Source organism: Meriones unguiculatus, chromosome 1, assembly GCF_030254825.1.
Source record: "Meriones unguiculatus strain TT.TT164.6M chromosome 1, Bangor_MerUng_6.1, whole genome shotgun sequence".
Classification (NCBI taxonomy): domain Eukaryota; kingdom Metazoa; phylum Chordata; class Mammalia; order Rodentia; family Muridae; genus Meriones; species Meriones unguiculatus.
Window position 1 is genome coordinate 185,003,235 of NC_083349.1, and position 576,716 is coordinate 185,579,950.

General features: G+C 42.8%; 1 protein-coding gene across 28 annotated transcripts; it reads right to left on the reverse strand.

The window, feature by feature from the left end:
• Positions 1 to 11,470: 11,470 nt before the first annotated feature.
• Ncam1 (neural cell adhesion molecule 1) lies at positions 11,471 to 308,966 on the reverse strand. Of its 28 annotated transcripts, none has more exons than XM_060373421.1 (22): positions 308,571 to 308,966; positions 78,293 to 78,367; positions 76,447 to 76,665; positions 75,454 to 75,597; positions 74,790 to 74,927; positions 73,622 to 73,739; positions 73,008 to 73,180; positions 64,070 to 64,212; positions 58,369 to 58,398; positions 53,966 to 54,116; positions 53,422 to 53,606; positions 52,965 to 53,061; positions 52,475 to 52,645; positions 50,849 to 50,980; positions 44,837 to 44,884; positions 43,194 to 43,235; positions 31,497 to 31,621; positions 28,663 to 28,840; positions 18,475 to 18,682; positions 17,626 to 17,742; positions 15,903 to 16,718; positions 11,471 to 14,701 (listed from the first exon to the last, which is right to left on the reverse strand). In XM_060373421.1, exons 1-22 carry the CDS (start codon positions 308,620 to 308,622, stop codon positions 14,581 to 14,583), a joined length of 3,483 nt encoding a protein of 1,160 aa, XP_060229404.1. In that variant the 5' UTR covers positions 308,623 to 308,966; the 3' UTR covers positions 11,471 to 14,580. The 28 variants fall into 28 exon arrangements, with proteins under 28 accessions (XP_060229404.1, XP_060229396.1, XP_060229407.1 ...); XM_060373413.1 differs by having other exon boundaries at positions 28,663 to 28,843; XM_060373424.1 differs by lacking the exon at positions 58,369 to 58,398 and having other exon boundaries at positions 28,663 to 28,843.
• Positions 308,967 to 576,716: the final 267,750 nt, after the last annotated feature.

Consider the following 576,716-nt stretch of genomic DNA (forward strand, 5'->3'; position numbering starts at 1 on the left):
TCTGTAGTCACATCTCAGCAGAAGCTGCCTCAGGCATGAGCCCTAATGGCCCTTTGCTGGGGATGCCTACACTGCTCTATTACTGAAACATCTGTAAGTCTATTCTGAAATAAAAGTTTGAGAGGAAAAAGAACCTTCAAGTTTCTGGTCCTAAACTTGTATCTCTCTTCCCAATTTTGACTTATTCATTCATCCTTTCACTCATTCAGCAAACATATTAGTCAGCTCTGGGGTACATCAGAGACTGGGCACGGGGTGAAGATAGTGATGAGAAAAGCTGAAAATGATGGCCCCAGGGAGACTGTGGTCTTTCATGCATACTTGGAAGAGACGGCATTAGATTGCTAGGGAATGAATTCTTCAAAAGGCACTGGCACACAATCAATAAAACAGGAAAGGGGAGAGAGATGTAGGAAATCACAAGTGAGCAAGGCAAGGCACTGTGGGTAGAGAGAAAGAAAGGGGATTCTGGACAATGTAGTTCCTAGTGAGCCAAACCATTGTCCTGTCTTCTAATCACCCAGTATAAGGAAGCTGCAGGACTGGAATCCGTCATGTTCCCACTTCAAACTGTTTCAAATTATTTCCTGTGACATCCCCAGGAGAAAGTTGGGTAAAGAGATCACTGTGACGTCAATTTGGCGTCTCTCTGCTGTATTTATAGCTTTTAGAATAGTGTTTCAGTTCAACTGTTATTGCAAATTAATATAAACTGAGTAGTTTTTAAATAAACCTTCTTTATGTGATTCTGGAGGCTAGAAGTCTACCATCAAGGCCAAAGAAGGTGACGACTGTCAGGGTTCAGGGAGCAAGCTGGGGAAACTCAATTCAGAGGTGAAAACTTTAAACTGGACAACGTGGTTCATGCCTGTAATCCTAGTACTCAGGGAGGTAGAGACAGGATGATCTCTATGAGTTTTAGGCCAGCCTGATCTACAAAGTGAGCCCAGGACAGCCAAGGCTACACAGAGAAACCCTGTCTCATTAAAAAAAAAAAAAAATTCAAGCTTTATTTTTGTGCTTCCAAGGAGGCAGTCAGTTCCAGATCTGCATTGCAGTGTTTACACACTAGTCAAGTCAGTAAGAGCCACAGTTTAGGTGTGTGTGTGTGTGTGTAAGCATAAAGTGATAGAGTAAATATTTACAATGTACATTAAATTTAAAGTAGGACATTTCTGCACCCATTACCATGTGAATAAAAAACACACACACACTTGAGATAGTAGCCAAAAATGCATACCACATTCAGAACTTATTCTCAAACCAATGAACTCATTCACACCCTTGATTCATGAGTGGCATTCTAAATTTTATCTTTCTTGTTTCAGCTTTCCTTGCTTAGGAAAGGGTGACAGTTGGTTTGGGCTGTCAGCTCGATGGGCCAAGAGGTACCCAGGGTTGATGGAGTGCACCTGTGTGTCTAGTGAGGCATTTCCAGAGACAGTTTACAGACTGGACAGTGACTGCTAGGAAAAGAAGGACAAGGAGGGCATGGGCCAGCAGGTCTCTTTCCTTCCTGAGCGAATGTGTCTCTTGCTGCTGCCTGCTGCCAGAAGACTCCAGCTTCCTTGGCCTTCAACATGAACTCAACCCTTTTCTAGGGACGTGTCCTGCTTTTAGCATTGGATCGGCCAAGTGTCTCCAAGATGATGCAGTCCAACTGCACACTGGAGGAGGAGAGAACCAGATGCACAGCTAAGGGAGCTGTATTACGTGTTTAAAGGGTGAAAACCATAGAGCAAGGAGGAGCAGGGGGAGCTGTAGCGTTATCCCTAGGGAGCCGTAGCTCCCCTAGGGCCTGGGGCCTTGAACTTAGTTTCTCCCTATGATTAAATGGTAGTACTTAGCATAAGTTTCTTTTTTTCTTGTTGCCAACAGTGACTTGTGAAGAGCCACTTGCTGGTCCATAGATAGCCATTTTCTCCTGTATCCTCACTTTGTGTTAGGAGTGAGGATGCTCACCTGGCTCTTATGAGTGATTTACCAACCAAATGACTCAGTCCAGATGTGTAGCACTGGGAACTAGGTTCCTGACATATAAGCCATAGGTAGCACACAGGGAGCAGAGCACAGCATTTTTGAATGAGTGTCTCCCCTTGACCTTGATAATTCTGTATTTCTCTGTTGCAACACCCTATTTCCACATTCTTATGTATTTTGTTAGGGGGATTTATAGGGTTCTTTTGGTTTTAGGGAAGTCTTATCATGAACACTCACTTCAGTGGAAGGAAGTACAGAACTGACTGCTTCTAAAAATCTCTCAGGCCAGGCAGATCCCCCGGGATTCAAGGCTGTCAGGCTTGCTACCTGTGGCTTTTAGCACATGGAAACTCAAGACTTCTCTTCCCATGGGTTGAGATAGTTTCTTTTCTATTAGAAGTTTCTGTAACAGTCCTAGCGGTGCAGGGCTAAGGAGCTGCCTCAGCAGTTAAGGGCATACCTTTGGGCTTTTGCAAAAGACCTGGGCTCACTTTTCAGCACCTACATCATGGCTCATGATTTTCTAAAGCCCCAGTTCCAGAGGCTCCAACATCCTTTTCTGGCCTATTTGGGCATTGCATTCTAGTGGTGCACATACATCCATGCAGACAGAGATTCACACTGTAAATTAACCTCCCTGCATAAACCTAAGAGAAGGATGAACATCCTCAAAGAAAAATAAAATGATGCTACTAAGAGAAAGAATAGAAAGGAACCAGATATGGTGGTACCAATCCAGAGTTCCAGAGATTGGGAGGAGAGCTGAAAGATGCCTAATCTGAGGACAACTGTGAATTCAAAACCATCCCACATGCATTGCAAACAAAGAAAATCAAAGTAAGAAAGAGGGAGAGTAAAGGGGAGGGAGAGAGTAAGGGAAGGTGAAAGGGAATGAGAGGGAGGGAAGGAGGAAGAGGGGAGCAGAGAGAGGGGGAGAGGGAGGCAAGAAGGGAAGAAGAGGGAAACCGACACCATCTGGGTAAATGAATTTGTCCACCACAGGCTTGTTGTGGAGACTGTGATGACGTTTTGGAGTGGTGGCTTCATAGTAAGCACTCAGCGAGAATTGCTGTATCAATGGTGCATTCTTATTCCATGCAAGTGGAATATATAGGACTATATCAGCACAGGATAGCATTACCTATTTCAGCTTAGTGAAGGAGGAGGGACGCGGGAAGAAAAGGCAGGGAGGAAAGGCTGATTGGGAACCCTGGTGTTCAGGCTTGTGGTCAGACAATGGCTTTCCCTGTGAGCCAAAATTTCAGGTTAGGCTCTTATTCTTGTGATTCTCAAAGTGGCCACTAGATGGCTGTCTTAGCCCATTCTGTATGCTTCTCAGTCAGGCCCCAAGCACTGGAAATGGTTGCGATTTCCCCTTTCCCCGGGGAGCCTTAGCCTCTTTGAGCCTCCCGCCTGGCCTGTCTGGGTCTGGCTGTATCTTGGGCTTAGGGAGCTCACTGACAGACCATTGCATACAAAGGACTTCTTCAGTGTGTCAGGGTTGTAGATTTTGGCAAATCTGCAGTTCGTAGCACTGAAAAGAGATTGGGTGTGTCTTTATTGTCTTGCCTCAGTGGGAGACAGCAGTGGACACTCGCCATGTTCTGGCTGTCTAGAACTTGCCGAACAACCTTGGCTTTATTTGGTTGTTTCTAGTTGGAAGATCAAATTTTTGACGTAAAGATGGCTTTGCTGGGAAATAAGGGCGGGGCTGGGACTGGGGCTGGGTCTGGAGGCAGGGCTGGGAGAACAGTTGGAAACATTAACATAATGGAAGCCTGCGCTTTTGGAAAGGTGGTGTTTAAGCTCGTTCTCCAGGCCTGGCTAACGTTCACTTCCACAACCACGTCACTCACCAATATCCACTTACTAAACCTCCTTGTTTAGGTTAAATCAGTCCAAATGCACTTGGGCTGCTCAAAGCTAAAATCCATTGCGTAGAACAGCTGTGAACTCTGATGTGTCCACAGCTAGCCCCGGGCCTCCCCACATCTGGAGCGATTCTGGGTAGGAGTGGTCCTTCTTTTATAGATGAGGTAAATGGAAGGAGAAGTACTTGTCCGTGGTCACACAACTGCGCCACATCGAAGCCGAGATTCCAGTAAATGTGATTCTCTGCAGCCCGTGAGCATTGTGAACTCCATCAAGGCGAGGGCACTGATTATCAGAATTACCACTCTGCCCTCATTAACCAACACAATGCCAGCATATGGACAGCTCTTGATAAGTGGCATGAATTAATGAGTATATGAAAAATGCCGCATTTTCTGGTGGTTCCTCTGGGACTGAGTGCTGAGAAAACGGCTGTTCTTAAGGCCCCTCGGCATCACGCCCCTTTCTCACTCCAGCCTCCCTGTGCATCTGGACCTTTACCAACTACCATTTAGAATTGAGTTCATTCACCAGGACTGTGGTAGGTGACCTTGAACAATGGCCACTGTCACGTTGGCACTTGTTCTCTTGAGTTCTGGGTTCCAGGCAGCAGTGGAAGCTCAGGCTGGGTGCTATCAAAGGAATAGACCCACAGACAAACATTAGACAGAGCTCCAGGAGTACTACAGAAGAGTGGCGGGAATGATTGAGGGGGCTGGAGGGGTCAAGGACTCCATAAGAAGACTAACAGAGTCAACTATCCTGGGCCCATGGGGGCTCACAGAGACTGAAGCACCAACCAAAGAACATGCATGGACTGGTCCTAGGACCCTGCACATATGTAGCAGATGTGCAGCCTGGTCCCCTAACAAGCAGAACGAGGGCCCTCTCCGACTCTGATGCCACCCTTTGGATCCCATTCCCCTAACTGGGCTGCCGTGTCTGGTCTCAGCGGGAGAGGATGCACCTCGTTCTGCAATGATGTAATGTGCCAGGGTGGGTTGGTACCCATGGGGCCCTACCCCTTCTTCTCTGAGAAGGAGAGGGGAGAACGGGAGGAGGGTGTGAATGGGGGGACTGGCAGGAGAAGAGGGGGTCAATCAGAATGTAAAGTGAACAAATAAATAAATGACTAAATAAACAACTAAGCAAATAAATAAATAAAAAAACAAAATGGAATCAGAATAAAGTCTTTGGCATATAATGGGCCAGCTTTTTTCCGGTTCTGAGCAGTGGCCACTACCACCCTCTGCTTAGAGACACAGCTGTTCTCTCTTATGGCCATGCTACAGTTTGTACTGAAGGCTCCATCTTGGGCTGGTGACATTACTGAAAGGTGACTGATCATCAATGTCTAAATTAGTTTAATAAGTTAATTAATTTGCAAAGCACAGCAGTAGGAGTTGGAAGCCAGGTAACAGGAGTGAACAGATTTGCTAATGCAGAATTGCCTTTTTGCCTGAAGAAGATACAGCTGTTTCCACCACATCCCTCACCCCTGCTGAATGATTATCTTAATTTTTTTCCAAACACACAAAAGGAATACTTGAAAATGCAATAGGCCTAAATGAATGCCCGATGAGGCAGTTTATCTTCTGTGCAACTGTAGTCTAATTGTCTAGGTAGAATATATTTGCTGAAAACACCTTGAACGCTTTGTGTGAGCCTGCCAACTCTGGATGTTATTGTAGGAACAGGAATGAAAAGGCTAGTCAGTCTATTTTCTTCCGGATTAAACACTGTGTGTGTATTTAAGACCACTGGACTGGACAGGAAAGCTGCTTAGTCACTTAGTACCCTCTCCAAATAGTAAATCAGTAGACAGGTGTTTCCAATGGCAGTTTGCTGGGACCTGGCCAGTCACTCATGAAGCCAGCAACTACCAAGGCCCAGCTTTGAGGCGGGTGCAGTGTACAGGGGCAGTGAGTCAAATCTGTGTGTAAGACAGACTCAGAACGTGTCCTGGAGGAGTTTGGAGTTCAGTAGGAAAGAGATACATCAAGGGGGAGGTGAGGTGTGTAGGGTCTTAGGATGACCCCAGAACATGTGCAAAAGGTGTTTTAGAGCCTTCATTTGACACCAGCTGCTGTGCCAGAGATAAACTTTGGTGCTACCTCAGTGGAGTGTGGGGTCTTGGGCTACTTGAAGATTTGCCTTAGTTAGTGTTTCTATTGCTGTGACGAAACATCATGAAAGAAAGAAAGAAAAAACAAAACAAAACAAAACAACAACAACAACAACAACAAAAAAACAGATACAACACCAAATTGAGGAGGAAAGGATTTATTTGGCTTACACTTCCAGATCATATTTCACCATTGGAGGAAGTCAGGAAAGAACTCAAGCAGGGCTGGAACCTGGAGGCAGGAGCTGATGCAGAGGCCATGGAGGGGTGCTGCTTACTAGCTTGCTCCCCATGCCTTGCTCAGCTTGCTTCCTTAGAGAACCCAGGACCACCAGCCCAGGGATGGCACCATCCACCGTGAGCTGGGTCCTCCCCCAATTGAGAAAATGCCCTACAGCTGAACCTCATGAAGGCATTTCCTTAACTGAAGCTCCTTCCTCTCCGATGACTCCAGCTTGTGTCAAGTCGACACAAAACCAGCCAGTACATAGATGCCTGTGGCAGGAAGCAGGTAGCTGTGGAGACAGCAGCTACATACAACTACAAAGAAGCATTTTGATATCTTAATAACCCGTTACCATGAGACTGGATGGTGCCGGCTGTATAGTTGGAACAGAACCAACATCCAGTGACAGGGTGCGTTTGCAACAGGAAGATACGTAAACTGAAAACTGAGGCTGGGTCCAGGACCTCTGTGGTTGGGCACTGCGGGTTCCAGGGGTATCTTCCACATTGTGAGAGGCAAGTGGGCATGTAAAACCCCAGACTAGGGGAGAGAGCAGGGTGCAGGTGAGGGAGGATAGGGCGTGATGGAAACAAGTGTGGAGAACTGTGATAAGAAGCACCTGACCAAAACAACTTCTTCATTTTAACTCCCAATTGAAGTCCACCATTGCAGGAAGTCAAGGCCAGAAATTGAAGCAACTGGTCCATAGTCGGGAGCAGAGAGAGAATGACCTGCATGTCTACATGTTCTGGATAGCCCATGAAAGGATGCCTACCTCATTCAACACAATTCGGAAAAAATGCCAAATTCTTATAGGCCGATATGATCAATAGGCCAAGATGAATCCTCACCGAGATTCTCTTCCAAGGTGACTCTAGGTAGTGTCAGGTGGGCAATTAAAATTAATTATCACAGACAGGTAACCTGGGTCCTATCAGCAGCATTAGAGAGGGTTGACACTGGGTGAGATGCAGGCCTGTTAATTCAGTACTCAGGAGACTGAAGCAGGGATGAGTTTAAGTTCAGCCTGAGCTGCCAATTAAGATTTTGTATTAAAAATGAAAAAAAAAATTAGGAAGACATGTGGAATTTTAGTTTGATGGAGATTAAATTTTGACAATGGTGCTGTTTGGAGCAGAAATTTAATGTAATCTTAATAAACCTCAGTTCATATTCATTTGAGAATCCTCTTTACACGATCGAGGGAAGGAGTCAGTAGAGAAGGGTTCCTCTGCCAATGGTGTCCTCTAACTGTGAGGACTGCATTCATATTCTAAACCTCAAAATCTCCTCACAGGTGTCCGCAGGTATCTTAGATTCAAAGTTTTTAGATCCAGCATCCCCGAGCCTGCCTTTTTTTTATTCCTTTTGCAGTGTAAATGGCAATTTCGTCAGCACCTTCAGTTAGAAGTTACCCTTGATGCCTTGATCAAAACCCACAGCCACCTTGTCCAGTGTGTCTGGCCTTGCTCTCCATGTAACACTAAAGCCTAACCACTGTCCACCTTTCTTCCTCTAGGACCATCTCACCCCATCTGTATTGTTACCCATGGTCCTCTCTTGCCCTTCTGCAGACTGGTACCCACCCCAGCAGTCAGCAATCATTTAAAAAACTTTAGTCAGGTCAGACTTGGGCTTACACCTTTCCTTTGGCTGTCCATCTCACTTGGAGGAAGGAAAAAAAAAACCAAACAAACAGAACATAACCAGGCTCTGTTGGCTGTGCCATCTAGTTCCTGGTCACCTCTGGCCTTCTTGTGCCTTTATTTTCCACCCCAGATCATCAATTGCTATCTGATCTCACCACAATGACCACCTTGCTTATCCTCAAAGACAGCAGCTAGGTCCCCACTGCAGGCCTCTTGCACGGGTTGTCCCCTCTGTCTGAGACGCTGTCTTTTAAATGACTGCATAGTCTATGTCCTCTCTTCTTTCAGATCAGTATTCTGCTCCTGCTGTCCTGAACAAAACAGTGGCATTTCTCAGCCCTTCAGCCTTATATTTGTTGCAATCTGTAGCACTGTTCCTTTACTTTGAAAAATAATAGGTTAAATAGTGCCATGGTAACAAGTCCTCAAATTAAGTAGATTACAACGTAGGGGTTATCCAGCTTGTACTGGCTTCTGAAAGCCAAGTGTTTAATTTCCAGGAAATTTCTGAACCAGTTGTTATATATAGCCATTTTTTAAAAAACTAAGTGAAGTAAATGTATAATTAGCTATGCATTACTTCTTAATTATATTACTACTACTAAATTATTCTTATCGAATATTACTGTAACCTACAGCCTTGCAGGTATTTATGGCTGATGTACCTGTGTGAGGGAAATACTACATAGTGACAGTATACAGTGCAAATGTTTCTAACTCAAGACTAGTGATATACATTAGCCATCTTGAGAGTGTTTGCACACTGGTAAAGTCAGTAAGAGCCACAGATTAGGTGTGTGTGTATGTGCATAAAGTGATGAAATAAATATTTACAATGCACATTAAATTTAAAGTAGGACATTTCTGCACACACACACACACACAGAGAGAGAGAGAGAGAGAGAGAGAGAGAGAGAGAGAGAGAGAGAGAGACAGTAGCTAAAAATGCATACAACATTCAGAACTTATTCTCAAACCAATGAACTCATTCACACCCTTGATTCATGAGTGGCATTCTAAATTTTATCTTTCTTGTTTCAGTTTTCCTTGCTTAGGAAAGGGTGACAGTTGGTTTGGGTTGTCAGCTCGATGGGCCAAGAGGTACCCAGGGTTGATGGAGTGCACCTGTGTGTCTAGTGAGGTGTTTCCAGAGACAGTTTACAGACTGGACAGTGACTGCTAGGAAAAGAAGGACAAGGAGGGCATGGGCCAGCAGGTCTCTTTCCTTCCTGAGCGAATGTGCCTCTTGCTGCTGCCTGCTGCCAGAAGACTCTAGCTTCCTTGGCTTTCAGCATGAACTCAACCCCTCTCCAGGGATTTTTAGCATTGGATTGGAACAGCCCAGCATCCTGCTTTCTTGATTGCTCATCTGGTGCTTTCTTCCTCCAGTGTTCGGATGGGCTTTGTTAAGACTGCCCAGTTCCTATTGTGTTAGCCAATCCAATAAACCCTGTGTGTGAGAGAGAAAGAGGGGGAGGAGAGGGAGACAGAGACAGGGAGGAAGAGAGAAAAAGAGAGAGACATTCTATTGGTTCTGTTCTTCCAGAGAATCCTTCCTAATACAAGTGATCAGATCAATCAATATTTAGATTGGAAATGCACCCATTTGTGTTTTGGAACCATAGGCTAACTATAGATGCACAAATCAACCAAAGAATTCTCTATCAACAGGGTGTCAGCAATTTCTACACAGTAGTATTTCTCTTATTTGCACATCACACCATTTACATCAGCAAAATTGACACCAAACATCTGAACATACTCTCGTACTCAGATCTGTTCTTAACTATTTGTGAGCTCATTTCCTTCCTGTGTACATGCTATGCCTGTCATGGGTCTCCTGCTTACATTCCTCACTCTGAGCCTAAGTCATGATGCTCCAACTGCCTGTGGTATTGCCGACTTCAGTGTTGGGAAAAGAATAGTATGGCAGAGGTCTATCTAGCCATGCCACACACTACTTCTGTTTATCCTTCATTAACTAAAGTAAGTTATAAAGTCATACCTATGTTGAAGTGAGCAGGGAAGTACAGGCCCCCATGTATCTGGAAGAAGGAAAAGTAGAGTGATAGTGTTTGTGAATAATCACTACATTAGGAGTCTCTCTCTCCCTTCTTCCCTGTGTGTGTTTGTGTGTGGTGTTACTCTCATACATAAAGGTAGCTCCCACCAGAGCTGATTTGCTCACTGTATCTTTTGCAGGTGCTCAATACTTTAAGTGGTTCCGAGGGAAAAACAACTTGGAAGAAGGAAGCTCTTGAAAGCATGGGTCAATGGAGGCAATCTTCATTGCATGTCTTTTCCAGTTCTGGATGAGCTGTGATTTTTTTTTTCCCACCCATCACTAACATATGAAGCTGGGACTTTTGCGCTGAAAGAAATGACACAGATGCATGTGACTTGTATTAGGATGTAAAACAGAAAAGGCCCAAGGTCACACCCACTGAAGAGGTTTGATCTCCTCAGAATAAGCAAGTGAGCCTGGCATCTTGGACACAAACTGAAGGCGATGTCACCCTCAGATTTGTACAAGGGCAAAGTAGTCCCTGAAAGAGTACCTGCTTGTATTTTCTGCCCTGGTAACTCTCTTGGTGCACTCTCATCTAGCCCTGCAGCCAGGGCATCCTTCGGGAACCAGCTCCAGAGTCTAAGGGACACTTCTAACTGTAGAGGTTGTTTGCAGACAGTCAGGTGGCAGCAGAAGCCAGAGAATCCTGAGTATGCACTCTGGCTGCTTTAAACATTCTCAGGGCTGGATTATGCCTCCAAATGCTGACAGGCAGAACAAGCGGGAGGGAGGCATCCATTATTCTGGAAAATGCCTCATGCATCCACCTCACGGTTGTGAGTCTGAAGCTCAGGTGTTGGCTGTTATTCCAACTATGCTTGATGGTGTTGCATATCAGTGATGCCAACGGCACTAATTCTTATTTACTGAGTCCCTGTTATGAGCCAAGGAAATACTATGCCAGGCATACACACATTGCCTTGTTCATCAACCAGTATAGACATCTATTCCCTGGGGACTTCCTGTCTAGCCAAAGAGAAAATTGAGCCTTGGGGAGATTAAATAATTCTAACAAGGTCATCTAGGAAGCAACAGAACCAGGATCTGAATGAGTCTTTTCGAATCTCAGGTTTGGCCCCTTTAAGAAGGAACTCCTCTACCAATCCATAAAACAGAAGTTAAGAAAAAGGAAAAAAAAAAAAAACCACTGTTGAGGCAACATGAACTCAAGATAGTTTTACACACACACACACACACACACACACACACACACACACACACACATTTTTTGTTGTTATTGTTGTTTTTGAGATATGGCCTTACATTGTAGCACAGGCTGACCTGGAAGTTATTGTGTAGTTCACAACTCACAGCGATGTAGATTCAAATTGAAATTCTTGGCAATTCTCTTGCCTCAGCCTACTGGATACCAGGGTTAGAGAGCTGAGCTATTTCATATATCTCAGACACAGTGAGGTTGCTTTCCCAAACCCTGTCCTAAAATCAACTCACCAACCGAAGAAAACCCAAAAACTAGAACACATGCGCACCTACATTTATTAACATACTTCTCTCTCACTGAGCAGAAAGAAATCTCAGTTTGACAATAGTTGCTTTTTTTTTCTTTCAATTTTTATTGAACACAAGTATTCTGACAGAATGCAAAGTCAAAATTCTCAGTTAGTACTCAGTATTTACAGCAGTGAGAATGGAAACAAAGGTGGTGTTGATGTTTCACTCAGTAAAAAGTTTTATAACAAGAGAGAAGGCCCCCGAAGTACAGAATGCTAGGCAAGGATGTTAATGGAGGTGGGATCACCACCATCCAGACGGACAGCTGAGGGTGAGACCCTGGGACGTGGGAGGTTCCATAGAAAAGTGAGAACATAGAGTCTTATTGAGTACACCTTGGCCCTTCAGGATTGGGAGACCCCACTCATGGCACCTGGGTGGCCTTCCCGCAGAACTTGGCCATGCTGGTCTTTATGTGATACATATGTATGCCACATAGACATACGACACAGCAACATTGAAACTGGTGGAGTCCATCCCTCCTTCCAAAAACTAAAAACAAAACAAAACAAAAACAAACAAAAACCCAAAGAAACCAAAATAGAAAACTGTAAGTGCTTATCTCATCACATAAAAGATAAAACAGGTGGGTAATATGCTGTCTTCCTCCTTGATTTTAGAGAGATTACTGCTATTAAAAAAAGAAGAAAATAAAAAAACTTATGCATGCTGAGACAAACATATGTATAAAGACAAAGGCAGATCAGAGTGTGGACAGTCTTAAATTCCAGCTAATGGTGGGGCCAGTGTTCTGGGGGTGAGCCACCCTGGGCCATGTTATTTTGGGGATGGCCATACCTCTGACTCTTTTTTTATCAGAATTGGGCTCAATTTGTCAACCCACAAACAGAGTGAAATACACCATTTCTAGGAGGTGCTGTGTGCCCTCATCCTAGCTGGTCAAGCCATTGACTTCACAATATGGAAAACAGATTCCACTGGACGGGCTGTGGCCAGAGGAGTCCGGCCCTCAGCCCTAGGACCTCCCTGGCGTACGTGCTGCCCACCTCTCCCACTCTGTTATGAGCCTGTCCTCTCTACCGTCTTCCCAATACCTCTTCCTGAGGACCTGTGCATGTGAACTGTGGATCTGTGCAGGCCCTGGAATGAAAGGGACCAGTCTGAGTGTTCTGGGATCCTCCATTTCCATCCCCAGGAGCTGAGAAAATGCAAAATAACCCCACATTGAGCAAATGACAAGACCATTATTTTTTTTCACAGTTTGAAATTATAATCTAGCATCGCCACTGATCACACTGCAGAAGTGTCAGAACATTGGGGGGGGTGTCCCACAAAGTGGACACGGGAGCCGTCTGGCCACCCTAACCTATTGTTGCTTTGTACTTGGGAAAGGAACTCGAGCTGTCGGATGGACGTCTGTTGGCTTTAGTGTCCTCTTCATCAGCGTCATTGTATTTCATTTCCTTTGTTGAAAGGCTTCTATTCCTTTTGGGATTTCTGTTTTTTTTTTTAATTTTTCTTTTTTGTTTCCTGAATATTTTTTTCTGAACTATCTGCTATACCTTCCACAACCAAACTATGTTGAAGTTTTATTTCAATACTATGACAAAAACACGTTTCACACTAAAATATTCACGCATCCACAGTGCACAAGCTTGCGGTTCTAAAGAAGAATGAAAAACAAAAGCGAAATTTCTATACAAAGGGCTGGCTTTTCCCTTCCCTCCCTCCCATCCCCTGAAAGTTTCTGTGTTTCCCCCCACACTTGGTTTCTGATCCAGGAAAGTTTTATTATAACTCCAGACAGTATTTGTTTTTACAAATGTTGTCTAAGTGAAGAGAAGGCCAATGTCACTTTACTTCAACAGATTTCCAAAAGGAGACACTGCTTCCCTGAAGCACACGTGCTCTTGCGCTCAAATCTAGATGCTGGGCTCTAAAGGAAATGGTATGTATATATTTTATTTGGCTTTCTACAAAAAGGGGGTGTTTGGGCTTAAAAAAAAGTGTGTTCACCAAGACCAGCCCCAACTATACAATCTTCTCTGCTTCATTCAACAAAGCCAAAGGGCCCTTCAGAGGAAGGGCGTGCAGACACCTGGGAGGCAGGTCCAGTGTCACAGACACAGGTGGCAGCTAATCTGAAAGTGGTCTAACATCCCCTATCTCCCCCTAAGAAACAGCAACAGAATCAAACAGGAAAAAAAAAAAGGCAAAATCATTCCAGAAGGAGGGGGCTTTCACCCCAGTTTGACACAGGTAAAACTGTAATGAATCAGAACTGGGGGAGTGGAGTAGAGCCACTGTAAACAATCATCTTTTGTAACCTTCACCCTGTGCTAAAAGCAACCTGGGAGGATTCTACCTGCCTCTACGGGGTACCTGTTGCTTAAAGAAAAAAAGGGGTGGGGGCAGCTATTTTACACAGACATTAAACACAACCAAAGTCAAACATGTCAACTTGTAAACACTGGAAAGGAAACTTGGAAGAGAGGAAGAAAAGGAAAGAAAAGAAACAATGGAAGAAAAACAAAAGCAAAAGAAATTGAATAAGCTGCGATTTGGCATTCTTCCTACGAACAGGAGTCTACATGGGAACTGAACGCAGCTAGCTAGAGTGCCACACTTTGCATACAGAACAAATACAAAGTGAACAGAAAGTATAACTTATTTGTGAGGTTCTACAGTCTCAACTTGACTGAAAGTATAAAAATAAACTGTGGACTGGGTTCATTCGGTTAGTCTGAGTTCTTGGAAGCATTCTTCTGAAACTGAACTGTGCCAATTGGGTAACACCAATTGCAGCCTTCCTGAACCTAGATTTTTTTTTTTTTTTCCTTTTTCTTTCTGAGCTTCCTAGATTCTTAATTTGGGGTCCTTTTGTTTGATTTTTAAATGGTTTCAGGGAACAGAGTGTCCTAGTTTGGCTGTGGGTTTAACCTTTTTGTCTCATTTTATTTTTTAACAAGTGAATGTGAAACAAAGGAGCCCTTTCTAGAAATCTACAAAAAGGCGATCCCATGTTTATCTGTTTTTGTTGTTTTTAAAGGCAAAAGACACTAGAAGAATGAGTGTGTGTGTGTGTGTGTGTGTGTGTGTGTGTGTGTGTGTGTATGAGATCGGGGATGCTCTGGTGAAGCCACTGTGTCACTTTTTATTTTGATCTTTGCTTGTTGCTTGGTACCCATCATGCTTTGCTCTCATTCTCTTTTGTTTGTGTGGCGTCGTTGGGGACCGTCTTGACTTCAGTTGGTGCTGGCTTTGCTTCTGACTCCTGGGGCTCAGACTTTGTTTCTACTGGACCCTTCCTGCAGAGAAACAGAAACAGTGTTGCTGAGACCACATCCCACAGCTCTGCAAATACTGTCCTCCTCCCCACCCCTCTTCTTATGCCACATGGGAGGGGCTTCAGTAGCAGCTTCAACATCCAACTGTGCATACACACTGGAAACAGCTGAGATCACCTGAGAGTTCTCCAAATGCTTCACGCCTGGGGCATGTCCCCAGAAACCCTGGGTACAGTGACTTTAAAAGTAACCAGGTGATTCCAAGGTGCAGCTAGGCAGAGACACACTAGTCAGTAACAATCATTTCCTCCTCCAGACTTAACTGGCCCCAGCCCATTTTAACCTGGGGCAGGAGAAGAGAAGAATGAGGCCCTCTCTCTCACCATGACAAAAAAAAAGCGCAGTGGCTCAGCTTGCTATAAGTGGGGCGCCCCAGGCCCTTCTTTGGGTACCAGTTCCAGGGATCCCTACCATAAAGCACCTCTCTTTTGCCTGTCCCCAGATCTTCACCCCATACTGTTTCAGGATGGTGACTCTATGGCGCCTTGAGTAGGCTGGGAAAGAGGCTAGAGTGGGCCTGCTTACTACAAGAGACTGGAAGGGCCAGTACCGAGGACACACTGCCACAAGTGCAGCTATCGGTTGACTCCACTCTATTTAAGACACCTGAAGGATGAGAACTTGAACTTGGAGACAGACATGAGTGTCTGAGAGGTCTGGGTAGGGGAAGAATGGGCCTCGCAGCCAGTGTGTGATAGAGTCTGTGGCTGTGCTCTCCTTGCACATCACCTCACCAGGACTACCTTATTTCTTCCTGAATAGCATGGTCCCTTTCTCAGGAGGATTTAGCCTGGTCCTAGATAGCACACACTATGGGTCCAGGATGGCAGATAACAGCACCTTGGCCTCCTAACTGCCTCCTCAAACTCTGCTCCTCAGTGGCCCTACTGCAAAGGCATCCCCAGGAAAAACGGAAGTACGGCTAAGATGATACAGGTGAAACATAATTAACATGGCCTAATTATCCAGCAGGCGGCCGATTCACTCATCCCACTGCCTGTCCACTTCTGCTCCCACCTTGTCCCACACCCCTGGCTGACAGTTGTCTCACAGAAGCCCTGCAAGAGGCTGAGGACACATCAAACAAGGAGGACATAGCACAGCACAAACACACACCACCACAGGACACAACCCAATGACAGCGGACAAAGAGAGTCCGTACTCGGTCTTTGCTGGTGCCGGCGGCACAGCGCTGTCTGCAGTGGAAGGAGCAAGCTCAGAGGCTTGTCCACTGGCCCCAGTAGCCGGAGCAGGAGAGCCCAGGGCTGCAAAAACATCCTTTGCAAGGTCAATATCTGGGGTCTTGAAGTTCCCTTCGTCCATTTTTAAGTCCTCGCCCTGGGAAGGGTTTGTGGTGCTGACGGAGGCAGCCTTGCTCTTCGGGCTAGCAGGGGCTGTGGCTGCCTCGGGTGGGTTCTTCACGGCGCCAGGCTGGGTGGGCTCTGGGTCCGGGCCTTTGGTGCTGGGGCCTTCCTGCTTGGCCTGGGGGGCTTCTGTGGCAGGGGCGGCTACTGCTGCTAAGGGGCTGGCTGCTCCAGCTGGGGTGGGGGTTGGAGCTGGGGAAGGCTTACTGGCTGGAGGAGCCTTGGGGGCCTCCCCGGCACTGGCAGGTGTGCTAGGGCTTAGAACAGCTCCTTGGTTAGCTAGGACAGTGGAGGACAAATTGCTAGCAGAAGTAGTTGAGCTTGGGGTATCACTCAGGTCAACAAGAGGAGCAACTTTTGGGGCTGAGGCTGAGGGTGAGGACGAGGCAGTGACACTAGGCCCCTTGGAAGGGGTGGCCTGACCAGTGGGCACAGAATTTGAGTCCGGCACAGCTGTGGCTGGTGGGGCAATACTGGAAGTCAGTGTAACGGTCTCACTGGTGGGGCTGTTCTGAGCAGTGGCAAAAGTTTCGGTGATAGTGTCAGAGTTAGTGGTGACGGTGGTGACAGAAGGCAGCATGTCCTCGACAGTGGCTGTAGTGTCAGCAGGCAGCCTGTGGGGAGGACAGGAAGTAGAAAGAGAATAGACAATGAAGCTGAGACATGACAGAGAAGCTAGATAGGAGCCAAGGAGAGGAACTGTGGGTGGGCATGCAACCATACACGGGCAGGAACATGGGCCCACAGAGAAACGAGGACGAAGAGGAAGTACACGCCCCAGGCGGGCAGAAAAGGACACAGGAGACAACAAAGAACGTGGCAGTCTCAAAGGGATCCGCTAATCTTCCTCCATGCTGATGCCCCTTCAGCTCTCTGTACAGGGCTCCGGTTCCCTACACATCTGTCTAGAGTTCTCTTGGGCTGCCTCAGATCTCCACTCCAGAAAAGGCAGCCGATGTCAGTCATCTACCTCTCTAGGTTTTTGGAGCCCCATAAAAATGGGGTCCAGCTGACTTACAATTCTTCCTAGGCAGGGATGGGGGAAGCCAGGATGAGGAGGACCAGGGCTCCTGTGAGACAGATTTTTTTCAAGGCTATCAGGTCCTTGATAGCCTAGTGGGCATTACAAACATGGCTGACCAGAGCCCCCCTGAGGAGCTCCCAGGTTTCTGAGTGGAAGAGGCCCGGGGAACCTCACCAGGTCCCCAAGAGTTTTGAGAAACCTAAATGAAATGGGCTAGTCCTCTCTCTCAATGAGGTGAAGCCATTCCTAGAATACGTATGGAATTTTGGAGTCCCACTTCTGCACCCACCATGACTCAGGAGAAATAAGAATGTCTTCTCTCTCAGGAGAGTGGGTTCAGACATTGTCTGGCTGGAAGGTCTTCTGACCCAGTGCTCCAAAGCTCTGGCTTCCATGTTTGGCCAGGAGCCAAGGGGGAGAAGCAGGGAAGGTTGGGGTAGGGTGATGAGGTGGATTTGGGGATCTGAGGAGGCGTTAGTGCCTTCTAGTCCACGTACTCGGGCTCTGTCAGTGGCGTGGTCTCATTGGGCTCTGTGTGCTTCCCTCCGTCATGGTTGGGGGTCCGTTCCTCCTCTGTTCGGACCTCCACAATGGGTTCTTTGGACTCATCTTTCCTGTGGAGAGAGTTCTGTTGGTTAGAGCCCCGGATGGCTTCAGGAAGTCTCTGAGAAAGAACCTGTAACATGGGGTATCAGGTCTGGCTTATGGCTGGCAGGGGGGCTGGATTCCTGTCTGCATAAGAATAGTCCCTATATACAAGGTAATCACCCCACCTCACCCCGACTTCAGTTCTCCCATCTGTGTATTAGAACAATTAACAGTGTATACCTCGACTAATCATGAGAGCTAAATGTAAGATTTTTAGCACAGTGCAGAGAAGTGCTCAAACGCAAACCCTCTAAGAAGAGAGGAATTTCGATTCATGTTTCTCCTTTTGGTACCCTAGAGGCAGGAAACCGGGTCTCGCCTTCAGTAGCTGCAAGTGAAGTGTTTGTTGACTGGTAAATGAATGAGTGAGAGATTAAATGCATCCCTCCAATGCTGGTTCCCTCCCTCAGAGCTCCTCCTCTGGTTTAATTCTGACAAGCCCTGCCTTTTGACCTCATCAGGGATTTTATAACCTAGGATGGGCCTGATACACCGCTTTTCAAACTGGTCACCCGCCTCCTTTTAAACCCATACATAGAGCGATTTGCTTCAATGATTTTACCACTCAGAGTTTTCATGTGTGAAAAAGATAGCTAAAGGAGAGGTCATCATAGCTCTCTCAGGTGGCACGGCACTAAACCCCAGCCTCAGGCTAGGGCAGAGCCTACACCCCACTGACAGGATGGGCTTGCACTCACGAGAAAGCAGCCTTGCCCTCCTCCATGTCTTTTCCCTTGGCTCCAGGACCAGCTTTGCCACACAGGTTAACAGCAATGCACATGAGCAGGCCACACTTGTTCAGGAAGTAGCAGGTAATGTCCATGATCACCAGGAGTAGAACAAAGATGACAATGAGGATGCCCACGATGGCACCAGTGCTCAGGCCTGTGGTGGGGCTGCCGTTGGCTTAAGTGGGAGAGAAATGGTTGGTGGTTAACAGGCTTGGCTGTGAACCCCTTGACCCTTTGACCAGCCATCCCTGGGGTGGGGTAGGACCCTGAGTCCCTGAACTTATGAACAGCTGTCCCTGGGGGGTGAGGTAGGGCTCTGAGCATGAAGCCAAGGCATTTGTAACCAGTGGCACCTTCCTCGGGGCCTTCTTCTGCCTGGTGTAGGGGCAGGAGGTTCTCTGCACTTTTCAGATGGGGCATGGTAGCCTCATATCACCCAGGGGACATGAAGGCTCCCACAAATTATAATAAGAGAGAGGATTGTGATCTCTGTCTTCATTCCTGCCCTCCCCAACTCTGAACCTCCTTCCTAAAGCATATGTTCAACTGGTCTTTGTGAATCCTGGAAGCAGACTGTTCCCAGACAGGGGGACACTGAGTAAGTTGAACCCTGGAGGGCTCTGCTGTATCTCTGGACCAGTGCAAAATGGTTTTCTGGGGAGTTAGGAAGTGGCTGCTGGTTTCAGGCTGTGTAGTGGCTTCAGGCACAGTAACAGACAGGGTCCCATATGGGGTTCCCAGGAATGTCTTGGGCCTTGTGGAAATGTCAGGCACAGTGGGATGTCCAAAGTATGATTCAATTTCCTCTCCCCTCTTGAAGAGTAAGTTCAAAGGACTTTAACTCTGAGGGAACTGGGGCTCAGTTTATCCATTCTCATGCAGTCCCAGGAGGCTGCATGTGACCTATGCGACCCTGGAGACACAGCAGCCTCCCCAGACCCCACGGGTAAGGCGAAGGGTCTGGGAATACTCACCATGTGGGAGCCAGGCATTCTGGGATCAGGCTTCAGGAAAACCTGTAGACTTACCCAGATCCGAACATTCTCACAGACAGTCATACCCACGCACAGGACTAATGTCCACAAAGTCACATTCTCACATCCTGACAGTACCCAGCCTCCTACTTCTGGCTGGGTTTCCAGTCTAGCTCTCCTGGTGTCCATCAGTAGTCCTCCAATGCCTTGGCCTATAGATTCTCTCTCAGAAGGATTCTGCCTGAGTTCCCTGTGTGGCCCCACTGACATCAGTTTTCTAGGAGTAGATTCGAGGTGACTCTCATCAGTGGCGGCATTGTGGGCGGCAAAAGGTTGCAGCGTTCTGCCTCTGTACATCATTGTGGGGACAGTAGTTTCAGATTAACGTATGGGCACCTCTCATTCGTTCTTCTTCAAGTGCTGCTCCATCCCACCACTAGACCCTATCTGATGTTTCCTGTGCTCCGAAGGGACTAAGTACACCCAGGTCTGTGGACTTCCTGCAAGAACTGCAGCTGACAACAGTACTTAGGAATTAGTCCCAACTGTTTCCATACCAAACTTGGCTCACTATCTTTTGCCGATGGCTAAGCCTGGTCCAGCAGTCTGCCAGTCTCATCTTATGCCATCCCTTTAGACAAGGAGGAATGGGCAACCCAGGATAAGTGGTATTTCTTCTAATAATGTTGGATATTTGTGACGGGATCTCACTGCCTGTACTTCCTGGGAGCTGAGTTTCCAGGTGTGTGCCACCACACCTGCTTCCACTCTCTGTTCCTTGCGTAGGCTGTGTTCTATACCAGGATGCCTTGTCCAGCTACTGTAGTGCTTCTCTAGGGGTCGTAGCGTTCCACTGTTCCTAATTACAAACTTCGGCTCTAGCCCAGAATGCCAGAGGAGAGTGCTCGTACCATGCCTCACGGGGCCCTAGGGCCTGAGCTAGAGGAGACCTCAGGTTCAGAAATGTTTTCATTCTTTGGCATCTTGACTTGCTTCCCATTCTTTGTTCCTCGGGACTTTGGGCTGGTCCTTTCTAATCCTTCACTTTTCTAATCCTTCATACTCCAGCAGGTGTCTCTGAGAAGGCCCAAGATGAGTAAAGGACACTAGGTACCAGGTATGTGGGCTTTGGCATCGGGAAAGCAGTCCCTGGCCTCAGCCCTCAGTTAGAGGGGCTTGTTCTTCCAGTGCCTGCTTGAGAACTTCCCTGTTTTCCTCACTCATGTGAAGGAAAAGAAGATGCCCTGATCGCCTTGATCTTTATGATCCCAAGGGATTTCCTTGCATAAGAAAGTCATCTTGACCTCAAACTTCTGACACCTGATAGGTGTCAAGTGCCCATTTCATGAGGAAAGAGCTAAGTAGCTTTTTTTTTGGGGGGGGGGTTACCTATGAATTTTCACACTTAGTGGCACACTTAAAAAGTTTCTTGAGAGCAAGTGTTATTTCTCTGTAGCCCAGGCTGGTCTGGGCCTTGCTCCGAAGCTTGGTCTAGCCTCACATTTATGAGAACCTTGCTGCCTCAGCCTCTTGAGTATTCTGATTACAGGCACGAGCTACCATTGCCTGGGTCAACAGCAATGGTTTTTATCCTGAACTCGATACATAAATACAGTCCTAGGTGGCTGCTCATCTCTTGACTCCAGAGCCCTGTCTCTAACTTATCTTTTCAAAAAGAGAAAAACAGAACATGGAAAAGCATGTCTGAGCATGAGAAGCTGGATGGTGTTTGCTCTGGGCCCAGCAGAATCAGCCGGAAGCTTCACTGGTTCTGAGCACATTTGAAGGGAGGTGTCCAAGGGTGTAGACTGTAATGCGACATAAGCAAAAAAGTGGATCCGTGGTCTCCCTCTCATTTGACAGAACGATCGAAGCCTTTCTCGGCCTATCTGGTCTCACATGTGTACTCTCCATGTAGCTCCCCCCACCCCCCAGTGACCCTTGTAAAGCAGGGTCTGACCTTCAGGAATGTGTCCCAGCCCAGGCCGGTCTGCTTGCTGCCTGAGGAACATGCCTGCCTGTCATCTCCTCAGGACTGGCTGACTGTGTAGGTATGTTGTTTAACAGGCCTCAGGTCTTGTGCTACCTTCACGGAGATCTACCTTGTTTTGTTTATCTACCAAGGCACTCTGCTCTATTCTCTTCTTGCCGCCATCTGTACCCACTTTTTCCCCTGGGTATTTATATGCATACTCTCTCTGCATGGCTTCTCTGGAGCACTCCAGCAGGTGCCTACTCTCTCCTCCATCTCCCCAGCGGCTAGGGTGACCATGACTTAAGACAAAGGCTCACAGGATATTTGTTGGGTGAGTCTTCAGCCTGGAGATGAAAACATCACTCCAAAAATTTAATTGTGTGTTACAAGAAGGATAAAGGACCTGATTTCTTTACAGCATCAGTAGATGTTACTAAGGAGGTAGGGTAGGGGGTGGGACAGACGACAGCCCCACAGGAAGGACTGGCAAACATAGGAAGTCAAACAGAGCAAGCTGTCTTGGGAGCTGTGTTTCTTGTAAGCTCCCTGTTTCTGGAAGCATCAAGGAGAGATAAGAAAAGCTCTTGGTAGAGATGTCATAATCCTGTGAACGAGGCCTTGAGTTGGAGATGGTCTACAAATCTCTTTTCAACCACAAATACCTCATTTCAAATTAGAGCTGTACAGAGCTCCACCCATGATACTGTTTCCAAGATGCCAGCCTCCACAGTGTGTATTAGGAGGGATTTTTTTTTCTATAAGACTGAAATGCTGGTAGTCCCCATCTTTAGTTATTGATCTTTGCAATTTTTACTTTTTAATTAAAAAAATGCCCTTTAACACTAAACAGCAATTCTCCATCTGTAGTAGGGTTCCTGGGTGGCTTCTTATATACTTAGCATATGGGGTTCTTCATTCTAGAACTGGAATAACTGGGGGGATGAGGGTCAAAAACTGGGTTACGTGAGGTCCGTCATTCCTAGGTCTTCCCTGTCCTCAACCCCAGTGGCTCATGCCTGATTCCAGGATACAGCACCAAAGGGGTCACCATCTACTTTGTGTCTCAGACATGGTCTGATGTAGATGCATAGAGAAAGGCAGAGAGAGAGAGAGAGAGAAAGAGAGAGAGAGAGAGAAAACAAAGACTCTTCCCTGAATGAAGGGGCTACCAGCCCACCACTTCCAGTGACTGATTCTTCTACAGCAAGTGAGTACTCCTGAAGTTGGAGGGGATGATGGTGGCCTTGACGGAGGGATGGAAACAAGAGGAAGCTTTGTACAAATTAAAGAGCACTGGACTCAGGAGACAGTCACATCCTTGTGGGTGTTCCAGGGTAGTTTAGTCCAGGAAAACTAGTGGGACAAGGTCTAGATCCTCATCTTATTGAACAGGTCATAAAAGCAAAAGCAAAACAAACAAACAAACAAAAAACACACAACAAAAAACAAAACAAAACAAAACAAATCAAACCACAGCAAAACAAAACAAAAAAACCCCTTCAGATGCCGAAGGGCACTGAAGGGGTGACTCATTGACTCATTTAGAAATTCAGCAACATATTCAATCCAGTTTGGGTTGGTTTTGTATACTGAAAACACAACTAAGTGCCTTGCACATAAAGAGGGCTTCTTGGAGCAGCTTTCCAACATCTCTCTAGGCAAAAACTGCCCCAAGCAGTGCCTGGCTGAGACTGTCTCTCTTCTGTGGTTCCTGGTTTGAGAGCTTGGCATTCAATGCAGGAACTCACATATATTTGCTTTCTTATACCTTTAGATGGATCTCATATTTTCCAGGTGCCCAGCTGCGTCTGAGTCAATGGTGCAGAAGTCCTGGCACCATTATGACTGTCAAACCTCCAAATTGGTTGAACTTGTGAGTTAGGTTCCTTATATACCCCTGTATGTCTGCCTGCTCCTTCCTGGAGCTGGCTGTGCACAAAATGCAGCATGTCAACAGAAGCTTTTGTCAGTTTCTATGTATCAGGAGATATTTGTGAGTACGTGTGCATGCTTGTATATATGCATGTAGCTCTGCAGCTGGTGGAACATGCCACCCTCATCTGGTCTTCAGAGTGACTGCCTCCCCATTTCTGCAAAGGCTCATTCCTCTCCCGTTGTCTGCTAGGGACTCCCAGGCAGCCCAGATCCTGACACCCTCAAGATCATTTAGAAAGGCAAAATGATTTTCACGAGGAAATGCCTTTGACTAGAATTCTCCTTCTCACCAAGAGTAGGGGCCAATTTAAATATCTCTCCTGGTAAGCAGTTACAAAGCATACACCATGTGGAGGGAGAAGGTTTTTGACACTTGTGTTGGACACAAAAATCAAAGAAAATCAAAACACACTGTTGAGTTTACATGAACTGTTATATCCTTTAATAATGCAAAAGTGTAAACTTCATAAAGTCTTGCTGATTATCTACACAATGACATTAGCATTCTTATTAGTAGAAAAACATGATCGGAACCTGCTGTATAAATATTCCAAAAACGAGCAGAGAACCCTTATAGCAGATACACGGTGTATGGTCTGGCCTGTACTGATACACAGTGCAGAGGTGGGGATGAGCTCACTCCCCTGGGGATACTTGGGGGGTTGCTTTCTTAAAGACTCCTGGCTGGTCCAGGAGCCACAGCCTTCACGGAGGGCCCCAGTGTCTGGCAGGGTCTAGTGCACAATAAAGCTGTCACTGGTAGGGCACACCATTACAAGTCACATGCTGGCTGGAATACACTCAAAGGTTTTCCAGCTGGGCCCCGGGTCTATTAAGAGCACAGGACTGTGCTACGGCTCTGGACATTTAGGTTGGATCTCCCAAGGTCCCTTTAGAAACATTGACACTGTCCCTTCCCTGTGAGTGGGTCGGTGATGGGGCAGAGGAAGACAGACTCTCTCAGCAAGTTCCCTTGGAGTGAATGCATGTGACATCTAACCAGGGCCATCGGAAGAGGACAATGGTGGGACCTCTTTGCCCTCCCTGTTGCTTTCCTTAACTGACATGTGACGCTTATATCACGTTCTTTTCTCTGTTATACTGCCCTCGTGCCCAAGGGCTGTCTTGCTTCACTGAGCTGGTGGGAAGAGGCCAAGGGTCCTGAGCAGAGGTTCATATCTGAGCGAGAGGCACTGTCAGTTTTAGCTGCTGAGCAGTGTGGATCCTCTGTGCTGAACACTTGGGGACCCTCATAGGTGGCAACACAGTTGGCTCTGCCTGCAGACCACAACTCAGGGTCATTTGTATTCCCAAAGGGAAAGACTAGTCTTTGAGCATTTAAAAAAAAAAAGCAGAAACAAAATAGGTAAAGAACCAAAAAGAACATAAATTAAACTTCTGTGGAGATGGTTGGAGATGAGATAGGTAGAGTGACAGGTGCCATGAGAGGGGAGGGGGGAGCTTTTTATGCATTAGAAGGTCCATCTCAAAGTTCACAGGCTGATACTATTGAGTGGGTTTCAGCCTCGGGTCTCATGCATCCGACTGTGACACACCCACCTCCTGTTCCCGGTGAACTGCCCAACAGCAGCGGGAGTTCCTGGCTTTATCATAAGAGTTTTTAAAGTGTGTTGGAGACCGTTATGGAAGGTGGAGCATTTTGGAAGTGCTGACAGGCAAGCTGGCTGACTTATTAGCACTGTGAGGGAGGAGTGTGTCCTGCAGTCCCTTTGCTTGTGCTCTTTGGAGCATGTAGGGGGAAGGTGTGTGTGTGTGTGGGGGGTGTTTGGCTGACTCACAGTGGATGCTTCAAAACTGCCAAGCGTACTGTGCTTGTTTGGTGATGATATAGGTCACGGCTGGAACACAGCCACCAAAGCCTGGAGGTTCAGTGCTCATCTGAAGGAAGCCTCCCACTGGGCCGCGCAAGACTTAGCTCTGTTGGGAGCCAGACACCAAAGCCCTTTCCTATTGGGCACATCACAGTTTGGCCTTCTTCACAGAGACAGCAGAAGGTGTTGAGACTGATACCAGCGGTAAAGCACCTTCCAGAATGTTCATCAGCTCCAGGAAAAGAGACGATTTTCACCTTTTCTCACTTCGTGGGCAACAGGGGACTTAGTTTGCCTATCAGGTCAGCAGAGTGCTTAGGTGACTCACCATGTGTGGCTCTTTCAACATGGGCACTTAAATACTTAAATGCAGGTGAAGCTAACTACCTATTGAAAGGCGGCGGCGGGCACAGTGTTAGGATAAGGGGCACACATGGCGACCTTACCAATTGGAACCAAGCTTTAGAAGGCTAGAGTTTTCCCTCTGCTGCATTTTAGGTATGAACAGCAAGAAAAACACAAGTATCAGGGAGTAGAAATGTCTCCATGAACCTTGCATAATGTTGTTTTTAAAAAATAGTATCAGAAGAAAGATTTCTCAATTCTTTTCTTTTTTTTAACTGTTGTTAAAAAGGGGACAGACTCCATAAGAAGTGACAGAGAAGTATCACTGAATGACAAAATCTCGAGGTGAATCTGTTTCCAAACACCAAGGCCTTTCTTGTTCACACAGAACATGTGCTCAGTGGCTGTGGCTGGGCACATGGTCCTGTGAGGTTCTTTCAAAGAGGGACAACTGATCCTTTTCATTGGAACTGAGATTTTAAGCAAATATAATTTGTGTGTATGTGTGTGTGTGTGTGTCTGTGTGTTGTGTTCAAGTTCCTAACAGAGCAAAAGAAGAGTCACCGCAGAGAAAAGCAAAGAGACCAAAGTGTAGGAGGTGGAACTTCCTCCCAAGGTGGCTGCAGATGTCAAGCAATGGGTCCCAGAGGAAAGGTGGTTGTTGAGACATAAATGTGGCAGTGGGGATGTCCCAGTGACGTCCAAGGTGACAAGTGTGACGACGGACACAGGGAGGGTGTGGGAAGGGGAGGAAAGAGAAGGCAGAGACAGAAACAGGAAAAAAAATAGATAAAAAAAGAAAGGAAAAATAGGTCAAATATAGAAAAAACAAGAATCCAAGGTTAATTCAACTTAGTAAGTTAGGCTGACAAAAGTTAGAGGAGTTCAGTGCTCTAACAACATCATAGGCCAGGTCAGCAGCTCAGCAATGCCAGAAGCAGCACAGCAGGTTAATTCGGGGGCTGGGGCCAGCGAGCAAATGAAATTAAAGTGAGAGAACAGGAGCCTCCGCAGTAGAACAGCAAGGTCAGAGCAGGAGAGTGTTACCTCTTGCTAGGACGAAGCCTCTTAGGAGCAGGCAACGAGTGTGTTCTTCTGTGTCTAGGTTTTTGGCTATGGGGGCTGAGATGCAGGGAAGGGCTGCACTATGGTCAGAACGGGGAGTTTGGAATGCTGAAGCAGACCTGTCTTTCTATTGCGCAAGCCCAACTGTCATGCAGGCATAAGGGTGTTGAACAGCTCACCTTCCACTGCCCTGCCCACCACAGAATTTGACCACAAATGTACATCTTGTAATGCAAAGAGGATTCGTTCTTAAATTCCAATAAAATGGCTAGGATGGTCCAACCAGAGGCATGTCTCTTTAGCACTTGGACAGCAGGCACACAATCACTGTGGAAAAGGCAAGTCCTCCTAACCCTGTCTAGTTCTAGTGAGAGCCTGGGTGATATTCTGCAAAGCCTCTGAAGTTCGAGCGCTCCTTAGCGTTTTTCTCTCTAACACTGAAAACCTAGAAGGTAAAGTTGCTAGCAGTCCCCAGCTTGGAAGCACAGCACGCCCAAGCATGCTGCTAATCAAGTCTCACTCTGGAGAAGAACCAGCTTATGGCCTGTTGCAAAGGGTTTAACATAAGCCTCATTACTCCCTGAATTCTAAGGGACTCAAAAGCATGGATCTGATCATGCATGTACGTCACACTCTCAATTTTTAAGGGAAAAGTAACCAAAGAACACAAGAAAGGAGAGACAGAGGAAAGGAAGGAAATACCTCCATTTGGACATCCTATTGTGCCACAATGAGGGCAACTTCCTGTAGCCACATGCAAGGACTTTCTTCCAGTTCATGTAGAGACACAGGACCCTAGCCTGAGCCAGAAAGGCCTTTCCAAAGTACAATCAACCAATTGACACTTCTAATCTACAGCTCAAAACTCACCTGCCAACTGGCTGGAGGTCCCATACAAAACCCACACCCCCGACTCACACACACACACTCACACTCAACCGTAGAGAACCACACACAAAGCTCTTGATCTGTTGCTACCCACTTTGGCACATATAACCCTACAGGGCAGGCTGCCTGTCCCCTTTCTGGCCTGACTTTCCCAGAAGGAACAAGGTTGACAATTGAGGTCAGCAGCTAAGCAAGCTCCCCAGACAGGGCAGGCAAGAGGGACCTGCCCCCAGGCTGTCTTCCTATCACACCTGAACATAGGTGAGCACGGGGATGGGGAGGACTCTTCAAAAGGCTGCACCTGTATGGTCTATGACCATCTCTCCTGCCTGTGGTTGGCCGTTGGCTGGCTCTGGAAAGGCGAAGTGATGGCTGAAGAATGCTGAGGCATTTGCCTAATTAAAGGGACTGTGAGAGGCATATGGGCCAGAAATCACAGCTCTCACTTTATTCCCACACTTGAGTTGGTCCTGGATCCTAGAGACAAATCTGCATGTCCTCGGAGCACTGCTGCTACCATGGTCTAGCAGACTGGCTGCCCTTTCTTTGATGGTGTATCTCAGTATCTATGTTTTCCACTTGCTACATCCCGAGAGCTTCAGTTTGTCTCTAGCACAGCAGAGGCCCTTCACAGATAAGCTTATAGCTAACTGGGCGCCATCTACTCCTTCTCTTGGGGCCACCAGAGAGAAGAGATATAGACCATGGTTGTACAGCTAAAGCAAGGGTCACATAAAAACAGCGTAAAGCCAGTTATGTTGTCCTAGTACGGAATGCAGATGGCAGGGAAAGTCTCATCAAGGATCCTTGTTCAACCAGCATCTAAGGCAAGGCAAAATTTGGGGCATTTCCCATCTGAGGGAGTCCCATAGACTGGTTAGCTTTGACCTTTCAAGGCCAAGTGAGACAGGACCTTTTCCCCAGGATGCTTGGTAAAACTCTCCTGGGGTCTGGTACATGTCAACCCATTGCACAGACGGGGATAAGGCAAAACTAAGCTTGGCATGAGCAACCAGTCATGAGGATGGCTGTAAGCAAGCAAGTTGTCAGGGTTGTTCAGGCGCATTAGGAGGCGTGGCTTGTGTGCATTAATTCCAAGCGGGGGGTAGGGGGGGGAGGCAGAAAACAGACATGGTTGTACCTGGGATAGCTGTGGGCTGGGCTGAGGTCCTGAACACAAAATGAGCTGCCTTGGATTTTCCTTGCTGATTCTCAGCTACCACATATACTTCATACTCGGCATTCCAGTCCAGGGACTTGAGCATGACGTGGTCACTGCCGGATGGGAGCCTGATTTCCGGTTTCCACTCGGAGGCGAGCTTCTGGGAACAATTGGCAGGAAGGACAGAAGATACCAGGGAGCTTCAGTGAGAATGTTGGGGAGAGCAGCTAGGAGACACAGACTCGGGGAAATTGAGAGCATGGTGTGAAATGTAAAAAAATGGGAACTGATGTGGATTTTCCATATTGGGGGAACCACCTAGTATGCTTGCCAGCACCAGCAGCAGCAAACGGCAGTGTGGCATGGCTCTGACTCGACTATCTCTCCAACTTCAGGACTGACAGGGGCTGAAACACTGGCCCTCACTTATTCTCTCTCCATACCCTGTATGCAGGGTACAGGGCATACAGGCTTCTTAGAGGAGGTAGAACAAATGTTTCTTGTATTTCAAAATGCTGGCCACATCCTGACAGGTGAATGCTGCACAGATTCCACTTTTACTGAGGGCCTTCTGCTGGCCAGGCTGTGCACTGAAGGCTACCTACCCTGTTTCTCATTACATCCCTATATACGGAACCTGCAGGGCATCACTTCAGGCTCTTACTAAATCTACTGGCAGGGACACGAGCAAAAGATCAGGTGACTTCACAAAGTCCCCCTGCACTCAAGGTTGGATCTCACCCTGTTCAAGCTCCAGACGGCATTTCCTCTTTCATAACAGGGAGCCCAGCCAGGAAGGCGTGTGCTGAGCTGGACTGCGGTTTTCTATATTCTGCAGTGTTGCCTGGCTTACCCGTGGCTGACTATGTGAGATCCAAAACTGGGATGTCCATGGGGCCCGCATGCAGAATCCCACTGTGCTTAGCAAACACTGGCCAAGATGTAGGGGGAGATGCAAAATTCTGGAGCTTCCCCGTTTCTCACCCAACCTTCCCTCTGTCAGCCATGTTTGCCAATGAGTTTGTACTGGAGGTGAGTTTCCAAAGCCATCACAGAACAGTGTGGGAGAGGCCTCCAGTCACCCTGAGACGTTTTCAGATGGTTTTCTAGTGGCAAAGCCTGTCACTTCACAGTCTCCGGCCTTTTCAAAAGCCAGATATGCTTCAGGTACAAGCTGGGCACCCAGGCAGGTTTAACAAATGTTTAGTGAATGGGGGTGGGCGTCTAAACAAGGCAATGTGTCAGGTAAGAGATGGTCCAGTGACCATGACAGATCCTGGCCTGGGGCTGGAGGAACATGGAGGTGCTCATCCCGAGGCTGTGAATGTTGTAGGAGAATGCTCAGAGGGAATTTTTGTGTCCTGTAATCGAGCCAGGAAGCCTGGGCTATGCTCTATAAAGTTAGCTTTGCAGGTGTTGCTATGGTGCTGCTTTCATTTAAAACAAAGAAGCTGAGCTGTCTCTCTTTGCTCTTCCTTCTCTGTCTTCCTTGGCAAACATCATTACAAAAGGGACAACCAGACGATAAGGCAAACACACAGGAAAGCAAACTTTATGCTATGTAATACATATTAATAATATGTGATTGCATTTAGCAAACATTAAGCTTCAAAGTGAAAGAGAATGCTTAAAGTCACTGGAATCTAAAATAGTTCAGCATTTTATTTCTCTGTCTGTTAAACACAGCTGCAGTGACAGTTCAGGCAAGCACGCATGGAGATTGCCTCCCTACGGGAGAGATTTCCACCTAGGCCCCACATCCTGGTTACCATTTGAAGGGGTTTCAAAGTGTCCAGAACATTTTGGAATCTTTGCCTATATTGTAACTAATCTGACATAAGTTATTTGATTCCCATTTTGCAAAGGACATGCTGGCAAATGTCAAAGCTGGAATTTGATGTCATCCTGGTTCATAACAGCCAGAGGTATTCTACCCTAGTCCAACTAGGCTACTCCTACTCCACCTGATCCAAGTAGGTTATTTAGAGCCACCTGGCAAGTCCCAGTATCCTTTCCTGCAGTAAGGAAACCACAGGGCCTCCCATATGGTAGCACCTCTGCACTGGCCCTTAAGGAAACTTCTCTACTATGACAGCTCATATATGATTTTTTTTTTGAGACTCAGATGGGAGAAATGAGTAAATAAAGGTCTGTCCCCAAGCTGCAAGGTGTGTTTGCCTGTAAGGCTCTGGGCTGGTCCCATTTCCATTGGAGCTATTCCCAGGGAGGCAGAGGATGAGCAAACTTCCTGGAAAAAGCCTCCTGGAGAAAGCAAGCTGCTCTCTGGTTCACGATCTCCAACTACTAAGAAATCCTAGTAATGGGTTTTTCCCAGTGCCCAGAGACTGCCCTCGCCCCAGGCAGTTGCTTGCCAAATGTCCTTCTGAAACTGGAAAAGGAGTGATTTTCAGTTTGGGGTTGGTGATGAAAGAAGGAATAGTTGCGATCTCAGGTAGGTAGTGAGTGAGCCAGAGGGGAAGCTTGGACAGGCTCATTGTCAGCAGTTACACCGGCCAGGGTGCCAAGGAGACCAGGCAAGGGATCCAGCTTAGGATCTTGAAGTAAGTCATGTGAGAGTCTAGGTCTCTCAGCTCCATACTCAGCCTCACCCCTACCGACAGTGTGAGACTGTCAGTTACCGGCTGTTGTTGCTCTTCTGCAAGAGTCTTCTGCAAGACGCACAGTAGCACCCTGTCCTAGCCTCACCTCACCCTGGATTCTTGAGTTCTTGGATCAACAAGGCAGGTATCAGGGTCTTAGGGTGTGTGTTGGGGCGGGGGTTGGGGAGTGGACAGAAGATGGAAGCTACTCACCGCTCGGTACTTGACCAGATAATGTCTGATGGGGGAGCCTCCGTCATCCTGCTTGATCAGGTTCACCTTGATGGAGTTCCCGTCCTCTCCCATCTGCCCTTCCAGCTTGGGTGCACTGGGTTCCCCTGAAATAGCCAGTACATTTACATGAAACCCAGGTCCATAGAATGGTACATGGGCCCATCAAAATGGGATGGAGTGATGCGGTGGGGCTGGGTACTTTTCTTGCTCTTTCAGAAATTCAAATGGTTAAGAAGCAGTGAGTTTAGAGCTCTGAACCCCACCTGGCTGCCTCATTCAGTCTTAGCTGAGGGTGCTTGGTGGGAATGTTCTTGAAAACACTCCCTATGAGCACAGTTCTTTTTCTTTCCATCTCTCTCTCCGGTACTCATATTTCTTCCTCCAACTCTGCAGGTTTGATTTCTAGAAACCTGACATATCTTGACAGAGTGCCTTAAATATGGGCAAATGTAAGCAGGTCTGAGTAGGAAATTTAAAAACATAGAATTGCTTTTCAGAACAGCCCTGTGCTTTTATCCCTGGGTACATCATAACTCAAGCTAGTCCCGAGGGCTTGGTCACTGATGGGAGTGAATAGTGCTGTGTTTTTGCAACTAGCTTTGCATGAATTAAATTTTATTGCTTAGGATCACTTAAAAATACGTTTCCAATTGTGGCTAAATACAACACAAATTGCCATAGGCAAGTTTCCTGTGACTGTGACTGTAACTACATTTATGGCTCAGTCGAGTGAGAGATAATCTCTGGCTTTTTAAGGTATTAAAGCAACAATCATTGCAGTCCTTTTCTTTGTGAGAGGAGAGGGGGTGAAATGGCTTTAGCATTTTACAATAAGAAAGATAAAAAGTTTCTTGTTTCTCTCTTTATTCGGAGTTTAAATGCTCACTCAGATGGTAGCATTGTGAATCTAAGTGGGAGAAGGAAGATGAACCTGTGTGTGATGAACAGACAGGGCCAGGATCATTCTGTAGTGTGTGCTGGTTTACTGTATGAGACGCTGCCCACGTACGCTGGATGAGCAGATGAGGAAGTGTAATATAGGGTTGAAATTAAAACTCCATACTTGTGAGCAACCAGGACTTTCAGATAGGACCAGACTCTCTAATCTATTTCCTGATCTTTCAGGGAGGCTGTAGGTTATTTTCTAAGCAGGTTACTGTTAAAAAAAAAAATGGGGCTGTGATGGGAGAGCCAGGGAGGGTCTCGCTACTAGAGAAAGAAGCTAATTACCTGTATGCAGCCCTAGCCATACAAGGAATGCTGCTGGGAAAGTTGGAGTTTAGCCTGGTCTCCTTGTTCAGCTGTTGGGACCCTCCCTTGGATTTGAAGGTGGAAGCAGAGAGAACAAACTACTCAGAGCCCTCCGAGGCATCCCCTGAGACATAGCATGCACATCAGCTGGAGCTGGTTAGAGACTCAGACTCCTGCTGTCTAAGGATCCCTTGGTGAGATGTTTGCTCAGGTATGCTTTGAGAACTAGAAGAAATGGGGGTGAATGTATACGGTGACAGGGAGGGCTCATAATCTTGATGGTATTTAGAAAAAGTCAGGCTTGGTATCTGTTCTATGGTTGGGAATTTAAGAAACTCAAAAAACAGAATGCAAAGATAAATATTTTAGAAAAATACTTGTCCTGATTTTTGAGCTAGAATGTAGCCACTATCCTTAGTTATTTAGAGGAAACCATTTAGATCTAGTTTGGATATGTCAAACTCTCTAGGCTTTTCAAATTCCTTTGGGCTTTTCTATCATCTTAGGCAGTAAGTCAGTTGTGTCTACACTATTATAAATGTCCAGTGGGACTCAAAGCAGAGTTTAGTTTAGAATAAGGCAAAGCTTCTGGGTAGATTCCACAGTGCTAAGTACAGCAGCACTGAAGGAGCCATGAAAGAACTCAAGCGGTTTTATTCTCTGACAGCATTAAGGAGACCAACTCATCCCAGGGTTCCTCAAACATCACAGGTTTTAGCACTGAAAGTTCAATATCCCAGGAATATCCTTAATCCTAGGCTAACTGAGATGGTTGGTGGCTAGGACTGAGTGGGAATGGCATAGATTTCTGCACTGAGAATCACAACATGAACTGTGGTGGATGTTCCCTGAGGAAGGAGGGGATTCACCAGGAAGCTGAAGACCAGAGGCTTTGCCTGAGGCCTTCTTAGAGTGAGATGGAAGGGAGTCCATCCAGCTGCTTCATTGAACCCTCCTCACTATTTCCTTCCAAAATGGAACATTCAAAGCATACCCACAGTCTCAAGACCTTAAACATGTCCTCTGAACTCTTATTCATGGAAAGTATGAAACATCATCTATATTGCTTTGCCTTGCTGTGTCTCCATACTTGCAGAAAGGGGCACAGGATCAAATGTAAGGCCCCTTGCACCTCTGCCGTCCACACATAGGTGGATTTAGGGGGATTACCAACTCTTTCCTGACTAGTCCTCCTCACAACACCATGAGGGTGGAAGACACAATAACTGACCCTTAGCTAGCTTTTTTTTTTCCAGGAGACACACCCTAAGATCACAATAAAACACACAGTTGTCAACTTCTTGCTTTACAATTTTGCAAAATTTTCTTTAAAAAAAAAATCTTGTCTTTGGAAAGAGAGTTCCAAGTCTCTTTAAAGGCATGTGGATGAACAGACAGCTCTTCCAGTAGTCCCTTAAGACCCCAGAAGCCCTATTGAAGGTAGTTTCTTATCTCTAAATTTGTTTCAGAAACTTATATGTATATAATTAGAATCTCAAAACAACCCCTAAACTCTGTAACCACAGCTCTAACATTTTCCAAACCCAGAAGAGAATTAGCTATCATTCTATCTGACAAGGTTACTCTGATACATATTTATTTTCTCTTGGAGATCAGAGCATTTTATATCATGTAGTATTTAGGTTATCATTTAGAAAGCTTTATCTATGATTAATCTATGATTAATTTATCTATGATTAATAATGCTGTATTGAGTGCTCCAGGTTATCTATCAGGCAATGATATCTCAAAGATGAATAAATTTTTTTTTAGCAAAATGAAAACAAAATATAGTTATGATCATTAAAAAAAGATAGTGTGGTCCTTAGGCAGTAGAATAACCTTTCCTGGGACAGCATGCCTGAAGGAAGACCATTTTCAGCTAAGACAGAACTTGGGACCAATTTGGTGGTCCTATAAACCTTTCTAAGTATATCAAGATTGGGGCAGAGCAATTGTTCAATCAGTTCTCTTAGGCACCTTTGAATGCTCACTGTCTGTTTTTTTTTTCTTTTCTTTTCTTTTTCTTTTTTTGTAGATTAGGAATGGGGCTAATAAAACTGTCCTCTCTGCACGAAGCCAGGCTTGAAGAGGAAGGGGACACTGCAGAGGCAATGGGACCTCATCATTAAAGAGGCACACTGCTTAATTGAACACATTAGCAGAGGAGATGATTTAGGGGGTCCCAAGGTTCTGAGGTGGAAGCTGCTGTGATTGAAATCATTACGGGCAATTTCAGTAAAAACCAATATTGTAATTATTTGTAAATGTTGGCTTGCCATTCATCAGCAATAGGCATGTTGCTTTAAGAAGACCCCTGGGGTTAATTATACCCTTTGAATTTAGCTTCATCTAGGATTCAATGTTTTTCCCCACAAATATTTTATGTTGAAGCTGAACACAGTGTTACTTTAAAAATAAACCTTGACAATAACAAATATGAAATTCTGGATAGTTCTGATATTTTCCAGCAGAACATAAGTCATGCATGCAAGGCAAAAATAGTATGAAAAAGGCCGAGTACTGTTGGATACACCATGGGCAGGCCTATGAGTGCCCTCTGAGAAACCAAAATTGAAACGTTTATTTCCGGCCATGGAGATTACAGGTTCTTTCTTTGGAATTAACTGAGGTTCTGAGTCCTTCCTTAAATCTGAGCCTGCTCATACCTTTCCTCTCCTCAGCAGGGGCCTGGAGGTGGAAAAGATTTTACAACAAAAATCATAGCAAGCCTGGGGCTTGGGGAAGATTCTGTGAACTCTGAAAGGAGAACAAGACTTGCTGTTCCACTCCGGGAAGCCCAACGCTTCCGGATGCTGCACCAGCATGCTGCACATGAAAGACCAAGGGGCCCGACTACCCGTCACGGGCTCCATCTCTGTTCTTTGTTCACGCATTTTAAATGTTTGTTTTTAACAATGCATGTATGTATGTTTGCGTAGATAAGCGCACATAAGTGTACATAGGTGCCCACAGAGGTCAGAGGGGGGTGCCAGATCCTCTGGAGCCGGAGTTACAGGTGGTTGTGAGCTGCCCAGTGTGGGTGCTGGCACTAACGTGGGTCAGAGTCAGCATTCCAGCCCTCGATCACTCTATCTTCTCTTTCATCCAGGCCTGCACTGGGGTCTGCATTCTCAGCTCTACTCAGGATGGATCTGTACTTGATATTGAAATCTTGCATTTTTACTCTCAAATAACATTGTTTTGAATTAAAACCACTACTCATTTTGTTTATCCCAGCTCCTTTGCTTAGTTATTTCTTACCAGCAAATTTAACTTTGGGCATATCTTTTTTTTTTTTTTTTTTTATTATATGCCTCTATATAAAAGTCCAGAATAAATGATTTCCCTATTCACATGGGAAGCCCATTTCATGTCTCCAGCTCAGACACATTATGGGTTCCATTCAAGGAACAGTATTGACAGGTCCTTTGGGGATTAGCAAATTGCCTTGGGGAATCGGGATTTAGAGTGATTAGGCCACTAATTCTCCTTCCTGAAATGGTAGTTCTTAGCTAGAGATGTCAAATGAATGACTCTAATGTGATGTAGGCTGTGTGTGCTCTCGGTCCTTATAACTCTCCCTGACACTTCTCTGGGGATCCCTCTCTGGATTTTCTATACTTCCAAAGCTTAGCTCACAGTTTGTTAAAGACAAAGGTGACAATTTGTCTTCAGCATTGTTCACCGTAAATGAGGTCCCTGGGGACAAGTGTGCTTTTTCTTTGGGGTTAAAGATGTGCTTGTCCTAAGGTGACCTGACCTTTGCCACCCGAATCCCTGGTTTCGGGGGATTCTGCAAAAGTGGGTGCCTGGTACCTAAGATGGGTTTTAGAGTCCCCTAATCCTGGAATTACACATGGTTGTGAGCTGCCATGTGGGTACTGGCAATGGAACCCAGGTCCTTTGCAAGAGCAGCCAGTGCTCTTAACCACTAAGCCATCTCTCCAGTCTCAATTCCTTAGGTCATAACGTGAGCTTCTTGGGGCCATGCTCACTGAGGCACCTGGTGACAAGTCCTGTCTGGCCCCAGTTCTCTTAGGTATTATAAATATGTGTTGGGGGCAGAAGGCAGGGGTTGAATGACAGCACAAAATGCAAATTCGACAGTAACAAATGAACTCTGACAGAATGAACCACAAAAATACCGATTCCCTTCTTGTGGGTGGCATGAAAGCACCAACAGATTAATTGACTAGTTATGTTTGTTTCATTGTTCTAAAAAAAGAAATGACCATGAAGGTTTGGCTTGTGGTTATGGGGCCAATCCAGACTGAGGAAATTAGGACAGAGACAACTATGACCCAGTGAACTCTGCCTCTGTGCCACAAGAGGGCGGTACACAACCTCACTAGCCCACGGGCATTGGCGTGGGTTTTAAGTGGGCTACTGGCATGCTCCTGTCCTCACACTGACGACCTTAGGGAATCCGGTTCCTACTGGAAGGTTTCAGGCTGCCAATCCACCACTGCCCCGCCTCTGAGGACCTTTCTTTGCTACCTCTCTACCCTGGGAGCCGCCAGCGTGGGAGATCCTTCGGAACAAAGGCTATTAGCGCAGAAAGGGCTGGTAGAAAGTCTGTGTCGACCTGTCAGAGGCCGAGGCTCCAAACACACAGCTGTAAAAAAAATAAATAAAATAAAGAAGGGTGTGGGAGGGGTGGTTAGTGATGTTTTCAATCTAAGAAGGAAGAGTGGGTGTTAAAGAATTTAGTTCATCAGAACCAGCATTGCCTAATACAAGTCAGGGTCAGTAGCTAAAGAAAAAAAAAATAAAGATCATTATGAACAGGTATGAAGGGAGCCATGCTCAGACATGCAACACAGTGACAGAGGGGGCACAGCAGGCTTGTCACACTCATGCTGAAGGTGGGAAATGGGAAGTCCCATTTACAGAGTCCTCGGACAATGACCCATGAAGTCATCTCTGTGGCGCTACCTCAAGCTCTGTAGACACACAGGGACACATGAGCCCGCATAGTGGCGAGTTCAGCTCACCCCAACACACTCACTCCTGCTACCCTGGGGCAGTGCTTAAGCTTACCTCTCTTTTCCATCAAAGCTATTTGATGATGGGGCATGGGATTCAGTCCCTGGCTTAACTCTCTTCTCCTTCATTCAATGTTTCGGGACAGGGACATAGTAAATAGTGCTGGGCTGGTTGGCGGAGCATCCAGAGCCTGTTAAATGCATCCCAGGCAGTATTGGGTGGGAAGAGACAGATAGAGGGTGGACTGGAGAACACCTCATTTCATTAGCTGTCCTATGTATCCATTAACAAGAGAGGTACTCCTAGCTTATTTAAATCATCTGAGCTCAGGCCCAGGTCACTTAGGTTCTTCCTAATGACCAGGAAAAGGAGGGGGGAACTGTCCTTAACAAATCTTCATTCTCCTGCCCCATTTTACTTGCTCTAACCTGTCCATCCTTCCTTACTTCTTTCTTTCCTGTTTAGTTAAAGGTTTGTCCTGCTGCTGGTCATTCACCAGAACTGCAAGTCTTCTGCTTACCCTTTTCAGGTGACAGGAAAGGGTCTGAGTGCCAACTGCAGCCCGGAATCCTGCGAGGCTCACAGTGACTATATCTTTAAATTGACAGCTAAGATCAGCACTGAGGTGTGCTTTTAGGAGGAAACCTTTGCCACCAAATTTTTGGCCTTGATTACAGGTCCTGGAGAAAGTCCTCCTGTTGTCAACAAATTTCTCTGTTGTCAACTTTGTGCTTTACTTTATCCTGAGTTACAGTATTGCACTGAAATAGCCAAACTTGTTTTAAAAGACAAACAACCTTCAAACTCAAACTTCAGACACTCTTTAGTATCCCACAGAAAAGTCCCAGGGATTATTTTTCCAGAATACTAGCCACTTAGCAGTCACCATGAGTCTGACAGAAGTCTGCCCCTGCTGGTAGCCAACTTAGGAAAATGTAAAAGTCACTATGTTTGGGGTGAGGGGTTACAAAATCTTTAAAATTTAGCCATCTTAAATTCTCGGTGTTCTTTGTCCAAAGACTGACAGATTCAATATCAACTTTTAACATGGGTCAAATTAATACTGTGGTTTGCAAGGTTCCTTTGTTTTAGGGACATTCCTATTACACACCATGTGAAATATCAAACAACCCATTGTGGGAAAATAAGGGACTCCCTCTACAAGTCCGGCGGTCTGGATGTAAATGGGACTGGATTATGATGCTGCCAAAGCTACAAAGAGCAAGTCCTCAGTAAATGGAAGGAGAAGGAAAGGAGATTACACAGGGTAACACACATGGGGATTGTGATCCAGAGAACAGACCAGGAAAAAAGACCATGCAAGAAGAGCCATTGAGATTTTGACTGTGTGGATGTCGCCCAATCAGTTCTCAGAGAAGGGAGGTCAAAAGTGAGGTGAGATGGAGAGGAGGCTCTTGCATTGGCAGGCACACCAGGTGGTTATTGGTGTTAGTCTGGCTACGTGATCACTGCAGCCTGTATGTGTCTTTAGGGTGTGATGTGAAGTAAAACTTTACAGTTAGGAGGGAACAGAGCGCCTGTGACTCCCAGGGGAGGCTCTGAATAGGTCTGATTTTAGTGAGGGAAGCCAAGCGCAGAGGCCTCCTTCCCTCTTGATGGTGAGAGAAATGCTTTAACAAGGTTGTGACAGGCACAGTATTAACTAATTATTTTGAAGCCGTTATGCGCTTCATCAGGCTATAATTTTATTTCCTTTTCTGTAAGGGTCAATCATGTGCTCCTTGATTACACGGAGACTTCCAGTCACCGTTAATTGCCAAGTGACTTTTGCTTGATTTGTGCTCCTGCCTGGGGGAGGGCCACTCTTGAAAAGTGACACCTCAGTTATCAATCCAGATTTTTCTTTTCAGAAAGTCCTCCATTTATGCAAACTCTGTGAAGCACTCTCTGGTTTTACAGGAGTGAAATCTTTGCTGGGATCTATCTTTTTGGAGCATTTCAAGGTTGCAAAACATTTCCACAGGGGTTGCAACTGATTTTCAAGCAATTGTGGTCTATGGAGCTACTACTGAACATAAAGTTAAACAACGAGGCTAATTTTCAAAGCGACTTTCTGGGAAATAATGTTTGTGATGTCTGTTAAAAAGTCAAGTTCCCACAATGTACTGCGGCTAATGTGGCTTTCCTGAGAGGGCAGTTGGTTATGACCAGATTTCTTGAGGGAACATATTAAACAGAAGGCTGTCAAGTTATCAAATTGCCATGTCAAGGTTGCAAGGACCGCTGAATTCTAGACGTGATTTGATAGCAATAGTAAATCTTTCAGAGGGCTTTGCTGAATATATCTGAGACAGGAAGAAATGTGTGCCAGGCTCTGGTTCCAGGTTTATTCCTCTAATCAGAACAAAGAGTTTTACCTTCTGTTCACCAGCGTGGACGACATCATCAGCACCATGCAAGCCACATGACAAAGTCACATGATACGCACGCACATGATTGGTTGAAAGGAAAGTGGAGGAGGTCACATGAAAAATACAAAAAAATTAAAAACTGATGTAAACAATGGGCAGGGAGAAAAAAATCAACAACAAAATCACAGACTAAATAAAAGGAGAAATCAAATTAAATTAGCAGCTTATATAGGAAACACTGGGAGGGCAGCCATTCTGCCCAGACGGAGAAGAATAACAAACTTTATAGCGCATTTAGTTAACAACACCAGTAAGCATTAGATACGGTTGCAACATTGCGTATTAATACCACACCAGCGAGCATGAACACTTTAAAAATGAGGGAGTATTTCTGTCAAGGCCCAGATGTCAATCAAGGTCAATCTCAGAGTCTGTTAAAGGAAAAGAAAATAAAAGAAAGCACGTTATATATTTGCAGATTCCAGAATTGTCCCAGCATCCTTGGGGAAGCAGTGGCAGTGAGCTGTAGGTCATCAGGGAAAAGTCCTGAAAGAATAATAGGTTGTGTTTAATTAATGAGAGTCATTTCATGTTTGTCCTGGCCAAACAGGGGAGGAAGATGACTGAAGGGCACCGGGCCAGAGAGGAACAGCTTGGAGGGTCTAATTCCACTTCCTACGGCATTCCTGGGATGTTCTTAACAGCTATGGGACTCCGCAGAGTCAAGGCACATAGAAAAGGAAAAGGCAAGCTCAGGTCAAGGACTAGGTACCCTCTCCTCTGGCAACTGAAAAAATGGCTGCATTGATACCAAACAGCAGAAACCAGCCCTGGTCCAACACACGGAGAGTGACATTAAACATACACTTAACTACTAGGGACCCAATGATGCCTTTGTGTGTGTGTATGGGGGGGGGGAGTTTCTAGCTTTGACAGTTGAGGTTAAGAGAGGAGAGCAAAGATGGGAGGTAAAGATATCTTTCTGAAAGTATTTCTGAAAGGTATGTTTAAAAATAACAACAAGAGAGAAATGTCTTAGCTGAGTGCCATACCCCTTTGCCACGGTGAGCTAACAGAATGCATGATTTTATGGTCTATTGTGACACAGGTTCTTACCAAGAGTGCCTGGCGAGAATTATATGTGACAAGCAGTTTCTGTGTGAAACTGATTTGATTTTCTGTGTGAAAACTTTCTTTACCTGTAATTATAAACATATCATTGCACACATACATACACACATATACACCACACATACACACATATACACCTACATACACACACAGATACACACATACACACCTGTCACACACATATACGCACACACCTAGAAAATACTACTTCTTTTCACCCATGTTATCTGACTGACGGAGCTTTGCACAATGCCAGCTGCTCCCCTTCCACTGCAGCTCACATTCTCTACATCTCGATGGGAGCAAATACATTCCTGCTAACTCAGGCTGTGGCCAGTCATGACGACTCTCCTTTATCTCACTATCCGCTGGGACTTATGATTTGGGTCAGTAATCAAGTGGTTCAAATAAAACCGTCTCCAACTTCCTCATCTCAGATTTCACAACTAAGCGTCTTATCTGTGGGTAGGAATGGCTGATGTGTAAAAATGAAACTCCCGTCAGGGGAGAAATACTTCATTCCTCTTTAGGAGAAGTCTAGAGCCAAGATCGTGTTTTACTGACAGACAAGACCGAGATTCAAAGAGGAGTCTCAGACAGGACAGGGTTGTGCAAACAGGTCCTATTGCCTGGGACACATACAGCAGTAGGCTGGAAAGGGACAGTGGGAGAAGAAAGGGTGTTGTTAGCTGCATTCCTTTGCCAAATGCAAAAATACCACAAACAAGAAAATCTTCAAACCCATCATCAGCATCAAATCCATGCAAATGAGGCCAGCTTATTGTCCTCATTCTACTCTGCTCCAAACCAAACCTCAGAGACACCAGGAATTGAAAGTCATTTCAGCGCACACACACACACAGGAACACAGGAGAAAGCAGACCATAGCTGTGTTCTGCCGGGGGGTCAGGGGGTGGGGGGTGGGGGTGGGGGTGGGGAATCACTCCATGCAGCACACAGAATCAGGAAACTCTTTTCTCCCCTCTTTAATTATGTCTCAGAAGCCTTAGCCACAGTGACTGCAGACCTGTCTTCTACCTTTTCTGACTGCCGCTTGGTAGAAGGCAGGACAAGCTCTCTCTGCATCCAGAAACATAGTAAAAGCTGAAAGCCCTGCTTGCTGCCAAACGCTGGAACACACATGGTCAAGCACAAACACTCCTGTTGCCTAGCCAAGGGCCGCAGGTCCTCAGCGAGCATGCCCCTTTGCATCAGGAAGGCCAGCCTGGAAGCTTTCAGAGTGGCCTCAGCCAGGTTTTCAGGCTGATGAAGAGGATGCAGTGGTTCCCTGGAGTCTGCTGTCAGGAGCGGAAGTCTAGCACTTCAGACCCAGCAGCCTAGGGAGGTGGCTTTGTTTTATGGTTTTTCTAGGACCGAGTGTTTGAGAACAGAAAGAAGGGGCTGTGGCTCCTTCTAGCGTGTGCTCTGTAATATTGTCAGGGGGCACAGCTCCTACCTTTCTCTTGAACAGCCCTTTCCTTTTTCCCTGGTTTCTTGCTCTCAGACTTTCCTCACTTTATTGTTCTTGGTGTGTGTGTGTGCATGTGCCTGTGTGGGCACGTGTGTGTGTGTGTGTGTGTGTGTGTGTGTGTGTGTGTGTGTATGTGCTCACATTTGCATGCATTTTAGAGGCAGAGGCAGTAAAACTCAGGAAAGGAGCTGCCGGTCTTTGCCTGCCCCTGAGTTTTCCTAATCCTTTTTCTGTTTTTAACACAAATGTCAACTTGGAAAGAGCTCCTCCAGCATAGACTCCTCTACAAACAACCACCCTTATTCTTTTGGAGGAGGCTTCATTTGCTTTCTTGGCCAAACAGACAGCATGCTCAGGAAACCACTTAAGGCTGGGAGACTCCATGCAGTCATGACTGTAGTCTGTGCTACTACAAGCATCCAATCAGAGGTGCTGCGGAGAGCAGCCCGGCTCTGTACTCACTAGACAGGTCTGTGGTTGGAAGGACAGGAAGAGGCCAGGTTGCTATGGAAACATGACACACAGAAAGGGTACAAAAAGGTGAAGGCCAGAAGGGAGATAAAACTCACATACCCATAAGTACAAATTGTGCATATATATGTGTGTGTGTGCACATATTATCATATATATGTGTGTATATATATATATACATACATTTACATATATATGCATCATTGTGCAACAGTCACTACTTCCTGTCTCTCTGATAGATCAATATTAATATAAATATTTTGGAGAGATTATCAAAGACATTGCTGACAGAGGACTCATGTAGCAAGAGATATCATATCCCCCAATTTTTCTTTCTAATATACCCAGTTACTAAATGCTGGACTCTATATTTTATGTATTTTCCATTTAATCTTTTTTTTTTTTTTTACAAATATCTATACCATAGAGGGGAATCCATCTTTCATCTTAGAGACCAGCAATAAGTGATTTGGTGATTCTAAGAGGCTCATCTACGGTCATGAAGTTACAGGTACAAGGATCAGAGCACAGATTTGAACCAATGGCAGTCTAGGTCCAAAGCCTGGACTCCTTCAGCCTCAGAGCACAGCTGGGAATAAGATGGTAGGAATGATTTCTTATTTGAAATGATAAAAAGAGGGCTTGAGGTTGAGTCTAAACCACAGGGGCTTCTGCGGTATTAGAATAAAGCCATCCAGGCATGGCATGCTACCGCGTGCCGCTCTGAGCCGCTGCTGGCATTACACCAGGCGCTATTCACCTAATATCTCACTTTGCCACACACACCTTCCCACATCCCCTAGAAAGCGAGGTCCAAATTTCCAAAGAGTGGAAGGCCTGGACTTTCTCCACTCCTCAGGATTCAAGGAATAACGGTATAGAGCAGTACAGGGAAATGAGGGGGAAGAACCAGGCTCACCCACCATGTATGACAAAGGCCCAGGTCATAGTCCTGCTGGATCAGTGATGCCCATCATGGGAGACCAAAGCAGAGCTTGACAAACGCTGTCATTTTCATTATCTTCTTTATGGTGTGTGTGTTCGGCAGGGGGGTGACTCATCATTTTATTTTAGAGCAGAGATAAGCAAGGATCATATGCAACGCATTAAGTAATTTGTGTAGATGCCTATGCCAGGCACATCTGTAAGCACGCACTGTTAATTTTCCCACGAACATTTATGACAGGTCTGTGCACTCATGGATACAGAGAAAGCTCACTATCTGATTTCAGAGCTTAAGTCCAACTAAAATAAAGGGTGAAAAACACAACACCTCAAAGCATTTTACATGACCCTGCAGGCAGGGCAGAATTTTTTTTTTTTCTTGGTAAATTCCTTTGGCTTTTCCAAATATCAGCTTTGGTCTCCCCTGCTGGGAATCACATCAATAGTATACAAAGCAGCCTCAGGGCAGCTGTCTGCAGGGCTTCCTATCCAGAGCAAAGCTCTTCTCTTGTCTGCCCTGAGAGCCCTGTGCCTATTCCGCTTTCCCCTTTTTTTTCTTTAAAAACCCGATGTGACTTTCCATGGCCAAAGCTGAGTTATCTCCTGGTGAAACACATAACCTTAGGCAGATGAATCTTGCCTGGTGGAGAGCTACCTACAGGGATGCGAATGAATAAAGCAATACTCACTAGCTCGTGAAGACAATGGAACAAGGGTGGAAGAGTTAGCAGGAGCCACTGGAGAAAGAAAAATGAAGATTAAAAAAAAAAAGAAGAAGAAAAGAAAATAGATCATTGGAAGCATACGGATGCCGAACTGGAAAAAAACAAAACAAAACAAAACAAAACAAAACACCACGGGAGTAGCAATCTTGGGGTGCTGGTACAAGGAGCAGATGTGAAGTTGGAAAGAGAAAAACCGCATGCAACAGGAAGCTGCCACGCCAGTGGACGGTGTACAGGGATCTCTTGTAGGTAACAAATCATGAGCCCAAGAGCCTGGCAAGTCTGCCGTGCACCAGCTGAAGAGGCCTCAAACCTTGACCAAACACAAGCAGCCACTTGGGCAGGGTCACCTGTGTCCATAAGCTCTGAGGGACAGGCGGTCAGCTACCTGGGCCTCAGCCTAATGTGTACCTTAGCAAGAAAAGAGATTGGCTTTTCATGTTACATACTAGGTACATTATAGGTGTGTATCTATGTACATGGCACATCTCTTGTGTGTGTATACGTGTTTTAGTGGTGATCATGCACACCAGATGTTGAGTGTCTTTTTCAATTGCTTTCCACCTGATTGTTTTTAAAAATATATTTTATTTTAAGTTACATGGATATGTGTATGTCTTTGTATAGAGGTGTATGTATATGAGTGGACGTGCCTGAGAAGACCAGAAAGAGACATCGGGTCCTCTAGAGCTGAAGTTACAGGTGCTTGTGAGCTGTCGGACATGGATACCGGTAGCTTCACTCTGATTCCCTGCAGGAGTAGATCATGCTCACACCCAGCAGGCCATTTCTCCAGCCCCCAGTCACCTTACTTTTTAAGGTAGGGGCCTCTCACTGCACCTAGAGCTCACTGATTCAGGGAGGCTGGCGGGCTGGGCACCGAGACAACTGTTGTCTCTGTGTCCCTGGCTTTTTTATGTGAGTGCTAGGGATTGGATCCACATCCTTACTCTTGAGCATCATGTGGTTTACTGTGTAGGCATCTTCCTGCCCTACCTGGTCCATCTAGCAAAACCTACAAGTCTCACTCTCTAACTTGAATAACTGGGCAAGACAGAATTGGCCATTTTCATACATAAGCCTCTGAAAACACGGCTGCTTTCCAAAAAAAAAAAAATCCTTCCTAGAGAACATGATGTTTACACTGCTAAGGACAGAGAAAGGGAACGTTAACGATACGGATCCTCACAAACAGTCCTAAGTACCCTTCAGCCTGGAGGATGGCTGGAGACTACATCTGCCATACCAGGATACCGAATGGGTCTTTGGTGTGTGACTGACAAATATCCAGAAGCTGTCCTTCAGCAATTCAAAAACACAGGCTCCTCTGAGAGCTATGTGAGAGAATGCGGAGGCCTCAGCCTATTGGCAGTGCTGCCTCGATGCTCAGGGCTTGGTTTTCCAGATGACACCATCAGAGTCAATGGCCCTGAAGGCATAGCAGCTTGGTCACTAAAATCTTTCATGAATAGGTGGCTCAGTTAATTAAGGTAAAAGTCTCTCTCACTCACGCTCTCCCTCTCTCAGTCTGTGTGTGTGGTGTCTTAACATGTTTGCATAGTTGTTCATATTATTTCGGAAAAGGCCTGATATCTTACTCACTTTAATCATGTGCATTGCAATACCTTTAAGGTGTTCTCTCAAGTATCACAGAGGGGAGACCACATCGCAATGGAAATCTCAAGGCACCTCTTTTAAACAAAAATGTGCAGTCTCTTCACCTTAAAATCCTCTATTTGGTTTCTTGGCATAGAAGCAAAATCAAAAGTGTGTGGTTCAGTGACAGAGAAAAAAACATTCAACAAACAGAGTATAAGTTTCCAGCAGGGAGGCAGGCCCTGCCCCAGCAGGCAGCTCATGAACTTAATAGCAGAGGGTCTTGAGTCCACACAGGCATTGAGTTTGAAAACACATGCAACAGAACATTCCCCAGGTTAGAGCTTAGTTTGTTTACACACACAGCTCTCTTTTCACCTCCACACACTGCACGCAGACAGCTAAATCATGCTTTGCCTGGCAGCTAGCTGGGAGGCCTCAGTCCTTTGTGTCCTTGTGGCTTTTGTTAGTTTTGTTAGTTTTGCCTGCTTGTCTCTGGCTGTGATAAACCTACACCCCTGACTGTGCAGGGGTTTCCTAAGGAGCCAAGAAAGCAACTCTGTTACCGAAACATCTCGATAAACTTCAACACTTAATGCCAAACACTGGCCTTAACTAACGCCTCCCAACTCAGTAGTTTGGCAGCTAACACTTCTGGCCCTGGCCCCTCTCTCACCTGGGCTAGAGGTTACACTCTGGTCCCAACTCCAGAGCCACAAATCAATCTGTGTCTATACATGGATAGTCTTATAGGATAGGGGAGTAGTGCTAGGCCTCTACAGGAGTGCCAGTAGGGCACAGGCTTAGCAGAAGCACACACAGATCAGTCGACAGATGGATCTCTGAATTCAGGCAACTTTCTTGTCTTCCAAGAATGGGAGTGAGGACCCAGAGGAGACCCTTGAGAAGACTTGCCGCTTTACAGTCTATAAAGTGGGCTTTGTCTCAGCCGTGGGAAACACTGGCCTTATCTTCCCAATGGTGTCCTTTCTCAGGACGGGTGGGAGTGTTCCTGAACCAGACCTGCACCAGTCACTTGGGAAAGCTTGTGAGTGTTAAAGGGGAAGACCACACTGAGGTTCCTTTAGGGAGTGTGCTATTCCTGTGTTCACCAAACCACCATGCTGATATTCTGCATGTGCTTCTAAGATTAAACTCCACTTCTGCTTGTCAAAAATAATCCTTTCTTCTAAACATTCCCCACGTCCTCCCTTCTTTCTTTCCTTCCTTCCTCCCTCCTTGCCTGCCTGGAGGTTTGAATCTATGGCTTTGCACAGGCCAGGCAAGTGTGCCATTGTTGAGATAGATCACCAGTCCTTTCTCCTTTCATTTTATCTTGATACAGGGTCTCATTAAGTTACCCAGGGTAGCCTGGAACTCAGTCTGTAGCCCAGGCAAGCCTTGAACTTATGATCCTTCCACCTAAGGCTCCAATGAAGCTGAGATTACACCTATACTTATTAAGGCCTGTAAAGCCTGGTGCTTATTAATTCTTTAAATCATACCTTTATTATGCGGTTGAGAAAACCGACTTTTGTGTTAATTGTTGCTGTGTCACAGCCTTCTCCAGAGGACTCTGAGAGTCTCCATTAGTCATCCACATTCACACTACTAGACAACAAAAGACCAAGTCCAGAGGCTTTCTTCTTTTAAAAATTAACAACTAAAACTAAAAGTAAAAATTTTAATTAAACATGCATTTTTTAACATGACTTGAAACACACCTTCTGCTGTATTAAAAAACAAACAAACCCAAACCCCAAACAATCCTATCTTCATAAGGCACAATCTGGTAATGAATGGAAACCACTGTGACCTTGAGGGTCCAGTCCTCCTAGTCAGCTGTCCTCACTGGGGCGAAGACAGTCAACAGAACGTCTTAAGACAAGCTTCCCTCTCTCTAACCAGCAAAGCTGGTCCTTGCTTCCAGATTGCTTCCAGTAAAGAGGGTCCTGGAGGGAGCAACTGAGCATTGCTGGAAGGATCCAGAAGGAAGAGGTTTCTCTGCAGAGCTCCCCTGGGGCACAGCTGTCAGTCTAGCCTGACTGCTCCCTGCCTGAACCCCTCACTCCCACACCTTCTGACACCTTCCCTAGCTGCTGCATTCAGACACCACCGTGGCTGGTGGGGTAACAGCCACACTCAGCTACTTAGTTTTTGCTGTTGCTGCAATATTTCAAAATACTTTTAGAAATATAAGTTTCCCTGGGTGCCTTTTAGGATCTAGCAGCTTTCTCCGAATGGTGTACAGCTTCCTGAGTATCTTTCCTTCCAGGTCTGTTGTGTGTCTCCACCCTCTGTTCTGTAGGTGCTCAGCCTAGGAAGAGAGAGCCAGACCTCGGCAAAGTGACTTTTGGGGGTGGGGTGTATCTGCAGGCTGAGGGGTGAGGGCCAGTTCCACCCTCTCTAGCAGCTGCCACCTCTCTTGTTTCCCTTGTTCTCTGCGTTCTATAGTTCCAGTTTACATAATTACGGTGTCACTCCTTTGGGAAATCTCTCCCTCTTTCCACGCTATACTGAGTAGCTACTAAGTTAAGTGGCCAGTCTTTTCCCAATATGGGAATGGCCACTGTGAACAATTCAGGGCAAATAGAGGGAGCTGACCAGTTCCGAGGGCTTAGCTCCCTTCCCATGCCCAGTGCAGGCAGCTGCCTACAGGATACAGTGTAGCTAAACCTTTCTGTACCCCAACACTAGGGATCCCCACCAGTTGCCTCTGCTCCTCCTCATCTACCACCTAACAGACGAGCCAGAAAGCATGCGTTCCCCATTCTTTGACTTCCTAAAAGCAAACAGGAAGATTATTTTTGGCTCCTTTTCCTCGATCGTATTTGGAACACTGTCCTCAGGAGGCAGATGTCACTCCTCCGGCACCAGGGCTAAAAGTGAGGGGCTGCTATTAGCTTGTTACTTGAAGACCATCTGCAGAGTTCCACCATGCGTGGTTCGGCAAGCCTTATCTTCTCCACAGAGTAATGACTACACACAAAAATTAATAAGTGAACACAATTTCAAAAGACACAGAAGTTGCATGCTCTAGGACAGTGGTGTTAGCCTCCCGGAGTAACCTATATAGGTTAACAAAGGCACAGCTAGACTAAGGTCAGTGTGGTTAGGGCTCAGACAGCATCATCTACTTCAGCCTCTAGGGGACAAAAAAAGGGGCCAGAACTAAATTATGAACTAGAACTAGATGTTAACACTATGGAAACAGGTAATGAGGTATGAAGAGGCACTTACGTGGAGGAGGGCTGTCTGCATTTCCCATGGATGGAACACAGACGAAAAGAAAAGCCAAGAGACAGACCCAAGGGAAAAAAAATAAGATGTAAAAGAAATGAACAGAATCCACAGAGCACATGGAGCTAAAACGCAAATTACCAAATTACTTTAAACAGAAAGAAACACTCTCTCCAGAAGGAGGGTGAGAACAGCTCTATCGCTGGGAAGAGGTTAGAGTGGCGGGTGGGGGAGGGTCTCTTTGTTGGCTCCCAGGCTTCTCAGGCGAAGAAGCAAAGGGTTTTCTTGTGTGGATTAAGTCAGGGTCCTGGGAGAGCTTGGAGCTCCATGATCACCCAGGAGACCAGTTCTACAGCATCTCCGTCAGCTGGAGGGACCTAGGTGCCTTAGGTGCCTTATGGGGGCAGCAATGTGGATGGTAGAGGAACACGGCCATGGGAAGGCTTGTCCAGAGCCTGGCTGCTGTGGGAAACAAAGGCTACGCTGGGCAAGCATGGTTTTAGGGATGGAGGGGATGACAGAGAGAAGCTAGAGACAGCCCTGAATGGAACCTGGGGAAAGCAGCTCTCCTGAAGAAGTCTGTGAGGCAGAGATGGTCTGAGGAGTCATCTTGGGAAGAAAGAATCAGGCAAGTCCAGGGCCCCTTTCAGATGGTGGGGACCCATATCTCCTCACAAAGAAGATGCTCTATGACTTAATATCGTGACTGCATCAAAAGTGCCAGCACAAATGACATGAGCAGGCACTGTTTCTATTGCCTCCCTTCAAGTCACTAAGTGCTTAGGAGCCTCTGTGGGCTGGCTCAGAAAGCAGCTCTCCCAACTCCTTCCATAGGCCCTGACTGTTTCCCCCTCCCACATCTAACTCGTCATCATAGTTAATCATTGGTGGCCTCTGGCTGCTAGTCTAATAAACTGGGTCACCCATTAGAACAGTATCCTCCACACAGAATGAAAGGAGCACAGATCAGCCATCCCTGAGAACCGGAGAGGTAGGTGGGCAGCTATGGACCTGGGGACCCAAAAGGCAAAAGCTGTCCTCTGAGCTATGATGGGGCCAACTCAGGGTTCCTGCCTCTCCCTGAGGAAAAGAGGGAAGAGTGTGAATGTGGAGAGAGTCAGAGCAGCTGGCTGTACTTACGGACTGGCTGTGTCTTGAACTCCGTGGCTGCACTGATCTCACCCAGCCCCTTGCCGTTGAGGGCCGCCAGCCGCACCGCATACCTTGTCTCAGGCTTCAGGCCCATGATGGTAACAATGCCTTCCATGTTGGCTATGGTGAGAAAATGGGGCAGATTAAAAAGGAGTGTCCGTGTACAGGGAAAACCACGCTGAGGAAAAGAGTGTGGTAGGTGTTCATAAAATTAAACACAACCGTTGTTTGGCAAACATGTAGAAGAATTGAAAGCAGGAGATGAACAGATACCTGTATACTCATGTGCACAACTGCAGTCTTCCCATCAGTCCAAAGTCACAAGCAGCCTTCATGACTTATTGTGTAACAGATGAATGGATCAAGGAAATGCAGTGAGAACCAACAATGGGATATTTACCCAGTCTTACAGACGAAATGTTGACATGTGCTAAAATATGATGAATCTTGAGAACATTTTGTTAAATGAGCTGATGCAAGAGGACAAATAGCATATGATTCCATTCCCATGAGGTACACGGGATAGTCAGCTAGAGAAGGACAGTGGAATGGTGGATGCCAAGGACCAGAAGGAGGTGGAGAAAGCAGGAATCAGAGTGTCAGTATGAGGTGATGGAAATGTTCTGAAGGTGGCCAGAGGTGATGGCTGTGACTCGACACTGCTGACTTGCATACTTAAGAATGACTCAGTGCATAATTCATGTGGATTTCACCAAAATAGAAGTAGAAGTGATATATATTTTTTAAAGGGGCTGGGGAGGTGTCTTGGCGGGTTAAGTATCTGCTGCACAAGTACAAAAACCTGAGTTCAAATCCCAGGAGCCCTGTTACAGCTGGGGCTGGAGCCACATTCCTGTAACTCCAGCATGGGGGCTAGAGACAGATGGATCATAGGGCACTGAGGTTCACTGGTCAGACAGCCCAGCTGAACTCATGAATTTCAGGGTTAGAAAATAAAGGTGGAGAGTGACTAGGAAAGACACTTGATGCTGACTCCGTGTGTGTGTGTGTGTGTGTGTGTGTGTGTGTGATAGAGAGAGATAGAGATAGAGATAGATAGATAGATAGATAGATAGATAGATAGATAGATACAAACAAAAAGAGACAGAGAGGGAAAGAAAGGAAAGGAGAAAGAGGGAAGGAGATAGGAAGAAGGGAGAGAGGGAGATATTTAATCTTGAAAGACATCACTGGATTAACTTGGAAGATAGAACAGGGTAGAAAGATTCGGGGTAGATCTGTCATCTTGCTGGCCCGTTATTGTCATCAGTACATGACTGTTCCTGTGTTCAGACCAAGCAGGGATGCCCAGGTGTCATCAGAGAGGAAGCAGAGAGCACAGTGTGGATGCTTACACTCTTTTCCCCACTGAGCTCAGCACCTAACCAGGTCTTCTATCTAGGAATCATCTGAGAGATCACAGGAACTAGGCTCTGAAGCAGCAAGGGACAGAAGGTCAACAACTCTATGGAAGCATGACCTTGACCTAATTCTAGCAGAAAGAGTTCCTAACTCTGGAGGAAACTGGATGGGATAGCAGATGGTGACATCCTGCACATTCCCTGCCTACACGGTCAGCAAAGTTGTGAATTCCAGGGGGTGTGGTAGACTCACCTTCTTTGGCATCATACCACTTGAAATGCCACGCTTCTTCGCCCAGTGACTTCCACTCAGCCTTGTATTTGAGGATGGGCACTCCACCTGTGGCCTCTGGCTCATCGAACTGCACCTGTGCTGTGCTGGAGTATGGGTCAACCCGGTCGATGGACGGAGAAGATGGCGTGTCTGTGAGAACACATAGAGACACCCGGGTCACAGATGTGGCCCATGACCACAACTCCCAATTTGAAGTATGTCTCTAATGTTTCTGCTCCCTCTTGGGAATCTTATCTAAGAACCTCTGATTTGGGAGACTCTTTCCTAGCATATGTCAAATTCTACTCAACCTATCCCATAGCTGGAGTCTCACACTTTAAGTGGCTTCCAGCATCTGACTTTTCAGACCCTGGCTCCAACTTTTCTCTCTTCACTGGTATCCTTGAAGTATATGAGATGGTCCAGCAAGGGCAAGGATGGTGTGGAAGTTACCATGAAGGTCACTCACCTGCTTGAACAAGGATGAATTCCAAGGACTCCTGTCCAATGCGATTCACTGCCGTACAGTTGTAGTTTCCAAAGTCATTTTCTGAGTCAGGGGTTACCTGTAAAAGGAAGGGCCCCATGGGGTTACAAACATCCCAAGAATGGCCACACTCATCTTTATTTCTGAAATACAGTTAGTAAAGAATAAAAAAGGTGATGTACATATGATCAACCCCAATGGAAAAAAAATAAAAAACAAAAAACAACGGCTCACGTAGGAGGCACATGTCCAGTCCCAGCCTAGCCGCATGGTCAAGACCAGTGAAGGTGAGGATGGGGACCTAGAAGAAAGGCTCAGTTTCTTCTCCATCCAGTGTTCCCCAGTTACTGATGTGCCAGGGAAGCAGGAGAAATGACGTACGTGTTCCCAAGATCACATAGCCCTTTCCACCCTGCTTTTCCCCCACACCCTAATTCACCTCCAGATAGCTAGCAGATGGGGTATTGTAGATCTTGATATTGCTGTAGTTGGAGCTTGGCAGCAACTGACCGTCTCGGAACCAGGAGATTGTGGCACTTGGGTAGGCAAAGACCTCACAGGTGATGTTCACCTGGTTCCCCTCCCAAGTGTACACAGCCACAGGGCCCTGGAGCTTGGGAGCATCTGCAATGAATGACAATGACCATCAGAACAGCTAGCATTTTCTTAGCATACCCACAGCCTGCCCTCTGGCATTAGAAAGCTAAGCATGACCCAAAGCAGAGATGGTGCTTGGAGCAGCACAGCTCTGGGACATTTTGGAATTCATGTATACATGTTCTTCTTGAGAAGACTCCCACCATGGGGGACTGGTGGCAAGCTTGGGGATGGTGTTTGTGTGTGGGTACTTGGGGCCACAGCTCTGAAACAGTTGAGAGCCAACAGCGTCAGGAAATGAACAAAGCTGAACTTGGTACTGAAGCTGAAGCTTGTGTCTCCTGTATCCTAACCCTCCACCCACTCCTTCCCTAGTTATTCCTTACATTGAACTTCAAGGTACATGGACTGGGAGTCCTGGCCGATGGTGTTGCTGGCCGTGCAGATATATTCGCCAGCATCTGTGTACTGGATGCTCTTCAGAGTCAGGGAGGACACACGAGCATGGCTGCGTACCACCACGTGTCCGTCCAGAGTCTGCCAGGAGGAAAGGGACAGCATCAGAGACTGAGGTGAGGCAGAGGGCTGGGGCAGCTAGAACAGTGTGGGTCTAGGAAACAAGGCCATGGCTTGTCTGTGAGCAGTCTCTATTCCTTTCTCTGTGTCAACCTCTAAATTCACTTCACCTATCTAATAATGGAGGAGAGTGTGGGAGCAGAGTGGGAACTTTAAGGCAGATCAAACAGAAAATGGAACTCAGATGGTTGGTGGCATGGTAAGGTCCCTCAAGACTAGTTTGAGGTGTGTTAATGTAAGCAAAAGCCCTGGCTGGCACAGATTCCAGAAAGATCTTGCTTTTCACCCACCCCTGTGCTTTCCTTCTAGTCTGACCATCCCTCAGTTCCATGGTGTGTGAATGTGTACTAGGAAATGCCAGTGACCCAAATGTAAGAGATGCAAGAATGTCTTTCCTGGAGATGCCTCTCTTCCCTGCATGTGTGATAGTAGATAGTTTTCATTTTTAATGGGGAAACAAGCAGAAGCTCAGGCCCTGCAGAGCCAATAGTATCAGGTCCTCCTCTTGAAGAACAGTAGAAGAAGAGCCACAGGCTCACTCAGGATCCTTTTTACCAAAGTCTGCACCCATCTCTAGTCTTTGACACTATCATTAGTTTACTGAATCTCTAGAGTTACAAGGACATTCGGGAAATGAATAAGCACATGATCCTTAGACAATGGATATTAGAATACTTGCCAGGCCTCCATCCTTGGCATTTTAGGCAAAAGGGTTGCTAGCTTTTGCAGGGCCTAGGCATGTTCTCCTGGGCCAGATTCCTCAGAAAACTGGTAAAATGAAGAGGGGCCCTATTCTATATAAGCTGGGCAGCCCCATTAGGTCCACTGCAAGATTCTCAGTAGAGATGAATAAGAGGGTATGCTACATCTGCCACATTATTGGGTTTGGTCTTTAGAGAAGTAAAGAGCATGAAACCTCAGCTTCTATCAACATGCTGAATTAGAAGCTCAGTGGGCAGAACCACAATGTCTATTTCTAGACAGTCCAGGAAATTAAAAAAATAAAAAAGGAAGGTCTCCTTATACAGAGGTCTTAGCAGGCCTATGGCACAATGGCCATTTACCATCAGCAATTGACACCATTTGGAAGAGGTCCACTTCAGTTATCTGAGTTGTATCTGGGAGTCAAATCCTGCTTCCAACAAGGGGAGGAAGGGACAAGGAAAATCATCTCTGCCTATAGCTTTGTCCGGCTTTTTCTATTAGAGACGGATACCCTGTAAAAAGGGGAGGTTTGATGATCAAGACGCTGCATCCCAGGACATGATACACATTAAAGAGAGGTGACAGGAGACTGTCATAGAGAATCCAGAGACATACAGTTTATTGGAGATGCTATATTCCAGGACTCCTTTTCTTATAAGCAGATACTGGTCCATCTTAGCGCCTATTTTTATAGGTCAAACATAATCTTCACCCATATGTCCAGCTCCTGAGACCATGAAGTAAGCCTGGCAGGGATCTTTAAAAAGCTGGCCTGGTTTGTTTATCACTCCTTTCTGTCAAAAGCACAACAGAATTGGAAGAAGAAGGGACTCGAGGTCCACACATGGTCTTGCCAACTGTGGGATGAACTGTGACCCAGGTTGGGCTTTTCCTGGATTCTCAGGAATCCGAGAGAATATTTCCATGTAGAAAGAGGCAAAGAGAGTCACACAAGTAAGAGCATTAGCACAAAGCAAGACATGAACAGCCCTTTCTCTGAAAAGTACAAAGACAAGCTCACAGAAAGGCTGCAAGATTTTTTTTTTTTTTTTTTTTTTTGGCTTGTTTCATGAATCTATCTCCTTGCCTGTATTTGCCTGTGTGGAGATTTCTGTCATTTAATGATGTCATCAGGCCAGTAGGCAATTCTCTATAGGGATTTCTTATTTTGGCTCACTGAAAGTTTGATCATGGGATTCTTCACCAGCTGTCCAGTCATCCCTTGGAGGATACACTGATAGACTACAATGTGGTTGAGTTATCTCATCCTCAAATAATTTCTTCTGGCACAGGGACACTCCCATAAGACACTCCAACTACATGTCCTGTTGACCACTCAGGCATCCTCAGAGGGAGCCGCTGAACTCAGCCATGAGTAGAACAAACATATTACAGCAAAGAGATCTTTCTCCCTCTGTTTAAAAAATTTTGTGTGACTCTAATTATTCTTATCAAAACAGTTCCCAGGTAAAAGTGCAAAGACTTTCAGAGCATCCAGGATGAACCTAGCTACAGCACAATCCTGCACTCAACTGGCCTATGGTCTTCATCCCTGAATGAGTCAAATAGGAAAAAATGGAACTTCTGAGCCTCCTGGGCAGCATTCACTTGAAAGTCAATTATGTCCAAAGTGAAACATTCAAGATAAAAGACACTTCTGGAAGATGGAGTGGGGCTCCTGCTTTCCTGGGAGTATACCTATTATTTCCACTTATAATGATAACCCATTTAATATCTCCTTAATGTTCCCTGATAAATCTTAGCACCTTCTCCAGCCACGTCCAGATCAGAATGACAGGAAGAGATGAACAAGGCAAAGCATGAGATCAGTAGCTTTGGAAGTCAGCCCCATCCTTCACCCCTTTTTACCCCTTCCCCAGTGCTGATGGGGCCATGGTTTTTGGGCAATCAAGCACTCAACCTATGACAACATTAAGTGATTTCAAAGCCCCAGGAGGGAACCATTTTAGTGGGGACATGTACTTGATGATGGTCCCCATGTCATCAAAGAAGGCAGCTACAGAGATGAACTTATGATGAACAAGATTCAACAATGGCAGACTTCTTAGGTGCAGAAATGAATGTCCATGCCAGGGGACAGGTGACAACTTTCAAATATTAAGCAGCTTTCAGTATTTGTGGCTATGATCTGATCGCAGGAGTTATGTGTTCTGAATGGTTGTCACCCCAAAAGAATGAGAGGGTACACTCACTGAATTAAAATAGAGAGTCTATTTGGACTACGGAATCCTTTTCTGTGATTATTGTTTTGGGTGTGAAAGCTTCATTTGGAGAAAGGCACAAAAGGGACTTTAATAGAAAATATTCACAGATTAGATTTTTTAAATTTATGTAGAGGCAATTGAGTGTGTGTGTGTGTGTGTGTGTGTGTGTGTGTGTATGCACATATGTATGCCTATGCAGAAGTTAGAAGTCAAATCCAAGTGTCATTCTTCAGGAGCCACCACCTTGTTTTTCAAGAAACAGTCTCTCACTGGTATCCAGGGCTCATTGGCTAGACTAACTGGCCAATGAGCCTCCTAGGTCCACCTGTCTATTTCTTCTCAGGGTTGAGATTAAAAGCATGTAACAGCATCCCTGGCTTCAACAGGAGTGCTGAGGCTCAGCACCAGGGCCTTGTGCTTGTCTGGCAAGCACTTTACTGATGGAGCTGTAACTCCCTAGTCTCAGGGCAGCTGGTTTTTATGTTACAATTGGTTGCTTATAGTTACACAAAACAGGTAAAAATGGTGGGCATGACTGTATGGAGGGTCTTCAAGTACAGCAATGGAATGGAAAGGCTAACGTTTAGCTTCATTTTTCAACCCACGTCCCATGTCACTCAAACTGAAGCAGGTAGGCAGGGAAATTCCAAAGGCTAAAATGCCACTGACTTGACAAAACATAAACCCATTTGTGCCAAATCACTCCAATCTTACACAGTTAATGCTCCATAAAAATAACAGATACATTGAACAATTTGGAGAAAACGGTGAAAGATGTCTTTGGGGTTGCTTTGGACAGGAAATGCAATGTGACAATTGACCAAGGCCAGTCATTATCAAGTAAGTGAGCAACAAGATGAGTTGAGCTGGAAAGGAAATGGCCGAGTGGGTTTTAGATCACTCACTATGTGACTTTATGGTCCAAAGCCACAGCCACCAAATGACAGTTAAATTTTTTTTTCATTTCAAAATGCCTGGCTTGGGAATTGGGCATTTTATTTCTATCAATACAATTACCTGGGTATGATTTTTACCAGCACTGGAAAGAGAGTACGGTCCCATTTTAGAAAATAATAAAGATTTGCTCCTCCACTCCCAACACAGCTTGCTTGCTCATCCTAAAAAATGACACTATTGCTAGGTGATGTCTACTGCTATGGACCTAATCTTTAATCCAACTAGAGTGCTCATTATGTTAGCAAGTCTGGTTATTAACTGTGATGGCGAGTTAAACTGCGGTGCTTTCAGAGCTAGAGACTGGCTAGTGGTCAGGTAAGCTATACCTCTTGCTTCTCTGGTCGAGTCCACGAAGCCTGGAGAGAACAAGATATAAAACACAACAAGAAGGCAGTAAAATGTCACATGTTGCTTTAGAGAACTCATACTGCATTCCGTGCACATGCAGCTTCTTTTTAATTCAGAATTTTCCTTAAGGCCCACTTTCAATGATATGATTATCCCCCAGATTTAATTTAGAAGTTAGCTGATGTTCAGCTCCCCCCACCTTATGCACCTTAAATGTTTAATTCAAAGGTGAAGGCATCCTAAACTCTGTAGGTATATATATATATATATATATATATATATATATATATATATATATATGTATATGTATATATATATGTATATGTATATGTATATATATATATATATATACCAGAATACATATTCAACTTCTCCTATGCTAAGCATCCTAAATAGTCTTCATAATATTTGAGGGCACTATCAGTTATTATCAAATCATCTAGGGTTACTTAAAGAGTAGACTTGTCCTCTGAATGTGATAGGCAGATTATCACACATATACTAAAGTTATTAAATGCTCATGCATTTTACAACTCAGCATGCATTTAATTAAAAGTGATTGTAAAAAGAGAAGTGGAGAGATACAATGAGTATGAAATATTTGAGACTATGGGTCAGGAAGCTCTGAGGTTACTAAATGCTGAATGGTGACAGTGGGGCTTTAGAGCCTAAAGTTAGAAAGTTCCCAGATGGCATTTGGATGGAAGCATGGACCCTTTTTATGTAACATGCCACTCGCGAGAGAGTAAGAAAACTCACGCACATGAGGATTTGGGGAACTTTCTCCTCAGGTCTAGATTGGTTAATTTATCTAGCACAGGGATATCTACTCTGTTTCGCTTCTATGTTTTCAAACTCTGAGTCAAAGACATCAGAGTTGGTTTTTTTCTTTGGGTGGCATTCCTGACTGACTGTCCCTTCAGATGGCAAAGGACACAGAAGATGCTAGAAACAGGGAATGTGAGTGAATTAGCAAACACTAAATGCAAGACACTTGAGAGATGGGGGATGGAATGTTGGGTTACATCAGATTATGTTGGGATGAGAGGAGATGTAAGAACAGAACAACATGCACAGACCAACATCATGGTGGGCAAACACGTCAGCTATAGTTGCCAGTTCTACAATGCTAGAGAGCTTGCTTGTCACAGGCCAGGGCTGTGCCAATCAAGACTTTTATTTATTTTTAATGTGCCAATCAAGACTTTTATTTTTATCTATGGTTCTTTATTTTCAAATTATATTCTTCGGTTTCTCTGTCCCAAACCACTAGCATTCTGTGGCTTTTAAAATAAGCTATTGCTAGGGACACACATTTCTAATAGCCTGATTCTTCTCTCTGTGTTTGGTGGATTGTAGCAAATGTCTGTCTTGGCTCCAACAATTAGGTGGTGTGGCCCATTTAAGGCATTCTGATGTTTAAATCTATATACTTGGGAAATAAATTAGGATATGATTATTATGCTCCAAATGTTGTTAGTTTTTGGTTGTTTCAATACTTATTTTCATTGTTACATATACATATACATATTTAGTAGTTTATGTGTACCTAAATTAAAGCATTGCACTTTTATATGCATATCATGAATTCTCTATATACATTTGCCCATATCTTAGCCAGATCAGGCTCTGATCACTCTATGCAAAACATTGTCTGATGTCTTAAAGTGGGCACCAGGCTTGTACCCAATCAGAAACTCTCACTAGTGAAAAAAAAGTGTGGGCTTCAAAAGAACTCAGAATTTCAAAAGGTCTCTCTTACTGGTGGACACTCTGCCAGCCTAAGACTGGAGGCTCACAAAGGTGCCTGTCACATGTCCTATCTGTCTCTTTTGATGTTAACTCATCCCCCCTTCTTTTTCCATAATGGTAAATGAGCCATATCCTTTCTATAGAGTCATCTCAAAGGCACAAACATATTCAAATGGCAAATGAAGTTTTTTGTCTGGATGGGGTTGAGTATGTAGATCATAATCCTTGGGTTTCAATATGTAAATGGTGCCTGGGGTTTAGCAACACTCAAACACCTGGCACTATTTAAGATCAATCTGTATAGGATGAGGAATGACATGCCACAGGTGAATAACCTTTTAAAGAATCACAAACACCTTCACAAACATGTGAAGACTAACCCATAATGATGTTCACTTTTCTCTTTTTCTCGGGATAGCAATGACTGCTAAGAAATAGATGATATTTTGGATATCTGGTCTACCTCACTGAGCTCAATCATCCAAACAATCACACTCATCTTAGCTATGATGAGATGTGATGGGAATAGTTGCTGACCTGAACCAACTCCACTTGCTGAAGCTTAATGTAGTGATGGGACTTAGTCCAGAGACATGGTTAAGGATACGGTGTGACTATACTTCCCTTTGAATTTATTCCTTCTTCCCCTTTCTAAGGGATATTCTATCAGAAATTCACTGCATCTCTGTTGGTGAAATCCTTGCCTTCTCCCAGCGAGAAGGGCAGCATTATGGTCAATCAATGATATGAAAGACAACGCTTCTTTAATTCATTTATACTCCATGCTGAAGGAATCTGAACCTTCAGCAAAAGCTACCAGGATTACAGAGTACTGTTGTACCATGACACCAAGTCCATCATTTTCTGAGCCACAGACTTGGAAGGAAACTGAGGACTCTGAACTTGGACCTTATCTCAGTAAATATTTTCATCAGCAACTCAGATATTTTGAAAGGGTTCACACAAGCCTGGAAGCAATAGTAGCACAAATGTTAGGTGACACTGCACTGGCAAAGCTGCTGAATTACCTGCACTTGAACTTCATGCTAGGGTCACCATTGGCTCTTCTACCTCATTACTTTTAGCATGTGGATATAACATAAGGGGAGTCATCTGAGCAGAACTACTTCAACTTTCATACTTGTTAGTAAAGTTCCCATGAACAGTCAATCATAACTGAAAGATGGTCTGAAATAGTAGTTCTCCAACCAGAGAGTGTTTCAGTAACTTACAGTTGGATATAGGTATTTGGGTAGGGGCGAGAAATGGCAGCTATCTTATAATGCATAGGACAGTCCCAGTGAAGGGAGAATCTTAAATGGCCAAAATGACTGTGTCTGAGAAACAAAGCTGCAACAAGTGAAATACATATAAAATTCTGTGTTGTTGCTTAAGCAATCAATTTCATGAGACTAGGACAGGAGAGAATTACCCCAAATGTAGTTCACAGATAGGCCTACACATTCTAGGTGACCATGATGTGACATGACCCAAGGGCTAAATGCTACTTTGACTACCAGATGGTGTCTGGATCAAGATGATAACCCCATTGAGATCTGTTCAAATTATCAGGGCAGAGTAAGATTTTTATTGAGTGCTAGTGAAGTGAAGCTATCAAGTTACAGGACAACTAGAAGGGGTGAAATGTATGGATATCCTGATTTTAGAGTTGTCTTCCATTCCTCTAATTCAACATTGCTGGTAATTTCAATACATAATTATATATAATGCAACTTTAGGTGTGAAAGAATGTGAGCAGACGTTGCCATAGTAAAAATGACTTGGACTAAAGTTCAACCTGCTCACAGACAGACCATGTTTTATCATTTCTATCCATCTACAATATCAGAGTGGTATCAAGCTACTTTGATGTCAATATTTAATTAGCAGAAGTGGCAAATTTTATCACATAGGGTTTTATTTAAGCCAACACAGTAATGTGGCAGTATCATGGACCTATCTGGAGGACTTGTTCTGACACTGATTGAATCATGGTCCATTAATGCCACTTCTAGCAAACCTGAAGCTAGTCTACAGTAAAAGAAACCGTGATGTAATCTGTGCTGGGCTTTAATGGCTATCTCAGATCAAGACAGATGATCAATATAGAAAACTGAGTTGTTAAAAAAAAATCAGTACCAACTGGGTTTGTGATGGTCTTTTCTGATGTCTTCAGTCTCAATATTTATGGAATATGAGTATATATTAGTTCCTAGCTATTTATTTTCATTTGATAAAAATGAAATCATAAGTATAAGCCAGAAGTGCCAACCTATTAAAGACAAACCCCAAGTAGGCACAAATCTTAATAATCTTTCTTGTCTAGTTTAACTGTTGAGCTATTTCTAGAAAAGACACAGAACTTAAAAACGTCGTTCATCTGAAATAGATGTTTTCGTCCTTCACTGTAGGTCAGAGATACACACTGGGTCACTTGGACGAATCTATTTGGAAATCTAATATAGAAAGACTGGCCAAGCAGTGGCCATGCGAGTTAAGCCCTGAAGTGTACATTGGGACCATGTAACACACAAAGGAAGCCAGAATCGTAGCTAGGAACTTAATTTCAGTGTTGATAAAGAAATTATCAAAGCAAACACCTCACTTCTTAATTTAGCTGGCTTTTGCAGATCAAACAGCATATGCGAGTTTCAAAAATAGTTAGCAGTTCCTCAGTTGAATTTTTGTTAAGCTGGATTCAACTCTGGGTATGAAAATTGCAAAAAGAGGAATGGAATATTTGAATAGTGCTTTCTGTTCCTTTAGATTTTGCTTTTCTGTTACTGAGGCAGTTCCTTAAATGCAGATCCCATTTTTAGCCCTGCTATTTAATACTATCCCTTTTGGCTTTATTTCAGTTTGTTTCTAGAGGTTTCCTTTAGCTAGGCTGAAGAGTGCATATCTATCATGTTTGTCATTTTGGTCAATAGGCTATCCATTATAAACATTCTTTAAGGCTATTACTCCTGAGTAGGTAACCAAGCTTTGGCTACCAAAACAAAGCCCCTTACTACAGGAGATTAAACATAATATTAGAGAGGTGCCATAAAACCATCATCATTATTATTTTGGTTATGTAGTGCTTTGGACTAAATTTAGGGGCATATGCTTTTCTCCTAATAAGATCTACACTACTCTGCAAAGTAGCCCTTTCTTCTCATTTCTCAGCTCACTCAGTAGCAAAGGGCTGCATGATGTGGCATGGTCACCCCAATATTTATATATCACCACTGATAAAGATAGCTTTCCAACTGCCTACAGATCCATGCACCTTAACGTTAAATGTTTGTAGCCATTTTAACTTCCTAGGGATTTGTTACCATGTCCTTAAACTTTGGTGAATATATTAAAGACCCAGATATAAGCACCATCATCTAGAAACTGCTAATTATTTTTGCCTTTAAAACAAAATGGAATCCAAATGTGACCAAGAATACAGGCAGACACAAAGGCAACCGAGCTTTTGTGCACAGAATCCATACAGCATGAGTATATGAGACGCAAGAAAGAGAATTAATAGACTCATTCTGATCCCTGTTGTTTCTGGGAGACACTTTGCTGGGTGTGCCTGGGCTGATGAAAATATTGTCTGGTGTCCCAGAATTTTGCTTGTCCTGGCTCCTTACAGCTCCACAAGCCTGGGTCAGAAATTCATTATTGCCTCCTTCCAAAAACATCTACCTTGACCATACCCACTGCCAACATGCCCTTCCCCACCTATACAGGGAACAGCACCCATCTCACTGTGAGAGGATGTTGATTAGGCCACAACCAGGCAGGCTGGAGAAGGGAGGTTGCAGGACCTGCTGTGGCTATGGGTGACCACATCCCATCTTCCCATCTCCCAAAGAGAACTGGGCATGGGGTAAACTTGAGGTGCTTCAAGTCTGCATTCCATAGCCCTGGAATTCTTGGGCGACATTGTACCTTTTCTTCATTGCTGATGTTTCGGGTGGAAGTTCTCCAGGTGATGGAGGGGATGGGGTCTCCTGAGGCTTCACAGGTCAGTGTGACTTGTTCCTCTAGCTCCATGGCTGTCTGATTCTCTACATAGGTGATTTTGGGTTTTGCTGAAAAGAAAAAAAAATCATTTTGATGAGTTTATCTGGTTATTTAGCTCTTGGGATTTAAGTGATAGCATGCACCCATTTTAAAAGTTTTCTTATTTACTAAATGTAAGTCTCAATTCTAGATATAGCAGGAGACAAAGATCTGCACCCCCAATGGTTCTGGCAACATTAAAATGATAGTCATAGACACATTCTCTGGAATAGTACAGACAGTAGGGTGCTTGAGGCCTGCTGCAGAAAAATACGTCCTTGGCTCAAGCCTTCACATGGAGATGGCTTTGGGGCTGGGCCATGAGGTTTCCAGCATCTCTGGGTGGAATGGAGTCATTCTAAGCCCAGAAAACTTCTTGAAGGAAAGCAAAGGTGCAAAAGGAAAGGGAGAAGGAGGTAGAAAAGGAGGTGTAAGGAGGAAAGAAAATGATAGCTAGCTAGCTAGATACACAGATACATAGGTGTTTCATGGAACGAGAAGACAACGTCCAGCAGCTGGTATTTTACCCACAAGTCACTGAGACCCCTGGCTGGAGTTTCATCAGAGTCATGGAGTGGTAACTGAACCCCAAGAAGATTAATCTAAGGGGATTCTAGAGTGGAGAAAACCTCGAGGAGAAGCCATTTTAGAAGCACCAGTCACATGCTGTAGGAAAGGGTGAGGGCAGGGAAGGGGAGGAACTGAGCTCAGTTAATTTTCAAATGTTTGGAGTAATGCAAGGAACACATGTAGTACAAGGCTGAATTAAATGCGAAAACATTAGAGAAAATTGAATTTTCCTAATTTAAAACAATTATACTCAGAAATTGCTGCACATTCCACTGAAGAGAAAAGATAAGGCTGTACGAACAACTTATTTCACTACTAGAGAGAAAGGCAAGGCAAGAGAGACACAAAGCCAGAGTGACAGGTGGCTTTGGAAATCACTACATTTATTTTATATTTAAATTCACAGTCACTGCAAGTCAGCTAAGAAAATATGGCCTGAGGACATATGAATTCAAGTCACCCATGTTGCTTCAACAAACAAAAATCTGTGACAAATGGTCTGCATTCAGATAAAATCACCTGAATGGTTCAAGTGGCTTCCCGAAGTTGCCACAAGACACTCAGCAAATTCTTTTGTCATGCTGGTACACACACATGTCAATCCAGCATGGCAAAATGATGTTGAGACAATGATTCCATCAGCTCTGGATGAAGCTTTCTGTAGGAATATTTTATGACTTACCTTGATAAAGATGCCTTGTAAGAGGTCACAACTTAAACCATATGGAATTAAGGTTTACTACTATCAAATTACAAGTTTTAGGGGGTAAGATAAAGCGTAGGCAAAATATGAGTTGACTCTCTAGGCTATTAAAGTGACCAGATGAAGAGGAATGGGAAAACAGACTTAAAAACAAAAACAAAACAGATTCTTTCAACAATGATTTGGGGGCTGGAGCTAGCCAGTGGTATGATGGCTGAATTTCTGGAAACTGTAACTCTGAGTCTGAGATTTAGACAGTCTTATGGACCCTTTCATGGCCCTCAGCACCTTGTCCCCTCAGTGAAAGCGTAACAGAGGAAGATCTGTTACCACCTATTGACACTTGGTTTATGTGTTTCTGACTCCTAGATGCCTACGAAGGCCATGTTGTCCAGGCATTTGGAAAGGGGGCTACATTCTTCTACAGTTTTATTAAACACAGTGGTGTCTGGTTTTTGTTTGTTTCTCCGGGGTCTCACTACACAGTTCTGAGTAGCCTATTAAGTTGCTTTGAGACCACTGTGGCCTCAAACTCACAGAGATCCACTTGCCTCTGCCTTGCAAAGTGCTGAGAATAAAAACATGTGCTGCCAACACACTATTTAAAAAAAGACAAATTTTGGTAACAAAGAGAGCTTTGATAGGCGTGATTTAGTCTCTCTCCCTGGAAGCAGCACGATTGTCAGCACTAGAGGAAGGCGGTGAATGCCTTGAGACATCACAGGTGTACAGGTCTGATTATGAAATGCCCCCACAAGCTCATACCTTTGAACATTTGTCCCTTGCTGGTGGTGCTGCTTGGAAAGGTTATGGCACTTTTAGGAGGGAGAACCTTGCTGAAGGAAGTACACCACTCAGCGTAGGCTTTGAGGTCTCATAGCCTGGCCCCACTTCCTGCTTCCTGTCTGCTTCTTGTGTGTAGATGAAATGTGATCTCTGCTTCCTGACTATCAGGAAGGCCTGCTGCTCCTGATGTCATGCTTTCCCACCATGATGGGCTGTGTCTCCTTTGGAACTGTAAACCAAAACAAGCCCTTTTCTTCTCTAAGTTATTTTTTTTTGGGGGGGGGATGAGGATTCTATCTAAGTAACTGAAAAAACCACAATAAAGATTTTCTAGATAATTACATGGAGACAGAAAACACTATTGGATAAATAGGAACATATATGCAGAGCATCTCGTGCTTGTAAAAGACTCCCTCCTTCTGCATGCTAGCACCAAGGGGGAATTTCTCCAAGTTTCATCTTTCCCATAGTGCCTTGCTCCAGTTTAAGCTCTGATCAGCCCCTGGAGTTTACACGCTTCTGTTATCTCTCTGCTTCCCTGAGACCTAGTGCTTCCAGTGGTTGCATATCTTCTTGTATGAGCTATTTTTCAGTGGCTGTAATAAAACCCCATGACCAAGACAATTCATAGAAGAAAGTGTTTGTTTTGAACCATAGTAGTAAGAGCAAAAAACTGAGAGCTCACATCTTTAAGCCAAGCAGAGAGAGCCAAATGGAAGCAAGGTAAGGAGATATACTCCCAAATCCTGCCCCCAGTGACTTACTTCCAACAGCAGGAACATACTTTCTAAACTTCCCCAAACAGTGCCACCAACTATGGGCCAAGTGTCCAAATGCCTGAGCCCACGGGGAACATTTTTCATTCAAATCACTACCTGTGACTAGTCCACAGTTCTTCAGTTTGCCACTCAGCAACAGCCCAGCCCCATCCTGCCAAGATTCTGCGAGTCTTATCTAAGGAGAATCCTCCTTTAGCCCTTTGGTTGTCTCTCACTGTCTTTTGCCATCATTCGCAAGAGCTGTTTAGTTACAGGAGTCAGGGAAACAAGACTTCTGCCTCCCACTGCACATGCCTCAGCTCATGGCACCATGAGATCTCAAGATCATTAGCACAGGCTTTACAGTATCTGCAGAGGCAAAAATAATTTTTCAGAAGGACCCACAAAGAACAGTGATGGAACCTCAGTGCCAAGGTAGAATCCAGCTTAAAGAAAGGAGCCCTAGGCTCTTTCCAGCCCTAGCTCTAACTAGGGCTCTGTATCCAGAGCAGGTCCCTATCACAGGGTGCCATTCAGTTATAATCACAACAGTTTCTGCTCCAGTCATGTTCTTTGTATACTGACTGCCACCCTTTCTGAAGCCATCGGAGGTCTCATCTCTTCTTTGCTACACAAGGTGTAGGCCTCTTTCCTCTTCAACATCATCAAGCTTTGCTATTGCTGAGTAAACCTTCTCAGTCCACCTCAGGGATGACCCATGGCAGCAATCTAGAAGGGAAAGGCTACATAGTGAAGAAGATTCCCTAACCATCTGTCTCCCAACCACCACAGTTCTTCAGGCTCTCTCACTTCATAATAGATGTTTCAACCAATGGAGACCAACAAAAGGAGGAGGGTAAGGAGGATTAGATGGTGGAAAGGAGAGAGAAAGGAGAGAGGCAGGAGCTCAAAAAAGCCAGATGAACTCTTTTTGTGGCATTCTGGAGGAGGCTGATCCTGAATTTGATACACCTGCTACAGGTCCATGATTTCCTTGTGATGTCCTTAAGAGCCCAGCCACCTCTGCTCTGCCTGCCCCACTGTGCAGTCTGGAGAACACTCTAGCGGTCTTGGGAAATAAATGGTGTGTGTGTGTGTGTGTGTGTGTGTGTGTGTGTGTGTGATATGCAGATACACAGGAGTATAGGAACGTAGGATATATGTGTTCACTCAGGATAAAGACTGGGAAGGCATATCCTGTCTTACATGTTTCTTCATCCTAATTTCTCTTTTCCTTACCACTTCCTCTGGGCCTTACCCATTCTGCTCACTCTCCCATGGCCCCACTTAACTCCTCGTTCACTCATTACTGTCCTTCCTGCATGAGTCAGTCATTAGCACCAAAGGGGCCTGGGAGAGGAACAAGAACTGTACTAATCTGACCCTGCTAGAGCTGAGTATATTCCGCAGAGAAGCTTCTCGAGTGCTAGATTATGACCCTACGAAGTTACACAACTGCAAAGCAGAGATCACAAAAAGTTTGGCAACAGTAAAATATTTCTGGACATGAAAAGACCATGAATTAATTCAAAATCAAATGCGTAACAAATCTGAGTTGCTTGTGGCAGTGTTTGCCCATGTCGCACTGTGTGACTTCACTGCAGCCTTGGTTCTGGAGGCTCAGCATGTATATGCCATCCACCACACAACGCCAACAAACACTGGCTGCAAAGCCTCGGCTCGGATTCAAGACTATTGTATGTTATGAATTGTAGTGTTTTTACTACACATGCAAAGTTTTCTGCTCTTACAGAAACATAATGGCTTAATTATGTAAAACAACAACTTCAAATATTTTCCTACCACCATTCCTCAGTATGTAAGTATCAAATTAGTGTGTCTTTGGATAGTATTGTGTCAGAATGTGTGATTTTAAAAATTGCTATTTGAGTTGCTGACTTGAGTTTCACAGAAAAATTATTCAATGGGTTTTGGCTTGGGATTGGAGACAGAATTTCCAACAATTTCTGAAATGGTCCTAAACAAATTTCTGCCATTTTATACTGTGTATTTATGCAAAGTGGTGTTCTCAGCCTTGATGATTACAAAACAAAAACATCAAGAACACTGAAGACAGTCTGTGTCCTGTAATAACAAATATTCAGCCAAGATTTAATTCTTTATTAAATCAACAAGCAAGCCCAACTCATTGGTATGCAGCTATGCTTTCAGTTTTTAATAAGCGGAAAATCATATGTATACCAAAACCATAATTTTGAAATAAGACTGTTTAAAAATTTCTCAGGTAAACAAAAGGAGTTGCAAGTGTAAAACATCTAGAGAACCCATGAGCAACATAGTGGTCCAGAGTCAGCACAACATCTCTCATATTCCTATCCATTCCCTAGGCCTTGGACAGTTAGCATAGATGCCAGCTGGCTGCATGGAGATGCAGCCCCTTCTGATATCCCAGGATATGGACTGAGAAGTCAATCTCATGGGCTCCTGGTAAGGAGCACCTGAGCTTCCTGTGGCATTCGCAAAATAGGAACAATAACTGGGCTACCTCAAAGGGCCGTGGTAAGGATTGAAAAGGCTGATTTGAGGCTATGTGGCATGGCATGGGAACAAATGTACCTTCTGCACTCTGGGTATCGTTGCTATATCACTTGATAGGGACAATGCTTTAAATGTTTCTCAGAGACAAGTGAGGGTAATGGGGTCCCAGGACCATCTCCTATTGCAGGGATCATGCTTCAGTCAAATGCACTCATGGCTATTCCTTCAATTATTCAACTGCTCCTGCCAACTGTCCTAGGTGCTAGAGGCATGCGTGTGAGCCAGACAGGCAGCGTCCCTGTCCACAGCAGCTCTCATGCAACACTGCATTTTCCTCTACTCTGCCTAGGGCAAGTAATGCCTGAAGCACTTGTCCCACCATTCTACATTTCAAGCAGTGCATCATTTTGATGACTAACCGATGCCAGACAGGAAAGAAAATCTTTTCCTATAAAACAGCATCATGCTGTTGCTATGGAGTCATTATAGGGGGCTGTCATTTAAAATGTCAGTGTTGGACATCTACCCATGACTGAGAATCCACTGATGGGAACAGACTCCATGAGATTTTATTTTAAACTTGGCAATGGCCAGATTCACAGCAAACACTCAAATGGGTAATTAGGATCAACACTATCTATTTTCTTTTGTTTGTTTATCTCTATCTTTCTGTTCTCAGGGTCCAATTCTACTTATCTCTCTAGCCACTGTATCTAGGTGGAAAGGTTCTCAATATTTCTTAAATGAAGGTATAAATTAACAAACACACCTGCCCTTCTCTATAATCTAGAAAAAACAATGATGTCGATTGGGGAGACTAATCTGAAGTAGAGAGAAAACAGCATCAATAATGGCTCTTTATAGGCTAGGAAGACAGCTCACTCAGTAAAGTGTTTGCTTTTCAAACATGAGGATCTTAGTCTGAACCTCAGACCCAAATTAAAAAAAAAATGGTTTAGCTGGCCATACTTGTAATTCTAGCACTTGGTGAGGTGAAAACAGACAGATCCTTGGAGCTTGCTGCTAGCTAGCAGAGGTATTTTAGCAAGCAACAGCTCAAAGAGACCCCCATCTTCCCAAACAAGGGATTGGCACCTGAGGAATCACCACCAAGTTTGACCATTGGTTTGCATCCTCATGACATACATGTGCAGCTGCACACACATATACACGCAAACATGCGTGCACACACATGCACATATGCATGTTTCTCATGAAGTTTAGTGTTTCTTCTCATGATGTGTTTGCAGACCCAGCTGTGGTCAGTGAACAGAGGATCTGGGCCATTGGCATAAAAGCACCTGATTTTCATCAGTTTGTTTACATACAGTTCTCCCTTAGAGTAAACCAGCAGGTCCCAACCCTGGCTCCTCGGGGTACATTTTAGCAGCTGAGAGGGACAGGTACCAGAGAGGTCTCTCCAGCCTCCAGCTAACCAGCATAGTTTACAATGCAGCAGTTTAACTGTGCCTTTTAGACAAATAAACAGAGATCTTTGGGAGCCACAAGGGTGCATATTTCTTCGCGATAAATCCCCCTTTGCACAAGCAAGCTAAAAATGCATTTCAATTCTGAAATACCTGGAAGTTTGCTGAATTTACAAAGAAAAAAAATGAGTAGAGTCGGGGAAGCTTTTCCTGTGACTTTTCTATGACAGTGGCACACAGGCCAGTAGAGGAGGCAGAAAAGGTAAGACAACCAGCCAGGCACGGATACTTACTAAGGGATCGTGAGGTGAGTCTGGAGCTGTATAGAAGATCAGGGACAAAGCAATGTATAAGACAGCCAATATTCCCCCAATATACTTTGAATGCTGATTGAGACAGGAGATAAGCAATCCCCCAAACAAACTTGTCAAGAGGGTTAGTTCAGGAACTTTCAGGTGCACAGAAAAGACAATGAGTCCTGAAGGCTGCAGTAGGAAGGTAGCCTGGATAGGGAGAGGCAACAGCAGACTGGTGAAGAAAGGGTTAATGGGGAAGATGTGGTAGAGCTGAAGTCTGAGTAATGACAAGAAGAAGCTCAGAATAGACCCTTCCAGGTCTTTTTATCTCCCCTTTCTTTCATAAGATTCCCTGCACTCTGCCCGAAGTTTGGCTCTGAGTCTCAGCATCTGCTTTAATACCCTACTGGGTAGAGTCTTTCAGAGGCCCTCTGTGGTAGGTTCTTGTCTTGTTCCTTGTTTTCACCTTCTTTTAATGTCTATCCTGTTTGCCTTTCCAAATGAGGATTGAGCATCTTACCCAGGGTCCTCCTTCTTGCTTAGTTTCTTTAGGTGTACAGAGTTTAGTATGCAAGGAGAACAACAGAACCAAAATATCTGAGCCAAGGGGTCTTTTCTGAGACTTATACTCCAACCAAAGACCATTCATGGAGATAACCTAGAACTCCTGCACAGAAGTAGCCTGTGGCAGCTCAGTCTCCACATGGCTCCCTAGTAAGGGGAACAGGAACTGCCTGACATGACCTCAGTGGCTGGCTCTTTGATCACCTCCCCCTGAGGAGAGGGCCGCTTTACCAGGCCACAGAAAGGAATACTATGAAAGACAGTCCTGATGAGACCTGATAGACTAGGGTCAGATGGAAGGGTAGGTGGTCCTCCCCTATCAGTGGACTGGGAAAGGGGGTTGGGAGGCGATTAGGGAGAGAGGGTGGGACTCCAGAGGGAGGGTGGGATTCAGAAGGGATGAGGGTTGGGGCTACAACTGGGATACAAAGTGAATAAATTATAATAAATAAAAAACTTATATAAAAAAGAAAAAAAATGACAGTTTGCTCAGAATGGAACAACTTAAACATTTTTTAAATAATCAGGCATGAAAACACATACCTCTAATACAAGAATTTTGGATAAAGACAGAAAAGTGGGTAGAGATAAGTTTACCTCTCCCCATCCTTGTGGCCTTTCCCTAGTATCTGAAAGAAAGTATTGAGGATGTTCTAGAATGTACATGCTACAAAGCTGTAAATCAGAAACAAACAAACAAATAAACAAAAAAGAAGCTCAGAGCAGGCCTCTCTTAGGATATGATAGTCCTGGCAGAATAGCCTCAAAAGCAATGCCTCTGAGATAGGGAATTAGCTTTGAGGCAGAGACACAAAGGAGGCTGGCATGGTTGGAGAGCCTTCTCCATGGAGCATGGGAAGGAAAACCTGGGGCTAGAGTACAAGGCAGGAGTAAATTGGGCCATGGGATTAGTCTGACATTTACTTTACTTGCAACAAGGGTCTTAAAAAGAGGACTGGCATGGAGGGCATTCTGGACACCATGAGTAGACTGAGGGGAGCCAAGGTGGGGAACAGGGACACCAGCTAGGAGGTTGTGTGTTCTTGAAGAGGGCTGACTGGCTTCTTGGACTGAGGGTGAAGTGTCAGAGCAGACAGTAAATGGTTGCCTCATGGATGCATGCCATGGCAGTGTGGGTATGCCTTTCTGATAGACAAAATGTGCTGAGTTGGAGGAATTGTGGCTGAACAGTGGCCCTGACCCACACAACACTATACCTACCAAAGACCTTGAGGTGGATTGAGGCATCCTGCTCACCAGCCTTGTTCTCAGCAATGCAGACATACTCAGCCTCGTCGTTTTTGTCCACATTTCTGATGGTCAGTTCAGAACTGTCATCACTGAAGACGTGCTTCTCATCATCTTCCTCCTCATTTTCTATGGGTTCCCCATCCCTACACAGTGTTAAAATGTGAAGGGTAATGATGCTGAGCATGGGGTAAAGAGGTTAATTTCTGGTAAGTTTCCACAGAATACAGACTGTGATGATGGGACAGGCTCAGTCTATATGAAAGGGAAAGACTTCTGAGTAGCATTTCCTGTTACATGCTTTCTATGCCTCTCCCCAATCTTTTGAGTCTGTGCAAAGGCTATCCATAGCACTCAGAAAAAAATTCATAGAACCAGCACCACAAGCCACCCCTGCCCCTGCCCCCATAAGACTGATCAAAGACTAATCAAAGACCCTGAGGAAGAGAACGTCCCAGGAAAGAACCATTCCTCACCCTGATACTTTAGGAAGCCCATATTCATGCCACAGAAAAGCCCGCAGGGCGTGAGTTCTAAAGGTCCCCTTCTTCTCTCCCTCATGACACAGGCATAAGCCAGTTTCTTACTTTGTCCAGCTCATGGTGGGCTCTGGGAAACCATCAGCATCACACACCAAGGTGACAGACTGGCCCAGGTTGGCAGTGGCGTTCACGATGCTTTGTCTGGCCTGCACAGTAGGTGGCACTGAAGGAAAGAAGGATGTCAGAGGTAGTTATACAGAACTTAAAAGAATCCGGTGGCCCCAAGAAGAGGCATTTGGGGTTCTGCAGGTCATGGTGTTACCACCTGAGGTTTAAGAGTCTTGGACAGCTACAATGTTAGTATAAAGGATCTAAACGCACATGGCATTCTAAATAATTAATGTAAACTGAACAAAATAATTGCCCACAAATGTGCATTATCGTTTTTAAAGTTCATTGCATCTTAACTCATATTCATGTGGTGTTTTATTTACAGTGGCTATTTGTTGTGATGTATTTTCTCAATCAATAGACACCACATAACTGCGAGGGTTGGTGAGACTTGATGTTAAAAGGAGGCTGTGCTTTCCATGCTGGCAAAGTTAGAAAATGCAGTGCTGTGGTCAGGTTGGTATGCTTCCGAAAGACACCAGCTCAGCAGAGTGACATTTCTCTGCAACTGTCATAAACAACTTTGTGCATGAAGTGCTTCCACTGAAGGAATGAGAGCGGGAGAGTTTGGCAAGAAAACACATATCAATAACCAAAACAATTCAAATGTGATTTACTTATTTTCTTAGCACTGACATTATAATTTCCTGTAAACATTTTGCAAATGTCAGATCGATGCTACGGGTGTGTTTATTTGACACTGCAAATTAAGATTAATAAGCCCACAGACCATGGATGCTGACTATTCTGAGACCTGAATTGATTGCAGCATTTTCTCTGCCCATCAAACCAAGGGGACTAACTTCCCAATGATGGTAACATCAAGGGCACTGGGGATGAAGGAGGATTTATTAGTAGAATGGAGAGTTTTTAGTCCTGCTAGACAACGGAGGGCACTTAATATGTACAATTGAGAGGAGACACCAAAGACTAATGAGGTAATGAGAAAATGTCCCTCTCCTGGAGGTTATGATGGTGAAGAAGAGGTTCTCCTGAGATTCAGGAATGACCCAGAACAGGTCGACACCCAAGCGAACTGGAAGAGAATCGAACCCAGGTTGTAGCAACAGAGGGAACAGGAAGAACAGCCAGATCTCCTCACCATTCACAATGACCTGAATGTCCTTGAAGTTGATCTCCCCCCGGGCCAGGATCCTGCCCTCACAGCGGTAAGTGCCCTCATCTGTTTTCTTGATGCCCCGGATCTGCAGGTAGTTGTTGGACAGGACGATGAATCGGACTGGAAGAGATGAGAGGCAAATTCGCCCAAGGTCAGTCCGAGAGCTCCACTGTCAGGCAAGCAAGTTAGCAGAGCCTCCTGCTCCTGCCGTTTATTAGTTTTGTGTTTGTTATTTTTGAGATAGAGTTTCACAATGCAGTCCATTCTGGCCTGGAACTCACTATGAAGACCATGTTTGCCTCAAACATGCAACCATTCCCCTATATCACCCTCTCCATGCTAGAGTTACAGACACATGACCCAACCTCATCTTTTCTCCTATCATCAGTGTTATGAGGTTCCGTAATGAGAAAAGACCCTGGCCCTGAAATAAAGATGAGACCCAGTCTACTAGGGATGATGTGTCTTTTGCTTTGGAGAGACAACCAGGTGCTTGAACACACTAGTTACAGATACATATCTGTTTACCACCCAGAAATTTCATGTGGGCTCTGGGTCCCTGAATCTGTTTGGATGAAATGCCTCAGGGACTGGGTAGGGGTGGGAACCTAAGGTACCTGGTGGCTCATAGGAACTCAGGTCTTACCATCTTTTTTCAGGATAACATCTCGGCCCTTGTGTTTCCAGATGATGGTTGGGGGCAGGGAGCTGACTACGTCACACACAATCACAGCATCTTCGCCTTCCTTAAACTCCTGTGGGGTTGGTGCATTCTTGAACATGAGCTTCTCTGAAAGACATCAGGAGGAATAGGATGAGGGAAAAAATACCTTCTCACTAGAACTGTGCTGCCCAGATTTCAATCCCAGGGCAGTTTTTACTCATAATTCAGCAGCATAAGAGAGGCTCCTGCTCAGCACTTGGTCTTTGATTGAGGCAAACAGCTAGCATTGAGAAGGGTCTCTGGAGGGGAATGGGACCCCTGCTGTCGAGACAACACACACAGGCACAGTGATGAGTGCCACATCTACCTTACTATGACAGTAAGGGCCATTGGTTATTTTTGGCCTCCCGCTCTGACCCCACCCAGTTTTCTTGCAGCAGAGAGAATTCTGAAGAGTGAGAGCCAGCTTCATGGCAATAAATGCTACATCAATCAACTTTCCTACCAGGATTATGGACAGTAAGAAGGTAATGAGATTGCCAAGTCAAGGCCACCTTTCAGGGGCAATGGGAGCTCGGAGCAGCATCAAGTGTTCACATATAATGCTCCATCTCGTTAGGTCAGTGTGCTATATCACCAACAAGGGTAGTGGGATAAGAAGGAAACACCTGAACTGTATGTCTGTCATTGTCACATAGACGGCATGGAGAAACTGACAAAGCCCTCTGGGAACTGTGTGGCTTGTTGATAATGGAGGACAGTGAGAATGTAGTGACAATTGGTGGAAACCAGCCTTATGAGTCCTGGGCTGTTCATGGACCATTTGAGAATATATCAGATCTCAGCAACTCAGGGACAGAAAAGGAACCACCAGGCTTTTACTGGTCCTCCTGTTGCCACCTCTCTGATTTTGCTACCCGCATATGTACCTTTCTAACAAAGGTGGGAATGGAGAGTACATATGAAGGCTCTTACGGAAGATTTTCACGTTGACAGTGGCCTCCGACTGGGTGCCATCCTCCGCAGTAACCACACACTTGTAAATGCCGGCATCATCAATATTGGCATTATAGATGGTGAGTGTCGAGGAGTCATCATCATTCCACACCACTGAGATCCGCTGCTGGTTTGGGTTCAGCTTTTCCCCATTGGGGGAGTACCAGGAGATGTCCTTATCTTTGGCATCTCCTGCCACTAAGGTGAAAGAGATTATTTTCAGAGCATAGAAAATGAGAGGATTAAGCCCTTTCAGAGTGTCAATGGCTACCTAGTAAGAGCTCCTGGGTGGCAAAGACTGGAAGGCTGGAAACGTATCTCTATCATGAAACATTTTGCCTCTCTGCTCTTTGTTTAATTATATACATCACATCTCTTAGAGTTGAAAGAACTCACCAGCTGCCTGTGCCTATAGCAGTTTCTTAGTAGTCATGTCTTTGGGAGAGAAACAATATTTGCTGTAAACACACTGTGCTCCAGACACTAAGCTAGGAACGAATGTGCATTATGCAATGGAAAATAAAGGAGTCAATTTATCTGAGCCCTGATCTCCAGGACCTAGTTGACATGGACCAACTAATGAGCATGCAAAGGAGACTTGTCACCTTCTGAGTTGAAGATAAGAGAACCTGCGTAATCTAAGCGCTAAGATTTCAGCCATCTTGACTGTAGCAACTGTGTTCAAACGGGTATGAATGACATTCTGATGCCTGTCATTTGCCCCAGTCAATCCCTTGCATGTTCCAAGGAGACAGAATATCTGCACTGTCTCCTCTCTGTGGGTGCTTGTGAGGGGCACTGCTATTGCTCAGCTGCTTAGGGGCCAGGCTGGGTCAAAGTGAATGGCTCTTCAATCTAACCATCCTTCTTCATCTTGCTACCTATATGGGGGCACCAGCCTGAACTGCCTAGCCCCATGCACATGCTTGGTATGGAGATGTAGTCTTCCTTTTGGGGACCATCAAGTTTTCAATAAATATCCCGATTTGCAAGCTGTGCTGTGGGCACTAAGGCTGTACCTTCACATCACTGAAACTTCTGCAATGATGTCAGAGCTGGGGCAAATGTACCCGTCAGCCTCAGCCCTATCATCAGATGCAAATCATGGTGGCAGTTAAAGCTCCTTTCCAACCCAAAGTGGCTTGTGAAATGCCATAGTGTTCACCTGGCTCAGTTCATGCATGTTTCTGTTACCTTCCAAATCCCAGGTCTACAATCTACAAACCCCCTGAAGCCCATTCCTCCTTTTCTTCCAGCACAGGATGGTTCCAACTTAATATCAGGGGTATATTTCTCAAGGAAGCAGTAAGGACACCAGCTAAGGCACATCCCAGAGCTGTGCACATGTGTGGCAGTGGTAGAAAAGGATGCTTTTGGTGTTTGGAGCCGCTCCTGGAAAGCCAACATAGGTGACTTCCCAGCAACTGCTACCTGTAGTCAATGCAATTGCAAAACCTTCTTGGGTTTTCAAAGCTTGAGTTATTCCAAGAAGTGGGCCTTAGCCTGACCTATGGAGGTATTCTTCCTATGCTCATGCTGTATTCCAGACCGTGCCTTTGGACAAGATACAAGGCCTGAGCTGATTCTCTCTCTGGGATGTGTGATGATTTTCCTACAAAGCCCTTTCAGGTGATCTGGTGTCAAGCAGAAATAGAGATGGCATGTGATATGAAGGAAAAGTCTCTGGGAATAGTTTGGAATGGTTTCACTGCTGATCAAGCGATGAACAGTGGCCAGAATTCTAGGTCTGTTACTCTCAGCTTCTGCTCTGAGCAACAGATTTTGGAGGCAAGCTTTGGGATGCAATGGGACCCAGGACACTTGCCTTGACACAGGAAGAATTTGGACTCTCCAACGCTGATTTCTCCTTGGCTGGGAACAATATCCACCTGAAGGGAAACTGGAAAAAAGAAGTCTAGTTCAGACACACCTTTAAAAATTTGAGATCAAATGCCAGTTTTCATTCCAAAACAGGATTTTCAAGCTCAGTTTTAAAAAGATGAGGTTATTTGGCTTCTGAGAACTTGCTACTATTAAAACGACTTTACAGTGTAGCCTGAAGGAGACACAGCCTAGACTGCTAGTATGCAGAACTGTTGTCATCTGCTGTCAGAGTGGAAGGGTCCCCCTGGGTGACTGGCTAAACAACTATGCTTTGTATTCACGGAAAGAGCTGGCTAGCCAGTCCTTTAGGTGTCAGTCTGCAGCGTAAGAGTGGGGAGCCTATCATCCCAGAAACATGCACAGGGATAGCTTAAACATTCCGTATACTGCCATGCTTGATCACTGCGAATCAGACCCTTTGTAAAGCAGGGGTGCCGATGAGAGTCCACCTTTCCCTACAATGTACAACCAGCACGCCTATCTCCAGAGCTAGAAACCACATCAGCACACCAATCAGTCCGCCGCGCTTCTGAAATCCCACAGCCTGTGCTTTGTGGAATTCTTTGCATCCCTTGGCTACTTTCCCTGAATTTTTATTTGAATACACATATGCCCAGTCTTCCCATGGCACTGATAAGAAAAAAAATACACAACATCAGATTTCATCGATGCCCGCTTCACTCTGCTTCCCGTTTATCTCCTTAGAGCAGATAACGGCTGTTCATGAAAATACAGTTTTAGGATAGCAAAACAGAACGCTTTATTCATTTGAAGTCAACTTCCTTCTGCCTCTACTCTCTTTAAGTAAATCTGAAAGGCGAAGGCTAGTACACATTGGGGTCTATGGAGGGAGCTCCTCAGAGCCATTATGAAGTAAACTCCCTCACCACCACCTCCACCCCCACCCCCCAAAAAAAGAAAGAAACAGGCTTGGTCTTAGAGACTCTGAGCTCTTCCTTTCAACAGCCATTTTCTGTTCACATTAGAAGAGGGAAAGCTCGTTGCCATGGTGATCGGCTTGCCGGCAGGCCTGGTGCAGCAGCTCTGAGTATGGGCTCCTGAGACAAGAGACCACAGTTGTGCTCAGCAGTATCAGGGATCAAAGGGCCTGCCTGGGGCTAGAAAGGGAGTGTACGGGGTGGGGGCGGGGTGTAGGTATAGTATTGGGGGTACAGTCTTCCTAATCATGCCACTGACAGACAAAGCAGGTGCTGAGAAATCCAGGAGAGGCTGTAGAGGGAGAGGGGTGAAGTGGAGCCAGCATGGAGAAAAAAATGGAAGGAGGAAAATGGAAAGGGATGGGGGTTCAGGGTCAAGGAAGGGGCTGAGCCCTCCTCCACAGATAAGAGGCTGAGCTTGGGCATACTCAAATACTGAACTGGAGGAAACAGTTCAATAACCTAGGGCCTCAATCACCTCCACTATGTTATTGCCAACTAGTCTGGGATCTTGTCTTCTCCACCTTCAACCTCTCTATGCATAGACCTTGGTACATATAGCTGTCCTAGGACATGCTGCTGGCCAGGGCTGAGTCCACAGGTCCAGATGCAACCAACTGGAGTTGCTTTCCCTATGATTCTTCTCTAGCTGGATTTGGGTGGTGCTCAACTTCACACTGGGACATCTGGAAAGGGTTTCAGATATCACCATGATCTGCCTCTACACTTTCCCAATGGGGAGGAGTGGGAAAATGATTTCCTTTACAGTCACAGGCCCTCCTGACGCTCACCTCAGCTAAGTTCACTCTCCCTTTGCAGTGCAATCTTTGTGAAGAGGAAAGATGTTTCCATTGACTGTAAGAAACCATCTGGGCATGATGAGTGACAGCCCTTAGCACTGCATTTCTTATGGGGCTAGAAAACTCAGGGTTAAGCCCCTCTGGTATTCTGAGAGCTTGGGACCTAACAGAGAAGGCTACAAGCTAGTGCTGTGAATTCAAAGGCTAACCAGAACCTCTTCAATTGCTTTTGGTAGCTCTTGCTTCATGGGCTGGATGGTACTTTGAAGTCCGGAAGCTGTTCCTCCACCATGACTCACGTGAGTGATATTCCTCTGTGGAGTCTCCAAGGGCATTCTCTAACAGCAGAGAAAGTTCTCTCTGCAAAGTTCACTGCCCATATGCTGAGCATTAGCTGTTGGCTTCAACATATGGATCCTGTTACTTCAATACCCTCACTGCTGGAGAATATTCTTATTCTGAGTGAAAAAACAGCCTTCACATATTTTTTTTTAAAGTTCCTTTCAAAAAAGAACATGACTGTCAAAGGAGAGTCCAGCTGAAGAGCTTTCATATCCAAATGCGGCCAGGATCTATCTATGGACAACTGAGAGAAAGAGAAATGTGGATTTCAAAGGAATTCCCAGCTTAACGGGATCCCTCACACACATTTATCATCATTTCTAAAAAAAAGTAATCTTCCATGGAGACTGCTGGTCCTTTGCACACAAGGAGAAGAGACTGACTTCTCTCTCAAAGCACCATTTGGGGCTGGAACAGGGGAGCCTAGACACCTAGCAAACAATACTTGCATGCTTTAGACTGTGGTGGCGGATTTTCTCCTACACATGCCAAATCTTGAAATACTAGGTCTAATAATGAGAAGTGGAAACGCCGCGCTGAACTCCGAAGTCCTTGACTCCCCTGCTTGCCCCTTCCCTCCACACCTCTCTCTCTCTTTTTAACTTTTCATTGTTTGCAAGAAAATCTCCTGAATTGTGTCTCACTTTCCTCTAGTCGTGTGTGCAAGATAATTTCCCAGCCAGGAACAATGCACGCCTTTACAGACAGTTCTGCAAGCATTGCTCTCAAATCATGCGCCCTGCTTTGCTTCAGCCTTCTCCACATAAACACTGTCATTTAACCTGCAGATGAAGAGTCACACCCCCAAACCCAGATGTTTGGACGGGGCGGGGGCTGATTGGGATAACATTGCTCAGTAATTCCCATGTTCTCGTCTCCTTATGTATCCACCAAGCCTACCTGTACCCAGCCTGCACTGTTGAGTTTACAAAAACCAGTTCATTGTTTCACCAATTTTCTAATAGTTCACAGATTAAAAAAAAAAAAGACTGAGGGTACTGCAGAAGAGAAAACTGCAATGCAGGAAATGAAATACTTCACTCAGATGATGAGCATGTCAACAAAGAGGGAATGAATGAACATCATCCAGTTCTGATGCTCCAACTCATTTACTCCCACTTTTTAACTACTTTGAACCTGTGTGTGTGTGTGTGTGTGTGTTTGTGTGTGTGTGTGTGTGTGTGTGTGTTGTGTAGGCCAGAGGTCAATCTCATGTGTCATTATTCAGGAACCATCATCCACTTCGATTTTTGAGATAGCATCTCTCACTGGCCTGGAGCTCATCCAATTAGGCCAGTCTGGCAGGCCAGCAAGCCCCAAGGATCCCCCTGTCTTCACTCCCCCAGCAGTACCTCCCTACACCAGGCTTTCTCATATAGATCCGTGCAGAGCAAGTACTATCTCCCCAAGCTCCTAGAGTCTTTTCAAAGCATCCAAATAGTTTTATTGTAACCTGTTACTTCCTATTAGTTGTTCTTTCTCTCCAAATAATGAGTTAGATATAGTCGAGCCTTTGTGCAAAATGCTGTCACCATGTTCCTGCAGATAATGATAATTGTTCTAGTTATTCCCATTTGACAGATGGGAGAGCAGAAGCTCAAGGCCTTAGTTAATGGTCAAGATTCAAACTCATGGTAAACAAAGTCCAAAGCCCCAGCTGTTTCTCTTATACTACGTGAAGTCTTGTAAGAGAATATTTTTAAAAGATTTATTTATTTATTGTATGTATATGAACATATACTTTGTTTTCATGCATACCAGAAGAGGGAATCAGATTCCATTACAGATGGTTGTGAGCCACCACGTGGTTGCTGGGAATTGAAACCAGGACCTCTGGAACAGCACTCGGTGCTTTTAAGCACTGAGCCATCTCTCCAGCCCTCTTGTGAGCGAATATTAAAGAAGTCTTGTCCTTTGATAAATAGATGGTCTACCTCTCCTTGTCTCATGTAAAGAAGCCTGAGGAAGAGTGCTTGGTTTTAAAATGTATTTGTCCTTTTTACTGTCTTTTTTTCTTTTTAGTTTATGAATGTTCTGGAAACAATGCTTTCTCGTTTAGGTGTAGGTAGATATTTTATAACTCCCAGCTTCCTAGCAAAAGCAGGCTATAAAGCCATGATTACTGAAGAAAAGCGAATGAAAATTTCAGTTTCATGAGAGCTGCTAGGGTGCTTATTGGTAGAGGCTTTATTAGGTAAAGCGACAGTGAAGAATCATTCTGATTTCCAAAAGAGTTCATAGATTTCACTTAAATCAGCTTCTCGAAGTGGTTTGATTTTTACTAGTTTTCTTTTCAGATTCTAATGTGTTTTTGAGGAGCTTCAGGTAGAAAGTGAACCCAGTGGTCTCTAAAGCCACTTGGACATACTACCATGTTGGAGGGTATGAAAAAGGTTATTGGCCACAGAAAAGATGAGGTCGCATCTGTTTGTGGGTCCAGGGAAAGTGGGCACGGCTTTGGAAGCTGTCATATCAACCTAAGATGGGCAGACTACCAAGGACTGCTCTGCTTACTGGCGATCCGTGAAATGGAGATACTGAGAGGGAGGAATTTTTTAGAACCTATTTAACAATGAAGAAGGTGTTGAGTTGTAGCTTTTATGGTTATTTGTTACTTATTGTTTTTTAGAAATCAGCCTATGTGTTGCTATATGTGATCACCTCAGTGGAGAGATGCAGTTCTGTTTTGCTGAGTATAACTGAGAGACTTTTTATGTGAGCAAGCACAGTTGCCGTGTTTTCAGCCTCAGACAGCTAGGAGTATAGGAACTGAGGCATCCCTACTGATAGTGATGGTGTACTCTCGCTGCTCAACATGAAACTCAAAGAAAGCAAAGCTAGCTGGTGTGCTAGTCATGCTGAGTGCTTCCAGCCCAGGCTCAGTCCATCTACTGGAGTGTGAATCTCAGTTTCACCTCGTATTAGCTGTGTGATCACACATAAGTTGTTTAACCCCTCAATGCCTCCTCATCAAAACACAGAAAATAAAACTACCAATGGCTTTGGAAACATTATGTGAATTGATATATAAAACCACATATTAAGCCCCAATACTTGTATATTCTGTGCAGATCATCTAGGAACCACCCTTCCCAAGGAGATTATTTCAATTTGAGGGAAGTAGTGTTTTCTGTTATGGCTGAAAAATAAAATTTCCTTCCTAAATGATCTAATCTGTGGATAGGTAGCCTATTTCTGCTTTTAGCATTAACTTATTTGTTTGGAAAATTCTGAATTCAGTCAGAGCCAAAACACAATAATGGAAACAGTGAGCAGTGCTCTGGATAGATTACTTTACCTTGACCTCAGTGTTCTCTTCTACGAAAACAGAAAGACTGAATTTATACGCTTGGAATGTCACAAGAATTAAATAGGAGCAGGTTGTAATTAAGGACTCAGGATCTGCAGTCAGGGAGATAGCCTGAGTTCCAACTCTGTCACTTAGGAACAGAGTTGGCTGGCAGGCAAATCTGAGTCCATACTTCTCTAAATCAGCATACTGACCCAATAGACCTCCAATGGGTATTGGACTGATTTGGAAAGCTACTTTGCATAGTTACCCACACCCCTCCCCCCACACGATCTAGATTCCTCCTAAAATCTCAAATAAATAAAATTCCCAATAAGGTTTGTAACAGCAGGAATGAAATGGTAGAAATTTTTTGAATACTGTCCTAGCTAACTTCTCTATTTGTCTCTCATTCTCCCTCTCCTTCTCTCTCTCTCTCTGTGTGTATGTGTGTGTTTACATATATCTATATGTTCAGATACATCCACTGAGAGCGTATACAAATGTGTGTATGTGTACTAATAGAATAAGTGCAAATGTCAGATTCATGCTATTGGAAGAGTAACTTGATATGAGTACATTTATCTAATTTCTCAGGAAAAGGGGATTAATAAATTAGTAGATGGCACAGTAGTGTCACTCATATCACTCCTACAATTATGGCTCAAGCTATTGTTGGCAATATCTGCTCAGGAAAGAATAAGGCAAACATTCAAATATCAACCACATTCAGATGCTATTTTAAAGTATATGTTACTAAGGAATTTTGATTTCCAGTTATATACAATGGCGTCAACACGAAGACTACATTCCAAGCCACTGGAAGCATCCGGAGAGCTTATAGCTGGCTCATAGCAGCACTGGACTCATCTAATAGCCATTTGTTCATCAAGAGACTCCAATATAATTTTTTTTTTTGTTTAAACTCGAATATCTAGAAGTAATGTAGTTAGGTTTCCAGGTCAATGGCAATGAGTATATGACCAAACACCTCAAAACCCTCCATGTAATGTTCCTACAGGATCATGGTCCCAGACAAGCTACAGAGTGAAGAAGTCAGCTAGTTGTGAGCATCTGGGCACAGCTAATGTGTCAAAGTAGAACCTCAGAATAGAAGAGAAGACAAAGATAGCTGTCAGGGACAGTGGACATGGCTTCATGGTTAAGCCAGTGGAATGGAGGAACTGGGATGCCTAGAGTAAAGACAGGCCACATAGGCAGGTTGCAGATATCACAGACAGATTTAAAGCAAATTCACTGGCGAGAGGCACTGGGCTTTTTATGTTTATATACCGAGCAAATTTCCAAAACCTAGCATTTTAATAAACGTTCAAACTTGACACTGTTACCTGTTAAAAGCCATGAAACAAGTGATGCTCATTGAAAGTTCCTTCAACCTCCCCAGGTCCCATGACTCATCCCCACAGAGCAATGGAGGAAGTGACAAAGTCATCATGGCCTCAGGATTCTTCCATGTTCTACATAATCATCATTTATACCAGAAGGTTGTAACAAGGAAGAAAAATGTTGAGTATTATAACAATCACAGCTTCCAAGATTAATCACATAGACTCCACCACCCAAAATACTCTGCCCTATGGAATGTTTGCAACAAAATAACAGAAGCCAACTTGTCAGAGCAAGTGGTTCTATTTTTAACATAATAAATTTCCGGAGCTGCTGTGAATGAGGCAAAACTGTCTTCTGGTTCTATTCCACAGGTCTGCATTCAACTTAGAACCCGGAGCCAAGCCCGGTAATGGATATAGCCAAGCCCGGTAATGGATATAGCCCTCTTGACCTCTGGAGTTCAATGTTTCAAATTCTTTGCCTCCTGAGTTTGCTGAGTGAAACTATCATTTTATTAGTTCTGACTTTAAAAATCAAATTGTTCCCATTCTATTGGAAGAAATATTATGGGATTGGGTCAATGGTTCAGTAGGCAAGCACGAGTCACGCAAATTTGAGGACCTTAGTTTGGATTCCTAAAACCCATATGAAACTAGATGTGGTAGCAAGCATCCTTAATTACAGTTTCCCTATGGAGATAGGAAGCGCAGACCGGAGACAACCCTGGAGTTTGAGAGGCATACAGCCTGACATGTACAGTGGCAGGTAGTAAGAAATCCAGCCTCAGAGCAGGGTAGAAGGTAAGGACTGACATGGGAGATTTTCCTCTGATCTCCATATACTGTCTATACTGTCATGGAATTCACATGATACCTCTCTTACCATATATATAACGTACATATGTAAACATATATATGTATATATCATTCATACACACATACACTATACTACATTACCCCCCACACACCTGATACACACGCATATATGAATAAAATTTTTCAATGGCTTTAAACCATGGTTGCTGGGCCCCAAAGTACCCAGCAGCTAGAAGACATAATTAACTCCAGGTCACTTCATGTCTTGGGCTTCTGAGTACAGAGCAGGAAAAAAAATGCATAGTGGTCCATTTGTTCAGAAGTAAGAATCACAGCTTCCAGCCCTTCACTCCCATCACCAAAGCCATCTTCAATGCTCAAGAGAACACTAAGCAGGAACATGAGCCACACAGACTCGAGCTACATCCACAGATTTGGCACTTGATTGGCAGAGAATCCAGCCTGCCCATCAAAAAGAGCATGCTTTCTCATCTTAAAATATCTGTAAAATGTTACTGTCTTTCGTGTTTGCGAAAGCCTCAAGCCAGAAGTGTCCTCACCGTGTCTCACCAGGGCCAGCTTCTAGTCTGGGAACGCCTTTGGCACTGGGCAGCAGCCCAGTCTCCTATAGTGCATAACAGGTGAGGGCAAGAATGTTCCAGAGCTCCTCACCCCAGCGAGTGCATGGCCGTGTGTGTGTGCCAAGAGGCTGTAAGAGGATCTATTTATAACACAGCTTCTAAGCCTGCTTGATCACGGAAGGCCAGGACTGTAGAGCAAGTTAGTAAACCAAGGAGGCAGATCTGGAAGGAACCTGATGGGCCCTCATCAACTCCTTTGTTTTACCCTCAGAAAAAGCAGGAGTGGAAATCTTATGAAGGCTTTGCGACGAGCTATTTAAACTGTCCAAATAAGCCCAACCCCAGAGGCACTTTTAATTCATTAATTGACTGATTTGTTTATTTGTTATGTGCATGGTATATGTGTATGATGCATGTGAGTGTGTGTGTGTGCATGTGCGCTGGCGTGCATGCGTGTATGCTCACACACACAGGCAAGCACGCATATGCACAAAGGAAGTCAGAGAAAGACGTCAGGTGTCCTCTCTCTCCATCTTATTACTTTAAGACAGGGTCACTCACTGAACCTGACACTTGCCTTTTTGACTTAGCTGGCCATTCAGTGACCTCCTGGGATCTGCCTGAATCTGCCACCTAAAGCTGCAATACAGGCATGCCTAACTATGCCAGGCTCTTTTCATGGGTGTAGAGGATTTGAACACAGGTCCTCTTGCTCCCACAGCAAGCACTCTTACACACTGACTCATCTACCCAGTCCTCCAGAGGTAGCTTTTTTGTTCTTCCCTTCTCCGTGTAGACTCTGACGCTGGGCCAGGCAACGCTGTACATGAAGCCACATTACAGAAATGCAGGACAAGGAGGCAAACAGGTGTTTGGCGCTCAGATGAAGTTCTCCAGGTAAACAGACTCCATAGCCAGGCTTCTTGGTAAATCACTGCATGCTAGGCATCCAGGACGCTCCTGACAATGTCATCTTAGGCTGCTCTCTGAAACCCTGCCTTAACGAAATGAGTCACTGGAGTCTTTCTTCCAGCCATAAAAAGGTACTGTTATGAGGCAGACTCCTCCCTCCCCACTTCCAACAGCTTCTGCTAACATGGCAAGAAGCTGGGATTATATCTTTCAATATTTGTCCAGCTGTTGTTTGCAGATGTTGTATTCTTTACACTGAGAAAAAGAGAAAGTTAGAGAATGCTATCATGCAACCTCATCCTGAGAATTATAGATTTCACCCAAGTCTTTCAAAAATGTCCTTATGTGTTGATGGTTTTAAGCACATCTGGACTATAGAAGATGCACAGCTTAACACTCCTCAAACAACCATTGCAAAATCTCGTTTCCATCAAGTAAAAATTCCGTGCATCCAATGATATGTACGTAATTTTTACAGGTAAGGCACTGAATTGAACATTTAAATTATTTAATCTTTTCAAGAATCCCATGAGATTGGCACTGTTTTGTCCTATTGGAATAACAAAAGAACTGAGGAAACAGATGTGAACCCAGGCTGACCTGACTCCAGGGCACTTGTTTTAGAGCTTTGGTGAAAGGCAATTTTTTTTTTCTGCTTGGAAGAGCTGGCAAACAGGTACAAGGGTAGAGAAAGACACCACAGGTTACAAGCTATCCTGATGGAACCCTTCTGACTCTGTGCAATAGCTAAAGCCACAGTTGCTGAGCCCAGAAAGCCATTCTCCTGCCACTACAGCTCTCTCCAGAACCCTATCCTCACCTCCTGTGGTCCTGGCCTCAAAGCTCCCCTGAGGTTCCTTATACTACTCTTAGAGCTCTGTGCAGCACTGATAGTGGCCATCACCAGAGACAGAACCAGAGGAGCTGGTCTTTTCCCAGGATGGGCTCTGGATAAGTCATTTTTCCCTTTTGGAATGTTGGTATGAAATTATTCTTCCCTGTGTGTGGTGGGTGCATATCTGTAATCTCAGTATGCTGAAAGAAGGTTGGAAGGTTGAGGCCAGTGTGGGATGCTCAGTGAGAACCTGTCTCAAAGCAATGACACCATTCTTGATGCTGTATGAATTGTGACTGATACATCATCAACATCACAGGTTGTGTGCAATTGCAGTAATTCATGCTGGTTCTGAACTTGGGCATCTCAAGGCTGTGCTCCTCCTGAAGAGGCCATGTGCAGCATGATCCTGGCAAAACAACTCCTGTCAGAGGCCACACTTCTTTCTACCAGGTGCAAAGTCCAATCTCAAACCACATAGCTACTCCTACCTAATCGAACGGTATTCGACCTGTTCAATAATACACATGGTCACATTGTACAAACGATGGAGTGGAGAGCACAGAAGAATAACTAAGCATTTGGATGACAATTCTCTGAATAATGTAGCTTTTATGCTGCTTTCTGAGTCAGCGAGCCAGTGAGAATGTCACCATAAGCATCACAACTCTCCATCAGGAATCAGGGTACAAGCTGCAATGCTCTGCTATCACCACCATGGCTTCTTGGAAGCTCAGAACTTAGCATGGCTGTAGATTAGGGTGGGGAGACGGTGGGTGCTGAAAAGAAGGGGCTGAAGCAGAGGGTACCAAGGGCCAAGGAAAGGACAGTGGAGGCACACATAAATGTAGACTTTTGAGGATCTGTGCCATGTCATCTGCCAGCACGATGACCCATCCATGCATGTGATTTCTCAAGGTGCTAATCTCCAATTCTTAGTGATGTCTCCTGACTGCAGTGTGATTTCAGGGAGGGAGAAGAGCCCCACATCCCATCTTATTCCAGGTTGACCACTAACCCTCCTTGGCATTTTTTTAAAACCTTATATTTTATAACTAATAACATCAGGAGCCTGTGGCCACACTCTAGGTTGCTGATAGTCTTTTTCCAACTTAGGAAGAATGCAATGTCTTGGAAGGAGTTTGCTGGGAGGACAGCAGTGGAAATGCTGCCAGGTAGAAGCAAGGGCGATGACCATACAATCCTGAAAGCTGGGAGCTCCTCGATGTGCTAGCCCTCTCCTTTCTTTCTGTCTAGAATAATTCCACCACCCTGAAGAACCATTAACAAGTCACACAAATTGAGCATGGACTGTGAAATCCTTACATCCCTCACAGATTCTGGTTCATGGTTGTGATAAGATTTTATAGAAGCCACCATTATCAAGTCCTTTTATTTTCACGTACATTCTACCCCTTCCACACCACTGACAGGAAACATATTCACTTACAAACCACCTACACCAAACTGTCCTTGACAAGCTCACTGTGGCTGTGGTACAAGCAGAAGAGCCTTTGGAACCCAGCCTGTGGAATCAAAGGCAGGAACATGAAAGGCCCCATGGCCCCATGTCATCATGCGCTTTGATGTTCAAGAACTGGAGTCTGACTGGATCCCAAGGAGCCAATTCAAAGGTCAGGAACAAATAATGAGGTTCACCCCTGAGGGACAGACATCCATGAATTCATGCCATGGCAGTCAGTCTTGTTTTAAGAAGATGTTCACATGAGCAATCTTTCTTCTTTCACCCCTCAAGGTGATAGAGTCCTTAGGAGAAACTTGCAATCAAGTATGCTTGTTCCTGGATCTTTCATGCTGATATTTACAAGAAAGGAGAAACATACCCAGTAGGTAAGTCTGCAGGTAGAGGTTTGGGAAACTTCTTCCCTTCATCTTCAGGAGAACAAACTAGTCTCTCTGCATTGGGAGTCTATAGAGACCCTGGCCTACCAATCCTTATGTCATGTTTAAATAAGAGGCATGGAGTGGGATGCAGAAAAGAACCACAGAGATGCAGACACAGTCACACAGACAAATGGACATGAACATAAACATATAGAATTCCTATATGGGTACACATACAGACATGAATATAAACACATAGTCATGAACATAAGTGCACATGTATTCACACACTGACACCTATAGGCTGGGCTTTGTAATGAGCTCAAGGTGAGCGTGGGCCACATAGTGGGAACCTATTTGAAAAAGTAGAGCTTTGAAATCTCTGCCACGCAGTGACACCAGAACACAGCTCACTATATGGTTGTGGCGCTACCTGTGAAACATACATACTATGTCACCAGCTGGATAAGATGTACACATTCAGTTATGGCAGACCATAACGTCTATGTTACTGGTTTTATGCATTAAGTAGTCTATAGCTTTTTTATTTTACTATGTGTTCTTCACACCTATTCAAAATGAAAACGAGTGTAAGAGCGTGCACCACACTTCCCAGCAAGCAGCATCATGCGGCTTATTTTTCAGCACCCTATCAAGAGACACATGGAGGCACATCAAAAGGGCACTGGTGGCCACACATCCTACTTCCCACCCTTATCTCTACTGCCTTTTGGGGAATCAGAGAGAGCCCAACTGCAGGTTCCAGCTGTGAGTTCCCCAATCTGAAGGAGCTTTGAGAAGGGACCCAACTCTGCCACATGGGCCTGACTCTACTCCAGAGCCCCTGTCATGCTGTCTGCCCCCAGTGCTGGATGAACTCTCAGAATCACACCATTAACTGTCTGCTTTTCTAAGATGTTAGTACTTTCTAATGCACTTCTTACCCTCAGTAATACATCTCAGCGTCCCCCTAGGACCCTGCATAAGAGAACTTTCAAGGACATGGCCTGAAAGAAGCCTTATTTAGAAAGTCAGAATATACAGTGGACTTTTACTCAGCTACTAAGAAAAATGAAATTATGAAATTTCTAGGCAACTGGGTGGAACTGGAAAGTATTCTATTAAGAGGAGTGACCTGGTCTCTGAAAGAAAACATTGTATGCTCTCTCCCTCACACATGTGGGTCCTGATTTTTTTTTTTTTTGGTGTGTATATGTACATAGACCAGGAGTTGTGAGAAGGGGTATAAACTATAGAACCAGGTAGGAGACTATGAAGGGGGCAGAAGGGAGACCATGGCATGTGACCGATTTGTGCTGTCTGCATTTGTGTCAGGGCACTCTTAAACACCGCACGACGCTTGTACCAAAATGAACTCTGTGCACCACACAGCTCTCCGAATGGGTCCCTACTGCAGCGAGGCCCATAACTTCTACGGGATTGGCAAACACTCCCCACACTTAAAAGCAACAGCAGCAGCAATAACTTTGGTCAGAAAGCATTTACATGTATGAATGTGAGGCCAGGTTCATGCAGTGTACCTCATTTTATAACAGGGCAAGCTGCCTTCATTTCTATAAACAAGCCTTAGCTGCCAGCACCAGCATTTGCCCTTTAATGATGCCAGTATCTTATTGAATGGTATTAAGTAGTAACAACCTGACAAACAAATCTACTAAAGACCTGAGTTTCTAGAATAAATAGCTAGAGAGAGCAAGAGAAGGCAATACAAGCAGCGGCTCTTAAAGCTCCCTTTGGGACCATGAATCTGCCTCTGGACGTCATACCACCCTCTGGATGTCACTCCACTCTCTGGAAATAGAGAATGGACTTCTCACTCCTTTTTTTCCCACTGTGGTGTCTACACCTAGCTTTATATTTCATGAAGCATTTCTCACCAAGTCCACTCAGATGGGCTGGCAGATTCTGAACATTCTAAACAAATATTGCCAACACACACTAATACTCTACACTTTGTACCGTATCAGTTTCCAAAGTCATTGGACTGTGAGTTATATGTTTGCTTCCTAGGGGGTAAGATAGGATAAGAAACATTGCCAGGTAAATTGCAATCAATCAGTCAGTTAACTAATGACAACCTCCCAAAACAATACAACTACCATGTCAGTTTTTTACCGTCTGTTCTGTACTTAGGAGAAAGCTATTAAATAAAGTGGATTCAAGTTTAGAGTTGGCTCTTGTTTGGGATCTATGAATTTTTATACAGTACAAGAAGAGTGATCAGAGATCAGACCCTGAGATCACAAGCTTGGATCTGATGGAGTCTTGAATTTGATGTACTGTCAAATGCCCAGAGTCAAGCTTCCTCTCATCTTAGGGGACTCCATTATATACTAGCTGGAGGAAATAGACAAACCTGCAAAGGCAGGAAAGAATGGAAACACAGAAGGAGGAAGGGGGTGAATGAGTGAAGGAGGGAGGGAGGGAGCTACTAAGCAGTCTAGAAGAAAAGTATCATTAGAATAAAAGAAAGAGGTGGCATTCAGATGAAATGTGACTAGTAGTATCTAAGAAACCTTAGTAAGAAGATTCTCTAGATAACTCTACCATGTCTGTAAGCCTTCTAGAAACTATCAGCAGTGTTAACATGTGCACAGCCTCCTCCAAACAATGGTACACTCTGCACTTAGGGGCTAGTGTTAATCATTCAATGAGGCCTCAACTATTGGCATTGACTAGACTAGACAGAACACAAGACTTTCCATCCCGGCATTTGAAAGGTCATGTTCATGGATTGGTCTTCAGTGAGCTCCTTTCTGTCTCCTGAAAATTTCAATTCTGTACCTTTGTCTTGAGGCCTTCATGTTTCTGCTTCTAAAGATGCTTGTGATTTTGCTATGCAGCCAGTCAGGGATCACTGGCTCAGTCAATAACCCACCTCAGATAACTGATGAGCTACAAATATCAGACTCAGTTAAAGTCTTCAAGCCCCTGACTGAGACTAGTTATTTTTGTAATCGCTCTTACATTGCGCTGTTTATTTTGCCACTTGTCACATGAAGCAATGGGACGTAGCTGCACAAACTCTGGTGTCATGTGTGTCTCAGCGACACTTTAGGAAGCACAACCACTTGTGTGTGTATTGGCTTTCCTGGGCCACAGAGTACCCAGGTATTTGGTCAAACATCATTCTGGGTGGCTTTGTGTTTCTGGGAGAGGTTAACATGTTGGTTAGGCAGAGTCAGCATATTGCCTTTCCTAATGACATTGTGATCCTTGCCTAATTAGTTGAATCCTGGGTAGAAAGCTGAGTGAGACAGGGTGCCAATCTCTCTCTTTCGTTTTTCAAAAATCAGGACATCAGGACCTCTCCTGCCTGCACCTAGACTTGGATTGGAGCTTATGCTATAGGCTCTGCTGGTTACTGGACTCTGACTCAGACTGTAATGAGACCAATATTTCTTCTGAGCTTCTTGATGGCAGACCTCAGACTTCCTAGCTTCTATCACTAGGTGAGCTCACTCATTAGAGCAATCTTTTCCTTTATAAGTCTGTATACTTACACAGCATACACACCATGAATGTGTACATATGCATATACATGCTCACATATGAGAATGCGCATGATCATGTTTGTGTGTCTACTATTGGTTCTGTTTCTTTATAGAATCACCATATTGCAGATACCAAGACCCATGAGTACATTGCATTTTCTGAAAGTAGACACATGCTGGAATAAACCTTATATAATACAATGAAGAAAAGATAACCTACAACTAGTACCATTGAGCCTAACACTGAGTTTGGCATTTTTGGTCCACCTAGCTCGGGATGATCACCTGTAACCTACAAATGGCAAATCTCAGTCAATTAGGAGACTGTTTTGCTCATCAAGTGAGACTTAGAAGCCTCTTTTGTGAGCTGCATCCAAAACTCTCAGAGGTGAATCTGCTGATCACCAAACGGTGATCAAAACATATTTTGTATGTGCTGTGCACATCCTTGCAAATTGTAAGGAAGGAAAGGAAGGTGAAAGAGTGTGTGTGGGAGGGACGCATCAGGCACTCCTTTTAACATGAGACCTCAGGGCTCTGAAATAAAAATCTTTAGCAATTATGAATTAGCTATAAGTCATAAAATAATACAAATTACTGCTGTAGTATCTTCAAAATGCCAATTTAAAACAGACACCCAGCACTAAGTGGTAGTCATTTTAGTATAGAAAGCTTTCTATTCTGTATAATAAGGAACTACCTGCCTCTTACCTTTATTCTATTCTACTGATGAATTTCCAAGCTCGACAGGTGCATTAATAGGATTCTCAATCCCCCGCTGAACCCAATGAAAGAAAAATCTGAATTGTTTCTAACAATTCCTACCAGAATTCATCTTGCCTTTAGAGATGGATAGTCCCAAGGATAAACGCTCTCTTGTATGTACAAGATTAGTATTTCTTCTTAATATCTCCATGCCGTTCCTTGTTCTCTTTGGCTGCCTTCCTGCAATGTATGCCTCATTTTAAAGAAAAGGTCATTTGGTGATTCATTAGCTCTTCTTGAAATGTGAGAATTAAAAACTACTATACAGGTGTCTATTCCACTGGAGCTATGGATCTTCTATGGATCTTTCTGATATGCAGTGTGGACTGTGGCTGATCCATAACTCCATGGAAAAAGACAGAAGAGCATAGCTATGTATAAACACCCTTTCCTGGAAGTTCTTCCTGTCTTCTGAATTTCAGACTCTAGGGAAACTCAAATACCATACAAGTGTCTATCCCTGTAGTTCACTGTACTGAGGACACGGATGCAAGGATGCATAGAAACACCTTGTACAACATGTGGGTGCTCTGTTTGTTTCCCAGGAGGCCCATGTTCATAAGCATGGAAGTGTCTGCTATGGCTTGATATTTACTATCTCCCATGTGTCTGTGTGTTAAAGGCTTAGTCATCAAGGGGCTTCATCAGGGATCACTGAGGACCTTTGGAATGTGGTCCCAGCAGGGGCATTTAGAAGGCTGAGGGTGTCTCTACGATAGGGACTGCAAGATGCTAGTCTTTTCTCTTTCTCTGCTTTCTATTTATTATGTGCACCCTCGCTTTGATTATTACTTCCCCCATGTGCTGCCCACAACAGAACAGCTCCCACCACACAGCCAGTTCACTAGTATAGCTCCCAACACACAGTCAGCTCACCAGTACAGCTCCCAACAGTCAGCTCACTAGGATAGTTCCCAACACATGAAAAATCTGGCTGGTCAGAAGCTGAAATTTCTTCATCATAAAATGAGATATGGACAGCAATACATGAGATGATTCAAAATGATAAACTGGCAGAAAAGAGGGAGCCAAAGCATCACACCAATAAGCTTCCCAGTGGGGCGAGGTGGCTGTGTAATTTCCAAGTGTCTAGGACTTGGTTCTGTTGCCGGCAGGTTCTGACAGATGCGGCCTGCCTGACAGCTGTCCCTCTTTTCACTCACATCGCGCTTCCAGAGGTGAGTATTGTTTCTTAAATTACTTAACAAAAAGAAAAAAAAACTATTAAAATGAAAGTACCTGAGCCAGATCTGCACAGTGAGACAAACAGGGTGGTCCCGTGAGAGGACCACTGTGTCTGTGCAGCAGAAGGCTTGGATCCTGGTGGCGAATGTCTTTCTGTAAAAATCAGTATGAAAGCAGAGGCAAAGGGTGGCAAGGTGGGGAAAAATAAGTCAAAAAGGAAGTTAGTGTTTTTTCTTCTAGTCTGATCTCTAAAACCATCTTAGAGTTTTGGGCAAGTTCTTCTATCTCTCCATTTCTTGGGTGAACCCACTGGGAAAGGAAGAGGTTGACTTAACTGTGAAAGCCCATTGTATTTCATTCAATAGTGAATTAAGTAATCTCTCTTGGCTCTGGCTTGTCCCAGCCCTGTAGGTAAAGGGTCCACATAGTTCCAGCTTCATGTAGTTCCACAGTCAATCTTTGCTGAATCTGGAGGCTAGCAGAGGTCCCACCCCACCTGAGCAAAGCTGGGGTTATACCTCCAGCAAGCATCCAATAATACCCAGCAGGTGCAGGCCCTTCCACAATAGGGCTCCATGCTTGGGGGCTCTATTACTGGCTGAAGTTCTGTTCTAAACCAGACAGAGCATTCAAAACACAGCTCAGCTGAGTATTCTGTTTCTGCCCTGAGCTCATGCTGCAGTAGATCCAGCCTCAGAAAATCCCATCTGGGGAGACACAGAGATGACAACATCATTTGATCCTGCTGTGTGGTAAGAAATGACCCAAATGGCACACAAAGGGTTTCCTGTGCAGTAGTGTTCTGTAAGTGATAATTATTATCATCTTAAAATAAGGCAAAGGAAAGCAAGTTAGCATCATTAGGCAGCTGCTAACAACACTGAGAGGGGCCAAGAGAGGCAGCATCAGGACCATGTGGATGGAAGGCAAATGAGGGCAATTAGCACATCTATTTCCACACCCTCAGCTTGACCAACACTAAGACTCTGAAGGTTGGGTTGTCATCCCTTGACGCACCATCGTCTGGAAGGAGGAATGAGTTTGGAGAGACAGAACAAGATCAAATGACAAAAGACCTGTTCTTTTCCTAGGGCTCTTCCTTCCGTCAGGGAACAGCCCCAAAGTGGGATGTTTCTTCATGTGCCAAGCAATCCTGATGGACTTAAGGTCAATGGACGTATAACTCTGAGGACAGTAAACTGCGTTTTATCGAGTAACATCATTATGACCAAGGCTATAGGAGAAGCGAGGAACTAGAAAGAAATTGCTGCTTCCATTTATGTCTCTCCCTCACTGGGTTTCAGCCAGAGTATGTATTCTGGACACACCTAAGACTTACTTCAAGAAATACTTTTTGAAGATGAAATGACTATATGGTCTCATTTAAAGAATGTTTAAAATCTGGAGGCTGTTCTTTTTTTTTTTTTTAAGACAGTGCCTCAATCTAGTTCTGGTGGTTATCTGTCGATATGATTATATCACCTATATAGAATCAAAGAGGTTGAGCCAACCAAGCACCATTAGAATCCCTTTGCGCTTCTCATGTCTAGATGTGAGCACAGCAGCCCTCTAAGCAATCTTATATAACCGTTCCTGTTTCTGACAAGGGCAGTGAAGACCATCTGGGTTAAAACCTCACTGTAAACTCTGTCTAAGGAAAACAGGGTCAGACCTCTGTCCTTCCACTTCCACTTAAAGCAGATTCTCAGGTCTTAGTGTTTGTAGCTGCCATGCCGGGCAGCCTCAGTCCCACCAAATAACTATTAAGACCTGAGTCAAGCTGGCTTAAGCAGAAGCAGTTTGGATCTGGGACTGCCTGTGCTTAAGAAGGCCCCATAGGTTCTTCTCACAGCAGTCATTCTCAGAACAGATCCCAAAGGCTTCCCTTTCTCCCTACTCAGCAGTGGGAATTTCCTCCATGTGGGTTCTCCCAGTCTTGGCTGTTGGAACTGATCTTTACGGTATTAACAAAGTGAAGAAACTGACAAGGATATCCCTGCAGGGGAATCAGCAATGCTATTCCTGATCAAGGATATTTTTATTCTTTGTTGACACCAAGAAGTAAAGGGAATCTGAAAGAGAATCTGCATCAGCAAGCAAGAGTTGAGCTCCAGGCTGGATGGATGCTTTGTGGACCTCATCCCTGGGTCCCAACACTGCCCCTGGACTCACCGATCTACTTTATAGATGGGGAAATCTGAGGCTTAGCAGTTTAAATGGATTGTTTAGCATTACACAGTTAGTGAGGAGCTAAATTTGTTACACATGTGCTCTGTTTCTGTGAGCCCCCTCCACCCCAACAGAAAGATGCCTCAGAGTGGTTGTTTTCTGCCGATTCTACTCTAAGCAAAAGGTCCTGATCCTGCTTAGGGGGAAGCAGAAGAAGGCAAGCTTCATGCTTGATGAGGCCGCATCTGAACCAGGTATTTCCAGGTCACGCCCACCCTTCTCAGAGATCAGATGAGTCTACAATGTGTACTCTGCTCAGGGCTAGGAGTCCAACATTAGGCTTTAGGAAGGAACATTCCAGAAAGCTCCATGTAATTTTTAAATGTAAATTCTCATGCTTGTAGGCAGGGCTGACCCTCTGCAGTAAGCAGGATGAGACTGCTGTTCCTTGAAATGAGGGTTAGGTCCTACCGTTCTATCTTCCAAGTACCCATCCATTCCCATGCTCAGCTGCCCAATGCCCATCAGAAGCAGCAAGAAGAATGCAGAACATTTAGCATAGCGTCTGCCATCCTCAGTGGGCCACATGGCATAGTGGTCGCTACAAACGTGGCGGATGTACTTCGGTTGCCTGAAAATCCAAGGTCTTGTTCTGACATGCTGACCTCTGAGAGAGACAAAATCTCCAGCCCTCTGATATCTCCTTCAAATGATCCTCAAGACTGGGCACAAACTTTCTTCAACTCTAGAACATTACTTAATTGAATCCTTTCCTATCTTACTTCCTCTAATAACCAAGATGCCTCCCAAGGATATGCTGTCACAAAAGCCACATGCCTTTATACTTGAAGAGACAAAGTCTGAAAGCAAAAGAAATCTCAGCATTTTATGCTAAAGAGGCTCAGACGTCTTCATGTCTCCAGTGATTTCTATGTGGTTTGTTGGAAACTCTTTCTAAAATCTTCTAGTGATTGTCTACGCTTTATCACAGGTCCCTGTGGGAAGGGAGAGAAGAAATTACCCGAGTGTTGACAGAATAGCCACACAATGACTGTCTGGCAATGCTCACTTATTAAGCAAAGCAGGCAGAGCAAGGGATGGCTAAATCACATACCTGCCTCTCCCTCAGCAGTGCTCTGCGGCATCCCACACAATAGGCCCCTGGAAGCCGCCAGCTCCACATCAGCATTGCCTCGCACAGTGGGTGAGCTGAGGCAAAGATAATTTTCCAGGCTGTTTGGCTATCAACAGACACCAAATTGCTTAGCTGAGCAGACATGATTTCCTTCAACCTGTTGCAAAATTCTTAAACAAACCCTGAAAATGGAAATGTCTTCTCATTTTACCTCCCAGCTAAGAAACAGTGGATTCCTTACTTAGGAATCAACACGTTGGGGAGGAGGATAGGAACATTAACATCTACCCTCATAGGAAACATGTTAAACATATGGACATTCAGGTCTATGCAGCCAGTCCTCCATAGCTACAACTGACCAATGGAACATACATCAGAAATATTTAGTGAGAAAGAAATCCCGCATTGTGTTGGACATGCAGACTTCTTGACTGTTAGCATTCCCTAAACAACACAGAATCTCATAACATTTGCATCGGATTAGGCAGCAAAAGTGATCTAGTGATGCTAAAGACAACTGGAGGATGTGTTTCAATGACATGCAGATACCACAATACTTTCTAAAAGTGACGTGAGCATCCTAGGATACTGGTATGTGTAGGAGGTCTTCTTATCAATGTACTGTGGCTGAGAGGGTTGCTATAATGTATAAATAAAAGATACAGTTTGTTCATGTTTTCCTGCCCAGTATCATTCTGGTAAATATTTATTAAGGAGCTCAAGGTGGAAGGGATACCCTGGCCTTTGCCATTTTCTATGGTGTAAATATTCTGGCCACGAAATTTCATTCTACCAACGTAATATAAAATGCAGCATTGGGAAGCCAATCAAGCATTGCTAGCCTACCATTGTCCTGATTGACATTCAGACACAGGCCCTGAGCTGCAGAAACATGAAAGAACCAGCCAGAATCTGCTTCTTATGGTGTGATTTGTGGCAGGTTGCAGAACTGTTGTAACTGAGAGGAAAGTCCCTGTATATTAAGGTCCACATCGAAGGTGATGTCACTGATGTCCTCCATGCAGTTTTGACTTCTCAAACTCTATCCTTAGCTTCCTGACTTTTCAGAAACCAGGCAAACATCTTCTGGGCAAAGGCCAGTTGGGCAGTGACATGCCCCCAAACAGGAAGGAATGGGTCTTCTTCGATTTTTCCCTGAGTTCTTTCTCTTGACCCCAGTAGGCAGGCTCACAATGGGTGCCCTGCATCTCCCAGAGTTCAGGCTGCCTACCAGAAGCGTGCACAATAGCTGAGCAGTAAGCAGAGTGCCAACCAGCCTCCCTGTTCCTGTGACATCACTGTCCCATGGCTGTGAGGCAGGGCCAGCCAGATGTATAAATTGCCATGTGCCTCCTAGCTACACTGCCTTGCTCATAAACATACGTTGAAACATCAAGTTGTTTCTGAGCCCCACACATGTGGCCTTTTACTGCAGATGAACCATACTGTCCTATTTAAGTCAACATACTGACTCACTAGACACATCATTACATGCCAGTGTTTCTGTCCCAAGCTATTTCATTCTTGATTGTGTCTTCCTCCTGCACTTGCTTTCTTTTCTTTTCTTTTTCTTTCTTTCTTTTTTTTTTAATCCTGACTCCTGCTGGCTTTCAGGTTAACTTATTGTCTCTCCTACACTGACTTTTCTCTTCTAAAATGAAGGCACACTGAGGATGGGGTGAGGAAGAAAGAAGGAAATGTGTAACACCAGACCTTATTTGCATTTGTTTCATCTGTATGGTCTATCTCGTGTTCATTTCTTGGATTTTTAAATCCCACACAGTCTCTAAGGAACTTTTTTTTTTTGAGAGCTCAACTACCCATTTATAAAGCTACTATTCTAAAATAGCACTCTTCCCACCCACTTCCCTCTAGTGAATTCCTCTTTCATTACTGCTGTAGGCATGCTTTTGAAGGGAGTGAAGGGAGAGTCCATGGGAGAATATGAAGGTATCAAGCAGGAGAGATAGAGATAAAAGAGAAAAGGCAGAAGCAGAGAGCACCATGGCCAGAGCTCCTTTCAAATGGGGTCTGCCCAGCATGGATCCACATTTCTCAGATCTTTATCATCTACTTATCATACTACACACTTTCCTCAGGAGTGTTCAGCTACAAACTCTAAGAAAAACCTCATGCTTCTTCTCCCCAGTGGCTTGAAACAATGGTTCTTGGACAAAATACATTTCCTGGTAGAATGTTATGGTACAAATGATAGAAGGATGGCTGCATCTTAGCATGTCATATGAAGAAAGAGGTTTGAAGAGTGTATGTTCCTTAAGCCACACCATGTGAGCAGGAACTTAAGCCAGGGCCCCATCAGTACTGCCTGCATCACACCCAGAGATGCGTTTAAACGTGCAATCTATGAGCTGAGTTCTTTCTCCTGAGTTCAGTGGTGTCTGTTGATAACCAGAAAAGCATCCCAGGATATACTTGAGATTATGCTGTGATTTGGACAAAGACCTCCCAGCATATTGGCAGACAATGAAGTCTGTGAAAAAGTTTGGAGAAGATGAGTTAGGACTACAAACGCCAACCTTCCAAAGCCACGTTATCTTTTCTGTAAACTCAATGCAGCATGTTACTTTCATGGCCCTCTGCATCTTAATCTTCATCAAGGACACAATCCTTATAAAAGCTTGGCAGAATAGTTTTTCTCAATAAGGTATGAGAGAAATAATATATTTTGCTGTGGTACTATGAAAACATTTAGAAAGAATTTTCTAATAGCTGCTTTTAAAAATTTGTTAAACTAACTTTGCCCTCATATCAATGACCACAGGGGGAAAAATCCCACATAAATTAGATATACAAAACAAACAAACAAACAAACCAAAACCAAAACAACTCACCAACAAAATAAAACAAAACAAAACCCCCCAAAAAACAATAGGGGAGGTATGCAGATAGATCCTATCTTAAGATATAACAGAGGGAGATGACTAATCTTTGAAAAATTCCCTAACATGTCCCTTGCGGAACATGTGGTGTTTTGTGTTTATACTTCTCAGACTAGTGGGTATTATCAGAGGTGGGATAAGGACGTGACCTCAGAGTTGACCAGATGAACAAGAATCAGGCTGTGGTCAAATCAGTCATCCACATGCAATCTTTTGCAATGACTCAGTTAGTTGTGGGTGAAACAACTTTGATGGGCTCTAGAACATGTTTTTTTGACCTAGGGTCCACTTCCTTTCCTATATCGCCATCACAAGCAAAGCCAAACCTAACTTAGAACAGGAAGAACCTCACTGTCCAGCTTTGCTTTTAATGAAAATATTCTTGTTAATGCTGTCGGCTTTCCAGGGGCCATGTTTGCTATTGATCTGTGCATGCTTCAGATCAGCCCCCTTCTCACCTTAGGTCTGTGACTTCACATAGTTGACAGAGGGACCTGAAGAAAACGACTCTGATCTTTAAATCTTCAACTCTGTGTTTTTGCTATTGGAGCTGCTGCTGCTGAGACCCAGTTCCCCTGAAGCATATTGTATTTTATCGAAAACACCAGCATCTGATGACTGTTTGACCAACCACCCACACTTGTGTCATCCTCTTTACTCATCGCTTCCTCTTCTACCCACTCATTCACTCCTTTACTGCCTCCCATAGATTTAAATAGCATTCCATTGTCATTATTCTTGTCTCTTCCTCTTTTTCTTCTCGTCTTTATTTTTCTATATATGCATATTTTTATGCAGACATTAACATGTTGAGTTTATAAATATTGCAACATGAGTATGTGTGCAGATACGTGTGGAGTACAGTGGCTGATGTTTTCGCATAGCGGCATATGATATAAAAAATAAGCAAACAAAGATGTCTCATTTTTTGATCTGAAAGTGGAGTAGAGCTCAAGACGTCATCTTTTTTGGCATTATTACCTCAGCAGCAAAAGGTTTGCACATGGGCAAGTTGTCTTGGAGGCAAAGTCTGACACAGGTGTAGAACCAAATAGATATGCACATGTGGTGTACGGAAATGCAACTCACTTCTAGTCCTAGTTAGGCCTATCATTACTCTGATGAAACGAAAGTTGCGAGGGAAGGGTTTGTTTGGCTCATACTTCCACAGCACTGTTCATTGTTGAAAGAAAGGACAAGAACTCAAATAAGGAAAAAAAAACCTGGAGGCCGGGAATGATGCAGTGGCCATGAAGGGGCGCTGCTTACTGGCTTGCTTCCCATGGCTTGCTCAGCCTACGCTCTTATAGAACTCAGGACCACCACCCAGGGATGGAACAGGTCATAATGGGTTGGGCCCTCACCCATCAATTCCTAATCAAGAAAATGCCTTAGAGCTGGCCCTTATGGAGGCATCTTCTCAGGTGAGGTTCCCTCCTTCCAGATAACTCTAGCTTGTGTCAACTTGGCATAAAACTAGCCAGCACGCCTCTGACTGAGAAATGGAGGCTGATGTGCACAATTCCTAAATATACGAGCTTTCTATAAGGTAAATAAATGGTGCATAAATCAATAATGTACATACGACCAGTAGGGCAAAAGCTGAGGTTGAGGTACATGATTTAAGCACTTTCCAAATTGTTACACAATGCCTGGCTCCCATTCCGCTCCCCAAAGCCTCAATTCAAACAGTACACACAGCAGCCATCTCTTTGGGCCAAAGGTTATAGTGAGGCTGTCATTCACAAATCAACACAGCTGGTAAACTCTATTAAGCTTCCATCAACTCCTCGTGTTGCATTAGAGACCCGAGTCAACCTTTTGACAACAACTGTAAAATGTCTCCAGATGGTTAATACAGCACATCAAAGTTAGTATTCAAAGGCCCAGTCAGTGGAAGAAATACCAGTCTCCCACCAAAGCATGACATCATCCAGCAGTTTCATTGCCAAGGCACTTCAGGAGACTTTTATTTTGTAGGAACTGCAAGAAGGAAGCATTTTGGCCCTCAAACGTGTCAGCTTCACACATACATAACCTCCTGTATTCCCTGAGGGTGGCTATGGAGTTGTTGGCAGGCTTGGAGTGAGAGAAAATACAAGCACAGTACTCAATGTGCTCCCAGCATGGTGTAGCTCACACAGAAACAGCTTCTGGCCAGGATACCCCAATGTCCCTTCCCTATAGTATCTTTTCTCTTCAAGTCCCCTCACCATTTCTCTGTCTTTATGAAATTTTAACAGCGCCCGTCTTCTCTAAGCTGCATGCAAATTATGTGTATATCTAACATATATATAAAACTAAGCACTTTATATGTAAAAAAATGTTCACACTTCAGATACACAGAAAGTACTAAAATTTATTCTAATACTGAGTGGTTGATGGAGGCAGATAGGGACCACCCTGTGTACATGAAACTCCCATTCCAGGAGCCGCAGCTGCATCTGTTGACATCATTTATTAAACAAATCACTGCTGCAGAATAAAAACAAAAAAAAAAATCTTTTTTTTTTTCACCAAAGCCTCCCAGGTTTCTTTTGCATGATGCAAAAACACCTTTCCTCTCAACTCCCTTGCACTCACAGAACTGAGCAAAACTTGGACTACTTAGAAATCCCAGGTGTTTAATGGGGGAAATGGAGCCTTATCTCCGAGAGAACTGTCAGCATGTGCTACCCATCAGTCCTTGGACAGGCGGGGCTAAGGGCTGTGTCTCTACTGGATTTCTCCAGGGAGGCCAGATCCCCGCCAGGGTCTCAGTGCCTCTGGACTGTGAGCACATCTTCGGAAGGAAGGACACATTCACATGTATATACATATAGGCTTTCCCCTTCGAGTCTCCCAGATAAAAGCTGGCCTTAATGACAATGCATTGTCTGGTTAGAACCATTATTTCATTGTGCAGGGCACACACATTCACACTACATACATAATGACAAAGGTAAGGGCTGTAGAGATTTTGTCTGTAAATGCCAGACATAAAACAATAATTTGGGAAAGTGGAAACGGGCATGGAATTACTCCAAAACAACAGAAGAGCACAGAAAGATCTCTCTCTATTAACTGTTCAACCTACCATGGCCCATAGCAACTCATTACCCAGGACAGCTAGTATAGTGACCCTATCAGGTCCAGTGACGTCTGCACCTCCCTATTCTAGAGAGAAGGCACCGAAGAACACAGATCTAAGAACACAAGCCTGCAGCTAGACAAGGATGAGCCTGGATGGAGGTGGCCTCCCTCTCCCCCACAGCTTTTGTAACATGCCCTGCTGTTTCTATGAGCTGTGTGCTCCAGGTACCATGCTAACGTTGGTCATATATTTTCCTACCCCCAAAGCTAAATGTTCACAAGCTTGAAAAATGTATCTGGACAAACGGCTGCTATTAAAACAGTGGAGGCCAAGCATGCAGCTACTTCCCCGGCTGGCTTCCCACTCCAGCACACTGTGCACGGGTAATTCGCCCCATCACACCTCCTCCTTCTTCGAGAGCTATTAGGGCTCAAGTCCAGTGAAGCAATTCAAATTAGACCCCAGGTATGTGGAGATTCTTAACGTATCTATAAATATTCAAATCAGGGCTGCATCTTGGCAGGATTTTTCTAATTAAAATTTCATTCACATGAAATCAGCCACGTTTTGACAGACGTGGGAGACAAAAAGCTTTCTGGTTTTCAGGAGCCCACCCCAACAACCAATCAAAAACATGGCTAGCGCAGTTAGAGCAGACAAGGCTTCATTCCTCCATGGCTGTCAGGTGTGGAGAAGAAAGGGAGGTTCTCAGGCCCACACCACAGCAACGTTATTACCGAAAATTCTGAAATTCCTGATGTAGATGCTGGAAGGGGCTACCTGTAGCATAGTTTTAAGATTTAAAAAATTCATTTCTGTGTACGTGTGTGTGCTTGTGCATATTTGCACACGTGAGTGTGAACACCTATGGAGGTGAGAAGAGGGAGTTTGCTCCTCTGAAGCAGGAATTAGAGGTGGTTGTGAGCTCACTGATGGGGGGCATTGGGAACGGAACTCTAATCCTCTTCAAAAGTAGCAAGTCCTCTTAACCACTGAGCCACCTCTCCAGCATTCCCCATTTCTTTCCCGCATGCAGTAGTTTTGATAAGTGCAACTTGACAACATCACGGGAAAACAACTCCACATCATCTGTAGTTCAGTTAGTCCCAGATTAAACCTTCAAAACACAGCTGCCATGCTCAAATTTGCAAATACAGATACAAATTGCCTTTTTATAACGTCAGACTTGTAAAAGGCAAACAAAATAGACAATGTAGCACTTAGAACATTTCCATCTAAGAAAAAAAAAAAAAAACACTCCAAGATCCAAGACAAAATACCTACTTTTCATGGTAAAACAGCTTTATTCATTTCCAGTTCCTTCACCAAACGCAATTTAAACTCCACATAATTTTTGCTATCAACTCCTCTCCCACAGACTGTAAGAGCTGGAATGCCAGTCTGTCTCCAACATAATTAAACAAAATGTGCTATCTTCTAAAATCTGTGAATAAACAATGAAAGGCAAAATAAAAGACCCAGACAAAAGAACACACCAATATCCATCCGCAAACTGTAATGTCCTGACATTTAGCCAAGGAACACGTACAGAGTCTCTTGTGCTATGGAAGATACTAACCCCAGAACACAGTAAGAATAAGGTTGTTGGAGCAGGGGCTCACTGGGAGTAAAGATGAGGACATTTGCTTGGAGTTCAGAGAGATGAGATTCTTGTATCACATGAAATAAGATGGCTTTGAGGCAGGGCTTGGCCTCTACCATCATTATTACCTGAAGACAGCTTGGAAGAGGTACCAACTACCCAGTATACCCAGAAGAGGATGAGACTAGAAACTTAGAGGAAACATGAACCTACACTATGCTGCATGTGCACACAGCTTGCTAGGACGACTGAGACACGCTATGATGAACCAAGTGGCTTTCTTCCTGCACAGGTTTGGAATTCAGACTGTCAGAGACCAAAAGTCTCAGCAGGAAGCACTATGCTTCCTTCCAAGGGGCCATGGAGAAATCAGATCTAGGCCTCTCCTGTCATTTCTGGTGGATCCCCAGTTTGATGGGTTGTGACATGCAGGTGTCTGTTTTTGTCTGTCTCCATATTCCCCCTTTATATAAGGACACTGGTAGTGGGCTACCTTATTCCAGTATGAATTCATCTTAACTAATTATACTACCAATGCCCTATTAGCAAATAAAGTCACATTTGTAAGTGCAAGGGATTAGGGCTTCTCCATTTGCATTTTGGGAGGGCTCTATCAACCCAACACAGGCACAACTTAGTACACTTGAGTTCAAACTCAGGCTTTTCTACTTAATAGCCACATACTTTGGGAAAAAACTGTCTTCTCTGAACATGTTTTTTTCCTCTATGTGACAGAGACATTGGCCTTTCTTAACAGGTTTGCAGTGAGTATTATGTAGCAGGAAAAAAAAAAAAAACAACATATGCGACATGTGAAAGACATACAGAGGCACTCAGAATTCATTATGTCACCCTCCTGGTCCTACTCCATCTTCCCTGGAACCCTGTACTTTCTAGAAAAAGCATGGCATCTGGAATCAAGTCACTGCATTTCAATTATACAATTGTGGTTTCTCTAAACACAAACACATTGCAACACCAGCATCAACCCAGATTACATAACTCTTGTTTACTGCATTAACAGTTCTGACAATGCAATTAGCTTTTAGTAGTGTTGGGTGGCAAGCTAAACATTTTTTTTTGTTTCCATACAAGAGAGCTCTGTCTGATTAATGACTTCTAATGTCTATTCCATGTAGCATGAAAGAAAAAAAATCATCTTTTTCAGCCTTAATTTTCTTAGTCTTTATATACATATATAAAGACTATATATGTATATAGACTATATATATGAAGACTGTATATATATATATATATTTAGACAAAGACCAGGGAGACATAAAAATAAAAAAATAAAACCTGGAGAATCATTCCAAAGACAAAACATCACAACACAAACAACAAAATCACATTCTATTCCCATCACTCTCTTCCTGTCTTTTCCCTTTCCTTCCTTTGACTAATTTCTCAAAATGATCCTCATCCTATTTTGACCTATGGATATGTTTTCAAATAGTTAGAACACTAAGATGACTTTCTTTCTTTCTATCTTTCTTTCTTCCTTTCTGCATTTATTTATTTATTTATTTATTTATTTATTTATTTATTTATTTAACTCTGGCTAGTATATCTCAATGGTCTCTTGTTTTGGAAGTTGTACTATACATTTCTTTGACAGGAAGCCAGGAAGAGTGGGTTTAAAGAATGGATAAATGTTAGCCAACTTTTCACGTGCTGCTTTCAGGTGTCATGATCCATGGTTGCTTGGGCCTCATCTGTGGTTTTGTGTGGTGTTACAGCATTATGTCAGAGAAGGCACCATGGAATAGAGTTGCTTACTTCCTGGTAGCCATGATAGGATTGGGTGGTGGAAGGAAGAGAGTGGGGAAAGAAGGAAGAGACTGAGAGGACCTGAGGACAAGATACAGTCTTCAAAGTCATGCTCTCAGTGACCTACATCCTCCACGTAGGGTCCTGCCTCATCACAGATCATTCAGCTATGAACTTTGTCCTGGTAGGCTTATCCCACTGATGAGGATGGTTGGCTCATGATCTGGTCCCCTCTCAATAGTACCAGCAGGTGGGAACCAAACCTTGAACATCAGGGACTTTTAAGGAGCTACTAGATACTTGAACTAGAAAACAGCAATCCTGATTTCAGAATGCACAGGATTTGAACAGGGAAAGAAACCGATGGAGGGAAATAATACCCTCTTATCAGCTTCACTGGGATAAGGTTGAGTTTGCGGCCTGTGGACCTGGGATAAGATCTGGTACGCTCTTTTCTAGTTGCCATAGAGCCTTGGACATGACTTTCTGATCTTAGATTTCTCTTCCATAAAAGCAAAATGCTATAATAAACCATTTCTGCAGCTTCAGGATATTATGAGTTCTCTATAAGCTAGCGCTAGGGAAATATAAACAGAATTTGCTAGAAAAAATAGCTTTTAATCAACAAAACAAGTAAAGGGACTGAGGTGCACAAAAGTGAAGACATGTGGAAATTAGAGGAAAGTTCTAGACCTGTTATTTCCTACCTCTTAGGGAAAACAACCAATCAAATCAACCAACTCATGAAACAAAGCAGTGGAAAACCTCTCTCATCAAAACAGGAGCTGACTTTTCCTAGGCAGTGAGGTCATGGCATGTAGTGCATCCATAGCTATTCACATGTGACCTTTACCCTGACCGGATCAATTCAGTGGTTGGTTGGGCAGACAGAGCAGGAATAAGCTAAGGTATGTGGACTTCTTACTCGACCAGTTGGCAACACACACACACACACACACACACACACACACACAAACAACAACAACAACAACAACAAAAGAGCAACCTAATATAGAACAGCTTTATTTCCATTCAGTTCTTGCCATAAGTTCCAGGGGCATCCACTAGGCTGGGAAAACATGACGTTACTTCCTCCCTTAGAGCTTCTCCTAACCCTTGGGAGTTTTCCCTAGTAAACCTGCATTCACTCTGCTCACTCTCTGCCATTTTTTAATTCTCCTTGAGCATGGCACAACAATCTTGGAAGCAACTGGGGCTATGAGTGGTTTTCGTAAGTGTAAAATGTCTAGCACCTTACCTCTCTAAGTCATGAAAATCCAGTTACTATAAGCAAACAAACAAAACCATTACTATCTCCTGATGAAGCAGTAGAGTATATTGATCAGGACCCACATCTTCATCCCCTCTTTGTTATCTCATAGGCCTGAGCCCACATATAAAAAGGAGACATTGTGACAAAGGAAAGCATGTATTACCTGTTCCCAGAGGTGACATCTATGTCCCAACCCATTTTGAGGCACTGCTTGGGCAGAGGGAAAAGTATAGCACCGAGTTGGGCATAGGAAGATGTTCAGGGTACACACTCCAGCTTCTCCCAAACAAACAAACAAAAAAAAACCTTTGTTCTCTGTGTTACTAATGTGAAGCCTATCTGCATTATGATTTTACACCAGGGAGAGTTCAATCCTAATTGTTCTACCAATAAAGGCAAGTTGGAACGATCTGTTAACATTATAACATGGGCAAAGGCATCTATGTGGTTGCCCACTAAACCACAAAGACAATGGTCTCCTAGTTCTGGTTGGGATATAAAGTTGATATCAGTTAGGTCATTCTTACCTTGGCCTTTCTAGGCTTGCATTTATTTCTGAAAAAAAAAATGAGAATGAATAAAAGGAGAGAGAGAGAGAGAGAGAGAGAGAGAGAGAGAGAGAGAGAGCGCACCTTTTATCTCTTCTTTAATAGGCCTGCAGGCACGTTTATATTCTAGCTCCAAGTTCATGCAATAAAGGCCTCTTTAGTATCCCTTAATAACTCCATTAGAAAGCTTATGCTTAATCACACGGTTAACTTTTTTTTTTGTTGGTTTGTGTGTGTGTGTGTGTCTGTGTGTGTGTATTTGGTCTTCCAATCCTCCCAACCAATCTGGATTCCCACCTCCCCCATCCTACACAAGCTAAACATTTCCCACTGATTAAAAAATGCTGTTAGTGCAACTTCACCATCGTCCGTGGTTAAATATAATTAACTCAGCATTTCAACAGAAGAGACTGGATCAAATTGCTCTGCAATTTTTGGTAAGAAACAAGATTTCTTCCCACTGTGTGCAGACTAAACCGGGAGCAGCAGGACAGATCTGAGACGCTAATAACACATCTCAAGTGGGAGTGGAAGAAAGCACATTAATTACTAAGTGATGGATATCAACACCACAACCAGCTACAATTACACACACTCGAGGGATACAGGGTGTAAACTCAGCTGGGAGGGCGCATGCTGTCCCCATTCTTCTCATAAGGCAGGTGTGATGGCTAATCTTCACCGTCAACTGGCCTGCATTTTGAAGCTCACAGGAGATACATTTTGGGGTGTTTCTGTGGTGGCATCATATCATGAGCTAGGGGTGGGACTGAATGAAGAGCAGAAAATGGGTGGAATATCATCATTCAACATGCACCTCTCTCTGCTTGCTGACTCTAGACTCACTATAATCATTTGCTTACTGTGCCCGCTGCCATAGCCAGAGCTGCTCCCAATGCCTTAATGGACTAGGCCCTCAAACAAGAGCCAAAGCAACCCCCTTTTCCTTAACTTGCTGTGGTCAAGTAATTTGTCACAGCCATGAGTGAAGCCATGACGACTACAGCATATTCTGTGGGAACACACTGAAGCTCAGAACTGGGCTTGTTAATATGGCTCCCAGCTGGCTAGGAGGTCACCCTCAGGGAGTGACCATCCAGCCTCCCCTTCAGAAAAATGGTTGGGAGTTAAAATCATAACCCTTTGTTTATAAGAACAATAAAAGTAAACCGAGAAAAAAAAAGACCAAGAAACTCAAACTCAGAAAGACCCAGAATGCAGGCTCAGGTAATGTACATACAGCAACCTTCCAAATGGTAGAATTCGCCAGAAAGAGTCTTCAGGTGCATTTGAATTAATTTGATTATCCAGCCTAACCTGGAAGAAGCCTTGCTTGTCTCTTTGGATTCTTAACACAATTTGGAGTCTAATTGCATTTCTTTTAAGATCTGGAAAAAGGTGTACTGTGAAATCCTGGCCTTAGAGCCCAGGCACCACTTAACTTATCTCTCCAGTTTCCCAAGAAGTTACATAGCAGGTGCTGAAAGATGTGCAACTTTTTAAGAGAGAAGAGAAAAATCAAGCTATTGGATCACAAGAGAAAGAACGAGGAAGGACCCTTCCCCATATAAAATCTATTATGCTATGTAATGAAACCAGCAAACTTGCCAGCTGCTCACACTGGTTCTACCCTAGGAAGTCTGCTTGTAAACCCCCTCATGGTTCTGGAAATTGGGTGCGAAGCCGACTTGACCTTCAGTGAGAACTGGATGAAGAGGATGCACAGAACCCAGGTTCCCACCTGGGGATGAACCATGTCTTTCCCCATAGGAAGAGATTCTGTGTACCATTGCCTGAAGGCTCCATCTGCCCAGATGTCGGCTTCTTGCTGCAAAGTTTAGTTTGGCACTGGCCCCTTTGAGAAACTGCAGAATACTGAACAAGGTTTGATGAATTATTTCTTTAATTAAAATATATATTTTTCCTATTCTGGAACAGTGAGCGGATGCCCCATGGTTAAAGTGACATGCGCACTGGCTTGGAGGTCTGTGGGGACAGTAGCCTGAAACACTGTGCGAACATTGCACTGAAGGCCTTGGGAGAGCAAACCTGGCAGATGCTCCTGTAAGGAGCTCCTAGACTGTGTGCTCTATAATGCTGTTCATTACTGTTCGGCCCCAGAGTTGCAGCACTGATGCTCTGAGGGACATATAGACACGCAAAGAACATTTAAGCCGCTTTAGCAGTAAGGCAAGTGAGGCCTGTGTTCACCATCAAAGCTCCAAGGTTTTTTGTTTGTTTGTTTGTGTTTGTTTTTGTTTTGACAGTGCGTCTATCTATGGCAGAGGGGTGACCTCACACACTACATGAGGAAAGGCAGCACTGATAGAAGGATCAAGACCACTCAGCAGTTAGCTAACGAGAGCTTCTAGTCCTAAGACTATATATTTATCCTAATTTCAGCTTCATTTAAATGTAAGTAAAATAATTGCATCAAAGTTCCAAAGAGCTAAAAATCAAAATTTCATTGACTAAATGGAGGAATGAACAAATGAGGGAATTTGATAAAAATCCATCCTTTAAAATTTAAAGTCTGATATAATCCACCTGTATTTATGTATGATGTAAAATAATTTCTTTCTTTCTTTCTTTCTTTCTCTTTCTTTCTTTCTTTCTTTCTTTCTTTCTTTCTTTCTTTCTTTCTTTCTTTCTCTTTCTTTCTTTTTTTCTTTTTGTTGGGGGCAATGTAGAACTAACATGCCATAAAGTTGCTATATTGTATGTATGGGATAAACCTCTTTTTTATTTGAACGGTGACTGCATATGCCTGAGACAATTCTAAACTTCCTTCTATGACAAATTATCTGCTCAAATCAGAGGATCTAATTAATTAATATAAATAAATAAATTTATTTTCTCACTTAACAAGTGAGGAATACAAATCAGAAAGGTTTGAACAACAGACCTAAGAACACTGCTATTGCCCAGAGCTGTGGTTTACCAGCTGCACCCTGGCTCACAGACGCAGCCCTGCAGTACTCCCAGGTGGCCTCTATATTCTGAGTGTTTTCCGTGATACCTGTAGTTCTTCACTTACAAACTTGCTGAAAGGCCTGTGAAGCTTGGCAGGTGAGGCTTGTCTGTAATCTTAGCCCTATGTGTTCCCCCCTCTTTCTGCTACTGGCTTTTTGGCTTTTTTCTATTTTCCTGATCATTATTATCACCCCCTTCCAGGAAGAGTGCAGCAGAATACGAAAATGCATGTTACTGAGATCATACCATTCTACTAGTTGGGAAACTGATGGGCAGAGCAGAAGCCAGGACTGCTGATGGTAGCCTTGTAGCGAGGCTGGGCACAGGGATGGAGTGGCCCCAGCCGGGAGCATCTGGAACCTTAGACATGAGTTTTTAAAAATTAAAGAAAACAAAACTTTGTTGCTGTTGCTGCTGAGGTTGCTGAGGAAGAGAGAGAGAGAGAGAGAGAGAGAGAGACAGAGACAGAGACAGAGACAGAGACAGAGACAGAGACAGAGAGAGAGACTGTGTGTTTAAGGGAAGCTCTGCATTCCTCCCTGTATATCTTGTCCTATTGTGTACTCATCTGGTTTTATCTGATCTGTATCCTTTGTAATACATAAGAAAACATAATGAAGTGTTTCCATGAGTTCTGTGAATCACTGTAGAAAACCGCTTGAACAGGAAGTCATGGGACCCTTGAGATGCATAATAGGCCTCTAAGGTGGGAGGAGGGGAGTGATGGAACTGAATCCCAAATCTGTGCGATCTGACTCAAACAACAGGAATACAGCACCAGAACTGATACTATTAAATTGATACTCTCAAACTATAGGACACTCTTGGAGTTTCCCCTGGGGAATAGTTTATACATGGGAAAAAACATGGGCACATGGCATCGGAAATGAAGTATTCACAACAGTGGGATAGTGTGAGCATCTTTTGCTTTTCTTTTTTTTTTTTTTAAACCATATGGTCTCTCTCAATAAGGGATGACACATTAGCTAAAACTATACAGAAGAACCGGCAGAGGCATCTGGCCTACCTACAATGACAGATCCGCACAGGGAGTGGTCCATTCCATACTGTGAAACAGCTACAGCCACTCAACCTTCCTGATACTTAGGTCACTGACATCCATGTCAGGTTCGCTTGTGGCCCATGTTCATCAGGGTGTTCAGCGACACCGTACATTCAGTTGCCATATAGGAATGGCATGCCAAATGCAATGAGAACGTCTCCCATATCTGGGTACGTCCCTTTTGAAACTCCTCTGCAAAACTTTGCTTCCCATCTGTTTTCAGCACTGTCCACTCCAGGCTGTTAAGGTGAGCTTTCTTTCTTACATCCAGACCCGGACACAATGCCTGGAATACTGTTGCAACTTAGGACATTAAGACAGCCGAACCATAACCCACAATTCCCCTCCCCCGTTTTTGTTTTGTTTGTTTGTTTGTTTGTTGCTTAAATTTGAACCTGAATTAAAATGTCTCCTCAACACCATTCTAGTTGCTCACTTCTCTTCCACCTTGAGGCACATTTTGGCAGGATACATGACACACTGTCTTTCCTACTAGGTCACAGTAAGAGGCACTTTCTTCTGTCTCTTCTGGACAGGACTGGATATATCCCTTCCTTTCCAAGTATCAAGAATTCATATGAGAGACGCCTTGATTTTGACAAGTTACTCTCCTGAATGCTCTTGACCCAGAAAAATCTGGGAACCTCAGACCCAAGTTCTGAACTTTCTGGCTGTGGACCAATTCAATAGCAAACCCACAGAGGTCAAAACAGTAACATCCTATTCTCCTGGGGGAGGAAACAGGCTCCAATCATAACCAAAGCATTAAGTCTGGCTGGCTGACCTGGCTGCAGAGCCAACGCAGATGCTAACCAAAAACACGAGTGGTTTTTATCAGACTTTTCAGCACTTTTGTGGTATTTATCTTGCAGAGAGAAGAAGATATGACACAAATGAAAACCACTATATCCCTGGCTTCAGTCCCCATGGGTCTTTTCTGCTTCTGCTAGGAGGTGTCCTTCCTTTGAGTAGAGGGGACAGGGCTTTGAGGTTTGGGGCTGAGCAGGTCCTCCCAAAGGTATACTTTTCTGAGAAAAACCTATCTCGCTTGTGTATCAAACACAAAAGGAGCTTGAAAAGACCTACATCTGACTAGGAAGTACAAGCAGTCGGGGAGAAGAGGGTCCAGGAATGGTTAGGGTTAGGAACGGAGAGGACACCGGTAATGGTCAAGGCTCCCAGGTGACTTTCCCAGGCAGCCCAGCCGAGCTCCTCTTTTCAGAACAGCCAAGCCAAATGAACTGAACAGTCTTTTCAAACCTACAGGAGAGCATGCGTTCCAGTGGCCACCAGGGTGATGTATTGAATCATTAATGAGCTTGTGTCTGGGCTGTCTGTGCCCCGCCTCCTGCCCACTGAGAAGATGCCCTGTGCCTGTACCAACAAATCAGCACACCCAAGGCAGAGCCCAGTGCCATTTGTGGTGGATGCAAACACTGTGACAGGTCTACATTCTTTTGTCTCCTTTCCCATTGCAAGACTTCTTTCTTCCTTCCTTCCTTCCTTCCTTCCTTCCTTCCTTCCTTCCTTCCTTCCTTTCTTTCTTTCTCTCTCTCTCTCTCTCTCTCTCTCTCTCTCTCTCTTTCACAAAATTCCTTAACCTATACAACACTTTGTGTTTATCTCAAAAAAATCGAACAAAACATTGCATTTCACTGTTATTTGTTCAAGGAGAGTGACATCATGGGCTGGCTTGCCATGCGACTTAGAAAAGAAAAATGCTTCTTCCATTTCTTCGCCAGTGGTGGTTATTAGGCCAGGAGCAGGCCCTGCAGCAGTCTGTAAGATGACAGCAGGCCACTGGGCTCCGCATTCTTATATGAGCAGCTCACACTTCAAACCTGGGCTGTATTTTTCCTTTGTAACACATAAATAGCAAGACAAGGGATAAGCTTTGAATGAGTGGAAGTCAAGTAGAAAACAGTGTTAATAAAATGTGTCTTGACATCTTTATCTGTCTGTTACATTATGGTAGAGCCCCAATCTCACTTCTGTGGCAATTACCTTATAATACACCATCACCAACTCAGACCTCCATGCCATGCTCTGAGAAACAGCAACTGAGTTACATATTCTCAGAAAAATAAAATCTGTAACTGCTTGTTCTCTTGCTTTACATAAGTGGTCGTTACTTCTTGGCACAACACCTTTGCTTATGAAAACATGGCAGCAGAAGTTCACCTGGAATGTGAGTGCATGGCGTGTGTGCTTCCCACAGTTGTAGGAAGCAACCCAAGTCAAGGTTTCAGAGGGGGAAACATCAGCACAAGAAATGGGAAAAACATGGCCAGCTTGCTCCCTGCAAAGGAGGCTCTGTAGAGACATAGGCCTGCTTCTCCCTCAGATCTGCTACAAACTACCGAAGGCTAAAAGGCTTTGTCAGAAGGATGGAAGGTAGGGGAGTTGAAACCAAACAGGAATCTTCTACTACATCCACAAAAGCCACAGAAGACATGGTGACCTTTACTAGTAATATCTACCGATCACACTCAGCCCAGGGATTTATGTTTGCATGCATTAATTGTTTTCTAAAGGACTTTAACCTGTCTAAAGAAGAAACTAAGGATGATGGCCCAAACATTTTTTTTTTTTTGGTAAGGCATCGAACAATACATTTGACAGAAGTCAGAGGTGATACCCTGACAAGATTCCAAACTGTGGCATCTCCTATCTTTACAATGACACCTGGAAGGGGAAGGTATAAAAAATTGGAAGCAAGAAATTAAAAAGTGAATCAGCTTTCCAAAATCAACAAAGAAACTCCCAGTAGTATGTAATTTTCATTTTCTAGAAAAGAGAAATAGTTGTTTCTTTGGAGGCTATTATAACTCCTGGTTCACAGTCCTCATTTGTAATATAAATTCTAACAGGTTTTGGAGGCCAAGATCAAGTATACGAGAAAGCTTGTGTCTCAGCTCTTTTCTCTGCAAAGTGGTCATGAGGGTAGAGCATCTCTGTTCAACTTTGCCTGATTTTACACAAGCTCATCACAGAAATTGGGGCCTGCATATCTCCATGCATAAGAAGCTTACATTTCATCCAATCTCGCAAAAACACTCTTAGAGGGGCTGTCAGGGAAGAGACAAGGCCCAGACTGGATTTATGTCTGATTTAACCTTGTAAAAATTGCCTGGCTCAGCAGAGCCTCATGTGCTGTTCTCCCTTGTGCAAACTGTAGCGGCTCCCTTCCAGAGACCACGCTATTTGAGCAGTACCCTCCGTAACCTTCTTTGTTTACAGCTGGAACAGCCCTCTGCGACTGCAAGAACAGTCATTTTGAGAGCTTATGATGAACACCTAGGGCAACCGCTGGCATGAAAAGCACCAACGTGGCCAAGTGACAAGTGGGTTTGAGGCTTTGTATTGGCCACCATGGGCAGAAAAAAGAACTGGCTCAGAGAAAGAAATGTGGTAGAATTTCTCTTCTTTGAAGATCAATGAGCACTGGTTGTGTCTGAATCTTTCTTAATTCTTGAAAATTTTAGTGATTCCAAGTTCGGTTCCACTGGGCAAGATCTGGGATTTTTGTTTTCATGTCAGGAAAATTGGACGGCATTAAAAGAGGCCTTGGACTCTCTGTCTTGCAGCTGGAGTGGTCCCATGGAAACTGGGACAGCTGGTAACCTGGAATGAGGCAGAACTAAGGAGGACATACAAACCCACTTTCTAAAGCACCATTGAGCTCCACGACTCAGCGGATACTGTCACTTTCAGTGTAGCAAGAGGATGTCCATGGGTGGGTTGCTGAGCCTGGTGCTCAACAGCTGACTTAAAGAAACAGCAGGGTGTGCTCCTCTGTGTGACCTCAGGAGCTGAGGAGAACAGCATTAACTCAAACCTGAGTGTTAGGCATGGAGTATGTATGGTTCAAGAACGATGAAGCCTAAATTTCCAGCACAGTGGGAAGGAGAAAGTTACATACAGTAAAGAGTGGCAGAGCTGATTATCGCTGGGGGCATTTCAACAATAGTTGGAAAATTAGGTTATTAAAAGCTTCAGGCAGGCACTTGCTGTCAAGCCTGCCAACCTGAGTTCAACCTCTGAAACCCACATGGTCTGAGGAGAGAACCAAGTTGTCCTCTGAAAGCCCCACATACACACTCCCACCACCAATAAGTAAGTGTATTGTCACTTGAGTTTTTGGTCTTAGGAACCCTCCTCCACTGCTGGTAGGAATCACTTTGGAACTCAATCTGGTGCTTTTGCAGAAAATTAGGAATAGTGCTTCCTCAAGATCCAGCTATACCACTCCTACGCATATATCCAAAAGATGCTCAAGTACACAACAAGGACATTTGGTCAACCATGTTTATAGCAGCATTATTCATAATAGCCGGAACCTGGAAACAACCCAGATGTTCCTCAGCTGATGAATTGATACAGAAATTGTGGTACACTTACACAATGGAATACTACCCAGCAATTAAAAATAAGGAAATCATGAAATTTGCAGGCTAATGGTGGGAACTAGAAGAGATCATCCTGAGTGAGGTATCCCAGAAGCAGAAAGACACACATGGTATATACTCACTTGTAAGTGGATATTAGACATATAATATAGGATAAACATACTAAAATCTGTACACCTAAAGAAGCTAAGCAAGGAGGATCCTGGGTAAGATGATCAATCCTCACTCAGAAAGGTAAACGGAATAGACTTCAGAAGATGGAAAAAACAGGGAACAGGGCCTACCACAGAGGGCCTGTGAAAAACTCTACCCAGCAGGGTATCAAAGCAGATGCTGAGGCTCATAGCAAAATGTTGGGGAGAGTACAGGGGATCTTATGAAAGAAGAAGGAGACAGAACTGGAGGGGACAGGAGCTCCACAAAGAGAGCAACAGAACCAAGAAATCTGGGCCCAGGGGTCTTTTCTGAGACTGATACTCCAACCAAGGACCATGCATGGAGATAACCTAGAACCCCTGCACAGATGTAGCCCATGGCAGCTCAGTCTCCAAGTGGGTACCCTAGTAAGGGGAACAGGGACTGTCTGACATGAACTCAGTAGCTGGCTCTTTGATCACCTCCCCCTGAGTTGGGAGCAACCTTTCCAGGCAACAGAGGAAGAGAATGCAGCCAGTCCTGATGAAACCTAGGGTCAGATGGAAGGGGAGGAGGACCTCCCCTATCAGTGGACTTGAAGAGGGGCATGGGAAAAGATAAGGGAGGGAGGGTGGGATTGGGAGGAAATGAGGGAGGAGGCTACAGCTGGGATACAAAGGGAATAAACTATAATTAATATAAAAATTTAAAAAGATCTGAAAAAAATAAGTAAGTGTAAGGAAAAAATAGATGTATTTAATGGAAGTAATTTCCTGTATAATAAGTCTATTTGCTATATGTAAACTCTGGAATTAAAGTTAAATTACAGGTAAATTCTTTACTGTATGCTTCTCTCCACAGAATTTTCTTTTACTGCCACAGCATCTAATGACTTTCCACTAGCTTGCTCAGGAGGACAGCAGTAAGGAGGATGGCTGAGCTGAAAAATAGAGACATGCTCGCTGCGTTTCCGCAGCTGGGTATTTCTTGATGATCAAGTATCATTTTATTTCTCATAGATGTGTGCACACCAAAGAAGTAAATTGTTCAGATACATAAACACTTAAGAAATACACCAGGTTTAAATGTATGCAACGTAGACTTTAACTTCTAATTATAAACTATGGTAATCCAGACATCAAATTTGAGAAACTGTGTGACTGCAAGTTTTAATAAACAATTTTGTTCCATTTTAACCACACACTACAGAGAACCATTGATTATGTTAGGGCCTCGTTCTGATTGCACTCCCACAGGCACCTCTATAGAATTCAGGCAGATTAAGTAAATCATTCTACTCAATAGGGGTGGGATGCTTCAAGGAGATAATCCCATTTTACAATCAAAGATACACTGGATTTTAGTTTTCCACGGAAGCTGTTGGTCTCTAGAGGCATCAGCCATTGTTAGAAACAATGAGTTGTAATTTATTGTTAAAGAAATATGCTTATGCCTAGACTTGCTGTTTTAGATAAACACAAGGCACTAATATGCTGATTGTTTCAGGTGATGTTCTTGTTTTAATAATCACCTTACTAAAGTAAGCTGCAGATGACAAGGCTCGACTTGGAATATAGGAGAGGCTCTTGTTATTTTCATCCATCAACCAATCACTTGACAACTGTGGACTTCTTGTCGACTCCCCACCTGGGCAAAATATTCTAGGCACTGGTAAAAAATAAGTGAAGCATCTCTAAGGACTCTGTAAGGTGAGTGGGTAAGCCACAACTTAACGAAAAACAACCTAGATGAAGTAGTATGCTCAAAGCTTATCTTATTACATCGGGGACTGGACTGGGGACAAGAAGAAATGAAGAAAGGTAGGCAAGCCACAGGTCCAGCTTAGCACTGTCCTGATGTAAATGCAAGAGTGAATGAGCTGCTCTTCTGCGGGCCCACGTGCAGTGGTTACTGCCTGTGTTGAGCTCTAAGCACCACTAGACACAGTCACCCCCTTTGAAATAACTGCTGACAAGCAATGTATAGAAATTCAGTCCTAAATATTTGGGAGTTCTTTTTCAAAATGAATGAAGCAAGCTTGTCATCTTTTTAAAATATTTGTTTTTATTTATTACAATTTATTCACTCTGTATCCCAGCTGTAGCCCCACCCTCATTCCCTCCCAATCCCTCCCTCCTTCCCTCTTCTCCTCCCACACCCCTTCCCCAGTCTACTGATAGTGGAGGACCTCCTCCCCTTCCATCTGACTCTAGCCTATCAGTTCATCAGGATGTCTGTCATAGTCTTCCTCTGTGGCCTGATCAGGTGCTCCCCCCTCACAGGGAGGTGATCAAAGAGCCAGCAACTGAGTTCATGTCAGAGACAGCCCCTACTCCCCTTATTAGGGAGCTCATTTGGAGACTGAGCTGCCATGGACAGCTGTGCAGGGGTTCTAGGTAATCTCCATGCATGGTCCTTGGTTAGAGTATCAGTCTCAGAAAAGACCTCCTAGGCCCAGATTTTTTGGTTCTATTGTTCTCCTTGTGATGCTCCAGACCCTTCAGCAGCCTATCACAGAGAGCCTCTGAAAGATTCTACCCAGCAGAGTATTAAAGCAGATGCTGAGACTCATAGGCAAACTTTGGGCAGAGTGCAGGGAATCTTGGGAAAGAAGGGAGCTTATCCTCTTATGGGAACGACTTAAAGATATCTGTGGTTGATGATAAAAATTCAAACTTTCAAACAAGATTACTGTTTGGGGAAGCCTGTTCCTACTAGTATGCACTTAACAGCTTTGCAACACTTAAAGGACTTTGCTGCAGAAATTGTAGTAGTAATAATGAGTGCAAATTAAAATTTTATATAATGTATATATTATTATTGTCAATACATTTGTCAATGATTTGGTGAGCCATTTTTTTTCACTAAATACCAACAGATAATGTTTAAAAATCATGTATAAGTTAATACTTTATTCAAAGTGCGTGGAAACCGATGTGCTTTAATGTAGCAAAGTACAAAAAGCTAAAATAGCTAAATGATAAGACTTCAGATTCTATATTGCAAAAAGCTTTTAAGAAAATGCCATTTTTCAAATTTTCATGTTCAAGAACACCACAATGATCTGTACAATGCATTGAAATAGTCTTCCCTCCATGCTTTAGTTGGGCTATGATTGAATTCCACAAGGAATGGGCTGAAACTCAATCTTCATTGGAGTAAAGGGTAGAAACTTCATGAATTAAGATTAGATAAGATCACCAATGTGAAGCCTCCATGACTGAATCCTGGTGGGTTTATAAAAAAAGGGAGAGAGACCAGATCTCTCTGTCTCTCTGTCTCTGTCTCTCTCTCTCACACACACACAAAATAATCTCTGTTACCATGTGATGCCCTGTATGCCCTGTTAAAATTCTTCCAGCTAGCTACGTACTCAAATAAGCCACCTTTCTTAGTAATTCTCCTCAATCTGGGATGTTGTGTATATTGTGTTATTGGCAACAGAAAACAGTCTAATGATATTCATATGAGGCTGAATTTTTCTCCTATCTTTCAACAAGAATACTCTACACAGAAGACTTCATGTAGAAGCAGATAATAGAATCAAGCCATGTTTTATAAAGGCAAATATCAAAGAAACTTACAAAAGCACTGTTGAAAAAATATTTTTTTGTTTGTGAAATTTTAATCATTTTTTTCTAAATATATATTTATCACACATCATGACATTATTCTTAATTTAAAATGTTTTCATAAAGCACCTCAGCTTTCCAGTACTATTTTCTGTTAGTTATCTAATCCATATAAAACACCCTTGGGTCCCTCAGCAAATTTTAGAAGAATAAAGGAGCTTGCCACCCTCCCCACTCCCGAACACTTAAGTATTGATTTTTAAAATATCAGACTTCCAAGCACATAAGTGACAGCGTGTGGGTAGTAAGAGCATGATATATCAAGAAACTAAGAAGAAATAAAACCAAACCTCTGCCACCACCAATAAAGGACAAAAGCACATGTTGACAATTGTCCCAAATGGAATAAATCATGATGTGGAAAACAAACAAACAAACAAACCTTGAGCCATTTTGACTTTGAGTGTGTATATCTGTTCAGCCATTGCACTTTAATCCTATTTCAAACTTTAGGTGTTTGACCAGTCAGTCTGAGCCACACCTTTCTTTAGGACTTCACTGTGCCTCAAATCTCTCTGATTTTTGTGTCATTATTTGTCTTTAAGTCACTGTGGCTTTTCTCTAGGATAGGTTTGCAACATATGCCCCAACCCACTGAATGACAAGGCCATAAGTGAGATTATATGGCACAAGAGGCATAAGTCATGAATGTCCTGTTCAAGTCCACACATGGTTGACTCCTTGCTTCCTAGGCCCACATCTCCAGTTCTAAAGGGGGTAAGAAGAGCTGTCATAGTGCCCACCCTAAGCCTTCTACATGAATGTGGCCACATCCTCCTTTGTCAACAATACCAAAGTCCACCAGCCTGCCACCTCACCACATCAACATTCCTTTACATTTCAGGAGAAGAAGAATGCAAGGCTTTCTCTTCTGATTCCAGCATCATTCAGCAATCAGCTCTTTGCTTTCCCTGTGTCTGTCCTTCTACCAAGTCATAACCATCTTAGTCTTTCCCTCCTAAAAATCTTATCTCAACCTTAAGACAGTACTTTCTCCTCTCCCTTTAATGTCTTCCATTTTTTCTTGCTTCACAGGACATCTGGTCCTGAGAGCATTTCTGTAGCCATGCCATTGTCTCTACCTGCTTTCTGTTGATATTAGCTTCCTCTCTTGTAGACAGTATCACACAGGAGCAACTTGGAATGTTTAACTCTCAGATATGCACTTCCCAAGCTTAGCTCTGTCTTCAAAGTGCCACCTGCAATGGCCTTGTGTGATTTCCAGCTCACTTGTGAAAGCCATAGGCTCCCAAAACGTCTTACACTCCATACAAAGCCCATTACTCTCTTCTGCTCATTCTTACTCCCCTATCCTCTTACCTTTCCTTAATGTCTTCCTCTCAGTGAGCATCAGGATTCTAGTCACTTTGTTCTCATTTTTCCTTTTCCTCAAAATGTGTTTCTCCCAGGGATCAAGAGGCTTTCAGAAACTTTAAAATGTCTTCCACATCTTCTTCTGCCTGTCCCCAGTGCTGCTTCCCATTCAAGGCCAACAAATCACTTATCCTAACTTCAGAAACACTTGGTACCTGATCTTCTTCACTTCTCTTTCCCTATACCCATCTTTCTGGTGTAAATACCTCTGCCAGGGATGGCTATGAAAAGAAATATAGGGAAAGTTCAGAATCTCATGAGAATGTCTCCTTCAGCAAGGCTGGACTGAAAGAAGGAAACAAGGGTGGGAAGAGAGAGGAAATGGGGAGGAAGAGCAAGAGTCCACATACCAGATGTCCAGAGGAGCATACAAGGAAGGAGGTGCTACTAACAAATGTCAAGACTTCTTAACGAGGTGACTACAGATTGTTGTGTCTGTGGATAAAGAGGTTCCATACCATTTGTGAGGGAGGAGGCCATCCTCTCATCTTCTTGACTTCTTGTGTACACAGGCTCCTACTTCTAAAAACCCCTGACAGAGATAGAATACATTCTAAAATCTCATCTAAAAACTGAGATTCTGGTTCACAACTCTTTAGTGATGACTCCCTTGTCTTCCACTTCGTCTACAATGCTCTTCAATGTACTGGCTCTTGTACGTTTCTGAGCTATCCAGTGTCACCCACACCTGCTGACTCTGCGGTCTACTGTCAAAGCCTGAAGCCCCATACCTCACTCCTCTCCTGGTAGCATTCTCACCCTCTTAGATGCTTCTTGTTGCACCACACTCAATCAGGCAGCCCCAAAGTTGAAATAATCAGTACAGACAGAAACAGTACTTGCTCTAGGGAACTTTCTACCCAAGGGGTTTCTAATGTGTGATCTCTAGACTCTAGATGGCCCTAAGCTTTGTCCAGCGGTCCTTCCTCTGGGTCAGTTTTCACTTTTACATTCCTCTGTGACCAGTTTAAACCATCACTATCATCCTCATGACCTTAGAGTTCTGCTTTTGTCTGAGCAGTTACTTCACTTTCTAAGTATCAGCTTGAGTATCTGTGAGATGTTCCCAGAGGAGATAGTATGTGAGTCTGAGGCAATCAAGTGAGAGGACCCACTTTTAATGTGGGTGGGCAACATGTAATCAGCAGAGAGTTCAGGAAAAATAAAATTGAAAGGCAAAATGCCCCCCCCCCAAGTATGAGAGTTTGGAAAGATTCCTGATGTTGCGTTGGAAATCAAAATTCTAGGCTCCTTGACTATAGGATATCAGGACTTGGACCTATGGCCCTAGTGGCTGAGGCTTTTAAGAATTAGAGTAGTTAAGTGGTAGTGGCATATATCTTTAATCTTAGCACTGGGGAGGCAGAGGCAGGCAGATCTCAGAGTATGAAGCCAGCCTAGTCTACAGGTGAAGTTCCAGGACAGCCAGAGCCACACAGGGAAATCCTGTCTGTAAACAAACAAACAAATAAGTGAATAAGTAAGTAAATAAATTAAAAAATAAAAGAATAAGAGTTATGTAGTCAGACTTTTTGGTTCTGAGGGCCCCAGACTTGGGTTGAGACATACAACTATCACTCTAGGGTGTCTGGATATCAGGAAACCTATTGTGGGGTTTATCATAGCCTTAGTCATGTGACTCAATAAACCATAAATGAATCCTTTCTCATACATCAATGTACATATTCTCTCTCTGCAGAGCCCTGACTAACATGATATCTGTACCGACTCTGCTGTCAACAGTTTCTTAAGTACCCACCATATGCTGCTCCCCGCACTCAGAATGCATTATCCCATTTAATCTTCACGCACTTTGTATGCTATCTCAGCAAAGGGCTCTTTCTTGGCATCTGCCCGTCTCCCCAGAGGTCTCTTTTCCTCTTCCTTTACTGTATTCTCTCCACCTGCTCCATTCCTCAGTGTGCTACCATGCTCAAGTCTCCCATCTAGAAATCCCCAAACCTCTCCTCAAGTACCAGTCTGCTCTAGCTAGCCCTCAAGATCATTATTTCTTGTAACAGCCAGACATTGAAATAGTACTCTTTGATCATTATCGCCAACCTCACCCTTCTCGCTTTCTCCTTGAGCCACTGCAAATCAGAGTCTGTCTAAAAACTGCCATGGGAAGTGAGAACAAGTGTCACTTCTCTTGCTGGAACTATTTGAGGACCCACTCATACATAAAGCGTGCCAGAATCCTTACATCCATTATCTCATGTTGCACTTCTTTGTATTTTCCCCATTAATGTTTGTGCTACTACACATTTAACATATGCTGAACACAAGGCTGAACCTAACTCAGCACGAATGATATCTATTTGACATTTCTAGGTTCAATCACATAGGGAGTGTACATAAGTATTTATTTAATTAATGATCAAATAAAAAATACCCCCCAAACCACTCAAGGTTTTATTCTCATCTCTATTTACTCATGGAGAAGACTGAGGTTCAGTGTGGTTATGAAACTTTCTTTAGGTTACTTGCCTAGCAAGCAGAGGTAGACCCAGACCTCAAACCCAAATTCGATTACCAAAGCCAGCTCCTTTTGTCTTTCTGTGTTCCATTCTTTTCCAGTGATGTCACTGGCACCTGTACCTAGATGACACACTCCTAAATTTATTTGCCTAGCCCAGGCCTTTCTTCTTAGCCCAGATTCATAGACAGATATCCTCTTCATATTTTCACCTGAAAGCCCCACCTTTAGCAAAGCTCGTATCATTGTATTTCCAGCTCCAGCATCTTCTCTCAGTCATACTCAAGGGGGCACCATCTCATCACCTGCTCACATAGCTCATGCTTCCTCTTCCCTATCTTTTCTATAGCAAGTTACTGATGATCTACCGATTGTTCTCTTGCCATCGCCTCTGTTTACACCTTTCCCGAGCACTGCATCAGTGGTACGCTCACAGTTCAGGCTTGTGCATCATGTTGCATTGTCAATTCAAAAGTACATGTTTCATTATCAATTCCTTTAAAGAGGGACCAAAAGTTTATATATATATATATATATATATATATACATATATACACACATATATACATATACATACACATATATACATATGTGTATTACATATATATACACATTATATATATTATACATTTACATATATAATGTGTATATATATGTGTGTGTGTGTGTGTGTGTGTGTGTTTGTGTGTGTGTTTAACACCTAGAACAATGGATGGCAGTGACTACACAAGTTTTGCTTTGGGAATTTGTATGTGTTAGTATTATAGTGTATGTGTGCGTGATGCATACATCCATGTGATCATGTACAGGTAGTTACACTCACAATGTTGTTTACTTTGGGCATCCTTCTCTATTTCTGTCCACCTTGTTTTCTGAGACAAGGTTTCTCACTGAGCCTGGAGCCTGTCTTGTTGTTTGGGCTAGCCTAGCTGACCAGCAGGATCCCAGCATCCACCTGTCACGCCCAGAGCTGAGTTACAGGCAGATGCCACTATGCCTGTCATTGCATGGGTGACATCTGAAATCAGGCCTCTGTGTTTGTGCAGGAAGCACTTTGCCTATTAAGCTATCTCCCAACCTTAATAGTTTTGTTGGCTGGATGAATAATAATATTTAAACTTCTCTATGATTTTATACTGGTGCCACTTTCATGAAGAACATGAACAATAGCAAAATCGCCCTGGCTAAGGAGGGGCCTAGTATGTACAGAGCAAAAAGCATGCAGAGGTAATGCCTGCCTGCCAAGGCAAAATGATCTAAAAGAGAACATGTTGGAAATATGCATTTTTCAGCATTCCACCAATATTTTTAGAACACATTACCCTGACTTCTTTCATATGTTGGCTTGGAGACGAGAAGTTGCCAGGCCATGTGTGACAGTTGCTGTCTACATTTGCTATAAAAAGAATGGGAGCCGGCATGCTCAAAGCAGAGGAGCACAAACGCAGAGCTGAAGAAAAGCACCATGCTGCCAGCAAGATTCTGTGGCTTTTACACTTGGCTTCTGTGTGCAAAGGCAGGGCCTGGCCACCAGGACTTCCTCATGGTGCTGGGTCAAAGGCGTCAGGCCTGAGCTCTGACCTTAAGGTTTGAAAACAAACGTTCATTCATTTAGGGCTCATTGGTCATATCACCAAACTAACACACTCCAGGCTCAGTGAAAGACAGTTTCAAAGAATATGGTTGAAAGAAGCAAAGGAGGACACCCAAGATCTACCTCTGGCTCCACCTAGCCTCACACAAGAGATGTGCTCCTCCAAATCACTGAAAGCTTTTGTTCAGGACTTTCCTCAACCATTTTTAGCTTTCTCTGGAACCCACTCCAGGTTTACAAATTAGATGAAGCAGTACCAGGGTCACTGGTTATCTGAAGGCAACGTGTAAAGGGGCTTTTCTTGTGATGACAGTCAGTGGAGTGCCTCCTGTATCTCCTCCATCCACAGAGCCTGTAGTCTTCCTGAGGTTCCTTTTGGTTTATGATTGATAACCACACCCATCTTCCATCCTCCCTGATGGCTAGAATGAGAATGGCCCCTATGGACTCATATAGTTGAATGTCTATTCCCCCTTCCCACACCATCACCTGTGGTGGAATTGTTTGGGAAGGACTAGAGAGGTGTGGCCTTGTTGGAGGGAGGTATGTCACTGGGGGTGGGCTTTGAGGTTTCAGAAGCCCATGTCATTCGCAGTTATCTTTTTCTTTCTCTACCCCCTGCTTGTGTATCACAGGTGAGTTCTCAGGTGCTGCTTCAGCACTCTGCCTGTGGGCCACCATGTTTCCCACCATAATGGTCACAGTCCATCTGAAACGAAAGCCCAATTAAATGTTTTCTTTTATCAGCTGCCTTGGCCATGGTGTCTTATGACAGCAATAAAATGCCCAAGGAACTTCCTAATCTAGCTGCTGAATACAGCAAAAGCTGAGGACCAGGGGGTGGCTCAAAAGGGGCCTCCATGAGCACTTGCTGCACCCCGAGCAAGAGAACAGACTGCTGGTTGGTGACAGGGCCCAAGCTGAGCAAACCAGTGCTAAGCATGCAGTGTCATCCGGGAGCCCCTGCTCCTCTGAAGAGCTTCCACGGATGGTGGAAATGGGAGATTGGGATGACAGAGGTGTAGTTGCTTTGCCACTTCTCTGCTTTCCTCAAGTGCATGGAGTGCAGATACTCAGAAAAAAAAAAAACAAAAAACAAAAAAACAAAAAACAAAAAACTGAGCCAATCACGTAACCCTATGCCTTGTTCTGTAGAATAACAAGCAGCCTTAATTTTTTTTTTTTTACTTTTCCAAGCAGGGGGCTGTTACCTAGCTGTGTCCAACTGACTAGTCACTTCCAGCCTCCCCAGTAGAGAGGACTTATTCACTTACTGGGATTATTTCAATCCAGCTCTATTTCTCATGCTCTCCCAAGCTTCCATATGTGCTCGCTGAGTGGGCTGCACTTTTGCAAACGGACAAGGGTCCCTCAGCTTCAGGCTGTTTGGCAGATTTTCCTCCTAGTCATTTCAGTTGCATCACAGTTGACATTTTTCAGGTTGAGGCCATTACCCTGGACCATTTAAGGTTTGAGCCTTGGACTTAGAAACCAGAGGGAGAGCAGAGTCACAACTCGGAAAGTTGTCATCTCAGGGTACCTGCATGATCAGTGATGTCCCAGGGAGTGACCTCAGCACGGTGGCCTGGCTCTGCTCCTACCACTGCACTTTCATGCTTAACATTACAAGGTCTGCGGGCTTGTCCTTTTCCTATCAGTTGCTGGCCAAATCCAGATATTAGGTGGGTTTCCAGCAACTGAAACTTGACTGTTCACTCAACTGTCTGAATGTCCTGTCTCATCATGTGTGATGCAAACAGTGAAGATGACTGTCATTCCTTTCTCCTCCACCCTGCATCTTTCCCCGTCTTCCTTACAGGACCATTATTCTATCCCGAATCCATCTAGATCCTTTCTGAATCTCTCTAGCGTCAAAAATCTCCCTAAACTACCTCAGTTTACAGGGCTTCCAGCATGTCCACAATGAAAACTGCCTGACAGTTTGGGAAAACTCCATCTTTTATGTACTATACCTGTCTGTCTTGCCTCCCCCACCGAATTATATGTTCCTAATGTTAGGGAAAGAAAGGTCACAGGCCTACTACTCTTCCAGTGCCTGCCCTGGTGTTGGCATGGGGAAGATGCTTGATAAGGACTTGAGTTGGATGGGACACAGCAACGTGGATCATAAATGACAGTCCCCACAGGGAGGCATGCACACTGACCCTGTGACTTACTTGGTTTCCCTGAAGGCAGAGCAGCGCGTGTAATCCTTTCCTTGCCACAGAGAAGTGCATTGATTTTTTTTTGAACCAATTCATTCTAGAACATGTAATCCAATCCACCCTACAAACTCACTACAAAGTACTTTTACATTGCTTGATATCTTAATTCAATTTTGTTTTTACCATGTAGGGTTCCATTCACTGAAATTGGTTTCTTGCTGAAAATAGTGATTCACTTGTCTATCTTTGAAATATTTTCTTTTCTTTTCTTTCTTTCTTTTTTCTGAGACAGGGTCTTTCTACATAGCTCTGGCTGTTCTGGAACTCACTCTGTAGACCAGGCTCACCCTCTGACTCACAGAGATCCACCTGTATCTGCTTCCCAAGTGCTGAGATGAAAAGCATGTGCTACCATGCCTGTCCTTGTCATTAAATGTCATGATCAAATTTAATTTTTTAAAAACCTAATCAGCCTTTGTCTTTTCTTTCAGGATTAAACTCACTGAATATGTTGCTGCCTTGACTCCTCCCACTTTTCATGATCCTCTTAAAATTTTGACTTTCTTGCAAATTATTATCAAACATACTAATACACACCTTCCAATTTTACCTTTTTCCTGAGAGTCAATTCCATATCTACTACAAGAATATTTCTTTCAAACAGAATGCAACAAAAGAAGTCCACATCACAATATTCCCAAACTCGATTTGCATTTTCCATAGAAACTGTATTATAAATAGCGATTCAGCTTGTTCTCTGGCTGAGGCACAAAGTTTGGCTAATCCATCTGCAGTGGAAAGCAACAGAAAGCAATATGCTAACAGTGAGTGTAATTAAATGACACACCGAAGAGTGAAAGTTCAAGAAAATTACCATCGTCCTGTCCTTAATATTTAAAACTGAGCTCTTTAGAGACATAGAGGTTGAGGCTGTGGTGGCCATCACTTTGAGGAGTCCCTTAATACTGTCATGGAGTTCTAAATCCTGCAGGCCTTAGACCTCGCTTCCCAGCTTACTACCAGCCCTTCTGTTTGCATCATCTTCCTTCCTCCACTTATCCTTTTTCTTCTATTCCCTCTGGCTCTGTCTTCAACCATATGTTTTCCTTCATCGGGATTATGATAACAGATTCCTAGATTGCTTCTCTGGGTCCAGTCTCTGCCCTGATATGCAATTTTCCTGTGGTTTACAGATTAATCCTTATAAAGCACACCTTTCATGGTATCATTGCTTTGATAAATAACATAGCATCAACCCCATCAAGGCAGAAAAATAGGGATGACATTGCCTCTCAGTGGCAGAGTACTCAGCAGCATGCATTGGGACCTATTTGATTCCCAGTAAAGCAAACAAAGATAAATAAAAAGGCACACACTCAGTACTGTGGGGATGTGAACTCTCATCATAGAGAATGGCCTCAGATCAGACAGCTTCTGCCAGGCTCTACAGAGCATCCAGCAGGGTTACTTGCTTCCATTTAAAAAAAAATCCAAGCTCTAGAAAAATGACTTACAGGATTCTTGGTCATAGGAGAGTGTGGGCAATTATGCCCTTCAGAATCCCCTGGCCTGCTGGTTTGCTAAAAACCATTAAGTGATGCTCTCATTTGTCTAAGCTTGGTCCTATCAGAGAGGAGCTGGGATGATGAGGATTTTTGCCAATAGTAGGTGGACAGGAGGTAAGATGGTCACCTGTTGGCTTCTGTTTTATCCCTCTGAGAAAAATGAAGAGCCCTATGCATAAGAGCAGAGTAGAAAATCCCTTGCCAAAACAAAGCAGCTTTTCTGAGACTGCAAGTCTTCTTGAACACAAGGGACAGAAACCCTGTCTTCTCAATGCTGTCATGAGTTACCGAGCATATATGACTGTGTCCATGGCAATGCCACATGGATCCAGGCACACAAGTGACTATGAATCCTTAAATTTAAGACAGAGAGACACACCGAGGCTTGAGATCAGCCTCCACACCCTGAAAAAACTCCAGCTAATGTTTTTCCTTGGAAGAATGCCTGCTTCCTCAACTGCAGGCTGGCATTCAAATAGGATCTTGTTTCATATTCTACCCTTCATCCTGTCTCACTGAGAGGAAACATCTAGGGAAAAAGGAATTTGTGGTTTACAACTAGATCCAAGAAATAGTTGGGAATCAAGATGATTGGAAAATCCCAATAAGAGCCTTCTCTGATAAGTGAAAGGGAAAAAGAAAGGCTCGACAAACAAACAAATAAAATAACCAAACCAGTGCGGCTAGAGCTGCCCGTTGTCATGGCAACTCGAGCATCTTAATCCAGTCCTTCGGGAGAGCAGAGATTACAATAGCAATAGAGCACCACACCCCTGTGGCCTGAATCGACCCAATGCCAGCCCTAGCCACCAACTCAGGCTTCCCCTCTCAGAGTCCTTGAAAAATGAAAGAAGGGTCAGGAATATTCTTGTTCATTTGTTTCCATTTTCTGTGTAGTACTCACAAAAATCTATTTTGGTGCCTGTCATTATTGGTTACTCTTTCATTAGAAGATTATGCATTTTCAGAGCACTTTTATACATTTTACTTTGTAAATTTTGAATAATGGATTTGACATGATGGTGTTTTGTCTGTTTTATAGAAGATAGTGCCAGAGGGACGCCACAGACAGGCCATTTAAACCTTCTGATTTTAAAGAGGGATCATAATGTAGATCAAGTGACTAACCCACTATATAAAGTTGTCAGCGACAAAGCCTTAGCTGCTGTCCCAAGGTGATCACCACGTGAACTGCTGGCCAGTGTCATTTCAGTGGAAAGTGAGCCTTTCCCATCCTCGCTGTTTTACAAACAACATCACCACACAATGCCTTGAATTTAGGGGCTAGTCAATAAAAAGATGTAGCTTCCCTATCTAGCTCTGTTCCATATTTGCAGAGGAGCAAGCAAAACCTCTGTTCTAGCTCTCAGGGCAGTTTGAAACTATGGGAGATAGCTGGAAACAAAGAGTGGTAATTGCAACATGCATTTCTGAGTCTCCCATTAGTGGAGTTGTTCCCCTACTGTGCTGAGAGATGACCTCATTAGGGAAGAGGAACATCAGTGGAAAACTCAAAACCTCTGAACCTGTGGCAGTTGAGCCTGTGCCTGGGGAAGGCATCCACAGCTGCTGTTGACAATGGGCTTCTGTGCCCCACTCCACAAAGGCCTTTGCTACTCCCAGTGAGTGGTTTTTGTTTTGTTTTATCTTCCAGCAAGATGGCTGCTGATTGCAATGAGCTCAGAATAGCAGAGAGTAATTAAAATTTCATTTAAAAAATATGTTGCACAGTTTAACATCTATCTTCACAAGAAACACTGCTGGGGTAAATAAAATGGCATCATCCTTATTTAGCAAAGCAAGAAAAAGAACTCAGGCAGAGTGGCACACACAGGGACAGGGGCAGCAGATACCAGAAGCTGGACAGCAGATGAAGAGGCACCAAGTTGTAGGCCTTTGTTTGGACACACAAGTGGACAATACAGAAAGAGAGATTTTACCCCCATCCCCACCCAGAGCATCTGTCAGCAATCTAATGGCTCAACCAGGGGACTCATTAAGTTCAAACAGTACTGAATAAGGTACCAAAATCCCATGCATTCAAACCCCTCCAGTGTCTGAGCTGGTCTTAAGTGTCTTGTGAGCAAATATGATGAGTTGACACTTTAATAAGTGTGTGCACCTGTTCACATGCACATTTTCATGTGTGCGGGTGCACACATATGTGCAGGTGAAAGTGCACTTCTGTGCACATGGAGGCCAAAGGAGAACCCTGAATGTTGTTTCTTAGGTCCTATACATCCTTGTTTTTCTGGGACAGAGTCTCTTACTGGCTTGGAATTCGCCAAGCAAGCTTTCTGCACCATTTACTACACAGTAGGAGCCTTTATTTGGTCTAATGTATGCCTACAGTCCTAGGACTTAGAGATGAAAGTGGGGGACTAGGAGTTCAGGGTCATTCTCAGCTACATAAGTCTGAGATTAGCTTGAGCTACAGGAGACCTCTATAAAACAAAAACAAAACAAAGTAAGAATCTTTCTGAACTGATTGTATAGGGCTTAAGTCAGCCATTGAGACGTGGTTGACCTGCTAATGTCGTGGCAAAGATCTTGGCTTCTCTTCATCCCCTAAGATCTTACTGGGCCCTTTCCAGATTATATCTACCTGTGGCCAGCCAATATCACAAAATCGGTCCTGTACAACTATCCCAGTATTGTTGACAACTGGAAGCAAATGTCCACCACAAAATGGACTTCTATTTCTTACAAGGAAGTCCACATGCAAAGGCTACTCTTTTGAAATTCATACATTTTACTTATAGAAAAAGACGGATCTATTGAAAGCATAGCACTCTGAAGAAGTTATCTTTTATTAAAGCAGCTGGATGTTCAGTCATGAGTTGTGTTTTGCAGGTCCAGACATCACTTTATATCAGTTTTGAAGGCTGTCTAGGTGGCAATAGAAATCCAATGATGAATATAATAAAACAGGTTCATTTAGCAATCAAATGATGTTATTATCATTACTACATTACCCATTTCACTCTAAAATTTATGTTCACTTTCAAAACCAACAACCCATTCCGTTTACTAGTTTCAAAGCAGCCTACATATTTTATGTTTAAAGTAACTTGTCACACTCCAACTTCAGAAATAAATACCAAATCAATTTACTTGCTCCCTCTTTCCCCAACACTGAAAGTAAATGTCAAGTGTTATAAAGCTCCCCAATGATGTCAATAATGTTATTAAAAATTGAGATTTAATATCTTTTCTCATATTCTTTATAGAGAGAGGCATAGAAGAAGGTAGGGCTATAAAACTAATAACCAATTTTTTTTTCATGGCAAATATTTCCATTCACGTGGGGCAGGGTAAACCAAGGCTTTTATGGAATCATTAAACCACATTATGAGTGATTTTGATGAAAATTAACTAAAAAATGTTCCTGGAGATGCCTGTGTCTGGATGAATCCAGAAACTAGTGCCAGAAGAAGTCACTTCCAAACTCACAGGCCTGTCTGTATTCAGATGTGCTTGAGCAGACTCTAGCGTGCAAGGCTGTGTTTCCAAGGATTGGGGAGAGGGCAATGGCAAAAGGAAATCTTCTTGGCTCAAAACACATCAACGTAAATGCTGCTCATATATCAGCTTACACAACAAGCACAAGCAGAAACATTTCTTTTATGGGGACCTGAAAAATATTGAAAGATAACATTTTTCCCCTTGTGTAACACTGAACCAAACAATGGCCAGATAGATCACTGAAAAGAGAAGGAAGGGAATGATGTATTGAAAATGAAACCTACATACTCCCACACACGTTTGTACACATGTTCAACTGCGCCTGCACACACACACACACACACACACACACACACACACACACAGTGGAGGAGGCATCCAAGAAGGTACAGTTTTAATGTTCACATTTCTTACTATCATTAATGTGGACATTATCTTTATTAATATGGTTAAGGATGTTTGCCAAATGCTAAGACAAACACTGGGTCAAAGATTCTGGGTTTTTTTGCCATTGTTAGAAAAATAAAGAGCTATTTGTGATTAAATGCTTGAGTATCATAACATTAGTGTCAGCCACGAATCCTCAATTTTATCGCCCTTTTATCCTTTGTAGCTTTTATATTTAAGGCAATATTGGATCCAGCCCAGGTTCATATACAAAGCAGAATCATAACACTTCCTAACAAAGGTCTGTTTTTATAGATTCTTTGTTCATGTTTGTTTACACTTGCAGATAAGCCAGCTGCTATTTATTCCTGGGCTAGTGGAATTGGAAGAGCTGATGAATGGCGTCACTGTGCGAGCCAGAAGAGCCATGCAGTCTGAACTGGGGTATTCATATTCTTTAAATTAATCTAAGAGGAGGTGTCTGTCTTTGTGAGGTCACGAGCTAGAGAGTGAATCCCTGCAAGGTCAATTCAATGTTATGAACTAATTAAGATGACTGACATAATGTAATAAGTTCTTGCTCATGCAGATTGGCTGGAGGACCCTACATGCCAAAGAAAATTGCCAACGACTCGGGGATACTGCCGTGTCCATGATCATTAGTGTGTCAGCACATGCTGTGGGCGAGGCACGTTACATCTGCGATGCCTGATCTGTCTTCACACTTGTTACTCTGTGACATAGGCGCCCCCATTTTATGAAGGAGAAATACAGACGTAACCATTTCAGATGTTGGTTAGGGGCTATAAAGGACATATCTTGCTGACCTGGAAAATACAACTGCTGAAGTGATCTTTATAATTAAAATTCAACACAACATTGCCTTGGGTAATGAGTGGGGTCAGCCCTTTCTGTCTTACGTTGCTGAATTACTGTGAATTAAAGGCTTTTAAGCAGAAACTGTAATCTGTGAATGCTTATCCCATTTTCTAAAATATTTAAGTCTTTTTTTAATTACAGAAAAAATTTTCTTATTCTACATAGTCACAGAATAGCCTATTCTGACTAATAAAACATTCTAGTTAATCAAGCACTCCAGCAAGAGCACTAATCTTCAAGAAAAGGAACAAAATTGCATGTCATTTGGATTCCATACATGTGCCCTGGCATGGGTGTCCACACAGACATCATGCATACATGTGCGCACACACACAAGAGTAGTTAGAATTATAATACTTCATATTAATTAAGTCCATGTTATTTTTTTGGTGGTCTCAGAAATGTAAAGGGAGACTGCAAGTTTCACTGTCTTCACAAAGGCACAATAGACAAAGAACAAGTGTAAAATCTAAAGGAGAGAAGCCAGCAGGACTTCATAGACGCCTAGCTGACAGGAACTTACATCTGAAGGGTGAGAAGACATTTCAGAGATCTTGTGCCCAAGTCTTTCCCTTTTGGATGGTGTACTAGAGATCATATAACTGGAAGTCTCAGTGACTCAGTGTAATCCAGCATCAGTGGTAATCACACAGCGGCCAACACATTTGTCACGAGTTTTGCTATGCTAAACCCCCTCATGAAAAGCCATGCTGACCCCACTTATCACAATCAACACATGAGCAAGAGAATGTGTGCTACCTCTTGCCTTCTAAATTTGCTGACATCCAAGCAAAGGTGGGTCTCTGTTTTTTATTTTTCTTAGAGCTTATTCTCAAATGTCTATCTGTCTATCTGTCTGTCTGTCTCTCTCTCTGGCTATTGCCTCTAATACACAGATGTCTTGGTACAAACTGGACACAGCAAGGGAAGGCTGTTTTGCCATTTCTGGGCAGCTGCTGATCTGTATCTCTAAGCAGTTTCTATTAGGATTAAGATGCATTGGGGGACATTCAATTCCAGCCTTGCAATTTAACTTGCCAGCTTTAACCAGGGAATAATTAATCAATTATTTACTTAGCTGGCACCATTTTTCCTGTCACGTAAATCATATTTAATTTCAATCTATTATAATCCATTATCAGTGCCAAGCCCACACCCTATATGTACTATTTGCTTATAGGATGGTTTCACACACAAAGCATCAGAGTACTAAGTGTCCCATGAAGATCTGCAGATGAAGAATGGCCTCTGTTAAAATGTGGTTCTTGGGAACACTTTAGAGATTTCTATATTTTACAACTTGAACTTATCCGGCGCTATTTACTATCTAGTGCAAAACCACCGGAACAATCTAGATCAATAGTCTTCTTAGTCTAAAAAAAAAATCATTGAAATAAAATGAATATATATACATTATATATATATATATATATATATATATATATATATATATATATATAACTGTGTCTTGTAATCTCGCCTTCTTTACACCAAAAACCCCAAAGCCTAAAACTGAAATATAAATGCTAACAGCATTATGCATGAGTTAGTTTGGGAAAAGTACATAATACCTTGGAAAAAAAACACAAAATGTAAAAGTCACGTCAATTTTCTTTTGAATGAACATGGCACCACAGTTATGTAGGAGAATAGTTTTATTTTAGTGATAACCTCCTTTAAAATTTTTTATTATTGAGTGGTGTTAGTACTAGTGCTGAGTGTGCATGTGCATGCAGGATGTGCGTGGAAGTCCAAAGACAGTTTGTGACGCTGGTTCTCTCTTTCCACCTTTACATGGGTTCTAGGAATTAAAGTGAGGCTTCCCCAGCAAGGCAATGTCTCACTGGCCAACATACTCATTTTTAGTAGATATGATATTGAAATATTTGGGAACTAGGTAATATAAATCTTCAACTCATAAAAATGATTCAGCAGAAAGCAAACAGCAAAATAGCAACAAGAATGTAAGTGGTTGTTGACTAGGTATTGATTATACCATTTTTCATGTTTTTAATTTGTTGAAAACTCCATGATAAAGAGACGAAAATAATTAAAATATCACTTCAGAAAAAAAAATTACTCAAAATCACATAGTTCTTCACTCCTTAACAGAAAACTATTGCTTGGGACAGATGATGAGTTAGCACCAGGACACAAAGAAAATAGCTGCTGTGTGGAATGAGCCTCTAGACAGCACAGACTAGAAGACTCACAGCGACTAGAAGACTGAAGTGAAAGGTAGGAAAGGCATGACAACAATCCATTCAGCTATTTTCTGTCTCAAGGCCCTGGTGGCTTGTATCTGGCTAGTTAAAAGGCATGCAGCTCTAGATGCTCTGGCCTCTATCCCTCAGGCAGTATGACAAGGAGCAAAGGGAGGCACCATGTGCGGAGGTTCAAATGTTTTTCAAAAGGCTGGTTAAGGGTTATGTATGCTTTAAAACACAGACTATGCATGCATGCTGCAATCCCAGTGCTTGGGATGTAGAGGAAGATTGGAAGTTTGAAGCCAGCCTGGGATACACAGTAACTCTGAGACCAGTATGGCGTACATAGCAAAATCTTGTCTCAGTGAACCAAGTGCTGATAATGTAGACCATAGGCACAGTCTTCGCCTAGTAGGCCCTAGATGGGTCTGAGTACCACAAACAAACATGTTTGTCATTTTTCTTTGTATATTCTGAGGCCACCATGGTCACTCTAGGGCTTTACGTGCAATACAAACCCAGACATATTCTTGTAATGGCATCCGATAATGCTGGACAGTCTACCTTACTTCCTGCCTTGAGCCATGCCAACTTTATCTTTGTGTAGCTCGGTTTCCTAAGTTGAAGTTTAGGAATAACCAGTGAGAACCAAATACAACAACATCTGAAGTTGCTTAGCACCCCACTTGTCATTTCAGAGGCTCAGGGAGTGGTGGGCATTATCACCACGGGGCATCTAGAATCAATGTCGTCAACAGTATGTTTTATGGAAAAGTCAGGAACAGATTGTCAACACCCTTAGGTTACTCATACTTAGTTTAAGAACTGTCTCTTAAGAACACTGATGAATGAATCAATATCAACTGAGAAAGTGTTCTGATGTTCCAAGAATTCATCTTTTTGATTGCTCATTGGCTTATTTCTTTATTTTTATTTAGAGAAATGGACTTGCTGTGTGGCCTAGGCTTGCTTGGCTTGGAACTTAATGATTCTCTTGTGTCAGTCTCTAAAGGGTTCAGACTGCAGGCTTGGGTCAGCATACCTAGTCCAAAAATTCATCACAATCTTTTCAACTCCTGTTTTTATATTTTGCATGACTATGATAAACAACTTCAGGTGAGTTACTAAAGCAGAAATGAGAGGATCTTCGGGATGTGAACATGTCTCTAAGAAGCCTTTCAAATGATCCTCCATGGTGTAGAAAACAACAGCAGAGCTATTTCTGTTCATTTTTAAACCCTAAAGAAGAAGGAATTCGATGGTCAGAGATATTTAAGCTCACAACCAGCTGGCAGCAGTAGAGTCACCTTGTCTGCAGTGGAGCGGATAGCATGCCACATGAAGCATGGGAGGTATCTGGATGTCCCCAACAGCTGAAGATATAAGGCCCTTGTCTATTCTCTCCCTCTTCGTTACCACACACAGCCCACACAGCCGTTTAGCTGAGCCCTGTTAAGTAGATTTATGGATTACATTTTCTAGTTTTAACTAAACCAATCTTTCCAAAATGAACAGCTGGCTTAAAACAAGGAAGCTTGTCACAAAGAAACGGTGGATTCAAGATACTAATAATGAAAGCGCACCAGCATGAGACGATGGTGGAGCAGTTGTTCCTGGCACAAGCATTGTGCTGGCTTGATGAGGTAAAAGTAACAATGGTAGCAAAAATGTAATCATTGGAATAATTCAGGGTATGGCTTTAGGACACTCACGGATAAGTATTTACTATGACTTGAGATGCTAGCTGAACACACATGCAATTTCTGAAACTAAAAGTGCAGATCTATGTAGCAAAATATTCAAGAGCGGTTTCCAGATGAAGCAATCAATCAAAACTGTTTAGAGAAAACAATCAAGAGCCGTTGTTCAAAATAAGTTGGAATGGGTCTCTATTTTAGTATAGTGAAATATAAGGGGATAAATGCAAAAGGAAAGTCCTACACTCATGGTCAAAACCATCCAATTTCTAAGCACAGAAGCGTAGGAGACTTGGTTTCAAACTAGCTCATACTATAGAAGCCCAGGGTTTTCAGCCCACACAGCTGTGTACCAGGTTAACAGCTTGTCTTGGCCAACAAAAGGCCAAGCTGCACCTGGTGGAGGGCTAGTGTGGACACACAGGACTTGTGTTGTGCTGGACGACAGGTAGAAGACTGCTGCTGAGAATTCCTAGAAACTCGGGCTTGCTTGAGTGCATCCAAGCAGGATGTTTAAGGACAGGCTTCCAGGCACGGCTTCCAGGCTGGATGAGAAGTCCTCTAAGGCCAGCCTGAGTCTGAGTTTCAGAAATCCACAAAGACCTAGGCTTCAGGGCTAGTGCATGTAAAGGATGTTAGCAACACAGATGCTTTCCTCAAACCTAATGAGCGACGCCTTTGTCCTGGTCACGACTGCAAACTAACACCCAGGACAGAGCCCAAATTCAGTCTGCTGTCTGAGCATTCACAATCTTGGTGGTTAACTGCTCATCATCTGACAACTACATCAAAGTCTACAAGGGTTTGATTCCAAAGTAATTTCCAACTTGAAGATTTTTTGATTGTGTGTGTGTGTGTGTGTGTGTGTGTGTGTAGGTGTATGAATGCACACAGGTGTGTGCAGGTATGAGTATGGAAGTCAGACATCAGCCTCGAGTAGTTTCTCTGGAAGCCTATCTAGTTTCTGTTTAATGTAGGATTTTATCATTGCAATCTGTAGCTCCATGATTAGGGCCTGGCTGGCTGGCCAGTGGGTTTCAGCAGAGGGGCTCCCGTTTCCTCCCCAACATGGGGATTACAAGCAGGTGCCACAGGGCCTGGCTTTATATGTGTGTTCTGGGGTCCTCATGCTTATACATTGCCGACTATGCTTGTTGGTCCCTAAACTTGTTGCAATTTTGTATCTGTATATACCACTTCCCTCAAAAACAAAATTAAGAGGCTGTCAACAAAGATCTCTGAGCCTCTGTGTGAATTTTTAACCAAGCACCCAGTATGGATCTCTTCCGTATTATCTGCCATATCTACTTTGAATTGATTCCCCAACAATTTAGGCTTTATTTTGAAATCACACCCCCCCTTGTGACAGCTCATTTGCTTGCTTGTACATACTGAGGATGTACAGAGAAAAGCTTAAGGCCAATTCTGTCAAGGCTTTGTAAATAATAGTCCACTGTGGAACTTGTACATCTGTGTGGAGTTATGTACACATGAGCACAGGAGCCTGTGGAGGCCATGCCAGAGTGTGTTATTCTCCTGGAGCTGGAGTTACAGGCCACCAGAAAGATGCTGGGAACAGAACTCAGGTGCTTTTGGGGAACAGAGTTCAGTTCTCTGAAAGAGCAGCCAGCATGTACTCTCAACCATGGAGCTGTCTCTCCAGCCCCATAGCAGTACCTGCAAAAAAAAAAAAAAAAAAAAAAAAAAAAAAAAAAAAAAAAAAAAACCTTCTTCCTACATTAAAGATCACAAATATAAGAAACAAACACAGAATGCTAAGCTTTGGGAGAGGAAAAATAACTAAGGGCTGTAAGTACATGTGTGCCTGAGGCAGAGGTACACCTTGACACACGTCAAATTGATAGGAGCACGAGGTCAGTACCTGATGTTTTCTGTAGGTTGGTGGGTCAAAAGGATGAGCTTTTCAACCATCTCAGCTTGTTATTAGAAATGAGATAATTTTGAAAGGCCTCCAAGCGGGAACAAGTAGAGGAAGGACTGCCTATGTGATGGGTTTTTAAAAATAAGTTAAATAGGTCAGTGATCATATCAAGAAGCTTGGAACAGAATAACATGTTGCAGCCAACTTAAAACCATTTCACTCATCTATTCAATAGTAAATATTAGAGATTTGATTTCCTTCCTGCCAGGAATAATCAGTCAATATTTCCCACAGAATGAGATTGGCAACTGTAGTTTTGTTAAGAAGATAGCTCCTACCTAAGTGAGCCTTCAAGATGGCCATCTGGCGACTATTGAATTCAAAGACAGCCTGGGAGTTAGAGCTGCCCTCACTATCACTCAAGACTGCAGGCTAGGGCTTAGTGGGACAGTGGCCCAGTGGTGAGGTGCCATCAAAGAGAGGTGCTTGCTATTTGCCTGTGTTTCTCCATAATCCCCAGTAGCTCTTGACCATGATAGGCTGGATGGCACTCTGTGGTGAGCGGGACACTGGAAGAACAGAGACTTCTGAAGGTTGCACTAAAATTCTATGATTAAAACATCTCTGAAAATGTGGCTTGGCTGGATGATTAAATTCTACAATTTCCAGGCCATGTAGAGAATAGATCATCCTTCAATGTTCAATTGAAGGGGCAGAAAGGCAGGTCATTTTTTTTTTAAATCTCTGTACCACCAGCAATATTAAAATAAAAAGCACATGCAGATATAATGGTGCTATTTATACAATTAAATGAAGCAAGAAGTTATTGTAAAAGACTCCAGCCAATGCATTATTTACTGAAAGGCATGCTTCTGTAGAAAAAGAAAATAGATGTTCAAAATGCAACACAGACACACACACATCAACTCTGTCAGCTCTTGCAAACAGCAACAGGGCTGCCTTTTTGCCATTTGCTATCCTATCCAGGACGTTGAGCTGTTGGAAGACACAGGCAACACTGTGCCTCCCAGGCCTAAGATGACAGAAGCCCATGAGTCTGCTCGACCACAGATGCTGGGCTGAGATAACCAAAAAGAATAGAGGATTCGGGGAACAGCAGCTGGGCTAGACAAATCTAACTTCCCACCTGCTGTTGATTTCCACATTCATCTCCCGAGCCTGATACCCCAGCCATGTAGAAAGCTGCCAGCATGTGGAGAAATTAATCAATGTGTGTGCTTGGGGTGGGGGAGCTATCCATGGTCGATTTTATATTCTTTCTGTAAACACATTTGTGTAGCACAGAGGCAGCTGAGCTGAACAACCGTGGCTTTCGGAGCTCTGTGCCGTAATCACCCATACACCTGGGACTCACGCAGCTCTTGATGCGCTTATCTTAGATGAAGGCTTTTATTTATTTTTATCTTTGTACAGTAAAGCTGGCTTTGGAAACTAATTAGACATGTCTGGGCTTTTTGTTTGTGTGTTAGCTTTCCCTTTATGCAAGGAGACATCTACTTTGTATTTCTATCTTGTCCCTTCCTTGTTGCCTTTGTTGCTTTTCTTTCTGTTTGAGCAGAGAGCAAGAATGATTTCTGTACAGGACTGGTCAGATGTGTTACTCCTCAGGGCTTGGGGACATACATATACGAGATCCAAGCGTCTCCTTCATTGCCAAACAACCTCTATCCCAAGCTACATTGCAGCTTAAGGAAGTGCTCTTAAAACTATCACATTCCCTACTGTGATTTCCTTCAAAGTTCTAATTAGTTGTGCACAGTAATGAATTCTGTAAACTGCAGTGTTTCTTTGAAATCTTTTTAAGGTATAGAGATGCTCCAATAGTGCAGGCTGCCACAATCAGTCTTTGAAAAAAGTCATTTTGAAATGCAGGCTTCATATTTTTGGAGACATTGCACATCTTAGAAACAATCATAATGTTGAATCTCAAATTAATATTTGTTGCTTAATGCCATCAAAATGTCAGATGAATGAGTAATTAGGCACGTTTGTACATAATGTTTATTTGCTTCTTTTTGGAGAGGCTAGAAGCATAATGGAGATTCAAGTCAAAAAATGTCTTTCAACAAATGTATTCTCGGAGTATCCATTTTAAAATAATACATTACTAGGTCTATAACTGTCCTCTTTTAATGGTCAGCAAACATCTGGGTTTCTAGATAACACGGGGAACATAAAATATTAATGTTATTTAAGCCATTTCTATATTTTACTCATATTCTTTGATTTGCTGGTCTTGAGGGGGAAAGAAACCATTACCACTGCTTAATCCACCTGCATCTCTTCAAAGGAAGTTCTCTCTTTGCCTCCTATTAGGCCATTTTAGGACCATAAAGCTACCTTTCAGTCCTACTTATTTTCCAGTCTTCCCGTTTATTCTTGTTGGTAGTTGAACTTCACACACCACAGAGGAGCCTGTGGTTGTCTTCTGCCTTGCCTATGTTATTCATGATTACTCTCCAGATGCCCTTTCTCTTTGTCTCCTCACTGAGGTCCATGTCCTCAAGTCCCTGCTCACACAGCCTTCAACTCTACTCAGTCTTCCTACCCCTGGATCCTCCATCTCTCTTTTGTCCATACTGATTGCATCATCCCAGGAAGGACTTAGTGTTCTCACTGGAATGGCTAGCCTTCTGCAGGGTGCCAATGGTCACTGAATGCCCTCCCTCCAATTTCCAGCCCAGTCCATGCCCTAGCACTTTCCACTCATTTGAGCCTGAATCCTGTATCCCTGAGACAAGGAGCCAAATCTTTTCAGAGCTGAGCTGTTGCAAATTCACACATTGCCCACTCAAAAGTTGTTTATATGGCCTGGACATCACCTATAAGTGTCCTGTCTTCCTGATGCAATCTCCATAGGATTAGTCCAACCTGCTTCCCCATGCTATCAGACTTCTAACTTCTCCTTGATCCCTGACCCCTTCTTAGAGAGACGGTGGGTAGGTGGGTAGGCAGCTCCTCTAAACCCCTTTACTGCCTCTCCCCATCTCTTTCTCCATCCTTCTTCACTAATGAAAAAAAAATTATCTCCCTTTCTTTCTCCCAGGAGGTCTAGTCCATGTTATGGCCTTTCTTTTTTTCTTTTTTATTTTTAATGCTACATCTTTCTACCAAGGCTCTATGTCCCTACTTACCAGGCAGCTTCTCCGATAGTTTATTATTTCATAAAACAAAAGCAAAACCTTGCTTCCTGACCCTGCGGCCATCCCTATTACTTTTCCATCTCTCTCCTTCCCTTTGCTGCCAAATTCTTTCGCTGTGTGCCCACTTACAGTTTCTACTTTTTCCATTCATTCTTTTTTACACTTTCCACAATCTGACTCCCTCCTAGTACCACAATTCTGCTGTAAACTGCACCACAGGTGCAAAGCACCTGTTTCTTGGCTGTTCACTAGAATTTCTTTCCTTTTCAATCAGTAGTCTCAAAAGAGCAGTTTATGAAAGCTCTTAAATATCAGAATGTCTAAGTAATCCTCACCTACAGACACTGGACTTCAGTGTTTGGATGCGCCTCAGTAGCAGGTACACATTTTCTGATGCTCACTAGGTGGCTGTGATATGCCCCAGGCCTTAGCCAGCTCTGGAGCCAACCAGGGTGTGCATCCAGAAAGGCCTCTACACAATGCAGAGACAGATGGACTGTGGAATCTCAGTCCCAGTGACTGCATCTACATCACAGATCCTGAATATGACCCAGAGAGCAGTGTGGAAGAGGGGGCAGAAAGACTGTAAGAGCCAGTGCAGCTGGAATTCTGCTTCGAAACAGTTTCCTAGAAATGGCTGCAGAACGGTACCACATCAATGAATATGGTAACAACGAAGAGGCTAAATGTTGTGGGGTCCCACACATAGGCAAAGAACTACAGGTAACTGAATGACTCTGGGGGAAAGGAGAACTAACCTCTCCCAGAAGAAGCCCCCTTATTGGTGTCTAGTGCAAAGCGGTCCGCCTTAAAAGCAGCATATACTCACAATCAATAAAAATGGACTCAGTCCATATGTATATCTGTAAACAAGCAAAATCAAAGAAAAAAGGCTATCAATTTGAGATAGAGGGCATGGAATAGGTTTGAGAGAGGGTAGATGGTGAAAAGGGAAGGGGAAAGTGAGTTATGGGATTCTATTTAAATTAAAACATATTCTAAAAGTTATTAAAATAATAAAACCCGCAAAGGTTTCTAGGTATAGCTCAGGTATGTGCCACTCTGGTCCTCACCCTCCTGATGGCTCCTGGCTATCCCTTGTATTCCTGTTCTACTGTCATCCTCTGTACTCTCAAAAGAATTGTCCTCAACCTCATGTTTCCACATAGCTTCCCCTTTTCCATTCTGTTAACAATCCTCACTATAAAAAAGATCCAGACCACTCTCTAGTTGAAACCTGATACTCGCTGGCCTGGTACTGCCATGGACCTGTTTCTTCTTGTACATTTTTAGTGATGTGGTTTACTCTAACTGAAACAATCAATGACTCAAATGATACACTTTCTCATCAGTCCTGTCCCATGGTACTGCTATGAATTTCTTTTCAGCTCTTTGATTGAACAATTCCACATTTGGATAAGGCTGAGGATCTGGCTTGCTTCCATGTATGTGGACCTATCTGCATTGCCCACGTGGCACGCCTGGGTTGGCTACCCAGAGGCTATTTAAGCTGTGGGCTGGCTTTCCCCAGGGTCCGAGGATTGTTCAAGGTTCCTGAATAAACTGTATTGAAAAAAAAAGCTTGCTTTAAACATATAATGTACATTTGAAATAGGAAAAAGATGAAACTTCTGCTTTAAACTTATAATGAGCATATAGATAAAATCACTGCTTTAAACTTATAAAACAAAGTATCCAGTTAGGTCAATAGTCCTACTCTAACTCTCTTTTTATGCAAGATTGTATCTATTTTTGAATGATGTAATTTGGTCTGTACATAGAGAAACTTTGTATTAGATGGTATAAAAACCTAAGACAGAATTAAACATTATTTGAGGTTAAAAAAAAAAAGTGCACTAAACTATGAAGAGAAAAGAAACTCTCGTGGTATGATGGTAGGTAGGTGAATTATTAAAGCTTTGATGGAAAACTAGGTGAGGATTCCTCAGAAAGCCCAAGAGGCAACTATCATGTGACTCAGTACCCACTGATAAGTAAGTATTCACTCTAAAGACTGAAAGCTATCCCAAAGAGATGTCTACACTCACATGGTCTCCATGGTGGTCAACATACATTATTAACCTGCGTGCCCATGAACAGAAAGGTAGGGCATGAATATGTAGTATATACACACAGTGGAATACTGTAAAACCTTGAAAAAGAAAGCAATCCTTCTGTTTGCAACATGTATAGAACTGAAGAAGAGTCTCAATGGAACAAGTACACATTCTCATTCTCACTTTGAGAGACATAAGACAACAAAAGAAACAGAAACAGCGAGTGTGGACGGTGGAATGATAGAGTCAGAGTTACAGGCTGGAGCTGAAAATGTGAAGATCATACTCAAAGGGTATAGAGGAATGCGTCTGGGGCAGGAGGAGGAATGAGCCTTTTTTGCCCTTTGCAGTATCCTGCAGAACATGGTGACAATGACAGATACTAACACATTGCAGTACATTCCAAAATCACTAATAAGATTCAAATGTTCTCACCACAATAACTGGTAAGTAGCTGAGCCGAGAGATATGTTAATTAACTTGACTTAATTTTCCCATGCTGTATTTATAGATCATAACATCACTTTGTTCCCAATAAACATGGATGGCTATCACTTATAATCTGAGATAAAAATTAAAGCAAAACTCATTAAAAACATAAACCACACCAAAATACAAATTCCGAGTAAGTATCCACTGCTCCAAATTAACATGAAAACACAGTGGTATTCATTGTGGTCTATCAATTATACCGACTTTTGCACATATACTTGAAAAAAGGGCGCCCCCCAGACCCATGTAAGATGCAAGAAACCCCACTTTTCAGACAACTCATTACAGATCTTTAAGAAATAGCTGGCCCTGAGGTTCCTGGCATACATTCTGACTGTTAGATCGATTTGCAAGTATTAAATCAACTTGTCTCCAGGGCACTGTAGGTGGACCTGGCAGGCTGCACAGTTCAACACATCCCTCGTTTCCCTCAAAGATAGCAGAGGAGTATACATAAACACAGAGGCAAGAACAGTCACTTCCGAGCATCAGTTCATGGTTCGGGGTACCAGCGGATGCCAACTCATCTGCATGAAGAGGCCTAAGGGCATGTTTGACAGGACATGGCACACACTACACAGGGGTATTTGATAAAGCCAACAGCCCAGCTTCATTTTGCCCTGGATTACATGGGCTCTAATGAGATGGATTACTTGTCCCAAGTTCCTAAGACTCATAGTCTCAGTGCCTTGATACTTTCTTATTGACAAACATGTGCCTTAAAAAATTATAATATGGTTATTGCATTCTGGATACAAAATGCTAAGCAGCCTCTGTCCTCTGCCCGTGGACGCTTTGCAGAACACAGCGGTGCTGGGCGTTGGCTATGATGACTACGACAACCCCGTCTCCAAGCTCTTCCTACCTCCTTACTCACTTCCTCAGTTCTTATCTGTGCCAGTGTTCTGACACACCCTGTATCCAGGGGGAATTCTGGGAAAGTAGTCTTCACCATCAAATCTTGAGGCTCTTAAAGGACACAATCTTTGTCAAAATACAATAGTTATGAAGCTCAGGTCATGATCTCCATTGCAATTCCATGCGTCCCAGTAGGGAACTGGTAGGAGAAAGGCAGAAACTATCTGCCATGGAGGATGCACCTGGTGCCTTTCTCTTCTTAGTGTGGATTACGGCAGCAAATCGAGCTGCTTCTAAACAACGCAGTCGCACGATGTAAATTGACAGATAATCCTCAAATCTCATCATTTACATGGCATGCCTTAGGAAAACACTTGCAACTCAATGTGACAAAGGACAGCAGTCCCAGCATGGGAGTGATGGGGACTGAGGAGAGATGATTCTGCCTGAAAATGTGTACAGGAGGGACGGAGAGGGGAGAAGAAACACTGGAATACCTGGTAGTTATTAAGTCACAAGATCAATGTTCTCAAGGAGCCAATTAATGAATCTGGTGACAAGTTACTCACCCAGGAGGAAGTAGAGACTCACTTTGAGAATATACATATACATAAGAAAATCAAAAGCTAAGGCGGGGACTCTGCATACATGTGTGCGTTTAAAATCTTTTGTTTCATATTATTTATTCACTAGGTGTGCATAAGTGGCTGTGTATGGGGACACAAATGCCACTGTGTGTGTACAGAGGTCAGAGGACAGCTTGAATTCTCTCCTTCTGCCGTCTGGGTCCAGGCATTGAACCCAGGATTGTAGACACCTTTACCTGCGGGACTATCTACTGGGCCCTGCACATCCTTCCTTATCACAGCAGTGTGTACAACAGTCAAGAGGTGAAAGCAGCCCAAATGACCATGGTGCGTGCACATGGTGAGCCCACCGCAACACACACGTAAATATGTCTGAATACACAATACACACCTACACACAGTGTTATGTAGACACACACACACACGCACACACACACACACACAAAGATCCACAGCCTGCAGGCATGATTGGCAGGTAAGAAACTGTACATTTTCTCATTTGCAGGGGTATCCATGTGATCACTGAGCACATTTAATGAAGTCTCATATAAGAGTCATTATTGCATGGACCATGCTTCCTCCAAAGTATGAAATCAGAAAAATGTCAACACCTCTCCTTTCCAATTAAGGTTTGCAAAGCTTTACCATCAAGCCTCTGTGAATTACTCTCCATACTGTGAGCTACAGACAAAAACATCCTATAAATACAAAGACTAGCCTTCTACACAGGCATGTACAAAAACTTGAACCTCATTCAGCGTTAAGCCTCAGGAGCTGTGAAATTAATCAATTGAACCCTGATACCAGTACGGAGGTCCTCAAAGTCGCTCACATTTTCTCTTAAAGTAAAAGTAAGTAAATGAAAATGTGTCAGGGTCAAGGCGATTGTTGCTCTGCGTGTTATGAAGATGGCACAGCTGCACCAGGTCACACGATTAGCAGTTCCTTACCTTTTGGTTGTGAGGTGAGATAATGGAAGAGATTTCATTGGAGCAGGCCACAGCAGCGCATCATCAGGTTGAGAATTGAAGCAACAATAACAAAAAAGAGAGAGGCAGAAAAGACCATTAGATGACATCCTTGGATAAGAGGGCAGAGAGTGGTCTTCTTAACACCACAACAACACACAGCACAGAGATGTTTTGACACAGCCACAACCCAGAAGAACAGCCCTTTCTTTCTCCATAATTAGAAACCTATTGCTTCTGGCACCAAGAACAGAGCATCTTGAGCATCTAGCGGAGAACTTCCTTCCTCAGCCCTTTCCTTAGCTGTTGCATCTGTTGCTGAAACAGGCAGGGTGCAATGCCGCCATCAACAGTGTGGGACAACAGGGCTGTTTGGACACTCATTTCTTTTTGAAATAACTGCTTCTGAATACAAGGGAAGATTTCCACTCCTTAAACCTGTGTTCAGTGCGCTGGCACGGACATGTCTGCTTCCTAGCTCTTTTTCTTTTTGGGTGCTGAGGATCAAAAGCAGGGCCCTGCATAGGCTTATACAGGCAGAGCTGAACTGTGGAGACACACCTTCATCCTTTGTTCCTCAATATTTGAGACGTGGCCTTTGGAACAGTCAGTACCCATGCTCCTGCATTAGAGGCCCACGTGTGGGGAGGCAGATGCTGCTTCTGTTTGGATGGTGGTCAGGAAACCTTCGACAGGGCAACATGCTTACTTTAGCTCTCATCCCTGTTATAATTATGCTGAGCTAATGCACAAGCAAGGAAAATAGGCCATGGAACTCAGCCCCTAAACACACAAGAGCTACCAGTCTCTCTCTCAATCCATACCCCTTCTCTTCTAGAGACCTGATCTCATCTGCACACTCCTCAGGGCTGGGTGACTAAGCTCAGGAACAGTTGTGTCAACTGCTATATTAGGAAAAAAATATAGTCTAAAAATCAGGGAGGAGAGGGAGTGGAACTCCTTTCCCCTGGGTCATTAAATCACATACATTATTCCATGCGGAGACAAACTGAACAGATGTGATTGGTTGGAATAATTTTGAATATTTTCCCATTTTTTTAAAAAGACAAATCCTCATAGCCTGTCTTAAAATGTAGGTCAGAGTCTTCTGGGAAAACTCCCTTTTCTCACCTAATTTACAGATGTTACCTCAGTGCCTCCATTGTAGCTATCTGAGGTGAGTCCTACATAGACATGCTAACAGTATGGCTGACCTTTGACCTTTAGGGGGTTCCCTGAGCCCAGAGCCAGCCCTGTAGGAGCTAAACTAAGTACTCAGCAGGACTGTGGAAGCCAGTGGGGGAGGGAGAGAAAGTGTCTTTCCCTTTCACAGGAAGGTCTCATGTGACATCCCCTCTCACTTGAGTCTAAATAAGCATAGCAGGGACACAGCCCTGTCTGGGCACAGGAAGTGTGAGCTGGTCAGAAGAAGTTCAAATTTCCCTCTGTGGTAGACAGTGAGAGCTGTCCTCTGCATCCATTTCCATCTCCTAGTGCGTGGACAGTTAGACAGCACGCTCCAGTCTGCAGAAGCCAGCCATGGCTGTGTGGCTGGGAACTGCGCAGTGGGCTGTCAGTGGAAGCGATGCAAAGCCACATGTGTGATGCATATCAAACTGCCTGGAGTGTCCTTCACTCTTTCATCTCCTGTCGGCTGACTGCCTTATGGACTCCATGGAAGAGTTCTGCCATCCTAGATCTGCAGTTTGCTATTTTGAGAAAATATCCCCAGTATGCTAAGCCCAGAGGTCTGGGGCCCACCTGTCACAGGTGACCCTCATTAGCCTGGCTTTCACATCCTCATGGGCCTCGGTTCCAGGTATTAACTTGTATCCAATGCCCCTGGACACTCCTAGCAAGCGCCTGCTGAATATGTGATGCTCTTAATAACCCATGAATCCTAGTGAATTGGAGCTTGAAGCAAGGGACCTGAAGCTGAGGGAGAGGCACAGTCCACTCTACCCAGTTGGAGGAGTAGGTGGCTTTGTATCTTTAGCTCATGAAGACCAAAAGATCTGAAATCATCCAGAGAAGAAGATCTGACAGTGACAGGCTTCCTTTTAATTACATCAACTGGACTGCAGCCTCCACCACAGTCTGACTCATAAAAGGCAACTAGACTTTACATTTAGAAGAAACATGAGCAGGGTTTTCTGGCAACAACTGGAACATCTGGATTTGGTCAGAAGCTCTGTCTGAGGGTCTTCAGAGCTACATAAGGACTGACAGCTGTTGGCAGCTGCTTAGCAGTCTTTTACTGACCATCCCTCCTGTGACTTCTATACAAAGTAAGTGACACAACAGAAGGATAGTGAAAGGATAACCTCCAAGCAGTTTTCTTCATAGTTCCCTCTGTATTGCAAGAAGGCAGGCATCACCGAGTCAGGGGTAATTATCCAGCAAAGGGGTGCCAGAGTACCAGGCTTCCCCCTTAGAGAAAATACTTAGTCACATGGCCCTTTGTAAGAGCTGTATATGAAACAGCCAAGGCCAAGGTCACACTTGGAGATGCACACATTCTTTTAGTACTCAGTGGGGAGCATCAGCCATGTGTACCACACTGAAATTGGTGCTGTCAGGGAAGTCAAGTCTTTGATTTATAGGTCCTATCTTCATGTTGCTTACAAAGTAATAGAAGTAGGGCATGCTATGAAAGGTTAAATAAAAAGACAAGACAACAGTACAGATGATGTCATAAAGACAACTGCAACTTGATCACCAGGCAGAGGTAGGCAATTATTTTTTTCCATGTTAAATTTCAAACCCATGTAGTTCACAAACACTGCCTTTTTTCTGGCAGTTCCAATCTCGGTCACCCTGTTTGACTAACTATGCCATTAATACACATCACTATGCACCATAGTGTTCAACAGACTCGCTCCATACACTGACTAAGCTTCCCTAAGGCAGAGATCTTCTGTTTTGCTCACTGTTGAAGTGCAGTGCCTTGATCAGTACCCATGAAAATGTAAAAAAATGAATGGCAGCATCAAATAAATGGAAAGCATATCAAGTTTCTCAACACAGAAATGAACATTAAACAACAACCATGCTCTTAAAATATCCAAATAGCTCTTCACAGGGCACCTCAGTTCCTTCAAATGCTCTGTCAGTAGTAGGTAGTCAAGATACTCAAAGGTACTCACATGGTGAGTATAATGCATCATTTCAAACACAGCAAGAGTCTTAAGTGTCGCACATAAGAAAATACTATTTGGAAGCTGTCCTGGACTTAGATTGTGTTCCACAATCATTATTTAAATTGATTGGTCTAATCAATAGGGTGGCCTTTAGACACCCAAATATCCAGAGAGCATTAAAACTATTAGTGTTATTTTTAAAATGGTGACAGAGGCTGGGGAAATAACTCAACTGACCAAGTGCTTGGCTTGTGAGCATGAGGGCTTGAGACTGGTCCTCAAAACCTATGTGAAAGACTGGGCCCCCATGGTGCTTACATGTAATCCCAATGCTGGGGCGGCAGAGACAGGAAGATCCCTAGGGCTCATTGGCTGGCTAGCCCAGCCTAATGGGAAAGCTCCAGGCCAATAAGAAACCCTGTGTAAGAGATAAGATGGATGGCATTCTTGAGGAATGACACCCAAGGTTATCTTCTGACCTCCATGAATGTGCACCTCTACACAAGCAAAAAACGACAAAGACAACCTGCATAAAACGTATGTACTAATACAATACAGCTTGAAGCTATAAGAGAATTGGGCTAAAGTACAACTTGCCTGTTTACTGAACTAGCTAGTGTCTGAGAACAACTTCCAGGGCAGAGTTAAATGGAAGCTGCCTGTCCTTGCCCCTTGTCATCCTGACACATTTTCTTTCTTTAGGATACAGTCTCATATAAGGAATCTTTAAACCCAAATTCCTGCCTTTCTCCTTAGCAACCTTAGCCAGGGTATTTGCTTTGCATTTTATGCCCCTCTAGAATCTATGAAAAGAGATGGATTCTAAAGTGGTCCTTAGGACAACACTGTCTTTAATCACAAGGTGAAATGAACTGCATTTGGCCTTGCTGGCTGGCTGTGTTCATCTCACAGCTGTGACTGAGAGGGCTGTTTGGAGAGTGGATGACAGATGCTCATATGCCATGGTCACTGTCACTGGTATAAAAAAATAACACAGATCTTTGTCTACAGAGTGCCCAGGAAACATACCAAAGAGAATCTCATTACAGTGAAGATAAAGCCAACGGATATGTACAAAGCCAGCTCCACTTGCATGGGGAATTGTGCAGAAACCAATCTACCACAACAATTTAATTTTCAAAAGCAAAACTCGGCCCTCAGACACCAAGCCAGTAATGGATTTTTACTGAGAGTATCTTCATTTGTGAAAAAAGGATCCTTTTTTGGGAAACAAGAGGCCTCACATCTAGCATATTTAGTGTCCATTTCATGGTGGTCCTTTTCTGAGATTTAATTTAATGAAGAGAAAAAAGGCAGCCTTAAAGCTGCATGGCCCCCAGAAAGCATGCTGCAATGTTTCTTCATTTTTCATTGGTATAATCTCACCCATCTTTTATGTTTTGTACGGTGTATGCATGTGTACTTATGTGTGTACATGCGTATGTGTGCATGCTGGTGGAGCACAGGACTGGTGTTCGGTGCCTTCCAGTGTCTTCTTCTTCTATTGCAATCCCCCTTGTTTTTAAAGCAGGTTACCTCACTGAACCCAGAGATCATTTACTGGCTAGACTGGGTGGTCAGAATGCTGCAAGAGCCCACCTATCTCCCTGTATCTGCTTCTGCCCCGATGCTAGTGTTATATGTGCACACTGCAGCATCTGGCTTCCAGATATAATTTCTAATGTGTTGTCTACACACACACACACCTTTACAGTAACTACAATTACTGCTCATACAGTATCAGTTACAAGGTACTTGCAAATGACGCATTTTCAACCACTCCCATCCTAGCCAGGTCAGTTCTCCTATCTGTATGTACCTACCTTCCATGTCTGAGTCTATGATGATCCTATAAAAATCCAATGAAATGTAAAACTTATATTTCAGTTTATAACCCTACGTTCAAACAATTAAGTATGTCAACCTCCAGAACATAGCTGTTCAAGGAGGAGATAACTTTGCAACAGTGAAGAGAGGAGGCAGTATTATAGAATATCATACAATTCGGGCTCTTTGTCATCACTTTCAGGAAATAGTTAGATTTTCTTTTTATGCAAATCTTGAGAAACTATTTGCCACCCTTGGATCAAAACCCCTGAAGCAGGGCCTTCCTATACTGGATCATGCTAGATGGTAACACTCAAGGTAGCTTCCAGTACTATTTCACAGAATTAATACATAGTAGACCTGAAACTGAAAATTAGGGCTGTGTTTTCCCAAACCTCTATAACTGCCCTCGCTTCTATAGATAGGAACTGAGCAGGAAAGGGTTTCTCAACAAATGTGCACTACTGTGAGTGTTCCTTGTTGATGGAAGGAAACCAGCTCCTAAGGGAGAAGAGGCGGGGTTGCTCCCTTTTAAACAATGAAGCAGAATTAAGTAACAGAGAAGACAATAAAAGAACCCAAGACCAACCCAGTAATACAGTGACTACACTTCAGTGGCTGGGTGGGTGTGTCACAGGGAGAATGGGCAAAATAAGGCTCAACTACTCCCAATGCATCAAAGAGGCCTTGATCACAGAGTTGCCTCAGCCAAGCTTTCTGTAGTAGACACTCATAAGAAAAGCAAAGTTCTTCTGTATCTAAGGACACAAATAGTCTAAGCTCAAGATCTGCCCAAATTCAACACATCTTTAAGCTTTAAGATAGACTGCTTGACTCTTTCTCTGATAAAGTGACTTTGTTTGCAGCTAGTTGATTTTTGTTATGAGCAGTAAGCACTTACCTTTTTATTGTTACAATTCATTTTTCTTTGGATGGAAATTGAATTACAAAGTTTTAATGCCTTGCAGCTCCTAACATTGATACATTTAAAACTTCTGTCTCTCATTGCCATTTAACTTACATTACCAATTTCCCTAAAAGCAACTAGGTTTTAAAACAATCTCCCTAAAAGACAGTTATTATCTAAAAAGATGTTGCATTGATGATATTCCCATTATAATCTTCATCCACTTCTTTCCACAGTAGCGAACAGACTACTTGGGGAAGAACGATGAGAGGGCTGAAGCAGTTCTCCATACATACAGAACACAGCACCCCTTGATAGCATATAGAGTGGACACACCCCACCATTTTGCTACAGCTTTGCCGACCGCCATTTATTGTACTGCTCATAATCAATTTCATTTTTTTTTATTGAGAGGTAAAGTCTGTACAATAGAAGTCCCTGGAGAGTTTTTAATCATAATAATTCCTAAAGCTCACCTCTGGAGATTCTGGGTTAGAAGGCTATGGCATGTATCTAACAGGCACCCAACTATATTCACTGTGGAGTAGGACTTTGGAATCACAATTCAAACAGAAAAGGAGTCATAGAATGGAGGGCAGTTCTCACAGCCAGTGAAAAGTATGACTGTCTTCGTTCAAGGCTAAAAGAAATCCATAAGGTAAGCATACTGGATGCTGTCTAGTGGACAAGAAACAGGCAAAGAAAACAGACTGGAACAAAGATTCCCTCTAGGATTTTAAACCAGGCCATGCTCCATGCACCAAAATCTGTCTCAGTGGTCTAAAGAGAACCGAGTGGTGTTTTGTTAGCTACTAAGCAATTCAGGAATTTGGGGGGAGCAAACTCGTAAACTTGTAAGTAAAATGGGTGCTTTTTAAAAAACTTTTCTATTTTGAGACAGTCTCACATATTTCAGGTTGTATTGAACCCACAATGCAGCCAAGAATGATCTTTATAAGTTTGCTACCCCAAGTCCAGTTTATGCAGGCTAGAGTTGGAATCCAGTGCTTTGTGAACACTATGTTAGTACTCTACCAACTGAGCAACCTTTCCAGCCTTTATATTTTATGCTTCAATTAAGACATTTTAGAGAAATTTACAAGGAAGTAGCCAAGGTCACTAAGTCAATGTGACTCACTCTTTTAGGATACCTTGTTCACTCTACTTCTAAACTCACCACATACAAGTGTTGGGTTCTGCTCTTTACCTTTCTGAAACATGTGATTTACAGTCTTCAAGTGATTGTGTTCATAAATGTGTACCTTGGAGTGTGCCTACAACACACGTTCTTTCTCCAGTTTGCATAGATTCTCCAATAACAGCTGGCTTTATTTGCTGGAGGAGGGCACTTCTCTGTACATAGTTTCACTGTCCTGCATACCTGCTACAGGTAATATACCTCTGTCCATTCTTACTCCTTCGGACTATATTTAGTTTTCTTTGCATCCACCACTTCCTTCAGCTACACTAGAAAGTGTGAAGAATATCTTGGCATAAATGTCAACCTTGCCAATTCTGCCTAAGTCTACCCTGTAAGGTGGATGAGTTTTTTCCATTGTCAGTTGCCTCATTTCTTCACCATGGGTAAGTTTTCTTGAGTTGCATTGGGGAGATGGTGGGAGTTCAGTAGATTCTTATTGAACAACAGCAATATCACTTTTTATGACAGAAATTTTAATCTAAAATGCATTTCAAAACTACCTAAGAATGTCAGGGAGACACGAGAAGCTCAATAAGTTGTCAATTGCATCCACTGAGAACACAATTATGAAAAAAATGAGCTGTAATGACATAATAGATCTTTCTGTGTTACTTAAAGACTAAGCAATAAAAGAGTAAGGCAATAAACATAAGAGATGTGGCCATAAACAGATCTGAATTCATTTTATGAGCATGAGGTAATGCTCACTCCATCCTCAATTCCACCTAACATGGGGCAGCACAGACATATCTTGTGTCTTGTGTTCAAATCCTGGCTTCAGTGCTTTGATGAGCTTCTGACCTTGAGAGGGTATTGTAAACCTTGAAGGACTTATATTCTCAGAGGCTGATATTGAAGGCGACACAGCACAGTACTGGGCACATTGTGGGAATTTACTATTGTTTCTTGTGGCTGTTGTTCACAAAAAAGGGTAGTTTAGAGACTCAGAAAGACCTAAGGTAAGACTTTGTGATGGAAGGACTAAAACAGTTTCCCAGATTTCACAGACAGTGGTCTCTATGTCTAATTTTCAGGGGTGATGTGGCCATTGGAAATTCCCCAGATGGCCAGCACTTCCCTCATGCTTTGTTCTCTGCCAAGAAGACTCTGAGCAAGTCTTCTTCTTGATTTGATCAGAACTTTCTAGAACGTGGAGGTATAAGCTGACACACAAGCTCTTCTTTCTGCTCAAGCCTAGAGTGCACAAAGGGCTATTTTCATCACCACCAAGCTACAGTCTCTGCTGTGATTTTTAATAAAATCACGAAGTAAGGAAAATGAAATGTAATCCAATAAAATCCTTTCCATTAATAAAGGTCACTGAGGTTTCTCTTGATCTTTTCATAATCATGTTCCCACTCTTTCAAATGTAGAGTGTGCAGTCATTTTTCTGCAAGGAAGTATGTCAGAGATGAGAGTTTCTAGAATATTCCTTGCTCTAGTTTGCTTTCTGTTGCTGTGATAAACCACAAAGACCAAAGTCAACTTAGTGGACAAAGAGTTTGTTTGCCTTATACTTCCAGGTCACAGTTAGTCTTTGAGAGAAGTCAGAGGTGAACTGGAGAGGGAAACATGAAGGAACACTGCATACTAGCTTGTTCATAGGTTCACACTTAGTTAAACTAGCTTTCTTGGACAGCCTGGGAAGGACCATCTGCCCAGGGAATGGTGCTGCTCAGAGTGGGCTGGATCTTTCTATATCAATCAATTAATATTTCCCCCAGATTATACCAACATGCCAGTATGATATGAACAGTCCCTCAGTTGAGACTCCTTTCTCCTTTCTCGCATGACTCTAGGTTGTGTCAAGTTGACAGCTAAAGCTGACTAGGTCCTTCCTACAAACAGTGTGAGAAATGCACTCCATTGTTTAATAAATATTATCATGAAAAAACTAATCTTGCATGGAATCTTTAAAGTGAAAACTTCAAGTAAGCTGTGTATAGATCTCTGTATTCAAAGGAAAAGCCATTTACTCCCCTAAACCAATCATCCAGTAAAACACTGTGGGAAAGTTACTACCAGACCGTGCCCTACTCTTCTGAGGGTTTCATTCTATTTTGCTGACATTATATTACTTAGGGTTTTTAAATTGTCTGATTAGAAGGCAGATTTAATTAGAGCACTAATAGAAATGAGAAACATTACATATGTTCCCATTTTGCCAAAACCCTTTTCAATTATGTCTGAGGTGCCACAAGTGCAATGGCTAATGCCAACTTCTCGAGCTTTTAATGACAGAAAGCCTCAAGCTATCTGCACACACTTTTATGACTCACATTAAATATACAATCATAGTACTGATGTGGAATTCAACAGAAGTGTTGATTCCTGTTCTTTTGCCAGATCTGGAATAATCCAGCTGTCTGTATGTCTTATATTGACTTTAATGCCATAGTGGAAGCCAGATGAACATGAAGAAACAATAGGAATTCCTTTTCTCTCTCTTTTTTTCTTTTTTAAATTTCAAAATATTATACCCCATCATTAATGTGCTCTTAGGTTAGCTACTATCTAAACCTTTCAAAAAATTAATTGGTATTTTCAGGAGCTTCGCTAAAAGAATAAATTGAAAAGTGAAGTAAATGGCAATTTCTCATATGCAATGAATTTTAAGAGAACGAGGAGACAAAAGAAAATGATGGTTTTTGATCTACCTCATCTCATTTCTTTCCAATTCACAATCTGAGGACAGCTGTATAAGCATGGGGACAAGAACTTCACAGTGGTGCTCCTAGTCTCTACCTAAGCTGGACTTAGAGATTCCACACCAGGAAACAGAGATCTGTACTTTGCAGTGAAATTCTGAGACACGGTGCCTCACTAGCAACTGAGAGTCAGCGCTGGAATTAATGCTTATCTGCTATAGAGTCCAAATGGCTGGAAAATGGCCCCTCCTACCAAGCTCTCAAGCCTATACATAGAATAGGCCTGTTACACCTCACTTCCTACTTCCTGCCTTCTTCCTCCTCCCCAGCATAGAGATGGAGGAATGAAGGGCAGGCAGTATCTTCTTCCTCCTGTGTGAGTAGGCTGAGCTTTTCTTCTTCTCCCACCTCCCTGGAATCATTAGCCTCCAGTTACCCATGTCAATGGAAGACTGTTTATCCAAGAGTACAATTTGAGCTGTAGGGAAGCTGGCATCTTTGCTCTTGTGTAAATGACTGACAGGTGGACAGATTTTCTTTCTCATCTGGCCCTGAGCTCAACTGAGACAGTACAGTGTCAAGACAAAGGAGGCAAGCATTTTAGGGGAGGTGAGGATGACAGAGCTTTCCTTGGTCAAGTGATTCATACATCCTCTTGTCAGGACTTCTCTCAGAGGGAAGCCTGCAGGAAAGGAGCCTGGAAAGAGGCCATGGGCTGTGCTAACAGGGGCAGGGCTGATGGTGGCTGGATGAAGGAGGGGTGGCAATTGATCTCCCACATGAAGGAACCATAAGACACAGGTTTCCTAAATGTTCCAAAAAATCTTTTTTTGGGGGGGGTTCCCCAAGAAGGTAAAAATTGGATGTGTCCCTACTGAGCACCAACCATCACCCAGAGGTATGGCAGGGAAGGGGGAGAAGCCACACCTATAGTGGGCAACCTGCAGGCATAGCTACACATGTAAATGAAACCCTGAAATTTAGAGAAATATGAAGAATGAGGCAACAGAAGATCTAAGAGGAACTCAGAGCCACAGAACACTTGCTACTTCATCTACCTCAAAGACGCAAATGAAAATGGCACAAAGAGTAGATCCCACCTCTCCTACTCAGCTCTCTTCACACCAGTTGGGGCAGGGTGTGTGGGTAAAAAGATTTGCAAAGGCTATAGGGTGAGTGCTTTAAACCAAATGAACATACGTTTATTCTTCATTAATGAAAACAACCGGGAATCTACCAAAGACGTTTGGTTTAACAAATCTTTTCTGATGGTCCGTTTTAGGCATTTATGCCACAGTGATGCCAGCCAGCCTGCTACTGGCAAACAAGGAACATTTGAGGCAAGGTGGTATGTCTATAGTGAGTGGACAAATACGTCCTGAGGTCAGGTTAGCGGATATGCCAGGTTCAGTGCCTTTCACAGGTTAAATGATTGGTTTCTAGCCCTTTGTTCTTCCTCAAAACATTGCTTTTTGCAAAAAGGGTACAGTTATTACAAAGGAAAGGAGACTGGAAGGTCAGCTGCTAGTACCCAAGAAATAATGGGTCTTCGATGATTCTAATTGTGCTCACAATGGACTGTAGGAACCAGACAAGGATTTAAGATCTGGTGTAAATTACACCAAGACAATCACTGTGTTTTCCCAAATAGGTCTCTTAATAGGTCTGCGCTGATAATGGGAAAATCTTTGAAAGCCGCTTCTCACATCCTCCTTGCTTTGGGTTCTTTCATTGGGTTCCTACTTGAATTCCTTCCCAGATGAGGATTTGTCCTTCTGAGAGACAACAGGGCATGGCAATCATGAAACTCAGAAGTCCTGCCAAGATAGTACGTGACCTCCAGGGTGAGGGTAATGCTTTGAGGTCCACAGCCAACTCTATGCCCCAGCCTCCTTCCTGAACAGGCTCATTACCATTCTTCTTCGGAGCTGTTCTTGGGGTGCAGTTCACTGTTCTGGGTGTACGGTTTCACTGGTACAGTTGGGGTTTACTTCCTCCATCGATTCCATCTAATGCCCTGCCTGGGCTCAGCTCTAGCTCCACAGGTTGCTAACATCACCCTCAGTGAACTGGAGTTAAGCATAAGAACAGCACAGTGTAGGTGTCCTGTGATGATCCTAAGGAGCCCAGGACATGGTTTTATTGTTCTGTAGCAAGCATGCCTCTAAATTTGACTGGAAAAGTTCTTTACTATTGCCAAGGGAGACTTGTTTAAGTGATGGTGGTTCATTTTAAGTGGCTGAGAACTATAGGAGATAAGGACGCTTCTATCTTGAATCTTCAAAGCATTCCCAAATGAGTTCACTCTTCTAGCCCCTGTGGATATTGTCAGCCAATGCCCAGCAGTTAATGGCCCAGCAGAATGCCTTAGAATGGACAGGATTAACACCAGGCACACCCACGACTGAAACAATGGGCCCATACAGCTCAAAATCCCTTCATGTGTCTGCTATAACATGCGTCTTTTCCCCTCACATACGTTCTACAACCTGGCACAATCCAGCCTGCCAAATTCTTTCTGGACAGCTGGGAGAATTCTACATTCACCCTTTCAGGAAACTCTAGGCCCAAATAAGCTCTACAGCCATATACTGAGTCCATAGATTTTTGTGTCTCTGTGTGTACATATATGTGCTTGTACATTCTTGTGCTTGGACTTATGCATCTGGGTGTCTAAGCACATGCGTACAGAGGTTGATATCAGATGTCTTCCTCAATTGCTCTTCACCTAATTCTTTTTTTGAGGCAGGGTGTCTCACTGAATCCAGAGCTCATGGATTTGCCTGGATTGACTGATTAACAAGCCCAGCCTCGTCCTCTGCCTCCAGGTGCTCTCAGTCATAAGATTACAGTCATGAGTCTCAGCACCTGCTTTGATACTCTGCTAGGTGGAGTCTTTCAGAGGCCCTCTGTGGTAGGCTCCTGTCCTGTTCCCTGTTTTCTCCCTCTTCTGATGTCTATCCATTTGCCTTTCTGAATGAGGATTGATCATCTTACCCAGGGTCCTCCTTCTTGCTTAGCTTCTTTAGGTGTACAGATTTTAGTATGTTTATCCTATATTACATGTCTAATATCCATTTATAAGTGAGTATATACCATGTGTGTCTTTCTGCTTCTAGGATACCTCACTCAGGATGATATTTCCTAATTCCCACCATTTGCCTGCTGAGACTCATAGCCAAACTTTGGGCAGAGTGCAGGGAATCTTATGAAAGAAGGAGGAGATAGAAATACCTGGAGGGGACAGCAGCTCCACAGGAAAGCAACAGAACCAAAAAAATCTGGGCACCAGGATCTTTTCTGAGACTGGTACTCCAACCAAGGATTATGTATGGAGATAAGCTAGAACCCCTACACAGATGTAGCCCATGGCAGCTCAGTGTCCAAGTGGGTTCCCCAGTAAGGGGAGCAGGAACTGTCTCTGACATGAACTTAGTGGCTGGCTCTTTAATCACCTTCCTCTGGGGAGGGGGGAGCAGCCTTACCAGGCCATAGAGGAAGACAATGCAGCCAGTCCTGAGGAGACCTGATAGACTAGCGTCAGATGGAACGGGTGGAGGACCTACCCTATCCTCCCCTATCAGTGGACTGGGGGAGAGGCATGGGAGGAGAAGAGGGAGAAAGGGTGGAATTGGGAGGGGATGAGGGACAGGCCTGCAGCTGGGATACAAAGTGAATAAATTGTAATAAATAAAAAATAAATAAATTTTAAAAAGATTACAGTCATGCATCACCTGCTTGCCTTTTTTTGTAAATATTAGGACCCAGAACTTAGGCCCTCATGGTTGCACAACCAGCATCCACTAAGCCATCTCCATAGCCCCTGAGTGGATGTCTTAATCCAGGAGTATCCAAGTATCTAAGCCACCTCACAACTATTTCCACACAACTATTTTGTCATCATGAGATGCGAAAAGGTAAAATAAACCAGCCCTGGCAAATGCAACCCCAGATGGGGTCAAGGGCTGTGTGCAGATCTCTGGGAGTGACATTAATAAAATTCTGTTTATCTCTAACACATTAAAATAGTGTTTTATAAGAAAATTATAGTGAGCGATACCAAGAGGAGACATGTTGAACCCACTGGCATTTAGCTAACATAATTTTTAATAGAATAGAGCTGGCCTAAGACGGAAGGAAAGCAGGAAAGAAATGCCAACCAGATGACTCCCTAGAGAATAATTTATTTTGGTTTTATGTGATATTAAATATCACCTCCTCCACCAACATTGAAATCTGTATTAGCCCCTCGACAAAGTAAATTTTGTTCATTCAAATACACTATCTGGAGCAATGCTGCCATCTATACCAACAAAATAAAGTCCGTTCTCCATGCATGGTTCTCTCCTTCCTCCCTTTTTTTCCCATATTTTAAAAATTTAATTAGTTATTACTATTATTGGGAGGTGCCATTTCCCACTTCATCGTGCAGAAGCGTAGAAGCGTCCAGATCACAGAGGCCAGTGGAGCAAGAAAGCATTTGAACTTTGGCCACGGGACTGAGCTAGACTTCTGACTGCATCTCACCTGGTCCACGGCTGTCACTAGCTACTGCTGTCCAGAATGACTCTGCTACGAAACCCGTTGACCATAGTATAGAGCAGGGCCAGAGCCACGGATAGTGGTCCTCTCCTGATCTGTACTTCACAGGGCAGAAGTGTCTTTGCCTCACAGTGGCCAAGGTCTTTAGGGAATCTTCCTTCCCGTCCTCTCTCAGTAGGATGTGTGTCCAACGTGAGCATTTTTGTCACAGGATAGCTGCTTGTAGACATCTTGATATCAAAAGATTGGCCATCCCATTCTAGATGGTATTTCTACTTCCCTTTTCATCCTTTTTCCACTTCACTTTTCACAACTCACTTCCAATTCCTTTTTACACTTCCCTTCTGACTCTCTCTTTCCTTCTCATTTCCCTTCTATTAAACATGACCATAAAGGGATATCTTAGCCTTGTCCAATGTTTTATTATTCTTTTCTAATTTGATGGTAACTTAATAAACTTTTTTCCCTGAAAACTTCTAAAGAAAACAACCTAAATTGATTTTTGTTTGCATATACCTTGTAGTAATTAAATTTTATCAATTTAAGTACTTGCTTTCCTAGATTTGCTTTAAATTAGAAAGGTTTTTATCCTCCTTCTCACCTTAATGATCCCCTTCCTCCCTTTTTCTATCTTTTAAAAATTAACTAGTTATTACTTTTATTGGGATGTAGGGTGCATGGCGTGCATGTGGAAGTCAGAGGACAACTTCACAGACTCAGTTACCTCCTGCTGCCTTCCCACAGGCTTCAGGGATCAAACTCAGGCCACCAGACTTCTATGGCCAGCATCCACTAAGCCCGAGTCATCTCTGTGGTCCCTTTAACTGTCTTTCAGTAGCTCATTCCCATTCTCTGTGCCTCAAACGATAACTCCAATAGTCAAACCTCTAGATTATTTTCTATGCAGGTATCTTTCATTTTCAAAGAACCACAACTTCCTGCTTTAGTTCTGAACTCAAACTTGAATCCCATTCACTAAAACATTTTTTTTTTTTATTAAAACACCCACAGTGTCCAGGAATCAAGCAAGGCAATGCAGATTCAATAAGATGCTCATTTTAGAAGAGGTGACAGAGAGCAAATAAGTTATCAATAGACACACACACACACACACACACACACACACACACACATACAATGAGAGACCACATGTATTATCCAAAAATGAACAGTACATTAAGGGAAGGAGCAGGAAGCCCCCAAGTGAGATCCCTTTTCCAGAACTGCCTTTAGTCCAGTGGAGATCCCTAGCCATGTCACAAGCTGGGAAAGAGTTTTAGAGAAGGAAGATAAAGCACAAATGTCTCCCAAAAGGAAGGAATCAGAAATATATATGGACTTGCAAAGTATGTTCATGTGACTGGAGACAAACAAAAAAGGAGAGAGGAAAAACAGAAAGAGATTGCAGAGAGGGAGAAAGGCCAGAGCTTGCCAGATCCCTTCTAACAAACTTGGATTTGTTCTTAGGGGCAGTAGCAAGTCAAGAGAATTGGAGTGGCCTGATTTTTTTCAGATCTTTTCTCTAATACATTATTCAGGGAGGATGTGACCCTGCGGCATCTGAATCTCAAATCCAGGCATATTTTATCAGGTTTCCAAGACCAAATTACTAATTACTTCTTCAAAACACTCCCAAATGATCATCACTTAAAAAAACCACAACAACAAATGAAAGGAAACAAGACAAAACAGGGCTTCTCGGGACAGCGTTGTCCTTCTTAACTCTGAATCGCAGAATTGTCTAGTTCCTGAAAGTTTTGATAGCTCTTTCCTACCTTCCCATGTTAGTTGTTTTTCTCCCTTAACATGGTCTGTTTAGAAACGATTAATAAGAATTTACAATAATGAACTGTTTGCATGTTTCCTGAGCATGTCCCTGGGATCACGAGACAGTTCTTGTTAAAGAACAATCAAGAATCAGATTACAGAAAGAGAAGAACACAGATGTAATAATAATTCGTGGCCATGTATCTGCCACCAGGGTACCTATCAACTTGTAAGTGATAAGTAGGGAATCGTGATGTATTTGTGGAGATCTTTTTGTAAAACCACCAGTAATGGCTTCCATTCCTGTCATTTGTGCCTAAACGCATGTGTGCATGTGTGAATGTGTGCACACATGCACACTGACACCCCCCCACACACAGGCATGCATGCATGCAAGCAGGAATGCACACTAGAGGACAGCCTCTGACATCATTCCTCAGGTACCATATCCCCAAGCCTCCTTCCTGCCCTTTGCCCTCTGCATTCAATCACAATTTTTGAAGAATTTACTATTTCAAGGGTGTCCTTCACCTCACCTGCCCATGTGCGTAGAGAAACTCCCGGTGTACTGCTCTGCCATCCCTTCCTCTGCCACTCTTTCCCTTTTGACTCTAGGGCTAGAGCTCAAAGGCAGGACAATGCTCTTGCTGCACAAGCTATCTGTCCCTAGGCAACACCCCAGTCCCTTTAGTGTTTTTTTGATACTTGGTGGTTCTGCTGGCTCCTTCCTCTCCAAGTCCAGTCGTAGCCACAGACTGGATACAGAGCCCAGTTTCCCTCAGAAAGGCCCTGGGTTGGCCCAAGTCCAGCTTCTTATTCGTACAAACACCAAGGGCTATAAATGAGATTGTGTCAGGCTACAGATCAGAGAACTGACCCAGCTAAAACTTCCCCCTAAGTCCAAGGCAGTCTTTCCCATTACAGGCTCTTAATAGGTATAATTGGTAACTGCCTGAGAATAATGTGAGCTCATTCAGGTTTTTCATCTACCCATTGGTGCTGAAATAACAGTCAAATGAAAGCAAAACTTCTCTCCAACAGGGTCATGCTGAAGAACCTATGCTTAGCATACAAGCTTAATGCCCTCTGAGTGTGTAGTATAAAATGATTTACCGCATTTTCAGATACTATGTATCTAGATGCCATGATACAAAGAAACACGCCAGAAAACATGATTTGAGTGGAGAATATGACAGACTCTTATTTACAGAGGACTATGCAAGGATAAAATATAATACAAGCACAACCTCATGGTACCCAAACTGAAAAGAACAGGCTGGTGATTCATTTTTAAGAATATATTCTCTTCCAAACATTACATTTAATCACCTTTAAGTCTAAGCAGTCAGAATGATCTTGCAAGTGGGGAGTAAGTAACTGCCTGTGATACTTATTTATAATTGTTGGGTATTGGAAACTCTGTCCCCCAACCTGATTTTAGATATCAAGTATTTTGTACTATTATCTGAATATTTTATAGGTCATTGTCTTCATATTCCATTTCTGTGAGCTGAAAGCTGAGTTTCACAGGTTTATAAGTGGTAATGGACTTTACCAGGCTTTAGGCTGTCTGGCTAATTTAAAATTTTTATACTGTACATGATTGGATCTTCTTTCAATACAGTTGGGTCAAGGTTTGAAGTAAATCAATAATTTTCATTATCCCCAAAGCCCAAAATCCCCATCTAGAAATTTCTGGAGGTTCACCAACAATGTTGCGGTCATTTTGCTAGGGCTCAAGGCAGAAATGTCAGTAAGATCTCTTACATGATAAACAGATGCTGAGCATTGAGGCCTCCTGGGATTGGAGAAGTACACATTGTGTGCACTCTCAGGACATGGTGAGCTTAAAGCCAAGGCAAACATGTAAAACTCATGACATATGTAACCCACATTGCTACTTCTCACCAGAGTGACAAAATGCATAACAAAACTTAAGAGAGGAAGGGTCTTATTCCTCTAATAGTTTCAGGGGCTACAGCTCTCCATAGTGGGAGGCAGTCTCTCAGGTTGCAGCTGCAGACAGGTGGCAGAGATAGAGCTGGTGTTGAGTTCTCTTCAGCCAGAACCCAGCCCATGGAATGATACCATACATTCAGGGTGAGTCTTCCCATTTCAGCTAACCCAGTGTAGAAACTCCCTCATAGACATGCCCAGCGGTTTGGTTCTTAGGTGGTTCTAGATCCTGTCAAGACAACAGTATTAACCCATGTTTCCCAGAACCTGGTCAGAATGGCCTACATACAAGAAAGTATGCTAAATTAAAAATAGCTTGCATATGAGAGCTACATACAAGCTGGGTTCCTCTATAACACTCTAGTTTTCTAAATTATAATGGTTTATGTTATTTTCAAATAGTGTTTGCAGATGACTAAGTAGAAAAAAAATCTATTGTTCAGAGAGCATTAGCAAAACATATTTAATCCTTCCCCAATTTTGTAGTGAATTCTTGGCACATGAACTATTAAGACTCATGTGCAGAGAGAATCATGTGGTGTGTTTACACTCTGTTCATACTTGAGGCAGAAGAGATGGGCATACCCACTTGAATACACCAAATGGAGGAAATGTAATCTTTGATATTCCTAAAAAGGTATGTTTTTGCAGAAATATTTGCACAAGAAATCACATACAACTAAAAAGGTTCCAGTTGTAAGCCTAGATTTTAACCTGCTGTTTGGCCCCTCTCCCAAACACAATAGTACCTTTCCAAACCAGACAGAAGACACAAAGCAAGAGCCTAAGGAAAAGTTTCACTGTGCGGTAGCAGCAGATGGCTAGCAGCATGACAAGGGTTACCGCCAACCCCTCGCTAGTCTTGTCTGGGGTCAGCTTCTCCTTTACCTCCCCAAATAAAACCTCTATCGATTGGTCTTGCTCTTTGATTGAGCACAGGGATGCTGGACAGGCTGACTGAGTCCACAGGGAAAAGCGGGAGCTGTATGCACTCCCAGTCAACCAGCTTAAATAATCTTAGGCCTATAGTGATTCCTCTCATTTAATGCAGATGGAAGCTTTGTCTTGACGTCAGTTGAAAACAGATGCCAATGGCCTGGCTTGCTTTAGGGTAAAGTCCCCCCTGTCTACTCAACTGTCCTTTCTGCAAACAGCTTTTCAAGGCAGGGAAGAACCCTCTGAAGATGTGGGCTCCAAGCCATGGTACTGTTGGTGGTAGAACCACCTCTCACCCTTCCCTAATAAAGGCACAAAACACTGAACAAAGGATTGTTTACCCAAACATGTAAGAGTTAAACACTTTAGAGCACTGCAAGGAATCAGAGATAGTATGGGGAAGTTCTTATCAAAATCAGTATCTTATATATAAGCAAATGGCATGATCATAAGGGGATACATATTGGTTTCATGAAACCTACTTTGTCAAGTGAACCCTCCCTCCCTCCCTTCTTTCCTTCCTTCCTTTTCTTTCTTTCTTTTTCTTTCTTTCTTTCTTTCTTTCTTTCTTTCTTTCTTTCTTTCTTTCTTTCTTTCCTTTTTCTTTTTTTCATTTCTGCAGAGAGCCTTGGTTATTTGTAAAGAGATAAGTAAGTTTAAACTTTCAAGTGGAGGGAGAGAGCCTTCATGTTCTTAGTAGAATAATTACTTTTCAAGTTAGATTCACATTAACTTCACACTTCAGAGTGATTTGAAGGTAAATTTTATGTCATGGGGCATTTCTCACAATCTAAAGAAAGGATAAAGAAACAAAGGGAGGAAGAGAGAGAGAGAGAGAGAGAGAGAGAGAGAGAGAGAGAGAAGAGAGAGATCCTACCATTAAAAGCTAGGCAAAATCTCTGAGTCAAAGATTGGCCAGATTTCTGCCATTGTTAGTTGTTTTGAACAAAGGCTGTTTCTCAGCTATTGCGTGCAAATGACCCCTTGTTCAGAGGCTCCCCAAAACGAAGGGGACAGAAGAAGAATACGTGCACAACAGGGCCCTTGTTGTTGCAGGTCCTCTGTTCTTCTGCTCTCCTTAAAGAACGATTTGGACAATCACTTTGTTAGCAGCTAATGGTAGGATACATTAGTCCTGGTTTTCTGGTCACCCTGTCCTTTACAGAATCTGACACTACTGATGTCCTTCACAAGAAGGATGATGAAGAGCTTTTTTTACCCCTTGATATCCCATTTGATGCTCAAAAAAATGTTAAGAACCGAAACTCACAGTAGCCCTACTGGGAGGTACACTCAGCTAGGAAGTAATTAGCTGACACATCAGTATCTCTGCTTACATGTTTGGAACCCATGCCAAGAAAACAGGCAAAATGTGTGGTCCAACTTTTGGCTTCCCACCAACAATATCATTGCAATAAAGCTTTATTTACACAGTTATTATTTTCAAGCAGCTTTGTGCACTTTATGATGGCCATCCATCATGAAAAAAAAACAAAAAAACAAAAAACTTTGATTTGTATTGTCTCTGCATTTCATTTGAGAGGAAAGGTTGATGAACAAATGCTAAGATAATAACAACTCAAAAACTCAGAAACCTCATGAGAGTGGCCTCTGTGGTTCCTATCCACCCACTTCTGTTCCAAGGCGACAATGAGTCTACACAGGGGCTATCTTTCAAGGTAGAAATCAGCAGTTCTCAACCTCCGTAATGCTGCGACCCTTTAATACACTTCCCCAACCATAAAATTACTTTTGTTGCTATACTTCTTGATTGTAGTTTTGCTATGGTTATGAAGCATAATGTAGATATCTGATATTTGTACTGGTCTTTGGCCTTGACGCATAGGTCGAGAACTGCCGGTATAGATCATATTTTCCAAAATTACGTATATGTAGGCTGGTGAGATTGTTCAGAGGATCAAGGAGCTTGCCACCAAGACTGATAAGCAGAGTTCAATATGAGGACCTACATGGTGGAAGGAGAGAACGGACTTGACATTTCTACAGATATTGCAGATGTGAACACTCACACCCACAATACACAAAGATTACTTTAAAAGTATATATATATATATATATATATATATATATATATATACATATGCCTGCTGTTGGCCAACTTGCTGAATGAATGAATGAATGAGTGAGTGAATGAATGAATGAATGAATGGTGACTTCCACCTGGAAGCTAGAACCCATGCCATCACCTCCCAGCACGGAACAACTTGCATGGCCACAGTACTTGTGTGAGGCACTTGGTGCACTCTGAGCATTTTGGCTCAAGTCTTCCACCAGGGGGAGCAGGGCCACCACCCAAGCGTACAGAGGACACCTGATGCAAAACCTTGGGAGATGCTAAAGGAGAAAGACCAAGTCCCTAGGCACAGGGATTAAAATCAAAACCAGACTGAAGAAGAGAAAGAAGGCATAAGATGGCTAAAGCCAAATTAGACTTGTTTTGCTCCTGCCTGTATGCGCAGTGCTTGCAAGGCAGTAGAGCCTCCCAGTCCTGGGAGCCTGGTCTTCCATGCAGCCGTCTCCTGGTTACTAATGTGAATTAGCTCTGGCACAGCACAGCTCGTCTCAAAGACAGAAAGCAGAGTGACCACAGGCAACCACTCTGAAATTCTCAGCTGTCATGCTCTGAATCCATTCTCTTTGTGTCTGTAACTCCAGAGGAAAGATCGGGGTTAGTTTTGGCCAGGCAGGAGTAGCAATGGTGACTTCACTATGAACTTTAGGCTGTGATTCTGCCAAAGAACAAATCATTCTCCAGAAAGGCAACATTCTATCATAGGAGGCCATCGATGGGAAAAAGTCAAGGTCTCCACTTTCTTCTCTAGGAAAACTCAGACCAAAGAAAGGAGAGAGGTCTAATCCTAAGGCATCAAAGTGCATGATTTAAAAGCAACTGGAGAGTCCTCTCAACACCTCTCATCATGTCAATGGGAGATTCTGCAATGGACAGCAATGTACAAGGATATCTAAAAGGACAGATATGACTGGCTCAAGTTACCTTCTGAATCACCATCTAGATCGTGACTGCATCCTCTTAAATGAAAGATAATCCACGAGACCTCACACACACCACAATTTAAAAACAACAAAACAACAACAACAACAGAAACCCAACACAGACCTGACTCATATTAAAGAAAGAGGACTTAAGTTTAATTTAGCTAATGAAGCCTTGGAGAGTCAATTATCCTCCCAAGGCTGCTGACACAAGCAGAGCAGCAGAAGATACTCTGTTTCAGCAGGAGTTCCACCCTAGCAGGCGCCACATGGAATGGGACAAACCTGGAGATCCAACTTAGAATATTCCTGGGAGTCCGCTCTTGGGCATAACCACCAAATTGGCATGAATGAGAACATTCCACAAGGCTCCCACGAGGGTATTACGGGTCTATTTTAGGTAATGATTAAAGCCAATGGAAAGTTATATATAAGTCCTACAGAGAAGCAAATCCAGATGTACAATGTTATGTTCCTATGGGATGAGACAACCAACTGTTGTCTTACTAACTAAAGCTGGAACCCAGGATAACATAGAGAAATATCATAGCTAATTGAACCCCTTCCAATAGTTGAGGCATCCTACACACAAGATATCAGCTCTCACTTTCAATCTCATTCCTCCAGGCAGAAAGCTTTTCATGAAATCAACAAGTATTAAAAATAATAAAAACAAAAGAAAACAAAAACATACAGACACACGAGCAACTCTAAATCTACCTAGTAGGCAGTATTTATATATGGATATTATACAGAGAAATGTAACCTAATTATCAAAGAAGAGATCATGAAATTTTTTAATTTAATTTTATTTATATATTTACTTATTGCTATTTATTCACTTTGTTTATCCATTGCAGTCCCTTCCCTCGTCTCCTGTCTACTTCCAGCCGTGCCTACTTTCCCTCCTCTCCCCATATGCCCTTTCCCTAGTCTCCTGATAGGGGAGAGCTTCCTCCCCTTCTATCTGACCCTAGCTTATCAGGTCTCATCAAGGCTGGCTTCATCATCTTCCGCTGTGGTCTGGCAAGGCTGCACCCCCCAGGGGGAGGTGAACAAAGAGCAGGCCACTGAGTTCATGTCAGAGACAGCCCCTGTACTAGGGAACCTGAGCAGCCGATGGGTTTCCTTTGAACTCTTCATGCATGGGCCTTGGTTGGAGGATCAGTCTCTGAAGGGCCCCCTGAGCCTAGGTATCTTGGCTTTGTTGTTCTCCTTGTGGAGTTCATGCCCCCTCCAGATCTTTCTATCTCCCTCTTCTTCCATAAGGATTCTAGCATTCTGCCCAAAGTTTGGCTATGATCCTCAGTATCTCCTTTGATACCCTGGTGGGTAGAATCTTTCAGAGGTCCTGTGTGGAAGTCTACTGTCCTGTTTCTTGTCTTCTCCTACTTCCAATATTAGTCATATAATATAGTATAAATATACTAAAATCTATAGTCCTAAAGAAGCTAAACAACAAGGAGGACCCTAGGGAAGATGCTTAATCCTTATTCAGAAAGGCAAATAGGAGATCATGAATTTAAAAGGAAGACATGAGGAAAGGGCTGAAGAGGAGAGAGGAGTGGAAAGGATGTAAATAGAGAACTCTTGTATGAAAAAAAGCCTGAACTGTAAAGTAAAAATAGACAAAAAAGCCAGAACCAAAATCAGACAAGGAAACCAACCCACACAGATGAGGCAGAGAAAGGGTTAACTTTGAGGTAGTCTAAAGGAGGCCTGCTACATTACAGCAGACCCAGAGAGAAGTGTTCTCAATGTCTGTGAAGAAATCTTCTGCCATGTGACGGTAAACAATGAGCCTTGTCAAATTTTTCTTATTTTTCATTATAGGAAATTTAAGTGTCACAATACTTCAAGCGTACGGCATGGATGGAAAACAAGATGGCACAGTGACTCCATGACAATGGTAAATCAAGTGCTCTGCCTGGCAGGAAAAATGTCATTAGCCTGAGAAGTGATCAGGCTGATGTCATTTGTGAAACAGGGTAATATATCTATTTAAATTTATGGAGGAAAACAATTGATTTTATTTCCTACCATCTACTTTTTGAGGTCAAAAGGAAAATATTTATTACGCCTTTTTAAAAGAAATAGCATTCATTACACACTCAAAAATAAGTTGCAATAGAGGAAATATTTCCACTGGCATATCATGAAACACAGTTGTTGCTAAACAGCTGGTTGTGAAAGGCTCACATCAGCTCAAATGGATCATTAAGGTGGAACACAGCTCCACATCGGCTCACTCGCAAGCTCTGGTCCTGCCTTCACAGTACGCCCAACTCAAGGTCAAGGGAAATGTATTCTTCAGCTACCTGAAAGCTAGCGGACTAACAACAGAATGTGCCCAAAGAGGGATCTAGGCGATTTACCAGTCTCTTTATGCTTCAGTCAAAACCACTGTGCTCTCGGAGAGATGCTATCTTCTCCCAGTAAACACACACCATGCTTGAAAAGATCTGCTCCAAGAAAACTTGAGCAGAAGCTAATCTAAGTAACAGTTAAGTTTATTCAAATAGCTGTGCTCATTTTTAAGCCTAGACGCAAGCAATCATTGACTAAAACAGATGTTTCAGATATATTTTGAGTGAAACAATAGGCAATAAGACAAACTAAGCTCTATTGTTAGAGGATATGTGTTATATTACATAAATATTATGCATATATCATAGCATACATGATACGTATATGTGTGGTGAATATACACAGAAAATGATGGAAGAATATTTAAGTAGAAGTTAATAATGACTAACTTTGCAATCACACTTACAATGATTTATAATAATGTTTTCTTTGTGCATGTGTGTATGAATATGGGGGTATACCAAAGTGTGTGCCCAGAGGCGTGTGTGTGTGTGTGTGTGTGTGTCGATGGAGACCAGTGAGCAACGTTGGCTTTCATTCCTCAGATGTTGTCAAACTTTACTTTTTGAGACAGGGTTTTCCATTGGCCTGTTAGGCTCAGCTATCTCCCTAAAGAGTAAATTTTTAAGAGGTGACAGCATTGGTGAGATTTGGACAAAAATTTTAGCCTTGCTATCTATTAGGTGTGACACTGGGAAGGTTTTTTTTATTATCTTCTATCTTCAATGTGCTTATTTTAAAATTAAGAATTAAAATAGAGCCCATTTCACAAAACTGTTGTAAAGCTTACATGAGACTGCACAGGTACCGTGTGTCATTTTTCTTTAGCAAAACTTTCATGCATATAGCACTCATTATTTATTGTTTATTTTATTCCGATTCCCTTCAACTTTCCTGAAGCCCTGGGAAACATCCTCAGACCATAGAACATTCTGGACCCACCAACAGGATATGCAAAAAAGAGTAACCTAAGAGAGAAGGGAACACAGGGGCAGCAGAAAAAGTGACAACGACACACAGCCAAGCCACAGCCTTGTATTCTATCCCTACCTCCCCTCAAGAAGTCTAGACTTTACTTCAGAAAAGAAAACATTTTGATTTTTTTCAGGAAAATGTCTGAGGATTTTGTTGTGATCTTGGAATGAATTCAGAGACCTGTAATTTTGTTCTTGGAGTTTGAAGAGGAATGGCTCATTATTTGAGGCAGTTTGGGAAACTGAATGGAGAAAAGTGGCCTCCATTCTAATTTTATTTTTTTTGCGTTCGTATTTTAATTTTATGCTACCTTTTTATCAATTAAATGTGTTCCCTTACAGTTCCATACATGTTTACAATGCTTTCTGAAGACGCGCAGCCCCCACTTAATGCATTTCCAGTCCTGTCGGCCCTCCTCCCTACAAATTCCTTGAACCTTTAAATATCAACCCGTGTTTTCTCACTTTGGAGCTCAATGGTGCTTCAGTGAGAAGACACACCTGTGTTTCTTGAATGAATGCACCTCTCCCGTCCTACTGAATGACAGAAACCCTTTCCCTTTTCTTCACCCCATGGTAAGGCAGGAATGTAGGGTTCCTGAGAGAAGACACTTGAGAAGTTGAGAGTCTAAACAAGAGCACAACATGTGAACTAAATACACACACACACACAGGTAGTAATTAAAGATGCTTATTTCTTCATGGGTTTTGGTTTTCAAAGACCGTGGCATGAGAATATGTTCATTAGAAAAACAAACGTAATCCACCTTTATGCTCCTAAATCTGTTCTGCATGCCAAGAAGTGGGTAAATCTGTCTCTCTTGGGAAGTTCCCAAATGTTTTGATTGAAATAGAACATCTCATTTAATTCTCATTTCCAGGATGAATTCAGAATTCATTGAGCAGATCCAGTTTTTCTTTTTTAATTATTAAATGACAACTGAACTGAAAAGATGTCTTTTTGTCCTTGGACAAATATATGCATATAGTCCACGCAGAAATATTGGCTTTGTGAACTTTGGCCAAAAGAATAATTAAAACCATATTAGTAAAGTGTGCTCATGCATGTTCTTATGCATCTCTGTGTGCCTACATAGCATGTGTACCCACATGAATGTGAGTGAATATAAAATGTGTGTGGATTATAGATCACTGAGTCCAAAGAAAGATCTCTAAAATTTGATGTCCTCTGTACAGGAAAATAACCTGTGATGGGCCCTAGACTAGAAAATATTATCTGTACATCCATCCACCAGTTAAGACTCAAAAATCCATTCTTCACAGCCTCTCACATTTCCTGCACTACACACAAAAATGTTCTTCTTCCTTCTGCATACCCATTACTGACCTACGTGTCTTTCTTTCTCCCACCGTAAGACAAAAGGCTCTTCAGAGCAGAGAAGTGGAGCATTCTTATTTATATTTCCTCTGTTCTTAGTGCCAAACACAGTACTGAGGATCAATAAAAATTTTCAAAATAAAACGAACATTCTACTCCACGTTAATGTTACCATCCATTTTTGCTTTCATAAACTACCAAGAGCTGCATGGGCCAGAAAATATGATTCAGTGATATAGCTCCAGCAACATTTTAACTTCTGACTCCTGACAAAACCTGGCTCCTCTTAAGATCTTGTTAACACACTCCAATGGGTAGAGAGGAGATAGTCCATGATGTCTATGACCAACTCCAGTAAAATCAAAACTGAGTGTTGAGGGTTCAAGGAGAAACTCATTTTGGACAGCACGGGGTACGTAGGTTGGAATGTGTAGGCTCAGGGAGAAACTATTGGTCTTCCATTTGTTTCACTCTAAAAGAGCCTTTGTCCAGATACTACAACACTATTCTCAGAGGACACAACCAGCTAATGAGTTTTGATCAACAGAGAGATGAGCAAGCAAAGAGGGAGTATGCAAATCAGATATCATGGTGCCATGGTGAGGGCACACACACTTTAAAATAATAAAATTGAGGTCTGGAAAGAAGGCTCAGAGGTTAAGAGCACTGGCTGCTCTTCCAAAGGTCTTGAGTTTATTTCCCAGCAACCATATGGTGACTCACAACCATCTATAACGAGATCTGGTGCCCTCTTCTGGCATACACATGAGGGGAGAAGAGGGGGAAGGAATTTCTCAACATTGGATAAAGCATGACACTGAAAGTTGGAGGCAAAGTTCACTTTGACTGGGCAGATCTTCTCTTTTCAAAGCATCACAGTTGAGGGTACCTAGGAACAAACTTGCAGCTTCTTTAGCATCCTGTCCAGAGATATCCCACATTCTGATTAGTTGACATGTGGGTTTGCATGACTTTTCTGGACTCATCCTCAGAGAAGGCAACTTCCCATTTATCCCTTTTTACAGTTCAGACTCCACAGGAAAACATAGCATTAATCAGGGCATTGCTATATAGAGGTCAAACTTCAAAGTCTTACATTAAAACACAGAGACATGCAGAAAGTGTCCATTTATTTCCAGCTGACTCCTATCAACACTCTGTTCTAATTAACAAGACATTTGGGTGAGCTTATCTCTTGCATGGAGCCATAGAACTTCCAAGAAGTTCAGACCAGATCTGAGGCTTAGCAATAATCATCTCTGAAAGAAAAATGGACAGCATGGGTTCACAGCACATAAGTTACAGCCTGTGGGCTTCCTCTGGGTGAGCTCCACTCTTGGGCTTCCACGTAATCAGGTTATGTACAAGTACTCCAGTGCACCCCACTCCATTAGCCATGCCATCTGACCAGGAAGGGGTATGTACTCTTCAGTAGCGCAGTCTTCTCTTTTTTGATGTACAATTTCAAAAACATTTGTGGAATATTTACTAAAAAGCTCTGAAACTTTATACGCATCATTGCATTTTATTCTCACCACTCCCTGACATTAGTACTTAATCCTGAAGACCTTCAGTTTATGCACAGAGGTTATGTTTGTATATGGCTAATGAGAGGTAGAGCAGGAGCAATAGGTAAAATACTTTGGTATTTAAAAACTAGGTGTTTAGCTGGGGCTAGAGGGATGGCTCAGTGGTTAAGAGTTCATATGCTATTGCAAAGGACCTGAGTTTGTATCTCAGCACCCACACATGCTAGGTGGTTGGTCCACAACCACCTGTAACTCCAGTTCTAGAGGATCTGTTGCCCTCTTCTGGACTCCCTGGGCATCTGCACTAGCATGTACACACACACATATACCACATACACACATCATCAAAATAAATCTTAAAAACTACTTTCTACCACTAGCCACTAAACATCACCCCCAGTACTCTTGATTTCTTTTATCCAAGATCAAAATTACAATCATTTTCTTAATCCTCATCATCACTTAATGTTGCCAAACAAAATTAAAAGTAAAAAACACGGTAAGAAATCACATTTAAGCATGCTCAATAGAATTCTCCTTCCCGTTTCACTCCTCAGAGCATCAGGGGGAGGAGACACAAGCAGGTGGCAACCGTGGCCTGCCTATATCCGTTTGCACTGTTTCCCTCTTCTGAGCCAGCAGCATTTTCCCACTTCTCTTTGGGCTTTTTCAGAAACAGATGGGCTACTGAGTGTTATCAGTTCAATCTATGCAGCTGGAGCATCTCAGGATGGCAGAAATAGCGGTCTTCAGAATAAATTCTCCTCCCGCAAACAACTGCAGCTTCTCTGGTAATAAGCCCTCGACGGGGCTGGGGAACATTCCTCCCATTCCAAGATCCATGGTGCAGTTTATTTTAAACCACAATGTCATTTAGTATTTCAGCAAAGGAAATGCTTCATATTTGTGGAGCACCTGATCCTTGTGTTGACTTGGCAAAGGCAAATACAGCAGAAGATTGTATTAGGGTTTCAGAACAATTTATCTTCAGCTTTCCCATTTAAAAGAAAGCAAAATGGGAGGAAATTCACTGCTGCTTTTCTCATTCCTTGCTGAGGTAACCAACTGCCTTCATGAGTAGAGTGCCACCTACATTAGGTTATCTGCTCAATGCCCACCACCCTGCCCCAAGGTCACATTTGTATAAGCCACAGACCTCTTTGGACATATCTGGAGTGTCATGTGATGTGATCAGAAGTTTACAGAATTATAATGTTTGTTGATAAATGTAAATAAAAAGAAAATTTATATCTCTGATCAAATATCATCTTTTAATTTAGGTATTTTGTAACTGGAAAATATGTATGTGTTCAATGGGGCTCAATAATATCTAGGAAAAACTAAAATCACATTATGTAGAGTAAAAGTTTCAATTTGCTGTCCATACAGAAGAAGCTCACTTTGTCCCATGGTCTTTCCCCTCAGTGACAAAGTCCTTATTAAGCTGACTCAGAGATAATAAATGAAACACATATGTCCATAAATACATAAAACATCCTAAAATATGTATTAAAAACTGCATAACTCTAGTCCTACAGAACTAGTTTACCATTATGACCTGAAAGCTTTCTATTTTTCATAATAGTTGTCTGTCTGGAGTTATTCTGCACATACCCCCTCAAAAAAAAAAAAAAAAAAAAACAAAACAAAAACACAAAAAAAACCAAACATCAGCCTTTAACAATTCAGTAGTTTCTAATAAATTTCTAGAGTTGTAAAGTTATTACTGTCATCTAATTTTGGAGCATTTCATCCATCCCCAGGGCCACCGACAGTCATTGATAGGCTGGTCTCTCTCCCTAGACCATGGCTACAAGTAGTACTTGTGTTCTCTATGTACATTTGTCTATTGAGGACATTTGATACACATACACTCACATATACAGGACCTTTATACATAGGTACTTTAATTCCACAAAAAGTTTTCCAGGCTTATCTGCTTTATCTGCCTCTCATTCATTTTAATGGCTAAAGAATATATACCCTTTAGTTATTCATTCACTCATTGATGGACATTTGATTTGTTTCTATTGGGTTTTGTTAGTTTGTTTTTGTCTTCTACCTTTGAACTGCTTGGAATCATGCTGCAATGACCATCATATGCAACTTTTCATGGATCCATATAAACACCTACTTTTTAAAATGAAAACAATTTATTTATTAATTTTACATACATGGGTGCTCTATCTGCAGTTCACCTGCATGCCAGAAGAGGGAATCAGATCCCAGCATGGTTTTAAGCCACCATGAGTTTGCTGGAAATTGAACTCAGGACCTCTGGAAGAACAATGCTCTTAGCCACTGAGCCATCTCTTCAGCCCAGAAAACTCCACACTAAAAACTTTAGAGTGGCTACGCCAATTGATGTGACAGCTAAAGTCAATATCAATTCATAGCCAGATGTGTGTGTATTTCCCGACTCACCACTCCTGGCAAAGGGACCTTCTGTCCAATGTGCATTTAGGCTGTTTAGTCTGTGATTTCAGCAGTGAACTATTTGCTATTTCACCATGCTAATGTATTTGAATTTCAATTGGGTGGTAGAGAAGAAATTATTTTGTTCCATGTTCTTCAAGATTTTACTCTTAATTCCTAAATAAGAGATCAATAAAAATTATAACCAAAAAAGTTTAGAGTATACAAAAATTAGAAACATAAAAACACCCACAAAAGTAGCGCCAGATTCTGTATGCTTAAAGAATTAATCTTTTTAGTGGGCCAACGTGTTTCACCTTTTAGTGTTCTTCCTGCTTCTGCAAACAAAAAAGCTCTGACATCCCTACCAACTTCCATAAAGCAAACAAACAAATAAAACAGCAACAACAACAATATGCTAAATCAAGATCTAGTCATGGCCTTTACATAACATTACAGACCATACCACCAAGAGATGTCAGTAATTGACCTGGGTTTGAGTTCAGAGATCTAGCAAAAGAAGATATCAGAGGGAAAATGGAAAAAAAAAAAAAATCAGGGTCTACAAACTTATGAGATTTTTAGTCAATCAAGCCAAACCATAGCCTGGTTTTGTTGTTGTTGTTTATAAAACCCCAGACTTATAAAGGATTGAAAAACTGGTAAAATTCATTAAATTACTAGAAGAAAATAAAAATCCAAGCAAGAAGGTTTCATGCGAGAAATATGTGCATGATTATTCAGTACAGTGCAATGGGACAGTGGGCGTGACCGTGAGAGAAGAGCCTCCCACCAGGAACGGTGGGCTACGGCTGTTTTTATCGGGTTCCTGTTATACATGTAGGACTGAAACCCACTAAACCTGACTGGCTGATGCTTGGATTTGACTCTGGGTGGAAGCAGCTTTGCAGTGTGAGGTGATACTTAATGTATATTGGTTGTCTTAACTGACAGAGTGGGGCTTTACAGAGACTGATTTGTGTCACGGCACAGGAACAGTTTAGCAGACTCTAAAATGAGAGTGCAATGAGCCATCTATTGGCAAGAAAGTTCCCAGTCTGTGCACCTGTCAGACATACCGTTCCTGCAGTACCCCTCAGACCTGCCTGTCCCACTATGTTGTATACTTGTGGCAGTGACTATATGGCCTGCAACGTAAAAACTAATTGTTATCAGCCTTTTTTAAGGAGTCTCCTATCTAACTTAGCCAAAGTGTATATTTGTTACCTCTCCAAAATGGATGTCAAGAAGCAGAGGTTTATTAACCACCCATTGTCACTGGGTAGTGGGTGGGAGGTACTGTGCTGTGGAGAGGTGATTCATATTGGATTCCTGTTGCAGAAGCATAAAGAAATATCGGGCATGCCAACCAAGTTTACTGGGCTGAGGGTTTCTGCTGACAGATGATTTGTCTCTTTTATAAATTTGTTTCAAGCAACACAGCTTATCAGTGAACACAAGGAAACATTAGTTGCCCATGAATTAGCATTTAGTACAATTATCTACAAAAGAGACAAGAAATCCATTTACAATTCAAATCTTCTGCACTCCATTTAGCCTGGAACTTTTTTCAAGTAACAAACAAATCCAGGAGCACTAGGTAGCTACTTATCATTTTGGCTTTCTTTCTTTCTCTTTCTTTCTTTCTTTCTTTCTTTCTTTCTTTCTTTCTTTTCTTTCTTTCTTTCTTTCTTTCTTTGTCTTTCTTTCTTTCTTCCCATAATATATATATAACACTATTAAGCAAGAAATGACTTTCTAAAGCTAGAATGAAAAAACAGCATACATCCCTTTTGACAGTGTAATAAACCAGGAATAACAAGAATAAACTATAGCAAGAGTAAATAGAGAGAATTAAATCTGATAAAAGAAACATACAAGTAGTGACAATAATTTTTTTTTAAAGGCAGAGCTTTACAAGTCCAAAACAAAGATATACCAACCAAACACCAAAAAAGTAAGCTAAGCTCAAGGGTTCACTTATCCTAGGAAAATCACACAAACAAACAAACAAACAAAAAACCCAAAACCCTTTTCTTCCAAGGCCAAACAGTCCAAGAAAGCCAATCAAGCTGACCTGAAGTACCCACCCATGTGCTCAGGGCAAAGCCCTCTTGACATCATATGCAGGCTCTAGGGCACAGGGTGAAGAAATCTTCCTGCGTCAACATGCTAGGATACAGGACAAAATTACAAAGTACCCAAGGAAAAGATGCATGAAGAGATGAAAACAAAAACAGGACAGGGAGGCATTTAAACTCTAAGAAACCAACAAAAATCAAGATAAAAATTGATTTTAAAGTCACAATTTTAACATTCCTGAGTGATGAGGCCACAAAGCATGTGGGGCCCGGGGGGTTATTGAAGAGAAAAAGAGATGACAACCAGCTAATGACAAAGAAAAGGTGATAATGAAAAAGGAATGAATGGCTGGCTATCATAAAGGACCAATTAAAAACCTTAGATATGACTGGTATGCTAACAGAAGCTTAAGCTCAGCACAAGCATCTTATTTGGTACTAAGATAGTGGGAAATTTTTGAACTGATGGAATAAATTGAGATACTGGCTCACCATATAATACAAAGGGGGGGGCAGATTTAAAAAAATAATAATAAAAGGAGTAGCAGGCAGTGGGACAAAAGTAAAGCGAGGGAAATGCTCACAGATGGCTAAGAAGACCGAACAGAGAACAGAGGCAACAATTAAGGAGCAGGGCTGATAATATCTCACAATTCAGGCCTAAGTCCCGAGTGCCTCCTGCGTGCCTTTATTGGATGTATTTCAATCCTGCCTTTAATAACAGTTGCTGGTGAGTGAGGGCTAAGGAGTGAAGCCAGAGTGGAATCAGGGCTAATGAATAGGAACCTGAAGCCTTGCTGGCTCTCCAACAATAGCTAAAGTGCTAGGATGTAACGTTTCATTAATTGGATGTGTTAAGCAGCCACTCCCTGCGAGCTCACTTCCTTAACTCTGTCCTGCACTTGCCAGGGAATGCAATGGCTTGCGTCACCTGCCAGGCTCAAAAGCAATGTGCAGAAATGTGTCTCTAACCAGTTTTTACAATCTAAATGTCACTCTGTTTGTTCTGGGTCTAATAATCAAGCAGGTATGTTTTAGTTCTAAGTTGGGAATAAAGGAAATGGTTATAGGATTCTAAATCTTTCCAAGTTCTAGAATAAGAATTAAAGGGCTCTTAACAAAGCTGATTTTTCTATGAAAGAGATTGCTCCAAAAGCCTTAGGTGGGCCCTCCTTCCTCACAAAACTGCTTAGAATCTGTGAGTTGCTTTTAGAGTATAGAATAATAGTCTAAATTGCTTTCATAAAGATTTTGTGTGTGTGTGTGTGCCCGTGCGGGCGTGTGTGTGTTCCTGTGTGTTTGTATGAGGATATGCGCACTTGAGAACAGGTGCCTGGGGAGGGCAGAGGCATCAGATCCCCTTGGACCTGGATTTACATAGGGTTGTTAGCCACCTGATCTGGGTGCTTGAAACTGAACTAGGGTCCTCACCAAGACCAACTATGCTCTCAACTGTCAAGCCATCACTCCAGCCTGAGGCCAGCCTAAATTTTAATCAAAAGCTGTTCACATTTAAATACTTTGTTTTTTCATATATTTTCTTAAGTACACAAATATAAAATAAATACTAAGTCACCGAGAGATTCAGGTGGCTTAGGGATTGATGCGAAGACCAGCTGCCATGCCAGTGTGGTTCAGGAGCCAGGAATCCCAGGGGCAGGTAAGCTTCTAATCTGAGAGCGGCTGGAGGAAATGTCACCTTCACAGTCCTTACACCATCCAAAGGAACTTCGGCTGAAACAATGCCGGCTCCAGGCTCCAGAATCACCTACCTCAACGAGCACATCGAGTTTCACACAGACTGAGACCAGCCTCCTTTCCTGCAGCTGGCACAAGTTAACCGTGCCCCTGTGACCACACGTGCACTGTGGGTGGGCACATTGCACCCAGGTGTGCCCTTCTGGGCACTGGAGCCGCCAGTGTTTCTTCAAGGCAAGCCTTATCACATTTACAATTCGCAGTTCATGAAAAAAGGTCCTCTTGGAAAATTAAATATGGGTGAAATAATATTCCTGAGGAACATTTCCACACAACTTAAAAAAAAATGTCATTATTATTCTTGACATTACACAAGGGTAGAGTTTATTACAATCTGAGCAAATAATGAGCTTGCAGAATTAGGAAAGAATCACCTTCCTTCATTTTTATCAGGTACTAATCTATACTTGGGGGGAAAGAAAATAAACACAGCCGCATTCTTAATCAATTGCTACAAAAAACAGACTACCATGTAAACAAGAGAATGTGTGCAAACAGGAGAAATATTCATGGCTTGAAATCCACTCATGTTATAAAAGAACATAGTCTATTTGGGAAGCACATCCTAATACACAAGCAGAGGTGGAGTTCCACAGGGAAAATGATACAAAGAGTGACTGTGGAACTCCATGAGTGAGTTTGCCACAGCCCTTTGGCGAAAGGTAACACTCTAGCATGGCAGCTAACGATTACTAATTAATAGTTAGATTTATTTGTTAGGTTTCAATCATATGTTCTTCAAAAGGGTCTTAGGAAATACATATTTGCCTAGGGAGAATAAATCCAGTCAAACAAAGTGGAGAAACTGGATAATCAGAAACAGAAAAGGAGTTGGGGTAGAGGGGGGAGAAAAACAGGACAGAGCGTGACGGTGGGACTTATAATTAAGGAGCAATACACAATGCAGCCATAATTTAGAACAGATCATAGAGGAGGGAAGTTAAGTATGGAAAGAAGCGAGGTATGAACATAACGAAGGAAAGTAATGATGCCATTAAAAACAAGGTCACACATTCAGCAGAGCTAACAACTCACAGGGGAACTGAGGCCATTACCAAAGAATTTGCTGCTTCTTTCATATTTCATTTTAAAGGTTTTTATACTTATTGGAACTTCCTGGTGCTGCCACAACAGTGGAGGCTTAGAAATGTAAGTTGAGTCGCCAAAGAATATTCTAGTAATTGGTAAGTGCCACAAAGTGAAGAAAGAGTAATTCCAAGTCATGGAGAAGCCAGCTAAAGTTTCCCTTAGGTCTTCTGAAAAGGTGTAGGTTTGCCTCTGCAGTTACACCCTAAGCTGGGCTCCATTAACTTTACCAGATGCAGGTCTCTTCCTGGGACCAGGGCACTATGGTGGACAAAGAGGGAGTGATCCTGTTTCATATATTCTCCTTTGAAAACTCGAGTCAGTAAAAAAGCTGAGTGCACAGTCCAGGGATGGCCTACAGCCACCATATGAGAAACAACACAGCCACCCTCATGATGATCTTAGAGAGTAAAATACCAGAGCAGGTCTGAAAAGAAGAAAAATCTTTCCTTGCAGGAAGCCTGGGGAAAGATGCCCTTCTCCCTTGTTGAAGACTTGAGTGTAAGTAATCATTTGCTTCTGGCTTCCTTTTCCCCTCACTCTTTATTCTTCCAATCTGTCTGTTCACTCACATTCCTCTGTCAGCCAGCTGAAGGAGAGACTATCAACAGAATTAATGTAGTTGAGCTACTGGTCCAGCAAAGCGTATGGTGGAGGTGACAGGGTAATTGTCATCCACAATCATATGGCAGCAAACTCAGGAGAAACAACTCAAACCTGAGTACTGCCGCCTCTTCCCAGAATGACAAAGGACATTCATTCTTTTCCTCAGTGCCCTCCTACTTTCTAGTGTTTTCTGGATTCCCTCATTCAGCCTTCTCCAAGGCCATCTGCATCTCATTTTGATGGTCAGTCTATGAAAATGGATGTTGCTTTGTAGTTCAGCAGTTAAAGCCATAAGTTTACAACCATGCTACTGAGGTCCACCTTACAGATTAAGTTTGAGCTTGGGAAAAGTTACATCACTGTGCCTTAGTTTCCTTTTCTGCAAATGAAAAGGAAATACCAGCCCTCAGCCTTTTAGTGTTGTTTGGGACCTAGAGGTTGTTTTGAACAACTGTTTGTAATGTGCGTAGAAGAATGTCCCTCTGGACTTACTGTCATCAAGGAGGATGCATTGCAGAAGGGATGCAGCTTCTGCGTGCACATGGTTCCTAGAAACAATGGTCCTATTCAACAGCCTTAATCATCTCCAGGAGCCTGAGCACTGTCCAGTCATTCTTTCTTGCTCCTGGTTCCCACGCCCATCTGCCTGCCTGGCATCTACTCCTGAAAATTCCTTGAGTGCTCTGAGCTCAGGAAACAAATTCAAATGGAAACACAATGTTGTAGGCTTTTGCTCTATTCCAATTCTTTATTTCAAGCCACCATTTGGGCTTCAGATCTAAAGTTTCTCCCCAAGGAGGTTTTATCTGACCAGCCTAATTAAAGGAGCCTCTCCTCCCAGGCCCCCGACAGAGCCAATCATTCCTTATCTGGGTATTCCATTTAGTGTCTCCGATGCAAGAATGCCACAGCTGAGGTTATCTCTCTCTCTCTCATTTGTTTGCTTACCTGATTATCTGGTCCTCTGACGGAATGAAATTCTGTGAGAACAGTCACTGCTTATCTCTGGACCCTAGACCACTCCCCATCCTAGCACATCCCTGGCATCTATTAAATCAAACATTATACTAGGACTTCATTTACACAGTTTTATCTTCACGGTACTCTTTTTTTAAAGAGTTGTTTTTATTTACATGTATGCGTATGTATCTGTGTGAGTGCATGCCACTTGTGTGGGTACCAATGAAGGCAAGATGAGGGCAAGCCAAGCCCACAGAGCTGGAGTTAGAAGTGATTGGGAGTCACCAACATGGTCCTGAGAACTGAACTTAGGTCCGCAGGAAGTAAGTGCTTTTAACCACTGAGCCAGGAAGAAACATAGATAAAGGTATATGGCAAGCTGCTTCAAGATCTGTCACTAGGTGGCATGAGGGCAGGGCTATGATCCTGGCCCATCAGTGTTACAGCGGGGACCCTCCCTTAGGATTTATCTAACCAATTACCAACTTCCATTCAGCCTCCTTGAGACCTAGGTTCTTCATCTGTAAAATAGGGTTAATTAGTAATGATCACCCTGTTTCAAGCATTAAAGTAAAGGGGGACCCAAAAATCATTGCTAGCGTGATTTATTGGGCTGTTTCCAGTTTCTTGAGAAGGCATTTGTTGGTTCAGCATGTTCTTCCCAGGATGCTCTGGAGCATTTCAGGACTCCTGGGAGGAGTGGGCACTTTTCTGTTTAGTTGCTTCTCTATGGGTTCTGGTGGGTTCGTGGGTTCATGAAACCACACCCAGTCACAGGACTTCATCGTCACTCATCTGCTCAGCACAGGAGGCCCATTGATTCACTGTGATGAGAGCTGGTAAGCCTCAGACACAAGGTCTATGGTAACGTGCGTGCGTGCGTGCGTGCGTGCGTGCGTGCGTGTGTGTGTGTGTGTGTGTGTGTGTACAGAGAGAGAGAAAGAGCGAGAGAGAGATTGAGATGACTCCATTTTGTGGAAAATGGGGGAATGGTGAAGTGTATGATTATGAAAAAGAGAGGAGGGCACGGTGATTGATTGGTGGTTGACTTTGCCATAAGGGAAGATCAGTGGCAACACAACCCCTAACAAACACACTGCAAATATTACTTCACAGGTCAGCTATACTGTTCCTCCCCAGTTACATTTGCATCATAAAATTATTGTCATTTGTTAAGACCAAAGGAAAATACCAAAATCCAGGCCCTCTCTATATTCAAGATTATCAGGAAATCTGAACTGAAAGACCTCCATGGTCCAATTTTCTGTCAGCAATGTAACAGTTTGAAGAAGAGAAATATGAAATAATGCATAATTCAAACCCAGATACCATCTTCCTTATTTATAAATCACTCATATAAAAATATACCAATGTCTGCAGTTGAAGCAAATACAATTTATTATTAAAGATGTCTCTTTGCTTAGAGAAGGTACCAGAAATATTCTTGTCAATGAGACCTAGAAAAGAGTTTGGCTACAGCTAAGTGTTAACTAAGAGTAAACAACAAAAATCATGCTGTGCTCCCGTATTCCAGTTTGTTGCTTGGTTTTGGTTTTCTGAGATGGGGTCTCACGCAGATAAGTATAGCCTTGTATCCCTGATCCTCCTACGTCTACCTCCCAGCCTCTGGAATTACAAGCATGGATTTTAAATTATGGTTTAAGTGGACCAGACTCCTTCACTAATCTAACTTTTACTAGCTCATCAGTCATAGGCTGGGGAAGCCCTGGTAGAATCAAGGCCCATTGAATATAGATCCCAGATTGAGGGCAGTGAACAGAGAGTCTGAACTTGCTGGGATGCACAGACTCCAGCTGTTTCTGACATGTGGAATTCACCCAAATGTGAGCCTCCGATGTGCTCTGGCCAGAGGAAGAATGAGACATTCTCACAGGAGTTCAATCTTGAAAGCCCTGGTCTCTTCCTCACAAATTAATGTTCTAGCAAATGAAAATCCTTTCTTCTGCTGGACAACAGGAAGACCAAGAGAACCATCTCACCCCAGCTCTGTGGGAAAGACCCCAAATCTGGCTATCCCAAGATACAGATGGCAACATCTCTACCATAATATCTAGCAGAGACCTCACCCTACTATGTGGCTTTGATCAAACTGGCGCCAAATGGCTGAACTTTCTTCTCTATCCAGATACCCAAATCCACTCCACATCCTTTTCCTTAAAGCTGCCCTTGTCCTGGGGAGTGCCTGGGTCCACCGTTAGCTCTGTGATGAGTGGTCACCCGGACACCCAAGTCACCCCTATTCAGACTTTTGCAGCTGCTCTAACTTCCTGCAGAGGACCACTTTTTCCCTGTGTATGAAGCAAGGAGACAAGGCTGATCTGTTTTGATTGTTTAATGTAGTCTTAAATTCCACAGACCTAGCAGCAACTGAGGCAGCTTGCAGGTGTGTTTGTGTGGGAATGTATGCCAGAGGGCATCTCCGGCAGAGAGGCATAACACACCGGCTTCCAACTGGTCTGGAGCCTGTGTGGAAGGCAGACCACCAGCAGAAGGTAATGGCTTGAAGGCCTGGGAGCACTAGAGGGATTCCTGGCTGCTGCCATCAGCCTGCACCGAGCCAAGTGCTATTGTTCCTTTGCTTGGATCCCATCTGCTTTTGTTGCTCCTAAGTGAAAGGAGGGGAAATGAGAATGGGCAGAAAGAGAATGACTTCCGTGTGCCTGCTGGTGTTCCTGGACTCTTACTGGGTCTCTCTGGAACTCAAGTGGGGCCCTAATGTCCTACCTAGAGGATAGAGATTGGGTACTTGCAGACTTTCAAAGGAAGGTTTAAGAATAAGAATTCTCTATCCAGCTGTGCTTCATGGGGCCCTAAACTTTTAAGGGGCCGAAGGATCTTCAGGATAGAGCTGCCTTGCAATTATGTGGGGGGAGGGGCAGAGGAGGTTCAGGATGTAAACCAAGTCTGAGAGAGGAAAAAAAAAGTTTCCTTTCCAGTTGTTTTAACAGCAAAGCTTCTTGTATCTCTTCGTGCTTTATTTGTTTTTGGTGAGAAAGGCTACAGACAGGCAGCTCAGGCTGCCCTGGAGCTTAACTTCTTGCTTCCAAGAGGCCCACCATCCAAGGAAAAGCATTCATCAAGTGTACCTTCATGTGGCACAGAGAAAAGCCATCTGGGAGGCAGAGGCCAGCCTGGACTACAGCCTGAGTTCCAGTACAGCCAAGGCTACACAGAGAGACCCTGTCCCAACAAACAACAACTACAAAGAAAAGAAGAGCCACATAGGGATCTCGTTTCCCTGCTTGCTGTCGAATGAAATCATGCTGCTTAACTTCATGGCCTTTAGATGGGAACTGGAGCACTTAGAAAGAAGCCTGCTATGGCAGGCTATATCACGGATATGATGAAGATGTCACCACTGGATGTCCCAAAACACAGCCAAGCAGACCAGGTAGCTTCTGCAAATTGCGTTTGTTAGGAAATCATCTTGTCTTCCACTCACTAGGACTTTGTCAGCCTCAGCTAGCAAACAGACTCCCCAAGTCTCTTAAAATTCTCGAACACACTGATCCTTCAGAACCTTAGGACCATAATTGGAGTTAGACTTTCTAAACTGAGCATCCTTAACCCGAAATCTAAAATCTGTAATGTATCCATAATGTATGCTGATACCCGAGGCCAGAAGAGGACATCAGATCCCCTGAGGCTAAGTGAAGACGCTGGTGCTGGGATCTGAACTCAGGTCCTCTGAAAGAACAGCGACTGCTCTGAATCTCTGAGCCACCTCTTCAGCTCCAGCACTTCAAACTTTTAAATCAACACAACCTATAAACGCAATTAAAGAAAAAAAAGTTTCATTTACATGTGGATTTGCCTCCTGACTTTGACGAGTTCCAAGCTTGTGGGCAAATTCAAGTGATCCTCCCCCATTCTGACTTTAGCCACATGTAGAATGAAATCATAGTACTGAAAGTAACTGTTTCCTGAAGTTGGGTTTTGAGGGAAGCACAGAAGTGCTTGCCAGTTCCTCTGCTTTTAGCTTTCCGGTTGGAGGCCATGTAGGATCCAGGCTGAGGGCTGCCTCGAGCTTACCTACATTCCTTCACTTACTTATGATATCATGGGGAGGTTCATTCTCTATGCTTTGCCGTGGTCACCCAACACCACAGAATACATGTGATGAAGGTGTATTGTGGCTGCTCAGGTTTGCTCTTTCTCCTCTTCTTCTTTGCCCTCTTTTAAAACAAGGTCTCAGGAAATGGCACTGGATAGCCTTACACTCCCTGTAACTTGAGAAGCCCTGAATTTGAAACCTTCCTGCTTCAGCTTCCCAAGTAGCTGGAATTGGAGGCTTGTACCACCCAGCCTGGTTTGTTATGAAGTTTAAGTGTATTGCATTTAGAACAGAGATTGGCATAAATTAAATGCTTAAGGTACAGTACCTGTGACTGCTCACAAACAAACTAAAAGCTGTGGTTATTAAAAAAAAATACCTCTAATGACAACAGAGTTGTTTGAAATCATTGCCCTCAAGGGTAAGTATGTACCAGAAAGCTAGAAGACAGGTGTGGAAGTGAATCTTATTGCTCCCCTAGCAACAGTTCTTAAATCAGAACTCAATGGGAGGGACTTGGGATGCAGTAGCTCTGTTGGGACAGTGCTTGCCTTGTATGCAAGGTACCTTGGGTTCCATTCCCAGCACTACATAAACTACGAACAGATGTAGTGGAACATGCCTATCATCCTGGGATGTGAGAGGGGGAGAAAGGAGAACATCCAAGGTCATCTTTAGGTACAAAGAAAGTGTAAGACAAAGTTAGGCTAGAAACCTTGTTCTTATTATTATCATTAATCTCCATTAGAACTTGGTTTGTGACCAGACATGGTAATAAATGCCCATAATCCTAGTCCTCAGAAAGCTGAGGCAAGAGAGAGATTGACTTAAGTTTGAGGCTACCAAGACTGGGCTACCAAGCAAGTTCTAGGCCAGCCAGGGCTACTGAATAAGACCCAAAAACCAAACCAAAACAAAACAAAGCAAAACAAAAAACTGCCACAAAACAAATGAACAAAAAGAACTCTATTCAGTCTGTTTCCAGGGAAGGATTCAGTGTGTACACAGTGTTCTTTGTTCCTTCTGGTCCTGTCTGCCTTTCTTTTCAGTCTCCTTATTCTTTGTCATAGTGGGAAAAAGGAGGATGCGGGTTTGAATTCTTATCCCATCATAAGGATTGCTCCCTAAGCCATGGACTTCTAAAATTGTCCAGTAGTCATGCTGACAGTACCCTAACCAAATCCAAGGCCTGTGTGAGGCTCTGTGTGCAAGGCTCCCCAGCACCAGCTCCTCCCACTCTATGGTGCATGAGTTATTTACTGCCCTCAGCACCAACCCCGGACACCGTCTCCTTGTTAAGTAATTATCTCCCTTCACCTGCGCTGCAACCCTGCCCTCTGACCCACTTTCTTTCTCTTAGCATTTTCATCTAGACCTTCCTACCCTCTCATGCATGTCTAATTTCCAGTTATTATAAGCTGTTATTCCCAAGGATATAACTACAGCGATGAACTATGTCTGGTACTGGAACCCTGAGTGGCCTAGAAAAACCCCACATCCAATCAAACATCTGCAAAACACCATCTTGAAACCGATCATTTGGGCTGAATCTATCCCTGGTAGAAAGCACAGAAACAGGGGAGCAGGGAGCCCACAGAGCTGAGCAGTAGCAGGGTAGGATAAAAATACGTTCGAATAAGCCACTTCCTTTCTTCCCAGCTGTTTGATCTGGGGCAAGGTACTTAACCTCTTTGAGAAGCAGTTAGCTTCTACCTTAAAATAGATGTATTTTTGGTGTCTGTGTGTGTGTGTGTGTGCGCGTGTGTGTGTGTGTGCGTGCGTGTGTGTGTGTGTGTGTGTGTGTGCGCGTGTGTGTGTGTGTATGTGTGTGTGTGCGTGCATGGGGAGGGGGCGTCTTTACATGGATTGGTGACAGCTGCCCACACACTGTCTTCCCATTACATAATCCAGATCCCTTTTATTCTAGCCTATGCTTTCTTTTCATTTGGATATTATCACTTTCATTCTGTACGCATACATGCATGCATCCAATGAATGTATTTGTGTGCGTGTGTGCGTGTGTGTGTGTGGGGCGGTGTAGGGCAGGGTGGATGTTTGGTATCTTCCACAATTACTCTCCACCTGCTATTTTTAGAAGATTTATTTATTATGCCTTTCTCTGTGCACATATGTGTGTGTGTATGAGCAAGCATGTGTGAAACGTGTGTACAGGTGCCCAGAGAGGCCTAGACGAAGGTGTCACATATCTTGAAGGTGGTTGTGAGCAGCCTGACTTGTCCTCTGAAAGAATAACACATGATCTTCACCACTGAGTCATCTCTTCAGCCTCTTTCCCTTTTCTTTGAGTTACGATCCCTCACTGAACTTGGAGCACATTAATTCTGAAGATTGTCTGGCCAGTAGACCTTAGGGGATCCTCCTGTCTCTGCCTCCCGACACTGAGGTTGCAGGCACATGCTGCCCCTGGGCCCCACCCCCCAACTCCATCCCTTCATGGGTGCTAGAGATCTGAAATCGGTTCTTATGCTTGCACAGCAAATTCGCCCAGTGAGGCACCGCCCCAGATCCTGTTAGCACTTCCTAATGTGTCATACAGTTTACTTAATGACTATATTTACTGCCCATTACCTGTCTTCCCCACTGATCTTGAGCTCAGACACAGTTGACCTCCTGTTGATGAAGTATCCCTGCATCTCTAGTGCAGGAACAGGACCTAGTTCACCGTAGGTACTGATGAGTGTGTGTTGAATGAATGAATGTCACTACGAGTAGAATCTACCTGTGCTACCTCGTGATCATCCAGTCCCGTGTACAATTTAATTTCTACAAAGTCTCTCCCTTCCCTGCATCTTCGTTCAAAGCAATTAAACTATCCCTTCTCTCTCTTCTTTCCCATGTACTACTGGGGACCAGTGAACTGAAACATGTGTGAACTTGACTTCCTTAAAATATTTCCCTAGCTGATGGCATCATGTGACAGGCAGCACTGTGGCCTCCTTGTACTGTGGCTGTATTTGGAGGAAGCAAAGAAAAATAACTTGACGGTCACCTCCACCATCACTCCCTCCTAGGCCCCTGGGTTTTATGTACTCTCTTCACGTTCAAGAGATTGCTCATCACTCCAAATTACTTGGCAGAAGTGAAGTCACGTGCTCCACAGAGCTAGGTCTTTTCACAAGCGGTGTTGTCAACCTTTATTACTCAGTGATGGGAGACTTCTTTCCAGAACTTGTATTGATCATGTACCTGTTAATACGGATAAGCAATAGTCTTAAATACTAACCTGTGCAAGAGAAAATTATCATGAATGTTAACCAAAACATGCAACGAACACTTTTTTTTTCCTGCCAGAAACTTTGGATATATCAACTAATGGTGCATATTATAATGTAATATTAGTAAGGTCAGGGAGGACAGTTAAAATTCTTTATTTATAGCTACCTACTGAGATTATAGGACAAAGCCAATAGAAATACCATAGTCTACAGGTACAAAGGAGCATAACTCAGTGCAGAAAAATCCCACAGAATTTGAAAATGCTCTTTTTGTCAGTCTAGTGTATACATTTCACTTTGTGTGATGTTGAACTAATATACTGAAAACAAAATTCTTGGTCTTATAATATAATAAAGTGCTACAGACAAGAATACTTTGAATTACTTTAGGGAAGAAAAATGAATTCTCAGTTCAGCGCATCCAAATAAACATTACCACCTTTCCTTTGGGGAAAATTCACTTCCTTAATGTGTGATTATCATTATTAGCCCTCTTTGTCTTCCTCTTCTTTGCAATGCCTCTCCAGCTGCTTGCTTGTAAAACAATTTGCTCCTTCTCTGTAACACAAAGCTATCTTCATTTTTTCTACCCTTTCCAACAGACCTACTCTATAGACTGCTGATTTATGCCACCCCAAAGCCACAAAACTGAAAAGTCTAGGCATATTATGATCTTGAGCCATGGGCCCTCAATTCAGTAAATTTAAACCTGATTAATAGCTTATATTCTCTAATGTTTAAAAAAAAAAGACTAAGTTTTAAGCTTTCAAGGAAAGAACTAAAAACCATTTGAATTTAAGCCAGATGTGGGGTTTAAACTGATTTGCTAATTTTACATTTTCAATAAACACTAGTCCTAATTACAGCTGTTTTAGCCCAAAGCAAAATAATAATAAAAATGTTTTCTGGCACCTCCATTAAACTTGAGCAGAACAAGTCAATAAAGATAAGCTATATCTATGAAAAATGGTATGGTTAGGAGCTGAGTTTCAAAACCCCATTCATGTGAGGGTGGGTGTCAAGGGTACATTGAAAGGCAGCTGGGGTGGGAGTGGGGCAAAGGAGAATGAAAGGAACAGAACTTAGAACGTTTCCTCCATGCACCAATGACCTACAAAGGCCTACCTTTTGTCCCTTACCAGGCACAGGCATCAGCAGATGGGGCACAGACTGTAGCTTTGCACACAAATTTTATAGTTGCCAGTGGTCACCTCTGTACCACATCAAATGGTTGAGAGAAAACAACATGGCCCTTGACTTTGGACAGATCATGCTGAACTCACCACATGGTTTCAACCTCCACTCAGAATAAAGCCTACTGCTGGATGGACGACTTTTTCCCATAACCCTGACAACACAACAGTCTTTGGAGTTTCTTCAAAGATCATAAAATGTAATTTATTCATTCTCAATCTTCCTGATGCTTGTCTTTTTTGTTTTTCAAACAGAGGCTCATTCTGGAGTTCAGGCTGAGCTGAATCTTGTGATTCCTCTTCCTCCATCTCCTGAACTCTCAGGTTATAAACATGCCCCATGCCCGGATCCTAATTCCTGTCTTTTAATCCATTGCCCACCACTGATGGGTAAATAAACATTCTCATGCGATTTCGTGATTCTTCCATGATTTGGTGTTAAGACAAGACAGTCTGAGTGTTCATATTTAAGCTTGTAGGGGCTCTTCTCCTAATGTCTATCTGCTCATTTCTGATGAAGCAACCTCACGAAATCAAACTAAGAAACAAGATTCTGCAGAGCACAGTAAGCACCATAACCATTCATTTTGTTAAAATGCTTGGGACCCATGTGAAGGTGGTTGAAGTTCAGGGTTTCTTTAAAATGTTGAACAGCTTTTCCTATGACTCTAAAATGAAGTCTGGCCTGCATAAGGCACCATGTGCTATTGTACGAGTCCAGAGGATATTCTGTTATCTTAGTGCCTATGATAATCTATGTCATCTGATCTCCTTGATGCCTGTTGCATGGTATTCTCATGATGGCCAGTTGCAGAGACTCTCCTCTCTAAAGCAGGAGGAAATCTGCTTCCTAGTCAAACAACAACACTGATCTTAATGTAAATTTACTTGACAATGACAATAAGGGAAGTATGAGTGATGAAGAAGAATTGCAAGTCACTCATGCTTCAAACTCACCCTCCAACCAACCTGTCGTGTTCAACAGCTCCCATCAGTAAGGAGTTTAACACCCCCTGACCAGCTGAATCCCTTCAGGAATGGTATTCCTAGATCACTAATGTGTACATAACTTCAAAGGGGGCAGACAAAGCAAAACTGAACAATAAACAGCTAAAGACCTACAATAAATATGAGCGACAGAAGACAGAGATTTATGGACATGGAGGTTCACTTAGAGGTGAAAATGAAGGAAAAAAAATCAGTGCAAGTCACTAGTGCGTTGCAGTTTGGACTTTGCCCCTCATTCCTTCCATCATTAGCCCTTTCATGAATGCTACGAACACGGTAAGATGAGGGAAAGAAAAAACAGGAGATCAATTCATGTCCTGTCGCAAGCTCTTGTAAAAGGTTACTGAAAGTCCTTCGGTTTCTGAAAAATGATTTTCTCTGCTTCTCGCTCAGTGCCGCCTGTGATGTTCTTAGTGGATCTGTTTGCAAACAAGTCACCTTGAGCAAGAATGACTATGTGCTCGAGGTGATTGAAATTACTGTCTATGCCTTAGAAAAAATAGATCCAAAGGTCTCAGTCAAAACATACCTAAGGGGCTGGGGAAACAGGTAAGACGGTTAAGGGCTTGCTGTGCAAGCATAAAGACCCCAGTGCAAGCCCCCAGGCCCGTGTGAAAACAAGCAGGGATATGGCAATCCCAGTACTTGGAAAGTGCAGAATCATTGGGAATCACTGGCCAGCTGCTTAGACAAAGTGGTGAGCCCAGGCCAATGAAACTCTGCCTCAAAAAATGCTAAAAAAAGAAAGGAAGAAAGAAAAAGGAAAGAATGAAGAAAACCAGAGTGGACAGCTGACCCTGCTGACTTCTTTGAGCTACCACATGCGTGTGCATACATGCATGCTCGTGTGTTTCCCACACCTGCACAAACATGTACTCAGACAAAGGAACACACAAAATATCTGTGGCCTTAAAGTAATACTCAAGTTTGTTGTGTTTTTTTATTTTTGAGACTAAAATGTCATTATAGTTCTGCTACATTTTAATTGTTCAGTCTACACTGTTACAAAGAGGATTTAAGGATAGTCAATTTGTAAGTATCCACACACACACACACACACAAAAACAAACCCTCAAGAATAGATACTGAGAATAGGTACAAGAATTCGAATACTCTGAAATTAAAACTTACTGTAAATTTGTATTGAGAGTTTGGTTTAAGTTCTGAGGGCAGCCAGTACCTAAGCTTTTTTTTTTTAATTGCCTAATAAAGATTCTAGCACAAGCTGTAAATTTGTGTAGCTTTCTTTATCTACTACTCTGTTCATACCTCTTTCTGACTTTCCAAATTAGAAATGGCCTTTTTTCACCTCCAATGAATGCAAAGCATCAGCCCAAACTCAAACTTGTGGCTCACACTTTCTGATGTGAAAGAGACAAATAAGAGGCAAGGGGGGTGCCCTGAGATGAATGAGCTTTTCACAGCCACTTTTTGAGGATGTTATAAGACCTCAGGAACAAGAACCATCCTGAGTTCTGAGCTGTGGGATCAGTTCCCATAGATACAACCATTGAAAAGTCAATGTCAGGGTGCTCTACTCTTCCCAACATGTCAACTGATCAATGAAACGTGTATTCAAGAAGACTGATAAGTCACAAACTGGTTAAATGTTACTGGAAGATTGGTGCTTTTTGGAACATTTGTCAACAAATAAGCGAGCAAGCAAGCAAGCAAACAAACTTTACTTTGGCAGTTCTGGAAGACCCAGATACCATTTTGTGGAATCTTTTTGCTTCCTGGATCAGGAGTTTTGCAGAGTCTGCTTCTTGATCACAATTGCACTCAGGACAAGATGGTTCAATGTCTTCCCTTTACTTATGCCTGAACCACTGTTGCCTTCCTGATAAGTGTTTGACTCGGACTCCCAATCACCCCATTCAACACAATGATCGTAAGAAGAGAAGGAAACAATAGAGAGAAGCTAAAGACTAAATTTACAAAATGAAAATGTCCATGTCCATTACAGCGAAGATGACTGTATTAGGCAATCACAGAATGGAACAAATATGAGTAATAACTCCAGGGCTTGATGCAGAACAAAGGAGGCAGCATGGTAAACTATGTCTCATTTGATCAAGTCTCAAAACAAACACAATCTAGTCAGGACTCCCTAGCATTGTGGCAGTAGTACAGATAGAATAATGGTTCTCACCTAACAGACAATCACAGTGCTGTCTTGTTTTTCACTTGGACAGGTGAAATAAAAGTTTGCAGACAGGCCAACATCTGTATCAGTCAAGACAAATCTTTGTCAATTTACACTTTCACTGACCTTTATGGATAGAAGTGCTATAGATTCCCTTGGCATCACATTGAGCATTGAATCACCCTGACAACTCCAAATCCTATTCAGTATTTTAAAGACTTTCGATATGGGTATAGTTTTAAAGTATGCATACAGGAATACCTATTTTGTTCATGTTACTGTGTAGAAACTGCCAAGGGACTGGGCTGCCTCCATAAGATCATCATCAATAATAATACTGTATTTGTTGAGAACTTACTCTGGGTCAGCGACTGTTGCAAATGTTTTATAAGAATGGATTCGTGAACAGTGTCCCACACAGCTATAGAAGACTAAGCTGAAGACAACAGAAGTTTTGCAGCTACTATGTGGTAACCAGCTGGCTATAGAGTCAACTGTGATATCAAGCACCACAATAACTGCACCACAGGGTATGTAACACGAGGGCACTAGGTAAGGAGCCAGGAAACGTGGCTCTCTACTGCTGTATTTCATGTTATCTGAGAACACATTCATTTTAAGATATGCCAATAGTATCGTTTATGCCACTAAGAAAGACAAAACCACACAGTGACACAGTGGCCAAAAGCAACCAATGAAAAAACAATCCTGAGTTCAGAGCTGTGAAAATGTGGGGGTGGTGTGTATCTCAGAGTGCATAAATACTGAATAATTCATTTAGTCTGGGATGCAGTTCCCACCGCTGGGAACTAGGAAGCTAGATCTGGTGATGTCAAAGGTACACGACAGCCTGAGAACTATACAGAAGACTTGCAGGAAGAGCTAGACAGGCTCAAAACTAAAGGAGTAGCTTGCTGGCAGGGCGGAACAAGTCCAGGTTGCTCCCAGAAAGAGCGCCCCCTTCAGTTCCACACACCAACCTCAACTCACCTAAAGGGCGCTCACTGTGAGGCTGGGACAGTCCGTCTGTTTGTCTTTTTTGTCTTTGAATTTCTCATCTTTTCAGGATGACCCATTTACACTTAAAAACAACCTTTTCCAATTAAGTTTATGTTTCCTGTGATGTATTTTCTAGTCTTGGGGCATGGGACCTCTTCAACATCCTTTTATTTCTGTGAACAGCCTAAGGCTTTAAGGAGAATAAGTATACCAACGCTGCTCAGACTACAAGTAGAACCTCTCAGCATTGTTTGGGACAAATTTATAATACAAACCCTCACCTTCTTAGGACATGGAGCGTGAGGAGTGTGCATTAGAACGAGATTCCTTTGGGGCCCCATAATTACAGTAGATTTGAGCAACACAGAATGAGGCAAAGCCATGCCCAACACATAGAAAAATATCTCAATCATATTAACTATTACTTACCACACACCTAATACATGCCAAAGGATTTTCATCTGCCTCATATTCAACAATAGAGAGAAGTAAAAGGCACCTTTAAACTCAGCAATCCAAATAGAAGTGCCTCCTCTTTGCATTTTGTAAACCTTCTCGCTATAAAAATAGCACTTCCACCTCCCCGCCTACAGATCGGGCTCTGGTGGGAGGCAGTTCAGTCATAAAATCTCAAGACCAGATCCAAATGTTGCAGTCTGATATTAATGTGCACATGTTAAGTTCTCTGAAATTGAGTCCTTTCATCAATAAGACAGGAATCATAGGGTCTGTTGTAAGGGTAAAACTATAGGACAACCATAAGGTCCTTAGAAGTATATAGCATGCAAGAAATAAAATAATGCACCCATGGCCAGCAGCAGATATCTGTTAAGCTAACCAAGTATGGAACATTGGCTTAAGAGTTTGCCCTATGCTTCAATTTCCTTCAGAAAAGAAAAACCGTGTTTGGAGCGATCCATCACTCTACACTCCTGGGCGATTACAGGCAGAGATACCATTATCTCTTAGAAAAAAAGCCCTCTTGCTAGTAAAGGTATCTAAGAGAACATTAATTGTGTTTGTGAAACCAAGATGCAAACACCTTCCTCTCAGGACGACAGACATGCATAATTTGATAGCATGAGAGGCACCTTGCCCATTTATTGAACACCAGTGACAGACAGGGTTTCTTTTAAGGGTTCTTAAGCAAATAAGGATGCTCATGGCTGCTGAATAAATTAAGCTATTCTTATTTGACCTTGCTGGACTGGGTGTGAGTGACCGACATGATCCAGCATTGTCTGGGCCAATTTGTAGATGTGTGAGGCATACTTACCATGTTCAGACCCTTCTTGTCTTTGTTGCTTTTATAAAAGGTTTCATTGGATTGCTTATTAAAACCACTGTATATAAAACTACTCCTCTGAAAGATTCCTCTGGCTTCCCTCCAGCTCAATTAGCAGGCCACTTCCAGTTGATGAAAAGTAACAGTCAGTATCAGATTATAGTTAGCAACTATTCACAAGAGTAATCAAATTAGATTTTGGTATCTATGGTGACACAACAAAAATTTCCACTCAGTCTTGTAGTTTAACAATAAGAGTATCACTGCTTTATATTAGATTATTGCTCAAAATGTTTTCTCAGAATTTAATCTGCATCTCAGGAGATATACAAGTCTATAGGTATATAAAAAAATTATAACCACAGCCTTTCCAATTTAAATACTAAGTAGCCTTAAGACTCCATGGGAGCCATTTATATGGCTCTTGGCCCATCTTTTCTTTTGATAACTTTTTCTCAGTTACCAGTTATGACTGGCATTATCAAGATGAAGTATCAACTGCTTTTTCAATTCAATTGAGCAAGCCTATAATAAGGACTGGACCAAGTAGGAAAACAATGATAGCTTCTGGTGTATTTATGTGCTAAGTAGGATATTAAATGCATCGATTAAAAGACATCATCAGTACATCAGATTTCAAGTCATGAGTGCAGGGTGTAAAGAGGATGGGTATATACATCTATTTCACAAACTCAAATTTGAATTAAACTTTAACTCCACGTAAGTTAGCACTGACACCTGGAGTGGGTTCAGATCACTGATGTCAAAAGAAAAGAATCCCTTTAAACATAGTTTTTAAGTCTCTTGTGTGAGTCAGAAGATCTATGCGCAGACAGCCCCAAGGAAGGCCACCACCTGGATGAAAGCCTCTTTGCTCAGCATGTGGAAGAGTTAACAGAAGGACTGTTTTCTCCCACCACACCTGTCCTTCAGGTTCAGCTGCTAGGCCTGCAAGGAAGGGTGGGAGTCCACCCTTGTTTACTTCCTGAAAACAGAGACATGGCTGAATGGAAAATGGGAGCTGCTTTAGACCCCCTTGATCTACCTTGAAGGCCCCACCTGCTTCTTGCCTCAATTCTCTTTCCCCTGTGCTGGAAGCAGTAAGGCTAGGGTGACACTGTGGCCTGACAGTTACCCAACCAGAAGACAGAGTGCTGGGGTCCCCTCTTACACAGGTCCCCAGTCTGCACTAAGAATCTCTCTCTCTTCCTCTCCATTGGCTTCTAGAAGAGAGATCACATGACCTTCAGATGTGAGAACTAGATGAGGTAAGTGGCCTATGGAAAAGTGACTTAATAAATGTAACAGTGAAATTATTATTGCAAGATAGCAAGTGTCTTTTCTTTTCCTAAGCCACTAATATGGTGCTTAACCTTCATTCAAATGCCAATCATCTTGCTCTGGATCCAAAACAAAGTGAGAAACAGCACAGTGGGAGCCGCTCTTCTATGTCCCTTAATGACTTACATTTACCCTGGCAACTAAATATAAAATGACTTGGCACTTAGGAGCCTGTCAGGTACCTAGGGAAACAAAGCCGGCATGAATCCGACTTGGACTGTGATTCTGTCTATAGGACTCAATGTTTTGGCAATTTCATCACAGCCATGTCTCCTTCCCCCTTGTCACTATGAAAACACTGTTATAAGATCTACGGCATCTGAAGTCATATCAGTTCTAGCCTCCTTTCAAATAATTAACGTAATGCTCCATGATTACCAATTACTGCACAATTGGACAGATGCTCGCTCTTACGAGAAAGCAACACTGCCTCTGAATACCACCCACAACCCACAGCAAGCTTGACTGACAGTTCTTTTTTCTTTTTCTTTCTTTTTTTTTTTCAGAGCATTTAATTTTCAAGTTTTCATGTGCCTGATTTGACAACCTGTATGCGATTTCGGTGGAATATTTCTGTATTTTTTTAACTTGCAAATGTAAATTTTCATCGAGGAAATGACATTTCTTTAGGTACATTTCAGACTTTCGGGAAAGCTACGTGTTAACTCATAAACCTGCCTATTTCAAATCGTCAAGTAAAGAGCATTTCTGTAGTGGGCACTTGACAATCACACCCTGTATTCCTGACTCGGTAGAGTATATTATCTCCTGCCAGCCTCTTGTTTCATTATCACATAAACGGATGGTATGAAAAAAAATAATGATCTTTAATTCCATACAGCTTGTACAACCTCAAATCTATTTTACCAGAACTGCAATCAGATAGCCAAGACTGTACTCTTCAGAATCTAAATCTCTCATGGTATCCTTGAGGATTTTGTACTTAAATTATAATATACTGCAATACTATTAGGACTTAATAAACCTCTAATGATGTCTTTGTGCATCTGGAAGGAAGAAGATCATTCTTTGAGAAGAAAAAGTCCAAGAAGAAAGAACTCATTTCTCAGATCTGTCGGTTTTGAAATAGGTTTGCTATTGTCCAGCGCCCATGTCATTCCAGGGAGGGGAAATGAGAAGACAAATGCTCTGGCCGTGCTCTCAGCCACAGAAACAGGTGATTTCTGGGGATGGCTTTATGAAGGTGACTGTATATTATAGCAGAACATTTCCCAATATCAACACTTTTTCATTTCTTAAAATGTGTCAATTGATTTTTATTTTGTACCATGTCAATCGATACATTCTAACACTCTGCAAGTTTCATAATTTACCATCCACTGCCTTAATGGTCATTTGACTCCAATGAAGGAAAAATAAGACCTGGGACACTTTTTTTTTTTTAAGCTGATTTGTTTATTTGACCAATTAACTCTACATCTGTCTCTGGGACATGAAAGCCAGACACACCATGTTCTATGGGGAGAAACAAGACAAGACAATGAGAGCCTGGACAGAACCTCAGAATGAAAGAAGCAATTAAGAATAGGAGTGGACCATCCTGGGCCTGATGATTCTCAACTTATTTGTTAGTTATTGTGCCTCCAACTCCAGGTCTAGTAAGCAGGAAGCAGTCTCAGCACCCACTATACAAATACAGCTGATAAATACAGAAAAAGATGGCTTCAGTACACCCATTTTAGACAAAGGGTTGGCCTATCATCTGACTTCATGTCACAGTCTGGTCAGAGTATGGGAAAACTAACTGAAATAACAGAGTTGCAACAGTAGAAACAGTTAGTACTCTGCGGCCAAATCCCTGGGGCCACTTAATGACCACTCAGAGAGTGAGTGTGAGCAATGAAGTCCATCAGACACTTACAGTATTTGGTCCAAGCAGGCCACTCCCCATCGTCCCACAGAAAGCACTCCTTGGCTGATGCTCTTTACTTCCCTCCTCAGGAAATGCTTTTATGTCTAGATCAAACACCACATTTGGGTTGAATGACTCCCTGCCAGCACTAGACATCCCCTCACCTGTGTACCCTCTAACAGTCTCTCAGAACAGGCAGCTTTGTTAATTCCTTGCTGACAGTGTTGGCTCTAACAGGCCCCTAGAAATGGAGAGCCATGTCGGCCGGTTTCACAGGCTCTGGTACCTGCAACATAGATGCATAATATCTTTCATGAATAAACGAGTTGTGTTACTTATTCATGAGTCTAGATCTTGTGTTGACACCTGCATAGTAATTAAGTATTGAAATATTTTAGGTCAAATACTTAAGAGCAGACCTACAGCCAGGCTCAACCCTATTACCATAGCAAAATAGTTTTATCCCTTCTCTTCCACTTGTGATTCAATGCCAGTGTTACAGCCTCCTTCTGTACATAGAGTATTCTATGCAAATATCCAAATAAGTGGCCCGAATGCAATGCAGCCAGAGGCAATAAAATCATTTCTTTTTCTATTCCAATTCAGCTGAACAGAATTCTCTGAAATGCTGGAAACAAATCTGCTGTGGTTCTTTCCAGAAGGGAAATGTGCGTACAACCATATCACTTCATTTTGCATTTAGAGGGAGGAAATGTTTCTGCATGGAGCAGATGTTTCAGCGGGCTAGTGTTGAGAGAAGCTATTCGGTGTTGCGGATTGAAGCTAAAGAAAACTGTCACCAAACAGTGGTTTAGAGGAGGCGGATTCTACACCTGCCTTTAGTGTCAGGGTCAGGGAAACAGTGAGACATTTTCACTTCTCCAGAGTCCTTTCCCTCTTAATGAAACTAATGGTATGGTTCCACAGCCCCACTGGGGCCAAGGCTCTGCACATAGGTAGGAGAACGAATAGGCAATTGTCACAGTTTACAGATCAGAAACTGGAAGCCAGGATGGAATGGGCAAATGGCTTCTTCATGGTTTGTTCAGGAGCCAGAAGGCCAGCTAGGCTGCACAGTGTGCTAAGGCTGCTTCCAGGAGACTGGATACAGAAACCAGCCCCACTCTCCTGAGGCCAGAAGCTCCCTCTTAAGGCCCCGTGTTCTTCTGCACATGGGCCTTCTGACCAGGGACACTGAAGTTGGTGGTGCTGTCCCAGGCCTGGACATGACAGAGCCCCAGTCTCATGGGACATAAGTAAATTCAAGGGAAGACTGAGAACCTTTGCCCAAATGGACACCCAGCCTTTTACTGTGAACCAATGGTCAAATCTGGATCTTTCAGGCGTTTTATTTCAGTACGTAAAATCCTTTTGCTGCTTTCATTTCGGCTTCCTTTCTGTTCAATAAAAAAGTCACAGGAGGTGAATGAAAAGTTACAAGTCCTGACCAGTGACAGTGAAAAGGTAAATTTTTAAATGACAATTTTGTCCTTGGCATTGTTTCATCCATTATTCCGAACAAGCTCATACAGAAGCACAAGAGTTGTTTCTTTATGGAGGTGAAAGGACTCAGAGTCCTTTTCTCAAGGGCGTCTGGAAGTGAGGCTTCATCCAGATGAAGGTGTGACTTGTTAAAGATGTGTTTCGGCTATTTTTAAATCGGGTGCACGAGTACAGGTGCCTGTGGTGTCATATCCTCCTGTGGCAGAAGTTCAGGTGGTTGTGGGTTCTGGGAGCCACACTCTGCTCTTCTGAACAAGAAGTGCCTCCTCTCCATCTAGCCGGCCATAGATGAAGTTTCGTCCGAGTACTCTGCCATATTCCCCTTTGTTCTTTTTGACTTGACCTACCTAGGACCTTGAAAGATTCCCCCCCCACTTTAGTTGGTCAAGGTGGTATAGACCTGTAAATTCCAAGCATTTGAGTGGTTAAAGGAAGGAGATCAAGAAGCCGAAGCCAGCCTGGGCTCTATAGCTAGACCTTGTCTCCACAGCCCTCCCAATTTAGTGCTCTTCATTCACTATAATTGTAGAAGCAGACAAGGGGACCTGAATACCTTTCTCTGAAGACCTGAGCTGGTGATTTGGGCACTACACATTTCACATTAAGGATCACGAAGGAACATCACTCAAGAGGAGGGTTCTAGCCATCTAGGTATTCCTGGTAGCCTCCACCTCCAACAGGTGAACACTCAGGCTTCCCTATGCTAGTGCATCACCACTAGAATGTGGGAGGGGTAACAGAGTAGGACCTGGAGTGGGAGGGTGAGAATGCAGTGTATGGCTCTGTTCAGACAGGTGCTCTGTGATACAGTAGACACTAGCCATGAGGGACCATTTTAGTTTCTATGGGATGAAGTGTAAAATTCAGTTCCTCATTCTAGCTCCATGTAACAAGTGGAGTCCACGGTTCCTTCACTGAGAAAAAGTGTTGTTGAGTAAAATTGTCCTCATCATGGGAAACAATATTTTCTTTTAGGCATAACTCAGACAACGTGAGTCATGTCAAGTGGGTCCAGAGCACACCTGAAGAAATGATCATCGCACAAGCTGGGCCACCAGGACATACAAATGCAGGTGTCAATCACATGGCCACCTGTTTGAGTACTGTCTCCTATAGTACTTCTGTGCTTGTCCTGTGTCATAGCTTTCTATGGAACCCAGATCACCCAGGTGTATGCTCTTCTCTTCAAACTTTCTTGCTGTGCTCTGTGTGTTCTCCATCAGTGAGGATATTGCACCACCAAGCTCCAAAGCAGGTGTGTACAGCCAATGGCCCATGCTCAGCATGTCTTCAAGTATAGCTAGATACAGAACACAGTGCCAAGCTGTATGTAAAAAGACCATAAATGCTGCTGTGTAAGAACCTGAAGACAATGACTGCTGTTTGAACTTCAAGAGAAGACCTCCAGAAAATGCCTTCCCACCCCAGATAGGGTTGTTTCTCACCAACAAGAGAAGCAGAAATGATTCCACTCAAGTCCAGCTTGATGAAACAATGAGTTTCATTAAAATCACTCACAGACGCCTGGCTGAAGATTTTACTTATAGTAACAGAGGCAACTAATGGGGCAGAGGATGGGCTATGTTACCGACTTTCTCCATAGTAACAGTTGACTGCCTTGGAGAGGGGCATGACTCAGGAGTGTCTCCCTTCAGCAACTGTCTATAAATCAGTGGTTGGGCTTTATAAACCCTCTTCTCTAGTCACCATTGGCTACAAGTCCGTGGAGAGAGGTGAGGCATCATGGACCCTCTATCCCCATTTTCAGCTATGGAAAGTTATTGGGCCTAATTGTGCACAGGTCTCCATCAACTAATCGATACTGTTGACAGCTCAAGACAGCAGTGTCCATATTATATTCAGAGGACAAATGTCTTACAACAGCAACGTGGTAGGCCCACCGAACAGCTGTTTGGGGGTACCCCGGTAGAATCAGGCTGCCACTGTAAATGCTAACATACCGCAGGTCTCTCTCCTTCAAAACCTCACTACCTGTGTTATCTGCCCCCCCCACCTCACAGCACAAACCAACTCCCATGAAGAAAAGACTGAGGTACAGTGCCTTCCAGGTGCATAAACATCGCATTTGCTATTTCATAAGAATACCTCCAAGATTCAAACCGAATGGGGTATTTTAGATGCCTTTCTGCGTCTTTGTGGGCATGGGGTTACACACTAATTGATCAGGTGAGAAGAGGGCAGCAGGTGTGTGCCAAACCTCCCACACACATACGTTCCCACAGCCACCCAACTTGCATGCTTTTAAATGCTCTGTGCTTGGCTTAAATGCTTTGCGGAAGGTTCTCTTGTCATTAGCTTAAATTGAAATAAGATGCTTCCATATGGCCCCAGGACATTAAAAAAGTCAGCAAAACTTTTGAAATAACACAATTAACATAAAATAACCTTATCATTAGAAATTGAGAGACATCATCCAAAATGTTGAATGCCATGTTAAAAATATTCTCGGAGTGCCAGAAGGTAGGGTGAATGGAGAGAGGTGTAAAGACAAACACGTTAAAAGAGGCATTCCTGTGAGGAATGGAAACTTTCTCAAAGCTAGTTGTCTCTCTTTCTCACTGTCTGCCTGTATGTATCTCCGCCACAAGGTCTCCCTCTTAAGCCTTCGGTGTCCTGGAACTCCCTATGTAGTCCGGGTCAGCCTGAGGAAAACTGGCATTTTTCAGATTTGCCCCCTACCTTAACAGAAGCTACAAACGGAAACTGAGTCCTGCTGTTTGCCTGCCCTCAGAGGTGTGTACTTATCTGGGCCACTCTGTCAAAGACATCCAGGTCCTCAGTACAATTCCCATCAGCGGTAGCAAATCCCTAAGTAGTACTTGGTAAAGTTGTTCAACAAAAGGCTTCAGGGAATCCCCCGCTACTCATTCAACAAACTCTCGGTGACTGTTTCCCTTAAGTGCACTGCCTCCTGGGCTTTGCTGCCACTGACAATTGCTCCACTGTTACAATCTGAAATCCCTATAGTCCCATATCTACCTGCGAGCCACACAGACCACGCCATCAGAGTGCATTCTCTTCCTGCCCTTGTATTGTCTTGGAAATAGGCAGGTCTCTGAGGCATAGTTCTCTTCTAACCTATGTTTTCACTTTACCCTATCTGTCTGCCCACAGACTAGGTCCACCCTTCTCCCTTGTGGAACTTCCTGTGGCTCAGGAGACAGGGAATAACCAATGTTCACCTGGTTTTACATCCCCAGAATACTTTTGTGAGGAAGGGACCCCCATAACCATCACTTTCCATTTATCCAAAAATCTTCCTTGTTCTCAAGTACTTGACTCCTTTCTTTTCTCCCCCACCAGAAAATGACCTCACCTGCTCCTTTATAGTAAAGATAGGTGCCTACAGGAGTGGGGTTTTATCAGCTTTCAGAGCTACACCCACATGCTGGGTTGAGTTGTGATCCTGTGATCTTTGGTCCCTCCTGTTACAAAGAACAAGTGGAGTCTTATACGGACGGCCCAGGTCTCCATTACAAATGTTCTTGCTTTCTTGCTGGGCCGCCTCCCTACCCATCTTTCCTCTCTCCTCTGCCTCCAATCTTTCCCCTCACCTGCTGATTTCCCCCAGCACACTGAGTCTTCACAAGAAATAACAACTCCCCTCTAACTGATTTCCTCCAGTCACTTGTGTATTTCTCACCTCCTCAGTGCACTTCTTGGAGGGACCTGTTTCTGCATCTTTTGTTGACATCCCAGTGCACTGTCCGCTCACTTTCATCTCCATATCTATACTCATAACGACATTGGTCCTCTTTATGTCTTTTAAGCTCCCTGATTTAAGAGAGAGTGGTTCCTGGAAGCTCCACTCTCCTTTGATTCCCATAGTGCTGTTTCAAGAGTTTCTCAAAGCGCAAACACATTGTTGAACACTGAAAACACATACTAGCTGAGCTCATTGTGGCTGCGGTCTTCTGCAGGCAGCTTCACTTCAACCCAGCTTGAGTCACTTTCCTTTCCTTGTGGCACCCCCTCTCAAAACATAGCCTGCATCCTCATCCCTAACTTAAAGTCACATCTGCATTTTCCCCACATTGCACTAATCCTCTAGGCCCCACAGGCACTTCACACTTCATAGACTCCACCCTCCCCAAACATAGGATATTTTCTTCCTGGTCACCACATCCTCTGTGCTAACCCTTATTTCAGCTGGATCCCCCAACCATGGCCAGAATCATTAATGGTCTTTCACTTTCTTTTCTACCAAAAGGGACTCACCACTGCTTTCTGCTGTCCCCTCCTCCAATGCCACTACCTTCTCAGCCCTCTTCAACACAAGAACAAGGTTGTCTGTGCATGTCAGAAACATGCACCACTTGTTTCTAACCAGAAACATATTTCAACCTGCACCAGTCTCTCCTGTGTGTGCATATATAAGCAAGGCTAGTTGTGTGCATGTGGGCATGAAGGCCAGAAGCCAAAGCTGGGTGTCTTCCCCAAGCACTCTCCACTTTTTAGTTTTTAAGACATGGCGTCTAATTAAAGTTGAGGCTCAGTAATTTGGCTGGAGAATCCGAGGGACCTGTATGTCTCCACCTCTGTAGTGAGGACACAGGCTACAAAGTTCGGCTTTGTGTGTACCGGGGCTCCAAACTCAGGACCGCTTGCTCTCACAGCAAGGGCATTACTGAGACTTCTATGGGCATGACTCTCCTGCTCTTCCTAGTCTCCCTGCTTCCACTCAGGCTCCTTCTGGGCCCCACTCCACACTGCCTCATTCCACTTACATGCTTAAAGGTAATCTGATTGTTGTCGCACAGTACAAGTTCTGCAAACCCATGGCAGAGGCTTTGTCTTGATCTGCTCCTGCCCACGTTTCCATCCACAGCCTGCACCCTTGCCCACTGCCCTCTGCCATGGGAGGATGGGGGCTCCAAAACTCCTTGGAAGTCCAAAGCCGTTTTCTGTCTTTGATGCATGATAGACTTTAATCTACACTGAGGATCTTTCTCTACTTCCTCCCTAAAGACCACTCACCTCCTCTGTCCCCTGAATATTCGAACCCAGGAGCACTTCTGTGATGAAAGGATGCATATAGCCTGGAGAACAGGGACTATGTCTTGTTCATCTCTGCCCTCCCTTTACCAGCATAGAGAAGATAATCATTAAGGATCTGTGAATCAATAAGTGAACTAATTAATGAACACAAACAGAGTGCTGTGTGCCAGGACATCTGTTTAATATAACACAAATACTAATCACATATTAATTAAGCATAATCAAGTTTAGCCAGCTATCGCTCTTCTCCACTGGTGCTCCAAATCTTCTTTCTTCTTGATGTAAGATGGCAAACTTTGCATTATGGTCACACCAATGGTGTTGACTAGACTAATTGTGATCTCTTGACCTGAACTGTCACATTTTTGAGGCCCAAGATCCCTAAAACAGTCACAAGGGCCAGGTATTAAAATGAAACCATTTTGATAGAATGTTTCCATCAAATATGTTCAGTAAGACTAAAGACATGGCATTTTTTAGACTATAGAATCAATCACGGGAATTAGCTGACTCCAGTGCTTCACACCTGTAATCCCAACACCAGGAAAGGAGGTAGCAAGACGGGGAGTTTGAATGTAGTCTGGGTGACATAGTCAGATGCCAACTTGGAGAGGACAAAAACAAACAAATCAGGAAGGAGCAAGGAAGGTAGCTTAGTTTGTAACGTGTGAACCCAGGTTAAAAAAAAAAAAGCTGTATGTGGTGGTGCATGCTGTTGAGGTAGAGACAGATTGGGCCCTGGGTTCCCTAACTACCAGCTTAACCTACTTGTTGAGCTCTAAAATTTTGACTTTGTAATACATACATACATACATGTGTGTATATGTGTTTGTGTGTGTGTATAAAGCAAAAACAAAATAGACAAATGAACACAGAGAGGTGCCACCTGAGAAATAGCATCATCCAAGACTGTCCTCTTGGCTCTACATGCGTGCAAAAATGCATTCATTGCACATGTACCCACAGACACACAAGTCCCACCCCATGAACATGCACATACACACACACACACACACACACACACACACACACACACACATACACACTCACACATGCACACAGATGAACAACCCACAGAAACCTGTCTTTGGCTTCCTCTGTAAAACAGAATGAACAACCAATATGATTATGGATCAACATTTTCAGTCTTCATGAACACTAATGCTCTCCACAATGGTGATGTTGCCATTAGCTACCATTCGCTAGGTAAGTGGTCGCCCTAGCTGTCAGACACCATGTTGAGTTGTTTCATGTAATTGCTTATTTAGCTTTCAGTATGACCCTAGGAATAAGCACACTCACCTTAAAAACAGGACACCAAGGCTTTACACAGAACTTTCTCCAGGTACCTTCAGCAGAGTAGCTGTATCTAAGATTGTTAAACACTGCTGTCCCAGTGTTTAACATGGGAATGAACCCATGCACCAGTAATTTTGGACACATGTCATACTAATGCCCTCCTTAAAAGCTACAGAATACCTTGACCTTGTAAGGACTCAAAGTCTGTGGGGAAAGAAAGCATTTGTTCAATACATTTTCCAAATATATGGGCCTCCAGAGGCATCTGTAGCATATCAGGGGCACAGGCTCTGCAGATCACAGTTTAGCTTTAGTTGACAGTCTAAAGAAGCTAATCCTGAACTCACCGGAGGCAGAAAGAAGCTAATTGCAGTATTTGTTACAGGCTATGCACTAGTGAGGCACTTATGAGTTATCAAATGCCAGGTGACATAATGACCAGACTATCTGTGCGCCAAATGGGAAGAATTTTCCACCGATGCTCTTAAACACCAATGTCTTTGACCTGAGTCCACGAATTCAGAATCTGATTCACACCGACCTCTTCCTAGAGGGGTACAGTCGGTGAAGGCTGTTAAACTGGTGCTGTGATTTCACCTTTTAAGGCATTTCCTCCTTTCTTAAAGGATGGTCACATCTTTAAAACAGACCCTGAGCTCCCAGATCAGTCTCAAAGGCAGAGGAGCAAGAAGCTTGGAGAGAAAGCACCTACATTGCAACTAATGTACTTGGATATTTTACTGTGTGGCTCTCTATCACTTAGTGGACTTCTAGTCATTGAATTCCATTTGCTAAACTCCTCATATGAGTCAACCTTACAGTAAGACAGCCTTTTCCATGGAGGATTCCCCCACTGGTGAGCAGAAAGCAGAGCTGTAACAGACCTACTAGTGTGCCACTGAGAACACCCAAGATGATACCCAGGTTCTGCCCACCTAACTTTCTCTAGAAAGAAAGAGATCATAAGGGCTTCAATTTTTCATTCTCCAAGCCTGTGTACAGTAACATCTCTCCAAAATCCTAAAAGAAAATGAAAGTTAGAGCTACATATGAAAACTTGACAAAAGGATGTGTAATTTAAAATTCAATCAATATAGTCACGGTGTGTAAAGCACAGAAATCAGCCTCCGAGATGCTTGCAGCCTCATTTTGGATTCTGGATGACTTTAAACAAAGCACTTGCCTTCCTGCCTCTCCCCTCTGTCCCACATGGATGCAACAGAGGCCAATTAATTTAGCGTGATAGCGAAGCGCAACACAATTAGTGAAGCAAAATAGAAAAGACAAGAAGCTAATTTAAGATCCATTAAAATAACCATTACAAAAAATAAATATATTGTGGTGCATAAATAATCTTAATACCTTTCTATGGTCTTTTACAAGATTAAAATTAAATTACAGAATTACTTCTTGCCTGCATATTTTTTTCTCCTGAACTATTCATCTTCTAAGTTGTGTAGGTTCAAAAGGATCTTGGTATGCATTCCTTTTATGAAAATTACTTATCTGACAGTCCTCAATTAAATAAATTCACACCTACTATACTCATTGGATAAATGAGACAGATGCATTATAGAAATGAAAGCACAAGAGTAAAGCAAATGGTGCTCTCTCATGAATCACTAAAATGCACACATGTACTTTATTTTTAATTAAAAGACTTTAATTCAAAAAACATTTTAGATGTAAAAATAGTAGTGTTTCTGTATGTCCCATCAACTCACCAAGTACCAACCTCCTGCTTTTTAGTGTGGCACATTTCTGTGTGCAATGAGCCAATATTTCCATATTGTCGTGAACTAAAGCTCTTCATTTATTCAGACTTTCTTTGTACTCATCTGGTGTCCTTTTTCTCTCCTAGGATCCCACTCAGAACACCACAGACACCATTCCATCTCATCATCATGTCTCCTGAGACTCCTCCCAGCTGTGACAGCTTCTCAGACGTCCCTGACAGCTGGGGAGATCAAGGTCAGGCCTCTCTTGAGATGTCTTGCTCTTAGAGTTTGTCTTGTGTTTTCCTCATGATTAGATTGGGGTTGCAGGGTGGGGAAGTTGCCCATGGGATGTGCTGTGAAGACTGTCAACTTGACTGGATTTAAAACCACATGGGAGACACACCTTTGGTCTCATCCGTGAGGGTGTTTTCAGGTAATAGATAACCGAGGGAAGTGCCATCCTGAATGAGGACACCGGACGCCATTTCATAGGCTAAGGGCCCAGACTGAACTTAAAGGAGAGATGGGGGAAGCCAGAGGAGCGTTGACATTTCCTTTCCGTTTGCTGATTCACAGAGTGAACCAGGTAATGTCACACTCCTGCCACCACAGCCGAGCGCTGTGTCTGCCGCCATGTCCATCCCCCCCTGTACTGCACTGTCCCTTCAAACTGTTAACTACTTAAAAATCCTTCCTCTCCTAAGTTACTTCCTGTCAGGCATTTTGTCACAAAAATTAGAAATGTAACTAATGTAAGTGCCATTATCCTCACATCCTCTCCAACTGCCCCACTTCCAACCTGGGTGACCTGCCACAGTCACCTGGCTGGGGGAATGGCTTGCAGTGCTCAGCACAGCAGAAATGCCCCTTTCTTCTCTCACCTTTCCACAGCAGAGGTGGAGTGAGCAGAGGTGGAATTAAAGTGAGGGCAGCCCAGTGGTAAGGAGGGGGATCTTGATGACCATTTCCTCGCAGTGTCTGCGTAACTTATTGGCAGGTCTGCATGCACAGTTTGTTTTTCCATAAACATTAATTTATTCAGTGAGTGTTAATTTTTGACTTTGGGTCATAATCCACGCTCTTTGTCAGTTTGGGCACTTGGTTTCTTTTAGGCCCTTTCAGGTGACTCTTTGTCCTTCTGATATATCCCAAGAGTTGTGGGGTTTTCTTCTTACTTTTTGAGCATTTCCTTAATACTACCACTTCAAAATACTCCACACTCTTTTGTATATCCTGTCCTGGCCCTAGAACCAGCCAAATCAGCCACAGCTCCAAGGACACTAGCTTTTTGTACTGAAGAGTGACATTAGAAGGCAAGACATGGGCGACCACTGTGCTTACTACTAGAATACTATGCCTTAAAGCTCTCTCATCCGACAGAATGAAGAATTATCTGTATATTCACTAAACTAGGTGTCTGTGGTTATCTATAAATGTTTCTCTCTGCAGCAACCTTTATTTATATTAAACATTACATTTATTTTGATCTCCAGAATTTTAAAGGCATTCTAAAGTTTTCTATTCCAAGTATGTCAGTTGTTAAAACTATTATGTCATTTGAATTTTAAATTTACAGTGGCTCCTAAGACTGATGATCCAATGTGCTTGTTATCTGAAGTTGGTCCAGCCATAGCTGTTGGGAGTGAAAAGGCCTGGGTCTCACATCTAAAACAGAGACAGTGATGATACAAACTGAAAAGAACTATGGAAGAATTAAATAAAGTGATGTATTTTGGTGTTCAGAATAAAACCTAAAATAATAATATTGTAATAAATTGTGGATTAAAAAAACCTTAACATGGGGAAATAGTGTCAAGAAGAAAGTACATGATATTCTCTAGATTTATATTATTGGGGTTACTCATTTGCCATTTAGCTTAAAGCTAAGTACTAACTTATTTGCTTTAGTTTACTATATGTGTGTCCCTTTAAAAGAGTAAACAGCCATGTTACTTCTGCACAAAATTACCCAGAAGCTGATTTCCTAATACATGGGATCCCCATCCACTTTGAGATGTGTGAATGGGCTAAAAACAGTGAGGAAGAAGAACAGTCACATGTGGGCTGTAATCTCTCCCCTTCTCCATACGCCATCAGGATGTCTGTCATCTGGCACCAGCCATGCTACTTAATGGAATGTAGTGAGGAGTCCCACAGAACAGAATGTCAGTTCCTCCAGCTGATTGGAGCTGTCTCAACACTTGTAAGATCTGTCCACTTACATCTTCAGTAACACAATCAGAAGTGTCTTGTGTCTTTCATAAGATGAAATATGACCACATTTGGCAAAGAAAGTGACATCATTTTCCTTCCCAAATGAGATATTAGTAACATATTAAAGATTATGTTTTCTGTGTACTGAATTTGAGTTTGGCTGAATGGTTTTTCTAGCATATTCTGGTACTCTCAGATATCACTCAGACTTCACTGAAACTGAACTTGCTTTGGATTTTTCTTTCCTATATTATACCTACTGGGGTTGTAATGGGCCAAAGCATCTTGATTTCGTAACAGAGACTCTGAGTAAAGAAGGGACGTCCTCCCAATGTAGCTAAATGGCACGTCAGGTGTGAATGGTCCCTGGGAGCCCGGTGGAATGTATGAATCTCCATCTAAGTCCCACCAATGATGCAGCTGGTAAACCCACTCAGCGTCCCGAGCACCCCCACGTTGCGAAGAAGCATCCCATCAGCACCAGACCCAGGTGTCCTCAGAACAGCAAGGGGAGCACAGGACCCAGAGCTGACCTGAGCTTCTGAGAGGAGCTGGCCGGTGCCTGCAGGTCCAGGCTAGTCCCAGGCAGGGAGCAGATCAAGGTCAAGATTAACAGCAAGCCACACCCTCTTGTACACAGGAACTGGCTATGAATCTCAGGCTGAGAACTACCCCTTGGTTGGTCTTGCCCTCACTTGTCGCATAGTCAGCACTGGTAAGTTTTCTCGCTTCTGACTTGGCCTGAAATGTCCCCACCTGGCATCCTGCTTACCTCCAAAGTGGAATTCAGAGGACTCCCTGCCCCTTCAGCACCCCTGGTTGCTGGCACTCTGGCTTTTCATGGCTACTAAGGTTCCTTCTGACCACAGGGCCTTTGTATATACTACTCCTTCTCTCTGCAATTTCCATGCTCTCATTCTTCACAGGTAAGTTCTTTCAATCTTTTATTTAGATTTATTTCCTTAGAGAGATCTTCCATGGCCTGTCATTTAAGGAGGGTCCCCCCTTCTCCTAACTCCTTTATTATTCTAGGTTCAGTACCCTGTTCACTGTTACATGAGCCTCAGAATGATTTAAATTAATTTCACTATTTGCTTGCTTATTTCACGAGGGCAGAAAACACACTGGTTTTGTCGCTGTGTGCCTAGAAGTGTGTAGATGTTATGAAAATCAGTTGGGTTGTAAGCACCTCACTCAGTAAAAGAAGCAAGACAAAGCTGGTCATAGATTGTGTGTGTCTGTGGAATAGTCAGAACCAGCAAATCCTCAGAGAGGATCAGAGCCCAGATCAGCAATTGTCAGATATTGGGTGAATAGAACAGGGAGTACCTGCTGATTGGCTACAGGGTTTCCTTGTGCAGTGATAACAATGTCCCACTGTTAGACGAGACAGGGGGGGATGGTTAAACAACACAGGCAATGCGCAGTGCCACAGGTGGCAGTTTCCTTTTGGTGGTTACTGACATGATGGAAGAATGAGTTGTGAGTAGCAGCATACGCACTGCTAGCACACTGTCTTCCATTGCTGATGTGGATCTATGTTGTCCTCCCAAAGGCCCAAGTGTTAACACATTGTCCTCAGCCTGTGGTGCTGGTGTAAGCTGCAGAACGAATGTCTAGGATGTGAGACAGAGAGAAAGGCCTTTACACAGTGGGGATGTGCTCTGAAAATAAAAGATACAGGGACCTGACTCCTTCTCTCCCTAGATACCAACTGCCTGAGGTCAACAGGCCTCTTCCACCATGTGATTCCACCATGAGTCATCAGCCCAGTCATAACACCATAGGACCATGCTCTAAAAGATCCTCTACTAAGAAGCAAGACCATTTTTTAAAAATTTTATTATTATTTATTACAATCCATTTACTTTACTAACTGTAGGTCCCCCTTGTCTCCTCCCAATTCTACCCACCCTCTCTCTTCTTTCTCCATGCCCCTCCCCTAGTCCACCTACAGGGGGAGACCTTCTCCCCTTCTATCTGGCCCTAGCCCATCAGGTCTCATCAGGGCTGGCTGCATCATTTTCCTCTGTGGCCTGGCAAGGCTATATCCCCTACCCCTAACCCCTACCACCCTAGGGAGAGGTGATCAAAGAGCCAGCCACTGAGTTCATGTCAGAGACAGCTCCTTATCTCCTTACTAGGGAACCCACCTGGAAACTGAGCAGCCTATGGGCTTCCTCTGAGCAGGGGTCTAGGTCCTCTCCATGCACAGTCCCTGGTTGGAGTATCAGTCTCTGCTCCTCCTCCTTCCCTTAAGACCAAACTTTTAACTGCACAATCTCATCTTTAAAGGAAGTTCATCCTAGCCAGGTGTGGTGCACATATGTAATCCCAGCATTTGGGAGGCTGATGCAGGAAGATCTCAAGTTTTGAGGCCAGCCTGGACTACACAGTGAGTTTCACAGGGGCACAATTAAACTCTGAATGATGATGGAAATGGAAATATGATGGAATGGAAATAAAGGGCAAAGTTACAGGAAGAGGAAGAAGAAACTGGGGAAGGGAAAGGAAAGAAAGGAATCCTGTTTTATGAGACAAATCAACCCAGAGAACATTGTGCTAAGCAAATAGTGCCAAGCATAGAAAGACAAACACTATAAATTCTGAATGATCTCACTCTTGGACACTGAGGAAAATGACAGGTTATGAGGGGCTGAGGGGAGGGGAGCAGAGAGATGATGGCCAAATTGAATGAAATTTCAGCTACCCAAGGTAAGCCCTAGAGCCAACTATACATATTTTTCATAATAGCATTTCATTATGCTCTTAAAATATGCAAAAAGACAAATCCTAATTCATTTTTAATTGACAGATAAAGTTATATGTGTTTAGTACATAAAACATGAAGTTTAGACATTTTCTAAAATGTTGAAATGGCTAAAATAAGCTAACACATGCTTAAGGAGATTCTGTTAAGTTCTCTCTGCCACCATTCTTCAATCTTCCTTATACTTCCAACACTTTGACCAATATCTGTGGACTCTCCCACAGCTCTGGGAAATGGCTAATGACAGCTAAAACTGCACATTCAGTAAAGATACTCGACCACACTGAGGCAATGAGATGCAAAAGACATAAACATGGTATCTATGCAACTGAAAAGCTGAGGTTCAGCTGTGGGACAGGGAGCCAGGGAGAGCTGAGTCTTTCTCAGATTACACCCCATACGGATAGTTTCTGTTTGATTGGGGTCTGTTTGATTTCCACAGCTATGGATGAATTAATTTCTTTCTTAACAAGTTCACAGAAAAGAGCAATCTTTATGAACCAACTTTTAAAGCTACAAACCGAACCTGAGTCATTGCCAAAGATGCATAAAACTGTAATGAAATGCACACTTAGTATCTTAAGGAACTGGATTAAGGCATTAAAGCAAAGATGGCACACTACATGTATGTATTCAAAGAAATATCTTAAAGTAGTCCATGAAGTCAAAAGAAAGTCAATTCTCAGTTGTCCCCCGGAACTCACCATTTTGTTGTTGTTGTTAAAAAGAAAATGAATCAAGCAGACAGAATTCTCTCAGAATCATAACAACCACACATAAGTCTTGTATTAAAATGTTTTTTAATTTCTTTTATAATGAAGTAACCAAGATCAATAAGACTCAGAGACAAATGTTCTCAAGCCAGGAATAATGAAATCATAAAAGTCCTCAACTTTTCTATGCCAGTGAGGTGACTGCTAGACCACCAAATGCTACTCAGTGTTTTCTAATGGTCCCTATTCATCACTTCTTCTACCTCCGGTCAGCACAAGCTTCTGGTGGCATTCTAATGAGTAATGAGTGTCCTGGGTCTCATCATTGTTGCTATAATAAAGTACCGGACAAAAGCATCTTAATGAAAAAAAAAAAAAAAGGTTTTATTTGGCTCACAGTCTGAGGGTATCATTCATCATGATGGGTAGGCGTGGCAGGAGGAGCTTGAGGCAGCCACTCACATTGCATCCTCAGATGGGAAGCAGGGTGATGGATGTTGGTGGCTAGGCTTGCTTTCTCCTTTTTATGCAGTCAAGGACCCTAGCCCATGTGATGGCACCACCAACATTTACGGAGGGATCCCACTTCAACTAACCTGGTCCAGAAACTCCCTCATAGACATGCCCAGAGGCGCATGCTTAAATATCCCAGGTGATTTAAGGTCTTTTCAAGTCAATGATCAATATTGGCCATCTTGTGTGTTCTTTGTTTTCAATAAAAAGTATTACTAATCAGCATGTGTTGTATCAAAAGCTTTATGTATATTATACTTAAAATATTTCTCCTTTTAAAGGAAAGAAACCATTTGCTCTGGCAGGTTGTACTTTTCAAAGACTGTCACAACATCCTTCCCATGCCTCTCAGGGTCTTACACAAAGTGCTCTTGTTCCCAAGAGGTTGACCATCTATCGCTTCAGGACAACCAAGTTTTTTTTCTGAGGACAATTCTTTCCCCTAGAGCTACAGGCAAGAAAATCTACATCATGATGCCTAGTTTTACATCAACTTGACAAAAACTGTAGTTATCTGAGAGGAGGAAACCTTGATTGAAAAAATGCCTCCATGAGATCAGGCTGTAGGTAAGCCTATAGAACATTTTCTTAATTAGTTACGGATGGAAGAGAGCTCAGTCTATTGTGGATGGTCTTACACCTGGGCTACTGGCCCTGGATTCTATAGGAAATCAGAGTGAACAAGCCATGAGGAGCAAGCCAGTAAGCAGCGCTCCTCCACGTCCTCTCATGGTTCTTGTCCTGACTTCCTTCAGTGATGAATAGTGACATGGAAGCGTAAGTCAAACAAATCCTTTCCTCTCAAGCTGCTTTGGTCATGCAGTTTCATCACAGCAATAATAACCCTAACTAGAATACACATCTTTTCTCACATTCCCTACACTAGAGGGCAGTAAAATGTCTAAACAATAGGGAAGCTGTTCATCTAATAAATAACATGGCCAACTGCCCACTGAGTGTCCTCACCTTGAATGTCCCTAGCAAAGTCCACAATTGCATTTGTTCACCCTCTCTGTGCTAAATCAGCTAATTTTGTAGTTTCTGTTTGATTGGGGTTGTGCCCCTGTCGTTTTACATATATTTCCACTTATCTTTCTTCTCTGCTATGACACAGGGACAGTTTAGATTTCAGTCAGCTCTTTAATGGGCTTACAATAGCTCTCAACTGGCCTGAGTCCAAACTCAGACTCTCAGGTAGCCAGGGCAGTCTGATTAACATACAAGTGTGTGTTTTCATCCCATTTCAGTTCTTCCATCATCCTCCTCGCTTGCAGAATGAAACTCACCTTCTTCAACACTGCAAACTAATCCTCCATTATCCCACTCCATCTGTCCTCAGTGTACTAATCCAGGCTCACCATCCCCCTTCCTTGCTTCAGTTCCAGCCTCCCTCCCCCATGCCTTCGCTCAGGCGGTCCCCTCTATGCTGCTCTATCTCATTGTCCTCCACTGCACTTTCCAGTTGGCTCCTGGCCAGTGTTGCTTAGCTCAAGTGTCCCTGCTGCTTGCAAGGACACTGGTGCTCTTCATCATTCCTCTCTTCCTCCATTCCATCATTCCTTGATCCACCTACAGGCAAGTTTCCCCATCTGGGAGGTTCAGGCTAGCTGTCTCACTGTCTATCCAGCACCCTTCACAACACTAACTACTAACGTTATTCAAAGAAACTACTGACTTGTTCTTTCTTTCTGCAGCACCTAGCATGAAGCCTACTATTATATAGTACAACACTAAGAATTCTTAATGATTGGGTGACTAATGATATAAACATAAATATGTTACTTTCCCGTTGGGATGTTTAATAGCAGCATTATAACTCAGTGGCTCAACAGGATGCACATTTATTATCTTACAACTTTTGTAGGTCAGCAGACTAAGCACAGAATATCAGGGTCTTCTGATTCACAGGTTTAAAGCCCCAGCCCCACTAAAGTGCTATCTGGTACCATAATTTTACCTGAGTCTCAAGTGGGAAAGAGCCTGCTCTTGAGTTCAGGAAGATGCTGACAGCATTTCTTTCCTTGTGGGTTGTTGACCCAAGAACTTCCAGTGGCTCCATGCTTGGCACTAAAGACAGTTCCCTTACCCTAGTACAACTAGAAAAGGAACAAGTCTACCAGCAAGAAAAACACCAGCCGTATGTGATGTAATTATAGAATAGTCAGGCATTGTGGAAACGTGCCTGTGACCCCATCACTGGAGAGGCTGAAGGGAGAGGGTTGACTTGAGTTCAAGGTCAGTCTAGGCTACAATATGAGGCCTTGCTACAATAACAAAACAAAACACAACAAAATAGAATGGATAACCCAATACCTTTGCTGTGTGGTTTATATTGTAGAGAAATAGGCATAGATCTGGCCAAAACTTATGGGAGCTACACAGATGCATGCATACCAGGATGTGGGAACCCCAGCGACCATCTTAGAGATTGTTCACCACATACAGATCTTATTTTAATAGTCCTCACTGGAAAGGTGCCCTAACTACCACAGCAAGGACAAAGGTGGGGAGAGCAAGAATGTTAGTTTAAGGGCATGCTTACCTTTAAACAGTATTCACTTTTTACATTTAAACAGTTGATCACTTTCCTCTCCTTGGACATAATTTCTCATTGCTATAGAATTTTGCAATTGATAAAAATGTATATAATGCATAATTTAGGTTTGGGGGGCTAAATTCTAAATTTAAAACATTGGCTATTTTCTACTTCTTCATTTCTCTCAGTATCACTAGTTTTGTAACTGTCTCCTCAGGTTGCTAGAATCTTCTTAAATCATTGATTTTTTTTCATCCATTTTACAGGGTTTTGGGGGCCTGAGAAGCATAGCTTTATTTAATGTATCTCAATAATTTATAGCCAACAATACACTAAGGAAAATCTCAACCTTATAAAAAATGAAGTTTAGGAAGTGGGAGACATTGCAACCTTCCTTAGAGAAAGCAAAATTTATGAAAATAAGGCAAGTGAAAAAGTATATTTTGTACATTTTAAAACATAAAGTATGTGCTTAATATATCAGCACTGTTTAGAGGCACTCCTCTGGGCTGTGTTATATCTCCGATAAACATGATAAATGAATGTAAGACGGGCCTTCCATGCTCCACACAAATCAACCCTGAAAATGGCCAAGGAGACAGCACTCGCTTCAAGGTATAATTTGTTTCAAGGATTTCTTTTATTCTGACTTCTTAAGCGCCCAGTTCTTTTCATAAATGTTTTCTTTGCTTTTTGACTGACTCTCTTTTTCCTCTTTGACCCTGAAATAAATGCAACAGTCAGAAAGAAGGGCCTAGATGCTATAGAAGAAAGGCAATGCATGAAAGCTAACACGGAGTCTTATTGAGTGGCAACACTGGAAATTGAACCTAGGTATTGTGGATTTGAGACAAGCAACCTACCACAGAACTACAGCTCCAGTCCCACAAGTTAGATGTTCCACCAAAACCATGAAGCTATTAGGATCTTTAAAGGCTTAAAGACTAAACCATCTTGGTTCTCTAAAATGCCAAGGATGGTCAAAGTGGAGCCTATCTGGACTCTCTTTAATTCACACAATGAGAAAGTATTTTCTAGAAAACTTAAACTGAGTAGTCTCTGAGTTATACCCATGCCTCTTCTTAGATTTTAGGTTTCCATGGAGCTCTAAGAGCATCCCAAGGATTTACATGGCAAAGTTTCCTTTCTCAGAAGAAGAACGAGGTAACAAAGACCATGGTTTGGGCCACAGGTAAGGGGTTACAACACTGAGGTAGTTCTGCAAGTTTAGCCTTCAAATTCTCCAACCCTAGCATGAAAGTGGCTGATATTAAACACAATGGAGCATCAAGAAGTTCAAGAAAAGAATACAACAAAGACTTCTAGGGGAGAGCAATCTCCATTTAATGTCTGGGTAGGTCATTCCTCTGATCTTCAGCCCCTCACCCACAAACTGCAAAGTTTTGTAGGGAGTCAGTGATTCACTAGATTGTAGCCTAAATCCAGATCCAGACATCTGTGAACACATCTGAGTGACATCAGGGTTTGGAGGGAGACTTAGGTTAGATGTCTCTGCACATAAAAGGCTGGGGTACTCACAGCAACTCGACTTACAAAGCAGTAGATGAGCAGGCTTCCCCACCGTGACTTGAGGTTGGAAGCAATAGGTACTCAGACATGAGCCAAAGGAACAGTGTGGGGATCCAAAGGATGCTCTGCAGGGAGGGACTCTGGGTTGGATGGAGGAATGCTAAAGCTTCAGCATCCTGTCTTATCTTCCTCTTGAGATCAACTGCCATTGTAACAGTATTAATAGGTAAGACCAGCACAAGGTGACTGGGTCGGGCCAGTGCTACATTTCAAATGAATCAGGGCCTCAGGAGTAAGCCCAGTTTCTTTCACACTTATACCCTGTGCCTTTCTACAGCATTGTGACATAGCAACAAGGTCCGATACAAATTCCAAGTACCATGCTTCTGGACTCATCAGACTTGGGAACTCCAAATAAGTTCTTGTCTCTATCGGTAATCAGTTTGTGACATCCCACTATAGCAACAGAAAACCCAAAACAGTTGTGGGAAATCCTACTGTGGGGATGGAGACCAGGACTAATTCTGTCATCACTATCAGTGAAATTCTTGTGGCATTTACAGGAAGAGGCTAGGGAAAGCGGGGCTTTTATTCACAGTACAGAAAATTCTGGAAAATAAGATATTTGATAAGTCGGACTTTATGGATCTTTCCTTAAAACAGGAAGCAGGTAAAATATTCCTTCAGTTATTGTAAGGCAGGAGAATCCCATCAGACCATGCTATTGCATATGCTTTTGTGAAACGATTTGGTCTTTCCCAGCTATCTTCTCATGGCTTCTTCTATTACCCAGAATTCAGTGAGTTCCCAGTTCTCTGGGTGGTGGAGATGGTCACTCACTGCAAAACTCTGTTCAGATTAAGCGCAAGATGGAAATTCAGTTCACATTTCATTAAGGAGGGTTTCAAGACATACCAAATCTGCTTCCCACAGATCAAGGATCCTTCAAACTCCATTTTAATTAGCAGAGTTTCAAAGGAAAAGTTCTTTATCTATTTATTCTTTAAAAAGGAAGTTCAGGTTTTCCTCCATTTGAAATTGCTTTATTGACTCCAGTTACAACAATTCCCTCAGGTAGGAACCACCAGCACATATAATTCAACCAAGGACTGGATTCGATTACTGTCAGGTAAACAACTTACTCCCTGCACAGACTGAGTCCCAAATGAAATCCCCACGTTATTGAATCGAACATCCTTCCAAGAAGAAAACTTGTAAGATCTCTCATCAAAACATGCACCTTGATGCCACAGAGAGCTAAGAGTTAGGAACATCGTGTCCCCAAAGTGATAAACTCAACCCTTGAGCCCACATTGTATCACCCTTCAGGACAGCAATTTGTAATAGGTATCAAAAGTCTCACAGATCCCTGTTTACACCTTTAGATGTAGTTATTCCGTCTGAAGGAATTAATTTCACTGAGAATAGAAAATTAGTATAGAAAACCCTAAAGATCTTCATTTGGGATGTTGTTTAGAGGGAGACATTTCTAAGTAAATTATATTCAACAATAAGTAGTTGACTATAACATATAATTTAACATTCTATAGTCGTCTTCAGATACTAAAGATAATGTGGCAAAAAGTACAACATAACAGAAACATCACAAAGAACTTATGAAAATTTGTGCTCTAATAAAAAATTACTTATGGGTACTGGCGAGTTGGCCGAGGCATTAAGAACTGGCTGTTCTTGCTGAGGACTCAGATTTGGTTTCTGACATCTACATGGTGGCTCACGGCCATCCACAGCTCCAGTTGCAGGGACCCAACAACCCTCTTTTGACCTCCACAGGTGCCAGGCACAGACATGGTACACATACATGTGTATAGGCAAAGAACTCATGCACATAAAGTGAATAAATCTACAATTTTTAAAATCCTTAAATGCAGGGGAATATGCCAAACACCAAAGTGCTGAAGCTATTTATTCCTAGAAATAGAACTTACTGTTAATCTTTATTTTCTTCTTTTGACTACTTTTGTAAATTGTCCACAAAAGTATGCATTACATCTAATAATAAAAAAAAGAAAGTATCGGTTGCATCCTCATTTACCTTCTATTGCTGTGATAAACGGCATGGCTGAAGGCACTTCTAGAAGAGAGGACTTTTTTCACCATCCATGCTACTGCCCATCACCAAGGGAAGCTAAGCCACCAACTCGGGGCATGATTTTGAAGTGGGAACCAGGGAAAAAAACTCTGCTAACCTTTCCTCTTCCTCCTCCTCTTCTTTCTCTTTTTCTTCCTCCTCCTCTTCTTTCTCTTTTTCTTCTTCTTGCTCCTCCTCTTCTTCTTTTCCTTCTTTTCTTTTTTTCATGCTTCATTTTTTTTAAAGCACTGTCCCTTGAGCTCTTTAGTCTTACATTTTGACCAGTGTAGTTTTCTTTGTTTTTCTTATTAATTAATTAATTACTTTATTCACTTTACATCCTGATCATAGCCCTGATGCATCAGGACTGTATCTTCTTCCCCCGTGGCCCACTGAGGCAGCCCTGGCAAGGAGGAAGTGATTGAAAGCACGCAACAGAGCCCATGTCAGAGACAACCCCCACTCCATGCTTAGACTGGACCTAGGCCCCCTACACAAATGTAGCCGATGGGCAGCTCAGGCTTCATATAAGCTACCGTAAGAAGCTCAGACCTCCCTACATAGGGCTAATGCAGTAGGCTGAGCCCTTTATGTCAATTAGAAATCAAGAAAATGCCTCCAGAAACATCCCCCAGACCAATCTCATGGAGGCAATTCTTCAGTTGAAGTTTCCTCCCCAGGTGTGCCAAGGTGACAACCAAAGTTAGTTAGCATGGTGTGGTACACTTAGATGTAAAAGACTTAAAAATAATGTTTTACAATTGCCTACTTTACATACATTAATTATGCAGCTTAAAAGGAAAAACAATTAATTCATGCTAATATTATCTTTAAACTTAATATAAAATTAAATGAATTAAAAATTTATTCAAATAACTAATAGATTATGAAAAGAAAGCAGACAGACAGTCCACAGCTTCAAAAGGTCAATGAAAAACACTTTTGAAATGCTTGGTGAATGTTTTACCCTTTTAGATTCAGTTATTCTACCTAAGGAATTGATTCAAACCCTGGACACTAATCCCCCCTCCCCCCATGCATATAACCTTAAACAGAAACACAGCACATCCCTTTCAGTAGATCACAAAGGCCCCACACCTGGTCAATAGGTTTCCCACAGTACTGTGCGTTATGCTTTGCATTGTGACATAAAACAATATGACATGGAGTAGAAATGGCAGACTGAAGAAGAACACAGAGTCACAATCCTGTCCTCTCCATAGGAGGTCCAGGCAAAGTTCACTTTGACTTTCCCCTGAGAGTCCTTCAGAGAAAGCATGTGGAAAGAAACATTCTCCTGCACCATAATGAAAGTGGACCCTTGAACATCTCAAGATGTCCTTCTTTGCCATTAACCTGCTGCTTTTGTGAAGCTCCCTTGGAGATATCTAAACTCACTTGACAATATCTGAATTTCTGGGCACAGGCTACCTGCTGCCTTGGGAAACAGAGGTTAGATCTTAGTCCATGACTGCTGGTTTTAGGCCAAGATGTTACTAATATTTAAGACTTTTTTCACTATTGCTTGTGTGGAGACTGGGCTATAATCTTAAGATTGTTTTAATATAAGTTATTTTAAGTGTAATCTTATTTTTATACTTTTAAGCATAGTTATAACTTTTGTGGTGATTTTCTTTGGCCAGAATCCCCTCAAGTAAGTAGATATTGAATTAAATAAATAATGGAATGTAATAGAAAATAAAATTCACTCTGCTTGTTTATTATTTAGAGAAAATGTTGCACAGTGAGAAAAATAGTTAATTCTAGATTTTAAACCTTACAAGAACTCATGTGTTTCAGTAAAAGAACCAGAAGCCCAAAGTCTCTCATCTCCTGAGCACATAGGTACCTTCTTCCTGGCCACATAAAAACCATATGTGTGACAATTACAGTACTTCAAGGACACATCTTCAACCAGATCACTGTTCATCTATGAACACTCATGTACTATTCATCCATCTATTATCTATTCATTCTTCCATTCATCACCCTTCCTGCTTTCTTCTTTCCTCCCTCTCTTGCACTTTCTCCCCTTCCTTTCCTTCTCCATATGCCTATTTACCAACGTGCCTTTCTATCTATCTATCTATCTATCTATCTATCTATCTATCTATCTATCTATCTATCTCTCTCTCTCTCTCTCTATCTATCTATCAATCGATCTATCTACCTTTCTTTCTTCCTTCATTCCTTTTTTCTTCCTATTTATCTATCCATTCCTTCATCATCCATCTTTCTTTTCTCTCTCCTTCCATTTTCATCTCCTCTTCCTCTCTTCCTTCCTTTCCTTTCTCCCTGTCTATCTCCTCATCTACCTTTCTTGCTGTCTATTTATCTTCTATCTATCTATCTATCTATCTATCTATCTATCTATCTATCTATCATCTATCTACCTACCTATCATCTCTCATCTGCTATGTTGCTACCATGAAAAACATTTAAGAGGCTGAATATGTACTTTCTCAGCCAGAACCTTTGATCTTGTAATTGAAAATAGCCATTTTCTGTTCATCTATTGCTGTAAAAGCAAGTTCTAGTTTCAGGCAGCAGAGCTATGCATAAACATGAAGCATAAGTTACAGGTCCTTTGTGCCTCCCAACAGTTGTGTTTTGATCCCACCAATACCAGACAGGAGGCAGGAAAGCTTAACAGCAAAGACTTTGGGGTCCTGCACTCAGCTGGCTGTGTTCAAAGCAGGCCTCCTCTGTTACCAGCAAGTTAGACTGAAGAAGACTCTTTCCTCCTTGTGTCTTCCTCTGTGACATGAGGTGGTATTAATATCAGTCCTCTGGGACTGGATTAAATGAGTCTAATAAACATGGGGCTTAACCAGAACATGGTACCTACTGAGTACCAACTAACACTCTTGCTGTGACTTCTACCAGTCACATTTCAGCCTTCAAATCAGTGCAAACGGGCACCCACTGATAAATAACTGTCAAAATATGCTCTCTCTCCCACATCACTTTCTCTAAGTGCCACTAATAGGGATGAAGAACATGCTATAATTCACCTTTAAAAAAATTCACTTGCTGCTTTGTAGCTCTAGTCATCTTACCTTGGAGATTTAAATTGATAGAAGTTCTAACATTCCCCCAGAGCTGATCCTCAAAGAATGTAACACAGTTAAAAAGCCAATTAAAAAAATCCTTTTATTCAAAGAAAAATTTCTTTGAGCTGGCCACTTCATTCAACTCAAAGAAAAAGGCCTGTTTCTATAACACGCTGGCCTAGGTTGGAAGACATGTTGAAATAAAATAAAGGAGTTTTATCTAGCTGGAACCAATAAAGAGTGAACCAAAGAAAGCAATATTATCTATCCATTGATTTGTCTGTGATGTATGTTGTCGGGAGGGATAAATACTGCATGATGCACGTTGAGCCTTGGGTCTGGCTCAGTGTCTGCTGCTCTCCTGCATCTTGTAGCTTCAGCCCATGTGGTTCCATGGGCAATGACTCAAAGATGGCTCCCATCGTGAGTCTGTTTCAGGAAGGAAGGCCCTGAGGGGACTGCCTCTCTGGGGACTGGAGGCCTGTGTATGCTGCCTTCCTGCACTACTGCCCTTTTCCCAGCAGGTGCCTCACCTTCCCAGCTGCTGACACCTGCTCCTAACCTCCTGCCCCGTCTTTAAGGGCTTCTCTCCGTCTCTGCACTGACAAGCTGGGCTCTGGAAAGCATCCATATTTTCCCACAGCTCAGGAAGGTGTGGAGCCAGAGGGAGCCTGCCCAAGGCTGGGGTTCTTCCTGGCCAGGTAAAACAAGCTTTCATCATTGCAAAACCAAGCTCACATCTTCATTTCAAGGAACCATTTAGATATTTAGAGAATACATTAAAAGCAGGAGATAGTTTAGTTCAAATATTGACCTGTGTGGGTCAGAGTGTGCATGAGTGTGTATAACTATATAAATGAGTGTGTGTGTGTGTGTGTGTGTGTGTGTGTGTGTATGAGTATATGTGTCTGTGAGTGTGAATGTGTGACTATGAGTGACTGTGGGTGAATGAATATGTCTGTGTATGAATGTGTATGAGTGTCTGTGTATGTTTATGTGTATGAGTTTGGATGCGTGTAAGAACTAGCAAAGTACAGTACAATGAAGCAGATTTTAAACTTGTTTAATGCTATTTTTTAAAATTGCTTTCTTCTTTTTCCTGAAGAGGTAAGTAAAACCTGGCAAGTCCATCATGTTGTGTGAACTGTTTTTGAAGGGGTTACAGGTCCAGAGTTGCTCCAACAGGTTGATATGGGAAGACATGGAAAAGAACAGGCAGAAAGGAAAGAATTTTCTCCTTGCCCTGAGTTCACAGATCTCAAAAGAAGCCAGCAAATCTTGTTTCCTTTAGTTAAACAGATTGTATTGGCTTTAGATAAATCTTGCCAAGGTTAAATATTGTTGGAAAGCATTGCTAAAAACGGTGATCCTGAATAAACTACTGTGAAATTTGACTGGCAACAGGGCAAATATTCAAAACATATCGGTTACATTTAAACCCTTCTGACCATGTGTAAGCTGACAGCATCATGCTGTGGGCCCTGCAGATACAGGCAGCCCTGTTAGACACAGTCCTGAAGACACAGGTATGGGGCGTGTGCTATAGACACAAGAGACATGTCCTAGACAGAAAGACATGTGGAGACAGCAATGCAGAGCTCAGAAGACTCTTCTTAAAAGAGATGGGAGTTCAAACCCACATTTACTTAGAAGCAGGCCTCAGCAGGAACAGATGGGGAGGGGACAGTATACATTAGGAAAATGAGGGGTGTCTCCTGGTTAGAAAACAATCTACAATCCTCTATGTTACTCACAAAATAAAGCTTAAACCCCCATAGAAGGCCAATTCCCTGGACTATACTCCAGATGCCCTGCCTCATCTCCAGCTGGACCCTATTTCTTACCCTGGGGTGGAGTCACCTGTAGTTTCCAGGGCTCCTGTTTTATTTCCACTGCTAGAAAATAAAGCAAAAAAGAAGGTTGGACCAGATCCCAGAGGATTTTAAGTGGTAGAATAAGGTTGAGACTATAAAAGATGTCTAGGAAGAAGAAGGCTGATTTTTATTGAGCACTCATGATATATAGGGCACAATTTATCATTAAATGACCAGGGATCAGTGAAGACTTTGAAGCAAGTAAATGGCAGCAGTAACTTTATTAAGACTTGGGTAACTGGTCAAAGGGTAAGTAGGAGAAGGAAGTTAACAGAGCTCCTTTAGGGGGCAAATGAAGTGGTGAAGTGGGACATGGGAAAGTAAAGTCAGAGATGGGACTGAAGCTGTCACAAAGTGTCAGATGTCACAGCTGAGGGAAAGAGAATGACAAGTAAAGGAGGAGAGAAGACAAGATGGCAAATGCTCACTGGGAAATATTTAACTTTAATGACATGCTATGAGGAGGCAGAGTAATGCGGGCTGTGTCTGTGAGAGCAGAGCTGAGGACAGACACAGTGTTGGCCCACATTGATACCCTGAAGCCTTAAAGACAGGTACATGAGGAACAGGGGAGATTTATAAAACCAATAACAAAACAGTGCTTCTAAGAACACCTACATCTGGGGAAAATGTAAAGCATGGAAATGTAAAGAAATAGGTAATCAGAAAGGGGAGGCAAATGGGAGCAGGGTGAGGGAAGGGGAAGGCCACATTGGGGTCAAAGCAGAGAACAGTCTACAAAACTCATATCTGGAGGGTGTTGTTCACAGAAATGATTCTCTACAGAACATAGGTGATGAGGAGGGAGAGATGAAGGTGGACATGAATGCTCTTTAAAAGCCAGTCCTGACAAAGAAAGAGGAATAAGGTGGAAGGAAGGAAACACTGTCTCTCAGGCTTAAGGAAGCCTGGTGATGTCTGCAGACCGTAGTCGAAGGCCTGTTGGCAAAGAAAAGATTGCCAGTGCACAGGAAGGGTCTCAGGGAGGATAGGCAGCAGACATGGATAAGAAGAGCAAGGTCAGTGGCTGAAATTAGAAGGAAGAGGAAAGTGGATTAAGGGAAAGGGATCACTTGGGCTAGAGGGAGTGGTGCTGAGGGATCAGTCTCAGGAGATGCTTTCTTCCTGTGACACAGGAGAGCTTCCTGGGGAGGGTGCGAAAGTCTCTATCTGTATTTACCTGACTGCAGGATCACTGCAGCAGATTTTCCGTGGGATCACTGGCCTTCAGAGGGGCAGGAGAACACGCACTGTAATTGTTGATGTTTAAAATAAGAGTAGATGTGGGTTTTTTTTCTACATACAATGAAATGCAAAAGAAAAAGCCTTATAGATGCTTATATATTCTTTATTCAAGTGTTCCTATGGATCGCCAATGAACAGGCCTACAACTGGGCCATAAGAAAGACTCAAATCTGAAGAAAGTATCCCCAGCACAGACACATTCCTGCCTTCAGAGAGCACAGCAGCACACTCTTCAGGGGTGTGACATTCGGGAAAATCTCTCCCCCAAATTCCTAATATGAGAAAGTTTTGAAAGCCTTTTTGAACATAAGTGATCATAATGCAAGTATGTGTTTGTGATAGTCTTACATAGAATTTAAGAATAAAAATCAAAGATGGTAAAATCTGACTTCCATCTATTTTCTGACTTGTATGTTAAGTACAAACTGTCATCCACAAAACAGTATAAGAGCTGCTCCTACAATCGACAGAACATACATGTCACCATAGCGACTACTGATAACTATTGTAGCTGCCAATGATTTAACTTATGGAGATTATGTTACGCTATTCCTTGAATAGTTAAATTCAAGCAGAAATCTTACACGATAATTTATGTACCACTGGGCAGAATCATAATTCAAAGTGAAAGACAAGTCTTACCTGTTTTAACAAGACAGTATGAAGAGGATTATGAGAGCAGAGCCATCCAGAATTATGGTCCCAACCAGAGAGGAGGAGAGTAGATGGGAAAAAAGAGAGGAAAATATTGAAATCAATAGTGATATAAAAACATTTTCATTTTCTAAACCAAACGACAAACAACACGCATGGCAAAGTAAGAATTACCACTGTTTCATGGCAGAGTAAGTCAACTCTAGCTGCCATTTCCTACATTTATGGTGAGTAAAGACAAAGACATCCCACATACAAACGGCCTCCCAAGCAGAGTGTACTACAGCAATGTACTTTAACGTTAGGAAAGGGCAGGCAAAGTAGCCCCCAAGCCAAATTCACCCACAACTTGTTTATGTAATAAAGTTTTATTGAAACATAGTCTCGTGTATTTTTTTAAAGCATTGTAAGTACTTTTATGCTATACTGGCAGAGGAAAAAAATATGAGCCACTAAACTCTATGTTTTTTTTTTTTTTTTTAATTTGCACCTTCATTCTCTTTTGAGACAGACGGACACTATATAGCTGAGACTGCCCTCTAACTCATGATCCTCTTGCCTTAGCCTCACAAATGTTGAGATTACAGGTATATGACACCATTACTGGCCCATTACCTAAAAGGCTTGCTGCCTCTCAAAGCAATGACCAAATCATTCATTTACCACTTTTGTTCTCAGACAGCTGCATACCATCATGGAATCAAACTGTTCCCTACAGAGGTCACTTTTAGCGTGTGACTATTATATAGTTGGAACAGGGCCAGTCTGAATTGAAAGGTATAAAATATATATGGCATCTCAAAGACTAAGTAACAACAGAAAAGTAAACTACTGATAATTTAAGAAATGAGGATTACATGTTAAATGATAATACTGTATATACTTAGTGGAAAAAATGTATTATTAGAAATGTTTTAACTCTTTTTATTTTGTTAATGTGGCTCTGGGAAAAAAATGTAAATATATTGTGAGGTTCACATTTTGTTTCTATTGGATGCTTGTGGCCTAAAGTCTAGACCCTGAATAAATAATTCTCTAAAAGCTAGAGTTTTCCCAGATCTGTTCCTAAAATAACCCCCGTCTTTATTCCTAGGACTCAAGTAGGAAAGGATAGGTAGATAACTTGTCACTCTTCGGTTTTCTTAGCAATTAGTTTGTACAGCTTTCCTTGTTAATTTGGACTTTAAGATGGTTAAATAAAAGAACGAAGATGATGTTCAATTACTGTCTTGCAAGGACAACGTAAGTTACTGGGATCAAACTGTTGAGCAATAAATTTGGTGAAAGCCAATTAAGTTTTTCCATCATCCTTCAAAACATAGTTAAGAGCAATAGAAGCTACATTGTTAGCCAGGTCTTGCAGCACACAAAGAAATAAGTGGAGGGACTGGAGAGATGGCCCAGTGAACAAGTATGAGGATCAGAGTTTGGATTCCCACATAGATGCTGGGTAGGCTCGGTAGCCAGCTTATAATTCCAGGCTCCTAAGGCAGAGGCAGAGCAAGTTGGCTAGCCAGATCTGCAAGCTCTGATTGAGACAGCCTGATTCAATGAGCAAGGTGGAAGAGTAATCAGGGATGATTCCCAACAACTCCCTCATGCAAGCACATAGACATGTACTCCAACAGATGCAAAATATGCATAGAAATATACATAACACAACGGGGGATTAAAAAAAGAAATCTTCTGCTAGGTAGTCAAATTTCAAGATTTCAAGTTAGTCCAAATTTGCCAAATGCAAAATCACTTCTGAATGAAACAGCATAGGATACCTACTTTATTATTACTGCAACCTCACGCACATTCGGCTCAGCATTTGCCTTGCTTTACACCCAAAGGTCAACAGATATAGAAGGCAGTTGCTTTAATCAGTTACTTTTCCCTTTGGTTAGGCATATTATTTCTATGTAAATCTGAGATGTATAATTAGACAGACTGACAACCTTTACATAAATGATGAGGCGTCTGCAGCTCTGGTGATGAACATTCACATCAGGTCCTGTAGTATTTGTGAAACCTGATAAGCACATCTCAAGAAATAAACATCCATTTCTCCCAAGGATACCCAGAACTAGCACATGAAGCCTGACTGTGAATAGGAGAGCCATTTCCACTACTCAGAGAAGCAGTGTCATAGCAACTGCCATAGGCAGGTAGGATAAGAGGTGGTCCCTCATCATCTTTATGATACCTTAAAATATTGGACTAATTTCAACTCCGTGGGGCCAAATATGAATATGTGCTTGTGTGTGTGTTCATGTGCATACCTACATGTACAAGTGTGTAAAAAAGCCGTAAGTGTGTAAAAGGTTGATAGAAGGTGTCTTTCTCATTCTGCCTTGAGTTTAACAATTCTGTTAGACTGGGTAGCTGTCAAGTCCAAGGGATTGTCCTACATCTTACCCTGAATCCTGGCATGTTGTGTTGCCTAGCTTAGGCTCTGGGTATCCAACTCACGTCCTTAGGCTTCTCAAACCTCAGTTGTTTAGGAGATGAGCTAAAGTCCAGGTTTTCCCCAATGCTGGTTAGAGCTTCCTTCATCATGGTCTTTCTGTTGTGTTTCCAAATATCTGGTCACCAAAGTAATGCTCATTCTAATCCAGGCCTGCCCACTCTGCCAGGCAGAAAGGGATACGGAATAAGTAAGTTACGGTTCTTCCTAGCTTAAGGTGGTTAGACTGAGTAGGCAAATAAAACGATCGTAAAATCATCATGATGCAAAAACAGACCAGGACAAATCTGGAGCGAGAGGCAAAGTGTTGTGAGCTCCCAGGGTTGAGAACATCCTTCCAGTTTCAACCAGAGAAGACGGACCCAGGGGCCTTCTTGTGGAAAGAATAGCATGAGATGGAGGGTGACAGGAGGGATTCTGTGAAGAGAGAACTGCCTTAAAAGGGCAAAGAGGCAAGAAAGTGAGAAAGCAGTGGGCTTGCTGAAAGAATGGTAAGTAGCGCATCTTGGCTGGAGCGTTGATTTAGGGATTAGGCCGAGATCATTGGAACAGCATGTTGGAACTGGGTCACTGCGAGTGTCTCCACACCAGACAAAGAGACCTGGGCTGCCGTGGGCATGCTGGGGAGAATCCATGAGGACTGCACATGGTGGGAAGAACAAGATGGAGAGTGGCATAAAGCCAAGATCCTTGGCTGGGTCTCAGGAAGCCAGAGCTGTGGGTGGTGCCCACACCCACTGTTGAGCCAGTCATCCTCTGGGACTCCGCTTTAGAATCGTTTCTTTCCTTGGGGGTGGCCTGGCTCGGGCAAGCTCTCAAGCCCCCACACGCTAAGAAGGGCTGAGTCTTGGGAGGAGAGCTGTGCTTTAGGGGAGATTTGTCCTGCATTAGTGGAGCCAGAGGATGGAAGGCTGGGGGCCACCATGGGGGCATGAGATTTGAATATGAGGGCATGTCAGAAGAACTAACGAAGAGTGACATAGAAACTTTGGAAATACTGTAAAAAGGGGAAATACAGAGGACTCGTTGATTCAGTGTGTTGGATAGAACAGGAAGGAGTCAAACATAGCTGCAAGGTCTGGAGTCTGGGTGCAGGAGATAATAACTTCACTCTTAACAGCCAACCCAGGTCCAGACTCTTAGAATAAACTCCTTCCATGTAATGGACACTAGGCTGGGCAAGGGTCCCAGAGACAACAACGATAGGGTCCCTGTGGGCAAGAGGTTTCTTTTTCAGTCCAAGTGTGAAGCTGCTATTGTTTGCTTTTGATTGTTATTTTTGTTTGGGCAATTTTAGCCTGAGCCTGGGCTAAGAAAGACCATATCCCAGACAGCCTAGTGTCAGATAAGATCAAAGCAATGAGAATTCACAGGCGAGTGCTCTTGTTTTTCTCTGTATGTCACTTTGAGCAACCCATGCAACTATTTTGCCTTTTAATTGGCTCATCTTTAAAGCAAGCTGATAGCCTTTTCCCAAGAAATTAAGATGAAGACTCAGTAAGCTAATTTTTGTGGGAATACTCTGAATTAGAAACACTTTTTGTATGTCATAGATATGTCTGTGAATTCCAAAGCCACTGCTGGCAAGTCAAAGAAATGATTCCCTCTACGTCTGGCTTTAGGGAGCCATTGAGTTATGAGAATGTGATGAGCGTTATTTGTAGGAGCATGTAGTGCAGGCTGGCCCCAAATCCTCTGTGTCCTCATCCTCATGCTCCAGTTCCCAATTGCCAGGATTCTATATCTGAGTCACCATGTCTGTCTAAAATAATAAGTTTTAATGCCATAGTCTTTTAAAAAGTCAGTGGAAGTATAGCACAGGTGGTATGAAAGGGGTAGGAGAATAATGGAGGGAGGTTTAAATAGTGAGGAGAATGAGAAAGAAGGCAGAGGAAGAGGCTGAGATGATGAAATAATGTATAATAACAATAAGAAGGTGTGAGAAAGTTGTATGGGAACCTACTATTTAGTAAGCTCATTAAAAACATAACAAAAAGAGTTTGAACAGAGGTACCCTACACGGAACTGATAATGTTCTTACCAGAACTCATAAGTTATTAAACAAAAATCCCAGTGCCAGGTATTCAGTTGGTCAGGGGGTCCCAGAGAAACTCAAAACAGGACAGTCTGTTGTTATTGCTCTTCGTTGACTATCAGACCTTTTTAGTGAGACTCTGGTGATGAAGATACTACATACTTCGGTAATAGGGCTTAAAGAAATCAAATTGATACTTAAAGTGGAAGCTTCCTCCATGCTGGCTAGCTTTCATAGTTATAGAAGGTACTACACAGGCTACTGGTGTGTGGGCAGGAAGAGATGCCAGTGGTCTTCCCCAACTGTAAACCCTGCAAGCTAAGATGGTGACCAATATGGCAAGACTTGCGGTTAGTGTGATAGTAGCATGGGTATTACAAGAGTAACCATACACTTGGTTAATTGGATTTAAATTCCACCTATAGATGGAATCTCATGTCTGATACTATAAACCTGGCCAAAAATGCGTGGTTGATGAGGTCAAAATTTTACTACTACTATTGCTACTCCTCTTACTACTATTTTGCTAAAAGGACATAGTATAAAATTGCCTTTTAAATACTTATCTATACACATAAATCAGTATGACTCTCAGTCCTAAACAGAAAAGGTTCTTTTTATAGCAGGTGGCAGTTAATGTAGAAACTTACAATTGGTCAAAACACAGAAATGTGTCATAAAATGCTCAGAGGCAATCAGTGTGTTCTGGACTGGCAGAGCCACTACATTCATGAACTCAAAGCAGCGGTCATTTTGGCTAAGTGATCAAGCCACTCAGCAGTCCTGCATGGACAGGGAGGGGAACAGCCGGTCTCATCCATAGCTGTATAGCTATTTTAGATGATGTCTCCTGGGAGAAGGAGAGATTTTCTTCAGGTGTGTGGCTCCTGAGAGGTTGCCTATGTTCCAGTGAACAGCTACATTACATACATGTGCATATGTCAGCACTAATTGGACTGAGTTAAAAAAAAATAAAGATATAAAGTTGAAAATGATATGTTCTGTGGAGAAAGAGTCCAGAGGTTTTGAAGGCAGGGAAAGATGAACATAATCAAAATACAATGTGTACGCCTATGAAATATTCAGAAGATATATAAAAACATTATAATGACGAAAGCATTACATGTGTACTGTGATAGGGTGAGCATACATTGATATATTTTTGGTGTCTTTGCTATTATAATTACGAGTCTGTCTCTCACAACAGGAAGCTAATTCCTGAAGTAGTGCTGAGGTGAACAGAGTGTCCTGCTCATTAGTTAGAGATCTTAGACCATAGGTCCGTTATAGTTCCCAGTTCTGCTCATTCCTTCTTTCTCATCAGAGGTCTCATCTCAGGGTGAGGTGAATTTTAAGATATGTCATTGATCTAAACACAAATGAACTAAGGTTTCAAGGGGAAAATCCGTCTCTTAAGTTACCAAGCCAGGAATCATTGCTTGCACAGAATTATAACTAAGTCAGCCTTAGTAGACAGACTAATAGTGTCTGAACTGGTTTCCTATAAAGCAGAGCACAGAGATATTGTGACAAGTATTTCTCTCCATGTTTAGATATCCTCATTGTGTCTTATTTTGTTTCATGGTCTTGACACATCAAAGAATGTTGAGTTAAAAACTGACACTCTCCATTGCCTTTTTGACTATGAAAATGTGGTTGAGTTCTGATTAAAGGTTATTAGAATCCAGACTATTTTCTTATAATAACAGAGTATTTCCCACACATTCTAAAATGTTTAAAGAGAATAGAAACTATTCCTCAGCCCCAAATTTCTCATCACAGATGCATCATGTTGGCTTCAATCACTTTGGTTCTGGGTTTGGCTAGTTGTGGTAACACTTTCCAGTAATGAATCCCTTATTTAATATTTATGAACCACAGGCTATTTGTGAATCCCCAAAGCTGCTGACAACCAAGGAAAGGGCTTATTAAAACAATATTTTATCATCTTCTGTCTCATCCTACACCACCCTTCCCAGATTGGAAATAGCTTCCAATCACACATTGACTAGGTCTCCCGAAAACAGTGCTGTTTAAAACAATGAAGCAAGAAAGATGAAGAAGTAACCACAAAAGCTCATGAGCAATTCATACACACCAATAAATTATCTTACTTTGGGGCTATGGCTGGATTGTTCATTCTTACAATACAATTCTAACTGTCTGAATAAAAGGAAAGGTGTCTTGATAACCCCGAGATACACCCTCAACTCATCTCTTACTATGCATCACTGAGCACTAAAGGATATAGGCCATTAGAGTTTCAGTGGGTTTTTCCCTTTGAAGAGGTTGTTTCTTTGTTGGTGGTGTCTTGTTTTGGAGGTAGTGGTAAAATTCTGGAACTCATGTATTCTAAACACACTCTTATCAGCGAGTTAAACATGTCATCCTTATAGTTTTTATAAATTAAGGTGACAAGTTCTACAGATTCCCAAAGGTAGGTGAAAGTGCACAAAAACAAAACAAAACAAAACAAAACAAAACAAAACAAAACAAAAACAAAAAACCCTGATATGTGTATTTTGTCTTAAGGTCAAATCAGCCATATGAGGTGTTTTCTAGCACCAGACACGTGTGTGTGTGTGTGTGTGTGTGTGTGTGTGTGTATGTGTAAAATACCCAAATACAATTAGATAGGCAGACAACAAAAGAAACTGCTTGACATTTGGGCTATATTAGAGGAAGTACCTCTCTAGCAGGTAGAAGGTAGGTTTGATCCCCACCACCAGGCCACACTGAACCTGAGGTTACAGCGTCCTATTCTCTCAATGGCACACAGGTGACAATAATATAAATTGAGCATGAGCCTTAAAGAAACAAGGCAAATCTTAAAGAACTCAGGATAAATTATGAGCCAGAACTTCAACAAATGCAAGTTCTAAGTCTCAGGAACTTTCTTCCTCTTGTGGATGCTGAATGATATCAAACAAAAGGTCTAAATAATGATCAGTCACAGGGATGCAGTGTGAAATTTTGCTGGTCAAGAGAGTTTGAAATGGTCTCTACACAATCCATGTGAATGATTTCTTAGAGCATTTTTTTTTCTGGGGGATCCACCAGGATGGCATGTTACAACACCACAAAACACAGTGGATGGTCAATAAAATACCCGTTAACTCATGAAAAGGTAACAAGGGAACAGAGTGCTTTATATAACAGTAGAATTCCAGAATCTCAAAAAAAATGACTACATGGAATGCTTAATAATTATATTTGATGGAGACAAGCACATCTCTCCACCCTCTTCCATTAAAGATTAGAGGGCCACATTATACAACAAGGCACAGAGTGATCTAAGCATCTACATACATGTAACAGAAAATAGGAAATTACAAATATCAAATGTATATCACTACTTTAGCATCATGACCAAATGTGTCCCTAGGTAAGTGTGTTTGGCATCTTAAGTAGTTAACAACATACAATTTCATCGTTCATTCATTCATTCATTCATTCATTCACTCATTCACTCATTTTTATTATTATTAAAGGGCCAATATAAGAAAAGGGCTTCTTAAAAATCATGCTTCATCAAAATGTTCAAGGAAGCTAGAAAAACATCTTTCTTTCAGAAGGCAGCTCCGGCAAGGCCCTAAATACACAACCTTGGGGTTTGTTTGCCTTAAACTCACAGGAGCTTTTCAATTCTCCAGAGAATGGCCTCTGTTCTTTTCTTAGAGTCCATGAAAAGGAAGTGTTCCCTTCTACTGAAGGTGAAGTAATACTAAGCCAAAACTGAGGTCACAGGTGAGGAATGCCTAAGGTTTTCCCTGCATCCTTCAGCTATTTTCCTTCTGTCTCCAATCATGAAGCTGGGCCCCTCCCGACCCCACCTCCTCTGCAGGTCTGCTGCTGAATTTTAAAATAATAACTAATCCAGTGCCTCTGTTGATAGGGAGGTAATGGTGACACCCACTACTACCATCACTAAGAGTCATGGCTACTGCTTCTTTTGCCACTACTCCAGAGTGTACAGTAGAATAGGACTCTTCAGCTTTGCCTCCCATGGTAAGTCCTACAGCAATACCCATCACTCAGGAAATAGCCTAGTTCAGATTCTCGGCTCATCCCAGGGCTGCAATTACTACTTCTAATTCTAAAGCCAGAAGCAGTGATGTGTCTGAATTCCAGGGAGATGACTGAATGGAAATGTTCACATCTGATCACCTCTCACATACAAATTACTGTGTATGCCAATCTGGCAATTACCTCAAAAGTGATAGCAAAAACCATGCAATCAAATTCCTTATTATGGTTGCCTCTAATCACAAGAGGAAAGAACCTACCGACAGAAAATTTACTGAGGAGAGAAAAATGGTTCTCTGTCACTATTTAATTTTAAATCAAAGCATTTCATTTGGAGAACTCTTTTAATTCTTTGGAAAGACTTTGCTGAAATACCCATCTAAGAATAAGAAAATCATTAGCACATTACCCCCAATGGACAAGCAAACTTTTACCCCACAAAAAAACAACACCTCAATTACCATAATGTTCTTTCACTAAATAACAATAGTTAGAACCTGCACATTTCCAACACCACTTACAGGGAAACAGAAAGGTGACGCATAGGATATAAAACAGCATCACTAGAAAGAAATGTGGGTGGGAGTGAGCTAAACCACATCTCTAAGACTTCCCATTTCTCCTCTTCCAATAGGTCGGTTGACAACGTGAGGAGGCAGTTTCCTGGGTCCGGCCATCTCAGGAACAAGTTCCATCTTGATGGCAAGGTAAAAACTGAGCTTATATTCCCAGGCCCTGGGACTCAACTCCTATCCTTCTTTAGGTGTTTTCCTGCTTGTTTGTTAACCAGTAAAGGATGTAAAAAGGGAATTTGCCATTATCCTTTATCTACACTCAGGCACACAAGTTGTAAATGTGCTGCCTGTCTTGACTTAAAGCTTGCCCACATCTTTGTTCCTTTTATTGCTCTAAATTCCAGGCCAAAGTCCAAAAGACGAAGTGACTGCTAATAGCTGAGTCAATGGTCCTGAAACCAGGTGACCTGGAAAGGCCTAGTCAGCCACATTTACTTTTGTGATCAACCCCTGTGTCAAATATGATTGGTCAATACAGTAGCCCACCCTGCTCCTGTTCCCATCCTTCAAAAATGTTCTACAATCTCCCTTTTGGGATACGGTTTAGATCCTGAACTGGCCACCTTGACTCCCTGTGCACACAGAAAATAAAGCTTGCATTTTAAGCTTCTGTCTCTGAAGTGAGTTTTATTGGCTTCCACCCTGATCTCAACAAGAAGATGCAGGGGATTATGGGAAGCAAAGAGGATGCAGGAGAAAGAAGCATGGAATCTTGGAATGATGACGGTAAAATAATGGAACTTGATGCACTTGTAGGACCACATTAAGTATCAGAGACCTAGGTGGGGCCTGGCTTAAGCTGATAGCATTCCTTGCCTAAACACACAAAAAGCATAGGAATCAGGTCTAGCATATGTTATTTTCATGGAAGTTAGAGCAGTTATTCAGTATACAATTCAAATGTTATTACAACTAAATCTTCACTATTTGTTGATTCTATATTTATGTAAGCAAACCTATCAAAATGTATTTGTCACCTCCCAAATCAATCCCACCAAAGCCCTTTAGGTCATTCGCAGAGCAGTCTAAATCCCACATTCCCAGCTGAGGTCAAATAAGGCAATACCCTGCTTTCCTGCCTCAGCTCGTAAACTGTAAACAAGCATCGCTTTCATACTCTAGTCACTGCCACATTTCTCACAGTGCTGTGCTTTTGTTAGTGATTCTTCTGTCTCAAATGCCCCCAGGGTAGTCTTGAAGCAAGAGAGCCTAGTGTTCCCCAGTGTGAGAAAAATTACTATGAAAGTGCAAATGTTGAGTGAGCATCATCTTATGGCATCAGTCGGGCTGTTGGCCATGCATTCCATGCTAATGTATCAACAGTGGCATCTTTAAAAAGAGGGAAGCCCAAAATGAGGCCATGTATGGATCAGTTTGGCAAAAATGCTGAGGCCAGACATTCACTCTGATTCAATGTGTGTGGAACCTTTATAAACAGAATTACAGAAAAACAAAGGAACTGACCATTACAGTATCCCCAAGACTCTGGGGAATCACCTAAGATAATAAAGATTAATGTGTGACATAGCTAAGGGGTGTAGGCGTCATCTATTACTTCCTCTCGGCAGCAGAATGAGAGTTTTTACAAGCTGTAGTTGTACAACTGGGCCAACGAAATCACTTTATTTGTTCTTGTATACTACCTCAAATCCCCAGCAGGACAAGTGAAATCTAATTAGCAACATCAAGTAGAAAACACATCACAAGTTCATTGCTTGCGATTCATTCAAGAAGAACTTTCTGTAACAGACAATAGAGGGGTTTTCTCACGTCTTGTCAAGATATCTGGATAACTTACATATCTAATGTACACCTCATATTAATATTTACCAAAGACCTGTGGATCCTGTTTGCTTCCAACTAGACTGAGATAATCAAATCTAGATGGAAGAGTAAAATTTGTTAAAGTTACAGTAGCTATCATCCCATATCAGCTATCAGCAAGAGAGGAGCTATCCTCTTCAACAGGGCATACTTTAAAAGTGAAATAGCAGCCACTCTTGATGAGACCTAATTGACTAAGGTCAGAAGGAAGAAAAAGAAGTCCTCCCCTATCAGTGGATTTGAGGAGGGGCATGCATGCAGAGGATGGAGGAAGGGAGGGATTGGGGTGGGAGGGGAAGGGGACCACGGGGGGGGATACAGAGTGAATAAAGTGTAATTAATAAAGAATTAAAAAAAAGTTAAATAGGCCAGCAGAAAGCTTTATGCTATCGAGTACCATTGTCCTAACCCCCATTACTCTCATTCCCTATTTCTGCCATCTTCTGTGACTTTTTTTTTTTTGGCATGACTCCAAATCTCTAAATACTCCATTTAAATGGATATTACTAAGGTTTCAAGTTTCATTCAGTAGCTCATAATTCATATTCTCATACCATCTTCATCTTCAGTGGTTTTTTCCTTGAATAAGTAAAATGTATATTATTATGTATATATAAGGGCTGTTCCACACAAAGTAGTATTTTATTTTATAGTAATTACTAGCTGGACATGGTAGCACACACTTGTAATCCCAGTACCTGAGAGGTTAAGGCAAGAAGATCCTTGCAAGTTTGGCCTACATAGTGAATCCTAGGCCAGCCAAGACTGCTGAGTGGGAATTCTATCTCATTTCTCCCAATAAATAATATTAAAGTAATATTAACTTCATTATTAATCCAGGCATGTTTGATAACCCCAGTACTCAAGAGGATGAAGCAAGAAGAGCAGCTTGAGCTACTAAGAGACTCTGTTCTAAAACCAAAACTATAAAAATTAAAAATGGGAAAATGCAAAATAAAGTGACTAAGTTGTTATTAAAATTATTTTTTTTAATTTTAAATTTAATAACCAACATATATAGAGAGATTTTCAAAGCCACAGTCTGTTTTTTTTCCCTTAGTTTACCCAGCTGTCAGAGGCCAACATTTAAATTCTTTAATCATATCTTGTATTATATAGACTAGAGAGCTCCTTCTCTCCAGAGCCCACATCCCAGGAGCTTTTCCTATTCTGATCCAGCTCCTCCCTAACCCACCAGTTGATCTCAGACTTCCATTTCCTTCTTTCTAGAGACATCCAGATATATAAATTGCCCTCACCACCTCCCCTTCTTTCTTGACATTCTCACTTGATTTGCTGAAGCTCATCTCCAGATAACTCCAGAAATGAACTAGAGTTATTGATTCTTGGGCAATCTTGTGATCATGGTCATGAAGTAGGGCGCTGCCTCCACCAACAGCCCCATCGACTCAGTGGACACCGCACAAGTTTTCTTCTGCATTTTATTTATCTTGTTACAGAAAAGACCCACTCATAACTTCTATGCTAGAGAAGCCATGTCAACTGGTTTAATTTTCAGCTCAGCTTGTGTCTGTACTTAGGCTGAGATCACATCAGCTACTAACACCAAAAAATAGCTTTGCAAGTTATATTTGGAATGTATAAGTTTTCTGAGCCATAGTGATACTCTTAGATATTTAGCTAAAAGGACTGCATTATATGTTGCTGAGAATAAAAGGTGAATGTAATGTAAATACTTGAGCAATCCTTGTGTGACACCATCCCTGTAAATACAGGGACCAGAGAGGCTAGTTGAGTGAGCTTTAGATTGAAAATGTCATTCTGATATTCCATAAAATATCAACATTGATGTGCTTAAAATGTGCATGTACACATATTTGGATTATATTAGCTAACCCTGTGATACACTATGCAGAGCAAATGAGAAATGTTGACACAATTTGACAAAGGAATCCAAGCTACTATATGGACAGACACTCCTCCCCCAGAAAACTGCCCAAGAAACATTAATCTATGGACTGGTTTTAGAATGTGTCAACTCTCCATTTGGTAATTTAGGAACAAACAGTGCATTTTCCTACCATCTGAGAAAGCCCCTGGGCTCATGTGATTCATGTCTAACCTCTATGAACATGAACAGGAGGTTTCCTATTGCATTCCATATAGATCTAAACCCCAGACACGCCTCTTAACATATTAACATTAAGACTGAGAACATCAAAAGTGGGATGATTTAAATAACTTTCAGCTGAAATAAAATTGTATTAAAAAAATTCAAGTCATTCTTAGAAATCTATCTCACTGTAGTGATATGATTTTGGTGCTTTGGGATGTCTAGTCTAATAATTTCCTCGACAGATCTGGGTGAGAAGATTCTTTGCATATGCAGATGAAAAATCACTGCAGTAAGTGCTAAATGCCCAAAGAGGTTGTTTGATATCAGCCAAGTGAGTGACACACAATGACTTATCAATGAGTCCATGCTGGAGAAAATTTGTAATATGGATTATTTTTTTAAAAAAATCTAGACCTTTAAAGAAAATTTTAAAGTTATGTGTGTGTGTGTGTGTGTGTGTGTGTGTGTATTTGTCTGTTGACTGCCTATCTGTGTAGGGGTTTGTGTGTGTGGATTCTGATGTCTATGGAAGCCAAAAGAGGGTGTCCAATACCCTAGATCTTAAGTGATGGGTAGATGTAAGCCCCTCAACCAGTGTGCTGGGAACCAAACTCTGATCCTCTGTGAGAACAGGGGGTGCTCTTAACTGCTGAGCTCTCTCTCTCTCCAGAACTGGGTCATCTGTAGGTGATTCTTCACAAACTAAGATTTACCTATCACCGAGTTGCAGCTTCTGGGCTCACAGTGGAGTTCATCACATTGGAGTGCAACTTCTCTTGCGTGGTTGTCATTGTTTTGTTGGTCTGACTACTTGCCAGCCTTCTGAACGCCTTCATCATCATTCTACTGAGTTGTCTCTAGGTCATTTGTGTCCTACACTGACATGTTTCATGTACTCTGAGATCCTTAACTTGTTTTCTCTATAGACAAACAAATTACACATTTCTATTTGTGTGCATGTGTATGAGGTAAGAGAGGAAAAAGCTGTCCCCTTTGAAATTTGATTGAAATAAATTGAATTTTGTGTTATTAAATTATTTCTTTGTGTTACTCAAGGTGAGCCTAGGTCCTTGGATAGAGATGGAAAATAAAAGCAGTCAGAGATAATGACTCACCTCTGTGCTTCTGTCAGCCTGCTTGGCACCATCTACAAGTCAGCACTGCTGATCTTCTAAAGGAGCACTGAAATGAGGCTCAGAGGCCAAGAGACCTGGGTTGTGAGTCCAGAGCTGCTGCCTACTCATGCGACAGGGAATACCGCCTACTCACCCCTAGCTTGCTTTCCTGCTGTAAACCAGATATTAAAACCATCCAAGTCAGCATGGCTCTGATGGACAGAGTGACAAGCCGACGCTGAATTGATGCTAGCCATCCTCATTATTGTGGCAACTCTAAAGATGAATGAATGCAGGCTACAAGATGGTAAGTCACTCATCCAGTCATTCATAGGGCTGGGTCCAGAGCCTGTGCTTTCTCCCACACAAAAGATCCACCCACAGAAGAACATTTTGAAGGGTGCAGCATCCTTGTGGTCACTATCTGTGACAGTTAATCTTCTCGGTCAACTTGACTGAGAAGTACCTAGGAGACATAGCTCTGAAGCTGTTTCTAAGGGTGTGTCCAGATAGGATTAGTTAAGGGGAGAATGACGTACCATGAACAGGGATGAAGGCACTCTAAGGACTAGCACCCCAGACTGAAGGCAGAGGGAGAAAGGAGAGAGATAGTAGAGTAACTGTACCCATCAATCTTTGCTTTTTGGCTGCAGACACAGTACAACTAGCCAGCTCATGCTCCCTCTACCATATTTCCACCACCAAGATAGATTGTAACCTCAAACCATAAACTTTCGTCAGGAATTCTCATCACAGCTATAATAAAATGAACTAGTACCCTAAATTTACTACTAATTGTTCCAAAGTAATATATTGGTGGTTCCCTATCTTCATCCTTGAAAGAATTACTGTCCCAAGAGTGAGTCTGTTGTCACTTGTCCCTTTCTATGAATGTTTCACCTAAGTTTCTGAAAGGTGTTCAAGAAAGTGGAGGCACTTGTCTACATGAGAGAGAGAGAATCAGCCTTATCAGAAAACACATAATCCCAGGGATGCCATGCAATCGATATACTTCCTATGCTACAGAATTATTCCCTTGGTCTTCTGTGATTTCAGGTAGGGCCTCCTCACAAATCTCTGCCCATTTCACACTTCATATTCATTGAGTAACGAGAAAGAAAATGATTACCCATGTGGTTTAATCTTCTGGCCTTCTATGCTGTGTCTGTGATGTATACTGCTTCTCTAAGAAGGCCCCAGAGTTTTTCAAATTAATTTGTAATTCCTTTGAAATATTTCCCTTAAAGCACAGAATCCTATCTTTTGAAAACCCTTACCACTCATAATTCAGAGCTCTGAGCTTCATAAGTGTTCTTAAGCACAGCAGGCTTTCCATAAATATTTGCTGACAGTTCAGTAAGCATTAGCCGATGATGGTAACCCACTTAAAAATATATGCAAACTGTGCAGAGGTACAAAGCACACAAGCCACCACAAGTAACTCACGGAACTTTCTCAGTCCTTGAGGATCACCAGCCCCGCCCCCCTTTCTCCCTACCATTCTTATCTATCTGTATGTCTCTGACTCTGTCTCTGTTAGTTTTCATTGCTGATTTTAATGGGTTTAGAATCACCTAAGAGACTTTCTGATTATTTCCAGAAAGGATTAGATGGGGTCCATGAAAGCGATGGCACCATGCTATGGGCTGGGTACCTAAGATGTGGGCAAGCAACTGCCAGATATCTCTGACATCAGGAGCTACCTGAGCATCATCTTGTTTTCAACGGTGAAAGAAATGATGGGGGAATATCTTAATTATTCTGTGAGTTGAGCAAATAATTTCATTCTATCAATTTGCATACTAAACAGTCAAACATTTTAGCTCCAATGGTGTTTTCAACTGACAACAGTATTTCCTGGAGCCTATGATGAGACAATTTGGAAGACATTGGCCATTTGGAACCTGAGAGAATTTGAATGATTTCAAAATTGGTTCAAACAGCTTTGTCCTCACTGTCTATACCTGGCAAAGAAACAAAAGGCCTGTAAGATGAAAGTATTTGCAATAATTATTTAAGGTGTTTAAAACATCTACTATCTTACAGTAGTTGACTTGTTGTTCTTTTTTGTATCCAGCTAAGGAAGAGATCCAAGACAATCTTTATAATGGAGGACATGTTTTAGGCAAAAACAAAAACAACAAAAAAAAAAAACAAAAACAAAAAAGAGTAGGTGATTCCAGATTCTTTCTGGTAGGCATTACAAGCAAAACACAAGTGGCAAATTACCCCTACCTTTAATTGTTTGTTTATTTTTTAACCATACCATAAGTCATGGTTTCATAATCCCCCATTTTACTGCTGAAAACATAAAGCATAATGAAGTAGAAAGAAAAGTACATATGTTGTTGTATTAATTTTACAAACAATTTGTCAGACTGTGTTGATGTCTAGAGAACCACCTAGCAGACTCTGCTGTTTTGATAGAGAACTTTAAAACACAACGGCTGTATCTAATCTTGTCTGCGATCCTTTTCTAGACATTGAGGCTAGTGGAGATAAACACACAAAGCTCTCTAACAACCACAGAATAAAGCAAACAGTGAGCCGGGAGTAAACAATTTAACCGGGATGTCTAAAATTATCTAAAATGTAAAATGAACACACACAGCACTAGGTATAGAAGGAAAATCACCCCTTGAATCCAAATTTCAGCTCTTACCCAGAGCTGATGATAAGGATGACAACTTGCCCTGATTTTAGATAGATGGATTCACCCCAGCTCCTTCACAAAAGGACCTAAACCTGAATTTGGACCAGCCATGCCTTTCTAGGCATGGTTGTGGAGGACATCAAGTAAAACAATTCCAGAGCACAGGGAACTTCTTGCCTTTCCCAGTATCCCACCTCTAGAGGGCCCAGGGCTGCTCTACAGGGACCTCTCACACCTGCAGAGAGGAAAAACTGAGCCAAAGTGACTAGAGCAGCCTGGGGACCCTGCAAGTTGTCACCAGCTTGTGCTTGAGGTTCCTAGGAAGCTTTTTGCGCAGTTTCCAGACCAAACTCTTCCCATACACGTGAAATATGCCGTGACACCTCAACAAGGGCGAATACTCTATTTATCAAATGCCGAAAGCCTTTCTGTTTCTGGAAAGGCTATGTTAAAAGAATTACCTGCTGTTTTCATCCAAGATCAGTAAACAAGAAAACAGAAGACTTGACTCTGAAATGATTCCCTTGACCTTGAGTGCATATCCTAATATTTATATAAGCTTTAAAGACACAAATACAGATGCAAACAGAGACAAAGCAAAACCCTGCAATTCCCAATCAGACACACCTAGTTGTAAGTCACTTCTTACATTTGTTTTGTTTTAGGGGGAAACTCTGTTCATACTCCCCTAAGTCCTTCAGTGAGAGTCTTCTTTTCAGATTTTTTTTTTCCTGGAGATGGCCACTGAAATGAATGAGAAATGCCCGAGACTTGGCCAAGTGAATTCTTGGCTATAACTTCCTGGGGAAGTGCTTTGTGGGTAGGCAGCTGAATGAGCTGCTATAAAACTCATGGAGCTGGCATTTAGTCATTTCCATTTCATTCCTGCTTGCCTGCATTAGAAATATTGGCTGCTCAGAGGGAATCACTGTTTTAATGTCCGATTTTAATCAACTCCCAAAGGACCTTCCAGCAATGTGATTCCCTCAATGTTGGGATACCACCTTTTACCAAAACCTTGAAGTTCTGATTTCAATGTGAGTGTGTAGGAACCCAGGGGCTGTGGCAGCCTCCTCCTCTTCCCCCAATCAGTCTCTTCTTTCATGGTTCTGAGAACTGGATTTGTCATGAACTTAATACATCTGAAAGTCAATATTCTGTGTCTGCTGCATTGATCACATGAGCAAGTTTCTGATACAATGACAAGTGACATCCAAGAAGTTCCTTCATGAGAAAGAAGAGAATACCCTTTCTATCACTTTCTCCTTCTATCCCACTAGAGTGTAGATATGATGTAATGACTGAGCTCTGGTAGCCATGATGGGCCACGAGGAAGAAGTCTAGCAAAGTATTGAAAAATACTTTGCAGAAAAATAGTTTTTGGGACCCTGACAGCATAATTAAATCAGTATGGTTTTGGGCCATCTATGTCAATCTAGAGATGATAGAGGAGGACACTGAACTAAGCAATTTCAGAATCCTGGAATTAATTGTATTAATTTTATCCAAACAGAAACATCCACTGTATAGAATCTATGACTATTTGGGGTTTAGGTCACTCATCTCCAAACAGAGCCCTACCTAACTCATATGGCGTTATTGGCACTCTGTCTACCAGATTCTTAAAACCATTCATGATCAGTTCTAAAGAAATGGGATCTTTGGATTCTGACATGGGTTTTGTGAAGACAGTGGCTGAAGTCCTTCATCGCACAAGCCACACAGCAAGCACAACAGTGAGGCTGGTGTGAGGCTTCACAGAAGCCTTGGAAGAATGTGCCCTCTCTGGAATGGAAGAACATACCAAGAGCTCAACACCTCTGGGGGCACTGAGAAATATGCTCTCTTCTTCATCAGCTGCATAAACCATCAATATAGTTATGCCTAAGACCTGCCTGCCATGAGTCCAAGAATGCCCTGACCATCTCAAGCCATGTGCTTACACTGGCAATATTATATGAGCGGGAAGTAACTGAGGTCAGATGCCTCCATCTAACATCCACTGAATCACCACGTACCTTTAAGCTCCACTTTAGACTTGATGGACTAACACCAGGCTCACACTTATGAGTTTCTGTTAGTTCGACTGATTATACAAATACTATTGCGAGATGCGTTTTACAGACACCGCTGAGCACATCAGTGATGGGCTACTTGTTCTAACACATTACCAGGCTCCCCATTAGCTCCCTACTGCATAGAAACAATCAGTGCTAAAACTGTAGCTTGATTTAATTTTCTACCTTTATGCTAGGGCTTTAGTACTGTCTAGTAAAAGGCATTATTGTCCTGAATCCCAGCCAAGCAAAGTCAAACTGTCTGTAGCAAGGTTTTAAAAGCCACACTATTCTTATAATACAATAACCATGCAAATGACATTTTGGGAAAGCCTGCATGAGCCAGCTTATTCACTGTTGTGACAATTAGCAGATCACCATGACATTGTTAGTTGCCTTTTTCATAAAAGAGATATTGTCGGGCTTTAATTGATATACTCTATCAATAGGAAATATCTTTTTTGAATTTTTAAGCATAGAAAGATCCACAATAGTTCCTAAAGACAAATATTTCTGAGGTTTAAGAAGGATGAAAGTATATTCGAGCTAGTCTGAAGACTACTCAATCATATCAACTACTATCTGACTTAACTCCCAAAAATCTGAAGAATGCCTTAACTCAATTCTGTTTCCTGTTACCATCAAACTTCTCAATAGTGTTTAGATACATTTATACAGTATCTTTTCTGTTCTCGGTTAAGTTCTTGGACTAGTAAACATTTCCATCAGGACATTCTAATAACCAATACTGTATGCCATGTAGGAGTACTCTACAAATTATAATCAACCATGAATGTACCATCACATTAGCTTATGGCACTTGATGGGGATGCCTCCTTCACTGGGTCAGTTCAGCCACTCAACCACACACCCAGCAGTTACATGGATCCTCACATGTGCCAACCGCTTGCATTACACAGTTCTTGCTTCTATTTCTTTACATTTCTTACTTTACTAGCTAGCAGTGGGTGACTAATAGTAACTACCAAGAAAATAGTAAAAGCAATTCATAAAAAAAAAAAATACTTGAAGCAAGATCAAATGTCCAATAAAATGATGTGTGTGAAACTACTTTAAAACTCTGGAGCACAGCTCAGAGGAAGGGCATTTATTAGCATGAGTGCAGCCCTGGGTTCAATCCCAAGCATCTCTAAAATGCTTCCAACACTAAGCCTTATTCCACAGGAGACTTTTCCTTAAAGCTCCATAATAAGAAGAGCAGTGCCAAGCTTCAAATAAGCAAGCTAAGTAGTTTCACCATATCTCTGAGGTTCCCTTCTCCTAAGAATCATCATAGCCTGTAAAAATAAGATAATGAACGTTTCAAAGGTAAGGTACAAATGAGGTAGCCTTATTTGTGAGCCTCTGAGTCCCTACAGCTAAGCAGGTGGGTGGCAATGTTCAATTGTCTTCACAGCACCTTACACATGAGCTAAATGCCGAGGTGATGCCCACCAAAAGCAGCCTGTCTGACCTTCTTCCAGTTACATCATCACTTCACTGTCTGCGGACGAGCTGAATATTCAAGGCTAGGATACAAACGTAGTGAACATATCCTTGGAGCTTACTTCACACTGCTTCTTAAAGACACTGTGGCTGGTGCTAAGAAAGGACAGAGCCTGCCAAAATCACAGAGGAATTGTACACAACAGTAAGACTGGTTAATGGCATGGCTGGCTTCAAAAGAAATATTCTGATGAGCCATTCCCAAGGACATAGAGGGTCTGTGGGAATGTACGATGTTCTTGAGTCAGAATAAGGGTGTAGAGAGTCAACCATAAAGCAAAAGGTGTCATGTTGTATTATTCCATAATCTAGAAATGTTAGGAGGGCTGACAGCAATCTGGGCCAACCAGGTGGTGAGTGACAGAGACGGTAGGGTCCAGGGTGCCCGCCTTCACAGGGATGGGCAACGCAGACAGCAGGGTGCTCACATGCTAGATTCTTGTTCAGGGGAGAAAGGAGAGGAGAAGCAGATATGGTTTGTATTTGATCTGCGAAACTATTTTACATCAAAGGTCACTTATTTATTAAAATAAAAAGTTAGGTCATTTGTACAGTTTCAATATTAATTTTTAATGGTCTGCGTGTTATGAATATTAAAAAAATGTAATGAGTTGGGCCATGGTGGCACACAACTTTAATCCCAGCAGTTGGGAGGCAGAGGCAGGTGGATCTCGGAGTTTGAGGCCAACCTGGTCTACAAAGCAAGCCCAGAACAGCCAGAACAACACAAATAAACCCTGTCTCAAAAAATCTAAAAATATGAATGAATGAATGAATAAATAAATAAATAAATAAATAAATGTAACAAGTTAGTTTCCATTCAGCTGCAAAGACTCCATGTTTACTGTAGCTTATTCTGCCCATGGCTGTACAAATGTTTCTGAGTTCCATGTGAAATGAGTTGAGACATTTTCGTTTGTTCTTCTTACATTATGCATGTAGTTATCTTTGATATATTGTATTTGTACATAATTATAGGGTATAGTATTGTAATTTGATCATCCTGGTAGGTTCCCACATGTGAGTGAGAGCATGTGGTGTTTATCTTTCTCTATGTGGCTTATTTCACTTAGTGTTTCATCCTCCACTTCCATCCATGTTCTGTAAATGACATAATTTCATCTTTCTATGGTTGAATATATGTCATGTATTACATACCACATTTTTTTTCAATTCATTTTGTTGGATTATCTATCTTGGCCATTGCTAGTACTACCAAAATAAATACAGGCATGAGGATAATGTCTTATATAATAATTTCTCCAGCTATATAACCAATATTGGGACTGCTGTATCTATTTTCAGCTTTTGCAAAGTTTTACTCTCATGCCTTTTACACAATGGTAGTGCCAACTTGTACTCCCAACACCACTGTAGGTAAATGAAATGTAAGTGTCTGTGGAAACTACAAGTTGCTACGTGTAAAAGACAGTTAACTCCACAAAGCTTAGAAAGTAGGTGATGTTATCTCTTACACACACATGGTATTGGACACTATGTGAGTGACATAGATGGCCCAATGAGAATGTGAAAGAAGAGACAATGGCCAACATACTCCAATATTTAAGTGTGGACTGAAAGGGGAAACCAGGGGTAAAACCAAGGAGAGTAATAACTATCGGGAGAAAATAACTCTAGTGACCAAGAGCAAAAGAAGAAATGAGCAAGGCTTCTGAGAACAGGCAACAGCTTCTGAGAGGATTTTTATCACCAGCACTGAAGTCCAGCAAGAGATTCAACTGATCGCTCTCAAAAGCCTGTAGACAGTCGAGTACTATCTGTGAGTTAGCTACAGAAATGGGCTCTAGCTTGGTCTCAGTAAGGACCACAGACCACCAAACAGGGTGCAATGGACTGACACAATGACACACGAGATGTCACTCTCCTTAAGCATGGGCAACTATCACATCTCATTCAGTCCATTCCACATGGCAGGATTCTTCTTATCCATACCTAGAACATAGGAAGGAACAAATCATGATCTGCCCCTACCCAAATTAGAAACACATCTGGTCAGAAAAGTACTTCAATGGCACAGTGCACAGCTATTGTACAGGAGGACGCTGATTCAACAATCAAACACATAGGAGGGAGAGAGAGAGAGGAGAGAGAGAGAAAAGAGAGAGATGGGGTCAGAGATAATCTTGTTTACTGTACAACTTCCTGGAAGCTCTTACTCCTATTTCTCATAAAGTACCACATTGAAATTTTCTAATGAAAATACAATTGTATTGTGACATGAAAAGGGAGAGTATTTTTTCTTGATTTTTTAAAATCATTTTTATCTTCCAACCATTATAGCTGTTTGTTGGAAAAGATGAAGAGAATTCAGCTGAAGCTCTACTGTATACAGTTATTCACATATAAATACCACTGTCTATATTGAACTGTTAGAAAAATCTCCAGGAAGAGGCATTGCTGGTATAACACGAGAAGACAAAACCATATGATGTGGACATAAATGTATTATATCATTATTATTGATCAAAGAGCAATAAAGAAGCTTCTTACTTGCTTTGTCTCTAACCTTTTTCTAGCTTCAGGTTACAAAGGTTTCGTTATTGTAAGATGTCCTCAGTTGCAAGCACAAACATGTACACACGCACACACCTAAGTGGCTGATTTTAATATGAGTAAATAAAGTATGATAACTACCTTTTTTTAAAGACATGGGTGAAGGATGTTTTTGTTTGTGCATCCATGCCATTGATGATGTCACTGTAGTCCTGGGAATTGACTGCTAACTAAATAAGCTGGCTGTGGCACCAGGGAAATAACTTTTTTTTTTCCTGAGAGTCACATGAATAGATACTATTTCAATTTCTTCTTGTGTAATGGTTGAGGAGAAAATGACATCTTACAAATTAAATTCTAAAAGCTTTAACATCATTGAATCTTCATATCTAGTTAAAACAAAAAAACTTTTATGATGACGTCAACATAATGAAGTTTCTATTCAAATGAGATTTGTTGTGATAACTGCTTTTCCCGATCCACCTCAGTCCATATCAGGATCCCGGGGCTCTAATTGCAGCCCTCTAGAGCTAGAGCAGCAGTGAGAGAAGCAGGTGGGGTAATTTATTCCACCTCCAAGTGAACTGGTGGAGTTGCACACATGGTTTCAAAGCAGCATCCGCCAATCCGTAGGTCACTGAGGCACGCTACAAAACTGTACTAACCCTTGATACCTCCCCAAAAATATCCATGAAGTATGGAAGGAAAAAGGCATACAGAAAAAAAAGAAAGAAAGAAAAAGAGTCCACGCCATAGTCTAACTGGCTACACCTGTGCTGCTGTTTGTGTCACAAAGAAGGCTTAATGGTACCTATCAGGAGCCAAAAATGTTAGCTCTGCTCTTAGACAGGACAGAATCCTCTAACACAAGCCCTCACTGGTGAAAACCATGCAGTAATAAGCACAGAGCTTCAGAGCTAGGGAGATGGCATGCAGACAGGAGTTTGGAGCCCTGGAACCCCGGCTGGGTGGGTGTGGTACTGTGGCCTGCCTGTAATCTCAAGGAGGAGCCAGGAAATCTCCAGAGCAAGCTCGCCAGCCTACTAGGCTGAAAGATGAGTTCCAAATTCAGACCTTACCTCAATATGTAATGTGGAAAGTATCAACTAGAGATGCATGATGCCAACCTCAGGTTTCCACACACAAGCATACATGTGCACTCAAAGCAATACAGACGTGTGAACATTACGTATGCAAGCACACGTGCACGCACGCGCGCACACACACACACACACAAACCACAGACACCTGATTTGCCTGGTACATGCCAAAATGATCTGTGGTTTAGAAATACGTGTGCTTACACACGTCCTCTGTCTTCTTTTTGGATCAGTGTCCACTCTGTTGCTTAGGACATTGGGTAGTTAATCTGCCCCTATCAGAGCACATGGTCTAGAATAGTGAATGAACACACTGTGCCCACCTTTCACCTCTCTTCTCCAGCTGAGTTGATGTGTGGTAATCTTTAGGCCCTCCAGAAAGCACAGTAAAAATTCTTAGGAAGCAGTTATTCCGCAAGCAACCAGCACACACCTCAGGCTCTGCTGTCTACCTGCAAGAGATCTCATTCACTTCCTTTTCAGCTATTTCTCCCCCAGTGCTGAAGAAGGCCGTGTGGGTTCTTCTCCTAACATGCTGGGCTGAATGACAGAGCTGCAGAGTGAACAGTCATTACCAAATCAAAGTCGCTTGGGTTAGACCGTGTACAGCCTCAGCAGAGAGACCTCGGGTCCCAGGTAGAGGGACCCACTGCTCAAACTCACAGCTGGAGTCCTACCTCAGAGAGACCTACAAAGTCAGTTAGCATCTCCAAAGCCCTTCAACTGTGTAATAGAGATAATGAGCAGAGCTGTCCTCAAAAGACTGCTGTGTGGATGCAATGGGGTGACATGTCAGAGTTCTTGGCTTGGTGCCTGACTTATAGTAAGGGCCAAAGAATTACTGCTATTGTTCACAGGAATGCCAGTTGCTAAATAGATCTATGAATGAGCTTATAAATTGCACCATTTATGGGCATTTCCTTGTTTTTTGTTTTTTTTTTTTTTTCCAGTTGCAGCTGTTATTGGATTCCAATCTATTTAAATTAAATATTTAAAGCTTGGCACACCAGCTTCACCCCAGGATGGTTTTGTTGATGAGAAGCCTACCCAGTGCGTGATAATGCCAGGTTGCTGAATCTAAGTTCACTCAGCCTACCAGTGCTGCATCAAAGCTAGGCCTTCTTGATACATTCATCTTATGACAAAGATCTTAAGATGGGGGCAGTGACCTCAACATGAGAGTTTAAGGGTAAGGCTTAGCCCCAGTTACCTGACTAGATCTGTTACCTTGGGAGTCAGCCAAGTTATCTATCCTAAAGTACCTATTACATCAGAGGGTCACAATCAAAATACTTTCATGGTATATGGTTGTAATGACACCTGCCTATCATGCGTCTATGTCCACAGCCAATGCAGATGAAGCTGAGTTAGGTGGTATAGTCTATCCCACCAAACCTTTCTAGCCTGATGCTGGAACGGACAGCTTCAAACATTCCATCCATGACTATGATAATAAGCTGAACTAGAAGTCTGTCTCTCTACACACCTGAATGAAACATCCCTGTGAGGATGGGGCACAAGAAGGGAAGCTGTAAAGATAAGAGAAAGTAGTCAGAAGGGTACCAATGAGCCTGAGGCGTGTGGAGAGCTTTCGGAGAAAGTGTGATGTGACAGGACCTGCATGGAAATCCTGTGGAGAGCAGCATGCAGAATGCCAGTTGGCTGTGGCACACACGGGCTCATGGTTGTGCAGTGGCCATCACCAGGAGCCTTTGAATGCAGATCTACCTGAATCTTGGGCCACAGACCAGTGGCTCTACAGCTAGAGTTAAGTTCCAGAGCTCCCCACTTCGCTGGCCCCAGCCCTCTGCTTCCTGCTCCCAGATTTTCTCAATCTGGTTTTCTTTGCTTTCTTACACGTGCACTTCCTTGGACATATTCCTGTCCTTCCTGCAGAAGTCTAGCAGAAATCCCCCATACTCTGAAGATTCAGCCTTTTACCCGAATAACCGATTCCTTGGTGTGTTCTTAAGGGAACATCGACATTACAAAACGGACCTCCATCTACTGCCATGACCTATTTCACAAAGTACAGTTTTATATATCATGACAACATTCTTTCTGCATCGTGTGGCACTGTTCAACAAAGGTCTTTCTTTATAGCTGCATTCATGCATCTTAAAGAAATGAAGGAACCACGTGGTTGTTTTGATTGTGTCCGGGGTGACACTGTGCTGAGGAAAATGAGCCCCGTGGGAATAACTTTACAAGCTTGTTCTCTTGCCATGAGGCCCAAGCTCTGTGCACAAACAAGTCCCCTTGGCCCTCTGCAGGACTGGGAGGAGCCAGCACCATCTGCTTGGGGAGACTGCTATTTCCATCTAATGGCTTGCCCTGAGCCAGTACACCTCTCTTTTCAAAGGGCTGCACAATTTCACACTTGGCACAACTGTGTTTTTGTGTATTTTAGGAAATGCAAAATAGATTGCACTTTACATTCTATAAGTGTCAACTAAAAAACAAAGCAAATGTTAATAATGTTCCCCAGACCTGACTGCAGAATGTATCAGTTATATGTAACAGTGTTAGTGTCTAAAGAAAAAAAAAATAGACTTGTTCAAGAACATTATTGGTGACTGTGCTTACAGTAATGTCTCTCAAGCACACACAAAAAAAAAAATCAGGAGGGGGAAAAATCTTACTTATCTCTAAGAAATGATGTTTAATCTGGGACACCGAATGAGACAATTAGGTCAGGTACTATGTATCAAAATCTTGGGCAGAATGCCAAATATTCAATGTGAAAATTGCCCTGGAATTTGACTAGAGAAAATTTAATATACTTTTACACAATTACAGATAGAATATGGAAATTTCACAAGGGATTTTTGTTTGTTTCAAAGAAATTAATTTTGATGGCATCTGTCAGTGCTTTAGACTGCTTAATGCCATACAGGGATATGCAATAGTGTTGGGACTGAAATCAGACAAGCTATACAACTAGACAGACAGAAAGTTAGAGACAGACGTCATCCATTATTTTAACATTAATCACAGTATGCTTTGTCTCCCTCTTCACAAATGCACAATAATCTCACTAAAAAGAGCACTTAAAGAGAGTAATCTGCAGACACTATGATCCCTTCCTACTAAGAACTCCAGCCTTCCTCTCCTAAAATCAGGTACATTCTCTTATTTGCCCTGGGTTTCTAACTGAAGAGTGTCTCCTTACAAACACAAACAAGCAAAACAAACTCACATATCCTGGAACTTCAGAATTTTGATTTATTTAGAAATAAGATTTCTACAGATGTAATTACTACAGTTACTGTTGCACCGGATTATGGGAATTCAATGGACAATGTCCTTAGAAAGCTATGCAATAACACAGAGAGAGAGAGAGAGAGCCACACAGGTGATAGGCAGAGACTGAAATGACATAGGTGCAGATGAAAGAATGGCTCCTCTACACAAGGCCCCACCAACACTCCAGCCTCTGACTTTGAGGCTTGTGTGTCACGAGACAATGTATCTCTCTCAAGTTAAGGCATGTAGTATGTGGTATTTGTCATAGATGCCAGATGGAACTAACACATACTCATAACACAGCTATGAAATTCAAGAAACTTAACACTAATTAAACAATATTAGAATATTATAATTTCATTAATATTCACAGTAATTTCTTCCACAGGCTTCTTTCCCAAGTCAAACTCTAACCCAGGATCACACACTGAGTTTTGCCATCATCTCTCCTTAGGTTCTTCCGTTGGTCCATCTGAATCCATTCTCCAACCTTTCCTTAACATTCTAGACATGTGGAGTTTGGCTGAGTGCGGTCTACACGGTTGGTAGACACAGAATTGCTCGAGACTTTTGCCCATGCCAGGCCTGGGACCATGGACTCTCTGTTTACCTTCATTCTCTCTCTTGCCTAACATTACCCCTAACAAGAGGTCCCTGTGCAGCCTGTGCTCATCACAGATCCTTTGCTGATCTCAAATAAGGTAATTCCCCACTATCCCGACAGTCATCAACAGGTACCATTTCAAGTATTCCTTGACATTTAATGTGACCCTGACTCCATCGTCATTTCATGAGTCTTATCTTACTAGCACCCCCATAGTTCGTGCTGTGTACCTGATATGCATGTTGTTTGAATTTAATTAGACTACAATTCCAAGAAATTTACTGTACAGTTAAATACTTGACTCTCTCACCAAATGCATTTTCCAGCTTGATTTTGGTATTATAGCGCAAGGGAAAGAAAGAGTACAAAGTATTTCTTTCCATTGCAGAAAAACTGGTAATTATCAATCAGTAATTATTTCCATAAGAAGCATTATTCTTTCAGGTATACAGCTGATGTTTGCTCATTAGCCAAAGGCACTCCAGGGAATAGAACATGACTCATAAATAATAAGCAAGGTAGTTTTATTATCAGCCCTGGATTCGAAGGCTATACAATTCTCCTATTCGTTAGAATAAAGGAAATGAAGCAGTCAGAATCAAGACTCACTAATTTATACGTACTGCCTAAAAATACTTGATTTATAGATTATTTCTGAGAAAATACATTTTAATTCTCTCAAATATAAATAGTTATTTTTAAAGCCAAATCCAAATAAATTGCTCAGTTAGATCTGCTTTAATAAATATATAAGAAGGTTCCATAATTAGCATATTACAGCCAGAGACATGAATCAAATAGAAAACTAATTTAGCTTAGAATTGAAACAGAGGATGCTCTGACATGCTACTTTGGTTCCTGTTTTAATGGTGTCTGAATATGTGCTATTGGTTTATAAGATGATTTTGCCTTCCTTTTAAAAACAGAATTAATAGTTTGATTTGGGTCCAAAATGCAGTCCAATATCCTAAATCAAAGACGAAGTCCCTATTTTCTTAACCTACTTGCTGGCCTTTGCTCACATTGGACAATGAAGATTTATTGTTTAAGTAAGAACCCCATCATGCTTGGAATCAAGTCATCTGTGCCCTTCTGCCCTGGTTGATTTTATTCCTGCCCCACTTTTCACAGACACTTAAAGTAAGCATGGCCAGTGCCTTGTAAAGTGTCACAAAGAATGAGCTCCTTCAACTCAATATTAATCCTTCACCTTCTATACCTCTGACGCTTCTCTACGATCCTGATTTCATTTTCAAATTCAAAACATGGCTACACAGTCTTTGAAAAGTCTTTCTGTTATTAACTGACTCTAGAGAAAAAGCAAACACCAGTTGCACACTTGCTGAGATACCCTTGCCTCATGTCTGATTATGCATACTCTTACACACAGCAGTGATTCAAAACCTTCTGGTTAAATGTAACCAATGAAGACTTCCTTCCCCCACAAATATCAAGGTCAAGGCAGATACAGTTTGACATATTTTAATAATTCTGAAGATGTGATCTCATGTGGGTCTGGAATATTTTTAAATGAATGAACACATTAAGAAGGTTTCCATGTTGGCCATAATGTTGAATTGTTTTCCCTTTATAAAAGTTAAGGCTAAGCCAGGTGCAGTGCACAAACCTGTAATCCCCGCATTCTGGGAGGCAGAGGCAGGTGGATCTCTCTGAGTTTGAGGCCATCCTGGTCTACAAAGTGAGTTCAGAAGAGCCAAGGCTACACAGAGAAACTGTCCCTCAAAGAACAAAGAAACAAACAAGAGTTAAGACTAAGTTTCTCGGGCTATTCTCCAGGAACAGCCAAAGGCTTCAGCTTCAGCACAGGTGATTATCAGTCACTGCAGCATCCTGAAACATCCTAGGCGGTCTATCAGGACAGCACAGTAGAGCTCATGATAATCTTCCCTCAATTACTGGGACGGTGCTCATTTGCTCTGTGGGCCCATACCAGCATCTATACTGTTCAAACAGCATTTAATGCCATTGTTGAGAAGCCCCCCAAAAGAAGAAAATAGAGAACACTCATCTCTGGAAAACACAGAGCTCTGTTACTGTTCTCTTTCTTCCTTGACTTACTGATTTAAGAGAAAGATACAGAAGAGAAAAGCAATCAACCTCTATACAAGACATTTCAACATATGCTCCCTTGATGGACAAGTGGTGTCTTCTCGGAACTGCTATCAGGAAGAATGGCCACACATAGAGAACCTTCAAGTAAAAATCATAAATTATTAGAGACAGTCCTCAGATATTAGCTGAGTTAAAACAATTCACTTGGGAGAACAGATTTACAGTAGGATTTTTTTTAGGAAGAAAAGTACATGTATAAATAAAATTAGAAGCAAAATATTCACATGGCTAAAGAGAGTCCTCTGAAGCTGTCCTGGTTAAAACCATAATTGTTTCAGTGAAGTGCTTTGATTGTGGTGAAGATCTGGATCCCTCAGAACCAAGAAATATACACTGCAATTCACTCTATATGTAATTATCCTTAAAGCTGGCATGAAAGCATTGTCATGTGAACAGTGCAGCTAGGAATAAGTTCACTGATTCTTTACTGAAATGTCATTATTCACCTTCAGAATTCAGTGTCTAAAAGTATATTTGATAGTGAGAGCATAAAATCCAAAGTAAAACCACACAGCTTCCATCACAAATGGCCATTCTAATGGTACAGAAGTTCATCGAGATGTATAGACTTCAAGTCTGGTTAATTTTGGTGTGCAACATTTTTATAATAAAGTTTATAAAATGTATTTTAAAAAGAATTTATGAGGGCCAAGTGGTGGTGTTCACATCTTTAATCCCAGCACTCAGGAAGCAGAGGCAAGTGGATCTCTGAGTTTGAGGCCAGCATGGTTTACAAAGCGAGTTCCAGGACAGCCAAGGCTACACAGAGAAACCCTGTCTGGGAAAAAAAAAGAATTCATGAGGATTGAAAGCATGTTGGCATAAAATTTTGAAGAAGAGAGACTTTCATTCACTCTCCCTTACTGCAATTCCTGAACTCTACAACTCCATGTGTGTCACCTTTACCATTATTTTATACACGAAGAAGGAAGTTGTCATTGAAATTGGCACAGTGCTTCAGCATCTCAGCTTTCTACTTCACATTTTTTCAAGGAGTTCTCGTATACACTAATTTTTCTCAGGTAACATGGGAGGGCTTAAGCACAAAAGCCAGTTTCAGAATGACAAGTGAATTCAAAATCCACACTTCACCCTTCTTCACATGTGGAATCCAACTTTCAATTATTTTTGACCCCAAACAACTCAGGTCCATGTTTTTCCACTTAATACTCAGTGTCATCAAAGAGTGTGGAATGCAACATTCCCAAAACACAGCCCATTGTCGAAGCTTCAGATCAAATGCTTGTTCTGCAGACTGTGTGGCTGGATCTTTGGCTATTCACACATGCACAGGCAATTACAACTACATCAAAACTGCAGCTCAGCTGGGAGCGACATTAAGTCACTGTCAAGTACAGGAAGCCATTCCCTTTTTAGGCCTGTTCTCAGAGAAACATAAGTGCATAGGACTCCACACATGTGGCAAGAGTGTAATTTTGTGTCAGTCCCTTATCCTATATTTTACCTGCCAGTTGGCAAAAGGAAAGCAGGTCTTAGACTGTCTAGATCCTGTGGCTTTCTCTGCATACCTTTTTCTGCAGGTCTATACCCAAATAGTCTCATGGTGCTTTAGAATAATGGATAATGACTGGAGAATACAGATGGCCCTACAGTCTTCTTTACCTTCATTTTCCACCACCTGGTGGACCCAAACCAGAGGTAGAGTTTATTGGAAAGTCGCCTCTGTGAAAAGGATGCTTTCTGCTTAAGGACTCAGGTATATGAGGCAGGGAGAAGCCTTGGGTTTTGCACTTGTAAGATGGGTAAGATGGCCTCACTCCTGGAAATTAGCAGGGTATCTCCTTTCCAAGTAACTAATTTGTTTTGGTTTACTTTGTTTTTTTTTTCTTTATTGTAACACCTTCTAGACATCACATTTTATATTCTCTGAAAGTGAGAATGTGCGCTAGTTAAATAAGATCCTATTTTGCAAGAAAAGATCTAAACTGGTGCTATTTTCTCCCTTGTCTCACAGCTGGACTCTAACAGTCAGAATTCCCCAAAGCCCCCAAGGGACAATGTTTAAAAAATTATGTTTTTCTTATCACCTTATAAAGCATTTTGGCTCCTTTTTCTTATTTCATATTTGATTACACAAACACCCATAGGTTTAGCTTTGCGGCTTTAACCAAAGGTTCTGTGTAACAACATACAACTACTCCAATTTACCTTAACACAGAAGTACCCCAAACCATAGTGTACAGATTTTATTTATTTAAAGTGAAAAGATTTTAAAGTTATATTTCGATTAGGAGAGTTATATAAAACATCAAATGAAAAGTGGGAACCTTAAAGCTATGCACATGTGGAAGAAAATATTAGATTACAGTCCCAAAGTATTATTGACAGAGACAGGTATGACATTCACTGTCCCTGAGAGTTCCCATAATGAGCTGACGGTGGCAGAGCTCCCTGGACCACAATTAATGAATCCACATTGAATCACAAGAGTTAATCTGAAGAGTATAGACCATTGCTTTAAAATATGCGTTTGATCACATGTAGATGCAAATGAGGCTCCTGTGGAAACACGCGCAAGGCATGCACAGAGGTATTCATCCCAGTGACATTTTATAAGACCAACCAGGCAAAGCAGATGGAATACTGCCAGTCTTTGGAAACCTAAAAGCTATATACACTGGCCAAGAAGGACATGGCACAGGCATCACAGAACGAACAAAATATTGTCCTAAGCTGTCTTCAAGGCTGCATATCTGCTCTCTGAAGAAAGAAATCTCACATATTGAGAGATCTGCTGAGGCTCTTAAACTGGCGATGTGGTCCAAACAGTTTTGGGGACAGAAAAAGAGTAAGACAGTAAAGATACCGCCATTCAGTGACAGTGGCTTAGGACATGTTCTCACATGCCCAAGAGGCATATTCAACTTCCATTGTCAAGCGGCAAGGGAAAAACACCCAATAGATGCAAAAAAAAACAGAAGACGAAGATGGAGGCCAGGTGGGTTGTGAAAAGAAAAGCAGAATCTATGTATGAAAGTCTGTCAAGTGAGCAGCTACTCCTCCCAACACCATGCAGGAGAAAGAAGATGCTGATCCGCTCACCCTAGGTCTGTTAAAACTTCATTCAGTATACATGCCCTACAAACTCTTAGCCCTGTGATGTACCATGAACTGGGTTAGTGGAAAACAGAACACAATGGTCCACAGAGCCAGCTACTCCAACAGACTTACACATAGCAACAGCTGAAAGGCAAAAAAAAAAAAAAAAGAAAGAAAGAAAGGAGGATGAGGAGGGAGAGAAGGCTGAATGTTTTGCCACAAATCAGATGAAGAAAAATAAAATAATCAAAATTAAAAAATCAAAAAAGGTGAGGTTTAGAGTAAGAATCATGATGCCATCATTTGGGACCATTCACTTCAGTCACAATCAAATTAAACCATTAGTGATAAAATAAAAATATGACCACCCATGGTAGCCCAGAAGCACTTTGTCTTAGGAGCCAACCCCCATGCCGCTGCACCAACATTCCAAGCTTCTCACCTAAGTGCTTATGAAGCTTCTACTAATGTGCATGGCAGGAAATGAAGGCCAAAGGAAGTACTGGACCAGGAGACAAATCTATGGTTTGGGCTCTCCTCAACCTAATCTGTCAAAATTGGTCAAGATTCAATGAACTAGTGTCTTCCATTCCGCTGAGCTGAGTAGGAAGCTCATGTCATTTTGTTGTGCCCTCTTCTCTGTGGTAATTGCCTTGAAACATTCATTTTTTTACCAAAAGGAAATGTGTGAATATCATAAAGCTGAAGCCTAAATTTGCAGAAACTTTGAAGATAAAAACACAGGACGTCCAAGAAATTCCACTTGCTCTCTCCTCTCAAAGCCCTCAGTGTCAGTCTGTACTTGCTTTTCTCAGTCACAGGGGACTCAGCTGGAAGCCTGCATGGAAAATGCAATTCCCTTATTATGTACCTCCTTTTTTCCATTAGCCCAATATCTGAAGGGCAAGGAGGAACATAAAACCAAGATGATTCAAAGGACACCTCTATAATTCCTTCCTTCTCTGAAAAGGAGTGTTTACTTGCTTGTCCTTCTCTGGAGAACGGTCTACCCTCCTCAACACAATCATTCAATAATTAGTATAGCCACTTAACAAAAATACATGTCAACAGTACTACTGTATGGCATCTTATTTTTATATTTTTTTTAATACTCTAGGAAGGAGCTCTGGAACACAGCAAATGTTCTTTCCTTCACGCATTTGCTTGACAAGGATTTACGGATTAGCTTTTACAGTAGGCATGGGTGTCTTCTTTCCCAGTATCTCTTTAGGGAGCTTCTGCTCCTCCAGGATCAGTCCATGGAGTTCAGGTGAGGCTAACTCCTCCAGGATTAAGGATGACATCATCTGACTAGCCAAGTAATTACTTCAAAAATGGGCATTTGACTCAAACCAACTTAATCAGAATCACCCCTAGGGCTTATGTTACAGCAACTTGAAGGAGACATAACCTCTTATTTCTGGGCTCAGTAGCCTGGAATTGCTGGTTGCTTTAATTGCTTCCCCATGGACAGCATCTACTAGGCAAGAAGCCGAAAAGAGGGAAACACAATGACATCAGCTGCCCATTGTGTATATCATGTCTAAAGTCCTGCACCTCGCCATGAGTTTTTGTCTGCAAGTTCCAATAAAGTCTGTATGCTGATTTTAGCCATGTTTCCATTCCTTGCAACCCAAGGGATGTCAGTCAGTGTAAGGGCCACACAACACATGAACTTCTGGCAGCCAAGTGGGCATCTGTGTCGCTTCCACCAGAAGAGAACAAATATGGACAACAGTATTCAGTAATGAGACTGCCTTCACAACTGGAGTTCAGGTTCAGCATCGATAAGGAATATTTGTAGACATATCACCTTCCATTGGCCCCATCCATCACATGAGCGTAGCTTGACTTACCTCACAGTCTTAGCTGAAGAAGTACATGAGATTTTAAATGAAAGGCACTTAGCTGATTCAACAGCAGCCATGACTATTATTAGCAAGGCAAATGCTATTGAATTCTACGCTGCCATTCCACATTATTTGAACAGAAACTTCAGGGCTTTTATATCCAGTTCCCCTGGAACTGGGGCAAGCATTCTCAGAATAGCATCTACCCTCCAGGAAATGCCATCCATCACCCAGGAGTCCCTCACAGTGTCTGTGCAAGTGCGCACTGTCATAATCAAGATACCACTCCACACCCAGGAGAGAATCTGGGATGCCCTTTCTTCTCTTCAGCCAGCTACATGTGGGACACACACACACACACACACACACACAAGGGCTTCTAGAGGATTCACTGTCTCATTCACTTCTAAACGAACACCAGATAATTTCTATTTGGGGATTAAGGCAGCCTGATTTCTAACTTCAACATGAAGAACTGGGAAGTCGCCCTTCCTATCATTTACAAGCCAAATCCTAGATCCTACACAAGAAGACACAGGTATACATACATACAGACACGCACACACATACATATACTTGTGTGTGTGTGGTGTGTATATGTGTGTGTGTGTGTGTGTAGGGTATAAGCAGGTTTTAGAAGTTATTCCTCACAACACAATCTTCCCCAGAAGCCTTGACCCATCCAGGAGCATAGCATTACCACAAAACACTCAATGATCCATCAGGGAAACAGCCATTTGTACCTTGGGTGTGTTGCACTAAATGGGTACATTCAAGCCTTACACTGCCTCAACTTGTATTCACTCCCATTTCACTGGCGTCTCCCCCAGCCTGCACCCTGTTGTCTACACTGTCTGTCCTCACCCGATCATGTTTTGGTTTGGAATGACATCGTAATAACACCACCAACACGTCTAACGATCAGCTCTGCCACTCACGGCGCTTTTTATGTGTCAGAGTCTTGTAAAGGAGGGAATATTATCCCAATTTTGCTACTTAGCTCTGCATTCTCTCTCGTCATGGCACTTATCATAACTGTACTTGTGTCATTTTTGTTATTATCTGTTTAATATCTGGCTTTCCCACTAAAGCATTAGCTCTGTGAGCACATTCTCTTCTCCACACATTATCCCAGCATCCAGAGAAGTGTCTGCCACATAACAGACACCCAAAGAATAACTTCTAATGGAGAAAAAAATCAACCATTGAGCAGAGAGTGATATTAAAAAATAAAATACATCAACAGCTAATTCATTGGTGGGAGAATATCAAGACAGCCCTCCACCCCCCACCACCACACAATGTCCAAAATCCTTGCTTTGTGCAGCAATATCTCTTATTTATTTGAAATTCTTTCAAAATTTATTTTAGAATGAAAGTATCCTAGATGACCAATCACTCAAGTGATAGAAAATGCCTTTATTTGGATCTTTCTACAGACACTGGTGTTTCAACCTTAGTGGACAATCTTTATGTCTAGTGAGCACCGCAACAAAGACCCGCACATTCAACACACTTTGAACAACTCTGACATGCCCAGCCTCTCCCACATCCCCTCAGAGACACAGCTGCTGTGACAGGCACACGCTCTCAGGGGAGACATTGCCTGAAAGTGATTACCTAGAAATGACATCATGATTTATAACACCATTTTCTAAATTCTAAAGCTGTGATTTATAATGAATCGGGTGATGGTCCTGTGGGACCTGGCTTTCTCATAATTAGGGTTATCTGAATTATCCACTTTCTTCTAATTTTTTTTTTGTCTGTTTGGAAGAAAAAAAAACTGTCTGCAAATTATGGAACAGAGGCAGACTCAAGGGCGCCATAATTTGAAAACAAGCAGCCAAGGAGTTTAAAAATAATAAAAATGGAAATGGGATATAATATCAATAGTTTCTTTTCTGCAGGATTCTCAAGAAATGTAAAATGCACGGGTATTTAAACATTCTAAAAACATGATATATGTTTTAAATTTTCACTGATTTTTTTTGTGGGGCATTTTCCCTTTCTACACAAAAGAACAATGGAATAAGATTACCAATGTGGGCCACTGGCAGAGTTACAAAATAAAGAAAGCTAAGTGCGATTTGTAGACAGACATTTTCCACTCATTGTTCTTTCAGATAGATCCCTTTAAACTATAATTACTCATGTAATGTAATTATTTTTCCATATTAAAATAAGGCCTAAAATTAATCACATTATGTTTTATTCCCATCTACTATTTTAAGTATCTTCTTCAAAGCAACCTGATGGTCTACCACAATAGTGCCTTAAAAATCAAACAATAAAACTTTATACGTATATATGTATTTGCTAAGTATGTAAGTATGTACACCACAAGTGTGCAGTGTCCATGGAGGCCAGGAGAGGACGTTAGAGTTAGTTACAGGTGGTCATTAGCCATCAGGTGAGTGTTGGAAAACAAACCAGGATCTTCGGCCATAGCAATAGTGCTTCTAATCACTGAGCCGTCTCTCCTGCCACAGCCACCCGAAGCAGGTAAGTGTGGAGTGATTCAGGTAGGACCTGAAATCAGAAGGTTTATTTTTGGCTCAGTTCATTGAGAAGAAAGCCATAATAACCGTATGCCACTAAAATATAGAGGAATTACACTGCTTAGTTTTAAAAACATGCTGCCTTATTTATTTGGCAGAATCTAAATGTGCAAAAGGCATTGAAGTAACAAAGGGACCATTTCCCGGAAAGCAAAGCCCTGGTTATGAAAGTGAAAAAGAGACTGAGCACATACAATCTAATTTTGTGTGTCTGAAAGGCACCATGGAAGCGGCAGAAGAACTGAGTCGGTATTTGTCTTGAGGTTCTGGGCAGAAAGGGACGACTTACGCGGGCAGGAAACGGAAGCTTCTTGGTGGAGAGCAGCACTTGGAATGTAGTAAGCAGGTGGACTCTAAAAAGGCAGCGAGTAGGGGAGGAACAGATGGGGCCAGGGCTGGCGTTGGCACAGAGGATGAACAAATTTAACTGGAGAATCAATGATCTAGTACCACATTTGTAGCTAGGATCTTCTTTTCTTTGTCCTAATTAGAGCACACTACAATGTATTAGTGGGACATAAAGGTTAGGTTTTTGTTGTTTTTATTTTTTCCTATGGAAAACTATAAACATCAGATGAATCGAGAGCAGGAACCCCCGTTTCTCTGGCAGCCATCCCTGGAGTGGAACTGCCTGCGGACTCTTACGTATCCCATCACACGGGCCTCTGATCTACGGGCTTGTGAAATACCTGGCAACGTCAGCTCCCTTTATGATGAAACATCACCTGGCCTGGGAAAGGAGCCAGGACGTGGGCAATGAGGGTGAAGCTGTGCTTGTGTCATCAGCAGCTGTGTGCAGAATGCTCCCCTCACGGTATGGGGGCTTGTTGCCGAGCCTTTTTCTACTCCACCCTTTAATAACTTCTGGACATTTATGACCCTAGGACAGCCCTCTGGAGCTCTGGAGTCATCACCTTGTTTCTCTAATGCAAGCTAAGGTCAGACAGGTTCCTGCCTCTGTGAGCCTAGAAAGTATTTCCACTAGGAAAAAGAAAAGATACTCTGAGTCTTCATAAGAACAAACCCCCAAATTTTCAAGTCTATCCTGCATGAAATGGAATCACCAAGTAGCTACAAGCAAAATATATTGCCTTAGACAGGAAGATAATTTTTGATGGGAGTAATTTCTTTATTACTTAATTTAATTATAGTTCTTATGAGAAACATTCCAGATAAGCAGCCCTAAATAATCATTTTATGTCTCAACTCCCCTTTGACTCATTCATTTCCTTGCCTTTTACCATACACTGGGGCCAGGGGTGAGGCTCAGATACAGTTGTATATTAAAATGTACTTTTCAGGAGACCATCTTCTTTTCCCCAATTCCGGATTCTGATGATATTCTCATTTAGATCCTTGCTGAAGAATATGGTAAGTGTCTCAGGAGCAGTTTTGCCAAATAAAATAAAATAAAATAAAATTCTTCATAGGATGTTATGTGCAGTCTCATTAGCTTTTCTTTTGAAAACATGCCCTCCAGAAACAGAGGTCAAAACACATATAAATTCATCTTGTGTTGAATTAATACACTACCAAATCCATGAATTCATTGTTCCCCAATAGGAAATTAACTTTTACTCACATTAACTTCTTTTCATGAGCAAGTGTGTGAAGCATGCTAATTTATTTGAGATGCCAACCCTCCTCTCTTCCTGCCATGGCACTGGACTATACAGCTCGCACTTGCCCTGTCCCCCAGATGTTCTCAAGAGACATCTACTCTGGGCTGGCTGGTAGGGATAGAGAGTTAGCTCAGCAGGGGATCTCCTAACCACAGGAATTGTTGCTAACATCTTGACATTTGTTACCCCATCAACCATGCTGCGTCTCCGGGGAAAAGCAGTATGTAAAGACAAAGCCGACAGGGAGGGTCTTTAAAACTAAAGACACTGATCTTCCACAGCGAAACTTTTCCAATCCCATTTACAAAATCAGACACAACTACCAGATTCCGGGTTCTCTATTTGTAAGAGAACACACATGGTTAAGTCATGAACTGGCCCCGTCATTGATGAGGTCAAAATAGCTACAAGAGGTGCAGAAGATTGGATAACCCCATGCTGGGGATATATTCTGAAAACTGATGCCAAAGAAAAATTTTACATAAAGGTGCCTATATCAATACCATTTATGATACTTTTTGAAAATTTGAACAGGCCAGAGTCACAGTGAGAGTAAGGTTTAGTGTAACACTTCATCAATGTCAAAACGACTCATGAAAAGTTTTATAAATGTGAGCCAGTGGCAAAGTTCTGTAGCTAGTTGTACTGATTTGTAAAGTGAGGAAAAAAAAATAAACAAACATAAAGGGTAGTCACAAAAGAGACCAAGCACAGAGTTTCATATACTAATGTATGCTACATAGCAAAAAAAAAAAAAATCATTATTTTGCACATACTCCTTAACATTTGTGGTTACTTATATGAATAGAAGTGAAAATCAGAAGTAAACTTAATGTTATAAATTTGAAGTGATACTGCATTTTTCTCCTAAATTATCTCATTTATAATGAGACTTAAAAAAAAAACAAACAAGCAGAAGGGAGGTAGTGAGTGAAACAGAGTGTGGTTCTTATGTTCAATGACTCCGTGTCTTAGCCCTCCCCACAGGCAGGCTCCACCACGCAGCCATCCAGTCATGACCACTGGATTGATTGATTACTTCAACAGAACCAGCCAAACAGAACCAGACATGGGTCAGTAGATTACTACCGGTGGGGCCATGTTACATTTATACTTAAGATACGGACAGAGACCTTAACAGCAACTTTCGATATATGTTTTCCTAGAGTGAGGTCTACACTTGCCAAATAAATCTGAAAATACTAATAGGCAAGGCAGAGCGATCCTCGATTGCCATTTCTGCTTTACAATTCTGTTATTACAAGATCATCCCTTCTCCATTTAAAGTAAGAAAAGAGATGACAGCCGCATGCTAATTAGTGCTCTAATCCTGGCTCAATATAGCAAATCATGAAAAAAAAGATACACACACAATTGTGGCAGTTCCCACGTTGTAATACCAACAGAACCTCAGACTTTAATAGTATTTTATTGTATCTTAAATGCTGGTGTAAACATCGGTGTGTGCCAATGAAAGATCTTTAGAGTAGTTAAAATTCAGCCTAGCTTATATGAAAATAACGTCAAGCTCTAGCAGCTTTCCAATTCTAAGTAGAAACCAGGTAATTATATGAAGTCTGTTCAGAAGAGCTGCTCAGACAGCTCCGATATGAAAAATGGCATCACGAAAACTGGCTCTTGTGTTAATCCAAAGCAAGGTGGATGGGTACCAAATCCATCGTAAAATCCTCATTATTTCTTGTATGTCCTTTTAATGCTCGGGTATTCTAGGACTGGTGATAAGGGAGACACGATTTAAAATCCCTTCTATTAATAAAGGGCTAACCGACGTTGAAAATGAAGCGATTATCTTTCCTAAATGCAACAATTCCATTTTTTTTCACCTACTGAAATTTAGTAGATTTATCCAGTGCGGACTTAATGTGTCAAGCTCTACGCTGTATAGAAAGATGAGAAAAGGTGTCGACAATCAGTGAGGAAGTCACAGAGGTCCTATGAAGTCTGGGAAGCAACTGAGCCCTTTGAGCTATGAGATGAGAGAGCACATGAGTCTATTTCTTTCCCCATCCGAATCATCAGTATACCTTTAGTAAAGAAATAAAAAGTATCATAAAACACCAGGGTGGAGAATGGGAAGGAAACCAGCAACCTAACAAGACTAAAACACATTTCTAGAAAATAATGCCTAAAACATAAAGGAGTCCCAGCAGAAATCACAGTTTGGGGACCTACAGGCCACAAAGGAGATGATCTTCACCCCAGAAACTCAGGCAGACCAATGCCAGATACTCTGGACATGATTGAGGGTTGACATCACTTAGCATTAATTAATGAGGACCAATGAGAAGTTCCAAGGAGAGTATTGAGGGCAAAATTATCCATTGTCTGGACACCAGCCTAATAGAGACTATTGATCAAAATGTAGGACGCAAGTCCTCTCACTGCAAAGAGCCATCTGGCAGTAAGGAGAGTGAGTTTTGAAAGTCTCACGCTTAAACAGAGGCACTAAATTTGGAACACCTGGCATGAAGAGACACCTTTACACACTCCCAAAGTGAAAAACGAAGGTGTCTGCACATGCCCAGAAAGCAAACTGTCATCAGGCTTTACACGAGACTCACAGGCTTGAATATAATGATAAGTGCCTTCTACTTATGATGTGGAAACCATTTTCAATCTAGATGTCACATCTAGTCAACCTTATAATTGACAGGACCGAAGAAAGACATTGGATATGCGTCAGCAATGCATGGGCTGATGATGTGTCGTTTACCTTTCACTCCCACTCCTTAGGAGATTACAGAAAGTATTTGCCCAAGTGAAATCATATGGAAAACCATGAAGCAAAAGACACTAAATCTAAAATCTGGACTCAGCCAAGAATGGTGAAGGATCCTCCCTGAAAGATAGCTGTGCAGAGGGTCAAGGATCAGCAAGAAAGTGGCACAGCGAGGGGAGAATAAAAGGTTGCCTTTCACAAGAGAGATTCTACAAATTTGCTATTTTCCTGGAAACCTGGACATGCTGGTTAAACTATAACAGAATAGAAACTATGATTGGAATCTGTGCATCCTGAATGCTAGTAAGAAACCTTATGTGGCTATCATACTGGGAAAAAAAAAAGCTATTTGTTCAAGTTTAACTTTTATAATTTAAGTTCTAAAGACATTATGCATGGAATGATTACAATAACCTAGTACAGGTGTTATCAATATTGATTATATATGTATATTTTCATATATAAACATGTATGAGACAGATGTTATACTACATCAGAAGATGATAAAAGTAAGGACTGGAGGAAGTTCAGGACAATATTAACTCTGACTTAAAAATGAGAATCAAGAGATACAGTTGACAAAGCAAACTGTCATTTGGCTGCCTTGAGTTAAGAATTTAACTGACAGAGGAATTATAGTGACAGACTTGCCATGAGACAAAGCTAGAGAAAATAGATTACACAGTGACAGACACTCCTTTGTCCCAAATGATGATTAAATGTCAATAAATGTTTAAGATCAATAAATTAAGTAATAAAAGTATAGATCGACATGACTAGGAAATGCTAGTGCATGTGCTTATCTGCCAATATAAAAAAGCTCTAGAAGAAATGAGTGAGGTTTTTCTGCTACAAGAAAAATTTTCATCATGTATATCAATACTTTTCATTTCTGAACCATGTAAGTGAGTTACCTTTTAAAATTCTTAAATACATTCAATTTTAAGACAAAAAATCAGATTTGTTTGTGTAAAGGCAAACATGCAAAGAAACAGGAAGATGTAAAATTGGGTCCTTTTTCTAGAGATGGGAGGTGGTACCCTTAGAATAAACACTTGTCCTTATAAACTCTTCCACAATATTCTTTTTTTTTTTACTCACCTTACATCGAGATAATGAACCCCCTCCCTCCTCTCCTTCCAGTCCCATCATCCCACCCTTTCCCCCTTCCCTTTCTCCTCAGAAAAGGGGAGTCCTCTCCCCTTACCAAGCCACCCTGGCATGTCAAGTCGCATAGGTATCCTCTTCCACTGAGGCCAGACAAGGCAGCCCAGGTAGAAACAAATGTTGTAAAAGCAGGCAATCAAGTCTGTCAGAGACAGACCCTTACACAATATTCTTAACAGTAAAAATAACAATGGTGATTGAAAATTAAGATACATAAAATTTCACATGGAGAAAATTACTTCTTTAAGGGAGGATACCTTGTAAAATATTACAATGGGGGCTCAGTGATTACAAGTGCATATTGTTCTTGCAGAAGGCCTGAGTGTGGTTTCCCAGCACCTATGTTGGGTAACTCAAAACTGCCTTTAGCTCCACCTCCAGGGGATCCAATGCCCCTGGCTTCTTCAGGCACCCACACTCATTTGTACACACCCTCACAGGTCCATACACAAATGCACATATGAAGACACATGCCTGTAATCCCAGCACTACATAAGCAGAGGCAAGAGGATGCTTACAAGTTGACCTAGTAAGTACTAGGTCAGCCAGGCTTACAGAACAAGACCCTGTCTAAAGAAAAAGGCACAACAAATGCATCATTTTATGTAATTAATATATTCTAACTACAAAGTTTAAAGAAAAACCTTTAAAAAGAAACAGTTTCAACACACGACTACGAGCAGATCATCATCCCCTCTTCTTCTCCAGTCATTTCATAATCACAATGCAATCTCCAAGAGAAGATGCTTCACCATATATGCTTCCCAATATACAAATACATTTAATGCCTTAAACATGAAATAAAAGTGAGAATGACTAGTTCTCTTTTAAAAACTTTATAAGAAGGATAACAAATGTATAAATGGTTACATTACTCATCATTAAGAGATGAGACTTGAATTTCTATATTAACTTTTATAGACTACACTGCCCATAATAAACTCTTTCATTGAGCATAATTACTAATTGATGACTAAATAAAATATGTCTATAATTACTATCAAAGTCTTGTTTTCATGTAAACAAAAAGTACAAAACACTAATCCTTAAAGAGTCCACCCCTGGGCCTGTCTCAGCCCAGCCCTGCTGGTGCGAACTTAGATGGGTCACCTCTCATCCTCCTGCTTTGCTTCATTTATTCATCTACAAACCGTTGTTTGGATTAAGCCAGTTACACCAAATCACGCCAATCATTTTTGTTTATTTATTTATTTTTTACTTTTCACTTAATTTACTGGTGATAAACTATGATAGCAAAACAAACAAACAAAAAAAAAAAACGGACAGACAGACAGACAATGAATGTGACCAACTCACAGACATTAACATCCCATTAGGATAAGAATATGGCCAGTTCTAATAGTCTGTCTCCTTGCGGTGTTCTAAGACCATGTGTACTAAGGCTTTCTCCATGTGCCATCACTAAGCTCTACTTGGTGAATTTCACTGGTCATTTGTCAGATTCTGGAGGTGGCAGAGTGAGGAGATAGCATGGACATCATTCCCAAACTGTTGACAATGTAGGTTGAAAGGAGACCTAGCACCAGATGGGATGGTGCTGTATGAAAAATTCCTCAGATGACTGGGTTAAGCCTAAGGTGCTAATGAGGCACAGAGAAAGGCACAATTAACTCTGCTAAAGTCATGAAAAGAAGCCATGGAAAAGAGAAGAGAACTACAAAATGCATTTTAGATTCTAAGTTTGAGTTTTGTTTCCTTATTGTGAAATTTCGTTGTTTTAAATTTAGCTCGTTAATCCTGCTTACTGCAGCCTGATCCTATTACCCATCACAATGACACCCCATCCCTGCCTGTGTCACCTACAGGACATTCCTATCTGAATCACTGACTTCAACGCTGATTAAGAACACATAAGACATCAGCCAATGACCATATAGGATGTGGGGACAGCAAACGAATTCTACAGCCATCCACACACACAGGTGCCTTTGGAAGCTCTCCACTTAAGAGGCAATAAAACCCTGCTACAGCTCAAGACTCAAAAGGGTCATTTGAGAGGGTAGAACTTTTCCCAGATCACAGAATCACAGACTACAACCTAAATTCACACCCCCAGACAGTACATGTTCCCCTGTGGACCCAGCCATACACCTATTTGTTTGGTGATCCTAGTAACAGAACTACCCATCCTGGGGGCTGGAATGCTCAGGTGTTGGGTCCCAGACCTGCTGACTGTATTCCTGGCTATAGACCAGAAACATATCTGAGGCCCCCCGGTTCTAACCCCTCTCAACAGCAGGCAAACATTAGGCTGACAACTAAAACACTGTGGGTGGAAAGGGAAAAGCCCATATGAGTCCACTGGGCAAGACTTCCTGCTTCAGTTCCAAGTGTGGACTCTGAAACACTCCTTTGAGTCTGTTCCACTCCCTCAGCCACTGATCAGTACAGTTATACCTGTGCAATCAAGCACTTTCTTAAAGACCCAAGGAAAGCCATACCCATCCATAACTGATAAACAGTTCAGTCTATAATCCCTAAAGCGGGTGCCTATCCCAGTACAGACACTATGGCCCAAAGTCCTAGAAACAGTATAGTCCACCCAGGAGCCATATGGAAACTTTGCCCACGATAGTCCCTGTACAAGAGTAGATCTCACCAAGAACACAGCCACATGACACACTACAAGCTCACTCAACTGTCATTTCAGAGGTGACCACACTCCCTTAGGATGCTGGCAAGAGAATTCCTTAGCCTGCTGAAACCAGTCTCCAACAGGAACAAATTGGCAGTCCAACTGCATACAATGCTATAAAAACAAACAAACAAAAAACAAAACAAAACAGACACAATCCAGTGTGATTCCACTGCAACTGCAGAAACCAGGCCCAGAGAATAGCCTAAAAAAAGAACTGTAAATAATCACTGTAAACCAAAGAATCTAAGCATGGTAGCACACATCTATAACCACAGCATTCAAAAACCTGAGGCAGAAGAACCAGAACTCAAGGGCAGTCTGGACTACAAATCAAGAACTCTTACAAAACACGAACAAACAAACAAGCAAATAATAAACATAGAAACCAAAACCCTATGGTACTATAAGACACTACAAACAAACAACAATTAGGAAATTAGGAATTTATAAACTGGAGAAACAAAGCATGAACAAGAATAGGTTAACAGAAAAAAATAAATAAATAAACAGGAGGTAGACAGCTCTTTCAGTAAAGGATTTGTCCCTGCAAGTACCAAGACATGAGTTCAAGCTCTACAACCCAGAAGAAAAAGACAGTCATAATGGCAGAGACAGGTGGATCTCTGGTGCTCACTGGCCAGCCAGCCTAGCTAACTCAGCAAGTCTGGGCCTGTGAAAGACTGTGTTTCTTTAAAAAAGAAGAAGGAGAGGAAGAGGAAGGAGAAAGAGGAGGAGGAGGAGGAGGAGGAAGAAGAGGAGGAAGAGGAGGAGGAGGAGGAGAAGGATTACACCTGAGGACTGACACCCAAATAGTTCTCCAACTTTCACATACACATGCATGCATCTACACAAGTGTACCTGTACACACACACACAGATTCACAGACACATTGATAGAGGAGGGAGAGAGAAAAGGAAGGAGGGAGAAAGGGAGAGAGAAAAAAGAAAGAGAGAGAGCAGATAATATGGGGTTGTAGAAGACAATGAAAGATCTGAAAAATTCAGTAGAAATACTCCATAGTAGAATTGATAGCACAGAAGAAAAAGTTAGTAAAACTGAAGACAGGCCATGAAAATTCACTGATTGAAAGAAAATGAAAAGAAAAAGAGGGAAAGAAACATAGGAAGGAAGGAAGGAAGGAAGGAAAGAAGGAAGGAAGGAAGGAAGGAAGGAAGGAAGAACTATGGAGAAACAATCAAGAATATGACTATTCAAACTGGACTCCTAGAAAAAGAGAAAGAAAGGGTCAAAATTTTATTTAAATAAATACTGTCTGAAATTTCACTTACAAATAAATATTTGTAAGAAAAGTTAAGACTATGGTTCATAAAGTGCAAACTATCTCAGGTAAAAGTTACCTGAAAGAATACTCTGAAGCACATTATAATCAAATTATCAAAATACAAAGAATCTTAAAAATAACAAGGGTTTAAATGACTCAGTGTAAACAAGGAAACTTGAAAAGTATCCATTGACTTCTCAAAAGAAACACTACCACCTAAGAGGGATGGGATTATGCATATGTAAAGTGCTAAAAGAACGAAGAATCAACTCCAGCCAAACCCTTAAAAATGAAATGATATAAGGACATTGTCCAGGCAAGTAGAAGAGAAGAGAGCTTATCACTACTAGGTCTACCTTATAAGAAATTCTAAAAGGAATTCTTTAAGTTGAAATTAAAAAAAATGTGAATTAAAAATATGCAAAAACATTTAAAAGTAAAAATAGGCAATGATAAAGAAAATACATTGTTAAACTCAGAGCACTCAATAGTGAGTGTAAGTCAATTTTATCTATAACATAAACACCAAGAGACAAGACAACTAAAAATAAGTACAGCTATAATAGTTTCTTAAAGGTTATTCAATATTAAAAGATGGAAATAGTGCCATGAATTATTGGGCAGAGGAAGTAAAAGGGAAGAAAATGTATAAGTGTATGTCATGAAATTTAAGTTGCTTTATCAGATTGAAATCACCTGTTATAAAATGTTCCATGTGGGCCATGTGGTAACTATAAAGCAAAATCTATCATAGATACATAGAAAGACTATGAGAAAGGAACACAAACATCTGATAGAAATGATGATATCACAGGAAGAAACAAAGGACACACAGAGCAACCAATAAGCCAAGTGACAAATAACACCAATAAGTTCTGCTTGTCCACAATTACCCAGAGTATAAATGGGCTACATTCTCTAATAAAAAGGTACAGAATAATCATGTGAACATCAATATAAAAAGGAGATTTTCGGATATCTAAAAGAGACTCATTTCAACTTTAGAGACAAATGTAACACTCAAAGTAGAGGGATAGAAAGAGATATTCTAGACAGAGAAAACTATGAGAAAGAAGTGGTAACTATCCTAATATTAGACAGTATAGACTTTAAGTCCAAAACTATGAAAAAAAGACAAAGACAATTATATAGTAATAAAAAGATCAATTTCTCAAGGGAATGTAAAAATTTTAAACTTGTATATATTTACTCAACTTTGGAGCCCCTAAATATATAAAATAAATATTAGAATATCTGAAAGCGATAGCAGTAACAACTAATAGCAATAGGTAAATTAAATATTCTCATAGTCAAGAACGCATAGGTCAAGGCTGGAGAGCTGGATCAGGGGTTAAAAAGATGCACTGCTCTTGCAGAGGACCAGAGTTTGGTTCCTTGAACCCACGATGGGTAACTCACAATCAACTGTAGTGCTAGCTAGGGGGGATCTGGTACTTCTGCCCTAACACAGGTACCTCCACTCATGTGTATTTGTCTGCACATAGACACAGACACATATAGATAATTAAAAACAAGATAACTGTATAAAACCTTCAGAGGTCATTCAAATAGTAAATCAATAAGAAGAGAGTAGACCTGAATTATATTAGACTAAAAATGTATGAATAATATTCCATCTTACAGCAGTAGACTATTCATCCTTCACAAGCACTCATAAAACATTCTCTAGATGGACCCGACCAGGTCACAAGACAATTCTTAATAAATGTAAGATTATTGAAATTGTGTACCTCTCTGAACACAATAGACTAGAAATCAATAACACTGGAGATTTGGGTGACTCATACATAAAAGTTCCTGTGCAACCAATGGGTCAACAAAGAAGTCAAAATTATTAAAAAGAAACCCTGAAACAAACAAAAATGGAAACACAATAAAAAGATGCAACCAAATCTGTTCTCAAGAGAGGTATCCAGCAATAAGCAAACATAAGCAAACGCCTTACATTTGCCAGAAGGAATATTCCAAATAACTCGTAACACTTTATTCAAACAAAAAAAAAAAGAGAGAGAAGGATAAGCTCAAAATTAGTAAGGGGAGGAAATAGCAAAGAGTAACACATACATGGACCTCAAAACAAATTAGAAATGATCAACACAACAGAAATAAAAGATAAAATTAGCACAACTTTTCTAGGCTAACTGGGAAAATAAATCAAAAGTGAAAAAAGAGGCATCTTGACAGATACCACAGAAACACTTAGATTCCATGAGACTACTGTCAACACTTATGTGTCAGCAAATTACATGACCGAAAAGAAATGTAAATTTCTAAAAATATGTAACTAGTCAAGAAAAAAATTATATATTAAAAAAAAAACAGAAAATCTGAATGAACCAATAGCAAGTAAGAATATTGAATCTGAAATCAAAGATTTCCCATCAAAGGAAAGCTCAAGGCCTGAAGAAAATTCTACTAAATGTTGGGAGAATTGGTACCAATCCATCTTAGCTATTTTCAGTTACTGAGACAAAAAAGCCATGATCAAGGCAACTTATAAAAAAGAAGGTGTTTAATTTGGGGCTCACTGTTTCAAAGGGTAAGAGTGCATGAACCATTACATCAGGGATCATGGCAGCCAGGCAGCCAGGCATGGTGCTAGAGCAGTAGCTGAAAGTTCACATCTTAATTCAGAAGCACTAGGCAAAAGGACCTAACTGGGAATGGTGTGGGCTTTTGAAACCTCAAAGCCCTCCCCTAGTGACACCTCTCCTTTAATAAGGTCACACCTCTTAATTCTTCTTAAACAATTCTACCAGCTGAGGACCAAGCATTCAAATATATGAATCTTTCGGGGTTGTTCTCATTTAAACAACCACACAATGTTTAAAATACTTCATACTTTCAAAAAATTGAAGAAAACACTTCCAAACTCGTTCTAATAAGTCATCACCAATCTGACAACAAAAGCAGACAAAGAATGTGGAAAGAAAGCAAAATTACAGGGCAATATCCTCAATGAATTTAGATATTTAAAGTTCCCATCAAAGTGATAGCATATCTAAGTCAGTCCCACACTGAAAGCATCTACATTTAGTGAAATTTTGTCTGGAATAAATACTTGGAAGAGAAATGAACATTAGGGTTCATAAAATGCAAAACATCCCAGGTAGGGTCAATTCAAAGAACAGTCTGAGGCATGTTCTCAAGAATGTGATACCTAAAATCCCCATTCATCAAAGTGATAGCAGAGCGAGTTCAACCCCGCACTGAAAGGATCATTGATCAGTGCTTGGGATTTCTATCTGGAAAAGTTTAAGAAAGAAAACCTTATAACACTTATAAAAGAAATTGAAGACACAATTTATTTAAGAAAATAAATGAAAGACACCCCATGTTCATAGACTGGAATATAATTTGTAAATGTCTAGCTATCCAAAGGAACCTACAGGATCAATACAATACATACTGCATTGAAATATGCTTCCAGAGAAGTAGAAAAAAGATATCTAAATTTCACATGGAGCCACAAAAGACATCAAGTAGAAAAAAACAATAACAAGCAAACAACAATAATCCAAACAAACAAACAAAAAACAAAAGACGAAGTTGGAAGCGTCTCAAAAATCTAGTACAATGCTAGAATTAAAATAGATTCAGACCAACAGAAGACAGTAAAATCCAGAAATAAACCCAAATATGCATGGGCATCACCACATGAGAGAAAGAGACAAAGAGACAGAGATAGAGAGAGACGCACAGAGAGAACTGGGTATCTGTACACCCAGTAGATTGGTTTCTTAACTTACTCTATGAGTCAGAATGTATGTTGAGAACCAACAGTCTTCCCCATAGAAGACTCTTACCCCTTTTTCCATTTGGAAAAAAAAAAAAAACAACAAAATGCTTGTTCATTTCATGCTTTCACAGGGTCACTTTCTGTATCTCTCCAGAAACTTTGTCTCCAAGTTATCTTGGTGTCCTAGAACATAATTTTATTTGTACTACATGGTCTATCACCGACCACTTATGCTTATAAACCACCAGCACTAAAATAGAAGAACCCTAGAAAGAAATTAGTATGAGCTGTAGAACACTTCTTCATTAAAGCAGAACCAGGGTGGATGGACACGAAAGAGACAGAGGGCCCATAGAGAGAGTCTGATATAAGACTGGACGTTCTATGATTTTTAACATTTTTGAAACACATAACAAAACTTCGCTTCAACTTGGTAGTCATTTTTAACAGCTACCACACAGAAGAATATCCAGAATATGAGTACTGGGACAAGGTCTGCAATTGGTTCTTCCTACTGCGCTATCCAAACAGACTCACCCTCTGAGGGAAATCTGCTTAATGACCGCAGATCTTCCTCACATAAGAACTATGAGGCTGTCCACAGATGTCTGTGGGGTGTTCATCCCACACAGTTCACTTTAACCTCAAGGTCACCTTCCACAAGCCCGGGTTATGGTTTTCTGAAAAACTAAAAAGTCCCCCCCCTTTTTTTTTCCTTCTCCCCATTTCTGTGTACACTGAAATTCATTCCTCCTGAGACCCTGGTCTGAACTGTAAATCATGTCTCTTCTTTGCTCTGCTCCATTTCCATCCAAGCCGATACCAGCAGCCTCCCCTTTGTAGGCCTCTTGTGGAGATCAGAAAAGAACCTGAGGTGGGGTCAGCTTCTCCTTCTACCATGTGGGTTTAAGGCCACGAGGATCCTCGAGCTTGGCAGAAAGGACTTCCAACTTCTGAGCCTCTCCCAACCTTGCAGTCCTTGCTTAAATCCTTCCGTTTCCACACTCAGAATTCAATTTCAATCGAATTACCTGGCACAGCCTCTACAGCAGTTCTTCAGAGCATCGGATCAGAAGCTAGTCTCAACCAGCTTCCCAAAGAAGGGCACTATCACTAGCTTTCCAAAACACACCCTCATCAAGTTATTCCCAGGCCCCAGAGCTTCCTTTGACCTCCCAATTTCCCCACCTAAAGAGCAGGGCCATCTGCAGCCCAACTCTCAAAGTCATCACTTCCTGCTGACTCGGCGATGCACATACTTTACTAGCTGGAACCTTCTACAACTCAATTCAGTAACAATCGATCCTCATTCAGAGGCATCAAAAACACCCGGAGTTCAGGAATGAAAGCTACCAGTAAGGCTCTTCCAATGAGGTAGAGTTGGCTGGGCACTGGCCTGAGAATCTATTTTCAAGAAGTTTGGTGACCATTGTAGATGGTATTAGGACTTTTCATTATATTGGATCTCATGAGAGCTATCACATATAGCATTTCAACGAGAAAATTCAACCCAATTCCCAATCAAAAGTTATAAAGCTCTTTGATGAAAGATCTTATTGCAGCCTTTGAGTAGCCTTCATCATAAAATATGTCTTAAAATATGCCATAAAAACTTACTGTTCTTTTTAACAAACATTAAACCACTCTAAAAGACGAGAGTCAGACAGTTGGAGTCAACTAATTTCATTACAGAATAATATTTCATCTCTGTCTGTACATCTAACATGCCTTGTTTTTAAAGACAGATTCTTATCTGAGATATTTGCTATGGCTGTTTTAATGAAGCAAGTTCAGTAAGATAAAGTTTCAAAAGAGCCTTCAAATTCCTTAATTCTCCGGGGTGGGGGAGGGTAGTTAAAGATCTGCATATGGATCCTCAGAGGATTCTGAGAGTGACAATAGCAAAATACACCTGTTTTTAAAAGCATTCCGGCAAAAGAAAATCTGCAAATGATCTACTTAGAGACCTCGGCTCATGGCCATGAAAGGCATGTTCCTCCTATTTTAGAGAAACAACAGTCCCATCTGGAATCCTCTTTCCAATGCCCTAGCAAAGCAACCCAGGGTTCTTCAACCCCAATAAATGCCACAATGTGCTTAACCATCTTCATATTCATCACTACAGCATTAGGTAATTAATATTTTATTCAGATATTGAATTTGTTTCATATGCCAAGAAAAACATCTTTAATCTATCTTAGCCTTCTTATAAAATGTAACCACATGTATTGTGTACACATTTAGGATGAATGAGCCTAAAAAAAAAAAAAAGAACACTTTTCTCTTGTGAATCAAAAAAAGACGGTCGGTCTCTTTTATTTTTTTATTTATTCATTTATTTTTATTTTTTGCCTTAGAGGAAGAACCGGTGTTGAACCTAAGTATGGAAGTAGCAAAGATGAGGGGAAAATATCAATAAGCAGTGTCCATGATGTAAATGTTATACCATGAAGCCATTAGCCTGTGATCAAGGTATGTCAGGAAACTTTTTAACATGACCAACACCCGAGACAATGAATTTATAAGAAAAAAAGATCTACATGGGCACAGTTTTGGACGGCACAGTCTACCACCACACAAAAATTCATTGGCCTTAGACCTCTAAGAGAAGAGAACATACCATGGCAGAAGCATGTAACAGAATGAAACTACTCACCTCCTGGCTAAGAAGTGAGGCGAAGAACAGGAAGCAGAATTCCAGCATCCCGGAAGGGTGTGCATGACCCAAAGGCCTCCCAGGAGGACCTGCCTCTTGAACCACCCAGCACAGCCAAGCTAGAGGCTACGTCTCTACCCCAGACACCTCCAGAGAGCCTGAGGATCAGCCTGGCGTGGCAGGCCTGCAATCCCAGCTACTCAGGAGGCTGAAGCAGGAAGATCACTAGTTCAAGGCCTGCTTGAACAGCAGAGTGAATTAAGGTTAGCCTGGGTCTCAAAAGAAAAGGGTAGAGAAGGCAGGGGATACATCTGGGTGGCAGTGGAATGTGTGAGGCTGGGTACATACACAAAAAATATTCAAACTTTTGTAACCGCTGATATTCCTATATATTCTGATACTCTAACAACTCCACAAAATAACCATGGAAATATACTTCAGTCCAAAAGCATTGATTTAAAAACAAAAACATGTTTTTCTTTTAGAAGACAAAGATATTTTGAAGTACTGGTTACTTTTGTGTGTGTGCCAGGAGTAATACAGCATGCTTGTAGTCCATAAATATAAATAAAATTAACTTAACTACTCCCATAAAGATGTCATGCACATAAGCTGAATGTTATTAAGAATTATGGGTAAATATTAGCAAGTACTAGGATGAAAATAAACCTTCAAAGCTATAAGAAAGTAAATGCTAACACAATTAATGACGATGAAGAATCAAGGCTCATCAAGACTGTGACATGCATCACTATTTCATTCCTTTTTATTTCCAAATAATATTCCATTGTGTAGCTATACCACATTCCTGAGTGTGCATATACATGTTCATTAATTTGCAAATTTATGAGTGTATAACTCTCTAGCTATACATAGTAATAAAATTACATCTAAGGTCCCTGTGTTCTGTCATCAAGCTACCTTCTCAATCCCACCCTACATCTTTATTAAAAGGTTCAAATTTAAATTAGTAACTATTAACTACAAAAATTATGTCTGTTAACCAAAAATGATGGGATGATACTGTCTCGGATTGAACTTCTTCTGTAGGTACCAACACACCAAACCAAACTAGCACAGACTCATTCCCACAATCCAAATGAGACTGTAGAAAAGAAGGCAGACTCCAGAACAGACTCATTTCTCCAGGAAACAGAAGATTCCAACCTCTGTGACACAGAATCACAGCAAAGTCCCTTCTACCAACCTAAAGAAACCCAATGTTAAACCATCAGTTTTCCCCCATGATTCTATTTCCTTGTTCCTATTTATAAAACCTACCATTCTCTTACTGCTCAAGAGCAACTATTTTGTAGAATGAATATTGATCCAGATTTATGAATCTAAGAAAACATTAATTAGATACACAACTACATTTGTTGTAATTTGCCTTTTGTGATATTGATAACAAAAACCATGGAGAATGACCTCAGTTAAGTATTTATTTATGATGAAACCTATCATAATCTTTTTGAATCGTACAAAGGATGCTTTTCCTGGACAATCTAAGGTTCTGTGGTCCTTCTTTTTCATATCCCTACAGAACAAACGCTGTTGCTCATAAGAGCAATCTAAATACAGTCTAAATGTCCGTGAAACACTCCACATACACCTGAATTGTACAGAATTGCCATTGGGATGGTATGACAGAAAGCAATTAAAACAAAATAGAAATGGCATCACCAAGGGATCTGTGTTCTGCTCTCAAATAAGCAAAGTGAAAAAGCAATATGAAAAAGGCCAATAAGAAGCAGCTTCATGGGTAGCCAAACACACCCAAGAAGAGAGGTTGTTAATAAAACATGTATATGACCTTTGGAGTCAGTCAACTACCCTCTGGTGTTTAACAAAATTTTTTAGAGCAATGAGCTTTGTCTCTTTGAGCTCATACAAAATATTTGTCAAAATATATGTATGCAGGTCATAGCACACTTGACCCTTTATAAAATTCAAATCTAATTGGAAATGTCAAAGTCTGTGCAAAAATGTTTTTTTTTTTAATACTAAAACTACCTACAGTATAGTAAGCATCTGAAACACTTAGTGAACCTGATGAGCTCCAGAAACCATAGTGACTAAGGAAACTTTTGCCAGCTAGAACAAGCTGGGACATCGAAGGGATTCCTGGAGGTGTGCTGAGCAGAGTGGGAGGAAGGTGCTAAGATAGCTCGCCTAGGAAACTTTACAGGATGCCTCCATCGCAACCAACACACTTCTGTTTATTCTCCATGTTTACACTTAGCCAATGAGTCCTAACACACAATGATGTGAAAATGATGCCATTGTTATTAAGAGAATTTCAAATATATCATTTAAAATCAATTTGGGGAGCAAATTACATCTGCAAGACATTGAACAGATCACATTTTCTACAGAAATACTCACACATAATTTACCTAATTTCCTACTGTGTCTCCCCTCCCTTCAACAGCAGCCACTTAAAGTTCCTATTTCTTGGTTCCCGTTCGGTTCTTCCAGAGTCTCCAGTATTGCATATATTGTCAAATTTGCATTCTCTTGGCAGATGCAGAAGGAGAAAATGCTTACAGAAGTGCAGCCATATAAAAAAGTGAACCTGCACCATGGAGGCCTGAGTCCCTTTGGTCTCCACCCCAGTGCCCTGGGTCCTGGCACAGGGGGACTGCACCACTTGAAGCACAGCCCCAGAAGACTCTTCTTCCACCAAACCCTGCACTAGTTCTCCAGCAGTCAGCCTTTCCACATGAATGGGATGAAAAGTCTTAACAACAATTGCAATCCCCCATTTTTTTCCCCAACAGGCATACTACTGGACTTCTTAATGCCCACACAATGCAAATAAAGCAAGCTTCCTTTCACAGAGTGATTAATATGCAAAGACCGCCGGCTTTCTTAGTGGGATGTGAAGAGGCACCACCAAGCTTTTCTAAACCCAGAGGTTCCTACAATTATTCCCACTGTTTATTTTTAAACAGAAGATTACACAATAATGCCAGGCGCTTCAGCTCTAATTTGCCAATATTTTGTAAACAATGGCAATTTAGAGCTTTAAACCCTTTGTCATATTTAAAACTGTGGTCAGCTATTGAGTCTAATGTATTAATTTTCTGCCCCAAATCTAGACTTGTTTGCGTTGAACAAGATTCAGTTATACTTTATTATTATTATTATTATTATTATTATTATTACATAAGTAACTGAACTTACTTTTAAATTGCACGTAATCCATCTGGTACAAACCTTTGGAAAAAAATCTGGTTGGTATAATTTACTATGAATTCCAATATGAAACTAAGAAATTGCATTTTAATAGTAACCCATCTATGTTATATACCTTTGTAAAACTTGTGACTTTTCCAAATTATGAAATTCAATATAAAACTATTTTAACAGAAAAATGAATAAAACTTGTTCAATAAAGCAATACCATAAAGAATGTTATATATTTATACAACAGATCACATACATATGTACTCATTGAAGATCACTTTTAATAACAAGTTTCATGGATGATTTCTACCAGACGTATTTTTTTTTCATCTTTAAGGGTGTGTATGTGTGGTGGGGGAGGTGTCAGGTGTCTTAGTTAGGGTTTCTATTGCTGTGAAGAACCACCATGACCCTGAGAGAGTCCATAACCCTTTCTTGTATCCCTAACTCTAAAACCAGAACCACGTGGCCAAAGCTGCCAAGTTTTGCAGCTTGCTAGGGTGCCAACATGACCCCTTGTTCACATATATCTGCCTCAGCTTTCTGTTTCCCAAGGTTTCCTTCACTGCTTAAGCTTGGCTGTCATGGCAATGGCCTGTGGATAAGGCTGGCCTTGAACTCAGAGCTTTTCCTGTCTCTGCCTCACAAGTCCTGGGATGGAAGGTGTGCACCTCCATGGCCAGCCCTGAGCTTTTCTTTAATCCCTTTTCACAAGCTGAAAGCTTAGCTAGGTAAGGTCTTGCCCTGAGGCCTTTATTGGCCTTTCTTCCTTTTATTGTCAGGTTTTTCTCCTCGAGCATGAACTTGACACCATTAAACTTCCTGATGCTTCTTTTCTCTCCAAACTGTATGCTTTGTATTTCTCTTGTTCAGCTTGCTCCTTTCCGTTGTAGAGCTCCATAAGCATGGCCACTAATAACCAAGCAACACCATCAATACCAGGCTATCTAGAAATCTCCTCTACCGAAGCTGTTAATATATGCCCACCAGTGCATGTGATGTGTGTGTGTGTGTGTGTGTGTGTGTGTGTGTGTGTGTGTATGTGTGTGTGTGTGGGCTCATAGTACATGTGTGGAGATCAAAGACCTGTGAGCTTCTGAGAGTTCTCCTGTCACCACCTTCCATCCCACCTTAGGAGAGCAGGAATTGCAGATGTGAACTACCATGTCTGGCCTTCATTTGAATGCTGGAGATTGGAATACATGTCCTCATGTTTGTTACAGTACTTTGCCCTCCCAACCATCTTCCCAGTCCCAGAGCCTTAAAAGAAGTCCAGACCTATCAGACACTATCATTAGGCCGTCCATAAGGAAATTTTCATCTGCTTCATCGTTTGACTCCATCTCTAGCACCCCATGAAGAAAAACTAATCATCCAGTTACCTGACAGTTCCAATTATCAGTTTAAACAAAAAATGATCAATAACTCAAATGGCTTACCTTAGATGTGAGGGTTTTTTAATCACCATATTTAGTATCAGAATGTAAACCTCACTTTATGCTCTTTTGTAAAAACGGTAGCTATAGTTTTCATATACAAGAGGAAATGTGATTTACCACTTCACACTGCATTTCAGTGAACCTATTCCAGAACTGTATTTGGACCAATAGTAATCACTGCCAATGTCAACCCATCATGTTGACAGCCCCAAATCCCAGCATGTGACTCCATCTACCGAAGAGATACATGCTCTCACAATGGAGTTTAGCATCAGTTCAGGGGCACCACCAAAACAGTCAAGACATTTATTTTTTTGTGAAGCTCTGTCCACTAATACAGCCTGTTATGCATGCTCACTCTTCACAGACATCAGGTGCATGGTCAGCACCACCAAACTCACCTCTAGATTCGCTCTCTTCTCTTTCTTTGTACTTTTCTACCCTAAGTTAAAACAATGCCAATAAAGAAAACAGCACTGAGTTATTTGTTTTAGTCTACAGAGCTAACAATGTCATTGTAAGTCTCTTATGCCAAGCTAGCTAATAGTGTACAAATTCAACCTGTTTATCACAAACAAAAGATCTATAGTATTTGCAGATGCATGAATAGGACTGCCAAAGTGGCTCGGCAGGTCCACCAACGCTGGCCACCTGAGTTCAATACCCAGAACCCACATGACAGAAAGAGAAAATCAACACCCTCTGGTTGTCCTCTGACCTGCACACACCTGTGCACGCATACTCATATACACACACATCACGATAAATAAATGGATACAATATTAGAACAGAAGCATAGATAAGCTGTAAAGCAGGTGACATATTTGAAACTCATACTTCCTTAACCTAGCCCCACCATTAACATATTATTATGATTAAATAAAGCAACTGTCCGAGAGGTCTGGTGGCTTTCCTCTTGACGCTGTGCAGGACAGGAAAGACCAGGAAAGACACAATTCAGAGCAATGTATTCATTTGCCTCCCAGTGGCTTTAGAAAGGATTCTAAATATACCCAGAAAAAAAATCAAATAAGTGATTATGCAGGTTTCTTATTTACATACAAACCACTTTTAAATTCCTAAGTCAATTATCATGTGAAATGATTTCCTCAAAAATTAATACCTAGAGTCTAGTTTGGCTATAAAGAAGCACAAACAATAAAAAAAAAAAATGATGGCCTTCATGCCCAGTTATCTTAATTAAGTCTGACTAGCAGTTTAAATTCTGATTTCAAAAGCCAATTTAGCTCAAAATGACCTCCAATCCTAATCTAGGGCGGCTAACCTACTTTCAATCTATTATCTTCAAAGAAAGCCACACACCATCCCCCTTTTTTTGCTTCATTTCTAACAGACGGTTAAAAAAAAAAAACACATTATGAGTAACTCAAAGCTCAATACACAAAAAGAAAAATAATCTGGGAAATGAACAAATGAGTTTTAATTATCTTTTCCTCACACTTCAGGGTTGTCACAGTTTTATTCCACAGGAATGGACACCACAGTGAATCAAAGGCCCTTTAGAATGTGTTGTAGAGCCTTCTGGGTGTATTCTCCCTCTACCCCCAACGCCCAGGCCAGCTGCAAAGCACAGACACACTGTGCCAGGAGAATGTCTTCAGTACCCTACTACCGCAAGTCTTAGCGCGCCACTGTATGCAATAGACATGAACTTGCTATTCTGGTTCACAGCAGTGCTGCCAAGCCCATGGCTTTGTATCCAAGAACTGTTGACTCTCCGGCCACCCTGGAGTCATCTGAGAACTTTAAGTTCATGAACATTCCTCAAAAGCCTATAGCTGGCCTTCACACTTTGAACTGTCAATCCCTTGAAGTTGCCTTCAGAAGCCTTTTTTGGGGGGTCTCTATTTTTGATGCACTCCCAAACATCTATCTTTTGCTTTAAGAACTCCGCAAGCCTCTTTCTGTCTCAACAAATCCACGCTAAAGTGTGTGGGATAAAAGATTGAAAAGCTGGCTTTGGCTTGCAGTGATTATGAACCTAGGCAGGCCACCAGCAGTTTCTCTTACCACTAACTTTCAACCTCCCAAATGTGCATACCCATGAAAACCACACACACACACACACACACACACACACACTTGAAAGTTACAGAAAGTATCAGCCAAGTATCTCTTCTCCCATTACCCTCCATCCTGGTAGAAGTCTGCATTTTTATTGACTGGGAAAGTTACAACAGAGGGTCTAAGATGCATTGATGAAGGCAAATGTGCTATATTTCAGAGAGGACCAACTGAAATTCTGAAAGAAAATACACCAAACACGCTTCTTCCACTCAGAGAAAGAGAGGAGTCTGGCTGTCGGAATTTCTTAAACCAGCTAGACCAATAGGAAATGTGAGTGCGAATGAGTAGAGAAAACACTCCCCAGCTAACAACCCAGAGATCTCTACACAGTCACCCTCCAGCCCAAGCACAGAGCTCCTCCTACCATTGCAGTGTCTGCCTCCCAATCACAGCAAAGGATTGCCAGCATTTGGGGAATGAAATGATGCTTGAAACATGAACACAGACACTAAAGCATAATAAACATACTCTCAGAGGACAAACAGATGATATGGAAAGCAAAGGAAAGCTTCCCAAACCCTCAGCAATGAAAATCGTTCTGCATCAAGAGGATGCTACCCAAATCAAAAAAGGTTAGTGGAGTAGAAACTTGTAGGAAACAAAAGCTCTTAGGAAGCAAAGGGAAATAGAATAAGGAAATGTATGACAGGATAGAAGAAAAATTAGATAAATAAGTAACTTCTAAAAAAACAATAAAAGAAAGAAAATCTGAAGTGAATAATATAAAAACATTTCCTAGGACTGGAGGACATAAATTTCCAGGTTAATATAGCCCACAGAGAACCTATCTCAATATGAAGATGAGACCCCAATAAAAGCCCATTATTGAGAAATTACAGAACACCTCAGGCAAAGAGAAGATCTTCCATTCTTCCAGAGAAAAAGAAAACAAGTTTGGTATTTATTTAGTACCATTGTATTGTTATTTAGTAGGTATTGAAATGTATTATATATAGTATTATTGAATTGGTATTTAGTATGTATTGGTATGTATTGTATATGGTTTTAGTCTTACTAGTATTGGTATTTAGTATGTGTTGGTGTGTACTGTATATAGTATTATTTAGTGTTTTACTATCATTGGTACTTAGAAGGAATGGCAATAGACTTTGCCAGCACAATACTGAAAGTCAGAAACACAAGGCAACAGCTTCAAAATTTACAGGAAACATAACACCTAATCTAGAAAACTACATAATAAAAATTAACTACAGGAAGCCTATAAAGTCAACAAATTAAAGAAGGCATCTTGGACATAACCCCCAGGAGACAACTAAAAGCAAACGTGTTTGAATGAATGACTCAAGAAGTGGTATAGGCTACAGTCTGAGAACTTGAAGATAATTAGTGACAGACACATAGAAAAATAACCAAAGAAAACTGAACCCATTATGGATTCCTGGAGAGACATAAAGTTATATAAGAAAGGAGACGAAAACCATGGCATCATTCAAGGCTCAAGTGTGATACTGTTCATGTTGTCATATGATATAAACACTGAAGATTGGCTTAATGAAAACTAGGTATTCTGTGAGACACAGGCAAAGGGAAGCAGGTGGAAATGAGACATGTAAGACCTAATCCCCAACAGGAAAAAGGTAACAAAATTTAAACTGGAAGATTGGTAAACTGTAAGTATGGAGGTAAGAAATGAACAAAGTGGCTGCTTCAGAGGAGTCAAAATAAGGGATGGGCGAGACGAGGGATGCAGAAAGGTTTAGGGCATGGGTCTCATGTATTTTATTCCATATTTTATAGAACTATTCAGGTTTTAAAGCAATCTTGCCATATCACTTTGGTAAAAAAAAATGAAACAAATTTCGATAAAGAGGAATGTAATAGCAACTAAACGATTCCAAGTAATGACTGGGTTGGTGTTTTTCATCTAAAATGAATTTATTATAATTCAGCAGAGAAGTCTTGGCTGACCCACTAACCAAGTCTGTTTTCTATTCCTGTGGAAAACACCATGACCACATTCAACTAGAGGAGGGAAGGATTTACTTGGCTCTCACATCCTGGTCAGAGTCCATCACAGAGTAACCAGGGTATCAAGGCAAGGAACTTAGAGACAGGAACTGAAGGAGAGGCCATGGAGGATCACAAACTATGTAGTTTGCTCTCAGGCTCAGCTTCAGTTACCTTTCTTCCACCTCCTGAGACCACCTGCCCATGGCTGGCACTGCCCAGAGTGGGCTGGGCCCTCCCACAGCAGGAAAACTCTCCACAGACTTGCTTCAAGGCCAGACTGATGCAAGCAGTTCCTCAGTTCCCTCTTCCCAGGCGACTATAATTTGCATCAAGTTGACAACAAAACTATGCAGCATGCTCATTTTCTCTTACCGCTTTTTACTTCAAACCAAACTGATAAACAGCTATATAACAAAGTGACTCTAGAAAAATGAACTATGAAATGACATATGTCCTAAATCATTGGGGATTTGAGTACATATGTTTCACAAGTCAATGTGCAGGTAAATAATTTTAATTGTGCAGTCTTTCTCCTGCCCCTCCCAATTCGCAGTTCATGAAGACATCAGTACTCAGCTCTAGGTTTGCTTTGTCTTTTCAACTTCATAGAAACTTGAACTCATGCCTACCTCCCTGAGCATCTGACACACAGCTAAACACTGAAGGCACATGTTCAAGTGACTGAACTCATGTGGCTGACTGACACCTGCGCCATGTAATGAACTATAACTGTTTCTTCCAACTACTGCTATATTATGAATACCTATTTACACTATGATTTGCCGAATGTCCATTATTTATACTAGGTTTTGTTATAGGCACACCTTTAGCATTTTGTGATATTTAGGGCTTTTCCTTTCCTATCCGAAAACTTTTCCTTTTCATTTGTAGTCTGCTTTTTCTGCTTTTTTCTAGTCCTTTCTTCTTTCAAGCTAGTACATCTTTTTTTACCAGCATATCCCTAACAGTCAACTTCACTTCAAATTCAAACCTCAGAGCCCTTACAAATGAAGTAGAAGCTAGGAAATCAATTAAGAATAGATGGGCTCTCTGAATAAAGATTGAAAGCTTTCCTGGGGTCAAGTGCATTCAATTTAATTCCTGGACTTTGGAATATCTCTTTTGGCAAATAATTCTCCATCTTCCAAAGGAGTAAGGTTGCTAGAAAAATGACTTCTGGACTAACGAGCTGTCCCTTTATGATCTTCAGCAATACCTATTATTTAAACTTCCTAAGGTTTATGGCTCTACCACCATGACAAATTGACAGATTTGATATTAATATTATTCAAATAGAAAGCAAAATATACATACACTAATATGGTTGTGTGTGTTTTGTGTGTTGTATGCATGTGTGTGCACATGTGTATGCACTGATGCATGCACATGAGGAGAGCAGAAGAGGCCAGCAGGTGTCTTGTTTCATCACTCTCCACCTTGTTACTTGAGACAGGGTCTCCTATTAAATAGGGTGAGTACCATTTTCTGTCTAGGCTGGAAGCCAGGAAGCACCAGTGATCTTCCTGCCTCTTTGTCCTACTCATCCTCAACACTGGGGCCAAAGGTACATGCGGCCATTCCCAGCTTTCACAAGAGTGGTGACGATCTGGTCTCTGGTTCTCATTGTCACACAGCAAGCACTTCACCTACTGAGTCATTTTCTCAGCCTTTGATTCTTAAAATTCTGCTTTTCTCAAAGTCAATGTCAACTAGACTTTGCTTTTGGAGGCAGTAAAATGCTAAGCAATGAACCATGGCATATCTGCCTCAACTAAAACTCATGGAGATCCTAAGCTCTTGGGAACTGAAAACTAAATGGGGAAAAATGTGGTTTTAATTATAATCAATATCTAAACCCAACACTAATTGTGTATTCTTTCACTGGAAACTTTAGCAAAAAGAAAGGAAGACAAAAAATTACCAAGCTCACTATGTAGCAGACAGTTATATGAATTACCTCATTTCCTCCTCACAATGTCCCTATTAGGTAGGCATTATTATTGCTGCCTCACATATAAATAAACCAAGTGTCAGAAGAATTAACTAATGCTCAAGGTCATAGAAAGGAGAAGAACCACAGTCTGAAGTGAAGGAAACTAAAGGCCCCTGGTATCCACCAAAAATAAAGAGCTTTCACTAGATGGTAACAGATCTTGAAGGCTGCCAGATTGTCACCTAAATATAATTTTAATAGAGTAACGTCAGCTTAACTTGTGCTTGGCAGCATCTCTTCTAAGCAGAGGAAATACTCTAAAGTGATTGTGTGTTTTTATTAAATCAGAGAGAGTAGCCAATCATAACCCTTTGCCACTCCTTTGCTGATCTGGAAAAAAAAAAGGAAAAAGAAAAAAGACATCTAATCAGTGGAAAGGCCAGCAAGTCAAGAGGATTCTGATAAAGCTAGGTATAATGGTGCACTCTGTGATCCCAGCACTGGGGTAGAAAAGGCAGGAGGCTCTTGAGTTTGAGGTCAGCTTGGACTTCATAGTGAGACACTGTACCTAAAATATAAAAAAAAAATAAAAAATAAAAGGGAAACTATAAAAACTTGTTATGTGCAGTCAAACGGATTTTTTAGAGGTATAGAAATATAGGTTGTGGAGCTGGAAAAGCAACTAGGTGTTTAAGAGCACCTGCTGCTTTTGCAGAGGCCTTGGGTTTGCTGCATCACTGCTCCCAAATGACAGATCACAAATGTCAATATCTCCAGTCCCATGGGATCCAACACCTTCCTCTGACCTCAGTGGGCACCAGACACATTTATGGTACACATACATACATGTAGTCAAACACTCATAGACATAATAAAAAATTAAAAAAATAATAATGGTTATGGCTATCAAAGGTGCCAATACAAGAATACAGAGCAACTCTATCTAGAAACTCTTCTCTCATTATCAACAACAGCAGCTATGGGAATCCCTGACTTTGACAATTTTTAAAAGTACTGATCTGTCCCTTTGCTTCTTGGAAAGGTTGTTCAACTTTTTCCTCTCTTGCTCTTTCTCCTTGGTGCAGTCAGTCAGGGGATGATGACCCGAATATGACATCTTTGCTCCCTGTAGCATCCCCGTGTCCTTTCCTGTCAACTGTCTTGAATATCATTGAATATCTCCTTAGTCTTTGATTCCTAATATCTTGAACTTCTCCACTCAACTGAAATGACTTTAAGGCCACTCTGTCCCTCTGAAAAACAAAAACAAACAAACAAACAAACAAAAAAACTCCTAATTTTCTGCTTGAGTCTCACCTTCTTCACATTCTCAGCCACCTCAGAGTTGTTGCCCTCCTTTTCACAGAGCTATTTGCTCTACAACTGCACACAAGGCACTATATTCTCACTACAGAAAACTCAAGCACTATGAAATGTGAGCTCCCTTCTTCTAGTCTTGATGTACAAATAAGTGTTGTTTTACAAAGTCAGGATTATATCTTTATACAATATTCATTCCCACTAAACCTTCACCCCCTTTCTCACTGCGGGGATTCTCTAATCTTTCAGTTTATACCACTAGGATCTGGTTCCATCCAGATTGTTCAATGTAATTTCTGAATTGTAGACAGGACAGCACTATGGATGCCAAATACTACATCAATCCCTTAGGATAAGAGAATTTTTCCACAACATATTGATTGTGAGTCATCGTGTTTTCTGTCTATTGAAACCATAAAAGTAAGACTCCTCCCACCTCTGTCTTCATCATCTCCTTAGCTGGGCTCCATAAGGACACCTCCCAAATGTGCATGTACATGTGTGCCCCACCCACCCTCCTCCACTTCCATCCCTCCTTTAAAGTTGCCCTTGACTCTTGGAAAGAGTTCTCCAACCAACCCCTGGTTCCCTAGCAATTTCCATCTTGCTGGTAATGTGTTAGATTCTACATGTTTTCCTCTGGCTGCTCTCTGGTGTTTTCAGTTGTCTTTTTACTTCCAAATATTCAAGCTTTCTGAAGTCAAGTTTCTATGGAGCTTTGTTTCTCTCTTTCTTCCATCCACTCCTCCTCCTTCTTCCCTCCTTTCTCTCCATTCCCTCCCCCTCAGGTGACCAACTGGATACTTGTTTGGTAAGCAGTCTTGTTGTCATTTCTTCTTCCCTCCCTCAAAGCCCATGAAGTCTCTACCCTGTACCTTCTAACTCTGTGTTCTCTGCTACCTGTCCTTTATTTTTCCTTCTATGACAGTAACTGTCAAAGTATTTTGACCTGAGTTACAATGTTTTCTATCACAGTCAGGTTAAACACACACACACACACACACACACACACACACACACACACACACACACCAGAACAAACATTTAACAAGAACCACCCTACAAAATACTTGTTTCTAATCTAACCCATTCCACTGTTGCATTTCATTCTTTCTTCCTCTATCTCTTTCTTACTTCCTTATTGATGTATAAAAGAAGCCAGTATTTTAGAAAATAATAAATTAAGATGTGAGGATGCCTGGACATCCTCTAAAACACACAATGTATGATTTCCACATTTTATTAACAGTACTATGATAAGTTAAAAAAAAAAACTTACCATAGTTACTGTGGTAACTTCAAAAAAAAAATGCAGTCTTGCTGGGTATTATGTCTGTAGCCTCAACACTTTAAGCCAACCTGTACTGCAAAGTAATATCCAGGCTAGCCTGGGCTACAAAATGAGGCCCTGTCCTCCAAAATAAAAAAAAAACAAAAAAACATACATATAATGATGAAAATAAAGAAACTGTCTATTTTAGGCAGCTGCCTTTTAGATATCATTGATTCTCCATCTACAACATCTCCAACATCTCACCTGTGCCCACTATCTCCCCCAAAGTTATTAAAATGATCATTTTTTCAAAATTATCTGCTTTATAAAATATACTGTAGTGTTTTCTTCAGTCTAAGCAGCCTTTATCTTAAAAATAAAATGATTTTTTTAAAATAAAACCACTCAACAATATTTCTCCTAATGAAGGGTAGAATTGTAAAGTATTTTCATTTATAATGAATTTCACACATATGTTCTTATTTCCGTCTACTCAGTTGAAGATACCAGTATTCAAAGAAGATAAATACTGTCCATAAATTCACTTAGCTAGTCAGAACAGAGTGAAATTTCAAACCATAACCTTTGACTCTACACCCAAAAGTTTCCCTTCTCCATACTTGAGTCTTCCTATTATATAAACCCAAACTTTTCCTTGCATTTGCTGGTCTTTGGGTCAATTTATCTGGACCCTCTTCCCTCGGACTCTAGGTCTTCATTATCTATTTGATCTTACAAACTTTCAAGAACTCTCTGGTCTGTCCAACCACTGTATTTGATGCTACGTAAAACCAAAATCCCTGTGCTGATTGTTCCTGTTTACCCTTGTGCTCACTCACAGCTAACCTCACACGGAGTACAGCAGCACATCCTTCCCTCCGTACCTGATCATCCTCTCACTCATGCTTGTTTGCCTGTTTGTTTTGACTCTTCTACATCTCAGGCCATACCCATCTCCTCTGTCTAGCATTTAAGACTTCAATGTGACCCACACAGCCACCTTCAGTACAATTCTTGCTCTAGTCCCATCTCTTTCCATGAGAAAACAGGTCCTCTTTGCTCTACTGGCCCATGTTCCGTAGAGACCTGGATCACCTTCTCAGCCCTCCACATCTTTTTCAGATATTAAAAGCAATCAAGGAGATTTGTGCCTATCTAATAGTTGTCCTGACTCCTTTGTTTAGGGACTTGCCACACATCATCTTTCTGTTTTTTTGTTTTGTTTTGTTTTTGTTGTTGTTGTTGTTTGTTTTTTTACTGCTTCTCACTCAGAGCCATGCACAAAACAGTCACAGATTAAGAATATTTTTTCATTAAACAAACATTTTAGATAAAAAAAAATATCTTGGCTCAAGATGAACTAGTCTCTTTAAAAGTGCCTATTGATTACTTACTGTTTATTTAAGCTCACAAAAACCCAGTAGGTGATGTGGACACCAGGAGCTCAGTATTGCAGATAGGGACACAGACTCAGGAAAGCAACAACTTGCAGAATGTCAGTGTGTTGAGCAGACGTGCAAACCCCAAAGCTCTCCACAATGTCCTTCCACCATGCCTCTTATCTTTGATTAGGCTCAGGCAGCGCAGAGCCAAGGCAGGCAAGTTTGTTACTATCTCCTCCAAGGCTGCCTGTTTTCATTTAGAAAGGGAATAAATGCATTCAACTCGTAGAAATTATGGGCCAGCCCCACCTCACAAATAACTTTCTCAGGGTACCTTTTCTTTCTTCTCCTCTCTGGTCGTACCACGTCCCTGTTCCCCAAACCCAAATGTATATATTTTGCTCAGGTGATCTGCTCTTATTGAATCACCTGTTCTTCATGAAGGCAAACTCATCTCCTAAGCAAAGCTCAAGGGAGTCCCAAGCAGAATTGATTGCTTCCTTTATTGTGGTCCAAAGAAGCCACAGAATCATATCTCTATTTGTAAGATGGAAAGCTCTGGAAACAGAGGCATGTCCCTCTTGACTTTATAAACTGAAACCAGACACAATCTCCGAGGTTGTTTGACCTCAAGATGTTAGGAATTTTTATTAGATAAAGGAATTTGCCTTGGCCGGTTGTTATTCATTGTTTGTCCAATGACACAGGCCATCAGTCATGCCTTAAAATGAGAATACCATATGTCTCTTCTATTTGGAGGTTGGTTAAAAGCTACCTTCATTTCTCCAACCATCCAATAATAAGTAGATTTCCTCCTCACAAACTCCCACAGTGCCTTGTCCCCTTCCTCAGTTTTCAGTGGGCCTGTGTTTTCTTTGTTTAACAGCTGTATTCCTCTGCACTGTTATCCTGGGAGCTGCATACAGACAGTGTCAATACATTTAGTTGACCACTGTGCTTCCAGTAAAAGCAGAGAGCAAGCACTAAATATTTACCAAATAAGTGAGGGGAGAGGAAAATGATATAATGGTTCTAAAAACCATTTACGGATGATTAAGATATAATAATTGGTATTATGTGCCATGTTATCTGCTTTTAGCTAAAACAAATTCTGCAACCGCCTTCCCAAGTCACCTTTAAGCTGGCAGGGCTATTTCCTGCCCAGCCAGGAGGATATTTAAGTCTGATTCATCTGAATAAGAATACCAATTACTCTATTTTATTTGAGTTGGTAATTTACAAAAATACCTGCAGTGAGAAATCATAGAATTCCTTAGACCTCACTTCAGATTTTGGGGAAAATAAAGGTCAAGTAGCTTCTTTATAAAAATAACCTTGATTTTTATACACGATTCATGCAATCAGTATAAGGTCCATGCTCAGTAAGCTGTAACCATTCACCTATAGTCCAAAGCAAGTAAATCCAAGCAGACCTAAGGATATGAACGGCTTCCTAGATTCTGAGAGATGGGGACCTGATAATGCCTTCTGGTAGTCATGTGTTTTCTAAATCCTTGCAAAAGCAAGGAGATTGTGAATTTTCTTGTAAAGGGTCAACATTTTATAACCTCCATGGCCCGTGGAACCTAGATCCAACCTTGTACTGGCTTTACATCTTATGATAAAATCACTTTTCCCTCTAAAGTATTCACAGTCAACATGATGATGCTGGGACACTTAGCAGCCATGAATTCAAAACTTGGAGCACAACCCATTCAATATCAGACAGTTAGGAAGAGAGATGGCTGAAGCTTCTACCCAGCTTGGGTACCTCTTTCATCTCCAAGCCTGAGTACTCCTTGCAGGCTTCCCTGACAGCAGAAATTACATCATCAAATGCCACTGAGACTCCCCACAGAGCTGATGGTTAGAACTTGGCGCTTGATAAACATATGTGATCCACTGTTTAAAAGAGTATGTAACAGGATCTCAAACAGTGTGAAATTACCAGGAATGTTGTGAAATTATGAGGTAATCAGAAACCAATGGCGAGAGGGCAACAAAAGGCTATGTATATATTATCCCTGGAATTATACAAAATAGAAAAAGGAGCTCAGATATTGCAGAGTTTTTAGCTTCGCATCAAAAAGTGAGTATGTAGTGGGATGCAGGTTAGACCGGAGGCTCTGAAGTCACATCAGCCACACCTTCTTTGCAATCAAGAAAGCATTATAAATATCAAGATGGAAAGAATGCATAACTGGTCCATTAAAATCTTTGATGACCCATATATGAGATGGGTTCTTTAACTGCAGTCTTTTTTAGGTCCCTGATTGCTTAGAAGCTAAATTATTACCACAGGGAGAAAGAAGTGTGTCAACCTAACTGAAAATCAGTTAACCCAGTGGCTGCCTGTAGATGTGGCCTAAGAGCATTTTAAGCACAATGTATTGAAACTGTCTGAAAGGCCGCCATTTGGCACCCAGACCAACATCAAAAGGCGGTGTTCCTAATGAGCATCTGCAGCTGGGAGACAGTATTTCAACAGTGTGAAACGAAAGGGTACAATGGCGCTGCCGCCAGATCATTTCCATCCCTCTACATCAGGCTCATGAGTTAATAACACAAAGGGCTAGAGGTGGCAAGACTATAACCTCCAGATTGACTTCTATCTTCCAGTGTCCTCCAGGAGCAAGCATATATACTTGTGTTATCAAAAACACTATTGCTAAAATATCTGCTAATAATAAAATCTATAGGCCCCAAAGCCTAATCATTAGGATTGAGAAGGGTCCCTGTGAAATTCTGCCCTTTCTATGAGGCTACCTTTTACAATGTTGCTGAGATTTGGTGAGTATATTTAAAAAACATTCACGGCTCTCTACTGAAGTCTACTCAGAATTCTTCCTTTGTAGCCAAAGATCTCTGAGCCTTGGTCTTTTGACTCACAGCTGAAATGAGCATTATTGATGACTCATGCTTCCAATGTTGTTTGATTCATAATGACATTATTTTAGGATTAGCAAAATGCTGTTCGTAACTTGCTGCCATTTCTTTTAAAATTCCAGACATTCCTTACTCTATAGATTTGTTAGATTGGCAAACGGAAGAACTATCCATTATGAAGTTTGCATTCAAATGTTTCTCTCGACGCCGTGGAGTGTTGTCTATGTATTCTACAGCTCCACAGAGTGCAGGAGAGTCTTTTGCGGCAGTTGCTCATCCCAAGCTACAACTGTTTCAGCAGACAGATGGGGACAGGTGCAGCCCCTGCTCTCCCTCTCCACGATTCGTTCTGGTCTCCACCATCACAGACCCGAGATTGTCAGAGAAAGTTCAAATGTCCTTCAGCAACAGGTAGTCAATCATTTCACACAAAGTTGAGAAAGACTGTAAAATATCTCTGGACGTCTGCCAGCGGCGTTGAAGCCGCTTGCAATCTGGAGAGTGGCCATAGTTCTTTAGCACTGACGATGTAAATAGGGGAAATTCATCAAATTAAGACAAACACAGCCTTCATCATTTAAAAAGAAGTACTAAATGATTGTACCAGATATCCCAAAGTCCGTATCTCAAGCAGTGTGAAGTTTACAAATGCTGTCTATAATTTAAGAAACTGGGTTCTGCCATGAAGAAAAACATCTGTTGCAGTAAAGATTAGAGTCTGACTGACAAAATGGTGCTATTTATTTTGAAAGGCAATTAAGACATTGTTCCCAGTGACAGGAAAATTTAGAGATTATTTACATTGAGTTATAGATTACCTATCAGAAGAATTCAATTAATGATAACTATACTCCAAAGGAAAGCCCTTCAAAAGCTCTGCGAAGCTGGGACTCTCTGTAACTAATTTCTTCCTTACTAGCATCAATAACCATATCTACTACAAACAACACATCAATGCCTTAACTTTTCTTGTATTGCTGGGGGTTTTGGTGTTTGGGGTGGGAGGGGTGGTATTTGGCTTGATTTTTTTTTACATGTATTTATTTTTCTCATATGTGTGGAAGTCAGAGGACAACTTGCAGGAGTCACTCCGCTCTTGTAGCATGTAGGTTCTGATGATCCATCGCAGTTCTTCAGGCATGGTGGCAAGCACCTCTACCTAATAGGCAGGCCATCTTGCCGATTAGGGCCCTACCTACTTTAATTCTTGATCAGTCTTAGGGAACCATTCACCTATTAAAAAGAGAAAATCCTTAGTTTAACCAATCAACACGAGAAGACCAGGAAAAAGCTAAGTGCTTTTTTACTAAGCAAAGTGCTGAAGCACAGCTTTCTACTAGTCTCCTGATACTGCTAAAACAAAAGGAATCCAGGGTAAGGGTACCTAGAGAGAAAGCACCAAGTTTAATCTTGGTGGAAAGAGAAAGGTGGGGACATTGTCAGTGTGGGATAAATGAAAGCCTAATAGGGCAGATAGATCTTCAGGACTTTTATAGCAGCAAGAGCAAAAATATTAAGCTGATGTGGTGGTTCATGGCTGTGCTAGCAACACTAGGGGAGCTGAAGCAAGAGGATCATATAAAGGTTCGAGGCCAACCTGGTTTAGATAGTGAGTTCCAGGCCACTGGGGCTATCTAAGGAGACCCTGTCTCCCCAAAACCATACAGAATCAACGTAACACCTACCAATTTAAATAAATGGAGGGCTGTATTTCCACAATTCTGGATCACAATCTCCATTTGACTATAGTCTTGTTACATTTTAAATTAATTCTGTGTTAATTCTAATGTGAAAAGCTTTCCATAATAAATACAGTTTTATTACGGTCCTTTAAATTTTGCCCAAATTTCACATTTCCCATTGTAAATGAAAACCAATGTAAAAATTAAAAAAAAAAAGCCCGTGTAATCACTCTCACAACAGACTTTTATGAAACATCTTCAATCGCTTAGCAAGGGATATTGGGTATTATATGTATCTATCTATCTATCTATATATATATATAGATAGATACATAGATAGATAGATAGATGTTACCTTCTGTACTAAATTTGCTCTTTGTCGTAAGTCTGGTGTTATCTTAATAGAAAACTGGTCGTGAATACTCCTTAACTCTTGGAGGCTAGACTAGCAAAAGGCTAAAACTGTCAACTAAGCACGTGTGCTTTGACCGTTTCCCACCATTCGAGCACATGATTCAGCCAGCTAACATGCAACAAATGCTTGCTTTCACAGACTGAAATTTACTATGCAGTTATGCAACCTGTCTTTTTATTCCTAAGGGGGCAGAAAACAGAGCACCTGATTCATTTGATATGCGCTAGGATATTCACTAAGAGCGTGCTCCCTGGTATCTAAATTTTCACGTTCCACCAATAACAGAGAATTTGAATTATACCATTGTCTGTGGATACCCTGCAGCATTTGCAGCTAAAGGGGGAGGGTACGCATATATATCCTTCTTTTACGTTCTTCCTAACCCTTTGGCTTGAATTCTCTGGAATTTTTTTTTTTTTTTTAATAAACTGGTAAAAACAATACTTGGAAATTCTGTTAGTAAAACCACTTATTTCTTTTGTTAAACAGTCTGGTATGTGCTTCTTTCCCCTGTCCTCATCGTCTGGTCTTAGGGGCCGAAAAAGGATGCTTTCGTTCTAGGGAATACTGGTCAGGATGTCAGTCTTGCCTGAGGACAGAGGAACACGCCTGTGTAAGATTCCCTCCCTCAGCTTCCACAGGATCCAAACACTGAGGGTTACACCCGTCTCTTGGTGGAGAAGACCACCAAGAGATCCTAAAAAAGATGCATCATGGAAGATTAGGTCTCCATTGTCAAGCTCCTAACCAGAAGGAAGATTTCAGTAAACACACCCTAAGAGGAGGTCATCCACAGCACCACAGAGAAGGGCACGCCCCTGCCAGCTCTGGGCTTGGCGGTGGCAAGAACCTATTTGGCACGCCCTGTCAAGACACGCCCTGCCACGCCCCGCCACGCCCCTCCAGCCCAGCGTCTAGTCCTTGGGCAGAGGGTCAGCGCAAGCGCGTCTGCTCTCTGGGCCACAGCTTGGGGGCTGCTGTCCTCTGCGCTCGCAGGCGAAGAGCTCCGACGCAGCTGTGCGCCGTGGACGGGGAGCGGGAATGCTCCAAGCCGGCGTGAAAGAGGCACGAGTGGGCGAGCATGAGCTGGCTGGACCAAGGGATGTCCCGGGGCCCATCTCTTCTCCATTTTATGTCCTCGGAAACTGTCGGGCAGCTAGGGACATATCAGGGCGGGGTCTTTCCCGGCGGGAGGCGAGACCGTTACGCTAGAACACCCGGAGCCCATCCTGGCAGCTCGGGCGCCACCCGCGCCGCAATAAAAGCCTCTCGCGGCTTCCCGCCCAGCCAGCCTCGTTCTGATTGGTCGCCAACCAGAGTTGGCTGGAGGCGGTGGCCCGGCTCTGCTCTCCTGCTGCCCACGGAGGGGGGCGCGCTGGGTGCTCCCGGGCCGCCCAGTGCACTCCACACCCAGGGCTCAGGGATCTAGTACAGGTACAGGCACACCGGGCAGAAGCGACAGCCATGTGCGGTCCCTTCATCCTGGCCTGCTTTCAGCTGGTGCTTGGCAGCACACGCCCCCCCCCCCCCCGCCCCAGCTGTCGGCCCATCCCACCCAGCTCTCGGCAGCCCCAGCGCCCTTTTCTTCCCCCTCTCCCAGTCCATAGGGACGCCACAGCGCAGATCCATGGGTGGGGTGGGAGACAGCAGCTGGAGGGGAGGGTGGGCGCGCTGAAGAATTTTCCAAGGAAGCTGGGATGGAAATAGCCAAAATGCAACGCGCCCCCCTCCCGGATGCTTAGATCTCTGGGCGGCGGCACAGCCCCCGCCACCCGCGACAGCATCGCTTCGGTCTTTCTCCTGAGCGCCCCATTGTTCACACTTTGCCAGGATTAGGAATAACGCCCAGAGAAAAGAGAATGGGGCGAGGTGTCCTGGGCAGCTGGCTACCTGCCATTCTTCGCTGGCACCGTGCAACCCTAGGCTCGCGGTGCGTGTAAAGGCACAAGCGCGCACACGCGCGCACACACACACACACACACACACACACACACACACCAGGCAGCCCCGATCACGCCCTCCTCGCCCTCCGCCCCTCTGCACTTCCTCCTGTCAAAACGCGGCGCTGGACCCTCCCATCCCTCGGTGCTCCCGGCCGAGGGCAGGCTTTGCAACTACCCAGCAATTTGGCAAATGAAAAACTAACGTCATTTGCACGGGGGTGCAGAAACGACCACACGGCCCTGCGGTGCTGCCCGTGGTTGCCCCATTTTGCAAACCGTTATTCGGGGCGGGGAAGAAGGGAGGGAGTGCGCGAAGGCGGCGAGCCCCACTTTATCACACCCCGGGACCTAACGATGAGGGGGAAGCTGCCCCAGCCTTATTGTTCACTCTTCCCGGAGCTTGACAAGCCCCTCTCGGTGGAAGACAAGCCCGGGGGCGACACCGCCGGAGCCGCACATCCCCGCCGCCCGCCTCCGGGGAAGGGGAAGCAGCGCTGCCCAGCCCGGCAGCATCCCAGTTCCAAACCCCTGTCCCACCTCCGCGGGCACACAAGTGGGAAGGGCGCGCGCGGCCGCCACCGAGCCGGGAGGCAGCAGCGCCCAGCGCCGTCCCGGAGGGCACGGGTTTGGCCGGCCAAGCAAGGACGGTGCGATGCGCTCCCTTCCCAGCTTAGTGAAAATGCTATGTGTTCGCCTTTACACACAAAACCACCCAAAAGAACTGTGCGTCTCTGGGAGACAGAGGAAGGACAGGGGCAAGCGAACAATTAGCAAACCCGATGTAGAATTAAATAAAAATGAAAATGTACCTGCGGTTCCCAGGAAAAACAAAGTCCAGATGAGATCCTTAGTTCGCAGCATTGTAAACTGCCGGCTGGGAGGGATGTTTTGGCCGAGGTAAATTCTGTGCCTTCCCCTTACGAGCAACTGTGGACGGCGGCGGAGCAACGGACCGAGGAGCAGACAATTGCCAGGCTGGGTATGATTATTTTTGCAGAATTGTTTCTTGCCAGCCACTGCCGAGCTGCGTTCACGCGCTGAGCGGAGAATGAGTGACAGTCCAAGCCTCAGCACACTCTCAACTCGGAGATCCCTGCGCTGGCCCGGGTTGGCTTTGATGGAACTGGGGATGCGAGCGACGGGCGGGGGGCGGAGGTGAGAACCTCACTGTGTCCTTCCACCACGCCGACCACAAATAGTTCCTAACATCCAGGAGGTAAGAGACAGGGGAGGCAGATGCGGCCGCCTGCAAAACGCGGCCTGGAGTCTTCGTGGGAGCCGGGCTCTTTCACATGTAGCCTTCCAGGCTGAGCTGAGATTTCTTCTTTCCACCCCTTTCCTTCATTCATGCCTTCGCAGCTGCTTCTGCCTCAGCGTTCCTTAATCAGAAATGTGAACGTTTTAATAATTAGCAAAAAAAAAAAAAAAAAAAAAAAAAAAAAAATTAGATTCGGTTAGATTTCCAAAGTTGCTTTCCGTTTAGTTACTAAAGTCCTCGCAATAAGAAGCATATGGTTTCCTTTCCTTTTCTTTCTTTCTTTTTTAAGTGAAAGAAACTGGTAATTTGGAGAGAGATGAGGGTTGCTGAGATTTGTTTTGTTGTTTGTTTGTGTTCTCCTGGCTAAGAAGTTTACCTTCCCACAGAGGGAGCAACTCACAGCAGCACTGCTCAGCTCTCAGAAGTGGGGGTGGGGAAGCCAGGCAGAAGAAAATGGAGAGACACGTAGAAGTAATAACCAGACACTGTTCACAAGTATTGGAATCGGTTCTCCCTATTTGTCCTTTGCTCTGGCTTTTCTGTAAGTATTACAGCATAGGGGCTTAGGAGCAAAGCAAGCCTTCTCCTTCAACAGGAACAAGCCCCTGATCTTAAGGCTATGAAAATCCAGTATGACTGAGGTATCAACACAGGCTTCCATTGATCCAACAGCCTTGTTTGTTTAAAGATAGAGATGGGGAACAGAGTGAAATCAACTCTCAGTTAACACCTGAATAGGCCTTGAGCTGTGCAGGAAACACAGGTGAGGGCACTACAAAAGTGGCTTGACTGTCGGCCTCACACAGTGAGGCCTTCCAAGGGAGGAAACTGTCAAACCACCCTTACTTTCAAGCTCTGCCATCTTCGAAGGGTAGGTCCCTCAGTGGCTGTTCTCACTGCTACAGCACCCAGGGGCCTGTGTTAGCTGGCTTCTTCTTCTCTCCTCCTCCTCCTCCTCCCCCTCCCCCTCCCCCTCCCCCTCTCCCTCCTCCTCTTCCTCCTCCTCCTCCTCCTCCTCCTCCTCCTCCTCCTCCTCCTTCTCTTCTCTTTCTTCTTCTTTTTGAGACACATCTCTCAGCATCCTGGAACTCTCATCTAGTAGCCTAGGCTTGATGGGTAGTTATCACTATGGATCTGCCCGTCCCTGCCTCCTTGTAGCTGAGATTACAAGCACACTGCCATGCCTGGACCAAACAACAAACAAACAAACAAAACCTTCTGGGATTAAGCTCAGGCACTCCAGCAAGACAAGTGATTTACAGACTGTACTATCTCTCTAGCCCTGCATACAGCTTTTATAATTAGCACATTCTACTATCATTCTGAAAGCCTGCTGATTTTTCCTAATGTCATATAGCATTTTCCTGGAGCCATGAGGAAAACTTTCTAACTAGCTCTATAATGTGATAGTTCTTCTAGTGATGTCTCCATTGTGTTTCTGGATATTTAGGTTGCTTTCAGAGTTTGATTATAGATGTCAAATTCTTTAATACTTTCATTAACATCAATTCAAGTATTTGTTTGGAAGTCACTGTACTTGGCCACGTGTTTGATGTAATGGATATATATTTACTATAATATGATCTGGAATGTTCCTCCAAGGTCTAAGAAATCAAATCTTGGCACCCAAGGTGACTCAACTAAGCCAGGTTAGACCATTCAGTCGTGGGGACAATGAGAAAGAAGTCAGATTACTTGAGGTTGTACCTTGGAAGGGAACGTCGAGAGCCCTGTCCTGTCTGCCCACACACACTCTCTTTTGTGCTTTCTGCTGACCCTGAGGTTTGCTTATTTCTGCATGATGTGTTTCCTTATACCAGGCCCAAAGGTAGCAAGGTGAAGCCACCACAGACTGAGAGCTCTGAAACCATGAGACAAAATGATCCTTTCCTCCCTATAAGCTGTTTACATCATCATTTGTCACTGAGCCAGAAATCTGATGTTATGTACATCGCATATATGTACATGTATTTTGGGTTGCTGTCTTTGGTTTCACATTGTCTTTTGTCAGTGTATAAAATGATCACATTATACATTATAGCTTTGTGTGCATGGATAGAACAGACTCTTCCCTACTGAAGTTTTCAGCACAGAGAAAAATAAAAGAGTAGGCTGGGGGTGTAGAGGAGTGAAGGTTGGAGCACCCGAAATAAATTTTTTCTAATTTTACCATCCAGAGTGAGAGACACACCCGTCCCTGCAAACCTCGCTTCTTATAGCCCATGTCAGTAGAATTAAAAGATTCCTCACCACTTTTCTCCCCAAATGTCCCTATTTTTAGACTTCAGATGTAGACAAGTGTGGAAATCCTATCTCACTTCAGCGTGAATAGATTTCTCCTTTTTTTGTCTCTCTCCTGCCTCTCCCACTGCTGTGTAACTGTTCTCTGTTGTCATGACTCATTCTAGAATTCTGTCCCAGTTACTCCAGTCTACACTCCTAGGATCTTTCCTCTAACAGGATGGATCACTGATCCTTAGTTCTTCAGGTCTCTTCTGTGTTATTGTTCCACACTCTGCCCATAAACCATTTTTCTTAAATTTGATAAAACTGTGTCTGCTTGTATCTGTGTCTCCCTCTCTAGAGAGGGAGAGTCCAGGCTGCTGCACGCACATCTGTAAGGGGCTCTCAGTAGGGTGCATAGGGTCTGTGTAGAGGAAGGAGAGGCCTAGACTACGTGCAGAAAAGGAGATTTACTTGTGTGGTCTAAGAAGACAGCCAGAGCAAGAGGCAGGCCAGGTCAGTGTTGAAATGGTATGTCAGGACTTAGTCGAAGACAGTGTAATGGGAGAGGAAACAGACTTCCAAGGTGAAAACAGCAGAATTTCAAAATTTATGTCAAGACTAGATCTGAGGTAGAAGAGGAAACACGAATCCCTTTGATTTATCCCACAGATATCTACTCAGTGTCAGGTAAGTGCTGGAACCACTCTCCACACAGAGGTTTGGAGTAGTGGACTATCATTCTTACAGAGAAGACAAATGATAAACCTTAGACATCTAATAAATAAGTGATGGCAAGTATGAAAAGGGAATAAAGAGAACTGTGGAGGGCCATGGGGAGTTCCAGAGTACAGAAGAATGGTCTTTTGGGATGGGGAACTGATGTGGAGACATCTAAAATTCTAGATCAGTGCTTCCTATATATAGTCATTTGAACAACTGCTGGTGATGTGGACAAGAGACAGGGAAGGAAGGACGATTCAGACTAGATGATGAGCAGGAGGTGCAAAGATGCCAGCTCTGGAGATTCTAGGTCTGAGGCATAGGAGACATCATCCAGTTGCTGTATACAGGACACAGAAGATAATATGTCAGAGTCTGAGGTACGCACAGAAAGAGAAAAGAAAGAATAGACTGAGAGAAAGGAAAATGAAATGTTGTAAAACCGACAGGGCAGAGAAACTAGAAGTGGTTAAAAAAAAGTCTAAAAGACCTTCTTGGATTTATCTACTCAGAAGGTTTTTAGTGGGTCTGAGAGAGCAGAGTCATGGAGAGACAGAATAAGAGACATCTCTGCCCTCAGGATAAAAGGACAAGGAAGCAGGAGGAGCCAGAGATGTGGAGCATTGGTTTCAGTGATTGCAGAGAATGTGCAGAAAAGGGAGAAGGAATGTTTGACGGAGAAGGAATCTTGAAAGGGGGTGTTCCTCAACTCTGTTACTATTATTATTATTACATTCTTCTTTTGCAGAACTAGGTATTGAACCAGGGTCTTGTGCAATGCTAGTTAAATGTTTGACACCTGAGCTGCACTCAATTCTCTTTGCTTCTCTTTTGATACAATGGCAGTGGTATCGGTTAGAAAGTAATTTAAGGCAGGGTCAATTCCTGCTCACAATCTCTGTGATTTTATGCACTAACTCAACATAATATTGTTTTTGATCAATGAGTTTGGTTTAGGTTTTAGCATAGTGTCTCCATTTAGACCTGTTTTCTCCTATTTGTATTAATAAGGAGAACTCCACATGTGAACTTAGGATTCACAGCCTTAGGATTTTTCTTTCATATGGACCTGGGTAAAAATGCATTCTGAGAAGCATAGAAGCTCAAGACCAACAGAAGAAGAAGAAAGAGGAGGAGGAGGAGGAGGAGGAGGAGGAGGAGGAGAGGGAGAGGGAGAGGGAGAGGGAGAGGGAGAGGGAGAGGGAGAGGGAGAGGGAGAGGGAGAGGGAGAGGGAGAGGGAGAGGGAGAGGGAGAGGGAGAAGGAGAAGGAGAAGGAGAAGGAGAAGGAGAAGGAGAAGGAGAAGGAGAAGGAGAAGGAGAAGAAGAAGAAGAAGAAGAAGAAGAAGAAGAAGAAGAAGAAGAAGAAGAAGAAGAAGAAGAAGAAAGGGAAAAATGTGTCCAAAGTGCTGAGGATGATCCTGGAAAGCATTAGGACCAAGGGATGAAATGGAGCCCATGAATCTAGAAAGTGAAAGTTCCTAGGGAGCCCTCAGCCTACTCCGTGCTTCTCATATTTCCGAGCTCTGTTGCAGAATGAGGTGGAAGCAACCCCCCCCCCTTCAAGGCTGAGCTGGGCTCTCATTAAGGACTTCGGGGTGCTCATCAGTAATTCCAGATGACTGGTTCTGGGAACTTCCAAAGCAGGGGAATAAGACAGGGATCGACCCAGAATGACGGTTTCTCTCTACAGTTTGCATACTGCACAACTTCAAAGCCTGCCTTTCAAATCCCACTCATCATATATTAATATAGTTGTTATGACAATTTTTTTCTGGCATCCATTGAAGTAATGTGCTGAGGAAGGAGGGCTGTTTTCTTCTGCTCTGTTTCTTATTGTGGAAATAAGAGCCTTATTACAGGGTGCTTTGGAGATCTGCTTCTGCATGGGAAGGGAAGGAAAACAGGCTGGAAAGAAGAAGGGCCACAGCAAGGTGTAGCAAGGCATTAAACTGCCCCTTAAGGGCTCCAAACTAGTTGTGCAAACCTCACATTGAACAGTCACCAGATTCAGACCATCTCTGGAATGTGATCTTCAGCTGTGAGCAATGTCCAAGAGACAGCTGAAAGAAGAGAGTATCCCCTGATGCTGTGGGGGAAGTCCAGGCTGCTTGGAATGACACCTGCTATAAGGAGTTTATCTGTAAATTAAAGTGTCAAGTTTGAGATATCAAGCTAAAATGGTTTCTATAGTGGTAAAATTTTATATGCACATAGCATTTTGTTGCCATTTTAATGCTGATAGTTCTTGGCACTAGGCACATTAATATCATAAAGGATCACCGGTGCCATCCCCAGAACTTGCTCATCTTTCACAGCTAAAACTCTGTCTGTGACACACCAATGCTATCCACCAGTCTAGCCCCTGGCAAACACACGTGCCACCCCCATGAAGTCTCTTGTAGGGATTAATGTAGGAAGAATCACACAATATGTATCCTTTCGTGCCTGTCTTGTTTCACTTAGCGTCACGTTTTCAGGGTTCATCCATGTTCTACCACATGTCAATTTCTTGCCTCTCTAGAGCTGAATAGTATTATGCATGCCATGTTTACTTCATCTATTCATCCATGACTGAAGGATTTTTTCCTTTGTTATTTTTGTCTAGTAAGAAAAATGCTATGTCGAACACAGGTGTATAGACATATTTGAGTCTTTGCTTTAAGTTCTTGGTGTATACCCAGAGGTAGGATTGGTGCTTCATAAAGTGGCTCCACATTAAAATTTGGAAATGTTTCCAGAACCTTTCCCACAAAGACTGCACACCATTTTATATTCCCAGCATTTTTGTTCTTTATTTCTTTCATTCTCTCTATTTGTTTTCCTCCTTTTTCTCTTCCTTTCTCTAAATTTTTTTCTAGCCACCCCAATGGAGAGAGATGAAGTGTTACTGTATTGTGGTGCCTTGCCTTGAAATTCACTAGTGCCTATTGATATCAAAGCTCTCTCCCTGTGTCTACTGGCCTTCTTTTTTTTTTTTTAAATCTTCTTTGAGGAAGTGGCTGTTTAAGCCTTTTGAAACTTGTTTTTCAATTAGGGTTTTTATTTAGTTATTGTTACGTTACAAAAATTCTTCCTATGATCTAGACAGCAATCTCTCATTAAATACATGATTTGAAGGAGTTTTCGAATTGTGCTGATGCTCTATCTTCTTAGACATAAAAGTTTAAATGTTTTATAAATGTAAATATATTTAATCTTATCGCCCATTGCTTTTGTGCCATACCCAAGAAATTATTGCTCAACCCATATCTGGTAGCTTTTCCTGTATGCTTTTTCATAAGAGTTTTATGATATTTAGCTCTTATAGCTAAGTCTTGGATTTATTTTGAGTTAATATTTATAGATGGTAATTAGTGAGAACCCAATGTGTGTGTGTCTGTTTAGTTTTTGTTGTTGTTGTTGTGTGTGTGTGTGTGTCTGCTTAGTTTTTCCAACACTAACATTTGTTGAAAAAGTTGTCTCTTTCCTATTGAATAGCTTTGATACCTTGTTAAAATTCTTGTGGCCATATAAGCTAGGGTTTAGTTTTTCTGCAGTTCCATTGTCCTGTACCTGCCTTTGTGTTGGTGCCACACTAGTTTGGCACTGATATTTTTTGGGAAGTAAGTTTTAAAACCATAAGATGAGAAAACTCCAAGCTCATTCTTCTTTTTCAAGATTCTTTTGACCAAGAAAGATCCTTTAGGATTCCACATGAGTTTTCAGATGGACTTTTCTATTTTTGTAAAAACTCACCATTGGGTTTCAACTAAGAATTGTGGGGTGCTTCCTTCTAACCTTTCCAGAGTTGTGGTTTGGCTTAGGGCATTTTGGATATGTGTATAGTGTTGAGCTTTTACTTATACACTATGGGAAACTGAGTCACAGAGTACTGCCACAAACTTCCAACATTCTCCTCTGTAACTCAGATATGGCCGGATGAAGCAGGATCAAATCATGAGAGTCAGGCCACGGAATGCATGGCTAGTATTGGGAAATTACAGTGAGATAGCAAAGAAAACATAGGCTTAAATGCTTCCTTGGATCTAAGCTGAGTTCACATCCCAAGCTACCTGACTTCCTGTTTTATCCAAATAAATACAAAACTCCTCTGGACTAGGTCAGATAAAAGATTAGAGAAAGGACCTGGAGATGCCATGCCAAGGTCTTAAAAATCACAAAGTATGGCTGGGTTTTCAATAAAGGCCTAACTTACTTTTTTCTCTCTGTCTTAGTTGCCTTCCTATTCCTGTGAAGAAGCCAGGACCAAAGAAATGCAGAAAAGGAAGCATGGTTCTAGTGGGTTAGAGTCCGTGACCAGCATGGAGGGTAGTATGGCAGACAGGCATAGGGCTGGAGCAGTAGCTGAGAGTCATGTCTAAACCAAAAGTATAAGGCAGAGAAAGAGATAACTGGGATTGTTGTGGGTTCTTGAAACCTCAGAGCTTCCCCCCTGTGGCACACCTCCTCTCACAAGAGAGTACCTCCTGTGGTGGTTTGAATAGACTTGGCCCATAGAGCCTCATGTGTCTGAATGCTTGGTCATAGGGAGTGGCACTATTAGGAGGTGTGGCCTTGTTGGAGCGGGTGTGGCCTTCTTTGGGGAAGTTTGTCACTGGGGGAGAGCTTTGAGATCTAAGAAGCTCAAGTCCAGCCAGCGGGTCTCAGTCTTCACTTTTGCTGCCTAACAAGAGGTAGAACTCTCAGCTCCTTCTCTGGCACCGTGTCTGCCTGCATGCTATCATGCTTTCCACCATGATTGTAAAACTGTAAACCAGCCCCAGTTAAATGTTTTTCTTTATAAAAGTTGCCATGGTCATGGTGTCTCTTCACAGCAATAAAACCCTAACCTAAGACATCTCCTAATCTTTCTACAAAGAGTTCTGCCAACCGGGTACCAATCATTCAAATCTATGAGCCTGCGTGAGCCAGTTTCTTTCAAATGGTAGCACCCTCTTACATGTTCTCCCACACATCCCGGGCAGTGAAGGGAGACTTCAGCTCCTAAAGCTTGAAGTGCCCAAACCCCAGCTTCTCACCCTGTAGGCTCTATATACTTCGGTAAATGAACTTTAGCTGTAAGTTGTCTTTTCCTTGTCCATAGAAGTGGATTGAGACAGTGGCTGTCTTTCAGACTTACTATAATGCTGATTAAGATGATAATCATAGATGGCTTAGCATAAGCAGACACCTATTCAACAACAGTGTGTTGAATAAATCACAATCAAGGCATTGTGTTAGTAGTTGAGAAAGAGAGGGAGGAAGACAGCAGGGATAGTAGGAGGGAAACAAATAAATATATGCTTATTTACTTGTTAAGGTAAACAAATTAAGATAACAAAACTAAATTTAATTAGAGCCATGGAAAAAAAAGAAATATTTCTTGATAAACAGTGACAGGAATAATTTATTTTGATCAGAGAAGGCTCCCTGGAGGAGGTGCTAAGTTGCAACTGAAAGAAAATGAAGATTCAACAGAGATGCAGGGATGTTCATACACCCCAGTCCTCAGAAAAAATCTAGGCAATTCCAGAAACTAATGGAATGCCAGAGCGGTCAGAATGAAAAGGGGTTGTGTGGAGACTAGAGCAATACACAAGAGCCACCTTGAAGGCTAAAATGAGGAGTTTGCATTTTGTTCAAAGTTCAAGGAAAATCTGTCAGAGTATTTTTAGCAGTCTGGGGACATGATCTGCCTTGGGGGAGTTTAATAACTAATAATCACTCTAGCTGCTGAGGAGAGAATAACTTGTGGGGAGGTAGGACTGAATGTGGGGAGCCCAATCAGAAGTCCCTTGCAGGAATCTAGGGAAGAGATGATGGTGCCTGAGAAGGTGATGGCAGCAGATGGAATCAACCTGATTTGTTGGTGTGTGTGTGTGTGTGTGTGTGTGTGAGAGAGAGAGAGAGAGAGAGAGAGAGAGAGAGAGAGAAATAAGGTTAAAGTTTGAATGAGTAATGTCTCCCTGTGAGAGATCCCAGATATCAGAGATATCTGATAGCAGAGATTTGATGGCCAGACAAAAGTCTGGAGTTTGGAGCAGAGGTCTACACAGGATATAAGTATCTCACAGGGAGTCACTAGAATGAAGGAAGGGCATCTAACCTGGGAGAAAGAGGAAGTGACCAAATATGGAGGGAGGGTGGGAGGGGGAGAGAAAATGGCTCAAGTTTCAACTCTGAGAATCCAGATGGTACACTGAGATTGAGATAGGGCACCAGAGAGCTGGTGGTGGCCTCTCAGGACCCAGAATCTGATGGAGGAAGCTGTGCCTTCCAGTGAAAGCTGCTCAGAAGTCAAGTGAGGGCCCACAGAGGGGTGCCCACTAGATTTGAGATACTAGGGTGACTGGGAAGTTTGAGAAGAGCGAATATGCTTTCTGGGTTCCAGTGAGCACCAGTAAAGGCATGCTGTAACAACATCACCCCTGCACACCCATTCAGGATTTCTTTGAGCTTCTGTGACAAAAGAAACACAGTAGAGTGGGTTCAGGATTGCCAGCCTGCACCATCATGAATGCAATATTTTTAAGGACTGTCTAGCCCTCTTTGAGTAATTTTCATAGCAATTATAGAATTGTTTCTAATGTTTTAGAAGAATTGGTAGATGGGTAATTTTTCTAAGAGGTAAGAGGTCTTTTCTTCCTCTTTCTGCTATCCTCGTTTCTCTAACTTGATCTTGCTCTTCCCACCCCAAGCCTGCTCTTCTGTGTGTTCTATGCTAGTATTCCTGTCCTTTCTCACACATTAGAACACAACATCTGTTTCAGAATTAAGGAAAGAAGGGGCCCTGTGGGTCTTTCCAGGATCATTGGAACCTTTGGGGGCAGGGATCTACCCAGGAAGTCTGTGCCACCCTGGGTCTGAGCATGCTCAGAGAGGGAGAGAAAAGGTAAGTTGAGTAAACAAGATGACAAATGTCCACGTGGATAGGAAAGTCAGCACTGTACTCGCTGACCGGTGTCAACACCACCACTTCCTTGCAAAAAGAGCCACACCATGTTCCATTCCCCTTTGGACAGTCACTACAGTGATTACATGTCTCTTGAGAATGTTCAAGAAATGCCATGTCTTCTCCTTCCTTCTTTACCCCTTGGATACCAAGATTCCCGCCGAGCTGGAGATCTCACAGGAGTTCCCTGGAGAAACAGAACTCATTCCAGCCGTACTTCAGGGAGAAACTCCCTATTACATCAGCCGGAGCTGAGGAGAGGGCCAGGTGCACGCCAACCCCATCCAGCATCCATCCTTGCATAAGCGGAGTGACAATCATGAGAGGGAAGATTCACCCCAGCCAGTCTCTGAGCAGGGAGGAATGTGACAAGCACCAGACCTCTCGCCCCTGCTGTCCCTCACTGCCCCCTCAGTTCCACACGATAAATGTGACTTAATTGTTGGTTGGAAGAACGGGATCCATAGACAAACCAACTAAGGAATCAAGCGCACTTTGTTCCGTGACTTGGGCCAGGGATCTCTTTGACAGCTCCGCGGAAGCCTTGTCACCTCCCCTCTCTCACTGTGGCCGCTGCTATAGCCTCATGTCTTGTCCTCCTATCCGTGTTGGCTCTACTCTCACCTCGCCTTCTCCTAAAGCTATCTTTCTGATGAGTCATCGAATAGCTGTAAGTGCCACTGGCCCGCATAAGCCCCTTAATTAGCTCTTCATCTCCCTCGGAATGATGTGCAAAGCAGTGGCTGCTCAATATGATTGGGCCCCTTTCCCTCTCCAGTCCAAACTCTTGCCTCTTCTGTGCTTTACTGCAAACCTAAGTAACTTCAGTCATCTCCTGCATGAGCTGACTCTAACACCTGTTAGTGGTCTGCTTGGTTTCCATCTCTCTGCTGACGCTCAGTTAGTATAGCTCACTTCTCTTTCTACACTCCCTATCTCATACATCTTCCTTCCTTCCTCAGGGTTGGTTGCTTCTCCCAGAATCCTCCACGTTTTCACTTACGTCTTGCACGAACATCATATACTATAGTCTTGATGTATACATCTAGCTTTGGCTTTTCCACTTTCTGGAACACTAGGGACCTACATCCAGTGGGTTTTCTACAATTATTTGAGAATGAACAAAGATTAGTCATCAATCACCCCTTGGACTACTTGCTCCGAATGAGTGTGTTTTGTTTACAACAACTTTGTTCATGTTGTTCAGGGAACAAAATATACAGTACTGGCAATTTCAGATCTAGCAAGGAAAGACAAATTTCATCATTTTTCCAGAACATTCTTGTTCTTAACATCTCACCCTAGCCTCTAAAACTAATGCCTGTCAGTTCTGGGCTTCTTTATTTATAATCAGGAACTTCTGCTACTCACCAGTTCTTCTTGTTTAGTGTTTACAAAACCCAGGTGTTCTGACACCAGACCCACCTTTACAGTCAGTTTCTCTGGCATCAGGTCCCTCATTTCAGCTATAGAGTATCAGACACAAGATCCCTCCAGAAGAGGTCTGCCTTGGCCCCAGACCTGTTGCTGGCCAGTCCCTCTTCTCCTCTGCCTGGGACCTTTCTTTGCCTCCTACACATTGTTGCTGGCCCTTTTTGCCTTTGCTAATAAGGCTCTCATGAAGCAGAGTGACAAAAAATTCATTGTGATCCCACCCCATCCTCGTATTTGCTAGATAATTGAGATTATTTTCCCCACATGATTTCTAAACAAGTGAATGGGGAAGCTATTCCTTGTATTAGAAGGTCACATGATAATCCTATGCCTTCTCACATGGCACTTGTATGTTCCAGCTAGCTAATGTCCTTCTCAAATATGAAGCTTAGAACAGAGTTTAACCATCTAAAAGACATCTTGTTGATGTCAAGGAGTCATTCTTCCTTATCTCAAGATGCCACAAATTGTCCCATACAATCCAGGCTTATGAAGACCAGCACATTGCTAAGCCAGAAATAAAATTTTAATGTAGGACCTGTGAGATGGCTCTGCTACCAAGCCTGATGACATGAGATCCATCCCTGGTACCCACATGGTGGAAAGAGAGAACAGAGTTCCTCAAGTTGTCCTCTGACCTCCACACATTCTCTTTGGCACATACTTGCACACATACAATAAACAAGTAAGTGTAGGAATTGAAAAAAAATCCATAAAAATTGCGTTACTTACTCTCCATCAAACCTGCCTCCTTATCTACCTATACCTTGGAAAATAGGATAAAAGAAATTTTATAGGAGAAAAAAGGATGTTTGTGTTGTAAGATAATTGTGAGAGGATCTTTTAAATAAATTAGTATATCATCTAAATATTTCTATGTATTTATATATCCAAATATCTTCTGTATTCCCAGGGTAAATCTAGGCACAATCAATTGATATAAAGTACCACCTCTTTCCTTACAGAAAAAGAGGGGGAGAAGGGCAGAGGAAAGAAAGAAGGTTTATATACATTTTTGAGCAAAGTTACATACAGTTATTCTTATTTACACACTTGTATTTAACTTTCACATGATCATGTGAAATTTAACAATTTGCTCAAGGATTTGCCCCAAGAAGGTCTAGTCCTGCATTAATCACCATAAGCTAGGTTCTGTTCAGATAACAGCTAACTCCCAACTTAAGAAAAACAAATTGGGGGCTATGGAAATGGTTCAGTAGGTCAAATGCTTGCTGAGCAGCAAGTGTAAGGATCTTAGTTTCAGCCCCAGACTACAAGCTGAAAAAAAAAAAGCTAGGCTTGATGGTACAGCTTGTAACTACAAGGCTGGGGAAACAGAGGCAGAGGATCCCTGGAACTCACTAGACAGACAGCCTTTCACCCTAATCAGCCTAAGATCCCAGGGATATACCCTGTTTCAAAAATCGAAATAACTGGCTTGTAAGGACCGAGACTCAAGGTTCACCTCTGGCCTCCATGTGTACACATGTACAGACGTACATACAAATGGAGAGGGTGAGGAGAGACTGAGGGGTGGGGGAGGAAGGGATAGGTCAAATTACTTCATGTAAGTTCAAAGTTCTAACTTGTGCTGATTATGACACTCAGTGTTCCTCCATGCTTCCTAAACATGAAAAGGGGTATGCTAAGGGAAATCATGTGTATGCCTCTAAACTCTCTACCTTCCACTTACACGTCCATCTCCCAGACCAAAACAAACCATACGGACATCCTCACCTTCAAGGGAACAGGGAGGTGGGAATGCTTGTGCCAGTAGGAAAACCAGGACTATTTAATGAACAACTGTGCTTGCCAAAGGTCCACAGCCTACATCCTTTCCCACTACTCTATACTCACAGCTAGAGTGGGAGATTAAGAGCCTTCAAAGGGACCAGGGGCAGAGAAACATAAATCCTGGGAGTTGGGAGTCATTACCCATGGAAGATCAAAATCAGGAATGAAGATAAGTTATCTCTAAAATATACATGAACGTCGGTGAAGAATGGATGGAGCTCTGTGACATGACTCAGGCTCACCCACAGATTTACAACACCCATACGAACACGAAATCTTGCAGAATTTTAACATCCAGGATTTGGTTTGAAGACCTATTATGTAATAGGCCATCTCTGGCTAAAATTTATATTACAGCAAGGCTTGTAAGTGTAAGGAGGAAACTCCCTTCTCAGCCTGCCATTGCTTTTGGTATCATGGGAACACTAGAGACCAGAGGTGATTTTTACATCTTTCTGAAATGATATCTTAGCAGTTAGCCAAAAAATTAGAGTGATAAATATGCAAAAGAAAGCCAAACTTGGGAGGACAGCATTGTCCCCCACACACAGGCAGGGATAAGTCACCAGCTGAGCTGCACTATCATGAAGACTCTTGAAAGAATATAGACTCACGTCAAAGTCTCACCTTTTCCTACTTACAAATATTGACTCATGGGTGATTCAAATGGGCTCATTAGCCATCGCAAGCAACATCTCATACTGTTGTCTGGTAGATCACACTTAGTCACAGACAAACTTAATTACCCGAAAGCAGATAGCAAACACTGCTGTAAAGTTCTCCTGGGTCCTCCCTCCACCTTTTTATTTATTTATTTTATTTTAGTTTTTTAAAGTTTTTTTTTTTATCAGTTACATTTTATTAACTCTGTATCCCAGCCGTGTCTGATCCCTCATTCCCTCCCAGTCCCTCCCTCCCTCCCTCATCTCCACCGTGCCCCTTTCCAAGTCCACTGATAGGGGGGACCTCCTCCCCATTCATCTGATCCTGTTTTATCAGGTATCTTCAGGACTGGCTGCAAAGCCCTCCTCTGTGGCCTAACAGGACTGCTCCTCCCTTCGGGGGTGGGGAGACCAAAGAGCCAGTCATTGAGTTCCTGTTAGAAATAGTCCCTGTTCCCCTCACTTTGGGAAACCAATTGGTTACTGAGCTACCACAGGCTACATCTGAGTGGAGGTTCTAGGTTATATCCATACATGGTCCTTGGTTGAATGTCAGTCTCAGAAAAGACCCTGTGCCCAGATATATTTGGTCCTTGTGGAGCTCCTATCCTTTCCCCATCAGATTAACTCCCCTTCTTTCTTATGATTCCCTGTACTCTGCCAAAGGTTTGGTCATGAGTCTTTGCTTTGAAAACACTGCTAGTTAGAGTCTTTCAGATGTGCTCAGTAGACTCCTGTCATACGTTCAATGCACATCCCATCTGTCTTTCTAAATGAGGATTGATCATCTTACCCCATGTCCGCTCAATTCTCCCTCCACCTTAACACACACACACACACACAGCACACGCATGCACAGACATTCTCATCCTCTCTACCTTAAGGAGAAAATTCAGCACCCTAAATGTGCTTATTAAAGTATAGATTCCAAGATTTCAAAATGATGTAACCACTTGGAAATAAGTCCTATCTCCTGGGTAAACACAGCCATGCCCTCTTCATTAATAATTTGAAGAGACTGGACTCTTCCAGGTCTGGCTTCTCCAAAATGCACAAAGTAAAGAGTCTTGTTTGGCTTTTAAAGAAAACGTCATCCCTTCAGCTGCTTACATGGGGCATGGGCTGTTTGGCTGGTAATGGAATGCATTTTTGGTGTTCCCTTCTATTTTAGTCATTCATGTATTCTGTTGCAAGGCACATATTTTAGTGTTACCTTATATTTCAGAGGCTCAAAAGATGAGCATGTCGTAAATAAACATGTGTGTTCTATATCCCAAACACAAACAAATACCAAAGATTTTCAACCTTCAAATTTTATTAACCTAAAGTAATGTGGTTTTTATTATCTAAGGGTGACTTTTGGCCTCTGTTCATGTGAATGATCAATGCAATGTGACAGATGGATACATAGATAGATAGATAGATAGATAGATAGATAGATAGATAGATAGATAATAGATAGAAGGAACTATTTTTTCTTTTTTAGTTAAGTGTTTGTTCTATTGGTAATTTATTAAAAAGCCCCGAATGTAAAATAATAAAAACTGTTTTCTTGTTCATTCTGGCTGTTTGAATTGAGGTCTCCATCCATGGCTCAGGTTTGCCTAGAACCTGCAATCCTGGGAGGTGCTGAGGTTAGAGGTGGGGCTCCACCACTGAGGCTGCTCTGCTGTTTGCTGGAGTTGAGTGTTACATACAGTGCTGAGCTGTGGATGATTAACAGTATGTGAAGGAGTGCAAACTCATTTATTTTCACATTCTTTTTAAAAATGTGGAGGATGTTTGCGCTGGTCTTTTCCATTTTCTTTTTCCTTCCAGTCACCTCTCCCACCTCAGAATGGAACAAGGACGCCACACTGCCTGGAGTATCAGGTCTCAATGCCCTTTTCTGTGCTTCCCTCTTTGTATCATACCAACATCAATTTCTCACTGTCTTCTAGCTTAGATTCTCCATTAAGGTCAAATTGTTCCCCTCCTGCTCCTCTACACATGCCCTGCTCATTCATTCAGCCACTGAAAAGGCATTTATTGAAGATCTGCTTTGTGTGCCAGGCTGGAAGGTAGGGCCTGAGGAGAAGCGGCATGAAGCTTTTGTCTCTGTGGAGCTTGGAGTCCTGGATGTGAGGATGGGAGGACAGACCATAATCAGATAATCACAGTGTTGCACAGTGTACCCAGGGGACCCCAGGAGGGAAATCACTGTGTGTGTTTGGGGCTGGGATGTGTATTGATGGAGAGGTCAAGGACAGCCTCTCAGAGGCCAGCTGAGCTGCTCATTGGGCATTTGCCAAATGAGCAAGTGGGGAGAGGGTATTTTGAGCAGAGGGAACATTCTGTACAAAGGAATGTTGTATCAGCTCATATTGCTAGTCTGAGGCTGTTAAACTCTGATTCATCCTCCTTTCAGACTAGCAGCATAGTTTCTTAAGTCTAAGAGGAAACTTAAATATGATTCAGCCAGTTTCCCTCACTTCACAGATGTGAAACCTGAGCCCTAATGTACCGAGCTGTGGATCAAGCTTTGACCCATGGCCAACACTTCCCCAAGAGTGTTCACTCATTCAACACATTGAGCACCAACCAGGGTAAAGGCAGCATGAAATATGCACAAGTTAAGTGAATCTGGATTGGTTTTTCTCCTGCAGGAAATTGGGTATTTATGGATATAGCCAGAAATTAAGACACTTCTGTGTCAGAGGATCTGAATGGAAAACCTAGCCTTGACACTCTGCCTGGTGACCTTGCAAAGGTTACCCTTGCTCACCCATCCTAAGTGTCCTGTTATATGAGCCAGCATACTAATTGGACCTTCTTCATTGGTTTGTTATAGGGATTAAGTGTGATAACGTTTGCAAGGCACAGGCACTCAATAAATCCCAGGGTTCGGTAATAAAGCTTTAATACAGTACAGGGAAGTTAAGTGATGGCAGAGTCCATAGTCAAATTAAAAAGAGTTCTATGACTAATTAATTAACATTTCAATTCCAAGGTCTTTACCTGATCAAAAATTAGCATATAATTCCTTGAGAATCTCAGTTCTTTAAACCCCATGTCAGGCCAAATTTAAATGGAGATTCTTTCTCCCCTAAGGTCTAGTAACCTCCTACATTATAATGAATCCTAATTATTCTATTAGTATCATGTAATCTTTGAAACGGGTAGATCTGACTGTATCCTAGAAATCTACTGTTCTAGAAGAAAAGAGAACTTCCTCACTGTAGAGGTTATACTCTCCAGCCATTTGTACCGCGATGTGTGTCACTAGGATCTGTAGAAAACTGTGAGGCACCACTATTGGTATTTGAAGCAATGTGAGGAAAGGATAGGTGCCATACTCCTGAGAGGAACAACAATGAACAAAGGAGCTGTGAGAAAGAGCTTTGGAACAATGAAAGGCCTTCATAAAGGGGATGGACTGTTCTCCAGGTAGCAGATGTTTCATGGCTTCAGGAGTTCCAAAAGATGTGAGACCCACTATATTCTTCACTCTGCCAAACAGACATTTGACACAGCTGGAAAGCAGACTGAGCCTGCTGCTTCTATAATACTAGTCAGCCATCTAAACGTGTATATTGGTCACATACCATATATTCAGCACTAGCCATGCAATAGTCAATAAAGCAACAACGTGTCTGTCTTAGATGTAACTGTGTTCTAGAGGACTGGCTATCAAACCTCTCCCTGAGGTAACAGTCAATACTGAAATCAAGGCAGTGGAATCAGCCTTTTCCTTATGTATAGCAATATGTGCTTGCAGTTCAGGACAGGATGAGCTTCATTCATACAGAACAAACTTCATATGTCTCCTTGTGAAAGAAAAGCAGTTCTGAGTGCAATACATGGAATAAATAAGAACTGTGAATGCCAGACTGAGATTGCCCAAAGCCACAGCTGTAATGCTCAAGTCATCACAATCCTTCAAGATAAAGTTACAGAGCATGACTTAGACGTTTGCCTGGCTTTTAGTCTATGCACTCTGCAGTTCTAGCCCCCACAACCTTTTATTCTGTGACCAGCCCTGCTTTGAGTTTGGGTTTGAACAGCTGCCCAGCCCATCAACGGCACATCAGCACATTTGGGTAATAACTCACGGGAAGGCATTTGAGAGCTTGCACATCCTTCATAGACTAGAAGCAGAGAGAAGTAAGATTCCATAGCAACAACATGTCACTCTAAATCATGACTGCCATTCCATGAACAAAACGAGGATCAAAATAGAAAATATGCAAAGAGTGGGACCATCTTAGAGGAGAGTCAACCTATTTGGGGGGAATGTCACTTTGGTTTGCTTATTTGTTTTTTTTTTTTTTTCCTAGGCAAGCTGTTGGCTTCCAAAGGTAGAATTGCTTGTTATTTGTAACTTCTTTGTTCACTTTGAAAAAAGAAGAAGGGGGGAAAAAGGCTCCTTTTCCACGTTCCTTGCATCAGACATCAGGGTTGATGGAAACTGTCAGCTTGTGTTTAAAGTAAGGGGAGCTGAACACTGCCATTGAAAACCTTCTCTGATTTGATTAAGGTTTTGCTTATTATGGGTAAATATTGCAGCAGCCAAAAAGTAGTTCGTAAACACTCAAAGGGCTGAGCTGAAGACTGACCTCATTGTGGGGTTTTCTAATCAGCAGTTTTTGTTGAAAAAATGAAAATGGACCTCCAAATGAGCTCTCATGTGCATGACCACTCAGAGTAAACTCCACTGGCTTAGGGTGGACTCACGCCACCTACCCTGGCTAAAGTAAACAGAGTCTGAGGCAGGGACAACTTTCCAACATAAACAGCAAAGGAAACCCCTTGGAAATGACTTGATAAACTGTTAAATAACAACTGCTTCTCTGAGTTGGCTCAAGGCTGTGAGTGTTCTCAGAGAGGAGCAACATTCCCTGCTGTGTACCTGGACTCTAATGCTTTAGTTTCTGAGCTTATTTAGAAAGGGTGGGGAGGGAGAGCTGAGTCATATATGCAAAAAGGAAGAAACATTCTTGTGTTCACCTTTTTAAGAACTATAAACATCAAGTCTCTGGTTTGATCTTATTTATTCATTTATTGTGTAAATGGGGAGTTTACACATGAGTGTGTACATGTCTGTTTGTCCGATAGAAGCCAGGGGTCAACCTTGGACTTACATTCTTAGGAAACATCTATCTTATTTTTTTTTGAGACAAGGTTTCTCACTGAGACCTGGAGCTCACTCATTAGGCTGGGTTAGCCCAAAAAATCTGCCTGTCCCCACCTCCCATGTGGCAAGCACAAGCGACCATGCCACACTTTTTGGAAGAGCTCTGTGACTCAAGTGAGGACCTCATGTTAGAATAGCAAGTCCTTTACCAACTGAGCCATCTCCTCAGACCCTCACATCTCTGAGTTTGAATTTCAGACAGATTCTCTCCTTTGCCTTTTTAAACAGTTACAGGTGTTTTTAAAGGTGAACCCATTTTGTTCTAGGGCCCCTGTGGGTTCTGGAGGACCTAGACACCCTCCTTAGATGTGGCCAATTGGCAGCTCAGTCTTCATGTACATCTGAGTGAGGGGAGCAGGGGCTGCTTCTATCACAAACTCAGCTGACTGCTCTTTGATCACCCCTTGCCCCCAAGTGATGCAGCCTTGCCAGGCCATGGAGGAAGAGGATCCAGGCAGTCTGATGAGACTTAACAAGCGATGGGCAGATGGCAATAGTGGACAACTCTCTCTTTCAGTGGACTAGGAGAAGGGGATAGTGGGAAGAGGGAAGGAGGGGGGACTGAGGAGATTTAAGGGAGGGGACTTCAACCGGGATATATAATGACTAAATTGTGAAGAAAAAAATTAAAAAAAGAAGAAAAAGCATACATTATTTCTGCTAATAGTTTCTTCTTAGATGGTTCCCTATGTGGCTTTATTATTGTGTATTCCTAACGTTTATGAAGGATTTCTCCAGTTTATCTGACGTGTCCCTTCAGAGTTTTCAGGGGGTCCTCAATGCCCTGCAGGATACTCTGATAGAAAATACCAGTGCACTGGGTGAGTGCCTGCTGCTGTTCTGGAAATAGCTTTATTTGACTTAACAGCCTCAGGTTCCTTGCTGGCTATATTATTTTGCCATTTTACAAGGAGATTGTGTTTCCAATAATAATAAAGAAAAGAAAAGGAAAAAAAAAAAACCCTACTCATTCAGTGTTTTTAGCTAGAGAAATAAAATCAGTATTGTTTTAAAAGTTCATTATCATCTTTATGCCATAGGGGGAAAAAGGGATGAAACAAATCTTCTTTGTATACCATGTGTGTAATATTATTTAATTTAATGTTAACAATATAAGATACATTTTACCAATATTGACCTATTTTTTACCTATATTTTACTGATTAAAGAAAAAAAAACCTACTTGACATTTAAATGATTTACTTGCTTTCCAGTTGATTTTTCCATAGTGCAATACAGTAGTCTTGAAGAATAAAAGTTTGAGGTGTCATAGATCACTCAGGGGGGTATAGGCACTTGCTAAACAAGCCTGGTGACCTGAGCTCAATCCAGGAACTCATTCAAAGGTGGAAGGAGAGAGCCTATGTCATAAAATTGTCCTCTGACCTCCACATGTGTGCTGTGGCACCTGTGCCCCTCTCCTGTGTATGCACGCGTGCACACACGCACACACACAGAGACACAAATAGCAATTTTAAAAATTAAAAATGTAGGGAAGGTACGGTAGTTCATGCTTGTGGTCTCAGAACTTAGAAGGCTGAGGCAGAAGGATTACCATGAGTTTGTCAAGGTTAGCTTGCACTCAGGGTGAGAATAAGACCCATTCTTAAATTTTAATGTTTTCAGTCAAGATGTAAAAATAGGATTTTACTTCTTCATCTGTCTAAATTAGTGAAAAACTGGATAAAATAATGAAACAAAAATTTGTAATGATTGGACATCCAGTGACTAAGGGAAGGGTTCCCTGGTAGAGCAGACTCCAAAATTCAACTAAAAATAAGTTATGAGATAGCTTTAAAAAGCCTAAAGGACACTAGGTCACTAGAGTGGGAATGGCAGAAAACAGTTGGAAAAACAGTTTAGTGTTTTAGGTCACTAGAGTGGGAATGGCAGAAAACAGTTGGAAAATATTGACTCTTTTTTTTTAATTTCATGAACAAAGAAAGAAAAAACAAACAAAAACAACAACAACAAAAACCTCAGCACAGGACAGTCAGTTGCTTAACATCAGTAAACATATAATAGGTTTAAAGCATGTAGATAATCAAAGATATATTACATAGAGATGGGAAGATAAGTGTAGGGGCTGATGTCTAATTAGAGGGAAAATTAGTGAAACAATTTCAAAATGTTGGAAAAAAACAAAATCCTCCTGAATTCTATATCCAGCTGAACGCTTTTTAAGAACAAAGAAAAAAATCATCATAGGAAATAAAATTACCACGAGTAAATCTATGCTACAAAAAAAGAAGAGAGTGAAAGAGACACAGAGTGTCCTTCCAAGAAGAAGTAGAGTAAAAGACTATTAAGAAATATCGATTCATGGAAATCACAACTGGAGCAAATGGAAAATCATTTTTTCATACTGTCAGTCTCCTCTAGAAATAATTGGCCATTTAAAGTTTTTATAAGTCTCATGATGATTATAACGTAAACTATGTAACAAAACTTGCATGAGAATATAAAGGGAATGAGAACTATACAGATGAAGGATCCTACTACACTGTGTCTTTGTTGCATGCAGTAGGCACTGATCATTTAGAGGTGTGTTTTATGAGTTTAGGAAGATGATTCAGTTGGCAAGTGCTTGCCTTGCATGCACCTGTTTTTTTTTCCCCCTCAGGACCATGTAATAAAGTCAGGTGTAATGAGACTCAGAGGCAGAGGCAGGGGTAGGGGCAGGGACAGGGACAGGGACAGGGACAGGGACACAGGAAGGGGCAGAGGCAGGAGAATCTCTGGGACTCCACACTGGCCATTCAGTGTGGCTTTATTGATGAGTTCCAGGCAGGTGAGAGATCCAATCTCAAAGAGGATAGATAGCATCCATGATTGTCCTCTAACCCCTGAAACACCAAGATGGTAGTTTCAACTCAAATATATGTTTTTAAAAAAACATAAACATAAATGGTCTAATTTTGGAAGGCAGATATTACTAGATTGAATGAAAATATCAAGAAGTACATTTTCTCCTTAGAAACACTCAAAACACAAAGGTACAAATTGCTTCCAAGTAAAAGAATGGGAAATGTTTACAGTCATCAATCACTATGCAAGATTTCAAGTCTCATTGTAAACACACCACCAAAAAAAACCTTATAGGGCTCAGATATGAGTGTATGTATGTATGTATTTATGTACGTATATAAACATATATGTATACATGTCTATCTATCTATCTATCTATCTATCTATCTATCTATCTATCTATAGATAAAGCCTAACACTGTGACATTAAAAAATGAAAACAAAACAAAACAAACCAACAAAAACAAAACAAACAAACAAACAAAAACAAAAATAGGAGTAAATTGGTCTGACCTAGAGGGAGGCAAACAATTCCTTCTTGTCTTCTTTATTTCTTTCTAAGACAAGATCTCTTGCAGTTCAGCCTGGCTCAAACTCACTGTATAACCCAAGTTAGATTCAAACTTGTGATTTCCATGACTCTATCTCTCACGTGTTAGAATTGTAGGCATATGCCTGGCTCCAGTCAAAACTTAGACACCTAAAACAGGACCTCTAAAAGAACAAACTTGCAAGTTAGGCTTTATACATCATAGAAGCATCAAAATAGTTGTAGTTCCCATGTCTAAGCCAACTTGTACTCAGACAGTATAAAGAAACTCAAGGCAACCCAGCAACAAAAATTTGAAAGAGACACTTTGTCAGAGATCTGAAAGGGCTTTGACCTAATCGATATTTATATACTTTGGGAAATGTAAATTAAAACCACCATAACGAACCATTGCACTGACTGAGGTAACACAGACCCAGAAAGACACACGTAGTATGTATTCACAAGTGGATTTTAACCATATAGTACAGGATAGACATATTACAATTCACAGACCCCAAATAAGGTAAATAACAAGGAGGACCCAAGGGAGGATGCTTAAATCTTACTCAGAAGAGGAAATGACTGAAAAGAGGGAACAAGACAGGAGGCTAGCATAGCTGACCTCTGAGAGGCGCCACTCAGCAGTGGATTGAAACAGATGCTGAGATGCACAGTCAAACATGGGAAGAAGTATAGGGAGTCTTGTGGAAAAGCAGGAGAAAGGTAGAAAGACCTGGAGGTGCCAGGAGCTCCACCAACAGGACCAACTAACCAGGGCCCAGAGGGGCTTGCAGAGACTGAAGCACCAACCAAGGACGATGCATAGACTGGACTTAGGACCCCTACATAGATGTAGCAGATGAGCAGCTTGGGCTTCATGGGTGTTCCCTAGTAAGGGGAGCAGGGGTGTCTTTGACATGGACTCTGTTGCCTGCTTTGCGATCACTGCTCCCTGGCAGGGCTGCCTAGCCAGGCCAGAGGGGAAGAGGATGCACTCAGTCCTGATGTGACTTAATGAACTGCGGGGAAGGGGCTCCCCTTATCTGAGGAACCTTACCTGAGGCAAAAAAATGAGGGAGAGAGTGTTGAGCTGGAAGGAGAGGAAGGAGGGGGCTAGGATCAGAATGTAAAGTAAATAAATAATTAAAATTAAAAATACATATACAATCAGTAAAAAAACAAACAAAAAACCCATTGCACATCCATTAGAATGCTTGTAATTACAAAGACTTGACATACCAAGTTCAGGAAATCACCTAGACCAGCTGGTACTTCCCCATATTGATGTAGGTGAAATATGACACAAGCATTTGGGCAAACATCTTCTGTTGTTTTAAATTTTTTATTTTAACATATGTGTGTATACATTTATTGACTGAAAATGCTATGAAGAACAGTGAACTATATAGAAACAAAAGCACCGCCTGCAACTTTGTATATTTTTAATATTCAGCATAATTTTACTGTTTACCTAGCCATTTTATCCCAAAATATCTAAAAATGATTGTTTTATAGCAACATGTTGATATGGTTTCAATCTTAAATGTCCCCCAAGGATGTGCACTGAAGGTGTGGTCGACCAACGTCATGTGTCATTGAGAGGTGGTGGAATTTAGAGTTGCATACAAATATTCACAGTGATTTTGTATGTAATAACCAAAGCTGGAAACAGTCAATCTTTGTCACTGAACCAAAATATCTAGAAACAATTCTAGCATTTATTAATAGGTAAGTAGAGAAACAAGTTGGGGTATGTTTGCACAATGGAACAACAACAAAGAAAGGGTAATGTATCACTCAGCATAAGTTAATGTCAGAGAAGCTATGTTGAATAAAAGAAGCCACGTGAAACGAGAACATTATTCATGATTACTTACAGATTAAGTGCCAGAACATTCAACTGATAGGGAGTGACAGAAAGTAGGTAAGTGATTGCCTGAGATGTGGGCAGGAATTGCTGTGGGACAGTAGGTTAAGGAGAATTCAGAAAATGTTCGATGTATTCACTGTCATGATTCTGCTGATGGTTTTTGTACATATGTTAAAACATATCAAGTTTTGCAGTTTAAATATGTATGGTTTATTATAGATAAGCCATACTTTGGTAAAAGTGTCTTTAAAACAGTTCAGAACACTCTAACTCCTCTGCTTACCACTTTGAATAAATTCATGTCACACTTAGAGGAAAGTGCCCATTTTCTGCTGTGACCTGTTGGGGGCCCTGCATGTTGATGGCTTCCTAGATACTTCATCACAAAATGGACTCAAGTGACCTGTGCTGCTTCTCTGGGTTCTGTGGACACACTGGACCATCTTCCACTCGGTTGCTTCCTAGTACCCAAGCACATCATCTGGTCAATGCCCTTTCTCCAGGGTAGCCTCTGTTGATGGCAGCGTTTAAGCAGACATCCCTCTGATCATGGTGGAGCCTTATTTAGCACCAATACTTGCACTTCAAAATCACTCATTATTTAGCAGTAGGCCTGTGTCTCATCTGTCTCTCCCACTAGCCATTAGCATATCTTGGCATCCTGCATTGTCCATGTCAATGATGTGTTCCTGTCCTTCTAGCCCTTGTTAAGAAAGCTACCAAACGGCACCCTGTTTCCATTCCTCTTCTGGTACTAGCTTTTCATACTGTCCAACTTCAGGAGTGACAGTACATCCAGTCTCAAACAAACAAGCAACACATCAACAACTATGCAAGTCTTTGATTTGCAAGAGCTGGGATTTGGGGCAACAAACAAAAGATGTTTTCCTCTTTAAGTTGACCACAGGACTTGAATGTGATAAAAGGCACAGACTTGAGGTTTTGAAAATCGTGTAGACCTACCTATAACCTCATCACTTTAAAGATGGAGAATAATCATTTCTTTCACCTGTAAGTTCCCTTGGGCCCCTTTAGAGTGAAGCTTTCCTTTGCCCCCTCCTTCCTCTCCTTTCAGCTCAACACTGCAACTGGAAGCAAGCACTTTTTCTTAGTTCCTTCTGTCATGGTCACCAGGTTTATCTGCTTTGGGACTTCACATTCATGGAAGCAGACTTTTATGTCTTGTCTAATTTCACTCTTACAGCTGTTAATACTTTGTTTCTAATCCCTAACCAGCTTTTCATTGTATACTCATACCCCAGTTTCTCCATCCATTCTTCTGCTGATAGAAACCTGAGGTTTAAAGGTTTTACCACTGTTAATAAAGATGAGGTGAACATCACCACACAGGACCTCGTGAGCATATATTCTCATTTCTCTGTGCTTACTGTCACAGATAAAATATTTCCCTATGGAGTTGTACCAGGCAGGGCTGTTCTTCCCAGCAGTGTTTGAAAGAGGACTCCAGGCATCCTGTATCCTTGCATCTCTGAGATAGCCATCTTCTAGGTTTTAGCTATTCTCATAAGGTTGAAGAGGCAGCTCTGTGAGATTTGGATTTCCACTTCTCTGATGACAGCTGATGTTCAGTGTTCTTCTGTATGCTTACTTGTACAACTCTTCTTAGGAAGTGTTGGCTCAAGCAGTTTACTCATTTTAAATATTGGATGGTCAGACTTCCTGTTGTGGGATCAAGAGGATTGAATTTGGTCTCCAAAAGCCCTCAGGCAGATTTATGTGTCAGGATTGTCTTCTTTCCCTCTGGGTTTTGTCTATTTGTTTTCTCCATAGTTTCTTTGTTTGTTTTGTCTTGGTTATCTTGTTTGTTTGCTTGTTTTTGAGACAGGGTCTTAGGTAGTTCAGGATGGCTGGAATTACCTGTGTAGCCAAGAATGACTTTGAACTCCTGATCCTCTTGTCTCCAGCTCAATTGTGTCTTTTGAGACAATTTTAGTGTTGACAGTGTTCAGGTTATCAATTTACACACACACAAAAACAATAACAACAACAAAAGATTTTGAGAATGAAAATGGTAAGGCCTAAAGAGTTTTATATTCCACCAGCAATACTTTTGAGTTTGGTTAATTAAATTTATTATTAAACAATTTCACATGTGTACATTACACACACTGACCACTCTCAATCTTCCCCCTCTCCTCCATTTTCCTTTCTACCATGTCTGCCTCTCACCTTTCCTACCAGTCTCTTACTTATGTTCATATCTATGCATTTTTTTTCTGTGACCCTGTAATGGACCCTTAGATCTTAGAAGGCCCCAAGATCTTAACAACTGGCCATGAGGGAAGTGCCATTCAAGCCATACAACTCAGGACATAGACAACACCACCTGCCAAAATGAAAAAAAAAAAATAGTTCTGGAAAAGTCCCTAAGTGTACTAACTTTGATTTTTGTTAGTTTGGCTAACTGCTCTTCTTAACTGAAGTATAACAAACCAGAATATGGTTTTGGTACTTGCAAGCTCACTCTGAGAAAAGCTCAGGGCTGCACAGGGATCCCAAATACCCACTGTAGTTGCTGGTCAGCTAATAAAGAATTTCTATTGGCTTAAACCAGTGTCCTGGTAGTCTTCTCTGGTAGATACCCACAATTATCCACTGAGTGAAATGATGGAACTTTTCCTCAGAGCCTGGTGAGTTCAACTGTGGGAACACAACAAAAGACAACGACTCCTTTTCTCTAAGAATCTGTCAATAGCCAATAGCTAAGCAGCAAGGGGTAGGGGCCTGTGAGCTTCTCCCATGTTCATGACTGTTTATTGACAGGGTAATACTGAGTGTTCAATATAGGTAGCTACTGTTGTTGTGACCACATGGTTGTATTGAGTCTAGAGGATGGCATCTTATAGTCTTTCCATCTGTCTTCCAGCTCTCACATGCTTATAATGTCCTCTTCTGCAAATTTGCTAAGCCTAAAAGAGGATATAATGTCTTAAATGTCTTAACTGGGGCTGAGTCCAAGCAGAAAGCTAAGTCCTAAAGTGACTTGGATATGCACTGTGTTCCACATACGGCGGGATAGCTGACTTTCACTACAGCGTATGGGGACAGCTCAATGATTATGTCATCTCTGCAGTGAAGAGGAGTCTGAAAATTGTTAGTAGAGAATCAAGGAAACAGAATAGATCCAGTCCTAACCATGAGATGAGCTACCAAGCTATGATCAGCCTTTGTGGAGTCCAGAGCAGAGAAGAGGCTCCTATGTCCCAGGGGAAGCCAGAAGGACAAAGCACAGAAAAGGCCCATAGCAGGAAGAGGGTGAGGAACATAGATGGGTAAGTCTCCGGGCGGACAGTAGTTCCAAAGATGGATGGAGAAAAAAGATAAGAATCCTCAGGGCTTAGGGGCTGGAAGTGTGGTTCAGCTGGATGAATACTTGTCTTGGGTGGGGTCTTAAGTTTGATTTCCATTGTTACACACACACACACACACACACACACACACACACACACGACTTCTCAGATCCAGTCTGGTAAGAAGAGAGTGTGGGCTGACTCATAGCCTGGGTTGGACAAATATGACTTAAAGTGGTTGTGTCTGGAGTCTAGAGGTCACTGTGACCATGGAAACCCAAAGAGCAATCCAGCTACTTGAAGACGAGAAAAAGAACCTAGGTTCAATCTAGTGGAGACCAGAGCCCAGAGAATGCACTTTTGGAATGGATGGAACTCCATTTTCCCCTGTGGCCTCCTGGGACTTTAATGATCTCACATGGAAAGGTGAAGAGAGGAGCCAACCCGGGGCTGATTCTTCATCCCAGATCCCCTGAGCTTTATTTTTAAGTAGTGTGTGTGTGTGTGTGTGTGTGTGTGTGTGTGTGTGTGTGTGTGTTGCTTGCAAGGGTGAGATGCTTCCCCCAGAGTTGGAGTTTCAGGTGGCTCTAAGCACCTGACAGGGCTGGAAACTGAATTTCAAATCTTCTCTGTGAGCAGTAGGCACTCTTCTCTGTGGAAGTATCTTGACAGTTCAGCCCAAGGGATTTATGACAGTGACATGGCAACAGGTGTGACCTAAGCTCTTTAAAGCCAGGACCATTCTGGTGTAGTGTCCTCAGTTTACATTCAGGTGACAAGGCCAGACTCAGAGTAGAAAACTAAAGCCAAGAAAATTTTGGAGGAAAGGAAGAAAGACACAGTAGGGAGCGTGAGGTTCCTGTGACCTCAAATCCCCCAGTCTTCTGCCTCCTCATGCCTTCCTTCAATGCTTAGTACACTCAAGGACAATTCGGCCCTGTGCTTGGAACACAGAGCAGTGGAAACACTCTTCCTTTCCCCTTTGTTTACCGGTTGGTAAGCAATTATTTTCTTAAAGCTGTTTTTATAAATAGGAGGCTATTTTATTTACTTAATCTCTCCCTGGATGCCACATCATCTAAAAATGATTACTTATGTACTATTCAATATCAGAAGAAGCTCTTTGCTCATTTTCTTCCAGCTGCTGCATCGTTTTCTGTGAACTTAAGGTGTGTGTGCGTGTTTCTTCTTTTTGCACTTAATGCAAAGAACAGCACTCATTTGGTTCATTTATTTGCGGCTGCTGCAGTTGCTGTTTCTTTCATATTCTGTGCCTGACATTCCCAGGTCCCAGTTTATAAGAACAGCAAATAACTGTCTGCTAAAAGCTGAAGGACAATGGAAGGAGGGAGACCAAGTGTCTTAGTCCGTAAGGGGATGAAAAGGAGGCTGGGACCTTCTGCAGCGCAGTAGGAGAGACACCTGGGTGCTACTGAGGAGATCAGGCCTCTTGTCACACGCAGGCCCTACTGCTTCCAGGCTGTGGGAGCTTAGGCTTCTAAGCTGGCCCCACCAGGTTTCTGTGGAATTGTCCCTAGGAGGTACATTAGGTGGTAGGAGCTTGAGACAGAACCTGGCAAGCATGAAGCCCGCAAATTCACTTTAGCTTTTATCTGACTTACTGAGACTGGACAAAAGCGGAGGCTTAACATTTCTTTTCTCATCGCGAGCCGTTTCTGAGCGTGCCCGAGGTGCATTTGGTAAGCATTTCCTTGTTCCAGGTGCTAGGCTTTCAAGGAATCAAAGGCCCAGACCAGCATGTCTTTAAACACACATGAGAAGAATCAGATGGGAAATCATTCCCAGGAACACTGTGTCTTTGATGGTGACTTAAATGATGCCACAGGAGTTGGAAGAGGTTAGCCTTCCCCGAGGAATGAGAGAAAGGCCCGACAGAAAATCTCTCAAGCCATACTTAGGTTTTCTTTGCTTTTTGAAATTGAGTAGAGGCGTGTTCTGTGGGGGTAGCAGGGCCTCAAAAGAGCAAATGAGCCCTTACTTTGCTCCCAGATCTAGTGAGGGGCTTTCACAGTCTGGGTGAAAGGAGACCAGAATCTAGGCCAGAGCTTATTGGTTGAGGGAAGAGCTGCCCAGTAAATCTTCAAGCAAACGTAGCTTGAGAGCAGGAATCCAAGGGAGTTGATTCTGATCTTGTTCAGAAAACATTCCCCAGTTGATCCTCCTAAAACCAAAGGTATTTAAATATAATTCAGTCGAAGCGAGGCAGCTGTCCCAGAAGTCAGAAAAGTCTATTTGTTTCTTGTCGGCTTAGTTACTCCTCTGCTAAAGAAATCATGTGGAGGGGGTGAAGACACACTGCTCAGACCCAGCCCTGGGGTTGGGGTGGGGGCTCTCAGAGGGCAGCTGCAACAACAGCGCCAAGATGACACTACAGAGCAGAGAAGGACACTTTTAACTCACTGATAAGACAAAGGTTGGAAGCTGAGAGGAGCAGGGCTGACTTCCTTCCAGGGTGGGACTTGGCAGGTAGGGAAATGACCCGGAGTGGTGCTATGTCATTTGAAAGAGGCTTTAGAAAGAGCCCTGGATATTGCATGCTTCAGGAAAGGGAAGTGACCTTTAAGACTGATGACATGAACATCCCAATCAGAGTCTCTTTGTACAATGACTACTGTTAAATGCCTATCAGGTCCCAGGCACCCACCAAGGGAGGCTGATCCCAGAGCAAGTGGATAAAGGAGTTGGGATGGGGTGGAAAATCCACCCTTGTGGTTGTTAGAGAAAACAGGAAATGATATCTTTATAGTAATAGGTCCCCAAAGGAGCTTTCTTACTCTAACTGACAAGACAGGCAAGTACCCCTTATTATGATTTTCTTTCAGCTATATTTCTTAACCTCATTAACTCTACAATCCACGATACAGATTTCTGTAGGTTCTCATTTTTTCTGTATTTTTTAACTCTTTATTAATTACACTTTATTCACTTTGTATCCCCCCTGTGGTTCCCTCCCTCCTCCCATCACAATCCCTCCCTTCCTCCCCCTTCTACATGAATGCCCCTCCCCAAGTCCACTGATAGGGGAGATCTCCTTTTCCTTCCTTCTGATCCTAGTCAATTAAGTCTCATCAGGAGTGGCTGCATGGTCTTCTTCTGTGGCCTGGTAATGATGTTCCCTCCTCAGAGAGAGGTAATTAAAGAGCAGGCCAATAGTCCATGCATAGTCCTTGGTTGGAGTATCAGTGTCAGGAAAGACCCCTGTGCTCAGATTTTTTGGTTCTGTTGCTCTCCTTGTGGAGTTCCTGTCCTCTCCAGATCTTACTGTTTCCCACTTCTTTCCTAATATTCCCTGCATTCTGCCCAAAGGTTTGGCCATGTCTCAGCATCTGCATTGATAGTCTGCAGGGCAGAGCCTTTCAGAGGTCCTCTGTGTCAGGCTCCTGACTTGTTCCCTCTTTTCTCCTTCTTCTGATGTCCATCCTCTTTGACTTTCTGGATAGGAATTGAGCATTTTAGCAAGAGTCCTCCATCTTCATTAGTTTCTTTAGGTGTTCAGATTTTAGTAGGTTTATCCTATAGTATATGTCTATATGAGTGAGTATATACTGTGTGCATCTTTCTGCTTCTGGGATAGCTCACTCAGGAAGCTGTACTATAGAGCAACAATACTAAAAACTGCACAGTACTGGCATAGAAACAGACTGGTGGATCAATGGAATTGAATAGAAGACCCTGACATAAACGACACACTTATGGACACCTGATTTTTGACAAAGATATCAAAACCATTCAATGGAAAAAAGACAGCGTCAACAAATGGTGCTGGTCTAACTGGATGTCTACATGTAGAAAAATACAAATAGATCTATACATATCACCCTGCACAAAACTAAAGTCCAAGTGAATCAAAGACCTCAATATAAAACCAGACACACTAAACCTGTTAGATGAAAAAGTGGGGAAGAGCCTTGAATTCATTGGCACAGGAGACAACTTCCTGAACAGAACACCAACAGCACAGGCTCTAAGAACAACAATCAATAAATGGGACCTCATGAAACTGAAAAGCTTCTGTAAAGCAAAGGACACTGTCGTCAGAACAAAAGGACAGCCTACAGATTGGGAAAGGATCTTCACCAACCCTATATCTGACAGAGGACTAATATCCAGTATATATAAAGAACTCAAGAAGTTAAACAGCAAAAAAAAAACAAGTAATCCAATTAAAAAATGGGGTATAGAGCTAAAAAGAGAATTCTCAATAGAGGAATATCGAATGGCAGAGAAACACTTAAAGAAATGCTCAACCTCATTAGCCATCAGGGAAATGCAAATCAAAATGACCCTAAGATTTCACCTTACACCCATCAGAATGGTTAAGATAAAAAACTCAAGAGACAACACATGCTGGAGAGGTTGTGGAGAAAGGGGAACCCTCCTCCACTGCTGGTGGGAATGTAGACTTGTACAACCACTCTGGAAATCAATCTGGTGCTTTCTCAGACAACTAGGAATAGCACTTCCTCAAGATCCACTATACCACTCCTAGGCATATACCCAAAAGAGTCTCAGGTACACAATAAGGACATTTGCTCATCCATGTTTGTAGCAGCCTTATTTGTAATCTTTTCTATATTTTATTCCAACTGACTTAAAAAGCCTTTTGTGGAAGCTGAGAAGATGATTTAGTTGACAAAGTACCCACTGCATAAGCATACAGGCCAGAGTTAAGATGACCACCAGGCATGAAAACAAGCCAGGCACTGTGGAATAGAGGCAGGCTCCTTGGAATACAATGACCAGATAGGACAGCTCATTAAGACTTTTGTGTATGTAAGTGTGTGCTTAAATCCATGTATGTGTGGGTACACCTGCACCTATGTGCATGTGTATATGGAAGCCAGAGTTTAACATAGTCATTGTGGGGAAGCTTTCTTAACTGTTCTCAACTGTTGGAGTAAATAAAAATGAGTTTGGGGCTATATATTATTTATTCTTAGCCCTATGATTATTGTGGTGGTATTATTTAACCCACTATCGCAAATAATAAGACACAGACACCTCTTAGATATCATAATTGCCTTATTTACCTTGGGCCAAGCAGATATTTCTACCTCCACTCACCATATAATAACCTCACCATCCATCTCCCAGCCCTCATCCAATGCCATCCTCTTAACCATCCTCATCTGAGCTATCTTCCATCCATAATCTTATAAATACTTGCTTTTATTCTCCATCTGGGCCTTTCCACGCCATTACTGGAGACCTTCCTCCAGGCTCACATGGTTTCTACTCCACGTTAACCCATTGGGGCATCCTCCTTCCTCCTCCCTTCATGTCCGTTTCTTCTCATGATTCTCTTATCCTCAAAAGCCCAGAAACCTTAGCCATGCCTACCCCATTCTGGCTTGCCCAGGTATAGGCCTTTAATCAACCAATCAGGTATAATGTCTTAGGCAGGTTTACAAAACAAGGATAGGTGTATCCAGGAAGTATTCAGATCTCGAGGGGCAGCAACAAGCATTAATACACAAGAAACAGACCAACCCCCAACACTCAACCTCTTTTTTTTTTTTTTTGAAACAAATTCTCTCATTGAACCTGGAGATCTGCTCTTTAATGATTCTAAGGAGTGCTGTGGAATTCCTAGTGTACATTTTAATTGTGATTTATCCACCAAACCAGACTCATCTACCTATTGTTCATCCTTCAAGTGTTTATCAAGCATCTACTACCCACTAGACACTTACACAGATTCTGAGATAAGGTGAAGAGTTGGAGAAGTAATAACTTTCTTCCCAGGGAGCTGACATGTACGTATGTATGTATGTATGTATGTATGTATGTATGTATGTATGTATTCTTGGCTGAGCTGCTGTTTCCAAGGGAGGTATTTCACTTCTAAGGCATTTCATCCCAGAGATATTCTTGCTCAGGTCTGCAAGGATGTGTTATCTAGAATGTTCACAGTGGCCATATTTGAGACAGGAGGGAGCTGGAGGGATCACTCAGGCCAACAACTTCCAGGGATTAGTATAGAATATGAAAATGCAGTGAATGGGGAGCATGCAGTATGGTTGGTCTTAAATTATAATATTGAGTAGAAACACAGGAAATAGAAGAAGGCTAAACAAGCTCTAAAAACATAAGGAATATCATGGTATCTCTAAGAAGGATACTTCCAGTGTTGCTATTGTCTGCGAGGAGACAAGAATGAAAATAAGGATTGGGAAAAGAAAAAAAAAATGGGCTTGAAGAGTCTTGTCATTGAAGTGTTATCCAATGAAGAGTGTGAGTGACTTGGACCTGTGCTCTCTCAGGATGAAAACAAAGCCAAACAAAAGGCAAGGTGGAGGTAGCCAGGATAAGCATGGTGAATGGCTGAAGGAGATGCAGGCCCTTGAAGGTCCTTAGCCGGACTAATGGATTCCCTGAAAGATGGCATTGAGATTTTGCCTTCAGCATTATGAGAGTATGTGGTAAGGGTAGGGTAAGGGTAGAGTCATAGGTAGGAGCTTGCTGATCAAGGCCTTAGTAGAAGCTTAGACTTTGTTTTAAAACTGTGATGGGGTGGGGGGTGTTGCACTGCAGGATGTCAAGTGAAGATGCAGTGGGGCTTTGTTGCACTTCTAGTAAATCTTGTTCTGTGGAAGAAGGTGTGGTCAGGAGGGAGCAGAGGAAAACCAGATACAAAACACAGATACAAAAACACAGATACAACAGTGACCCTTTGTAAGCCTAGTGACATTGGTAGCCTGGCCATGGGGGACCACATCCTAGGAGAAAAGTGCCTGATGATAGCTTACACACAGACATATCTACACACGATCACCTACCATAGAAACAACTCAATACACAAGCACAATCCCAAAAATACACACCCAGACAAGCAAACTCCAACCCAAATGCAGTCATACATCCTAACACGCACTCTCCCACATAGACACCCAAGCACAAACATGCTCACACACACAGACATACAGCCCTACACAAACACCTCACCACAAAGACTTCCTCTCACACAAACATAGCCACACCACAAAGACATTCACAGACAAACACAAATACACACACCTACCCACATAGTCACCTCCCCAGCACAAACACATATCCATCGGACATCTCTTTACAAGTACCCATGCCACACACATATGACACACAAATACAGCCATGCAGAAAGCCACTCTGACATGCTTATAATAACACCTATACAAAGATACCCTACACACAAGCCCCATGCAAACACACATCTGCATTCAAACTCATAGCCACACAAGCACATTGTACAGGTTGCTTTCATGTCAACTTGACACAAGCTAGAGACATATGGGAAGAGGAAACCTCAGTTGAAAAAATGTTCCTATTTGACTGGCCTCTGGAAAAGCCTATGGTGAATTCTCTCCATTGATGATTGATGTGAGACAGCCCAACTCACCCAGGGCAGTGCCACGCCTGGGCTGGTGGTCCAGGCTAAGCAAGCCATTGGGAGCAAGCCAATAAGCAGCACTCCTCCATGGCCTCTGCTCTAGTTCCTGCCTTAAGTTCCTGTCCTAATTTCTTGCCCTGACTTCCCTGGATTTCATCTTTTAAGCTGTAAGATAAAATGACCTCCCCATGTTGTTTTTGGTCAGTGTTTTATACAGAAACAGAAACTCTAAATAAGGCACACATCTACACTAACACACCATCACAAAAGACATCCAGACACACATACATACTACATTACACTCCAGCATCCCTGGTTCTCCATTTACTCACTGACTTGGGACAAGTTCTCTGATGATTCAGTTTCCTTATCTATAAAAGATACCTAGCAATGGAACCTAGTTTGTAATTACTTAGTATGTTTAGTTTCTAATACAAGTGCATGCTCCCTTAGAGCTTGCTGTCATCACCATCATTCCCTGGGAGCCAGCTGTTGCCCTGCTAATGTGCCCAGCAAATTCAGTGCAGGATTCTCTCCTAGCAGAGTACTTTCTGATAAGCATCAGCAAAGGATCCAGTTGCCTGCCCAGCCCCCACCCACCCTTCACTGATCAAACGCTCTGAACCAAGCTGCTGAAGCATGGAGTAATAATTTTCCTAGACTCTGAGGTATCTGCACAGCCTAATGCCACCCAAGGAAACAAGAGTTCTCCCTGTGAACAGTGCTAGAAACTCTAAGAGACTGCCAGTGCTTTCAAAAATATGGCATCCACTACTTCCATAGGGATCGAGAAAAGCCTAGTATCCTGGTAGAAACCCTGGAATGATGAAGGTTCCAGTTACACTGACATGTGACACATGCTTTGGGTGGTTGTGACCCAGCACCCTGCTTCCCACTTGCTGGATAGAATAGTTGGTGTTAGGTTTCTTTATCACTCTTGCTCATCTTCTTTCCAAACTCATGCTTCCTAGTAAAGCATTTTACTTTAAGAACACAATCCACCAGCACTTTCACAAGAGATTTAGACAGCCAGTAAACTGAACCTCAGTTCTCTCTGTTACTGCATTTTAAAAGGAGGGCTTTCAGTCTGATGCGCCTGTATTTTGTTGATTGGACAGCGAGGAAACACATGCTTCAGAAAGCTATGAACTAGAGCTAAGTGATCTCCGCTTGAACCAAGCACTTCCCCCTTCCCTAGACCCTTGGACTACCAGTGTCTCATCTTGTGCTGGGCACTTCCTCAGCCATTCACATTCTCTTCTCCTCTTTCCAGCGTTTGGCAACTCACTTCCCACAAGTTCCATTCATACCTTTCTTTCTGCCCAAGTCTTCTCCAATACCTATAATATGATAAAGTGTGCCCCAGGGAAAACTGAGACTGTGGGTAAAGTAAATACTCACCTCTGCCTTTTATGTGGCCATTCTGATGCACACACTACCTGGTTCTCCAGAAGCCTGGTGAGATCGGGTCTCAGTTGCCTACAAGTGACTAATGCCATTCACCCCGTATCAGCTTTCCCGCATTTGTCTCTCCTTATTTCTCCACTCTTGTTCCCTGGATGAAATTATCAATATATACTACCTCTTTCTGAGATGAGGAGGGCAGGATTCTGCTTACAACAGTGCCAACACCCAATATGCTGCCACCTGGCTGCCTAATTTGGTGCTGTGCAAGGGATGGTTGGCATGGTGACAGATTATGATTTTAAAAAATGGAAATTTGTTACTTGTTTCTTTCATATGTATTTAATTAAAATACAATTACATCACTTTTCCCTTTCCCTTTTCTCCCTCCAGCCCCTCCCATGCATGCCCTCTCACTCCCAAGCTGATAATCTATTTTTCTTTGATTTTTGCACATCTGTGTGCAAAAATAAAAATATAATTTACAGAGTACATTTTTGTTGCTTGCATATATTTGGTTTCAAGGCTGATCGCTCTGCACTGGACAACCTAATAAGGAGGTTTTCCCTGGAAGAGGCTAATTCTCCTTCTCCTAGCAGTCATTAGTTGCCTATAGTTCTTAATCCAGGGCTGGGACACTAATGAATTTTCCTCTTCTGTTTGTTCACTGATACTGCCATTGTTCTGGTCTTATTTATGCAGCCATTTCTAGGAGAGGCTGCTTCACAGCAGAACTTCCTTGTATTCTAGCTCACAATCTTACTGCCCCTACTTTTACAATGCTTTCTGAGCCTTAGATGCAAAAGCTGTGATACAGATGTCTCTATTAGGGCTGGGCTCACCATGATTTGTTGATCTCTGCATCATATCCACGTGCAGTTTTCTGATGATCTCTACTTGTTGTAAAGAAGGGCTTCTTTAATGAGCGGTGGTAGCTACACTTACCGGTGTGTATAAGAATATGATTTTGAATGTAGTAAAGAATTACTCTGGTCTAGCCAAGTGGTTGACAGATTTTTCACTAATGTCCATGAGCTTAGTAGCCCTAGGCAGCTGGGTAGGTTTTCTGTACCAGACATGATTTTCCCCACTGTGGAGTAAGCTTTAATTCTAGTTAGACATCTATAGGGTACCACCGACATGTGGGTGGGTACCATATATTGCCATGCTCATCAGAGTCATGCTTCATAGATGTGGTACCTAGGTAGTGTTGTTCAGTTGCTTTTTTCCCTTGGTAGCTTGCACAGTATTTTCTGCTGCCATGGAAGTTAGATCTCAGGGAAGGGATTTTCATGTCAGATCCAGTCCAAATCATGTAAGTCTTGTGTCCTAAGTGTGTGGTGTCTTCACTAATGGTCCACCTTCCCCTATAAGAGGCAGCCGATTGGTAGTCTATATTGTTTTGGCAGTCTTGGACTAGCCTGACCAACCATTTAAAAGGAAGTTTCTCATGCCTGATACTGTTTTTGTTTGTTTGTTTGCTTGCTTTTATTCTATGGTTCATGTAGGTGTGTGTGCATGTCTGTGTGTGTATGTGTATACTTTTATGTATTGTGTTCAATTTTAGGTAAATATCAAGTAATATGATTCTTTGAGTCTTTATCAAATAACCTTGGTGTTATTTGTAAATAATTAACACAATGCTGGTCTAACTGGATATCTACATGTAGGAAAATGCAAATAGATTCATACTTATCACCCTAAACAAAACAAAGTCCAAGTGGACCAAAGACCTCAATATAAAACCAGACACTAAACCGCTTAGACGAAAAAGTGGGGAAGAGCCTTGAACTCATTGGCACAGGATAAACCTCCTGAACAGAACACCAACAGCACAGGCTCTAAGAACAACAATCAATAAATGGGACTTTATGAAACTGAAAAGCTTCTGTAAAGCAAAGGACACTGTCGTCAGAACAAAAGGACAGCCTACAGATTGGGAAAGGATCTTCACCAACCCTATATCTGACAGAGGACTAATATCCAGTATATATAAAGAACTCAAGAAGTTAAACAGTAAAAATTCAAGTAATCCAATTAAAAAATGGGGTACAGAGCTAAAAAGGGAATTCTCAATAAAGGAATATCAAATAGCAGAGAAACATTTAAAGAAATGTTCAACGTCCTTAGTCATAAGGAAAATGCAAATCAAAACGACCCTAAGATTTCACCTTATATCCATCAGAATGGCTAAGATAAAAAACTCAAGTGACAACACATGCTGGAGAGGTTGTGGAGAAAAGGGAACCCTCCTCCACTGCTGGTGGGAATGTAGACTTGTACAACCACTCTGGAAATCAATCTGGTGCTTCCTCAGACAATAAGGAACAGTGCTTCCTCAAGATCCAGCTATACCACTCCTAAGCATATACCCAAAAGAGGCTCAAGTACACAATAAGGACATTATCTTAACTATGTTTGTAGCAGCTTTATTTGTAATAGCCAGAAGCTGGAAACAGCCCAGATGCCCCTCAGTGGAGGAATGGATACAGAAATTGTGGTACATCTACACAATGGAATATTACTCAGCAATAAAAAATTATGAAATTTGCAGATAAATGATGGGATCTGGAAAAGATCATCCTGAGTGAGCTATCCCAGAAGCAGAAAGATGCACACGGTATATACTCACTCATATAAACATATAATATAGGTTAAACCTACTAAAATCTGTACAACTAAAGAAACTAATCAAGAGGGAGGACTCTTGCTAAAATGCTCAATCCCTATCCAGAAAGTATTGACATCAGAAGAAGGAGAAAAGAAGGAACAAGTCAGGAGTCTGACCCAGAGGACCTCTGAAAGGCTCTGCCCTGCAGACTATCAATGCAGATGCTGAGACTTATGGCCAACCTTTGGGCAGAGTGCAGAGAATCTTATGAAAGAAGTGGGAAACAGTAAGATCTGGAGAGGACAAGAACTCCACAAGGAGAACAATAGAACCAAAAAATCTGAGTACAGGGGTCTTTCCTGACACTGATACTCCAACCAAGGACTATGCATGGAGATAACCTAAGACCCCTGCACAGATGTAGCCCATGGCAGTTCAGTGTCCAAGTGGGTTCCATAGTAATAGGAACAGGGAAAGTCTGTGACATGAACTGATTGGCCTGCTCTTTAATTACCTCCCCCTGAGGGGGAAGCAGCATTACCAGGCCACAGAAGAAGACAAAGCAGCCACTCCTGATGAGACTTAATTGACTAGGATCAGAAGGAAGGAAAAGAAGTCCTCCCCTATCAGTGGACTTGGGGAGGGGCATGCATGAAGAAGGGGGAGGAAGGGAGGGATTGGGATTGGAGGAGGGAGGGAACCACAGGGGGGATACAAAGTGAATAATGTGTAATTAATAAAGAATTTTTTAAAAAAGAAAAAGTTTATAAAGATGGAGTTAGTCTTGATGAAAAATAAAGGAGAAAAACATCAAAAAAATAATTAACACAAATCCAATTGTTTGAAACTTAACATAACTAGAATGCATCATCTGTTGACTAGTGGCTAGTGCAGAGTTAAACTTTAGGAAAGGACTCTTTGCCAAAAGAAGAAACTCATGGGCATAGGTCTACCATGTGCCATCAATTTTTGTCAGAGAGAGTGTAAGGATTACCATGAACATTACAGACGAAGGGTTTTCAGGGTAAAGGTGCACCAAGGTCCAAATAATTAGCTATCTGAATCTATACCCTGCCTCATTGCTTTTGAGCTGGATAAATTATGTGAGTCTATCAATCCTCCGTTTCCTCCATGGTGTGCAGAAAACCTGGAATTGCTGTGCAGGGTAAATGGAAAGATGTTTTTAATGGTCTTATTATGGTACCTGATACATACCAGGTGTACAAACTATCTCAGCAGCTCTGAATGAGTTGGTTTCCATGTGAACTGTTAATGCTCAGAGTTTTGGCTCTGAGTGAGAGGAGGATGCAGAGCATGGAGCTTGAAGGGGTGCTCTACCCTTCATGTTCACGCCTCTTGTTTTAATATTAATAATGGAAAGTGAAAGATTTTGCTGAGAAAAAAGGTAACTTTGGCTATTTTAACAAATGTTAAATTTCTGGCCACTTTGTAATTCATGCAATTTGTGTCTTTTCCTGTGTTCTTAAAGTATTGCATTATATTTACACATTTAGATGACTTCTGTAGGATGACAAATGTTTTCTTAAGTACTGGATATAATTTTAACTAAAGAAATTGACATTCCCATATATATTGTACCACAGTTTGTCTAGTTGTGTTTTAACAGATGCCTCCTTCTCTCTCATTATTCTAGTCTGTCAAAGTCTCCTCCCATTCCAAATGCATAGCAGTTTCTAAGGTATCCCTGGGAAATTGGCTAATAGCCATTTACTTAACAATACTAACAGAGACCCAGGCATGGCAGCCCATGCATGCAAATACAGCACGCAAGAGATGGAGGCAAGAGCATCAGGAGCTCAAGACCAGCCTCAGCTACATAGTTAATGTGAGGCCAGACTGAGCTACAGTGAAACTCCATCAATTGAAAAACAGAAGGCATGGAGGTGCGCTTCTCTATTGCTGTGGAAAAACAAAAAAGGAAACAACTGTAACAACAAACCGACAAAGGAAGCTCTGGGAGGAAAGGGTCACTTCAGTTTGCAATCACAGAGAAGTCAGGGCAGGGGATGGAGGAATGCTCTTTTTGGGTTACTCCTCGTGGCTTATTCAGCCAGATTTTTTAATCCAGGAACATCTGCCCAGAAGTGGCACTACATACAATGGGCTAATCATTGTGGCCAAATCAGTCCACAATCAAGACAATTCACCACAGAGATGACACAGGGCAATTTTTTCCAGGTGGTTCCCCAACTGAGATTACCTTTTCTCAGGCAACAGTAGTTTATGTCAAGTTGACAATCAAAACTAACTAGCATAGACTATGGGTGGGAAGGTACGGGATCCTAATTACTAAGTCGAAGGATAAACAGGAATGTTTGACTAATGAGAGCAAGTGAATAGATTTAAGCTGTAGAGCAGATAAACACTGATACAATTTCCTCATAAAGAACAAAGATCCAGGGACCACAGGTGACATTTGGACATGCTCTCCCTCCTCTCCACTGTCCTTTGCACCTGTACCTGTCACTGGGTGCTTGTATTTTCCCCTCTCACATGAAGATTTCAGGTCTTCTCTGAAAACACAAGCAAGAACAGAGGTTGGTGAATGACCCTTGGCTTTTGCCTTCTCCAATGTCTGCACTGGATGTCTGCTATTCTTTCCAGGCAATTGAACAGTCAGTTTCAGCTAGCTTGGGCATTCTCAGTACTTGGCCAGATGAGCACAGTAAGTGGGAGTGTGGGCAGATTCAAAGGTGGGTGTATTCTCATGAATGGCCCAAGGGCACCTGACTGTGTCCTTCTGAATCCAGGGAACTGGGAGTTGTTTGGAGTTCTACTATGATTGGCTTTTTAAAGACTCCTGTATCTCCTGAAATGAAGCAGAATAGCCATGCGAAGAGATGATTTGCCTTCAGACAAATAGTTGGTTGTATCATTTGTAGGTGTAAAGAAGTTTATTAACTCATAATTTTTATCAAGTAGTAATATGTGAGCAAATGTTTTATTAAGGTCACTAATTCCATTACACTGTTTTGTGTTTAATAGCTTTTAAAGATGAAATAAAATTATCATCTCTTAGTTACTCTCCAATTTGCTGCACATTTAATGAGAGATTTTCTAGAAGGCCCTATCTCCCTCACCTCCCTACTTCCTCAATGATGCCTGGTTGCCATAGCACTCTATTGTGTTCAGAACAATGTTAGTGATTCACAACTAGCTATCTGGAGTAAGAAACATTGACATTAGAGCCATCCAAGTCACCTAGGTGAGTTTAGAAAAGTTTCTTAATCTGGCTAGGCCTGAGGATATTCAGCTGCAAAATGCGATCCTACCTCACTCCACTGTTCCTGAATCTTGGATGAGATTATTAATGTATGCAAGTCAGGAAGAACAGGCTAAATAAACACACCGAATTTTCATTAATTATATATTCTACAGTATGCGTCATATAAAGTTTGAGTGGGCTAAAGCCACTTATTATCTCACAGAGGGTCAGGAATCTGGATAGAATTATGTTATCAGTCTCTAAATTATGTTATCAAGCCTGTAAATCTCTGATGAGCTATAATCAGAGTGGTGACTATACTACAGTCTTTTCTGGGGGCTTGATAGTGTGTGGGTCTACTTTGAAGTCACCTGCGTGGCAATTGGTAAGATTCTGTTCTCTGTGACGTCCTGGATTAAGGGTTCTTGCCACCTGGATGTTGGCTGAAAGTCTTCTCTAGTTTCTGGACATGAAAATCTCTCTGCAGTACAGCTCAAACATGACAGCTGACCTCCCTGGGAGTGGAGCAAGTGGAGGCAAGAGGGAGCCACCACACAGATGACGTGGTCCTTTTATAACAAACCTCAGAGAAGACATTCCATCATTCCCTTATACTATAAGAGGCAAGTCACATTGAAAGGGACCAGCCTGCTACTCAGGGGTGAACACCAACAAGCAGTGCTCTCTGCAATCTGCTCTGGAATCTGTGTCCACAACTGAGATCATTAATAATGTGGAATAAACTTGACATTGGCCAGAATCATTTACTGTGCAGCCTCTACTTGACAACCTGTCTTTGTTCTCCTCTATCATGTCAAGTTGATACGCCTGGCATGTGGCACTTTGAAACCTAAGTCTTTTGTTTGAGTTTGTACGTGGGTTTTACTTGATACAGGATCTGACTTGGACCTTGCAAAGTCGACCAAGTTGGTCTTGAAGTCTCAGCACCCCTCTTGTGTCTATCTCCTGAGTTAGGGGTTTAGAGGTGAATGCAATCACACGTGGCTACTTATCTCTTTTAGAAATTTTTCCCCTCTCTGTCACTTTCCACCAAGCTCTTTTCTACTCTCCCTTCTCACTGGGCTTAAGCATTTTCTGCTGGTCAGAGCTCCCAAGTGTCTCCTTTTGGAATCCTAATAACATGACCGTAGTTTTATGTTCTTCAAAGAAGTGTTGCAATTCCTAATTTATTATAAATCAAAGTATAAAATTATTTGCATCTTTTTTTCCCTTTCAAAACAGAACAAGAATATTTTGAGCATGTAGCCTGAGGAGGTTGTTGGTTTGAGCCTGAAAGGGAGCTGGGAGCTGGTGACACACACGATCTTCATCCCCAGGTAGCCACATCTGGACTGCACAGTTTTTAGTAAACACAACTCAAAGCCTTTGGGATTTATTCCAGCCTTAACTCCTTGATCTCTTCTCCACATAACAGTTTGGAGGTGCCTGGGAGGATGGCCTCGTTGGTAAACTTTTTCTCTTTCAAGCACAGGGTCTGCTTTCACCCTGAAAGAACCCATGCTAAACAAACAAACACAAAGTCATTTTGGTGGTATGTGCCTTTAATTCCAGTGTGGCAGAAATGGAGGCAGGCAAACCCTGGGGGCTCACTGGATGGCCAGTCTAGCCTATTTGTGAAGTTCCAGGCCAATGAAAGACCTTGTCTCAAAATGTGTGGGAAGTGCTTGAGGAAGAGCAGCCAACGTGATCCTCTAGTCTCTCCAAGCATGCCTGCGTATGTACAAACACACACATATATGTATACACCAAAGCAGGATATCTATTTAGCTATAGATATTGAGATATTGTAGGTTAGAAAGAAGTATTCTGAGATTCCACACAGCAAGGCTGATGCATAGAGAGAGAGCATTGTTTATGAATTAGGTAACATGTCTTGATTTTATTTTTCTGCCTTGCCCACAGCTTCCTTCTGTGGTGATCTCCTTTCTTTGGGAAACCTCTTGTCCTAACACTCAACTAAATGCAGTCACAATGGACCCATCTAAGGAGTCACTGGGTCCACCTTCAGGAGCAAGAATGAAATGGGACCCAAATCCCAGTGATCCCATTTCTTGCTTCTCTCTGTACTATCTGGCTGCAAATATACCAAGGGAATGGACTCTTTAAGTTCCTTTTGCAGTCAGCCCTCTGGGCTCTGACAGACAGCTGCTTCAAAAGCATGAAGAAAACATCGGATTTTTCCATGCTTCAAAATTGTTTGAAAACCAATACTGAGCCGAAAATGCTTCCCTAAGGAGCATTTACTAGCAATCCTCGCTGTCTCTGTCAATCACTTGCAGAGCGTTCTCCCTGCATCTTTCTCGCACAAGATATTTGGTTGTGACAGGTCACTAGCTTTGCTTTCACAAGTGCTCTGGTTCCTCAGGTTTGCTATGGTGAATGACACATCTGTCTCTCAGTGGCATATCTTGGCCTTCTGTATATTCAAGCCCATCCGTGAGCTATACAATACAAAACGGAAGTGCAGTCCCGTTTTCTTTCCACCCGACCCCTCTCTCTCTGGTGCCTAGCTTTCTTGGCACCAGAGCATCTACCTTGAGGATGCTAAATGATCCCAATAGACTCATCAAAATATGGTAATCCAGCACCTACAGTAAGCACAGGCCCAAAATTCATCTAGATCTGGATACCAAATTATACAGTTAGAGGTGGGTCCAAGATTTGAGTGAAAGCAAACAGAATTACCCTGATTTGATGTATGGCTGTTGGGAAAGTTAACTTTCTGTTTATTAAGTCAAGAATAAATGCTCTTCTATTAAAGGAGTCTTTCTCCCTGTCAGTGGGAAGGCCTGAGCTCTAGAAAACACCCAAATGGTAAGCAGGCCTGGGGGTCAGAAACCTCTCCCATTGCTCAAGCTTTTGATTCTCTTGGTGCCCGATGCAATTCCTAGATATGTAAGCTAATATATTTCCTTTAAATTTAATGCTATTAGAACTGAGCTTAAAAACTAGGTAGTCCAAAGTTCTGATTTAAATAGAAGTCAGAGGGGGAACATTGGTTTCAACGTGGTTACAAACCACAAGGTTTGACAAATAGAATACAGATTTTTATTTCAAATAAACCATGGGTAACATTTAGGATAATTTATATAATATATATACACATATATATTAGCACAAATTTCTTAATGTTTCATCTATTACACAGGACACACTCAAACTAAAAATTTTTCCATGTTTGACATTTCAAAGCAACGAAGCCATTACTTTGTTTGTTAAATGTCCATCTCTAGTGTTTGCATATAGCTCTGTGTCAAGGATTCTGAAGCCAGGTGCAGTCCTCAGTAGGAGTGTATGCTTTTTGATTAACACTGTCTGTTGTGAGTGTGAAGTAAAGCAAGGTAGCATGAATTCCACACATAGACCATTCCTGATTACCCCGTGTCTAAAAGTTTTGTTTCATTTTGGCTTTTTGGTAGTCCCAGGTAGCACAATTTATTTGACTAACAATATAAATATAGGTGGTGACCATTTCCTGAGTGTCTTTAGTTATGAGCCTCACATGCATTGTCTTGTTTAAACCTAATGTCTATATTTATTGGTGATGATTCCTGATGGAGATGCAGAGGAGTTAAGTCCTCATAGATTATAAAAGCCTAAGCTGGGATTCAAACTCATGCCTCTGTGACACTAACATTCCATTTTGTTCCAATTCGCCCTTCTGCAGGAGGCCAAAATTATCCTGACAGCTACCTGTTGCAGTCATCATAAAATGTTACCCTAAAAATTGCTATATACACACATATAAACCCAGTTCTCAGCCACAAATGGCAAACTGTCCTTTAACTACAGTTAGCAACAATTTAGAGACAAATTGGAGCCTTGTGCTAGACAGCGTTTGGGCAAATGGGTTTCAACAGTTGACACTAGGAGATTGCCAGTGGTAAAAAAAAAAAAAAAAAAAAAAAAAAAAAAAAAAAAAAAAAAAAAGGATTTTAGGCTGTAAATGACATAAAACCTGCCTTATGACAAGGTCCAACGGAGATCAACTTTACATGTAGCAGGAGGGCCTGATGAGCCCTTCATGGAGTTTAGAGGAGACTGTGTAGAGAAAAAAGGCAAGTGGTTGGTCTTTAGCTACCTTGTAAATTCAGAGACTTTCTGGTTTGGTTGAAAAATCCCCACCCCCACCCCTCAATTCATGTGTTTGAACACCTGGCCACCAGTTTGTAGTGCTGGAAGGTCCTGGAACCTTTAAGAGGTGAGGCATGGTTTGGGAAAGCAGCTCACTAAGAGCAGGTTTATTGGTTATAGCTTGGCCCATTCCCAGTCTCTGCTTCCTGGGTACTATGATGTGAGCAGCCACAAGCTTACGAAACAACTAGAGGCCCAGCCATCATGTCTTTCCTAACATGGAACTGGGAACTCAATAAAACCTTCTTCCATCAAATCGCTTGCCCACCCATGTGTTTCATTGCAGCAGTGAGAAAGTGACTAATGAAGGATGATTTAGCAAGAAGGTAGCCCTGTGTGGTAGACTTCCCAACTCCTGAAATGTGACTCAATACATTTCTCTTTACTATGAACTAGTGAGTCTCAGGTCTTCTTCTGTAATAGCATAGAATGACTAACACACAGGGCAAGAGGGCATGCATTAAAAGTTTTTTATGCTCAATGTTTTTAAAGTTCAGCTACAAGGCAGCAGGAAGGTGGTATATGTCTACAACAAAGGGAGGGAGCAGAAAGGCCTCCTTTTTCTTAGGAACAAATGATATGAGAACAGCTGAAGGAAAAATTGTGTGATTTGGGCAAAGGTGATGTTACTTCAGAAATAATGGGAAAGAGAGGTGTAGAAGGCTGTGGTTTCAGCTAGGTACAGTGGTGCACACCTGTAATCCCAGTACTCAGGAAGGCAGAGGCAGATGGATCTCTGTGAGTTTAAGGCCAGACTGGTCTACAAAGTGAGTCCAGGACAGCCAAAGCTACCCAGACAAACCCTGTCTCAAAAAGAAAAACAAGTGTGTGTGGGGGGGTGTGGCTTCGACCTTCAAGCTCAGCCCAGCGTAGAGCCAGGAGGCCTACTGACCACCACCAACTCTTGGCCAGATTATTTTCATTATTTTAAAAGTCTGCTTAACACTTGCAAGAGCACAATTACCTTAAGAGACTTTCTTTGTGGACCACACTGAGTAGAGCATAAATGCTAGGAGGGTGAGAGACAGTCCTTTTTATCATTCTTGGAAGGCTTCCTAGGAGAGATAGAGGTCCATGCTAACAGCTCATTTTATGGATATAAGAAAAGAGGCATCTTTCATATATATAGACCAATAACACCCAAGACACTCAATATGCAAGCATGAAGATTAATCAGAAAGAAAGGATAGAATGAAATATAAGAAACTGTGAGATTGGGGAAAGGAGGCTAAAATAAGCTTAACAGACACAGAAGAATGTAGGTCATGAATGGAGGTGATTCCTACATGGTAAATGATGTAGAAGGAGGAAAATGTGGTCTTTGATCTTAGCCAATCTTGGAAGACCTGCCCTTCTCATCTTCCTTATAGATCCAGACCACAACTGGAGTTTTCTTTCTTGTCAAGTGCAAGGAATCCCCCACCTCATGTCCCTTTCCTTTTGCCTTGCCCCAAGGGATTACTGTCATCCTCAGGGTGTTCTATTTTAAACCCACTAAGTGTGTCCAGAGAGCAGAAGGTACCATTAACAGTGCTGAGCATTACAGGCTATCTCTGGAGGACATTTATTGTATTTCTATGAGCCTTATGAATGGGATGAATATTTCATTGTGCTAGTTACCCAACGCCCTTCATCTTTATTATTAAACTCTAATTTCCTTACATGCTTTACATCCTCATATATGGCTTAAACTTGGCACTCACAGACTTATCAGCTCCACACAAAAGACATTTCTCAGAAAGAAAAAAGTAGAAACTTAAATCAGTCAATAGCCTACTGCATTCAGAGCAGAGCTGGGCTTTGCAAGCTGAAAAGGAATATCGGCATGTACAGTGGCAGGGGAGAATTAAGGAGTGGGACATTTCTCAGTGCAAGTTCGAGTCATGAACACAAAATCAGTTTCCTTAGGATTCCTCTAGGAAATATTCTCCCTATCAAAATGACCCACTGGCTTGCTGTAGCTGATAGAATTAAGTTCAAACTCATGATTGGGCATTCCAATTCCTCTAGGCACACCATTCAGTTTTGTTCACCTCATCTTTTTATACCCTTCAAAGTAAGGAGCCCAAGATGTTCAATATATGTTGAGCCTTCAGATTACTGGGGTTATGACACACATTTCTTGAACTAAGATGGTCAGCTATACCTTTCATTAAGGCCTAGTTCAAGGCTATCATTTCCTTTGAATCGTTGATGTCCATAGCAGGAAACGTACTGCTCTCCTTTAGGGATGTCCTCTCAATTAGTCCCCAGCGATGGAGTTACTGGGTACATGAATTCAGGTTCTCATGTCTATAAAGCAAGCGCTCTAACTCATTAAGCCATTTCCCAGTTCCCTTGATGTGTATCTAGTCACTTTCCTCATCATGCTGTCCTATCCTTAAGGTAAACATTCATATCAGGGTCTATCTCATGATGCCTGATGGCAGTGTTGACATATCACAGACTTTGATAAAAGGTTTGTTTGTTTGTTTTTTAATAAAGGAACAAATGAACAGTTCTGGATGTCTTGGGCACAGATTTGACTCCTCCCTTTTGGGAGCCTTGATGTTACAACACATATCTCTGAGATTTCAGTATGAAAAAAAAAATATCCCATCTTGTCTAGAGTCTTCTGACAGATGATACCACTGTTATGCCATGGGCATGTGTCCCTCAACAGTTCTCATTAACAAGCTCTACAGTAGTGCTAGATATCTCCCACAATGCACAGAGAAAGAAGATTAAGACTTTTAGGTCTGAATTATGTTTATGCCCCAAGCACAAAAGCACCTCATAAAATATTCTAAAACATTTTCCCTGGGTGTCAAATACCATAGTAGAAGGCATTCTGAGTGTTTTAGATCTGAAGTGGGCATCAGGAAGAGACAGTGTTCTAGAAAACAGAAAGAAAAGAATCATCTTATTAGATGGGCTTGAGATGTCCTCTGCAGAAATTTGTCTCTTACATCCAGTTAAGGTCACACCCATGTCACAGTTCTAGCCAACTCTTCAGCAAATGGACACTTTAGAAGAAGAGAACCATATGAACAGTTGTGACTCTCTGATGCAAATGCATTGTGTTGTTGTAACATGGATACAAAGGAAATGATCTGTAGAGTACCTCAGAGGCATCTTGGCCAAATGACAAGACCTGAAGTTATATTAAACCACATCAGTGCTTGACTCAACTCTAGGCTTTCTTTACATCCCAAAACAACCCAAGCCTCCCATCCACACAAGACATTTGTAAACAGAAGTCTAATATGGGAGATGTAAATAAAGTATATCCCCTGTTCATCTTCATGAAAAGAATGTGGTTCCTTTCTTCCAATCAAGATCACTTCCTTTTAAAGAAGCCCCATTAAAGGCATCATCAGGAACTTTCTCCCAGTGGTCTTTCCCATTATCACAGACTTATTCCCTATCAGTTTGGTCCTGGAGATGAAGTTAAATTAGTACTTAATGTGCTCTAAAGCACTCTGCTGTGGATCAGACCATGGCACCCGGTCTTGATTTAAATAGTAAATTGGATCGCCATTTGCCAGCCTAGTGATTTGTGCTTTGGCGGCCTTTGCAGATCCATAACCGAACCAGTAGCCTTCCTGACAAGTTAATCAGCCTCACTGTCTAGAGTCATCAGAGCTTTCTTACATGTTGAATTAATGTAGAGAAACAGAATGGTTGATGGTTTCATTTGTTGTACCATTAATGAAACATAAAACAGATGTGTGAGGCACCGTCTTAGTAATAGAAACTGCATTGCAAATTATTTATCTGCAGAAATCATGTCCAGCATAGAAGCCAGGAACGGAATGTAGTTTTTCTCCTGACAGTACTAGGTCAAACTATATTAAAAAACCTATTAAGCATAAAGTCTCCTGCTGCAAGTAAATATAAACTGCAGCTTTCTCTCTCCATTTAGTGTTGCTTTAAGATCTTATAAAAATCAACAGCGCTTTGGACCGACTTTTGTGTGGTTTTGACTTTCTGTCTTTTTGTTTCTGGTACTCTCCACCCAGGTAATTCAGTAAAAGCGAGGATCATGAGGGAAACATACACACTGTTCTAAATTCTCCTGATGAAGACCATATTGGCAATGAAGTGTTTGTAGGAGAAGATAAAGTCAGCCAGAGAAACTTGGCAGCTGATCCAGTACTAAGGGAACGTGTCCATCACCTCGATTTTTGTCCGTTAATATGCAAAGGAAAACATGGCATGCTAAACTCAAGAGGGAATATAAAATAGCTTTCTAAAGAAAGGTTTGGCAGTGCCACAAGGCAGAGGTTGTAAATTACAAGGCTTTTTGTAACTTGGAGCCTTAAGAAAGCTGGAAAGATCAAGCAGGCAGGTTAAGTTGTGTTCTTGGACAGTGACATTCATTATCACTAAGGAAACAGAGGAGAAAAAGCAGGACAGAGGGCCAACATGGCTCAGGGCACTCGAGATGCTGTTAAACCATAACTTTTTGGAAGCCTTCCTTCCACCGCCCTCAGTGGCCATGCAGAGCAATATTGGATAGTCTGAATGAAAAGGAATGAGGATGTTTCCAGGCTCTGTGCCCAACTCAGCTGAGCTATACTTCCATTAATGTTCAGGGAACTCACCCTGAAATTGCACCTTCCTGTGGTCTTGCCTCAAGCATGATGATTCCCAACAACTTCTACAGATATGCAGAAGCAGGTAATCCACAAGTCCTAGCCTGAGCCCCACACGATGCACTCTGTGCTTTTGTTCTAAGAGCACCCCCTTCTTTGCGCTCTCCTGGTGTTTTGTGCCTGCTGAAGGTGTTGACCTAAGGTCACTCAATCAATTGCCATTTGAATGTTTTTAAAAGATGCTCCCCTTAGCAGAGCAGGATGTAGTAAACACTGGCGACCGAAGTGTGTGTCGAAAGCACTTTTCATGGAATCTGGTACATAACAGTAATCCATGAAACAAACAGCAAAAGAATGGATGAATTAATGAGTATCCTTTGGGGAGCAGTTTTTTTCAATATACCTATTCCCTTAAAACAGTCCACAACCTATGGGTTGTGACCCTTTTGGGGGTGGAACAATCATTTTGCAGGCATTGCATATCAGATATCCTGCATACCAGATATTTACATCACAGTTAATAATGGTAGCAAAATCACAGTTAGGAAGTAGCAGCAAAATAGTTTTGTGGTTGAGGTCACCACAACATAAAAGACTGTATTAAAGGGTCCCAGAATTAGGAAGGTTGAGAACCATTGCCTTAAAACATCCATGAGAAACAAGAAATTTCTTGCAATAACTTCAGAACTAGTTTGGTGTCTGCAATCTCAAACGTTGGCCTTTTGTTTGCAGTTCAGGGAGCTAAATGCCTCTGAGATCTATGCCCATGAGCTCTACACATGAACCTTCCAGAGGTAGGCACGTTCCCCAAGGAAGTATTTATGACATTTCCCCTTCACGACAGTCATCATCTCAAGTATTTCATGCAGGTGAATAATTTGGGTTTTAAGTAGTTTGGCTTGGAGAGTGAAGTTTATTCCTGCATTTCTTTAAAAATGAATCATGGAATGTCTGTTACATGTTGGACACTGGGACCCAAAAAGACCACATCCCTTTGCTTCAGGAACTCACGGTCAGGTAATGAGCAGGTGTGAAAACATGACATACATAAGATGTAAAAGAAAATTGTTATGATATAAAATGACACCAGCTTGACTAGAGTAGAATATGACTTGCCTATTGACAGGGTAGTCTAAAAAGAGGAGGTGCATGGAAACATAGAAAGGACCACTTGCATGGAATCGAAGAAAAGGTCACTTGAATGGGGGCTTAAGCAAACATGTGGGTAATTTGTATGCTCAGCTGTTTTCTAAGCAAAGAAATCACGGAATTTGCAGACAAATGGAAGAACTAGAAAAGATCACCCTGAGTGAGGTAACCCAGACCCAGAAAGACACACAGGGTATATACTCACATGTGTTTTAGCCATATAGTACAAGATAAGCATACTATGTGGCACAGACCCAAAGAAGATAAGTAATAAGGAGGACCCAAATGAGGATGCATAAATGTCACTCAGAAGAGGAGATAGAATAGACACAGATAATGGCTGACAATAGAGAACAAGGTAGGAGACGGGTTAAAAATGTGGAGATCAGACCTGAGGAGAGCAAGAGTGTAAGGACAAAAGGCCTGTAGAGAAAAGAGAAACTGAGGGTGGGGACATCGCTGTGACAAGCTGGAAAAGAAACTCAGAGTAGGCTCCTGTGAGGATATGAGGGGAATTCAAGCAAAGACTCCTAGTAGCAAAGACCATAGAGACTGAAGAGGACACCCTCTAACCAGACTAGTCTCCAGATATAGGGAGGGGAACACCAACACACTCAGAAAAACTTCGACCCAAAACTTAACATGCCTACAGGATATGCAGGGATAGAGATAAAGCAGATAGAGCAAAGACTGAGGGAATGTCCAACCAATGCCTGGCCCAACCAAGGATCCACCTTATCAGACTGCCAACCCCTGCCACTATGAACGATACTCTGCTAAACCTGCAGACAGGATCCTGTCAGAGTTGTCCTCTGACAGACTCTACCCAGCATTTCCTCAAAATAGATGCTGAGACTGCTGGTCAAGCATTGGTTGATGTGTAGGGAGTCTTGGTGAATAGTGGGAGGAAAGAGAAAAGAACCTGGAAGTGACAGATTCTGCACAAGAAAAACAACAGGGCCAACTAACCAGGGCTCAGAGGGGCTTGCTGAGACCGAAGCATCAACCAAGGACCATGCCTGAACTGGACCTAGGCCCCCTACAAAGATATAGTAGATGGGCAGCTTAGGCTTCAAGTGCGTACTCTAGTAAGGGAAGCAGGGACTACGTTGTACAGGGACTCACTTGCTAGCTTTAGATTGCTTTTCCCTGGTGGGACTGTCTTGCCAGGCCAAAGGGGAAAAGGACATGTTCAGTCTTGATGCAACTTGAGCTGGGTGGATTAGAAAGGGAGCTCCCTTTTTCCGGGGAAAAGGAGTGGGGAAGAGAAAGAGGGTAGGATTGGTAGGGGAGAAGGGAAAGGACTACAAAAATGTAAAGTTAATAAAATAAATGAGAAAAATAGAAAAAAAAGGCAGAGGGAAGAGAAGGACAAAGAGGTAAAGTAGGGGGAAGGAATGGGAGGAAAGAAAAAAGAATAAAAGAAGGAAGGAAGGATGAATAGGAAAGGAGAAATGGAAGAAATAAGGAAGAGATGTAGAAAAAGGATAGGAGGGAAGAAAAGAAGAAAGGTATATAGGGAAGGAGAAAAGGGAAAAGGAAGGGAGAAGGCAAAAAGAAAGGAAGGAAGAACAGAGAGGGGAGGAAAAGAAGGAGGAGGAAGGCCGTGCTAACTGTTGTAAGACCAAGTATCTTTCCCGGTGTCCACCACTCACTTGTGTGGTACCTTTCCTTTCCTTTACCACTGTTTCCATTGCTAAGTAATTACACATGAAAGCCTACAACAGATGGTAAATAATTACATTTTACCAATTGTCCAAGTCCATGTTTTCATTATCAACGATAATTAATGATCCAGGCAATGACAGGAGCTGTGCCGTACAGCCTGGAATTTTCTGTACGCCAGATGAAAGACAAGGCAGCGAAGTAGAGACAAGTACGGATGCGTTGGGGCAGAACGGGGTTGGAATCCAGGGTGAAGGCAAACGCTTGGGAGTCTCTTTCAGGATTCTTCTCACTGCTCTTTGATTTGTCAGCCACAGAGAAGACCCCAGAGACTGTAACCTACCTATTCTGGTGATTCATAGAGACCCCACAGTTTTTACTAGCTGACCTAAGGAGGGAGATGTGGTGATGTGAATTTTAAAATCCAGACACTTGCAAAGACATGAGCCCCTTACGAAATGTACCACATTGCTTGAGACAACAATGCTCTGCGGGTAGCAGGTCGCAGCTGTCCTGGAGGGGGCAAAATGCAGGCTAGAGAAAAGGGAGAGGGGTGTGTTGATTTCTCTGGTTGCTGAACTTGTTGTGTGTGGCTCCCTGCAAGTCTGGATCAAAGCCACTTTGGAAAGGGAGACCTTGGGACTGATGGGCCAACAGGAGGTTTTAGGGCTGGGGCTCAGCCGGTCCCTCTTCACCAAGGGCCCCTTTCTCATTACTAAAAGTTACAGAGTTGAACAAATGGGGAAGGCAGACGCTCTTCGGAATCATTACACCACAAGAGAGGGATTTGCTGTTTATTGAACCCTGAAAAACCGTCTAAAATCACCTTTCTCACACACTGCTGGTGGCTCAATGCACCAGGTGAGCTGAAAAAAAAAATCCTCTCTGCCTGCAGAAAAAAAAAAGGCTGAAACGTTCCACAGGCCACTGGAAAATCCTTTATTCTCCAACTGTGCCTCCTACCAGGGATCATTTTTTCTAAAATGCTGCTCCACACTCTTTCTCTTTGGTTCCTTTGACCTGTAATCTCCAGGAAGGTGGTGCTTCTTTTACTGCTAGTCTAACAGCCTACCCACCAGCTGTGAATGCCAGGAGCCTCCCTAAGAGGCAGCTTTTCCTCTGATATAGCCTGATGGGGCTATATTTTCCCACCTCCAACAGCCCCTGCTCCCCAGCCTGCCCAGGAAAATTGATCTGGTTCCTTTTACAGGAGCAGTGAAGTGGATGGGAGGCCTTTAGAGTTTAATGGGGTCCCTAGAGTTTGTGGGAGGAGGAACTTGCTTTTATTTCCTGGTACTTGGAGCTCACCAGACCAGACTAGTGGGAGGCAGAGTGGGAGGCAAGGCCTCACTCCAGGTGTTAATGTTTTTCCTCTTGAAAATTCTAGAAAAGCTGAAGAATCAGAAAAAATTGGTAGCCTAGCTCAGGAAATTAAGAGCCCATTCTGCTACCAAGAATAAGCATTTTTCCTTTTCTTTTCTAAAACAATTTGACTGACATGTATTAATTGTACATATTAACAGGCTCAGTGTGATGTTTCCATGCATGCATACAGCATGCAGTGTTCAAATCCAACTTCTGTTCATCAGTCTGCACATCACTACCAAACTCTGATTCTTCTGCCCATGTTTCAGTTCCATTACAAGATCCAGTACTGCCTGATTCTTAGAGATATTAAACTTGTAGATCTTATCTACACTGGATCTTCAATGTCCATTCTGATTTCACCTAGATGAAGTTGTGCTGATACTGAAGAACTGGCTGGGGTCAGCATGGGAGAGCATCTCATTCAACCAAAGGGATGGAGACTTGAGCCCCCTGTTGGGGCAATTGATGGTTTAGATAGAAGGTGGACATTTGATTAAGATGAACTTCATGGGTGCAAGACAGGGAGCAGGGAGGAGTGAGGAGTGAGGAGTCTCTAGAATAGCTTAGGGCAGTGTCGGGGATCAGGTTGGTCTCACCTTCTCCTTGCAAGGAAATACACCTCAGAGTCATGCTCCTCCTGAAGTGTCCCTATGGCAGTAAATAACTTCCCAAGTACTCTAGTCAGAAGTGTGGTGGTTTGGGCTTTTTTTTTTTTTCCATCAGTGCCATCTTATGTTGTCATGACTTATCTACTTCATCTGCTAATCACTTCTCTGGTCTTACCCTCCATCCATCCCTACTGTCATTACTCTTTATTTTCTCTCCCTTGTACTTCTGATAATGTTTCTTGTTGTTATTCAATAGTTCTAAACTCTCTTTAATGATAGAGACCCAAACAACTTTATTCATCCTTTCTAGGGATGAGGTTGCCTGTAATCCACATGCCTCTAACAACACACCTCTTGTTGTAACAGACACTGTAGGTCCTGACTTCCACAGGTCCCAAGGGAGGGGCGAGATTCCAACAACGCACTATGGCTGTGGCCTTGTTCTGTGATTGTAGTGTTTTGATGAGTTGTGATGGCTGTGTAGTGAGACTAGAGATAGATAAGGGTTAGATGTAGCTCTCTGGAATCACTGAATTGTCACTGACTTACCAACCGGCTATGTCAGTGAGCAGACACAGTGGGCTTTGCAAACTGTAGTCTTCTGTGCAGTGTTTCACATCACAATGTCCGATGTGTCTGAGAGTACCTGACATCTGGCCTTATGAGTAAACCTCATTTGAATGGTCATACACTGTCCTTTGTGCTGTCCCATGAGCTGTGCCTCTTTACTCCATACCTTACAAGTGAATAATCAGGACAGGAGGTGTTGTTACACTGCTGGCTTCTGCCATGGACCAGATTCAGCTCCAGGACTTTCGAACATCAAAGCTTGTATTCTGTTTAACTGGCAGATGCTGTCATGAGTTTACCTGGAAGATGCTACAATCCAGGCCGGCTTATGTTCTGTCCTTGCTACCATGAGTTTAATCTGAAGATGCTACAATCCAGGCTTCTCTTTTACCTCCCTCATTGCAGCTTTAGCATATGCAGAAAACATAGCTCTAAGTCACTATTTTCCAGGCTATATTCAACATCCATTTGACTTTAAAGGCTAATGTTGAGGCTGTGGATTTGGCTTATTTGAGAAACATGAGGATCTGAGTTCAGATCATCAGTATCCATGTAACCATGTAACAAGCCACTGATAGAGGTATATATGTGAAATCCCAGTGTCAAGGATGCTGAGACAGGAAGATGAATGGTAATTTCTGGTTATCCGGTCTATCTGAATCTGTGAGGTTCAATGCAAGATCCTGTGTCATGCACACACATATAGGAGTGATTAAGGAAGACATTCATGCTGACCTTTGGCCTACACAAGAACCACATACATGCACACACACCATAATCTTCAAATATTCACAATCTTTAGTTTATGGCATTAAAAACACCAAACCTCAGGCTGGTGAGATGGCTGAGCAGGTAAAGACACTTGTCAACAAGACCAACGACCTGCATTTGATTCTTCCAAGTCCAGAGCAGAAGGGGAGAACTGACTCCTGCAATTTTTCTCCATACAGGTGCCATGGTGTTCCTGTGCACATATGTGCATGTACACGCTAACAAAATAAAGAACAAGTAACAACAACAGCAACAGCAAACCCCACCAATACACATTGTCTGGGTAGGTTTCATGTACTCTCTGAAAATGATGAAGCCAATACCCCCCTCCCTTGCCACTGGAGAGTATCCTGGGCTTGCCCAAGGCTACCCAATGTTCTGTTCCCACACAAAGGGAGTGGGCAAGTGAGCTGTACACCGGCTTTTCAAAAGGCTCCAGTACAATGTGGCAATTGTGTCCCAGACAACAATAATAAAGCCAAAATCCTCCCAGCCAACTTTCTTCACATGACTGGACAGAGAAAACAGGCAAACACCAAACTGGTGGATCCTTCTCCAGCTCTCCTTCCCAGAAAGCAGATTACAGTGGGAGAGCTTGATTCTCTGTGTCACCTACCAGACAGGGAAACATCCAATAGAGCCCAGTAAGGGACCCGGATATGTGATTTTCATTCTTGTCACTCTGAGCCCTATTTATTTCTAACCTCTGGTGTCACATCCATTTCCTAAATATATCATTAAACAGCAGAAACCGCCTCAGCAGGTAAGATTAACACTGGTCATGCGGCCGTTTTCAACTTGTATTTCTTACACTGCTTTGCCCAGGCTGAAAACTAAATTTTGTGATTTTTCTACCCCCACACTCCCAAAGATAATCCCCAGTTTAATGAGCTACAAAAAAGCAGCCTGCCAGCAAAAATGAAAAGCAAAAACAACAAACATGTATTAAAGCCCCCAATAAATAGTAATTGGCTGAAGATAAGATTCTTTCTTCTGAAAGTCAAAACACCTTCTAAAAATTATTTCAGAAATATGTCTCTAAAGGATTAAAATAGATTGAGTGCTTAAGTCTTCCTCTGTTGTGTTCAACTGCGTATTTCCTTGAGAATATTAAACCAAACAGGAATGGAAAAGCTACAGCAGCAGCTGGGGTAGGGACCTGCTGCAAATGGCAGAGATGGGTCTTTTCCTTTCTCTTATCTATACTGTTCTCACTCTTCCTTCCCATTTGGCAGTAGTAATGGATATGTTCACTTTCTTGACCTTGGAGGCGACACAACACAAGACCATGTCTGGCTCACAGAAGCCCCAATCTAGAAATGCTAGAACCAGAGGCTGGCCGGAGGGCATGGAGAATAGAAATCTAGGGTGGTATCTGGGCTTCTGGGTGTCCCTGAGCTCTGTTAAATGTGCCATATTGTCAGAGCTCATTGGATGTCCTGGTAAAGACAGGAGAGAGGGACAAACTACTCATAAGTACTACTCATGGGGCTAAGGAGATAGCCCAGTTGGTCAAGTACTTGTTTTGCAAGCACAAGGACCCAGGTTCAATCCCTGAGCTCATATTAAGAAAGCTGGGTATAGTGTAATCTGTAATTGCAACAGTGGATTCTTGAACTCCCTGGACAGCTAGTCTAGCCTGTTTGACTGGTTCCAGGTGTGTGACAGCCCCTGTCTAAAACCACAATACAACACCACATAAAACAAGACTAACAGCAGCAATACCTAAGGACTGACAACAGAGGTTGTATCCTGGCCTTCACATATATACATACCCTTCCCTCAATAGAAATGCACACACACACACACACACACACACATGCCCAGTTAAGTTACTGGGCATTTTCCAGCTTCTATGTTATACTGTATTGGAAAACTTTGAGTAGCACTTGACCACTTCCCTCTGCTCCTACACATGGTCTTTAGAAGATAAGAATGTTGGAAATTATCTTGGTGATTACCTCGTCCACTTTCTTCAGTGTGCATGAGCTTAGATTCTCTTCCACCATAAAACTCCAGCCATCTCCTAAGCCTTCTCTTTCCTTTCATTGCAAATTCATTGAAAAGCAGCTCTTGATCAATGGGACTGATCTCTTCTGGTCTGCTTTAAACATCCTTTAACATGTCATCACTAAAATCCACTTACTGAGAAGTCTTCAATGACCCTTGAGATGCCAGAATTGATGAAGGTTTTCTCAATCAGCACTGGATTTTTTTCCATATAGAAGCTGCTCATTGCTGCCCTAGGAATTTCTCCCTTTTGGGGTTCTGTGATCTCCCTTTCAGTTATCTTTGGTCTGACACATCCAACTTTTTGTTTCTTCCTAGTTCTTCATTTTATTCACTAAATCTTTAATAAGGATTCTTGCACATGGCGCTGCCCTTCATTCTCACCCTGTACATTCTATCTGACTTATCTCTTCAGATCCTATGCCTTTACCACTGAGGGTGGCTTTCATAGGACTTCCCCAGACTTAGACTCTCAGCTTCATAGCAGGCCATCGTATTGTGCAAGGGCATCCTTACATTGCTGCTCCGTAGGCACTTGAAAGAGGACTGGTTAGAACAGAAACCACTTGTCATCTTCGCTTCATTCTTTCTTCCTCTGAGAGTCCTCATATTTCTATCAATGTGCCTAAACCATAGTCTTCAGGGGTGTCTCCACATCTTCTTATCCTACACACTTCATATCAAATTAGCCACAAAGTTCTTCTAACGCTTTACATTGTGAACTTTGGATTTGATCTTTTATAATCGTCTCACTGAGATCCTGCCTCTTGCCTCTCCACCCCATGCACCACTCACATGGCAGAGTTAGTCAGTATGCACTGGTTGAGTCTGGCAACTATTTATTTACAAGCCATGGATAATTTGAAATTTCATAATTATGAATTTATAAGATCACTACTCCTGCCCCAGGTAGAAGAGATATTTTAAGGGCAAAGACTTTTCTTTTTATCTTTTGAGGTTCTGGAATCTCCATACCCACTGTTATATCAATGAAAACACAGGTTCAGATAGGTGAAGTGGATTTCTTCAAAGCCGGTTTCTGAGCTGTCACTGAGACCCGTCTCTCAATATGTGTTCCACTTTACCACAGGATGGTAAAGACCTGGAGTTCAGCTCTCCCAGAGGGTCAGGCAGTGTGCACTAGGATTGTAAACCCATAAAAACAGAAGTCGAGGAATTGGAATCAAATAATGAGACTGGAATACAGTTCTGGAACAAGGTGACAAAGTATAGAAAGTGGTAGAGGGAGGTGGCAAGTGTAGAAAAATGACATAAAGTCTGTCCCTCTCATCTGTATTATGTGCTAATTCCCATCCTGAAAGGCAAAGAGGATGGACATCAGAAGAAGAAGAAAACAGGAAACAACCTAGGAACCTGCCACAGAGGGCCTCTAAAAGGCTCTGCTCTGAAGACTATCAAAGCAGACACTGAGACTTATGGCCAACTGTTGGGCAGAGTGCATGGAATCTTATGAAAGAAGTAGGAAATAGTAAGATCTGGAGAGGACAGGAACCCCACAAGGAGAGCAACAGAACCAGAATATTTGAACACAGGGGTCTTCCCAGAGACTCATACTCTAACCCAGTACCAGGCATGGAGATAACCTAGAACCCCTACACAGATGTAGCCCATGGCAGTTTAGTGTCCAAGTGGGTTACATAGTAATGGGAAGAGGGACTGCCTCTGACATAAACTGATTGGCCTGCTCTTTGATCACTTCTCCCTTAGCGGGGGGAGCAGCCTTACCAGGCCACAGAAGACGACAGTGCAGCCACTTCTGATGTGATCTGATAGACTAAAATCAGAAGGAGAGGAGGACCTCCCTTATCAGTGGACTTGGGGAGGGGCATGCGTGAAGAAGGGGGAGGGAAGGTGGGACTGGGAGAGGAGGAGGGAGAGACTTATGGGGGGATACAAAGTGAATAAAGTGTAATTAATAAAACAAAATTAAGTTAAAAAATAATATGAAAAAAGTCGTAAATTTCAAATAGATGATATCAAACATTGCTCTGGTATTGTGTCTTCATATTATTTTTTCCTTCTCTATCCATTTTCCTTATTTCCAAGTTTATTTTTCCATGCTTTTAAAATAAAAACTGGTACTCACGGGACAGTTGGGCAACGCCAATCATTTTAGACACTGAAGGACATATATTGACACTGTCAATATCTTGCTTAAAACTTGGAAGGTCAAAAGCTCCTCCTTGGGGAGTCTCTCCCAGGTGACTGGAACCCTCCCCACTGCCCAGGATACCTCACTGTGGCTATGGTTCATATAAAGCAAATATCCTTGCATTTAATTGGTGAATTTTAGTTCTCATGCCTAAAGAACTAGAAATACTATCTCTATTTCACAAACATGTGAGCTTCTTAAAGCAGAGACTGTTGTGAGAGTGTATCTAAATGTTGTGTAATGTGATTAAGGGGTTTTTGAGCCAGAGTAAAGACAGAGGTTGGAACATGGGATGGCTTGCTTCTGACCAGTAGTGAACATGGCAGAGATCACTCCTGGGGTCCTTAGTTTTACAGTGACTTTGTCAGCTTTCCCCCAACACCCAGTGTGGTTGTCAAATTATGGTGGGTAAGTAAGTGCTCAATTGCTTGAGTCTGGGTTTCTGTTACCAAGTGGGGACCAAGTACGGGGTACTGAGCGGAGACATTCTTTGTCACCGTATAAATCCAATGGGTGCTGCCTACTCTACTCCAGCTAATCTCAAGAGAAATTATTTTGTGGTATAATGTTTGTTTCTTTGTTAGGTCCCTGTACACAATGATACGAATCAAAGTAGGACTCAAGGTGGAAGTAACAAAAGGAGGCATGGTTTTCCCTCTTTTCTGTGAGGACAGTTGAACTTCTGCCTGGATCAACGTGAACAGAAAATAAGACAGCCCTCTCTCATGGTGTGCTGGATATTGTGACTTCAGGAAGAGTCACTGAGTGCCTTCCAAGTGTTCCAAGGTTGACATTTTAAAAATCAATGTTTCTGTTAGCTTCTGCTGCATAACAAATCACTTCCAAACTCAGCTGCTAAAGCCAGCATGTGTTATGATTCATGAATCTACAGATCAGCCAGATCAAGGCTTTTTGAATGTTTTCCTCTTGTGACCTTCTTTTATGCCTGAGGAATTTTAGTTAACTCTGTGCATATAAGTATATAAAACAGGCATACAAATCAAACATTTACTGATGATAACTCATAAAATTATAATTTAAGACCATCCTTTAGTATGCTTGTGATTTTAGCATTTTATAAAAAACAAAACCACATTTGCACATTAATGAGCTGGATGTGCTTGTTTGATTTTACATAAAGAACTAAATCTTGGTTGTATATTTGATGCTTCAAAGCTTTCTAGAGTAGATCAAATTTTTGATTTTATAATTATCAATGTTGAAAATGCCATGTCATATAAACATGCGATACAAGATAGCAGAAATATGTTTAGGGCCACTTTAGAGATGGCTGGAAATTCTATCCTAATTTTTACCAAGCCCAAATTCACTGAGTGTTTTTTTTTTTTTAATGAAACTCAAATCAATAACTCAAACAGAAATCTTGGAAACCAAGCACTCAAACACAATATAGCCCAAAGAAAGATACACTAATCTAATTTGTATGTACTGAGGAATGATGGTAGAAAAAATATGAAATGTCTTTGTTTCCTCTAATTAAACCATTATGTTTCTACAAGAACAGAGAACTTCTATATACAGTAAAAAAAAAAAAAAAAGGTGCATATTCACGACGTGGTGTCTGGACCTGGGTTCTTCAGGCAGCACTCCTTGTGTGGGGAGGCATGCACCGTGCATAGGTCACTTTATGTGTTCAGAACCACAGCTGCAGTGTAATGCATCACAGGCTGCAGTGAGGCCTTGTGAGGCCTTGTGATGTATCACTGGAAAGTGTTACCAAAAACACCTCAGATCTGGTATGTGTTTGATTTTTGAGTTGGCTTTTAGTTTAGTTATCAATTAAGTTTAGTTTGTCAACATTGTCATGGCTCCTGTCTTCAGTTCCACTACTTCATGAGTGGAGCTTGGAAGTAGATGGATCTTTGGGACTCCTCAATGTTTGCTTATGTGCTAGGAGCCATCTGTGGGTCAGGAATCCAGTTCTGGAGATTTTGGCTAGTATTTGACATATTTTGGGAACCAGGAAAGCTGGTTGGGCCAAGGGCCTTTCTGAGGGCTTTGTCCCCTGATAGCACCAGCATCCCAAGACATCAGGTAGAAACATAAAAAAAGACTCCTGAAGTCATGGCTCAGAATTGATGTTCCGCATCTGTTCTAGTCTCTGGGCCAAAACAAGTCCTACAGAGGAGATTAAATGTGGGGATATAGATTCCACTTGCGGTAATAGCTACAAAGTTATAACACCAAAGGTCTAAACTCAAGGAAAGCAGTTATTTGGACCATGTTATAACTACTCTCAAAAGGAGTTAGGAAAGCCAGTGTTTTCCTAAATGCTTTGTTACAGCATACGTCACCAGTAACCCCGAGGCCTTGACATACATGTGTATGTGTGTCCCTGTGCAAAGGACTCAGATTTTCTTGGCTCCTTTTGTATGTGGTCCTTTCTCCTCATTTTCACTGGGCATAAGTCAACCAGACCTAGGGGGAAAAAGGCAAATGCCCATTCAATAATTCTGGGTAGCTTTATTGATCATGATTATCACATTGATCACTTGTGTTAATAGGTCTTCCCTGGCCAACAGATTCATTGAAATAGGAGAGTGGAGTGGAGTGTCATGGGCACTGATATCTCTTCAATATACATTTAATACAGCACTGGGAACTGGGAAACTCTGGGTGTCATAAGCCATTGAAATACTTCAGGAATCCTATTCTTCCCTGAAGAAAAGGGGCTGGATTTTCTTAGGAAGAAGGATATTCTTTTGTTCTCTTGAATTATAATCTTGTATCTTTTCAAACTTTGCTCCCTTGGGCATGATGTAGGACTTACATTATTTGATAAAGGAAGAGCAAGCAAGGGAAGCAAAAGAGAGTGACATTGCATGAGCATGGGAGAGCAAATAGCTCTTTGGGATGGCTATTTTTTCTTTCTAATAACTATACAGAATGAAAACAGCAGGATCTTTGATGGTTCTAGTTGTGCTGATTTTTGTGAGAAACTTTCATACTGCTTTCCACAGTAACTGCTTCATTTTCTACTAACACCAACAGTGCACAAGAGTTCCAATTTCTCCATAGCCTCACAAATACACGTATGCAGAAGTGGGTTCAGGGGGATGATACTAGCTGCCTTAAGAGATGGGAGTTAATATATGATTGTGTCTTTAATTTGTATTTCTTAGTAATGATGCTGACCACACCTTCCTTTATGTTTTAGTCATTTGGAGATCTGTCTACCTAAATCTTTCACATATTTTTAATTTGATTATTTGTTTCTTGCTATTTTGTTATGAATTCCATATATTTTTTATATTAAATCTTTATCGATTTGTCAAACTAGCCAGGATCTAGAAACAGTAGAACTATGAATAGGATAATCACACACAGGAATATCCCACAGCCTTTAAAAAATACAAATCCTGCCATATATGACTACATGAGTGACCATGAAAGACAGCAGACTTGAAGAAATAAGCAGTTGCAGAAAGACAAATTTCACGTGATTCTATGACGAATCTAGAGCATTCAGATTCAGAGCAGAAGTGTAGAATGGTGGTTGCTAGAGACTGAGAAGGGTTGATAATTGGGAGCTGCTGTTTAGTATGTTAGGGTTTCATTTCTGTGCCATAAGTAAGGTCCAGGAGACCACTTATAACATTTGCCAACAATTATAGTTGTCTGTTCATTTACAACACCATTAAGAGAAGAGCTTGGGAAATTATTTTTTGGGTAAAGAAACTTGCCTCACAAGCATGAGGACCTAAGTTCAAATCCCCATAGGGCACATAAAAGCTGGGATCAGATTGTAGCATAGGCATCTTTAATCCTGGTGTTCTTGCAGGAGATGGGAAGCAGAAACAGAAGAATCCTCAGGAGCTTGGGAGCCAGCTAGCCTGGTAAAGGGGGAGGGGTGGCTACCTCAAATTAGGTAAGTTAAGACAGATACCCAAGGTTGTCTTTCGACCTCCACATACAAACCTATAACACGCCAATGGACAAACACATATTAGGAACCACCCACACCACACACACACATGCAGTGCCAAACTAAAAAATACATAATAACAGGCACAAACAAGGTTTTGAGGGAAAAGGCTGTGTTCATAACCATGGTTATGGTGAGGTTATCACAGGGGTATGTATGCACAGTTCAAACTCATCAGATTGCAAATTAACTATGTGCAACCTTTGTGTATTGTGTATTAACTATGTGCAAGATTGTGTATCAATTTTATTTCAAGAAATCCTGAAGAGGGGTCTGACTGGACAAGTTTGAGTCTTGGTGTGCTCCACCACCCAGTCTACTGGCTCCAAGGGGGAAATGCTGTTGCCCTAACTGGGCCATTTCTATGGCAAGCAATGCATGGAGGAAGGATCAGTTCCCAGCAAGTGGCCAGGCAGGAGCTGAGGTGGAAATAAGGGATGGGGCTGAAGCAGTAGAGTCAGGAGCCCAGCAAATGCAGTGTTTCCTTCTCTGAGGTGTTCTTTTCCTTCTCTGATCTGCTTTAGTTTATTTGCACTAAGCTGCAGCTGCCGCCGGTTTCATAAACAAGTTTGCAAACAATTACAGTGTAATACAATATCAACACAAAAGACATATACAAGGTTTACTTTCTTTGGTTTTAAATATTTAGATGGTCTGAGATTCTACCAGGAGGCACAGAAATTCCTGACAGTATTCTAAAATGCACTTCTTTTAATGAACCCTCTTATCAGCTTTCTAACGCATTGGTTTATGTCTCGGTAATAAGCATCCTTAGCATAGAAGAGAATTCTGGCATGAAGATATCTGAATAGATGGGGTTTCTTCAGTGAGGAAGAACCAGCTATGGGAGGGCTCTTTGGCACTGTACTGCAGCAGAGGCTTCTGCCATGGTATGGTTTAAGTCTCCCTTGGCCCTTCCATTTTCTTGTAGGAGACCACCCATCTCCTCAAAAGAGATCAGTACAAATCTCTCCCCACCTGCTACCTCACCACTGCCACCCTTTTGTTTTTGGCTCCATGAGTATAGTTGGCACTGTTGTCCTTACTGAGTGGGTTTGATGGGTACAGAATTGCTGTGTGTCCGGAGCTGGTTAAACATTCTTGCTCTTTGTAATATCCACCAAGTGAAGTTAAAAAGTAGACAATAACATGAGTCCTCCCCCTCCTTTTCCTCCCATCTCCCTCCCTTTCTCCCTTCTGCCTATTTTTCTTCCCATTTGTCATCTCATCTCCCTGCTCCTTCTCTTCTGTTTCTCCTTCTTCTTCTCCATCTCTCCACCTTTAAGTCCACTTCAGGCTCTTCCTTCTTCTCTTTGCCTTCCTAGCTTTTTCTAGTACCAGATTGCCCTGTCTGAATCCAGGCCCCTCCCATATGAGCCACATTAGCATTTGTAAGACAGATAAGGTTGAGCAGCAACAGAGCTGTTCTTCCTAACTCACCCTGGGCTGACAATTTCTTCAATAGGCACTGGAATGCTTCTGCTATCTCTCCTTTCCCCTTCCCCGTAGCCTGTCTTGGGAAGGATATAAATATTGGCAGGCAGGTTTGTAGTTGAAGATTTTCTTACAAAACGATTTCACCTCTCTTTAAGATCCAGTTAGGCCCCCTGCCCCCCATGCAATTAGTATCAATGGACTGCTTGCTGGCTCTGTTAAATGGGAAACAGAGGGACTACATAGGTTTCCTAGGTTGTGTTTGCTTTTTTTTCCCCCGGTTCACACAGAGCAGGAGACGGCTTGCTCTGACTACTGCTGTTGAAGCATGATTGCTGCCCACACATTATTAAGAAGGATAAAGTGAGAACCCTTTGTCTATTATTGCTCAGAAGGAGCAACAACTCAGCCCTCCCCACCCTCCCACCCCAACCTCTGAAGACAGATGTTTGCTCCCCGCCATTTCATTTGGGCTTGGACTCAGAAACCATGCATCTCAGTTGGGAAGTCTCCATTTGGAGAATATTTTGATGCATTGGTTTGATTCATCTCATTTTACTTGAGCAAATATTTGTTTAAAACCTAGACTTTGCCCTTGACATTGCATCGAAACAAAGCCACTGACCCTGTCTGGAAGAAGGTCACAATATATGGTGGGAAAAAACATTAAATAAATTGTGTTTGAATCCAGCAATCTACAAGAAGAAACACAGGCGTTACTATGGAAGCAAAGAGACATACAAATCCTGCCAAGGTAAAAGGTCTTTCCAGGAATAAGATGACAGAGCCAAATCCTAAAGCATTTATTCATCTACTCAACAGTATTAAATTTTCCTTGTGGGTGGGACATGAATGTTATGTTTGCCCATATGTAACACTGTGGACAGTGGCATGGATAGACAACAGGTGGTATTTCTCCAAGGTACTGCCAGAATACAAATACATAGAGGGCTGGGATAGATGGGATTGAGGATAAAGAAACATGTGGCCAAATGGACTGGATCATCATGAGTCAGGGAGAACAAGATCTGTGATCCAGAAGAAATGCTAATCTGTTTAGGAATGGTCTGTGTCATGATAAGATTTGGAAAAGGAAAACTTGAAGGCAGTTGTCATGGCTAATAGGGACTTGGATGAAGGCAGTGGCCTGGGTTGCAGGAAAGAGTACACAGGTGAGGCATGGTAGAGTCTAGAAATGACATGGCTTGGAGACTCTTCAAGTATGGGAGGGGGTGATAAAAAGACAGGCTCATGCATGACTCTGAGTTTGGGGGTATAACTCAAAGTGAACTTTTATTCTGGGATGTTGAATCCTGGAGAAGGAGACTTTAAGTAGGAAAGGCAAATGAGGTATGTTTTGAACCAAAATTGTGAGTTTGGTATCATTTAAAGAATCATGGGTGCTAATATTAACCATGAATGTAGCTGAAAACACAGGGAAGAGGTTGTGAGAGGAGCAAGAAAGGTCACAGAAGGGGCAAGGACAGAAATGATTCAGTAATGAAGGATGATAAAGAGAAACCAGCACAGAAAACAAGAAGAAAAAGACAGGGGAGACCAGACATCCTTTCAGAAGCCAATGTTAGAGGAAGTTCAAGGAGGTAAGACTAGAGGATGACATACATCACAAGTATAAAAAAGAAGGAATGGAGAGTGAAAGGAGGAAGGGCAAGAAAGGAAAAGAATAAAGAAAGGAGAGGGGCTTAATAGAGGAAAGTAGGATGACTCAAAGGAGCCCTTGGATCTGGCAATTCAGATATGATTGCTGGATTTAGAAAAATAATGTGGTAGAGTTTAGAAGATACATAAATCCTTTCCTATTTTAAACTGGTTCATGGAGACTTCCCTTGTAAAGATTAAACAATGAATGACTTTGATTTAGTCCTTTAGAAAAATTAAAACAGGGCCATAGAGATGGTGAAGAGGTTAGGAGCATACATTGCTCTTGCAGAGGATCTGAGTTTTGTTCCCAGAACTACACAGGGCAGCTTATAACATCCTATAGTTCCAGTTCTAGGGGATGTGGTGTTCTGGGCATTACAAGGCACCAGTAACAGAAGCACATATCCACCCGCAGATATACATATTATACATACTTAAAAATAAATCCTAAGAAAATATCAACAAAGCCTGCAACATAGATCCTTTTCAGTTCAAGCTTTAGAGAAGAATGCTTCAATCTGCCGTTTTGATTCACACTTTCTTGCAGCTTCCTAGATCTGCCCCCAAGGCTGCTAAACTTGACATTAGCTTCGAATCTCATCATTGTTACTTCAGCCTTCTGTCCAGGGGTCTGATTATAGAATTTTCCATCTCACAGGGATCCAGATTCTAAGGAAAACATCCTATTGAGTTCTCTTTTTTATTGTATGTTTTCTTCTATGTACAGGAGTGAGTTCCAGGGCTGTTAGGCAAATGTATTTTATAAAGAAAACTGAGCAGCCAGAGTACATCTGGAGACTTATCCAGGGGAGGGAAAGGAAATGAGAGAGGATTGGATAGAGGAGTTAGAATGGTCAGTGAGGAAGGGACAACATAGAAAATAAACAGAGAAGAAGAAGTGCAACCACTGTACCCCATCTATGCTTGTACATGCAGATGAAGCTACTCCTGCCTTGGAGAAGCCTCTATATGTAGGGAATGGCCAGACACATGTCTTCCAAAGATGCTGGAAATAAGTGACTTTGGAGAGCTCAGTCCCAAACAACACATGTATGCTACTCTCTAAAAGGCCCTGGGATCATGGCAGAAACTTAATGGGAAGTTTGTAAGAGCAGGAAAGGAAAAGACTATGACATACTGTCCTCCAGACACATTGAAGTCATAAACTCACAACAACAGGAGTTGCCTGCATGAAACCCACATGAAACCAGTCTGTCACAATCAGTCATTGAGTGGGAAGAGACTCGCACATTTATTGCTGAACTACTGGCTACTGATATATTCTGGGAGAAAAGGAGGCACCGGCTTCAGCTGCGAATCCATTGCTGAGCCCACCATGCTCCAACAGACAGCTCCAAATTCATGTTTGCACAGAGGGCCTTGTTATCTTAGTAGGTCATAAAACTGAGACTGGGGAGGTGGCTCAGTGGCCAAGAGTCCTTGCTGCTCTTCCAGATGACTCTTGGTCTATTCCCAGCACCTATATGACAGCACAAAATTGTCTGCAACTCCAGTTTCAGAGCACTAACCCCTCTTCTGGCTTCTACAGCTACTGAGCAGCATGTGGTACTCTCAGAGACAGTCAAACACTAATATACATGAAATAAAATAAACAAAGCTTTTAAAAAGGGCGAACTGAACAGACATGAGCCCAAGAAAGACATTTATAGGGAGGAGGTGGGGTAGATAGGAGCAGTAGGGAGATGGGAGAAGGTGAGAGGGTCAGAATACTTGCTATGTATTATGTAATGTGTCAAACTGTCAAATAACACAGTTAGTTAATAAAAAACAAACATGGTTCTGACACAAAAACTAGAATGATGATGTAGAGGGAAAGTGAAGATAAAATATTTCTATGGGAGCATTGTAGATGCTCCTGAGTTGTTGAGTAAATGGATAAAAGAGAGAGAGAGAGGTAGGAGGATTCTGTAAATATATTTATTTTATTTACTTCCTCCTGAGGTCCAGAGGAAGCCTCAAGCTTGAGATAAGCTTTACATCTCCAGGTGACATGGTGGAGTTGTGTGCAGTGTGGCTGTTGTCTCAGTCTCCATGATACAGTAACGTGCTCTTCTTACTTGATGTCATTGGTTCAGTCAAGTCAGTCCTCAAAGGGTTTGTGGGAAACAGTCTGTGCAAATATACCACTGTCTGGCCTGGCTTTGGAGATTGTTGGGTGAAATGTGGCACATAGACATGCTGTCTCAGACTCTTCACTTTCTTGCTCAGATAAAACTTCAGCTTTAAGATAACATCCTGATCTAGGTGTTGCAAAGGACATTATTATTTAGCACATAATCCATGTTGGCTACTTCCTATGTAAAGGAAGCCTGAATTTGTTCTGAAGTCTGTTATTCCCCTAAGCATGTCCAGGAGCAGAGCCCAAAAGCCCACAATAGACCTCACCTGTACTTACTCTTGCAGTTTATGTGTTTAGCATTGGGCACACAGGATAAGGAGATATGTCTAGCAGACGCTGCCTACCATAAACAAAATGCTGAAAGGACATAGCCAAAGCTCACCCGAGGCAGCACCTTAGAAGCTCACTTTCCATCAGGATGGCAGGCTCCATTTCTGTTTATTCTGGAGATCATTCCATCGGATGGCTTCTCCATGAAGAGGTAACTCATAGCTGCCAGAGTCAGGTAAAGAGCTTTATAATACCAGCAACTGGGAAGGAGTGGAGCTTGACCCCTGCTTCAGTCAGGAAATTCCTAAAAAGGAGTTATAATCATCATGGCTTGAAAAACATGCCCCATCATCATGGCCGATAGATGTTCTCTGATTAGCTTGCATTGGTTTAGATGTCTGCCCCTTGATCCATCACAAGCCATAGAAACCTGGCAACATAGACGCCCTCAAAAGAAGCCTGTTGATGATTGTCCAGAAATGAACATCTGTGTTCTTGATGAAGTGCCTTACGAAGAAACTCTTCTGGGCTTTGGGCATATACTTGTGAAGCTGCAAAAGTCACCATACAACCATGGAGGCTGTCAGCCAACACAAGGAGAAGCTTGCATCTCAGGATCTAATTAGAATTCAAGATATAATTCGAAATGCCCAGCATGTCACCCTGAAGACCTGTGCTTTGTGCCTTTGAGACTATAACTTTAACTTTCTTTTTTCTCTCTGTTACTTCCTATTTGTCAATCTGTGTCTTACAGTTAAAGTGCCTTAAGTGGTAAAGGGTGGAAGGAATGGGAGGGACAGCAATCTGACAGAAAGAAAGAAAGAAAGAAAGAAAGAAAGAAAGAAAGAAAGAAAGAAAGAAAGAAAGAAAGAAAGAAAGAAAGAAAGAAAACATTGTTTTGTTGTTGAGCTCCCAAGAACTGGCCCACTAAAATGAGGATGGTGAGTTTTTTTGCACAGAGAATTATAAGCCAGTAGGCTCATCTGTATTAGGTGATTCTGAGGATGAACACTGTGTCTCAGGCCTTTGTTAACACTGATTAAAAATTTTGGGTAAGGGCTTAGTGAGACCTTCAATAATCACTAATCTCCCTGCACTGAATCCCCAGGTAACTAATGGCTGCAAGGCCTAAAGTAGGAGGCTTGATGTGAGGGGTAGGAGAGGCATGCAGAGGAACTTGGCTATACTCCATGCCAACACTTGGTCCTTGGGATCAGGCAGGTTGGATCATTCCTTCTGGAAAGTGTGTGTGTGTGTGTGTGTGTGCGCGCGTGCGCGTGCTCGCCTGTGTGTGTGTGTGTGTGAGAGAGAGAGAGAGAGAGAGAGAGAGAGAGAGAGAGAAGAGACAGACAGACAAAGAAAGACAGAGACAGAGTCAGAGAGACACAGAAAGAGAGAGAGAGTGAAAGAGAGAGAGAGAGAAGTGGACTCTTCAGGGTGTGTTGCTCTGTGTTGCCGTTCCTTCTCTGCCTGTTCACAGTTAGCATCCACCTGCCTAGGGCGCTTCGAACCTGTGGGGAGTCTAGGTGAGTACCACTTGGCTGGGTCTTTAAAGCAAGTGTGGCAGTGAAGAGCCCCCAGAGATGGGAAGACCGCTGGGTCAACTGCTGTGTTTGTTTGGAAGACTCCAGTTTGGCCAGCTGCTTGGGAAATTTTTCTTCCCCAGGTGCCAGCTTTTCTCCAGACCTCTGCGGCTCAGGGAACCTTCTCATCTCCCTTTCTCTCACCCAGGCCTTAGGAAAACCCAGACCAGGGGACAATGCTGCCTTGTTTTGCAACACTGATTTCTGAGTGGCCTCTTGTTTGTGGCCCCAGGGAGCAAGTACTAACTCTGAAGCAAAAATGTACTGACCCAGGAGTAGGGGCTGTAACTTCTTTTAGTCCCCTGCCAAGAGCTCCTCCACCTTCCAATCTGGGACAGAGTTCCTGCTCTCAAAAGAGAGTCGGAAGGGGTCCTGGGCTTCAGACTGGGGAAGTAGGTCTCCATGTGTGGTAACAAAAGCCTCATAGATAACTTCAATCAGTTTGAGGCATCCGAGTTTGAGACTGTTCAACCTCATGTCAACGCTATGCTTATAACTGAGCATGTGTGTGTACCCGTTGCAAAGTATAGCTTCTTTCTATGATATCTTAATTATGGATGAGTCAGGGAACACCCCAAATTTAGTAGTTCTGACTTCAAAGGACTTGATCTCATCACCTACAAACCTAAATCTATTTAGAATCTCAATTCTTTTTTTTAAATTTATTTATTATTAGTTACAATTTATTCACTTTGTATCCCAGCTGTAGCCCCCTTTCTGTCTCCTGTCTCCTCCCAATTCCACCCTCTCTCCCTCTTCTTCTCCCATACCTCTTCCCCAGTCCACTGATTGGGGAGGTCCTTCTCCCCTTCTAGCTGACCCTAGTCTATCAGTTCACATCAAGGCTGGCTGCATTGTCCTCCTCTGTGGCCTGGTAAGGCTGCTTTCCCCTGTCATGGGGAGGTGATCAAAGAGCCAGCCACTGAGTTTATGTCAGAGATAGTCCCTGTTCCCGTTACTAGGGAATCCACTTGGACACTGAGCTGCCATGGGCTACATCTATGCAGGGGTTCTAGGTCATCTCCATGAATGGTTCCTGGTTGGATTATCAGTCTCAGAAAAGACTCCTGTGCCAGATATTTTGGTTCTGTTGCTCTTTTTGAAGAGCTCCTGTCCTCTCCCAGGTCTTTGGTCTATTTCCCCCTTCTTTCATAAGATTTCCTGCACTCTGCCCAAAGTTTGGCTATGAGTCTCAGCTTCTGCTTTCATACCCTGCAGGGTAGAGTCTTTCAGAGTCCATCTGTGGTAGTCTCCTTCCTGTTCCCTGTTTTCTCCCTCTTCCGATGTCCATTCTGTTTGGCTTTCTGAATGAGAATTGAACATCTTACCCAGGGTCCTCCTTTCCGATTAACTTCTTTAGGTGTACAGATTTTACTATGATTATCCTATATTATATGTCTAATATCCACTTATGAGTGAGTATATATTATGTGTGTCTTTCTGCTTCTGGGATACCTTGCTCAGGGTGATCTTTTCTAGTTTCCACCATTACCGCCTGCAAATTTCATGATTTTCTTGTTTTTAATTGCTGAGTAGTATTCCATTGTGTAAATGTACCACACTTTCTGTATCCATTACTCAACTGAGGGATATCTGGGTTGTTTCCAGCTTCTAGTTATTACAAATAAAGCTGCTACAAACATGGTTGAGCAAATATCTTTGTTGTATACTTGAGCATCTTTTGGGTATGTGCCTAGGAGTGATATCACTGGACCTTGAGGTAGTAGTTATCACCATGCACAAAACTAAAGTCCAAGTAGATCAAAGACCTCAATATAAAACCAGACACACTAAACCTGTTAGAAGAAAAAGTGGGGAAGAGGCTTGAACTCATTGGCACAGGGGACAATTTCCTGAACAGAACACCAACATCATTGGCTCTAATATCAACAATCAATAAATGGGACCTCATGAAACTGAAAAGCTTCTGCAAAGCAAAGGACACTGTCCTCAGAACAAAACAACAGCCTACAGATTAAGAAAGGATCTTCACCAACCCTTTATCTGACAGAGAGCTAATATCTAGAATATATGAAGAATTCAAGAAGTTAAACAGCAACAGTCAAGTAATCCAATGAAGAATTGGGGTGCAGAGCTAAGCAGAGAATTCTCAATAGAGGAATATCAAATGGAAGAGAAACACCTAAAGAACATCCTTAGCTATCAGGGAAAATCAAATCAACATGACCCTGAGATTTCACCTTACACCCATCAGAATGGCTCAGATCAAACACTCAAGTGACAACACATGCTGGAGAGGGTGTGGAGAAAGGGGAACCCTCCTGCATTGCTGGTGAGAATGTAAACTTGTACAGCCACTTTGTAAATCAACCTGGTGCTTTCTCAGAATGCCAGTTCTTGATTGTATGTCCCTACACTGTAGAATTCCTTGCTTTTTTTTTGTAAGCAAGCTCTATTCGATTAATAAATAAAACTTCTTCATATATTACTTGTGTGATTGCATTTACTAATTAATATGCATTTGCCTTTGTGCATGCCTGCTATATGTACGCTAGGCATATATATGTTGAGAGTTCCACCTATATGGATGAAAACATGTACACAAACAATGGAATAGCCTCCCTAATGGATTTCCCACCCCAAATCCAGGGAATTTCCCTTTCTGGATTCCTTGGTTTTCCCATCCAAGTTACCCTGAAATGGTATCACTTCACTCTGACTGCCTTTGGCAAGAACCCTGAGGAAGGTTAAAATGCTGACTTCAGAACAGCAACATAGAGGGTAGAGTTGAGGTTAGTAGTCTATAGAAGAGTCTGAGCCCCTTCTCAATTACTGTGGTTTGGACATTTCATGTCCCCAACAAGATCTGCATTGACATTTGATTTCCAATAGAATGGAGCTGAAAAGTGGCAGTGTGCCTTTACCAGGTGAGTAGGTCATTAGGAGTGGTACCTTTCCTAAAGAGAATAAAAACATCCTTGCAGGAGAAGGTTGTTACAAAGCCGGGTAGCAACTTGTGATCATGATTTTTTAATCTATTCTCCATGTATTCTTTTGCCATTCCTTTTTGCCAAAAGTGAAAGCAGCAGAAGACTCTTTTCTAGAAGTGAAGCAGATGCTAGCAACAGACTCTTGGGGCTTCCCAGTCTCCAGGCCATGAGCCACAATAAAATTATTTTCTAGCCACCCAGTGTCAGGTATTCCCTCATCGAAATGAAAAATAGACCAAGGCACTAGATGATACTTATAGTACTCAGGAGACACTCATGAATTCCCAGAATTGAGAACCATGAACCAAAGAAAGAAAACTGCGTGCTTGTTGCTCTGGGCATAAGCCAAAGATGCCCACACACAGAGTGTGCTTTCCAAGTCTTATCCCCTTTAACTTAAATATTCCTGCAGTTTTTTTTTCCTCATATACACATAGCCTAACCATAATGTCTAACAATGAGTGAGACTTCCAAGAATAAGGGTCCTAATTTTCCCATGCTCCTCAAGGCATATCACCCTATGTTGCAAGGCCCAGGTGTTATTCAGTGGCAAGAGTTTATGTGTTTCTCTTCAGTGTGCATCTCCTCGCTGTTCTTCATCTGCAGGTTTTTGGTATGTGTTTGCTGATATTTGTCAAAGGAACGGTTCGTTTATCTTTAAAGGTTTCTTATTTGTTCAGAATGCAGGGTAGCTTTTCATGGCCTCATATGCTATTTCTGAAGCAAGGCCCTCGTGGGACAGGAAATTATACTAAGGAGTTCATAGCCAAAATCTTTTTAAAAAATTATTTATGTGCTTATGTTGTGTTAGTAGATAAATGCAAACAGGACAAAAACTTGAGGCTTTATGGGTATGGTTGCTTAAAATGAAGATAAGTTTTAAAAAGTAATAGTCGGCTGGAGATGGCCAGTCTATGCTATACAGCAAGATGTGGAGGGGGAGAAAACAGAACAGGAGAGAGAGAGAGAGAGAGAGAGAGAGAGAGAGAGAGAGAGAGAGAATCCCTCCTAAGATGGCTGTCTGCTACCTACCCTTCCAGCCTTCTATTTCCTCTCCTCTAATAGGATTCTCTGCTTTGTCAAAGATTTACAGGTGGGTCTGTTAAGTGACTAAAGACCTGAGTTACTTCCTCAAGTTGAAACCAATACCCAATGCAGATTCAAGGGGTTAAGCATGGACCCCACTTTCCAATGGGTGAGGTGGTAGGTTTTTAGAAGAACATGTGAGATAAATGCTATTGCCTTGGCTATTAATTCTGAAAAACAGCTTCCAGAATCCATTCCATGGACACTATATACATGTGTAGATATTAGGATTAATATACACAGGCAAGACTTATCTAACTTGAGAGAAAGAACTTGAGTTAGTTGGCTGCACAGGTAAACATGATGAAATGTCTCCCACTTGTGATAAATGTTAGAGACCCAACCATGTTGATCAAGAAAAGATGAAGGGACACATAATGGGTCTGGATCCATGGACACACCCACCAATCCTCTTCTCCTCTAAGCCCTAGAGTAAGCTGGCTGCCGCAACTATCATTTTCCTCTTCCTACTCCTGGAGAAATTTCCAGAAGAAGAAGGTGGGGGCCAGTGATTCAGTAATTAGTGGTTGAGCAGAAGGCTCCTACACTCAGATGAAGTTGGGTTGGAATACCATTTCTACTCACTAATGGTTTTGAAAAAACATCCCGACCATATAGGAGTTGGTTGTTCCATCAGTTCCCATAGAAAAGATGTATGAATTTAATAAGATGATGAAGATGAAACTGCCCACGTGTGCTTACTAGTGGCAAAGGATGGAGACAGAACTGGAAGGCTCTAGGTATCTTCAAATTTTTATAGTTCTGTGCATTGTTGTCGCTGTGACACGGACCCTATTATACGCAGACTAATGTAATTCTTGAGAGTTTTATGAAGTTGACATTTTTAGTCTTAACTTGATGATGTAGAAATGACCTAGAGAGTGTAAGTACATGAGCCAGGACCAGGTACTTAGGACTTGAATTCAGCTTCTTTAGCTCCAGTGCACTTCCTGTCTGGGGCACGGTTTCCCAAGAGCAAGTGTGGGTGTGGCCCTCTGTGATGGATAGGGGTGACAGGGAACCTGCTAGGTGGTCATGGCTGAGTGTGTGCTCTCACGGTTCCCTGCAGATGGCCCAGGAGTCACTGGCCATTAACCCCAGGGTCATGGAGAAAAAACAGCTGCTGTAGTTCCAGAATAAAAATGTTCTTATTTACTTGAACCAGTAGGAAAATTCAAGTTCCTGTGGGAAAGGGTGGGAGGTGAGCATAGGGGAGGGTTGCTGGTGGACAGAATATGACAGGTTGGAGAGCGTGAGGGGAAGGAGGGGACAGGATGAAGTGTCAAGATGAGGCATGGCCTTCTTTTATCTTTTTTAACAGGTCACATGCTCTCAGCTCTGAAATTTTTCACATTCTAGTTTATTAGCATTCATTTATTCATTCAGTGTATGCTTTTGAGGCCCTCTTAAGGGCTAAATGATTATGATATGTTCTGGGGTGAAAACAGTGAACAAGATGGACAGGTGTGTATTTTATTGGAGACTTCCATAAAGTTGCAGTAGGAAGGGTAGAAAGAAAAAAATACTCAGATAAGCAAATAAGTAAAAAAAAAAAAAATCTATATTTTGGATCTAAAGAAGAAAATAAACATGATATGGAAAACTGATCATACTTCCCAGATCAAATGAGAAGTTCCCCTGACCAACACGCCTAGGAAAGACAAGTCTCTTAACACCTTAACTCATCACTGTCAAGTTTACACTCCTGTTTGACATCACCTAGCCTATGTGTTCTTGAGGACAAGAGGCAGGTATCACTCCTGGTACCTGCAGGGCGCCGGACCCAGCACAAGTGCTCATCAGTTTGTTGTTGTTGTTGTTTTTAGTTTTTGATGTTCAGTGTGAGACATCAAAGTTATCTCTAGTGCAAGTTTGTCTCCCAAACTGTGACCTGTTTGTATTCTTCCTAACTGTTGCTCCTGGCTCCTGGTTGACTTCCTTATCACACACACACACACACACACACACACACACACACACTCACACACACACCATATTTGGGGGATTTTAATGAATGAAAATGATTTGTGCTGCAGCATATGGCTACTTTAATTAAGCAAAGGGAATCATTTTAGTACCATAATAAATAGTGTATGATTTATCAGGCCTCATGTGTCTTTCACGAGTATGCCATGTGGGCTATTTAAATCTTTCTATCTTTGGGCGGGGTGGAAACAATCCCTGTTGGCTTGGTGAAAAATAGTACATGGACAAAGTGAGCCCTGGAAGAGGTATATGTGCACAGTGGCATATTCTGTGGGTACCCAGGGCACTCTGAAAATCACAGAAACTGAATCAGAGAGTGGGAGTGGGGAATGGCTACCAGCACAACTTTCAATGTGCAATGCCTATAAACCAGGGATACTGACACTCACTGAAGGAGCTGGGCTTGGCTTGGTAGAAGGAGATGTTACTTGGAGGAACAGAAAGTGGCCCTGGCCTCCTGGGCTTTGTTGCTAAGCATTTGTTCAGGGCTAGAGAATTTGAATCCACCCAGGAGAAGGGCTAGACTAAAAATAATACAGGAGTAAAGCAAGATGAGCCCGTGTGTGCAGAGGAAACCCAGCAACAGGGAGATGTGGAAAAGAACCCAGAGAGTTAGAAACGGATCCTGAGTTAGCCACCCGGTTGGAGTCCAGGGATTTTTGGTGAACAGAGATGTCTTGAACCCTAAGGGAGTTGGCACTTGGCTCTGAGAATATTTGGCATGGTGATAGGACTTTCCTGGGTCATCGCTCCCTTTCTCTGGAGACAATGGTGGCTGCATGCAATTCTGTGAGACTGAATTATCCCCCACACAACTCTCAGAAATGTTCTCCACGAATAAACTGTGTTTGATTATCTCCAAATGGAAGGAGGACAGAGGGAGATTTATGGATAAAGAGGAAGCAGTACTGAGTCTGAAGGGTGAGTGACATCAGGCAAAAGGAGTGTGGGAGAGCATTAGCAGAAATGGAGGGTCAGTCTGTCATGTGTCAGGCCTCTCGTTACATTTTATGTGTGTGTACCCATGTGGAAGGCACCACTTATGTCTCTCCATCTCCTGAGGCATCAAGGGGACAGTGATTCAATGAAGTCTGTGGGATAGAATGTTTATGGGAAGGGCACACTAGTCTATTCTGATTTCAAGGAGAGGCCAGATGAAAGAGGAGATAAGACAGTGTACACTTTACAATAAAAAGGTACATTTCTGGAGTCTGTTTGAAACAGTAAGACCCTGTGTTTGTATATTTGGGCTCCATCAGACTCTGTCAAATGATCCCCCGAAAAATCTCTGCATGGTTGATCTACTAGTGCCTTGGACTCCAGGTGGCCAACATCCCATTCCTCACCTGTCCACCCTGGCATGCATTCTATTCCTCCTCAAGGTAAAGCTGCCAGGATTCACCCAGTCACCTGAGCCATAGATACAGCGATGATTCCTCCTCCACTCTGGATCATCAGCCAATCTGCAAATCATGTTCTAATCCTTTCCTCTGACTCTCAACCTTTTTCTTGAAATGCTTCAGGAATGTCCCAACTGGGGTCCAGAATCATACCCCTGAGGTTCAAATGTAACATTGCCACCATCTCATCCCCTGCTTAAAACTCTCTGTAGACTTTTCATTAGACAAAGCAATGGCAACTTCAGGTGCTTTTTAAGCTTTGCAGGATTTCTTTGAATGGGGCTCCTATGTAGGATGTAAAAACTAATGCCCTGATGACTGTCCTGCCTGGTTATTACTGTGTCCATCTCAACCAACACTAAAGAGCTCAGTGTTCATTTGAATAGTTTGAAACCTCACAGGGGGTGTCCAAGCCACTAATATGTTCCATGAACTCGTCTCTCCTGATTGTTTCCTGCCCTTCCTCTTGCCACTGTCTCCCCTACATTGTAGTTGGGCTCCAGGGTGACTGACCTGCTCTGTGATTCTCACATTCCAATGCTCCATGGCTCCATCATCTTTTCCTTATCATTCCCACCCCAGGGGACCCTCTTCTCCTCACTTTTCTCATCAGCTGCCTAACTCCTTCAATCTCTCAAGATCCTGTGCAGACACCCACTCCTACAATAGGCTTTTCTGAACCCCACATTGGGTCAGCTGTCTTTGGTCTTTGTCCCTTGAACTTCATGGGCCTAGCCTGTAGTACTTTAGGTTGTGTGCATGGTCTCCTTCAGGAGAGTGTGAGCTTCTTGAGGACCACATTGCGGCTCATTCACTGTCTCTGGCTCCTGGCATGGTGCCTGTGCCTGGTATGTAGTGAATGCCTTGCCGATCTTACTGAGCTGTGGGGTATGGAACTCAGAGCAGGTCTCTGTCCTGTCTTCTGCGGATCACCAAGACCCTACCGTGTTGTCTCAAAGATCAGGGAACACTTTTTTATCCCATGACCACAGCTCCTCAGGGAACTCAGGATGACTGGTGAGGGCCCAGACCAAAGACAGACACTACTTCTGCACCTCTCCTCTCCCCTCCCAGCTCCTCTTACTGCCTTCCCTTCCCCTCTCACTAAGACTAAGGAAACACAAGCACTTACCACAAGAAGATGACATTCAATACCCCATTGCAGGGCTGTTGAGCAGTGGAAAGAGACTGTTGAGACTATAAGTGATGGGCACTTTTGGAGGAAGAGATGGGGAGGCTTGTTTCTAGAGATGGGCCTGAGCTCCCTCATCCCTTCCCTCTGACAGGAGTCTATCTGAGTTACTTAGCACTGAAGATTCAGAGGACAGAAAGACCTTGGTCATAGTGTTCTCAGGAGATGGGGTCAGTAGTTAAAAAATATCTTCACAGCCAATGTAAAATCTTGTCAGCACTTAGCTGTCTCTTGTCTAAATGCGCACAGTCCATCTAACCCGTAGCTTTCAGAATATGACCAGTGATACTCTTTATAAGACTTAAATGGGGGTCATTGGAGGAAGTCGTAACCCAATGTGACTGGTGTCCTTATAAGAAAAGATAATCTGGACAAAGAAATAATTACAGAGAGAAGACCATGTAGTGATTTTTCAGGAGGCCACGGAAGAAAGCAGTCCTGCCCACATCTGGATCTCAGTTGTTTGGCTTCCAGGTGTTTGAAATGATACACTTCTGTAGCTCGGGACACCAGTATGAGCCACTTTAGCACAGCAGGACTAGCAGTGCAATCAGGTGGGCTTACTCAGGAGATCCTTCAGGGCTGTGGCTACGAGTGTCATTGTGACATCTCTTGGAGGGCTTCCTGATACCATACCCATAAGCTATGTTCTTGGTGCTCGTTTAAGAAGCCTCTTATTTTCCTGGGGCTTCCCCCACCCCCATAAAGGTACTGTGTTTGCCAATTGTCCTCTAGCTTAACTAGGCTCCTGGGTCTTTCCAGATAATCACGCCTCTCTCATTTGCAGGGCCTGAGACAGTGTTGGTGCCCAGTAAACAAAGAGTGACTTGCTGAAACGGAATGGGCTCTGCTCAGGATGTTTCCCACCGGTAGCTCTCCTTCTGCTTGCACACTGCCCTGGCTGAAGGCTCTCAGCTGCCCTCCTCTCCCGGGGCCTGGCAATGCTAGTAAACAGCCCTCTGAGGGAGGAGGTTAGAGATGCAGTGGCCTAGATGGTGAAGCGAGATGATTGGTTCCTGTCCTGTCAGATGATATGATTGGCTGACTGGCTGGCTGAATAGACCCCTGTGATTGGCTCCCCAGGAAGTAAATGAAGCAAACGAATCCCTTCCCTTTAGGCAGTTCCTGCCAGCTTTCTGGGTGGGTGAACAGAGCAAGCAGTTGCTGAGCTTGCCTGTCAAATCGGCTTCAGCTTCAAGGTGCAGAAACCACACACAGCCTAGAGCACACTGCTCTTCTCCAGACCTGCAGGAAGGGGATTAGCTGCGGGTCAGTAGGGGTCTAGCACAATCTTTCTCTGTTGGGCAAACAAAACAACTATTGATATTCCTGCTTTCTGGACTTAACACCTTTAACTGGAGGCAGAAAATCAAACCATCTACACCCCAGGCCCTCTCTATGTGTCTCTTCTGCTTTGGTTTATTTTTCCCTCACAGGATTGGACCGGCGCTTTCCCTTTTCTGCAAGTTAAAAAAAAAGTAGCTTTTCATCTGGACTGCCAAGTCAGAGAAGATTAGCAGGGAGAATGAGTGAGTGGCTTCCCACCCTTAGCAGTCTGGATGTGCTCCCTGCCATTCCAGCAGTCCCAGCAACACTGGGAAGTCTGCAAAACGGTAATCACTATCATTACAATTATGTTTTCAAAACTTTGTATTATTAATTAGCGAGTTAATTGATTTTCCCTTCACATTTCACAGGAAATGTTGGCCAGGGCATTCAGTGGCTTGATCAGTATGGAGAAGATGATGTAGACTTAGGGGACATGCAGACCCACTAGGTGAGGAGGAGAATTACCACTGTGGATTTGGGAAAAGGGCATTAATGCAGTAAAGCCATCCCACAAGTTTAATTCTACAGAGTAGAAAAATCACCCAGCCCCTCAAGTCAGACCTGTCTCACTGGCACGTGGGTGGGTATGCATCTGCTCCCTGGGAGGCTTCTGAGCAAGACAGGACTCAGTAGGTGGCATCTGCAGTACTAGGTGAGGCTGATGACTGGCAAGACATAGCTTCTTTCTTTGCTATTGCACTCTGGTAGAAACCTGGGAAGCTGAGACCACTCACTGGTCATTTACTCCAAGGGACTTTCCTGAGCTACCCACTTCAACATTTAAGCCCAGGCTTTAAGTCCTTGATACTTCTCTGGCTCATTCTGGATCTCCTGTTATGCCAGGTAGATTCTTCTGTGTGTTCATTTCAGTAGAAAATAGCACTGAATTTAAAAATATAAATAGTGAAACTGCTTTGCAGGAAAAAAAGGAACTAAGCTGAATAAACGGATACCTGCTATAAGAGATAGTGATGGCTTGGACTTGCGTTTGATTCCAATCATTCCTCACTTGTTATCTCTAACTGCTGCACATTGGGTCCCTGCATGCCAGTGAGAGCACCTTTTATTAGTCAATGGGAGCTGCAGGCCTTTCCTAGGGTAGCCACTCATGAAAGAAACCCTTAACAAGAGCTTCGCACGACTCTAGGTGATGGTAAGCATTCTCTAGATGAGAGCAGCCATGACTATTAGTAAGTGCGGGGGGGGGGGGCAATGAAAGAAGGGTTCAGATTGCTTTCTTCAAATCTCAGGAAAGTCCTTCTTAGTTGGGGTTCATAATTGTCTATCTGAAGGGATAAGGTGTCTCTACTGACTGACTGTCCATTGACAATGGAGATCTCACGGGAGGGGCTAGACAGGGATGTATCTCTTGAACCTCTTGTGCTGTGGTAGCTTGAATGGCCCCTCTGAGACCTGTGTATTATTTCTTTTCAAGTACCTCATTTGAAATTTCCCTCTCAGACTGAACCTGAGGCTTTCCTAGTGACTAATCCAGGCGACAGCTAGAGGCTTGCTGTGGTTTCCTAGGACTCACAAATTCTCACACATGGGTGGTTTAAAGCATCAGAAACATGTGCTGGGGAGATGGCTCAGCCTGTAAAGAGCCTACTGAGCAAACATGAGGACCTAGGCATGGATCCCCAACACCCACATAAAAGACAGGCATGGTGCTACACATCTGGAACTCTAGCTCCTAGAGGATGGAGGCAGACAGATCCATGGAGCATACTGGCCACCTAGCCTAGAGAATCACTGATGCAGTCTCAAAACTCGGGTGTGGGGGCTCGGAAGATGGTTGAGCAGGTAAAGTGCTTGCCAGCCAAACATAAAAGCTGGAGGAATAGGAATATGGATCTCCAGCACCCACGTAAATTCTGGGCAGGTATGGTTAGCCTGCTTGTGATCCCAATGCAGGAAGCAGAGACAGGGAATCACTTTGAACAAGATGGATAACTAGACTAGATAAATTGGTGAGCTGTGAGTTCAAGCGAGAGACCCAAGCCTAAATATATAAAATAGAAACAATTAGAGAAGAAGCCAGATGTCAACCTCTGGCATCCAAACACACAGATGCGCATTAAAAATATGAGATTGATATTACTGGGAATGAAAACCAAAGTCAACTTCTGATCCTCATATGCACATCCTTAAACTAGTAAATTTTTATAAAGAAACCACCAGAACCTTCTTCGATAGCAGTTCCAGAGAGCAGAAGTCCAAATTGAAGACTGAGGAGGCCAATGACCAATTCTTCAGCCTTAGGGAGCTCTAGCACTTATTGATATAGCAGGGCTACTCATGTTGCTACCTCCATAGTGACATGGTCATCTACTCTTCTAAGGGAGGTGATAATCTTTGACAGGATTACCTGATTTTAGCTTAACTAATTACACTTGCAATGATTCTTTTCCATTTAAGGTCACATAACAAGATTTGAGCATATTTTTTGAGACGAGGCTATCGACCACAGCGGAACGGTTTCCATCTTGCCCAGCTTGGGCTGTCCCCGTGCGTCTGCATGGCCTTGGCTCCATGAAATGAAGGCAGTGAGGGTTCTGACAGGAACACTCCTCTCAGCAGAGACTGTCTTCCCTGAATGGGTCACCTACTTATCCATTGACTTTTTCCTCTCTCAACAGTGCCCTGCCTCCTGTCCCCTGCTCCAGGGACATGTTTTGGCTCTGGGTGACTCTGACTGGCTCTACTTCAGAGTCCTTCTCTTCAGTCTGTGGAAGATGTCTAGCCTCGAGGCCCAGCCACTTTCAGTGACTCTGACAGAAGGGACAGAGGCAACTGTTGGTGTGTCATTCCTCTGCCTATGCATATTCATTCTATTCCTAGTTTGCTCGTGTCAAAGGAGACAAGTTGATGGCTTTCTTATTTTTTTCCAGAAAGATCTAAATGTACTCTAATTAACCTATTAGTTTTAATTATATACCCGTAGCCATTTATTTGCTAATCTGAAACCCAGAACACCCTGGATTCAAAGAAAAGATTCCCACCAGCCCCCACCCTTTCCTCTTCCCCCTGTGAAGTGTTTAAATCACTTGTCAACACACAGGGAATAATAATAATAAAAAGAGTGACATCTGATCAGAGAACAGGGGAATGGAGAAGGGGAACAGAGCCCCACTGCAGGAGCTGGTGGCAGCCTCCTCCATATTCATCAGGAAGGCACCAGCTGAGCCCTCCCCTGGTGCTGCCCGAGGCGAGCAGGGACAAGCTGGCCTGCTGGTCAGAGCCGCCTGCTCCACATCCAGCCTGGTGTGTTAGGACTGCATGGCTCACATCTTGCATCAGGACTTTCAGAGACCACATGGGCCTTCCTATTGTCAGTTTCTGTCTGCCCAAGATCCTTGACAGATGAAGTTTATTTCCAGGATGATTCATAGCCCAAATTAAAGAGAAAAGATACCACATGTATACACACACAGGCATACACATGCATGCACACACAGAAACATGCATACAGGCACACATATATTTATATTTATTTTGTGAGAAAATCAAGGATGTTAAGTCATGACCATCACAATTACTACTGGTATGTCAGTTACAGCAACTCACTTATAGATGTGACAAAAAGTAGGATAAATTGTTATTACTTAATAATTTTTATGTGTAGTCTGTAATCCATCTTTTCCTCACTCTGCTGAAGGAACGCAGTCAGAATAGCTGGGCGAAAGGTATCATTATTACATATAGTTTCTTCAGTTTAGTCATATGTAAAAATACAAACATAAGGATAAATGATAATGTTAGCCAACACTGGTTGTTAGTGTCTGTACATGATGTGCTAATCACTCAGCAAATAGGCTACTTGATCTTTACAAGAGATTTTCAGAAGTGGTAGTGTGGGTATCCCATCTTACACACACATAGACTGAGTCTTACAGAAGTAAAGTGAGTTACCCACAGTCACAAAAGCCATGCACAACTGAACCAGAATGTAACCCCTATTGGGTTCCCAAGGGCCTGACTGGGACAACTTGACTATTCCACTTTCCAGAGTAATCTTATAATAAAGCAATTAATTGAAAATGTTGGTATTGACTATGGGTAACAATTTACTTGTGAAAACTGGCACAAATTAGCCTGAAAAATGCTGTTGGGGAAAGAACCAGGGGAGGAGTGTGAATGTTAGAGAGCTCTTGTGTAGGTCTTAGTCTCACTTTGTATTGTAAACTTGATCAAATTGCTCCTGGTGGTACACAAGTCGCCCTTCAGGCAGGGATCCCTTTCAGGTAGATGAGGCTTTAGGCACCTGGGCTAAGGGCCAAGGAAGGAGAGCTGGATTGGAAAGGGGAGTGCCTGGCTGTACAGAGCTTCTCCACAGGAGGAAAGGTGAGCAAAGGTTCTGCAGGTAAGCTGGGCCTCTGCAGAGGCCTCTGTGGGCTCAGGACAGCATGCCAGTGTGACTTCCTCCTTGTCAGAAGGAGCCAGATGTTTGTAGATGCTCAGTCAAGGAGAAGGGTAAGAGCAAGAGTGAGAGAGAGAGAGAGAGAGAGAGAGAGAGAGAGAGAGAGAGAGAGAGAGAGAGATTAGTGGCCCTTGGAGATGTCACCATGAAAGATGGTGTACCCCAAGAAAATGCTTGGGCACCAAAGGTCCTGAGCCAGCAGTGGGAACTGGAGTGGCCTGTAACAAAGGCATGGACTAAGAGAGACAGTGATTGTGGAAGTCAGAAGGCCTTAGGAAGATGTGAAAACCAAGAGGTTTGACCCAAGATTTCTTTTTAAAAAGAGAATCTCCTGACACTGAGTACAAATTTTGTACGCTCACTCATTGGAGTCCTGAATACCACACATCTCCTTCTCCAGTTCTGATTAGCACTTCCTGAATCACTGTCCCAGAGTGTCCCTCACATCACTAATGCCAAGCGGCAGATTTTCTCAAGTCCTGGGAACTAAGACTAGTCTCTTTCAAGTCTAGGAGAAAGCTGTTGGGTTCCCCACCTGGAAGTCTGCTTCACATATAGTGTCCCTGTGCGCAGAACCCGCTCTCCTTCAACCCCTTGGGAAGGGCAGGCGCCACTTTGATTGTGATGCCCTGTGTTGATCCATGAGACTGACTGTCATCCTGAAGCCCCCTCTCTGATAGGAGGAGCCTCTCTGCAGCCATGCAGGACCTATAAAGAGAAGTTGAAAAAAATAATTAAATGGCTAATTTGGCACTTGGTCCTTTCTTCCCAATCTCTGTTCACCTAAGATGCATAAAACCTAATGAATCGAGCTTTGAGCTGGACCAAGCCATCTGCCATTTCAAGCTTGGGTGTCTCCCTACACTCCTTTTCTTTCCCAGGTTCCACAGTGTGGTCACCCTTTCTACGCTTTGCTGGGGGAGCTTCCCCAAGAATCACAGGACCTTCCTCATGGCTGTGATTCATCATCAAGTCTTGCTTCATTTCACCCCACTGTTTAAAATGGACCCGCATTCCAGGAGTCAAATAATTTCTTTTAAATATTCATCATTTATGTAGACATATTTCAAAAGCACTTTGTACACCTGCATTCCTTCTTTACTAGAGACTTCACTTGTGGTCTGGTGGGACTGTAATCTGTTTGCTGGTCCTCTGGACTGCTCTGCTCTGGCTCCCTCAATTACCCAAGGTCAGTGTTTGCTCTTCTGGCTGTCCAATGTCCATCTTTAATGGCCGGTCTTCTCAACTATTTCTAAGAGTGCTGCTGTGTGTAGCAGGGAGCTCAGAAACCCATTTCCTGAACTGGTATATTCAGATACGTGACTGAAGCCCTTTATGGTGGCCTGAAGGTTGAGGTGCTGGGTGGAATAGAGGTAGGATGTTTTGGGGTAGTCACATGCTTTGGAGCTTTACTAGACTGCATGGTTTCATCTTACTGCACTGTTGGAGAAACTATGAAAATTTCTAGTTACAGTCATTTAGTGTGTGTAAAATCTTCAGTCCTTTCTTTGGGCTTGAATTTCAGGGAGCATGTCATGGAGGAAAAGTCAGGAAACAAGTGCATTTGTTCTGTGGGACTCTCTGTTAGGTCTGCTCACACACTGCACTTACATCTCACTATATGACCCAGAGATGCAGGGACAGCTGCCCCTGTTACTGAGGACTAAAGGGAGGATCAACAATGTTAACTAGTTTCAGAAGAACAAGCCAACTCAAGTCTTACTATCATTGAAGCCTATTGCCATTTTTGCTCAGTATGCTTTCCTAAAAATTAAAAGTCTTTCTTATTAATGGGTAGTGTGTTATATGAAGCTTCATCATAAATGTTTTGGCAGCAGGGATGCTTTTGTGGAAGGTCTAAGGTCTGAAGGTTGTATTGGAACCCCAGGGCTTCAAGGAACCCATATAGAAAACCATCATACCTAGTCCCTCCTATCTCCTCGGATATGCACCAAGATAGCACCTTACAAAGTGGAAGTTTGCATCCATCATCTAAATAAAATTGTAATCATGTCAGGAAAGAGATGGTCTAGGTGCTCATTCTCCAGAAGATCTGTAAAGCAGGCACACAGCTCAGCCTAAGCCCTATTGCCCCCTATGGGCTCTCACATCACTCAAGAGAAAGAGACTTTGGATATCTGTACAGACATGGTTGGCTATTCTGGGAGTTTACTATGGACCACCATCCTTGGGACCCATCCTTTTCCTAGTTAATAACTGTCCCTTCTTCTCAGCACAAATTGGCTCTGTCAGTCTGAGAAGCAATTAGTGTTCTATAGACCATCCTGCATCCATAATCTATAGGACAGTCATGTTTGAGGACCTCTGCCTGAGTCTCAGAGGCCAAATGACACAGCAGGTCTGGAGGGGCAGCACCACTGACCACCTTGCCCAGATCAGGGGACACAATCAGTTGCTGATCTCCATACCCAAATTGGGGTACACGATCATCTACTGAACTCAGTACCCAGCTTGGGGTATACAGGAAGTTGTTAGTGTCCATGCCCAGATTGGGTTACACAATCAGCTGTAGCTGCATGTATGCTAAGGAGAAGCATTGGTTAGTGAAGAATGGGTTTAAGAGCTCATAGTCTGTATCAAGAAAAGTGGGGTTATAATAATTCTCCCTCTGGAGAATTTAAGTTAAAAGTCCCTTCATGTGCCTAAGCCTGAAAGTTCTAAGCTGCAAAGATGGGGAATCAAAAGGATCGTACCCATGGCATAGTATGGGTCTAACGTAGAGCAGTGCCTGTCTGGGGCCTGACACATTGTGAGAAATTCTCACTTGCTGGTCACTGTTGCTAAGGTTGTTGTTGTTGTTAATATCATTACCTAATCAGGCAGGAAATCTAAGGAGTGAGAAGTAAGCCAGAGTAATAATTAAAGAGCACAAAGCTACATAGGACCTAGTTATAATATTTAAATTAAGTTAACGATGATTAGTGTAATTACCCAAATTTTATTAGGAGATGCCAAGCCTGGGGCTTGCTCTCCCAGTGGAGATACTAAGTGGATGGGCGTTTTGTATCTGGACACACACAAAAATGGTTAAGTAGCCCTCTGTCTGTAGACAGAATTGAGCCATGAGGCCAGGTAAATCTCATTAAGACAGAGGATGAGGAGGAGGGATTGAAGAGGGGTTCCAGCTGAGAGCAGGCACCTGAGGAAAGAAAGGCTGAGAGGCAATAACCAACGTGGGAGAAAAAAAGTGGAGGGTTCTCAACGCCAGTGAGGGAAGCATCAGGAAGATGGGGCTGGTGCTGAAGGCTGTGGTGACAGCACATCTGCCACTGAGGTTGTTGGGGCTAGGTGGGGCCAGTTTTACACAGGGAGCAGCCACTGACTGGGGCTGGTGGATGTAGAGAAGATGGAGAGGAGGAGAGATCTCCTTTATCAGCACTCTCTGCCAGTCTGGTTTTGTTTTGTTTTTTGATAAGACTTCTCCATGGGGATTGAAATGCCTGTGAGTCCTGCTTATAAATGCAATGGCAAGAAAGAAAAAAAGGGGCGAGGGGGTTTCTTGGAGCCTTGCTCTGGCAAAGTACCCTGGGGAGTGGATTTCATCTGGAGGGGAGATGGGAGTTAAAAGTCTCCAGAGTCTGCAGGCACGGCTTACCCTGTAATCGCCGATGTGGCTGGTATCAAGGAAATGGAGAGCTGGACACAACTTTCTTTCCCATTTACTGTGGTACACAATCATTGTCTCACGTCATGCAGGGACTGTCCAGACCCCTGGGACTCTTGCCTGCCCAGGCGAGCTTGGGGCCACGCCCAGTCTGGTCTTACAGCCAAGTGCCATGGGACAGGTGGCCTGGGATGAATCAGACAGCTAATTAGCACTCGGTCCCCGCCTGAAAGGAGCCAGAGACATACAAATTGCTCCCAAGAGGGAGGAAAAGAGGCAGGAAAAAAAAAAAAAAAGGCGGGGTAGGGGAGGTAGGGAAATCAACAGAGGTTACATCAGAAAACAACATCATCCAAACAGACTCACATCCCAAACCTGCATGGCTCCCCCAGCACAGTGGCAGAGGTAGCTGGCACCCAGAGGACCCTGAGATAAGGCACCATGCCATTTGTGCCTTATTAGAGTGTTATTAGAGTGAAGTGCCGCCTCCCTGCTCAAGTGTGGCTGAAGATTGCTGTCTCATATCTCCACTGTTTCTGATCACTTAGCTCTGAAAATGTATTATAGAAGGTCAACATTCAGCTTGCTCCTCAGCAAACCCATCGGCAAACCCTGGTGAGAAGCACACTAAGGCAGTGGCCAACTGAGTGTCATCCCCAGGGATGAAGGGAACAATGGAATGCAGAGAACAGTATCTCAAAGCAGAGAGTGATAGGGAAATGTCTAAAGAGTTGTGGTTTAATCATGACTCAGCCACTAATGGCCTTCCTGCCTGTAACTGGATCAATCAATTTATTTTTTAGGGGCTTGGGAACATGACAGTTCCAGCTACCTACCTTTCTGACACTGAAGAATCTACAAGTCTAAGTTCCTCCTAAAACATAACTTTTATGTTCCTGTTCCCTGCATCCTAACTTTTGAGTACACTGTTGATCTCACTTCTGTGTGGGCAGACATAGTGAGAAAGAAACTGGAGGTGGGAGGAAGAAGAGCAAAGTAATTATTCATTTGAAAGACAGGGAAGGAAGTCTTAAGTCTGTAATTAAAGATGACTGCCCACAATGAGCACATCCAGTGCCCATATCTTGGCTTTCAGAGCAATTCTCTAATAAAAACACTCAGGGTTCCTTGGAGAAATGGCTCGTTCTAGGATTGAGGTATGACAAATACTAAAAAAAACTGAACGCATCATGAAGTGTCAGAAAATATGAGGTACACACACACACACACACACACACACACACACACATGAACACACACAGGTAAGGGTATGGTGTCAAAGGGACATAACTGAGCACAAGCTTCATGGACAAAGTTGGAAGAAGATGGGGAAGAAAGTAAAGGAATATTTTATCAACAACCAAGGTATAAAACAAATCTTCGTGAGTCTGTATTGACATAAGTGGAATGACTGAATAAATATGTGCATACATTTTCTTGACTGGAGAAGAGAAGGCTCTTGTGCACAAGAATCTCTAGACATTCACGTGGATGTTCCGCCTTCCACGGCGCATCATTCTGCTCTGCAACTGTGGGCTTCACATGGTGAATGCCTCTCAATGAGTACAGAAAGAGGAGATAAAAAGCAACGTCATAGTGTAGAACTTAATAAATTCTACCTAAGATGTATGACCAAGGTCAGCATCAGCCCTGTAAGTCATGTTGACATTATGGACTCTTGATATGAAATGCTGACAATGGCACGTTACCCCTGTGGTCTTACTCCCACCACAAACCATAATCCCAGGGAGCGGCAACAGATTTAACGTACTGAACGGCATCCCACCAATGGTTTGGCAGGTGCGGACAACCTGCGGTTGGTGCTCTGCAAGCAGCCCAGAAAAGCTATGAATAGAGACCAACCTAAAAATTCAAACTTACTTAAAACATTTTTCTGCAATTGCTTTTGGAACTCAGGTGTGCAGTTCTTACATGTAAGCTTCTTAGATGACAAATGTCAGTATCATTTCATATTGTTAAAAGGTTGGACAGACCTGGTAGAATTTCTCCAAATGCTCCAAGTGAGGCTGGGTAGGTTTGCTTGGTCAATAAAGTGCTTCCCTTACAGGCATCAGGAGCTGAGTTCAGATCCCTAGCATGTAAAAGCTCTGTGCAACCGTGTGTCTGTGATGCCAGTGCTGGGGAGGGGAGAGACAGGCAGATTCTTGGAGCTTAGTGGAATTAGTGGAATGTGATATCTTAAAGTGACCACGAGTCTTCTCATGATCTGTGTGCATTTACATGGAAACCCAAACACATACATACCCAAGCACATGCATGAACACACACACACACACACACACACACACACACACACACACGTATGCAAGCGTGTACACACAGAAATTCAAAGTACCAAACCCAAAAGAAAGCCTGAGAAACTGACAGTCAATAGTAGCCTAAAGGGACAGCACAGCTACATTCAATATAGGGACTTTCGGTAAAAACTAAGGGAAGAGTAATAAATTACAGAACTAATATCTGCATCGATACTGACTCATTATAGCAAATGTACTGTGATGTAAACTGTTAATAACAAGAAAATTGGGTGTTGTGGGAAGCAGAAATTGTATCACTGCATAAGTTTTCTGTGAATCTCAAACTGTTCTGAAAAATAAAGTATCTTTAATAATAAATATATTGAAAGTCTTTTCCAAATAACTTGTTTCTAAGTCATCAGATTGGTTCAGGCCCCAGTGTAAGTTTAAAACCAAGTAAAGGATCGTGGTGAACTCTGTTAATTGTCTTCAAGGCTTTCATAGACACAAACCCATGATTTAGTTCAAAGGGATGATGTATTGGCTGAGAATGTCTCTGCCCTTCCATTTTCTTGTGGCAAGTGATGGCCATAGGCACAGTGTAGTCAGTGGGGCTCTAGCATGAGCTTAGGACATCTTCATCAGCAGGAAGTCTTGTGCCTGTTTGTCCTTCCAAGACATGTGGCCTGAGTTACAGCAGCCATCTGTATCCATGGCACAGTTGGCCTTCCACCTACACATGGGTGGCAAAGAAGAGAGCTGGGGACACTGAGCCCTTAGTGACACCGTTGAATGGCTGCCCCCCTTCTAGGCCTCTGACTAAGTGACTCACAGGAACTCTATTTTTAATGCTGCAGCATTGGTGATTTTTTTTCTTTGCAAGCAATATTTCAAATGTAAGGAGCAACTCTAAGGGAAGGTAAGAGTAGCAGCAATAAAAGAAGAAGGGCCTTTGGGTAAAGGTACTTGCCACCAAGCCTGTTGACTTGACTTCAATTCCTCATGGTTACTGAAATTCAACTTTTTTCCTCATAGACTTGTTGGTCACTTGAATTTCTTCTTTTGATGCTCATTTTTAAATCGGATTTCTTTTTGCTGTCCCTTATGTGTTATGAATATTAATCTTTTGTCAGATGGCGAATTTGTGAAGATTTCCCCATTCTGTAGCTTGCCTTTCCACTCTGCTGTTTCCTTTGCTGTACAGAAGTTTCTTGGATTGACATAATCCCACCTGGCCATTTTTGCTGTTGTTTCCTGCACTTTAGGGATCTTAGCTTAAAAAGTATTCCCTGTGCCACTGTCATGAAGTGTTTCCCCTGTGTCTTCTAGAGGTATAATTTCTGCTCTTACAATTAGGGTTTTGATTTGTTCTGAGTTGATTTCTGTGCAATGTGAGAGATAGTAGTCAAGTTAGACTCATCCAGGCGTGAACCACCTACTGAAGAGGCCATCCTTCCCCCAGGTTTGTGTGTCTTTGTGGAGCATCATTTGGCTATAATCTAGGTGGTTACTTCTGGGTCCTCCCATCTGTTCCATGGGTCTATCTGCTTTTGTAGCCATATTGTGCTGTTCTGATCAATGTAGTTTCTAATGCAGGCCCTGGGGAAATGGTGTGGAAGTTTCTCAAGAAGTTAAATGTACAAAGGAAATTGTAGCCACTCATCAAAGCGACACCTGCACATTTTTATATGTCTGTATATGTTACTGCACTATTTACAATAGCTAAGATATAGAACCCACCTATATGCCCAGTAATCGATGACTGGATAAAGAAGATGTAAGATGTACATACTACTACTCAACCATAAAATAATGATCTTCTGTAGCAAAATAGATGGAATTAGGAACACTGTGTGAAATGGTGTCAGTCACACAACAGAAGACAAATTCCGCACATTTCCTTTACACACAGATGTTAAAAGATATCAGTCAGAATGTATGATACTGATTGCTAGTATGTCTTTCGTGGGCGGTGAGATAAAGAGACAGTTAGATAACAGACAGTCAGCTCAGACTAATAAATTCTAGTATCTTATGGTATAGTGATGTGACTATAGTTCACAACAAACAGGTATTTTTCTGAGTAACTAAATAAGTCTGCTGGACCTTCCTTGAGAGGGTGCTGTGCTTGAACACAGTACATTGGGCACATACTAACTGTGACCTACCTATTAAACAACTCCTGTGTGAAAAAAAATGTTATACTTTCTATGGCTCATTTTATTTGGTAATTACTATCGTGAGCGGAAAGTTATCATTTGTCTCATTTGACAGAGACAGAAATATCATGGCTGAGAGATGGCTGGGTGGCTAAAGACACAGCTACCTGTAACTCAAGCTCCAGGTGATTGATCCTACCCCCTCTTCTGGCCTCTGCCAGCATCCCCATGCAGGTACACAGACATACAGATACACACACATAAAAAAATAAATAAATCTTAAACTTAATGCAGAGAGTAATTGAAAAGGTTCAAGTCCTTGTTCAAGGTCACATAGCAAGTACACAGATGAGCTGTGTACAGCTCCACAGCTTGACGCACCAGGCACCAACCAACCACTCTTGTTTATGGGGAAGTACATGTAAAATAAGTCCAGTTCACTCCCAGAGCAGACAAGATGCAGAGGAGCCAGCATTCTGCTACAGGGCATGGGAATCTGACAGGCGATGCTGAGTTTGAGTGTGGGAACAGGTGCAACTGAAAGAGGTAGATCAGACTCAAAAACAGAGCCGAGGAATCTCAACTCTATCTTTTAGCACAGACATTGTGTGATCTTCCAGAGTTTCTAAGCCAATGGGTAATATAATTAGAGCTGTTTGAGGAAGATCATTCAGGCAGCATTAAAGAGAAGAGACATGTTGAAAGGCTTATGGCTAGAGGCAGGGAGAGAAACTGTCGATGTAAGAAAACAGTCAAGAGAGACTCTACCAAAGGGCCGGTGTGGGGAGTTAGAAGTGCTGGAAAGTTATCACGGACGCAGAATCACCCCTCAGATCGTGGTGTGGATCTAGAAGAGTCATTACAGAAAACAGTATGAAGAAGACCAGACACAACCTGTCTTAGTTATGGCTCCTATCGCAGTGATAAAATATGATGACCAAAATCAGCTTGAGGAGGAAAGAATTATTTCATCTTAGAGCTTGCTATCCATCATCCAGGGAAGTCAGGGCAGGAATTTGAGGCAGGAAGCTGGAAGCAAAAATTGAAGCAGAAGCCATGGAGGAATGTTGCCTATTGACTTGCCCTCATGGCTTGCTCAGCATATTTCCTCCTATAATTCAGGACGATCTGCCCAGTGGTGACACTTTGCATTCCATGGTATGAGCCCACTCACATTAATCATTAATCAAGAAAATGCTCCCAGGCCAATCTGGTAGGGTTTTCTCAATTAAGTTTCCCCTTCCCCTTACCGAATGACTCTAGCTTGTGTCAAATTGACATAAAAAAAAAATAGCCAACACACCACCAAAACTAGAATTACAAATACCATAAGCTTCAGCCCTACCACTTTTTAATGTATTTAAAGTAAGCGAAACCAATGTACAACATGCCTATATGTATTCACAATAGTCAAATTATGGAACAAGCCTAGGTGCCCATCAATAGATAAGGAAGAATGAAACCATGCCATTTTCAGAAAGTGGTTGGAAATGGAGGCTATCCTGTTACATGAAATACGTTAAATACAGGAATATGGTTATCACATATGTTTTCTCTTTATGTAGAATGAAATAAAACAATCTGAAAAGGGAAGATATTATTAGACTATAAAGGGATCTAGGGAAGAGAGAGGGGTGGAGGAGAGTAGAAGGAACAGTAAACATAATCAATCAATGTACAAAATTTCTAAGTATACAAATGTCATATCAAACTCAGTAATTTGTATTAATTAATACTTGCTAATTTACATAAGATTAAGGAAAGAAAACCACTGATGGGAGGTGAAGGAGATGGAGTATACACAAATGAGATAACTTCGACCTTTTTGTCCACAATTCTGCAGTACCCAGAAGTTTTCCAGAACCATTGTAGGTGCTCAATAAATGCTTTAGGATGTAGAAAAGCACATAAGTATTTCTCCCCTTTTATATTTCTTATATTTGTCTGTCCTTGTGCATCATTTCCAAAACAAGGGCACTATTAGAATTTACTCTCACTGGAGGATGAAGACATAGGAGTTACAATGTCCCACTCCACTCCTTCCTGGCAGTGCTTCTCCCGTCTGGTGACCTTACAGGAAATGCAGGTCACTTCCTGGCATCCCAGTGTGCCTCAGAGAAAACATGTTCACAGGGGGCTCCTAAGCAGACATGACATCAAAGCCTGGAAGGAAGGTTTCTCTAGAATGAAGATCAGTCTTCCCATGCACTCCACCTTGAACTCTATAGTATGTTTGAAGACTACAAAAATCCAGCTCGTGTCAAGCCCATGATCCGGTTCCCTGAATTTCTTAGGCTCCAGGGCCTCCACCACTCCCTACCCACAGGCACAGAGGGATGAATGAGTGCTGGACCAGACAGCAGGTGCATGCTTCAACTGTGATCAGCATTCAGCCTGGACATCACAGGGGCCTCATTAGTTTCAATGCTTTAGCACTTTGGGAATAGGAGAAATGATGTTATGACGAGCTGTGAATTTCAGCTGCCTTCATTTATGCCCAAGTGAAGAATTGTCCTCCCTCATTTTTTCACCTCTTTCCAGGTATGGAAGTTTGGAGCTTCTCTGAAGCCTGGAATCAGAGTTGCTTTTGCTATACAACCCCACTCTTTGAGTTGTTATTTAGACCAAAATCACAGCAATTTTTGAGTCAATGCAGGTCGGAATCATCCCAGCTGGAGACTCTGGTGTCTGCTGTGGGAACTAGGGATGCCGAGACCTTGCCCATGAGTACAGCTCTGTCTTTCCCTCTCTTGCATCCTCAGGTCATGATCCTGTCAGCCAGGAAGATGTGTACTGCTGTCCAGAGGGATGGGTCTAGGAAGTCCATCTTCATCTGTCCTGTAGATGAAAAAAATACCTTAGGAAAGAAACTCCCTGAGGGAAAAGAAATCAAGAATCAGGGAAAGTAGGGGATTCTTTATCTATAAATGCTCATCCTTTTCAAAACAGATAGTTCTACTGCAGGTGGGGACTTGTCACTGCCTATGAAAGTAATTTTGCTAAAGAAAGAAAGCAGAAGAGTGACAGAAACAGGCAGGATCAGTCAAAGAGCAGGTTAGGCAGTGACAGACCCTCAAAAGAGAAGGGAACGAAGAGGCCTAAAAGACCCAGGGACAGGAAGCCAGCAGCAGTGACAGATACCTAAGCAGAGAGCCACAGATTTCAGCTGGAAGTGTCCTGAGGATTCACTGATTGTGTCTGAGGGGGGCATTCATCCTGTATCCTGGGGAACTTCTGCAACCTTGCTTGGAAACAGAGAGTGGGTAGCATCTAATGAGAGCTGCTGGTTATGGATGATCCAAGCTGCAGAATGAAGCAGCTTAGACTCAGATGACTGACTAAGGAGGACATCACCCCTCCGGTCTTTGGATTCTCTGGAGGTTAACTGTTTGGTCAATTGTTCCTGGCTTAAATATTGGCTCTGTAACTGTTTCACTGAGTTTGGACAAGTGGATTTAGCTATTCTGGAACCATTTTTGTGATCTGTGAAAGTAGATGCATGGTGTTTGGTACTTGATGGCTTTGCTGTTATCATCAAAGCTCTTGATGTTGTTACAGAAATGACCGTCCTTTGTCAGCACAGGGGATTTGTGAATTGGGGATATGGCTAATCATTTGTGTAGCATGTTTTGCTTATGACCCTGGCATGGCTTAAACATGAATGTCTCCAATAGGTTCGTATGTTGGTCCCTAGTCAGCTCTGATTTGGGAGATTCTGGAAACAGAAGGGTAGGGACACTCTCTAAAGGAAGTTAGTCCCAGAGGGAGTGGCTTCAAAGATTGCCTGGCCTTTGATCCATTTCTGTATCTCTGCTTTTATTCCTGTCCACCATGAGGGTGAAGAACTTTGAGTCTAAGTGACCATGAGTTGAGCCCCCTGAAACCGTGAGCCAAGATAAATATTTTCTCTCTTAAACGATTCTGTCAGGCATTTTAATCACTGCAATGAGAAAAGTAACTAATGCTGACTCAACCCTCCAGAAGACATGAGGGTGAGCCAAATGGGCCCTGTTCTTGATGGCTTGGGATGAAAATCTCCATATGTCTATTTTAAAATAGCATTATTTTTGGAGATCAGGAGTTATACGATCAGGAGAAGTAAGGTATTGATAAAATAACCAGAAATCTGGCTGTGTAGTCGATCTAACACTTGTTCTAGATTTAAAGAGGAGGAAAATAAATCTTCAGAGCTGGTTATGAACCAGACACTCTGCTAGAGTAGAGTGTTCATGCTCCTAGCAAGACTTTGAGGTGATTGCCTTGGTTCTCCTTTTGTGGACACATTAATCAAAGTTTAGAGGGTTGAGCTCCTTGCCTAGGTTATAAACATATAAGCATTCTTACACTGGTGAAATGAGCTAATTCAAAACACGTCGAAGTACTTAAATGCAGATGTATTGGGAGCAGCTCTCTGCAGGTTCACTGGTCCCAAAGGCCAGGGAAGCCACCATGAAGCAGGAGACAAAAGTGGGAAAAAGAGAAAGGAAATGCCTGCACAGAGAGAGGAAAGAAAACAGAGAGTGAGAGAGAGAAGAAAGAGAGAGAGAGAGAGAGAGAGAGAGAGAGAGAATGAGAGAGAAGGAAAGTAGAGATTGCAGGGAACCAACATTCTGGGTTATATAGTGAAGATCCTCTGGGAGAGGGGAAGCCCTTGCCAGTGGGCTGGAGAGTTCGGGGTAGAGGGGTAGAGCATGCCAGCCATGCCCTGTAACAGGTAAGGACTGACTGAAGGATGCTGGGAGAACCTGGTTAAAAAGGCACTTCAGCCTCCTGTCCTGGGTCTGCAGCCCAACCCAAACCATAAGGAATTGTATGTGGTACATGTTGCTTATGCTTTGGTGGTCAATTCAGAGTGTTCAACAGACAAGGCCATGTTGTGGCTGTCTAAGAGGTGAATGTGGAATACACTTGGTTTTCTCTACCGTGACTCTAAATTCAAGTTTAAGCACATTCCCTCTGCCTTAAAAACAACAGAAAAACATAAAAGATGAAAAAAAGAGGCCAGCCAGAAGTCAACTAGTTCAAAAATAACATAAGAATCTCTGCAGGCTAGAGCTAGAAGGACACACAGCAAGCTTCTGAACCCTATGCTGAAAAGCTGCTGCTGAGATGGGGGGAGGGGCACCATGCTGATTGTGTGAGGCTTGGAGCTGCTTTGTACAAACGTTGCTTTCCTTGAAATGAGGGTGAAAATATGATTGTTGACTAATTACCACTGTGGTGGTTCTCAGACTCAAGTGTGCCTCAGAATAATCACCAGAGGACCCATGAGAGCTAAGATTGCTGGGCCCCACCACAGAATGTCTGGTTCAATAGGCAGGTCCAAGGCAGGACCAAGAGATGCATCTCTAGCTTCCAGGGAGCTGATGGTGCTAGTCCAGAGATGCTCCAGGAAGTACTGTTTTGGGGTGAGGGAGGAGTGAGGGGACTCGGGAGGGATGTAGCTCAGCAGGTTGCAGTGTTTGCCTAGGATAATAGCATGGACCTGGCATGTGGTTCCTGCCTATGATCGCAGCACTAGGAGGTGAAGGTGGGAAGACCAGAAATTCAAGGTCAGTCTCAGCTACATGTTAAGTTCCAGCCAGCCTGAGCTACCTGAAACAATTTCAAGAACAAACAGAAACAACAAAGAACAAATAAACAGCAATGAAAAAGAAGTCCTATGAACACAAACAATTCTTTTCAAAATTAATTCTCTTAGACATTTTATTTCCTGACAGTTACCAAAATCTGATTAACATAAATTGCTTTCAGGAAATAAGAGCCTGTGTGTGTATGTGTGTGGGTATGTCTGTGTACACATTGGTAGAGAAGAATACTTGCCTAGAATGCTCAAGATACTAGGTCCAATCTCCAGGATTAATGGAAAAACATAAATGAGACATAATGAATTTCATTTTTAGACTTTAAACTTGAGTCTCATCTTCAATATAACTAACACTGTATATGATGATATTCTAAAATTTGAAAATAGTAAAATTTTAAACATCCTGACTCTAAATCTAACAGATGCTCAACCTGAATTTTCTGTCATAGCTTTTCAGCTCTGCCACTAATAGCCAAAAGCAGAAAAGGACCGTGTGTAAATTAGTATGTGCATCTGTGTTTCAATAAAATTTTATTACTCACGTGTATTCAATAAGACAAAATCAGCAGATCTGCCCTGGTGATGTTGCCTTTTACATTTTTGATCTAGCTACCAGATGCAAAAACCAGGAAGGGGTGCTGGTCATTATGCTGCTAGATATTTTACTGCTGTCAATGCGTTTCAGGGGAGAATAGAAGTATTAAAAGATTTGGATGTATTTAAGAATATACAATTAAGCATGTTAAAAAAAATCAAGGGTAATCAGGAAAATTTAAAACTATGTAGCTCTCATGTTGCCTCAAGGAATAAAGAAAAAAAGGTGAAGAACAGAAGGTCATATGAATGTAATTCTGTGTTGTACCTGACCCAGACAATCCATGTCGTGGAAGTTTATTAGAAAGAAGACTAGATACTTAGCTGTAACTCTTTCTGGCTTGATAAGGCCACAGGAAGCAGGAACTATTGAGGAAATAGATTTCTTGGTAATCTTCTGGGGAGGAGGAGCAGAAAAGCCTGTAATATGCTGAGGACCTGGCAGCAGCTCAAACTCTCAATCCATCAATCAATACTCACATGTATATAACAAAATGCAAGTCATTATGCAAGACCCTGGGAACATGAAAATGAAGATCATGCCTCTTCCATCAGGAAGCTTATCATTTAGAGGTCAGTGAGTAAACACTCTAATACCCAGGATGTGATTCAGCAGGCAAGACAAGCTCTTGCTCTCAGAACAGAATTCTGTGGCTGTTGGATCTCCCATCCTCACTGGGATCACACTCTATTACCAGCTTCCAACATTCCTCCTAGGGAATATGTCTTAGTCACTGTTCTATTGCTGTGAAGAGACACCATGACCAAGGTAACTATTACAAAATTAAAAAAAAAAACATTTAATTGAATTTAGCCCATTATCATCATGAAATGCTGGTAGAGAAGTACTTGAGAGCTATATCCTGATCTTCAGGCAGGGTTGAGGGTTATGGGGTACGGGTGGGATTGAAACTGGGACTGGCATGGACTTTGGAAATCTCAATGCCCACCCCCCAGCGACTAAGGTGTTAAATATGAGCCCGGAGGGAGGTTCATTCTTCTTCAATTAACCACAGAATAGATCCTCTATTCCCCTCCTTTCCTTGGTTTCCCTGCCTTTCCCCTATAGGAAAACTGTGAGCATAGCTTGTTTGTGGGGATGTGGCTAGCAGAGATAGAACTGTACCAGGTGGGACCAGAAGAAAGTGGAAACGTCTACATGGCTTCTCTAGGATCCCTCTCCCTAAATGCCCTTTGCTGTCTTTTTCCAAGGTGAAGCCCTACTCATTCTTATTTTTATATTTATTTTTATTTTTTATTATGTGTGTGGGCATGTGCCTGTGCTTCAGTATATGTACATGAGTGAAGGTTCTTCCAGAGGCCAGAGATGTCAGATCCCTCTGGAGCTGGCGTTACATACAGACAGATATAAGCCTCCAATACAGGTGCTGAGAATTGAGCGTCTGTCCTCTAGAAGAACAGCAAGCACTCTTAGGTGCTAAGCCATCTCTCTGGCCCCAGCTCAACTCATTCTTAACATGTCAGCTGAGAGAGCTTCCTGGGGAAACTTTTCCAAACCTTCTACTCCTAATCAATGCCAGGAGCTCTTCTAGGCTACTAGGACAGTTGGCCTGGGCTCTGGTTTGATGTCTGCCTTAGGTCAGACTGTGAGATCCTAGTCATCTTGCCTGTCCCTCTCTTTTGACTTTTTGCTTGAGCAAAACCACTTTACAACTGGACTCAGAATGTACTGACATAGGGATTTTAGACACCGATCCTACCCCCACTCACCACCACTGAGTTGGATAATTTCTGTTTTATCTCTAGGATGGAGCCCAGAGACCACATCATAAGATGTCTACCCTGTTACCACCTACTGTCTACTCTAACCATGTTATATCACATCCTCATCCCTCCCACCCTGTGCTTCCTCATCTTGGCACCTGTGATGATTAGGGCCAGTCGTTAGATAGACTGGATTTATAACCAGTTGTGTAGCTTTTCCTGGGGAGATGTGAACAAACATCTAGTCAGCTGAGATAGGTCACTAATAACAGATGAAAGAAATGATTCCACACAAATCTGGCTTAGTAAACAAATGAGTTTATTGAGGTTACTTAGAGAAACACAGGTGACTCAAAGGCAGTTGCATTTTGGAAAAGTCCACCCTATCATGGATGAACACTCATGAAAGCTGCTACCTAGAGCATCCTTACAGTCTCCTCTTCCCAGCAATGGCCACTGATACTAGAACCCTGAGGAGAAATTCTGTGAACCTTGTGAATTTTGAGCATATCCCGTTTACTTCCTGAATCTTGTGAGCCTCCCTATAGGAAAGAAGATTTCAGTTTAGACAAATCTTATGTGACACAGGGGAAGCACATCTCTGGGTGTCTATGAGGGTGCATCTAGAAGAGCTCAACTGAAAACAGATTTATCCTGAATGGGAGTGGCACCATTCCACAGGAGGGGGTCCTGGAGGAAATATAGAGGAGCGAAGTTTATAGAGTATCCACATTCATCTCTGGTCTCTGACTGGGAGGTAATGCGACAGCTGCCTCATACCGTAACATTTGTTCTATGATGAACTGTATCCCTCTGAACTGTGAGCCGGAATTAACCCTTACTCCCTTAAATTGTTTCCTTTCCGGTATTTGGTCCAGCAACAGGAAAAATAACTAATGAATACAAAAAAGGATTTTATTTAAAATGTTCTGGGGTTTTTGTTTTTGTTTGTTTTGCCTGTTCTTCACACTAAGCTCCCTAAGGGCAGAAAATTTGGATTCCCTGTTACATTCCCAGTATCAAGATTAGTTAATTCTCAAAGACACCAGATGAGTAAGAGACATGAGGAGGGCATTCAACCATAAACCTTAGTTCAAGAGAGAAGAATAAGTTTTGACATTCAGAAGTCAAGTTGGTTTAGAGATTTAAAATTCAACTTAAATGAAATCAAAGAAACACCACACAATTACATACTAATGTATGCTTGTTATTTAGCATCTTGCCAGGTAGAATTGATGGGAACAAAACTACCATAATTCTCTGGTTCTTCATGAGGAAGATTCATATTCAAAGAGAAGAATACGTAGATTATAGGTATTGTCTAAAGGTGACAGAGAAGGCAAAGTAACAGCGGTGAGTCTTGCATAATTGGTACAGAAAGACTTAGTCCTCAATAGGCATCTTGCATATACATTGATATAATTAAATATCAACCCTGAAAAGTCTATGCATTTTTTAAATTACAATTTGTATTTAGTCTTTGAAATTTTCATACTTACATACAGTATATCTTAATCAAATCTACAATACTACTCCTCCCTGCTTTACCTCTCCACAGAATCTCACCATATCTTCCTTTCAAACACATGTCCTCTTTTGTTTATTTTATTTTTCTTTTTAGTTACATTTTGTTAACTCTGTGTCCCCGCTGTATCCCGCTCCCTCATTCCCTCCCCAACCCCACACTCCCTCCCTGGTCTCCTCCCTGCCCCTTTCCCAGTCCACTGATAGGGGAGGACCTCCTCCCCTTTCATTTGACCCTGTTTTATCAGGTATCTTCAGGGCTGGCTGCAACGTCCTCCTCTGTGGCCTAACAGGACTGCTCCTCTGTTCTCGTTTTATAGTATTCATTTATTTATTTTTTAATTCGCCAAGACCAGTTAGTGCTGTCTTGTATGTACCTAGGTACTGGGTCATCCACTCAGGTCCTACCAATGGCTACATTCCTAAAGAAAGGTATTTCTCCTTCCCACAGGAGCATAAACTGCCATGAATCTGCTTTTAGATTTGACTCATTCTCATGTGAGATAATTTTAAGAACCTTAGGGCAACAAGAAAAACAAATGACATAGATGGTTGGCATGGTAAGAATACTTGGGGGCCTCTCTGCCTCTCTGTGAGGCGCACAGAAATTTCCAGAGAGGGCTGTCCAAGAGACAGAGTCTACAGCACATCTACTCTGTGGGTTGTACTCACTAGTTTATTTTTGGCAGCCTTTTCTGCCTGCCATGGGTACTTTCTTATTATAAGCTGATTCAACCATGTCACCGAATGTGTCTTCAGATAATGCAAGCAGTCAGCAAAATGAAGGACAATGATATGAATTGGTCATTTAAGAGAGACTACAAAAAGCCCTGCTTCCAACCAGCCAGCTTCCATGTCCTCGGTGCTCACTCCCTTCTCTCATCTCTCTATACTCTTATCCCATCAGCTGTCACCCTTCCCATTAAGTATGCCTTCCTGTGAGCCTGCCAAGGTGGTCAGAGCATGCCTGCTAGACAAAAAAATAAAACTACGAGCCAGCAAACAGAAGACCCCTGGCTGTTTCTGTTGCTATCTTCTCTCAACTTCCTCTTGAAATGCTGGTCCCCTTTGCTCTTCCTCCCCTATGTCTCAGGTTTTTCCCTCTCATTGCCAGTCAGCACACAGAGCTTCTACACTCTTACCACCAGCACATTTTCCTTGTTCCCTGATTTCTGTTTGTACTACTTTAGAGAAAGGACCTTTTGCAGGCGACCCATGCTTCTGTATTGAACAGCTTTCCCTGTGGATTTGGCTGGATGCTCAGATATTATAGTCGTTAATGTTAATTAGGATGACCCCATCCTCAGCCTTTGACTCTGAAGGTCTGTGCTATCTACTCAAGCTACAGGAATCTGCCCTGCCTCACCAACTCATAGACACCAGTCTGCCATGGCCAGAATTTCCAAATCCAAGGACTAAGTAGTAGCCCTTTCCTTACTGGACTTTCTACTGCACTCTACAGGCTGGCTACTCCTGCCTTGGCAAGCTCTTCTTGAAGCCTCTGATTCTCTCTGTTCCTTTTGCGCCTTTCTCTCAACTTCTTGAAAGTCTGGATGCCCTCTGCAGTTTAGTTCCAGGCTCCCTCATTCTATGCTCACAAATGGTGAGCTCACTTAGTGAGATTTTGACAGACTGTTTCCAAAGCTGTATGCCTACGGCCAGCCTCTCCTCTGAAGTTCTCTCAAGGCATCTCTCTCTTGTCTTAGAAACAACTTGACACATAGAGAAAGCACTTTGCATTTTCCTTCAAACATGGGTCTCTCTTCATTCTCTCTCTTGGCTTCCCCACCCATGTGACTCTGGGTCACAACCTTCAGAATGCTAGCTGTCACCTTCTTTGTCTTGTCTCCATTCAGTGCTAGTTACTATTCCTGCCAATTTAACCTAGTAAATATTTTTCAAAGCTGTTCCTTTCATTCCTTCTCAGAAATCCTGTCCCAGTTCAGGCTCTCATCATTTCTTGTCTGGATTCCCAATAGGTCTCCCTGCCCCTAAGCCTTTCCTCCTTAAAACAATCCTCCTCAGAACAGAAAAATCTATATTTAAAATATGAATCTGACCCTGATATCCTTCTGCTCCAATCAGTTAGAGTCCAATCTGCTTAATGTGACACAGAAAGCATGTCTCCACAATTCTTAACATTTACCTCCCACCATGACCTCCTGAGTAGATCACTCTTTTATAGCAAACCTTTTAACATCTTAAATTATGCTCATATGTGTGTTCCTGTGGGTTGGTATGTGCATATGGATTGCTGCACAGTGGAGGGCAAAAGTAGGTATTGGCTCCCATGAAGCTGGAGTTGTAGTTATCTATGAGCCACTAAATATGGCTGCTGGAAACTGAACTCAGGTCCCCTGCAAGAAAGGTTTGTGCTCTTAACTGCTGAGCCAGCGGGGTCTTTCATTATTGGCAACATCACACCATTTGTAGCCATGGCTTCTGCCTCCTCTTTGCACATGCCTTCAGCTTTCATTTGTATCTTTCTGCTCACAGTGTTGCTCCTACCTGGTAGGTAAGATTTCAGCCTACCATTGGGGGCTTGGATCCTTTTAGCTCTCCTTAATACCCGGTTATGTCCATATGTCTCCTTGACTGCATTTCCACACAGAGTTCAAAGGCTGTTGCTTGTTTGTATGTCTCTTGACTATTTCCTGATCTTTCTCAAAATGGGAACTCAGAGTTCCAATGTCGAGCCTTCTCAGATAAGAAAACTATGTGTTGCAAATACATATCTGCTGGGGTGTGTTATCAAAAGCTATGGCTATCTTCCCTGGTGTCGTTTTCCTATTTCTTTTTCCCAATTCTCAGTATAAATGTTTTGTGTACATATATGAGCTTGGCTAGACACTCATGGACAGGGTCTTTCACCTGGCACATTTACACATCTGTGCACCTTCTTGTTGGTCCCAGCTGATTAGTAATTTCTATAATGCTAACATCATCCTAATACAACTTCATGCTCTGTCTCTAGGACCTTTATAGCATGAAAAATTCTATAAATTATTCTATTATGTGAAGTAGAGGGTAGTCTATTATGAAGTAGGGAATGGTTTATTTGGAAATGTTATAGTTCAAACCCAGTTCTCCTATACGCTAGATATATGATTTTTGTTTAATTACTTGCTTTGTTTGCAGAAGAGGGACAATAAGAGTATTTCATTTTATAGGTTGGAGAGATGGCTCAGCTGTTGAAAAACTTACTGCTAGTGCAGAAGTCCCAAGTTCCAGCCCTAGCACTCACATCACTGCTTGTAACTCTAGTTCCAGGAAATCCAATCCCTTCTTTTGGGTCTGTGAATACATAAACACATGTGCTACTCATACACACACCCAGACATATACCCATACTCATAAAGTAAATATAAAGGTCTTCTTAAAAGAGTATTTAATTCCTAAGATGTATAAATGTATATAACAATATGTAATAATATTTGTAAATACCAGTCACCACATTGCTGTCATATAATTAGTGTCAAGAATGTTTCATAAAATATCCACCAAAATCCCCATCAATGATGTTCCTCACAGAACAACATCAGCTACCTAAGTTTTAAGAGTTGTCAAAAGCATAGTTTCGTTTAAAAAATAATTATCTTTCAGCAAAGGTGCTGTACAAATTGGATATCTGAACATAGAACTTGATCCATATTTTTCATATAACACAAGAATTAATTAAAAATGGACCAGTAACCATAATTTAAAAACTGAAACTCTGAAACAGAGGGAAATATCAGTTATACAGGTATTGGCAAGAACCTTCTTGGGATGACTCTAATAGCTAAAGAAATAATCCCAAGAACTGACAAATGAGATTGCATGAAATTTATAAGCTGTTCCATAGGTAAGCAGATATTACCAGACAATAGATAAACTCTACAGAATGGGAAAAAATACTTTGCCAACTACACAACACGTGGATTAATATCTATAATATACAAAGAACTGCAAACATTAAACAAGAGGTAAACCATCTTATCCTGTAAATATATAGGCTAATGGAATGAAGAGACAGTTCTCAAATGAAAACATAACAAATGACCAATAAACATTTGAAAATGGGTTCAATATCTTTAACTATCAGGGTTAGGCAAGTTAATGAGATCCTACTGCATTCTGATTAGAATCAAGAAAATCACCACCAGCAAATGTGGCAGGGATGTGGAGGAAAAAACCCTTATATGCTGCTGATTGGAATGCAAACTGCTGGAGACATTATGACAGTCAATACAGAGATTCCTCAAACAAAGCTAAAAATAAAATCACCATACCACCTCATCATACTTGAAGGAATCTAAGTCAGCATGCCTCTCTGAGATACTTGTACATCGTGTTTATGCCGTTCAAAATAGCTAAGGTATGGAACAGCCTAGGCCCAGCAACCGGTTGAATGGATAAAGAAAATGTGAGAAATATACACCATGGAATTTTGTATAGTCATAGTAAAAAGTGAATAATGACATTTACAAGTAAATGAATAAAGCTGTAAATCACTATGTTTAATGAAATAAGTCAGACTCATAAAGACAAATCATGTATTCTTTTGTATGCAGAACATGAATGTGTGTGTGTGTGTGTGTGTGTGTGTGTGTGTGTGCCTGTGCATGTAGGCATTAAAGAAGAAGAAGAGTTCTCAAGGGAAGAACAAAAATTAAAAAAGAAGGTAATATAGGTCTGGAGAGATGGCTAAGAGGTTAGGAGCACTGGCTGCTCTTCAGGGATCCTGAGTTTGGTTCCCAGCAACCACATGGTGGCTCACAACCATCTATGATGAGATCTGTGCCCTCTTGCAGTGTGCAGATATACATGCAGGCAGAACATTTTACATGTAATAAATAAATCTCTGAAAAGAAAGAAAGTAATACAATATGTGACATGGAAGCTGAAGATGGGGTGGGGGAAATGTGGGAGCAGAAATGCAAGTGAGAGGGCCATCGGTTAAGCGAATGTATTAGAGCAAAGCGCCATGACACAGATTACGAAAATTTCATAATAAATCCTGTTCTTTTAAATGCTAAATTTTAAAGTTAATTTGAAATGTGATGTAGGGGAAAATAAATTAAGATCACAGGCAAAATACTGAAAGTCCCTTGACTTTTGTTTCTCTGTATGTAAGTAAAAGGGTGGCATGCACAGACATGATGGCCTCCCTAGCCATCTTCCTTCTCTGAGAAACAGCCTACCCACAGCCTCTGTGGTGTTATGCTAGGTTACTAAGCTCACCCTGACCACAGACGGAGGCGACAGAGTTAAATAACTAGATTCTCTCCCAGGCGTTTGGGACCTGGATATTGAGACACTGAATCAGGTGACAGATTGTGGAAATTTGAAGGTGAAGCTGATTGTGCTAGAAGCCTGAAAGCAAAAGCCCAAGATGTCTTCATTATGGAAGGCCAGGAGGTTATAAGGCAAGGAGGCCTGAAAGTAGAGACAACAGAATGGAGTGAAGACGGGCACACACACATGCACATACACACATACGCACACAAGCACTCACATGTGTACATTCGAGCATGGGAGTCGGGTGGCAGGCATGGTGAGCAGTTGGTTATGCCCTCGAAGGATGGGTGAAGGAATCCCAACACCTGAGACTCCAGTTTGGAACCTCTTGAGTTCTGAAGTATTTGTGTATGGATGGAATTAGAGTTTTGTCCCTAAGTTAAGCCACGTTCCTTTGAACAAGTTTGCCAGCTCCAATTTAATTATCCTCATCTCTAAGATCTTTCTATCAGAGCACCTCTGAAAAGATGTGCATCCTTTCAACCATCTTCCTCGGGCAACAGAATGTTGTAGAAAGCATGTTTGGTTTTCTCTTCTGATGATATGAACTTAGGAATCCTTCAGGCTGAAGAATCTTGACCCAACACCTGACTGATCAATTCTTTAGACTGCAAGACTCAGTTGTTGAGATCAGAAGTAACCTTTGATGAGTTTCAATGTTTTCCCTAGTTTGAGCTTCAAATCTTAGTTTAATTTAATGCATCAGATTTTTTTTTTTTTAATTTCTAGTGTCCACCATGAAACTTATCTGCTCATTCTTTTCAAAGGACTTTTCAAAGTCCTCCCTCATAAGCAGTCTCAGAAGCAACAGCAATGGACAGGAAAGCACAGCACAGCCTGGTGGAGAGGCAGTGCCATCCGCTTATGGCTGTGTGCTAGCCAGGAGATTTGAGATCCTGGAACATAATAGTGCATCTGACGGTATAGCTCCATGAGGTTTGGTTAGGAGGCGGGCCACCTGAATTCCGCTCTTACTTCTCTACTATGAACCCTGGAGGGGGATCAGTGACCATTGGAGCACATGGCTCCCTCTCTTCCTGGGGGCAGCATGAAGAACAGAGGAACATTCGGAGAACCTAGCCCCAGCTCAGGCCTCAGTTACAGGGAGAGGCAAAGTGATGGGACTGGGCTCCAGTAGGTCAGTTTGGCTTTGCCATCCATGCAGACTCTTCACATCTCCTGACAGTCTAGCACCTTTATCTTTGTACTTTGCTTCTGGAAATAATTTAAAGTCAACCAGACACAGGGAGAATTTATTGGAAATGCCCTTATCAAGATCATGTGAGGACCTAACCCTGATCCTTCATCCTTATCTCCTTGGAGAAATGATCATCCATTTACTCTTCTCCATTCTTTTCTGAGTCCATTCACTGCTTCTAAACAAAACTGCTTTCCCCATGTGCCCATCATGCCCTGATTTCTTATAGTCTTTGAAATGGAATCTTGCCAAAGGCTTATTGAAAGTCTGAGTAGATTACATTCACCAGCTCCCTTATCTACATGCCTATTTATTCCCTTCTAGAACATCCATAAATAAACATTGGCTCTGTCCCAAGGTTCAATCCTTGGGGCTTTGTTCTTGCCTCTTTTTTTCCTCTCTCACTTAGGGATCACACATACTGCTAAAGCTTTAACTGCCTCCTCTCCAAAGATGCTCTTCACAGTCCCTTGTTCTGAATTTGCATCTAATGACTCTCCTATGTGTCTGAAGCCAAGAACAGCACCTTCCCTGAACACTCATTTCCCCTCTTGGTTCTCCTATTTCTGTCTATTATTTCATAGAAGCCTGATGTAGCACTGTGACTCAGCTGTTACTCCTCTTTCTCTTCCCCAACTCCTGTCCCACAACCAGTTAGTCATTAAGCTCTATATTTCCTTTGTCGTGCCTCTCACATTTCTTCCTTCCTTCCCCTATACAGTGTCATCACTCAAATTTAGGTCCCTGGGGCTTTATTCATGGGTATTGCATGAGTTATCTTGCTATGCCTCCTCTCTTACCAATTCATCTTACACAGCTTGAGCCACTGGCTTTGGTGACATCTAAATCTCTCCTCTAGTCCTAGCACAAGCAGGGTAAATTTGGGCAAGCTACTTTATGACTCAGAATCTTTTTCTTTATCTAAAATAAAATTAATCATAATAAAGATCAGTGTTGACTAGTGTTATCATGTTCGAGGCAATGTCTTGGAAATGGTAGACACAATCTCATTCAACTCCAGTAGAATATTCTCATGGGTTAGCTGTTGCATTATACTTATTTTGTAAATGATGAAGACTGGGAAAGTTATATAAATTATCCAAGGTCACATAGCTAATAAGTATCAGGGCTGATGTTCAAACCTAGGCAGTTTGATTTCACTGTGCGTTTCTGACCTTTTAATAAGAAGCTATTTGTAAATGTTACTTAACTACTGATCAACAGCCTAAAATATGGATTTAGCCCTCTTTAAAAAATCTCCAGTGGTCATACTTTATAGAGCAAGTTTCCTTAAGTTAAAAGATGTGTTATGCCATCCACCACCTAATAAGATTCTTATTTCTTTCCATTATGATTATGATTCTTTAAAACATATGTTTATGCTTTGGGTTATAATGGTGTTCCTACATATAGAAGATACAAAAGCTGGAAAAATTTACAAAATTACTTCTTGGAAGTATCTGAGAGCATCCATAGCAGTAAGTACATGAAGAGTTAAAATACTGTTTGAAGTTGTAAAGGCTTATGTGGGAAAAGAAAGGGTAAAAGTCAATTGTCCAATGTGTCCGTTGCTTCATCTGAAGGAAGTCACAACAATTAACCCCAAGGGTGAAAATAGGGAGAAAGCAGCAAAAGCACAGCCCAATAAATGGAAAATAAATACAGTAAATTAAAGAATCTAGGGCTATCATGATGGTTGAGTTGTTAGGAGTACTTGCCGTTCCTCCAGCACCACGCTGGCTGCTCACATCGGCCTGTAGCTCCAGCTCCAGACACTCGAGATACCCCTGCAAGCCTCCATGGCACCTGCACACTCCTCACATACAACCACAGAGGATACACAGAAACACATACACACACACAAATAGAAAGTAAGTATTTTTTAAAAGAAAATAAGCAAAGCTAATCTTTGTTAAAACTCTAAGCAGGTTGAACAAAAAGTGAGAGAAACAACCTACTTCAGGATCAAAAAAAAGAGTCATCATTACAAACAGTTACAAAAACAGTATATCATGGATGATTCAACATGGAGTTAATAAATTTAATTTTTTAATAAAATGAACAAATTCCAAGGAGGAAACAAAAACACATTTTATGTTGACATAAAAAAAAAATGAAGTCTGAACAGTTCACACAGTTTAAGAGATTAATTCTTCTCTTAAACCTATAAAGAAAACTCTGGCCAAAGTGACTCTACTGCTAAGTTATCATACAGTTTTAGAGAAAAAAAATTTAAACTGCCAATCTTAAATGAACTCTTTCAGAATAGAAAAAAATGAGCTAATTTTATGATGCCAGCATAATTTTAATAGCAATTTGACAAGTACATTGCAAGAAAAGAAAAATTATATGCTAATACTGCTCATGAAAATCAAGCTCAAGCAAAAATTTTATACAAAAATTCATATATATATTTATAAAATAATGTGTTGTGGTAACTTGGGTTTATTTTAGGAACTCAAAGAAAAGTAATTAATGTTGGAAAATCCAATAGCATAATTCTGTATTTTCATGGATGAAGGAGTTAAAATTCATGTGTAATCTCAACATTTATAAATTTTATAACTACTTATATTCATATTTTTATTTTTTAAAAATTGGGGGAAATTAAGAATGGGAGGTAAGTTTCTCTCTCAACAAAAGCTGTCTTCAAAAGAAATCCTACTTAATGAAATATAAATGAGTAAGTAAATAAATAATAATAAATGAGTTTAGAAAAAACAGAGCACTTGCCATCCGTTCTTTTCAACACTGAATTAGAAACACTTCAAGTAAACTCAGTTATAAAATAAAAAAAGTGCATGGATTGGTATCATTGTGTGCAAATGATGTGATTGCCATGTGCTATATACAACATATATACAAATAATATACATTTGGACAGGAGACATTTTAGCACAATCTTAGAATGTCTTCAGACTTAAAGAAAGCAATATGAAAATGAAATTTAAGAAAGGCCGTTATAAGCCAGGGGTGGAGTTGTACAACTGCTATCCCAACACTTAGAAGGCAGAGGGTTATAAATTCCAGGCCATTCTGAGATACACAATGAGGTGAAACCTTAGCTTGAAAGAGAGAGAAAAGAAAGAAAGAGGTATTATTAGCTGTGTTAGTATTAAAATTATCAAATACCTCTAGAATTTTTGTATGGCTGGAGCTTGCATGGGTTTGTGTATGCTGGCACAATGCTCTTGAGTTCATATGTGTAAGTACCTCGCTGTGTCCAGTAAACACTATTTCCTTGCAGTCAGCCATCCACCATGTCTGGCTCTTGCAATCTTCCCACTTCCTCTTCCAGGATAATCCCTGAGTCTTGGGGAGGGGAGTGAGAAATAGACATCCCATTTACAGCTGAACATTCTCTTACTTTCTGTACCTTAGCAAGCCACATCTGTGTAGATGATCAAAAAAGTTCTGTGAAGAGGGATGAGAGATGCCTGGTTTGTGTGTATAGTAATGAGCCATTAGAGTTAGTTGAAGACTGTGTCCATGTAACAGAGTAATAGTTGGAGGGGAGGGAGGCCATGAAGCCCAAGCCATGGCTATGGAACTATTGACAATTGATACTGGCTGGGGAGGGACAGTCAGTTTGGCCCCTTTAAGATGGACCATGCTCCAGTGGAAGACCACACATACAAGACAGTATAGGCAGCATGAATTAAACTTAATTTTTTTTTTATTTAGAAAAAAGAAGAAGAATATTGAGTTGGTAGTGAAGGAAGAGAGGATGGGCCTAAGACAAATTGGGGGAGGAGGTGAATATGAGCAAAATGCATTGTGGGATATTCTCAAATAACTAATATTTTAAAAAAGCTATCAAATAACTTGAAACAAGTTAAATGAAATGAGTCTAAAGGAAACTACATATTACTGTGTGGGAAAAATCTAAATAAATGAAAAATGTTTCATATTCTCATATTTGATATTACAGTGTATAGATATTTGATAGCCAGTTTGTCTTAAACTGCTCTACAAATTTACTGAGACTCCAGTGAAGATGCCAGCAGCACTTTTTACATGGAATATTGTTACTTAAAAGGAAAGACATAGATTGAAATATAGCTAACAAAACCTTGAAGATCACAAAAGAAGAAAGAAAAGGACTGCCCATGCAGGCCTGGTATAAAAGTAATTACAGAAATATGTTAATCGATGTAAGAAAACCAAGTAGATCAAAAGACTAGAATGGGTAGGGTCTAGAAGCAGACGTGTTGGGTGAGGCGCTCTGATGTACATGGGATTAAAATAACATTTTACTAAAGGGAGTTAGGTAACTGGATATGTAGAGGACGTGAGGCTTGGTTTTCATCTCACTCTAGAAGCAGAACTAATCAGTGAAGGAAGACACACAAAAGTTTATAAGAAAATGCAGAAGCATGTTGCCATGATCCTGACTTAGAAAAGAGTTTGTGGGAAACAGACAAAAGTTAATGACAGGGAATAATTAATGAACAGTAAATCAGTCATATGAAGAACTGCTTTACATATGCATATTCATGTGGGATAGAAGTCAATTTAATAATTAAAAGAAATCAGCATCAGCATCTGTGTGCTAGTGCACTCATTTAATCCCAGCACCCAGAAGGCAGAAGCAGGCAGGTCTCTTGAGTTTTAGGCCAGTATGGTCTACAGAGTAAGTTCCAGGACAGCCAGGGACACACAGAGAGACCCTGTCTCAATATGAAAAAGAAAGAAAATAAAGAAAAAAAAAAGAAAGAATGGAAGAGAGAAAAAGAGAAGCGAGCAAGGAAGAAAATGCAGAAATAAGACATGGAGAGAAAGACAAGAGGAGGGGAAAGGACTGCAGGTGAGGAAGGGGAGAGGAGTGAAGACAAGGAAGAATGAATAAAGGGGGAAAAAAGAAGGAAGAAATATGTCTGTTGTATGGCATAACTTTAGACATGTCTACTCATCCCAGATAGGGAGCCCACACCAGACCAAGTGGTATTTATTACCACCAAAGCCCAACGTGGTGAGTCAGTGAGTTTTGTTGGGGTTATTTACAGGAGCAGAAAGGACCCAAAGACAGCTGCATCGCCAAAGCCCAACACTCAACTGCTCGCAGGCAGCTCTACTGATTGGAGAGTGCCCTTTGCAAGTGATTCGGTCCTTCTAAACCTCCTGGCAGTAGCTCCGCTGGTTTCTGCTTCTTCCAGGCAGCTGCTCTGATCTGAGTCGTCTTTGCAGCTTGGCTTGTCCGAGAGTGGACTCCCAGCAGCTTGGCTTGTTTACTCTTGGGAAGAAGGAGCCTGGAGGATCTGGTTAGTTTTAGGAACTTCCTGACCCTATATTGAATCGTTCACCTTCCTGCTTAAGCAGCTTCTCTGCAGGATGGAATCTTTCTGTCTTACAGGAAATGGATACAACAATGACCATAAAATAACATAAAAACCAAACTATGTCATCACAATTTTGAATTCCAAATATTTTTGTATAAGTGAATGATGTATATTCAAAATTTGTCCTCTGTGTCTGGCATAGTTGACCTGAAACAATGTTTTCAAGGTCTGTATGTTGTCTTGAATGGAGCTGTGGTTTCTTTGTTTTACATTGCTATCTAGGGTTTTCTCTTGTGACCGTGCCGTATTTTATTCCCGCCTTCCATTGCTAATGAATAGCGTTTCTTTCAGTTCAAGAGCAGAGAGGACAGTGTTGCTGGGAGGGTGCTGGCTGTTTGTTGGCATTCACATTTCACTTTGTGAAAAAGAAACCCATTAAACTGATATTATTTTTCTAAGCCATACACACACACAAACAAACAAACAAACCACTGAAAATGGTGGGGTATACATGCATACACCCATATGTATAATCTCAGCACTTAGGAGACAAAGGTGGGAAGATCATGAGTATGAGGCAAGCCTGAGCCTGTCTCAAAACAATAAACAAACACAACAACAACAAAAATATGGTTATCGGAACAGAAAAGAAAATGAAAGAAGAAAACTCAGGTCATGCCCTTGGAAGGTGTGTGAAGCCCTAACTTCAACAAATGCTTGGTGGTCTTGAAGCACTGACTTAAACTTCAGCATTTTGGATCATGGGCTCCTGGAGGAGACATGCAGTGCCTGCCTTGGACTCCTGCAGAGCAAGGAGAAGTAGAAGGACAAATCCACAGGATGACTTGGCACTCTGCATTTTGACTCAGCCAGTGGTGCAGTTGGGTGTGTCTAAATTGAGACCAGCAAGGAACCTTCTTAGAGACCTGACACAGCTTCCTTAGAATGTTTGCCCAGGAACCTTAGTGTACCAGCGGACCTGGTAGGCTCAGTATTTCCAAACCTTTTTTGGTTGGGCTGTCCTTCCCTCACCTTAGATTGGAGTATACAATGGATCTGGCAGGACCCACCTGTGCCTCTTTTCCCCAACTCTCCTGGGTCACAGGGATGCCCAGAGCCATCAAACTCCCATTCCTCTGTGCTTTAGGTCACTGGCCTGAGTTTCCTTACAACCTCAGGGTTTTAGCACATATTATTCCTGATTTGTGGAATACAATCTCTTTTCCCATCAGTCTGACTCTCATGTCCTTGAGAAGCCCACATGACTGAAGTCTGTTAAATATTCTCATCATAGCACTTTGGACCATTTCAGTTAGGGAATACCAGATCGCTTTCATCACTTTCCGAGTCTCTTTGTAGATCACTATAAGGATAGATGTGTGGCATTTGTTTGGCCATTAAAATCCAATGGCTAGCATAGTGCTGGGAGAAAGGTAAGCACTCACACAGGTTCATGGAATAAATGAATAAGCCAGTGAAGAAGCAAATGTAAAGATTTCTAAAAGTATCTTTCAGTGGCATTTCAGCTATCTACACAAACCTCATTCCTGTTAGTCCTAGTAAGTTGCCTGTGGGATGGATGTCCAGCATGTACACCAACACACATAGAGAGAGAAATCAAAAAGCAAAAAGGGAGAAGAGGTTTCCTTTAGCCTGTGGTTTTCCAGTCTCTGGTTCCAGGTAGGTAAGCCCATTCATTACTTTTAGATCTTTGGTGGCACATAGCAATGGCAGGAATCCCATGGGCAAAACAAAATGTTTCACCTCATGGAACGGAAGCAACAAAGCACAAGGCAAGAGCTTCACTTTCACAATTCACTTTGAGAGCATACTTCCAATAACCTACAGATCCTTCTACAAGCTCTACTTGTTTGGGGCTGCACCATCTCCAAAGCACCAGCCTAGAGACCATGCCTTCAACATGTTTGCCTTTGGGGAGCCTTTGAGATCCTAGCTGTAGTAGCGTGTTGCTGATGTAATGTGCTGTGGTGCAGGCTGTTTGATGGCTTTCTTTGCACACCAACCCTGGTTATCAGGGATGGGATAGGCTGGGGCCAGCTGGCTCTGCTTTTTGAAAACTCACATCTTGATTTATCTTCTATTCCCATAGGATATCGCTAGCATGGTGGTATTCTTGCCACCCCCTGGATAAGCCATGATACACATGGAACCTTTTCAAACTGCTGCTATGACAGCTGACGTGAGCTTCCAGCCAGCTGTGAGCCATTGGTGCTTCTCTCAGCTCCACCTGGCTATTAAAGTCTGGGCTTTCCAGGGAAAGGCGTTGGCTGTTCTGGGTCATGGTTTCCTCAGTCTAGTCAATTTCCCACCCATCACATGGCCCAGTGGACTGGAACCATAGCCCAGGATCCCAGCCTCTTCCTGCCCTCATGCCACCAAAAGTGATGAGGTTTCTAAAACCAGAAACTGGAACATCAGGGATCAGAGGAGCTAACCAAGGAAGAATTTATTATTGCTGTGAAAGAGGAGGTGCTGGGGGGGGATTTCAGGGTTAAGGGTCTTCTTTAGGAAAGTGGCAACCCTCAGGCTCTAATTATCAGGTTGGCAAGCCTCATCAGGGGCCAGGACACAGAGCCAATGGGGTAGGTGGATAAAAGGAAGAAAGGAAGAATGGATGGATGTTAGATGACAAATGGTTGATGGTTGGATGGTGGAAGGATGGGTAAACAACTGGTGGACAGAAGGAAAGATATATGTACATATGGATGAATGGACAGATAGAAGGATGGTGAAAGGATGAATGGATGTACAGAAGGAAGGATGGATGATAGCTGAAAGGATGGATAGACAGATAAGTGGAATATATATATTCTATATCTTATATATATATTCTCTCTATACATTCTGTCTATGTATATTCTATATAGAGAATATATATATATCACATGTCTCCTATGAGTATACCACATATATATCCATATATATGACTAGAGATAAATAAACATATATATATGAAGAGACTTATTAAGGAACTAAGTCATGTGGGTTTCAGGGCTAAGTCCCACAATAGACCTCCTAAAAGTTGAATAGCCAACAGAGTTCAGTGCATTTCTGAAGGCTTTGGAGGTAAGGAGTGCAAATGGTGTGATTTTAGTCTGGGGCCAATCCCCCAAGAACGCAAAAGATTTCTGATTCAAGCCTAGGTCCAAAGCTTAGAGAACCTTAACCTCTGCTCTCCAGTGGCAGGTGAAGCAGGCTATGTGTGCTCTTTCTGGCTTCTTCACTGGATTTGGGCCATAGACTTCTCTTTCACTCAACTGATTCAAATCCCATTCTTGGTGACACCCACAAATAACATTTGACCATATTCTTGGCTGTCTCCTCACCCAGGCAAGCTGATAAATCAATAAACTTCTACCACTTCCTCTAGCCTCATCGAGGGTACTGGCTACAGATCAATCACATTTTAACCAGTTCTTCTAGAAGTTAGCTGAGCCCTACAGGGGGAAAGTTCACCCATCATTGCTACGCTTATTTTCCTTGCTTCATTTAAATGTTTACTCTGGCTCTTCCAGCCCTGAGACAGAAAACAGCTTCAGTCCATATCTGCTCATTCATGTTTTCATGCGTTCGACAATGACTTACTGTGTGAACTCTACACGCAGCTCTCTGGGCTGAGTAGGTAGTACTGTGATAGGAATGACCCCTGCCCTCACCCAGCTTCAGAGGCAGAGACAACAAACCAGCAAGTAATTGCAAATTGTAGAGAGTGCTCCCATCAGGAAAAATTAGCAGCTGTCAGAGAGTTAACGGGTGTGCATAGGGAGAGCAGGCTGCTTTAGAACTTGGGGGGGGGGGGCGTGGGGGCACCAGGAAGTGATACTGGAGAAGAAATCAGACTCAGAAGGAAAAAAAGAGAATCTAGAGAAAGGAGCAGCATATATGAAGCCTAAGCCACAGCAGCTCTGGGGCCTTCAGCAGAGGACATGGTGTCCCCATTGCCCTCTGGCCTCTCCGACTTCTCAGTACTGAGGACCGGGAATCTTTCCTCCACAACAAGTGCCCCTTTCTCCTGTGGCAGAAGCATCATGCCAGCTCACTTGGGCCTGCCAGCAGCATCAGCTGATCTCCAGGCAGTTACAATCAACAAAGAGGGACAGAGGAGACCAAGACAGGAGCAGGGAGCATTCTCTCCACAGCCTGGGAGGTCATCTGGCTACAGAGGGAGACAGGACGCAGGGAGGGTGCTCTTTCTGTTCCCATTTCTCTATCCATGTCCCGGGCCTAAGAGCGGTACTAATTGGTGTCCTGCCAAATGTGTAAGTTCTGAGACAGTTTGCTGGGAACTGAAGATCACCCCATGCATTTGCACAGCTGCTACCTGGACCACCTTTGAATAAGACTGCCCCAAAGAATTCTCCTTGCTCTGATGATCACCGCCAGGGTGCCTGATACTGGTGTCTTGCCTCCAGATCTCCTCTACCCTCAAAGCGTTTTCTACATGTGTGCGCAAATGTTTGTGTGTGCATGCTTGTGGGTGTGGGAAGGTCCAAATACAATTTCTGGTGTTAGTCCTCAGTGACACCCACTTTAAAATTGTGTTTGTTAATCATTGTTGTGCCTGTTCAGCGTAGAGGGTGTATGTGGGTATGGCAAAGTGTGCATGGCACTCGTGTTGAAGACAGGACAACTTTATGGAGTCAGTTTTGTCTTTCAAACTTCATGTGGATTCTGGAGATCACACTCATACAGTCAGGCTTGCATGGCAAGGGCATTAATGTGCTAAGCCATGTTGCTAGCCTTACCTTTTTATTCAGTCTCTCATTGGCCTACAGCTCACTGAGTGAACCGGATTTCCTGGCCAGCAAGCCACAGGAATCTGCCTGCCTCTGCTCCGTGTGTTAGTTTATAAGCACACACTGTCATGTTCTGCTTTTTTCACATATGTTCTGGGCAATCAAACTCAGGACTTTCCCCTTGCAAGACAAGAACTTCAGCAATCACGCCATCTCCTTTTCTCCTAACTCACCCAAGATCTTTTGATGTTACTTCTTTACTTCCTGCTTTACTTCCTCCTCACCCTTCTCTTCCTTTCCCCTGAAGTTTTCTCCCTAGAGAAGGGCAAAATGAGCCAGAAGTTAGTAGGGTGGTTGATGGCAACCTGGAAAGCTCTCTGGCCACCACATCTAACCTGTTACCCTTCTTGTTTGCTAATGAAGTATTTTAATTAAGATTTAAAAAATGTCCTCAGTCCCATGAGATGAAGAATGATTGGCTTAGCCTAGTCATGATAATCTTACTCCTCTGGATAATGACTGGCCCAGGGAGGGACAGTGGGACATAGCTCTAACTAATGAAATATAAGTCAGAGACTGGAGACATTGGAACAATTTCTGACAGTAGGGGGAAATGTCCATCTTCTCGTGCATTCCTTCTTCTTGGGAGATCTGAGCTTGGTCGTCCTCTTGTGCTGATGAGGTTTGTAAAGCAGATATTAGACATAGGAGAGGAGGGGAGGGGAGCATCAGCTCTTCAGATCTTATAAACAAGCAACACATATTCCTTGGGACTAAATCTTCAAGCCCTTGCTACTGAAAGTATAGGTGCTGGAGCACATAATGCCCTGGCCATAAAAGCCAGATGATATGAGTTTGATCTCCAGAAGCCACATAAAACTTGAAAGCAGCAGAGGCATAAGTATCACCTGGGAGTTTTATGTGAGCCCTGTGTACATTAGGGTTGGGCATGAGTCAGCATGGGTCAGATTTTTCTGGACCTTTCACCCCAAAGCATGCTGGTTGGCAGCGTGCTCCAGGCACAGGTGTTCTTAGGGCTTCAGGAGAGTTCATCTGGTTCCAGACTCTGGAAGGGAGGTGCCCCCTGCACTGTATTCACAGTGGGGATGAGTCAGAGTGCTATAGAGTGTTAGGTCAGAAACCATTATAACCTTGGAGATGTCTTGGAGATAAGGTAAGGGTGGTCTGGGGAAGAAAGAGTGACTGTGGTCAAAAGTCAACCCAAAGCATAATTCGAAAGTTCTAGCAATCATCTGATAGCCAGGAGCCATTTTGCTCTACACAGAGGGCTGTGTAAAGAGAGTGGGAATTGCTCAGCAGATCTGCACAGAAACTGACTAGGTATACGTATGACTTAGAGACTTTGCGGAGTTACCGTCTGCAAGAGGCTCTGAGGCCACTGTCTGATGGCCTGGCTCCCCTAAGAAGGTGGCAGATCCAAGCTTGAAGTCTGATTCTCCTTCCAACCCTTGAGATGCACCTAGATTTTCAGATCTAATCCATGCCTATTTTCTTCCGTTTACAGGTAAGATTGGAGATAAGACTCCGTACAAACCTTCTCATTCCTGGCTGGCCAAGAAGATGCTGGCTTGAGGAAGGAGAAGTGGTCCCACTCTCAGGCCATAGAAGGAAGCTTTGCTGTGAGGACTGGCTGTTTCAGTGCACAACCTGGAGCACATTAGTCTTGTATCTTCCTCTTGCCTAGAAGACTGTGGCCAGGCGTCCTCTCCTCTCTGCAACTTCCTATAACACATGGAGATCTGATTATCCTGGAAGTTTGTGTGGTATGAGACTTGAAGTCAGACATATGTCTGGCTCCTGGTTCTAATGCTTTCTGGCTATAAACCCTTAGACATATTAGCTTTCTTAGACACTGGCTTCTCCTCTGTGAAAATAACAGCAAACATCTCATCGCCTAATACGGTTGGTTTTAAGAGTAAAGAAGGAACAGGTGTCTGGGTGGTACACATTGGTAATCCCAGGACTTCCAAGGATGAAGAAGGGTGATAGGTCAGTTCAAGGTCAGTGTGGGCTACACAGCATGGTCTTGTCTAGGGGGAGGAGTGGGGAGAACAATAAAAAGCAGCAATAGACAGGTTTGTGTATAGTATTCAGGAAGCACTATGTAAATGCTGACTGTCTTTATTAATGTTGTAAGTGTCATTATAAAACGCTAGAGTGGTGTCATGCTATGTGCTCTGGAGATGAGGTGTAAGTCTGGCCTGGCAGCAGGGGGTGGGCTGAAAGGCAGTGAGGGAGTCTGGGATGTGGGCTCTAGAGTTTAGATTATCAGGCTGGATCTATCCAGACGCCTGACTGGGTGAATTGAACCAGACAGGGAGTCAGGAACTTAAAGCTGTCTTGCTGTCCCAGAAATGAATTCCCTGGGCACAGCCCCAGCCCACCCAGCTGTGAAATTGAGCTCATTACCTATTTCCTCTCACTTCCTTTCCTGCCTCAAATTGCATCATTCTTGAGATTGGTGTGTGTAGAGAGTGGGGTACAGCCTCACCCCCGTGTAGCACCCCCATCTGTCTGCTCTCTACTATCTATCTCTCTTATAGTCATATTTCCTTAAGGAGATCTTTCATGTTTTCCTTAAGTCTTCTTTAGTGGTCTCTTCCCCTAAACTTACTTCTAACTGTTCATCCATCTGTCCACTGTCAGCTATTAATTAATCACATGCCCAGTATGGGGCAGGCTCAATGCTAGGTGTTAGTGAACCATGAGTCAGGCTCCTGGTATTCAGTGGTCTGATGGTCAGGGAGGGACTCAGAGTGTGGATGAGTGTAATGAGCTTCTGAGTTGGGGGCTTCTCCCTGCTGGAGACAACAGCGTGTGGATAGGGAAAAGGGGGTTTCTCTTCTTTTTCCTTGGATCCCACCATGGTGTGGGGCTGTAAGCAGCCTCTCCTAATGCTCTAGCTTGGGGCACATGGTACCTTGGTATGGAAGGCACTAGAAAGAGTAGCCCACTGTCTGACTTTTGGGGTCATGACAGGCAGAATGTGAAAAGACTAAACAGACAGTTCGTTCAGACCTTTGGGAACTTTATGCAGTCACCAGAGAAGAGATTACTGTAGCAGAATCAGGTTGAGACCCTGCAGTTCTGAAACTCAAGCTCTTGAGCATCCGTGTTAATGGCCCTTCTTGGCACCAGAAGGTGCAGAAGCCTCTGTAAATATAGGTTGCCCCGGAAGAGGGCCACATTAGGTTCCTGTAACCTTGTACCGCACTCAAAGCAGAGATCCACCCTGCTTCCATTTCCCCTCTTTCTCTACTCCAGAACACGAGAAATTGCTAGCACTAGGAACTGGCTTCCACCTACTTCTAGAAATACCCAGCAACAGAAAATCCAACAAGCTACACTCTGCAAGAGACCGGATAGCCTCCTTCTCTGGAGCTGGTACTAGCAAAATTTACACACCACAGGCATTTAGAGAGTGTGACTGTTCTGGGAGCTTTGAGTGTGGATTCCTCCAGGGTTTCTGTCCTTTTTTCCCACCTTGTCCCTAGCTGGTCTCATCTCAATCTTTGCCCTTAAAGACAACATTTCTTATGCAATGGCTCCTAGTCTAAGCTCTTAGACCTGACTGCCCCTCTCTAGTCTAATATACATTTTAACTTGGCAGAGTTCTTCACTGTACATTTACACTCCAACCCTTTCCTCACAGACTTTCTCTGAGCCACAGTTAGCATACCCATGTAGCCAGTAGTTGAAGATACAATTCAGAGGAACTCATTCCTTCCTCCTTTACCCTCCACATCTAACTCATCAACAAGTACTGTTTTTCCTGTCTCCAAAACAGTGTCCTGGACTCTAGTACCAACTCTCCAACACTGCTTTGGCTTCTTTGAATGACACTTCCACCACTCTCCTGGAACTCTTTAAGGTCTCATAACTCACTTGCTTCCTTCCATTCTTCCCTGCTTAGATCCACTCCATTAAAAAAAAAAAAAAAAAACAGGTATCACTTTTCTATAACACAGCATCAGACAACATTGCTTCCAGTGGCTTCTCATCTAAAGACCAGCATATTAATGTGGCCCCTTCTATCCTGCTCCATCTGTAACACCCTCTACTGCACCCTGTACTCCTTCAAATTCCTTTAGCTCTAATGCAGCCCTTCCATCTCTGTTTCAATCCAAGAATACCCCATTCAGAGAGGGCTTTATGAAAACAAATTCAAATAGTTCCCAGGACACCTCCTCCATTTTCTTCCTTCTTCCTTTGCTGCAAAGGCTTCCCTGGGCCATCCATTACTTTTGCAGTGTTAATTGTTGTGTTCAAGGCTGCCTTCCTCCTACATCTTGTGCATGCATTCACTGCCCCTCCTGCACTTAGAATAGATCTAAAGGTGCCTGTGGTTAGTAGATACTTAGTGGGAGAATTCATGCAAGCATGGCGTGTACATGTTTATGGTTAGAAAGATGGAACTACAAGCCACGAATTGTGACCAGCAGGGACTGTTGACTAAGATGAACTTCCTTTCAGTGTGGTCTATATGCTGTTCCTTCACAAGTAGTCTCTGTGAGTCTTCATCCATCCTAACACATGTATGCACTAGTATCATTTCCACTTTGTATGTGAAAAGGAACCTATAGAAATGAAATAATTGACTTAAGCCCATGGTGGATGGTGGAGATGGGACCCAGGCTTCCCCATCATCTGTCTGGCAAAAACTTGCTCTGGTGCATTCATGTGCTGCCTATGAATTTAAGGAGCCTTGTTTGCCTTGTGCTAACTTTAGGAGATTCCAACTTCTGTGCTAGCTTTGGGGAATTCCAACTTCTGATTTGGAGGCAAAGATAATGGGGGACCCCCAGCTTCTGCATTTTGTGATTTTTCTAAGGCTGGAGAACTTTGTAGAGGCCATTCAGGTTGTCCCACAGAGGAAAGAAAGAGATGAGGTAGAGGCCAGAAAGCCACTAAACGGATATTATCTCTCTTCCCCACAGATGTGAAGCAGCACACTGATTTGGGGACAGTGAGAGTTGAGTGATGGTGAGTCTTGCAGATCTCCATAGAGCCAGCTGAGTACAGATCATGTGCAAAGTGCACATGTAGAAATCTGCTCCAAGGCTTGATGGAGTTTTGACTGCAAAGGGGTCAACAGCAGCATGGCTATCTACTCTTGGACCATCTTAGTTCTGAATGTTGCTCGGAGCTGGGGCTGATGCCTGTGACCTTGGGTGGGATCCCAGGGCACATTCAGGAGGTAGTACATTGAGTAATGCAAGCTCCCTCATGATAGATCTGTTTTCGGCTCTCCCCGCAGAAGTGATTGATTCCCCTGGAGCCTGTATCCCTTTTCTTACTTATTGAGTGTGTGTGATGGATTTTTGACAAGATTGATCTTGACCTGAATACTGCTGAGCTAAATGAATCAACATTGTCAATCCCTCTGCCTGATCCTGAAAAATAGTTATGTGCATAAGAACATTTTTCTTTCAATTGAAGTGCTTTGTACCTCTCGTGGTTGCCCAGATGAAGGTCTTCTCCCTCTCCCAGGGTCCACTGGCTGTGCTTGCAACACCTTCCCCTTGTAATGTGGAAGCTCCAGCTATTTTTCTCATTTCTCTTCACTCCTGCAAGGCTCCTTTCTACATCAGGCCTAGCCTCTGTGCCTGCCTGGCTACGCTTCTCTCACATGCTCCGGCCAGAAATATGAGCTGTAAATTGGGCTTGGCTGTGTGATGAGGAGAGAGATTTTTGTCTCATCTCTCTTTCTCACAGCAGTGATTCCTGAATCGGCACATTACTTATTTTCCCCCCAAACCTAGAATAGTTGCAATCTTTAAGGCACAGCTGATGTATAGCTTCTGGTGGCTCAAAATGGGATTTCACATTCATCTTTTCTTCCTTTGGAGCCTAAGCAAATGTTTTCAGGAGCGGTTCTAAGGCACCGAAGTTCTGCATCTCTCTGCCTTCTTTACAGTCTCACAGCTGGATCTCTTGCCATGCTCACCTGTGGCTCATGTTTCTTGGGTCCTGTCTGTCTGGGAGAGGGCAGGGTGAGCAGGGTGAAAGAGCCAAATTGAGACAGGAAGGTGTTGGGGAAGAAGAATTGTTCTCATATTGTTGGAGCAAATAAATGAGTGTCGTGATGACTGGCTAAGATAACTACTATTCTGTGCTTATTATCAATAAGCGTTGCTTGTTTGTTGCTTCAGAGCCTTAGAACAATTATGCAAAGCCCCATTAGGGATGCTTCACAGGCAGGCTAGTTGGAACTCATGGAGGACAACCTGCTCAGAGATACCCACTGTCCAGGGGTTCAGGGACCATACTTGAGCTTTCTATGGTGACTTCCCTTTATCACCAAGAGTTGCTCAAAGTGCCATCATGTTCAGATGGGATGGCCATGGCATCCCAGCATGGTGGCCAGACTCCACCTGACGAAGCTGAGCCAAGACCAAGACTTCCTGGGATGTAGTGGGGACACTTGCCCTTGCTCACAGGGATCACCCACTGAGCTTTTTACCAGGTCTGGTCCCTGGCTGCCCCTTCTGGCCCCTTGTAGACACAATGCTGCTTCCCAGGCTTGGGGCCAGCTCCCAGCCTGCATCTTGGCTTCATCTGTGTGGCCTGTTCTCAACTTGCTCTCCAAGCTCATTATTCTCTAGCAATTATTTTGACAGTAGCTTTAGCTCGCAAAGAACTTCTCTAACATCTGCAGAGAGAGCTCTGTGGTCAGCAGTGTAGTCATCTTCTTCAAGTGCAGGCTGGCCTCTGGTCCATGCCTCAGGAGTGGTCTATAAGGCCAGGACTTACCTACAACTCAAGGGTGGGTCTGAAGCTCTCTGTGATGCCAGATTTCCACCTTTGGCAATCATCTCTTTCCATACAAATAGTCTATTGACATCACCACAATTTTATTAGGCTTCGCTCACATTATTCCCAGGCTGGAGATACTTTGATCTAAGGAAGTGGGCTTTCCTAAGTCCTATCGATGCAGGTTAATATGAGAATTATTATAAGACAGAAGATTCTTGGAAAACATGGCTACTTCTAGAAAGAGAACCACAGTGAAATGGGTACTCCTGCATGTCTGATTTTTGTGGACAGTCTCTGGGCTACAGAGACTCAGGTTCCAGGGAGCTAACGCCTGAGTGGCCTGAGAGAGGTGACTCCTTCAGGCTCAGCTTTTCTGTATTTAGAGGTCAGCCTCCCCTTCCTGCCCCACCCCCACCACTTGCAACTCAGGGAGGCTGAGAGAGGGACATGGAGGAGGGCATTCAAGGGCTGTGAGGGGCTGGAATGGTAGGGATGGAATGTCTGCAGCTGAGAACTATAAATCTACAGGCTTTCAAGAGGACAAAGCCTTGTGCAGAAAAGCCAGTGGGGTGCTGGAGGAGGTTCTGGGCATTCTCTCCTAGAGGGAAGGAACTGGGGGCAGGGAGAGATAGAGAGAGAGCTCGGCAAACAGCAGAGACTGCCTGAGTAGGGAGGAGGAGCCTCCGGTTCTAACAAGATTCTTGGGATTTGGATTTTTCCACTACTGTTCAAATCTGACTTTCCTACCTGGCTTTCCCATCAACACAGCACAGGCCTGGTTCAAGGTCGATGTAAAGGGTGAGGAAGGAGACAGCAGCATTGCTGTACAAAGTAGGGAAAGGCAAGACAAGAGGCAAGGCCTCTCTGAGATAGCTAAGGAGATCTCAGGGAGAAACCACAGAGATTCCAGACCCGCAGGAACCAGGCAGGTCACAACTACAACAGTCTCCTATGGGCCTCATGGGCTGAGATTCCGGCCTGGGTCAGGTCCCTGCTGTGCCTGAAGGGGCCAGAGGGCTGTCTTGTCCCTGGGCCTTCTGCAGCCTGCCAGTCCTCACTCTGGGTGATTTGATTTGTGCTGTGAAGAGTACAAATGCCCCCTGGGATCAGAGTGGTTGATTCTGGACTCCTTCCACTGGGTCATTTTACTGACTGGCTATTCATCAGGGTCCAGTGAGAGGGGGGAGGGAAAAGGAAGAAGGCCTGGCTGCCATTAACTCCTTTATTGCTGGCCAGGCCTCTGCCTATTCATTGGAAAAGCTTACTCCAGGTCTTTTGGAGATGCGACCTACCCACGCCACCTTGACTGGATGGTTCCTGTGGTCCCTCAAACAGGCACCTGTGGAGGAAAGGGGTCCCAACTGCTTTGCCATCGAAGTCCACCAGTGTGGTCTCGAGCGTCCAAGCAATGGCCTCAGCTTCCTTGCTGCCATGCATCCATCTGACACAGAATAGACAAGTTATAAAAGAGACGAACGGTTTGCGGAGAAAAATCTCCGTATGCCAGGAGAAGAAGCAGACAGAGACAAATAGAAGGGGCGCCCTTCCAAGTGCTCAGGCACTTCCTTTCCTTTCCAGGGGCCAGCCAGTCTGTTATAAACAGGTGGATGGAAAAGAAACTGCAGGTGGAGCTTCCAGCCCAGCAAGGGGACATAAACTATCATAGCTGGGGCAGCAGGGGGGGGAGACCCACCTAATGCTGCCCAGGGACTCTGACCCTCCGTTGTGGGGAAAGGAAGATGGGAAGTATCCCTGGGCTTCTAGCTTGGCCTTGAGGACCCCTGTAGTCCTCTTCCACGCAAAGGCCCCCAGTCGCCAAGCCACCTGCTTTCATAGATGACAGCTCACACAGAAATAGCTTGTTTCTATGGGAGGTGATGATCAATGGCTCAAATTAAATCCCAGAAAAGCTTTTCTTCTTGTCTGACACTTTTTAGTTACTCAGCTTATCTCTTTCCAGGTGGCTGTATAGGCCAAATGATAACTACCTAAACAACCTAGAAAAGGTGAGTTCACTGAGGATTTAAGGGCTGAATTAGCTCTTAGATGTGCTGAGAGTCGAGAGTCGGGGGTTTTACCTCATAGCACCCACCTTCCAGCAGAATCCTGTGTGGGCGACTCTTCAGTGTCTCTGTACCCAGCCCCCATTCTGGGGTTAATAAGAGCCTTTCAGGCACCAAGCCCTGGGTTCAGACGGCTTCAGCCTCTGAATCACTCCATCTCCTCTGTCTGCATTCCCCTTAACTGAATTATCTTTGCATGAGTAACAGAGATCTGTGCCGGGTAGGAGGGCTGTTTGGACCAGGGAATGTCTGCTCTCCAGATTTGATAGCAACAGCAACTTGAATGATACCCCCATCCTGGTCATGCCTCTCCCTCCACAACAGAGTCTCTGAGTACCTCCAGAAGAGGTCCAGCAGTCTTTAATGATCCACCTACAGCCTGGCTGGGCTGAAAGCCAGGATCAGAGAGGCCAGCTCTGTTCTTGGCAGGAAATGAGGGGCCGTTATAGAAATGCCACCCAGGCTGGGAACAAGATCTATGGAGTTAGCAGCCCTGAGTGGGTGAGGTGCTCGGGAGCAAAGGGTAAACCAGGGCGGCCTGGTCTGTGGCCCTTACCCACAGAATCTGCAGAGATCAGCATTCTAACATGCTGGGCTGGATAGGTTCAGGACAGGGAAACTTCTTCTTTGCTTGTAAATCTCAAACTTCATTCACCTCTGGATCACCTTGAAAGTGGTCAAGTGTTTAAAGACTGTCTCCCAGAATCTACTTCAAAAGTCAGAATCAGCAACTTAGAGGTAGGATCTGAGAATCAGTCTTTAGAACAGGCCTTCCCAGGGAGAAAAGGATATATGTCTAGTGATTCAGACAAGAAAGCTAATAGAGTCACTGTAACCCCTTCAAATAGAAGAGTGAGATCAGTATATATTTCCCTAATCTTGAAAGTAAGACAACTCTGCGGAGCTGTCTCTCCTCTGTAAACCCATTCAAGTCACTTAGAGGCACTTTCAACGTGCAGGCTAATGGATCCCCATACAGCTATGTATAGTAATAACACCTTGGGTCCATATAACACACGTTCTGTGCCGAGTTCTCTACTCTCATTTAACCTGAACAATAATTGTTGAGGTGTGTTGTATTATTAATTCAGCCAGCACATGGTGAAACTGAGGGCCTACAGAGGTAAAAATAACCCCTGTTAAGGTCATCAGAATAAAGAACTAACCTGGGATTCAGACTTGGCACAGCAGCCCTTGGAAATGGATTCCAGTGCAGAGGAGGAAAAACTTCATTTGTGCCCCTGTTGTGTATAGTACCTGAAGCCTGTGACTTAAAAATGCATAAGAGGGGGAAATAAACCAGTTTATTTATACATGTGATATCTATACATGTGATTTATGTACACATGGGGGAACTCAACTAAGTTACTCAAAGGGCTGGTTAGATTTAGGGGTTAATGGAACATCTTAATGAGGGCAGATAAAACATGAAAATAGACAAGAAAACAGGATGGAGTGGGCTGACACACAAGGAAAGGAGTTGAAGCCAGGTCACTTCTGGGGAGCCTCACGGTAGGATTTGTGTTTCGAGCTTCTCCCTGAACACAGTGCCAGGAACATATGCTTGCTCATCCCTGGAGTGGCTGCTGCATCCATCTGCAAGTTCACTAACGGGGATGTGGTAGTTTGAGGGAGAAATGGCACCCATCGTCTTGGGAATGTGAATCAACTTGTGAAGATGTGTTTGAGGAGTTTTATCCTCAAACTGGAGAAATTTTATCACTAGGGCTCAGAACTGAGAGTAAAAAAACTTTACCTATTTCTTTCTCTCTCTCTGCTTTATACTTGTGTTCAAGATGTAAGCTCTCAATTTCCTGTCATTACTGCTATACTTGCTACCTGCTGCCATGACTTCTTCACCACTATTGACTCTGACCCTCTCGAGTCATTAACTAAAGTCTTTCTTCCGTAAGTTGCCGTGGGTATTTTGTTTTATCACAGCAACAGAGAAGTAACTAATCAGAAGTTGGCACCAGAAGTAGGGTGTTGAAATAAAGAACCCCACCATTTTGTTTTTGCAGGAATGTGAAAACTCTGGAACTTTGGAGTAGAAAAGTGGTTGAATGTAAGCAGAGCTTAACAAGCCATCCTGGTAGGATCTTTAAAGGGAGTAGTATTGAAAGTTATGCAGATTATGGAGGCTCATCCTAAGGGGAGTAGGACAAAAACAAGGATTTTTAACAGGCTAGAGGTCAATCCGGCCATGATGGTGATTGACTATTATTCCTCTGGAACTATAAGCCCAAATAAATACTATTGGTCATGGTGCTTAATCACAGAAAAGTAACAGGTATAAGAGATAAGGAAAAGAAGACTGACTGTCTTCCATATTGATAGGATTTGATGAAATGAGATAGGTATATTCTGAAGTCTGTTGTTACTAAATATCCAAGAGCTGGGGGCATTGGTTAAAGCAGCATTTTCCTGAATATTGAAAAATTAACTTCATTGTAGTCATCTACCCTTGCTGGAAGGCTACGTACTATGTCATATAGTATTAGTTATATTATGTAGTGCTTACTGAAGTGGGGGTGATTGGGGTCCTAAGGGCAACAAAAAAAGTGAATTTGGTGGAAAATAATGCTTATTTTAGTGAGGTTTATTTCTGCAGACTCTTGGTAGTACTTCCTATCTCCCTTCCTTGGATATTCTTCTAGTACACTTCTAGGAAGATAAATGTATACCTTGCTCGTAGGCAGATGAAGTGAGAGTAGCAAACTCCCTCTGCATTTGTTGTACCCAAGTTAGCTTCAGTGGCGTATTTTGTGGTAGTGAATTCTGGGCCTCCCTTTCCTAACTAGTGTACAATACAGTCCAGATGCTTCAGGTGGAGGCTGAAGCTTCAGCTGTCAGTCACTGGTAATGGTCAGGTTCTGACAGACCTGCAGTAGAACAATGGTCTTAAGCAGGTGTGACTATTATGGCTGCAAAAGGCCAGTAATCTCTTCTGGGTGGAAGACTGTCTTGAGAATCAGGATGGGTTTAAATTTCAAAGTACTATTAGGCAAGCTATTTCTTTTCTGAGGCCTTGGTTCTGGCCATGTGTCAAGAGGTCCTAAGGGGGATGACAGACATCTGGATTTCTTCTCAGCTCTAACATTTGAAAATGATGTGCATGCCCCTTCTCTGAGAAAGATATGGGCATTCACACATGGCAGGGGGAATCTGTCATGCATGCTATCAAAGAAGCTATGTGTAGGAAATTTCCCCAGCCTAAGACTGATGTCTAAATAGTCATATTTCACTGCTATAAATCTGGGTCTGTCTTAGGCCAGGATCTAACCCCCGGGGCTTGAAGGAGAGGACATTGAATTCTGTGACTAATCCTTTAATGAGGATGGGCTGATATCTCTTCAAGACAGTACTAAAATGCATTGTGCTAAAGGAATGCCTTTGGGCTCACCTAAGGACGAAAGAGGGAATATTAGGAAAGTTGATAAGGTAATGTAGAACGAACCATAGAAGTATAGAGGCCTAGAAATGGATACCAGCTAGAGTTCACCTATCTCCTTGCATAGGTTGAAGCCATCATGATGCACAAACTGGACTCAGGAAGGTGGATCAAAAAAAAAATGTAGTGTAACTAAAAGCCTTGGGCCAGTTCAGAGCTACAAAGAATTCCATGGAAATGATCCACCAGAAGATTCTTTCCATTCAGACCTCACCACACTGACCCATACCAACCTTTAATTAAGTGCATTTACACTGAGGCATATCGTCTGCTCACTAACATTGATCTTCTTCACCAACATAGTTTCCTCTGCCAACTGTCAGCCCTTAAAAACAATGGCTGTCAGGAAGCCCATCTGTTGGTCCTTGCTGAACTACTGTATTCACCTGGTGTTCAGTGTTCTGCTGAGCAAAAGCTGTCAGAAAAGACTTTCTGCCCAGTCTCTCTCTCTCTCTCTCTCTCTCTCTCTCTCTCTCTCTCTCTCTCTCTCTCTCTCTCTGTGTGTGTGTGTGTGTGTGTGTGTGTGTGTGTGTGTGTGAGTGAGTGATTGTCCGTATGTCCTTGAGGTTTCTAGCCTCCTACAATCTAACCTAGGCCTAGAATGTTTTCAGCCTCTGAGACTTACTGCTTAACAAGCTCACCCTTTCTTGTTCTTACTGAGCTCATAGCTGGCTGGTTCAACTCAACTGTTTTGGCTCAAACTCCTCTCCCAACTAACTTATTTAATCTGGCCTTTCTCTTGATCTCTCAATTGTTCTGTTTTCATGCACACCAAAAGAGGGAATTGTATTCCATTACAAATGATTGTGAGCCACCATATAGTTGCTGGGAATTGAACTCAAGACCTCTGGAAGAGCAGCCAGTGCTCTTAACGCTGAGCCGTCTCTCTAGCCCTCTTTACATTTGGAAGCTTCTCCTATTTTTTTTTTTCTGAGAAAGGATTTCTCTGTGTAGTCTTGGCTGTCCTGGACTCACTTTGTAGATCAGGCTGGCCTAGAACTCCACCTGCCTCTGCCTCCCTGAGTGCTGGGACTAAAGGTGTATGCCACCGTGCCCAGATTACAATCCAGTGTCTTTTAGCTAATCTTACTCCTCCTTTCTGTTTATCAAGGTACAATTAGATCTCTATAAATCCACATATAAACTAGACATTTAGGCACTCTTATTCAATGCCCAGCTCCATGCTAGTGAGCTGGGATTCACTCCAGAGAGCCAGACTTCTTGCCTATCATCAATGGGCCATCTATGCTGATCCTCAATTTCATTAGGTACCATAGGTTCACAATTAAGCATTTTCTGTTCTCTTAGTTCCTCTGTCTCTTGTCTCTCAAGCCTTTATATTATCATGGCTAATTTTTCTTGTTGTACCACTATTTTTTTCAGCCTTTTCTGAGAAAAAAATTAACTTGACAGTAGAGAGGGGTTTACTCATAATTGCAATGAGTACTGCAATGGGTTTTTTCAAGTAACCTTTCTATCCCCTCAACTCCTACCCTTGTTCTTAAGAGATCTGAAATGGATTTTCCCATTTTTAATAAAGGAAAAGCCTGTCTATATAGTTAAAATTGTCTTTTGGGGTGGCTTACTATGATTCACTGTCTCAGAGGCTCCTATTGTCTGTCCTTGCTCTGGGCTTGAGGTTCCTGCTGCTCTGAGGCCACCCAAGTCAATCTGGGTATCCAGATGAACTCAAAGAACTGAATCTTGCTCTGGAGATGATCCCAGGTGAATTTCTCCTCTGCATCTTTCTGACAGATGTCTCTTGTCTTCTGCAACATTGTTTTAGATTTTTCTGCTTGTGCAACATTTGTGGGCTTTTCAATCACGTTGGTTTTCTTACCAAGCATATTCAGTGCCATATGTAAAAATAAATAAATAAATAAATAAATAAATAAGTAAATAAATAAATAAATAAACTTTTATTCTCCTGTTCTATTGTTGTCTGGGAGGCTTACTTACTGACTCTGTCTGCTAACCCTAGGTCTACTCCTGGGTGCTTCTAGCCTCCACATCACCTAAACTAAGTCTAGAATGTTTTCAGCTCTGACACTTAAAGCTCACTCTTTCTAGTTCCTTCTGAACTCTTCTGGCTAATTCAACTCAGCTATTCTGGCTCAAACTCCTCTCCCAACTAATTAATTCATCTGTCTCTGTCTCTGTCTCTGTCTCTCTCTCTCTCTCTCTGTCTCTGTGTATGTATATGTGGTGTATATGTGGTGTTGTCATGTGTGGGAGTTCCTGAGCATTCATGAGAAAAACATGGGTCCTATAACAACCTGTGTGGCAATGGATAATCCCTTAGCTCTTGTCTTAAATCAGGGGCCACCATGTCTGTACTCTGACTCTCTTTCCTGATGTCCCACATAATTACAGGATAGTTTTGGCTCAAACATGGCTGGTGGCAAGTCAAGAACTCCAATGCATTCAGAGGCTGGGCATTAGCCAAGTAGTCCATTCACAGGGTTGAGGCATTGGTCTGGGGCCAGCATCTCTTGAGGCATGATGAAATCTCTGGCCCTGTGGTGAACTGTGCAATCAGCATTTGCTGATGGATCATGGCAACAGTAGTTGGGGAGTTTGGAAGGACCTCAGACAATGGGAAGAATGTTACAGTGAGCTGAGATGGAGGCCTTTAGCAAAAGCATGGCCAACCAAATAAGTCCCTTGAATGGAGCAATGGTTATCATGTTAGTCAAGACACACCCAGGCCCTCTTTGGCAGCATCCATGGCTGCTTTGCTTCATGCAGCACAAGAGCTGTAGTCCTTCCTCAATCCAAAGTTGTTGTTTCAGAGAAAAGGGAGGGGAGCTAAGGTTTCCAGAGCTTTCTAGTAAAAGAGGTCTGTGTCCAGAATTCTGAGTTTACTGATTGTTCCTCTATAAAGCCCTTCTTGGTATCCCTCTCCTGAGTGGCCTTCTCTTAGAGTCAGCTCTGGGGACCTTCTCTGCTACACTGAATCATAATTGCTGAAGGTCAGTCTAGGTAATACAGGGAGGTTCCAAGAGCATCCTTAACATAAAGGTTCAATTCCAGTGTGTTAAATGTATAATGAGCAAGTCCCTAGGGGTTTCATGCCTAGATGAGCTGCCCCAAAGCTTCTTCTAGGCAGCTCATCTTCTCTTGGGCCTTGTAGATGTGCACTGGCCTCAGAGAATGAGCACTTTCAGAGGAAAGAAGAGGTGGTTGAACAACACTGATATCTGAGAATGGACTTGGGGCTGACAGCTGCTTGAGTGAATCATGAAAATGGCACCTCCTTTGGAAAAGGACTCCAATCACTGTGCACTCCACCCAGGACTGGAACGAAAACCTCAGACTCTCTTCCAGGCCCCTGATGGGAAGCCCCCTTCTTCATTCAGGCAGAGGGGAAGCTGGAGTCTGACACAGAGTGTTTTTTTGCCATGAGTCAGGTAAAGAAACAGCTTGTGTCTCAAGGAGAAAGTGGAATTTCGGAGTACACAAGGGTAAATATTGAATGTGAGATGCTGCTAATTAGCTGCACAAAGGCCGTTAGCACTAATGAGTTCTGTCCTTTTGCAGTAAGAAGCAACCGTTTCTTTGGTCCAGGCTCACTGGCAGTGGCCCAGTGTACTAGCTGTTACTGGGAGTCTTTTGTGATACTTACATCTTAGAAAAGGCAGGAAAAAATAACAACTAGGATTTCAATGAAGCGCCTTCCTTTTCGGCATCTACAGTAACATATGCAGAAACTTGGGGTTAAAAAGGTACTAAAAATACATCACTTGCTTCCTATTAGCAAACCTAATCATATCCCTCCCCCAGACTTTGGCTTACAAAGGCTAGGAGAGAAAAGAGGCGTAGGGCGGAGAAGTGATGGTAACCTGGATTTTTTTTTTCTTGGGCCATGTGTACTCTTTTGTAAACCTCCAGTCATCCAGGCTGCAGAGATGGCTCAGTGCTTAAGGGCAGATGCTGCTCTCAAAGAGCACCAGAGTTGGATTTCTAGGACTCATGTCGGAGAGTTCAATAATCACCTGTAACTACAGCTCCAGGGTATCCAAAGCCTCTAGCCTCCCATGGATATATACATATGCATATATACAGATACACACACATTCAAAACCAAAATAAATATTTTTTCAATCCTTCCAATGAAAACAGGAGTTGTATTTTATTACTTCCATTTGCCAGAAGAGGGACATTCAGGCTCAGAGGGGTTAAATAACTCATCCTTGTTCCCTAGCTAATACGTGGGAGAGTCAGAGTGCCTCCAGTGTGCCCAGATCCAAAGTCATCCAAAGCTGGTGAGAACCCACATGTTGAGCGTGTGTGGAAAGCAGGGGATGGTCAATATGAGCACTGTTGTCCTTTCCACAGTGGGGAAGGAGCATGGACCCAACCGAGGATTTGGTCATTATTTATTAACACTGTTAATTCTCTGAAGTTTACTCAATGTCTGCTAAGATCTGGGCTGGAGCACAGTAGATTGTCCTTGATTCCAAGAGGACTGCTGTTATACACTAGGATGGTGGATGCTGATGGCCATAAAAAGGCGTCGGGGTTGATCAATAATGAAAATTGTGTCTAAATGGTATATGAGCGGTGAGGAAAAAAGAAATAATTACTTTGTAAGGCATTTTTTAATCCATGAAGAGGAAACAATACAGTTTTGGAGCCTCAGTGAGTTTAACCTAGATTAAATAGAGTGGAAGGGTGTTGCTCTTTGAGCAACCAAGGGCTCCCTTGGACCAATGGTGTAGAGGTAAGCTACAGAGGGAGCATAAAATCGGAACCACATGTTGGTTTGTGTAGACAGAACATGGACTTGGAACAAGCTATATTGAGCAGCAAAGCTGAATTAGTAGGCAAAGGTAGGTCACAAAGGTGTGGTAAGGCAAAGCATTGAACTTGGCGAATGGGGCCATTTAGCCTTCTTTTCTCCACTCCTCGCCTCCCTTCCCCTTTTTTCTGTGGGAAGTGCTGGGGATTGAACTTAGGGCCTTGAGCACAGTAGGCAAGGTTTCTATGGCAGAGCTACTTCCAGCTTTTTCTTTACTGTTCATCTTCAGAGAAGGTCTCACAAAGTTGCTCGGGCTGGCCCACTTCATAGTTCTGGTAGGCCTTGACCTTATGCTCTGCCTGCCTCAGTTTCCTGGCTAGTTAGATTACTGGCCTCAGTCACTACCCCTGGCTCCTTATAGTATTTTCAAGTACAGGTATGTTAGGAGAGATGAAGCTGAGCAGGGTAGGAGCAGAAGCTGATAGCTCAGCGTTAGCTGAAGGTTGTTGTAGTACGTTAGACGTAATGAGGATGATGGTGGGAAATACTGTTGCTGTATCCTGAGTGGATGGAATTGTCAAGCATAAATGGGTTTCTTAAATACCAGGGGCTTACAGGAGAGGGCGGAGTCAGAGGTAGCGCTCAAGTGCCTGACTTGGGAAGTTGAATGTGGACAATGACTATGTCTCAGTAACAGAAGTCTGGGGAAGTAGATAGGCTGGGAAATGCTGAGGGTGAAACAGCTGTCATTGACACTGCTGGTATGAAGCATAGAGCTTCGGAGCCACTTGGGGAATTCTGAGCTTGGTAACAGCTGAGATCTTTAGGAGGTTTGCATCACTCTGGGTGGACATCAGTGGGAGAAGAACTGAACTGCAGTGTGGCCACACCTCTTCCCATCTTCTCCTACTCTTGTCCAACTTTGCCTCCAGGGTGGTATCAAAGTCCCTGGGTGCTAACCCAGGGCTCATCACTTTGACCCTTCCTGAACTGGTGTTTATTTTCAGTCTATCTGTGCTATTATAATGAGGAAAAACTTAAAACTAGGTAATTGATATGGAGACTGTGGAGTTCAAGACCAAGATGACAACAGGTACAAAACCCAGTATCTCCTTCCAAAATGGCTCCTTGATACTGTAGTGGAAGAATGCTGTGTCTTCACAGGGTGAGGTGCATAGACGGAATTAAAGAGGAGGAATGGGGGAACTCTCTCAGTCAAGTCTTCTGTGATGACACCAATCACATTTATCAGGTTGAAGTCTCTATAACTTTAAAGAGCTTCAAAGTCCATATTTTCCAATACTATAGATCTGGTTTCTACATGCACTTTATAAAGAATTAAAAAAATCAACCCAGAGTAGCCAGGAGTGTTCAGTTCTTCCACCTCACAAATCTGATCCTCTTAGCATCACCCTGGAAGCATCCTTCTAAATTTAGAGCTCCTTCTTTGCATCCGGAGGCTGAAAACTGCAAAGTGTCGATGTTGGTGGGGAGCTTAATAGCCTGACTGTTTCCACCATCCCCAAGCTTCATGGCTCCTTTCTGTTCTGTTTAGTTCTCTTGTGGCTAGATCCATACTGTGGTAGAAGCTGAGCACTAGAATTATGCTGCATAAGCCATGCTACTGATTCATAATACGTAGGAACAGCCTATAATGATATCAACTAGTTTTCCCTGTTCTGCTAATATCCCTTTCTCTTGTTCCACAAAATTCTATCAATCTGATCAGAAGTGACTCAGGATTCGCAACCTCATCCCCTACCCATCATGGCTTTCTCAGTAAGAATTTATGTGTTGGTAAACTGAATTTTGTTAAAACTTGTCTTTGCTTCCCTTTTTTATTCTTTATACCAAAGTCTCAAGTAGCCCAGACTAGCTTTGAACTTGCTATATAGCTGGGGGGGGGGGTTACCTTGAACTTTAGATCCTCCTGCCTCGGGGTTGGGGATTTAGCTCAGTGGTAGGGCACTTGCCTAGCAAGCTCGAGGCCCTGAGTTCGGTCTTCAGCTCTGGAAAAAAAGACAAAATGACAAAAGACCAAAAACAAAAACAAGGTAACTAGATCCTCCTGCCTCTACCTCCAGGATTCTGAGTTTGTAGAATGCTCTTGCTTGCTTGTGCCCTTGCTTTCTTTCTGTTGGAGTTTTGGAGTTTGAACCAACAGCTCTGTGCATACTAAGAAGGCATGCTGCCAACTGAGCTACATCTCCAGTTCCTTGGTGCCTTCATTTTATTTTCTAATGCTTTTTCCCCCTCAGCTTTCCAGATACCTGCCTACAGGGACAAATCCAGGATTATATCTATGTCCAGCAGGCCAGAAGGGAAGAGAGGAGTCACAGAAGAGCTGTTGAGAGGTACCAAGGAAGTTGGTACAAAAGCAGTGTCAATTAACTCTGAAGGTCAAGCTAAATGCAGAAACAGAGGAATGGGTAGCAAGATTAATACTTGGAGAACCAAGAGGACAGATTGGAAATAACTGAAACCAACCGCTGCCCAACTCTGTCAGGAGAGAGACTTGAAGATGGAAACAGTCTAATAGGAACCGAGTCTGCTGCCTGGACAGCTCAGGCACAGCGGCTCATGGCTAATGTGATGGCTCTTAAACATAAGCCAGGCTCAGTATGGGGTCAAAAGCTGCTTAGTACAGTCATTCAAGGATCATTTTTATTTTATTTTATTTTATTTCAGGGAGCAAGGTCAAAGGCACAGTGAAGGGAGTTCTGCTTTCCTTTACATGAGGCCAGACAGAGGGAAGAACAGAACTCACCTTGATTCTTTTACTAGTTCAGGGTCTGTGACCAGAACACCCATTGTTCCCACACTCCTTAAAGCTATGAGAAAGCCCTTCTTGGTATCATACTAAACTTCAGGGCTCGAGATTATGAGACACCAAAAGAAAAGGCTGAAATGGCATCTCCCTTCAGTGAGACAAGGGGTCTTGTCATGGAATACAGATGGGAAGATTCCAGAGAGGAAAGCAGGGATCTCCCAAGTGGGACTCAGCAAGACCTTCCTCTGATGTAGGATAAAAAGGTAGCAAGAGAGCCAAGCATGGTAGCACACAACTTGAATCCCAGCACTCAGAAGCAGAGGCAGGTCAACCTAGTAAATTCAAGGCCAGCCCTGTCTACATAGAGAGGTCCAAGCCAAAGAAGCCTAAACAGTAAGAAGAAGAAAAAAAAGTATTGCAAAAAAAAAGAAGAAAAAAGTAGTCAAGATAGGAAGAACCAACATCTGGGATCTGCTATATGACACTGGGTTGACTCTTCAGCCAAAGTGCTGAGACTGTAACATCTGGAGGCCAATATATGGGGAAAATGGTGAGGCAGGAGACAAGGGATTCTGCTCAGTGTAACTCTAGAGGGCCCTGTACACACGGAACCTAACCATCCCTCTAGAGATGGGTAGTCCTGAGTCAGAAAGATTATTCACCTCCTGTCCATCTTACAAGGTCTTGTTGAACACCTGCTGGGTTAGTCTGCTCTGGACATTCTTCCATTTTTTTTTTTTTTTTTTTTTTGGAATAGCACGATGACATTCATTTGGGGCCTTGCTTCTTCCACTCATCTTACCCGCAATTCTGTGAAGCCTTAATAATACTACTGATCAGGAATTTAAACTAGCCAGTCTATCAAGATCAGAACTGTGGCTAGAACTCTACAGAAAATGATCAGCAATTATTGAAGCAGATTTTTCTTTTAATGACAGCATCCTAAGGGATTGATCAATATTTCTGGGACCACTGCTAACCTCTTGAGACACTTAGAAGAGACAACTAAGGCAACTGTAGCATCTTTGAGCCAAGAAAAAGTTATCCTTCCCTTTTCCAGCCAGACAAAACGCCTGCAGAGAGACAAGGCTTGGTAGGTGGAGAGCAAATGCAATGCACCCCAATTCACTTGTTCATTGAGGTGCTCTGATTATTTTGAACCTTTGGGCCTCTACAGTAGTCCCATTTTCTATCCTTCCTGAAGCCTATGGTAAGCCTGTTCATTCTGTTCTCTCACTACCCCATATCCATCTACTTAGGTTAATCTAGCGGATGTTTTGCTGCTTGCCAAACCTAAACAAGGGATGTATAGGACATAATACAGCTGGATTAGCAGATCTCACTGAATAGTAGTGCACAGAGACAGAACTGGATACCAGGGTCTTGGGGCTACTGTTATTGAACTGGCTGATAGTATTTGGATATGGGACTTTGTAATGTGTTCAGAATTGAATGGAGTCATAAAGAAGCGACGTCCTATGATGAAAATGCTAGCCTTTTATGAAGGAAAATAAAGACCAAGCATGGAACCCTTGTTCTGTCCTCTTAAAACATTCTTGTCATGTGTTGTCCTCTGTCTTCGTATGATGCAGCAGGAAGGCATTTGACAGTATCATGCATTTGCACTTCCCAGTTTCCAGAGCTGTAAGCCAAATGTATCTCTTCATTATAAATATCTGCCTACTAGCATTTTGTTTCACTAAATAAAATGGTCTTCATGAAATAATCATAGGGTGTCAATGGCCAAGATACTTACAGAACCATCAAAGATTATTGCAAAGCTCAGGGCCGAACCAGGAAGAGGGCTCCATGGGTTAAAGGGCTTGCTGCCAAAGCTGATGACCTGAGTTCTGTCTCCAGAACCCACATACCTGGTGGAAAGGTAGAACTGACTAAATAATACATAGTAAAAATTAAAATCATTGCCCTGTTTTTTCTTATACACACACACACACACACACATACACACACACCACAAAAGACATAAAAATAGAAGAGGGCCTACTGAGGAGAAGGATTCCAGCTGGCAAGTAATTGGGATAACAAAGGTATTAAATGGTGAAAATGACCAAAATTCACTATATGCATGTACGAATTGTCAAAAAATTTAAAAATCAATCTTACTGTACGAGTTACTTTCCTACTGTTGTGATGAAACACCGCGATCAAAAGCAACTTAACAAAAAATTTATTTTGGCTCATAGTTCCAGAGGTTCCAGAGGGGCATCCATAATGGTGAGAAAGGCATGGCAGCAGGTGGCCAGAGCAGGAAGCTGAGAGATCATACCTCCAACTCTTAGTTATGAAAAATATAAATAAATACAGTGTCTCGGGAATGATTCTGTAGGTTGTCGTCTGACTTCCATATGTGTGAGCGCACATGTACGTCCACACACGCACACATACTCATTCACTCACTCACAATTTCTGCTTCGTGATGAAATGGGTAAGGTGGCTTCTGAGGCTCATTGTTCGGGTTTAGGGAGGATATTGAAGTGCTGATATGTTTAAATCCAGAAATCACACACATTAGGTCCATGAGTGAGCACAGTCCATATGTTACCTTTCGTGTCCTTGCTTGAGATAGCTCTTGGAAATGGAAATATTGTCTCCAAAGACAACCTTGATTTTGTCATTCTTGTTGAAGGTTTTAATTCTCAGCCATTGAGCAATGCAAACTGGATCTCAGAGGCAAGTGGCTCCTTTCCCTCCCAAGCTTCCCTTAATTGCTGTCTTTCCATTGTACAGTACCTCACTTACCCTTCTGCTTTTAACCTGTCAATCATGCCTTCCTGAGAGAGGGAGAGAGAGGGCAATAACAGGTATTTCAGAACTGTGACAAAACCTTGGTGAAAGCTTTTGCTCAAAGGTACCTGCTTTCTTCTGCTGTCGCGAAGCTGCCCTCAGCACTGTTGCTCATGGCCCTTCTAAAACTATGCTCCTGAAGAAATGCCTAAACTGTAAGCCTTTTTTCCCTTCATGCAGCCAGACCTGCCTGTATCCTGGACAGGACCTGGGATGGTGGGACTGGAGTTGGAATGCAGAATTAAATGAGCAACATGCTGATTTCATGCAAATGAATATCTATTTTGAATCAACAGCTTGGGTACTTTTTCTAGGAGGCCTGAGGCAGCAGGAATCCAAAAGGAGGGCAGGAGGGGGAGTGTGTCTCTTGGGGTGGTGAGGAGTCTACGGGGGCTCCAGTCTGAACAGAGCTGCCTCCTGCCCACAGTCTTAATGCTATTAGATCCACTCATTAGCAAGTATGAAATATGGAGAGTAAATTAAAAAAAAATCAGAAAAGGAAAGAAAAAAGTCTCATTTCTGCAATGAATAACAGATGGAGACTTAATTCAATTTGCATCCAATACACCCTAGTACCAGTGACTTCGTTTGTGTAACAGTGGAGATCCTGGGGATGAGGAGTGGTCCCTGCTGCAAAAAGGATGGAGGGATGAGCCTACGCCTCCCCCACCCACCCTGCCCTCATATCTCTGTGGGAGCGAGATGGATAGTCTTGTTTTAAAGTATCTCTCCCTTGGGCCGATCCTGAATTCATTCTCTGACCCAAAGGGAAAGGTTCGTGGGTAGAAATGAGAGCACTTGGGGAGGACGGGTGCTGCAGGGAACAACAGTGAGGGGAGATAGAGAGTCCTGTGGAAACTGAGGAAAGATACCGGGGTCTCCAGTCCTAAGCCCGTTCCTCGCCCCCAAGGCAAATCAGAAGACAGTCCCTGGGCTGTCTTCACGGGATTCCCAAGATGTAGGCTCTCCATATCTCCTGCTGCCAAGACCAGGACTCCGAACTCCGCCCCGGTACTAAGTAGCTCCTTTGAGTGATCTGATGGCTTGGAACTTCTGAACACGGAGATTCCAAGTTTGCCTCACCATAAGAGCCTGGAGTGCGAGCACAGCACTGTGCCTGTCTCTGTGGCTCTATTCTAGTCCCCACAATGGGGAAGATCACTGTTGGTGCTCGTGGTGTCAGCCCTATGGCTCCCCTCGGGGAGCTGATAGATGGCGTTTGTGCACAAAGAACAATTACCAAACAGGACAAGAAGTCCCACTTTATCAAACAGCAAGGTGGGGCCAAACTCCAGCAGAAACGGCTGGAGACTGAAGCTTGGGCCAAATCCTGGAAGAGAACTCTGGAAGACAAGCTGCACTTGCCCTGACCCACAGGGAGAAAGGGAGGGGCTGGGTGCGCATCCATGTGCATCCCGCTGCTCAGCCACAAGGTGTAGGCCGCAGGCCTGTCTCCACCTCCTGGGTGCATAGAGGGTCATAGAAGATTAGGGCTGACTAGCCTGGTTCTAGAAGATTCTAAGCTTATGAAGAGGGAAATATTTTTTCTCTCTTCTTTTAAATTATAATATCTATATCTGAAATTCAGATGACATGAAACAAGTTAAAAAGAAAAATAGATGCAAATGATATTTGGTATACTACACATATTTAATATACATGTGTATATTAATATATACATACATATATATTACATATTGTATATTGAGGGTATGTAGCTTTCATAGGAAACTCAATGAACAGGCTAGGAATGGGGTCTTCTAAACAATAATGATAAGAATGCAGAGAAGCAACAACATACAAACAATGGGGTTCAAGATTCTAAGGGTGGTCATTGTGGGAAGGCAGCTAGGAATATATAGGGGGGCTCTATGGAAAATAAATTATATTACTAGATTTGTTATGCAGAACCAATTTTTACTTGACTCATAGTCTCCCATAGTAAGAATACTGTTACTGGAAATTTTGGGAAGTACCATTTTTGGGTTCTTAGTCTCATTAATAAAGATATTTAAGAATAGACTCTGAAGGAAATTCAAAAACAATTTTATTAGAGTTTCAAAAAGAAACCCAGGTCAGATAAGCTGGAAATCTTGGAAGCTGCCCAGGGAGGAAGAGAGAACACCATGACATTTGTAGGCATCCACATGGCAGGAAGGAGTGGATAGCTGCAGAGAGGAAGTGGGGAAGCCCATAGTGTCAGGGAAAGCATGTCCGGGCTCTGGCCAGTAACCAGCAAAAAGAAACAAAGGTAAGAAGAAGGAAAAGGGAAAAATTACACTTTCTGAATAAATCTCAAAAGCAGGTCTTCGTGGCAACTCTGTGAAAGCCTGTACTGCAAGCAGGAATTCAGGAGGAAAAAAAAAATATTATCTCATTAAAGAGATAATTATTCCATAGTTATGCCACCCCTCTTCTTAGGATGGCTTAATGTGAATCAGCTTCCCTGAGGTGTGATATTTTGGCTAGGTTTCCAGCAGGCCTCAATGGATTACCTCTGTTGATTTGGTATCTTGAAATATTAGGTCTCCACCAGAGCCAGAAACAGAACTTAGATATCTATCTAATCTTTCTATCTATCTATCTATCTATCTATCTATCTATCTATCTTCTATCTATTATCTGTTTGTCTATCTATCTATTTATCTATCTGTATGTTTGATCAGGAAGAAGTGGCTTTTCCTCAATAGGCCTTAAACAAAACACCTGGTGCTCTCTGACCTGCCTTTAAGTGGGAAAAAGGTCAGAGTGCTCTTCCTGTACCTTCTACTTCTCTTTCACATGTTTACAGTTCAAAATAGCCAGTGCACTAAAGTGTCACATTTTGTGGTAGCATGTTCTAAACTCCATCAGGTGCTTTACTTGAGGATGAAAAGGAGAACTACCTGTGCAAGGATTTGTATCCTCAAATGTGGCTCTGTCAGTGCTTTGGGGAGCAGAGTCCGGCGGGGACTCAGTTCAGGACAAACCAAGATTTGTGACTTTAGCACAGAAAATATTCAACACTAATGAATATAAAGAAGAGTTTAGGTTTAATAAAGATACGTAAATGTAGACTTTAAGCATGAGGGTTATGAGAAAGAGTGGTGCTGAGGGAAAACAGGACACAGCAGAGAGAATGAGTGTGCATTTCTGGAAGACCACTCACAGCTTGTGATTTTTAGAACAGCTATATATAATATTTCTGTGCGATTTAAAACTACTGTCTTCAGAGGGTCTCTAAGACACCTAAATGAGATCATTGGTAGTCCATGAGGGGCACGTGAAAGAATTACAAGGTGATGATAGCTCATGAAATTGCCTCCTATTTAGAGGTAATTGTAAGGGTATGGGAAAACTCTAGATTACAGGGAGGTAGAGAGATAGAATTTCTCCCATGTATACAAAGCAAGCATCTTTGAGATTCCAGGAAAGGTCTGAGAGAGGAAGGAGACCCTATTCAGTGTCACATGCCTTAACTTGGCTCACTGCTCTTTTGAAATTAAATATGAGTATAAGATATAAAGGAATATTTTTTATGCAGGTGATCTTAGTAGCAAGCACTGTCTGTGTCATCATTCTTGATTCTCAGAGAGAGACTGCAATCACACTCCAGGGTCAGGGGTTTTTCATCCCTCGAATATTTCCAGAACTTCCTTGTCTTTCTGCCATGCAAATTCTGGGTTAGAGTTTGACCTACCAGTTTCCCACTTGTTTTGTTTTATTTGTTTGTTTGTTTGATTGATTGATTGGTTGGTTGGTTGGTTTTTGTTGTTGTTTATTGAGAGTAGAACTGTACACTCTAGCTCATCCTTTCCTCTTTACAAAAAGGACCAGTGCTAGGCATGAGACCTAGTAGTTTGCAGTATTAGATGTCAGGAAGCTTAACCCTAACAGACCCATCCCCTAGATTTAGAACCTTCAACTCAGCTTCGGTTAGTAATCGGATACTACTAGAAATCTGACTAGTAAGGGCTCCCAACTGCCTTTCACACGTAGAGAATAAGAAGGACAAGGGAGGGCATGGAGGAGGGAGTCAGGTATGGGAAATCAAGTCTATCTGTCAAACATCCCATCAATTAGTATTGCTCATGTTGAAAGGCTGCCCTGTTGGACAACATCCTTTGTCATCTCTTTTCAGTAGAAAGAAAATGAATATTGATTGATTCTCTTCTTGGCTCTATGCTGGCCCCTTCAAATGAAAATGATTGGGCTTCCCCATCCAGTGGATGACATTTCCGTTTAGAGGCAATTACATCTTCTCAGAACTCGGCCTCTGGACCAGAAAATGTTGCTGTGATTCTGAAGAGTGTTCTAGGGCATTTTGAGCAAGCAAAAGGAGCCTTAGCTTTCCAACGTTGTTGAACTAGTATTCTGTATCTGGGAGGGGCAGGTTTTGGATCAGAGTGACCTCAGACCTGGCTAAGAAATGATTCCACAGAATCTTTGGAAAGGGTGAAGTCTTTATACCCAGAGGAGGTAGGGGGTAGGGACTGCTAGGAGAAAGAATGTCTCAAGATCTTTAGTATAATAGTCTACATGACAGCCAGCAGAATAGAATGATGTTGCTGCATACAGATACAGTTTCCCTTTAACTTGGTGGAGTGTTGTAATATTTCTCAAGAACATAGGTACACATACATAAACCTACACATGAACATACATGCACACACATAACAAAACAGAACATATATTTAAATACTTTATTATGATCTTTAAATTATGTTTATGAGTGTGTGTGCACATGAGCACTGGTGCCCTTGGAGGCCAGAGACATCTGTTTCCCCAGGAACTGGAGGAGTTTTAAATGAGCCACCAAAGGTGGGTGCATGCTAGAAGCCAGACTTGGGTCCTCTTCGAGAGCGGTATGTACTTCTCACCACCGAGCCTTCCCTTCAGCTCCCAAATAACACCTTGACTCAGTCGTCTTCCAGTAAAGCTGACAGGGGGAAATGTGCCACATTCCCATTGTAGCTTTAGGCCCTCCATACCCTCCCTCCTTGGGTGTGCTATGTAGCAAAGCGTATCCCTTCAGTAACAACATACAGAAGCATGGGCCCTACAGTCTGAAGTCTGTGGAGGTTACTTCTGGGGCGGGACTGCTTCCTGCCTGGGCCATCTTCTTACCGAGGACAAGACTAAAGAGTCTGTGTACTCGTGTCGCAAATTTCCCTGAACACCAGACAGTTGTCTCCTTTGATGTCTCAGAGACATCACAACTGATGTTCCGACATGTCTCACACAGGGCTGGAAGATGGAGACATGGCCTCTTTGGTACTGAGCCACAAACACCGCTGAAAAGCAACAGTGAGCCAGTGGCTAGTGGAGCTGGAATAGGAAGCAGAGCATGGGACTAATGAAGATATATTATCCTCCATTAATAAAATTGTTCCTCTTCTCTCTCCAAATGACATCCACTATGAATTTCTCCCTTACAGGTAGAAAGGGGTAGGGAAATAAACAAGTGAAAGTAATTGAAAATACTAGCTTTGTTATCATAGTTACATTTGGCTAGGCATACTCCCGTAGCTTTCTTTCAATATTTTCCCCAGTTCCCACATATATTTTTAGGGATTGAAGAGGTAAAAACAAAGAGGGGTTAAAGAGAGGGAATAAGATAGGAGAATAGAGAAGAGAGGAGCGAGGAGAGGAAAGAAAGAAACAAGAGGAGATCAGAGGGCAGAAGAGGGGAGGGGAGGACAGGAGAAGGGAGAGTGAGGCTGACAGTGTGCTAAGGGAAGTGTGAAAAAGAGAAAGGATTAGCTTCAGTCTTTTCTGTCTACAGGTTACTAAAAATGCCCTAACTGTTTGATTTAAAAATGCTCTGGAGCCCCAGGGCAGTGAAATGGCTAGTGTCACATCTTCCTCAGGAGTTGTTGTTCAGAACAAAGTGGGTGAATGTGCCCCGTAGATTTAGCAGCCTGAACTAAGCTCTGTATCTCAAAGGACCCCAAAGATCCATGGAGGACCCCGGCCCTTGAAATTAGAAGGGCAGACTATCTGCCATGCAGCTGAGTGCCGGGGTGCACTTGCTTTTTTCGGCTCTCATCACAGGGAAGCAATTTCCGCTCTCTGTCATCCTAGGTCCTGCCAGCCAGCAGGGAATGCAATGCTGCTGCATCATTCTTGTGTAGACAGCATTTAATTTCCGTTGCATTGGGCTGGGATTCTGGCATAATGAGGTATAGATCTCTTTATGACCTGCACTGTGGGGGGCCCCAGGTTGGACGCAGACTGGTCACCTGGATAATAACCAGACCCCAGAGCTCTGAAGCCAATCTCAAATGCTTCCAGAGGTTTTTGTGCCCCTCAGATTCTGAGACTCTCCTCCAGGAGATCTGATCTGTGCAGCTGATGAGAACACCCACCACACGAATGAAATTCTAGCATGAGAGCATGTTAGCCTACAGGCGATTCAGCTGGCCTGCCTTCAGGGTCCTAGCAATTGCTTACGTATTCAGCAGCTGCTACCACCCACCGCAAGAGTGAAATTCTAGCGTGAGGACACCCACCTCACAAGTGAAACTCCTTAGCATGAGGACACTCACTGCATGAGTGAAACCCTCCAGCGGCCCTTTCTTCCCAGAGAAAATTGGTATCTCTCAGTGCGCAGCTACCGACACACATTTGTATTGTGCTTTTATATCCTGATCACAACGAATTGTTTCCTTGCCTGCTTCTGCTGAGAGACTGAGGTCAACGAGACCAGGGCCTGTGCCTTTCCAAATAGCTGCATGTGGTGGGAAGCCAACAGCTCTTTGGTAAATAAAAGAAAAAGCAAGACTAGAAGAGTAGCCTTCAGTAAGCTGGGAACTCATGTTCATTTTTGGCTTTGGAGAGGATTTAATCTGATATTTCCAATATTCACCCAGATTTTCCTCCAATCTGAGGAAGCCTGTCAATCTGAGTAGCTAGTGCATGGTTAAAAATAAGATGGCGTGAGGCCTGTGTTTCTAGAAGGTTCTCCACTTTTTCAAATCACTTTCATGTTGATGATTACAATCGATCTTTATTAACAATCAAACAAAAAAAAAGACCTAAGAAAGCTGAAGTTCAGGGAACAGTCAGGGGACCTGCCTAAGACCACACAGGTAACTGGAATAGAGCCAGCACTATAACTCTGATCTTTTGATTTCAATTTAGATACTCTAGAGATTGTTTAATTTTTGCTAACAAAACAGCACCTTTATGAGGCTTGCGGAAGAATCCAAGAGCGCAGGGTTGCCCCCTTTGTTCATCCATTTTTTAATGAATTTCTTCTCTGTCGATCCCCAACACGTAATGAAAATGCACAGAGGAATGAATGTGAGAGTCTTGGGGAGTCGCAGACACATAGGCTTATCCAAGGCATGCTAGCTGCAGTCTGACAACTGCATGGTAGGAGAGAAGGAGGGCAAGGAAAATGATCTCTTAGGACTTACACTTCCAGGGCCTGCAGAACGGACTCAGTGGGTAAGGCATTTGCTAGGCAAGCCTGATGGTCTGAGTTTGGGTTCCCACACAGAAGCTGCAGCACAAATGTCTGTAATCTCAGCAAGTCCCCACTAGGAGATGAGAGGCCGACATGGGATTGCCTACTAGTCTGGTTTACACAGAAGTAGAGAATAAGAGAGACCATATCCCCAAACAAGATAGAAAGCAAGGACTCATACCCTATTGCCAGGGTATCTTCTATCTGCTACATGTACAGTGTGACATGTATAAACACACATACACACACACACACACACACACACACACTAAAATTTAAATTTTTTTATATTTAATATTTTTGGTGGTTAAAATGAGAATGACCAATAAGGGGTTATTGGTCCACTACTGTGAAAGTAGAAATGATTAGGAGGTGTGGTATTGTTGGAGCAGATGTGTCCCTAGGAGTGGGCTTTTGAGACCATTCTCAGTTAGCTTTCTCTTACATGTTGTGTCAATATGTAAGCTCTCAGCGAGTTATCTAGCACCATGCCAAATTGTTCGCTGCCATTCTCCACACCATGATAGTCATGGACTCATCCTTTGAAACAGTAAACCAATAAACTCTTGTTAGGTAAGGTGCCCTGGTCATGGTGTCTCTTCATAGCAATAGAAAATGTAACTAAGGCAATATTCTCAAAGATGGGAGAGTTAACACAGGATGTGAGAAGGTTAGAATTGCATGTTTATTGTACAGGAAACTCTGGGCTACGTCCCTAGAACCACATCAATTGGACCATGTGACCATGTAGTGAGAATACAGCTCTTCCCTCCATAAATCATCAAGAAGACTTGTCTTTCAGCAATCAAGAGGTTGGCACAGGTTCTCAAGCCACACTGAGATAAGCAGAGAGATCTAAGCTACTTGGAACAAACTAACAAACGAAAATACCATCAAGAATAGAAAACCCTTACCAGACACCTTGTATTCTGCTAAGAAACCCAGTCAATGGTATTTTGTTACAGCATCCTCAGATGACCAAGGCAATTGGCAAATGAACACTGCTATATCTATTCATGACTGTCTGAAGAAGTTGCAATGACTTGGCACAACACAGATTACTTCCTTTTTTATGCTATCCATCCAAAGCTAATTGGGACTTGAGGAGGATGCCTCATGTGATCACTGAAGGAACCAAGATGAGAAAAGTCCTCACATCCTCTCTTTCATCTGAAACATGAGATGTGCGCAGCTACCATTGTGGTGATGAAATGGCTGGATGTGCAGTAAGTTTTCATTGTCCCATGTTAACCCATTCGCAGCCCCTTGGCCTATACTAGTTAAGGGTTTCACTTCACTGAAGGATGTTCAGGAGCTGGAGGAATACCCACACTCCATACACTTGTTGCATCATTGACTCAATAAAAAGCTGAGTGTCCATTCCTATCAAATGCTGTGCCAGGTGCTTTTGCTACAGTGATGGATGCACGATTATGGTCCACGACATAGGAAGATTTTCTAATTCATCCTTATCCTTGAGGTTTCAAACTCTGGGACGTCATTCACTAGCTCGTTCCTGATTGGGCTCATTGCCCCTGCCAAGAGTGCCCATCTCTGATTCTAGACTCTGCGGGCTGCTGTATTACACTGAGAAAGTGGTCATCAATCTTGTTCTGTAGACCATGACTCTTCCAGGTTTTCAGCTGCAAGAATGTGGGAATGAAAATTTCTGTGACATTAGGCTTCTAGCAATGGAGTCCTGTCTTCGACAGAGCTGGGATACTGTTCAAATGGGAGCTTTTCTTCTCTTCTCTGATACTTGCTCTGGAGGAGTGATGGGGTGTGGGGAGCAAGGAGTGGTTCAGTTACAGGGTAGCTGCTTCCAGGGATGTAACACGATTCCATAGGCCATAATTGAAAATCTATTAACTCTGGAAACCGGCATTTCACATAAACCTCTCCAACCCTTGCTACCCTGCAGTGAGCACTCCCTCCTGTTATTCTCATAAATCACCCAAGATAGGCTGAGAATCGATCGATGAGAAAAAATTATGCCACAGCGTTAGATTTCATCATACACAACTTGAACTATTACTTTTCTGTCATGTGGTATGAGGAATCATGAGAATTAATTGTCTTCCTCTTCCCAAATGATGGGTTTATGACGCAGTGTTACCTATACTCTATCTCTTCCTTAAAACCATCAATTAATTCAGGGTACTTATAACTACTAAGTTACTTCCTGAAATTAGCATGTATCACCTTTGCCTCTTCTCAGTAGAGCCTTAATGGGAATTTTAAGTAATGATATGTTTTTGCAGGTTTTGGCTGCTATCTCATGCCTGATTCAGAGCAAATATCTGACTTGTCAAACTCATCCCTCTGACCTTCTCTCTATACTTACCTCAGCTCCATCTTCTCAGGGAAGTGTCTGTCTCTCAGCTATGGGTGAATGAACCCAAGGTCAAGGTGACTCTATAGCCATTCCTCTCTTCTTTCAGAATCCCCAGTTTTCCTGGCTTGGATTATGAACTCTGGCCTCTTTGAAAGCAAAACAGTTTAGAAGTGAAGTCCCTTGAGAGTATAGCTCTGAGTGAATCCCAGTACCCCCTCAATGACTAGAAGGGAGATTTTAGGTAAAAAGATGGGAGGTAGAGAGAAGCTTCCATTTAGTGGAAGACCAGTGGTCCAGGACATGAACATGAAGCAGGAACAATAAAGAGAAGAACCCTAAGAGTCTCTGAGCCAATTAGCAAATATTTGTTGAGCAGTTCTCTCTAAACCTATTATGCTTAGTTGTCACTTTAAACTTTTACTGTGTTTATAAATACACCTTGGGTTTTCTTGGAAGGAAGCAAGAAATTCTTTTCAACACCCATGAGTAGTTCTTCCCTTTTCATTTCTCAAAGCCGTGTCAGTGGGTGCAAGCAAAAGGAAAATGTCCTCTGGAATCATTCATTCATTTGTTGTTATAGATAAGCCAGTACTTGGGATAATTTAAGGCATAAAATATGAAAGTGAGAAAAGCATCACTCTAGAACATACATATTTGTAGTTTCGTTTGAGAGACAAGACTGTTGAGTAAACATCTAATATTTAAAAAAGATCTTAACAAGTTTTATTTTTATTTTATGTGTATGAATGGTTCTCTGCATGCATGCATGCAGGGCTCATGGAGGCCAGAAGAGGGACTCAGAGCTCCCGGAACCAATATGATAGGCAGTTGTGAGTTGCTACTGTAGACGCTGGGAACCAAACCCAGTGTCTCTGGAGAGCAGCACGTGCTCTTAACCCAGTGGTTCTCAACCTTCCTGACGCTGTGACCTTTTACTACAGTTCCTTATGTTGTGGTGACACCAACCATAAATTATTTTCATTGTTACTTCATAACTGTAATTTTACTAGTGTTATGAATCATAATGTAAATATCTGTGTTTTCCGATGATCAGATGACCCTGTGAAAAGATCATTCAGCCCCCAAAAGGGTCATGACCCACAGATTGAGAGCCACAGTCTTAACCACTGAGCCATTGCCCAGACCCCCCCAACAACAAAAAAAAAATTAACTTGGAGGAAAGAAGCCTTTATTTGTAGAAGAGACCAGAAGAGGGAGCTTGTCTAATTGGCCTGATTTCTACGAGTATTGTGCAAATGAGAAATGGTTTCTACCTTCCAGTGCTCTGAAAGCTGGAATGTGAATTCGTTGGCACATTTGCATGAGTTCAAATGGCTGGAAGAGTTCAACTTCTTCCCCAAATTCCCAGCCCTTTAACCTCTTCTGCCAACAAGAAAAGCTGCCTCCTTTTCAGCCCTTTCTGTGACCGAAAGCTGCAAGGACCTGCCTCCTTACAAAGACTCCCTGTCCACAAGCTGACTAATAGCACTAGGTGAAGATTCTAGGACTCCCCTTGTCCTGGGAGTTTTGGTCATGGACCTGAGAGGTTAGAAAGTCTCTCTCTCTGTGTCTCTGTCATTCTCTTTCTGTCTCTGTTTCTCTCTCTCTCTCTCTCTTTCTCTCTCTCTCTCTCTCTCTCTCTCTCTCTCTCTGTGTGTGTGTGTGTGTGTGTGTGTGTGTGTGTCCTGCTTTTTAACAGGTATATGACATATGTGTCAATGACTAGATGAGAGAAGTAGTCAAGTGATCACATTATAAATTGGGGAAAGAAAAGGATAAACCAGAGGAGAAAGAGCAAGAACCTGAGACATGGGGAGACTCCTGTAGGAATCAGAGGCCTTTTTCTGACAGTAAATCCTAGATTCGAGTGAATTCAGGTTCCAGGGTCTCTGATATTCTTATAATAAATCTTACAGGTTGCTTAAATAATGGAATCATATACCGTCGATTTGTTGGAAGTTAAGAGAGAATTTAAAGGGTCTGGAGCTATGGTCCAGCAGTGGCAGCATGTGCTGCTGTTTTCACAGAAAGATGGCGGTTGTGTTCCCAGTGCTCACCCTGAGCAGGTAACAGCTGCCTGTAACTCTAGCTCCTGGGACTCTCGTGCAGACAACTGCACTTGTGCACACATACTCCCACCCTCATAATACATTTTTTAAGAGAGAGAGAGTGTGAATTAAAAAATGGATGCTTCTCATATATATAGTTGGGGTCCTAGCCATTAATGGCTGAGCCATCTATCTCTCCAGCCCTACGACAATGCATGGGCTCTACCTAGAGCCTCATCTTATCTCAGGCTTCAACTTAGTGGGCCCACTAATTAGGGGAGTGGGGGATGTCTCTGACTTGGACTATGTTGTCTGCTTTTGATCACTTCTCCCTGATGGGACTGCCCTACCAGGCCACAGGGGAAGAACTCAGTCTTCACGTGAATAGATGAGCTGAGGTGTCTAGGTAAGGAGGGCTCCTCCATTCTGAGAAATAGGGGAGGCGGGAGGAGGTAGGGTGAAACAGGGAGAAGAGGAGGGAGGGAGCCTATGACCAAGATGTAAATTGAATTAATAAAAATGTGAAAAAGAAATGGATGTTTCTAGGATAATCGAACTCAGAACTTTCTTTCTCCATAGCAGAGAGGGGTTGCAGGAGCTTTGCTTCCATGGAGAGTTCCTCTTACAGAGCCTGGTGTGGTCCATTTCACTGGGGAGAACCCAGAAACTGATGCCTGAGTCCTTCCTGCCCATAGAACCTCAAGGCAAGCCTGATGCTTTGTTTATGAAGCTGAGTTCCTGCTGCACTAATCTAAGCCTATTGTGAACAAAAGTTCCTAGAAAAGAGTCAACCTTACATCAATCCTTCTGTAGGTTGGCTGGTTGGCTGATTAGAGCTTCAATGTGGTCTAGATGTTTGAATACTGTAAGTCCAGAACCAAGTTATCTTGGGCCATCTTTAGCCCCAATAGAGCCCATGTATTGTCCTCCTCTCCATGCAACCTAGTATCTTTGTGACTGTGTGGTAAATATTTTTGGAGCATAAAAACAGACCCATAGCTTCCATCAACCCAAAGACTAAGAATGCCATTGGACAGCATCTGGGGCCTCTATCAGAGAGTTCTCCACTTTACTGTAACCCCTCTACCTATAGCACCCAGCAATGTTCTTGAAAGGCTTGTTGATTTATGACTTTCTCCATTCTGTTACTGTAAAAACTTCAGGAAGCAGCCACGCCATTGGAACATGGTATTTGAGGTAACTGGGATCTGCATTGCCGGGCCATGTTTACTCATATTTGGCTCCAGAAGTAACTACCTTTTGCCCCCTTTTGAGATGTGAGCTGCTTGTTGTATCAATATTATTATCCTGGTGTTATAATTTTGGTCTCAGATATCCCCCAAAACTCAAGTAATAAGGCTCAGTTGCCAGCCTGTGACACTATTCAGCATCTTTAAGTGTTAGAGCCTAGTGCGGGAAGGTAGGTCATGGAAGTGTGTCCTTTGGGGGCATTTTGGGACTCTAGTCTTGTTCTGCCTGTCTCAAACTCTCTCTCTCTACCCCTCCTTTCAATCCATGGCCTCTTCTGGGTGAAGAGATCTCCTCAACCACACAATTTTTTCATGGTGGACTGATTTAGCACAAGTCCTAATCACCTTGTGTGAAAATTAAAAAAATACATTATATGTGTGTGTGTGTGTGTGTAAGAAATTACTAAAGAATAAATAAAATATTCATAAAATTATAATATATGCAATTAGCAAATTAAAAAAAGGAAACTGAGGAGATGATCACCAATAGGAAAATGATGCAAAACTCAAGCTTCAGAAATTCTATCAGTTTTCCCAGGGTCCTGACAAGCTATGACATCACCCAGGTAAGGTAAAACAGCTTTAGTTATCTCCAGGCCTCGGTCCCTTAGAGCCATTTAAAGACTGGACTAACAAGAAAAACCTTTCCTTTTTTTTCTTACTCTCCCTCTTTCTGTGGACCCAACACATTTGAGAGGAGGTGCTTGCAAAGGAGGGATGAAGCTATGGATGCTCTGTAACCCACAGCTCTGTGATAGGGCCCATCTATATCAACTAAGCTAGGCAAGGGTTATCATGGATGCTGACATTGCCTAATGTCACAACCTCCTCGAATTCTCAGTTCCTCTTTCTTTTGAGGTATTCTTACTTTCCAGCTCCTGGAATCAGGGCATTGTGGCTAGTTGCTGGGAATGAAGTGTGACTGAAAGTACTCATCATAGCCTGATTTCAGCCCTGGGAGCTCTCTCTGTGTGGTTGGCTATGTTCTGTTCTCTCTTTTGCAGTTGTCCAGGGCGAAGTCATGTGTTAGTAATGGAACCACAGATCAAAGTGCTTGGATCGCTGAGTCACCACATAGAGGACAGCTGCCCAGAAGTGCCTTCTGACCTTCAGTAGACCCTGAATGAGGGAAAATTAATCACCAAATTCTCAGTGTTCTCTGTTTGCACAGCACAAAGCCACAATAGCTTAATTAGCATATCATTGAATAAAGATCAATATGTTGATTATTATGCCAAGCCAGACACTTATAATACTAATTTGAGAAACTATATTGATGATTTCAAGTGGCTTATAGCCTCTAAAAGCGAGGAGAGAAGTTAGAGAGTTTACCCAGTGTCGAGGGAGAAAGCAAAGCTCCGAATGCCTTTAAAAGGACAGCAGCAAACAAAAACACATTTTCCTTCTGAATTGATCTCATGGGTCCTATTGACTCAACATACTGGTTACCCTTGCAATGAGAATAATAATCCTTGCTTCACAGAGTTGCTATAAATTGAAAACATCTTGGCAGATGTTAGGTGCTTAATTAAAGTCAATGTCAGAGGCTGAAGAGATGGCTCAGTGGTTAAGAATGCTTGCTGCTCTTCCAGAGGACCAGAGTTCGGTTCCAGGACCAATATCCAACAGCTCACAGACAATACTATATTCTGGCCTTAGCAGGCATCCAGACACATGTGAGCATCAATCAATAAACAAACAAACAAACAAACAAACACTAATCTTTAAAAAAAAGCAAAAACAAAAAAAAATTTCAGCATCTTTTAAAGGAATGAGTGAAAACAATGAAAATGGAAGTGAGGCATTTAGAACAGGGAGGGCAGGAGGCAGATGAAAAGTTTAGCCAGCTTTACTCTATGTTTAAGGCAGGATATCCATCCACATTATTAAAAAAGAGAGAGGGAGAGAGAGAGATTTAGAAAATCCTCTGAAGATATGGAAGTGACCCCTTAAGCATTTAGGGTGAACACAGCTTCAGGGTCCTCAGTCCAGGCCCAGAAACTCTTTGACATCAAGCACAAACTGCGTCTTGCCAGTGTCATGCACAAAGTACATTTTCTTGTAGTACACACAGCATGACCCTCCAATTTCCCCAGGTCTGGCCATAAAGTGGGCTTAGGCTCCAAGCTGTGCTTTTGAATATAACAACTATTTACCCTGCCTGTAAAATGTCGAGACAAGCTACCCAATATAGCTGGGCCCCTGCGGTCTTTTAAGGCACAGGCTAGCTACAGCAGGCAGCTCTGGGCTCAGGGCTCCACTCAGAGGGACCGTGTTCAAAATGGACCCAGCTGTGGTAGAATATTTCCTACAACTGTAAAGGACATATTCTATTTCTGTCCTATGGTGTGTATTTTTCTTACTGACTTTTTCCTCGAAGCCAAATCAATATCAGGCCAACAGGAGATTTCCAGGGATATAAACCACTGGGCCGAGAGAGAGCAGGAAGGCCTTTGTGGTGGGATCTGCAGAGCATAGCTCTCTCAGAGGCCCTGATCCTGCCTGGCGTCAGTGCTCACCATGCTTGTGATAAAAGCAGAAATGTCATGCCATTCACCCCAAGGATCACAGCCTCTCTGCACCAGGTATGCTCAGGAAAGCATTTCACTAGGTAGTGGGGTGTGTATGTATGGGGGAGGTGGGGGGCTGAGGGAGGAGGGGCCTGGATCATTGATTGTGTGGAATGGGCTTCCTGGAAGGGACCCTTTGGTCCCACACCTCCCTCCTAGTGCTGTAACAGCCTGCCTTCCTCTGGGGCATGAGTTTCTACCGCTCTCTATGAACAGCAGGAACAGATGTGTCCTCAGATGGTCACAGAAAGATATGTGTCCTCCCAGGTGCAATAACAGAGGACTTTTCATAAAAGCATCCCTGTGCAGGTAGAGTCATCTCTGTGCATTTGACTTCATCGTCCACACAGCTTATTCAATCTAGTCTCCAAAACCCCATTTTTACAGATCCCTATTTCCTGAGCCTCGTGTATCTAGAGTCCTGAGATAGAAATCTCCTCACCATGTATGATTTGTTTCCTCATCCAACAGTCCTCTTGTGAGTACCTCCTGGGGACAGTGGCTGGGATTTGTAGAAAAAGAAGCAGGGAGAGATGGTGGTGGTTCAGGACCCTGCAGAGGCAGGAGGAAACCACATGTGAGGGATTCAGGGAAAGGAGCCAGCACCAACAACACCTGGGTCCTGTTCACTGCTCTGAGTGGCCTGACCTGAGTGACTTCCTCACTTCCCTGTTGTGTACAGAACCTTTGGCAGAGACTCCAGGCCACAGTGGGGGCTCCTAGCTCTTCAATGACTCCCAGACTGAGGTCCCTTGGGAATGTGGAGCTCAGACATTGACATCTCCAGAGATAGGACTTTGGGGAGGATGACATAGCACTGGGGTTGGGAAGGATGGAGGATGCTAGAAAGCAGGCTAACTGTACTTTCATCCTTATACACCAAGCCATCTTCCGTCATGTTTCCCTCTCCCTTCCCCAGGAACTCTGTCAGAGGGCTCTGACAGTGGATGGAGAAGGCACAGGGTGGCCTCTAATCCGTCAGTTCCCTAGTCGCTCTACTACCAACATCTAGGATTGGAAGTTCTCAATCCTTATACATAAATTTTTACTGCCTTTTCAGAGCCTCATTTCTCAGAGGAAACAAAGTCAGGAATCTCTCCCAGCCGTTGTCCTTCTCTCCCAGGGCAGATTCGAAGAGTCAATTTGTTTTGAATGTTGTTCTAAAAGCAGTAAGTTTGTGGCCAGGGGAAGTCAGTTAGCCAGAAATGTGACAAAGGGGGAAATACTTTAGAGCATATGCACATATGAACTTTGGATGCCTGTGGCTCTCAGACTCCAGCCCTCAGCTGGAAACAGTGGTATATACCTCTACCCCCAACCCTGCCTCACCTTCCCCAGTTGGGAGCTTGTGGAGGGTTTGTTCTGCAAACAAATATGAGTCCATGGCCCAGCATCTGGAGAGGAAGGTGTTAAGTATAGAGTTGATCAGCTCCTTGGAGTCCCCACCCTTAGCCTGATGGAGCTATTTGGAACTGAGAGAACTCTGGAATTGAAGAGCACCTTGGAATGAAACTCTGATGCCTGCTTCTACTGATCAGATGGGCCACGGACACCTTCAGGATTAAGAACTACAAAGTTTGCCCTTCAGACCTTAGTTAGTTTTCTGGATAAGTACTTCCTGTGTAGTCTGGACTAGCCTGCAACTCATCATCCTCCTGTCTCAGCTTCCTGAGTGCTAAAAATACAGACATATGCCATCATATCCAGCTTTTTTTTTTTTCATTCTTTTTGAGGCTCTTTAAATTTCTTATAATTACTTCATCTTTACATGGAAAAGAAGAAACAATCATTACCTGCAGGAAAAAAAAATCAAAACAAACAACCAACAAAAAAAGCAATCAAATCCTTCCTTTATAATCTTTAAACTATTATCCCAAGCTTAATATTTAATACTTGGCACTATCATGTGTTCTTATTCCTAAAGGTATGCTGTGAGAGCTGCTGTGGTCTTCAAAAGCATTTTTTTCTGAAGGCTCCGAGAACAGTGAAGTCTCTAGGGGCTCTCTCTGGCCCCTGCTCCCTTCTGTTGCTTCTATTTTTCACCAGCCATGGCTGTTGCTCATGGCTCTGTGAATAATCTCAATGCCCCACAAACGCTGAGTCCCTCTAAGAGGATCTGGTAAATCCTGATTATGAATTCATGCCCCTACTTCTAACCTGTCTGCTCACCCTACTGGCCTCCTGGGTGAGTGGAAATACACAGAGAAACTTGGGCTGACTAGCTGATCAAGTGGATGAATGCATTTCCTGCCCACAGGAGGGAATTTCCCTTGGAAATTATCTCTAGCTTTGGTCTGGGCATCAGGCAAGAGGCCCATGCCAGGACCCCTGAAAGAAGGAGGAGGGACTGCTGAAAGGCAGATGAAGTACTGCCTGCTGTCGGTGCCTCTCCTCAGCTGTTTAGGTCATCACTTTCCCTGCCTGGCTATAGGCTTTAGTCTCTGTCAGGACCAGAGGAGAGGCAGACAGGCTCATTCTGAGCATCCTGCAGAAAAGGGCTGGGGGAGCTGGGAGGTCCACATGTTCGTGTGTAGGGAGGTGAGAGAAGAAGCAGCCTCTGGGTGCCTTCTACAGTCACAGTGAAGGTCTTGTAGGACCTCGGCATATAAGCAAAAGGAAGTGGGACCAGAAAAGCCAAGTTTGAAGCTGGGCAGGGCTCACTGCAGAAGGGGTCTGCAGGCTGCTCTACCACTGCCTTGCTCCACCTTTACCATCTTTTTCTGCTTCTCTAGGCATCTAGGGATGGCTGGCACCTTGGATTGTCCACTCGTGTTTCCATTCTGCAGAACAGGGTGCAAGAAGACCTGTAAGCATCAACTTCTTCTGGATTTGAGTCCAATACTCCAGTTCAGAGCTAACTCGGGACCTTTTTCCATCTCTAGTTTGCCTCAGTTTCCTCTGGAGGCTAAAGTGGGTATATGCAGAGTAATACCACACTAGAGATGGTGCTTAGCTTCTGGGAAGAAGCACTTTTTCCTACACAGAGTCTTTGTTCTTCCATCAATAGCCTAAGGCACTAGGGACCCGCTGGTGGCGTGCTTGTTGGCACCTTGCTCCTCATACACCGAAAACCAAACTGGTCCTAATACGGGAGAACCAGCCAAAGCTGCACATCACTGCCCAGGGTACTTCTCTCCCAGAGAAGCTGTTACATGGCTGGGCCTCTGATTTCCCTGAAGGATGTTGGGGCTACTGTGAACAGTACTGCAATTAGCCTGTAAACTGCCGAAGTGGCAGTTTTCCTGACAGTAGACCTCACACCTCACGTTGCAGCAGCAACATGAGAAAATGTGCAGGCCCTTCAAACACTCCATTGTAGATCCCACTTGCCTGGACTGACAACCCTACCTGCTCCCTTGATTGCTTGTGGAAGCCACACCAGCTGGCACGTATCTGGCACTACCATATGGGTGTCTTTCTGTCTGGTGAGTCTGTCTTAGTGACAGGTTCTAGACAATCCATCAGGCCACTGCAGAAGTCTGTTCTCCATGTAGACAAAGAGGAGGGCAGCTAGAGGAGAGATGGAGTTAGGACATCCAGGAGAAACAGGGCCTGGTGCATGTAGACACCAGCAATCCTACACTTCATGACAGCAGTACCACCTGACAGCAGAATGTGACTTTGGGCAAGGTTCTTAGCATCTCTGAAATTGGTTTTTCTCACTGTAAAACAGGAATTAAAAAAAAAAAAAAAAAAAAAAAAAAAAAAAAAAAAACCTTCCTTATGCACTGCGAAGATTAAAGATAATGTGTCCAGTGTATAATGGATTTTCAATAAATGTTAATTTACCTTTCCGTCCCTCCCAACTTGATGTGGTAGTTCTAAGTGAGGTAACGATGTTCAATCAATATTTGTCTATCCAATCAGAAGCCTTTTACAAACACAATTCTTTAAACAACCATTAGAAGTCGACTCGGCCAGCCATCTTTGAGTGCTTGATTGCCGGTGTCTCTTTCTTATAGACATCTTTGAGCCTTGCTCGAACACCCCAGGGATCATGATCTCATGAGCTCCCAAGATAGCCTGTTATTTTTAGAGAGTGCTGCCTGTTTGAATCTTCTTCTGACTGAGCTGCAGCTCACTTGCCTAGAATTGTCATCAGTGTCAATTTCCACCTCTAAGACCACCTGGATCCATTATTTTTTTACTTTATATTTCAGTTGACAAAATCGTATATATTTATGTTAACTGGATTTTTATCACAGTGGCAAGAATATCTAAGACAAATGATTTTAAGACAAAAAGGGTGTTTTTTGTTTGTTGTTTTATGTTTGTTTTTTTGTTTGTTTGTTTGTTTTTGTTTTGGCTCATGGGTCTGGAGGTTTTAACTCATGGTTCTGTTGCTTCTGAGTTTGTGCTGAGGCCAAGCAGCTCATTTCATGGTGGTCAGGATGCAGAACTGAAAATGGTCCTGCTTTCCATGTGCACCAGCCAAGTTCATAGATGCAGGGTCCATTTTGCAATTGGCAAAGGCTTGCTCTGAATCCCTCTAAGAAAAGACCTGTAAGGTAGAAGACAAGAAGACTAGGGTTAGGTATTGTTTAGTCTGAGCTCTAGAATAAAGAGTTCTCTCTGACAGTAAATAGAAGAATGACGAAGAGAAGTGAGGCAGGATTCTCTGTAATAGGTTATGCTGATGAAGAACAAGACTGTGTCCTGCAAGCACCATGAAGAGGGTTTCTGTGGGTCAGAGCTAAGATGTGGAATCCATGCATGAAGACCCTGTTCCTTTAGCCTTGAAATAGAATACAGGGTGGCCTGTTTGAGAGAGCGGTGGACAGCTGCTGCTGGTGACCCTGTATTGTGTGGCCTGGCTACACCTGTCAACTCTGTAGGACACCTATGACCACCAGCTGGCTGGTGTAGATCACAGAAGGGCCCAGCTGTCATGTGGGTTCTATGGGCCCTGGCAACCCAGCAATTCTGGAGCATGTCTTCATGCCCCACCCACTGCTTACCAACCCCCGCCCCCCACCATGGCTGGCAGTCAGCCCCATGGAAACAGCCTTTCTTATGTGACTTTACCCCAGAAGCAGTGTTGCCTCCTAATCCAGAGGCAGATGCTTGCATAGCCCAGATATGTCAGCTCTGTTCTACTGGGGGTTTCCTCACTCCATCCCTCCTTCTATTTCTGAGATTGTGTATCTCCGGGGGTGTCTTCTCCTTGCATCTGAGGTGGAGGTCACTTTCCTATCCCAGACCAAAGGCTTGGTTCTGTCGTGCCCCCAGTAAACCTCTTCTTAATGGTTTCTGTCTGAGAAGAAGGCACGGTAGGAAATGAGGAATCAAAACGTCTCTTATCACAAATATATTTCCTTAGACATGCTAGACATAGGTGCTGGAATGCTCCCAACCCCAGTCATTTTGCTGTTAAGAACAATTTTTCTTCAGAAAGACCCTGTCAGAATGCAAATGCTACCAGGAGGGGTAGCACATTAACTTATTACCATCCATTATCACCAGAGTGCAGTTTATCAGCTTCCTAGCTGAGAACAGGGCCCTGGGGAGAGAGATGCTGAACAGGTAGGGGCTGACACAGTGGGGGACAGGGGGCAGGGGAAATGCTGCTAGAGGATCCTGGGAGAGAGACTAAAGAAGAGGGAAAGAAGGGGCAGGGAGCTCAAGCTGGCCATTGAGCTGTAACAGACTGCTTCCTCGGGCCTTGATATTCATCATGCTCATTCTCAGAGAGGGGCATCCTTGGCTACAGACAGTTCAGGCCTCTCTCCAGGATAGATGGAAGAGAGTTCTTTTCCTGTGGGTGGTTTGGAAATCATTCCACTCCGTTTTGTTCTACGTCGTTACCTTCCCAACCATTTGTTACTTAGGCTAATATTAATATTAATTTATATTCCCTGAAGACATACTGCCTGACAGAGAGGAAGGCCAGGCACACACTAAGTGGCAGGGGAATTCAAACCGAGATGAAAACCAGGCCGCATCTAATCCACAGAGTGGAACCCACACGTAGACAGTGTGGTGGTGGCAGCCCCAGGCTGCAGTCCTCCAGTGGGGGAGTCACAGCACACGCTCACCTCTCCTTCCGAATGGCCACGCCAAATGGGAATTGTGGGCTTCTTCTGCAAAGAAGAGAAACGACTATTTCTACAACAACCATTTCCAAGGAAAGCAGACCCTGAACACTCCGGGTTTGTTTGCTGCTGCCGTCAGTCTGGATAGGATGCTGGTATAAAAGGAGCGCCAAGGGCTCACTGGGGGCAGGAAACCTGTGAGAGAGGAGTTAGAGTTCTTGATAATGATCCAGGAAGTATATATTGGGAGGGGGAGTGAGAATGAGGAGATGAAGTGAAGAGTTCTAATAAGGGGTGGATGCCACTGTATGAAGCAGAGCACGGCTGCCTTGGGCCATTCTGGAGGACGCCAGTGGAAGCCTTTAGTAGGGAGCTAATATGAATTTTAGATTATTTTAGTGTGGGCTAGTGGGTGAGGGGGGATGTGTGTGTGAGTGTGTGTGTGTGTGTGTGTGTGCATGTATATGTGTGTGTGTGTGTGTGCGTGTGGGGGGGGGAGGTGTTTATTAGCATTCTTTTCTCACTGTTCCAAGCTTTCACCTTTCACGCCCAGATCAGCACGAAGAACAAGGTGAACAGAGCTTGTGCTCATAGATTATATTTAGGAGCTGATTCTACTTGTGGGATGGGATAGTGCATTATTTGGTTAAAGGACTAACTATTCCACCCACCTCTTTAACAGGCTGAGCGTAAGTCTGACTTCCCAAGCATTGTGCCTTGACCAGATAACAGGTCTTGCCTAACTGGAATGTTAGGTCTCTACCAGGCTAGAGATCCTAGTCTCTTAACCAGTTTTGCCTTGACAGACCTTGATTGCTCTTCTAACAGGTCCATAGAAGATAAGATTCCTGACGACGTCTGGGTTCTGAATTTCTAAATGGTTCTGAATTTACTCACTTTGAATAGTGAACTCAGATTCCAGAGCAGTGAGGCCCCCTCTTCTCCTTCTCTCAGTCCTACCATTTGGACCTCAGGGCTATGTCATCTCAGAGAAAAGGATGAATCAGATCCAGTCCAGTTCTGGGGATCCTTATGGCATCACAGAAAAAGCCCAACCACCCCCAGCCAAGCTCCAGGCAGAGAATGACTCATCAACAGTGACAAGGGCCAAACCAAAACAATGGCTAGGCAGTCAGAAACATCCAGCTCTTAGCAGAGACAAAAACTGTCATGAAGGAGGAGAAAATAGCCTTATAGCAGACACCAGAGGTGGGGCTACAGAACTCAGGTCATGCCATTTGGCAGGAGGTCAGCTCACACTCGGTGGTGGTGGGTAAGGGTAAGAGACATCTGAGCCTACTCAAGTCACCTGCCTTTGGAAGTTCTCAGCATAAGTTACAGCATTGACTGGTGGCCAGTCCCTCTCCCCCTGCCTCTCCAGAGTAGGTAGAAAATGATTTCCTCTGGCCTCTAAGGGGAAGGGATGCCTCCATTTTGTACTACCTGCTTGCTGCATCCCCTAATTCCCTTTTGTACCTCTTCCTTTGCTGAGTGGGTACCCTGTATCTGGTAGGGAGAAGCTGACCTTCTATGGCTTCTCTTGGTTTTGTTTCTCTGGGTTTGGCAGCTCAGTTCAAGGCTGGAGAATATTTCCTACACTGTGAGTGCTTTCTAGGCAGCCTTTAGGATGTGAGCTACCAGAGAGAGCAGTTTCACCTATCTAGAATCTTAACCATAACCTCCATAGCAGGAAGAAGTAGATGGTCCCACCCCTTGCATGAGCCTAACCAGCCCCCATCCCCAAATACTCCTTCAGTAGGTTCCCAGCCCCCAGAGGTCAACCATTAATCACCTTCTAGAAGCCTGATGCAGGGTTTGTAATGGAAATGACTAAGTCTCCATGGCAACTCTGGCTGGCCTGGCCAGAAGCTGCTCTTGGCTGCCTGGCCTCTCTGGGTCTCTGGGTTTATTTACAAGCTGTGAGTTGCTGCCTGGTAAGACTTAAGAGAAGTCCTATCATGTGAGGCCTGTGTGGAAAAGACTGAGGGTGACCATGCAAGCCTAAAGCAGACCCCATTCAAACAGGACTCACTTGTTTGGAGAAAGAGATTTTTCACTATATCACTACCCAATGACCTGTCAGTCCATCAGAAATGTCACAGATGGGCACAACTGTCCATTTTGGCTTCGAAGTGAGCAAACTTGGTTTTAGGCTTTCCCTGCCACTTATCATTGTTGTGATTTGGGGTAAATTACTAAAACACTCAACTGTAGATTCTCTCTTTCCACATAGGCTGGTAGCACCCATTCACAGTGCAACATGCAGAATTAGATACAGCAATTCTATAGCGCAAGAGTCACAAGCTTTCTCTGTAAGGGGCCAGGAAGTAAATCTCCACAGGCCATATAGACTCTATGGCAGTTGCTCCGCTCTGCCCTTCCTTGCAGCCTCAAACCAGAATGCAGAGTCCCACAGCGCTGCACTTTGCTGACTGGCCAGTGGCCTTGATTGGGTTGTCTGGAATGGAGATACGTGAGTTCTGGAAAGGCACTGTATGTATAAATGATGTATGTAGCAGGGTACCACAGGGAAGGAGTACAGTGAGAACAGCAGCATGGAGACACACCAGCCACACTATGAGAGGCCAGGGCAGGTAGCACCGTCTGGGCTCCGAAAGACTGTGTGACCACCATTCACGTCTCCAGGGAAGGCTGACATGTTCAAAGTGCAGCCTGACATGGTGATCTGAGATTTAGTATTTTGAAGTCTGCTTTTAACTGCCCCCCTCCCCTGTTCCAAACAGCCAGTGGGTAGAGCTGGGCCAACCCTTTCCTGCTTGATTGGCTCTCAACTGTCTCTTTCAAAGACATGAGGCCTTGTCTTTGGAGACAGGAGACTAAGGACTAAAGGTCATCTCTCTGTCCTTTTAGTAGTTGTCAAGAGCTGGTGACCAGGGCAGTGCCTGCTTTGGCACTGTTCTTGAGGCTAAGGTTGTCTGAGCTCAGCAGCTGTTGTCACAGAAATCTCTCCTGAGGAAGAGTGATCTTCTGAAGGAGTCTGGAACTGTTCTAGTCCATGACCACAATGTGACCAGAAGAAAATGCTTTTCCCAGAAACTCATGCCTCAGTTTGCCTCTCTGCACCCTCAGCCTTCGTGAAGCTGTTTGGAGAAGAAGCAGCCTGGTGGAATCAATGAGGACAGATGGCCGTGAGAGAGCTCTATTTATATGGCTATTGGGATGGCACCACGTTTGCACCCCACAAGCTCAGAGTGCCTGGCAGCTTTCCCTCTCACTCCAGGTGTTGCACTGAGGGAATACTTGTCACTGACAGCTTTCTGTCATGTGACTAAAGCCATGGAGGCTTTTTCAGTCCCTTAGCACCACCACTTACATGTGGATGGGACTTAATGGTTCACGGCTGTTTCAGAGTCATCTTCTGCTTTTGGCTGCTTAACAAACCTTCAGGTCTGGCACAACAGACAGCCTTGGCTCTGAGTTAAAGATGAGAAAGCATACTATGAGACAGCCTTTTTCCTCATGCCTACTTGCTTCCACTTCTACATGGCATCGTTTAGGGCTCCTCTTGCCCATCTTTGTGTTCCCCCAAGCATCCCAGGAGATGTATTCATTCCCTTAAAAAACAAACAAACAAACAAACAAAAAAAACTCTGGCTTATTTGTATTGTATCACTTTCTAAGAATCTAAGACTCAAGAAAATTTGTCTTGGAGCAGCAATGGAAAAGCAATTAAAAAGCAATGAGATCAAGAGGGCTTTTAGTTTTAAAAAGGTGTCTTCTATCCCTAGTACTGAATCTCCTGTCCTCATCACTGTATTAGTCAGGTTTCTCTAGGGGAATAGACCTACAGAATAAATATATATAAAGAGGCTTTATTAGAGTGGATTACAGACTGTGATCCTGCTAGTCCAATAATGGCTGTCTACCAACATAATGTCCAAAAAGCCAGTAGCTGTTCAGTCTCAGCTAGTCTTCATCATATGCCAGAGTTTCCAAGAAGTAGGCTCTAACGCCAATGAAGGAATGGACTTGCTGGTGAGAGCAATGGTAAACAGGCAAGGAGAGAGCAAGCTTCCTTCTTCCATGTTCTTTGTGTAGGCTGCCAGCAGAAGGTGTGGCCCAGGTTAAAGCTGGATCTGCCCACCTCTGAAGATCCAGATTAAAGGTGGGTCTTCCCACTCCAAAAGATTAAGAATAAAAGTGGATCTTCATACTTCAAATGACTTAGTTAAGAAAAAAAAATCCCTCACAGGTGTACCCAGTTGCTTGGATTTGTACCCAGATGTAGTCAAGCTGACAACCAAAAATAGCCACCACAAGCACCAAAATGAACTTCATCCTCACACGATTCCTTCCCCTCCAGGCCATTCTTGAGCCAAACAGGTTTTAGGGAGAGTTGAAGCTATTTTATACCATCTTCCTCTAGTGTTCTTTCTACTTGTTGGGAGAAAGTAGACACTTGGAATTCATAAAGAGTTTACGCTGGCTGTGAATGTGTTCCCAGCTGTCTCTACACATTCATGCTTACCAGTGCCAAATTGCTACATACAGCCAAGCATGATTCAATGTGTCCTCTTCTGCAGGTCTCCCTCCCACCCGTGTGTGTGTGTGTGTGTGTGTGTGTGTGTGTGTGTGTCCCACCCTGTGTACTCATGGCCTTACAAAAATTCATAGGAAGTCATGAGGCAAACTTTAGAGTATATATAAATTTATTTGCATTAGCTGGTCCTCTTCTCAGGGAAGGGGGTATCTTGGTCCCAGGCTGCTTTGAATCTTTATTCTCTTTATAAAGACGGTTTTTATTTATTTTGTTTTATATTCAAATATTGGGAGAAAATTTGGCTTCAAGATTCTACCCCCCTTTAAAATTATGTGTACATAGGTGTGTGTGTGTGTGTGTGTGTGTGTGTGTGTGTGTGTGTGTGTGTGTGTTTCATGAGTGCAAACTCCCAGAGAGGCCAAAAGAGAGCATAGGATTTCCACTCTGGAGCTGGAATTACAGGTGGCTGTGAGCTGCCTGATATAAGTGCTGGGAACCCAACTTGGGTCTTCTGCAAGAGCAGCAAACACTCCTGACAGCTGAACCCATCTCTTTATCCCCTCTCCTAATTTTGAAAGAGAAAGACACTGTATTTTCATTTGTTTATTTTGTGTTTTAGTGGGATAGAATATCCCCACCCATTCTGGGCCTGGCAGAGTTTTGTCCCTAGGACCATTCCTTTGGTAAGTGTGGACTGAGGCCTTTCGATTGTCTTTGGAGGTCAGCTTCAAGTTCCAGAGTTTCTCGTGTCTGTGAAACACACTAGTTTCTAGTTTCTCAAGAGAAACAGATGGTTGTTTATCTTTCAACTATCCCCGTCTTTAACAAGGCTTTGGATTAGGGTCATGGTTCACAAAAGAATATTTACTAATGTCCCTCTTGCCCCTTCTTCTTTCCTTCTGTTCTTTTACCTTTTATTTTCTCCCTTCTACCCAGTTCTCTTGTGACCCATCCTGCTTCACTGACCAGATAACTAGGGAGGTCTGTATTTGCTTTACCTCAGGTTTCTATTAGAAAAAAAAGAAAAAAGAAAACAGCAGTAAATTAAAAAATACATATTTTTTTGTATTTTGTAGTGATTTTTTTGTTGCAAATGTTTCAAACTTTAGTATATATATATATATATACATATATATATATATATATATATATATATATATATATATATAACCCTTAGGGCATTTGGTATGGTGTTAGCCAGTTTTCTGTTGTTCTAACAAAATTACAAACAAAAGCAACCAAAGGGAGGATGTGCATGGGCTCACGGTTTGAAGTGATACAGTTCTTAACTGTGGGAAAGTCAGCACGGCAGGAGTGTGAAGCAGCTGGTCCTGTTGGGTCTGCAGTCAGGAAGCCATGAGAGGTTGATGCGGGAGCTCCCACCCACCTTCTCTTCTTCATTTAACCTGGGGCTGCAGCCATGGATGGTGTCATCCACTTCCAGGGCGGGTCTTTCTTCCCCCGTTCCATCTCTTTGGAAACATCCTCACAGCCATGTTTAGTAGTATCTCCTAATCTAGCCTGCTACTTCTGGCACAGACCATTTCTAAGGAACATTTTCACTGCTATTGAATGGAAGATAATGGAGAAGGACTGATACCAGACAATGATTGTCTGGCTGCCCTCCTATATGGGATTCATTGCCACAGCCATTATATAATTTGTTCTTTTAAGGTGCATGGAGAAAGTCACTGCTGCAGAGGACTGATTGGCCAGCTCAGCTTAGGAAATCCAGGAAAGGAAAACAGGAATCCTCACATTCACATCTCTGCATAGAACACCATGGTAGGAAGTTCAGTTTGGACCAGTTGGAGGGAGAAAGGGTTCCCACAGGGTCCCTCTCAGAGCTGTCTTGGAAGAAATTGATGTATTCATTTTAATTCTCTCTAAGTTGTCATTAACCCCCATAGATAAGTTTTGCTCCAAGATAAGACCCCTGGCAGAGGTTGCAGGAGGAGAAAGGGCTCTCTTTGAGGGTCCTGTCCTTTGCTCAGTGAAATATGATCTATTAGAGGTTTGCAAATCAATAAAGACAATTTAGGGCCCTTTCTTAGAGTCTGTGTGACATAAAGGAAAGGAATAGTGCACTGCCCCAGTGGTGCCATGGGCCCTTTTGCTCCTTCACCTCTCAGCAATTATAGTAAATTTGCCTAATGCACTAAAAGCCAATGAATCTTATAGACTGATGATGGGGCTGGGGAAGGGAAAAGGGAAGATGTCAGATGCTAGTAGATGCCCTGCTAACCTTGATTTTAATTAGGCTTTAGTGACTAACAAACAAAACAATCCTTCATTTGTGACAACCAACCATAATGACTGAAGGCTCACAATTAGTTGGTTGTTGCAAAGAGCATCATCCTACACTGTGAGAAAACTCAAAATGGCTTCCCACCTCACCTTTCATGAAGGCATGAGGGCTCTACTCTGCTGCTGGTGTGTACAGACTTTTTCCCTCCAAAATGCAGCCTAGGCTTAGCAGCTCTTCCATGCCCTCCTGCTCCTTGCAGCAGTGTGTGATCCTAAGGTGACTGGACTCACTGGTATTAATCATAAGGCAACGTCACATCAATCCTTTCTCTTGAGTGGTGATAGAATATTAATAGTCTAAAACCTCAAATCTGAAATTGTACAAAATTACTGGGATATATTTGCCAAGCTGTCATGGTCAAGAAAGATAAGGGAAGACTTCAGAACTGTTCCAAGAAGAGGAGACATAATGACAACCGAATGTGTGTGCATCTTACAATGCACAGTTTTTTTTTCCATATGCAATACTGTTAGAATAATGAAGGAATTTTAATAAAGTCTATTTGTGTATTAGCAGTGTTATCACTACATTAATTTCCTGTTTTTATTACTGTACTATGGTAACATAAGAAAATTCCTTATTTAAAAAAAAATACAGTGAAGTGTTGATGGTTAAAAATGCATTTACCCCCAAATTATTCAGAAAAAAAAAATCTTGTTGCACCACCTCTCCTCTCTTTTTCTGTCTCCTATTGCTGTATCTTTTAAAAGCAAATACAGGGACTTCCCTCGTGTGAGCATTGGATAGAGGGTACGTTTACTATGCATATTTTCCGTAAGTCTCAAATAATGACAAAATTGAAACCCGGAAGAGAGAAATTCAGTTGGTAAAGAGATTCTAAAAGAGTGAAAATTTTCAGGCTCATTCCCTTCCCTCCTCCAAATGGCAAAAGTTGAGTCCCTCTATCCAAATCATATCTGGGTCTGTGATTTAAACCTTCAAATCTGCAGAAAAGAAGCCACCAGCACAGCTCTGCAGATGATGAAGTTCCTTACATGATAAGATTAGTTGAGATTTACACAGAGAACCAGAGAAAAATGAAAGGATTTGGCCTGGTGATCACCAGGCTCCATTCCAACCCAATATTCTGTGACCTTCCCCCTACCCCCCACCCAGATCCTATGAAGTAGAAAATAAAATACTACAACAGTCTGTAACCTTTTAAAACACTTGAAGGAAAACACCTGCCTACTTTGCTGCTGTTTCTTAAGACCACATGTGGCAAGGTAAGTGGCTGCTCCACCTGCCACCACGTGGTAGCCTCTACTTGTTTGGAAGCCTAAGGCAGTCATGGACCGATATTGGTCTCAGCATAATCTCTACTCAGTTTTTCTGACCTAATGGGATGACTGCAGGGGCCCCCTGGATTAAAAGTATACACGTACACAGTTGGAATATGGAACCTTGGGGCTGGAAAGATGGATCAGAGATTAACAGAGTGAACTCTTGCAAAGGACCTGAGCTTGGGTCCTAGCACCCACATCAGGCAGCTCACAGCTGCCTGTAACTCCAGCTCTAGGGGTTCCATTTCTGTGATCTCAGAAATTACCAGCACTCATGTGCACATAACCACACACACACACACACACGCACACGCACACGCACACGCACACACACACACACACACACACACACACACACACATAGACAGAGAGACAGAGACTTTTTTAAAGGAATCTTATTTTTGAAAAATGCAAAAATTTGCACTGTTGCTCAGTAAACCTCAATTTTCTATCATCAATCTACAGAACTTATAATTCTAAAAAATTGAACAAACAACAAAGAACAAAAAAAGCAAAACAAAACATAAAAGATTTATAAATATATCCTATCACTAAATTTAAAATATCTAGTGACTGTCTTGGTTAGGGTTTAGTTATTGTTGAAATAAAACACCATAACCAAAGGCAACCTGGGGGAGAAAGGGTTATTCTAGCCAACTCCTCTACATCATAATCCATCACCAAAGGAAGACAAGACAGGAACTCAAACAGAGCAAGAACCCCGGGAGCCAGGATCTGAGGCCGTGGAGGACTGCTGCTTACTAGCTTGCCCATTATGGCTTGCCCAGCACCCATAGTACCCAGGACTACCAGCCCAGGGTGATTTTGGCACTCCCACATCAATCATCAATCAGAAAATACCTCACAGGCTTGCCCTCAGGCTTAATCTACGGTGGTCATTTTCTCAGTTAAGGTTCCCTATTCCCCAATGACTTTAGCTTGTGTCAAGCTGACATAAAACTAGACAGTACAGCAACTGTCACCAGTTCCAAGTTAAAGATAAAATTTCTCTCAAGAAGGCCATGCCATCTTTCAGATGGGAAGGTAGCTTGTAATTATTTTTTCTAGAAATAATTCCAGGGGATTTTAGTTCCATGCCACCAGCAAGGAGTGGATGCCTCTTTTTGAGAAATATCTCTCAGTGGGGAAAGGAACAGTCGCTGTAGGAGGCAACACAAACTCAAGCGTATGTTTCTTGTTTGTGCTTCTGTGCCGGGAAGTATAGCTGCCTACCTAATACCCATCCCTCCCTTCTTCATCAGTGTTAGGTTTCTCTTCTGTTTGAGATTTCAATATCCCTGGTTTAAAGTACTCTCATTCCCCAAATGTCCCAAAGCGAGAACTGATTGTATGACCCAGTTTAGTCAGAAAAGATAAAGAAAAATTTTAGGGAAAAATGTTTTCCTAATTAAAAAGCAGATACAGCTTGCCTGGCCATTGCCTTGATGTGTTTTGTGCTTGAAAGACATTTGTAATGCTTGGATGACAAACAGCCATCCCTGGAACCATACATGAAGCAGTAGCACCAGGATCTGAAAGAGCTCATGGTTGCTTCCTGGACAACCTTTGAACATGCCATGGTATGAGAAAAAGGTAACTCTTTGTGGTAGAGGTCTTCAGCCAGGTTTTTGTATGCAATCTGCAATGGAGACCCCCAGTACTGTGTCCCCCACCCTTCTCCCCTGATTTTCCATAGTCTTTAATTCCATGGCTATGACTACCCCTTTGTTCAGCTGCCATTATATGATCTGGGCATGATTTCCTCCAACTGTCATGGTCCAGGTCCAGTTGCTGAATTAGAATGCCTTAGCCTAGGGTAATTTATTAAAAAAGAAAATTTATTGCTCACAATTTTGGAGACTGAGATGTCCCAGATCGAGATGACAGCAGAGTCCTTATAGGTGACAACTACTTTGAATTCCCATATAGTATAAGGAACAAAAGGGCAGTTTCAAGACTTTATTCAATAAGATTTCCCAACACTCAATAGCTGTTTCTTAATCCCATCACCTTTGGGGCTAGTTCACAGCATGTTAATTCGGTGGCAAGTGATCATAAGCATCCCGACCAGAAATGGCTCCAAAACTGGGCTGGAGCAAAGTCACAGTGGTTATGAGTGAGTACTGCTCTTACAGAGGACTTGTAATTGCCTTTAACTCTGGCTCCAGGAGATGGAATGCCCTCTTCTGGTCTCTGCAGGTACCTGCACTTATGTGCAAGGTCACTGTTCACACACACAATTAATAAAACAATCTTTAAAAGGAAGGAAGGAAGGAAGGAAGGAAGGAAGGAAGGAAGGAAGGAAGGAAGGAAGGCAGGAAGGAAGGAAGGCAGGAAGGAAGGAAGGAAGGAAGGAAGGCAGGCAGGCAGGAAGGAAGGAAGGAAGGAAGGAAGGAAGGAAGGAAGGAAGGAAGGAAAGAAGGAAAGAAGGAAAGAAGGAAAGAAGGAAAGAAGGAAAGGAGAGAGGGAGGCACCTTCCTAGAATTTAATAATTTGAAAATAAAATCAGGATTTTTAAGAGATGTCCTTTGTTTGTAGATATAGAATTAGAACAATTACTGGAATTGTATCAATAATGCAGTAATAAGGAATAAAAACCTTCTGAGAGGGAAACTAACATATGAGGCTGTGAACCAACGTTGATGGTGAGGCTGGATATGTATGGCCTTGTTTGTACCCCTGTATCAAACAATGCCTGAAGCCAGAACTAACACTGGACTTCCTAATTCTACAAGCCATTTCTTTTTTCCCTCTGTAGCACTAGTGAGGGATTCCTAGTTCACAGAAAGCCTTTATTAATTCAGAGACTGAGGATGGATGCTGACTCAGGGGTTGGCAGCAGCTCCCTTAGAAAATACCTCGTGGCTAATGAGCTGGGGTTTGCTTTGCTTCCTAGGAGCACACAGTTTGTGTGTGTGTTTTAAATCCTCTGTCCATATCAGTGTTATCATTCTTCATCCCTGTCTCCTGTCGAGCACACATTCTGATCTTTGGGCCCCGCAAGAATAGTTTTGTCAGCTCTGAAAACAAGACCCACCTCGGAGAGAAACAGGGGTCTATTTTATTTGTCTTGGAGGAGGGAAACACAGGCTAATGGAATGTCCTGTGGTGAGTTATCTGCTCATCTTTCAGGAAACACAATCACCCAGGACAACACTCACTTTCATAAAATTGTCTCTGACACCATCTTAATTCCACAAATTACTGTCAACCGGAGCTGTGAGGAGTTATTTTTAAACTAAATCTACTTGGCAGGCCAAGGGGCAGACTTTCAGTGTAACACATAAATGCTCCCAGAATTACCTGATAGTTTGAAACCCAGAGTAGGGAGGTAGCACTGCCTCCTGCAGGGGAAGAAAACCATAGGGCTTTGGAGGGGACTAAGGAGAAATCTCCGCTCCTGGTGAGTCCAGATTTTTTATCAGTTACAGTCTCTATTTCCTAGGTCTGAGATGCAAGACTTGCAAGCAGGTAGTGAAATGACTGGAGGAAATATGAGAACCTTAGCCTACAGGGCATGCCAGGGTGGACCCTAATACCCTTACAGTGTCACTCTATGAATGTAAACAACTCTCTTGGAACAAAATATACTACAGATTGATTACACCAGTCTTCTGAGATCGCCAACCTTAGGGCACTGTCTCCTAGCTCAGCTTTGAGTCCCTGGAACCCCAGATCTTTTGTGGCAGTATGGGTATATTGCGTCATTTGGCCTTTTGAGACAGCAAAGGACTTCCATCCTGCTCCTCAATTCCAGACTCAACCAAGGACCACTCTTTTGGCCCCAAAAGCCCAGCATCTAGAGTAGTATACACGACCTTCTGACTCCCAAGACTTGCTTGTACTTCACTTCTTTTCTCCTGTTGGCCTTCATCCATTTTCATACTACCAAAAAAAAAAAAAAAAGGCCACTTTCTGTGGAAAAGTTTCCAACACTCTGGTATCAAATACATCAAGTTGAACAAACCAAAAGCACAAACACCTTGACCTCTAACTTGCCCGACTTGTTTGCTTTCTCTTTCCTCACCCCACCCCATTTTCCCACCTTTCTTTTTTCATTAAAAAAAAAATTGTCTTGGGCCCAGTTAGCCAGGTATGCTTGTATGCAGGTGTGGAGGTGAGGCCTCCTGAAGAGCCACCTCTATCCTAAGCTGTGAAGATATGCCACAGCCATCAATGATACCCTACTCTAATCTGCATGGAAGCCCTATGAGGTACTTGGTGGCTAGGGAGCTAAAGTTCTCACAGGATGGAGCATTTGACCTGGCCACCATTTGACCCTGACATCACCCTTGCCATCATTCTCTTTTGTACCTTAGCCTATGCTTCTTTAGAAACCACGTGTTCAAAGCAGACAGAGATTTGTGTGACATACAGTAGCGTGGCTAGGATAGGGGACACTGCCTGTAGGTTCCTTCTCAAGGTTTCATTTGTACCTGACATTTCTGAAGATCTCTGAGGAGGAAAACAAACTCAAACTCGGAAACCTCCCTTCTCTTAATGAAGTAAATAAAGAGAGCATTTAGTGCCTTTGTCCCTGACCCCAGGCCACAGCTGGAGAAGAATACAAGTGAAATAGAGTTCTCCTGGCTCTGGAAACCTCTGGCTGCCTTCCTGGGCTTGAGTCATGTCTCTGCTTCAGGAAAGTGCCATTAATCTGGTGCAAGAAATGAACAAATGTGAGCACAGAGTGGCGCACAGCTCCCAACACAGGCTGAGAGCTTGCCGGGTTGTATCTATAAGCATGAGGCAAAGATTACAAAGAGTGTTGATGGGGCCAGAGCTAGAAAATGTTCCTGTGAGCAAATTACCAAGCAACCCAGCATCTCACAAAGGTAAATGATTTTTTTTAAAGATGTCTTCCCTTGGGTCAAGAAGGGAAGTTTGTGATTATAAGTTTGTGCAGAGGAGACAAGGGCTGGACTCAGGCTCTGAGGAAGTTGTTGCCTGGAGATATGCTCAGATGTGTTTAGGTAGCAGGGAAAAATAGAAAACCATCCTTGGGTCTACTGTCTTAGAGATGGCTGGAGGTAGCCTGGTATCCTGAAGATGGCAATGATTTGCTTTTTCCCCGGAGAGTCAGAGTATGAGCAATAACTCCTAGAGAGGATCCAGACCCTCATCTGCAGTGGGGCTATGGTAGAGGTGGAACCTCCAGGAAGTGCCTGCTTCCTCTACAACCTGCCGAGAGAATTTCTCCATATTTCTAGGACTCTTGTTTAAATGTGGAGAGGAAGCTATGGCCAACCATACCAGGGCTTTGTGCCTAAACCAGAGACAACCAGTGCCAGGAGTGGTGGTACATCTGAATGGAGGAGTTTCCTGCTGGCTGCAGGCTGACCCGAGTGGTACAGTTCCCAGAGGCAGCTGCTTTTCATTGGTGCAAACACTCTGGGTTGCAGAAGGACTGGGATGAGGAAGCAGAGTCCTGGGAGGCTGGGGAGACAGCTCACTCAATAAAGCAATTGCCTTATAAACATGAGGGCCTGGTTGTCATCCCACCTGATGAAAACAGATAAATAACAAATAACCAGGTGTCCTGTTGCACACATGTGCCCCTAGCCCAGGAGAGGCAGGGACAAGAGAATCCCCAGGCCTTCCTGGCTACCCAGCCTTTTCCCGTCCAGTGAAGAGACCTTGTCATTAAAAAAAAAAAAAAAAAAAAAACAACAACAATGGAGGTTGTCCTCTGGCCACACCCACACATGTGCACCCTGACACAAACAAGCACACCCCTCACACATACACACAAACACAAATCCCATGCTGAAAGGACGGTATCACTCTTCTCTATAACTTCAGTATAAAGATGGACACAGGCTCCACTGGGGGTGGGAGCAAATGAAGCTCATCCCTGCTGAAGAACCTCATACCACCTCCATCCTCATTCCCTACCTCCTCTGTTTATAACTGTCTGTAGTCCAGCTGCTGAAGGAGAGCCATTCTCCCCTTGGCAAGCCTTCCACATGCCTACCAGCTGGCCTCCAAAATGAGTCTACCTGAGGTGTGTGGATTGGCTATGTACACTCCCTGAAGCCTGGCACTTACTGATTTATACCAAAAGGTAGTGTGTTAATGGTGTGAGATCCAGATTCTTGCCACACAGACCTGGGGCAGGGATACACCCCGAGCTTTGGGAACAGCACACAGAGTTGCATTTGGCAGCAGCCACAGCCTCCCTCATGGGAGCTCTGAGGTTGAGTGTGCCTGTTGCCTTCCTCGCACTCAGCAGGCTGAGCTGGCCACCTTCCAGGAAGTCTCAGGCCTGGAATCCAGGCTCTTCTCCTCCCCTTCCTCTGCTGGGCTCCAGAGAGCTCTGATCAAAGTGAGCAGAGAAATGAAAGAGCCGCATGGAAGGACAGTCGTGCGGAAAGGCTGTGAGAGACATGGCTAGCTTATCTGTCCGTGACTGAAACCCAGAAGGTTTCCAGGAATCACCAGATGGGGAAATTGACCCCAACCTCCTGGCCCTGTGCCAACTGGAGAAGACCTAGTCAGAAGAGGACTGTAGTGTAATGTCTGAAGCATGAGACTCCAGGAGGGTCAGTCCCCTGCTCCAGGATATCTTCCTCATTTCCAAAAATCCTACAAGAGGCTGGACTCCTCTGTAAAAGCATGAGACATGCTCAGAGGTTGGCCCAGACCTTGTAGGAGGGGGGTAACAGGTACTGTCTAGGTGAGTAGGAGGTGAAATGAAGGATGCTGGGGAAAGTGCTGGGTGTTCTGATGTGACAATCATTGAAAGCAAGATATGTGCCATTGGGATGGTTCAGTTGGTAAAGTGCTTGCCCATGCAAGCATGAAGACCTGAGTTCCATCTCCATGGTGTGCACTTGTAACCTTAGGGTTGGGATGGCAGAACCAGGCTGGCCAACCATACTAGATGAATTGACAAGTTCCGGGCCAGTGACAGGTCATGTCGCAAAAAAAAAAAAAAAAAAACAAGGTGGAAAGTGTTCTGGAAAACACCCGAAGTTGATCTCTGGCCTCGAATACACATGTGTGTACATACATTAGCAAACCCTCTCTCTCTTTCTCCCTCCCTCTCCTTTCCTTCTTCCCTTCCTCTCTTCCTCCTACTCCACTCCCTCTAGCCTGACACACCATACCTGTGTTCAAGTCTTAGCACCTAAAGATTTTGGGAGAATTACTTAACCAGAAGTCCAGCTTCCTTACTGCAAACAGCAACTTTCCTAAGCACTTCTGTTGTGAGGAGTAAGGGAGGCGCTCCACCAACAATGCTATATGCTACCTAACACAGAATTCAAAACCCCTCACGCACACCCTGAAATGCACTTAGTATTAGTCACTTTTAAGAGTAACTTGCATTTTAAAAGTAAACTTTAAATGCTCAAGAATTTTATTGTAGGAGATATGATTTCTTCTTGTAGCTAGGAAAGTGTCCCCCCCCCCCTGCTCCCACCCTTTGATGAGAGTTCAGGAAGATAATGGTCTTTTCTGTCTGGGGGATGTAGCGCCACTGGCTTTGCTATGTCTACTAGAATATGCTAGAATACTGTACCATCCCAGATATCAGGAATCCGGATAGTTATTAACTATTTCTTTGTTTTCTATATTGCCTCACCCAGTATTTATCAACTCCCGAATGATATGGTGTCCATCCATTCATCCACCCAACGAATCAATATTGATTCCCAATTGCGTCCACAGAATGATCAAGTGCTTGAGACACACCTGTGAGAGCAGAAAGTACACAGCTTTTATCTTTGTGAGTCTAATTGGGAAGAGACAAATATTGAATATGTGATAACACAAATATTTAATTACCACTGAATAATAACTGGGAACACCTACAATCTATGATGAACCCTATACCCTGTCCCAATTAGGTTTTATTCTCAATTTGATACAACCTAGAGTCCCCTAGGAAGGGGTAACCTCAGTTGAAGAACTGTCTGGATCATAGCCACCTGGGGCCATGTCTGTGAGAAATTGCCTTGGTTGACTATTGGACTGTCGGAGGGCCCACTTCACTGTGGGCAGCACTCTCAGTAGGTAGGTAGGTTCTGGGATGCAAAAGAAAACTAGCAGAGCACAAGCCAATGAGCAAGCCAGCAAGCAGTATTCTGCCACGCTTTCTGCTTTAAGCTCCTGCCATGAGTTTTTGTTCTGACTTCTCTCAATGATGGATTGTGTGAAAAACCCATTTTTTTCTCCTAAGTTGATTTTTGTCAGAGCATGTTATCACAGTGACAATAAAGCAAAATAGAACACACCCCAAACACCACCACTTCCTGCTCATCTCAAGAAAGTGTGTGCGGACTCTTTTAGGCTCTCATAGTCTTCATAGCCACACCCCTGAGTGATCAGTTCAAAGGTCACCCAATTCTTTCATGTATATTTTTGCTGAGCCATACATGAACAACGGGGTATGGACTATAACCCATCCCCACTTTCTGCTTTGCTTATAGAAGACAATTTGTGAGTTGTTAAATCTACAAGTGAGGAGATAATCAGAGCAGAGTGTACTTGTAGCAATCCCTGGAGCTTCAGATTATACATTAAAATGTTCCTTTTCTTAAAATATTCTCCAGATGCCTAGACATTCATCCACACCTCAAAACCTTACTCTTCATTACCTGCTTCCTCCCAAGAAAATCTCTTCTAGAGAAATATAAGTGCCCTTCATCTTCTCAAAAAAAAACAAAAACAAAAAACAAAAAACAAGGTTTGCTATTAATTTTGTTACATAAGCACCTGAAATCCCATAGGATCTTCATCTATTATTTGAAGGTGAGGTACCTCTGTCAGTGTTGTGTGCTATCTACCTATCTATCTATCTATGTATCTATCTATGTATCTATCTGTCTATCTATCTTGGTTGTACTTTCATCTTTTCCTCTTTTTTTTCTTCATTTCTTTCTTTTTTTCTTCCTTTCTTCCTTCTTTCCTTCTCTGAGGTCAGGCTGGTTTTGAACTCCTGATGACTTACCTCTCTCCAAAATTCTTGGATTATAGGAGTGTGCCATCCTACTTAGCATCATAGGGTATTATTAAGTAGAGAAATTTCCACCTAACAACATAATGCCCTTAAGTATTAATATATCCTTAATTCTAGTCACACAATACAAAATAGTAAGTTTCACAGATACATAAAAGATGGTGGGTTGTCAACTTTAATTTGGTGTTAAACAAAACGGAGGATAAGAAGCTAGAAGGGAAGAACAAGCTAGTGTAGTTAAAAGGCCAATGTGGCTGGACCACAGAGAGCAAGGAGTACTAGGGATGAGGATGATGCTAGAGAAAGATATGGAGTTACTCCCGCCCCAGAAAGCTCATCATATCCTAGAAAGTCCTGTAGGGAATCTTACCAAGTGCTGGTATAAAACTTGTCTGCCAAGTTACATAGAGCCCTCAGTCCTGGTCCTACTCCCTATGGCTGCAGGAACCTCAGAACTGGAGAAAATTCCCTCTGTCTCCTCCTGGTAGGAAAGATTCTCAATACTAATACTATGAACCCCCTAAGGCGCTAGTGGCAAGGCCCCACCCCCACCCCAAACTGCTTTAAGGACCCTTAATAGCAATTTCCAGCCCCTTGAGATGCAGGCAACCAAGCTCTGCCCTACAGAGGAAAAAAAAAAAGAAGGTAAAGATCAGGCCACCAATTCCTGAGCTTCTCCCAAGATCAAATCCCATCAATATCAGGCCACCCTGGAAAACTCCACCCCCAAAAAATCCTATATAAAGCCTGAATCCTGCTCATTTCTTTGCTGCTTCCTACTGACAAAGGCAGCCACCCTCTTATGTCTTTCCCAATAAATGTCTCATGTGAAGTTTGTTGTACAGTGTCTCCTGATTCCCTCGATACCTTTTCCCTCAGAGCTGGAACACCTACAAATACTGCTCTTAAAAATAGTAGTGATAATTCTTGAAATATAGTCGTCCAGTAATACAGTAGCCTGTTCTCCCTTCCCTGCACTCCATGACCTCTTCTACCTCCCTCTTTGTCAACCATGGTGCTGTTTAAGTGATCACACCTGGGCGTGTGCACCCAAATAAGGGCACCTGGGTAGGCTATGTAGTCAAAGAACACCGCTCAGTATCTGGCCAACAGCCTTGACTATAGTAAAATGCTTCCTTTGAAAGCTTTCCAAGGCATTTAAATATTCCTGGTTTCTTAAAACCCAGCCTTTCCTATTCTTTACTGAGATCTTTGTGCATCAGAAACAAGACACCCTTACGGGGCCAATGCAGAGTTTGCCCAAGGAATCTGGGCTGGAGTTCAGTCCACCTTGGAGGTCACCCAGGTTCATTCATCCAGGCAGCAAGCTTTACAAGCAGCCTAACTTACAAGAACATGTGAGGTCAGCCAGGAACAAAAGAGCCTGAGCTCACCCAGGAGGAAACAGGATCCGGTTGAGGCAGGCTGGAATCACCATGTAGGGGCCAGACAGATGTGTTCCAGTGCTGTCTCCTACCAGCTATGTGAGCTTGGGCTTTCTGAAGCCTTGCTTTGTCAGCTATAAAAGGGGGATAGAAATTCCTATCACACAGGGCTGCTGTGAGGGTTGAGTGAGAGCGAGACGGGATGCAAAGCTGCTCTATTGAAGCTGATGTTCGCTGGCCACTGGCTCCAAGCCAGAGGCGGGAGCAGGAACAACCTGAGCCCACGTGTGCCAGCACCAGGCAAGGCAGAGGAGCAGCAGGACTTCTTCCTTCTTCCTTCCCTCTCATGATTCACCGATGATGACTGGGAAGCTGGGAGGCAGCCCGTCTTAGTGGGAAGGAAGCCATTCCCCAGCTCCACGAACCTAACATACTGCAGAGGGCTGGGGGTGGCCTGGTAGGCAAGAGATGGGCTCCTAAAAAAGAAATCTGTCACAGTTTGAGAAATAAAGAAAAACAGGAAACGCCATGGGAGATATCAAAACAATGTTTTTTTGTGACGCGGGGACTTTCGGGTATGATTGGGACCATGGTAAAAAATTGGGGATTCTGCCTAGCGAGGAGCATCTGCGATAGAAACCAGGTGTAGAGGGATGCCTGAGCTCCACCTGGCTGGAACGTCACTAAGGATAAGGGTCAGGTGTTCCTCTCACACGATCAGGATTTTTGTCTTCTCTACCTGTGAGGCAGAAGTTCAATTTTCAAGGATTCCAACTCAGACTTGGAGTCTAAGGTGAATTTCTTTGGTCACTGTGTGCTTCATTTACTCATCTACTAAAAGCTCAAAGTGCACTCACTTTACCCCAGCTTCTATTCCAGATGCTCAAGTTACAAATAGAAACAAGACAGGTGGCAAATCTGAATTACTAATGGGTATGAAGAGGTGTGTGTGTGTGTGTGTGTGTGTGTGTGTGTGTGTGTTTGATGTCAGTCTTTTGACCATGTTTGCTTATGGACATACATATGGACATATGTAACTTCATTACGCTTGTATGATCATATATGTAAAGTATAGAAGCGTTTCACTGTGTTCATGTGCATCCTTTTCCTTCAATAGTTAAGGGCCAAGCGTAAAATAAGTTCTCTCCATAGGCTGAGGTATATGGGTATAGAAAAGGCAGTCTATTGGGGAGTCATTTTTGCTGCCGGGATCCTGAGACAGCTGAGGACTGAACAGGAGAATGTCTCTGAGGTTTCAGCCCTACACAAAGAAATACAGGCAACTGATGGAAGGTGGTAGTGGGTGGGAGAGGTTATCCTCCTCAGGGAAGAGCAGTTGTTTGTTGTCCAGTTCCAAATGGTCAGCCCTAAAAGCACACAAACATTAGCATTATATACACTGAACAGGTTATATTTAGGAATGTATATATATTTAAGTACACACACATATTTATGTGATAGCAATTGAAAGGAGGTAATAAATTTGCAGAGTGGGGAAAGGCATGTGGGTGTATTTGGAGAGAGGAAAGGGAAGTGAGAAATGTAATTAAATTATAATCTCAAAAATAAATAATATAATTTACATAAAAACAATATGCATTTCTTCTGTTTTGTCATGGTACTTCAGTTACTTTGGGGGTTTTTATAAGAAGAATCATACAAAATTTACCTTCATCATTTGGATTTTTCAACTCTTCTGTTTTAAAAATTACAATTGAGATACCTCACTCAGGATGATCTTTTCCAGTTTCTACCATTTACCTCCAAATTTCATGATTTCCTTGTTTTTTATTGCTGAGAAATATTCCATTGTGTAGATATACCACAATTTCTGTATCCATTCCTCAACTGAGGGGCATCTGGGCTGTTTCCAGCTTCTGGCTATTACAAATAAAGCTGCAACAAACATGGTTGAGCAGATGTCCTTGTTGTCTACTTGAGCATCTTTTGGATATATGCCTAGGAGTGGTATAGCTGGATCTTGAGGAAGCACTATTCCTAATTGTCTGAGAAAGGGCCAGATTGATTTCCAAAGTGGTTGTATAAGTTTACATTCCTACCAGCAGTGGAAGCAGAAAGACACACAGGGTATATACTCACTCATAAGTGGATGCTTGACATATAATATAGGATAAACATTCCAAAATCTGTACACCTAAGGAAGCTAATCAGGAAGGAGGACTCTGGCTAACATGCTCAGTCCCCATTCAGAAAGGCAAAGAAGATGGACATTGGAGGAGGGAGAAAACAGTGAACAGGACAGGAGCCTACCACAGAGGGACTCTGAAAGGCTCTGCCATGCAGGATATTGAGGCAGATGTTGAGACTCAGCCAAACGATGGACAGAGTGCAGGGAATCTTATGTAAGAAGTGGGAGATAGTAAGACCTGGAGAGGACAGGAGCTCCACAAGGACAGCGACAGATTCTAAAATTCTGGGCACAGGAGTCTTTTCTGAAACTAGCACTCTAGCCAAAGACCACTCATGGAGATGGCCTGGAACCCCTGCACAGAGGTAACCTATGGCAGTTCAGTACCCAAGTGGCCTCCATAGTAATGGGGACAGGGACTGTCTCTGACATGAGTTGATTGGCCTGCTCTTTGATCACCTCCCCCTGAGAGGGGAGCAGCCTTAGCAGGCCACAGAAGAAGACAATGCAGCCAGTCCTGATGAGACCTGCTAGACTAGGATCAGAGGGAAGGGGAGGAGGACCTTCCTTTTCAGTGGACTGGGAGAGGGACAGGGGTAGGGAAGAGGGACGATGGGATTGGGAGGGGAGAAGAGACAGAGGTACAGGGGAGATACAAAGTGAATAAACTGTAATTAATAAAAATAAAAATAATTAAATAAAAAAGAAAAAATTAAAAAGAAAATGTTGAAATTGAAAAAAATTAGAATTGAATAACATTGGGAATGTAAAGTAGTCTTAGTGAATGTTTAAGACAACGTGAAGCATTTTCTCTATAAATGAGATCATAGCATTCTCCTGTTCCACCCTTCAGGAAAAGCATGACCCTTTAAAGGACATTTACATGGTACCAGCCTTTCCTGAACTGTTGCCTCCCACATGCTCTGTTTGTCATATGAAGGACATCTAGTTACTCTGTGGAAACTGGCCTGAGCAGGCTCTGTTGGATGAAGTCCAAGTGGAGAAAGGTTTCCAGCCTTTCTCTGCTAACCAGCTTCCTTCACAGGTTAATCTTGATGCTGTGGCCTGTGCTCACTGCTCGCCTGTCACCCCAGGGCCTGACTTGGTACCAGTCAGGGATCAACATCTGCAGGTAACTGGTTCTTGCTGAGATGTGAGCTGCTGAGTGAGGAGGGAGACACTGCAGCAGCGTGGAGACAAGGTGGCTGAGGAACCCCAGAGCCCAGAGAGCGTCCTGGGGTCTGTCAGAACACCAAGGTCACCTAAAAATATGACTCTTGTTTACTGTGATCTTTATGATGGAGTGTCACCTAGATGGGTCTCTTTCAAATTTATGTTTACTTAATATCATTTTTATTATGCAGTTAATCAGTAGAGGGAACCGAGAAAGGGAGTGTCTGTGAACGATTCTATTTCATTTGCTTAATGGACCGCTCCGAGTAGGAGAGAGAAAGTGCCCTAATCATTTATTTTGGTAATTGGAGTTATAGTTGAGAGTTTCTGACACTGTCAGGCAGACTCTCTGGGCAGGGACACCGACTGTCTTTATCTTCATGCCCATGAACGGATCCAGACATGCCTTCAAAGCCATGCTGTCTTCTGGGAGAGCAGATAAGGGCGCGTATAGGAGGAGGAGGGTGAAGAAGACAGCAGACGCACCCTTGTAAAGCCAGTCAGGGCTTGGAAGAGAATTAAATCTCATTTCCCCAAAGTAATCCAGATGGTTGGGTTGGGACCTATGGGAAGGATTTCAGATGTTAATTCCTTTTTTTTTTTTTTTTTTTTTTTTTTTTGCCTGTCACTAGATTTGCCTGTGAACTTAGGTTGACTTGTGAGCTTGCTTGGGTCTGTTCTAAGCATAGGACCTGAAGGGAAAATCCTCAAAGTTGGGTGGTTCTTCTCAAGCCCGTTCTTTTGAGCTCATCAGTATGCTGTGTTGGAATCAGACAGCAGCATGCCAGTAGGAGGAACACTAGCAACTAGGGTTCCAGTGCCAACCTCTCAGAACACAGGACCTTGGGTAAATGCATGCGTTTTCTTGTCATGTTTACTGACATCAGCCTAAGGGAGGAAGTATTTATTTTGGTTCCTGGTTTTAGGAGATTCAGTCTACTGTGACTAGATATATGGTTTCTGGGTCCACAAAGGGGCAATAGAAACTTGTGGCAGAAAATATTCACTTCATGGTAGACAGGAAGCAGAGAGACAGACAGAGAGTGGCCAGGACAAAATACAGTCCCCGTGGATATGTCCTCAGTAACCTACTTCCTCCAGCTAGTCCTAACTCGTTATGCTTTCAAAATCTTCCAAAATAGCTCCAGCAACTGAGGACCACACATCCAGCACATGAGGCTGTAGGGTACATTTCATATTTGATTTATAAAAGCTGTGATTATGGGGACCTCGATGCTGAATGAGGAGGAGGCACTTTAGCAGAGTGTTTAAGGGGAGACTATGAAGCCTGATGCTCTAGCATGCATGAGTGACCTTGGGCATGACATTGATCTCCTAGTCTCAGCTCACTGATATACAAATCATAGTAGTTCCTATCTTATAGATGTGCTCTAAGGATCCAACAAATCAACATGGATATACACATGCATTAAATATAATTGTCCTGTGGTATCAATGAGGAATAGGCTCCAGGACCCACATGGATACCAAAATACCTAGACACTGAAGTCTTTTACATAAAAGAGCTTTTGAACATAAGCTGCACATGAGTCCTCTCTAGATTACTTACGGTATCTAATACAGTATAAACAGGGGTACATAGTTGTTATAATAATTGTTTGGGGAATAACAATAACAACAAAAATCTGTGCAGTGCAGATGCAATTTTCCTTTCATATTCCCAATCCCCAGATGGCTGGATCCACATATGCAAATCCCATGGGCATGGAGAGCTTAGCTCAGTGCCTGGCACATCGTTTAAGCATCTGATAGTATTAACTTGGCTGGATCTATAGAGTGAAGGTTTGGTACTATCGCCCGTAGAGAGTTCTCATCAAGATTAAGTGAGGTGTTGCTTACAGTGTTGGTCTAGTACCTGGCAAACTGAGAACCTCAGTAAATGTAAGCAGCTGTGGATTGCTGCTGTTGCTAACAAACACAGACTGGCTGACTTGGTCAGATACCAGACAGCATAGCGGTCCCAGTGAGATAGCTTGCCTATCACCTCTCCTAAGGGGGAGGAGGGGTGAGCCTGGTCGCATACTAATAGCTCTGCAGAGAGACTCACTCCCTCTCTAAAGCTGACTCCAGGGCTGGCTGAGCCTGAGTCTTATCGACCCAGGGAGGCGTCAGATTGGAGGGGGTTGTTTCCTTCAGTGGAAGAAAAATGCCTGGGCCTCTGAATCCCTGCTGTGTGTGAGACAGAGAGAAGTGGGCCAGCGGTGGGCAGCAGGCCAGAGAAGTGGAAGGAGGAGGAAGGAGTGGGTGGGAGGAGCAAAAAGATGGCTGGGCTCCCACCGCTGGAGACAACACACCCTATCTGGAGGTTGGCTGGGTGCTGGATCCCTGCCCGGTGCTTGTTCTTAAAGACATGATACATGTGACTCAGCTGGCACCATCCCCCAGGTCCCAAAAGATGTATTTGCGAAAGGCCTCAGCAAGAATTGTATCAGAAACCAAGAGTCCTTGAAGGCCCGGGGTTGGAAGTCTAGGTTGATACCTGCAAAGGCTCAGGTTCTTTTTTTATCAGGTTATTAAAGGAAGCCAACTTCACAAGTGTCTTCATGGATGAGGGGGACAGAGTAGAGCACACAGAGAGACGAAACCTTTATTTTGGAGATACATCCTAAGCCCAAGTGTCCCATCCTGGAAAAGAAGCCAGAGGAATGTTGTCCTTCTCTAAGCTGGTAACAACATGCCTCCCAGGCTACATTATTTCCCAATTACCTAGAACCTAGTTTTATACTTCAGTATCTTGCCTGAGAACAAAGTCGGCTCTTCCTCTCTGAACAGCTTGTTACATTTCAGTATTCTGCAGTCTGACTATTTAGCAAACGATAATAATAATGATGATAGAAATAATGTACCACTTAGCTGATGCTTATATGAGCCAGACTGCCCTGGTGGTTTATATAGTGAGTTCTGTCCTCACATTGCCACTCTACATTTTTAGCTATAAAATCTCAGAAAACCTTTTTTAAATTTCTGAAGCCTCCCCCACCCCACTTTTAGCAGGGACACGCTTGCTGAGAGTACTGTTGTCTTGAGTATAAATAAGGTATGTGTATGCATCATTTAGGTCACTCTGCTCCCCTTTCAAAGAAAAGCTAGCATCCCTGTTTGGGACAAATGGTCTGAGCTTTCAGCACTCAGTACCTGAAGAGTCTGTCTCAGCTGTAGAGAGCTATCCAATGTCACTGGTCTTCCTGAGGTGTTTCTGGAAACTTTAGTATAATGTACTGACACAAAACATGACCAAAAAAAAAAAAAAGTTAGGAAGACTGCGGGGCCAGCTGAATTCATCACAGTTTTAGTGGCCAGTTCTAAGTTTTCTGAGAGAGAAATCTATGAATCCCAGATCGTGACAACTGAAGCAAAGCTTGGGTATCCCAGGATCAATGTAGAGATGTTCTTGGATTTTGCATTTACTTCACAAATCCCAGGCTTGGCTCTAAGAAAGCTGGTGTGGTTTCAGAAGAAACAACAAATGTGACAACAAGAAATGCTTCTACTAAGGCTTGCTCTTGCCAGCCAAGAAGCAGGGACAAGGCAAACTAGCAAGATAGGATACCTTTAGAGGGTAACTCTTCCACTGTAGTAAAATACTATAGGAGAAACCGAGGCCCCAGTCTCACCCATGGGAGCAAATGATGTTGCGTGGTGTCAGAAAAAGACCCATATATAGCACATCCTTGCAGTATCAGTGGAAATTAAATGAAAATCCAGGGTGGTATGAGAGGAGGCCCAGCAGAGAGTCAGCACTCTGCCAGTCTTTGTGGCATCAGTAGTGTGTCAGCTAAGCTGACATCAGTTGAAGACTAAGGAAGAGGGAATTCTATTGCTGTGAGTGAGGAGTGAGGAGTGAGGAGTGAGGAGGCAGCAACAGTGAGGAGCCCTGTGCTGCAGGGGGTCCTGAGTGTGACTGAGCTTTCATTTTTACCTGGCAGTGATGAGGTAGCACCTTGCCCTTCTCCTACTAGCACAGGGTCAGAGGAAGCCAACTCACACACTGTGGAAACATGATCCAAGTTTTTGAACTATCCCAAACTTTCATATTTTAATGGAAATGCCAGACATCCAGATCAGAAAGGAAGAAATAAAATTGAGTTTGCAGACAATATGCTTCTCCACACAGAAAATCTCAAGGAACCCATAAAGTTTTCTGAGAATTAATAAATCAGTTCAGCAAAGGTACAGGGTTCAAAACAAGTATATAAAAATCAATTATATTTCTATACAAAAAGGACAGTGGCAGAGAAATGTAGAATATAATACCACTCACTGTCACCCAAAACAACAACAAAGTAAAGGTAAGGAGGTGGTAACCTAGCAGAACACACTGCCTGAAGGAATAAGTAAATGGCCAGAGCGTGTTCAAGTATTGGTAAACATCATAGAAACTACCACTTTTTAGTTACAGTTTTAATATAACTCCTTTCAAAAGCTTACAAAGATTGTGTGTGTGTGTGTGTGTGTGTGTGTGTAACATATATACCAACTAGAACCTAGAATGTTAAAATAATTTTCAAAAAGAATAAAGTGGAGAAATCATTCAACCCTTCTGCTGGTTTTATAAGATTTTGTTTTGCTCTAAATTATGTGTATATATGTGTGTGTGTGACTGTGTATGCATTTGTGAACATGTGTGGGGGTGCCCCAAAGGCCAGGTGAGGCATCAAACCTCCTGGAAATGGAATTACAAGCAGTTGTGAGGTGGCTGGCTTGGTTGTTAGGAACTGAGCTCTGGTCCTTTGTAAGAGCAGTAAGCACTCTTAACTGCTGAGCCATCTCTCCACTCTCCAAAGATTTATTTATTTATTCTGTTTATGTTTGTGTGTGTGTATGTGTATGAGTGTGTATATACATGTGTGGAGGGAGACTAGAAGAGACTGTTGGATGCTCTGGAACTAGGGTAGCAGATGGCTGGGAGCTGTCTAATGTGTGTTTTCTGAAAGCTCAAGTTGGGTTCTCTGTAAGATCAGTAGCATTCTTAACTGCTGAATCACCTCTGTATCCCTGGCCTACCAGCTTGTAAGATTTATCCATTCACTTAATGTTACCAGAGCCATTGGGCATTAGTCAAGGAATGGAAGGACAGGAAAGTGTTCATTGTTATATGGGAATGGAAACAAAAATACCTTCAACTGAGTTTTAGGGCAACTGCAGGATCAGTTCAGTAGGAGGTGATGGCCTTTCAGCAAATAGTGCTGGAGGAATTAAACACTTCTAGGTAAAACCCCAAAAACAACCAACCAAAGAACTTAAAGACTTTAAATGGAACCTCACAAGTACCAAAAGAGCTAACTCAAAGTGGACTTTGAACTCACACATAAAGATGTGAAAAAAAAAAGATGTGAAATTCTGTTTTAAAAAATACACAGAAATATTATCAGCCTTGGACAAAGAGTTCCTCAATTTCTTATAAAAAGCACAACCCATTACCTTTTCGATATTCCATGTCTGTAAATTGGCCTATTCTAGGTACCTCATGCAAGTAAAATCATTCAATTATAATTTTATTGAGCATAATCCTTTCGGCATTCTATATGGTCGCATGTTCAGATATTCACTTTATTGAATAAAAGTCCACTGTATGTGTGTACAACATTTTGTTTCTCCATATTGATGAATGTAGAACTATTCCCACTTTTTTGTTTTTATGATAAATGCTGCTCTGAACATGGCTGTATGAATATTACTTGAATTGTTAACTTCAGCCTTTTTGATATTTGTCTAAGAAGAGAATGGCAGAAATTGCCCCCACTCCCAAGCCAAGACTTCCAGTCACAACATTTTTATATGGTTCCCAGCTCATGGAAAGAGTAGATCTTAAAGGATTGAATAAGACAAGTGTAAGAGAAGCTCTTAACTTTGGTCATTGGTGACTGAAGCTTACAAACACCAAATATAACCTGATTTATTTCTCCTCTGGTAGCTCCAAATGTCTGTGATTTAATGTGAGGCTCCTGCTGTCTTTGTCTGGAGACCCCAGTAGTGCATAAAAACTACTAGTTCGTGCTAGTGAGGGAGAGAATAGATCAGAACAAATGGAGAGGAAGGGAGGAAACTGGAAACTGTGGACTCAGAAGAAGAAGAGAAACAAGATGGTGGAGAAGGAAGACAGCGTAGAAGGAAAGGGAAAGAGAAATTGATATCTAGGATGGCAGCCACTAGATTCTACCCTCAGGTTTTAGAGAAAAAATAACAACCCATCACTCTCAGTGATTGACACGCCACTTTATGAGGCCTGAAAGCATAAATGCAGCTATGCTGACAGATCAAGCATATTTAAATCAGGGAAACAGAGCAGTCCTCAGCCTGACCTTCCTGCAGCAACTAATGTATTATTGACAAGGCTGGCTTTTATCAAGATGTTCTGGCCTACTGTGTAATAAATGTGTATCGTCTGCTCTTTATTACCTATTACCTCATTAAAATAATTGTCTTAATTTTATTGTTAAAGTGATTAACAGGACAAGTGCTAAAGGAAATTAATATTCAAAAGAAAGACTAACTGTAGTTGAAAAATAACTCCTATGAATCAGTCTGCTGATAAAGTTAGAGAATTTGTAGTTAATGAGCCATAGAGAGTTAAATATAGAGTAGTCCAGTAGATTGGCCAACTGTGAAAAATACAGAACAAGCCAGGAGGGACAAGAAGCATGAAGAAAGAAAAGGAGAAAGTCATGTGTCTCTTAACACTCATGGCGAGCTCATGGAGAGGGAGAGGTCTTATTGTCCTCTCTGTCATCACCATACCAACCATAGTATCTGACATGTACATGATGATAGAGGCTAATGCCCCGTCTATCCTAGTATATAGAAAGTAAGGAGAGAATACTTTGCCTTATGCCATGTGGCATCCTAGGCTAAGGCTGAGCAATTGAAAAAAGAATCAGAACCAGTTCAGAAATAGGCTGATGTAGCACTCCCTCCTTTCTGAGCCACAGCAAGTAAGGCTGTGTGCTCCCTCTGTTCCAGCCACAGTCCTACCACAGTGATTGAGATCTATAAGAGGTCCTGCTCCATTGACCAGGCAACTGAATGAATGGTTCCAAAGCAGAACTGTATCCAGTACCTAGGAGGCTTCACTATGCCCAGAAGCATAGTGCACATGGGGAAATTGTTCCTGTGATAACCCTTCACACCTTCATTTATCTCATGTTTATGAACCTCCTGAAATACAGCCGATTCTAGTTTAGAAATTGGACACAGGATCTGGGGATGGAGCTCAGTGCAAGAGCACTTGCTTAGCTTGTATTCTCAAAGTTGCCATGGCCTCTCAGCCAAAGAAAAGTTCTCAGTCGACCTTTCTGTGTGCCTTTGCCATTAGGTGGGTTATAAATGCTCTCATGATTTTTGCTACACAGTTTATATCCCCTCCTGATGTCCTTTTAGCCTTTGCTTTTTTTTTCTGAAAACAACTATGATACTTAGTTGAGGTCAAAGGTGTTCAGTGCTTGAGGTTGTGCTATGGAGAAAGAAGAAAATGAATGTCACAATAGGTTCTCCACTGGCCCAGGATAACTTCTATGAAATAAATAATGATGAACAGGCTGTGAATGAGTATAGAAGGTCTTCTGTATTAGTAAGGGCATCACAAGGGTCATGACAGCCTGGAGGAAGTTAGAAGAAACTCTGATGCAAGACAGAGGTAGAGGTTGAAAGGCGGTGGACTATGCTGAGTTTACTGAAGTCAGTTGCCTGGTGCTGTATTAGCATGGTATACCACTTTGAGTATTACCTGACACTGACCTCCAATTCTGGCCTAAACATGCCAGCACTGAGCAGGCGTGGAGTTCAATGCTCATTTCAGTCTCATTCTGAAGTTTTTGCAGAGATAACTCCAGCATTGTAACACTGGTAATGTAAACAGGGATTGCATCAAGATTTGCTTCCCTCTAAACATTCCATTTGCAATGTCAATATGGAAGTCATCACACATATGAAAGTTGTATGTCAACTCTTCTATGTGATTTCTATGTTGAGATTCTGTCAGTCTGGCAGTGAATATATAAATATTACTGCAACAATTCACAACCATTATGGAGGTTGTTACTTTTAGATGCAAAAAATGATTGTGAACTTTTTAGGAGTTAAATGAAAAATAAATTGAACATGGATTGCTTAAGTAAGTTTAAGAAGAAGCTTCAATTCTGTCTTGAATGAAGAAATATTTATAAAAGTTTCAATAACAGTACAAACTGAATATAGAGATTATAGAAATATAGAGATTGGTAGAAATATTTTCAGTTTTAAAATTCAATATAAATTACTTAAAATCTGTGATCATTGTTTTATTTTAGAATTCCATCTAGACCAGGAGCCCTTCCTTCCCATTTACAAATTCTTTGCGGTTTTGAGTTTGAATTAAGAGAAATGTGTCAATCTCAGGATTACATATAAAGACGAAAACCTCAAATATCATGGGTAACAATTCCATGATAAACCATTTTCCATCAAGACATAATAAAAATATGAACATGAAAGGAAAAGGCATTGGGAACAAATGAGGCACACCCTTCATATAAATATTCTGCTCTCCCGTTCACATCAGTTGAAAACGAGCATTCATCAGCAGCTCAGGGACTATGACAGAGGCAGACAGCTTCTTGCTGCTGAATGACAATGCCAAACTTTCAAAACTTAACAACCAAAGCTGCTAGTGATGCAGAAGGAAGTCTGATTATTGCACTAACATTGCAGATTTATCCCTGAATTCCAGATGTTCATTTTACGATGGGGAGGCTTGGTTCTGTATCAATGTTCATTTTCCCATGTGATCCAAATGTGAATTCAGCCGGCAGACTCCTGTTGGGTGATGGGTGCTCCTGAGGTTGTGAGGGGAATGTGGAGGCAGCCATGCCTGACGGTGCAGGAGGAGCAGCGAGATCTTCTTCTAGAAGCCTAAAGGAAGATCAGTGGGGTGAATTCAAATTTTGCTTAAACAAGCCAAAGCTGCACGGTCTAAGAAAAGCAGATATTTTGTTTGTTTGTTTGTTTTTTGTTTGTTTGTTTTGGTGTGTGTGTGTGTGTGTGTGTGTGTGTGTGTGTGTTTTCCTGTGTTAAATGTCTTTTGAATGTTAATCACTGTGATGGAATTTTCCACATGTCATTTTCCTTCATCCTAACCTAACAGGCTGCAGTAGGTAAGGCTCTCTCACTTTTTGCTGAGGGGCTGAGGGTTTCTAGAATGGGAAGTGATAGTATCCTAAGACTAACTCCAGATTCCCAGGCCTCATTGGAATTGCTTGAAAATGCCCACAGACCTGCATTCCAGCCTGTCTCCTGCTCCTGAGCTGGGGTCTTATGTAAAGGGACTGCCTGGAGCAGGTAGGGATGCTGAGGGAGCTATCTTATGCCTTAGAGAATCCTGGGCCCAGTGCCATGACCTTATTTCTAACCCATAGTTGTGTTTCTAATACACCAGAGCCAAACACAGGGGGCAGCCATTTTCTATTTCCAAATATCTGTAAGTACAATCTTTTAGGAACTTGACTCCTCCCATAGTCTAGTAGTCAGGACTTTTCCAGCCTGTTCCCCAAGACCACCACCACCAACAACCTCTCCTACACACACACACACACACACACACACAAACCACTGAGTCTTCTTTTTTTCTTTAGGGATTTTATCTTTTATTTTCCCCTTTTGTCTTTCCTGAAGATGGCCTGCTGTCTGACACAGCTATTGTGTTTGGAAATGAGCCTCTTGTACTGGTGAATAAATTGCATTTCATCCCTCCCTGTCACTTCTAGTTGGAGAAGCAACCAGGAGATGAAAGCAGAGACTTCAAAGCACTTCTGACAGGGAGCAGACTTTCTCTTGCAAGCCTGGCTATTCGTGCTGAACCCAGAGCCTTGGAGGCCCTGGCAGGAGCCACACCTCAGCTAGCTCAGAGAATCTTGGTCTCACCTTAAGGTCACATAGTAGCTACTGTCTTCACTGAATTACTGAATTACTACAAGGACAGAATGCCTGATAGACAGAAACTCTGTCTTCCTCTAAGGGAGAAAGCAGCCTTCTGTTTGAATAACTGAGCACTTCCTTTTGTGTGCTGTTACCAAAACCAATACAGTGACCCCCGCCCTAGGCCATTTGTTTGGGAAATACTGTGATGATAGAGATCCCCACTGAATCCTTAGGCTCTCCTTTCCTACACTGCCTGGCACTTGCCTTTGAACTCCAGGCTGAGCACATGGCCTGGTGTATAAACTGCTTTCATCTATAACAAACGGGTACCTACCAGGGTTTAGAGACAAGGTCATTAGTCTCCCAGCAACCTGTCCTGTGTACACCTGCTAAATAGGAAAAACCTTCCTGGTTCCAGGTTCTGGAGGAAAGAGCCTTCTCAGTCATCCCTATCATCCTACTACCAAGCATCTGGAAAACCTGAAGAAGCAAGTTGGCTTTGAAGAATGGCCACATTCCTGCAAAGTCATCAGAAGTAAGGCAGCTTGGCTTGGCTTCCACAATACTCATGAGAAGCCTATCTCTAATGAAATCCTCATTGACATCAGAAACCTGTCTAGATCATAGCGGGGTGCTGGGTACAGAGGCAATAAGCTGGGAGCAGCTGGGACAGATGTCCACAAATTGATTTTGATGTTGGAAAATAGAAAGAACCATGTTTTGTTTTGTTTTGTTTTGTTTTGTTTTGTTTTGTTTTGTTTTGTTTCTGCACCTACTATCTGGAGCCAGATAGTAAGCTTCACCGCTCAGCTTCCCAGTCTAGAAATGAAGAGAATAGTAGTGGCTACGCTGTGGCTGTTGAGGAGGTTGGAATGGTATCATTTGTGAAGTGCAAGCTTGATGGCTAGCATAGCATGCTCAATTCTTACCATGTCAGAGTCATCCATATTAGAGGAGTATAACTCTACAGAAAGTTCACAGACTCTGCAGACAGAGCTTTACATGCCACTGTAGGATCAGGGTCAAGAAATTTACTACAAAAGTAACAGCCACCATCACCAGCCACCACCAATTAACTGTTTATGACATACGGGATTACCTGTGGGACCATCTTGTTTATTTCTCACAAATAGGGGTAAGTTGTTTGCTCAGAATTTTGCTGCTAGAAGAAGAGATTAAACTTAAAAATGTCAGCTTCATGAACTCAGCCCACGTTGGCCACCACTTTATCTGCTTTCTCAGTTTTCTCCACTGCAAGGTGGAGTGATAATGTCCACTTGTCAGGCCTAAGAAGAGAACTGAGAAGATGGCACTGGGCCAACAACAAGCAAGGCTTTCTCTGCTATGCACACTCCAGTAAGCAACGTGTTGTACCAGCTTTTTCAGGATGCAGAGTCCTAGACCCCAAGAGGAGGAGACTTCACAGGTCATTGACTATGGCCTCGCTCGGATATGGTAGAATGGAGGGCAGCTGGCAGGCCTGGTATGGCCTGGCTGACTTCCCAGAAAACAAGGAATAGAATGTTCTAGAAGATAAAGACAACCAGTCTGAGCTGGAGGATTGCCTTAGGTCAGGTGCCGGAGCTTCCAATTTTTAGGTTCCCACTGAAAAACTCATCCTGGTTGGAGAAGGTTTGTCTTTCCTTCAGTTCAATGGTTACTTTGGGTCATATCTCCCACCTCCTCATCAACTCCTTTCTCTCAGGAGCCTTCTCCCCACTGGAACCATTGCTTCTGTTTTGCTAATATGTAATTATGAAATTCCCTGGCCAGAAGCATCCACAAGGTTCTTGGGCTCCTTACAGATGGGGAAGGAGGATGTGGGCAAGAGAAGAGGGTGCACTTCATCGCCGGCCCTGACCTTCCCTTTGATCATGCCTTGCTTCCTGAGGAGAGCTGGCCCTATGCCCAGCCTCAGTCGCCTGAGGTTTGCAGGGACAGCAAAAGCTATGTGAAACCATAGAGCTTCCATACGTCACCACAAGTGACAAATTCATGGAAATGGAAAGAAAAAAAAATCCTGAATACTGATGGTTGTGCAGCTGCGAGAAGTAAAGTTTCCAGAATTGCAATGAGAAGCATTGTGCTGGAGTTTTATGTCATTTGCTTTCAATTCCATTTACAGTTATTTCTTGTTTTTATATCATGTTTTATTGAAATCCATTTTTTACATTAATGCTAGAGGCTCAGTCATGGATGTCTTCCTTCCTTCCCCTACTGCTTGTCTCCTGCGTGTGTGAAGGTTTCACATTATGCAAAAACCACAGAAAAAGGTTTGAAGCATCATGGGGCTTTTGTTCCTGCCTGCCTGTCTCGGCAATAAGTATTTACTTTTCTGAAACCAGGATGGGGACACAGCTGTGAAACCTGGGCTCTGTTTCAGAATCCATACACAGGTTTGCTGCCCTGGGGTTGAGGTCTGTGAGTCCCTTCTGTAGGGACCTGAGTCAAGGCTTGTGCTCACAGTGAACTCCATCTATGAGACTACCTGATGGCTAACAGGCTGGCTATCATTTTCCTACCCCTAGCAGCAGGTTCTTGAAGGGAAAGGAAAAAAGTTTGGTCTTTGAATCTCTGTAGCAAATCAGAGCATGTCTGAAGAGAACCCCAAAACATCACCAAAGCCCATTCTGTTTCCTATTCAAACCTCGATCTCTTTCACGCAGGGCTCCCTGCCTCCTTACCTTCCCCTGGTGTTGGAGGATGATTCCAAATGCCTTGATTATCAAAGCCCTCTTCAACTCAAACCACCCAGGGTTCTATCGTGTCTGACATCTCTCTGGCTCTCAAGACCACCTCATACCCTCTGTGGGAATCAGTGGCATTCACTTTAGCTCATCCCATATCACTTCTGCCTCCAAATTGTTAACCACTTGTCCTCTATCTATGAAGGTTTTCTTTCTTATTCTGACTCTTCAGAGATATCTCTGCATCTTTGCCCTCCAGAAGCCTCCCTGACCACTCTGACCTCCCATGCCCTTTCCCAAACTGTGGCCCTTTGGGCATTCTCTCCCTTAGGTCATATTGTTATAAACTACAAACTGAGCTATGTGTCCCTTGATGGAGCTTTCAGAAGTAAGTTATAAGTAGAATCTGAGTATAGATCCAGAGGGCTGTATAGTTTTACATTATTTGACCTACATAATTTTAGTTATTTCTATCTCTTATGCGATCGCTTCTTTGTCTATAAATTTGAGGTCATAATGGTACCTACATATAAAGGTGCCATATCCAGCACTTAGAAGGCAGAGGCAGGCAGATATCCAAGTTCAAGACACCCTGGTTTACAGAGTGAGTTCCAGGACAGCCAGTAGAGCTACACCAAGAAACCCTGTCTCACAACCCTTCCTCCAAAATTAAATATATAAAAAGGACTTAGAAGAAAACATATCACATAGCCTGGTGTGGTGGTGCACAACTTTAATCCCAGCACTCAGGGAGGCAGAGGCAGGTGGATCTCTGTGAGTTGGAGGCCAGCCTGGTCTACAAAGCGAGTCCAGGACAGCTAAGGCTACACAGAGAAACCCTGTCTTGGGGAGAAAAAAGGTATCACATAAAAGTAAACACTAGGTAAATATTTTTGTAATTGACAGATCCCAAATAATGGAAATAAACTTGAAATAAATATTAAAAAATAAATGGTAGAGGCCAGGAACAAAGGTATATGAGGTCCTCAAGCAGGTACTGATGTCAGAGGAGCAATCTGTTGCTGGTGAGTCCCTGAGAATCCTCCTTCCTCTGTTTCATGGTCCTTCAGCAGGAAACACCCTCCCCTGTGCCAAGTTTCCCATCAAGCCACATGAAAAGAGTGAAACTCTTTCATGACTAGTCTCCTCTCTGACTTGCCCATTAGAGTCAAGACCCGTTATCCAATCAACTCTGCTCACCAGTGTGTGGCAAGATTACAATGTAGAAAATGGTTGGAGGGCTAAGGATGTCCAGCATGTGAGTGATAGTCCCTGCGAAGAATGAACCTATCAGCCACCTCAAAGTAGGCCTATGCTAGAGCAGAGCTACCCACCTGTCCTTCCCTTCTGTTCTGGAAGCACACAACTGGCTCTGCACATAGCTTGTTGAGGATAAATAAACCGAAACTGGGACACAGATCCAGAATACTAGGGTGGCAGCTCATCAGCACTGAAGTTGTAGATGAATTCAAGTCAGAGAAGTTTCCAGAGCTCCCTTGAACTTGAGGCAATGAGTCGAGACTCTTTTCTGCTTCTTGCGCCCTTCTCCTCACCCTTGCCGTATGTCATGACATTGGCCAATGTGAAAGTATGAATGAGCTCAAATGATAATCAGAACTTTGCAGTTCCCAAACAGTCTCTTTGTCTAGATAGCCAGCATAGGCCAATCCTGCCCACTCAGCAAGGCCTGACCTCCCCTTTTTCACAATGGATGGTCTATCAGGCCAAAGCACTTTAGTTTCCTTCTGGTCCTGAATGTGTGGGGATAAGCATGGGGGAGGGGGTTGGCATCGAGGCAACAGAAAACAGGCATTGGAAGGATGCCTGAGCTCACATCCCCCTAAAGCTGAGCTCAGACAGTGGGGAAGTGTGAGGATTGATCACTTAGGACCCCAGCCCCTTTGCCTTTAGCTCTGATACCGCTAGATCTTTTACACTGACACAGCAAAGATTAGTGGACTTCTTCCCCTCACTCCATCACCTTTACCATGTAGGGGAGTGGTTCCCAGAGTCAGAATCACGGCAGATGTAAGAAATCCTCATTCCTGGGCTGTACCAAAGAGACCAGACTCTGGAAAAGACCATCTAGCTTCTATAGGGATGTTTCTAAGCTCCCCTGGTGTTTCCAAGGTGCAGCCAGTTAGAGCAGTTAGAGCTCCCACACTAGACTATCCCTGAGCAAATGACCCCAACCATCCTTAGCTGACTGGAGAGCCTCTACCACCACGTGCACGCACCTGTGCCCTCACTGCCTGGAGACTTTCATTGCACAAGTTTGGGCACTGCTGAGTATATTCCTCTGGCACCACAGGAATGTTATGTGCTCTAAACTCTTGTTTCTTATCTCTCTCGCTTTCTTGCCATCATTAGGAGCTCTTTATTTCCCCTCCAACTTTGGCTTATAACTTGGCTTCTGATCAGATTAGCTCTCTCCCCAGCACCCTCATTTGATGGAGATGGTTGACTTGTACCACACTTGTGTTGCTCTATAAAAACATTCATCCTAAGGCTCGAGAGTGGGAGCATCGTTGCTTCTAACAGTTATTTCTGTGTATCTCTTTCTAGAGTACTTAATAAAATGCTGACTCAGCCACATATAGCCACCCAAAGGCTCCAACGTTCTCCAATGTTGCTGCTGATAGTTTGGATGGAGTCAAGTCAGAGCTTCTGAGGACTGCAAGATCTCTACTGGCCCTCTTGTTCTGGGCATGTTTGATACCAGCTAAGGAAAAAGAAATGTCTCATATTCCTTTATTTCCTTAGCACTCCTTTTCCTCTATGTGGGAATGACTGATATTGGAAGAACTGAGGCCATGCCTATGGAAAACTTGGTGGGTTCCAATCACAAAGAATGACAACCTAAGCCTAATAGGTGCCCCTCCCAGCACTGAACTCTGTGGCCAGTGCTTTCCTTGCAACTTTACATTCATCCCTAAAGCTCAGGAAGATTATTTGTCCAAGGCAATGACAGCATTCCAAAGGAGCACGCACTTAGTCACAGCTTAGTCACAGCCAGGTATATGTCAAAGCAGACTTCAGGCAAAGAGGAGCTTAAGGTGGGTGTTTCTGTCCTTGCTGCATATTCCTCATACTAATGACAGTGGCTGAGGCTAAGCTTTGCCAGTCACTCTGGCATCAAGTATATCATTATGTTTTAAAAACAGATACAAGGCCATATTCTTAAGAAGCATGGAGATACAGATGTCAGAGATATAATCTACCTTTGTCCGTATATAATTGTGGTTGTAATAGTGGCAGCATTTTCTAGGGAGGCAAATTAGTTGCCAGAAATAGAGGCCAACTCAAGCCTCGCAGGGGAACCATGGAGTTGCACTGAGAAGCTGCAGGTTCATCTTCTAGTATCCAAAGGAAAGAATAGGACTGGGCCCCATCCAGGGCTAAAGAATGCCTGTATGCTCCATGTCTCTCCAATGACATTTCCTCTGACATCTGCTGGTGGGTCTTCTTTTCCCCAGTCCACACTACATAACACTGAGCTTGTAAGCTACAATCCCAGCTGTGTGGCAGGGTTAATTTCTCTCTTACTACATTTCTAAACTTGTGGGAAAGGGCCCTAAATGTGTTGGTAATATGTCTATAGGTGGCCTCCTTTTGTCACACTAATTTGGACATTGGGGACTGGGGTGGGCTCCATCTTGTTGGCTAGGAATAACACTGTTCAAGAAAAAAAAAAATGAGGGTGATTAAATATAGGAAGGATATTCCATCTGAGAATGCTGGCATGCATTGTGATTCATTGATACAGATACTAGCAATATGCTGATAGTCGTAATATGTTTTATTTACAGCAGTTTCTCTAGGCAGGCCTTGATATTCTTCTTTTACTGGCATGAAAAGTTGGAAGGGGGGTGGTGTTAAGACGCTAAGATTCTGTTCCTGGTAGTGGATATCAATATCCTTTGAAATCAACTATTGCTAGGTCTGCTTAGTCTCCAGTGTTTGCTCTTAGCTCTCTTTCTGTCTCTGTGTATGTGTGTGTGCTCCCTTGTATCTCTGTATGTGCATTTCTGTCTGTGTGTGTATCGTTGTGTATCTGTGACTCTGTCTGTGCTTATGTGGAGATGTCTGCATATGTTTGTATTCACGTGTCTATATGTGTGTGAATGTATCTCTGTGTGTACATGTGTGAGTGTCTATATGTACTTCTGTATGTCTGTGTCTCTGCATATGTGTTTATATTTCTTGTGCATGCATCTGTGTATGTGCACCTATGTTTGTATGCCTCTGTGAGTCTGCATGCTCACTCTTCCATGGCTGAGTCCTGAGATTCTGAGCTGCTCATTTTTCAGCAGAGAGGGAATGTGCAGCCGGAGCCTGGCAGCCTGAGTCAGCTGGAGCCAGAGGCCTGGCAGCCTTGGACAAAGACTTTCTGTATAGGCCAGGAATGCACTGACCTCACTGTGGCTTTCCTCTACTGGCTTGGGTTTATGTTAAGCAGAAGGGAGGGAGGGCCGGGGCTGGAGTTCTGTGTCTGTGCCTTCAGGACAGCCTGGTCACGTACTTCATACTCCCCACTTTCTCCCTCAGGAATTGCTGTGGCCTGGAGCTATGGCTCAGGGTCAGTGCTATGTGGGTAAAGAGGAGATTCAGCAGAGCTGGAGGTCCCAGCTGACTGGAGAGCCTGGAGGCTGGAGAGATAGGACCAAGGAAAGGCTGGAGATGAAGACTTGTTTTCAGCCTTGCTTTCTGCAGCTGATTGTGGAGGTTCTAAGCCGCGTTTGAGATTTCAGTCTTGGGAATGGGAGGCCTCATGAAAGCGCAGACAGAGCTAGGAGACGCGATGTGTCACTGTTCTCATCCTCCAGGGAACCTGGTTTAGAATAGCAGTGGCAACGGATATAGTGGTCTTCCGCAGGCATGCGCAGAGCGTAGGTCCAAAGGCTGACGCCTGAGTGCAGTTTCTGCTGGAGCTGGAAGACGTGGGTGAGATTGTCTCTGCTCTGGTTTTGAGAAAGGCATAGACTGCCTGGGTTGCTGTCATCTTTGGGTTTCAGCTCCTTTGCTACCAAAGTTTAGCCATCTAGACCATCCCCAGGCTTTCCTTGGTTGTGACATGCTGTAGATGGCTAAAGGTGCCTGGGAACCCCCACTACACATGTCTTTCATGCATCTGCTTTATACAGGCATTTGTGTAGCCTATGATATTCCAATTTTTATAGAAAAATGTTATGAAAGGACTACTTGGAACACACGTGTGCATGCCTGTGTGTGTGTGTGTGTATGTGTGTGTGTTTGTATGCGTGCATATAAAGGAGAGGAAGAGAGGAGGGAAAGAGGGAGAGAGGGAGGGAAGAAGAGAGGGAGGGAAGAAGAGAGAGAAAGGAATCGAGATGGAAGGTAAGAGAGAGGGAGGGAGAGGGTGAAGAAGGATAAAAAGAAGACTAAGAATGGGATTCCTGGAATGTGTCACGCAGTAATTGGTTCTCATAAACCAAAGCCATCAACCCTTCTGCAGAAAATACAAGGCTAAGTAGTAAAGCAGAAATGATGGTAGGGATGGTTTTAAATCCTTCATATTTCAGGACACGGTCACCCTATTTAACCTCAGAGTTTGACACAGAACGTTTGGTTCAGAGACCAGACGCCTGTTCCTACTCCATCTCTTTGCCATTTGGGGACATCCAGTGTCAGAGGCGCAGGCTCATGCTGATCTCCCACCCTGTGCTTGCCACCCCACTGACACTGCAAGTTGTCCTTCATCTTAACCCTGCTTCATGGCGGTCATTTCCAAAGCGTGAGAGCTTTTGACACAAACAAATGCATTGTGCATTTACCATCAACATGGGAAGTGTGTTTGTACAGGTGACTCCTTCTCATGGGGATTGTGTCTGTTTGGGCACCTACACTTTGGGTGAGTTTAGTAATATCTAGACTTAATCCACTGGAGGACCTATTTCTTTTTAATTTGTAAATGGCATTTTACTAAGACATCTAACAGGATTGGCTGAAAAGAACTAAGCTCACGTCTGAGGACGCCAGACATCAAGCGGCAATGAAGCCAGTTACACACAATATTACACAGGATATTCTGATGCCTGGCTGTGTGTGGTGGGGAAGAAAAAGAAAAGACCAGGGTCCTCAATCTAGAGCTCTTTTCTTCTGCCTGATTCTGATTGGGGGTCTGATCCGGCCCCACCAAAGGATGTAGACTCAGGAATGATGTGCACTTTCCCCATTGTCACTCTGCAGCTTCCTCACCTTAAGGGTGTGTAAGATAGCTGAGCACACCAAAAAGGACCTATCCACCACCTTCCCTTCTTCCTCCACTTTCCATTTTCCCGCCTGATTATCAATACAAAGCCCTCCACATCAGGGGCTCCTTTAAATGACAGCTCCAAGTGGAAAAGCCTATGTGATATTCCCTTTGCTTGGAATGTCTTTACTGGAGTCTGATGTGGTGGTTGATGCCTGTGGTTCCAGCTCTCGGGAGGCTGATGCAAGAGGATTGTTGTAACTTTGAGGCCAGTTTGTGATATATAATGAGATCCAGGCAAGCCTGGGCTACGGTGTGAGACCTTACTTTTATTTTTTTAAGGCAAGGTTATTTCTATTTTTAAAATGATAACTTCATTTTTCAAGAACTTTCAAACAAAAACACCACACAGCAAGATTTGCCTTATCTTGTCACGAGAGAGAGAGAGAGAGAGAGAGAGAGAGAGAGAGAGAGATTATGAAAGAAAGCAGTCAGGAAGAATGGACAGATAGACAGATAGACAGAGAGGCTGTCTCCATTGGTAGTGAGAGGGGATTTTCTGATCTCTAAAGTATGGGTTAGGGCACTGTCTACCTTCTGCACTTGATGATGAATTCAAGGATTTTCTACCTTATTCAAAAGTCTTTCCTCTACAGGGCTGCTCTCTTTACCTTCTTTGAATCAGTTCCCCACCCCTATCCCCATCCTAGCTCCACTCTAACATAAACCCATGCCCAGAATGAAGTTCTTGGACTAAAAAGCAAATCACACACCACAAATACCTAACAATTGGTTTATAATTCTTACATTCCAGTTACATGAAGAAATTTATCATGAAACACAGTGAATTTCTACCAACCATCAAAGTAAGGTCAACTATGCAAGCAATTGGAGTAGAAATTTTGTTTGGCTTGAATAAGGCAGTTAATGTTGCTCATTTTTGCCTTTTACTCCAGGGTTCTTAGCAACTTTTTTGTCCTCCTCAAATTAAAGAGATCTGGGTGGAAGTGGCATGCTGGCCAACTCACAGTCAATGTGAGAGCCTGTATGCTGTACACACCTTCTCCTCACAGCTGCCTACTGGCTTCCCCACTGGATCCACCCCATTGTAGTATCTGAGAGGATTCCCATGTGGGCACCACTGTAGGCATATGGCTTCCTGACTGCATAATTGATCAAACGTATTATTTAAAGTCTGGCAGGACCTCGCAATGAAGGGACCCTTTCTCACTACCTCCCACTCATATATTTTCTTGCTACAACTGAAGTGTCTTCTTGTGAATAAAGTGTGGAATTGGAGAATGCTGTTGTAGCAATGTGTCAGAACATGAGTGACAAGGGGCTATAACAACACGGAGAAAACATTTGTGACATATCTCGGGGACAAAAAGAGTTAGACAAGAAAACAGAGGGGGGAAGATATGAGAAGTGACATTAGAAAAAATCTGCTGGAAAGTATTGATTCAACCAGGGGCAAAAATGTCATTGAGCAGGTAGATGAATTGGAGGGAGGCTTTTCCTGACCACTCTTGCTTCTGGAGAAAGAGAGGGAGTCCTAATTCTCCTGGATCATGCAATGGGAGCTTCAGCATGGTACTTTCTGACGGGGCTTTACTTCCTGAAGTGTGGAGGTGGGGAAAGGTAGCTGAGGGATTGTCTGACATGGGCATAATTGGCACATGTCCTGCCCAGTAGATAGGATGAATAAAGTTAGATTCTGAGTCTCTTATACATACCGCTACCTGTACAAATCCTGAGAATCCTCACTGTAGGAAAGTCACTGCAAGCAAGCTTGTTGGTTTTCCATTCTAGGAAGCTTTCGCTCAATCTCCTCTACAAACTTCTTTTTTAAAATTTCCTCTTTATTTTCACAACTAGGGTGACAGGATATTCCAATTTTCTCAAAATGGCTATATTTGGTACCTGCTGTCCTGATATAATCATAACTAATGTTCCCTTTCATTTTCCTAAGTATCTTGTTTTAGTCAACTCACAACTGTCCGTCCTATCAGAATCTTTGTACGTCTTCATATCATAGAGCTCATTGCTTGGCATAGTAACTGACTTAAACCTGTGTAACCCTTCATTGGTCTGAAAGGCTCCTGACTGCAGGCATCTGTCTTATTTGCTATTTGGTTCTCAGTTCCTAAGAATGAACTGGGCACAGTGTTTGTGCCCAAACTCTTTATTAGATAGATGGATCAAATCCCACAATACAGCTCCAATTCCCAGGGGTTGATCAGCTGGAAATACTTCATCAAGGGCTCTAAGAAAAAAAAAAGTTACACAGATAATAGAGAAATTTACTAATCACACATTTTCCCCTCCTCACCCTTAAATCATGCTCATTAGCAGAATCTTGCTCTCTGTGTTGCCAGAGAGTCATCTGCATGGGTTATAGTCACTGCTCAGACTCAGAGCCACTGTGTGCACATGAGCAATTCCCTGGAAATGACGCTGTCACAGTGGACAGCAGCCTGAAAACAGAAAGGAGAGACAAAGTCTAGCTTGGCCAATCGTGTATTTTTTAGTCTTGGTCAAAGCCCTTTATCCCTGGCCTCACAAGAGAAAAACGCTTCCAACTGTAATATGGCAATATTGTGACCATTCTAATATACCTTAATAAGTTGTAGTCAAGGGCTATGAGTTGGGATTATGATAAAACTGAGTGCTAATGCACAACCTTGTAAAAAACTAAGAACTAGAGATTGACTTTGAAGTTATTTGCCTTTGTTTCCTCCCTTGCGCACATACCTCATGTTCAAATCCATTAAACAGCCTGTGTTAGTGTGTTTTTCAGGCTATGACAAAACACGAGGCTGTGTAATAAGTATAAAATATTTGTCCGGTTCACAGTTCTTGAGATTCAAGGATATGACCAACATTATCTTGGCTATAGTAAGGGCTCTCCCCGTCCCATCCTAGTATATCCTCTCTCTCTCTCTCTCTCTCTCTCTCTCTCTCTCTCTCTCTCTCTCTCTCTCTCTGTGTGTGTGTGTGTGTGTGTGTGTGTGTGTGAATATGTGGGTGTACTTGGTTGTGTAGGAGTGTGGAGAAGCCAAACGTTGATGTCAGCACACCTTCCTCAATCACCTTTTATATCTTGAGACAATCTCTCACTGAACCTGGAGCTCATCGTTTCAGCTAGACTGGCCAACCGTCAAGTCCCTGGGATCCTCCTATCTTTCCTCAGAACCAAGGTTTTAGGCAAGCCGCAGATTTCATATGGATTCTGGGAATCCAAACCCAGGTTTTCATGGTTGTCCAGCCAGCATTTTACACCCTGAGCTATCTCTACAACCCCTCAGAATTTTAGAAGGTCTGATAAGCCCAGAGCAGGAGACCTCAGAAGCCATGAAAACTGTATTCTAACACTCCTGCTTACTCTATCTTTGACTACAGTCAGTGTTAGAAAGATGACTAGTAAGAGTTAAGGGAATTTCTGAGTAAGGTGTATGAAAGATGGTTCAGCTCTGTGAAAACCTGAGAGCTGAGGACAACAATGGCAAACACAACCTAAGGGTATCCATTTTCATGTAGCCATAATAGCAGGAAGGATAACGTGCCCTTGGGCAGCAGGAAAGAACTCAAAACACTTTCTTTAAGAAACAAGAGATTCTGATGAAATCTGACCAGCTCCCAAGTGGCTAATGGGCTGCTACTAAGATTTGGTGAAACTGAGGTCAGGGGCTGCTACCAGAGGAGAGAGCCCCAACTCTCAGATACTTTCCTTACACCCCCAAAATGAAACCTTCCCTGTAACCTTACTGAGAAGTGAAGCTGAGGTACCTCAGAGAGCTGCCAGGTCTCCCTTGCTATCTCTGATCCTGGAGCTTTAGAAACTCCTTGACACTCAGCAAGCCCTTGAGGCAGCAGCATGGCTAACTTGTTAACCTGACAGAACTGCATCCGAGATCCCCCTGAGTGCTGATACCAGGGTAACAGCAAGGTACTGGCTCCGCTACTCTTAGTCTGCTGAAACCAAGTTTGTGCCTTCTGTATAACTCAGTTGTGCATGAAATGGAGGTTTAATGGCCTACGTATAAGCATAGGCATAAGCAAAAATTGGCATTCAAATGTCTTCTTTAAACCTTAATGATGAACTCCACCTCACTCGTAAAGCCCAATTTCATACAACTTAATGGTATAAATTCTTTTCTTCCTGGAGCCATCCTCATGGAATAAATGTTACTCCCTTTCCTGACCCGTGCCTGGTGAGCCATCATTGCTCCCATGCAGCTCCCTGCCTTCCTAGCTATCTCCTACCAGCTGGCTCCAGCCCTGACATGCTGTCCTCACAAGACCTGCAAGCAGCACCCTCCCTTAGGCAGAGGACTTCTCACTCTAGCAGCAAAGGCAGAGGCTCTATAAAATGATGTTCTCTGGGATGGGAGCAGGGAGGAGTGTGATGAGCTCACAGGGGATCAAAGGGATAGACACGGAGGTCAGGAGTTGGGGAGGTCAGGAGTTGGAGAACCTGACTCCTGTTCTTTCAGCAACAGACACGGCTCTGCCAAAATTGCTCCTCAGCAAAGGAGCCTCAAACGACTGCATCATCCTAAAGCCTGCTATATCACATTCAGGAGGCTGAAAAGAAAATGGCTTATGGCTTTCCTAGTTTCTTAAGGCTGTCGGAGACTAGATATGATCAATTAATAGCATCATATTCTTTAGTCTGTGATTGCACGGTTTGGGCATTTGGGAAAGACTAGCTTTCCCATTCATCTTAGAACCTCACAGTGTTGGATGGAGAATGGTCAAATTCCAAGATGGCTTCTTCCTCCAATATCAGATGCTTCTGTGTCTCTGTCCTCTCCTGGTCTGTACACAGTGGGGCTCCTCCTGTGTGTAGGTCCTCTTCTCACAGGGCATCTTCCCACAGCATAACATGTGAAGCTTTTTCTCTAGGAGGAAATGCTCAGAAGCCTTCAGAGGGGAAACTTACCAGACATCAGCGAATATCCTGTGATGTTCTGAGATCATGTGGGCTTCAATCTGCTGATCAAATGAGTCCAACTGGTCTCAGGAGAGAGGAGATAGATACCACAAAATATGAACACACACGCAGAGAGGAAGAGACTGATGGAGACCACCTTGGTGGGAAACTACCACAGTCTTCAAGTCTGGAGCTAGGACCAAGGCTCCAAGTGTCACTCATTGCCTTTCATTGTGGTAACCAACACACACACACAATACACCCACATTCCAAGAATCCCTAAAATGCATCTTTGTGATACGCTAATTATACTGACTGTGGACACATACTTTACAGGTTTACTATATCATCTTATATTCTAAATTTACTTAGTTTTAGAAAAATATGTTTCGAAACATATTCGAGCACTTTGATATTAGCTCCGAGAAGCAAGACTGAAGGATCTTCCAAAGTGTATTGGTCATATTCTTAACACTAAAACTAGATCATTCTATGTCTTCAGTGATGCCCCAAGTCCATGCAGGTAATAGCTTGGTCTGTTTTAGTCAAGGGAGCTAGAGAAGGGGCCATGCCCTTCAAATACAGATTCTGGCGTGTGTCAGAACCCACCAAGTTGTGCCTGAACCAATGGTTGGATGTGTTAAACCACTAACATGCCTCAGCTTACTGCCAGATGCCAGGCACAATGCTGAGTTCCAGGAGAAGGACATGTCCTAGTCATCCAGTCACTTAGCCAACATCTGCGCTAGCCTGCTGGGTTCTTTGAGAATTTTCTCCCGTGCCCTCGATTCTTGCACTGCTCGTAAACCATTCCGCCGTATGTGGACTATCCTTTCTGCACAACAACAGATGGTGGCTTTACCAGGCAGGATTATTTAGAGGCCATCTTTTCCCAACCACCTTCCTTCCCTGTTTCCACTTAATTACCCAGCATGCCTTATAAATAAAGAAGGGGGAGGGATTGCCTTCATCTTGGGAGCATAAATGTTTTCTAAATGATATTGTTACTGCAGCTTCTGAGAGCCTCATAAACACGCCTGGCCTTGGATTTATTATGTAACCATAATCCTGCTTAGGCAGCTGGTGAGGGGCATGGCTCTGGCCCCTTCTCTAGCTCCCTTCTCTTCAGTGCCACATGCAGAATTGAGTGAAGGGTGAAAGGTCGCAGGCTTGGGAGCAAGGACTTAATTCAGCTTCCTGCAACTTGGAGACGTATGGCCTTTCCCCCCATTCCATCTGATGTCAGAATTAGCCAGTCCGCCCTGTCAGTCTCTAGCAATCTCTGAATAATTCTTGGGAGAGAAGCAGGTCTCTCTGCAGGAGCAAGGGAACCACACACACACACACATGGCTGTTCGCCTCTCCTGATCTCCTGGAATAGAACAGCCTCCCTAAGTAGAGCCAGCCCACACTGCCCCATACTAGAACAACCACAGTTGACTTAAGGATTCCATCAAGCCACTGGCTGCCTATCTGCTTGTCTACTGTTTTCAGCTTTTCTGTGACGAAACTCACACTTTTTTTTAAATCTTTAATTCAAGTTTTCTACCATTATGTCCTAATTCTCTTTCTGTAATAAAGATCATTGCTAGAAGCAACTTGAGGGAAAAAAGAGTTTATTTGGCTTATATACCTGAATCACAGTCTGTTGATGAGGGAAGCCAAGGCAGGAAGTCAAGCAGGGTAGGAACCTGAAGGCAGGTACTGAAGCAGAGACCATGACCACAGAGGAATGCTGCTTACTGGCTTTTCCCTCATGGCTTGCTCAGTTTGCCTTTTTATTCAACCTGCCAAGAAGTAACACCACCTCCAGTGGCCTGTAGGCTTGCCTACAGGAATTGTCTCAATCTTGGTTCTCTCTCCTTCGACGACTGTAGCTTGTGTCAAGTTGACAAAAAACCAACTGACATACCTTCTAATGACATCCTGGCTTGGAAGCAGCACTCCTAGCCAGCCTCCAAGCCTGATCCTGTCAAGATTTTTGTCCTCTGTGATTAAGATTCTGACATTGAGACCTTGGTAAGACATCATGCCGAATAGACTCAGAAGTGCCCACTCTCTTGATAAACCTCAGATTTTTAAGACCCATGACTGATATGGAAGTCAATCTGTCATCAGTCTTAAAGCACACATCCTAAGCTTGTTGTCTGTGCAACCAAAGGAAAGTAACTCAAATAAAGCTCCACTATGCTGCTCTAGCCTTAAAGACTCACTGCATACAGTGACACTTTAAAAAGAAAATTAATCTGACTCCAAAAGCTTTGAAAAAGCAATGTGATGTTTCCCGAAAAGGTTCATGAGAAGAGGACAAAGGAGAGAATATATTCCATCGCATAAAGAAAAGAGTTCTAAAAGCCCTGTTTACTAGTCTGTCTATATAAGGGTCTGTGACAACAAGGAATAGAACTATAGTATGCAACCATAGAGGTTGTACACTACTCAACCCTAGGTACCACTATTCACATTCAGTGTGTGTGTGTGTGTGTGTGTGTCGTATATAAACAGTTTATATATGGTATAATACACACACACACACACACACACACACACACACATATATACACACACACACTAGTCTAGTCTAGTCTAGTCTAGGAACTTTCCAGAATGACTTTAAGAATGGATAGCTTTTGCAACTTTATATGATAGAATTGAGTATTGATCCCTTCTCTCAACCCTGTTTTCCAACTTTCTCCCTCCAAATCTCCAGGCTCTGCCAGATTTCCTGACTTATTTCTTTCATCCAGCCCTCTCACCAACATCTTTATCTTGGAGAAGAGTCTATGTCCTCACCAAAGCCATGAGTTCAATTTTAACTTTTTCTTTTTCAGATGTTTTTGTCTCCATGCCACTGTCATTACCCTGGGGTAGCTCTATAGAGATAAAGACGCCTTCTCACAAAATGACATAAATTCTTTCTCACTAGAGAGACCTGAATGCTAATGTCACTCTTAAGAAGAAGACTTGCAAACATGGGAGAGACACAGGAAGAAACGTCACTACAGGACACCCCTGCCATCTCTCCGACCTGGAGCTTCAGCCAGCCATGCCCAATGGTTCTTGACTGCTCCATCCATAGGTTCCCTGAGCTACCCCCCCCCCATTTTATCTGCTGAGTGATTTTCTTATGTTTCCCATGTACCCAGGTCTTGGTCTTGGTGGTGGAAGGCACGACCTCATTCAGACCCACAAGCAAAAGGATGTGTCACTAGCTGTCCCCAGCTCTTGTCTAAACAAGATCTTTATGTCAGCCATCTTCTCTCCTGATATTTTTCCAAAATATGAATTGAGTGGAAAAGAAATCCCCTTAATAAAACTCCCACCCTGGTGCTACCCAGGAGAGCACTGACACAGGCTAGACTTTGTCTTTCTACCTCTCCCCATTGATGAGCATGAGTCCCTCTCCAGAACTCTGACAGGAGGGAGCCCTCCCTAAATTCTTTCTGATTGCAGGAAGATGCTGCTAACTAATATACCATCATTTAGCCAATGCATCTGTGAACTGTTGGCTCCCTGCTGTCCACCATGTGACTCCCCCCTGTGGGGGGTCTGTCTGTCTGGTCTACGCACTCCTGGCCTGTGGTGTGTCCCAGCCGGCTGTCCCTCAGTGCAGTTGATTCTCCTTATCTGAACCCAGAGGACTAAAACCATGAGAACAGCAGCAGCTGCTGAGAAGATTCCTTCAAGGGAGGCCTCCAGAGCAGATCCTACAAGGAGGGCTCCCTGTCTCACCAGATTTCTGCCCTCTCTCTTAATCTAGAGCACCAGCGTCCTTAGTTACATGGCTGCTGCTTTCTCTCCCTCCACTTCCTCTCTCTCCTTCCATGTCCCCAGCTCTCCTGTCTTCTCCCTAAATAACACATCACAATCTAACCAAATCAATCACCTACTCTCAACATCCTCCCCAGGGGACCTTTTTGGAGAATGTGGTACAATCTTCCTGTCACTTTATCTTCTGCAGAAACCCAGCAGCAGCAAGCAGCAGTTCCTGTCAGTACAACATTATAAACAATCTATTTGGGGCAGGGCGGAGGAGAAGGAGAAGCCAAAGCCAGCACAGGTCCTGCTCCTGGCCTTGTCTCCATTCTCTTCCTCGTTTCACACATCCATGCTTCCTGTACCCCCAGGACCTGAGCATTCCAGAGTCAGAATTCCAGGCCAATCTCACAGACTGTCAGGTAGCCCTGCCCAGCTCACTGGGGCAGAGGAGAAGGCTGGTGCCACAGTTAGCAGCAGAGGATGGAGGTGAGTCATGAGAGACAGTGATGGCATGCTGGGAAGACAGTGCCGCTGACGCCCACCCAGAGAGAGGAGGTGGAAGGGAGGCAGGCTACACATGATCATGCAGCACTGGCTGGCCAAGGGGTGGTGAACAATTCATTCTGTGAGCAGCTGAGACGCTGCTTGCTGTAGGTGGCCTTGATTTCTAGAGAAGAGTGTCTTGTACTATTTTGTGTCGCTCTAACAGTACCTAAGGTGAAGCAAGCAATAATGAACCAAAGTTTGTGGGGCTCATGATTGTAAATACTGGGAGTTTAAGATCAGGGGGATTTGGTGAGGCCTTTCTTTCTGTGCCATCTCATGCTGGAGGGCGCAATGGTGTGGAAGGTGGTGGAAGGTGGGAGGTGAGCATGGTGAACACATCTTAGGGGGAACCTAACTCTTCCACAATGGTAGTTAGTAATCTATTCGTGTGGTCAAACCTTTCAAAGCCTTTCACCTCTCAAGGGCTCTATCTCTTGCTCTTATAGAATTAGAAATTACATTTCCAACACATAAATATTTAGGGTGACCCATAGAAAGAAGCCAACAGCATCTGCTTAGTTCTTAGATAAGACGTGCCTGGCTCTGGCCCTATGCCACTGCCTATGTCACTTCTGTTCTCCTTATTTTGTGTCTCCTATGCCCCCAAGCCAACCACACCCTGATGCCATAGAATCCTACCCAAAATTCAGTTCTAAATGTCCTGTATACTTAGAGTCTATTAACAGATGCCCACTGGGTAAATTCTTCATGCCCTCTCTTGCTTTTGCCTTGTTTTCATTTTGTACAATCTAGGATCAGTCTAAAACAAGTCACTGTGCTGTTCAATAACCTGAGCGGTTTAGCTCCTCTGCGATTAATGCCTTTATTGAAGGAATGTGTTCTTTCCCTCTCCCCCTCTCCATCCATCTACCATACCTCATTCCATCTTCTCTCCCTCCCTAAGCAAGATTCTCTGATGGCTCTTCCTCTTCTGCCAGAGGATTTGGGTTTTTTCTCTTAATTATTGTTATTTATATCCCTACCCTGTCATCTTACTACATACCCAGAGGGTCAGGGCCCACATCTGTTTGCTCCTGCTGAGTTCAGAGCCTTACAGAGCTCAGACAACCCATAAATATCACGTAATCTCTTCCCAGTTGGGGACTTCCCTCTGTTGTCAGTTAGTAGACAGCAGTGTTCACCTCTCCTTCCACCTAGAATAGAAAAGGAAAGGATGAAGAGACCTCCACAGACATTACAGGCATCTCCAAGGCTCAAAAGAGAGGAAAGAGCCAGCTGTTTATTCTTGGCTTCCTGAGCTATTTATTTTCAGCCTCTCTCAGGTACAACGACACACATCCTCAGCAACAATTACCAAGGAAGCATTCAGCTAATTTCCCCAACTCCAACTGCCTCCGTGTAGTCTAATTTTAACATTATTCTCAGTTGCTTGTTTAAGGATGCAAAGATGTCAAAGTGACAGGTGCCTGCTGATGTGTCTGTCTGTCTCTTGCTGAGGAGATCAAGTAATGTGCAGAATTTAGGGATTGGAACCCTGCCTCTGTTTGCAACAGCTTATTGGATAGAGCATATCCCTGGCTCAAGAAGAGAAAGTGACCCTACCATGACATGTACTTTCAAAGCTATTATAGATTTCTAAAGTCTCAGTAGAGAGCCAAGAACTTCAGCATTCACTTGCTGGGAACATTAAATGGGTTAGTGGTGTTGGCTGTTGGGAAACAGGTGAGTCTAACTTGTTAGAGTGAAGGTAGCGGGTGGCAAGAGGTAAGGGAAAGCTCCCTTAGGAAAATAACTAAATCTTCCCTGAAAGAAGTCTTGGGGTAAATAGGCCACTAGGGTGTTTAATCGCTAGCACCCTACCAGGGAAGAAAGCTGCAGGCTTCATCATCACCTACCCCGTGCTGCATAGTGCCCATACCAAGATTGTTTCTATTTGTCTAACCTCATCCTCCTTGCTCTAGCTCTAGCTCTAGCTTTTTCTATTCTCAGTAAAGACAAAAAGCAGCTTGTTTGCTCAATTTTTCTGTCTATAAAAATAAATTGCCATTTAAGTGGTTATACATCCATGAGTCTCTCCCAACTTTGAATAGTGTACATATTGTAAAAATGAAATGCACACACTAAAAGGCACATTTTAAATATTATTGTACTGTGCCTCCCAATATGCTATCTCTTCTATTTACCTTGCATTATTTATACTTCATAACAATCCTATGATTTGAATACACAGGCAAAGATCTTTGAGATTAAGCAACTCCCTAGTGCTCCAGTTTATAAGCCATCTGTGATGGTCTATAGTGTCTCAGAGTTCTAGAGTGGACGTTTCTGCCACACTGGCATGTCCCTCAACATACCTCAAAGGCTGATCTGGGATGGGAGGAATGGCCCTCTTAGCATTTCAGACCTCTTCCAACTTTTTAGAGTTTCTGATTCCCTCCACTGATTGATCCCGACTATGTGATAGGCACCATGTGGACATGGGTCATCGTGGTTCGTTGAGCTCAGTGCACTCTGGTTAGAACGTTCCAACTTCCTACTGGTCCCTTCCTATTTCCCTAGGTTTCCCCTCACTCTCTCCCTTTCCTCTTCTGTCCCCCACATCAGAATCACAGCCATGTGATCTTCAGAAACTGAACTAACCCACTAACATATTACAAAGGGCCAATATCTGGAAGTGGAATGCCCCTGCTTTTCCTGTCAGAGATTATGGAAAGGTTTTTTTGTTGTTGTTGTTTGTTTTTGAGTATCAAGTCTTCAAAGCCAGAGGCACATGAAGGTTTTCTAAAGAGACTGTGAGCATGGAATCAATTTTCACAGTGGAAACATCCATGCACATTCTTCCTTAAGACTAATCTGCCACAAACATGCTTCTGTTGATAAGCTGTGCTGTATGATGGCTTCCAGGTACATCTGGTACGGAGTTTGTAGATTGAGTTAGTTGAGATAGATAGGTATACCTCAAATATGGGCAGCACCACCCTTTGGGCTAACATTGTGGATGGAATGAAAACGAGCAGGTAAGCTGAACTCCAGCATTCATCTCTCGTTGCTTCTTGATAGAAGAGCAGACCAGCTGACCAGCACTCCTGCTGTTCCATCTTGCCCATCATCATGGACTGGACCTTAGAACTGTGACCCAGAAGAACAGCCCAGATTTCTTAAGTTGCCTTTGTCAGGTATTTTGTTATAACAACAATGAAAACAACAAATAAATGCTGTTCCTACCTTCTCATCACCCTGTTCCCAGGAGCCTTTCTGTTTTAATAAAGAAAACAGATTTCTGTTGTCTGTCCTAACCCTTACTATGACAAATGATTTGCACAAAGGTAGTAAGTCTCTTGAGAACCATTAAAAAAGACTATTCAAAATATCAATGTGCCAGGCAGGATGTAGACATTTTTAGATATTTTAAACCAGAAGGAATTTCACACAAAGAACTAAATACTTAAGCAAAGTGTAGACATGGGTTCTAGACATGGTCTCTGGGATGATTTCACAGGCACTAGAGAGCTATTCAGGTACTTATCTGAAGTGGAAGCCACCATCACTTCAAAGAGCTTCTGCATACCAGGAAATGGGCCATTCCAGGTCTTAGAGAATGACACCAGGAAGTTATCAGCACCATGACTGTTTCTTGACACACAGAGAGATGGAGAGTAAATACTGGAACCTGATACAAGAGTCTGCAGGAAAGCCACTGGGAGCTTTGGGGAAGACACTTCTCTTTCAGTTCCACCTTCTAGATCTCAAACAACTGCATTGGATGGGGGTGTCAATTATGCTCCCCCAAATCCTGTGTGCAAGGAAACACAAAGCATGTGCTGCCAGCTTTTGCCACCTGCAAAGAGAAGACTCAAGTAGAGACTGACGAGCCCCCAGCTGCCCCACTCATAGAATGTGCACAACCCCCCTCCATTCTAAGGTTCCATGAGCCTAGGGCCTTTCCTTGTCTTGTGGGTACATCAATCAAAAATCAGATACTGTGTGTCTGGGTGTTCTGAATTCGAAGGGTTGTCGGGAAAGATGTGTTTGATGTAAAAACACCACATTTTTCTTTGTGACTTCTGAGGGACAAATCCACCAAGGGCAATGAGAGCGTTGGTAAGGAATACTAAGGGTGACCTCATTTGTCCAGGTAACCAAGGCACGCCGTCCTTCCCTTTGCCTTAGAGGCAGAATGTATCAAGATTTTCAAAAATTACCTGGGAAGTCTGTCTCCCATGAAACACTCTCCTCAGTGTTCAAAGTAAGATGAAGGAGTAAGGTTTGGCACATTGGCATGTTAGTCACCTCACTCAAGGTCCTGGGCACACAGTGCGCACGATTTCCAGGAGAAGGTGCAATGCTGCACACCTCAACCAGCTGCTTAGCCTCACACCCTCAAGGAGTTAGAGCTTCACCCATGTTCACTCCTCACTGCTTCCTGCCATCAGCTGTGTGCCTGAACCTTTACTCATACCCAACATGAGCATGTGAGAGTTAGCTTCATACAATCAAAACACAGCACAGTCTCACCACAGTGTGCTTAGCAACAATCACCAATAAATATGTGACTCAATTTTGTTATGAAGACCTATATACTGTTACTATTCATCCCTGGCCACAATGGTTAATTGTGAAAGGGAGCCTCAAGTCTCTCATGAAGAGATGCTTTTCAAAGATTTTTGCTTTACATGTTTAATATTTTCATCAAAACTAGATTTGAGGTCTGGAGAGATGTCTCAGTCATTACAGCACTTTTCCAAAAGACCTGGGTTCAGTTTTCAGCATCTACTTGCCAGCTCTCAACTGTCTGTAACTCCAGTTCCAGGGGATCTGATGCCTTCTTCTGGCCTCCCCTGGCACCAGGCACCATTTGGTGAACAAACATACATGCAGACAAAATACTCACACATGCAAAATAAATATAATTTTTAAAATTTCTGCATGTATATTGTGGTCATTTATATCAGCATAACATGAATCACAGAACATATTTCAAAGAAAAAGATTCTAGCCTTCAGTACTTTGTGGTTGCAGGCATTTTCAAACATTAGTTTAATGTACTATAATCTTCTGAAGAAAGTCAGACAGAATTTAGAAAAGGAAATAAAGAAAAATTCCCAAGTGCTAAAGAACTTTTTTTTGTATTGCTTATCTTTAGTGATTGTTGTGTTTTTCTCACTATTTTCTTTCTTTTGTCTATAAAAATGGTAGGCATTAACTGTTTCAGTATTTAATTTCTTTCTGACAGATATAAAAGGAAGCTGGAGTGATTTCACTACAAAATGGCAATATTTATAAGAAACTGGAAATAACACCATGTGAGACTAATAATGTTACAATAAAGGTAGATGTCACCTTAAAATGTACAAGGGCTCCTTCCCATTCTTACAATGGGTCCCTGAGCCAAAATTCCTCAGGATTCCTGTTTTAAAATAAGGTGGCAACAAGAAAATTCAGACAGTGAACTTCTAATAAAAAAGTCATGACCAATATTAAAGAGCCGAGGGAACTTGTGACCAGGGTAATGGAACAACAAAATCCCCAGTCTACTCACATACAAGATGATGGCCAGAGCTGCCCTCTAACTGCTAAGGGAAGCAGGTATCCTCATCCATAGAGAGTCCTCAGTGTGACCACACGCACCAGGAAGGACTTAGCAAATGTAACCCTCTTCTGGCTCATTCCCAAGGGGCAGCTTGTTTGCATGTCCCTTGGGGATCTCTTTGGACCCTTTCCCTTACTTGAAGTGCCTCCACCACCTAAGGCTGTGACACTGTGCAAAGGGTCATGCTTTCTTCTCGTGTGTTTGACTCTGAGTCCAGGAGGCTCACGCACTATGTCATTGTTGCTATCCACTTTCTACATAACTGCCTACTCACAAAATAGAAACGGAGAGCAAAGGCAAATTTTAAGGAAGGTGTAATTTCCTGGTGGGGGAGGGGAGGGTATCAAGGGCAGCTTTTTGATCATGTACAGACACATAAGAAGGCTTGCACAGGTGTACAGATGAGCCCTGGCCTGCCCAGCTTCGCCCTTTCTGCCTCTCCTCTGCTCTGAGTTCCCTTCTCACAGAGCTGGCTGCTGTGACCACAGATGGTGGGAAGAAACACGATTTATATTTCATTATTTGGTGTGGAGAGCTCTGTGGCAGATGGAGATGAATTATCTCCTTACCATCCGCCCCCCAACACCTTCTCCTTTGGTTTGTGAATCTTTGAAGACAACTGTCTGAAAGGGGTCCAGAGGCAGAAGTGTAAGATGAAGAGAAGCTGAGGAGGTGTTTTGATTTAAAATACATTACTAATATCTCCATGGCTGTCCACAGAAATAGCTGTGGAGATCTTTGGGGAGGGAGGGAGGGAGGGAGGGAGGGAGGGAGGGAGGGAGGGAACACCTGTCTAGGTGTGAAAGGTCTGAGGACCTTAGAACCTCATATTGCCTCTAAAATTCTTGAACAAAACACCAGGAGCAAAGCCAGTTCTTTGTGAACCGGAATGGGGAGGCTGCAAGCTGGCTTACAAATGAACAGAGGTACTCTGCTCTCCTTGCCTCTTTTGGAACTGGCACTGCAGATCTGCCATTTGCTCATTACTCAGGACTGGGATGATGGGCTTGCTCTGTGAAGTGCTCGCAGTGTAAGTGTGAGGAACTGAGTTCTGATCGCCAGCACCTGTGTAAAAAGGCCAGCATGGCAGCCTGTACCTACAATCCCACTGCTGGAGAAGCAGAGACAGGAGGCTGTCAGGGGCTTGTTGGCCCATCAATCCAGCCAAATTGGTGAGCTCTAGGCTCAGTAGGAGAGTCTGTCTCAAAACAACAAACAAACAAAATGGTGGAAGAAAGCTAACAACATTGGTCTGTGGCCTGTGGACATACATACACAAACACATATACATGACCCCCTCCGCACACACATAAAAAAGACTTGACTAGCTGCTTAGTGTGTGGCTCTCCTTGTGCTGATGTGGTTATGAGGGTACTTTGGGCCAACTCATATGTACCCTCAAAGATCAGCTAGTATACAGTGAGCCCACACCACCTTCTTCATTTACAATCTTGTTTTTTTTTTTCTCTTTTGTTTCTCTTTCAATGGACAAAATGAGAAAAGCTTTAGTACTGAGGAAGTGACAGAATCAAAGGAGCTACTGGACCAGAGTTCTGCAGCAAAGGAGGCACATTTCAGGCAACAATACAAACAGAGTAGAAGATGTGGAAGAGAAAAGGAGACAGAAGAAAAGGGGGAGAGAGGAGAAAGAGAGAGGGGAGAGGAGGGAGAGAGAAAAGGAGAGAGACCGGGGAGATGGAAAGGAGGGAGGGATAGGGAGAAGAAATGGGAGAGACTAAAAGGTGGCAGGTGGGGGGGAGGGGAGAAAAGGGGAGAAGAAGAGGAGAGGGAAGGGGGAAAGAGGGAAGGAGAATGAATGAAAAGCCAGAGCTGGAGAGTGCTAGCTGACTTCGGCCATGGTTACTAAAGACAGGAGTGCAGCATGGGTTCACAGCCCTCTACTGACCTGTCTGCCTCTAAGGAGCTTGCACTCTCTTGGAGACAGGAAAAGAAGAGCCACAGAAAAAACCAGTCAGACAACCTCCGTTGTTACATTCTGTGAAGGCTGGAATTTTAGACAATCCTATTCTCTTTAGTCCTACATGGCTGAGTTGTTCAGTCCCTACCTAAACAAGCATACAGACACCACAATTAGCAGGTATGGCTCTTGCCAAGCAGCTGTTTATCATGTGCTCCAGCTAAATAGAAGAAACTGAAATCTAGTCTCATACCTGGCTGTGTCTCAGCCCTATGAAGAATTCCAATCACTATGAGTCCTCACCCAGCCCTGAAAACAGCAGCCAGAACAGCTTGTAAATATTCAGAGCAAACTATGGGTAGGCTCAGTGCTAAATACTGTTTAAGACTTACCCTCCATAATCCTCACCATAATTCTCAGAGGCAGTTTTAGTTATTAGCTCTATTTTGTGGATGAACAGACAAGGCTAGATGCTAATTAGATAAGCAAATGGAGCTAGCCTAAAGTCATGCACAGCTACTAAGGGTCTTAGCCCCCAGGCAGCTTCTTCTATTTCCAGAATTGACTTACATGCTCCTCTTTTGGATTCTAGGGCTGATGGCAGCACTTGCCACATAATATTAGAAATAAAGATTTATATATCATGAGCAAATCCAGCAGAATACCTGTGGAAAGTACATGTATAGTTGACAGGCCTCTCTCTCTCTCTCTCTCTCTCTCTCTCTCTCTCTCTCTCTCTCTCTCTGTGTGTGTGTGTGTGTGTGTGTGTCCCTGTGTCTTCAGACACATAGATAAGGACAATGCCCTATGGCAGTGGTTCTCAAACTCGGTTGCCACAGGATTTAGTATGCAGTCACATTTGAGGACTATTGTTTTTAAAGAGAGAGAAAGAAAATGAAAGGAATCTGGGTCTTTAGATAACAGCATGGAGCAGAATCTCCTGATAGTTGGGAAACTCCCCTTGACAGTAGCTTTTACAGCAGTTACAGCAACTTGTAACTCATTTGCTCTCCCAAGAGCCATAGAAAAGAGAAATAAGGATGAGAAGGAGCCTGGAAGCACTCGGGTGCCTGGAATACCAGCCAGCAGTTAGAAGGGAGAAGCACTGCAATCACATGCTTGCAAACACAAACATGCACATAGCCATACATACGCACAGCTCATTCAGTTCTGCTGTATAGCTCTCTCTATCCAAGTCACCATCGGAACAGCAATTGGCCACAGCTTTCCTGGCTTCCCACCAGGCCCTGATTAAGGGGCAACTTCTCACTCACCTACCCCATCCCAAGGCAGGCTGAAATCCAGTTTCCTTCTGTATAATCTCTTCCTTATCTCACACGATAATGAAAGAATCCCAGTAGAGCCTGCCCTTTCCGCCATCTCTTCTAGAAGCTGCCTTATATTTTTATTTGTTCTTGGCTCATCAGTTACTTCTCCAAGCCCAGAAACCCTTTGATTCAACTGACCAGCTGTGGGCCCAGGACTCCAACATAGATCTTTGGTATTGAATTCAGGTAAAAACTGACTCCACCCATTGCCTGAAAATGCAAAACTGGACCAGGCAAATGGCCTCGGAGTTGAGGTACAAAGCTCCTGGGAGTTAGTGGCCTCAGGGTGGGTAGGGAAATTTTTATCTCTTCTCCAGAATGTCCTAAATCCAGGACCATGGACAGGGGAGAGAGAGAGAGAGAGAGAGAGAGAGAGAGAGAGAGAGAGAGAGAGAGAGAGAAGCCCAGGGGAAGCCCAGGGACAGAAAGCAGGCATGGTCTTTGAGTACCAGGAAGAACCTCTGACCTGACCTGACAGTCACTACTTACACACCCTACACACACTTACACATCCAAGAACAGACCTTTGGAAATCTGGAGCCAAAACCAGGAATGTCAGCAAAACAAAGCAAAAACCATGTGTACAACACAAACAACATAGCAGACTATCCCAGCCAGGAAGTGCTTTTCATCCTCTAAGGGATGTGACAGAGTCCCCCTAATGGAGGTGCTACAACCCCAGCTCTAGCACTGAGTTATGTACCTTTTCCTATAGGGTAGGCCACTGGGCCCACGAACATTTTTATCCACAGAAGAAGAACAATAGTATGATTGCTGATTAGTTTTTATTGACATGACACAAGCTAGAGTCATGTGAGAAGAAGGGATCTCGGCTGAAGAATTGCCTGCATCAGGATGGCCTGTGGACATGTCTGTGAGACATTTTCTTAGCTAATGATGTAAGCCCTCTCTGCTGTGCATGGTGTCACCCTTGAGCAGGTGGTCCTGGGTTGTATCAGGAATCAAGCTGAAAAAGTCATGGAGAGCAAGCCAGTAAGCAGCTTGGTCTCTGCTTCAGTCTCCCTCCACCCCCTATGGGTCTTCTTTGAGTTTCCACCCTGGCTTCCCTCAATAATGTGCTCTGCCTGTAGGAGATAATAAACCCTTTCCTCCCAGGTTATCTTTGGTCATGGTTTTATCACAGCAACAGAGAACTAACTGAGACAGGTGGCAACATCTTTCCTCTTGTCTCTACTATATGATGCTAATTAAATGATATCAGATAATGTATATAAAAGTGAAGAGTAGAACATAATTGATGATCAATATTTACCCGCCTTGGTGTTCGGCTGTCTTGAGATGAAATTCCCGTGTCAAATAGAATGACTTTACTCTGGAAGCTACTTGTCAAATATTTGCTAGAGTCTTGTTGATTTTGGTTTTTGAAGAAGTAAGATAAACTTAGTTGCGTCTATTCTGAGGCTAACAGAAAGAACAAGAGGGGGATGGGGACTGGATTAGAGATCCAGATGCTGTGTGGATGGACAGGTCATCAGTAGCCTTCATAGACCTGCTTCTGTGCATCCATGGTTAGCCTGGAGACATCCTAAAGGAAAAAAAAAAAATCATAGAAGGGAAGCAAGGGCCTGAGAGGGTGGAGAGGCTCTTGGGCTTCAGCCTTCCTCCATTACCTCCCTCCACCACTGTGAAGTTTGTCGCATCTAAGCAGCAGGCCCTCTCCACTGGCCACAGTTGAATGCATTGTCTTAGTCCACTTTATTCCACTACAAATAGAATACCTGAGATCCAGTAATTTATAAAGGAAGAGTTCCTTACATTCTGGAGGTCAGAGTTTGGAAGGCTGCATCTGATGAGAGCCTCCTCCTCTTCCTCCTCCTCCTCCTCCTCCTCCTCCTCCTCCTCCTCCTCTTCCTCCTCCTCCTTCTATTGTCCTACTGTGGGAGGCAGAAGAACAAGGGAGTACAAAAAGGCATGAAAGGGCTAAACTCACTGTTGGAACAAACTCACTCCTACAACATTAATGCATCCACAAAGTACAGTCCTCATGACTGAGTGATTTCTTAATGATCACACCTCCAGATGTTGTAGCAATAGGGATAAAATTCCCAAGACAAGTATTTGCATGTGGAGAAGTTCATGTTTAATCTACGGCAGGCAGGCAGTCTGCAAAGGCCAAGGTTGGCCTTTGGAACTGGTCAGACATTATATACAAAGTATAGCCAAGTAAGCACTGGAGCTAAAGGGCATGAGTTCAAAAGATTCTGAGGGACCATGGGTAGCTAGAGTTCTGAGCAAGCAGAAGCCATAACATAGACATAGACGTTAGAGCAAGGAATAAAGAAGCAAAGTATTAGAAGGAGGTGAAATAGACACCGAGTGAGGCAAAGAGCATGATGGAAGGGTTAGGACCTGGAGTGCACTGCTGAGCACTGGCACCTCTTGTGTCTTATGGTCCTTCTCTTCTTAGCTTCCCCCAGGCCCGACTCACCAGAGCCTCCTTCTTTCAGAGCCTGGTTGTCTTCTCCAGAGCAACTTGGAAGTCTGGCATTGTAGCTTGCGCTCTTGTTTTCTGTTTGCCCCTACCTGCTTCTTGTCATCCCCAAACCTAAACTAACAGTCTGCCTTGAGAATCTGGCATCTTGCATCTCCATGCCCAGGGTCCTTGACAGGTTTCTCAAGTCTCTGTCTAGCAAAGCTAGGGCAGTGAGCCGGAGCTAATGAATGCTAGAGGCCTGCAGGGAGCTCTCTACAGTGACTGACAGTGAGCCCATGTGGGCTGTCTGGTATGTATTATGTCGGCCCATTGCCCATATGCTCTATTTAACTAGGGATACCCTACCAGTGACCCTTTTCTGCCTTGGCATTAGAGCTGTCATCAACTAAGTATTTCAGAAGGGGATTGATACCCAATCCTTTGTCCCGCCTCTAAATTTATAAAGCCTGAAGCAAAGTTTCAGTGGTTCCCCTCCCCAACCCCTTCCCTTTAGAGATCACCAGGGTTTCATGCACATGAGGGTGAAGTCCCAGCCCCCAAGTTCAAGCTCTATCTGTTCTTGCCGTCACTCTCTTAACATTCACCCCCTGGTAGACCCTCAAGCCTAGGAGTTTGCATACCAGTGGTAAAGTTTACCCAGGGAAGAGAGCCTAGTAAACTATAAAAAGTGGTCCTAGTCAGTTAGGCCCTTTGTTCTAAACAACGTGATGGGAATGTGTGTGTAGGTTTATTGACTTTCTACGTTCAGCCTCAGCAGGAGCAGAAGCTCAACGTCTGGTCTCTTCCTTGGCTGTAGAAAAGAGCAGCTTTCGGGGCTGCAGAGATGACTCAGTAAAGCGCCTGCTCAACAGGCATGAAGACACAGCACCCACGTCAAAAGCAGAGAGTGGTAAGAAGGTCCTGCAATCTTACACAAGCATACATACACGCCCTGTACACTCTGACAGCCTCCAATGAGACAAGCCCGAGCACTTGCTGAAGATGTCCCAGTATTAAACGGGGGAGGTGTGTGTATGGTGTGCATATACACACGTATGTACATGTATGTGTATGTGTGTGGTGTGTTTGCATATGTGTGTGCATGTGGGGGGCAGGTGAGAGAGAGAGAGAGAGCTATCTCAGCTTTGCTAACGAGCTGCAAATTGCTGCACTGGCGGCAGCTCTCTCTGACTACATTCCCTTCCGACAGCTGTTTCAAAAGAAACATCTACAAATAAATATTTATAAAGCAACTTAGCTATGGCCCACACACTTGGGCACACACATGTTCAGTCTCTCTGGGCACTCATGTAATTTCCGAGCCCCAGAAATTATCCTTCTCTTTCCCCGGAATGCTGAGCCAATGCAGACTGGACTGCAGAGTCACTCACTAACGGCTGTGACAGAGCTTCCTCCAGGCCTCAGGGGAGAGGGACCAGCTTATCTGAGACCCCTCTAGTGGATCCTCCAGGTCAGGTCAGGTGACTCCATAGATCTACCAGTCTCTATGGGAAAGGCTATTTGTACATTTTTGCATATTAGAGAATATTGAGCGGCCAGAGCATCTGAGCTAAGAAAGGCTTTAGGGATTGCCTCCTGTCACTCCATTTCATGCAACATCTAAACAGTCTAAAGCCACAGGCAGTTACAAACTCATTGTGGTTTGGCTGAACGTAGAAGTCTGGGTGGGCTCAGAGTTATGACAGATGACATCGAGTTCTCGAAGCCTGACACAGCAAGGCTTCATGGGAGGCCAGCAGTAGTGGATAGGAAGGCTGTATTCCATATACTCACAAAGCTTTCAACATCTTTGCCATCACTTATCTCTAAGCAGGTTACCTAGATGGATGAAAAGACAGAGGGTCACACATGAAAGGTGTTGATTTGCCAGACCCCCAAGTAGAGTCTGTTACTCTCACCTGCATTCCACCAGCCAGAAGCCATCATGTAGCCACACTCCCTTACAGGGGAGGTGCTTGAAGAGGAGGATTATCTTATCAGCAAAGAGCAGCAAACTCTGTTGCTCTCTAGCAGGAGATGTGCCCCCTCTTTCCTTTCTCTTTGAAGCCCCACACTTGAACTGTCAGGAACATGTCAATAACAGAAACGATAAACAAAGCAGAGTTACGACGTATTGAGGGCTTATTACATATGCGATCCCACACAAAGATTGCCTCCTGTAATCCTCATCTAAGCTTCTCATGCTTTCTCTGTCCAGAGGGTAGAACCTGTTGAGAGATATTCCTGGCATCTCCTGGGTCACAAAGCACGTGGTAGGTGGCCCTTCTGGAATATAAAGCCAGCCCCAGCAGACCACAAGAGCCCAGGACAAGGGGCTGAGGAGTCAAGGACAACAGCAGAGGTGGGATCAAGGACAGCTGGGTCACTCACTTCAACCTGCAGGTGACAACAGAGAGGCTGGGCCATTGTTCTCCACAGAAGTCTCCTCACTTCTTCCTCCCAAGCTGGATATGAGATACAGGGCTTCTGAATCACAGGCGTCCTGACAGCTCATCCCCTGCTGAGCATAGCTGCTTTTAAAAAGCACTTACTTTTTATGATCTAATTCAGGATGACATTGAATGTGCTCCAGCACATACCTCTCCCCTTTCCCACCAGTTCCCCCTTGCAGCCCCCTTCTTTCCTTCTGTATCCCCCGCCCTCTGTATCCTTGTGGGTATCACGGCCAATCCCTTCAGTCTGAAATATTTTTGTTGTTGTTGTTGTTCACCACTGCATAGCTAGGTTGCCCTTAGGCTACAATCTGGATGCTTCTCTTCCTCCTTGTCCCTTATCTCATCACGTCCCCATGTTGCTACACCTGTGCTGCATGCAGACCAAAGCACAGTCACAGAGGTCGTGGGCCATGGTGGCAGACAGCAGACTGATTGCACCACTTATATATTCGCCATTGGACCTTGGTCCATTGTTAAGGTGGTTCCTCACCTTCAACACATATTGCAAATACTATCTGTGTCACTGGGATGTGATGAGGATCTGGGAGAAAAACAGCTCAAAAGCTCTTTACCCAAATAACTGGAGATGCTGTGATAAAATCTACTGATTGGAGGCAGGGGAGATGGCTTGCAAAATGGTGAGACAGTTGGTAAAATGCCTGCCACAGAAACATGAGGCCCTGAGTGTGGATCCCCAAGTAAGAGTTCCAGTGCTGGGGTATGGGTTAGAGACAGGTGGCTCTCTGCACCTTATTGGTCAGTCAGTCTAGTTTAATTAATAAGCTCTGGGAAACCCTGTCAATAAATAAAGTAGACAGTGGCAGAAGACATTCAACAATGACACTTAGCATTAATAACACTTGCCTCCATGCACATATGCATACTCATTCATACATAAACACACACACACACACACACACACACACACACACACACACACGGATAAATTGGCATTCCTAATGCAATCCCTCCTCATTCCCGAGTGGCAGGTGCTGCTGTCACTGCTCAGCTTCTCACCTGCTGTATCTCTCTGAGACCATATCAATCTATCCAGGGTTTTGCACCATGGCAATGCTGAATTGGCATGAAAGAGGCTCAGAAAATCCTAGCTAAAGAGACAGAAGTGATGGGGGAAAGGAACCAAGTCCCCTGGAAAGCAGAGGTGGGATTAACTATGCTTGGGTGTTGTGGCGATTCCCTTGAAGAAAGGGAACGTGGGAGTTGGGGAGCCAGGGAGAGGCACCATTCCACAGCCAGGTCTTCCCTGAGTAAAGGGGGGACAAGGAAGATGGGGTGGAAGTGCCCTAGTCTGGGGTGCCGTACAATGTAATGAAGGTTCAGCAGATCCCAGGGCCAGTCAGCTGACCAAAAGTCATATACTGTCCTCCAGGAGAGGTCTTCATCAGCCTTAGCTTCACTTTCCCACTGCAGAGAAGAGGCTGTGGAAGCAGAGGTCCCATGCTTAGGGTGATATGGATTCTTAGGCCAGCAACCAGGGTCCTCTCAGTGCCCAGGGTTACAGTTCATAACAGGAGATTCATGGCTGCCACAGAAGAAGAAAGAAAGAGCTGAGTGTATAGACTGAGTCCTGTGAGATGAAATAATACAAATTGAAGAGGGGCAAGAGGAGGAATATAGAAGTGCTTGGACGTTATGTGTTATAACTTCTTTAATGTTTCTTGAAAGACAAGTTATAGATTGGGACAGACTTGTTTCTTACTGTTCCTGGTTACTTGGGCTATCTTCCTCCAGTTTGGTTTATGGCTAATTTCAACCTAGTTCTGATAGTCAACAAATGATTTAATAAAATACAGTGTCTGTGAGGCAATAGACTTGTTTCCAGATTGTTTTTTATAATTGTTTATTTTTATTTTATGTGTATGAGTGCTTGCCTGCATATATAAACATGCCATGTGTGTTCTTGGTGTCTCTGGAGACCAGAAGAGGGCACTGGATTGCCTGGGACTATAGTTGCAGATGGTTGTAGCCTGCCATGTGGTGCTGGAAACTGAACCCAGGGGGTCCTCTGCAAGAATAGCAAGTGATCTTAACTAGTGACTCATCTCTTCAGGCCACCATTGCTGTTGTTTTAATTGTCATGCATATGTGCATCTGTGTGTGTTCAAGTATGTTTGCGGTGGTGGGGTTAGTATGTGCATGTAGAGGCACAGGACAAACATGAGTGTCCCTCAGCAATGCTGCTAACCTCTGAGTCAGGGTCTCTCTCTCATTGGCCGGGATCTCACCAATCAGGGCACACTGGCTGTAAGACCCACAGGTCTACTTACCTCAGTCTCCCGGCATTGGGAGTATAACTGAGTACCACTATGGTCAGCATTTTCACATGGGCTCTAAGGATTGAACTCTGGTCCTTATGTTTGAAGGACAAGCACTTTCCCTGCTTCCCCAGATAGCTCCTACATACCTTATAACTGGTAACTCATTTCATCCCCACCACAAACCAGCAATGGGGATCTGATTATTGCATGCCAATTTTACAGACAAGGAAATGTGGGCACAGGGAAGGGAATTTTCCAGAAGCTACAGCCAGGAAGCGGTAGAGGTGGAACTTGAATTCTGCCGTCTGTCTTCTGTATGATATGCTACTTGCCATACTCCTTTCCTGCACTCTGTAGCCACTCCAGTCTCTGGCCTCAGGTGTCCTGCTGACAGGCTAGGGGTGGTAGAGCCCTACAGCTGGGTATGGTCCAGCCTGATTTAGACACATCTGTGGAGCCTAGCTTTGGATCAGCTTCCAAAGCCTTGAAGTTCACATCCCCAACCTCTGCTCTTGCCTAGGGTATGATTCATATGCAAGCAGAGCTACGTGTAGTCTGTACTCTCAGCAGAGACATTTCAGGAAGCATGGCACAGCTTTGCCTGGTCATCCCACAACTCTCTGAAGGTCTGACTGCTGCCCCGTGAAACTCTCATGGTTTCTTTGTCTAGGCATAGTCTTTAGAAAACTGTCTTTTGCTTGTTCATAGAATAGGTGTGAGTTGAACCCAACTCACACCTCTGATGGGTTTAGATAGAATGCATATTTTATAGGCACTTAGCAAAATGTTCATTGGAACAAGGATACCTGCAGCATTGGAAAAGAAACAGCCTACTCATGATTCCTTTTGTGTCAGAGTGCTAAACACACCTTCTTGGGAATTTAGAGGCCAAGCAGATGATTTTGATGTCCCTTCATGTGGACATCTGGATGTTCAACACTCTCCTGACCCTCGAAGACCCTAACTGGGGCTCTTTCTGGGAGGCCACTAGGTGATCAGGGGAGGGTTATCCTACGCAGAAAGTGCAGTGTGCAGCACCCCACACTCACCCAGAGTAAAGCTTATGGCTGGGCAGTACCCCTGGGGGTGGGCGTTAAGAGAACTACTCCCTGAGGGTGGAACTGAGAGGGCGAATGGAGAATGAGCACAGGTTGCCACGCTGCTCTTCTGGCACGACACCCACAGAGGGCTTCTGCTATGCTGCCCGTGTTACAGGCCTGCTGAGTTCTAAGTGCACAGTGTCCAGGGGCACCAGTGATGCTCACAGGCCCCAGCACCACACCTGCACTCCTGTCTGCTGCCCTCAGCAATGAAGCTGGCGTCTGGACTCTGCCTGAGAAAATTGATTTCGATTTCCTCTTGTTCCTGTGGGGCTCGGCTGTTGTGACAGGAAGCCGAAACCTAATAAAGATAGCACTGGAGCCGCGCGGGCCCTGAGCCCACTTGAGTGCTGCATTAGGAAGGAGAAGGAACAAGGAAGGAGGAGGAGAGACTGGCCTGCTTCCTTGAACAACCTCAGCTGGCATGGCTTGGGGAATTCACTCACTCACACACACACACACACACACACACACACACGCACGCACACAGGACTGGAGAAGCAAACAGAGGAGAGGATACAGTTCCCAAATGCTTCCTCAGCAGCTGTCCCTCTGAGCTGGCTTTCATAGGAAACCAGCTTCAGGACAAATGACTGGTATGGTCACATGGGCATTGTACCTGTGTGTTACATCGCCACCTTAAATAACTTAAGGACTTATCTATCTACGTATTTATTATTTATCTATTTTTGAGACACTTGTGGGCTCAGTAGGACCACAACACTTTACATATTCTACTAGTCTTGCTCTTTCCTGCCCTGTTCCCATCTCTGCTTGGCTGATGTTCTCTCACTCCCCTGATGGGAGCAGCCTTTGATGCTCTGTGTGTCACTTTCTCTTTCTTCCTTTCCTCTAACCATGCCTACTCCTGTTTTCAATCCACCTTTGAGAAATGGTGGCCAAGGCCATTCTCAACAGGTCCTACCCCAACTTACAACCTCTTATATCTATATTAAGGACACTCTACTCTCTTCTGGACAGTTTTCTTTGACTTGACACGCTAGAAATAGAAGTCACTTATTTTCCTTTGGCCACTTTTTCTCTGACTTCTATTTCTGCCTGGGACTTCCTCATTCTTACAACTATCTGGTCTCAGACTTCCTTTGTGTTTTGCTTTTGTTTTTGTTTTTAATTAATTAATTTCCCACTGTACATCCCAATCACACCCCCTCCCTATTCTCCTCCCAGTCCCACCCTCCATCTCTTTTCCCCCTCCCTCACTTCCTCAGAAAAGAGGACCCCTTCCCACTAACTCACTTGAGCACATCAAGTCACCAACCAAGGACCATGCATGGGTTGGACCGAGGCCCTCTAGGCAGATGTGGCCTATGGGCAGCTCAGACTTCATGTGGGTGCTCTAGCAAGGAGATGTCTCTGACATGTGTTCTTTTGCCTGGTTTTGTTGTTGTTGTTGTTTTGTTTTGTTTTGTTTGTTTGTTTTTAATGATTTCTTTTCTGGTATCACCTACTTCAAATAAAGCTCAGGATCTGGTTATTTCTTCCTGAAAGCTGTGTCATGCATTCCTACCTGTCAATTTCAAGTTCAAACCTTTATCAGCTTGTGACTACACAAGGACTTGCAACTGGCCACTCAGCCTTAGTCTCTTTCCCTGCCAACTATACATACACATAGACTGAGGGTACGTTTATCAAGATGTATGCAGCTGCTGCTATTGTCCGGCGCTTCCTGATCTGAGACCTAATTAATCTCTCTCACTTTATCATCCAGATCATTTCATTTCAGTACATCAGACAATAAGCATACTGCTCCTCTGGTAAATCCTCTATGACTTTTCATTGCTAGAGATAAATTTAATGTGACCTGCACATACACACACACAAACACACACACACACACACACACACACACACACAGAGAGAGAGAGAGAGAGAGAGAGAGAGAGAGAGAGAGAGAGACTCCCTTTCCTTGGCCCAGTGATTCTTATTTATTCTCCAGAATTCATCTTCCTTGCTGTAAAGGTTATCACACTTCATACTGCTCTCAAAACCCTTTTCTCTTGTTATTAAACTGGGCTATACATGGGCTAGTTTCACTTTTTTCATAAAGAATACAAATTGCACAGGAGTGAGGACTAGGTTAGCATGAGTAAGACAGATCCCCTCGCCGCCCTGCTGATATATAACAGACATTTTGGAAATGGCTGTTGAACAGATGAATGGACTACCATTTATCGAGTGTCAGGGTTTCTTCCAGGTGCTTCGTCTCATTTAATCCTCAGAATAGCTTTTTTGGTGTTATTTCCACTCCATAGAAACCTAAAATATCAAAGGTCAAGTGATAGACACAAAACTAAGAACAGTAGCGTGTAATAGCACCCAAATAGGACCTTCCACTACGCCCCAAACACACCTTGCACTTGCCAGCTCCTACCCTGACTCTGACACTGCCTCCTGCTGAAATGTTCTATCTCCTCCACCTGCTGCAATCCTGGTCACCTTGATAGTAACTACTACAGCCTTCTCACCTTGGCCTAAATACATGCATTAGGTCAGAGCCTGGGATCCAAGATTGGAGAGATTGGAATTTTAACTGCTCACCCACTCCTTGCACAAGTTACCTAAGCTGACTCTGATGGTGTTTACTGCATGAGGATTAACATGAAGCCTCCAAATGATATTTCCTCCTTGCCCCTTCCTTCTTGTCTTCTCCTTCAGAACTGACCTGTTTTCTCTTTTCTTCCCTTAACTCATCATTACCTACCAGAGTACCCAGGCTTAGAACTCACAGAATCGCGTAATAGCATCAATGGCAGTGCCATTTCACATCTCATCCCATGGCAAGAGCACCAGCTGTCAATCAGTTGTGAGAATGTTTTTCGGTGATCATCTATGCATGTTCTCCCTGAGTATTTGTCTTTCAGCATCTGAAAGGACATACCACATTTCCTTTATATGCTGGCCTCAGATCTTTTAGTACATTTGCAAAGTTTTGCAAATGACCCAGACCTTGACAGTCCAGACTGTGTGGCAAAAATTGAGTACAAATTTGCACAGAAGCGTTCAATAAACCTTAACCGTGAAAAAGTCTGGAAGCTTTTCTCCCGGTGTTAGCAGAGGTCTGATGGTGTTAGGCTTCATTTGATGGAATCGGGATCCTACCATGGGAGTGAAGGGAAGGAAGGTGGACATTTTCAACTACCCTTCCCTGAGCTGAGTCCTATGCTTGAGCATTTCCATCTACTGTCATCCTTACTAGGCTATCATAGCTGGTAGATGGATGGCATTGCTGCCTCTTTACTTCCATTGAGGGTATCAAGAAGGGCTTTGAAGAAATAGTCATTTACTTCTTGTATCTTTAGAAAAAAAATTTTTTTTAATTGTATGATGCCTGTCATTCCCATAGTCAGGAGGCTGCAAGGAGACTTCAAGTTTGAGACTAGCCATAGCTATGTAGCAAGATTGTCTCAAAAAGATAAAACAAAACAAAAACATTATTGCTAGCTGTGGTGTTTTGAATAACAATGCCCCATTATAAGCTTGTGTGTGTGTGTGTGTGTGTGTGTGTGTGTGTGTGTGTGTGTGTGTGTGTGTGTTGAATGTTTGGTCTGCAGTTGGTAGAACTGTTTGGGAAGGATTGGGGATGTGACCTTATTGGAGGAGATGAGACGTGCTTTGAGGCTTAAAATATCTCATGCTATTTCCAGTTAGCCCTACACCCTCTCTCTTTCTGCTTCATTGTTATTGACTCTTTAAGCTCTTCACTGCTGTACAGCACCATGCCTGCCTGCCTGCTGTCATGCTACCACAATGATGGTCATAAAGGCACCCTATATATCCTTTCTTCTACAGTTGCCTTGATCCTGGTGTCTCTTCAAAGCAATAGAAAAGCAATTAAGACACTAGGCACCCTCCGAGAGAATGGCCAAGGGCATCGTAATGTTCTAATCACCCAGACAGAGCCTAGGGGAAAACCTACGGAACAAAAGATGTTTTGTCTCTGGACATAGGTGTCAGGACTCTTTAATCAATCCTAAATAGACCCAGGAATAAACAAAGCATTCCACACAGTGCAGGTGATGCAACTAATTCAGCAAATAAGCTGGTTGCAGTGGTAAGTTTTGAGGGGATTAATCTGAGCAGCCATTATGAGGAGGAATTAATGTGTAAAAGAGTGCTTTGGGCCTCTAGAGCCTGCTGTGCTGTTCCTGTTGATCTCCAAAGCACTCAGGACATAGGGAGAGGTCAGGTTTTTGTTGTTGTTGTTGTTTTAAGTGAAACACAATATGTAGAAGCTTTTCTTGGAGAGTGCAATAGGCTTTGCATAATTTCCCGAAACTGTGCTCAGTAAGGATGCCCACCCTGGAGAGCAGACCATCAGGAGAGCCCAGGTAAATCCTGACTGCGAAGTCAAGCAGCTGCTCAGAGGCACTAGCCTAAACTTGATTCCCACAGACTCACTGATGCATTATCATCCACTCCCACCCAACTCCTGCTTCTTGCATGAGGAGGGATATTTCACAACATATTTAATTATTTAACCTGTCCTATCTATAGAGAGAATGATTGAACTTGTTTTCTTCCATAATAACAAGCTCATGGAAGGTCCAGGATTGATAGGGATTTGAATAGGAAAGAGTCTGAAAGTGAAATTGACCATATGGGAAAGAGGACCAGACTCAATGGGCCCAGTGGGGATGTTCTTGGAATATGAAGGGGAAGGAGCAAAGCTACTGAATCTTGATTTTCACAGTCTACATTGGCCCCCTTGAACCAACCCTGCCAGCTTCCTTACCCAAAGATTCTCTTCTTTACCACCCCTGTGCAGCTCTTTCCTCCAAGTGTGGGAGCCCTTTTAAACTCTGAGACTAGAGACTCTTTTTTTATTTTAATTTTAATTTTTATTAATTACAGTTTATTCACTTTGTATCCCCCCCATAGCTCCTTCCCTCCTCCCCTCCCAACCCCACCCTCTCTTCCCTGTCTCCACCCATGCCCCTCCCCCAGTCCACTGATAGGGGAGGTCTTTCTTCTGATCCTAATCTATCAGGTCTCATCAGGAGTGGCTGGCCTGGTAAGGCTGTTCCCGGCTCAGGGGGAGGTGAGCAAAGAGTAGGCTAATCAGTTCATGTCAGAGATAGTCCCTGTTCCCATTGCTATGGAACCCACTTGGACATTGAACTGCCATGGGCTACATCTGTGCAGGGGTTCTAGGTTATCTCCATGAATGGTCCTTGGTTGGAGCAGCAGTCTCAGAAAACACCCCTGTGCCCAGATTTTTGTTTCTGTTGCTCTCCTGTGGAGCTCCTGTCTTCTCCAGGTCTCACTTCTTTCATAAGATTCCCTACACTCTGCCCAAAGTTTGGCTATAAGTCTTAGCATCTGTTTTGATACCCAGAGACTCTTATTACAAAAAAAAAAAAAACAAAAAAAAAAAAACCAACCTGGCCTTGTGATCTTGTGATGCAGGCCTTAATGTCAGGAGTCAGAAGGGCAATTGCATGAGGATTGTGAATCTGAAGCCAACCTAGGCTTTAGAGCAAGTCCAAGAAGAGCCTGGGAAGCTTAAAAACAAAAAGAAGGAAAAGTGATAGAGATATATCTCAAAGTACATAGCACTCCAGAGTTCTCAAGGCTAAAAAAGAAAGGACTCAAAGATGGTGCAAATGATGATGACAACACTGACCACTGTAATCCTGAAACCTGGCAACCTGAACACCTGCATTGGTCCAACAGAGGAACTGACAGCATTTGTTGCAAGATTCTGCCATCATAGCCAGGGTTATGAGGCTGGAAATCTTGGACTCAGATGTACTCAAGCAGCAACTCCAGGTGAAGGCTAAGATGAACATGGATGCTGCTTCCAGGAGAGACAGAGAGGCCCAGCTTGTGAAAGCCTTGTAGCATGTACACAATTTGAAGTGTGGATCTGTGGAAATCTTTCAGAGGCAAGGGAAGAGTGTGATTCCCAGAACAAGAGGGCTGAGCATCAGAGAAAGCCTGGAGGATGACAGGCTATCTGTTTTTATCCCCACAATGCCGTGGCTTGGCAAGCTAGTCATCTGAGTTTAGAAGGGAGAGTGGGCTTTGCAGAATCCTGAAACTTCTACTTGTTACTGTTTTTGTACAAAGACAATTTTTCCAAGAAAGCTATTGGAATGCTTAAGTAAAGTCTCCAAGGGGGAAAGCAGTATTTTCTTTTTACCCAAAACTTCACACAACATTCCCAAACTACTTGGTCCCTTATGACACCTTCTTAGCAAGGCATGGAGAAAAGTCAACTCATGGCACACATGTAAAATAGCCAACTATTTATTTACCATGAAGTCTTAATGCTGCTAAGAAGGCACTGGTCGTCAGGTCACAGGCCTTCAACACAGATGGCATACAGCTAACTCATTATAGCTTCTTTGACTTCAGTTCTGGAAATTATTTGAAAAACAAAGCTCTTCTTTCTAGCTGTTACCACACACCATGAAGGATTCAGCTGGTTGTTGGGGCTCAGTTGCTAGTGTAGCCTCAGGCTTGCACTGTCTAATTAGACACCATCCACTTCAACATAAAACTTTGCACTATGGCTTAAAAACAGGGAACAAAAAGAATAGTTAGTTTCAGTTGGAGAAGCCTTTTTACAGCCTGCCTTCTGGGACTCCCACAACACAAATGATCTGTGATGAGGTTAACAAAGCCCTGGTTTCTTGGGATTCTTTCCTCCCTTGGAGAGAAATTTCTTGCCTACTCTGAGCAGGATGTGTTGCCTTAAGTCTTCCTTCCTATGAATGGAAGGGAAGAAAAACAAGTATAAAAGAATGAACTGACCTGCGGCTACCATCTGTATTCCCCATCTCCTAATCCTCTAGCATTCCCATCTTCACCCAATGCCTCATATTCATCAATGACTCTGTTTTTTGTCTCTCCTGCCTTCTGTGCTTCCAGAACATTAGACTCACTTGCAGTCAGTAGTCATGTCAAAGGATATCTATCTGGGGAGATTTTGGGTATGATTTCCATCAGCCTCCATCAGCCTCCCCAAGCCCAATTCAAACTTTAAAAGGAAACTAGTATTGGAGAAGGATAGTTGGCATATTATCACTGAGATGTAAATAGCATCCTTGTTACATGCTAGTCTTTTATTGATTTTCTAGAGTCAATATAAAACAAGGCAGGACTGGATGCATATAAATGTCCCTTCATAACAAGACTTGACCTATTTCCAACCAGATGTCTTTCCCTTCAGCAAGTGCCACCCCTGTGTTACAAATACACCTTTCCTCTGTGTAGAGCTTCCCAAGGGAGAAGGGTATGTATGCTATGTTCTATTTGCTTAAAGTCTTTTTGTCCTTGCTGAAGAAAAGCAGCTTTTGTTGACCATGTGTTGTAGTTTCATTTCTGTTGCTGTGGTAAAATACCCTACCCAAAAGCAACTCAGGTGAGAAATGGTGTATTTACTTTACTGGTCCAGCTTATAGTCCATCCTTGTGGGAAAGCCAAATCAGGAGATTCAAAAAGTTAGTTACATCACATGTACAGTCAATAACAGAGAGAAATGAATGCAAGAAATGAATTCTTGCTTGCTTACTTGTGCTCAGCTCAGTTTCTCCACTCCTGTACAGCTCAGAGCCCCCTGCTGAGGGAATGTTGCCACCCATAGTGGGCAGGATCTTCCCACATCAATGTGGCTTAATGAAGATAGTTCCCCATGGTCATGCCCACACTCCAACCAATGTAGATATAGACAGTCTTTCATGGAGACTCTTTACCCAGGTGATTCTGTGTTGTGTCAAGCTGACAGCTGAAGTTAAACATCACATGATTCTAGTTGCATTTCTGCAGACAACCAGAATAATTTACCTAGCCTGTATTTTTTTCTATTCACTGTCATACCTGCCAAAAAATGTATAAGAAGAAATAGTACAGTTTCATGTGATCTTAAAATTTATTTATATGGGATCAAATTACAAATGCTGTGTCAAAACTGGATTCATGATTAGAATTAAGATTTATACAAGTCAGCATATTTATTATTCTTAGTTGTTGTGAACTGCTCTAACATGGCAAATTCATCTCTCTGATTGCATAGTGTTGGCTCATTCCAATTGATTTGAAGACACTTTATTTCTCCAAAGTATAGTGTAATAGATTTCTTCAACCAGCCAAGTTACAATGCCATGGGCTGGATTTGCCTTTTTGCTCCAAACAACTAGCAATAGGAGAAAAATAGTAAAGACAGTACTTTCTAACGTATTAAGAATCAGACAATGTGAGGTAGTCATCCTAGACAGATTAGAGACAAGTCAGATGAGCTCAAAGACAGCCTCCATTTCCGTCCTTACCACAGTGTGGGAATCCAGACAGAGAACTACCTAACATAAGATGAAGCTGAGAGGCTAGGGGGAAAATGGGCTAGAGTTCATCTGGCACATTACAGGAAGGGAAGGATAAAACAGAAAGAGAAAGAGAGAAGAGAGGAAAGATAGGGAGAGGTATAGATGGAGCTGCAAAGGATCCCACTTGACAACTCAGCAGAGATCTGATGACTCATACATGGATGTGAAGGACTGTTCTGTGTATTGGGGGAAGGTGCCCAGGGCTCAAAGAGAGATCTGACAGACTGGGAAGTCTCACAGTCCATGGGCATTGTGTCAATATTGAGAGACTTGTTTCAGTAGTGTGAACAACTTGCTCTAACTTAAATAGTGTTTTAGGCCCATCTGGTGAATCTTAAATATTGATCAAATAGCTTAACTTTATTCAAAAAGAAGAATTGATAATATTTATCAGGGCACAAAATATTCAGCACCAGGTGAGGAAAACTTACAGTGTCTGGCTTTTGACCATAGATTATTAAGCATGCAAGAAGTAGGAAAATCTCAACAATAAGGAGAGATGAGTCTGTCCATTGAAATTTTATGTTAGAACTATGAGATAAGGATGTTATACAGTATCAATAAATGTATCCAACAAGACTAAAAGATAAAGAGATAAGGCTAGAGGGAACATTAGGTGTCCCAAAGAAAAACATGGAAGATAGTCAAAATAAACCTGTACTGATGAAAAACACATTACCTTCATTTTAGATGAAGAATTTATTTCATGGGGTTACCATGAAGTCCTAATGCTTCTCAGAAGGCGCTGGTGGCCTTCTGAAATACCAGAACCCATGTAAAAAACCAGATATGCTGGCATGTATCTGTAATCCCAGCCTTCCTAAAGCAGGATGGGAAGTAGAGACAGGACAATCTCCTAGCTTTGTGGGCCAGCTAGCTAGGAGTAAGCAGCAGTTTGGTGGAAACACTGCCTTGACAGGGTGGGAAGAGTCAACCCCGGAAAGTTGTCTTCTGACTTCCAAAAGTATTCTGTGGGAGACACCCCCCTCTTTCTCTATTTCTCTCTCACACAGACACTCAAAATGAATTTAAAAATAAAGATAAGGAAGAAAAGAAAGAAAGAAAAAGAAAGGGAAAGACAAAGGTAAAGAAGAAGGCAGGAAGGGAAGGATCTAAAATAAGGGCCAAAGAGGAAACAAGACTGAAACAATCTGAAAATTGCATCTTTGAGCAGCATGCGAACACTAATTCACATATAAATGAAAACACTAAAGAAAAGCAGGAGGCAAAAGACCTATTTGAAGAAATAATGAACAAAAATTTCTAAACTTGATTAAAAGTTTAAATCGAATATTCAAAAACTTCAGTGAGCCTCAGGCACAAGAAAGGAAAGCACTTATACCAAGAACCATCATCAAATTTTTCCAGAGCAAACCTTAGAAGTATGCAAAATAGACAACGCCTGCGTAGAAAGGACCAGAGCAAAGCATGGCATTAGGTTTTCAGTTGAAATCTGCAGGTAAAGACACTGGAGGAATGTCTTTTTTTTTCTTTTTTTATTATTATTATTAATTACACTTTATTCATTTTGTATCCCCCCATAAGCCCCTCCTTCCTCCCCTCCCGATCCCACCCTTCTTCCCCTTTCTGCATGCATGCTCCTCCCCAAGTCCACTGATAGGGGAGGTCCTCCTCTCCTTCCTTCTGATCTTATTCTAAGGAAGAGAAAATCCCTGTTTTGTTGTTGCTGGGGAGTGTGTGTGTGTGTGTGTGTGTGTGTGTGTGTGTGTGTTTCAAGACAGGATTTCTCTTTGTAGTCCTGGTTTTCCTAGAACTTGTTCTGTAGACCAGGCTGGCCTAAAACTCAGAAATCCACCTGCCTCTGCCTTCTAAGTGCTGAGATTAAAGGCATATGCCACCACTGCCGGATGAGAAAATCTTTTTAAATACAAAGGTAAGTAAAAATATTTTCAGGCATACAAAGGCTCAAAAAAAATAAATAAATAAAGCCTACCCAACAACAGATATGTACAAGGAATGTCAAAGGACATCTCTTGGGTGGCAGGCCAGTGATGTCAGATGAAAATATCTATAAAGGGATGAAGAACTCCAGGAATGGTGCTCCCTATATTGCCATGTAAGACTCCTAAAGTAGGTTGATGTTGTTGAAAGACAACTGGCTGGGGCTGGAGATGGGTTGGCAGTTGAGAGTGCTTGCTGCTCTCCCAGAAGACCCGAGGGTTGTTCCCAGCACCCATTTCATTTCAAGCACCTCCCAGTCATCTCTAACTCCAGGGAGATCTCATTCCATTTTCTGGCCTCAAGTGCTCCCGCACACCCATGGCACACATGAACTCACATGGGCACACTCACATAGAAATGTACAAGCAATAGTTTAAAAAGGACTGCTCATACTAATTATCATTATGTAGCATAAAGATTACGACATATGCAAAGGTAAAATATTTGATGATATGCTACAGGATCTGGGAGGGAAGAAGCTAGGCGCTGCTGCTTCCAGATGATTCTTATAGCCCGTGTACATTGGCACAGTATCACTTGGAGATACTTTGAAAAAACTTTAAAAGTTTGTGTAAAATTGTACAACCACTCTGGAAATTAATCTGGCACTTTCTCAGACAACTAGGAATAGTGCTTCCTCAAGATCCATCCATACCACTCCTAGGTATATATCCAAAAGAGGCTCAAGTACACAATAAGGACATTTGCTCAACCATGTTTGTAGCAGCTTTATTTGTAATAGCCAGAAGCTTGAAACAGCCCAGATCCCTCAACTGAAGAATGGATGCAGAAATTGTGGTACACCTACACAATGGAATATTATTCATCAATGAAAAATAAGGAAATCATGAAATTTGTAGGTAAATGTGGGATGTGGAAAGGATCATCCTGAGTGAGCTGTCCCAGAAGCAGAAGGAAACACAAGGTATATGCTCACTCATATAGACATGTAATATAGGCTAAACCTACTAAAATCTGTACATCTAAAGAAACTAATCAAGAGAGAGGACCCTGATTAAAATGCTCAATCCCCATCCCAAAAGGCAAAGAGGGTGGACATCAGAAGAATAAGAAAACAGAAAACAAGCTAGAACCCCCCCCATGGAGGGCCTCTGAAAGGCTCTGCCCTGCAGACTATCAAAGCAGATGCTGAGACTTATGGCCAACTGTTGGGCAGAGTGCATGGAATCTTACATAAGAAGTGGGAAATAGTAAGATCTGGAGTGGACAGGAACTCCACAACAAGAGCAACAGAACCAGAAATTTGAACACAGGGGTCTTCCCAGAGACTCATGCTCCAACCAAGTACCAGGCATGGAGATAACCTAGAACCCCTGCACAGATGTAGCCCATGACAGTTTAGTGTCCAAGTGGGTTACATAGTAATGGGAAGAGGGACTCTGACATAATCTGATTGGCCTGCTCTTTGATCTCCTCCCCCTGAGTGGGGAGCAGCCTTACCAGGCCACAGAAGATGACAATGCAGCCACTCCTGATGAGATCTGATAGACTAAGATCAGAAGGAAGGAGAGGAGGACTTCCCCTATCAGTGGACTTGGGGAGGGGCATGCTCGAAGAAGGGGATGGGAGGGTGGGACTGGGAGGGGAGTGGGGGAACACAAAGTGAATAAAGTGTAATTAATAAAAATAAAAAAATCTTATTTCTACTTTAAAAAAGTTTGTATAAGTTCTAAAATGTTGACAAATAAGAGAAAATTACATTTTATTTGGCTAGAAAGTACATAGAAGAGAAAATACAAAATAAAAATAATTAAGCAGAGAGAGTGTGTGCTAATGGAAGAAATAAAGAGGAGAAAAGGAACATATGGGACAAAAGAAAATTAACAGCAAGATGTTATACTTAAAGCTACCCACATCAATAATCACATTAAATTATTGCCATACTCCAATTAAAAGGCATAGATAGTCAAATCAGATTTTATTTATTATATATATTTATTTTTTTTACAATTCAGATCAGATTTTTAAAAAGTAAAACCCAGCAATATGCTGTCTACTAGAAAATAGGTTAAAAATAAAATGATGGAAAAGATATTTTTGTGAACACTAATCAAAGACAGATGGAAAGCGATATTAATATCAAAGTCGATTTCTCTTCAGAGTATATTAACAGGAAAGAATATCACTCTGTAAGTATAAATGGGTCAATTCATTTCTAAGACATAATCTTAAAAATTTATGCACCTAATAATAACAGAAATTTAAAATACATGAGTCAAAACCTCAGAAAATTATAATAAAATCTATAATTATAATGCAAAAATTTCAACTTTAATGCCCATTTTCCCAACTTCAACTTCTTCTTGATAGCTGGTGGATCAGTAAATGGGAAATCTACAATGAAATGGAAAACTGGAACAATCAGTCGTCCTTTGCCACCCGTTGGGAGTAGTTCTAAGACACACCCCACTGGTGCCTGAATCCACACATGCTCAGATTCTTTACATAAAGGGAAGTTGTTTGGCCACAGTACACACACACCTTCTTATATGTTTAAACTCATCCCCAGATTACTTAAAATTCCTCATACAATGGTAAAGCCTAGGTAAATAGTCACTGTACTATATTATTTAGGGAACAAGGACAAGAGATAAAAGTCTGTACATGTCCAGTACAAATATAGGGGTTTTGTTGTATTTAAGTCAATCCACAAGCACAAAAGACTAGGTCTGCTTTGCACCTCAATTGATATTTATCTAGCTGTCAGCAGTAGATAGCACATCCTTTCTGGTGGATGGACACGTCTAAAGACAGGCTGTGTACTAGACCATGAGCTAACGCTCTGTAACTATGACAGTCCTACTTCATTCATTCCTAGGAAGTGCAAGGTCATATTAGCGTGAAGCCCTGTATTAGTTTGTTGTCAGGGTGACAAGGACACTGGAAAGAAACACCCTATGGGAGAAGAAGCTCGTTTTGGCTCACAGTCTCTGAAGAGTCGAGTCCACCACAGCAGAGGTGGCATGGTAGAGAACCTCAAGCCGTGGGGAGACACTCAGGGAGAAAGCGTATGCTTGACTCTTGATGTTGGTTGCACTGCATGAATAAACACACACACACATACACATGCACACTCACAAACACACATACATCTTCACATAAACACGCACTCACATACACACAAAACTAAATGTAACAAATTACCACTTACCATGAAAGTTCCCTGAAGGGGTTTCAGTCTGTTTGCTTGTGGCAGATACTCCGTTGTGTAGAGCACCCTTTGGGGCATTGCACAAACTCAAGACATTTTCAGGCAGAGCAAATGAATACTTGTGATATCAAAGTCTCCACTGAAGTATGTGTGTTAGTGTCCCAGGACTCCTTTACCAAGCTCCACATACGTGTGGTTTAAACCACAGAAATGTACTGTTCCGTGGTCTGGAAGCTACAGTGTAGGATCAAGGAGTTATCAAATCCTGAGGCCGTAATGAAGAACACTTTTTTTCTAGAGCCACTGATGGGAAACATATTTTTCTGATACAGAACACCTCCTTGACCCTTGCGCCTTTGGTATCCCAGGACTTTGTTCATTCACAGAAGCACAACTCCAGTTCCTGCTTTGTTAACATTCCCAAAGCTTGACCTGTGATGTCACAAGCCACTTCCCTGCCTCTTTCTTCCCACCTAAAAAACAAAAACAAAAACAAACAAAAAAACAAAAACCAAAAACCAACAACAACAACAAACATCAGTCATACTGGACTTGGTGCCTATCCTATCCCTCTGTGAGCACAACAGAGCTTAATAAATCTGCAAAAACTTTAGTATCAAATACAGTTCCATTTCTGGCCCGGCACTGCAGTTAGGACTCAGACATATATTTTGAGGGTCCCTATTTGCCCCATAATTTTGATAGCGTCTCTTTTTAAAAGCTTATTTTCTTTTTATCCTCCAGTAACAATTAAGAACATCTCTTTGTAGATCATATCTGTCTTTTGTTAACTTTAATTCTAGGTAGCCCTATACCATAGTTATTTTTACAGTGGAAATATTCAGATTATTTTCTCCAATGCCTTTTTAAAACTAGTTGCTATCATGTACAGCAACTATGTTGGTTTCCTTATACTTGTCTTTTATTTTAAAACCTTGATGAACTCTCATCAGAGCTTAAAAATTTATTTTCTGATGTGTGGGAGACTGTGTTTTAATCTTCATATTCATTATCACCACAAATAGAAATAATAATGGAATATAGAATGTACAGGGTTGAAAATTTAAGTACAAATTTGAACATTGGCTTAAACACTTCAAAGACAATATTGGGCTATTTGTCATATCTTCTTAGATAATAACAAAAAGATTAGTGAATATTTACAGGTTGATTACACAAAAATTTGAGTTAAATCTCTTTTTAATCAGTCTTGTCATAATAAAATTGAATATTCCCTAGGCCAAAAAGGTTTCCCAGGAAATTCAAATATTCGTTTTGTTGTAAGAACTTTGTTTTATTATTTTGAGGCTGGAATACACTTATCCTACTGAATTAATTCTGAATGTTTACTGTGACGAACTGCTTCCTTATGTTTGAACTTTCTGCTTGTCATACCTGGTTGATTTTGTCAACATGTGGATACTGATGAATCCATTCTTGTTATCAGCTTGTTAAAAAATCTGAAGTTTTCTTAAAATTAAGATTATAAGCACAGAGTAGGGATGTTTCTTCCTTTAAAGATACATTTGCACTCCAGTGCGATGTTCAGGGTTACCTTCTGGGAAACCTGATGACCTGAGTTTGATCGCCAGGTCTCACATGGTGAAAGAAGAGAACTGACCTTTGCAAATATTTCTCTGTCCTCCACATACATGTGCAAATGTGCTCACACACACATACACAGGCACACACAAACAAATAAATAATACTTAAAACATAGCCACAAAGCAATACAGGATACTTCCACAAATTAGGTAGGCAGCATTAATGTGTTTTAAGAGCAGAATTCTGGGCCAGCTGGGTGGCTCAGCAGGTGAAAACACTTGCTACACGAGCCTGGTGACCTGAGTTAAATCCCCAGAACCCACAATGGACAACTCCTCAAAGTTGTCCTGTGACAGCCACATGTGTGACACAGCATGAACACACCTATACACACACATACACACATCTATACATACATACATACATAAATACATACATACATGCATATACACACTAATAATAATAATAATAATATTTTAAAATAAAAGGAGTTATACTAGTGACAAAAGGGATGAGAAAGAAATTAGGGAAACAACACCCTTCATTATAGCAATAAATAATATAAAATATCTTGGTGTAACTCTAACCAAGCATGTGAAAGACCTGTATGACAAGAACTTCAAGTCTTTGAAGAAAGAAAATTAAGAAGATTTTAGAAGATGGAAAGATTTCCCATGCTCATGGATTGGTAGGATTAATCTAGTAAAAATGGCCATCCTGTCAAAAGCCATCTACAGATTCAAAGCAATCCTCATCAAAATTCCAACACAATTCCTTACAGACCTAGAAAGAGCAACCAATTAACCTCATATGGAAAAAAAAAAAAAACACCCAGGATAGCCAAAACAATTTTGTACAATGGAAGAACTTCTGATGGTATCAACATCCCTGATCGCAAGCTATACTACAGAGCAACAGTAATAAAAACTGCATGGAATTGGCATGGAAACAGGCTGATCAATGGAACCAACTTTGAAGACCCAGAAATAAACCCACACTCCTACAGGTCCTTGTTTTTTGAAAAAGAAATGAAAACCATACAATGAAAAAAAGAAAGCATCATCAACAAATGGTGCTGGTCTAACTGGATGTCCGCATGTAGAAAAATGGAAATAGACACGTACTTAACACCCTGCACAAAACTCAAGTCCAAGTGGATCAAAGACATCGACCTAAAACCAGAGACTCTAAACTTATTAGAAGACAAAGTGAGGAAAAGTCTGGAACTCATTGGCCTAGAAAGACAACTTCCTGAACAGAACATCAACAGCACAGGCTCTAGATCAACAATTAATAAACGGGATCTCATGAAAATGAGAAGCCTCTGTAAGTCAAAGGACACTGTCAATAGAATAAAATGGCAGCTGACAGATTGGGAAAAGATCTTCACCAACCCTACATCAGATAGGGCTGATATCTAAAATATACAAAGAACTTAAAAAAATTAAGCACCAACAAATCAAATAATCCAATTTAAAATGGGGCACAGAGCTAAGCTGAGAATTCACAACAGAAGAATATCAAATGGCTGAGAAGCACTTAAAGAAATGCTCAAGGGAGGGGGCTACAGCTGAGATACAAAGTAAATAAACTGTAATTAATATAAAAATAAAAATTTAATTAAAAAATAAAAGGTGTCTAAAACAAAAAGGAGGAACTGTAGAGAGCTGCGTAATGCCACGCCTTAAAGATGGAGCTGGTTTCCGCCTTCCACCTTCCAGATGGTGAGTGCTCTCTGTCACAAACAACTCCATATTTGGCTAAGGCTGAGGATATGGCTTGCTTCCGTGTATGTGGACCTATCTGCATTGCCCACGAGGCACGCTGGGGTTGGCTACCCAGAGGCTATTTAAGCTGTAGGCTGGCTTTCCCCAGGGTCAGAAGATTGTTCAAGGTTCCTGAATAAACTGCATTGAGAAAAAAAAAAAAAAAAAAAAAAAGATCAGAAAGAAGGAGAGGAGGACCTCCCCTATCAGTGGACTTGGGGAGAGGCATGCATGCAGAAAGGGGGGGAGGGTGGGACCGGGAGGGGAGGAGGGAGGGGCTTATGGGGGGATACAAAAGGAATAAAGTGTAATTAATAAAAGTTAAATAAAAAATTTTAAAAAAAGAAATGTTCAATGTCTCTAGCCATCAGAGAAATGCAAAACATAATGACTCTAAGATTCCATCTTACACCAGACAGAATAGCTAAGATAAAAAAATTCAAGTGAAAACACATGCTGGAGAGGATGTGGAGAAAGGGGAACACTCCTCCATTGCTGGTGGGAATGCAAACTTGTACAACCTCTCTGGAAATTAATCTGACCCTCCCTCAGAAAACTGGGAATAGTTCTACCTCAAGACCCAGCTATACCACTTTTGGGCATATACCCAAAAGATGTTCCACCATTCTACAGGGACACTTGCTCAACTATGTTCATAATGTCTTTATACATGACATTATGCCAGAAACTGAAAGCAACGTAGATGCCCCTCAACCAAAGAATGGATACAGAAATTGTGGTACATTTACATAGTGGACTCCTACTCAGCTATCACAAACAAAGAAATCATGAAATTTGCAGGCAAATGGATGGAACTAGAAAAGACCCTAGTGAGGTAACCCAGACCCAGAAAGACACACATGGTATTTTCTCACTTACAAGTGGATATTAGGCCTACAGTACAGGATAATTATAATACAACCCACAGATCCAAAGTAGCTAAGTAAGAAGGAGGGCCCAAGGAAGGGTGCCGGAATGTCACTCAGAGGGGAAATAGAATAGACAACAGAAGTGGATGAAGAGAGGGACCTGAGCATGAGATGGATTGGGGAGGGAAGCAAGGGTGGAGGTCAGATGTGGGGAAAGTGGAAGTGGGAGGTGAGAGGGCTGGGAACAAGAAGGAAAATTGGGGGGGGGATATCTCTTGGTCAAGCTGGAGGCCTGCTACATGGTAGGCTCCTGGGAGGATATGGGTGTGATTCTAGCTAAGACTCCTAAGGTGGGGGGAGGGGGAGAAACATAAAGACTGAAGTGACCACCTCCTAGCCAGGCAGGACTATTGGAAGGAGGGGAACAACAATCCATTGACAAAACCTGTGATCCAAAAATTGCCCTGCCTGCAAGAAGTGTAGGGATAACAAGGGAACAAAGATAGAGGGAAAGTTCAAACAGTAACTGACCCAACCTGAGACCCACCCAATGGTAGGGAGCCAGCCCTTGACACTAATAATGATGCTCTGCTGTGCTTTCTGACAGGAGCCTAACTTGACTGTCATCCGGGAGGCTCCAGCCAGCAGGGGATGGAGACAGATGCTGGGACTTGCAGCCAAGTATGGGGTAGAGGTCTCTAGGGGTCCTACCGGGGAAAAGTGGAAGGACCTAGAAGGGATAGAAACCTCACAAGAAAACCAATAGAGTCACATGGGGCCTTTCAGAGACCGAGATATTAACTAAGGAGCATGCATGAAGTGGACCTAGGCCCCCTGCACACATGTAACCGATGAGTGGCTTAGTCTTCATATGGGGCACCTGGCAAGTGGAGGGTGGGGTTGTTTCCAACATGGACTTCATTGCTTCCTTTTGGATCACTTCTCCCTGGCAGGGCTGCCTGGCCTGGCCTCAGGGGATGAAGATACGCTCAGTCCTGATGTGACAGGGAAAGTTAATACAAGGGAGCTCCCCTTTTCTGAGGGGAAAAAGAGAGGAGAAGGGAGAAGGAGAAGAAGTGAGAGGGACTGGGAGGAAGGAAGGGAGGAGGCATCCTTGGGATGTAAAGTAAATAAACTAATATAAAATGTTAAAAAGGATGTATGGATCTTATATCTAAAAGGTTATATAATCTTAAATAATAAAAGTGTTGTTCAATTCCAAGTTTTCTGTTGTGATTTACTTTCTCACCTTAAGCATTAAGGTCATCAGGGTAACCTCAGCAGAGGCTCACTGAGCTGTGAGCACAGGGCTGAAGAACAGAGATCTATTTTGAGAGGTGCCACTCACTGAGTGAAGGATTTGCAAACAGAAATCCTATTTTTTATTTTATTTTATTATTTTTATTTTTTATATTAATCACAGGTTATTTACTTTGTATCCCAGCCATAGCCCCCTCCCTCCCTCATCTTGTCCCTGCCCCTCTCTAAATCCACTGATAGTGGAGGTCCTCCTCCCCTTTCATCTGACCCTAGCTTATCAGATATCTTCAAGACTGGATGCAATGTCCTCCTCTATGGCCTAGCAAGGCTGCTCCTCCCTCAGCGGGGGGGGGGGGGGGGAGGTCAAAGAGACAGCCATTTCATGTCAGAAATAGTCCCTGTTCCCCTTACTAGGGAACTGACTTGGATACTGAGCTACCATGGGCTACAGCCAAGCAGGGGTTTTATTTTTTATTCTTTGAAAGTTTAATATATTCATACAGTATATTTTGATCATGTCCATCCACTACTATGTCCCTTCAACTCCCCCTAGTATGTACCCCTCCCCCCCCACAGGACCATGTCTTTCCACTAATTTCATGAGTACCTGAGTTCATCAGTTCTGTGGCTATGGGCATGGGTATGTAGCCATCCACTGGAGCATGAGGAACCTACCAGCTGCCACATCCTCAGGGGCATTGATCAGCTGCCCCTCACTTAATAGCCATCAATTGCCAATAGTTCCTCAGAAAAGGGTCCTAGGTGGTAGGGCTTAGGGTCCCTCCTTTTTCACACTGGAATTTTGATTGCCATTTTATTTCTAGTTTGCTAATATTTTTAAATAATCGTTTATGCTAAATTTTAGTTGTGTTTCTTTTTCTGTGGATGTTGAAATGATTTTGTTCTTTCAACCCACTAATGAACATTTTATTGATAGATATTTGAGGTGGAAGTTTCTGGTTCCTTTGAAAACCCAGTGGAGTCATATGATGTTTTTCTGGAAGCTGTCTTGTGAGGTGGCATGTGATGTTTTGCTGGAGGCTGGCTTATGAGAGAGCATGTGATGCTTTGCTGTGAGCTCTCTCGTGCAAGGAGCATGACTTTGGCTGGCTGAGAACATCCATAGGTAGTCTCTAAGAAGAGGTGATATATAGAAGCCCACAGACAATAAGACATTGCTTTTTGGATCAACATGGCTGTGCTGATCTTCATGCTTCAGACACTTGACTTCGCAAAGAGAAACATTCTAGAAAACTTTTCACGGCAATTCAACTGAGTTTTGCTGACTTGTCCTGATCTTCTGAATCATGCTGATTCCTGTTGCTTCTCGGTGTTGGCCTTTGGACTGGACCACTGGTATCCGGACGATGAAGATTAGACTTATTCCAAGGAACTTCTTCTAAAAAGGTCTACAACCCATTTACCTAATAACCTTCTTTCTCCCCTACATCTGGTCAGTGGGTGGAAGGGAGGTAGAAGCATTTAGAAACCCTAAATAAAGTAAGTTTGGTGAAAAGTCTAAGCCTATGGATATTCTCAGAATTTTGAACTTCAAAATGATGTTGTTATTTGGTATTTGATTAATAGTCTTAATCTTTATCATTGACTTCAATTGGTTAACATTTATTTAGAAAATTTTCATGTTTCCAATAAAATTTATTGATAATTTCCGTGTCTTATATGGCACTATTTTTGCTGTTGTTTATGTACCAAGATTTGTACACTTCTTTTAGGATCAGTTGACTTGTCGACTCTCTGGAAGAATTTACGGAAGTTTTAAGTCGCCTTTCTTTAACTCATAGAGGCTGCCCTTCCCAAGTGACCCTAGTTCCTCTCCAGGACTCAGAATTCATATCAGTTACTGAATATGAAGCATAGAAGAGAAGTTCTTTATTCAAGGCTCTCAGAGACCAGCTGACAGGAAATTTCCCAGACTTCATGACCCTCGTAATGTGTTCCCTGCAAAAACTAACTGAACAAACAAATCACGAAGGCTTGTCTCTTCCTTTCTAACCCTTAACTGCCTTACAAATGGAGATTGTTACCCCAAGTTGTCCATCCTCTTTTCCTCCCACTCCTTTATGGTATTTACACCCAATCCCAGCACGGTCTCAACTAAGAAATGTTTTGGGGGCTGCAAATTCAGATCAAAAACTCTGTTTTTCTCACTGTTGATGGTCTGGGTCTGTTTTTCTACTTCAGAAACCTAGGAAATTTTAAGAAGAACTCATATTGTGTGCCCTGCTGGAGGCAGACTGGAGGAGAGACAAGAATCATCCGTAAAAGCCATTTATTTTTAAGTTCAGGGAATACTAAGGTCAGGGTGCAATACCACAGTTTTGAGCATATTCAGGTGTAGTTCATGGAACTACGAAAACTCCAGAGGCAGAGTCTAACGGAACGTAAGTGAGCTGTGCACACAACGCGTCTTCCAGTGCTGCACTCATTCGTTTCCTTTGTCTTTCGAACAGCCCAGTGACGAATTTTGACCTAATCTCTGGGTCTGTTGATAATTAAAGAGGGACTTGTCTTCAATAGCAGGGGAGTCGTCACTTTCTATTTATCCTAGCGTGTTGGTGACAATCAGGGCAGTGAGAGAAATGAATGTCTGGTGACCCAAGTCAGAGCTGGGATGCAGAGTGAGGTCCCTCAGCAACTAGGGGTTAATTTAGACCATCTGGGTTTACCTCTTAGAGAGGGTGGGGTGCATTTGCTTTTCTTAGGTACTTCAATCTAATATGAAAGAAAGTACCAGGTCCCAGCAGGCCTGCCAGCATGCATAGAGACTTCTCCAAGGAATAAAGGGGATCTCTTCAGAGATCCGTGGGAATCCTAATCCTTAAGAGCCAGAGATGGACAGGCTATCATCGTTCAGGGTACAGGTGTATGGCAGCCCCCATGAATGCTAGAGGAAACACCCTTTGGGGAAAACCCACTGCCAGGATAGATGTGTTCACTGAGCAAAGGTCGTGAGTTGTATCTAAGAGGAGACAAAAATTCAAAAGATGGATGCTGCAGTGAGTTAGCTATTTGTTGCATCCGCAGTCTAGACAACTAAGGAATAACAAGCACAATTTAATGTTCTGTAAATAATGCCATGAGTTTTCCTTCAGAACTTGAAGCAGAAATCTGGCCTCTGTAGATCTCTTGCCTGCGGACATATAATTTTCCCATGCTTTAGTAAAGTTTTCTTTTTTTAAATTCCAGGTGTAAGTGACATATGTCAACGATTATACGTAATTTAATCCATAAATTTACCCAAGAGAGGGTCTGAAGCAGAGGAATTGCAGTGGTTCACAATCATCTTTCCATTCTCACACCCTTCCCTCTACCATACATCAGCTGTGCATGGAGATCTTCTCTCCTGTGGTCAGACCCTAGTTATGGGGTCACACCCTAGTTACAGCAGTCTCAGGCAGAGGACAACAGTACCTGGTCTCCTAGCAATCTTTCTGTTTCTCCCCAATAAGATACAACGCTCCCAGGAGACTCCAGAAGCCTTCCTTTCAAGACTCATTAGTCAGAATGAAGTCACATGCTTTTCCTAATCCAGAAATGAGCAGCATGGTTGGCTTAGGACAATTAAGGACCAAGTCTGAAGGTGAGGTCAGTCTCCCTTGACGCAAATCGCTGAATAAAAGAGATAAAAGTATGAATAAAATCAGCAATTCTCAGAATGATCTGCAATCAGGATTTGTTGGAGGAAAGATATGAAGTAGAAAATAAATACAAGCCAAGCAATCAATAGTAGATATTATACCTGATTTCTCCTGAATAAGTAGGCTCCACAGCCCAGGCTCATACTAGAAAGGGATCAATATTTGTTCTGGTGGTCGTTGGAATAGGCTTAAGATAGCCACAGAAGAGAAAACTGAATATTCTAGTAGAGACAGAAGCAATCAATGTCATACCACCCATAGATACTGGCTTGTTTCCTCCAGGGCCATTTCTTCAACATTAGATGCTGCTGCCTCATTCTCCCTTGTGAAATCTAAATTAATAAAGCCAAAGGGATGTTTGGAAACTTCTGAGATGTGGGCTTCTGCTCCTTTCAAATAGCAGGACTGGTAGGAACCTCAGGAAGCTGCCCCATAAGGAGCCATTAGCCCAAAGCAGCAATAGCGAGATGGCTGCATGGGCTTGGATTCCATCATCTGTGCGTGGGTTGGATACGACTGTGCAAAATGGAGTTTGCTGGAGTCCTCAGGCACTGTTGTCCCCAGGAGCAGGGGCATGGCTGGATCCCACTTTCTTTTCTAGAGGCATTTTGCATACATAGGTCAGTGGCTGCAAAAGGGTATCAGCAGCAAATAGAAAAAGCAGGAACTGAATTTAAAAGGTCACTTTTTACTGATTGAAATTGTTTTGGACAACTTCCATTAAACATGCAACAGAAGCAGCCACCGCCACTTCAAACAGGAATTTGGTCAAAATAAAATTTAACTCAAAGCTGTTAAACCAGACTCTTGTGTAGAGACCAAGAAACATGCATTTTAAGGCTCTCTCTGGGCAGTCTACCAAGTTTAAAAGGCATAGCTTAAGGTACTTGATGTCCCTGTAGTATTCCTAGAACATCAGTAACTCTATAACAATGATTCTCAATTTGTGGATCACAACCCCTGTGGGGGTCAAATGACCCTTTCACAGGGATCGCCTGAGATCATCAGAAAACACAGATGCTTATATTATGATTCATAGCAGTAGCATAACTACAGTTATAAAGTAGCAATGGAAATAATTTTATGGTTGGGTCGGTCACCACAGAATGAGGAACTGTATTAAAGAGTCATAGGCAGCATTAGGAAGGTTGAGAACCGCTGCTCTGAAGGAAAAGAGGCCGGAATCAAGGTAGGGATAGGGAAAACGAAAGGCTTTGGATAAAGCCCAGACAACCTCTTCTGAAAAGACAATCAATTTCATGAGAAAAAGGGACAAGACGAGCAGGGATTGGAAGGGTGGGATTAGTAGCTTCACCCTGAGTGGACATATGCTATGGCACAGATTTCACCCAGCTTCACCAAAGCGCAGCAGAATCAGAGACATGATGGACTCCGCCAGAGAAGACTTCAGTGAAGGAGAGGTACTGGGAGCACTACCTGTGTCCATTTGGCTGTGTACTCCGGAGGCACCTGAGTACTGAGTCCTAGTTCTCCCCTGTAGCAGCCAAAGATTACATGGCTAGATGACCAAATGGCCGCAAGACCTGGAAAAACCCAGATTTCTATCTTAGGAGATTTGTCACTAGAGACTAATTTAAAAGCGATAAAGAGCTAAATAATAAAGAATATTCATTTTATTTCAACAACAACAATAACCAAAGCACCCACCACACATACGAAGAAAGTGAGAATGGTTGGATAATTTAGCATTAGGTCATTGCATAACGGTTTGTATTTTAAGCAGATTGAATAATTTGGAACTGCATTCTGGGAAGTTTTCCCAAACCTTCTGTGCAGTCATTGATGACTCCTCCACACTCTGCAGGGGTTCCTTGAACCAAAGCATACACCTACACAGCCTTAGGGTCTCAGAAGGAGCCATCTACTGGGCAGGGACTGTGAGAAATGTTGAAAGCAATATTGCTTAAGCCCAAGGATCACACATCTGTGGGAAAGCCGCAGATCTCTATATTTAACTCAAAACAAAATAATAATAATAAAAAAAACCCAGGTAGTTCTCTTGTACAGTAAAGAAAAGACTGAGTGGGCTACGCGATGGAACTGTCTAACCTCCCATAACCCTCATGTGTACCCTGTTTTGTTTTTTTTTTTGTTTTTGTTTTTGTTTGTTGTTTTTTGGGGGGGGGGCTTTGGAGAACAATACAGCAGGAGTCTAGAGTACTGTTTTCTTGACCTGAAATTTAGTCTATGTGCTTTTTCTGACCTCACCTGCTGTATGATTAGGATGCGTTAAAGATGGTCACAAATTCTTTGCCAGTTCTTCATTGAGAAGCACAGCCTATTAACAGTCCTCTGAATTCCTAATGTCTTTAATGGCTTGCTTGAGTGACACAAGAGCATCTGTAGAGCAGGAGTGTTTGGGAACTTCTTAAGATATGTCACAGGAGGCTTTAGATCTTCCAGCCGCATTTCATGGCTCACTTGCTCTTAAGAAGCCAGCTACCATATGAAAAGTCTAAGTACCTAGAGACCATCAAGCTGTAAAGAATCCCAAGCTGGCCTCTATGACAGAAACGAGCCACTGCAGAAAACAGCTGAACCAGCCACTATGCATGAATGTAGAGACTCCATTTTGAAAATTTCAGCCCTGATAGACTCTACAACTGGCACCAAAGGATTGCAAATTGTTTCTCCTCTCCTTAGCTAGTGATGTTAATATAATTACCATAATGATCACCTCCTCTTAGCCTGTCTGCCCTATCCTGGTGGATCCAGGGTTGATGTTTGTGTTACAAAGAAGTATAGACAGCTGAAGTGTCTGTAATTTAGCACAATGGATTTTAAAGGTTTATAGAGTTCGGATAGCTATTTCCAAAAATAAGTGTTTGCCCCTATGCCTCTCTGTCCAGCCTTTCCAAATTATTCAAGGAAAGTACTTTACCTGATCCAGCTTTGTCTGGGTAAATGGAGAATGTATTTCTGCTTCTGCCCTGAGCAGGCTTGCCTACATTTGGCATATGATAATATCAGAAGGATCCTTAACGAAGGACATTATTAAAACTATGTGAAATGGTCAACTCTAAATTTAGCAGACTTCAAATGAACAGATAGCAAAACAAAGCTATTTGTTCCCAGTGTCTCTTCAAACTTCAAGGTGAATTACAGAACAGATCCTGTGTGGTCCCATCTAAATGCCACTTTCTCTTTTCCCTGTAGGGACTCTCCCAGACACCCATGCTGTCTGCGTGGCAAGGCTGACTCTCTAGACTCCCTTGTTTCTCATTAGAAGAAGATTTTGCCTTTGCTTAAGCCATTTTCCAAGTGGAGTCATTAAGAACTAGTAACTTTCCTGGAAGGTTGGATTGCTCCACGAAACGATCTGTGGAATACCGGTTGCCTATTTTACTTGTTAATTCTTAGGATTTTTTTTTCTTTTTACCCCAGGCAGCATTAATGCTCCTTCACTCTCACTGGTCCTCATAAACGTTTCTAGAAGGAGGAAATAGTGAAACTCCCTTCTTAAGAATTATAATTTCTTATTAAGGACCAACCTTAATGGATGACTTTCCATTAAATGCTGTAATATAATTTTCTTGGTAATAGGAACTGTGCATAATGCTACAATCACTTTGCATCAGTGCTCACATGGAGCACATTAATGACATGTATAATCACATATATGAAAGACTAGTGGAAAATCATTACTGTGGTCTCTTTTGTGAGCCTCCTTATTACTTCTTTGGATTTTTGTACATTAGTTGAACACATCAATGAACACTCATCTACGGCCAAACAACCTGATCATGGGCTTCAAAGTCATTTATTAGAGAAGTAGCAAAAATATCACAAAGTCCACTTACAAACATTTCTATTTAAAAATTTTAACTTATCTAAAAACAAATTGAAGTGACTAACTTTAATATTTCTCTCTTGGCTTCATCGATCAGATTCCTTAAAGAGGGATGTTTATATCTTGTTACCAAAGTTTATGAACCCAAATGTGAAAAACATATTTCTTCTTTCTTTAATTGTTTAAAATTGATTTTAAGAACTGGTCTGGTTTAGGTTGTCAGTTTCCCTGAAAACACCCTGGAGAACTTCAGCACAGGGAACAAAAGATTATGCTGCTCCTGAGACAGCACAGACACTGTGGTGGGAGCTGGAGAACCCCAAGGGATATCCCTAACAGGTCTAAGTGTTAGAGCCAAGAAGTTCCCATGAGAATCACTGGATTTCATAACACTGTCCCTAGAAATAGGTCAGCACTTTAGGCGCCTTCTCCAATAAAGAGCCTTAGACACCACAAGGAGGACTAGTGGCCACTGAATAGTATGCTTGACTCAGTATGCCAGCTCCATTTGAAACATCCAGAAGATAGACAAGATAACAATGCATAAGCTTAAAAAACAAAAGAAGACAAATTAAACGAAACTGGTTCAGAATATGGATTTCTTTTAAGCACCTTCTCTGCCTGCTTGGCTCTGCCAGCCTTGCTAGACTGCCACAGGCAGGATTCCAACCTTGTGCCTTTGTAGAGCCTACTTTATGGCTATAGAGAACTATTATGTTGGTTATTGGGCTCACAAAGCCTCTACTCTTGACTGGAGCTTATATAGAAAAGGGATGACCCCAGTGGTTTTATTAGTTAGATGTTACCCTAACAATGGACCTACTCATCAATCCCAGGGTACACTAGGTCTAAAAGAGCCCCCCCCCCCACTTTTTTGTACAAAGTAAGAGAAGTTCACTTCTTCACCAAGGGCAAGATCCAGGCCAGGAGGCTTGACAACTGTTGGTGACTCATAAATCTTGTTGCTGGGGAAAGACTATTATTGCAGAAGGAAGGAAGAGAGCAGAGGCTACATGTGAGAAAATGAAAACAACCCCTAAGGGTTATTTAAGTCCCCAATTACAATGATCCTTGAGACTCCTTTTATCTCTTTAATTATGTAAAATATTCTGGTTCTCTAGTGCCTTCCAGATTCATTTTCATTTGTGTCTAGGATAGTTTGAGTTCGTTTATAGCATACTATTATCAAGTGTGTATGATGAGTTCTGAAGAGCTCAGGTTTGGTCAAGAGCTCCTGGCAAGTGTTTTGAGTTACCCCATTGAGGAACAATGGAAAGATAGTGCCCTGGTCTCAGCCTGGATCAGTGTTTGGTTGTATACACATCTCATTATTGTTTTGACGTCCCTGGTGAGAAACGCCCTACTTTCTTTGTCATTCGGGTGGCAGGCAGGGAGAAAATGAACTCTTGTCTGTCTTTGGCACATTCTTCTCACATATCCATATTTAAGATTCTCCAGGGCTGGGATAAAGATAAGACAAACAGAACCTAGGCCGTACCATCAAACAAAGGTACCCACTCTCAGAGTTTTGCGAATTTCTTCAGCTCCTTCTTTACCACATCCTAGTCCCGTTTTAGAAGCCCCAGCTGCCTTCAGGACAAGGTGTGAACTTTCAGCACAGTGGACTGTCAATTTTTTTTTAACTGAAAACCCAAACAGAGAATTTTCATCTGGATTTATCACCAATTCAATATGATCTCAGAAAAACTCTGTAACCTATCTGGGCCTCTGTTTCTTATTGGTAAATTAAGAATAATCACTTCTACTCTGGTTATTTCTAAGCACCCTGATAAGAATAACATTAAATCATGCACTGAGTGGTTAACAGACTTGTCAGAGGCTGTGAAATTCATTCACTGGAACATTAAACCTAATCTCTTACATAAATGCTAGGTTCGCCTGTGACTCATTTCTTATTTAATTAATTAAACAAATATGTATTAAGTGCCTACTGTGATCAAGGCTGAGAGAGGTACTGGTGAAGAATGCAAAGGAAGATTCAACACATAATATGTTCTATGGGAAATAGAAGTTAGGCAAAATTAGGATGTAACCACTACCAGGATACCAAGATACCCTCATATCTTGATTGAGGCTCAATGATTCCTGTTGCCCAACTATTATCGTCAGCCTTTCCATATCTCTTAAGACAGATCTACATTTAATATTAGGTCCATCTTTCTCTACAGGGAAATCAGAAGGAGAGCCAATGTTGGTAGAGGAATAAACCTCAACTTGAATTGTCTTAGAGAAAAAGAAATTCACCTCAAAGAAGAGCCATCGACATCCTTTATTTACCTGACGCCTCTTTCTATCAGACTCACAAGACAAAATTGGCCAAGGAGCAGGTCTAAAAGAGAACTCCTGGTGAATATTCCTTATTACTCTTTTTGGTATTTCTTGACCTTCGGTGTCACAATCTTATATTTTGAGGTCTGGGATAATTGGAGATAAAATGAAAGTTCCAATGTTCAGGTTCAGAGCCCCTTCAGAGCAGGAGCAGGGGTGGGATTGCACTGCGTGTCCAATACTCAGCAGTAACAGCCAAGGCATGAGGTCCTTGCAAATCTCTGGTCCTCTGCTATTCTATCTGGGGCAAGACATGCCAGCAATTTAACAAGCACAAGGGTGTAAATCACACAGTAAAACCTCTCACCATGGAAGAACAAAGATTTCCTAAGAGAATGGAGGGAGAAGCCACCCAGCGCTAGGCATTTCAGGAGTCAGTGTTGGTGTCTAAATGTTAAACATTTACATTTTACAGCAAAGTGACATTTTTAAAGGCGTTCTATTGCCCATTTGCAGCCGTTACTCGCTGTTGGCCATGGGCTTGGGGCTGGAGCTGGGCAATGAATCAAAGACACCCTTTGTATCATGTCACTAAGCAACTGCCTCCTCTTCTGTCTCTCGCAGAGCCTGAGCTGGGCACACAGCCTGTGTCATCCACATGGTGGGTTTACAGGTCTTGATTTATGCCAGCCAAAGTTTCCCGAGGAAAAGGCAGCCGAGTCTGGGCTCTGGCCACGTCTCATATACGTGCTGGGAGGAAAACATGGAGCAAGTGAGGATCAGCCCAAGTAGGCAAGGTCAGACCTGCTATTTTGTTCCAGATTTCCCTATCATCAGTAGAATAACACTCCAGTTCAAAGAAGGCAACTATACAGCATGAATACTGATGATCTCCTTTGTGATCCAAAATGGGCATTCCTAGTCTATCATAAAGTACATTATACTGTTGCGCCAGATATAGCTTGGAATTGTACATGATAGGCATTTCATGAATCCACTACCAACTGGCCAGTTGGCATATGAGATGAACCTATTTGTCACCCTGTCTATGTGCCAAAGCCTGATTCCTCCCTCTCTTATATGATAAGATTAGAGGCTTCAGCATTTATTTATATATAGCTGTCTCTGTAGTAGAAATAACGATGGTGAGGACAACCAACCTGCACACTTCTTTATGCGCATAAAATCACTTATTCTCGCTATCACTGGACAATAATTTGATGTTGTCCACCTCAAATACACACACACAGACACAGACACAGACACACACACACACACACACACACACACACCAAACATGGTGCTTGTCACTTAATAAACACCTGCATTGTATCAGGTATGATGGAGGGTTTATTGCTTAGTGTTTCCCTCTCATTATTAACTGAAAACTCGAAGAAATAAAGCCATCCATACTCCTCAGCCATTCAGCAAAAATCTGGACCTGAATGCAAGATTATCGAACACTTCACTCTTAAACAGAAAACTGACCTTGACACCGGCACATTGGCTTGCCATCTTAATAGTCAGATTCTCTTCATTGCACCAAAAGGAGAGGAGAGATACTTTATTCCCCCCAAAAGTAGTCTGCAGAGTGTCCCAAACCCTATCTAGCTTCCCTGGAGGCTCCTTTACCCTTTCCCGTCCTCGGATTTTTTGTTTGTTTGTTTTTGATTTTTTTTTTAACTAGAGTAAAGTTCCACAGAAAAATAGAACTAAGGGTGCAGGCTGGAAAGGACTGAATGACAGATGTCAATTGTCTTGCTGTATAGATGCTAGCATGCTGCTGACAAGGAGGGCCCCAGCATCCCTGCAGTGGAGAAAGGATGAGCTCCTCATGCTTGGTTCCTAAAAGGGGGCCATGGCTGCCTCATTCCTGTACCTTCCTGCCAATGCTTTCAGCCAGACTGAACTGTCTGTATTCCTTCAAGGTCTTCCTTAATGTCCAGTCCTTATACCTGAATTTTGGTCTACCAATAACTTTCAACAGTCACCTGGCTCCTCCTTTACTGTCTCTGTTGCTTCACATTCTGGCAAATCTCTCTGGCCACTCCTGCTCTCATGTCTTAGCTCCATGTACCTCTTCATGGGAAAGGTGAGTTCCATTGCTGTATCATGTTCTTAGAATCTAGTACTTCCTCCTAAGCACCAACTCTAATGTTTTTGGTCTGCCTCCTCCACTGGGATAAAAGCACGGTTCTTACAGGTGTGTGTGGGTGTGCATGTGTGTGTTTGATTTGTGTTTCTAATACTCAGCACTGTCTCTATGTCTGTCCTCAAAAGTCAACTGATAAATATGCAGATGACTGAACAGGATGGATAGATGGACCCACTGTCAGGAAACTAGACTGGCACATGTAGGAAGGTGTTCTCTGCCCCTCTTCTGTACCCAGTTAACTGTGATAGGCAGATGCCTTGAACTGGAGGAAATGTGCAAACAGTCAGCCCAACCCACAGGGAGTTCAGTCTCAGTATCTAAAATTGGTAGGAAAATAATCCGAGAGAATTTCTTCACTCAAATGTTGTCCATCAAACAACTCTGGGTACAAAGGAAAGCAAACACAAGCGATTAAATCTTAGTTTTATCACTTAGCATGGCAACAATCCATATCAGAGGTTAAAAGAAAAGTTCAGAATTTGGCCTCAGCATAAAAATGTGCATTGATTTCTCTAAAGTAAATATGTGCTCGTCCATACAAGAGCACTGACACCAAGTGAGAATCATTCCTACAACCTAAGGAAGGATCATTAAATATAGTCACTTTACCCTAAATTTAATGAGACTTGCTAGCTCCAGTTAAGGAAATGAAAAAGGGGATGGGTGGGTTTCTTGGCTGGGAAACACAGGGTGAATGGCCTCAGAGACTAAATTATGTGAGCAGCATCCCTTTCCTCCTGATGCACAGCTTTGCTCCACAGGGACCTTCCTCCTCATGTTCCATGATCTGGCACCCTATTGTCCAGTCAGATTCTCCAGCTTGTCCTTCCCTGGAGCACTGCCATATTAGTAGCCTCATATTTTTACCAGTTATCTTCCTTCTGAGCACATTTCACTTTTAAAGAGAGCTGGGGAAAAATAAAAATTTAGAAAAAAATAAAGAGAGCTGGGGGTACAGAGCTGCAAGCTGGTTGGCTATATTCCTTCTCCAGTCTCTGGGTACTCTCCTGCTGTATGGAGTAGAGGTCATCATTTTCCAGGGTTACCCTGATTCAACATGCTTAGTATGTATCTAGACCCAGAAAGTCCTATGTGGGCTTAAAAACTAGGGTCTTGGTTTGTACAGGTGAAGCCTGGAACACAGTCAAGCTGGTGTCAGCACCATTACAGACCAGAGACCCAAAACTGCATTTTTATGGCCCCTGCAAATCAATGACCTCTCTGACTTCTCATAATACTTCTAGATTCTCTTCCCCAGGAAGTCAGCAGTCCCAGACCAGCCAAGGATGCCCATGGGGTTACTTTCTGACTGTCTCTTAGCGGCACCAGAGGTTCTGTAATTAAGGAGCCTAAAGACTCCATTTTCCAGACCTCCTTGCCTGCTCACTTCTTGATAAATTTCTGCTGACAAGGGCCTCAGAGTGAGTAAAAAGTAGAAGCAGAAGAGGAGGAAGAGAAGGAGAAAGAGAATATGAAGGAGAAGAAGGAGGAGGGGGAGGAGGAGAAGAAGAAATCATGCCTACCTATCTTCATTTCTGCTCAGCTTTCTCCAGCAGACAATAGCATAGCCCCAGTATCTAGCTTCTTTGGGTTTCCCAAGCTATGGCATCCATGATCATTAATCTTCTCTGTCAACCTGAGTGAATTTAGAATCCCCTAGGAGACACAGCTCTGGACTGTATGTGGGAGAGCTACCAGGGAGGTTTTGTTGAGGAGGGAGGATGCATGCTAAATGTGGGTAGCACCATTTCATTGGCTGGGGCACCTGAATGAATAAAAAGGGGGAAAGGGGAAAGCAAGCTGAATATAAGCACATCAGATACCAGGACCACCAGCCACAGAGGGGTCCTGTCATTCTCTGAACAAGGTAGCCAAGGTGTCTGCAGGTGAGGGTTATTCTTCTATTGAGAGTAACCGCAACAGCTATCTTGAAATGTATCATAAGAAAGCTTTTAATTTGTTTCGGGTTATGTCAAGATTTATTTTGAAATCTTTCTTATTAAAAAACAAACAAGCAAACAAACAACAAACACTAGGCACGATGGAGTGTACTTCTAGCCCCAGAACCTGGGAAGTAGAGGCGAGGGAATCTGGAACTTAAAGCAACCTCAAGTCCAAAGCCAGCCTAGAGTGTATACTGCAGGAGACCCCACCTTACAACAGCAACAAAGTCTAACCTTTCCCTCTAATAGCATGCATATAAAGCCTTGTTATTTTAACAAGAGTGCAGCCTCTTCTGGAAGCTAGAGAAATGCCAGGGTGTTATTGCTCCCCTAGCTCCCGAATGGACTACCTTTGCCTTCTCTCCACCCTCACAAAAAGCTTTGGAGACACGTTCAGAGGACAAATCCCCAGAGAGAGCTCTGAAAATTATCAAAAGGAGATCTTTCTGGACAAAAAGTCTGTGTCCTGTCCTTTGTTTTGTAGAGGATGTTCAATAAAGGACCCCTGTTACTAAAATCAACATTTTGGTTAATGAAGGGTCTTCTTAGGCATCAGCGTAGGCCTACATAAAGATCCACAGTCCTTCCCATGCTGCATGGGAGTGAGCCTCTCCTACGTCCTTTCCTGCGCCTCTCCCCTTCCCAGATGCAGTAATCTCCTGCCCTGCACAAGCCTCACCATGCCCAACCCTTCCCTCAGCTGCCTCCACCATCCAAACAGCCTCCCTCTTGAGCTCATGAGCTCGGAACCTCCCTTGAAGGATATGTATATGGTTATCCCTCAAGGTCTGGATGGTGTGTGTCCATCATAGGTGAGTAGGAGAAATTTCACAGGTGATCCTGAGGACACATTTGCCCTGTGTGTCCCTCTTGGAGCAGAGAATGGTTTGGAACATGACCTTTTGTTCTAGTGGCACAAACTTGTACTTCTCTAAAGCCTGACCTTCTCAAAGGAGAGGAAACAGGGAGGTGATGTAGTATTTATAAGGGGTGTGACATCCTCATCTCTCTTCTTGTATAAAATCAAAACTGAACTTTTATTCCTTCCCTGAAGTTTCATCATTTCTAGATTTAGTTTCTCACTCCACACACAATAACACCATATGTTGGACTTGTGGTTATAAAAGCATGAGTCTTACTCTACAAACTCAGGTGTATAAGACATTCACACCTTTTTTCTTCTTAAATTAAAATAAATATGACTTAAATTAAAATAAATCTGACTCTTCTATGTTCAGGAAACTCAGTTGATCATTACATCAGTTTCTGACCTGGATAGCCCTGATATCTTAAGCAAGAATGGAAGATTTTGCCATGGGAAAGTTCTTGGTTCCCAAATCCAATCAGTGTGCAATCCAAGAACCTCCGAGATACTCCCTTAAGGTCCCAGACCTAGTTCTAGAGACTTTGTGCTCTTGTGGTATTAACTCCTTCTAGCCAAACAACAGAAATAGAAACCATCCAGTGTCCCAGGCTCACGGCAGGCAGCCGCCTTCACTCAGCTGCACCATCTCATTTATGTATAACACTGCAATGCAGCCTCCTGCTCCACAGCTGGGTGCTGGAGTGTCACTGGCCTCATTACACAAGCAAGGAAGTGGAGGTCTGGGAAATCTCGTTCAAGTTTATGCTGAGGGAACTTAGGCACAGAGCCCAGGTTCCCAGTGTTCTCTCTGTGTCCCCTCATCTCCATCTTCTGATTTACAGCCATGTCAGCCTTTCTCCATGTCTTTCAGAAGTTGGGATGTCTCTCTTCCTGTTGGATGATTGAGGATTGGATCTCAGGGCCCCCAGACACTTCATTCCTCTCTTCCTTCTGTCACCATCCTGTTCTTTCTACCTAGTCCCTCTCATCCCTGCCTGTACATCCGACAGGAATGGCAAGGCCTTGTTCATTCCTCAGGACATTTCTCTATCATAGTCAGGTCCTACATTTCCTCCTTCCAGAATTTCCCAGATCTCCCCAGTAAAGCAGGCATTCACTGATGGTCTAGGCTTTTCTGCAAATGAAAAAGTAGCAGAACTTGGGGAGACAGAGGACAGAGGACATCAGTGTTTTCATCTTGTTTTACAGAAAGTGAACAAGATGAAGCTCTGGAGGAATGGGATGTGATCATATTGGCCAGCCAGGGAGGCCCTATAGGTGGCTGTCACATCTCCACATACACTTCCATTCAGTCATGCAGGTCAGGGAAGGACCAGCTGATTTATTCCTTTGGGAGCACTAACCAAAACCAGAAGTGCCTCCCCCGACCAAGGAACAAGATTGACTAAGAATGAAATGATGAGCTAGACACCCACATCAAACTCCTTCCACCATTACATGGCCAAGTAGCCAAACCCCAAACTAAATAATGAGTTAGTTCTGTCTCTTTGGGGTGACTGCTGAGAACAGCAACAGCAACAAAAGAGCCTGTGACAAATTCATACACATTCTAAACCTGAAATCAATATACAATTTGAATTAATGGCATTCCCACTAATCACAGAGACAAAATCAGCACAAATTCCAGATGAAGCTGCTGCACGACTGACACACATATAATTTATTTGACAGGCACAGCCTTTTTAAAAAGAGAAAACCCCTATTACATGTTACCAAAATCACTTTCAATTTGGAATATAATAACCCAGTCCACACATTTGAGATGCCAACCACCCAAGACCCCGATTCTGCCAATATCTCTCTCTCTCTCTCTCTCTCTCTCTCTCTCTCTCTCTCTCTCTCTCTCTCTTTCCCTCTCTCCCCAAATCCACTTTTCTTGCCCTGCCCTACCTATCTCTCAGGTCTACAGCTGCCTCCTTCTGGTCCGCCAAACAAACTATGTTCAAGGACACACCACATCTGCCCACAGTGCCCTGCACTTGACATACCAATTATAGGAAAGGTGACTCAATATGACTGCACCTCCTTAATCCTCACAACAATATGTTGAGACAAGTACCACTATTATTTTATAATAAAATAATGAGGCCCAGAAAGGATATGCAAACTGTCATCGCTGCTATAACTAAGCAATGGTGGCCATTGTACTCCTGTTACTCTGGCCCTGCTTTGTCATGTTGCCTGCTATATACTGTTGATACAAGAAGATTAAGTGAAGGATGAACTCAAGGGATTGGCACATTCTGTGTTGAGTGTCTGTTCATTCCCATTCTGCTCCTGAACAGCTATATCTCCCTTTCTTTCCCAAGACACTGCCCTTTATTTTCTCTTGCTCTAG

Coding starts and splice junctions, on each gene's coding strand:
- Ncam1 (XM_060373413.1), bottom strand. CDS start 308,622: ATGCTGCGAACTAAGGATCTCATCTGGACTTTGTTTTTCCTGGGAACC. Junction 28,844..31,496: donor ATCTGGTCAAGTACCGAGCG/GTGAGTAGCTTC, acceptor AATTGTTCCCAG/AAGCTCGCCTCCGAGTGGAA. Junction 18,683..28,662: donor CCAGCCCACAGCTATCCCAG/GTACAACCATGT, acceptor CTCCCACTTAAG/CCAACGGCAGCCCCACCACA.